This window comes from Oreochromis aureus, linkage group 7 (genome assembly GCF_013358895.1).
Source record: "Oreochromis aureus strain Israel breed Guangdong linkage group 7, ZZ_aureus, whole genome shotgun sequence".
In the NCBI taxonomy this organism is placed as follows: Eukaryota; Metazoa; Chordata; class Actinopteri; order Cichliformes; family Cichlidae; genus Oreochromis; species Oreochromis aureus.
Window position 1 is genome coordinate 23,457,727 of NC_052948.1, and position 552,218 is coordinate 24,009,944.

The 552,218-nt window shown below is 39.3% G+C and overlaps 13 protein-coding genes, 1 long non-coding RNA gene and 1 other non-coding gene across 20 annotated transcripts; 10 read left to right on the forward strand and 5 right to left on the reverse strand.

Moving 5' to 3' along the window:
• Window positions 1–1,378: 1,378 nt before the first annotated feature.
• Window positions 1,379–32,082, forward strand: lrrk2 (leucine-rich repeat kinase 2). Its single transcript, XM_031731863.2, has 52 exons — window positions 1,379–2,303; window positions 3,014–3,099; window positions 3,475–3,584; window positions 4,865–4,953; window positions 5,595–5,732; window positions 6,734–6,868; window positions 8,387–8,518; window positions 9,340–9,459; window positions 9,792–9,952; window positions 10,034–10,113; window positions 10,206–10,312; window positions 10,459–10,588; window positions 10,696–10,820; window positions 11,524–11,651; window positions 12,831–12,975; window positions 13,274–13,413; window positions 13,888–14,013; window positions 14,501–14,671; window positions 15,826–16,090; window positions 16,586–16,774; window positions 17,964–18,079; window positions 18,292–18,364; window positions 19,308–19,501; window positions 19,593–19,843; window positions 19,946–20,094; window positions 20,306–20,399; window positions 20,516–20,702; window positions 20,789–20,970; window positions 21,058–21,281; window positions 21,381–21,508; window positions 21,669–21,887; window positions 23,163–23,364; window positions 23,574–23,662; window positions 24,061–24,248; window positions 24,327–24,481; window positions 24,582–24,713; window positions 25,086–25,265; window positions 25,378–25,524; window positions 25,663–25,775; window positions 26,033–26,223; window positions 26,425–26,585; window positions 26,783–26,953; window positions 27,213–27,313; window positions 27,575–27,784; window positions 28,114–28,319; window positions 28,433–28,505; window positions 28,626–28,816; window positions 29,054–29,206; window positions 29,636–29,853; window positions 30,440–30,508; window positions 30,616–30,750; window positions 31,298–32,082. The coding sequence occupies exons 1-51, from the start codon at window positions 2,168–2,170 to the stop codon at window positions 30,735–30,737; spliced, it is 7,602 nt and encodes a 2,533-aa protein (XP_031587723.1). The 5' UTR covers window positions 1,379–2,167; the 3' UTR covers window positions 30,738–30,750; window positions 31,298–32,082.
• Window positions 31,271–50,316, reverse strand: slc6a15 (solute carrier family 6 member 15). Its single transcript, XM_031731864.2, has 12 exons — window positions 50,175–50,316; window positions 48,235–48,716; window positions 43,986–44,143; window positions 43,551–43,677; window positions 43,255–43,436; window positions 38,746–38,856; window positions 36,641–36,882; window positions 36,246–36,447; window positions 35,247–35,439; window positions 34,391–34,550; window positions 33,826–33,988; window positions 31,271–33,366 (listed from the first exon to the last, which is right to left on the reverse strand). The coding sequence occupies exons 2-12, from the start codon at window positions 48,533–48,535 to the stop codon at window positions 32,986–32,988; spliced, it is 2,220 nt and encodes a 739-aa protein (XP_031587724.1). The 5' UTR covers window positions 48,536–48,716; window positions 50,175–50,316; the 3' UTR covers window positions 31,271–32,985.
• Window positions 50,317–65,339: 15,023 nt separating this feature from the next.
• Window positions 65,340–176,933, forward strand: lrriq1 (leucine-rich repeats and IQ motif containing 1). Its single transcript, XM_031731866.2, has 27 exons — window positions 65,340–65,598; window positions 66,399–66,495; window positions 66,602–66,684; window positions 66,786–66,900; window positions 68,587–68,762; window positions 71,275–71,349; window positions 71,680–73,314; window positions 73,458–73,610; window positions 73,719–73,869; window positions 74,726–74,919; window positions 75,858–75,985; window positions 76,275–76,348; window positions 76,820–76,913; window positions 80,165–80,344; window positions 83,967–84,356; window positions 84,877–85,042; window positions 86,689–86,814; window positions 87,025–87,114; window positions 88,613–88,731; window positions 90,083–90,154; window positions 90,257–90,345; window positions 91,204–91,305; window positions 96,692–96,800; window positions 97,156–97,216; window positions 97,757–97,877; window positions 100,470–100,599; window positions 176,245–176,933. The coding sequence occupies exons 1-27, from the start codon at window positions 65,518–65,520 to the stop codon at window positions 176,345–176,347; spliced, it is 4,914 nt and encodes a 1,637-aa protein (XP_031587726.2). The 5' UTR covers window positions 65,340–65,517; the 3' UTR covers window positions 176,348–176,933.
• On the forward strand, window positions 104,536–111,463 carry alx1 (ALX homeobox 1). The gene is made up of 4 exons (XM_031731869.2): window positions 104,536–105,982; window positions 106,309–106,613; window positions 107,759–107,887; window positions 110,316–111,463. Exons 1-4 carry the CDS (start codon window positions 105,793–105,795, stop codon window positions 110,649–110,651), a joined length of 960 nt encoding a protein of 319 aa, XP_031587729.1. The 5' UTR covers window positions 104,536–105,792; the 3' UTR covers window positions 110,652–111,463.
• Window positions 176,934–181,149: 4,216 nt separating the features above from the next.
• nts (neurotensin) lies at window positions 181,150–185,921 on the forward strand. Its single transcript, XM_031731891.2, has 4 exons — window positions 181,150–181,417; window positions 182,636–182,697; window positions 184,718–184,921; window positions 185,477–185,921. The coding sequence occupies exons 1-4, from the start codon at window positions 181,357–181,359 to the stop codon at window positions 185,618–185,620; spliced, it is 471 nt and encodes a 156-aa protein (XP_031587751.1). The 5' UTR covers window positions 181,150–181,356; the 3' UTR covers window positions 185,621–185,921.
• Window positions 185,922–202,237: 16,316 nt separating this feature from the next.
• On the reverse strand, window positions 202,238–315,679 carry LOC116314008 (mgat4 family member C). 2 transcript variants are annotated; one of them, XM_039614491.1, is made up of 6 exons: window positions 315,307–315,679; window positions 263,663–263,733; window positions 251,693–251,776; window positions 206,696–206,847; window positions 205,292–205,439; window positions 202,238–204,587 (listed from the first exon to the last, which is right to left on the reverse strand). In XM_039614491.1, exons 4-6 carry the CDS (start codon window positions 206,822–206,824, stop codon window positions 203,431–203,433), a joined length of 1,434 nt encoding a protein of 477 aa, XP_039470425.1. In that variant the 5' UTR covers window positions 206,825–206,847; window positions 251,693–251,776; window positions 263,663–263,733; window positions 315,307–315,679; the 3' UTR covers window positions 202,238–203,430. The 2 variants fall into 2 exon arrangements, with proteins under 2 accessions (XP_039470425.1, XP_031587748.2); XM_031731888.2 differs by lacking the exons at window positions 263,663–263,733; window positions 315,307–315,679 and adding an exon at window positions 252,131–252,253.
• Window positions 315,680–336,620: 20,941 nt separating this feature from the next.
• On the forward strand, window positions 336,621–338,138 carry LOC120440865. The gene is made up of 2 exons (XM_039614310.1): window positions 336,621–337,249; window positions 337,505–338,138. The coding sequence occupies exons 1-2, from the start codon at window positions 337,200–337,202 to the stop codon at window positions 338,136–338,138; spliced, it is 684 nt and encodes a 227-aa protein (XP_039470244.1). The 5' UTR covers window positions 336,621–337,199.
• Window positions 338,139–367,367: 29,229 nt separating this feature from the next.
• On the reverse strand, window positions 367,368–373,094 carry LOC120440916. The gene is made up of 3 exons (XR_005613622.1): window positions 372,946–373,094; window positions 370,056–370,161; window positions 367,368–367,611 (listed from the first exon to the last, which is right to left on the reverse strand). It is a non-coding gene; the product is annotated as an uncharacterized LOC120440916 (long non-coding RNA).
• A 41,853-nt stretch (window positions 373,095–414,947) lies between these two features.
• eif4g2b (eukaryotic translation initiation factor 4, gamma 2b) lies at window positions 414,948–427,574 on the forward strand. Its single transcript, XM_039614312.1, has 21 exons — window positions 414,948–414,969; window positions 415,678–415,786; window positions 417,862–417,927; window positions 418,418–418,543; window positions 419,814–419,916; window positions 420,048–420,179; window positions 420,484–420,550; window positions 420,649–420,800; window positions 420,959–421,069; window positions 421,385–421,567; window positions 421,776–421,917; window positions 422,009–422,172; window positions 422,325–422,438; window positions 422,871–422,999; window positions 423,189–423,293; window positions 423,765–423,980; window positions 424,191–424,449; window positions 424,933–425,137; window positions 425,381–425,589; window positions 425,756–425,877; window positions 425,970–427,574. The coding sequence occupies exons 1-21, from the start codon at window positions 414,948–414,950 to the stop codon at window positions 426,033–426,035; spliced, it is 2,802 nt and encodes a 933-aa protein (XP_039470246.1). The 3' UTR covers window positions 426,036–427,574.
• Window positions 422,602–422,774, forward strand: LOC116314037. Its single transcript, XR_004198989.1, has one exon. It is a non-coding gene; the product is annotated as a small nucleolar RNA SNORD97 (small nucleolar RNA).
• LOC120441046 (microtubule-associated tumor suppressor 1 homolog) lies at window positions 426,708–440,658 on the reverse strand. Its single transcript, XM_039614677.1, has 9 exons — window positions 440,486–440,658; window positions 434,314–434,569; window positions 433,390–433,530; window positions 432,294–432,494; window positions 430,374–430,561; window positions 428,642–428,855; window positions 428,241–428,339; window positions 428,064–428,131; window positions 426,708–427,881 (listed from the first exon to the last, which is right to left on the reverse strand). The coding sequence occupies exons 1-9, from the start codon at window positions 440,644–440,646 to the stop codon at window positions 427,722–427,724; spliced, it is 1,488 nt and encodes a 495-aa protein (XP_039470611.1). The 5' UTR covers window positions 440,647–440,658; the 3' UTR covers window positions 426,708–427,721.
• On the forward strand, window positions 437,322–440,398 carry lyve1b (lymphatic vessel endothelial hyaluronic receptor 1b). Of its 2 annotated transcripts, none has more exons than XM_031731914.2 (6): window positions 437,322–437,453; window positions 437,984–438,152; window positions 438,605–438,744; window positions 438,975–439,376; window positions 439,521–439,599; window positions 439,722–440,398. In XM_031731914.2, the coding sequence occupies exons 1-6, from the start codon at window positions 437,369–437,371 to the stop codon at window positions 439,921–439,923; spliced, it is 1,077 nt and encodes a 358-aa protein (XP_031587774.1). In that variant the 5' UTR covers window positions 437,322–437,368; the 3' UTR covers window positions 439,924–440,398. The 2 variants fall into 2 exon arrangements, with proteins under 2 accessions (XP_031587774.1, XP_031587775.1); XM_031731915.2 differs by having other exon boundaries at window positions 438,003–438,152.
• On the forward strand, window positions 440,635–446,617 carry c7h12orf29 (chromosome 7 C12orf29 homolog). 2 transcript variants are annotated; one of them, XM_031731870.2, is made up of 7 exons: window positions 440,635–440,847; window positions 444,399–444,516; window positions 444,617–444,712; window positions 445,024–445,140; window positions 445,314–445,511; window positions 445,653–445,822; window positions 445,983–446,617. In XM_031731870.2, exons 1-7 carry the CDS (start codon window positions 440,758–440,760, stop codon window positions 446,151–446,153), a joined length of 960 nt encoding a protein of 319 aa, XP_031587730.1. In that variant the 5' UTR covers window positions 440,635–440,757; the 3' UTR covers window positions 446,154–446,617. The 2 variants fall into 2 exon arrangements, with proteins under 2 accessions (XP_031587730.1, XP_031587731.1); XM_031731871.2 differs by having other exon boundaries at window positions 440,705–440,847; window positions 444,622–444,712.
• A 141-nt stretch (window positions 446,618–446,758) lies between these two features.
• cep290 (centrosomal protein 290) lies at window positions 446,759–489,136 on the reverse strand. Of its 3 annotated transcripts, none has more exons than XM_039614675.1 (52): window positions 488,995–489,136; window positions 488,442–488,519; window positions 488,161–488,230; window positions 488,026–488,072; window positions 487,367–487,501; window positions 486,987–487,040; window positions 486,797–486,817; window positions 486,118–486,264; window positions 485,638–485,820; window positions 485,401–485,490; window positions 483,263–483,385; window positions 482,233–482,356; window positions 480,484–480,656; window positions 479,940–480,102; window positions 479,707–479,807; window positions 479,543–479,609; window positions 473,335–473,444; window positions 473,169–473,244; window positions 472,104–472,219; window positions 471,499–471,663; window positions 470,402–470,551; window positions 470,193–470,308; window positions 470,005–470,107; window positions 469,360–469,590; window positions 468,931–469,104; window positions 468,716–468,827; window positions 466,581–466,786; window positions 466,085–466,236; window positions 465,500–465,611; window positions 464,819–465,274; window positions 464,556–464,720; window positions 464,231–464,338; window positions 463,782–463,916; window positions 463,410–463,676; window positions 462,987–463,094; window positions 462,482–462,681; window positions 458,582–458,795; window positions 457,987–458,124; window positions 454,314–454,535; window positions 453,718–453,840; window positions 453,061–453,203; window positions 452,742–452,897; window positions 451,641–451,764; window positions 450,031–450,165; window positions 449,458–449,544; window positions 449,122–449,286; window positions 448,892–449,014; window positions 448,576–448,745; window positions 448,115–448,256; window positions 447,445–447,518; window positions 447,245–447,339; window positions 446,759–447,073 (listed from the first exon to the last, which is right to left on the reverse strand). In XM_039614675.1, exons 1-52 carry the CDS (start codon window positions 489,106–489,108, stop codon window positions 446,829–446,831), a joined length of 7,308 nt encoding a protein of 2,435 aa, XP_039470609.1. In that variant the 5' UTR covers window positions 489,109–489,136; the 3' UTR covers window positions 446,759–446,828. The 3 variants fall into 3 exon arrangements, with proteins under 3 accessions (XP_039470609.1, XP_031587732.1, XP_039470610.1); XM_031731872.2 differs by having other exon boundaries at window positions 473,335–473,456; XM_039614676.1 differs by lacking the exon at window positions 486,797–486,817 and having other exon boundaries at window positions 473,335–473,456.
• A 294-nt stretch (window positions 489,137–489,430) lies between these two features.
• tmtc3 (transmembrane O-mannosyltransferase targeting cadherins 3) lies at window positions 489,431–518,509 on the forward strand. The gene is made up of 14 exons (XM_031731874.2): window positions 489,431–489,566; window positions 490,255–490,468; window positions 490,618–490,836; window positions 493,991–494,090; window positions 496,809–496,924; window positions 497,302–497,474; window positions 503,545–503,797; window positions 506,566–506,714; window positions 506,921–507,041; window positions 507,210–507,321; window positions 511,987–512,090; window positions 512,787–512,956; window positions 513,207–513,433; window positions 515,412–518,509. Exons 2-14 carry the CDS (start codon window positions 490,280–490,282, stop codon window positions 516,308–516,310), a joined length of 2,832 nt encoding a protein of 943 aa, XP_031587734.1. The 5' UTR covers window positions 489,431–489,566; window positions 490,255–490,279; the 3' UTR covers window positions 516,311–518,509.
• Window positions 518,510–552,218: the final 33,709 nt, after the last annotated feature.

A 552,218-nucleotide genomic window follows, 5' to 3' on the forward strand; every position in this document is an offset into this window, starting at 1 on the left:
ACCGACTCTCATCCAATCCTCAAATCAGATGGTGCTCTCCTTGCCAGGGAACAGCTGGACCTGAACCACAGCTTCCAGGGATACTGGACGTACCTAGACTATAACATAGTTTGTACTTGTGTTATATAACTTAAACAACATAGTTTTGTCAATGATTTCTTGTTTTAGCCTCACACTCATTTACTTTCCTCTCTGTGGGAGAAAAAGGTCCACCCTTCACACAAGTGTCCAGAACATAGGGCCACAGGTCTGATGATACAATTACAAAATTGATCATCAACCTGCAGCCTAGGGTCTCTTATTGCCATGTGCAATTATAGACACCCTTATGTTTGAACATGGTCTTTGTTATCGACAATTTCTGGTTTGCACAGAAGTCTAGTAATAGAACATCACTCTGGTTCACATCTGGCAGGCCGTTCCTCCCAATCACACGCCTCTGGGTCTCACTGTTGTTGCCCACATGAGCGTTGAAGTCTCCCAGTAAGACGACAGAGTCCCCAGGTGGAGCACCCCCAGGCACACCACCTAGGGACTCCAAGAAGGCCGGGTACTCTGAACCTTCGTTTGGTGCACAGGCGCAGACGACAGCCAGGACCCATTCTCCAACTCAAAGGTCCAGGGAACAAACCCTCTCATCCACCAGGAAAGACTCCAACTTATAGGCAGCAAGCCAAGCGGATGCTAAGATATTCTGACCAAATTGTTTCCAATTTTCCCCATTAGGTACAAAGCAACACTGAAAAAGCTTTTACTTTGGAAGCCAAATCATATTGCAAAAAAACAGCAATACAGTGTAACTCTAACAAGAGGGGATGGGTGCATTGATGCAAATATTGAAAGTACTGATCCCAGCATTGATATTGCTCCTGCTTCATGAAAAAGTAGAAACGTCTGTGCAAACACCGGTCCTTTCAGGCAGCCACACTTTGCTCCACCCTCACCTCCTCCCTGTGGTTTGTTGCTGTGGAGTCACATGACTTAGGTGCACCTGGTGTCGAGATATTTATAGCTGTAAATGAAAACACTGCAAACAGCGATGCATGTAGGAATTTCTCCACTATGACTTTATTGTGTCACAACTAGACAACAGTGGCAGTACAGACTAAAAGTATACAGTTTTACTGTTGTTTACGTTCAGTGATGCCACCTAGTTATGTTAATTCTATGTGGGGCTGCTGCTGTGGTGGGATTTTTGAGTTGAGGGGGCATTCCACAAAATATTTCTCACCGGGAATTCGGAACTTCCGACTTATTCAGGAACACAGCATTAAAAAAACAAAGTATCGATCATATTACCTATTATCGATTCAATACCAATACAAGCTTTGGTATCGATCCGCTCACCCCTAGTATACAGGGGTGATTACTTTGGGAGGACACCTAATATAGAGACTAACTGAAATAATTAAAAAAATATTTTAGAGTTTGCTTTAGTGTGGGAATTTTCCTCCATCATACACAGCAAATGTCAGTGCCAGGTCAAGCTGCATTGTTGTAAATCTGTAAATCAGCAACTGGCATTAGACGCAGAGTGGGAGGGCTCACTGAAGCCACTCGTTAGCCTGTAAAAGTGTAGCCTGAAGTAAAAAACAAAAAAACAAACAACAAAAAAACCGTTGGGGGGTAACGTAATAGCCGCTTGACTTGGCTCTCTGTCTGACTTGCTTCCCCTGCCAGAGAGAAAGTCGGATTCTCTCTGACTCTATTTTCAGCTTCCTCTTCTGTAAGCGGGGAGTTTTTACTGCCTGCAGTCATATGATGCGATCGTAGGAAAGCAGGAACACGCCTTTCAGAGAGGACTCGCTTCGTTTTCACATCCAAGCAACATAAAGTCACCGACTCCGCAAAGAGGAACTTATTCTCTGCCACAGGAAAGTTAGCCGAGGACTGTGATGTCGGAACCAAAACTCCGCGACACTGACCGCTTCCCTTGTAGCGACAGCCACTTATAGCTGTCTGTAGCTACTGTATTATTATGCAACACAGCAATTCAGTAATGTTTTGTAAAGACATGAGTAACTACAGTGGATTTTCAGTGAGTTATTTATACGCTAATGCTGCGCTCAGTGTGGCCGCTCGAAGGCCGTTGTCGGTTCTGAGAGAGCGCAGTGATTGACCTCAATGCACGTCAAGTCGTCAGCTGGAACACCGCACTTTAAAGACCATGGTTAACAAAGAGGAGCTGGAAGAAAGGCTGAAAAAACTTTTGGTGAGGCTGAAAACTCCCCAGGAAGACAGGCAACTGTGCACGCTGATTCAAATCATCCAGGATCTGCTTTTCCTGGCGCACACCGACTATGGTAGGAAGCACATTGTTTCAGCGTGTGCATCATCACGCTGCTCATAAACAGCCATCATTTCCTTTTGGCATTTTTTCATTGCCTTATGAGAATTAGGTCAGATTAAATTTTTTTTATTCAATCAAGTAGTATTTGCCCAGTGTGAAATGTGATATGACACTCACTACTTTTGCATGATCGTTTTTATGGTTTTATTTATTTCAGCCCACAATGTAATTCACTCTTCTTGTTTTTTTTTGTTTGTTTGTTTTTTTTAACTCTGATCCTTTTGTGCATTTTTCCCCTTCCATCCTTCCATCTTCTAGTCTATTGATGCTGTATTTATTCGTTCATATGTTCTACTTTAAGGTTTGTTATACAGCAGGTTAATGATTTAGCTGTTTTGAGTAATTTCCCAGTTTTGGCGATAAATAAAGCATATCTTATCTTAAATACAAAACATAATGTCTTTGGGGTCATACTAAGGCCATTATAGTTTACTTAAAACTAGGTGTGAAAACACATTCAAGTTACCTGAAATCAAATTTAAAATGGGATTGACTTAGATTTGTAGATTTTAAGCACAGACTTGTACCTGCACAATGAAGCCCTGCTGTAATGCTGCCTTGTTATGCACATTTAAAAATAGGAATGAGGGTAAAAGACCCAGTCACTCTATTCAAAACTAATGGGACTCATCGTGTCTTCTTATCTCTTGTTCCATGTTGTAGCAGCTGAACTGTTTGAAGACAAAGATGTCCACGTGCCCCTCGTGCTGGTTCTGTCTACCCACATCAGCAGCAGAGGAGTCCAGCAGGTAATGAATGACACAACAAGAATTAGCCATTATTATGGCAGGTGGTGCTATCTGGGTGAGGTGAGGTGTGTTCAGCAGCATCACTCGCTAAAACAGCCTCAGCTCTTTGTTGTTGACAAATCATCTGTGGACTGACGCACCTACACGTCTAGCATGTCTTGTGACTGACGTGTAATGCTAATTATCAGAGGTAAGACTGCATATTGAAGCAAACTGAAAGTGAGATTGTAAGATTCATATATGGCAGCAGGTTGTGGCGCTCTTTCTCAGTACTGTAATGTGTATGCTTGAGATCAGAATCATTACTTTTCATTGGTTTATTATAATGACTCATTCCCGTCATTTTAATAAATTGTTTGTTCTTCCTTTTTACAGGTTGGCTGGTCATTGCTGTGTCAGCTGATTGAAATATGCCCCACTACACTGGACCAGTTAACCAGACCTTTGGATGAAGCCCAAGAGTGGGAGGTAGAGGGAGTGCACCAGTAAGTGAAGACTCTCTGGCAGCTGTGGGCTTGATGCAGCACCACTCATTTAAATGAATGACTATCATGATGGCTCATGCCACACGAAGGTACATGAAGTATGTAGCCGTGGTCAAGACAACCTGCTCAAGTTCAAATCAAGCATTAAAATTGGAAGGAAAGGTGATTGGAGTGACTTTGAATGTTGCATGTTGTTGCTGTTGGTTCCAGATGGGCTGGGCTGAGTAATTCATAAACTGCTGGGTTTTTCCCACAGAACAATCTCTAGGGTTTACAGTGAGTGGTTCAAAGAAAAAATGTCCAGTGAACGGCAGTTCTCTGGGCAAAAACCCCTTGTTTATACCAAAGGTCAGATGACAGTAGTCAGACTTTATAGTAAGGCAAACAGTAACTCCAAAAACAACTTGGCACTATCAAGTTATGCAGTAGAGCATCTCTGAATGTTCTTCTGAGATGCACAGCAGAGATGCACAACATGTTGAACGCTGAAACAGCTACAGGGGCAGCAGACTGCACTGGGTGTCACTCCTGTCAACCAAGAACAGGAAACTAATGCTACAGTTAAAACAATCTTGTCAAAATTGGACGACAGAAAACTGGAAAAACGTTACCTGCTGTGATGTGGCTTGATTTCTGTTGCAACGTTCAAATGTGAGGGTCAGAGTTTGGGATAAACTGCATGAATGCATGGATCCATCCTGCCTTGTAGCAACTGTTCAGGCTGGTAGTGGCGAAATGGTTTTAATGCATATTTTCCTGACACATTTTGGGCTCCTTAGTACCAACAGAACCAATTAAACGTCGTTAAAAAGCCACAGCGTAACCGAGTATGGTTGCTGATCATGTTCATCCTTTTATGACCAGTGTGCCCATCATCTTTAACACAACTGTGCACCATGTATAAGCTCAAATCATCCCAATCTGGTTTCTTGAACACAACAATGCCTATGCTGAACTTTAAATGACCTCCACAGTCACCAGTTCTCAGCCTGGTAGGACTCCTCTGGGATGTGGTCGAATAGGAGATTCGAGTCATGGTAAATCTCAAGGCAAAAAGGGGACTAACGGCCTGTGAGTGTAATTTCATTTGAAGTTGTTGTCGGGATTAAATAATCAAGTTAGTATTTAGGGTGAAGTAGTTAAAACAATATATATCATAAAATAAGTTTTAATTCAGTTAATTTTTGCAAAGGTTTGGTCTTTCAATGGAGATGGAAAAAATGACCTAATCTATTTGGCGACAGCCTTGGTGAAGTTTTTGCTTGTTGTATGTTTTCCAGGCAGATCCTCAAGGTGTTATCTCAGTACAGCGCAGATTGTCGAGTGACCATGGTTGCACTCAGAGCCTTGGCACTGCTGCTCAGATCAGGTATGAATACACCGAAGGTCCTTCCTGCTACAGATGGCACCGCCAAAAGTCTTATTTGTCATTTAAGACTCTTTAATGTGTCCAGGTTAACCACCTTGTTTTTCTTTAAGTGATTTGTTTGCCTGCACAGTCGCACTCCTTTCTACTCTAATGTGTAGCTGAGTGATTTGAGGCTTCTTAGAAAGGTTCAGCTAATTCAAGCATTACATGGTTTGCATACTAGCTGGATTTTCTGTGAACTTATAATGTTGGCAACTCCACTGCTAAGTACAAGAACCCAGCAACAATGGAACAAATATTTCCTGCTTCTAAAAAATGTTTACATAATCTAATAATAATATCTGTGCTTGTCAGAAGAATTTCACCACTTATCCAACATGCATTTATGAAAAAAACATTTTCTGATAACATAGCTAACCCATACATTGTAATAAGAGGAGCGGTCAATAGAATAAAAATTCTGAAATGTTTTTAATCTGCAGGTTTAGGGTTATTGCTTTTTGTTTGAGCTGGTTGGGTATAAAACTAGACGGGAAGTTTAACGAGAGGCTCAGATAAGATAATCGAAGCCGAAAATAATTTTTGGTGAATGGCTGCAAACAGATATTCATTGTACTTGACATTTTATCTCTCGTACATAGCCAAGATTCCTCTGCTGGTGCTGCTGGAGGAGGAGGAGGACGTGTTTGGCCTTGTGGTGTACGCCATGAAGGCGTTTCCTACAAGTGAAGAAGTGCAACTCCAAGGCTGCACAGCTCTGCAGCTGCTTCTGGAGGAAGGTGGGTAGATACACACTCCAACCTCGTAGCATGTGGATTTATTATGAACTTAAATGTGTAGTCTACACTGTCTTTGTGTTTCTAGTGTCTTACACTGATCGGTGACACTGCCTGACTTTTATTTTAGGAAAGAGATTAAACTAGTTTAACAACTATGCTCTATGTCATGTGAGTGTAATGCTTGTTAAATACAGCATGCAGTCATTGTCTTTGTGACCTGAGGGTGGTTCCAAGTCGGAATGTGAATGCCTAAAGAAAAATGAAATAAAGAGCCGCAGCGAGAGTCCTGGGGGGAATGGTATTTAACACTTGTTATTTTAACCCGTTAAATTCTCCAGGAAACACTTTCCTGTCTTCCTGCTTACGTTTCTTCAGTTGGACTTTCTCGTTCTTATTTGCCTCAGTGATGCAGGCTTCTCTCTTACATCATCATCATCATCGTCACTGCTTTTTGGGACACACATTTCATAAATCTCGCTGTGATTCTGCATTTGTGTGTATTTCTTGCTCAGTGTTTCCAGTCTGTAATGACTTTTTCTGACTTCTTACCAGAATTTGTTTACTGTTAATCAGTCTGCACTTCATTAGGTACACCTGTTCAATCACTTATTAATATAATCTAATAATCAATGCAGAAGAACACACATCATGCAGTTTCAATCACATAATGTCACCGTATTCAATTACTAATGTGCTAATGTGAGGATGTTGACATGTATATAGGTAGCCTGTTTGTACATATTAATGGAGACGTTACAAAAGAGGAACACGGTGCACCGAAGAATAAAAACTCGAATAAAGTTAACAAAAAAAGAAAAAGAATATACAAATACATCTATGTACTTCTATATTAATGTCGAATGTACATTTGGAACACAAAGTTTGGCATATAATCATCCACACCAGCATGTCAAATTGAGCATTTTGTTAGCTTCACATTAACATTTTCTTCTGTGTATTGGTGAACGGCAGCTGTATCTTTACTGCGTCTGTGTTTGCAGTCAGTGATGACCACCTTGTGGAGTTTGTGGAGAACCAGGATCACGCTGTGGTTCTGGCAGCACTCAAGAGGTTTCCGGACAACTCAGAGATGCAGCTGCAGGCTTTAAAAGCGCTGCTTCCTCTGGCTCACCCTGGTAAGTCCTGATGACATCACAGTGATCTTTATGATGTCCATAGAGTAAAGAAAAAAAAAAAACCCGTGTTATTCTTACTGCAGAATTGAAGTATGTGGTTTCCCTCGGCTAATATCGTCTTCATTTTGCTTTGCTGAAGCCACAGTGGTAACAAACACAGGTTATGAAACAAGCACATAAAACCTCGCATGGTCAGTTTGTAGACAGACCACCAGACCATGATGTCACTGTAATGCTTTTTAGGGACTCTTGATTAAATTTCCATTATCCCTCTAATGCCATTAAATAAGTGTACAATAAGTGTCCTTCTGAGAACTTGTGGGACAGGATAGCCGTGCATGGTTGGAAAGAAAAATGTCAAATCGTCATTGTGAGAAAACATAGCAGCTTATTCAGTGAAGACTCTCTGAAGTATATTTCCCAGTCAAACATGTTACGAATGCAGCAGATAATTGCATTGGAGACTTCCTACAGTTCCATGAAATTTATTTTTATTTTTAGGAACACTAAATGAAATTATCAGGACGTGGGAAGTCCGAATTCTGTTTTTAGGATTACAAGGATTGCATTATTAATATTATTATTTCTTTTGGCATCTTCCAAAAAGTTATCCATAATTTAAAATGGCATGAGTCAGGATGCCAGGACAGATCGAGGGCATTTGCTGTCCAACTTTGTTACAGCACCTTATCTGTTTAATCTGTAACTCAAAGAATTAATGATCAGTTATTGTGTCTTATAAGGGAAGTCGATATATATTAAAATGAAAATGATCATCAGTTACAATTTACCGAAGGATTTTAGGGCTGATTTGGAATCACTATTCACTATTTTGGTATTTTCTCTAATATTGATGAGATACTTTGCTTTATCTTCAACTTAAAAAGCACTTAACATTAACAGTAGTTTCTAACTGGGATTCCTTTTATTTTGGTCATTGCAACAAACCCAAAGGTTGCACTCTTTAAAAGCAGGCACTCATTGCTGCCAGGAGAGCAAGTTCTGCAAAGACTGTTTAAACACTGTTTAAAAGAGACTTTTGTTATGCTGCCAGGAAGTCCAGGAGAATGGTGGAAAGTACCAGTAACAGTGTCAGAGTCAAAAAAAGGACAGAGAGCTGAAAATAGGAACAAAATATATATTAATGATTAAACTTAAATAATCCCTAGCCTGATTAAGTGGAGTCAGCTGAAAGTTGTCATACCTGCTGTAAGGCAGGGGAGATTAGGCAACATCACAAATGAGCGTGGTATGGCCGTAACTCATTCACTACCTTTTATAAATATGACTTATAAGTAGAAGATGTACTTTAAACTACTCCATCTACTACTCTTATAGTGGACGATGGATCAGCTATGCTCCTATCTCAGTCATTTCAGTTGGCCAAGTGTGTAAATCTTACTTATAGCTAGTATGTAAGTGTGTTATACTACTCATTGCAGTTTTATGCTGTTTGTAATTCAGCAGTACTTTCCCGACTCAAAGACTCAGGTGGAGTTGTGTACTTTTCTTTTGCAGGCAGTAATGTGGAGGTGTTGATGTCAGGGGGCACTCGGTGCTACAGCACCATCATCGCTGCCATGGATGCTTTCCCTGAGGTGGAGGAGCTGCAGGAGAAAGCCTGCTCCCTGTTCAAAAGGTTTACTTCAGGTCAGAGCGAGTGGAAAAGGAGAATAATAATATTTTGATGGCCTTCTTCTTCCTCTAATGTAATTTAGTAATTACATTGTTTTTGTGGATGTGGATTTGTTTTTCCGTTCTCCGTGCACTTTTGTGGTTCATTTCAAATGCAGAATATTAATTTGTGTATTATCATAGCTGATAAGAGCTATTGAATTAGACTCACAAGACTTTGAATTACATCCACGTAGGTGACATTTTACATACTGTATTATATACTGGTCCATTAAATTAGTCTTTCAGTAACATTTCTTAGTGATCACTGAGCTCATTCTCCCACAGACTGTTTTGATTGCTGTTGTTTTATCAGCAGTTTTTGGGCCTCAATGAAATGGCACAGCTGACAAAAGTGAAAGTAAAAGTAAATGAAAAGTGAAAGCAGAACTAAACACAGTGGTAACTCAGGCATCTGGAACTTCCACCGTCCCACCTGCCGAATGCAGAAACATGACCTATCCACATAACATTCACAGATGGCTTACAAACCAATTTCTGAGCCAACAGTAAACATTATTAAGTATCACTGTTGTTAACTATACAAACTAAATTAAAAAAAAAAACAGTGTTAAATGGGTCCAACTCTCAGATGTACAGTTAATAAATAACTCATGAATAACTCACTAGTAATGATAACACTGTTTGTTGAATCCTCGCTGTCAACACAGCAGTGTTTGGATTTCATTCGTTCGGATAAACTAACGTGTTTTTTCACATGACAGATGAAGATTGAGGAGAATAATCAAAGTAATCAGAGTATTAATTCTGGGTGCTCGGTTTATGGTGTCTTACAGAGAGTTACAACGACATCCTGGTGAGGAATGGTGTCCACAGAGTCGCAGTCAGAGCCTGCCAGACTTTCCCTAACAACGCCAAGCTGCAAGCCGCTGCTCTGTCCTGCCTGGCTAACCTCAGTGAGGACCCACATTCACAAACTATATTTAATGGACGTGTGATGGTCTTAAACTCAACATCAATATATAGTGATGTTACACATTTTTTTAAATATTGGAGTTCAGAAGCAGCACATTTTCCATATAACCGCGATGTTTGCTTACTTATTTCACTAAAGTCTTCAAGCCGTGCATCTGTTTTTAAGCAGATGTAGACGCAGACGAATAACCCAAAGCAACTGCCAAGCTTTGTGGTGAAAACCAGATGATACTAAAATGCAACTGTCTCTTGACTTTTCTCCATTATGCAAAAATGACACAGTGATTGACACAGACTTTGTCCTTTTTGTTAGCTGCAACCATTGTGCAGAACAAAGCGGTGGCCGAGCAGGGTCTGGAGGAAGGAGAGGAGGAGGAGAACAGGGGTAACGGGCAGGTGGAGGACATGGAGCTGAGCTGGATGAAGGAATGCTTTACTGCACTGGAGCTCCACGCAGATGAGCCAGGTGTTCAGGTCTGTCTAACGTTAGGCTCTCGAGTTTTACATGGTACTCCTGAAGACTTGAACTTATGTAAAAATCACTTGTACTGTCAGGAAGCTGCGTGCTGGGCCATTCACAGTCTGTTACTGCACGGAGCTGCACTGAACCATCTAGAAGAAGAGCAGGATGAAAGGTGACATAGTGACATTTAACACGTGCGTTTATAGCCGTTGAGTCTGTGCGAGAACTGAATGTAATGATGGCGTTTGGGTATTTGCTCTACAGGACTCCTGTTTATAGACAGCTGATGGCGGCCATGCTGCTCCACTTCGCCTCTCCTAATGTGTTTAATGCTGCTACCAGCGCCATCGCCACACTCATCACAAACAACAGTGAGTCTCATGTTTCCACACGGTGTGCAGAGATGCAGTTATGATCTACATCTGTTTGTTTGTGTCTGTGCTATATATCTCTCTATATATTATAAAAACAGTGCTGTTTTGGCGGTTGCCACGGTAACTGTTTGCTTTGTTTGCAGGTAAAATGCGTTCTTTGCTGCTGTCAAGTGGCCTTCATGTGAATTTGGTGGAGATGATGAAGAGACATTCAGACTCAGCCGAGGTTTCCATCAGTGCCTGCAAACTGTTAAACCTGCTCTTCCAGGGAAGGTGCGAACGAAGACGGCTCCCATTCTACGATGAAAAAATTCAGACACACTGAGGAGAGCATTTGGTGTTTCTCACAAGCTTTGAAACTAGTCTCCCTGTATTTGTAGGACAGCCAGTCTGGATGAGTTGACCATGGCCATGAACCAGATCCTCAGCACCATGAAGTTTCATAACTTTAATCTTGAGGTTCAGCTGGAGGCTCTGCAAGCCAGCTTGGTCTTCCTTTGCCCGGGTACACTCTTGTTTTCTTTTCTCACTTCAGTTCCCAGCAGCTACGTGTTCTTTGTGTGGTGTTTGTGCACAGAGGTGACCTGCCAAACAAAATGGCGCACAAGCAAAGTGTTTTTTCCCGTCTTCTCCAGCAGGGCAGCTTCTTTACCACACTAAGCTTCGTCCCAAAGGAAGATGGAGAGTATCATTTATGAGTATTATGTTGACTAGTACTTAGTCACAGTGTATGAAATGAGCTGCTCATAATGAGGAAATCGCATCTATTCGCTAATGTTGCAGCCCTCAGAGCATATCATCTATTTTTGTTATAGAATTTTGCTACATGTGCTCTTTAATTAAAGGGACTTTTCACATCTGAGAGTCTAAACCACGGTTCCTGTTTTTGTTCTGTTGTGTATATCTGATCCAGCTCATTTTGGTTTCACATTGCAGTTATGCAAAGGCGGTAAGACCTTTACATGACGAATGTGCATGGTTCATTGTACTTGAATGGTTGGCAAACAAGGGTGTATCTGTTGTAAGTCCTTTTTGGCAAGTTGCCTGGCTCAGTTTGTATGAATACAAGAAAAACAATAGACAGATTCTTTGTAATCCTTATGCCCTATGATATTTAAAAAAAAAAAACAACTCAAAAAACTCTCTTTCGGTTGTGTCTGAGGGTCCATGTTTACTCATGTTCTTGTCCTCACTCGTTTCCTTCTCAGACAGGAGTTTAAGGGAGCACGGCAACTCGGTCGCAGATCCCGACATGGCCGACGTGTCTCTGAAGGTCCTGAAAAACCAGTGTGTGGTGGAAGGAGCTCACATCCTCTACCTGGAGGCTCTCAACAGGGTACGGGCAACACCAAAAAATATTTTGGACTTCTTCTCTTTTTCACACATTTTGAGCATATTGGTTTTGTTTTGAAATACCCAATAGGAGATCCTAATAGGATTTTATGTTTTAAGAGATTTTTTTTCAATAAAGAGAAAAGGACCTTGTGAATATTCAGCTGCAGAGCTCCCGTAGCCTGTTCTGCAACTAGAAGATCAGAAGGATTGTGATTACATTTCTGAAAAGATTTTCTCAGTTGGCATATTGGTATGGACGGTGAAAATGTCCACCTTTATGCTTGAGTGTGGATGATAAACACTGACTGAATCAGCTTTGGAAAAGAGTGAAAACCAGAAAAAAGACACCACATGTCATCGAGGAAGTGAACGTCTGTCAAGTCTAAACAGTCATTTGTCTCATATTTAGTGTTTTATGATAAACAAGTCATGACTTCACACAATGACTAATAACTAAATACGTTTTTTGTGCTTCATTATGTTTTAACAGAACACAAACAGCAAAAACTCTGTTGCCAGAGGCCATGACATCTGTGACAGAGTAATGTCTGGGATTCAAATGCACAAATTATTAAGTTAAATAAACTGCTATTCAGAGTGCTAAAGAAGACATGATCATTCAAACAGGGCAGTTTTGGCTGTTGTTTTATTTCCAAGGGGCCACCAGAGTGGCTTTATCCGTATATTGGATTTGTCACGGTTTTTATGCTGGATGTGCTTCCTGACACAAGCCTCCTATTTGTCTGAGTTTAGGATGAGCAGAGAGTACACTAGATTATGGCTTAGGCTGGATTTGTATCTATTCCTCTTCACAAACTGGGGCTCTTTCACGTTTGAGACAAATATGTTAAGGATAATCTGATTTTTATTTATTTTACAAGCCAAGAAACTTCTCTTAGTCTTAGTAGAGTCCCAGATCATGAAAGTTGTTTTATGTCATTATATATTACATGGTGTGTAAAATGATATATGTCCGTTAACATTTATTCTAATTAATGTTTCACCCATGCCAGCAGTACATAACCACATTTATATTTGTTACTAACTTTCTGCTGATGCAGATGTGTGCAACACGTGCGCAGCATATTTTGAGAAACACTTAATGCAGCATTGTCTGTAATTCATTTTAGTCTCTCTTCTCTTTCTATGCATGTGCGTGTGTGCGCGCACGTGCGTGCAGTTCATCAGCAGCTCATCCATTCAAACGTGTGGTTTGAAGGTGCTGTCTGCTCTGGCTGACTGTTCTGGTGCGGTGGATCTTCTGTGCCAGCAGGGGGCGATAGACACAGTGCTGCATACACTACAAATGTTCCCACAGGAACGAGGTACACATTTGTCATTCACACGTCAGACTGAATTAACCAAGGTTAGATTTTTGTCAGACTTAAAAATGCATATGAAGTGTAAAAAATGCCAAATTTTCTCTTAACATGATTTGCAGGGAGATCCAGGGACTAGTTTTTCACTTAGGAATAGCTGAACTAATCCCTTTGTTCACTTCATTAAATCTGTGTTTACTGCCTTTAGCTGCCTGAAGAAAAAAAACACAAGAAAGCTTTTTCTCACCAGAACTTTATTAAAGGCAAATAACTGTGCTGGGTCTAAATTTCCTGCCCTCTCCAGAGATACACTACTGGGGGCTGACCCTACTCACCTACGTTGTGTCCAAGAAGAAGCTCTCGAGGATGATCGTACCTGTACTGGCCTCCGTTGTGGTTACCGCTCTCATTCAGTACAGAGAAGACTCTGAGATGCTGCTAAAGGTGACCCGAGTGTTACTACTCTGATATAACGCCATGACATAATAAACCCGCCCCGTAGTTTCATTAAACATCAAAAAATCACATTATTGGTTTGAAGAAAAGAATTTTAGAGCTCCCATTTGAACAGAATGTAAATTACGGAGTTCTTCTTTTCATAATGTTATCTCATCCTATCCTTCATGATTAAAGACATAACCAGTTTTTTTTTTAAAAAGCTAATAAACAATTTTTATGTATATTTAAATCCCTATTTTTCACATTTGGATGACAGTTCAGCTAATAGCCATTACACATGCTATGATGTAATTGGTTGCTAGCCATCTGGATACAGTGATACAGTCACAGAATTGTAGATCTGATCTTAAATCAAGCCTTTAAAGGCAGGATGCTGTGCCCTTTGAGGCTAATTTCTACCCTGTGTGTTTTGTTAACAGTGTTGCCCTCGTAAACTTTCTCCTCCTGTCTGGTTTGCAGTGTTTACAGGTGGCATTGAGGATGCTAGACGCCTGTTCAGGAGCAGCTGCTGAACTGCAGAAAGAAGACTTTGACAGGCATATCTTCCAGTGCCTTAGAGAAGAGACTGACCAGAGCATCAGTCCAGTAAGTCAGACCACCGCTGCAACAACAACTGAATGAATTTCTTTAAAATTTAACACATATGTTCACGTCCTTGTGATCACTTTGATCTTAAATATTTTCTACTAGGCATCATCAGATACAGATACTGATTCCAAATATCTGATCTTATTTATTTAGACACTTAAACTTGACCAGTAATTTGGAAAAAAACATTAGGATGGGCGTGAGTGATTTTCAACTTTGATATTTGCTAGCACGGTTGCAGTCGCACTTCCTTACTCATGATTATTATTTCCTGTTTTGCAAGATCAAGGGTAATAGTCTCTATCCCAGTATCAGGAAGCAGTTATGGTGAAACACAGGCTACTCTGTGAACACAAATGACCTCACATTACATTAATCGTTTAAGCCATGGTCTGCTAGTTTGATATTTCTTGCGACATGCTTTCCTAGAAAGGAGACTTGCTGCCCTTTCTAACCCCTTGTCTCTCTGTCTGTCTGCGATCAGCTGCGGAAGTCAGTGTGCCTGGCTCTGTCTAAAATGTGGTGCGACTCAGAGCTGCACTACAGCATGCTGGAAAAGGCCTGCATAGATGGAGATACGACAATGGCCGAGTGTCTGATCGAGCTGGGAGCTGACATCAACAAGAAGACCAAAAATGAGTCTCTCATTTACCAGGTCAGAGGTCACGATGGTTTCAGCGTGATTTGACTTAAATGGGCTGGTACTGGAACAAGACTTGCTCAATTTGAGCAGGTCTTGTTCACTCAGTCACACACAGGGATACAGGGCTTTTATCCATGACTAAGCACTTTTATCTAACATATACGCACACATGCACACTTACTCTCCCATGGATGCATTTTGTCCAAGGATACGTCGACACATGGACTGTAAGAGCCGAGGGATTGATCCACAGACCGTCTCACTGGTAGTGACCCACTCTGCCTGAGCCTCAGTGGTCCCTGTCTCAATACTTGAAGTGGCTGGTCCATTGCTTTAAAGATTAATAACTGTGACTTCGAACCTAGAGGAGACAATCATTTTCCCCCAGAGGATGAACTCCACATGTCCCAATCATGATCAATCTCTTACATAAGGAGTACCCTGATTTTTCTGACAGGCCTCAGCTTTACTTTTTTGTTCAGCACTACATACTATGTACGTCCGTCCATCCATCCATCCATCCATCCATCCATCCATCCATCCATCCATCCGTCCCTCCATCTATCCCTCCATCCCTCTTCTGTTTCTCCAAAGACATGTCACAGTAGCAGGATATTCTCAAAGTCCTTCTCCTTAGCGGTGCTTTTCACCTGTTGGATCCCCTAGGTGTTCCCAGGCATGACAGGATGTATTCTCTGTAATCTGTAATCTCTTCAGCAATCTGTGGGGCAACCATCAGGGTCTCCTTTCAGTTGGATATTCCTACAAAACCTACAAAGCGAGGTGCCCAGGAGGAATCCTGTCTGTGTCCCTGAACCTTTTCAATTGGCTCATTTTAACACAAAGGAGCAGGTAGTCCACTCTGAGCTCCATCTGGATGTTGAGGCTCGTCGCCCTTTCTAAAAGGCTGAGCTGATCTTATGGAGGAAGCTTTTTTCAATGACTTGCATTCGTGATCTCATTCTTAGAGTCTCAACCCACAGTAAGGGTTGAGACATGGATAAGACTGGAGTTACTAAAGAATTATTTGGTACAGTGCTTGTATGATACTTAAGCTTCATTACCAATAATACTAGCACTCATGTGTTTTTGCAATTTCCAGTCATGCTCGAATAATCAGTAATAAGACAATCAGTTCAGTCTCGATCATGGCCTGTCTTTTTCAGGTCTGTGAGAGAGGTGGACCTCTGGAACTGGTGGAACTCTTGTTAAGCCGAGGCTGCCACGAGCAGCACCTCCGCAGGGCTCTGGCCGTGAGCGTGAAGAGGGGTGACGGGCCCACAGTCATCCAGTTACTTGGCCGTCTGGGTCTGGACCTCAACAACAATGCCCTGTGCCTGGGCGGCTTCAGGCTAGGCCATCTGGATGCTGCCTGGCTGAGCCCCCTGCTGGGTGAAAGAAGCAGAACTTACAGTCTACGCTACAACAACAGTGAGGAAGATCTGCTGAGTTTCTAAGTTTTATATCATAATTTGATGTTTGTTTGTTTTTTAGATAGAGAAGCAGTTTGAATGTAATCATTTATATAGAGCCAAATCCCAACAAAGACCACCCCAGTGCTATCTGCTTAGAGACACTGGTTTTGATGCTTTTTCATTCCACTATGATAAGATCACTTCTCTTGACGACATAAAAGCCTGGATATGCTCGCAGGTTATCCAGATGTCATGTGACTCCATGTAGCTGTGCATAATCCACAGCAAGAGAAATCTTTGCAGTGTTTTTTAAAATATTAATACCTGAGGCAATAAGTATAAAGTGAAAACTAAACCATAACAGAACCATAACAACATATCTGACACACTAAGGATGCTCTCTGTGGTTCTTGGAAACTCTTATGAGGATTTTATTGGATGATGGGAAAAAAGCTGCAGAGGAAATCGATACAGTTTGCAGCTCTAATTTGAATATCTTTGTGTCTTCAAGCTAAGGGCGCGAGTCTGGCAAAGTACATCCAGTTTCTCCAGAGGGCCAAAAGTGTGAACTGTCCCCCTCGGTCAGTGACTGACCCATGTTTGACCTCTGGCTACATTTCTGATGAGAGCGACGACTCCAGCTTCAGCTTTACCTCTTTGGAAGACGGCCTGTTTTTCAACGATGACATGGAGAGTGATGGTAAAGGGATGCTCATTTTCACCTGACTTTCTTAAAGAGGACATTTCATGCTAAATTCGAGCTTCATATTCTTGAACTCTGCCCATAACCTAGTTTTGTCTGATTAGCGCTCCTCCCGAGTTGTCAACAACATTGTGTTTGGGCTGCTGTGCTCACAGCCAGAGTTTTGTGCCTGGGTTATCTCTTGTCAGTAACATTATACAGAGCCAAGAGTAGAAAATATTATCCTAATATTATCTTAAACAGACTTGGAGCACTACTTGTACTTCTCTTTTAGATAGCTTCCAGCATGGGCAACAAACAAGACACGTAACTGACACTTGATTATTAGATTTACATGCTGTTCAGAGAGACTGTATAATTCTAACATTGCTCTAAGTAGCAATAATTGGTTACACTGTAGTTGCATTGTTCTCCAGCAGTGTTGTTGTTTTCTCAGAAATACAGCTGAACATTCTGTACATGGAAATCCTGTCAGAGTAATTCATTATACATGTATGTTTTTTACTTGCGATTAGACTCGGCCTATTTGTAGTGTAGCGGCGGTGTCTCAGTGACCCATTCGTTCAGTTTGCATGTGACCTTTTGCCTCAAAAGGAAGTCTCGCATGGACTCGATTAAGAACTTCACATTAAAAGCACATCTGTAAATGATCATCAAGTCTCCGGAGTTTGTCATTTGGCACATTTCTGCCCAGTTTCTCACAATACGGGCACCTGGGCATGTATAATGAACGCATGGAGTGTGCTGCTTTTTCCCCTGACAGTTTGAGATGCAACAAACTAATATGGTTCAGTCGAACAATTTCAATCTTTCATGTGATTCAGAGGCAGCGCACATAGCTATGAGGCTTTTGTTCAGTAAATAAATAAATCATTAAGTTGACCTTGAAGAGCTCGGTGGACGTCAGGCAAATTTGAATGGATTGTTAACACGACCCCACTCTGCACCCATACAACGTTTGATCATTCAACACTGTTTGAGCTACAGTGTTTGCAGACAGAACGAGACACAAACCCGACCAAAAACATAACTTCCTGGGTGACAGCAGCAAGAAAATATGGCTTCTAGTTGGCAGCACTTTCATATCACATGCTGATTGGTACCTTGTAAAAACGATTAGGGTTCAAATATACTGCAAGTGTATTGTATGAGGCTTATCTTTTACTGCGTGTATCTTTTCTTATAGGAAGTGATTCGCTGTCTGGCGCTCTTTCTCCAAAGTCGTACAACAATTCATCAGAGGAGCTGAGGGGGGAATCCTTAAGGAGGAAGCAGGGCCGTCGCAGACATGCCAGCGCAGAGGTAAGAGCTGTTAAAAGACATTTGGTATTTTATGCTTTGGCCCTAAAATTTTACTTGTCATCGCCGTTTTTTTTTTTTTAATCGCTTTTTAAGTGTGATCCTAAAAATGTCTTTCCTTGGACTCAGAGATTTACTTCCCTAAGCAGTCCCTTCTTTTGTAACAGTCTCTGCTATAACTCTGATATGAAGCTTTCTTGTGCTCGTATGTCCAGAGTGGTCAGACTGAGAGCGAGCACACGGAGCCTCTTCACAGAAGATACGGACGGAATAGCTCGAGTCAAAAAGGTATCTGAAAAATCTGACTCCATGATCTTTGATCTGTGATATTTGTCTCTCCTTTGTTTTTCTTCTTTGCCTCTTCTTTTCTTCGATAACTGATCCTGTATTTAATTATATAAAATCATATCGCTAGTTGTTACATGGACAACAGCAACTTATTCCATGAATTCATCTTATTTTTTTGGATAATACTTCTCTTTTTGACACAAAGATATCCACATTTGAAAGGATGCTGGAAGCATGTACACCTCCTTCTTAAAGACATCACGTGAAGTAAAGCAGGCCAGTGAGGAATATTCAAAATTTAAAGATGCTTGTTTTTGGAAATGAGATTCTTAAAGACTGTGGCAGCTTTGAATTGTAAAAACTGGCTCCATATCCTGAAATGCCATTTAGTTTGACATTATTAATACACGCTGTCCTTAGGTGCCCACTTAACCACAGTAGCCTCAGACACTGTGGACTTTTGCTAAACTCGACACTGTTCTGAGCCAAGAAACACATTGTTCTTGCTCCGCTAACCAAGCACAATAACACAGTAACACGCAATAACGATAGTATCAGTTCTAACTACCACTTGAAGAGCAACAGTCCCACGAGTTTGTGTTGTTAGTCACGAAATGTCCACAAGGGACTGCCCCCCCGTCATCACTGACCAAAGATTATTTCTGTAACTATAAACCCACAGCATGCTGCTGCTATGTTTTGTGTTGCAGCAGTATTTTCCTTCACACGCCATTGTGTTTTTGTTTGTCCACACTGTAAAAGACTTACTGAGTGTAATGATGGCACTGTGACATGTCAACAGGCACGACTCCTGGTCCACACCTGTCTGTAGCTCTGTATCATATCTGAAGTGAATCTGGTGCTCTTGTGTGTTGGTTTTAATTGGATAAAAGGTATCTAAGTAATGAAACTATTGCTTTTGCTCTTGTTATCGCCTTGTCAGTGCTGGGGTCTGCCGAGAACTCTGCTGCTCTGCCCAAAGAGAAAGAGAGGATCCACCTGCTGGACCTATCTGGGAATGAGCTGAACTCCCTGTCCTGTCTCAACGATGGCTTTGTCCAGCAGCAGCTGTGGCATATCCACCGTCTGGACCTGAGCTATAATTGTCTGCTCGAGTTTCCCTCTGAGCTCTGCCTGGTAAGGTCTGCATTTGATCTGCACTAATAAAAAGAACTAAAATATAAAAACGTGGGCTACGTTTTTTTTTTCTTTCTGTTTTTTGACTCAGAATTTGAAGAATTTGACTCGACTAGACCTGCAGGGGAATCAGCTCCAGTCGCTGCCACAGGAGCTGCTGTCTCTGCCCTCGCTGAGCATGCTGAACGCCTCTCGTAACTGCGTTGGCCCGCAGCTGACCTTTGACCCTGATGTTACCTGTCCAACACTGAAGCAGCTCAACCTTTCGTTCAACAAAATCACCACATTCCCTTTCGAGCTGGGCCACACCATGCATACGCTGGAGGAGCTTTATATGGAAGGGTAGGGTTTTTAAGGAAATTGATAGTTTTACATCAAAGAATCTTATCGTGGATCCACATACGTCATTTGCAGAATTGTGAAGGTGATTTTCTTTCTTTTCAGAAACTGTATCACTGAGCTGTGCACACCTCTTTGTCTGCCTGAGATTAAGTTGCTTGATGTGAGCAAGAACGGTGTGGAGAATATTTCTGCAGATTTCCTGAGAAGCTGCCCCAAACTGGAAACTTTGAATGTCTCTATGAACAAACTCTGTGGGTATTACCAACTGACTGATGAACTCCACACTAATTCTTTCACCGTCAGTTCAGTCTGGGTAGTATTTTACTATCTAAACATACAGTGAAAAAAGAGCTTCATGCTACAGGTTTCATCAGATGTTTGTAATTTAGATTTATTCAAGAATGATTGATTTGCATTTATATTATATTTTTTAAAGTAGAAACATTTTTTTGTGTTCTCCAGGTTCCCTGTCCCGGCTGCCATCTAAGATTATGACACTAAAACTTGCAAACAATAGCTTTGCATCAATTCCCGAGGCTGTACTTGAACTTCCAGTGTAAGCCAGATCCTCACCTTCTGTTCTTATATTTTAATTCAAAAGTTTTATCAGTAATAAAATTGTAAAAATCCTCAAAGATTCTGATTCTCTACTTGCATGATCCGTACTGTCAGGTTACGGTCAGTAGATATGAGAACCAACAGCATCGTTGTTCTGCCTGGCCCGGCGTCCTGGGTGTCCAGCATCATCAGAGAGCTGATGTTCAGTCAGAACTGCATACAGACTCTGGATCTGAGTGGACCTATCCACAAATGGACCAGACTGGAGAAACTCCACCTTAGTGCCAATAGGCTCACTGAGGTAAAAGAGAGCATATACAGCACTAGAATGTAAACAACACATTGTTGTAAAGGGTTGTCTTTGAGGGTTGTGCTGTTTGCATTCAGATCCCTCCCCAGATTGGCTTGTTGGAAGGCCTGACTTCCCTGGATGTGAGTCATAACACTAACCTGCGCTCATTCCCAGATGAAATGGGAAAACTGAGCAGACTGTGGGACCTGCCACTAGATGGCCTTCAGCTGCAGCTGGACCTCAAACTCACTGGCAGCAAGACAAAAGACATAGTCAGGTCAGGCGGGGTTGACTTTCTGCTGCTTTGTTTGTTTTTTTTCATTGATGTTATCCATATAAAGAACCTTATATACTCTCCTGTCAGGTTCCTTCAGCAGCGGCTGAAGAAGGCAGTGCCATACTATCGGATGAAGCTCATCGTGGTGGGGAACGCAGGCAGTGGAAAGACCAGCCTGATCCAGCAGCTGATGAAGCTAAAACGCTCGCAGCTGAACTCAAAACAGACGTCTTTTGGCATTGACGTCCGCGACTGGACCGTCAGGGAACGAGACAAGAAGAAAATGGTGCTGAATGTCTGGGACTTTTCAGGTTGGCCCTCTTGTCAAATCTGAATAGATAAATTGACAGTTGGATATCTTATTACACCCGCTGTGATTTAGAGTCCCTGCCCGTATCTTTACCCCACAGGAGGAGAGGAGTTCAGTGGTTCTCACCCTCACTTCCTGACGTCCAGAGCTCTCTACCTGGTAGTTTACAACATCAGCAAGGGAACTAGTCAAGTGGACGCTCTCAAACCTTGGCTCTTCAACATCAAAGTAAATCTAATCATAAGAAATAAATGTCTGTGAACTTGTAATCATTCTCCTGGTCTGATCTGAGCTGAGTCTGTAGTAGGGCAGCATTTAAGTTAACAGTTCATCTGGATATTTTAATGTATCTTCTGTTCATTTGTTTATTTCTTTTTTACATCTTCAGGCAGTAGCACCGCTGTCTCCAGTCATTCTGGTGGGCACCCACACAGATGTGAGTGAGGACTCACAGCTGCAGAACTGCCTGAGCAAAATCAGACAGGAGATCCTGATCCACCAAGGCTTCCCTGTTATCAGGGATTATTACATGGTCTCAGTCTGTGAGGACTCGGATGCCATCGCCAGACTCCGTAAGGCCATTGTCCGGGAGGTCACCAGCTTCAAGGTAAAAGGAAACATAAGGAGACTAAGGGTGCGTTTGAATAATCCAAAAAGATGATCTCCTACTATCCTTTCCTAACCGCTTCTCTTTGACCTCGATGGAAATCATCATGAGGTCAGGGAAAGGTGTGGCGGTTTAAATTATTTGGACTCTGGGGGGGGGTGGATGTGTGTAATTTGCACAGGTGGATGGCTCAAAGCTGTGAGTGCAGTGCCAAAACTTTGTCTCCGTCCTGTAGCTCTACACTGAGTCCTCACCCTCAGTGTTTGCAGCTGAGCCCTTTATAATTCTGCACTTAATCCCAGTTAGGCATAGCAAACTCATGCCTAACTGGGATTTCTGTGTGTGTGTAAAAAGACAAAAACAATACATAAGCTTCATCAAATGAATTCATTTGTCTGGTCTTTGAGCTGTGACTTTAAGCATGAGGAAGTGAATCGGGGGTGTCTGTCTGCTGGTTCAGGTGCAGGAGGGAAGGAGACACCCCGAGTTTGTTGAAGAAAGCCTGCCAGGTGAAGTTCACGGTGACTGAGTTGTTAGCTATACCTGCTTCCTGGAATAAGGCATTGGTCAGCTCTTTACAGGTTTACATGGTGGAGCAGTTTGTAATTGCGTAACTCTCCTCTGGAGTCTCTCAAGTCTCTTGAGAGCCACACAGTCACCAGCTGTACCCAGTGTTTAAACTGCAAGTTTGCGCTGCTCTTACTTGTCATTATTGAAAACACTGCTTGGGTCTTTGTATGTGAATTGGCACATAGGGAGTAGATTGCCCTGCAAATTCACACTAATTTCCCCCACAATCTACATGAAATGTGAAATTCCCTCCATTCATCTCTTATAACTCGAACTAACTAATTAAATAATATTCCTAAAGGCTGCAAAAAATGAATGGACTGAATCGTACAGAACCTTAAATATTCTCTGTTCGATCAGTAAAGCTCACAATCCTCATTTAGAGAGTGTATATTCTAATATGCTAATAATTTCTTTAAATAATGCAACAAGTTGAGAAAAACAAGATCTTATTACTGCAGGGTAATGGTCATAGTTTAGCTGTGCAACAGTAAGTTATACAATGAAATTAAAAACACACTTATAATTATCATTTACATGATCTGCACCACTTTGTCAATTATGTTAAAAGGATTTCACGAATGACTGGATGGTCCGACTACGAACTGTGGGATGACATTATCTCATCTCATTTCATTTACATACTCCAGTTTGTTCAGTGCCAAAGGAGTTAATGAAGGCATTCATATCCTGTTCCCCTCATAGATACAAGACCAGCCCGTGATGGGTCAGCTGGTGCCAGACAGCTACGTGGAGCTGGAGCGCCGGATTCTTCAGGAAAGAGCCAGGGTTCCTCCAGAGTTCCCTGTCCTCAGGCACCATGAGCTCCTGCAGCTCATCCAAGAGAGTCAGCTGCAGCTGGAGGAAGCTGAGCTCCCTCATGCCATCCACTTCCTCAGCGAAGTCGGTCAGTCTGAATTAGGCTAATAAACAGGACTCAAACACTTTTCAACTGAATTTTTAGCTTTGAAAATAAATAGCAGCTTTGCCTCAGCACTTCACACTCACACAGTGATATCCTGCAGAGTAGCCTGGATATCCAGTTTGCTGAGTATATTTTGTGTTTTCACGTTGCGTCTTCATCTGACAGGTTTTGTTGCATCTTTGTCACTGCAGGGGTTCTATTGCACTTCGATGATCCTGCACTTGAGCTTCAGGAGCTTTACTTTATTGACCCACAGTGGCTATGCAGTGTCATCTCACAGGTAGCCCTTCTTGTTATGAAACACATGCATTTGTTTTTTTTCAGGTTTTTAAGAAAAAGAAATAGTTTATTCATCTTAAAAGTTAACAAATTACTGTGTTAGAGCAGCAAGAACACAGACAAAACACGTATAGAAATACAACTTAACAGAAACAAATATCTGAGAGAGGTTGAAAATGACACTAAAATAATCTTAATTAGATAGAAAAATAGAATCTAAGGTTCACAATTCAATTGTGAACCTTAAGGTGGTAAAGACTTTCTGTATTTGTCCTTCTAGCATCAGAATATGACAATAATGATGAGGAGGAGGATTTACTGAGAGGTTTACAACTTGGAGGATGGTTGTGTGAGAATTGTTGAATGCACAGATGCTTGTATTATCTTTCCTCTGTGCAGAAACTGACCTTAAAGAGCTGTGGCTACTGGGAGCATCCTAAAGGAGTGGTCCAGCGCTCTGTCGTGGAAAAGTTTCTGTCTGAGACGAAGTGTTTCCCAAAGAGTCACCTGACACAGTTCTTGAAGCTGCTGGAGAAGTTTCAGATTGCTCTTCCGTTTGGCGAGGACCAGCTGCTGGTACCCAGCAGGTAGGCTGTGTCTTTGCGGAAATACAATCAACAAATAACTGCTTCACACACGCTAACCACTCAACCCAAAATCCACAGTTTGTCCAAACACAGACCCGTAATAGAACTGCCTCACTGTGAGAACTCTGAGGTGATCGTCCGACTGTATGAGATGCCGTACTTCCCCATGGATTACTGGTCTCGGCAGATCAGCCGCCTGCTAGAGGCATCCTCCTACTTGCTTTGTGGAAGGGGTAAATTAAACATACAGCAGTACATCAGTTGACTTCTTCAGTGCAATATTTAAAGAAGCCAGTTGTTAACTGAATGCATCTCACACTGTGTGCTATCCAGAAAAAATGGTCCGACCCAACCGGATCTACTGGAGGAGAGGAATTTACCTAAACTGGTCCCAGGAGGCGTACTGTCTGGTGGAGGAAAACCCCTCCAGCTGTGTCAGAATAACCGTGCCTGCATCATGCAAAGGTGCTGTAGTAGTTAAGCATGATAATTATCCTGAAATTATCCAGTGTTTGAAAGCAATAAAAACACAACGACCACAGAGAGCTGAGGCGAGATCGGGCGAGCTCAGGGTGGTGTGACTCTATGGTGGTGTCACAGTAAAATGAAACTACTTAAAGTGGAAAAACTGGATGCCACGCTTCCATTTTTGGGTTAGTCACAATGAACCTTCATAAAAATGGCTTTAAATAAACACATTATCAGCATTATCAACACTATGACATGCAGGGCTGAAAACGCATTACAGTACTGATAATTATTACTGAGTTATAGAGGTGTCTGCAATTGTTGTCTTAACAGTTTACATTCCTTTGTAAGCCATTTGCGTTCCCCCAGGCCGGCTGCTGCTGGGTCAGGTGGTGGATCACATTGACTCCCTGCTGGAGGAATGGTTTCCCGGCCTGCTAAACACCGACATGCACGGCAGTGGAGAAGCTCTGCTGAAGAAGTGGGCTCTGTACAGCCCAGAGGATGGGCAGGAGTGGAGGAAGATTCCCCTGGAAGACATTTTTACAGGTGCATGCTCTAAAACATCAGCACTTGTATTGTTTCCTTAGTCGGGTCGATTTTGTATTACACATGCATGCAGGATTCAAGGAGTCTAAAATGATTACTTTGTTGATTATAGATTTTTTGGGAGCGAGTGCAGAAAATCGGCCCTGCACTCTTCCCGTCTTTCAAACAGCCCCTGATCTGTTATTGAGTGACCAGCCTGCAGGAACAACACTGGACAGTGAAGAACTGGATATAGATCTGTCTTTAGAGAACCGACTGGGTACGGCTGTGCAATGTCCCGATAATTTCTGTTTTTTATGAAAAAGCAGATTATTAAAAGCATCATTTTTAATTTTGAACCTTCCTGTTTTAGTTTAATTTTTGTTTCTTAATTCTTTCATATTTGTTTTGTTAACAGGGGACGGTGGCTTTGGAACTGTCTATCGAGGCGTCTATAAGAACGAAGATGTAGCTGTGAAGATATTCAACAAGCATGCTTCTGAGCTTTACATCTACAGACTCCTCAGACAGGTACCACTGAAACTTTGCTTACCAAAGTCCCAACATTCCTCTTCCTAACATCTCTGTGTCCCACACACCTGTGTCTTCACTGTCCTTGTGGCTCAGCAGTGATTAGACATAAACTGTTTCAGCAGGAAGAGTTGCACATCTACCTGACCTCTGTTTTTTTTGTATTTGTCAGAAATTGCAAATGTCACCAGCCTTTTCAGATCTAAACTTTTGATGCATTTTGCCTTCATCGATTCACATTTCTCCCTGTTTTTCAGGAATTAGTCGTTTTGGGTCGCCTCCGTCACCCCAGCCTGGTGAGCCTGCTGGCAGCCGGCTCGACTCCTCAGGTCCTGGTGATGGAGCTGGCTCTGCGCGGCTCTCTGGATTCCCTTTTCCAAAAGAAGAATGTTAGCTTCAACCAAAAGCTCCAGCACAGGATTGCCCTGCAGGTGGCAGATGGGCTCAGGTAAAGAGTGAAGAACCGCTGACATCTGACATGTTATGTTAACCCAGCGTCAAGAAATCCTTCACATAATCATCAACTAATTTTAAGATTATGACTTTGATTTTAACCACCATAAAAACATCTTTAAGTCAGATTTAAATGCCCGTGTAAAGTACAGAAATCGACTAACCTGCTGGCTTTTTGTCAAACCTGCGTGATCAGGTACCTTCACTCAGCCATGATCATCTATCGGGATCTGAAGCCTCACAACATCCTCCTGTTCAACCTGAAGACCGACTCTGACATCATCGCCAAGATCACAGACTACGGCATCGCTCAGTACTGCTGCAGCATGGGAGTAAGAAGCTCCGAGGGGACAGCAGGTCAGAGTCCAAAGTGCCTGTTTTTTAAAAAAATTGGTATTTCATTTTAAGGGCTGCTCATGAGTCATCTGTCATGCGATCAGAATATTAAATTATTTTTACAAATCAGATTTTGAAGACATATTTGTCTTTGTGTTTTTTGTGACCTCTTTGATTGGACTGCTTTATGATGTCATACTGTTATGAACTGATTACAGGTTTCCGAGCTCCAGAGGTTGCCCGAGGTAATGTGATTTATAATCAGCAGGCTGATGTGTTCTCGTTCGGCCTGCTGCTCTACGACCTGATGACGCGTGGCGAGCGCATTTCAGACGGCATGAAGTTTCCCAGCGAGTTTGATGAAATTGCAGTTCAGGGAAAGCTGCCAGGTGGGAATGCGACTGTTCACCTAGAATCACTGACAGTGAATTTTAAGAAAAAGAGAGCCACCTCAGACCTGGTACTAATAATGACCCGGTACAAGTAACTAAATGCTTGACATTAAAGCCACATTAATTAAAAAAAAAGGCAAAGTAGTGCACAGTATTTATACTAGTATATTTGAATTGGATTTACATTATATGTGTTGTTTTATATATTTCATAAGTTAAAGAGAATTCACCTAAGTGTGCATTACTTCTTCCACAGATCCAGTTAAACACTATGGTTGCTCCCCTTGGCCCAGCTTTCAGGTTCTAATAAAGGAGTGTCTGCAGGAGAGCCCACAGGATCGACCCACTTCTGCTCAGGTTAGGACCCACAGACTGCGTAACCAGCTTGTTCACCTTTTTTATCTGACAAAGGTGAACAAGGCAGGGTATTGTAGAGGAGGTTTGTGGTGGTGCCACCGCCCCCTAGTGGCAGTAAAGTGCATACTAATAGAAATGCAGAAGTGCAAGCAGCAGATTTAAATTTAGATTGATCTTGATTTTTAGTCCTGCCTGAGTAACACACAATTAAGAAGCTTTTGTGTGTGTGTATGTGTGTGTGTTTGTGTGTTATGGGTGGAGGTGTTTGACAGGTTGAATTCAGGTGAAATGCTGTGTCTTATGAGGGAGCTTGTGGTTCCCGGGGTTTTGAGCGCCGAGTGCTTCATTCTGAGCTCTGGCGCCGACAGCAATTCTTCCAGCCGCCGGGTCTGGCTTGGTGGAGGCAGCAGGACCCAGAAGAAGGGATCCATCACAGCTGTGGACCTGATCACCAACACGGTCGCTACACAGGTACTGATACACTATGTTAATGTGGCAGAGGGCCGCCCCTCCCTGAACCTTGTTCTGCTGGAGGTGTCTTCTTGTTAAAAGGGAGTTTTTACTTCCCATTGTCATCAAGTGGTGGCTCGGAAGGAGGGTCAGCTGATTGTTGGGGTTTTCTCTGTATTAGTGTAGGGTCTTTGCTTTACAATATAAAACACCTTGAAGCAACTGTTGCTGTGATTTGGTGCTACATAAATGAAACTGAATTTCTTTTCATCTTCTTTGGGATCCATAGATTATAATCAGGTAAAAATGATTCTCTCAACATGGAAACTAATTATAATTTGTGTTCACAGGCTGGTTCTTTCGAGGTCGACACCAGTCCCGTCCTGTGCCTCGTGACTGTCCAAATCCCAAACGAGGACAGCGATTGGCTGGTGGCAGGCACCCAGTCTGGCTCTTTAGTGGTCATCAACAGTCAGGACACGTCGACTTGGCACCACCTGCAGAGGGTCACCGACGCCGTCACATCACTGTACTTCCATGTACACCCTCGACGCACGTAAGCATGTGGAAAAGTGCGCTGATAACTGCTGCAGCTCCGGTTTAGGTGGTATTATAACCACTTCTATATGTTCCCTATTTATCTCTTTTTCTTTTATTTGATGTTTTTAGTCAAAGAAAGAATTATTTGCTGGTTGGGACAGCAGATGGAATTCTTAGCATTTATGAGGACTCCGTGCTCAAGGTAAGTATTCAAGGATAAAGAAAAATCCCTTTTTTGATTGTTTAACTGATGATATTCTGATACATACTCCAGTTGCATCCTAATTGTGCACATTTAGTAGCTGGAATTCTTGTTTTTTAGCAGGAGAATGGCCAACCGGTTAAAACGCTCAGTGTGGGCAACGTCAACACTCCGGTCATGTGTTTGGGCCAGTCGGTGCATTCACTGGACAGCAGGTCTGTGTGGGCCGGCTGCGGACCCAAGATCCTTTCCTTCACTGCTGACTATGATGTCTGCAAGTCCATCGACACAAGACCGAACCTCTTTTCCCAGTAAGTCTGTGTGGGAATGTCGAGCAGCTCGCTCTGTAAACGAATGCATATATATGATATATTCCAGCTCCATTTACATAATATATGAATGGAGGTTTTGTTTCAGGAGTTGTCTTTTAAAAAAATACAAAACACTTGGAAATGGTCATGTGAATCATCTGGACTTCTTTACAACTGATTGCGTAACAGCAAAATTGTGTGTCTTTGTGTGTTTGTGTGTGCGCGTACGCCCTCCAGCCAGCAGCGGTCACTGGGGAGCGAGGCGTGTGTGTATCGTATGGTTGTGGATAAATACGTGTACCTCAGCAAAGCCAGGACAACAACTGTTGAGGTTTGGGACAAGAGGAGCGAGAGGATGGTGGACTGTATTGACTGTGCTCAGATTATTAGGTACGCTCGCACGTGACACACATTGACATATGGAAATTATTCTGCAGTTACACATTAAGTCGCACTGACCGCTAACTTCCACAAAATAAAACTGTATTTTTCTACTCCATGTCTTTGGAGTATGAATGTAGTGCATACAGACATAGAGCAGGCCCCCTCCAACCAGAGTGAACAGCAGAGGCAGATCTCTTGCATTATTAGCTGCAGACATTGACTGAATAAACAGTGAGAATGAGAACACAGTGATCAGAAATAAAAGGTAAAAGATGATGCAGAGCAGCCCACGGACACCAAACATTACCGAGCACTTAGCAAGAACGCTAACTGAGCAGGAAAACTGCAGGTGACTGCTGTCAGTCTTTTTTTTCAAAATTCTGATAGTTTTCCACACGACAGCAGCTGCATGCTAATGCCCTCTGTTCCCTGCAGACGTGACAGAGGCGGGGACGGCAGAGAAGCTGAGCTGCCCTCTGAGGCGTCGCCCTCCTGGGCCACAGTGAAGGCCCTGCTCTTGCCAAACGCCGCCATGCTCTGGATCGGCACTAGAAGGGGCCACCTGCTGCTACTGGAGCTCCCCAAACACCAAATTCTGCAGGTCATGGAGCCCCACTGTGATTCTCTCCGCTGCATGGCATCTGCACTCATACGTGGGTCCTTTTTGTTTTTAGTTTGACCTTTAATTTCATGCCAGATTTGCAGATCCGTACTGTTCCTGGGTGGTGTGGATGTATTGTTACAGTAATAATAATAAAGCCAATCACAGCATTCATTTAATGGAACAGAAGCCTCGTACATTTATGCACCTTATAAACTTGCTGATGTCACTCGATGTTGTTGTCTAAAATTGTACATTAAAAGTGAAAAAATATTTTGTGGAACAGCTCCCTCATCAGTGCACAGATATGTGCTCATGTACAGGGCGTCTGTGGTCCAATACCTTCTTACTGCTGATGGTTACTGTGAGATTGGTAGTAACAGGACACCAGGCAGTTCAAGTACCTCTTAAAACATTACCTGTGATTGAAATTGTGTTTCCTGCACACACTGCTGTTTCATGTTCATACTGAAGATTGCTTAAGGGGAAAAACCACATCAACATTATTTTGCCCCAAGAAAAAATAAGAAGTTGAAGTAAAGAAGAAATTAAAAATTGATGACCAAGTTCATTGATTCTTTCTTTGTGTCAGTCGGTGTGAAAACGTTGCATTTTTCTTTTTTCTGTTTTTTTAATAGAAACACTTAACAGGGAGAATGTGGTGCTGGTTTTGGGCCGAAGACAAACTCAGCACAAGAATCCAAATGGTGAGTCCGACGGTTCATTGTTTCTCACACGACCTTGAAAGCAGCGATCCTGCTGTGCAGCTTTTTTTCTTCATCAGTTCAAAGTGTTTGTTTGTCTCGGCTGTCAGATGAGGAGTCTGTGCTTACGGTGTGGAACAGCATGCTCCCGGTGGAGGTCAAAGACCTGAAAAAGCACTGCGAGAAGAGAGAGCAGATCGCAGCCAAAATGAGAGAGCAGCTCCACCAGTGAACCCACTGATTTTGTATGTTTTCACTTAGTCCTTTTTACGTCCTGCTTCTCAGTTCATATATGGATTTGTTTTTATGCTACTGTCATTGCTTCATTTTTATTTTTAGGAAAATCTAAATTAAAAAAGGACTATGGGAAGATGCCTGAGAGAACCCACAAAGACAGGAGAATTGGGGGACAGCATGGTGGTTAGCACCATGGCCTCATAGCAACAAGGCGTAGGCTTCAGATCCACTTGCCTGTGTGGTGTTTGAGTGTGTTCTCACACAGCCCGGGGACATGCATGCTAGGTTAAACTGTAATTTTGAATTGGCTCTAGGTGTAAATGATTGTCTGTTAGACTGTGAAAGATTGTTGAGATGTCCGGGGTGTAGCCCCGCCTCTCGCCCTGTCACAGCTGGGACAGCCTTCAGTCAGAATTGGATAACAAATGTACAGATGGCTTAACTGGAATCTCTGATGATCCAAAAATACGAAACACTTTAAAGGATTCAAAGACTTTCTTTGAACTGTTTTGATTATTGTTTTAATCCTTTTTTTTTTTTTTTTTTTTTTGGCAGAATGTTTGTTGAAAAGGGATCAACTTCCCACTGCAGGAGTATCTCGGCAGTGCACGCTGAAGGGGACGCTTTACCTCAGTTTCTAATAGCCATACAAACTTTCCAGCACACTGACACTGGAAGAGCACTAATAAGGGGATGACTTTGTAATGAACTGGTCAAAAGAATCTAAGTCAACAAATGTTTCTCGATGTTCTTGATGATGCACATTTGCACCACCTTTTATCAGATGAAGAGAACCTTTAATTACTTTGTCAGAAGGGACACAAAAGGTTTCATTTGTACTTTCAGAGCATATGTACTAAACCTGCTCCTGATAGATAACTAGAAAGCCAAAGGAAGGAAAAAAACCCTCAAAGTGTACATTTGACTATTTATTTTATGTTTATATGTTTACCACTGAGCTCCATCACTCCACATCAGTAAACAGGAAATCAACATCTCATAATGCTGCCTGCTTTTCTCAGATTTATATTTCCTGTTGTCTAAAGTGAATGTGATTGTGCCAAACACAAGTAACTACAGTTTTATGTACTGTGACGGCTCTTTGTTGTGTCGTTTTACGGAGTATGTTCACAAAAAGAGAGAAGATGAGAAAAATTTATTTTTTATAAGAAGGAAATGTAGAGAAAATTTGAATGATTTGGTTTTAATTTGCACTTTTTTCTTGTTTTCCAGTCACATATTGTAAATTGAAAAACGTGGGATTTCTGAGGAGTAGTGGGATACTGTACATACTGGGAATAATCTCAAATTGCACTGCAAGAATAAAAGCAACAAACGGATTTTTAGTGTGTGGTCATGTTTAAGCTTTAATCGGAGGGAAAAGACATTAAAATTGAAGCTTTTTGATGGAAAAGAAAATATTTACAGAGTAAAAAAACAAAGATGGGTTAAAGAATTAGATTACTTCTGAACCTTAAAAACACTGTTTTGATATCCAAACTAACAAGATAAATATATTTAAAATATTTATATTGTATTTACAGAATACTTTAAATATACAACGGCCATCGTGTATTCTATAAACAAATATAAATAACATAGGCACACTTTTCTTGCAGACAATGATGGGAGTGGTTTTCAGAGGCCATCCTTTCGACCCAAACTCGTGCCAAGAAAAGCTAATCTTGTGACATTACTTCATCAATGAGATCGCCTACACTGCGACTAAGCTTGGTACTTTCTGACCACCTCTTACATCTCTCACCTGAACTGGCTGACTGCGGACTCTTGGAGATTCTTATTCAAGTAGGCCTCTTTGGGTCTCCAAAAAGAAAGGGAGCAAAGACTGGAGGGATATGGAGATGAGTTTGGGAAGCACACAAGCAAATCGGTGAAGATTCGACAAGGATGGTGTTTATTCCTAGACCTTCTTTTAAGGGACACAGTTGTACTAGTGCAGTTTCACAGACATGGAATAAGCCTGGCCTCAGACTAACAACGTTTTCCCCATGGAGATTTTTTTAGGTTCTTTTAGTACAGAATTAGACTTAGTCCAAAACTCTGAAACTGGCAGATAAGGTTCAGAGACAACAAATAAGAGAGCAGTTACAATATATACAAAGAAAATACGGTACAAGAGAAATATACAGTGACAATACAGCTAACTAAACGCACGCAGAGAGTTGAGGGGGGAGAAGTGGCCCCCCGTTATGGCTGCGGAAGGGCATACTATTACTGTCAGTTTATAAGTCTGACTCAGGCATATCCGGCATGTCAGCCATCAGGTAACCGATACCATAACGGCCATTAGGTGCGGTGTCCACATCAGTGCCGCCGCTGCCGCTCTGCTTGCGGTAGATGCTGTTGCCAGGCATTGGCGAGGGAGCCTCGCTGGGAGACTTTCCGTGAATAAGGCTAGCGTCGTCGTCTTCCTCTGGCCGGGCGGTCTCCTTGATGATGCGGCCTTTCTTGTAAGAAACAGTGGAAAGGCCACTCGTGTTCTCATCGATGATGTTGAAGTAGCGTAGGCCAAAGACCACGGGCACGGGCAGGATGGCCATCACCACCAGAGAGATGCAGACCACAATGCCCCACGGAGGGAAGCGCAAGGTTTTCTCTATGGCCTGGAGGGCAAACACAAGAAAAGCAACGAGTTATAGTGAAAGGAGTTAGCAGAAGAAGTAATGTGATTACTAGATTGGTAGAATATATACTTTTTAGACAATCAACAGTCTAGTAACATAATTTTTAATAGAAGACGATTTTTCTAACTAAAGCAATAATACTTGTGGATGCACTTTGTCTAGTATGACCTGTGCTCCACTTTATAGAGGTTTCAAACTAATAGCGCTGGTTCTTGATGGTCTATGTGGCAGACAGTGTATCCTGTTGATTTTCCTCAGATTAAAGGATGCCTAAACCTGTGTTTATCAGCCAAAAAGCCTGGCTCGTTTTCTTCACTTTCTTGCTATTTCTTTGAACTCTTGGATTTGCTTTCTACTCGTTCCAGGCTTACCATTTAGGAAAACTTCCGCCCACATTGATCCCTAATTTCAGAAGCCCAGTCGGAGACATTAACTCACCTCTTCCTGGATCCAGGCACTATAGCTGGGCGGCGTCATTATCAGCTGAATGAAGCTGGAGCACAGGAGGACCATTAGCAGGATGGGTGTGATGTACTTCCACATGTAATAGTAGAAACGGTACGGCATAAAGCCCAGCATGTCCTTCAAGTCTTCAAAGAATCTGAAAAGGCGGTAGGAAAACAGAGCAAAGCAGCGGGAGGTGAGATCAGATGAAGAATTCACAATACTTTCCTGTTTTCGCTTTATACACCGGATGGCTTTATATATGTGGTTCTTATTTTTGTCATTACAGTTGCATTCAAACAATTACGTTTAAAACAAAAAAGTGTCCCAAAAATGGACAATGTGGAAGTTATGTAAGGAACAAGTACAGTCTGTAACCCTGTAGGTAGGTGGTCTTTGTTACAGCCATTTGCCTTAGGCAGGAAAAAATACATTAAGAAAAAACTATAAATGAATGGCTTAAATAGCCATTAAAATGCTGTTTTCTGCATAAGCAGTAAATAGTTATAAGTGAGTAAATATAAAGGAAACATGGAGATGATGTATATCGTGAACTTACTTATCGATCCCGTAGAACCAGGCGATCGCCACGTTTTCCAGTATGACCACTATGAGCAGAGGCAAAGTAGCCGAGTAGTCATCAAACATGGCCACAAAGTAGTTCCCTGAGCGCTGAACAAAGAGGAGACCGATGGAGAAGGCCAACACGCAACATCCCACTGCAGGACAGATAGCAGGTAGTTCATCACTGTGCATACTGACATACATTAAAGGTTTCAAATGAAAACTCCATAAATATTACATGTGTGATGCAGCTTAAAGTCAATACTGTCATCATTCCCCAGTTTACAAGAGTTTGGAGTGGAGTATATATAAGTGGAACAGGATCCATTTTAAGCTATCTGACTCAAAAAGACCAGCTCAGCAACCTACATCTTTTCACTAAGAGTGCGAAACAGCCGCTTTGCCACCATGTATTATTAATCAAACTTGTGTTTTTACATTATTACTTATCTGTCTGAAACTATATTTTTGAGGGTGTAGCTTGGTTTTGGGTAAAGTCAAACTCATTTAGCTTCAAAGCGGCTCTTCTCTCATAGAAAGAAAACATAAAGCATTATAAAATCAATGTGTTTTTAATGGTAATGGTTTATTTTGGACAGTTGTAACTCATTGCCCAGTAGCTACAGTCAGCCACAGTCTGCTTCCCACAAGATGTACGTCTGAGTAAAACAAGTCTGCACGAGTCTTCTGCAATCGTCTTCCATCCACTTTTGCAAGACTGAATTACTGCCTCCATTTATCCTTCATACACAGCATGTGTTGCTCTTAGGCCTAAACATTTCGTTTTACAGAGCTGGACTGATTTAAATATGGTCATTAGGATAAAACACAGGTCATGTGGTCTTTCTAACCTGTAAGAAATTCCTTTCGGACTTTGAATGTGTCTATCAGCGGGGTGAGGATACCCTCAATGGTGCCAAACATGCTGCCGAGGCCGAGGTTAACCAGCATTAGGAAGAACATGACGGACCAGAAGGGTGAGGCTGGGAAGTGGGTCATGGCCTCTGTAAAGGCAATGAAAGCCAAGCCTGTGCCTTGTACTGCCTGTCAGGGAGAAAAGAAGGAAAGGTTAAAACACAGCACCGAAGTCCTAGCTAGCTAGCTTAGCACTAGCTACTTTTTGAATTTCTTCTTTTTGTTTTCTTTAATGAAGACTAAACATCGCCCTCTGACAAACTGCCAACCTGACCAGAGTTGCCACAAATATGTGGTTTTCTTTTACAGTAGGTGATCCAAAAGTTAGCACAATCCTGGTTTCCACGAAGTCCAACAAAAATCTAATGGGGCTTTTCCATTGGGTTTCAGAATACTGTAGGTATAAGGTCCATGGTGAAAAAAATAATACCATTGTTTTCAGCAAGATAACTTTCCCAAAGTGTTGCCACTTTTAAGAATTCTGGAGTCCAAGTATACTCGCCAGAAGTACAGTACAGTCAATCCCTACTTCAATCCCTTTTTCCCAGTCTTTACACATATTCCACATATGTAAAAGACGTCTAACTCTTTGTCTACTGCAACCCTTATGCTCCTTGCCTTGGCAATGCTCGAGTCTTTGGATGTTGTCTTGGCTTAATTGCTAATAGTCTATACCTGATAAGGTGTGGGTAAAGGCAAGCTTGAGGTTGGCTTGGAATGAATACAACTTCTTGCTCTCTTTGCGGCTGTTAGCTTAAATTATTTACTTAAGTAATTTCAAATAAAACCCATCTTTCTGAACACTCACAAAGTGGGCAACACTTGGCAAGAAAGAAAATAAACATCCCCAATAAAATGTTATAGACTTAAAATAACATACGGCCACGTGGAATGACCTGAATACGGAGTCATTTACAATTTTTATCCCCACGTACCTTATTCAGCTCGTCTTCGATGCTGCAGGCTTCCAGTCCCAGTGAATTGAACTCATCCTCCTTAACCCCTTTGATGACACCTATCATCTTATGGTAGTCCTCACCACTGACTTCATTAACCTGAGTAAGGTTAATGTGGTGGGGAATAAGGCTTTGCTCAAGGATGCCACTCCCCAACAACGTTAAAATCTTGTTGGTGTTCCTAAAAACAATGAAAGAAGTTGCTGATTGTTAAATGATCAAGAGATTTAAACGGTGGTCAAAAAGCTAAACATCAATCATCCTTGAACAGCCTTCAGAAATACCATATTTAAAGACTGAAGTATGAAAAAGTATTGTCTGAAACAAATGGACCAATGGACTTGCTGCTGTAGGTGTTAGAGTCTTATACTCACATTGCAACACATTTGCTGTTCATGATATTGGCTTTGAAGCCCAACACGGCAAACACCACCAGGGTGGCCAGCACAGAAGTGAAGAAATTGATAAAAGACACCAAGACGGCATCGAAGTGGCAGTTGTTGTCCCGCTTGTTGTAGCTGGAGAAGGCAATGACGCCACCGAACCCGAGACCCAGCGCGAAAAAGACCTGCGTGGCTGCCTCACGCCAGACCTTGGCCTCCAACATGATCTCCAGCTGAAAACAGAACAAGCAGATTTGAATTAAGTCTTAGCTCTAAACACCTATCACAATATAGATGGATGTGCAATGACATCCCCACTGTAATGTCACAAAATATACCAAACGATGAAGCTTTAATCAAGCATTTGCGATAACTAGCAAGGATAACTGACATGTTGTCAAAGTAAATGAAAGATTAATGTACTTCTTAGTCATATATTTGTGATTTCTGGTGGAAAATCGACTTAGATGTACTGAGGCCCCTTTTCAGTACCAATCCAAGTTTTTTGAAGAAACACCATCTTTTCCTAATGCAAAAATCTAACAAATCACTGCAAAACTCACTGGCACAGCTAAAAACTGATGAAATGAAAAGGCAGGAATAATTTGTCTAAAGCATCCATCTTTGTGGGCTCATTTACAATGTTAGCCTCTCAGATAATTGGATTTTTTTCCCGTAAACTTATCAATATTTTTGTTCTTAAAAGCTCTGTTAAAGGGATCTGTAAAAACGTGATTGTACTGCTTTCTTGTGGAAATAATACACATTGGTGAAAGAAATGTTCAGTCATTTTGGCAATTTTTCTGGAAGGAGAATACACTGATGAGTGTCAGAAAACACCACATCACTGTCATCTACCATAAGTTAAGTTTTAAAGTTTTCAACTCTGCTGACAGGCTGGAGACCATCTCAGCTGAGACCAGGTAATCCTTGGAGAGGTTGCCGGTCTATTGAAGGGCTAACCATTCACATCAACACCTGCAGCCAATTTGGAATAACCAATTAACCAAACATGCAGCTCTTTGCACTGCAAGTGGAAGCCAAAGTACCTGGAGAGAACCTATGTAACCATAGCAACACAATCTCCGCACAGAAAGCCAGCCGATTCAAACGCAACATCTTCTTGCTGAGAGCCAACAGTGTTCGTTTTATTAATTGCATAATATTCCTTTTACATATTTATTCATGAGCACACGTATCAGGTACATGAAAGATGGCGGCAGAACGCGAGTGTCAGCGACGAGGCGAGAAGACATGCAAGACAGACATGCACTGCTGCCAGTGTCTTCACTTGGATGGTTACATAAAAACTCAGTAACTCCTGTTTCCATGGTGACATTCATCTGCAGCCTGACATGCCATTGGCCAGTTGCTGCTGAGGAGCCAGCCTATCACAGTGCGGAGTTCTTTTTGAGTTCAGACACAGTTTAATTCAACAGCGATTTCAACAGGGAATAAACAGAAGCAGAAATAAGGGCATTCTGACCTGAGTACTATTCAACTCATGTCTAAGTATAAAGCCAGTACTATAATTTAAATGGATTAAAGTATGAAAGTACTCATGATGCGAACAATCCTCTACAGTCCTGTTTGGTATTATATGGTTCTATCATACAATTCATGAAAGGAGACCTATTATATTTTTCCTTATTTTCTGTCATATTCATGTGAAAAATGTACTTCATACTGCTCCAAACACTCTGTTTCAGACTTTTTTTCCTGTCAGTGAGCTGATAATCCTAAACTCAGGCACGACGTTTTGAGTCCCTTTCATTTGCTGTTCAGACCTTCTGCTCGTCAGGGGTAGCCAATCAGAAGCTACTCTACTAAAGTCAAGCAAAACAAATAAGGAGCATTTAATACTTAAACACCATTGTCGTAGTGAAGAAGCTAATGTTGTTAATAAGAACATTTGCGTTGTGTGAAAAAGTGATTTTGTAGTATAAAGTAAAATACTTTCATTCTGAAATGTAGTATTAAGGGGAAAATTAGCTCGAAATGATGTATTTTAAAATATATACTTTAATTATACAGCATCATCCATTCCAAACATCATAATAACAAAAAGGTAATCCTGCACTTGAGAGGATCTTTACCTTGGGTGTGAACATGTGACGGATCCCATCCACGGAGCCCTTCAGGAGGAGCGACCGAACCAGGAAGCAAATCAGCACAACGTACGGGAAGAGGGAGCTGAAGTACATCACCTGCAAGCAAACGCAAGTGTTTTCCACATCACACAGAGCATGTATCTTTGGAAAAACTGTAAAACGATTTAAAATGAATAAACAAATGCAGCGTGATCTCACTGCCTGACTTTCTATGCAGTGCTGATCGTGGTCGTTTGACAGGAACATCAAACTGTTCAGAAAAGAGAGTGAAGATCTGCTGAGAGCTGATAATAAGTCAAAACGTGTTTTTCGTCTATTGCTGTACTTTTAAAAAAATCTAATTTATTCAAGTATTCAAAGCAGGGCTCAAACATCTCGTGAAGAATTTCAGTTTGCAGCTGAGGGATGTAGCCTGAACACCTTTTTAGCATTTATTATTTTATGTGATCGTGACATCACGTCACAGTAATTCGTGGGTGGACTTAAGTGTCCTTCCCCCTCAAACCTACATATCATTAACCGGATAGACAAGTTGGCGCTTAAAGACTAACAACGGGATGAAACCCTGAGCCAGATAGTTTACAGATCCTGTAGGGTGTGGGTGCAGACACCGGGAGATTGAGTCATGAGACAGTCAGTGATTCAGAGACATTACGTGTCCTACTTGGTGGTTCACATATAGCCTTGAGGGAAACGGTGTAATGTGTCATCTTAGAGAAAAGTAAGAAAAAAGCAACACAGCAGAACTCACTGATATTGTTCAACGTTTTAATGGAACCTATCATGCTCAGTCCCAGCTCCACATTTTTATAGTTGTATTTTCATTATTGCTTTGCTTAGTCCACTATCTAGGTCCTTCCCCTTTATAGCCACTCTCCCTTCCAGCTAACTTTCTTCTGATTGGCTGTCCCTCTCAAACAGTGGGTGGGCAGTTTCTTCTGCCTAACATCATAAACAGCCGAAGGCAGAAGAAACTTCCCAGAAATGAGCACCAGAGAAGTCTGGAATATTTGGTTCATGGGAATTACAGATAAACCGATCTCCTTATTTAAAATATTGGCCATTTTTACCATGACGTTTCATGACTGTAGCGGTGTGTATATATAAGATAAAAACATGGAACAGCATAGTAGGTCCTCTTTAATCAAGCTTTCTGGCATTTGATGAATTTCTCCTCAAGCTTTAATTTTAAAATAGTAAAAAACACAAACAAAAACAAAGCAAGTTTTGTGTTTTAAATAGATTTTCTAGAAAATAATTTAGTACGAGGTATAGCCTCCTCTGCAGATGCAAGCTGTTGCCCATCTGCACACGGACCGCACGCAGCTGCATCTGTTGTTGAAGAATTGCTGGCCATTCCTGGATGCGTGCAGCCTGCCGCTGCGCAACGGTCATTGGTTGTGGATTTCACTAATAAACACATCGACCCAGCACGTCCCACGCATGCTCAGTGGGAGACATATTGGGACAAAAATGCTGGTCAAGGAAGTCTGGATGTGCTCCTGATTCAGAAAGGCCTGCGGTGCTCTGACAATGTGGGGGTGAACACTGTCCTGCTGAAACCGCCGGAGGGACAGACACTGCCACAAGAAGTGCACAAGTACAGGTTGGAAGAACTCATCTCGGTGTCTCTGTCGACTCACATTTTTACCATGAACGATCAGATCAGAGATGGTGCTCTCATGGACACGCAGGACTGTAGCAACAGTGCGTGCCACAATTGCTCAGTCAACTTCAGTCAATTGCACCATGGTGACACTGATGATAATGTCATGCATATACTGGAGGTGGGGGTAGGGGGTGGTATGTGTTCTGCCACTGACAAAAACCAGTGAAAAGAAATGAAAACTACTCACAGAAGATGTTTGGGTTTTCTAAGAGATTAAGATAATGTACTGAGAGATGGATTTAAAACTAAGATTGAAAATGTATTTCACAAAATATGAACTTGTTATTTATTTAACTTTCTATTTATTTTTTGAGTAGTATATTTATTATATATACAGGACTTCCCCTATAGAATATGTAAAGACCACAAATGTTTACCTTCCTTCATTTGTACAGGACAGACACAAAGTTTTTTTTGTGATATGGTACGTTTCAAATTTCAGAAGACCCCAAGCAGAATTTAAAGCAACATATATAATCAAATATATTTACACATTTATTGAGTTAAATGTTTCTCAAGTGAAGAACCCTTACATAAAGTCTAATGTGAAAAGCTGAGTTCATTCCTTCAGTTCGTTTCTCCTCTTTTTCAGCTTTGCTGAACTGAAATGTAGCCTTGGTCCTCACAAAGCCAAGCAGACTGCTCCTTTGTAACCTCAGTCTTATGGTCTTTCAACAGGGGAGTTTTTCTCTGAAGGCTCATGTATTGTTACAGATGGAAGGTTCTTCTTGCTAAGGTTAAGTTCTGGGAACTTCACTGTTCTCTACATGAACTGATTAAAGAAAAGTTAGATTTCTCTGACATCGTTAAAAGAAAGCCTGACTGTAAAGTAATAAAGTAATTTTTGTTAAACAAAGTTTATCAGTAATCTTAACATTTAACATTTAAAACATGACACATATGTTGCCCTAAAAGTCTAAGAAAACAAAAGCTTTGAAAGTTTTACCAGCTTTCAAATACTTCTGATAAGTTCTGTTATTTTATCAGTTCAAGTCTATCTTTTATTATCTCTTTTTTTCACCATGCTCTTGACAATCAAGCCAAGCCAAAAGAGTGTGTATAACCATGGTAACCAAAGGTTTAGATCCCTTTCATGCCCACACACACACACATCCACCCGCGCACACAAATGGGGCAGAGACACAGATTGTGGCAGGGATATTCCTCGGACAAGTCTTTTGTGTGAACATTGGCAGCGAGGGCATTAATATTCTTTTGTATCACGTGCCGCTGATTAAACTTCAAAGACACTGAGCTGGCTCCTCGGAGGGAAAGTTTGTGCACAGTCTCTGTGCTGGACAACTAAAAAGGGCCTTCCAGACGCAGCTGGTGGTTGTAGGACAGCCATCTGGCTCAAACTGTACAACTAACTGACAGCTTGGGTGGCCCTGATTACGTCCAAAAATTAGTATTTATATGTTTCTTTTCTGTAATTTAGTTTTTGTCATTGATAACTGTATAAGGGTCTGACTGTTTTGTGCTAATGCATAAATCCCGTCCGATGATGCAGCATTAGTGAAACACTGATTGTATTTATAGGTGAGAATTCTTGCCAGGCAGCAGGGTGTGGCAGACAGCAGAAAAGAGACCAGCGTTGCAAATCACCGCCGACAGCGGTCCAAGATTAAAGGACTTCTGCTGGACACGGCATCCATCTTGTTTTGTGCGTCTCTGCTGGGGGGAATGCAAAGCCAAGCATGCAGTAGACTGCTGCTACTCTCTGCTGGGATAAGACTTGGGGAGACTTGAGAACAATGGCTCTCATTTGCTAACAAATGTGAGCGCAAACTGCAGGCACGAACGTTTCACACACAAACCAGCAATTTACTAATATTTTCATACCTGAGTTTGTTTGTAGTCCTTATCTTTATCTGATTTCATTATATTTTAAATGAAATTTCTTGCTAGATGCCATCACTTATAGTTTAATAAGACACAGTAAGACTGTAATCAGAATATTCTAAATGAGCCGCTGGGTTTCCCAAAGTCCTTTTGCTGCCTGCAGATGTTGATGAATGAAAGTGAGATTGCAGCACTTAATAAAAGTGCTGTAAAACCAAAAACAATGACCTAAAAGAGGCTCAAAAGCCCAATAAGACTGCAGAGCGTGATATAAAAGTCTGAGGTTGAGTCAGCTTAATAGGCCTTAACTAAAAGGCCTTACTCCACTAAAAAAAAAAAAATATCGTTCACATCTACCGTATTATTTTGGACCCTACACCCAGTTTATAACTCGCACAGTATCAAAATCAAAGAACATCAAAGCTCGTTCTGGGACTATTTGTACAGCACAGTTAGCAGAGGCTTGACTCTGACCCCAAGAGTACACCAGCTAATACTTGTCATATGATAGTGAAAGTGTGGAATGATAACGATCACCTGTTAAAAGAAACCGAGAAGCAAGCAAATGACAACCTTTATCCAGGGGCTAATCCTTCCGGATGCTGGTCACGCTACTGTCAGCTTTGTTACACTAAGCTAAAGTCAGCTAAGCCAGAAATCCTACAAAAGATCACATGAGCTCTGAAAATCAAATTTCAGGCTGTATCATTAGAAAAATTTGTCAAGGCACATTACTGCGGTCAGTGCCTGTGCAACCAGTGGAAGAGAGCTAACTGTGTGTGAAAAGACTTTCCAAAACATTCTGCGAGCACAGGCCTTTTGTTTCACTTGCTATTCCCCATTTTCCACAGTGCAAGAGTCATAGCAGGTGCTGATTTCTTCCTGTTTTGTTCCATCTGTCTCTTCTTCTCTCTTATTTTCTACTGGTATCTTTTGTCTCCCTTTAAAAAAAAAAAAAATTAACAGTTTTAAATCATGCTTACCTTCCCAGAAGACTGGATTCCCTTGATCATGGCAAGGCAAACCATGGACCAGGCAATCAGCAGACACACGGTCATCTTCCAATTCAGCCCTCCGCTCTCAGAGATGCTGTCAGAGATGTCCAGGGCCTCGCGGTACCAGTAGTAGGTGGTTGCTGAGCTTTTCTCACACTCTGGCACCACATCTATGGACAAAAAGCATAGCGCTCATCATGGACGTATTTACTGAAGAAGATCATTTCCAAGCGGCACAAAGACTTTAAGAAGCCTGCCGAATACGGCCGTAAATTGCGTCTTACATGTACTGGTCTTGTTCTTCACGAGGGGACACTCGTGCCATGGCAGAGGTTGCTGGAAGGACTGGGAGAAGTAGAAGAGACTCCAGCTGATGATGACATTGTAGTAGAGAGCCACAAAGAAGCACACCTACAGGCGAGAGAACAAAGTCAACTTCAGACACACAACTAAAATCATAAATAGTATGAAAAACAAGATTTAGCCACAAAATAGAGGCTAAATTAGTAAAGACTCCCCACCCCACAATTTTCCTTTTCTTCAAATTATTGTCACTCCATATTTTTCCCTACCTGCAGTGACTTAACAGCTCACCATTGGGGTACAGTGTGAGAATCAATACAACCAAAATTATGCTAATATACCAGCATACTGTTTATACACAATGTTTTAACCATGTTCTTCTCTTCCAACAGACAGGACCCCTGTGTCTCACTCACCACACAGCTGGCAAAGCCAATCCCCCCCAGCCGAGGGCTGATGTAGTTCCACACACCGATGCTGCCCCTACGGATTCGCTGTCCCACCGCAAGCTCCAGGAAGAACAGCGGAATGCCAATCAATATGAGCAGGATGAGATAGGGCACCAGATATGCTCCTGCCAATCAAAACAATATGAAGAGCAGGTTAAATGAAGGATGAGAAAAGAAGAGGAAACTGTCAAATCAGATAACAGTGAGGCACTAACATTTGAGTTCCTGAAAGCAGTCAACAAGCATGCGGTGACATCACTTAAACATCGGCTTTTTAAAATCTTACCGTTTGCCCCATTCTGGCTAGAACACACCGACAGACAGCTGCTTTCTAAACTTGAACTATACAACAACATAATATCTCCCTGATGGTGACACATTCACCTAAACAGCAAATTAAAACACAATCAGATCCAAACGACTACACACACACGTGCTGCATTGATGGGCTTCTACCTTATAGGTCCCTATGGAGTGTACTATAGTGCAATCAAATCATTATGGAAACCAGAAAAGATACTGAAGTCTAAAATTACCTAAATTACAGTGGCTTTGCTTTGGGACGCATTACAAATATAGCATTTCTCTCTAGAATTAAGGTTTCTGGGTGAATAACCAACATTAACTGGTGTAATAGTGTGGTACGGTAAAATACAGGATGGCGCATCTCCTGCGAGTACCGAGACTGCCAAGCGCACGACAACTTCAGGACAAAAAGAGAACCCAAAGCTAGATTTTGGAAATAATGAGCCGTTTTATTTTCCTGAGAGGAAACGGAAAGGAACTGTGCTCCTGTGGGGTTGCTTCTCTTTTTCGCACGTGAAACGAAACTTCCTGTCTGCCCTCAACCACTGAAATATGTTAAAATCCATTGCATCATTTCCAGAGTGCAACTAAAGCAACGAAGAAGAAAAAAAATCCCCCTCTGTGACACGGTACCCATCATAAGTCTGAGCAACATCAGACGTAAACACTGGTGAGTCGACGTAGTGTGAGGCTTGCTGCGAGTCATTGACAACAGCGCCGCACCGCAATGGGTGTGTTATTTTTAAAACTGGTTTCATCGATTTTGCAACAGAGCTCATTGTTTTATCTGGGAGGGCATTCATTCAGATCCTTTCCTGAGTCCTCCCTTGATGGGAGTGGTCACACACGAGAAATAAATATGTGTGTGTTTCTATGCTTTTTACACACGCGCGTGTGTGTACAATATACTTAGTAACTTCTAATAATAAAATATCTAATTCTGGTACAGAATACGCAGTTTATTTTGGGCTTTGACATCAGTCAACATCAAAACCCTCCCTCTGGTCTCCATTGTCTTTTAAGAACTTCAGTAGTCTCCCTGGGATATTCAGACACTTTGATGGCACTTTGAGAAAGCAAACAGCCCAACAAGAGTGCATTTTTTGTTTTTTCCTTCTTTAAAAAAGTTTCACAGTCTTCCTCAGTCCCAGCAGTAAGTGAAATGAAATACCTGGTTTCGCCAGTCATCAGACACGCAGCATTTCAGGGATTTTTTAGGTATCACTTCCTGTTTGGTACCAAGAGATATGGATTACCTGCATTATTACACGCTACGAAAAATACCTAACAACCTATCCACCCCTAAATTTGTTTGACTTGATTTATGATTTACTAGAGCTAAAAGGCAAAACATAAGCTGACTACATGTATTTTCCCTGCGTGTATATATAAGCCAAACACTGGGCTTGAAAGTGTTCCTGGAACATTGTGTACATGATCTCCAAAGGGAAGGTGAGAAATGAAAACAAACTGCAAGAGTCATAAAGACACACAGGAGTACCTTTAGGTCGCTGAAATCAGAATTACTATACAAAATGTTTTTAGAGATTACCTGTTTATATTTAATAGAGGCTTATATTTATGCTTTTATGAGTTAGCTGTCTGTTTTTAGTGACAGGTAGGTACCATCTCATCTGCTAATGGTCAGTTAGCGTCACCTAAGCTAATTCAACTCTGGATTTCTGCTCAGCTAATTCTACAAACAGCTTGTAGACATAGAAATCAAATGGCACATTAACCTTTCTAAAGAAAATGATAGAATTTCATCTGTTATTTGTTAATTAGCACTAATTAGCAGATACATGTAAAAATATAGTCTCTGAATGTACCTTGTTAACCAAGCTCGCTAGTGTTAGCTGCTAAGTTAGCACTCCACCTACTAATCAAATTATGATTAGTTCTGGCTCAAAAAAAACAAGATGGTGATAGCTGTTCTATTTTATAGTACACATTTGGTTGGTGCAGAACATCAAAGAAACAAATTTAGTCTTTTGTCCTCTAAATTTAATGTTCAGAGCCAAAACAGAAACCTGAATCCTAAAACTGTCTGCTGATGAGCAAAAGACCCTTTCCTTTACTAAAGCTTCTGCTTCTGCTCCCAAATGGGTTCAAAACTCACTCACTGGTCCTCACAGACATAACAATACAACACACACACGCCGGTTTCAGCCCCCATTTTAATCTAATTACAGTGGAACACAGCAGGGTGACCAGAGCCGTTTAAAACAGACCTGAAAACATGACAGTCTGAGAGAGGTGATAATTTTTCTGAATGTCCCTGAGCACACACGCACACACGCACACTATCTCATGCCAATTATATACACACTTCTAAGAACATGATTCAAGGTGGTATTCTATACAAATAAAGAGCCAGGCCTCTTTTTCTGAAGACGTGTGTAGTGACACGTCTTTATCCACCACACATTTCTCAAAGATTCTGCATCTACTGACCTCCCCCCTAACCCATCTACCTGTGACTCACAAGTGGGAGCGACTTAAGGAATTAATATTCAAATTTTCCTTTTAATAAACTGCAATAAACTTTAATTTACCCCTCTTTTTTAAACCTGGAGTTGTGTTATAGTGTTGGGCACAAACCCCAGTCTCCTGGGTTAAAGTCCTGGGTTTGACCTACTCAGTGAGTGGACGTCATTGCTCTTTAACTCTACAAGCACTCACAAGTTATGATAGTCCCTAACAAGCAAGCAAATATGAGGTGTTTTTCACATAATAGCACATTAATAACTAATGTAATTTGCCTGACACATGATTTTTTATTAACTTATATATTAATAGCCATTTATGATCATGATGGGGATTTTTTTTCCTAGTTTGGGGAAATGTTGCTCTGAGTCTACACAGACCATTCAGATCTTCAGTGTAGTAACAAACTTGGACGGAGTTTCTATCCTGTCTGGCCAACCTGTTCATTTAATCAGCTTTCCAGAGACACTCAGTAGCTTTACATAATCTCCATGCAACACCTTATCAGGACACACACACACACACACGTTAGACTAGAAACACAACAATGGTCTGCAAGGAGTCAATCACGTAGAGCAGACCGCATTGTAGGAAATGAGGTTATCATAAACTATAATCAGAAGCATCACACTCTTCTTAGAATTATTTCCTGTATGTTGAAAGCAGCGTTAGAGGTTCTGTGTTTGGTTGTGTGTATGAAATCACAGACGTAACAAGGCAGTCATATTAACATTCTGTCTGTGGTGAAGCTCGCAGCCTAGTCTAGTTTTGATGGATGACACATCATTTTGAGACTACTCGTGAGAAGAGGTTTTAATGTTCTGATGTTAATTTCAACGTTCTGATCAGAGCTGATGATTCTGAGAACACTGTCCACATTCATTCAACAAAGGTGCCTATTTTAGGAGTTCTGCGGTATCAACTTTCACCTTCTGTCAGCAAACGCGTTAATGCTGAAGAGATGTTGATGTGTGACCCTGCACCCACATGGTAAACACAGAGTACAACACGTTCACTATAAAACGGTAATTTCATGAAGTCATGACGCCATTTAAAGCCCATTCAGAGTGTCTGCAAAGAAACAAAAGCTAAAAGTGGAAGGTGATACTTCTGGTTTCTCAGTAAGGATGAACAAACAAACAAACAAACAAACAAACAAAAAAACGAATAAAAAAACAACCAAATCAAACACGTCTTCTTTAACCATTTTTTGTCCTCTGTAAAAACTTGCACATGTAGATGCTAGACTTGGCTTCCACCCAAGAATATCACATCCTGAATCTACGATCGCTTTTAATTAACACGGAACTCCTTTTGTCCCCTTGTGTCTTGGCCTTTGTTCCTTTTGTTATCATGTTTAACATGATGCTACCCATCAGTTATACGCCCTTACTGTGTGTGTGTGATGCTAGCTGAGACTCACCCCCTCCATTCTTCTGACACAGGTAGGGGAATCTCCAGACGTTGCCCAGGCCTACAGAGAAGCCAACCTGGGCCAGGATGTACTGGAGCTTGCTGTTCCAGGCCGGTCGTTCCTCCTCCTCGGCATCTGACCCCCCTTCCTCCACATCGCACTCTTTCCCTTCGCCTTCATGGTTGTTGACGATCAGCGAGCTCTTCTTGAAGGAATCATCACAGGCGTCCTCGTTGGAAAGCAGGTCTCTGACAGACTCTGTGACATCGTCGTCAAGCTCTCTCTTGACGGCCTTGCTGTTTTTGGGCATTTGATAAAGCAAACAAGGGCGAAAGTGTGGAACGTCTTCTTGGCTGGCGGGCTGGTGGGACAGAGCCGGCGTGTGAAAAGAACTCTGCGCAACGGCACAAGTTTGAAAGTATTCTGGGTTCAATGGCCAGCGGGCTTTTACAAAGTTTGTAGAGGTTTATTTCCTCATTATCACCATATATCTGCGAGGGAGAGATAGAAACACACCAAAGGGTAAACAGCCAATGAAAGTGAAAACCTGTGTTTATTTTTTACATAGTTTCAGGTACTTATTTCCTTCCTAAAATACTAAAATAACTTTGACAAGAGATGACAAGAAATGAACTTATTAAACTAACTAAACCCAAAGGTAAACCTTTATTTGGTTTACCTTTGGGGGATTTGATTTCAGTCTGACTCCATGTATATATTTCACAAGAAATAAACTACTTTTTTAACCTTACTCCTTATCCCTCAGCATCTTACTTGAATTTACACCGTAGGGAGAATTACTTCTCCATCTGAGGGATGCTGATGCAACACTCACATGGATTTCACATGACTGGAAAGGGCACCAAAATCAGTGAATGGGATTTTATTCTCAGTGCTTGTTCTGGACAAAAAAAAACAAAAAACTGGGCCTGGAGCATTTGGCTGGTTGAGCACGCTGCCTAGGACAGTGACACACTGAGATACAGAGGCTATCCCGTTTCAAGCCCCCTGAATAATTGAACAGGCAAAGCGATTTGCATACAAACCCAAACATTCCCTACTTTTACCTGATGGGGAAAGCCCTCAAATATAAAAGCATATGAACTTCCCAAATTACACTTTTCTCTTCTATAAAAGAGCTTAATCACGGTGCATTAACATTTAATGACGCTTAGTACCGGCAGCACTGGAAGAGAATCAAGGGTGTGCCATCAACCTAAAGGCTGATTAAGGTGCGCAGCATCCTTGACTCCTAAATGTGAGCATCCTTTCAGGGAGGCTTCACATCAAGCTCAAATCCATCCTCGAACATTTTCATTTAAACTGTCAGAGGCGCAAAAAATATCCCCGGCACGACGAGGGGCGTTGCGACCACGAAGCACTGCGTGTCTCCCGCCTTTCACCACACAGAGGATTAAGAGATTAATAGATTTCTTTCAGCGCTTCCAGATTAGCCTGGTTTGAATGAGGCAAAGGCCATCGTTTCATAATGCAGTGAACACAACGCGGCGTCCAAAAACGAGCAATGATGCTGCGCAAGCCTCGCCTCGGTTATTATTAATCGTTTAATAGCGGAGCACTTATTACAAATATTAAACATATGAGTGCGTCTAGGAGGAGAATGACTCATTCTGTAGTATCTTTTTTGCACATGGCTCGGCCTGTTGTGTTAACATAACATACCAAAGCGGATGAAGCAATAGATTAAAAAAAAAAAAAAAAACATTTATTATTAACCCAACCGGTCTCACTAGTGCTATGTGGGGTTTGTCCTCCTTAATTCATTTCCTCCCTCCCGCTCACAGCCGTCATGTCATCTCTGAGGAGTGTTTCATCATTCACCGGTCATCCACACCAGGGTACCTCAATCCAACCCATACTCTGTATCACGCCTTGCCTTTACCATCAGCCTGCTTATCCCTGCTGGAGATGCTGAGGATGGTACTCACCTTCGCGGAATAGCAATCTTCTGAAATGACTCGTCTCAAGGAATGAAATTATGAGAGCACATGCACGGGGAAGACATTATCACCAATTTGTGTCTCAGCCGGTGTGTTGCGCTCCGCTTCGTTGTCCTGTGCTTCACTTGTCTGGCTTACGGAGACGAGCGCCGCTCAAAAAGGAAAGGAGGGGGACGGACTGGGTGGGGAGGGGGGTTTCTCCGCCTCCAACTCACTCGTGACCGTCAGTAGGCAACTCTTTATTTACTTAATATTTAACTTTATATAGTTTATATTACATATCTATGTCACACCGCACGACACGCATGCTTACACCGTCCCTATTTAGTTGAAATAAGCATATTTGTACCCTCATTCCCCCCCGTTTGCCACTTGGTACACTCCACTACTACTAATCCGGCAGAAAAGGGGCTGGCTTAAGGATAAAAAAGCAATGTGCCTCTGTTTATAAACGCGGATTTTCTCTGACTGGATATGTATTTGGATCGCATATGTATTTTTTTTTTGTTTTTTGCAATTTATTTAAAAAAACACAGACTGAATTTAGGGGACATGACGTGCAGAAAGCGAGGTTTGTGGTTCAAGGTCGTCGTTTCGCTCGACTTCAACCTCCCAGGGTGGTGCGATGAAATTTGCATATATCCGCGACGAGACAGACATTGTTTTGTCATGCTTTTTATTTAAGATATATTTAGATAATACCATTATTTCAGCAATCTGAATGAATGAAATCAATGAATATTATATTATAGGGAGTAACACCTGCTGTCATAGGTCCAGTTAGGTCTACAGTAAATGTATTTCAAGGTGTAGTATGGATCAGCCATTCAATATATATTTAAATTGGAATCTTGAGATCAAACTAAGCTGTATGTCGTCCATGAAGTGAATTGAGTTTCATACCTAAAAGGATGACGACTAAAACAGGTATAAAGGCAGTCATCTGGATACTCATATTTATTTTCATATTACATGGAGGTGGCACAAGATGTCATTTTCTGAAATGTGATCTCAAAGATTTTCACTTTGACTGTTTGCAGAATATTTCAGACCAATTATTAACTTGTCAGAATGTAGGAGAAGTTACAGAGACTAAGAGGAAATACGAGGTTTAAGCTTGCATAACCTGAAATTCAGGCGTTATCTCGGAGATGATAGGTTAGCCATTGCCTTAGTTTTTTTCCTTTCTTTTTTCTCTTTAAAGTTGTTCTATTCCCTGAGAAGAAAATCATGCACTTGGAAACACTACCCACGTTTATGTCCTGTCTTGCCCTGGTGGCCAGTGTGAAATCCACCCACAGTATTTCAGGTGCATCATCACAGAACTCAGTAGTTGTCACAGCCTTTGCCAAGCAGAATATGTGTGTATTTGATGTTCATGCAAATCTATTACGTCCAATTCACTGGTCGTCCAAGTCTTATCATCTCTTCTTACCACTCCCCTTAGTTACATATCTCTGTAGTTCTGACACAAATACAGGTTGTCATCCTTGCTGTACAAAATGCACAGGATATTGCCTGCTCACTGAAATAAGAGATTGAGATAAAATACCCAGTTAAACAGCTAAACTATATTGTTTGACATCTGACATACAATAGCAGCTTTGGGTAATAAGCCTTTATTCCACCTAATGCAACATAATTTCTATGTAAATACATCTACTGAAAGGATGATTGTATTTATTTTGATTGATGTCTTGAAGATAGGTTTTTGTGCAAGCTTTCAAAATTGTTAAGGTCTTATGATACCTTTGATTTGAGTCTTTACACTGTTAAAAAACACAAAAAAGTACATACTTACATGAAGATAAACTTTGTTCCACAATAAAAGGGGGAACTTGGTTTGATGGTTAGTGCAACAGCGGAAGCTATCATCCTCCTTTCAAAGAACTGAGACCCCTGCTACTGGTTCTGTACAAAGCAGCTGTCCCTTCAGTACATAAACTGATGACACACTTGACAAATTAAACAGAATACAAAGAACTAGCAGCTGAGGCTGATTAACAGAGCTGATAACTCTGGGTTAACCTCTTGGGGATTGGGTGCAGTGGATTTGTGGTATTATGTGTTATAATGTCACTGATTCAGTTTTTTCTAGTTAGGTAAGTCATAAAGTGAAAAGAAGAGCCAGTAACAGCAGAGGATTGCACTGGTTCTTGATGATTACTGTATAAACACTATTCAATGGAATAGCAAATGTAGCTTCAGGGGTTGGAAACAGTTGGCTGCTCAGTCTACAGATCCAAAGATGATGATGATGATTTGTGTGCTGAGTAAAAGGAAGAACTCTAAATTGAATTCAGTTCAATTCAATTCAATTCAGTGTTATTTATACAGTGCCGAATCACAACAACAATCGCCTCGAGGCGCTTCATATTCTAAGGTAGACCCCACAATAATACATACAGAGAAAAACCTAACAATCAAATGACCCCCTATGAGCAAGCACTTTGGCGACAGTGGGAAGGAAAAACTCGCTTTTAACCAGAAGAAACCTCCATCAGAACCAGGCTCAGGGAGGGGCGGTCATCTGCCGTGACAGGTTGGGGTGAGAGAAGGAAGACAGAATAGAAGACATGCTGTGGAAGAGAGCCAGAGATTAATAACAAGTATGATTCAGTGCATAGAGATCTATTAACACATAGTGAGTGAGAAAGGTGACTGAAGAAGAAACACTCAGTGCATCATGGGAAGCCCCCAGCAGCCTACACCTATTGCAGCATAACTAAGAGAGGATTCAGGGTCACCTGATCCAGCCCTAACTATATGCTTTAGCAAAAATGAAAGTTTTAAGTCTAATCTTAAGTAGAGATTGTGTCTGTCTCCTGAATCTAAACGGGAAGCTGGTTCTACAGAAGAGTGGCCTAAAAACTGAAGGCTGTTCCTCCCATTCTACTTTTAAATACCTTAGCAACAACAAGTAGGCAGTCACGGTCCTATTTGTTTAATATGTGCATTGAAGGACATATCCTGGTCAAAAATGACTCCAAGATTCCTCACAGTGTTACTGGAGGCCAAGGTAATGCCATCCAGAGTAGGAATCTGGTTAGATACCATATTTCTAAGATTTTCAGGGCCAAGTACAATAACCTCAGTTTTATCTGAATTTAGAAGCAGAAAGTTAGCGGCCATCCAGGTCTTTATGTCTTTAAGACATTCCTGCAGTTTAATTAATTGGTGTGTGTTATCTGGCTTCATAGACAGATAGAGTTTGGTGTCACCTGCACAGCAGTGAAAATGTATGCTATGCAATCTAATGATACTGCCTAAGGGAAGCATGTATAATGTAAACAGAATTTGTCCTAACACTGAACCCTGTGGAACTCCAAAATTAACCTTAGTGTGTGAAGAAGACTCTCCATTTACATGAACAAATTGGAGTCTATTAGATAGATATGATACAATATCTATAACTATGATACAATATCTATCACACTGCAGCGGAGTACCTGTAATACCTACAGTATGCTCTAATCACTCTAAAAGGATATTATAGTCGACAGTATCGAATGCTGCAGGTCTAGCAGGACAAGCACAGAGATGAGTCCACTGTCAGAGGCCATAAGAAGATCATTTGTAACCTTCACTAAAGGTGTTTCTGTGCTGTGATGAGCTCTGAAACCTGACTGAAACTCTTCAAATAAGCCATTCCTCTGCAGATGATCTGTTAGCTGTTTGACAACTACTCTTTCAAGAATGAAAGGAAGGTTAGAGACTGGCTTATAATTAACTAAGATCACTGGGTCTAGGGATGGCTTTTTAAGTAAAGGTTTAACTACTGCCAGCTGGAATGCCTGTGACACATAGCCAATTATTAGAGATAGGGTGATCATATTTAAAATTGAAGCATTAATTAATGGCAGGACTTCTTTGAGCAGTCATGTAGGAATGGGGTCTAAAAGACACGTTGATGGTTTACAGGAAGTTTAGTGGTCTTGTTGCCTATAGGCTGGCCATGACCAGCAGCCATCAACTTTACGACTCATGATAATCACATAGCTGTGTATCTTTTGCAGATCCTTCTAATTTCTCCTTGAATCTCCTTGTATTTCAGATCATTGCCTCTTTAAGAAGTTTTGAACATAGGCCAACAACCAGTAACTAGTCACTGTGAGATCATTTACCTTGTTACTGGCCAAACTAGTCATTGGCTCCTCCTTCATAATATGATGTATGATGATGAAGCAAGTGGAAGCATCATGGTTCAGATAAAAAACCCAAAAGAAAACAAAAAAACAAAAAACTTTTGTTACAATAATGAACAATGCGTTATTATTATTATTTTTTAGTCAAAATTAAAGGATCTCCATAGTGACAATAAAATGTAGTTAAGGTTATGTAAAGGTTTTTAAGAGTTAAAAGCATGCTAATGTTCAATGTTTTGTTGACCCATAAAAAGTGTTTAAACAATTCCAGTCTGGCCCTGCATGCTCCTGCTCGATGACGAGTGTAACTCAGCGTGGAGTCACACGTCACACTGCGTCTGTGGCTGTGAGTGTGACTCCACAAAATGAGCTGATCCTCATGTGGTAATGCAATAAAGATCTCTTTGTAGTACCAGTAAGGGTGGTTAAAAAAAACTATGCATGGAGGGATATAATTTATTTTTAAGGGGGAATACTTTGTCTCTCTTTGCAAAAGAAGTGACAAGCAAAATGATATCAGTAAAGTGTAAACCTTTAATAAAGTGGGTGAAATTACATAAATTGAGGGTGAAATTACATAAAATGGTCCTCACACTTACATCTTATTGTTTCACTGCAATCAATTAGCTGTGCTGATCGGACCCTGTGCTACAGCAATTTAACCACTGACTGACAGCTGATGGAGCCAGTAGAAGGAAAGCGCAGACAAGAGAAGAGCAAAAACAGTGACTAGTGGCAGAAAAACAGCTAATCTGTAACAGGCAAAAACCAAAATCATTAAGAACCACAACACAGGAAACTGATATAACAAGTACAGCAGAGTGGAAAGAAAAAGCTTGTGGACAAAATACACAAAGGGCAGGTCTCCCATGGAAAACAGCTGCAGCTGATGACAGACAAATCCTTCAAGCTGTGAAAAAGAACCCCAAAACAAATGTCAGTGACGTCAGCACCAGTCTCGAGAAAGCAGGTGTTATTATGTAGAAGACTTGAACAGCAGACTCACAGAGACGATGCTGCAGGATGCAGACAGTATGAGCTGCAGGGATTCAAATGTAGCATTGAAATTTGCGCAAAGACAAGTCAAATCAGGAAGTACTAAAAGAGCAAAATCAGCTTGTACCAAAGTGTTGGAAAGCCCACATTCATAAGATACTAAATGTTCAGTTATGATTCGTTGCAATTAATTATTAAACTCGTACTGCACTGGGACTTAGCCATTTTGTCTTTTTTGTCTTTATGTGTTGGCCAAATTAAATAAGACTTGAATTCCTCCTCTATATTTATTTGCAGTTCTTTTATTGGTATCTCAGATATTGGTTGTTTGTTTGTAACAAGGTATAAAACATGTGGTAAAGTACAAGGTGTTCCCCATCCCGTGACGCTGTTTTGTTTTTGTGATGGTAAACACAGAGCTGGTCACAGATGGCAGCTTACACTGGTTACCTGCTGAATACTTCATGAACTGACTCTGACTTTGGTAACATTATGCCATTTGGTTGTCATGAGTTTTCCCCTCCCGGACCTCTGATGGAAAGTTATGGCGGATTGGTTTTCACTGTGTCACAGATACGTAGGTTGTCAGCCAATGGGAATCACACAGAGGTGGCATAAATAAATGAACTGGGGACTTGATGGTGGACATGAATTTTCACGTTTCTTAGTTTGAGGAAACAAATCTTGCAGACAGTGAGGTCACTTTTACAATGTTTAAATGTATTTTATTTTGAATAGTGTTATTTAATTCCCTGATTTTCCTTTAAATGAACAATTAATTAATAACGAGCAATCAAAGGACTGAACAAGTATGATTTCTTAAATGAAAACCGTGAAATAAAGTAAGTTCACAGGTGGACTAGCTTTCAATTTGATCTAAAATAAAGAGCATTCTAGACCCATTATCCAGTCCTATCATATATATTTTTATTTTTATTGTTACATAGAATAGTTATTTCTACCTTAAATGCGTGCTGTTGTTTCAAAAAGATCTGATTTTGCCTAGGGAAGGAACAGAACATGTACTTCATGTGCTCGCTGCGAGCTGCTTTGAAAAGCCTGTGTGCTGTGATTGGCAATGTGCAGCTCGATCCTATTTGATAAAACAAAAGAAAACAGTCAGCGGTGAGACTTCACTGTATCAGCCTTGGTAAGCCCCCCTCCCCCTCCCCACCACCACTACCACCACCTGAACATTGAGGTCACAAGGTCATGAGAAGTTGTGATGGTTGGAGAATAGAAAAGAAAAATAAGAATGGAAATTCTAGGTACTGATGATAAATACAATCTGTTTCCACCATGTTGTGTCTTCTTGAGTCAAAGTGTTCCAGGTGGTTACTCCAGAATATTAAAAAAAAAAAAAAAAAACCCATGGATTTGTTTTCAAAATGTCCCATTTTTGTTTTTCCAGGGAAAAAAGGACTAAAGAGCTTTGGATACAATGCGGATAAAAAGTATTTGACCCCTTCCTAATTTCTTAGTTTTTTGGATATTTGTCACACATGTTTCTAGATGATCAAACAAATTCTAATGTTAGACAAAGATAACTTGAGTAAATACAAAATGCAGATTTAAAATTATGATTTCACTGATTTCATTGAGTAACCAGGAACGCTGAGTTCCATGTCACTAGCCACATCCAGACCTGATTAATCAAGAAATCAATTTAGTCCTAAGTCCAGTCCTAACTATATGCTTTATCAAAAAGGAAAGTTTTAAGCCTAATCTTAAAAGTAGAGAGGGTGTCTGTCTCCTGAATCCAAACTGGAAGCTTGGTCCACAGCAGAGGGGCCTGAAAGCTGAAGGGTCTGCCTCCCATTCTGCTTGTAAATGCTCTACCAGCCTGCAGGCTGAGTGAAGTGCTCTAATCGGGTGATATGGTACTATAAGGTTATTAAGATAAGATGGGACCTGATTATTCATGTGAGGAGCAGGATTTTAAATTTCATTCTGGATTTAATAGGGAGCCAATGAAGAGAAGCCGATATAGGAGAAATATGCTCTCTCTTTCTCCCTGTAGGTACTCTTGGTGCAGTGTTTCAAATCACTTAAATAGATCAGTCTGACAAAGTAAGGAACGCTAAAAGATCAACGCATCACTAAATGATGTAAAGAAACTCAAGAACAGATGAGAAACAAAGTCACTGACATCTGTCATCAGTCTGGGTTTCAAACGCTTGAGCCTTTGGGACCCCAGTGAACAATGCTGGCTGCCATTATCCATAAATGGAGAAAACTTGGAACAGTGGTGAACCTTCTCAAGAATGATCAGCCTACCAATATTACTCCAAGAGCACGATGACAACTAATCCAGGAGATCACATAAGATTCCAGGGCAACATCTAAAGACTACAAGCCTCATTTGTTTCAAGGATCATGATTCAATTATGAGAAACTGACTGGGTAAGAATGGCATCCATCCATCCAATGTGAAAACCCCTGTGGCTTCAGCAGGAGGGCTTGAAGGCAAAGCTTTCCAAATGTGCCTTTTTCCAGCCAGAGGTTCATTACTTGGGCCATGTCAGGGTGTCAGGGAGACATCCTTATCAGGGTGTCTCCACAGATCCCAGCAAGGTTAAGGTAGTAGCTAACTGGCAGCCTCCTAAAACAGTTTCAGAACTATGGTCCTCTCTTGGTTTGGCGAAGTTTGCTGTCCCTCTGCATAGACTGGTGGCACACTGTTGGGGCAGAAAACGGAAGGCAGAGCATGGTGTCATTGGGAACTGGACTGAAGAGTGTCACCAAAGCTTTAAGCCATTAAAAACTAAGCTCACAACAGCACCAGTGCTTTCCTTTTACAGATTTCTCAGTGCCTTTTATTTTAGAGGTGGATGCAAGTAATGTCGGCCTGGGCCTTCCCAGTAGGGAGGAGGTAAAGTGAGACCAACAGCCATGCCAGCCGAGGTTTGAGGCTAAATTTTAGTTCAATGAAGTTGGAGTTTTTGGCACTTAAGTGGACCGTGACTGAAAAATTTAGAGAGTTCTTGTTGGGCCACAAGTGTATTGTTTATACTGACAAGAACATCCTTAGTCATTTGTCTTCTGCTAAACCTGGGACTACTGAACAGTGCTGGGCAGCTCAACTCGCCTTTTTGACTTTGAATTAAAGTACAAGTCAGAAAGGAGCAATACGAACACTTATCCTGCCAGCATCTGCCCAGTCTGCAGGACATAAAAGCCATGATTCCTTGTATACCCCTACCTCAACCCCTTCAGCGAGCCTTGTAGCTGGAACCAGTTAATGTGCTGCAAGCTGCCATTATGTTTTTGCCTCACCTCACCACTATGCCCTCCAGCAGGCCGATTCTGTGATAAAATGGAATCCTGGTGTTTTAGCTTAGGTTTGTTTGTTTAATTGTTTAAGTTCATTGCCCAAAGGTGCTGAGGTGGTGTTCCAGCTTTTGCTGCCTCATGTACTAATTAAGGACGTGCTGACTCAAGTTCATCAGGAGCACGACCATAAAGGTGTGGAAAGGACTCTGGCACTTCTACGTTCATGGTGCTACTGGCCAGGTATGTCTGCTGAGGTAGCTCACTGGTCTCAGGCATGGGAACATTGTCAAGTTGCAAAGAACACGCAACCAATTGCTCAAAGCTATATGGGACAGTTGTTGTCTTTTTGACCAAATGAAAATTTTGCTATTGATTACACTCTGTTGGACTCTTCTCACAATGCGCTTTTTCACACTGGGCACTTACTTTTTCACACTGGGCCATGTAGGTTTGGATAGCTTTTTCCCTTAACAGATGAAAATGCACTTTGTGTTTAGTTGCAGTATCTTTGTCTCATATTCAAATTTGTTTGATGACCTGAAACATTTGAGTGTGACAAAAAATTAAAAAAACTAACAAATTAGGAGCGGGTGGGGGGAGTTTTTCACACCAGGCTACATATAGCAGAGCAACAGTTTGTTGTTCTTTCTTTTTGCACCTCACCTGGATATCAGTGGCGATTAGCTGCTTTGTTTATGGGTTTAATACATTTAAAACACAAAATAGAATCTGCTTGTAGAAAAATGGTACCACTAGTGTTACTACTTTTTCATATGCCACTCTTTTTTGCCTTTATATTTGTAGCCTTTCTTCATTTCATTTTTAATAACATAAACATTTGATGATTTTTTCCATTCAACTTTCCAATAAAACTTCTACTGGGAAATAACAAAATAGTTAAAATCACGTGTAGGTCTTGTAGGTTTCTGAATGTAGAATTAATTACATTTTTTTTTTATTATGGAAAACTGGCATTCACTTAACACTGGAAGTCCCACAGTTTTCTAACCCTCCGTCAGCCAAGTGGAAGCTAACGCCACCTAACTTGGCTTGTCTGTTAGCATCAATTCATATGTAAATTAGGTCGTTACCTGAGTAATCTGGAGGGGAGTGGGGGTGTGTGAATGATTGCTGATTTCTAACTGCCAACTGCCTCTTTGTTTGTGTGGGGGGAGAGCTGCTAAAAGCTGTGAACTTCCTTTTGTGTTGAGGTGGATACAATCTCACTGCACTTAGCCTAATCCTTCATTGCCTGGTCTACATATCACCGTTGATGAACAGCTTTTCCCATCAAAGACTCGGTGCTGTTTCCTGCAGTATATTGCAAGTAAACCTGACAAGTTTGGGATCAAGTTTTGGGTGGCTTGCGACCTAAAATCCAAGTACATTTGCAATGTCCTCCCATATCTTGGCAAGGACCCCAATCGTCCCAGTGGGGAGAGACTGTCTGAAAATGTAGTGATGAGGCTGATGGAACCATTCCTAGACAAGGGCAGAAATGTTACCACAGACAATTTCTTCACATCGCTTTCACTTGCGCAAAAACTTCTTTTCTGAGGGAGTACACTGTCCGCAGAGGAACACGGCGCTGGCCAGTTGCCGTGTTCTATAACATGATTGACATGGCAGCACTGAATGCACATGTGCTGTATCAAGCATGCACCGGGACGCAGGAAAGACGGGTGGACTTCCTGGTGGAGCTTGCAAGAGAGTTGGCTAACTCTCATATGGCTGGGAAGAAGGCAAGAAAAGAACAGTTGCTTCAGACACAACCCTCCACACCTAGCCCTGGAAAAAGAGCCACGTGTCAGGTCGAACACAAATGCAAGAACAATCATGCCACTGTGTGATGTGTTCACTGCTACAGATACACATGTGGTAAATGCAGACTACAGATACCATGGCAGTGCCAGGATTGTGAGTGATTGCTGAGAATGTTGAAATGTACTCACTCACTTTTTATTATTATTTGTAAATATGTGTACAAATGGTTGTTTTTTTTTAATTTTTTTTTATTTTGTACTGTTTTTATCAATAAATCTCAGCAACAAAGGAAATACACCCATGTGTGTTGATTTCTCCATAAGATGGCAAACTGAAACACAAATTTCCTTGTGGCTCAGGAAACTAACCACTCCAAGTGGCTCAGCATGGCCCCACCTTATTTACATAACAAAAGCAGCGGTTCACAGGTGATTAAGGATATTAGCTAAAAGAAAAGCCAAATGGCTGCTCTCTGGGACTTCCAGTGTTAAATAAAAATGACCAATTTTTCATGTGATACCCTGCCCCAAATAAATCATGCCTTATACCCCACATTCAAGTTTTAATAATTTAAGGTTTGGCTCTAGCTCCCTGTAGCAGATGAAACTGCATTTGAAAAAAACGCTCATTTAAGAATTACACATGAAACAGCTAAACACAGACGCACACACAGATACACGAGGCTTGTTGGCTCGATTTGATGCTCTTTCAAAGTGAGGATTAACAGCAGTAACGCCTCCTCTTTTCTCTTCCCTTGGAACTGTCCTGTGCTCAAGGCCAAGAACAAGTCATGGGACTTACAGAACATATCAGACCTGAGCCAAGTGCTCTCATTATGTTTTTTTTCCTTTTTTTAAAAATCCCTCTAAGGCACATGTGGTTGCCGATTTTGTAATGTCAGTGTCAGTGACATGCTGTAATTTAGTCCATTTGGTAATTCAAATAAGTGCAAAGGATTAAAAAATGATTTCAATAGTAGGTACAGTTCTTTTAATCGCAAGACATTCAAAACTCAAATTCTCCAAAGTGGATTGAAAAACTATCCAAACAGTAGATGTTTACAACTTATTTAATAAATGAATACCTTGAAGATTAAAATGAAGACTAGTAGTCGATAAAAACTGAAGCGAGATCGATCAACTGCAGACCAGACAACAAACGACGGAGGCACCAGACAAGTGCAATCAAACGATGAGTTTATTAACACAGGAGAGGAAACATCAGCATATGTCTTCCTCTGACAAAAATACAGTGAATGCTGGTTTTATAGCATAGAAAATTAACGCCCACACATACACATCAATACAGGTCAAAAATACATTGTTTACAGACATGAGCACATCTCGTACATCTTAATAACTATAAACAGTCATATAACTTCTCTTTTCTATAACACCTGCCTTTTAAGGTAATAAACTTCAAGCTTCAGGATCGTTAAGAGCTAATAATTGACCCTCGTCACCAATCACTAAGTAAACAGAATTGGCGCAGGTCTCAAAAAGAAGCAGAAGACACTTGGGCCTTCGCTCAGGCCTGTTGCTAGATTTAATGTGTATTGTAAGCATGCATGCAATTAACCTGCTATGTTCTCATCTTCCCTCAACATGTATCACCTGGACACTCTCACCAGTGAAGCTTAAAACCCTCTTGGATGGAACATCAACTCTAAACAAGCACAGATATGCAATGTGTATAAACTGAACTCAACCTGTGAATAGAAAGGTCAATGTGATAACAAACATATTCAATGCAATATGAACCCTATGAGAAATATTACTGATAAAATAATACTGTAAAACATGTTATTAATGCATTTATCATAAGGCAGGTTATATGGCAGCAATAAAAGAATCTCTGAACCCCAACAAAACGTAGGCAAGTTACTTTTAGTGTATATAACAGAAAATGAAAGCACTCATGCCTTTGCGTCTATATTTTTGTACATTTCAAAATTGTAACAGGTTTTCTGTTTGCACAAGATGTAAGTGACGATTGATGACAGCTTCTTGTCTCATGCCTTCTTCCTCTATTCTGAATGTGTTGTATGCAGAATAAAGTACTCTTTTCTGGAAGAACTATAGCAGTTAGTGTCCTCTACAGTTTGCCTCTGTTCATTCCGTCTCTACACAGTGGATTTTTGTACACTACATGCTGTAGGCTGATACAGAATAGTTTAGCTCGGGACATTCTCAGTAGATACATAGTTTTCAATTCTTTTGTGGAATTAACAAAAGAGCTATACTTCATTTTGCTCCATGGCTGTCAGCATGACCATTGATACAGGCTGTTCTTCGAAATGTGAATGTTAAACCTATGCAGGGAACATGTTTGCAGGTTTTTGGAAAGCCTTGTGTTGCATATGGAATTCACAGTTCAAACAAGAGAGATGAGTTGTGTAAGTATTAAATGAAATAAACACAGCTTTTACTTTAAGTCACTTGTAGTGGACTAAGCTAATCCCAAATTAACCCTCACCAAACCCTCTTAGGTGGACTTATGATTGCAATAATAATCATTTGAAGCTGATTTAGATGTACAAAAACTCACAATGGCAGCATAATGTTAACTTTGAAAGAGAATCCAAATCTGCCTTGAAGTCTAACTAGTTCACTTGTGTTGTCAGTCCACTGAGAAGAAGAAAGGCTTGGTTAGGAGGATGCTGGGATGACCTAGTTGAACTTCTCAAGTCTGAGCCACTCTTGTGTAGGAAAAGCTTTGAAAATGTACCGCAGGTAATGATTGCACAAGCAAGACGTGATATGACAGCAGATACTTGCAAGAATGCAACACAAGGCGTTAAGCTTGCAGAGGTATTTGTGCAGGATTAGCTTGCTTAACATTTTCCCCATCACATGCACATAGTATCTTACCATCAGGTCAAGTTCCTTTATCATCTCGCTGAAGCAATAATCTGACTGTTCAAGTCCGCAAAACAGAAAATCTATGTTTTCAGGCATGACGTCTAATTCTTCAGATCAATTGCATTAATCACTAATAAATATATACAGGTATTGCAAATTGTACCTTTGTGATCTGCAGTAAGTTAAGTTAAAGGTTAGTTTGGATACTGGCAACTTTTTCCCTCCAATCCCTCTTTCGTCAAATCCCTCAGATGGAAATGATAGGCTCGATTTGCTCAATGGCTGCCAAGATAATGGCTACAGACGAGTAACAGAAAACCCTTGACAGTGTAAACACACGGCTGCTATCTAAACCTCTGCAGCGTTTGGGCCGGAGCCGCCATTGACTGGTGTAATCTGCTGCATAAATCTACAGCTTGGCCATGTCTGTCTGCTGTCTGGGTTCCGTGCACTTGGACAAAAGCGCCGGACACCTTGCCCACTGACAAAGGGCCTGGTCCTAATTGGAGTAGACAAGGCTTGCTGATGGAGCCTTTTTAAGCAATTGAACTTGGTCAATGACTCTTAGGGGACCTAATACAACATAAGGGACAGGCAGTTTGACTCCAACAACGGCAGTAGCACCAAACTGTCCTGTAGCTGCCCGTCAGCCTAAGCACTGAAGTTGGGCTATGACCCATAATGGCTTTTTATCAAAGTGCAAAACTGTGAAGGTGTTGATCTTGTGCCACAGTAGGGTTGTAGATGGGCTGTGTTTCATTGTTAATGTGTAATTCAGCATTGCTTTTTAAAGGACCTGGCGCCATTCCACTGTTTTTTTTTTTTTTTTTTCATGTATTAGAACAGAGAACAGGCCTCACTGTGTCTCCTGACCAAACAGTTTTGGATGGAGGACAAGCTGTTCTTCGTTTGAAACCTATCAGGAAGGAGACTGGGTTCCTTTTAGAAAGCTATCAGGAATGTGTATGGGAAACCTGTGTGGGCCACTGGAATCTCCTCAAAGAGAAGACTATAGGACGAGTGCAAAGCCCTCACCACGGGAGAGAGGAACTGGTCTTTGTGATCAGAAATGCCATAGAAAAAGTGCGCATTGTTAGCAGCCCAACAGATTTTGTCCCTCTGGTCGTGTGATTCACCTACAAGGTCTCGGGCTCACTGACCCCCCCCCTTGCTGGCTGTTAGAATGCCCACACAAGTCAGTGACACTACATTTTCTTCACACTAAGTAGCCAAATAGCTTTGCTGACCTCAGATTCATAACTTTGCTTCTGTAACTTCTGTGCAACTTTTTTCAATAACTGTGCAACAATATCAATTATTGTTTCAGTGTTTTCTAGTGTGACTTGACCAGTCAGATCTACAATTGTTATGCTATAAGTGTATTGAAAATTAAAGCATTTTTATTCAGATTATTTTTCTGTAATTTGATAGAATTTAATATTAAAAGATTAAACTTTTGGTGTATTGTCTTACATGTGTTCTAGTTATTGTCACACATTATGGGGGCCTCTTCTTGGTTCTTCTAGAGCTGTGATCGCCATCTTGTGGTAGTTTTTCCCCCCTTCTGGTCGCCTGTTGATTAACGGGAAATTTAAACTGATGATGCAAAAAATTAAATAAATGCCTGTTTATTTGGTCCTTTCTCGTAGTCTCATGCGTTAGGAAGTTTCCAAGGATCAAAATAATTCAAGAATTGAATTATTAAATTGCAGCCAACGTTTGAGGCATTTTAGTTTGAGGCAATTGTTTATTTTATTTTTACAGCAAGCAACACGCTGTGATTTTCTTTTTTCTTCTTCCTTTTTAAAGGACAATGTATGTGCGACACATAAAAATGGCTAAATTAGCGCCCACTTCATTCTTCATGTAAACACCATTAGAATGGTGTTTACATGAAGAATGAAGATATAAATACTGAAATCAATACAACAAATGCAGTCTAAAAAATTACAATAAATGCAAACCGCCTTTTTGCATTTAAAATATGAATTAGTTTTTCTCTTGCGTTTTGTTCGGTAAGTCCCTTTCGAGACTTCGTAGTTCACAGCGTTGTTTCCATAGAGACAGAAATTCGTCTAAACGCAAGAGGATCTTTCAGGCAAGTTCTTCTAAGCCTCCGAGTATAGCACTAGTGCTGTATCCAAGTAGGAAATTTAAAATAATTAAGTATAACTTAGCGGTAAATATGAGTACTTTGGATAAAAGTATTACAGTAAATGGTTTCAGCAACTGAATATTAGCCGACCGTCTACTGCCTTCATTTTCACTGCTCTGACAGATAAGTAAATCGTCATGCTGGAGCTGGATGAGCCATTCACCTCTGATGAAACCGAAGAAGAAGAACAGAAAAATGTTTCATGTCATGAAGAAGAGGTAAGGGTGTGGACCTCGTTCCAAAAATACAGCACATGCATGTATGTTTCCGCTATTCTCCAAAATATTCGCTTCATTTACTTGTTTTTGTCCAATTCTTCATATATTCTATCACCTGGAGAGGTGGAAATTAGCAGCTATTTGTCAGGGTAGACCCCTTAATTTATATCTCTACCACAAAAGCATCAGGATGATTCGTTTGAGAGCCACACGTGAGCTTAGAGTGACGCTGAACAGGACAGCGAAGCTAAACAGATAATAGACAGAAGATGAATTATGCACAACATAAGCTGACCCTCCGTAAATCCACATACTGCCTTATGACTTTGCCCATACATCCCAGCTATTACTTTTTCATATAGTGAGTATGGATGGGATTTGAGAAATTCTTCCAAATAAAAATAAATGGTACCAAATTGTCCAGTTCATTGGACTAATATCTCACTTAGTAATATATTACTAAATGTAGTAATGCCATTTATGAATGCTGCTTTTAAAAAAATGATAATTGCAACACAGTGATCCCAAAACCTTTGAGCTTTTGAATGTGTGAGCCACATACAGTACAGACCCTTTTTTCTACTTTTGCATTGACCCTGAACCCCTGCTGGCCTATTTTAAAATTAATCAGAACTCAATAAGGAAATTGATTGACCCATAAGCAGTATAGACAATGGATTTACTATCAGTAAGAGTTATTGCTTCACTTTTGTCCCCACAATGCTTTCTAATATTGTTAGCTTATATTAACATTTTCCTTTTGTGGCTATAGACATAATTAACCTGTTTTCTGACCGCAGGCTTCAGATGATTTCCCACCAGCCCTTCTAAGCTATTTTGAAACATCAAAAACTAGAGCGGCAGTTTGTGAGAAACTTATCCTTCAGGAACTTGAAGGTAAGTAATAACTTATAGCATTTAACTAATGTGTACAATGATAAAGCTGAGGTTATCTCTTTACTGTTTTGGATTTTGTCTGCACTGTCTTTGAATTCCATGTCAGACTTCACACCATCAGATTCCACTGAGAATATGACGAGGCTGTCAAATGAAGTCAGTAAAGATATGGTGAAACTGAATGAACAGGTAAATTGGTCTTAACGGTCTAATCTCGGTTGTTTTATGACATCTAAAATATAATGTCACGTGGCCTAATTTTTAAAATGATTTCTTTTTTACTGATACAGGTCGGTGGTGCAACAGAAAATGAGGAGGACAAGACTGATGGGTCCCTTCTTCAATCACAAAAAGTGACACAAAATCCTTTGACTCACACTATGCCCATGTGTCTTAATAATGAAGGTAGATAACATGTACATGTGTATTGTTTGGGACAAAGACACCATTTTTGTAGTTTCGCTTCTGTACACCACCACCACAATGGATTGTAGATCAAACAATCAGTATGTGCTTGAAGTACAGACTGCCACAATGGCCACAGGCTGATAGGTAAACTGGACTCAAACGCAGAGAACCACAACAGAGACGGCTCGTACGTTTTACAGTGTTTTATTCTCAAGTCAACAGGTGAATTTGTGGCAAAGTGTTACTAATGATGCGGCTGTGGGTCAGTGGGGGTGAACGGGGAATTGGCAGGTTGCGACGGGGACGGAGCGGGTGCGTCTGGGAAGAAAAGAGAATGAGGTTAAGAAGGCACTAGGCGCAGGGCATTTAGTGGTAATGACTGATAATGCTTACTGATAGTCGGGGGTGAGCTTGGCTTTGAGGGAGAGGCGGTGAGAATCCAGGTGAGTAGTGGTAAAGGCTGGCTGACCTGAGTTCCGCTGTGTCCGAGGTGGAGAGTGGTGGCTGGAGGGTAGGCAGGTGAGCTTCTTTGTATTTTTCCAGAATGCGAAGATAATCCGAGGAGAGCTGAGGTTGAAGGCAATGGCAAAGAAGGTCCAGGAAAACTGTAGCACAGGAAACCAAAGGAAGCAACAAAACAAGTAGCAAGAGCATGAAAAACATTAGAGCCGTTACCAACGTGAGGTCGTTGACAAACTGGCGGACGGTGAAGGAGAGTCTGAGTGGAGCTTAAATCCTCAATCTGATTACCCAGAACTCAGGTGCCTGATGGAACTTTCCAATCAAACCTCCAGATCCTGACACAGACTTTCTTTTTTAATCCCAAAGATTTTACAAAATCTGTTAAAGAATTACAGCCCTTTCTATACACAGTCCCCCATTTTGCCCCATTTTCAGAGGTTCAACTTTAATGGGATAATTGATTGACAAGCAGTGGCCGTGTGAGGCCTGATCATTTTTTTAATTTCAAATGAAGCAGATATAATATCTCAAGTCGATTCAATGTCTTTAATTTTTGTTTTATAGCTTTATACTGTAATTTCAATTATTTATAATATCAGGCCAAAGAGATGTCAGCGCAAGTGAGTGAAAAAAGTGAAGAAAAAAAACTATCAGAGAAACAGCCAAAACTTTAGAAATGACCAGAAAAGTGAAAAGGGTTACTGAAGTTCTGATGTTGCGTAATACACCCATAATACACTCAAAATAAAGGTAAAAGGTAACATAGTTTGCCACAAGACGTCACTATTTTCATAGAATTTGCTGTCGTTCACGACTTCAGTAACATGAAAAAGTAGATAATCCTGCCTTGTGAATAGACTTTTAAATTTAAAACTGAAAGCATAAAGCTAATGGTGATCAAGCTTCCTGGAGGTATATTTTAGTTAAATCACACTCACAATCACTGCCACGTCACTGATGTAAATTTAGAAAAAATTTAAAATAAAAAAGTTAAAATAAAATGCATTTCCTCTCATTTCCCTAAGCATTTCCTTAAACATTTATGGAAGATTCGATTTAGATCATTCTTTATGCAGGAAATTTGGTTGTTATTTGTTATTAGTGCATAACAATCAATGGAGAGGCAAGGCATGTCTTACTTTGAGCCTGATATGAACTACATATGCACGGCTTTCTTGCTTGCTGAACTATTGAAGCCTTACATTTTTGTATTTGTCTTAGATGGAGCTGGAACAGATCGATGTTGGGAGACTGAGAAATATTTGGCCCGGGACTTTAGCAAACATGACATAGCACAAGAGAAACACTGTGATGAGGAGATGCATAAAAACGAGGAAAGGCAAAAAAGAGAAATTAACTTCCAGGAGGAGCTGAGGAAGATAATGGAGGCAGAGAAAGTAAGTTACTCTTGACTTTTTTCCCCCCTCGACATAGTACTTTTGGATCCAGGTGGTAGAGCAGCTGTCCCATAAATACTACAAATAAACAATAAGCTGGTACCAAATGTCCACATACATAATAAAACATGCAGCTGCCCCCACCAACTCTTCAGGGTAATTACATAACCCAGCCTTACTTGGATATGGAGGAAGTGGAAAAGAGGCCTCTGATAGCCTGGTGCACCACTGAGCCATTGTTTATGTTTATCGATGATACCTTACTTAGTAAGTACACAGACTTATTACACAGACCGATCAAGCTCACCACAGAGGATATGAAAGGTTTGACTGTAATTGTCCACTGGAGCAAAAATTGTGTGTCTTTAGGACACTGCGACACAGTGAGAACACCATCCCCAAAGACACAGTGGGCAGAGAAGCAGAAGATCATCATATCAAGGTGACCCTGAGTAAATGTGGTTATCCAGCTGGGTATTTGACTAAGCTGGGAAGACAACTAAGCAATGCTAAAGTATCAACTAAAGTGAAGACCACTGGTGATTCCTTATGTGTCTGGAGTGTCAGAACAACAGTGAGACATGTTTTCATAACATTGTGTCTCTGTGGCTTTCAAATTCCAAACAAAACTCCCAAAAGTTTGTCCACCCCAAGGATTCTGTCCCCCGGCTTAAACTGAGTAATATAGTGTACGCAGTTAAGGACCAAGAGGATTGAGATGAATTATGTATTTTGGTAAACCAAACAACCTCAAGCTTAAGAAATGGCACAACACAGAAGAGATAGCTTGTCTAGCCTGGACTCTAAGAGTACATCTTTCACCGTCTTACAGTGCTGTGAGTGGACTTTTCCCCAGATCTCTGTCAATAACACATATAGCCATTGTTTAATGATCATATCTCATGTCAAGGCTCATTGCTAGGCAATGGTGCTATTCACCTTCTGGGAATCCTTGTGGTGGTGCTGTCAAATGAATGAGGATAAAGTGTTGTGAAATTAAATAATTTTCAATGATTAATTAATTGTATTGATGTATTGTTAATGAATCCAAATAGCAAATGTCTGCCTTTCACCTTTTAATGTGTAGATTTTCTTCTGCCGTTGCACAAATAATCAGAATCAGAAATACTTTATTAATCCTGAAGGAAATTATGGTTTACAGCAGGCAGCATGCTGGTAGGCGCATGCGGACTAACAAAGGAACCCTCCAACCAAACATAGTTTACACAAAGATCACATTGGGAAGACAGGTCAGAGGTAGGCTGATAAGAAAAACAACGAAAATACACAACATGAGGTGAGAGGAGGATAGAAACTCCTCCCAGACTGAGCTCCTAATGGGAGAAGAGTTTGAGAACAGAGAAAATAATAATTAGGATAGATTGCAGATTATTGTTGTGTAATCTGTAGAGTACTGCAGCATTTTGGTAATTAGTGCAGTGTATTGTGATTGCAGCCCTGTGCTTCTACAGTAACTGTGGCAGGAGCAAGATTGGTGCATGAGTTTGTGTCTAAATGAGTGAATGAGAAACACTAAATCATTTCCCACGTTAGAAAACAATATGCAAATAGAGATTATATTTGCTGACCCCCCAAATATGAAATACAGATTTTTCCAACTTCTTCAGCTGAGCAAATATGTAATCCTGCAGTGGGATAGCTGCTGTTACAGCCACACATGTGTGATTATTCTGATTGAATTTTACTTTATTCACTTTAGAATGTGATTAAATAGCAAATTAAGATACAGATAAGTTAAAAGTAAGAAATGCTTCATTTATCCCCAAAAGTATGGAAATTGTTATAGCCAAATCATGAAAAACAACTTAGCTAAGAAATAAAAATAATAATCTATATTAGTTTTTATCCAGGTAAAAAGTCTCATCTCTTTTCTAATAGAGACCTGACCAAGACGGCAGCAGAAGTTACAACAAATACAACACATAACAATATAACAAGTAAAAAAACACAAATACAATATTCTGTACAGACAAGGGAAGACAAACACATGAATAATATGCAAAACAGATCATTACAAGAGTCATTAGAGACATTACAAGAGACATTAAAAACAGTGACACTGACCAAAAGAGCTATTCTCTCGCTCCTTTAAAATGAGCTTAAACTCCAGCATCGTAACAATTTCTGGCAATTTCTGTCCTTTCTGTAGATTATTCCAGAAAACAGAGCCAGCATATTTAAAAGCCTTTTTTCACACCAGTTCTGTTCTGATTCTCAAGACAAACATTTGTATTATGATAATATGATGGGCTGGTATGGTGTGGTACAGGCTGGTATGTACGGCATTCATCGCTAAAGTCAAGGGACCTGTTGTTTTACTGTGTTCTTGAGGAGTGGGGAAAATAAATGTATTCATTCAGATGCCTCAGTATTAGATGTTTCATACCCCTAGACAAGGGTACGGAGGGCAAACTGTCACAGAGAAAATACAGAATGCAGCAAAAATGGCTGTATTATTAACCCTGCTGTGTTTTATTTATACTGGTTCCAGCTGCAAGAGAAGGAACTGGAACTGATGGCGAAAAGAGCCCAGGAAAAACTTGAGGAGGAGATGCTGCTTCAGCAGGTAATGCATTTTTTTTTTTCAAATTTGTGTGCAGTGTGACGTATTGCACAGGCTCACATTTGTATTTTTAGACATTTGATATATTTTTGGGTATTTGTTATCAGCGCAGCATTTGGTAGAATCAATTTACTGAACAGTGGATTTATAAATCAGTGGTCCTCAAAAACACACCTTAAATTTAGTACTTAAAGATGCTTTTTCCATTTTGATTGAATACTTTTTGGGACGTTTGTAAATTCCATGTAGTTTGCTTAATATATTTCAAAGAATAGATTGAAGAAATGAGGCAACTAGTTTCCTTGTAACTCTATAAATATTGTCTCTAATTAGGAATTGATTGGTAACTTACAAAAACAAGTGGAGCAAGAGAGGAGGATGATCGAGGAAGAGCAGAGAAGAAAAAACGAAGAAGAGAAAAGGAAAAATGAAGAGATGCAAGCAAAAAAGAAGCAGGAAGAGGAAGACAGAAAGAAAATGAAGGAGGAAGAAGAGAAAATTAAGAGTGAAGAGGAACAGGAAAGGAAGAAACTGGAAGAGAGGAAAAGATTGGATGAAGAGGAAAAGAAAAACATGATAAAATTAAGACGTAAAGAAGAAAAGAAGCAAAAGGAGCTGTGGGAAAGGGAGGAGGTAAAGAAGAAAAGGGAAGAAGAAGAGATTAGAAAGAAAGAGGAAGAGAGAAAAATGGAAGAAATCAAGGAAGAGGAGAGGAGAAGAGAGATACAAGAGTTGGAGGAGATAAAGCAAAAGCAGAAGGAGAGAAAGAAAAACAGGAAAAGTGAGGACGAGGAAACAAGAATAATGGATGTCAAAAACAATGTGACAGAAGTTTCTGGAAGGAAGATGACTGAAGATCAAAAGACACAAAATGAAGAAATAATAAGTATTAAGGAAGAAAAGAAGACAGATAACAGAGGTGAGGAAGAGAAGACAAGAAAGGAAGTTGTGAGAAAAACTACAGAGCATAAGATGGAAAGAAATGAGGTAGAGCCAAGAGAAAAGCCTGAGGTGAAGAAAAAGATGGTGAATGAAGACAGGGGAAAAGATGAGACTAAAAGAATAGATGACAAAATGCAACTCATGGAAAGTGAAGAAAAGAAAAAGAACGATGTGGAGAGTTTGGAAAATCAAGATATGATGAGGAAGGAAGAAAAGACTAAAGCAAAAGAAGAAGAGCTGATTACAATGAGAAAGGAAGAAATGAAACAGAATGAAGAACAAGAACACAGAAACGCAGATGAAGAAATAAAACTCAAGCCAGAGATTTGTGAGAATAAAGACCAGAACACAAGAATGGAACATGAGAGGAAAAAAGATAAAGAAAAGAAGCAAGAAGAGTTGCAGAAACAACAAGAGGGGGTTAGTATAGGAAAAAAGAAGGATGGGACGGGAAACAAGGAAGATGCAAAGGATTATGGAAATGAGGTGAAGGAAAACATACAAACAGAAGAAAGGAAAGTAGAAGAAGAGGTGAAAGAACGAGTCATAAGTAAGAATGAGCTGCGAGACAAAGAAGGAGAAAATAGCAGCATGCAATCTCAGAATCAGACTACTGGCAGGACCTCACACGCAGGAGGCAACACCAAGTGGACCTCAAGTGCTGATCCACTGCAGAGTGAATCTACAGCCGACCCCGTCAGCTCTGAAACTGCAAAAAAAAATAACCTAAACAAGAACATCAGTCAGATCCATGTCTATAAAAACAGTAACCAGCAAGATCCTGCAAAGCCTGGCACTTCTTCTTACTTTTTGCCTGCAAGCCTTCCAGAGCACACAGAGCAGAAGAGGCTGTTGTGGATGAAGGAATGCATCCCTTGGTCTAAATTGTCCTGCCAGAACAGGAGGAAGCAGAAAGGATCAGCCCGGAGTAGGACAGGGCCAAGGGGGGTGACAGAGGGTAGCAGCCTGCCCCCTCTGTGCCCACACACTCTGCTTCAGTCCACAGGCTGGAGATCCCTGCAGGAGGTAACATACCTGTGATCCAGAAACACTGATGAAAATGTTTTGTACTTAAATGTTTGTTGTGTTTGGAAAGAATATTCACACATAGAACCCACTATTTTCATTTGAGATCCAGAAGCCCTGAAATATGTTTGACTGTCTTTCAGGTTACCAGCGTGACCTTGGAGGATTTACCTGGCTGCAGCCTTTTTACTCTTGCCCAGTGTACTCAACTTCAGTCGCTTACCCTCAGACGCTGTGGACTGAAATCATTGGAAGGTATCAACCACTTACAAGAGCTCTGGTACATTGACCTACAGGTGATTATATAGTTAAAAAAAACCCCCAAAACTAGTCATTACTGTGATTTTTTTTCATGTTGTTTCAGTCATTTCAGTCACTACAGCTTTACGTTTGTTTTGTTTTAGGAAAATGACATCTCATTTGTGGATTGTGAAAACATGAACAGCTTACGAGTTCTTCAACTTGCCCACAACAAGCTGACTTCCATCCATGGTTTAAATGGTGCTGAGAATTTGGATATTCTTGATCTCTCGCATAACTCCATCACCCGTATTGGTGAGAACTCATGAAACACTGACAGCTATTGAAAAAAAGCCCCAAAAAAGAAAAACAGATGAATTTTCTTGCCAGTATAATGCCTGAAAGTGTTTGTGTTTTGAATACTTATTTGCCAACAATGTGTGTAGCAGCTTGAGATAACGCTTTACAAATCTGAACACCTGGTAAGTCTAAAATCCTCAAAAAAGAGCAGCATTCACTTAACCTGAAAACAAGCATGATGCCATCATGTTCCATGCAAACACAGAAAGTAGTATGAGTGTGAAACTTCAATATAAAAAGAGTCTATGGAGTATGTCAAAGGCATTTGGGCTGCTTTATGTTTAACAAAATGAATGAACGTTATGGCTCATAACACCAGAATCCTGGTAAAAGACATGCTGCAGTTACAATACATTTCTTACATATATTTAATATGAAATTCTGAAGGCCTACATTCAGAGCTTATCTCACCTGAGGAAATAAATGTGAAAATGAAAAAACAAAAAAAACAAAACGGTATCTAAAATACCCAAAATCTTTCATGCAACATTTTACTTATTACCTCACATGCTAAAGGACTATCATAGATGAACATCAGGAATTCCAAGTTTCCCTCCAGGTTTAACAAAACTCCCTCTTCTGGTCAAAAAAACAATGTAACGTAATCTAACACAAGAGGGCAGCATCTCTCTTTTTTCCGCCTAAAGGACTTCACATGTTCACTCTGCAGTGAAAACTGTAATTTTGACCCCATGTACAGACTGTACTTTTTTTTTTAGACTGTATCATTTCAAATTTTAAGACTCATGCTCTGCTTTCTGCATATATTCAGACTCACACTGAGGTCAACTCATTTCTGTCTGCTTTCTAGCTGGTCTGGAGTCTTTAAGGAGGCTACAGAGGTTGTCAGTGAACCACAACCAGCTGATCAACACCAAAGGGCTGAGAGATGTATATACACTGCTCCACCTGGATTGCTCTCACAACCACCTGGCCAACGTGGAGGGTCTGGAGAACAGTGCTCTGCTTCACACCCTGGATCTAAGAGGAAACAGCCTTACTGAGGTAAAAACTCACGGCAGATGACTGGAAGCACTAAATCTAATATCAATGTTCACTGTTGCAATTTTGCGAGAGCTGCAGAGAAAGTGGTGTGGGTGTTGGAGACAGGTGATGGGCTTGAATTAAGCCTAAAATCCTTCTGCTTTTATCTACTACGTGTCCTTTTTATTGAGAAACAGTTCCCCTTATTTCAGAAGTTACGTTGAGTGATAAAAGGGATAAAAGGGGGCAGGGATAGGTAGAGTGGTGGCCCCATGATCGGAAGGTCAGGGGTTCGAATCCACCGGACGGCTACCCTGAAGTACCCCTGAATAAGGTACCATCCCTGCACACTGCTCCCCGGGCACCCAATGGCTGCCCACTGCTTCACAGAGTGAATGTGTTAAATGCAGAGAGGAATTTCCCCATTAATTAATAAAGTATACATTATTATTAAAAGATTGCCAGGCAAGTATGACAAATGTAAATAACGTGCTTAATTTCAATAAAAAAAAAAGGAAGGCGATCCATCAGATCTAATCCAAGAAGTATCTCAGTCGAACACATGCTGTTGTTTGCTAATTCGTGTTTCTCAGCTGTGAAAATAAATGCCAAATTTCAAATTTTCTTCAGTCCAGCAGATGTGCTAAAAATATATATTATTGCACACATGTGATAATGGTCCACTCTATCCTCAGAAATCTTTCAGTCACAGATTAGCTATGCTTGTGTTTGCCAAGCCTGAAAGTTTTTATCACAGTGCTTCAAAAGCAGTGTGAAAATGAACCCGACGAGCTTCGCTTGTGGCCGGCACTCATAGCAGTAGGCATAGCAGGGCTAAAACAGCTGACATTGATGGACGAGGCCGTTTCGTTGCTACAGCAGGAGCAGCAGTGTAAAGTTAGTCTAACCTCACAGTGTGATGGGTGTTAACTGACGACTTTGTCCTGTTGCTTCATCAGCCCCCGAGTCTGAACAACCAGGTCCTCCTCAGAGAGCTGCATCTGGATGACAACAGCATCTCCTCCCTTCACGGCCTCACTGCCTGCTGGCTTCCTCTAATGCAGCACCTCTCTGCAGCTCAAAACGGGTATCCAGTATTCATCCAGTACTACTTGCCATCTGTCTTCGCCTAAGTTTTGTTATGTGATATATATTCAAAGTAGAAAATAACACGTGCGACAATTTTTTCTGGCTTTTCTTTCTTTGGAAAATGTAACTTGATATAAAAAATTGCAATCAGCAGGTTCTGTAAAACCCTGACGAGTCAAAGCCACACAGTCACATAAATTCAAAATGATTCTGTGTTTAACGGTGACATGAGCGACGCATTGAGATGTGGTCTAGCTTCTAATGTAATTTGTCTCTTATTTTCCTAGAATTACTCAGCTGCCCTCCATGTCTAATTTTGTGTCCCTTGAAAATCTGGATCTTAGATACAACTGCCTGTCAGGTAACATGTTTTCTTTATTAAATGGTGAATGGGCTGCGCTTGTCTAGCGCTGTTTTACCTTAGTGGTTCGGCAAATGTCTCTTGTTCACTGTTATGCAAGCGCTACTCCTAATGGAGCATCGCCTGCTCTGTTAGGAGCAGCTTGGCCTTCATTGTTTTGCTCAGGACAGCCCGAGTAAAGAGCTGCTAATCCTGTGATTAGTGGTCAACCTGTTTTACCACCTGAGCCGCAGCCATGGAAGAAAATTATGCCAGTTTAAAACCTGTGGTTTTGTCTTCTTCTTTCAGCTCACCGAACTTGAACTATTGCCTTTATATTTTGTTGATCTTTTGCTGCCTTGTGTAAAATTTTGTAACTTTGTAACTTGGATACACACCTCTGCTTATTTCGTGTAGGTTGATATAGTTTGTAAGATGGAGTTATATTGAAACTGAAGAATATATCGAAAAACGTGTCATGCTCTCTTTCAGAGCTGCAGAATGTGTGTGAAAATCTTGAGGGATGTCAGTTCCTGCGTGAAATCCACCTCACAGGGAATCCTCTTCAGCAGGAGAGTGGCTGGAGGTAGGGTGAGCACTGGACAGAGTAAGAAAATGATATGAGATACGGTCTTTTTAGAACTAAATATGTTGTTATCTGTATGTATCTGCTTTCAGGACCCATCATGCAGTGATAGTGCATTGTGCTAGTTTCAGGAATCTTGAATTTTCTGGCTGCCTCTCGTTGAGGCACATTTTCCTCACCTGCTCCACAGTTTCAAATCAAGATATAGTAATTAGAAATTTCTGTTCTTTTTGGAAATTATTTGGATAGAAGTTACAGTTTCTGCCTCTTTTGCTCTTAAATATCACTCGCCATGATGGGTGATCAAAGGAAAATACCACTGAAAAGTCAGTATTTGCCTATCACAAATTTAGTCTGTGGGCTCAGGTAGTCTAAACATTCCAGCTGAACACTGGTCTCCCTGTCCACTTCCAGGATTACCACTCTGATCTGCATTGCCTATTAGATTACCAACATCTGTATGTGTGTATGCCGCACTAAGTGGTCATAATTTCCAAAATATTGATACAGCAGAAAAATCAATTATCTTTTCATTGTCAATTTGCTCATTCACTTACATTGCTTAAATATTTTACCAGTGTTAAGGCAGTTGCAATGAGTTTATATGAAAAATATGCAATGAGCACTTATATTCTTTGAGGTTCTGCTGGGATGTCATGAGCAGTGATGTCAGCTGTTACAGGTTTGCAAAGTTATTTGGCTCCTCAGAGTCAGTTACACCCATCAAAATAACCAAAATATGAAAAACTGAAATACTAGTTTTGGAAACTTTTTGCTTATTTAATACTCAGATTTTTATCGTTGTTCATATGTTGGAGTTACTGCCCAGCAGGTTCAATAAAAACTTTGTAAAAAACCCCCAAAATGTTCTGTTAATTTTCTGCCAGTACCAGTGCCAATGTTGGTTTCCATAAATGGTAAATGGCAAAATTCAACGTGTGATTAAAAAAATACAGGAAAAAAAAGGAAAAAGCCTTTAAAAATTAATATTCATTTTGAAATGGTACATATTTTCTAATGATTTTTATTGTGCTGACAATATGAACATAAATCTATTTTTTTAATCTTTAGATTGACTTTTTAGAGGATTCTTTGCTGGAATAGGCATAAAACTAAGAGTTACTTGTGAACACTTTCTTCCTTAATCCTTAACTGAAACATTACCTTAATATTTCACTGAACTTTACTTAACCCCCAGTGCCAACAGTAGAATTAACCCTCAGTATTTCCACACTCATGCCCTTGCCCTTTCATCCTCAGCCAGTGATAACACTGGCTAAATAAAGGCACCAAAAGGCAAGTGCTAAGAATTACAATCCCTGTAGGCACCCCCTGATCCAGGAGAAATAGATGAAGAAAATACTGGCCCTGATTAATCGGGGCCGCTTAAAGAGCCTATGTTTTGGAGGAAGTCTTCACTAAGTGAAATACGGAGTTGTGCTCATAGGAACTGGAGAATCAGGATGAAGGATCCAAAAAAGTGTTTTTGAAAAGAAAAGGAGGATAAAATTTATAACAGTTTAGTAAGATTCAAGTTGAAGTTTGAGTATATTCAGTGTACTGTAGATATAGCTGTGAATAATGAAGCCCTTATATTAAAAAGGTAGTAAGTTGCTGCAGTTTATCCAATTTTGTCTAATTCGGGTTTGGAGCTTCATTTAAAGACAGCGTGTCAGGCATCCTATTCAGGGTTGGAATCCAATTCTGATCTGTGTTTGAGAGACCCAGTGATCCACATCAAAACTGTAATCGTATTACAGTTTACACATGCCATATGTCTTTGTTTTCACTATTTTTCTTTAGGCTTTAGGATTTCAAAATCACTGTATACCACCATGTGCATATATGATTGTTCAAGGTAGCAAATCATTATCTATCTATCTATCTATCTATCTATCTATCTATCTATCTATCTATCTATCTATCTATCTATCTATCTGTCTGTCTGTCTGTCTGTCTGTCTGTCTGTCTGTCTGTCTGTCTGTCTGTCTGTCTGTCTGTCGATCGATCGATCGATCGATCTTTGGTAAGGAAAACCTACTGTGAATATATAAGTACATGTAAAGTACTTCACATTATAAAGAAAGACATTTTCATATAAACCATTTATGAATGCATCTGAAGCAGTAAATGACCTCAACACATGTTTTGTTCTCTCTGGTGAAGTCGTGGGACAGATTTAAGAGCATACAGTACTCTGGGAATCTGTTTTAGAAAACCCAGTTCTTAATGTTTTAAAAACTGACTTCGCAGCCCAAAGGCTTTTATTTTTGCAAATTTTATTGTTGCCATTCCCTAGTGTCCTGTAGAGTTTCCAGCTCCACATTTTCCCACTGCACAGAGACCACATTTGGCCAGTGCTCCACTAGTAGATGCTCTTAGTCTGTTTCTCTGGCAGATAGTTGAGATTCCTCTGCTTGCACATCCTTAGCCTCGGGCAGCGGTTACCTCTCCCCCTGTATCACAGCCATTCGGGGCGCTCCTCCAGCTGAAGGCTCACACTACCTAACATATGCACTTTGGAAAAGATTTCTATCCAAAGTGGCTGTGTAACTACGCTTTTAGAAAACGGCACAAGATTAATAGTAATGAGTGCAAACAGGTTCAGATTGTAGACTCAGACAGCCATTAATACCAGGGGATGACTAAATCACTGTACATATGGTCCTCTAATTAGTTCAGAGAACAAAATGTACTGTGTACAAAACAACATATACCGTGAGAGGAAAGTTAAACTATTTCCTCAAAACACTACGGTCTAAACAGAGAATAGTTCTGCCAGCTTTAGAGCAGCTTTCTGTCTGGGTGATACAGCTGTGAATATTATTTTCTTAGTCAGGCAGTGATTGTAATTTGACAGTTATAAGTCCTATCAGTAATTAAATAAATGGACTCAAAAAGAGAACTAAAATTAAACTTCGTCTATTTGGCAAAACCATTTTTTTTGATCTACAAAATCTGTTGAGTAAAATAAGCGTCCTGTTTCATAGCCCTGACATGTCTGTGCAACCTTAGCCTCAGTTACTGAGCTAAACCTGAGTTCTGTTCAAGTTGTCCTCATTGTCTTTATTATCTGTGAATAGTGTTGTTTATTATAAACTTTGCCTAATGCAGTGGTAATGAGTTCATACAAAGATACAGATATACATAATACCAGTAGCAGTTAAAATGGTATAAATGATGCATGTAAAAATATTAGTAAAATCACTTCAGCACAGCTCAGGTTTTGCTGATTTTACTTTCCTTTTCAGATCCACACTACAGCAATCAGTGCCCGGCCTTAGAGTCATTGATAGCCACGAGACAGATTCCTTTTTCTTGCCTCCAGCTGTTCAGCAGGTCAGCTCGGCCTCAGACTGCTTCCTAACTGTCTGCCAGGCTCAGCTTCGGCAGACTCATAATTTACAGCAGCATCACAGCAGGGAGCTCAGGTAAGAGACAGGCTGCCTGTGTCGATATGCTGGCAGTGTGCTATGTGTTTAGTGTGGATAGCTGCAGGTTTTGTCGGTGGTTGGATGTGTGTTTGACCCCAGAAGTTACTGCTAACACTTTCTAAAGTTATCCACATCATAGAAGAGAAAACAATCTGCAGATACAAGTGCTTATTGTGAACTCAGTTTACACAATTTCCATATTGTCTGATTTCATACTCACACTCATCTTATATGATCTGTGTTTGTAAACTAAAATATTGCAGGTAAGCTGCAGATTTCTTGAAAAGCTTGAAAGCAGATCATGGGGAAGAGGTGCGAAATGTTCAGCTTCAAATAAAAAAAATTTGGTTAAGGTAATAGAAAATGAGTACTGTACTGCAGAATTCTCGTCTCTTCTACTGTATGCATAAAAATCAAGTCAGCCAATTTATGTTTGACTGAGAGTACTTCAGATGTAAAGAGATGGGATGAAGGCATGAGGTCAAACGGAGAAGAGGTTGAAAAGAAAAGCAGAATCAAATAGTAAAAGGGAATAATACGGAACAGGGCAAAACAACAAAAATAACCCGAAACCAATGCACCAGAGGTTATATTGCACTTTTTTTATCTTGTGCTGCTGAACCTGTCAGAGATACCGCCATCAAGCAGCGAGGAATGTTAGCTATCCTCTTGTTATGTCTGATACATAGGGCGTAGTGAGCCTAAAGACAACGTCCATCTATTTTCACAAGTCCTTCAATGTCACTGGCCTCTGCACATATTGACACTCCTATACAAGGAGGACCACCAGCACTTAAAACAGTGGTCAACTTTCTGCTTATCTTCCTGACCTTTTCAAATTACACAGTACAAAAGATGAAACGCGGTGGCGGTTTCTTGTATGGGTCACATCGAGGACTCCTATGGCTTGGGGGAGGTTAGCGTGGCCCTCCCCTTGCTTCGCCCCTCACTGTGTGCCCTCTACCCTTCTGGCCTCTGGACAATGACCCATTTTGGGGGCTTTGCAAGAGCCAACACAGCCATTTAACCCCTGGCCTGACCTTGTGTCAGACTGAGTTTTTAGGGGAGTTGAGAAGAGTGCCACACGCCAGTCAACTGGTGACTGTAAGGTGAGGTACTGTGGGGTATTAGGGCTATTACTCTCTTTTACAAGGTGTAGGGATTCTACCAAAGTGCCTCTGTTTCACCCATAAATGACCATGCCTTACAATCCAGTCTTGTATGCCATTAAATCAAAACATTTTGTGGATGTGGTGGGAAAAAAAAACAATAAACCCATCTACTACCACAATCTCCCCACTTTTTCCACTGCATTCTATGGCACTCTGTATTTTTTTAGGCTTGAATTGCTCCTAATGTGGTTGTAATATAAAAGAAGATGGGGGAGTCAAAAATTTCTGTGCTACGTCATGTGGAAAAAGATGGGTTTTTAGAGTTTTGCTAAAGCTAATGTGTTAGCAGTCACAAAGTCAGACAAATGAAATGAGTACTTTCCACTCATTGTGACTTCTGTTTGTGGTACCATCACACAGTATGGTAAGGAAAAACTGCTAAGGCAAAAAGCCAAATCTTTGAACAATACACCAGTATTAGTCCATTTCAGATTGCTGAAGCTTCATTTTAGCATTAGCTAAATGTACGCTGAGTATCTTACAAAGGGTAGTGTGAACAGCAGAATCAACTACAGCAACCTATAAGTTTTTTTCTGTTTGTTTTTATCTAAATTTTAGCATTATGTCTTTTTTCCTTTCTCCCACCCTTCACCCCAACCAGTCATGTGAGATAGCTGGCCCTCCCTCTGGTTCTGCCGGAGGTTTTCATCCCCACTGTTGCCAAGTGCTTGCTCATAGGGGTCGTCTGATTGTTGGGATTTTCTCTCTGTTTTTATCAATTTTATTGTTATCACCAAACCACATTTTTCACCCACAATGTCTTCTATGTTCGGTTTGTAGTTATCTGACAGTTGCGACAGACACAATTTGAATTTTCAAAAGGACATTAAACGCCTCTATAATATAACTAGTATAGAGTTTGCTGCTCGCTTAGGAATTTCTTACAGCTCTCCACCTCAGTTTTTTTAGAGTGGCCTCCTGGGAACACCCATGTGATAAAGCAACACCAAATATCTCTAAATTTCCTGTATTGTAAGTCAGAAGACAAGTAACCACTGAGAGCTTTTAGCATCTACATACATGGTTGGATATGTTCACAGGCGAGCATTAATCAGTGAATAACTTTTCATTTTCCTGTCATGAACATTGTATACTGAAGCTCTCTTATACCCGTGTTATGGTGACCCTGGAGTGAACCAGCAGGTAGAGGGAGGGAGGGTCACTGGTGTCACAATCCTTTAAGACCTTCTGACTCTTCTCTTTCTTATCCCACTGAGAATGAAGAGCGAGGTCTTTGTAGAGAAGAAGTTGCACTACTTGTGGCTACTGGCCTTCCAGACTGGCCGAGCGTCTCTGGGCCCTCGGGGTTTAAGACAAGGAGCGGAGCATAGCTAATAGATTAATTAAATTTCCATTGAGGTAGCTTTGTTGTCAGTTTATCCCCTCAATGAAAGAGACATTATATGGTATTAGGGCACACACAGAGCAGGCAGACAGCACTCTCTCTCTCTTGCCCCCCCACCACCCCTACCCTCACATACATGTAAGCACACACGCTGACCTCACCTCTCACAGGCTGGCCAAAAATAAGAGCTAAAAATGGATATATATTTGATATTTAACTCAAACTGGAATGGCTTTCATCCTTTTAGTTTGAATGATTTAATTTTCTAACATCACTGATCACTGTGTGTTTTTTAAACAAATCTTTTTTTGACAGTTTTGGTTATAGACTAGTAGTATAATCCTCATTGTGATTAGAATGTATGTGAATCTATTCTGGAAACAGAACTCTTTTCTTCTTATCACCAGTATAATTAAATCTGACCTGCATAATATCCAAAGTTATAGCTTATCTGCTTTTACGGTATCAGAGCAGTCCTCTCCACAGAGTTCACCTCACAGGACATAGAGAAGACATGTTTAAAGAAGCTCATTCTTGCATTAAACAACCCTAAAAGTGGATAACTGCTTCTCCTGAGCTCAGAACAATATGAAGACATTAAACCGTTGTTGTAATTTTCTTTAGGGGTCATGAAATATAAATCATCATGGATGTATAGCACAGTCTGTAGTCTCACACTTCTCATAGAGGAGGTTCAGTTATTGCCACTCAAACCACTGCTTACAGTAAACCTATTAAGTAAATTTGATTGGGAACCATGTGGACTAAGATTAACTTTTTAACTTTAATGTCATTCACTTTATTGCCATTGCACAGTCGTACTTTGTGTTGTACAATGAAATTGAGGTTCCTTCCTTCATCGATGCTAAGAAAGGCGAACAGCAATCATGATAAATAAGATATATGCAGAGTAAGGTATGCTAGAAGTGCAGAAATGAAATGTGCAGCGATAAAAACAAATGTGCAAAAATAAAATCAGTTATGTAGGTCAGGTCAGGTCAGGTATTTGCATTGATTAGGACTATTGCCCTGTTGTCAAAATTAGTTTGTATTGCCAGTTAATAATGTAACATGAATGATTTTTGTATCTGTTTGTTTACAGCAGACTTGCATTTCCCTTTAATGATGTGCAAAGCTTCTGCCGGCACTTCAGTATGACTCTGAAGCTGGCTGAGGACCAGAGATTTGCCCATGAATATGGTGAGACTACTGTGCCTGATGAACACTGGGCTGCAAGTCAAACAGCGCCTGAGAAAACACTGGGTAGTGTCATTGGTGAAGAGCTTATGGATTGCCGAGATATAGAGTCCTCTAACAAAGTACCACCAGTCTTTCCAAATAGAGACATCATGAGATGCAGCTATTGGAATTTTGAAGAGACTCCAGCTACAGAGAGTCACTATGACACATTTGGCCTAAAACAGGGTCCAGCGACCTTCTTCAGTGATGAAAAAGCATCTGTCTCCAGCCATCAAGACTTAAATCTCAAAAAGTAATTCACTTTCTGCTTTTATCAGAGTCACTCGTGTGTAAGTTTGTATATTCACTCTAATAAAACCTTTGCTGATATAAATGCATGCGATGAAAACCAAAGTCATTCATGGTATACAACTGGATGCTGCCGACTTAAAGCAAACACTCTGTTTTTATGTAATTCTTTTAACACAGCGCAGCCTTTTATTAGTTTCTGCTGCAAAGCATTTGTCATCATTGGAGCCTCCTCTACTTGATTTACAGCAGAAGACGTTGAAGATTTTATTCATTTTAACACGCAGCTTTATCATTAACACTGTGCTATCTTTGGGAGGACAATAGATCTTTGATTTGAAGGGTGGCTGTAGACAGGCTTAAACTCTCCAGAGTCCTGCTCTCCAGATGTCTGCTCACATATAAATTCATGTTTTGAAAGATGAAGGTGCTATGACATCATATGCAATATATCCCTCACTTTGTGTGGATTTAAATGCGTGTGTGTGTGTGTGTGTGTGGTGTGTGTGTCCTTTTTTGAGCAGCACAGCAGCAGTTGTGATTCAGCAATGTTGGAGAAAATACAAGCAGATATGTGGGAACACAGAGAAAGGAGGAAAAGGAGGAGGAGATGGAGGAAAGCCAGAGTCAAGACTTTGCTATATTAATAGGAGCACTGCTGGCAAACACTATGCGGCAACTGTCATCCAGGTAAAACATTTGTAGCTTGTAGCATTTGTAGCGTCCTACAACACTTTCCCTCTGAAGATGTCTCGGTAACAACTTAGAACGGTTATCCAGGCGAGTTCATGTGAATTCAGTCAATCTGTTTACTGGTAATAGATGTCATAGTACCATATCACCCCAATAGAGCACTTTGCTCTCAGACTGCTGGTTTACTTACATAGGATGGTTAAAAGTAGAACAGGAGGCAGAGCCTTCAGCGTCCAGGCCCCCCTTCTGTGGAACCAGCTACCATTTGAAAGTAGGAGGCAGACACCCTCTCTACTTTGAAAATTAGGCTCTCTGCATTTAATCATTAGTTATTATTAAACTCTGTCTCTCTCTGTGTCTTTTGTCTTGTGTTCCTCCCCACACCCACAACTTGTGACAGCAGAGGTTTCCTCCTGTTAAATTTTTTTTTTCCACTGTCGCCAAATGCTTGCTCATAGGCAGTTGTCTGATTGTTGGCAATTTTCTCTTTATTATTTTGGGATTTTTAGCTTACAGTATAAAGCACCTTGAGGGGACTGTTGTTGAGATTTATATCCATCTATTCATTGGGCCACTGTGGCTATGACGTCTATTTTCATTTTGCAGTTGCAGAATTCAAAGGCAGAGGATTTTTGGAAGCAAAAGCTTATAGGTTCCTTCTTGTGGCCTGAGTTTTATGTGTGTTGCCCAGATGCATTGCTTGATGCTTTGCATTTGCTTTGAACATAACTTGCTACACTAAAATCCCTGAAAGATTGGCTGTTGCTCCTAGAGGCTAGGACAGCAGAGTCAAGGGCTACTCTGATTGCTATGCCCTTTATGCAGATAGCAGAAAGTGCTGAATATCATAGAATGCAAATAGTTGATTTGTTATATTTCGGGTTCATTAATTAGTGAGTTTATAAAAATTTGATAAAAAAAAAAGAGTAGGAAAAAACCCGCATCACAGTTTGTCATAGCTTAAGATTATGCGTTGAGAAGAAACTGCTCACATTAACCTTTTATTGTGTAATTAAGGATCTTACTTCTGCATGTAGAAAGTGTGCCTGAAGTCACTTCCCTTTTGTGGATATCTGAAAATGCCAATTTTCATCCTTGAAAACTGAACTTCAGGCCTCATAGGTTCTATGGAGGCTTACTCGGCTAATCCTCTGCACAGAGGTGTAAGCTGCTCTTCTGAAAAACATGCTACTCATCACCCCTCTCAAATCCCTTTTCAACACACAAAGTGTTTGATGACTCCTTGAGGGCTAGGTAGAGGCTGGGAGTTGCCGTGTACCGTGCACTACAGCACTGTGTAAGTGTAAGTGTGTGTTGTGTGCATGTCAGGGGGGTATAGAGTGATTAATCAGATTCCAAAGACGTGCGGTAGTAAGAGTTCTAAAATTCCTGTGCGGCTCAACTTGAAGTGAAGTGTGCCCCCCCCCTCCCCCTGCCCATTGGGAATTGCAGGATTTAGAGGCGCACTAGAGCTCTATTTGTCTCAGAGCAGCCTGGAGTCACACAGAGTTCAGACAGCAGAACACTCAGCAATTAAAAGAGGGGTTAACATGTTTTATCTTCCTAATGGGATAACATGCAATATTTACGTTTGCTCCATGATTCATCAAGCAACTACCATTTCTTTTTCTGGGTACCTCCAGGCATTCTGGAGGGGCTACACTCTGAGGAGGAGGCTCACATCTGCTCTTGCTGCTGTGACATGCCCCAGTGTTGGAGAGGATGACACCTTTGAGGAGGTGGACATAGATGAATTTGTCTTTGATGAGGTATCCGCACAAGCCTGCATGTTCTTCACTTTCACGATTCGGCAGTTGTTCCCCATCTCGCACCCCATCAGACCAACAAACCTGCACAGAGGCTAACGCATAAATGTAACACATAAATATAGTACTGTATACTTCACTCCAAAGACACTTTATTTGTGGTTTGTTTGTCATTACTGTCCAGAAATTAAAGTATTTTTCATTTTCATAAAGGCAGCTTTGGAGGAACACTTCACATTGATGCTTTCTCAGCACTCATCTCCCAGACATCACCTTGTGTCAGAGCAGCAATTATCTATGGAGGTAAAGTTTGATATTCTTATAACCTGGTAGTCTTGACATGATATTCTCTAATACTTTTAAAAGCTGCTGTGCAAATTGTGAATTGTGGGATTTACCATCTTGTGTTATGTCAGTGTTGGAGTTATTTTCCTGCTTGTCTCCCTCCCCTCCAGGAATTGTCTCACCCTCCCTTATTGATCTCTAAATTTATTCACTTGGAAAAACAGGATTATTTCCTGGAGGGCTGAAGGTTGCACAGCACCAGCAGATGTCATTTTTCATGCTGGCTGGACTGTCGTCCTGTTTTTTTTCTTCATTTACCTCTCGTTGGATCTTTTCTTTGGAGCGTGCTCAGCGCTGTACATCATGGTAGCCAGTTTAGGCGAGCTGATGTGGTGCAGCTGCTGGCGTGGTCAGCCTCAATATGTTGACACTGAGGCACAGATCAAAGGCAGGGGATGAACAATTTAGCACTCTGACCAAGAGAAAATAGAATCTGGAGAGTAATTAAGCTGTTACTTTGACTTAAATATGAGAATTCCATGATTGTGAACCGTTCACTCGGTCGGCCACATACCTAAAACAAAAATAGGCCCCTGAGTTAAGTGTCACTGGATATCATAGTGTAGAATGTAATCACTTTCCCCAAGAGTTACAGATAACTGTAGTGTATTTCCATGAAAAATTAATTAGTGTGCCACAACAGACCGCTCAAATTTTTGTAACTATAATGAAAGCATGCACAATTTTACCTTTGTTACAGGTCCTTTAAGTACACAGATGTCAGTTGAAGTTTTCCACTAGTAATTTATGTCTATTTTTTTCCTAGGATTTTTGAGTGTGCTCAAGTTCATAAATACAGGAGAAAGCTACATTAGTTTTTCTGGCCTGAAAAACACATTAAATTGTTAAAAAACTGCAACCAAATCAATTTTGCACAAACTCCAAGTGTCACAGTCTAAAGCTAAAATCCTGCCTTTGTTCAGCGTGGTTTTATCTCCAACCAGCTTTGAGTTTGATGAACAGTATAATAATGAAACATATGGAAAGTGAAAAAGCAAAGCTGCTCCGACTTAATGTCTGTGACGCAGAATAACAGAAATAAAAACACGCACTGGTATCCCGGATGTTTTACGTGTATTCTGGTAATTCATTAGGAAAACTACAACAAGTGTGTTTTGGTAACATTTCAAGGCATATATCACCACGTGGGATATGCATAGCATATAGCATATGGAAGATCTGTTTTTTTAAATCTAAATTTAATCTAAAAATAAACCTGAAGACGCTTTTCAAATTGTTTGCAATTGTTGTATGCATAATGGTCTGGATCAGCATCCTCTCTGATTTTAGGTTTAGATTTTAGGATTTGATTGATTTTTTTTTTCTAGCACAACTTTCTGCACACACGTAAAAAAATGTAACTACAAAAAAGGATAAATCAAATCTAAGTTGATGAAAGTCTACTCAAAAAAAAAAAGTAACTTATGACTGTCATTAATTGATATATGTATTTCAGCCTCCTGGGCCCCGTCTTGATCCCTCCCAGGACATACTCCCCCTACCAAAGCACGCCTGGATGGCTGGGGAACATGTGGACTCAGCTGCACAGAGAATTTCAGCAGACGGTTCTAACAGGTACAACAACCCACAGCCACAGCATTTAAAAAAAGCTGTTGGCCGTGATCTGTTTATTTTAAGCTTTACATAGATTTTCATAATTATTGTACAAAGTTATATAGGGAAAAGAAGATAAATTATTTTCATAATAGGACGTATAGCAAACATTGTTGATTTGTGACTTTAACATTTTTTGTTAATGCAACCCAAAGTAGAAAAATAGAATCTTTGCTAAGCACATTAAAGAGTCGGATGTAGATTTTAACTGGGTTTACTTTTTCACATATGAAGCTCATGATATGATATTGCTCTTGGAACAAAATACAGACAACATGAAGTATGTGTTTAAGTGTTTCATGGATAACAAAACATGAATCTGAAATTAAAAATGCAAGGAACAATAATCAAACTGGTCCTAATAATGCAAGATGTTAATGTCATAAGATTTTAGTATAGCATAGAAAAAATGATACAGATGTTGAAATTTCATTTTCTGGATATAAAAATGAGGATGACACATACTCTAAATCACGTTTATATTTCTGGTATGGTCCACAACATTTATCCACATATTCAGCTAGCAATACACTCAAATAAGCAGGTTCACTTAATGACTGTTCAGTTCTCCTCTCTATGATGTTCAGCTGATGTCACTGGTAATCCATAAAATGGTAATATTTGTTTTTGTTTATTTTTTTACTTGGTGGCATACAAATCATACAATTTGATTGCTTCCATAAAGGACAAAAAATGAAATGGAAAGGAAAACAAGTAAAATGTCCATATGGCCCATACCGTCCTTTAAGGTAGTGTCCGTTGGCAGCACTGCTCCACTTCCAGCATGCTTGTTATGTTAATGATAGTTATGTGAGTGACAGGTGCATCTCTTGCTGCAGCCCCCAGACCAGACAACAGTTTTCAGCCTTAAGAGTTTGTTCAGGCTATTCGCATCAGTTCAAGAGCTGGAGCATGAGTGTGCTTTTCCTTTTTTAAATGAACTTTTAGAGGGCTGAGACTGTGAAACAATCAAATCTTTAATGCACATTTCTACTGTAAGATCCCGAGGCATGTGAGAGAACATTTGCTACTAAAGACCACAGCTGTGGAGCATGCCACCATCAGAGTGCACTGAAAATGTGTTTTTGGCCCCACCGAAGATTGTGTTTGGACACACAAACACAACCTTCACTCACCACTAGCCCTACTCGCCCAGTGTAGCTCCCTTTGACTTTGTCCTTTTTCCTTAAATGAAATGACTTAAAGATCAGCCATAATTCAATCCCGAAAGATTTAAATATGTGTAGTCCTTTTGTGAATTTCTGCATCTCAAGTTATGTTTTTAAGGACAATAATTTCTTTATGATTCCAGAAACACATCTCCTACTTCCACCTCAGCGCTTAGTGGTCTCTCTGAAAGATCAGAAAAGATTCTAGAAGAATGGTAAATCATCATCTCCTCCTTACTGCTTGCTGCAACTGTGTGTTGTTAGTAAATGGCAGAATGGCACTTTCTGTTTGTCGTTTCTTTCCTTGCCATCTGCAGGGGCTTTACTGACAGCCACACAGCACTTCTGCTGCTGAGGAGAGCTCGGAAGATGAAGTCAAAGAGACAACTGCAAAAGAAGCAAAGGGGTTAGTGTGTTTAGAGTGGGATAGGTGGAGATTTGAGATTTGGACCTTTTGTGTTTGCATGTGTGCTTATTTATGCAGTAGTTCAGGTTTAAAAAAATCATTTTTGTATGTTTTTAGAAAATTCCCCATAAAAATTGAATGCTGTGATTGGAGATTGAACACTCTTGTGGTTTCCTTCTTTAGTCACCTCATATGCAATGCTTCCTTCGTTCATTAATCTTTCTACACCTCCGCTGATGTTTCTTTCTTTACATAGTTCACAAAATGGAGATAACTCCTGTTAAGACATAAATCTGTTGTCTAAAAAGGAGAAAGATCTCTCCTCATTCTCATTCTTCAGCCGTGCTTTAGTAGCAGTGAACCTTTCCACCGCATGTATGTTAATGAGCCATAACAGACAGCAGAAGCCAGGGCCTGTCACCTCTCATTGGACGTATTTAAGAGCCTGCAAAGGAAATAACTATTGCCAAGAAACCTCATGACAAGTCGTCTTGTGGCGACTTTCATTCCATTTCATTGTAGTGGTTTAGTGTAACTGCAGTGAAAGGTGACCTCACCTCTGCTCTGTTCCAAGAAACAGTAGTTCTGCCATGGGTATCATGTCATATTCATGTAATGGGAGGTTGGTCTTTGATCAGACTTTCAAATGCATGATTGCATTAGTGGTGCTCTTGTCATCTTGCTCCACCGACACACAGGTCTTTGTCGGCTTTAACTCCTAATGGCATCTGCCTCAGCTGAACCACAGCGCTGTGTTACATATGCACTAATATTTTCCGAATGTTTGATCCTGGTTTTCTGCTTCTGCTTTAAAGCCTGGCGTGTCCTGCTTTGACCTTCTCTTTCTTCCTGTGTTAGATCCCTCTGTCCGACTTGCCTTGTTCAGAAATTGTAATTACCAGCTTGGTCCAGCGGAGGCACAAAACACAACAGCACGATACAACAGAAATTATGTAAAAGGTAAGAAAAGAGATCTGTGCATATTTTTGAACCCTGGAGTATTTCAAATGCTTGGATTATTTTTAAAAATTTTAAATGATTTACCATTTAAGTCTGGTCTGGTCTTAGACTGGACCATTGCAAAGCAGTAGGGGTAGATGGCCTCACATTTGTCTCTAAAACACAAATGATCAACTCAGTGATTGCAATTTTCAAAGGTCCTGCAACTACAAAACAAGCCCAAATCACCACCCCTCCACCACCGTGCTTAACAGTTGGTGAGAGGTTTTTGTCTTGATATGTTGTGTTTGGTTTTTGCCTATTAGGCCACTGTGCGTTATGACCCAACATCTCTGCTTTGGTCTCATCAGTCTAAAGGAGAAAGATGTCTTGTGGATGGCTCGGTCGCTGGAACTTTACGAAACTAACAACCTTTTTCTAATTGTACTGTCATGACGGTCAGGGTGTACTTTTCACAGCACTGTATGGCATAACTTTTTTCCAAAGAGTTTTCAGTGTTATGGAAATACAGTGTCAAAAAAAGGCTATGGATTGATTATATGTGGGGTAGTGTGATTGGTTGAGAAGAGTCAAAAGCCTCCCTCCACCTTCATCCATATTCTGCTGTGTCCTGGTGCCCTGCCCTGAGGTGCAGAGAGGATTTGCATTGTGCACACACAGACAGACTTAAAAGGAAGGGAAGCGCTGGAGGGAGAGCATAAGGGAGAGTTGGGGGGGGGAGTCTGTTTTTATCATGAGGGACTGTCTCCGTCTTTTCGTTTGGACCCCACCACCACCTACCAGGGTCAAGGCCTCACATCCACGGAGTGAGAGTCTCGCGGTCATCCAGCAGTCAGAGGGATGCTGGAACATCAGCATTTGCCAGCAGAAAGTGAAGCGATCAGTCCAGGTCCACTGCTGTCATAAGACAAACATACTAAAGAATTAGCTGTGAAGACGAAGAGCAGATTTGCTTGTCATTTTATGTTGTAGTCTTAAAAAATGGGAACAACCATGATCTTTTTGGTGATTTATATGTGAACGAGTTCTATTATTTTCATTAATTTTGAAGCTCTTCTGTCAGCAGACACTGTTTTACCAGCATTACAAGGCATTTTCATCAGGACAGTGACGGACAAACAAATGTTCCCTTTTGGAGTAGGTGGCACAACATTCTTTTCCAATAATTATTTTCCATTGACAATTTATAAAATACATGAAAAACGGAGCTTGACTATGACAGCATCATCCATCCATTTTCTTCCTCTTATCCAGCTCAGGGTCACGGGGGGAGCTGGAGCTATCCCAGCTGCGTGACAGCATCATTATGTTATCTATTGTTTATTTGAATTGCAGGTGTATTATGTCAACTTTCCAACATTTTGATTGCTGACACTGGAATTATGTGTGAGCACAATACTGCTGTGGATAAACTGTCAGCTAACTGGCAATCGAGGAATAGCTGTATCCCAATAACATATTACATTACAACAATATTTCCAGCTCTGTTTTTTTCCCATAGCTTCATCGCTCCTCCCCACCCTTTTATTGACAGTTTATTAAACGGGACTGATGCTTTTGAGCTAATACAGCTGATAAAGTAATGGAAGGATCTCTGGTTAGGGCATTCTCTTTCTTTCCGGTTTATATTCTGTATCCTCAGTCAGTTTTCTGATCTGACAGAAATGTGTAACTCTATCCAGCTTCAGTCTAGGGGAAACGATTCCTACTGTCTTTTTACAGCATTGCTATAAGGCTGGCCGGCGAGGTGCTGTGTCAGTTATTAACTTGTGGTGCTGTGAAGCTGGGTCTCTGTAAAAGGGTCCAGGTTTGCCTACTTCCTTGCTCCCCTGGTCCTGACCTGTGTAACACACCCCCTCCTCCGGATTCATCACCAGTGCCCGGGGCCTGGCTAGCTCAGCCCCAGACTGGCCCAGCCAGCGCTCCCCGACAGGGGCTAACGTTTCAGGCCTCGAGTCAAGCTCCTTCTGGAGGTGATTAGCCTCAAACCCATGACAGATTCTTTCCAAGATATCTGACGCTGCGTGTTTATTTTATCCGGGCTCTTTGTGTGGATGTGCTGGACATGAGTAACCCACTTGAAATGGGTATCAGTTTACATACCCAGACACGGAGACAGAGAGGGAGAGAATAGTGCAGAGGCACAACAAATTTTCTTCTAAAAGTTTAAAAGAGAATATAGATATACCTTTTCCTGTTTAAAATTATTTGCATCTTCTGCATGTGTCTTGGGTGCTGCAGATGTTGCCAGTGTGGTGTGCCTCTAAGGGATTCTCCTAATTTCTACTCTTAATTACCACTCAACCCCTCCAGATGCACACAGACACGCACACACAGACACAGACACACACACACACACACACACACACACACACACACACACACACACACACACACACACACACACATATCCATACATATACACACGGAGTTCTAATCATCCTCTTCCATCCAAACTGAGATCCAACCCCACCAAACATCCGTCCTCGTGTCACAGGGACACAATGGTATATATTTTTGTTTCAGCCTGGTTCCCCTACCTCCTGAGCATTTAACTTGATTTCACACTTGATGTCATCAACAAAGTCAAACTGAAACACAATCATTTTGTTTATCATTGATCAGTCAAAATAACTTAGGCTGTTGTCCACCACTCATATGCATCCAATTTCAGCCCCGTAATCTCTAAGCTTCTATTTATCTCGTGCAGTGGAGCCTCTCTCCTCATAGTACACGACTGAGGTGCATTGGCACACTTCAGAAACGAGCTGAGACAATGTGCATTGGGGCATCAGTCATTCACAGAGTCAGACATCTAACTAAAACCCCTGAGTTGCTAAAATGTCACACATTTCACTTAGCAAATGCCTAAAAATACAGGATTATAGAATACTTTTCTATATTTTTTACATTTTTTTTCTACCTTTTCCAACATTAGCCGTATGCACAAAACAGAAAACGTATATGTGCTTTAGCCGTCTTATTCATTTAAATTCATGTTACTTACAGAAGGTCCATTAAAAGTCTCCAGTAATCGAGAAACACATTAATCTGTCAAGTTAGAAGTCCTTTCAGGAGCAGTGCCTGAAAATGTGGGAACTAAACATTTACATTTTTAATTTCTGATGTGTTTGGATAATATGCAATTTGAACTGGTTCTCTTCAAGTATCGTCACAAACATTTTCCTGTCAGTGTTCCAGTGTTTTTACAAAGTTAACAAATGGATCTTAGAATGCTTTTAGATCAAAAGATGATTAGCGTGTATGAATTGCTCCATCCTACTGTGGTTTTTATTTTCATGTTTTAGCAGACCAAAACCAGCCAACATGTTTGCAAGAGACAACTGCATTTTACAGACCTTATTTTGATTCAGATTAGCTTCAGTGACATGTTTGTAGAATCATTTAGAGAAAAGTTGCCTAATGCATGAAACCAAGTTTTGGGGGTTAGAAAAGCTTTACATCTCTGGGGGATAGACGTTCTAATCCACAGATGTGCACTGTTATTCCATCTCACACTTTTACATTTAGATTGGGTTTGTGACACAGCATGTATATAAAAGATGAAGATTCAGGCTTTCAACTTTTAAAGTCAGTGCGGAACGGCTTTAAACCTGCATTTTTTTTCTCATTGCCAGAAGGAGGCAGACTCTTCTGGCTGCTCCAGAATCTATAAAAGTCTTTCTAAAAAATCTACTACTTACTTGATTTATGACCTCAGTGAAGGGTTTCCTAATGAGTATATGGTCTCAAATGCTAGTTTGAGTCTTACTGAATACAACTTGATGTCCATTTTTATAAAAGGAATATAACGCAAGGTATTCTTCATTGTGGGCCTCCTGCTTGATTGACAAGTCCCTACTGTGTCTTTAGTTGGCTTCAAAAAACCAAGATTGCTAAGTCATCCACAAACTATGGGCATCTTTTATCTATTGTTTATGCCTGAAGGACAAATCAAGAATCTTCTGACCTTAAAATATGTCTGTTATATAGTGACTTGGTTGTTTAACTTGCTATATTTGTGCATGTGCACAGTTTTACTCTTGACACAAGTGTCCTTTAAGGTCACTATCATTTGTTTAGGAGTTTTTTTTTAACTTGTTATTGGTACTGGTACTGACTCTTTGCAGGACTCAGTGTTTTTTGTTCCTTTAGTGAGGTTCGAGGAGAGGAGACTACTAAGTCATCTCTCCTTCATCTCTGCTTTGCTGCAGGCCAAAACCTGGATGCTACTCCTCCTCCCCGGCTCTCTGATATTGACGAGATCGCCTAATGTGGTTAAAAGCCCCCCTTAACAGGCATGACTTTTACAGGCCCCCCTCATGATGTCCTGGAGGAGTACTCAAGGGGGATTGAGGAGGTTGGAGGAGGTCAGGAGGAAGCTCTAGTAGGGGGTTCTGAGGGGGAAATGGAGAGAAGAAATCTCTCCGTGCTGCTCAAGTACATCAAACTAAATGAGTTTTTTTTTCATGGTTCTTATCTTGCATCAGTGTGTACAGATTTCTGTGCATGTGTTTACTTACCCTTTGTATTGGCTGTATTTACTGTACATGAGCAGGCTGGTGTTTGAAAACCGATATCTGGACTCCTCATGCACCATCTCTCCCTCTTTCTTTCTCAACTTTGGGAAGTGCAAGTAGCCATTTCCTGCCCTTTGCTGCCCCAGGGGAGGCATCTATCACTTGACGTTTTTAGTGCGGCTTCTCAATTAACCCATGAAAACTGTAAAGCTCTTTTCTTCTTTTTACAGCTCAGCAAAAGCAAGTGAATGGCTTAAATAAATGCATCATTAGTTCCAGCACTGGCCTGTCAAAATAAATTATCAGTTTACACCCATCTAAGGCAGCATTACTGTCAGTGCAACGTAAATGTTTATTTTGAATTACGACCTTATTATGGGATTTCAGCATAACCCGTAAATCACCGGCCTCTTGGATTTTTCACTTTCACAAACTTTTGAAACATTGCTTGGATTCAATTTTACAATGAAAAACAAGTCACTGCCATTGTTGGAACAAAATGAGGCCTTTCCTGTTGCATCTCTCAGCAGTGCTACATGAATTATTACACCACCTTCTGCCCTAACATGACTTTGACCACTAATCTGTGAGGGAATGAGGGAAAGCTGGCACGCTGTAATGGCATTAAAACGTGTCAAACTTGCCACAGAACAGGCCCTGCAGCTGTTTATTTGTTCAGCTTGAACACTGGTAAGCATCTGTTAACACAAGCCCTGTTCTGTCATGTAGACTCATGTCATCTTCTCCACAGCACATGGTGATCAGGCGGTTATTTCTTTATTACCACTGTTGTCAAAAATGTTACCTAACCAAATGAAAAAAGAACGGCCTGTGACCTTTTATTTCATTTCTTCTGTTGAGTGCAGCTGGTGGGGCTGAGACGGGCCATCAGCAGGCAGAGAGGACAGAGCAAGTTAAGCAAGATCAAACTCAGCAGTGGCTCCATACCCAGGCCACTCATGGGCATTCAGACAGGTGAGCTACTTAATGTAGATCATAAGGTGATGAAGGTGGTGTGTCAAGTTTATGCATCTATCTGTATCGATTCATCTTAAGACCTGCGCTGTATCATTATAAAATAAAATATTCCAGTGCACTGAGAATGACATTAACTTCTGCTGAATCAGGGAGATGACAGAAATAATAAGTGAGTGTGTAGGCCCATGCTAACCCTGCCCTATTTAAAAAAACAGACATAATCCATATAATTTGTTTCTTTTAAAAAAATTTAATATGATTTTTTTGCTTGGAAATGGAGACAGTTAATCACTGGATTGGTGTGAAGCATGCAGAACACTAATCATCTAAGCATTTTGTGTTTTATTCTCAGTGATCGTTTCTTACCGGACATAAACTCATCCATTCTGAGCGGAGGCAGAGTGCAGCTCGTAGTGAGTATTGTCCCTCCCAGCCATGCTGTTTTCCCCCCTTGATTTGAATCTTTTTTGTGGCGCAGTTGCATGCATGTAAAGGTATGTAGTATTTACATTTACCAGTCAGTCACATCCCACACCGTAGGTCCTCTCCCTTGGAGTCTGTCTCATCAACTTTGATTTAAAGGAGGAAGGGGGGGAGGGGAAGCCTGAGGTTTAGCTCTGTAGTGACACTTTCAATTGGATCAACTGGGCGCGATTTCTTAATTTCACTTGTTGAAATCCCAGTGTCACACTGGAGCAGTTTGTTTAGACCTGAGAACGATGCTGATGGTTGTGAAGTCTTTGAAGTCACAAACCACAGGTCTCTTGTGCCATTATGGAGCAGTGTGACTTATGTTTACTGGCAAGAGGAGCCGCCCCTTTCCTCCAGTTTCTTAGATATATGCTCTGACTGCAGAGCCGCTGGGTTGTTGCTTGTTCGACTACTTGCGTGAGATGTTTCATTTTGGGCCTCATTTGTGTGTGTGTGTCTGTTTCTGTGTGTCGTGCATGCAGGCTAACCCAGCATATACAGATTGTCTAAATCACACCAGTGGACTGTGGGCCAACAGCAGTTTGGTCGGCCAGGGTTGCAAAGTGAACAGTTATGCCCGTAGAACCTCCTCCAGTCATGCAAGTGAGTCTTGTAAACCACTTTTCTCCACAACATCACGGTGATACTGGGAATAATGAACTGGTCTCTCAGCAGAGTGTTAAAAAATATCTGTATGTATGCTAAAGTAAAAAACCCAACTGTCCTTACAGAAGTATTTCCCTTAGTTTTTTAAAATCTAGTCTAATCCAGAGAAATGTAGTGTATACTGTATAATTCATAGCAAATTTAGAGATTTATATATATTTAAAACTCATTATGTGTGCAAACTCGTTTATGTATTTTTATGCAAATGTGTTAATTATTGCAATTCTTGAAAGTTGCCCTTAACTTGAAACTAAGTTCTGACTTAAAAATAACATTCAAAAAAAGGACCAATAAACATATGAGCTCACTGTCACAGATATCTCTATATTCTCCTGTTAGCAGTCACAGAGAGAAAAACAAATTCAAACTCTTCAAAATCTTTTGGCGGGGGGTGCACGTAACTGTGCGTTTATTACATGTGATCTCTTTAGGTTTGCATAGTTGCACCTATGACTACTGGGCCACACAGATCTGAGTGCGCAGAGCCAGGGATAAAGGCCGCTGCTTATTCAGCCTAGAACGAGTCCGCTGGTCGTCTGCTGCGGGAGGGGAGGGGAGCCACAAGGTCGGGCTGGGGACAGAGTGTCGTGAAATTCTCCTCTGACAGGAAACAGGCAGCGAGGGAGAGAGAGGGAAAAAAAATCAGTCCTTTCAGTGAAGAATGACTGGCCCTTCTGTCAGGAGTAGTGGGGCTCAGGAGTTTGAGTGACAAAGATGCTACTGACAGGCTGACAAGCAGATGACCACATTAAACAAGCCCAGGAATCCGAGTGAAGGAGAGCCCTGTCCATGTTAACGAAGCCAAATTGGATTCCGATGATGATTTCAAAATGATATCCACGAGGTGCAGCAGCAGGAACGAGCATCTCCCTGTTAGGCAGGCAGACTCTACGGGGAGTGTGGCCGGGAGAAAGAAAGCCTCTTTGTCCGCACTGATCAAAACACCCATTATCAAAATTGTGAAGGGCAAATTGAAATATGGATGTATGTGTAAGGAAAGAATATTTCTTGAAAAGCCAATTAGATATTTTATAAACTTGGAAAGGGCATCTAATGGTCCCAGTGGTCATCAAAAAGTCATGGCTTGGAAATGTCTTATGGAGTAAAATCAGGGAACGCAGCTTCTTTGATGTAAATCTTCATACTGAGCCTACGTGATCCCGCAAAAAAGTGTGACTAACAATCGCCTTCGCCTTTAAAGGGGCATACATCATCAAGAAGGGGGTTTAAAGTTAGAGGGTTCACTTAGTTTGGTATAGCAGTAAAGACTACATAAATAGTCTATAACCTGTTGCAATGCGATACTCACCTCTTGCTGGGACAGTACCATAAAATGCATTTCCAGGCTCACACAATATTTTCATTACGTGTGCAGAGGAAACTACTTAAGTTGCGTATCTGGTCTCGCAACCCTAATAGGAGTAAAATGACTGAAAACAATTTGTTTGGTCACAGTGGTTTGTTAAAATGAGCAGTTTAAACAAAAATAAAACTCTGTACTGTTAATAACAGAACGCACGACTAGCAGTGCTATTAGGAAAACATGCAGCAAAAGTTCAGTGTTCTGCTTCTGATTTCAAACGCATTACTGCACAAAGTTCCTTAATATACTGAGCCACCAAAGCTGACCGGCGGTTTGTGGAAATAAACACCAAAACACCGTGTATTAAGAGAGACCACGAGCAAAGGAAAATCAACAGACTTGAACAAAATCAAAACTTAGAGATGTGTGATTATGTGTGACTTGTGAGCGGATGGATATTCTATACAGTTTGCCAGCTGTGCGGATATTTGGGGCTAGCATAGAACGTGCGATGCATCCCAGCCCTCCCACCTAAAGAGCCCCTCGTGCTGTTGGACTCCCTGTGTGAGGCAGCCGTGCTGACTGCGGGTTTGCGCTCTACACGTGGAATGCATCATACCCTGTAGAAGCGCTGCCTTTGTTCTGTGTGTTTGAAAAGCTTTGTACTGATCCCCAGGTGAAAGTGGAACGCCCTCTGATACGGCACACACACTGCTCCTGAGAGGCACCGAACAAAAATACAAAAACCCGCCTGCTCACACTTAAGTCTTTAGTGTGAGATTTAATGCAGCACCATCTCGAGTATTTTGAGTCACACAAAATTGACACTCAATTTTCTGAACATTTATAATAACATTTAAATACATATTACAAATCCTCATATTTTAACCTACTTAACACTGCATCATTAGTTAAAGCTTTTATATTTACTTTTATGCCATGCATTTTTAAATACTTAACAATTTCTATAATGTGAAGACCCTAGCAAACTAACATGATGTCGTGTGTTGCAAAGATGGCCTTCCCTCTAGAAAACTATGTTATGAAATTAATAATAACCCATGTTATAAAAATTTTATACAATTTTTGAGCAGACACAGAATTACAAAACGAGTTCTCAGTATCAACTGTTGTTTAAAAACACATATAGTATGAGTCAAAGTGAATTCACGCTGCTTGTTTTGAATGTTAAATATTGATGCCGTCTTCTTTCATTTTGGCTGCAGGAAAAGAAGTCCCATCTCCTGCGCGAGTCACGTCTGCCCCATCAAAAAAGGAGCGTATCTCCTTCCGTGACAACCCGGTTCAGCTGAGCGGTGGCTGGGGAGGTGGCAAGAAAAGGGACAGAGTGCACAAGTAAAAACACAAAGCCTCCTTACTGAGGTCACCACTTTTCCTGCCCTGGCTCTGCACACTCTAATAGATGCAGTTGCAGTTTTCTTATATGTGCTTTGATGCATTTCGCGTCAAAAGATTACTAAAATATGCGTTGGAAGAGCTCACGTGGATAAATCTTTAGCTATTAAAATTCGATGTGACTTTTCTTTGCCGGTCAGCTTGATTTTTAATGCAGTTTTATTGCCTGCACTGAGATGGAAAAGCAGATGAAAACTCAAGACTCCCTTTTCTGTAAATTAATTAAGGCCAACAGGACTCAGACCAGCCCAAATATCTGCAGGCGGTTCTATTATGTTCATTCAAGAATCAAATACTGTGTTCTCAAGTATCATTGCCCAAACCTCACTGCATCCAACTAGCACCGAAACACATGGAACAAAGTCACAAATGTTGAGTGGATGACATGCTTCATATGCAAATGATGGCAGGAAATAAGAACCAGGACTTTTATTGCCTGTTTCTTAGGATGCTGTCATTTTGCCTCCATGCAGATTTTAAATACAGATTGTAACTATGAGATCAGTCTTACCCTTTTCCAATTTTCTGTTGCTTTCTCAGAGCAGACTTTATGAAAGTGCAGAATTTTAGTTCGACTGCCCTGCATTTGTGTTAAGCGCTGGCTAACCAAAAGTGCACGTGAAATGACTGCACTTATGTTCTCAGCACAAACGTTGGTGTTAGATTTGGAACACTGTTTTCTTTATCTTCTGCCGTGGATCGTAATGGCCTTGTCTGTGTATTTGAATTCGGAGAGCCAAGGCGTCCGTCCACAAACACAAACCCTACTGAAGGCAGTGAACATCAGGCTTGAAGGTTCCTTGCTGGTCCGCTGCCTGAAAATGATAAGTTAATGAATGTCAAAACAAATAGTCAGAGTTGCAGAGTGGCTCCCTGGAAGGAAATGCATGTCGGCCTGTTTATTTTCCTTCTGTCTTTCACTTAAGCATGGCTTGAGGCTGTGTTTTGACTGTACGCGATCTGATGGGGATTTTTGTCTTGGAGAGTGGCGCATGCCAGAGATGTGGTGGTCCTGCCCACTTGGGGGCTGTTGTGAAACTGGAGAGCACTGTTCTCCTGCAGCGAGGAGACTGATTCTTCTAGGGGCTTTTTTGTAGACTGTGATCATACCAGTACTGCATAAGTCAAATCTGATGCTTTGCTTTACAGACAGGTGTGCGTGGCCTATCTGTGCCTATGTCTCGTCACTAGTATTACTTGACACAAATTCAGATTTGCCATTAGAGCTGTTTTCTGCAGCTTCCTATTCTGAAGTGATATTGTTGAGCTGTTATCTACCACTCTTCATTTCATTTCTTTACGTTTGGATTATGGGTAAATTATACGTAACCCAAGAGATCCAAAATCCATTGCCTTGTAAAATGAGAGCTCCACTGCACATTTAGATAAGACCAAGAATGTCCCTCTCAGCCTCATCTGCCATGTCAACTGAACTCTGCATCCAGATCTCTCCAAGTGCTGTCTTTAAATGCATTCAAGTCCATAAAACCACATTTCCATGTTTTCACTACAATTTGCAAATTTTGCACATTTTTGCTGAACATTTTTGAAGTACGTTGTGGAGTTATAACCAATTCCTGGCAGCTTTTTGGTTCCTATTCATTTCTGAATGTTTGAAAATGAATTAACAGAAACATGAAATGTTAACTTTGGCCAGTGGTTACAATTTAAAGAAAGCAGTGGCTATCTGGAAAGATTTCTGAAGGTGTACTTGCAGAATAATTCACTGTGATGTTAAAATAGTTAAAACATGAGAAACACGCAGACCTTTAAATGTGTAGGAGGTTTTTGGTGGTCCAACTAATGCAAACAAAGAAAGAATAAAGAAAGCTGTGGTGAGGCAATGCAGGATAAGGGTGTGGCATGATGTTGACATCAAATTTGTGTGTTGCAAGAAAATAAAATATACTCTGAAGTGATTACATTTTTTCTAGTCAATATTAAATCTTAAAGGGTTTGAATTGTAAGTACATTCTTTAAAAAAGTCCTTAATTTTGCACAGATATATTGCTTGACTTAAAAATGCTTTAGAATGTAAAACCCTTATTGATAAAAATGACGGAGGAGTTGGATTCTATTTATTTCTACTTTATTAGTAACTCTGTCAGAGTAAGAACAGAGTGTGCAAGCTGCCCTCTAACTGCAAGTTTGAGAAAAAGAAAATGGAAATGTTTTCATTATCAAATGTATCATTAAATGAATGTTTAGACACACTTTTTTATGTCTGTTTTTTATGATTACTCAAAATATAAGATGTGTTTTATGAGAAGAAGTAAATAAGAAACGCAGTTTTTGTATTGTAATAATAATTGATGTGATATGATTTTATTTGTTAAATTTGGTTTGATAATGCCTAATCTGCCTTTTCTTTTGCTACTGGTTTCAGCAGTTTACTTCAATAATAATGGTTTATGTTTGGTGTTTTGTGCTTTTATAAGTTCTTGATGTCTTTTAGCGTCTCCCATGACACAGAGGTCATAGAGACTGTTTTGCTGTTCATTGATTCTTTTTTTTTTGTTAAGCCTAAACCTTTTAGATATGTTTCAAAGTATTAGGGAAAATATATTAATTTATTAATGTATTAATTGATTAATCAAATGCGAAATTTATAGTCTACAAAAAAAATATCTTCACAATGACAAGACAAAGACAAACGAATTTCCCATTTATAATTTCCCTGGTATATAAAAAAGCTTATACTATTATAAACAATGTATTTACCATTTCCTTTACTCTTGTACTGTACCATAGCATTCGATTAGCGTGGCTTACTTAACTGGACGGTTTGCAGTGGTTTCAGCCGTATAGGGGACCTGTGCAACATGTTAACATGAACTCAGAAGACTTAGTGAAATCACTGAGACTTGAAGCTTGTTAGTGCTCAGGAATGCCTGACTATGGAAAAGCAAATGGCAAACAAAATGAAAACAAACGCGCTGCTTTCACTTTCTGAAATTCAGCCAAATGTTCTGCAGACTCGAGTGGCATCAATAAGCTCACAGTTTGTGCTTTTGGGGAAAATAAACTTTGGTCTTTTTCTGTGTGTGTTTCATGCAGCCAAAGTTTGAAGACATTTCGGTAAATCATATTATACCCAAGGGTAGCTTTGGGCATCATGATGTCATGTTTATGCCTTCTGAAGTGGCCTGTTCAGCTTCAGCTTTTTTGTGTGCTTGATCATGTTCAGTCACATTAAGGCTCAAAAGGTTGAGAATTAGTTCAATTCAATCATATACTTTAGAATTGTCTTTTTTTAAAGTCAAGTTGTACGTCTTTCAAGGTTGCTCACATGACACTGGCAGCAGTACTTATAGAATTAGCCTGACTGATCAACTCATGACCAGCCTCTCCATTTTTGCAGAACCACGCAGGAGCTATTGTGGCTGGAATTTCCAGCAGAAAGCCCACCAAACCACAGTGAACTTTTAACATTTTCTCCACAGCATGAGCCAGTTTGCAAGGTCATGTAGGAAGGCTAAGACACCCCCTGCTACTTAAGAGCACACCTATTTATTTTTATTTTTTCTCCTGTGGCACCATGCAGCCCCAGGTAACTGCCACTGACCCTCGAGCGAACCAAAGCTATGCACGGTGTGCATCGCAGGTGGTGTAGCTCAGGGTGGAGATGTGGAGGTGGAAGATGGGCTTTGGTTAGCGGTAATATAATTCTTACAATAAGAAAATACAGAAGAACAACTCTTCCTGTTCTTTTTTTTGGTGAAAAACTCGCAGCTGGGTCCTGTGTGTGTGTGTGTGTGTGTGTGTGTGTGTGTGTGTGTGCGTGCGCTCTTGAGGGCTTAATGAAACTACACTTTCAATTAAGAAAAAAAGGAATGATCAATATTCCAGTAATAGAACTTTTTAAGTTTATTGCTAAAGTTCATAAAATCCTCTTTTCACCCAGCAGACAACAGTGGCATCGTCTACTCTAATTAGAGAGCATGCTTTGAGGTTTTTATTCCAACTGAAAAGAATTTCTCGTCTTGTGCTTTTAAAAAGTTTTCAGTTAGTTTTGCAAGCATCAAGCAGCAGCTTCATGCAGATTTGCAGCCGTAATATTAGATTCTCATTACAAAGCAATGCACAAGATCCTCCGCGCAGGTCGAAATGTAATTTAAAGTTTAGCTAAAAATGAATCTTAGTCTAAAGCCACCAGACATGAAATTTACATTATTATCGTGTTAGAATACTAATAATAAAATCACTTCTTAAAATCCATATTTTGATCGCGTAAAAGAGAAAGTCTGGAATGTGCCACGGTGTTAATAAAGATCTGTTTGTGGGTGCAAATAAATGAAAAAAAGAGAGAAAATCTTGCATTGGGTTTTCAGAAGGATTTGAAATAAGCAGATTTTTTTAATAATTAAGATAATAATAATAATAATAATTTACCCGACAAAGACGAACGCATTTTCCACCTTCCTGTTTTAATAATTAAATATGATTGATTATTTTACTTCTTCACAGATTCGCAAATGTCAAATCTGCTTTATATCGTTATTACTGGTTTGAAATTTCAGAAATGATCTTTTCTTTAAAATGGTCATAAATCAATCCCCCGAATTTAAATGACTTACTGCAAAATATAACACACTTATTTACATGTTCACGCCAATAAAATCTCCTCCGTTTGAGAACATCTGACTGTTGACTTTATTCTGCTGCCTGCAGGTTAAAATATCCCTCCAAATAAATAAATCACGAGCAGAGTTCTTACAACATTTCCAAAGACGCGAATTAAATCCCATTTTCAGCTGAAAGGTTTAGCTGTAGAAAAATTATTGCCTCATTTTGGACGTCTAAACATGCTGTAAATTAAAGTCACTTTTGATTGTTTCCTCGAATTCGTTGTGGGTCTCCAATCACTTTAAACTGCTGTTTGGTTTGGATTCAGGGCGTAGGAGGAGTGGGAGGAGGGCGCTTTTTCATATTCAGAGAGGGGGTGCTCTTTAAGGATCTCGTTCTCTTTGGGGCTATAAAGACGTTGTGCCTTCAAGACAGAGCAAATTATCTTCATCGGCGAATTATTGCTTTACAAGACGTCTCTCTACTCGTCGGTGCGCGAAGCGATTAGTTTCTCTTTTTTCTTTTTTTATGGTGACATTTGATTAGAGCGAGCGGTTTTCGGTGAAGATGATGGAGTACATGGAGGATAAGTTTGCCTTGAAAAGCCAAGCGATGAAGGCCAGCGATTACTACATGGATCAAGTCATGGAGAGCCTGGACAGCGCGCAGTACTTCACCAAGTCTTCCCCAAAATGTGTGCAGGCCTTCGGGCTGCAGAGCGGCGAGCACCGCTCCTCTCCCTGCGGGGATCAAACCCGTGAGTACAAGCTTGTTACGCTCATTTTTGCGAAGTCAAAAGTTATCCCGCAAATGTGTACGCGAAGAGGGGGGGGGGGAGAGCTTACATTCCCCGAAGTCGATCTTATCGATGACGTTTAGTTTTATTCTCCTACTTATTAAATACAATTTTGTTTTGAATTTTTACTTTCATTTTTTTAATCTAATCTATTTTTAACATTATCTGATATATAAAATAATTTAATGTAATCTCCAATACAGGCTAGTAGGTAGGTTACATATTTTGGTGCAGTGACTAGCAAATTGAGACTGTTGTTGTTAACTTATCACTTATTTGTATTGTAGCCAGTTACAGTGTGCCAAAAACAGATGAAGACACCTTGCACTCTGACCTCGGGAGGCCCATGGACAGTTGTTGCACTCTGCGGGCGTCTCCGGTGACAACCGGATCGGAGAAAACCGATTTGGATGACATGGGAGACAAGTGCGACAGTAACGTGTCCAGCAGCAAGAAGAGGAGACACCGGACGACCTTCACCAGCGCGCAGCTCGAGGAGCTGGAGAAAGTGTTTCAGAAGACACACTATCCAGATGTTTATGTGAGGGAACAGCTGGCAATGAGGACGGAATTAACAGAGGCTAGAGTGCAGGTAGAGTTGTGCGTTAATTGTTGAGAAAGCCACATTTACAAGTTCTGCCAACTTGGATCTTCTTGTTCACCGGCGGATAATTACACTGTACCTCACCAATGTTTAAATACAGAATAAAACAAAGCACAATTCAATGTTATCTAAAATGTCAAGGCAACAGTTAGAGATTTTGAGTTTTCTGCTTTGCCAACTAAAAACTAAGATTTGAACTTGGATCTTCTTGTTCACCTTGCACTCTGACCTCTGGGAGGCCCATGGACAGTTGTTGCACTCTGCAGTGAGGCGTCTGAAAAACCGGTGACAACCGGATCTAAAAGGAGAAAACCGATTTGGATGACATGAAAGGAAAAGACAAAAAAGTGCGACAGTAACGTGTCCAGCAGAACAAGAAAAGAGGAGACACCGGACGACCTTCACCATTGCTATGCGCAGCTCAGGAGGAGCTGGAGAAAGTGTTTCAAGAAGACTATAACAAACTATCCAGATGTTTATGTGAGAATAATGGAACAGCTGGCAATGAGGACGGCTTCAAAGGTAAAACTCATTAACAGAGGCTAGAGTGCAGGTAGAGTTTACTGACCGACTCATGTTTTGCTTAAACATAATGAGAACAGGAGCCTTTAACGGCAGCGGGCGTTAATACCCAAACCCATATAGCCTACGTATACGTAAATATATAAACATAAAGGTTTGGATATTTGAAATAAATTTACATGTGTATTTCTTTTAATTTTTCTGTACAGTAAAGCATACAACCCCGCCCCAAAAAACAAAAACATCAGTTTTAATGTTGCAGTGCCCGTTGGACACAGTGTTGGATTTTTAGTAACATGGTGTTTTTCATAGTAATGAGAGTAAAGCACAGGTCAGACCCAGCAACACATAAAACGCACAACCCCCCGCCCCAAAAAACAACAACACCACCATGTTAACAATTTTACTTTCTTTTTACAAATTAAATAAAATACTGCCAAATAAGAACAAAGCAATGACTCATGTACGGACATGTCCACTGATGTTTTTTTTTGTTTCTGTTTTTTTAAATAGATTGGCTACTTTTCTCGCTTTCTGAGCCTTTGGGAAGAAATAACATTAATAAATGTAAACATATTTTATATTTCTCTCTTTTTTCTTTTTATTAAAAGGTGTGGTTTCAAAACAGAAGGGCAAAGTGGAGGAAAAGAGAGCGCTACGGGCAAATCCAACAAGCCAAAAGTCACTTTGCAGCCGCCTACGATTTATCCGTGCTACCGAGGACAGACAGCTACACACAGGCAAGTATTGAGAATTTTATTTTATTTTATTTTTTCATTTTAAGCATTCGTGGACATGGACTCTCAGCGTCAAAAGAAAAGGAATTTCTTTGTCAGCTGCATGGGCTGGAGGCAGTACTGTGCTTTATAAAGAATATGAACTCTTTACTCTCACTCCTTTCTAAACATCTCAGTTATGTAGGTCACTTCAAACTTAAATCAGTGCTTCGGCCACGATTGCTCGATAAATCACTAATTATGAAACCCATCTTCAGATAGGAGGCTGAACACTGATTAGAGTCGCTGTGAGGTGTCATGTCTGAATTAATGAGCTTATATCAGATTGCATGTTGGCTGAGGATTTGTCTTGCTGTTTGGACAAAGGTCAGTTACAAAGATGAGGAGCTCCGCACCTGTCCAAAAATGGTGACTCCAACTTCAGAAGAGATGCAGAATGTCAGTCTTTTTTTTTTTTTTGTCTTTTTCTCCTTTTGGTAGGTGTTACATTAAAAATGGACATCAGGCCTGCAACTGTTGTGGAGACTTTTAGGTTTTCAGAGCTGTAAATATGCACACAGCAGCTCTTTAGAGAGATTCGCGTTTACACTCTGAGTTTGAAAAAAACAAACAGCTGACGTGTTTGATTCCAAGTGGCAAAAATAATAAAGTGTAGTAAAAGGCAGAGTCACTGCTCTGCTATACCCTGGCCGAACACCAGGTTAGAATTCTGTCCGACTGTCTCACATTTTTTCCTCACATATGTTTCTGATAGATTCTCCTGGATATGAGCCATGCCTGTTCATACAGCTGATCCCCATTACTATCATTAAATGGACAAACCTACTTGTAACCCTGTTGGCACTGGCTGTTTCTCTCTGCTGAAACACACTGGACATGGAGTGCATTGCTGTGGCTTTTAAAGAACTTTCTTTTTTTTTTCTGTCACTGAGGTTTTCGGCTGTTGTTGATTTTTGTGCAAAAGTTGAAGTCATGCTTAACAATGATGCATGTGGTCAAAAGGGCACCAGTCGATTCTTATGCTAGTTTAACTTAAGGATGTTCATCTGACTCCCAAAACAAACTTATTCAGTCCCATTTGGTTTTTGGCATTTTGTCATTTGATTTTCAGAAAGCCATGCTTCAACAAAATGAGCTCTACCAGTTTGGTTACTATGGATGTGCAATTTGAGGAGTATTTTGAAGAGGCAGACATATTAGTTGACTTGGCATTAAGGCCATAGTGACTAAAACTACAGTGGCACATTTCAGTCACTTTTTTTGGACCAAATGTAACCGAGGAAATTTGCACGCTCCTTACTTACATTGGCCTGTCCTGTCAGTTTAATTGAAAATTTGGCACTGTCTCGGGATCAAATTATTTGGATGTGATCAAGCTGTCAGTAGACTCTGAGTTTTTAAGTTAGACAGTCATCCTTCTGTAAGGTCAAGTTTATTAAAAATCGGCCATGTAGTGTTTACTGTATCTTATCAAATGAGTGTATCTCTTGTGTTTTCCTACTGCTCCCTGACTAAATTTTGGCCACATGACCTTTTAGACTGAATTTAGGACATTTTAAACTACTTCGGAGTCACTATGACTGATAATCATACACATCACTATCAAACGTAATCATATCAGTGGTTCACTGAAAAATGTTCACTTAAAATTTCATGGAAAGACGCATTACAAGCACAACCCTTTAAACAATAATTTTAAGTTTTCACTCTTTGTATAAAAATATGTTTGTCCACATTTACATTTATTGTATTGTTAATATGCAACTATTTAAGATTCCTGTAAGTAGTTTTTACACGCTTTAGTTGACCTTTCAAGCAGACACTTGCTTACTGATGAAAATACTCTAGCTTAGGCAAAGTCTCTGCCCAGATACAACATGTGGGATGCCCAAGCACTCACTGTGAAATCTAGTTAAAATGACCTGTTTTATTCTTACCTGGGCTCAGTTGGGGATCACTCAAACTGAATTAGAACACTGTCAGTGTAAAAACCATGTAATATTCATTGCTGTTCTCCTCTCTTTTTTTAGGTAATTTTTAGAAAACTTTAGCTCTACAGTAAAAGTTTAAAATCAGTTGCAACTTTCCAGTTGCATGAGATAACTATATATAAATAACAGAGGACGTTTTTAAAACAACAACAACAATTTTTAGTGAAAAATACTTCTGTAAACTAGATGCTTGTTAACTACATCTCATACGTATTTTATGTTGTACCCAGGATGCGTCATAGTTTACTGTACAAGATCATATCTGTAACCCTGCATTTACAATTCTTTGAAATTTTTTCAAATAGTATGTCACAGATAACAGGTCAGCATACAGTGTCTGTACGAGCCCAGTTATTAATCCATATAAACTAATTTGTAGCATATGCTGGAATGAATTGAAGCCATTCCCTGTAGTATCTAACAGCCTCTTCACCCAACAGATCCCCAACAATCTGTGGCCGAGCCCAGCTCCTGGCAGCTCTGTGGTCTCCTCTTGCATGCTGCCCCGAGGTTCCCCTCCTTGTGTCACTTCCTACTCCCACTCCCCTCGTTCGGCCGCCACTGCTGCTGACCATGGCTACATGGGCTTCCCAAATCAGCAGAACCAATTTGGCCACGTCTCTCTCAATAACTTCTTCAGTGCAGACTCGCTTCTCACGCCGGCAAGCAACCCAGCTTTTGACACCAAACCTGAGTTTGAGAGGCGGTCATCCAGCATCGCCGTGCTTCGCATGAAGGCCAAAGAGCACACAGCCAACATCTCGTGGGCCATGTGATCAGGGTTCCCGGAAAGCCCGGATACTGTGTGGGAATTTTTTTTTTTTCAATTATCACTTTTTACACAGCAAAAGTGAACTGTTCTGAAAAAACGCTCTATGTCACTCACAGTGAAGCTCTAACAAACTTTCTTTGCTCGGTGGACTCGAGTTCACTCTCCTACTACTTATGGTTCTGTGCTTATTAAAAAAATAATACACTCAAGCTCGGACCATAAAATTGAACTAGCCATGAAAGTGTATGACAATCAGCTGTGTTTCTGGCTGAGGCCTGTTTGAACTAATTGAAAGTTTCATCAGACGGAACCAAAACATTCATATCATCCAGAAGTTCAAGGTAATGGTCCCAGCAAATATTGTCCACTCTGGTGAGAAGAGACATTTAATGAACCTTTGTGATCGGTGGAGATGAAAGCTGTGATTTGTATAAGCTTTGTTGTTGTTGTTTTTCTTTTCCTATCACCATTTCCTCTCGACAGAGACAATAACAAAAACCAAAGGCTACCCTGGGATTTGGTACCACTTTGTGTACACTTGGATCCAGAGAGAGGGGTCCAAAACCACTTCAGTATTTCCAAGCACTGTGAATAGCTTTCTTCTACCTTTCATATTTCTCCCTGTCTCAGGACTGAAGATGAGCAGAGCAGAGGAAAAACTTACTGGCGTACTAACGTGTCCGTGTGCTTTGCAGCAAAGCTGTAATCTCTGTTTTCTGCCTTTGTTCTGTATCAAAAGAGGCAGGTGTTTTTTTTAAAATCATGTTTGTGCTATAAATTTATTTGATGGAATCGTAATAAATGGATTTTACTTGATTTTGGTGTGGCAGCATTTTTTAAAAAGATTACACTGAAATGTAAGGCAGGTGTCGACAAAGCATGGAAAGACGCCTTGAAGAGCCTTTGCATCCAAGATCTCTTATTATTTCTCCTATTGTGCAGCAGAGTTTTAATATAAGTTAAGAAATATTAAAAACATGAGAGTGTCAAACAGTTTTACTGGGTGATGTTTTCCATCATTATCAACATTAGTGCTGCAAATGTTTCTTTAGTCTGTGTCTCACAGAACACCCACATCTATATTAATCTGCAGCTGACTACTTCCAGCAAATTCACTCTTTACTCCACTTTGAGAGATTGCTTAAGAAATGACTTAGACATTTTAAGTAATTAAATTTGGAAATTAAGTTGTTTTTAATTGTGCTGTTCCATGTTTGCACAATTGATTTAGTATGGGAAAAATAGATTAGACAATTAAAGTCATGCATACCTCAGTTCATCAAAGTCAAGTATTTGTTTGGAATACAAGATTTTTAAAATCATTTGTTTAACTAAATACCTCAATTTGGATAAAAATCAACCTCTTCAATAGGTTGGCCGTAGGATATGACTGTGTTCATTTACAAGGAATTTCTTTGTTTTACACGGAATCGTGTTTATGCCGAAGGGCTGCAACAAGTACTTATTTTCTCCGTTGAATATTTTTTGATGACTTGGTTATTTCGTCTGTGAAATGTTGTGAAATATTGAATTATATTAATAAGTTCAGCATTTCATTTAACAAAGATTAAAAAAACCTGTGGTTGGTAGAAAGTAAAAAAAAAACACGCTCGATAAATGGCACAACAAATTGTCAACATTCTTTCACTTTACAAATTGATTGTAAAGTGAATCATTTCGGCATTAGCTGCTGCAGTTTCAGCAAGTTTTAAATATTATCTGATAGATATAAAGCCAATGAAAAACCCCAAACAAGCTGTATGTAACAAACTCTATCCACTGTCTTTGAATACTTTTTATTTTACTTCTCTGGCCTGTTTGTGGCTCGGTTTCTACTGAACATGCAAGTGGTCACAAATGTTAGCGATTTGTCAAACAGCTGGACACTAGAAAAGTTACTCAAAGAAAAGTTAACAGCGCATGAGCAGGGACATATTTTCAGCTGTGGAGCGACACAATGCTTTAGTATTCACGCAGTAGGACAGTGGGATTTGGCTCAAGATAAACTACAGTTTCTATGGTTATAGTAATGGAACAAGATATGAATAAGGGATATAGGAATTAGATATATGACTCTTACATGAAAGTGTACTAGCATTCATTAATTGTTGGATTTTAAGTGTGGTATTTACATGGGATTTGTTAACAACAAGAAAATATATATGGAACCTTATCCAAAATCAGACCTTTCCTGTGGAGTCCAACCAACAGGAAAGGTAAGGTAAGGTTTATACTATGTAAAAAAAGAAAAAGAAAAAAAAGTTTTGTAGTCTATCATGCTGTCATGTAATTAGGAGCATGTCTTGTTCTTTCTCTGCTGTTTTTTTTACTGACATCATCGCTCTGTTTTGCTCTGAAATCCCAGTCAGTGGTGAATTGCGTTTTCAGGGAAACCCTGTCTATAGGAACAGCGGGCTTGATTCAATTAGGACCGTAACTTGTGTCAGATGCCTCGGTTTGGAAATAGGTTTGTTTTTTTGACGTACTTCCTGCTTGCTGCCATTCTGAAGTAGAACACTAAGTGCCTTATCTGCACACATTATAACACAGAAGCTTTGATGCAGAAGTGTCCGTGGAATAAGCGCTGCATACGCTCCCAAAAGTCGCAGTGAGACTCTTCTTATAGTGGACAAATAATTTACGTATATCACTTTCACTTAACTGCGTGTATTGTGATAAGATATTTGTAAGAAAACTGCAGTTTAATGTTGTACATACACTTTCAGCTTTTGAGTGGATCATGGCTGTTGTCACCAATTCATATCTTCTATTTAATACTTAATGTTTGATTGTTGTAATTCTCAATGATAATATTGTGTCAAATGTTCAAAAGTTAGCCATCCATCCATCCATCCATCCATCCATCCATCCATCCATCCATCCATCCATCCATCCATCCATCCATCCATCCATCCATCCATCCATCCATCCAGTGGGGGAAATTATTTGAACCTCTGCTTCATTTGTTAGTTTGCTCACTTAAAAAGATACATTTTATTGTCATTTTACTTTAATGGAGAGAGAGAGAGAGAGAGAGAGAGAGAGAGAGAGAGAGAGAGAGAGAATATGAATCAAAAATCAAGAAAGAGGACATTACATGAAAGTTATAAATTGAATTGCAAGTCACTAAAATTACAAGGAGTCAATAATAAGTCAGTCAATCAATTACAGATACTTGTGATCTCAACTCGTTATGTGTATAAAGCACATCTGTCACAGAATCAGTTTCTTCCATCCCATCCTCTTTACCTCCGAGGACAAGAGATGTCAGGAACAAGTGTAGACCTGCACAAGACCTACACCACCAAGGCTACAAGACCATCACCAAGAAGCTTGGCGAGAAAGTGACAGTTGTTGATGTGATTATATGGAAATGGAAGGTCAAGAACTCCAAAAATCTTACTGATGAGGTGAGGATGAGCATGAGATAGATGGTGGATCATCCCAAAACTACTCAAGAAGACCTTGCTGATGATCTAAAGGCTGTTGGAACCACAGTAACCAAGAACACCATTGGTAACACTACGCCATATTGGATTGAAATCCTACAGCACTTGCAAGGTCCCCCTGCTCAAGAAGGCACACATACAGGTCCATCTTAAGTTTACCAATGAACATTTAAAGAAGGATTGAGAGAAAGTGCTGTGGTCTGATGAAACTGAAACCAAGCTCAATGGCATTAATTCGATCTGCTGTATTTGGAAAAATTGAAACACTGAGTATAACCCAAAGAACACCATCCCCATAGTCAAGCTCGGAAAATGTTAAATGGACTGATTCTTATATAGCGCTTCTCTACTCTACCTGAGCACTCAGAGCAGCTTCTGATACACGCCTCATGCACCCATTCAAGGTCTGTGACTCATGATGACTGGTGTAATTATGTAGTAACGACTTCATACTTGTGAATCAAAACGCCCCTGTGTTGATTACATTGCCACTTGTGTGATCCCATCACCGACAATCTGTCTTTGCTTTGTGGTGCTTATTTGTAAACTATAACCATGAACTATGTATTTACGGATACATCTAATTTTGGTGGATTTGATGTTTCACTGGGCAGTGGCTAAATTCCTTTAGTATTTTCTGCATAGGCTAAACAAATCTCTAAGCTTCCTTCAAGGACAGAATGCTATGTCGCTTGTATTTCTAGTGATGTTTCTTACTAAACTTTCTTCACTGCAAATCTTTGATTCTATTAGAAATTGCCCAAGGCAAAAGCTTTGTTCCAGGTCTTCTTAAGAGTTGAGATCTTATAGCAAAGAGAATTAAAAACTGCTGTCTATGAAAAGTACGTGAGTAGTGTGACATTCTCACCATACAAATGGTTTAATGAGATTCCACTTGCCACGACCCTCAGTGATATACTGTACTCAAGGATTAATTAAACATTGAAAATCTATCTTGTTCCAGTTTTTTAAATTATTTTTTATTTTACCCTAATTTAAAAACTCATAATTCCTTTCTAGTCTGCCTCTGAAAAAATGCTTGTAACCAGCACTCTGATCTGCTCTTTTATATTCATCTTCTTTTTTTCCCCCCTCCAACCATCACCATGTCCATGCTGTCCTGGCCTCCACGCCATCTTTCATCTCTCTCCATGGCGCCGGTCATCACACTGTGCCTGGAGAGTGATCACGCAGTCAGGTCCACACTGTGTTTGTGTTTTTGTGCGTAGGAGAGAGAGAGAGAAAGAGAGCTCCTGCAGTCTAGATCCATCAACAGCTCCAATGGGTTTGACCCTTCCAGGTTAACCGCAGCCATTAATATAAAAGCTTCCCTCCTCTGCCTCCCTTCTTCCCGCACAACCTTACGTGGGGGAGTACAAGCCCCCGTGTGTGCGCATGTGTGCGCGCATACATACGCACATGGCCATTGGTACGAAGAAAAAGAGGCAGATCAAACGCTGTGGTGGCAGGCGGCTGAAAAATGGCACTGGCGGTCACACATGTTCCACAGCAGAGATCTGCTGTGGAACATGTGTCTTGCCCACTGTTGTTTTTCTAATCACTCAGCAGTGATGTTTTACTTCTTCCTCTGCTCTGGAAGGATGGACCAGTTCATCTTTGCCGTCTTCCTCGCTACATGTAATACAAGACTACATTTCTTTAGAGGTCATTTAATAACAGATTTTCATGTCAGACTGACAAAGACACATTTCATAAATTACGAACTTATGTTAGCTGGTAGACATTTAGCTTTCTTTGATTTGCACAATAAAACATATAAGAGTTTAAAACAAATGTAAAAGATGAAAACACAAACACGGAACGATACACTGAAACAACACCAGGCATTCCTTACACATTCAGTTTAGTTTGAATTTTAATATTTAGCCATGTAAGTTATGATTTGGCTACTTAGCACAGCAGTGACTGCAACAAAAGAAAGAGAGCATTTGGAGAACATTACTACTTGTTCCACTGCAGCCTGTAGCATTCAAATACGATTTCCTGCTTTTAGTTACTTGTGAACATATGTTGTGCGTAATTTGTAGTATTAATTCAAAGTTTTGTATTTCTGCAAAATATCTATCAAAAACCTTCAAATATCCAATTGACTACCGGCATGTGCAGACAAACTAAGTATGCAGTAATGCAAGCAGAGTGTATTACTTAAACAATGCAACTACAATGACTTGAATTTACTTGGTAAAATATTTTTTTGTGTAAATCACTAAAATCCATTAAACCCAGTACTAACACTGGGTGATATTCACCCACATGAAAGTGAGGGTGATAGTGTTTCAAAGGCCATGTTGGTGTCTATGCTTCACAGCAGTCAGGTAACACTCATTTTCATATTGTTATGTTTATTTGGGGCATTTTGTCGCATTGCTGTTACACTCTGCATCGAACAAGCTGTTTTAACACCTGAGGCTCTTTTTATGTGTTTTTTTTTTGTTAACAATAGGGAAAAGTTAGGCCTTTTTCTTTTTTGTGTTCCTTTGCGACACCTTCCTTCATAAAACCGCTTGTGAGTTTAAAAGCAGGCATACTTCTTTTGCCCAAACTGAGCGCAGAATGCTTCATTCTTCAGTTAATGGAGCTGAGAAAATATGATCAATTCAATACAATTCCAAAAATTCAAAAACATCATCATTAGCGGTGTTGCTGTGTTACAAATGCTCTTACTTTATCTCTTTTTTTGACACATGTCCTGTTGTTGTCAAAGCCCCTCCAAATCTGCAAGAGCTTAATGACCCAGAGGAATCCGAGTGCACGGCCAAAAAGGCCTTTCAGGAGGTCCCTTATTCTCAGCGCAGGGAGGAAGTGGTCCACAGCAGGCCCGAGGTGGCTTACAAGAGGCTATTAGGAGGCCTGCGGCAGGATGCCTCACAAATCCATTTAGGAAGAGTTGGGACTGAATCTGGACTTTCTACTGCCAGCTGTCAGTCAGGGCGGGAGAAAGCAGGTGTCCAGTTACCAAAGATGTCAAAGTGGAACGTGTATGTATTTGTGTGTGTGTGAGTTTGTAAGTGTTTGTTCCTATGGAAGCCGTTTGAATGTATTTATGAGAAGTGTAAATAATCATGTTTTAGCTGTACCCTTATAAATAAAGGGCATGTGCCAGTGGTGGTGTTGTGGGAAAGCTGCAGGCCAGGTCCCTTGGTAAATGGAGTCCACCATAACCAATGAAAAATCTAGATGACAGTTACCTAATCTCTGATGTAATCTCCCTGCAGTACACGAGGTTTGACTCACATCAGTGGATTCTGTCACTCATTATTTTTTCCTCAAGTTAGCCTAACTTTGCTGGAGTATCATTAAGCTGTCATTAAGCTGTCATCAGTGTAACATCATTTTAGTAAAGGTAGTAATAAGAAGTAATGAGTCTTTTCATGGTTCCAGGCTGAACATGGAAAAACTGAAGGTATTGATAATAGGAATGCTAAAAGACATAATCCCACTGGCCCACTGCTCCCACTCTCATAGAGAGGAAACTCAGCTCACCCAAGATATACAGAGCTGGGAGGTGAAATGCAGCCCAGAAGAATAGGTGTTGTCACTTTATAATTCACTCAACTCTCAAGTCTATGTGGTTCTCTTTCATTATTCACATTTCCAACAGACTGGTTTGAATTCTGAGCCTAGCGTGGCACAGTGGCTTGCATTCTTAGCAATGAGCTCTTCAAAGGGGAGGAAATGATGTTATAATTCTTCAATAATTACTTATCAGAAAGACACTCAGCAATCAATGAAGTTAAATATTTGGGAGTAATATTGGATGATGAATTAAAATGTGAAGTACAGATTAAGAAAATTTCCAAAACCATCAAGATGAATTTGAACTGTTAATCTAATAGAATCTTGTCTACCTGTAAAAGCTTCCAGTTATATTTACATGCTGTGATTTTTTATGCCAGGCAACCAAATCAGATGTAAAACCTGCAATGTCCACATACAACAAAGCTTGAAAAAGCCAGTACAATAGAATTATTACAAAATGAAGCTAATAATATATATTTTTTTTATAAATACTTTAATAAATTTTGCCCTTTTAACATCAAATTTAAAGGTGTGATTGGACTTGAGAAATTTTAATAAAAAAGCAAAATTATGGCTAAAACAAATCTGTGATCACTGAAATAGATCTTCTACTGTTTTTAATACTTTTACTTAAATGTTTCTCTATATAAATTATTAACATATTATTATTATCAATTGATCTCATCTTCATATTGACATAATGTGTCTAAAAAGGCCAAACAGGGAAGAAGTCTGCAAATCCGCTGTGGCTAGAAGGCCTACACACATTACATCAGTTATATTTTTTTAAAACAACTAAACATTGTATATACATACATACATTGTAACTTTTCACTGGTGTTCAACGCTCCTCATCAGATGGGACCTTTAAGCATTGTATTTGCATGTTCCCCCTGTGCCTATTTGGGTACTCTCCAAATGCTGCAGCTTTCTTGCACCACCTACTGACATGCATCTTAGGTGACTGGTGATTTTAAATTCGCTGTAGGACTGGGTGTTAAGTGTGTGTCCTTGTATCAAGCCTTTTAAAGGGCTGGTGACTTGTCCAAAGTGTATCACTTCACCAGAGAGTCAGCTGCAATAAGCTTTAAGCCAGTGTTTGCTGAAACACATGGCACAAAGAATGTCACAAAAATTGGCTGAATCGTTTCCCTGACTGCTCCGCTCCTTTCACTAGTGGACAAAGAAATCCCTCTTGAGGCTTAGCTCTTCTGCTGTCCTCATTTAGCTTCCTAGAGATGCAGCCCGGTCCTACCATTGCAGTGGAAGTAGATTTATAGTCAGTGTGTACTCAACTGAGTCTGCACTCCTGAAGTGGGATTTTGTCATCAATCCTAATTGACAGAGCAGTTTATCTCAGTGAGACACTTTCGTTCCTAATATACTCTTTGTCTTCGTCTTTCTCCTAATGTGCTGCAGACTCTTAAGGATATCGATAGAAGCTGAGGCCTGCATATAAGCTGCATGTAAGCTGTATATTTATACCAGATCAGGTTTCAAAATCTGAAATATTAGCCCAAATGTAGAGTCACTAATCCATCAGCTGGAGTTGGTAAAGTGGTGATGATTTCCTTTTTGCATGACTGTAGAAGTTTTGGTTCTGGTAGGTGTTGTAGGCTTATCGCAGAAAGCTAGCCTGAGCTCACCTATAGAATCTCCTCTGTAGACTCATTTCCCACGCACACCTCCTGTATCTATTAGACTGTTTTGCAGCACACTTTTTTTTTTTTTTTTTTTAGAAGTTTACCCACATAGACACATTCACAAGGTTGAAAAGAACACCACCTACCTAACAGCAAACATCTAACATCACACACGTTTGGACAGTGAGTCATCAGTAGTCATGTCTGCTTTGGAAGCTGACTGAGTCATAGGGAGTCAGATTAAGTAGACCTGCAGAGTAATAATTCTGACCCAGGCAGGAATCAGTCAACAAAAACGGAAACTGAAAATTTTAGTGTTAGAATTACCTTGGTACAAATAGTTTTACAGTTAAAGGCAGAACTGATGAACCTTTTTATTATGAGTTTGATTAACAAAGTTTGAAAACTCAATTTCTTTTGTGTTATGGATAGAAACTGCTGGTAGACTCATACATAGAAATATGTCTTTTAACCTAAAAGTAAGTAGAGGAAAATTATCATCCTTAAGGTTAGAACTTAGGTTTGCACCCTCACATTTAAAACACGTTATCTTAATGAGTCTATGTGTGCAGGTAGCCTGAACTGTAGTGCAGATTCTTCACTTTGAATCATTGTCTTCCTATCGCCAAATAAAGCCTCTTTCCCTATGTACAGGATAATCTCTATCGCGCTTGTTTTCATTCATTTAAGCCCCAGAGTTGCACAATGTGGATGAAGATTCACATAGGAAAAATTATTCAAAATCTGCTGGATCTCAAGCGTTGTTAATATCGTTCCTTGGGTGTCTTGAAGACTAATTTGTCAAATAAAGATAGAGACAAAACTAACAAAAGGTCCTCTGGGGCCCTCTAGGCAAAGCAGCAGCTTTCTTTAATAAGTAGAATGTAAGCTCTGTGGTAACTCAGCACTGCCTGGGAGACATTTTTGTGATCTATTATTAACTGCTGATTTTTCATTGTTCTGTATTTTCATGTCAGTGTATGATATCCATTGCCAGAATGTCTGCTGGACAAATGAGGCAAAGCTGCTTTAAGGAAACGGGTACCAAACTGCCACCTAGTAGCTAAGTCCCTTTCCTTCACTTATAGTATTCAAAGGGCTAAAAGACTCACAATATTCAGACGTTATAAACTGTTGGCGTGCTTGGGCCCTTCATCCAAATTAAAGATGGCTGTAACCATCATGACATCACCCCTTGGTGGATTTTCATTCAGTTAATTTCAATTCGGCAATTTGGCAAGTAGCGCCAAATCACAACAATAGCCACCCCAAGGTGCTTTATATTGTAAGGTAAAGACCCTAAAATAATATAGAGAAAACTCCAACAATCAAATGATCCCCTATGAGCAAGCACTCGGTGACTATTGGAATATAAAACTCCCTTTTAACAGGAAGAAATCTCTGGCAGAACCAGGCTCAGGAAGGGGCGGCCATCTGCTGTGACTGGTCGGGGTGAGAGGAGGCCGACAGAACAGAGACATGCTGTGGAAGAGAGCAAGAGCTTAATAATAACTAATAATTAAATGCAGAGAGGTGTAGAAACTCACAGAGAAAAAATGTGAAAGAAGAAGAAGTAGCACTCAGTGCATCAGCAACCAGACCTATTGCAGCAGAACTAAGGGAGGCTCCAGGGTCACCTGATCTAGTCTTTATCAAAAAGGAAAGTTTTAAGCCTATTTTTAAAAGCTTAGAGGCTTTTTGTCTCCCGAATCCAAATTGGCAGCTGTTCCACAGAAGAGGGGACTCCTATTCTCTTTGACAGATTCTAGGAACTACAAGTCAGTAAAGATGAGGCCTGATTATTTAAGATCATGTATGTGAGGAGGAGGATTTTACATTTGATTCTGGATTCAACAGAGAGCCAATGAAGAGAAGCATTCTGGTTCTGGATTTCTGTAACTGGCCAAGGCTAGTAGGTTTGGTTAGCAAGCTGCATTCTTAAACTGTATGAGTGCAATGCATAAACATTTCTGCTAATGAGTGCTGACAGACTGAAATAACACAAACAAACCTACTGGATTGTCTGTATTACACAGAAGGCCACATTATTTGTCAGAAAACCCCATTAGAAATACTCTAAAAGGCCCCAACACGACAAAAACAGCTCAGAGGTCCAGTTCAGAGACTGGAGCTGGTGGAGGTGATGACTCGCAAACAGTGAACGCCTACAGTTACCAGTCATCCATAACAGCGTCAAATGCTGCAAAGGGAGAAACCATCCAAGAGGTCAAAAGCATTTTTTGTACCAGGCTGAAACATTTGTCCAATACTGTTAAGCTGGGCATTTTAAAATGAACCCATGGAAATTGATTGGCTTTTTGAGCCATTGGGATAATAGGATTATATATATTTTGTGTCCACAGTTTGGAAAATCTAGTGTTATTGGAACCAAAACATTAGACACAACCAACCATTAGCACAACTGCAGTTTTTGACCCCTAAGCATCGGCTTTAGTGGTGATGTCATACTCCCAGTAGGAAGGAGGAGGTATGTTGGTATATGGAGTTAGCCTGAAAACACATGCCTACTGCTCATGACTTACTCTTCATCCTTCCAATTAACATTATAGATTTTTTTGCACATTTACCAAAACCTTTAAAAATTCTAATCCATTAGCTCATAACTCAGTGACAAGAGCTTTACTCTGTGCAGTCTTTCAAGAGTGTCACATCCACTTAGTGAGAAATACATCGAAGAACAATGTAATCAAAAGCTATCCAGGATATGAAAACTTCAATTTTTGCAGCCATGGAAATTGGGCCATAGAGATAGTATTCATGAGGCTGCCTCCACAGAGATGGATGCCCTCACCACATGAAAGCTGACGGGGGAAGACGACTCCTGCTGTGTAGTGGCCAAACCAAACTGCAGCCTTGCATCTCAGCGGTGTTAAAGTGGCCCATATATCTGACATAAGTGTGTTTGGTTTACACTTCGAGGTAGTTCATATGTGTCATAAATATACATGAGAGCTCAGGCACACAAGCTGAGGGAGGGAAGAGATACTTGAACGAAGCTAGAATCTAATTTATGAGTCATACATAAGAAAGTTATCTCAGGTTTGCTCAGATAATGAGGATATAGTTCACATATAAGCTTGTACTAAAAAAATGTGATGAAAAGCCTGCAATCTGATGAAGGACAGATTCTGTAGAATCTATCAAAGGATTAGCAGCAATTCTAAGTTTATTATTATTATTAGACTGTAGAGTTTTGTGTGTGTTCTGGCAAATCCAGGCAGCAAAGGCTACAGAGCAACACACTGAGAGACATAATGCACACATATCCAGTGGATACAGAATGAAGTGCAGAAGCATCTCAAATTAAAACTTTGAAACAGAGACTTAAGACATCATATTCATCACAGGTCAGACACGGTCACACACAGCGTCTACAGGGAGATGTGACTGCATCTAAAGCTGTTAAAATTACTGTTCATTTAGCGAGACCAGCTGAAAGTAAAGTGTAAAAGAGAGAAAGAGGGAAAGAGAGGAGTATTCATCCAAATAAACTACTTTTTAGAACTCTGTAAAGTCCTGATTAGTAACTATAGTTACAATTTAAATTTTATTTTGTCACTAGAATTTAAAACTTAGTTTTAAGTCATTCACTGTGCTAAAAGCTAACTGTAGCTGAGATTGAGCCTGGTTGTGGGTAACGGGAGCAGAGATGTAAAAATAAGGGAATTCTGCTCTAGTCCACTAGATGGAAGCATATGATCACTTTAGGGATGAATATCCAATCAGGCAGTATACTTTTTTAGGCACACAAAGCTAAACCTTATTTATTTCAGAAATAAAGAAAACAAACGTCCTGCTACTGTACACAAAATTAACTCATCAGAAGAATGTGGATATTGTTGCACACATTGAAGGACATCTGTTATTCGTGGCGTGTAATATAACGAACAGCAGGGCCCTTGTAGATTCCAGTAAGAAGCGATAGGTAGGTAGATGACTAACTGTTGTAACGGAAAATAGCTACAATACAGACAAACAATTCAAGATTATATTGTTTCATTGCAAGGGATGCAAAGAGCCACCTGAGGTGAAGCACTAAAACCTCATCATCTGACAATAATTGTAGCCAAGTTGCAAAATCTTGTAACCTGGCTGCTAACCATATATGCTGTATATATAATAGATCCTTTTGCAGCTTCGCTACACTTATTGTCTGATGTTGGCACGTATTGATCTGCCATCCTGGAAGAGTTGGGTCCAGATATCACCTCATGCTACCAGCAGTGACACTGACTCTAGGGAATTGCCGAACTAGTGAAAAGTAAAGTGAAGTAAAAGACAAGGAGGGAAGAGTGTCAGTGTCCTCCACCTGTATAACCATTCCTGTTTTGGGGGTTCTCATTGTTGCTCCTCTAGTGCACCTGTTGTTGACTTCAATTGCACTAAAGCAGCTGAAACTGCTTAACAACCCCCTTCGCTCCTAAACTGACCAGATAAATAGACCAAAAGTTGAACTGATTTAATGCTGTACAATGATTAAACAGTGTAACCTTAACTTTTTGAGTTTATATATAGATATAGTTCTAATAGCAAGTAAAAACCCAGTAACACATACCTCAGCCCAGTAACAGTTTCTACTCTTCAGCAAAGGTTTTCAGTTTCTATTTTGGAGCTTGGCTGTAAAAACTCGCTTCATTCCAACGTGGTTTGATGGACTGAAGGTCAGGGCTCTTTGCAGGCTGGTCAACATCAGCACTTTAATGTGAAAACAAGTACTAATAGAGCTGGCTTTGCCAGGCCAGGGTTCCAGGATGGCGTAGCTGTCATTTTGTCTTTAAACTACAGAGCTCAGGATAGTTACAGGGCTGACTTTATTCTGTTTTTCCAACAAGACCACAGCAACTTTATCTGTGACCTGTTTGCTGTGCCACTTTGAAGTGGCATACAGTACATCAGCTGAGTTTGAGGGCAGCTATAGCGGGGCTGCCGTCCTTCCTTTTCTGCCAGAGTGATGTTTCTTTGAAGCACAGTGTAAGTGCCTCTAAAACCACTTAAAGACAATGGGGGGGGCCCAGGTGGTACTGAGTACTGCAATCTCCCACCTTTTTCATCAGTGATGATGGAAGATGGCAGAGCACTGGCGTTATGATGGGGCACTCAGTCTGTGGAACCAAGATATAAAAGGAAAGATGAATCCACTTCATACCCAACTCTTGGAGAAACAAAGAGTGGCAGTAATGGTGGTAGTTGTATACAAGATAGAGGTGGTATTGATCAGCACGGCAGCGTGTACTTCAACACTGATGAACTTTCCATATTATCTTTGAGATCGACCGCGTTTCTTCTGAAAATGAAAACAAATCAGAAATATTTTCCGTGAAATACAATACAGCTTCAGGATGGAGTTAGGTCAAAGGTCATAGTTACATATAGCAGGAACCTTGGTCTGTTTTGCTCAAGGATACTTCAGAGATTTTCCCTTGAAATTAGTAATCTGATTTAAACAATGACAGGAAAATCTCAGTTGACCACATTTTATTATTTTGAACTTTGGACTTAGCCTGAAAACCTCACATACAAACCTAATGATGTTTTATCCTTTACCCTGTCAGGCAACTGTATACCCACAGATGTACTGTCCTTGGAAGCTGGACAAATCCAGTTGTGTTTAAATCAAAGATTAGGTGGATTAGAGTATTGCTTCCTTGAAATCAATCTCCAGAGTTAAAGCTGGTTCAAATACGCCCTTTGGATTTTGCACTGGAGCAAATGAGTTAATATAAAAGTCGGCCCTGTGTATTAGAGTGGCCACCTTTCCAGGGGGTACACCACCTTTTGGACTATGACATATGCCACGCCCCCAAACCCCCACCACCAACACACCACACCTGTAACCCTGATTTGAATGAGTGATTAAGAAAAATATATTCACCAAGAAAATGGATGGATGGGATCACACGGGTATTTAACTACTAAAAGGACAACTTGTGTTTCCTAAGGAACTGGAGAGCAGGATTTCTTCCAGCATATTGCAAGCCCAAGTTGACCTTCTGCTGGGTCTAACCATAGTCAGCTGTGATTCACTGCTTTCTGGCATGTGCAGCCTGGAAATAGGAAATAAAGTCCTCAGTGTCTGTCAGGCTCTCCTGTCACCCACCGTGCCTCAGTGCAGCAATTACACAGCCCGACTGTTTCTTCTTAGCCACACATATAGTGTCAAAGCCACCGGATTTAACAGCTTCTTTAGCAGAAACCTTGGTGGAAACAGATAATTGTTTGCAAACATTTGAGACATAAAAACTCACAAGAAAGTTATAATATCACAATGAATGTTCTTCCTGTTTACTCCATACATTTCTGTGGTTGTCATGCTGGATTCCACCTTGCCAAGGACGCGCTGGCTCATAAAAATCATAATTACACTTGTAAACATTCCTTGTGCTAACCTGTGCAAACAAAAAAGCCATGCGGTAGTCAGACTGAAAAGATAGACCTACCAGAAAAAGTAAGTTTTTAAAATCATGGGAGATTTCCCGTTCAAACAAAAAGGAAAGAAACTGCAGACAACAAGTGGCGAGTCAGCATTTTCCACAGTGACTGCTATAAAGACAAAAGAAATGTGAACTATCACATCAGTCTTCCTGTTGATGATAACCCATAAAACCATACATATTGTATCATGACTTTCTGCTGAATCTTCTCTTAGAAAATCTTTGTAAAAGCAGAATTTAGTATGTGGACTTAACAGGAGATGTTTTCCCTTTGTAAAATTAAATGCTTTAACCTGCTCAGCATGAAGAGGAGACTACAAACCTTTAACAGCTCTTTCTTTAGCCAACAAGGGAATTCTGTCCAGTTACAGAGATAAGCACAGGAATTCTGGTTTGAGTGTTTTCTTGATGATATGTGATATATATCAGATTTTCACATCCTTACCACAACCAAAATAATTCACATAAACAGTATTTTGTGATATGGATAGAAATGCTGAAATAGGAAAACTCTTCCAATGAATTAATCTTAAACCCTCTGAGGTCTAATGATCGAACACCCTAATTTTAACAGTGATGCTGACCCCAGGCAATCAGAATATGCCAAGTTTGAAATGAGGGACCAAAGAAAATAATCATTCTAACTGACACATCAAAACTACAGACATGTTTTTCTTGACTCAGATCTTGTTACTGTCCACTAAACATGTCCTTAAAGTTTTCTCTTATTTCCATTTTTATAATTCTCTGTTTACAAAATGTTGGTATATTAATATTATTCACTTAAAAACATCAAGGAAGCAAACTCCAAAACTAAAATAAAATTCAGATTTTAATTAAATTCGACGCAGGTTCCCAACTTTTGCAGAAATTGGGTTGTAAATATTTACCATTTAATCACTTCTGGTTCTACATTGCTTGCTGCCGTGGGCAGACCAGCATGTCCAGAGAATGTGTAAAGCTTTTGAAGTTGATACACTTGCGTCACTGTTATGAGACAAGTCCATGTGACTCATCTGATACACATGATAAAGCTCTCATGTGAAGTTGAATGAGGTTTTCTGGACAATTTTTATCTTAATGATCTTAATCCTAATTACATTTATTAATGGAAAACATTAAAACCAGGAAAACAATTAGCTGTGTGTTTTTCCACGTTAATACTTTAGGCATCAAAACTCAACTCATGACTTCAGCTATTAGTTGACCTGACGTGACTGAAAATTGATCTAATTACACTGAGCTCATAAGGAAAAGGAACAGCTTATTTAATAAAACATTTTAAGATGCCGCAGGGAAGATAAAACAAAGAAGACATGAAATTCAGAGAACGAGCACAAGTTTTTTATTTTTATTTTAATTGCAGTTTAATATTAAATTCCCTTTAATCAGCAGCTGTCAGCTTTTACAAAACCTAACAGCTTATATCTTTTATAGTTGCTCACTGAATCATGGGAAAACTACAAAACATAGATTGACAGGTGATCTGGAAATAATAAGGTAATGCAAGAACTGCAGAACAGGTAATGCAAGCCTCTGTATACTGTGTTGGAGGTCATATGTTGCCATACTGCCACATCATTGCCATCAATATCCATGCATAATTCATGGGATTTATTTGCCTTTGTCATTTCATGCGCTCTGTGGCCTTGCTGTACGATTGACAGGGGAGTTCCTGTGAGTGCATATCTGAGACTCGAGTGCCTCATGGCTCCGGATTGTGCAACAAAATCGCCCACGAGCTACACAGCCAATGCCGTGGATTTGACTGGCTGTCTGAAGACAAACTAGTAACCCTGCATTTGTGGTTATGTCATGCTGACACTTATTTATCACAAATGTGCTGTACCACAGTGCTTTTACCCTTGGACTTGATGAAAACACACTACTGACTTTGATGCATTTCAGTGAACATATTGTGTGCTTAAACCCCGGCCGTAACGATGACCCTTCTGCCCTTGCAAATTCCCTGTTTCCCCCCTTACGACAAAGACACATGATTAAACCGATCTCACCATTTTCTGTCATGCGCCATAGGCTGAATATGCTAGAACAAACTTACTCATTACCCCCTCAGAATCTGTATTCTTTTAAAGTTTCCGTCTTGAAATGTATGATTCAGACGGATGAAAAAAAAGGAGCCTCAGGGCTCATCTTATCGAGATGAAAATGAGGTCTATTGATAGAGTGATTTTTCCATTAATCTGAGGAGAAAAAGCCAATTCTCCTATACAAACCTCATCCTGTTAGCTCATTAAATGTGTGAAAGCCTCGCCTGGTGTGAAGCCACCAGTTAGAGTCAGACATTTTACACACTTAGAAGCTTTGTTCTGTCAGGTTCCCATTTGAACGCAGACGTCACTAGCTTTATTTTACTTGATAAAAAGAATCACTGTATGGAAGAAGCTACTTTTGGCTGCTCCCTTATTCACAAGGGGTTGCCACAGCGGGTAGCTTCACATGTTTGATCTGGCAGATTTTTATGGAGGATGTCCTTCCTGATGAAACTCCAATGGGATTTGCATCAATAATATCATAAACTGTAATAATATTATAATATTTATATTAATAATATTTGTAAAATTTTGGAGCATTATTTGAATTAACAAGATATACAAGAAAGTGCAGACAGAAATCTACGATGGAATGTATTTTAACATTGATTAAATGTAACCATAAATGTTCAATTAAAAAATATTTTTTAACAGAAAAAACAGTAAATACATGCAAGTTAGAACTTTTTTCTAATCCCCTGAAATTTTCAGAAACCACTCTGTCTTGATAGCCTTGGGTTAGACTTCGGGATATTTACAGATCAACAGGCAAAAATGTATGTGAACCAGCAGAAGGGTTTTAAGATGAAGCCACAGAAGCAGGGAAGTTTTTGAATTATATATTTAGTAATTGAAACAATATAACTAAAGTTACCAGCAATCAGTAAAATAATAGTAATGAACAGGACCTCCAAACCACAAAGATTCCACAGAGTACAGAGATGAGTTTAACCGCTAACAGTTTCCTGAGAATCCACAGGTTAAATAAATAAATAAAAGAAACATCTATTTATTTAAAGACTTGACATACTTTATGGGTTCTGGGTTCCAGGTTTGGTTTTTGTGTTGTGGATCTTGGGATAGGGTCAAACAAGGCCAGCTTTGGGCCCCACATTGTCCCTGTGAGTGAGAGGATGTTAAGTGCAATTACAGTGCCTCATTCATTATGCCTCTGGAAAAAAACAGCAAAAGATAATTCAAAGGTGCACCTGATCTTAGAGTTGAGAAGGCTGAAGATTAATTTGTTCTTGAGTGCATTGATAGATTAGCACAAAAGATGGAAAGTTTCCTAGATTTCCACAACGCACACTGACATCTACAAGCGACAAATGATTATATAAGATGAAACATCTAGGAAAATGACTGAATGGAAATAGGGCTATGTAGAGGGAATTATTTATGGTGTGACTTATTTGACTGAATCACTTTGGCATCCTCCCATCACTTCTGTTCTACTGAAGAATTTGCTTTTTCATGCTTGTGGTTGCAATGTACAGCAAAATAGGTTAAGATGAATCATCGATGTACATTGCTTGGATGAACGACTCCTTCATAATGCATCTTCAGCCCAGATGAACAAAGACGGAGCAAAACATTACTAAGTTCTGAAAAAGAAAAAAACAGGTTGAAGCAAAATGATGTGATAAAAATAAATGACAAATAAGATAAAATATAGAACTTTTTTAGCATTATTGACAATTTATAATACTCATTCTTTAGCCTTTGACGACTTTTGATAGGAAATTAGAACCGATTTTTCTTCCTCTCCTCTACATGTGAATGTCCTTAAGCGACATAATAATAATAATAATAATAATAATAATAATAATAATAATAATAATCATAATAATAATAATAATAATAATAATAAGCTGCTCTTGATGTCTTGATAGTCAAACTTAATCTACAGTTTTGTCAGTGTCAGTGTGTTTAAGTGGGTAAAGGAGAAAAAAATTTTTTGTGCTTCTAGTAGTTTTTTCCAGTACTACAGAAAAGCTCAGCAATGAATCAGTTATTTAATGAATAGAAGGTTTACTGCCATATTTTTTAATATATAATCAGAAATTTAAATTGTTTATTAAATGTGGGGAAGTACAACGTGATCTGTAGCACTGATATAACTTACTGTCAGATTATTTTTGGTCTGCTGCTGCTGGTCAGACAAAATGCAGTACTCTGAAAATGTCTCTTTAGGGTTTGAAAACTGTTGGGAATTTGCTCATGTTATAATACAATAGTATACAGTATACAGTATAAAAATAGATATAGCACTGTAGGTTTTTCTGACAGGTTTTCTGAAGTGCTGTACTGTAGTGTTCTCTCCCCAACATACACAACAATGTCGACGAAACGTTTTGCACCTTCAAAGGCACCTGCAGGTGCGTTTGGTTTCATTCTATAATACTGGACTTATTTTTCTACGAAGGTTTGAACTTTGAGAGTGTTTAAACAAGAGAGAAAAGTGTGAAAATGTTCATGCCTGTCTGAGAAAAGTGTATGAAGTGTGTAGTGAGGGGTTTTACAGCCTTCAAACATCTATAATAATTGTAAAAAATAAAGTTGGCTACTTCACAGATTTCACCTATCGCGGGTTATTTTTAGAACGTAACTCCCGCGATAAACGAGGGACCACTGTACAACATTAGAGGCCAACTTCAAGCCAATAGCACAAGTCAGCATCAAGTGCAGGATCTACCAGGGAGATGTGCAGTTCCCATTGCTGTTCTGCATAGGCCTGAACCTCCTCAGTGAGATCATTGACAAGACTGGTTCTGACTACGGAGCGGAGCAATCGTCAGCCACCTCCTCTACACTGATGGCATCGAGCTGTATGCCAAGACTGAACGAGACATTGATTCACTGATCCACACTGATCGGAATGACAGAAGTGAAGTTGGATGGTAAAAAACAGAGGAAGGGTAGTAGGGACTGAGGGGATCAAACTACCAGAAGGCAACATTGCAGACATTGAGAACAGCTACAAGTACCCAGGAATCCCACAGACAAATGGAAACCACGGGCAGGCCGCTAGGAACACAGCAACCACTAAGTACCTGCAGAAGGTCAGGCAAGTCCTGAGGAGTCGGCTGAATCGTAAAAACAAGATCTGGTCTATCACCTACACCCTTCCCATGATCAGGTACCCTGCTGGGATAATAAGCTAGCCAAAGGACGAGACAGAAACCACTGACATCAAGACCAGGAAGGTTGTTACCATGCATGAAGGGGTTTCATCCCAGGTCCAGCACCTTAAGGCTGTATGGTAAGCAGAAGGAAGGAGGCAGAGGATAACTGAGTGTCAGTACCACAGTCCAGGATGAGACAACGAACATCCAGGGGTATATCAGGAAGATGGCCAATACTGACTGTGTCCTCAGTGAATACCTCAGGCAGCAGAAACCCAAGAAAGAGGAGTAAGTGGAGGAACCATCATGGAAGGACAGGACCTGCATGGTATGTACCACCGGCAAATAGAAGAAGTGGCTGACAACCAGAAATCCTACCAGTGGGTGGACAAATCTGGAACAAGCTCTGAGTACAAGGTAATCGAAACACTTGGTGCAGATCCCAGGATTAATATCTGAGATCTCTGTCCAGAAGGGTGCAGTCCTAGAAACAGCGCTCAAAGTCCCAGGTCTATGGTAGAGGACCCGAGCTTAAAGCATAAAAAGACCATCAGCAGGGGTGAATGGGGGAATTTACATATATGTGTGTGAGTGTGTGTGCGTGTGTTCTATTGTGCAAGATAGGGGTTGTTGTGTGGAGAACAACCTTGAATGCATATTGTGTAGCACTTCCTTCATCTGTGAAACACTCGCTGTAAGTATTGTGGTCTCACTTGGTGGTGCCATATGGATGGTAACATGACTGCCGTTCTGCTGGACTTTGTTTCTTAATGCAGGAACTCCAGCAACACTTGAGGGAAGATGAACAACTTTAATAATTGACCAACGCGTTTCGGCTTGTGGCCTTCATCAGGGTCATAGTAAAACAATGTAGAAAACTGCTTAATTGGTTTCGACTTTGTTTCTTGCAAAGGGAAAAAAGAGGCCTGTCACACAACAAAAGCCTGCACACCTACCAGTAACACTTTTTAGCTTGCACATGGGCTTTCTATCATATTGTACATACAGCATACAGCATCTGGAAGCTCATACCAGCTGAAATTTATCCTAAAACTAAGAAAGGACTGCAGTCTATCAGTGAGAAGCAACTTGAGGTCCCTCGGTCTTCTCAGAAAGGATGAAAGAAAAGGATGATGCATCAGGTGTCTGACGTTAGCCTGTTTTCCGTGTTGGTAAACAATGTATTTCAACATAAGCTGTATGTCTGTAAAACATAAAAGCTGTTGAAAATGACATGTTTTATTATTGGACTGGAAGCATCTGTTCTATTTTAGTGTCCATTTTCACTCAAGGGGAACTGACACAGCCTGCAATTTTCTTTTTGATTCAAGAATGACTCAGTGCCCAGTCCACCTCCTTGTTACTGATGCAGAGTTGTCAGAAGTTCACAGATCTTTCCCAGCTTCGTTGTTGGAGTAAAGGTTCTGCATAGTGTAGGTACAGAAGTGCTAATAGTTGAAATTGTTGAAAAAACCTTTCAGCTGCACAGATTCTAGGCACTTTTATCTCATTTGACTTGGGTCCATCTGCCCTCTTACAGAAAGCGGGTCACTAAAAGCTAATACAAAGATATTTGGTGCCTGTATCACCTGTATCCTATGATGGAAACATTTCTATTACGAATGAAGTTGTGTCTTCTAAAATGACAATAGTCCCATCCATGGTGATTAGTATCATTCACATATTCATGTTATTCACATATTCTATTTGTACAAGGACCCAACACACACAATGGTTGTGCTCACTGGTTTCCACTTATTTGTCAGTTGCACACACAAAGACACAGTCTCCTCTCAGCCCAGGTCTCAGCGTCCTTCTCCTCCGCTCGTCTCTTCCTTCACTATAAAAAAAACCCGGAGACTGTCATCAGTCCAATCGCCACCACCTGTGGCCTCACCTGCCTCCCGACACGCCCCCTTGAGCTCACTGCACCTCCTCCCCTGCAGCTGAGCCAGGGACCACACCTTCGCCACAATATTTATATAATTTACTAGGGCTGTCACAGTTATTTAACACCTGTGGGATATTTAGAAGCAATCTGTGAGACAGCTTTCTGCATAGCTATCATTAACAACTTCAAATGAAGAAGTGTCAGTGTTTGGGAAGCATGGTGTCTAATCTCTCCACTGGGGGAGCACTCTTAATAAAGCCTTATTAAAGCCAGTTTTACATATTATCAGTGTTGGGATTGTTACTCAAAAAAGTAATGTATTACACATTATTTGTTCCTTTTCTTAAAACAAAACACTGTACAGAAGATTGTTAAGCTACTCTTTACATTACTTTAAAATGACCTGAGATACACTGTCACACAACTAGTAGTAAACCTCATAAACCTACAGGCTACAGTTCCACAGGCCAACACAAAATCCTTTTCTAATGAGGCCACACAGATGTTACTTTTAGCTTTTATGTATGAATACAAACCCGACAAAAGATCACAAGATCATAGTAAATAATTTTAGATAGATAAATATATAGGTAATTCAGTTTACTAGTATCCTTTATCCAGACCAAAAGTTTTATTAGCAGTATTATACAATTGCAGTTGTAGTTGTAGACTGTAGTTTGCATTTCACCATTGTGCTCTTGTCCTTTCATGCAAAGAAAGAAAGTAATGTGCATATCTTTACACCTCAAAAGCTGTACAATGCTTTGCTATTTTTATTCTCCCAGCATAGGAACTGAAAACAGCTGGTTGTAGCTCCAGCACAATGAAAAAAACAAAAAAAATATGGAGATTTTGTAATGGATGTGGCATTACTGGCTTTTGTCTTTTTGGGGGAAAGGCAATGGAAGTGATAGAAACATGTACCCAAGTAGACAATCTACATTTTAATATCATAGATGACCAAAATCACTGACAGGAGAGCCAACCTGCAGATCTAATGCACTTTTCTATGTATATGTATATGTATACATATATCTTCTCTAGTTTTGTGCTTGTTGGTGTTTCTTTGGAAAAAAAAACAAACTATGCAATAAATGAACCAAAATCTGTTCTGCAGTTAAAAAAGTTAATATGAGGCTCATGTTCATTCAAGTGGTTCAAAATCTCCTTAAGGGATTTGCTTACTGTAAAATGTTCCCTTGAGGATCACTGACTGATGTTATGAGTACTCCTGCAATTCAATATTCAATATTTAAAGAATCCATACAGATTTGTTTTTTCACTTGCCATTAGAGGGTAAGTTTTTTGCTGATCACTAACTGGGATTCAATAAGGTAATTAAAAATTAATGTGAATATTTTTTTTTAGTGCTGTTTATTATTTCATCATATGATATTGAATTGTAGGGAAGGGAATGGTTAGGTTCCCTGATTGATTTGTAATCCAGCACAAAATTAGTCCAAACAAAAAAACCACACAGTGGACAAAACATCGAAGCTTTTATAAACAGGGAATGCTGAATACCATTTTCTAGAAGAGAGCGTGTTTATTGCTCCCATACATATTTATGTATACATATAATACATATTAATATGTACACACATTTTATTACCTGTCCTTCCAATATTTTACTCATGCTTAAATTGCTACCAGTTGTTAAATTGCCAAAGGTGATGCATCTAATTTGGAAATACTGAATATGATAGGTCATCATTTTAATAGGCCTCTGTTTACACACGGAAACTAGTGGCGGGTTTGGTGGGTCTCAGCTGGAGATTCGGTCTCTAGAGGACTCCTCTGCAAACACAAAGCAGTCAATTAAGATTCAACTTCAGATGCATGAGATGACTAGTCAGCTCTGGCAATAATGTCAAGGCGTTATTGATCATTAGCAATGCAGTAATACGAAGTCTTTGGTGGAAAAAAAGCCTCATGGATTATGTCAGTGTAAAATTGGTCATCGTCTCATCCTCTAGGCTTATGCTTTTTTACATTGAAGGTTTTCTTTATTAAATTCAATTTTTCTTGAGTTTTTGCTTTGTGTATAAGGAATTAAAAAAATATATTACAGCATGTTCTTGATTTTAGGAATTCAAGTTTCAATATTTTATGTATTTTTTTACTTTTTCATTTGGGATTGAAAAACTTGTCTGGAAATCAAAACATGAGAAAAATATGCTCTAATAAATAGGATGTATACTGGGTAGGACGAACTCTACATTTTCCTAAATTTGAACTGCAAAGCTGGATATTTGATCCAATAATGGGAGACATTGCATTTACAGTATGTGGCGTGTCTGACAGATTAGGGGTTTGGGGCAAGATGAGGCTATTATAGAGTGCTTATCAAGTGAAACGGTTCTTTAGCCTCAAGGGAAACTCAGCTGGCACAACCCAGCTCTGGGATTTACATTCTATAAAAACACAATTAACGATAAATCCAAGGTTATGCATAACAGGTATTGTCTAATGTTACAGATCATATAACGTGACAAAACTACATCCAAGTAAATGTCAAGAGAACATGACTCAGAGTTTCTGAAGCAAACACAGCAAAAAGAACTCACTACTGCGAGCCACGAGTCAGTCAGTAGTGTAACATTACGTGCATGGGCTTTCCATAGTCACTGTTACAGTTCTGTGTTCACTTTTTGCCATACACTTCTCTGTTTTTTGTCCTAATTTTTTTTTATCAGGATTCAGTTGGTTGTTGGAGAACAGCACTAAAAACGTAGAATGTACTTTTTTAATTAATTCATCTTTTAAATTCAGAGAAAGATCTTTGAAAGTCTACTGTGTTGCTTAAATAATTACAAGAGTTACCCAACTTTTATACAGAGGTATTTCTTAAAATGGAAACAAATTACGAGTGCTTTTGGACGTGTACCTTTAATCCATGCAGTGTCAGGCTGTACCAAAAAGTTCTCCCAGAGAAAAAAAAATACATTAGCAACAATTGAACTTTGAGCCACAGGATAGATAATGGGCAGCAGTCAATAGGCTATTATACGACTCTAAGATAAGGTTAATGCCCCAGAGAGCTCAGAAGGCAGGCCCTCTGTGTGTGCCTTGCAAAAGGTCAAACATATTCACCATCTCCTCTCTCAAATTTTATTCATCCACTGGGCACCCCCACAGGTTTGATGGGACTTGGCACTGTGGCCATGATTTGCCTTACGTAAGCTTTTGAAATAGATTTAGCTGCTGCTTCGACTGTAAGAACGCCCAGGGGAGGATGTGTGGGTATAAACACTTGAACACTCTCCCACTGCATTCAGTGCTCCTTTTCAGTCTATAAGAAATGAGCGTAGTCGCCACAAGAAGGGCTGAATACACTCTTCAAAGCCCAATAAATGCTCTCACACTACAGAGGAGGAAAAAAAGCTCATAGATGTGCTGAATAGGTCTGAAGTATATACAAAGAAAAGCTGTCACAACAAGAAATACTCTCTTCTTGTAGTCAACCAAAGTGTTCCATTACAGTGGAGTCCTAACTGGAGCAAAGTACATGTCTGCGGAGGGGGAGATTGCTGTCACCAAATCTCCCCCAGTTAAAATAAAACCAAGGAAACAGTGAGAAGCAAATACCGTTAAAGCTTTTGATGTCTGTGGAATCTGAGGTATGCACGAACCGGTGCTGTCCGTGTTACCAGAAACCTCAAGTGAGAGGTGAGAGATTAGATGTCTTTCTTTGGAGTTCACTGTTCCCCTTTGTCAACACTGGAGAAACCCATAATTGACTTTTAAATGGCATGCACAGAATGTGTTAGTCAAACAGCCTGAGTGCAAATGCCACAGATATGGCAGTGTTATGATTGTGATAATAAAATAAAACTCGTCAGTGTTAGTATTGTGACTGTTTTTATCTCAAAGTCAAATGTGCTGAAACTGCAGATAGGGCGACAGATTAAATAAAAAATCCCCGTAACATTTCTTGGTGTGTCTATGTGCCCCAAAATTATAGTGATATTATAGCTTTGCTTTGAGTTAGCTTTAAAAAAAATAATTAAAAATAAAAACACATTTTTAAGTTTTATTTTTTTTTAATTTTCAAATAAGTTTAATTGTAGTTTGATTCCTCGGACTGGATTGGACTTAAAATGCATATAAAATGGTTGTTTAGTCTTACTGATCACTCAAGGTGCTTTAGATTAGAAGTCACATTTACATTCATACAGTTCTTTAGTCTTTACATCAGCCAATTTAGAAGACACTTTTAGCCTAACATACAGGATTTTGAACTGTGAGATGAAACTGGATTACCCAGAAGAAACACACTCTCACACACACACACTCTCTCTCTCACACACACACACACACACACACACACACACACACACACACACACACACACACACACACACACACACACACACACACACACACACACACACACAGAGAGAGAGAGAGGGAGAAAATGCAAATGAAGACACACAAAGGCTTCCTTTGGGGTTCGAAGCCAGAGCCTTCTTGCAGTATGCTAACCACTGCATCCCCATGTCATCCTTTTTCTGGTCTAGTTTTATTTTTACTTCAGCAGTTTATTTCAACACTTCAATTCAATTCAGTTTTATTTATACAGCACCACATGACAACAACAGTTGCCTCAAGGCACTTTATGTTGTACGGCAGACCCTACAATAATCCATGCAGACCTGATACTTAGATACTTGCTACAAAGTGTTTTCTGCTGGAAGAAGAAGGATGATGAAGACGAAATCACAAAAATGTGATTTAAAGAAATCTACCATGCTGTTTAAGGGAACAATGTTTGATACACTCAAATATACAATAATCACTGTGGCTTTGTTTGGTCTGAGTGACTTTGCAGTGATCTTTGAAAGGATGCTGCTGCTGTTTTCTGACCAGATTTAGAAATAGCTATGTTTTAAAAACTGTACAACCCCCCCACCCCCAGCATGGTGTGCCTAATTTTCCCTCTTGTGCATCAAATAAATAATAATTCAGTAAAAACATCTAAGGGCACTGAGTCACATGTTTTAGCACCTGGTGTTAGGCACATGGATGTGTTGCTCCAAATATGGTGCTTCATTATGTAGAAGAGGCACTTCCATCTGCAGCATTTAGAAGTTTTAGTTGGTCAGAGTTGAGACATTTCAAACTCTGTTATAAAACACTAATGTGTGTTTTCTGCTGTAGCTGTAGTTAAATTTAGAGCCATGAAAATGGAGTTTTCGGAGGTGAGGAACCTGGCAAAGATGTTCCTGCTGTTCCTGGTGGATGTAACCAATTATGATGATTCATGGACTCTCTTACAGATAACAGGAACGAGTCACCATCATGAACAGAATGTTAGAAGTTATTTTATTCTAACTTTTTGAAGTTTGGAATATAACAAACCATCAGAACATATAAAGGATTGTTTGGGAACCTAAAGCTCCCTCTTGGGTCTTACTTCAGTGTCCACTCGTTTTTATTAATTTTAACGTAATCTGTTTTTGTTCACTTGTTTTTTCACTTTTGCTTTCATTTGTGGGTTAGGTTTAGGCATCTAAATTCAGATTCAACAGATGGTAAGTGACACATACATCAATGTCAGCTTCATCTTTAAAATACAAGTTGTTTTCACTGTTAAAAATTTTGTAGCTATTTAGAAGCTCTAAATAATAAAAAAAATTACCCTGCAGAGCTGTTGTGTTGAAGCACTTTGAGGCAGCTGTTCAAAATTGGTACTATATTGAATTGAACTGAACTGAATCGACTTAATGCTTTTAATCAAAAGCGTGATACAATGAGTCCCTTCCCAACAGAGCGGAGAGAAAAAAGGCGCTATAAATGTGGCTATTGTTGCACAGTTTCTTTAGTAGCGTACTTTCACTTCACTCTGTGATAGATTTATGGGGCTGTTATAAACGTGGAAATTATTCAGCTTCTGAGATGTAATGGCAGAGAGAGTGTGAGAGAGACAGATAAATGATTTAAATATAATCTCAGGGTCCTCTACTTGACCTCATTGTTTTTGCAACCTCTCAACCGCATCTTAAAAGCCTAAAGCTCTTGCCAGAAGTAGTATAACCAACTGTAAAGGAGTTTTACAGTGACTGTAACACCCAGTGAACCTCCTCACCACTTTAGAAGCTTATATCAGCATATTTTGTAAGTTTAACTTCCTTTGATTTAATGTTTTTAACCTAAATTGGTCTCTGTTACAGTAGGACATATCAAAACAGGCTGTACTTTGAGGCTGTTGGGAGCGAAGCAGTAGTTCTAGAAGTTGATCGTGATTGTTGTGCTAGTTGTCACATTTGTGAACATTTGCTTTTCAAACCTATGGCTGCATGAAAAAACCATGCATAAACATCAAACACCACACATCACTGAAAAGTCTCCCTCTTTTAGCTAACTAGCTAGTACGGGTTGCTAAACCTGCTATTTTCTTCTGACTGGCTGTAAATTGGTTGGTGTTCACACCTCTTCAAGTATGTAGTCAAGATAGTGGCTAACTTTTAGAGTGTGAGAGCAGCCTATGACTACATTAGCATAGTCAGTACAAGTGTTTGTAATTAGTAATTTGAGAGTATCATTACAGCAGTATCTTTGCTAATACTATGTCAACAAGTCTTAGCCCAAAAATGTCCACGGTATGCACAGCACAGCACAGAACGTCCATTGGTTCCCACAGGATTCTACAGTATGAATTTTCAGTTAAATTTAAAGTCATGTATCTTGGATTCATCCCATATGCTAAAATATGGAATGCTAACAATGCTAAAATATTTAGCATTTAGCACGCAAAGTCAACAATGGTCACTATTTTAGTTTAGTTTGATCAAAACTAGCTACCATGCTTAAGGAAATGCACAGTTTAGGCTGATGAACACTTTAATAGTTGCTGCCTAAATCTGTGGTTTAACCAAACTACAAATCGTGTAAAATTTTGCTGATGGTGCTGGTTGAATTTGCAGGAGGTCACTGAAATTCAGTCTTGTCCAAAGTGGCAGGCAAGACAAAATGAATGAGCAGTCAGCACAAGTAAATACCATGTTCACAAGTTTTAGCGTGTGCTGGGAGTTAATATATAGGCATGGCTTACACATTGAGAAAATATTATACTTCTTTTGGGTGTGACTTGATGTTACAATTTTCCTTTAAGCTGACATGTTAAGACTCAGTTTATATGGCACACAGGCTCCCGTGGAGGTGATGAAAGATGGTGCTTTCTCAAAACTGTGAATTAACACCCATGTAGTCCTGACACATTCTGGAAATTACAAATTAATCACATAAAGTGTTTCCTCTCCTGGCTTTATTCCTCAGCAAACAATTAAGTAAATTAGCAGAAACGCTTTGCATAACGCACATCTGTGTGCTTTGATTAACCTAATATCAGTCAAAACACATTGCCTGATTGCTGCTCTGATTTACTCACAGCCCTGGGAGCATTGGGAAATCTGTGAGAGAAGAGCTCAGCTTTGTTTAAAAACACTGTTGGATATAAGTTGGCATGTTAAATTGAAATAATTATATATATATATTTATAAAATCTTTACTATCTTGACTTTGACTTTTTCCTTTAAACCTTAGTGCAAGTGGAAACGAAAAAATGATAATAAAATGGGGATACGCAGTTATCTGTAAACAAGACAATAGTTGACAATGATTTTAACTGTTCTTTATCACACAACGATTCATCATCACACAAGTTTTTTTAGCCCATCATTTTTCCTTGTTATCTGAACAATTATGATGTTTTTCATTTGAAAGGTAATCTACAAATGGAAAAAAACAACAACTAACTATTCTCAGCTCTCCAGTTATCTTTCATCCACTTACCCTTTTTTCATAGTTTGAGTCTCACTGTTTGGAACTTTTAAGCAGATTTACAAGAGATGAGACTCATAATGGGTGGTCCATGAAATAAAAATAAAACCCCACACCCATACAAGTTAACAAAAAAAGTAACACATTGCATCATCACGTGCTACCAGAGCAGATCATTGTGCTTTGACCATCTGGTACTTAGTGACATCATAGGCTGTATATAAAAGATAGACATAGCTTCCATTTCTTAAAAGTGAAATGAATGCAGTCACTTCTTAAGTCTGCATTCATTCCAACAGCCATCAGAGGGCGCCTTCTGTGGTTTTAAAAATAAGTTGCCTAGAATTTGGTATATAGGTCCTTACTCTCATCTCCACGCTCCTATCTTTCCTTCACTACCACTGCCTCCTAACATGTGTTCCCATTCCTCTTCCTTTGTCTTAAGTTAACAGGAGCTGAGTACTCTCCACCAGCATCCTCCTGGTCAGCACCATCAAAGCTTGTCGTTGTTAACCCGGGCCCATGTTTGACCAAGATTTTATGCCAGATGCCCTTCCTTACACATCACTCTCCATTTATCTGAGTACACTGGCTTGTGGCCTCCTCGTGACTGGGTTGAAATCTGGAGTTATAAAATAATGGTTATTAAGAAAATCTTTATCTTAATAAACACAGCTGTACTGAAAGCTTGTGTCTTTTATACTGCAGTTCATTAGTCTGCAGTGCCTCATTTTATCTTACTTTATTAAATTTTGAAACCCTTCATTTTGTCACAACATCACCATCCAGTAAGATTTACACGGCAACACTGATAAAAAGAAAAAATTCTAGTTTTGTCTTCTGTTGTAAATTCATAGGTCTGACTTACACAGTGTAAAACATGACTCTAATGACCTATGGCCTAATACAGCCTGTAAAGCGGCTTTGTTAATAATGATTTGACAACCCAAGACAAAGAAGTCACAACACCAGACAAGCAACTTCAGATACACCCAGCTGTGCTTTATTAATGCACATTAAAGCTGCAGGTCAAGAATGAAGTAAGAAGTGATTTAATGCATGGACAGCTTCAAGTTAACGCTGAAAGAAATGTGCAGTTGTGCGTACCTGAATGTGGCACTGGAGCTTAAACGAACACCTGCGTGAATCATTTAATCCTTAATATGGAGCTGAAATATGTTTTGTATGTTGCTGGATTTTAGACACATTTTAGCATAACGGGTCTTTCACTGTGTTAGCTGTCCAAAAGGGCAGTTTCTTTGATATTTTTATATTTCCTGGTTGCTTGCCAGTGCCCTAAAATTGGCTAAGCTCAAAACAACAAAAGAAAAAAAAGAATAACTTGTCCATAGGGAAGAAAATGTATTTGTCTCAGACCTTGATCCATTCTTCAGAAAACAAAGTAAGCAGTTTGACTAACATCTCTGGACAATGCAAAAGGGATGGAAACATATGCTCTAATATGACCAGTCTGGCTAAGTGCTCGCAGTCTTTGAGTCACAGCTCTTCTCAGCAACAAATTACAGGTTTTCAGAGTATGAAGCCAACACCCACTGACTGCAGTTGTGTGCACATTACATTGATCAGTCAGTCTATCCACAATGGTGCAAATAGACTTTCTGATAACCACTTTGAACAGTTTGAAACCAGAATGGTATTTGTGATTTACAGTACTGTGATAAAGTACTTTCACAAAGTTACTTATACCTGTCACATTTACATGCTTCAGATCATCAAACAAATATTAGAAATGAATACGAATTGGAGTTTTTAAATAAAGATTTCACTCATTAATTTGTTAAATCATTAAATAACTGTGATAAATGACAATTTTTAGAAACCATTATCCACAAATGGAAAGGAGTGGCCAGTCTACCAAAATCACTCTAAGAGCACATTGTTGACTCATCCAGGAGGTCATAAAAGAACCCAGAACAATGTCTGAGACCTTAATGCCTCAGTTTAGGTCAGTGTTCATGATTCAACAACAGTAAAGAGACTGGGCAAAAATGGCATCCATGAGAGAGTTCCAAGGTGAAAACCACTGTTGACCTTAAAAAACACACAGACTTGTCTTAAATTTGCCAGAAAACATCTTGATGATCCCTAGGACTTTGGGGGAAATATTCTGTGGACTGACAAGACAAAAGTTGAATATTTTGAGCTGTTTGGCTGTTTGGCTCACATTACATCTCATAAATATCTGTCCCATAGCATTATTGCCTCACAGCAAGATGGTCTTGGGTTCAAATCTAGGCTGGGGTGTTCCTAATGTGGGTTGTCTCCAGGTACTCTGGCTTCCTCCCACAGTCCAAAGACAAACAGCTTTTAGAGTTAAGTAAATTGTCCATAGATGTGAATATGAGTTGAATGGTTATCTGTCTCTCTGAGTTAGCCCTGTGACAGACTGACGAGCTGTTCAGGGTGTGTCAGACCTCTTGGCGTATGGCAGCTGTGATAGGCTCAAGCAAAAGGAAGAATGAATAGATGAGCATGTGGTGTAAAACTAAAACAGCATTTCATAAAAAGAATATCACACTGAGAGTCAAGCATAGATGTGGTGTTATGGGATAGGGCTGCTTTCCTGTTTCAGGATCTCGATAACTTGCTGCAACTGATGTTTGGCCACCAATGCATGCCCTGAAGCTCCATCACACTGGTGTTATGGATCAGAGCTGATCTGAAACACACCAGCACCTCTGAATGGCTTAAAAAAAATGAAGGTATTAGAGTGGCCTAGTCAAAACATGGTCTGAAATCCAATTGAGAAGCTTTGGCTCCAATGTGGTTGAATTAAAACGATTCTGAGTCGGCCAAAGCAGAGCAGGTGAAAATTCCTCCAAACCTACTGAAATACTCACTGACAGTTGTCACAAATGGCTGATTGCAGTTCTTGCTGCCAAAGGTGGTACAAGGGCCAGGTAGGCTTGTCCTCAATACAAAAATTGAATTTTATGCATTTTGTAGTAACTAACAATAATAACTTGGGTTATCATTTTTGTCATTGTATTAAATTATTACTTTTTTGATTATTTGAAACATGTAAATGTGACAAATATGCAAGAAATAAGAAATCAGAAAGAGGCAAATAGTTTTTTCACAGCACTGTATGAGGTCTTGGCAAAGACTGAACACTGGCAAAGTTGATAAACCACATGTCAGTCATTTGAGGTGAATTTTGAAGAGATTTGTTTTTCTTTTCACTTTTCCTAACAGCAGCTTTCTCTTGGCTGGCGTCGGTAATAAAACAGCTTAACTAACCACCTGAAGGCAAATCAGAAACTTTGAATACGTCCGGACCTGTACACCTGTGAACTGTTCAGGCTAATTCCTCACTGATGCACAACACATGTTTTTATGTTAAAGTACAAAAGGTTTTCAATGTTCTTCATAGAGAACACCCATTTCTCATATTCACTCATCATATTTTCTGCCTTTCAGACTCTATCATTTGTAGAGGATGGAATGGAATAAAAGACAAAGCCAAAACTAATTTGTCAGTATAACACTGGGTTAATCTCACCACTTAGTATCAATTTACTCGTACAAGAACTACACGCGCTTTCTCAGGTTGCTAATAAGCTGGAAATAATAAGCTCCTGGATACCATTTTAGCGTGCCAGTCGTGCGTTATGAAGACACACTGCATCAAGCTTTTATATCCTTGAGTAGCACAATCAACAGAGTCATCACGGTGGAGAACTCCACTCACAGAAGCAATTTTAAAAGTTACAGTTGTGGTCAGAAGTTTACTTAAATGTCACGGTCATTTTGGGCTTTTAATGATTTCTCTGAACTCTTCTTTTATCCAAAGATTGTACAGCATACATCTTTAATGACTTCTAGTTGTCACTCTTCTGTTTTTCTAACTTTTCTTTTTTGGCAGACATTATATTCGTTTTAAAGGTTTATGTAAAGTTCATCCTTTGTAAGTTACACTTGAACAAGATCTGTCATTGGTGTTGCTTCATTTGTTGTTGTTTCCACTTTTTCTGGGCCTTGATTGGATAAGATTGACAGACAGTTTTACTCGTATTATTACAGAAGTTAAAATTAGCATTAGCATTTAAACTATAATATTAATTAAAGTAAAAGTATTAGAAGTGTCGCATATAAACAACGTGACATCTTTTGTCATAGTTTTTACATCGGTTAGATTTCTCCGACTTGTTAGCAAACTGTTAGTCCAAATGTCTCTATGAAGAAATTCAAAATGTAATCTTTTTGAAATGTTCCTGAAGCTCTTATTAGTCTCATAATGAGTTTTAATTGTTTTGCAGCTGTAACTCCACCATTTCCTGGATGCACCGCGTCTGGAGATAAGCGTCAGATTAATTCAATTTTGAAAGCAAAAACCGATCTGTATGCAGATATGTTTCCCTTTTGTTTGTGCATGTTAGATTGTGACGATGAGTTGGAACACACTCTTAGTTGTGCACTTGTTGTGAGTCTGGCCTGGCAAAGGAAGTCAAACGCCGTTATACAAGTTTAGCTAATCCTTTGCTCAGTACAGCTAAGCCATATTGGGCACAAAGTCGTGCACTCCATCTTCTTGATGAAAAGCTCTCATGCAAATCTTAAGGTGTTTAGGCCAAACATTGCAGTGGAAAGCCACAAATCCATTAATTCCCATTGTAGACGGGCTGTGGGAGGCTGAGATCTTTGAGCAGAGTGTGTAAAATGAGGCCTCTGTCTTTTTATGTGCGGTAGAGTTTCTCACCTCTTACTGCCATTCAATAGGATTAGAACTTGAACTGGTCGGCAGTTACTTGTTTGGCCTCCCCCCGTGGAGCTAATTCTCACTCTCCCAAGATGTACGGCCACTCTAGCGCCTCAGGCTGAAATACAATCTTAAGCTCAGCACAGCAAATCACATGGGCTCTCCAGGAAACAATACACCCAGGTAGTGTAAATGGGGAGTGAGTAGAGGGGGTGAATGCTCATAAGATAAGGTAACCGATATGGATTATTATGAGTACGTGCACGGCTTTGACAGTTTCAATATTGAACTAATACATAAACTGTGTGACACAGGTCATGAAATTGAAGGAGGACAATATCGTAATGCGATTTGTATATCATTAAACAAATTAAACAGATTTGTTTCCTGTTCTCATGCTGTCCTCCCATAGGAGCCCAGCATGAGTAGAGGTCTCTTTTTTTCCTCTTGTACTTTCCCATTGTAGTGTATATTTCAGTGGTTTTCTAATGTAACCGTTCTCCGACTTGTATCCCCATGTGATGTCTGTGTTGTGTGTGTAAGGTCGGGGGCGGGTCCATTCCACTGCATGTGGCAAATAAAATTTGAACTTGAACTTGAACTTAATAGCTTTCTGCAAATGGTCCTAGAAAGAACTCCTGACAAGAATCTTAATACAACGCAGTGCCAAAGCAAGCTAAAGAGGTACTTAAGAACCAAAAATCCCTTCTGAGACAAAGCCTATTTTTATTTATTTACCCATTTGGACAAAAAATCATTTATTTTAGTATTATTCAGTAAACATGTCGGTGGGCTTTTCTATGACGGTCCTTTAATAAATCAGAGCGACGTTCATTTTTTGCAACATATCACATGGGATTTTTCTAACTTAGGTCAGCATTGTTGCTCTTCAAGACCTGTTTTAATGATGTATGTTTCTTTGTTAAATAAAAACAGAAAACTTGTCACTTTGTCCATGGCTTGTCCATGCTAATTCATGATATTGATATCCAAAGAAAAAGACAATTCAGTACTGTGTATGACTGTAGTTTGTATCTGATATCTGTTTGTGCCCCATAGATTTCTAATAAGGATTTATTATATAAGTATAGATACATTCCCAACCAAAAGAAGAGCTCTGCTGCTCTCTGAGATGAGCAGGTCGTGTTTTCATAGTCTGGTATCTTACACCCAGACATCACAGGGAAACAGCACGTAGGGGTTAGCTACAAAAGGGAGAGATAAGTAAGAACAAAGCAAACTATCCCATGGTGTCAAAACAAGACCTCCCATTTCACCCCTATAGACAGTGTGGTTCTTAACAGACACCAGACACTCTTTAGCCTTAGTGAGATTAAGAACAGAGACTTCTTTAGACAAAACTATCACCTTCTTTGGCACAGGCAGGGCCTGGGGCATGTTGTGGATTTGTTTGCCACTTCACATTCCCGAAACCTTGAATTTTGGAAAATTCAGAGTTTACTCAAAGTAAAGGAAATTGATTGAGAGCTTAGTTGTTTTTTTGCAACTACCTGAAATTACACAATTAGCTGTGTGTGTTATGCTTGTAGCTATCTCATTGGTTCTGTGCAGGACCAGTTGGTAGAATAATGCACTTTCAGAATTTGGTATGGTTCTTATAGGGCAACATTTTTGTATTTGTTCATCCATGTCCGTACAAAAGCAACAATCAAATAAATTAATATATAAATAAATAGAACAATAATAGTGATAATTAAATAAATAATGCTTTTGTGTACATTCACCTTCTGTATTTCAGTGCTGTTGCTTCAACTACTTTTTTTCTGCAGGCAGTTAACCAGTTAACCAGTGTGAACTCTAATGGGTACTCCAAATGTGGCTTGTTAGCCAGTCCATTATGAAAAAGTATAAATAGGAGACATGACCAGCACCCATGTTTGAATGCTTTCACAAAAGCTCAATGAATGCATATAAAATGTATATTCCAGAGCTGGATTTCTATCTTGTCGCCGCTTATATCTTGCTTGGAGGCGGCTGCTGAATTTTCATGAAGCATACTCACCCACTTACTTTACATGTAGAGGTTCTCAACAATGTATTGGGAATGGGATTTTGATACTGTGGGAATCAGTTCCTAGCGTGGGCACCCTCCTTTGAGATGCACATTTGATGAGTCAAGCTGCTGATTGGCCAGTCCTCTGGGACAGTCTAAGATAAGATACAGCCTGAAGATAGGTGAGAAAAATACAAACAGGAAGTCAGTGTAATGTGTAAGATTCTGCAACATAATTAGGAGCAAGGATGAATAACAAGATCTACTACACTGGCACTTCATGTTCCACAGAATACAGTGTTTTCAGACTTCACTTGGAGGAAATGGCCTCATTATCTGCAAAAGATTTAATGCCAAAGACTCAAAAGATCTGGAAAGGTTATTGTAACTTTTAATAATTCCTTTTATTTATTTATGTTTGGATTAAATGTGTTCTCATACTTCTACAAAACTCTAATGCTAGAGTCTAATACTGTTTTGAAATGTGTGTCGAAAATAGATTATAATGGAGGTAATACAATTAAGTAGGTGTGCTTCACTAAGACTCTAACAAGTCCTTCACACAGGTTTTTTTCGTCTTATTTGATAAAACGCAGCATGGCAAATTTATGATAAATACTGACTAAATAAGTAGCTTTCATAATTTTATGTGACAAGGTTTACACCAGGGGTCACCAGGGGTTTTAGAGCTCACCCTGGGTCTACACACCTGAATCAAATGATTAGTTCATTACCAGGCCTCTGGAGAACTGCAAGACATGTTGAGGAGGTAATTTAGCCATTTGAATCAGCTGTGTTGGACCAAGGACACATCTAAAACCTGCAGGACACCGGCCCTTGAGGCCTGGAGTTGGGGACCCCTGGTTTACACAGTAAATATTACTTTCTAATCATTATTAATGGATTTAAACAATAACAATATAACCTTTATATTTAAAAAAAAAAACTGTTAAAAAAAACAAAACTTCCTTTCCTATAGTTTGCATCCTTATGTTTTTTGTATAAATGAAACATGGGAAGAAAAGGGAAAAATAAGCAATACATTTAGAAACATAAGAAATAAATGACACTGGTTTTTGTGGGGAGCTAAAAAACCCCCCCTCTATAATATGATTTATAGAAGTGGTTTTATATATATATGGGAACACTTTTGAGCTAAACTAACATAGTTTTTAACTGACATAGTCTTAATGTGATCCTTGAGGTCACTGGATTTACCTGCTAACTGGTGATTTTCAGACATTTTTTAAGGACGACATGCAGCATCTTTTAAAGCTTTTCGGTGTCAGCCTCTTACCTAAAATGGAATTGGAATGTACCAAGAGATAAGAGAGACTATATTAAAACACAAATACCTGTCAGAGCAAGGAACAATGGTGTAAAAATGACTTTTTAATGAGAGGGCAGACCGTGGGTGTGGGTTAGCTACCATAGAAGAACAATGGAGGGTATTTCCTGTTGGAATCAAAGCAAGCCTTCTACCACCTTCCTCTGATTACTGAGGGAGTGCATCTGCAGTGTTTGTGCATTTGAAGCTGGCAGTTATCGTACTTTAATAACATCTAGCGTTGCATAGATGTGCTTCACTCTGACCACAGTTACATACACTCTATGCACATAATTGGCTGGGCAGTCGTTGCATCCAGATGCTTCCACGTAAGTGCCGGTAGGGGTCATGAACCTATCAGCTCGCTCCCCGCCTCTGTGCGTAAATCAACAGGTGCTCCCTACGTCTGCCCTGACATCATATCCCAAAGCGTAGCATTATTAGGCTGTACCGAAGCCAAAGAAAGCAGAGCAAAAACAATGTGGGAGTGAGAGGTTAAAAGACATGTGTGGTGGGCTGTCTCAATAGCGCTTTGATTTCATAAGCATTGAGCCACACTTGGACGGCATATGAGGCTCCTCCTTTATTGTGAATGTCTTTTGTAGGCATTTTAGAAAAGCGGCATAAACTTATTACCTGATTACTGCTAAGACTTTGATATGAACTGTCTGCAGTATGGATGTTTGCTTATCCCGTGTGTTACAAAATGAATGATTTCCCAATTACTGCCAGTCTCTATTATCTGTTTTTTGTTTCCACACTCTTTAAAGCCAGAAGAACACACAGCAGTCAAAAAATGGTACACGTCACAGCCCTGTTGACTTCCTGTCGATAACCCAGACAAACAAGTTTGCAAATATGAACCGAAACCTGATAAAAATTAGAGAAGCTTAATCTGAATGAAAATGTAGTCCAATATTAGACTTGCAGGATAATAACTATGTTTGCCTTCCATTGGAAAACAGCTGCTTTCAGCTGATAACTTATTCATAAGGGGGAACCACCACATGTAGCTTAGTATGTTTGATTTGGCAGGTTTTTACACCAGCACCAATCAAAAAGGAGTTTCTGTCTCCTCCTGGTTTCAAACTGTGGATTTTTTACTTGTTACTTGTTCATGTACGCCATGAAGTCACATGAATGAGTTGAAATGAACCGAATTACTATGCTTATTACTATCATTACTACTTTGGCTGTTGTTTGTAAGACACTTTACTTATAATTTTCCTTCTCAGGTCTTGAATACAACCATTCTCTTTCATGCTTAATCAAATTAATCAACTGCCAGACTAATCAACTGAACCAGAAAAATGGAAGCCACCGGACCGCAGCCCTAACAGTGTACTTGATTAATAGTCATCAGCTGAATTTCTGTGTACATTTGATGTAAAATGCAGTAACTCTGGAGAGGATTTTGCTGTAGCAATATAGAATTGCATGTCATATTTTGGTGACAAAGGAAATCCTTTTTCTTTCTGACCCTTATTAAAATGAGAAACAAGGATTATATATTCAAAAAAGTATAATGCATAACTGACTGAGCTTAAAATTGAAGCCAAAATCCTAAGAAGTCTCTGCCAGAGACTTCTTTAAGAATAAACTGTTTACTTGTCACGTTATCGGAGTGGGTAATTGCATTCCGGTTTTAACTGTGCTCTCGCTCACTGAGACAAACAGGTTTCAGTGGACTGTAAGGAGCTTTTCTGGCAGTGGGAAAGGGTCATGTTTAAACCTATTGTTTACCCACAGGCAGCTGGCTCGTATTGCTGTACGACTGTCAAGGGGGCTTGGCAATGTCAGTCTGGTGTTTAAATTCTGCCTTTGTGTTCTGTATAGGCCGACAGAGGAAGTGTTTATGTTCTGTGGACACTCGGCTGACCACTGTGGATGCTTTTTCTCACTTCCACATTTATTTATCCAGCTTTTCTAACCCTCTGACACTTTTGTGGTCTAAAGTTTCTAAAATTACCCCAAATGAGTAATAAAGCATTCAAAAAGGCCACTGATGAAGCTTTTGTGAAGGAGGAGCTCTTGAAATATGTTTGAAAGAGATAAAAAGCCATGAGTGCTGTAATTGCTGTTTACTGTTGGGAGTGAGCACTTCTGTGGTGCAATCAACTTTTGTGATGATGCTTCATGAAAGAAGCTCACTTGTTTGTTTACTGTCTGCAGGGGTTGTTCATCTCCACTGTGAGGCTTCAGTGAAGTGATAATTAAGAGCAGAGGTTTTGGATCAAGTCTAAGGGAGGGGATGGACAGAGAGAAAAAAAAAAGTGATGTCACTGGTCCTGCAGGGGCCAGTGTTTACAACATACCACGTCTCCCTGGAGAGAGTTAATGTGACTGTCAGAGCTAATGGAAACACTGCGGACATGATTCAGTTTTAAAAGGGGGAAGAAAAAGCACATTCCTGCAGAGTCCAGGAAGGCAGGAGAGATTTTTTTTTTCTTTTTGCAAAGTGTCATGGTCATAAAGGTCATGAAAGTCATTTAACACAATAATGGCAATTGCTCCTGTTATACTCGTGGGGAATATAAAGTAGTTCTAAAGTGAACTGCCCAGCTAACTTTATCCAGTGACTCATGTGCTATATTTTACTGTGATGCTTTTTGCTCTGATCTTTTTATCAATATGATTCTGTGGTTTTGTTTTTCTTTGACTTAACAGTGAAGCTGTTGCTAATAGATTTAAAGTTTCCTTCTTCTCTCACTGTACCAAACGCCTGCTCTGGATATTTGGATATTGTGGGTGGTGGGCAGACCAGGCCCCTCTGCATTGGCATTTCGGGTGGAATCAGTCCAGGTTCTGTTGGCCAATCAACCACTGAGGAATCAGTGGCCAACTATACATGCAGGCCTAACTCCACAGGTTTTTGTACCCTATTTATACTAGTACTTCATCAACATTGTTTTAGCTGGATCTTCACAGCCTTGGGAGCTTCTCAATGTTCACTACACCGCACAAGCCTTTCTCCCTCCATAAGGCAGTTAGCTTGTGCTAACCCAAGAGAAGATTGCACCCACATTAAGATGAACCAGTTAAGGTGGTTTGTAACATTTTGCTGCCATGAACTGGTTCCATTCATACCCTTAGAGGAAACGATAGATACAAATAATAATGAGTTTTTTGATGTTAGTCCAAAAAAAACCTCTTTACATTGGGCTTGTTGGCGCTTGGCTATTGCAAGAAAATCAGCAGGTTTTTCAAAGCTGTGCTGCTGTTGTTCTCAGGTAATTTAATTCCCTGCTGTCCTAAACTTATGTGCACTTCAATCTGTTGCGTAAGAGAAGAGTTTGATAGGCCTGTTCCAGGAAAGGCGATCATAAACGGGGGATTTTCCACTGTTCCAGTTATTTCGTATCCAAATACAGCAAATGTGGAGCTACACCCCCGACATAATCAAATTCTAGTGAAAGAGCAGGCACAGCTGAAAACCAGATAAAGAGTCAGAGGAGTCAGAGGATGTAGGATCAGGAATGCAAAGGGCAAAGATCATCAGCAAAACGATTACAAACCTGGGGCCTTTTTGGACTTTCAGGATACTTACAATTGTTAACACTTGGAAATTTAGAGTAACTAAATTCTAATTAAATTCTAGTTCTGAAAATTCTACTCTACAAAGCATGAGCAAAAATGTCGTTAATCTGGTGAATGTGTGAACTTTTTAAAGTATTTTCACTGTTTTTAATCCGTAAAACGGTAAGTAGTATTACGTAGTATTATCAAATATCTGTGACATCAAAAAATACACACATATTTAGATATTTGACAATACTTTTTAACTGCGCTAGTTCATTGACCAACACCAACAGTAGTATAGTATTAAGTATTATAGCCAGCAAACACCTGCCAAAAAAAAGAAACCCAATGTGTATATCATTCATAGCAACTGCGTTTGCTGTAATTAACTTCAAATGACAAGAATAATCTTCCTGACTTTTGAACAGTTAAAAAATACTTTTGAAAAAGTGATTTGCTACTCTCAATAAGATTTTTAGCTCAATAAATAAATGAGATAATAAAAATAGGAGTCTTTACTTAAATTTACATACTATGCAATCTGAGAAATGTGTATATAAGATTAATGACAACAGGCAGAGCAGCACTCTTAGTGATAGCTGAGTTTTAATCATGTGATCAGCATTCTGACTCATACGAGCGAGGGAGACCAGATGACCCGACCTGTATAATATTATGTAAGATTGTGTTAAAGGTTAACCGTCTGTTCTCGCTACACAGTGTCTACAGTGATATTATATTCTTTTTCAATACCACAACCTTCACTGATAGGAACGATCCCAGTGGGCATGAATCATTCATTTGATTTAAAGTTTCATATCAGTGCTGCATTAGAATGAACTCTTCTTTCTGTCAGTTGCCTGATGGCCACTATAATGAAAACCAAACTTTTGATATGCAGCATATATTTTTCTTGGGACGGTGGAAAATCACTTGCTTTTTAAAATAAATGAATTTGCACACTAATAGATCTACACAGAGCTGTGACCGCGTGCTCACTGGTCAGTACACTAAATCCCTTATGCTAAGAAATTGTTCAAAGCCTTCAACATTCTTTACATTTCCTCACAGTTTTAAACATTTTAGTGAAATCCAAAGAGTGTGTCCAGTAATAAAAAGGTATAATAAGAAGCATCTAAACAACAGAAGAAAGACTTACATTCTAAAATACTCTATATCAATCTGCCCAATAAAGTAATTGTAAAATTTATAAATAGTAAATGTAATAAGGCGGTAATCTTCAACTCTGCTCTATAGTCACAACATTAAACATAAAAATCACATTTCTTTACAGTTTAGTCTGAGCCAAGAGGTGTAAATTGAGACACTTGTCCTGTGAGAGGATGATGGCATTAGAAATAACCAGTTAAAGTTTCATGTTCATCTGGGCATTTGTAAGCCAGACAAGCAGTTCAGTGTTCCATTATGTTTTGCTTTGGACTGAACCACATGAAACACTGTGTTATATCTCTGTTTTCTCTGGTTTCACACAGAGACTACTCTCAAGTGCCCAAGCGTGTCTGTCTCCTGTAACTGCTGATTGTCAGTGCAGTTCTCCAGAATACATACAGTTAGGCTCCACGTTGACTGCTGACCTTTCTCTGCAAAAACATCCCACTTCCTCGAGTTCCTGTGCTGCCTGGCACCATCCTCGTGGAGTTTGTGGAACAGCCTTCCATTTTTTCTTAGAATTAGTAATGTTAGAAATATAAACACAAAGTAAAAAAAAATGTAGGGGTATTCCTCACTGTTGGATCTCTATTCAAATGCGCAATTATAATATGCGGGCACGTTTGCCGTATTGGATTTGGGATATTGGTGATCAGAGTAAACACTCATCTGTCGCACAGTGTGACCGTGATGGTGCTTATCTGCATCTTATTTGATAAATTTTAAGAGAAAAATGTAATGTCTGCATGAGTGTTGCATGAGTGAACAAATGCAGAAAGATCAGACAGAGGAATATCTGATCTGTTCACACAAAGCAACTGATTTAGTTGCATTTTACAAATTTACACAAGTTCCTTCAGTGGACTTGAGCAAGAAGCCTTTCAATGGGTCTAATTTTGAGCCTGATTGATATTCTTTATTTCAACAGATTGTCTTGCTGCTTACAATGAAAACTATGAATCTGAATTCCATGCTTTATTACTGTGACATTTATTGCCTTCTCCCACAGTGTGTACGCATATGAAGACAATAACAACCCATAAAAAAATTACTGTTTGTAAATGTTTTTGAGCCCATGTCAATGGCCAGCTCATTTCTTATCTTTTACATTCCTCCCCGAGGGCAGTAACTACTAGCCTGAAAGCCCCCCTTTTGACAGGAAACATAGCAGGAAGCCACTACCCACGAGTGCACAGGAGCAACAGGAAGTCCACCAGTCCAGGTTGGGCCCTGCTCCGTCATACAGCGAAGGGAGAGGAATGCCGCTCTTTGTGTCAGAGTCAACACAACCTCAAATCATAGCTTTTCTCTCTTTTTCTTGACATGAAAAAAAGGGTGTATAGGATTTACAGTCAAGTCTGAGTCTGACAATTTATTTAAATGGTGAATTCTAATACATTGTTTTCTGAAAAATTCAGTTTAGAACATTTTATATCTTTATAATAATAATAATAGAAAAAAGTCAAACCTGCAATTGGCAGCAGGAAATATGGAGAAAGTTTGGTTACAGTGAACAGACTGTAACAGAACAAGGTTTCTGAGCTTTTTCCATTGGGACTTTTGCACCTTTTCACAAGTACAGAGCTGGGCATAACTGCCAAGGAGCTCAGTGTGCTTTTAGTTCCCATGGCGATGAGTTGTGGAGGAAACAGCTGCTGTAGATTGTGGGCTTTTTTTGTTTACTTGTACAAGTAGTAGGCATATACATGTCTGTGATTGCTCTATATGTGCATTAGTGTACAGGATGTACTGTATGTCTGAGTGACTTTGCAATAACAGGACCCTCTCTGTAAGTAAGGCCCAAATCATAATCTCTCAGGCTGGGGTCTTCAAAGTGCAAGCTCTGGAGGGGGAAGTATGTCTAGATTAGTCCTGTCATCTAGGCTCAACATGGCACAGGAAAAAAGAGAGGCTCTTGCCCACCATCAAAGCCACAGCAGATCTCAACTCAAAGAATCGGTCGTCAGTTGTTTGCCACTTCAAACCTTTTGCGCGTCAGGCTAGTTCTTCAAAGTCTTCTTTTTTGCTTGCTTCTTTTTGAATCAAAAGTGTATTAGCCCGATTGTACTGTTTAACAGACACATGTAACTCAGCACCACCCTCCACCCTCCTATATATTCAGTTGAACTTGAAATAACTTCGAATATGTTTTCCGCCAAATACACATTACTTTTCCAAGTTGTTTACATTATACATCATACATCCTTCCTTTAGAAGGAATAGCATACATTTTCACCGCTATGCGGATGACATCCAACTTCTATCTATCCATGAAGCCAGATAACACACACCAATTAGTTAAACTGCAGGAATGTCTTAAAGACATAAAGACCTCTAATTTCCTGCTTCTAAATTCAGATAAAACTGAGGTTCTTGTACTCGGCCCTAAAAATCTTAAAAAAATCAATTTATAGCCAGATTCTTACTCTGGATGGCATTACCCTGGCTTCCAGTAAAATTGTGAGGAACCTTGGAGGTTTTTTTTGCCAGTATATGTCTTTCAGTGCACATATTTAAAAAAATATGGAGGACTTCTTTCTTCCATTTGCGCAACATCTCTAAAATTAGAAAGAAAGAATAATCAGGCCCCATCTTATCTTAATGACCTTAAAGTACCGTATCACCCCATTAGAGCACTTCGCTCTCGCACTGCAGGCTTACTTGTTGTTCCTAGAGTATTTAAAAGTAGAATGGGACCCTCAGTTTTCAGGCCCCTCTTCTATGGTAACAGCTTCCAGTTTGGATTCGGGAGACAGACACTATCTCTACTTTTAAGATTAGACTTAAAACTTTGCTTTTCAAAAAACATATAGTTAGGGCTGGATCAGGTGAATCTTCCTTTAGTTATGCTGCAATAGGTCTAGGCTGCTGGGGGATTCCCATGATTCACTCACTATGTGTTTATACACCTTTCTACATTTAATCATAATCACAATTGTTATTATTTATCTCTGACTCTCTTCCACAGCATGTCTTCTAACCTGTCTTCCTCCTCTCATGCCATCCAGTTGCACCAGATGGCCACCCCTCCCCGAGCCTGGTTCTGCTGGAGGTTTCTTCCTGTTAGAAGAGAGTTTTTCCTTCCCACTGTCGCCAAAGATCATGCTCATTGGGGGCAATATGATTGTTGGGGTTTTCTCTGCTTTCTTTGGATTATTGTAGGGTCTTTACCTTACAATATAAAGCGCCTAGGGGCAACTGTTATTGTGATTAATTGAATCGAATCAAATTAATCGATTGCTATATTTATGGTAACTGGACTGTAACTCTTAACACTATAATCATATAATAATTCTAATTTGTCTAAAACTTATTACCAAAAAATAAACTGCAAAACAAATTAGACTCGTATCAGTGTGTGCTGTGTGATCTTTGTTTAGTGGTAATTAGTAAATCTTGTAAATGATAGCAGCATGCATGTTAGTATGGTGATTTAGCTCAAAGAAAGCTACTGCATAAAACAGCTGGTAGCGTGGCTGGAGATTTTTGTTTTAATTTAACTAATACCTGCTCTAAAATCCTTCAAAACGGGCCAGAATTCTTTCTTTAAGTAATGTTTGGAAGGAGGTTTTACTTGTTACTACTTTTTTAATGTTTTTTACCTCTGTGTATGATGTCACTGCCTACCTACTGCGTATCAGTCTCTGCAGTATAACAGTCCAGTTCTGAGCCTACAAGAATCTGCATTACTGCATATATATATATATACAGCATCTGGACTTCTTTAAGTTTCTTGAAGACGTTTCAGCTCTCATCCGAGAAGCTTCTTCAGTTCTAAGAGCAATTGGTGGACCATCTCGGATTTTAAGCCCTATGGGAGTGCGCCCAACAGGGTCATGGACCCCCTATTGATCCTGTACCTAATCACACGAGCCAAGGTGTGAAAACGGGTTTAGGTCACAATCAGCCAAGGTTTCGGGTGAACCCATTGTGAAACCTAGCCCCACCTTATCATGTGATTTAGTGAGGTCAAATGACCCAGGTTGTGAGTGGGCGTTAAGGCATCTGGGATCTCAAAACTGGATTATAGATTGCAGACAGCTGGTGTCGTAAGCCACCGCCTCTTTTCCTTCACCTCTGGTCGTTCACAGTGGACATACATATTAAAAAACAGTCCAATTTATAATGAAGAATAGGGTCACCAGCAAACCAAATGCAAACTTTTCCTTTTGTAAATAAAACTTGCTTCTGAGCTCTTGAACTAAACTCTCACAGTAGTTGATATTTGATGACCCTGGTGCATTTTTGTCTTCGTCAACATTGCAAGGTCACCATTCTCCAGCTGATGGTGGAAAATGGCCAACGACATCAAAACACTTTACAAAAGAAAGTGAAGAGGATGATTACAGGACTGGTACAATCATGCCACAGGTTTCTAAAAAAGTGAAGCTAAATAGAATTCTACATTCACTTAAGTTCATCAAACAGTCGGGCTTTCAGAGAAATGATGGTATATGGGCTGACCCTGGCCATTCATTAAACACAAGAATCCAAATGACTGCTGTGTAGGAGTGAAATAAGGAGTTCCATCTACTCCCACCACCGGCCTCCGGCCAAGCCTCCTGAGGTGCCCAATCACCTCCGCTGGCCTCAAGGTAAGCTACCAGAGGGTCTCCCTTGCTGGCCTCCTGTCGACCCTCTGAACTGTTTTGCCCCCTGTGCTGACCTTCTGGTTGGCTCCATGAACTGCTTAGTCCCTGCCACAGGCCATCTGGCCAATCCTCCAAACTGCTTCTTGTTTCAGACTCTGGCATCATGTTTTAGTTTTACTTCCTGTATAATGTTTACCTTAATCTGTTGCACCGGCTTGTTTACCTGTCTATTGCCCTTTGTCCTAATCAACTTGTGTGTTTACAGACTCAGTTCTCCCCTTGGCCTTTGTCATAACGTCTGTTATCCTTCCATCGTCTTCCTGTTATCATCCCCATTGTGTCTTCTGCTTACATTTATAGACTTTGCTTTCTGCTGCCTTTTTGGAGCTGCTGCTCTGCCTAAATGAAGTTTTGCCTTTTGTTTAATAATTCTGTTCTCAGTAATTGGGTCCACATTCCACAACTCATGACACACTATGCTGGATGTGTTCCTCAGAGGTACAAGGAGGCAGCCTTGATGGGACCAAATTAGGTATAATTTTAAAAAAATGTATAATGTTTTCATATTGCGTTTTAATAATAATGGCAACCAAACCTGTTGTTCTGGGTCTTTTGTTATAGACTAATCTGAGAAATATTCTTTGGAAGCCGTTTGCAACAGAGCATGCAAATCCTTGGCAGGTGACTGGTTGAACCATCTGTCACTTTTGAAGGCTAACTCACACCTAAAACATGTCTGCACCTGCCGCTAGTTCCTCATGCATGTAAGTCGTTTTGTTCGACAAACTGTTGTTTCGTCACAGGTGCATGGCTTTAGGTGTTATCACATTCTTTCTTCGCAAATTCCTATTATTCACCCAACTTCCCAAGGAAAATGTTGTTCAGGACCTCTTACCAGTGCTTTTGGTTCAAAATGTGCTTTTTAAGAATCATTTTGACACTGACATTCTGGTTATTGTCATGCTGCTGATCTTTTAATCTGAGCTAAATATGCAATTTTTCGGTGTGACAACTGATGTCGCTCAGAAATGTTAGCCCAAGAAATACAAATACGATCAAATAAATATGGAAATTATATGAAAATGTGGAACTAATTGTTCCTATGCCAGATGCTTTAAGAGCACTAGATTAAATTAGACTAGATTCTGATTCGTTCAGCTAGGTAAATGCCCTGATATTAATATAAATAATAACTGTTGTGGAACCCATATCTTTGAAAGATGATATTTTACAACTGTGAAAGGTTACCTTGAATTAAAATCAACACACAATAGTTTAAATAAATCAGACAATAAATGTATACCTGCTGACTCACAAGAATGTGAGTACTAACTGGTCAAGGATTAAAACCTCAGGAATTCTACCTTAATGCAGCTTTAAAATGTGCTTTTTGGCTTTTATCTGAAGGGTTTTACACTAAAGGTGGCTGTTACATCTCTGACCTGACTGAAGTGGACCTCCAGTCTAATGTTACTTTGCCAGAAGAATGTGATTCTTTTTGATTGTGCCCACTGAGCTTTCATTCTCCCACTTGGATTATTTCTGCTTCTAGAGCAGCTCAGCCACAGAGCAAAATCCACCCTTTCTTTTCTCCATTTCTTACTCTGTTTGAACCAACTGGAACCATGTTTTCTGTCTCTGCCTTTGACTGTCTGAGTGGCAGTCTTGTAATAAACGACTGCGTGCTGGGGGGAGCGAGCAGCATCCGAGAACACCTGTCGAAAGGCCAGGGCAGCAACTCTAATAAAGAGGAAAATTAACATCCATGCCAAAAGAAAATGTGTTTACAGGAGCTTACAAGGAGAGAAGTGCTGGTGGGAGGATTCAAAGGAGAGCATTCGAAACATGTGTTTGCAAAGAAACATTAATGTTGGGGAACAAATTAAAATTTCTCTGCAATAAACAACCGCACGACCCAGATCACATTTCTGAAATTTTATCTTTAACACACCGTGCACACACACTCACTCGCGCGGTTCCCTGTTTGCTCTCTTGCTGTTATCTGGCAGCAGTCATAGTTTATTGCACTTTGGGCTTTTTTATAGGATGACTCATGACTTGGCTTCATGGCTTTTGGATGGGTGGCACTACAAAAGTGCTTTGATTGAGGCAATTAAGCCCGAGGCATTTAAACTACTTTGACAGGTCCCAATTTGTCCAAGGTGAACTCAGATGTGACTGACTGGGGCTGGCTGATGGGACTGTTGGAATGCCACATAAACATCATTTGATGCAAGAAACAATCCCGATGTGTTTCGCGTTAATTCCAGGCCATACTCATAAAATAAACCTCCCCAGTCTGAATTCAGTATGTAGCGAGAGGGAAGTTACACAAACAGACACAGATACTTTGATTTTCGTATAATAAAACTACATTTATGCTGGGTGTGCTGTGGGAACATCACCAAGGCTGTGAACAAGGTAATGTTTCTCCACACAACAAAAACTGAATGTGTTTTGCACGCTTCTTCAATCATTTCCCCGCATTACAAGCCACTGAACTTACAGTGATGATTTAGATTTTGTTCATTTCACTCAACAATTAGGCACGGTAGTCAGCTGTATTTTTCTGTCTCACCTCATCTGCCACAAACTCCGAGTAGTAATGGCGTCTGTAAGAATTTTACAGTATTATTCCAGTGAAAAGGAATCCTGTCAGTGTCCTTGCTGGCAATTTACTGTGCCTTTGAGATGAAAACAAAAGCTTTACTTCAAATAGCACCAGTTTAAAAAAGCAGTCCTATCTGGGTGTTTTCTATTGTAAAGAACCTACAACCTCAAGGATTCAAGTGTTCACCCATGAGAAAGCACTTGAAAATGGTGGGGACAAAAAACATCAGCTTAACAGAAAAAAATCCCCTCTAGAGTAGTTGGGGACAAGGTCAGAAAAGAGAGAAAATAAACCACAAACTGTGCAAACTATTGGATGGAAGAGAGAGAGAAATTAAATAACATTTAATGACAAAAAGTGGGGGTTAAGCAGAAATGCTTGATGCATCACAAGAAGTCCCTCAGTAGGATGAGCCATTAGTTAAAGCTATGGCAAGCGGCACTTTGCAGTTACCTGAGCCATCTGGAAAAAGCCTAATTAAGAATTTTTAACTCTGAGCATGATCTTAAAAGCAGAGGGTTGTGCCTTTAAAACCTGTTTTCACAGGACAGGAGTGTGACAGTTAAGTAATTATTTAAACCAGCTCTTCATGTTGTCAGGTTTGCTCCAAGACACAAGAATTGTGGGTTAGTAGCTGCTTTCTGAGCTCACTCAGTCAACCACTCGCAAACTTGAAATGACAATTATCAGTTCATGATGATACTCCCTGGTTTTGAACGCTGCTTAACAAACCATAGCCGCAGCACACTTTGCATACGAAGGTGTGCACATTGTTTTCCTCACTATTAATTCACCTTTTTCTGAGTTTAAAAGATCTGGTTTTCTCAAGGCTGAGAAAATAACATCAGATAGATGTAACAGATTTAATACATTTAGTAAATTCCTCTTTGATCTTTTTGACAAGCATTTTTTTGTTTGTCTGTAATTTGAGATACTATGTTTCTGGGTAAAGATATACTACACACAAAAATATACATTAAAAAATCAGCTCTCATCTTTAGCACAGGCAGCTGATGCCAGATTATGGTTTACTCAAACTGCCCAGTTGTCGTAACTGGATGGACTGAACAAAGACAGGTTTGCAGTGTCTCTAATTGTCATTTTGGTAGATGTAATTATTGTTGTCAGCAAACACACTTGTGAGCTGGTAAGTCTTTGAATTGCTGATCTGCAGCAGAGAGAAGAGGTAAATGTTACCTGCAGCGTCCTTCAAACAAAAAAAAGTGTTTCTGTGGGAAGTATTTAAAACATTGAATATCTTCAAGGCACCTTGACAGTAAATGAGGTTTTCTTTTACCCCTTTCAGCTCAAGTACTGCTTCTGAGGCTTTTCAGCCTGCCCAGGATTGGAAATGTATACCCAATCATTGTTAAACGTCTTTTGGTGCATCAGCTGCCTTGGCAGCAAATAGTTTGCGAAAGAACAAGCGGCTCCTTAACACCCTAAAGAACCAGAGCCAAAATCTCTGTTCATTTTAATATTTACTGCCATTTGAGCACAGTAGGTGCCTCAACACGTTTAACTGCAGAAAGAGGTGAGGTGAGTTTGTATTTTAAGACCTCTATTTGCCGTTTTCAACAGACCCCTGCAGGGGTTGCAATGGAAATTTTAATTTTGGATCTACTACCTTTCAGCTTCCTCTTAGTATTTTTGTTTTATTCGACCTAATCCAGAACTTTTACATTTCAGTTCATCGTACAGTGCAAAGTGTAATTATGTAACACCTGATGTGCTAAATGATTTCAAATGGCCCAAGATGTTAAAGTATGCAGACACTTGCTATAACCACCGCTGCAGCTGTTCTGTGTCGTGGCCTAAAATCTATTAGCATAGCAGTTACTTAATTTTGGTTGGTTATCGCAGATCCTACATTTTTCCCTTAATGCCTATAGTGCATCATATTTCATACACAAGTTTTTTTGAGTTTTTGAGACTTTAACAACATCGGTATGACACACCCCCCTCCCCCCCAAAAAAGCACAATAAATTGCACAATGCATTTTTAAGCAAACAAAGCATGTGTAAAAACTCCAGTATGCAAAATAATATTTCGTTATTCTTAAAAATTGTTGGAAGGTTTTTTTTAAAAAAACAAAACGCTCCGGTTACAAAGAATTTGAATATTCTGGCCATAATTTCATGGTTCAGACTTTAAAGGATTATTACTTCCAATGCTGCTAGCCAGTACCAAACTGAGATCTCAACATCCAGCTTTGTGTTTTAATGCCTCCTAAATTCATTCAATCACAAATAGCCAAGCAGAGACCTGCCAGGAACATAGACCCTCTCATATGAGACTCACGGACAGTTTGGACTTCAGCATTCTCCTCAACCATAAGAATTAACAGCAGCAAGGCCGTTAGACCCTCTCTCTCTATGTTGTTGAAATAGGATACCTTATAATTACATCTATTGGACACGCTGCTTTGCACATGGCTTCTTGAGGCTCTTATTGACTTGAGAAGGGGGTTTATAAGAGCAAGTGAGACTGTTGTCAACACTTGAATTGCTCATTTCTTTTTCCTATTTCCTGTTCTTGTGGGACCAAATGATATTTGGCTTTAAACAGTCTTTGAGCAAGAAGAGCCGCCATATAAGCTTCTGCTTCAACACATGTGGCTGATCCAGAGGTACTTGAAGCCCTTGATTCTGAACCCCACATTCTCCTGCTAGTATCTGAGAACCTGTTTTCTGGCTTACGTTGATCATGTGGTGTCTGAGGCAGGACACTGTGCTCTTGATGTGAACAGATTTTATTTTTGAAAATTTGGGTCATCCAAATTCAGACTTGTTGTCAGAAACACCCACATTCTCCTCATGTGTCCATGACTTTTTCAGGAAGTTATTGCTTCACATGCTCAAACTCTGAAATTTATAGATGCTTGTAAACAAAGGAGTTTGATTCTGTTGCTCCCCCTGAGGTATTAAGAGCATTGATGACTCATGCAGTGAAATTTCACCCTCCGGCATTGCACTTGTAAACCATTATTGTCATTTTTAATGAGATCTGTCAACATAGACACGGCTGATTTTTCTGACTTTGGTTGTAACCTGTTCTTATTTTTGCATGCTTTATCCAGTGAGGGGGCCCTCTTGGTATTTTCACTTACTGTTGGACCAGCCTTTGTGGCATTTTAAACGTGCACTGGTGGCTCTGATCAAAGCACAATCCACATCGATATCATTCAAGCACATGTAACTTCGGTTCAGTGTGTGTTGTACTCTGACTGTCCTTCAGTGGTCCTGTTGGCATTAACCTGCATGTTAGCCACAAAAGTTATTCTCCTTACATATGAAAGATTTGCTACCAATCCACCTAAGCCGTTAAAGAACACAGTAGCTTAAATACAATGCCTAGTTAGCACAATCATGATTTTCACTCCACACGTCATAAAACCTCTGCAAGTAGTGCAACACTCATTATAAGCTAATGTGTCATATGCGTAATCATAAGAACCAAAGTACAACCATGGCTGTAGCCACAGTCTGTCTTTTATCTGTCTCAGCGGCAGACAGCTAAGCAATCTAGCTCTTCTATCTAGATGCTGTGACTCATAGTGAGTGAGTCTGCTGTGGGGTCACTTACAAAATGCAGTATCAAAAAACAGCTTGGGCTCTCTCTATAGATCAGAGGGAAAGCAAACTTTATTATGACACAATGAAAACTATTTGCTCTGTGGCTCGTTATTTTATCATTTCCTTCAAATGTGCCAAAAGTGTATTTCTTAAAAGTTTAATAAAACTAAAATATGTTACACTCCAAACACAAAGATAGCACCAATGCTAATTGCTCAATTTCACAAGTCTAGGGAGGTTTTTAGATCCCATTCAAAGGGACAAAAAGAAGAATAATCTTTTATAATCGTGGGGAAAAAAAACTGATGACACCAAGATTTTCATACGCTCATATGTATTATTGAAATTAAGGTGTAGAAATGGAACTTAAACTCTAGTGAAAATGTTCCTGTTTCTACACCAGAAGCACTGTCGTTAAAGACAGACTCCACTTGGTTTCTGGCTGAATAACATCATTCTATGATTTTGGAAAATACCCTTTGTCAACTTGGTGAAATGAATAGGACAGAAAATGTTAAACATACCATGGGGGGCTTACAGCCACTTGTCGGATTTTGGAAACTAAGCATGTTAGCACCTGGTTAGTACTTGGATAGCGGACCGTCTGGGGATACAAGGTCAGATCGATCCCCAGCTCTTCCTGTGTTCCCTGTGTGTCAAAGGTCAAGATGGGCAAGATACTAAACCCCAAGTTTTCCCTGATGTATCCATCGGAGTGTGAGTGTGTTATACAAAAGTGCTTATGTATAGATAAAACCACTGTGTGCATGTATGATTATGTGATTGACACTTAGTAGAAGAAAGTGCTTGAGTTCTCAGAAAGGAGTAGAAAGGAGCTATATAAAGCCTGGTCCATAACATCATAAACCTCCATTTCATCAACAGGTTAGGGATGCCAGTGCAAGATTGCTTCGAACTGTAAGCTCTCAGGCCTTTCATGCTTGGTTACTTGGTAGCTTGAAGGAGCAAAGAAAGAGGGCAGGGCGGGTGAGTCAATTAGTGTGTGAAATAGATATCCTCTGCTTTTTCCAGCCCAGCTCTGCCCTGAGCACAAAGTGTTCATCTGTCAGCAGTACCTAGACATGAGGAGAGTGCTCGCTGTTGTTTGTGCTAGCCTGGTGACCATCTCGTCTGATTATATGGTGCCTGTGACTGGAGGAGGACTCTGAGGTAGCCGTGTCATATCTCTATGGTGACTGAGAGCTTAATTCAATTCAATGGGTATGACACACTAGTTTTTTTTCTCCCTTTTAACCTTCGAATTAAGATTTTCTAGAAGCACCCCAGTGCTTAACTTGACTTTTGGAGGTGATTAAAAATGACCATTAACACACGTAAGCTTGTGATCAAACTTGTGAAATGGTGAAAAAGATGGGAAAAGTTTGCTTAAATGGCCTGTTTTACCCCAATGCATTACATTTTTAATAACCCAAGATTTTGTGCCTATACAAATGGCAACTAAAATAATAATAATAATGATAAAAAACATTGGAAGATGTATTCTTTCCAAAAAGCACATGAACCAAGTCTCCAGGTGTAGTTTTGTGTTTGATCAAAACCACTTTGTAAGTGTTTATAGAGCCTAACTAGATGTGAAACTGTTGGAAATGTGGCAAGCAGCCTTACGATTTCAAATCCTATGATTTTGTTGCTAGCTTTTATTTAAAAGACGATCAAATCCAAAACAAATGGTGCCGAAAAACCCAACGACAGTGTTTTTAGGTATTTAAAGTATTAGTTTTTATTATGAAAGTCAAGATGTACATCATTCTTTATAATAGCTTATGTTTTAAGTGGTTAAAACGCAGGGCAGGTGAATGGAATTTGGTGGATAGTGAATATAGTGTTTGATTCAGTACGTGGCAAATAGTGATGTGTCACAAAATTACATCTGAAAAGTACAAACCCATTTCCAAATAAGCTGGAACAGTGTGAAAATTGCAAATAAAAACAATGCATTGATTAGCAAATCTCATAAACCCATATTTAATTAACAACAGGATACACATTCAATGCTTAAACTGAGAAAAATGTGGCATTTTAAGAAAAAGATATTAGCTCATAAATTGACTGCAGCAACACATCTCTGCATGACAAAAAAGTTGGAAGAGAGCCATGTTTAAGCTGTGTAGCTTCCCCTAAGTCTGTAAACATGTGGGAACTCAGGAGAACGGTTGCTGGACTCGTGGGAGAGGAATGTTGTCCCATTCTTATTTGATATAAGATTCTTTGTCTTCTTTGTCATACTTTTGGCTTCGCGTGTTTTCAGACCGTGTCATCTTACTGACCTGTTGCCAAATTATCTGAAAAATGTCCCACCAGCTATTTATGTACCAGAAATTGTTGTAACTTGAATTTCGTTTGCCCTTCACCAACTTTTCTGAGACATGCTGCTGTCACCAAATTCAAAATGAGATAATATTTTCATAAAATATTAAAATGTTTGAAATGTTTGTGAGCAAAACGGGTTTACAAGATTTTCAAATCTCATGAACCCATTGCATTTTACTTTTACTTGAATTTTACACAATGTCCCAAAATTTTGGTAACTGGTAGTTTGGTAACTACAGTAAATAAATAAGCTTTTCTTTTAAAATTGTGCCTTTCTCAGTAATTACTTATACTACTTGCAGGAGCATAAGGTGCTGTGAAAAGGTATTTGCCTCCTTCCTGATATCTTATATTTCTGCATATTTGTCACACTGTTTTAAACATTAGACAAAGATAACCCGGGTAAATACAAAATGCACTTTTTAAATGATGATTTCATCTATTAAGGTAAACTAACTAAATGCAACAAGGTCTTGTGTGAAAAACTAGACCCCTAAACCCAATAACTGGCTGTGCCAATCGCAGCATGGACTGCAATTACACATTAGCAACAACTGGCAATGAGTCTTTCACATCACTGTGGAGGAACTTTGTTCTACTCTTCTTTGCAGAATTGTTTTAATTAAGCCCCACTGGAATATTTTTGAGCATGAACTAATTGAGATGTTATGCCAAAACATCTCAATTAGATTTCAGTTTGGACTCCTTGTGAGCTCATTGCTCAGTGTGTGTATTTAAGCAATTCAGTGGTGTACTTTGGATCATTGTCCTGCTGCATAACCTCAGTGCACTTGAGTTTCAGGTGATGACAGGTGACTGTCTGCCAGGATAGAGTCTGTTTGGTAGAGAGTTGCCAAGGCCTTGACGCAGGAAAGCAGCCCTAGACCATCACACTACCACCACTGTGTTTGACTGTTGGTATGATGTTTTCCTTATGAAATGCTGTGCTACCTTTTACGTCAGGTGTAACAGGATGCAAACTTTTCAGAAAGTTCTGCTTTTGTCTAATCAATCTGCAGAATATTCGGGAATCAAGATGTTTTTGGCAGATGTGACACGAGGTTTTGTGTTGTTTTTGGTCAGCAGTGATTTTCACCTTGGAACTCTGCAATGGATGCCATTTTTATCTAGTCTCTTTCTTAGTGTTGAATCATGAAAGCCTTAGAAATGACTTTGTAGCCCTTTCTAGACTGAAAGATGTCATCTAATCACAGTTAAATAATGATATATCAAGAAGGGGCAATTACCATTTGAAATAGGGTGAAGTAGGTTTGTATTTACAGAATAGTCAAGAACAGTGTTTAAAGTATTTTTTTTTAACAAATACTACATCAAAACTATTATCTTTTTGTTTTAATATAAAACATTGTTAATAGCCTTAAGTGTGTAAGAAGTGCAACGTAATAAATAGCTCGAGAACTTTACAAAAAGCAAAAAGCTTAGTTACTATCATCTAAAGTGACAAAACTAAACATCTAAAAATTGGTCTTTGCATCTCTGTTGGCAATTAAAAATGGGAAAACTTTCTATCAATAATGTAGGATTATAAGTAGTGCACACACAGCCTCAGTTAGTGTCTTGCATGTATTATATCATGTTACACTGATACCTAACCATCTGTTACTTTGATACCTGAGAAAATTATTCATATCAAACAAGGATATGTTTTGCATCTTGCAACCTCTTTGCAAAAACATTTTTGACCAATTTTCTGTGAACACGCTTAAGAATCAACCACAGTACACTTATATTAATTTGCTGGGACCCAAGTTGACATTTCTTACATTCTTCTTTTTGGCATGGTGTGATGACGATGCAACAAAGTTCCAGAGACACTAAAAATTGCAGAAAATGCGTCTTTTTGCCAATTTTGCAAGCACAGAGCATGAAACAAAGAGCACATGTGAGGAGTAAAAAACTGCGGCTGGTGACTGAAGAACAACACATTGCTGAGTGAACTGGGTTCTTCAAACGTCTGTGTCCAGCGGGGGAGGAAAATCGAGACACGGTGACAGAGAGTCTTGACTGTGTGTGGAGCTAATCCCAGTGTCTGAGTCTGTGTCTGTAATGTCTAGAGGGGACAGGGTGTGTTTGAGTTTCACTGTCTGAGAAATGCCGCACTGGGTCTCACTTTTCCCTTGGACTGTTATGGGCTGCTCCTCCTCTGTGCTGTCCGTGATTTGCAATGAGCTCAGCTGGGCGGCTAGCTGCCAGCACTCTTGATCTTTAGAAACCAGTGTATTGTCAAAGTACTTTATCTGCTTGTCTATTTCAGCAGCTTGGTTGTGAATGGAAACACCGGTGAAGAGGCTGTGATTCAGTTCGCCCTGCAGCCTCTCGATTTCAGCAGTATAAAATGCTTCGTCTGTGTCAGCGGGGATCCAGGAACCAGCGGCCATTCCTTCCTGGTCTTCATCTTGAGCCAGAGCGAGGGTGGCCATCCTAAGCTCAGCATCAATTTCATGGGACAACTGGAGGATGAGTTCCTGGTGCCTCTGAACCTCCATGTCCAGCTGTACAACCCCATCGCTGGTGTACAAGTATTCCTCTAGCTGCTCCTCAATGTGTGCCTTGGAATTTGGACTGCAGGCCTGAGCCAAGGAACTCTCCGACTTGGTTTCTTGCTGGACTTGCAGCTCAATCCGCTCAATCTCCGAATCTAGCTCTCTTATCCGCTGGATCTGCTCTCTAATTGTGTGGTCCTGGTTGAGAATAAGTTGCACCATCTGGTCAATCTCCTCAGCACCTGGGGAGCTTTTGCTCTCCATATGAAGTTTCTCCAGCTTTCGGAAAGCTTTTTTTACCATGCGCTTTTGTTTTTCCGCTGGCAGAGACTGGGAATACTGAGCACGACCATGCTCACATCGCTTCAGCTTGGCCCCTTTGGACTTTCCACCTTTCTTAGCAGGCTGAGGCACGAAATCACTGGTTTTAACTAGAATAAACTGTACGAAGGGTCTCTGATCACCCCAAGCATACCACAGTCTTAGTATTCTGGTAAGAGGTGGCAAAGCTCTCTCGAAACCCTTCCACCGTTCAACGAGACAGAAGTCTTTGGGTTCTCCATGCAGTAGCCGCTTGCTCTCTGGGATTGACTTGTGATCGTCCAGTAATGCCTGAATCATATCTGCACATGTCGTATGCTTTGTTACTCCACAGACAACCTTCTCTTCATTGCAGACAGTAACTTGGATCTCCTTTCCTACCACAGGCTCTGCATCTTTTGTCCTATGCAGAAGACAGAAAAACAAAGGTTACAACTTTGGCTATGCATGAAAACTTGGAAATGCTTCTTCCCACAGTCACTAAAGTGCGACATCTGATTTTTGGGGTTTTCTCTGTTTTCTCTGTATTATTGTAAGTCTTGTGATTTGGTGCTTTATAAATCGAATTGGAATAAATTTTAAGTAATAGTAGTAGTGGTGTTCACAAATTCAATTCAAGACACGTGCATTAGGTGATTAGAAATACTCCTTTCTAGACAGCAGTTCAACAAAAGGGTTAAAAAAAATGTAGTTAGATAAATACTTCATTGATCCCGAAAGGAAATTTAGTCAGCCATATTTCAACACACTTGCAGTCTGAAGTAAAATAAGTCTCTCTCTATAATACTTTAAAAGTTGTTTTCCTATTCTAAGTAGTATGTTTTTATGAATGCATCCTTATTTGATGGTTTTCCATTAGGTCAATGAGCAGAAAACTACATTCAGTCATTTTGTGCTTCCTGGCTTGATTCTATTACTGTTTCTCATCGTCTTACTCATCAGAGATGATCACTTAATGGTTCAGTTCTGAGCTATTTAACCTCAAGGCCCTCATTAAGTTTTTGCATGGATCGTAAAACCTGTTCAAAAATTGACCTCTGATGGACCGAAGATATTCATTTTTTACATGCTTAATGAACCACCGGTAATATTCAGGACCTAATATCCAGTCATTAAATGATAGGCACCAGCAATGCAGACGGCTACAAATAAGAAGATAACATCACCAGACATTTAAATTTGATTTCAGGATAAAGAATGATGTATCACTCTATTATTTATATGAAAGATAACATGTTAGGAACATTCTGCGATTCATGTGTTTCATTAGGGAAACTCTGACTGCCAAGTTTCTGTCTTGGTGAATTATTTAAAGTTAAATTCTAGTCTTCAGGGAAAAATAAGTGACACATAATACTGCTATAATTACAGACAGTTTAATCGCAAAGAAACCCAGAGAAAGATTATCCACATAAAAATCACAGACACAAAAAAGTAGAGGTCCTCCTTTGATGGTTAAACTGCAGACTGATTTTTGTGGGTTAAAGGAATGTTGGTCTGTGGTTTTTCAACCCAAAAGACAATACTTCTTTAATCAGTTCACAGTGATAGATCAGAGAAACGTTCTTCTAATCCTGGATAATATCACATTTCACTAAAAAAATAAAAAAAAAGTTGAAAAAATTAGCCTTAAATAACAAAAGCAGATAACATCAACAAGGAAATCTGGCTGTAGCTCATCAGGAAATTTGATATAGTGACACTGATGGGTAAAAAGAATGGGCCAACACACTATCTGGAAGTGGGATTTTCATCTAATCCTTTTAAAATTATATCTCACTTTACCATCTAGATAAATCTGAAGTCTTATCTATATTTACAATGTGTTAAAACAGACTTTGGGATTAAAATCAAGTCCTTTGTTTAGCCTAGCTATCAAAGTTCAGTGTTGTTCCTCAGGTTGGTATGCAGCAACGTCTTCACATCTAAACCCTACATCAGGTACCTGCTTTGCCTTTATTTGTTCTGATAACCTTGGCCGAATGCAACTTATGCTAACTTACGTCACCAATGCGGGAGGAAGCAAAAAACAAACAAACAACAAGCCACATCCTATTAAGATGACATAGATACCCCAACCTGCATGACTAAGACATTATATACATTATTCAAAGGGAGAAAGAGGCTTATCTCTCAGTTTGTAGATTTGACAGACTGATACCATGATGTATTGGTTCCCACATAACACATGAACACCCAACTGGAGCATAGTGTAAACATCTGGTGAATAAGGTCTCAGGAATGCAATTCATACAGCGCAATAAGTTGGTTAATGGTTATTGAGACTCTTGGAGAAAACCGGAGCAAAGCAAATACTTGAGCTATGTGTAGGCCAAACAATTCCAACATGCCTCAAGCATTTAATAGACAACGACCCTTGTTGCTTTGACCATGGAATTTCCAACTTCACCCAATACAACACGGCCCCAGTGCTACTGCTGCACAGAAAAGAAAACAGGCGGTGTACACAGTACACCGTACATAGTGTCCACATGCTTAAAAAATGAGCTTATCTGACACAACAGCTCAACATCATAGAGCAGTCAATATTTGTTAGGGCAGTTTGAGAAAATTCAAAAAGCATGAACCATGGCATCAACTGTGGCAAGTTTGGGGTGTGTTTGAAAAAATCGTATATATTATAATATAATACAATACATTATTTCACTTTTTAACCCATTACTTTTATTAAACATAGTGTAGTTGTCAGCTTAAATTAAAATGCTATGTACAAAACAAATTTATTTGGGTGAATTATGAGTGTTAAACTTGACCAATTATACATATTTTATTTATTACTGAAAAAAAAATATTTAAAGGTTACTTTCACATACGCAGTAATGGGTCAAAACCTCTCCTACCACTCTCAATTTCAAGCAATTTCATTATATGGGGCCAAAAAATATTTTGTGAGCCACTGTTATACTGTATTGCAAGGATGAAAGAATGGCTGAGGCAAGAAGGGCAAGGGAACGAAAGAAGAAAGGTAAAGGAAAAGGGAACAAAATCATCATACATGTTCAGTGCAGCATAACTACACTACACATCTGTAAATACACAATACTGATATTTCCAATAAACCTGAACATGTCACATATTGTCCTCATTTCTAATCTTGCAGGTGAATAAACATGCTGTACATACACTGGCTATTTCAGATAGGGTGACCCAAGCCCACAGCTGTGCAGGAAGACAGTACAGTTAGGCAGGGAAACACCTGTATTTGTCTCAGGCCACAATCACCAGCACTCAGGCAACATCCTGCCACTATAGTTTTATGCACTGTAGGAGGAAGGGGGGGAAAACATGTCGCTCACTGTGGTTACTTTTAATTTTCATTCTACTGTGAAGAAAGAGCTAACAGTTTCTATTATACATTATCACTAAGCAAATGATTTATTTGGATGAAAAAGAAATAAATATTTCATTTATTCATGAGAATGACTTTTATGAGTCTAATTTAGTTCCCAAATTAGTTAAAGGCATATTTATTGTTAAAGTTCTTTGATTGTTAAGGTGCAGATACACATGCTGCACCCTAACTAATGCCAGTGTGGATTGACTTGGAGAATGTCTAAACACTGTAGCGTATGTAATGCAGCCAAAATGGCAAAACCTCAATGATCCCCAGCAGTTAGTAGATGTGAAGTCTGTGTCCTGCTGTGGCAGAACTTTTTGAAAGCTCTTGGTGTCCTGCTTTGCATTTCTGCAGCTAACAGCATTGCCACTTACATTTAAGGCCCCTGTAAGCCTCGGGGTTGTGAGTCAACTGCTAGTGCATCAAAATCCACATAACCTCCCAGCGATTCCTGGAAGTTTTCTGTCACTGACACATCCTTGTAAACAGTACCTAACTTGCACTTACAGTGCTCCTTATTGAGGAAAACCCCAATTTTTATCAGGGTACTTTAAAGATGGCTGTACACTAGCCCCTCAGCCTAAACGATAGCATATTTTTCTTTAAAGCTCTACCTCGTAGAACAGTGATTCTTCCGCTGTGTTTATTTTGGAAAGAATACTGCAGGAATATGACTCCATTAATGGCAACTTGGATTGTGCTGGCTTAGCCTCACAGACATCGCCACTTTGACTTCCTGTACTGGCTGAAATGTGGTTAAACCAGAACTTTGCGTTGTTTTTTGACAGCAAACAATTAGATGCGTGGCAAACTGTTAGGACTCTGACAAGAGATACACAAGTAGTGCATGCACTGCTGCGCTGATTGCATCACACCACATACTTTATGAGGGCTGTCACATTGGGTGCCATTTGATATTCATAGCTTGGGATTACACTGCAGTTCCAGACGCAGCAAATGAGGGTGCCTTCATAGGTCACACCGCTGGGTGGTAAATGACAAAGCTGACACTGATAGTGTAATGAACTCAAAGCTAATGTGGAATTACAGCTTCAGATGACACATACTTTAAAGAAAAACTAAAATTTTAACTCCTTATGTGTGAAGGCGGATGTTGCACGGCGACTGGCACAGGACAGGTTCGACTTTAAATTCACACTTGAATGAACCCGAGAAACCTGAGCAGACCCACTTGACCTCACCTTGAACTTAGAAGCAGAGATATCCAGTTAGAACTGGGACGTGTGGGAGGAAACAACCCACACGTCTAAGTTCAGTTTAACCTTAAATTATAGGAATTTCCGTACCAGCTTCTGTGTTGGATGATTACGTTACGGCTGCATTGCGGTAGCATATTGTAATGCTCATAATGACAACCTGGAAGGCATTAACAATTCCCACTTGTGTGATAAGTTTGCATGGTACAAGTTACCACAGAGGCCTGTATGCTGGTGGTTTGAGCAAGTCATAGCAAATGACAGAGTTATAGCTCTAAAGTGTCCCGACATGTTTTGGCAGATCAATGACGAAAAACGGATGCAAATATGCTCAACAGAAACAAAGCTTTGATAGCATATAGGCAAACATGTCCTTTAGCCTCTGCTGTCAACACGTCTCACTATGGAATCGTGAGTATATTTGGATTTGATTATATTTGCTGTTGATAAGATCACAGGTTTGCTTTCACAGCTCAAAACAGTCTCGAGTGAAACTATCAAACTTACCCCAGATAGATTAGTTTACCTCCTATGCAGCATCAACCGATATAAAATTAAAATCTGTGTGAGTTATGCTAACCCCTTCATTTTGTTTGTGGTTTTCACAGCTGTAATACCTCATAATTAGCACTTAACACAAGGTTGATGGAAAAGTCATGAATTTTACTGGCATCTTGATCTGTTCAGGTAAGCCAAAGTACAATCAAATAAGTTAACATAAATCCTAAAATCACAAATGCCAACCTCAAATTAAAACCAGAAAAAAAGGCCTATGTACAATCCAATTGTCTTAACAATGTTTCTTACTTACTTGTCCTGAATTCATGACTAAACTAATGCTGACTGGAATAACAAGTTCTGATAAAAAGTTGTGGCTGACTGGATCAACTAGAGACAAAGTGAAGACATTTTTCAGCTGTATTTCCTTTAAAAGGAAACTGAATGTGCGCTGCAGGATATGACACAATGCTATGCAGACTCATGACCTCTGCACTTTTTTTTCCTTCAAAAAAGTAAATGTCAATAATAAGTGAAAGGGGACAATAAAAAGCTTGCATTTGCATTTCCTACACTAATCAAAGCTTCTCTTTCTTCGAGACCAACACTTGTAGTTTATCTAACAATTTACAGGTTTGACTGGTGTATATAAAACAATAGGGGTTTACTAGAAAAGGTAAAATATAGAAACCCAAGCCAAAACAAATAAATTACACTAGTCTAAAGTATCTACAAAATGTCTGTTTGGCTTGCATAACACAGAGAATGCAGAAGAGAAGCTATTGAATGCTGGACAGGAGACGTTTCCTCTTGTTCTTATCTGAGGATGAGAATGAGGGATTGCTGAGGAAATAACGTGGCTTTTCTATCTGGATATGTTGATCTCTGGGAAGACTCCTTCCCTGATAGGCATCTGTGAGCAGAGACACAACACACCCCGTTTTTTCCTTTCCTATGTGAAATCGCCCACCCCTATTATCTTTTGCCCACAGGAAGTATCTAAATCACCATAACAACCCTTTCTCATTAAAAGAAATGACTTCCCCTGTCCTTTTTAAACACAAACTGTCTTTTTTTTATTGCTTTCTGCAGCCTACAAATTTGTATTAATCTAGCAATGTTAAAAACTAATTAACACAGTGCTATATTGGTGGCTTAGTGCAAGTGGTCACTACATTGCTTTGGTCACATAATTCTGAGGCTTGTATTTCCTGTTCGACATAGGACAGTTTGAAGGAACAGACTCCCTGATTTTAGTATGGAATATTCCAATGTTTTTTACATTTACCAAATCAACGTTAATGTTTTCTTATTTTGTGAATATTTTGATGCTTCGGCTTGCTCCAACTGCACGTGTTGTCAACATCCAGCTTAAAGTTTCACCTCGAGTAGGAGCCGGTCTCAGGTGTCTCCGAAGTGAAGCGTTTGACATGTCTACAGATCTAAACACTTGAGATAATTATAGGTGCCTCGATGATAATTACTATGCAAGAAAAAAAATTAAGACAGCCACTGGAGACAACTTCAGTCAGACTGTTTGAAGTTATCAAAGATAATTCATCTCAGCTCTGTGTGATGTGAAAATGCATCAATTCTGCTGATGGTGCCTCTGTCAAAGTGTTGTAATTTAGCACTGTACTTTACCATACCTCTCAGCCTTGTTGCTGTGTTTGGTGTTAATTGAGACCCTTAATGAGTAAAGCTAATTAAAACACTTTAACTTTCCTTATCTTGGTCTTGGCAGCAAGGGATCCGATCATGACCTAGATACTCAGAAAGAGAACTATGTTTACCAGCTCTGCACAACAAAAGTCTGTAGTCAACAAAAGAAGCAGAATGTCTACACCAATAACAGAGGGCAGCTTGTGGCTCAGTAACTCTACTTTCCTCCTTGCCTTTACAGAACTGTAGCTGGACCCAGCTGCAGAGAGAAGCACATCAAAAGGCCAAGCTACGCTCTTAGGGAAATTGCAAAAAAGCAAATTATGGTAATACTGATGACATGATCTCTGCTACTTTGTATGTGTACATATATGTGTGTGCGTTTATATAATAGCAGGAGAAAGTCCAAACTCTTACAAGCTAATGTACAGTAGGCCTGCAGTGTCGTAAACAAACAATAAAGACCACCACTGAAAGGCACATCACTCTTTGGCACACTGATAAAATCGTTCATGTATAGTTACATTAAAAATGTAACATGAAATATCTTAACATGTGCACACACGGACAGGTTCGCCAAAAGTGGCTTTTAATTAGCAAGATTAATATATATTACTCCCCAAATAGTATTAAAGAAGCTAAGAATGAATTTATTTATGATAGTAACAACCTTGATGAAAATAAGGACACTCAAAATCTCATATTCCACGGAAGTGTATATTATTTCCTTGGAATTCAGTATGGGGGTTTGCCAATTTTTCTAACAGGACCGAGCAGACATCATTTTTTTAAAGACAATAATAATAGTCAAGAAGATAATATACAGAACTAAATAAACAACTTAACTCCGTTTTATTTTGTGCTGCTCATTCGTGGTTCGATGCGCGCCGAGTTGTGCGTAAATCGTCTCCCTCACGCAGTTCATTGTAACGTCTTTTTTTCTAATGCTCGAAGTTGGGGGAAAACACACTCAACAGGTTTTAAGAAAGCTCATACTCATCTGATCAAGTTACCTGTTTTTCAGTCGGGCTTTAAGGAAGTTTTTTCCAAATGGAGCCATGACTCAGGAGCACAAGAAAACAGACCGGCGATCCAAAGTGAGTTACAGTCCAGGCATGGTAGGACGTCGGACACTTATCGGAATGTTTCAGAAAAGTTGACGGGTGTCCCGAGTGCAACTCTATCCGCCCCATCCGAAAAGCGGAGGGAGGTGTTTCCTACAGACAAACGAGATTTAATGGTGAAACTCTGCCCCCTTCCACCTGCAGGAACAACCTGAACCCAAAGACTAAACGAAACACTTTCTTCAAAAAGATACTCAGCTCTGCAGAAATACGAAATAATGTAACAATTAGAAAACATTGTAGATTATGCTCACATATTAGCAAAACTATCATATAAAATATAGAGCAGATAAGACATACAATAACAGAATAACAGCATTTTTTTCATGTATCCACTGCTGACATAAAAAGCTGTAATGTAATGTTACAGCATGTTTACAAGACAACTGAGGAAAATGTAACATGCTGGGTTTTGATAAATGGTCTTCCTTTCTGGATGGATAACAAATGTGACATTGAGATGAATACAGTCTGTTTTTAAAAAAAGTCTAAGAGTGTTTGATGCTGTAACTCTCTCAAAGAGCACGTGGTTTTTCAAACTGTGCTAACATATATTGAAATTATTTAATTGTCTTTGGAGGTTAATTACTAAATAGGGTAGCCACAAAAAAACAAAACAAAAAAAACACACAGCAAAAACAACTAACTGAGCTTTACTTAAAATCATTGTTGAAGGTGATTTTAACATTAGTGTAGATGCTGAGAACGACAGCCTCCACACTGCATATGATTTAAACACAATTAGCTTCTTTCAGAATGTAAATGACCTGACTTATCATTTTAAAAACACTCTGAATCTTGTCCTGACATATGGTACACCATAGAAACTGAGTATTTAACAGCATTCCCTGAAAACATGTCTTGTCTGAGCATTTTTTAAATTTAAATCTACAATAATGGATTACACAGCACTGGGAAATACATTTCATTACAGTGGATGTCTCTCTGAAAGTGCTGTAACAAAGTTTAAAGACATGATCCTTGCACTGTTATCTTCAATAACACCATCTACTGACTCATGATGCCGAGCAGCTACCTGAATCTTACTCCCTCAGAGGCAGATTATCTTGTTACCTGCGTTACAGCCCAACTATGACTCTGTCTCCTCTGAAAAAGAATTCAGCAAATCAGAGAAATGTACAGTTTTGCATTTTTGTATAAGTCACATCTGTCTTAAAGCAGGCAACTTGTGAGCTAGAGAGGAAATGGCATTTTACTAAATTAAAAGACCTTCTTCTGATCTGGAAAAAATACTTTGCTACTCTTTAAAAAGCCCTCAAAGATTAGACATCTGATAGAGGAAAACAGTTTCTGTTCAGCAGGGCAAAGAGTCAGAGCTCTGCTGACCCAAGTATTCCTTTGACCTTAACTGCTAATGACTTCATGAATTTCTTTACAAATAAAATTTTAACCATTAGGGAAAAATTCTTCTGGGTTCTGTGCTGGGATCAATACTATTGACAGCACATGCTTCCCTTAGACAATGTTAGTAGAAATAATTGCATGCATTTTCATTGCTATGCTGATAAAACTCAGCTTTATTTATTCATAAAGGCAGGAGATACAAATCAATAATTGAACCTACAGGTGCGTCTAATAGACATGTAAGCCTTGATGGTATTATCTTGGCCTCCAACAACACTGCGAGGAATCTTTGACCATATATCCTTAAGTGTGCATATTAAAGATATATATAGGACTACCTACAATGACTTGAAGAATATTGCTGAAATTAGAAATGTCCTGTGTCAGAGTAATGCTGAGATGCTAGTTTTTGCATTTATAACTTTTAGACTGGACTTCTGTAAATTATTATTATTATTATTCGCTCGCTGAGAAGCTCCCTGAAAAGGTTTTTATTTGATCCAGATGTTATGGTTGGGCAGATGTGAGTTTTTCATCTTGGTCTCTCTCTCTTTCTCTCTCTGCTTTGCCTCCCTATGTCCACTCTCGGTTGGTGCTGTTCTACAGACATCATCTGAGCTTTAAAGACAGAAGGACTCACCCTCATCTCACCTGCCTCCCCACTTTCCACCAACCCACTCACTACTCCTAAGGTATTGTGTCTGTATGCCAGCAGTCCCTCTTAAATCCCTGTTCAAGCAAATTACAAGATTTATCTCTCGCCTCTAATAGCTTACAGAGACTTACCTGCATGCACTCTGTCTCCTTCAGTAGAGACTTCCATAAAGGTTCTAGTATTCTAAGTCACTCGCCTACCCTTTACTATCTGTTCAATAAACAAGTTAAACCCATTAATGGTTGTCAGTGTCTGCTTCTGCAGACCAATTTGCGGTTAAATGTTACATCAGAAGGCTGCAGTGAGAATTCTGACAGGGACTAGAAAGAGAAATCCTATTTTTCTATATTGGCCTCTCTTCACTGGCTCCCTGTTAAATAAAGAATGTAAGTTAAAATTCTTCTCCTCACATGCAAATCTTTTAAAGTAGAATTTGAGGTGGAACTTACAGCTATCAGGTCCCTCTTCTGTCTCCTTGAATTTAATCGTTAGTTATTATTAATCTCTGGCTCTCTTCCACAGCATGTCTTCATCCTGTCTTCCACCCACAGCTGGTTGTGGTTGATGGCCGCCCCTCCCTGAGCCTGGTTCTGCCCGAGGTTTATGCCTGTTAAAAGGGAGTTTTTCCTTCCCACTGTCACCAGAGTGTGACATCTGCTTGAGAAGTTTTTCTCTGTATTATCGGAGGGTCTATAAAGCACATTGAGGCAACTGTTGTGATTTGATGCTATATAAGTAAAATTGAATTGAACTAATTTGAACTTAATCAGTTCCCAGTTTGGGAGACAGACAGGTTCTTCACTTTTAGAATTAGGATTAAAACTTCCCTTTTGATATAGCCTATAGTAAGGGCTGGATCAGGTGACCATGGACCATCCATTGGTTGGCTGCAATAGGGTTAGGCTCCCAGAAGTCTTCTTCTTTACTTACCTCATCTCGTGTTTTTTCCTCAGGCTCAACCGGTCCCAACATTTGGCTCCCCCTTTACAATTTTGTGCAACAAAACCATAAAACAGCTCTATTTAAACTACATTAACAAAATGAATCAGAAATTAGTGCATGGCTTTGTATTTGCTCTTAAGTTCAGAGAGTAAGTATGCTGATTTAAAAGTGTTTTCTATGGAATTACACAAAAATATAAACCTAAAGAAGAGAAATAAAGTTGGAGGGTATATGATGGAAAGCTTTCAAAAGCTACCAAATGGACCTGGTGGTAAGATTATTTTCTTAGTCATTGTTTCCAAGGTCCTCTTTACAAGTTGTGAAAGCCAGGTTAAGCTCCAGTGAAAAAGCTTTTTATTATTAAAGTAAAAAAATAGAAATCCCAACGTCTGCAGATTGTGGACTGATTGTGATGATCATGCAATGCAGTAATAAATTTCAAGCTTTTTGTTGATTAATGGATTACATTTATGTCAGCGGGAATTCATAGTAGAAAAAAAAAACTACTACAAAGTAAAACCTGCTTTAGAGAAACATGGGCCTTCATGTTAATTAAGTCCTAATTGTCAGCAATATTTAAGCCTTTAGCATGTACTGGTTTTGTTTGTTAACCAAGGCAACAACCTGATGAATTAGGAAAAAATAAATGGAAAAAATAAATGAAAAGACTGTTCAAACTGTGAAGCAAAAAGTGAGCCTGATTTGTTCATCCTGCCTCATCACTGCTGGTTCCCATCAGTGGAACATGAGGCTAAACTAACCTCAGACTGTGTGCGTTCATGAGGGGAAATAACCACATCTTCCAAACCTTGACGCAAAAACCTTTCGCGTCATGATGCCGGAGTGACGTCGGATGAAACATCTGATGACACAGTGACATGAATGAAGAGATGCCATGAAGGGAGAATGAGTGGGATGTGGTAATGGGTGGGAAGGTGGGGATGGAGATGTGTGTCTGTGTGGGTGGGGTAGGGGGGGGGGGCAGATGCTGTGACATCACTTTGGCTCTTATATACTCAGGGAATGGAGCCCACTGTGCTTCACATCCCAGCAGCAGAAAACTGCTTAAGTGTGTATAGATCTGAAGGAGAAGAAGAACAAGAAAAAAAAACAACAGCTTCACTAAATTTTGTCTTCAGCCTCTTTTTGTCTGTGTCTGGCCCCTAACCTTATGGACTAGATTCCTCCTCAGGTGAATTCTTCAGAGTGGGATCCTTTTTTTGTTCGTTTGGGGTATTTCTTTTCAGATTTTTTTGTTCTGATCAAGATGCAGACACAGTTGGCGTGTATGCTTCTCCTCTGTTTAACATGTGGTGCACTTTGTACAGGTAAGCACTGGTGTTCTTTCAACAGGTTTTCTATGCAGAACTTTATGAATTTATTCACAAAACAGGTGCATCTTACTGAAATGTTGCATGTGCATAAAAGAAGGAAAAAAAAATACTGCAAATATTTCTGAAAAACCTTTAATGGCAAAGTTGGTTAAACAGGATGGTTTTGAGTTTGGTCCTTTAGATTAAATACTGAAATAACCTGCAGTTGAAATTATTTATTTTTTAGGAAAAATCAGAGAATGGCATCTGACTTCATGACACAGCTAACTTTTAAACCTCGGTTTATTAAAAAAAATAAATGTATAAGTGAAAATCTTAATGTTGCTCAAGGATTGCAGCTCTTTTAGGCTGCTATAAAACTATTTCCCTCCTCAAAGATCAATTGCCTCTTCCAGTCTTTCAAATCGATGCATAATTTGTGCTTTGTTTAACTGTCAGCGTGCACTGGGACTCAGGCTGATCAATAGTGTCACCTGTTGAAAGCTTAAAAGTGGCCATAGTCACAAGTGAATATGGGCTTTTATGAAAGTTTCACTTCACCTCTTCCAAACAAGGCACAGCAGAGAAAACTATTAATGTAACTATTAATGTAACTTACACTATTGTTCACATTCTTTGTTTGATCCTATGTCAGGGAAATGAAACTTAATTAGTTTCATTTATTTTACATTAAATGCAGTTTACACTGAACTATTTCCAATACTCAAAATCCATGTGAATGGATTGGTACTAGATGATAGTCACTTTTGGATCAATAAGCAAATAAAAGACAACTTTTATGCACACACACACACACACACACACACACACACACACACACACATACATGTATATATACATATTGATATTATGTGTTGCTTTTTGTCACTGTCAGGGTGCACAGGGACTCCATTATCAATAGTGATCAAGATGACCGAGGGCTGGGTTTCTTCGCCACATTACTATTCAAATGTAAATGATGAGAAACTAATTCTTAAATTTAAATAACATTTCATTGAGGACTGAGCTAAACTCCACTCCAAAAATATTGATGCCCAAAATACTGACTTCTTTAAGTAGTTGGATTACATGTCTCGGTATACATTTAGATTAGACCAAGTATTTTTGTTTTAGTTATATTGCTTTATGTTTATGAGGGCAGAAATCTTTTGTTTTGTGTTTTTATTTGTGTGAAATGTGAATGTTGTAAAGCTGTTTTTCTGTAACTGACAGATGTCGACCAGGAGCAGCGAGCGCTAGAAGAGGAACTACTCAGCAGTCTCTTCACTTCCAAGGTATCTGGTCTTTTTACATCTGTGATATCAGAGACTGGAAAGAAAAGCTTCATCCTGCCGGGTCGGTCTCTGACCTCGCCGATAAAGGCTTTCCAGGTGTTCTTTCATGAAATCTACATCCACACTTCAGTGGCGACCTCAACTTGCGGTTGTGCTTATGCTGAGTGGGAGATAAATAATTTACCACAAGAGGCTTTTTGTGCCACTCAGGCTGCCTGAGCATTTACTTTGTTTTTTAAGTCGATTTGTTCTTTTTAAAAGTGTATCCAGTTCAAATGAGCTCAGAAAAATAAAAAACAATCACCTTTCCATTTGCTGCAGTCCTTTGAAACGAGGAGAAAATAAGAGCTGAGATTGGGCATTCTAATTCAGTTGTAACTTTGAGCTTTTTATCACATTTATCTGATGTCTGCCTGAGGCTATGCAAAGCTCAGGTATGAAATCAGTGAATGTGGAACCAAAGGCACGCACAGACGGATGGCCGATCCTAATAGGATTCAGATGGACCTGGCAGTATAGTTACGACACATCTTTTACCCTTCCTGCTGATAAAAAACCGCGATGCTCACACGGAGACATGACGGTGACAAATCAGCCATTTGATTCATGGCTGCCGATGCTCAGAGGTTGCTCAGGGGTGATGATTGTAATAATAACTTGCTGCATGACTGACAGACTGCTCAAGAGGCTGGAAAGTGCAGTATGGTGGAAGATAGACCTATTTGTGGCTCTTTATCTACACACTATATATTTGACAATAAAATTGACTGATATACTCCTCCCTTCCTTTCATCTGATTAGATACCACGGTTAATGCTCCATTGTGGTTTTTCATTCTCTACTGAATACAACTAAATTACCTTCTTATTACTCTGCATAGTGAGTCACTGAGCTCTGTGTTCAGTATCGTTAGTTGTTCCGATGCTGGAATTTAGATTGAGCTTTTGCTGTAACTGCTTTAGCGTCTCTATAAAATGCAAGTTTGTGAACGCTAAAGAGCCCAGGAGACTAACGTTAAGGTAAAAATTTCCAGTGAAGCACCACAATCTTTTATATGACATCACAGCACAATTGCATGGCCACACTAACTCAGCTAGTTTGTCTTTTGTGCATGGGCAATTTCCAAATGTCAGCTGCTTATGTTTGATCCTGCGAGACTTGTTCATTTGATGCCACTAAAGCTTTTATCCACGTCTCCTGCCTGGCAAACAAAAAGAGTTTTTGTCTTTATATTTGAGGATACTGTATATAAATGATGACCCGAGTGAGCCTCACTGACACTGACATCTTTAACTGCAACATGCACGTGACAGCCAGTACACACAGAAGACTCTGGGGGCTCTTTAACATCTCACTGCACTCTAGAGACATTAGATTATAACTCAGTTGTCTGCACTTAAATGAAGTTACGTGTGGCTGAAAAGTTCACTGTGAGTGCATGTGTCTTTAAAAAATAATCGGTGCTTAGATTACATTGTAAAAGTCTCACATGCAGAATCCTCAGTCCATTTTTAAAGGAACTACCTGAGTGTTTACTGCTGCAAATGCAAAATGTACAACATTAAAACACTGAGTGAGAGTTAGGTGTAGATCACAATATTGACTGTATTCTGTTTGCTATGAAATAAGCTATGAAAGGACAAATATCAAAATGATAAAGTCAACAGTTTGGCTGAATTTTAAAATTATGGCCACAGTTTGTACTTACAGTGTTGTGGACGTGGATTGAGTAATGGATGAAAATGTCATTTTTCAGTCGGATCATTTCTGTCGATATAAATGTTTCACGAGAGAAAACAATCCCCATTAAACCAAAAAGCTTCTAAACCACCTGAAACGTCAGCCTCTTGAGTGGTCAGCACAGTTTTCACTTCACCCAAGTTCACAAAATACACTAAAACACCAACAAAAATATCGCTCAAAGCAGGAATCTGATTAAGTGATGCACTCTGAGTGTTAAAAACCCAACCATTCAATCCATTTAGCCGTCTCATCCTGGTATCTTGTGCCCTCTGTGCAGATGAAACAGAATAAGCAGAGTGCCCCCTATTGGCGCGTGTCTCTGGCCAACCTCTGTAAGATGCTGAGCGCCCTGCGCCAGGAGGCGTGGAGTGGCGAGGAGGAGGACGAGGATGGGGGTCTGAGGGAGGGGAGCCTCCAGCTGCTGGATGAGATGTACAACTTGCAGCACATCTGCCGAGTACTGCAGAGCCGGGAGGAGAGGGTCAGACAATCATCTTTAACTTACTTTATTTTGCTGTGTGGGCTACTTTTCAAATAACAACAAATTGCATAAGCACAAGCAAATATTTACTGGTAAAATCTAAGTATCAGAGGTTCCACTAGCACCTTGCATAAATTATGGATGGCTAAGGAAATTCTCAAAAGTGTTAATCTCCTAGCTAAGCTACTTGTTGAGAAGTAACTGTCAACCAAAAGCCCAGTCAAAACAAATACACAGACTTGTGTACATACACACTTACTCACTCACAGCGCCAGAACACACAGGAGCATGTGTATTCTCTCCTAAAGCAAACACACTTCGTTAAATCTCCCCTCACCCCCACTTCGCCTCCTCATCTCTTCCTCACTCGCTGTCATCGTTTTTCTTTCCGCTCTTGGCTCCTTGCACTGTGGCATTTCTCATTTTTTAAATGTTAACACAACACCTGCAGATTAGCAGTCAGTACCAAAACATGTTTGCCTGCCGCCCCCCCCTCACACTCCCTCATGTTGTGTGACACTCATCCTTTGCTGTGTCTCCCTTCACTCCTCACAGCTACTCCAAGACTCTCTAGAGTATTCAGAGGAGAACAGCGACGCTCCACTGAAACGAAAGTCACCCTACATATTGAAGAGGCAAGCGGGGCACATCACTAAGACTCGGCGCCCGTACATCTTAAAACGAAGTACATTTTACTGACACCCCAGAGACCGCAGCGCCATTTTAAGGGACCGGACCACATATTTTGTGTAATTATGTGATTGTGTTTATTTTCTGTCTTCTTGTAGATGCAATCTTTTTTTTTTTTTCCTGTTCCTTTTTATCCAATCAGACCCTTTGATTGTATGTCCAACAGAGAGGCCTGTCTTTATTCTGCTCCTGAAAATAAAATCCTTAGCATCAAAGAAATAGTGTATCTCTGAGAAACTGTATTTATGTATGCTATTTATTCACTGCAAAATAAATCTATTTTGTTTCAGAAATTAAAGGATTCATGGTACAAAACCAGCGCAATGTGACAATCTGCCTTTTCTATTTATGTAGCGACTTGGCTAAGTTGTGTCATACGTCATCCTTTATAATACCTAATAAGCATCCACAAGATCACACCCTACAACAAATTACTCCTCCGACCAAATAAAACCAGGAGACATGGCAGTTTATGTGTCCCTAAGTGTCACCAGTAGCTTCAGTCGGTTTAGCACAGACTTTCCAAGTTTCTGCAACTCTACTTTGCCATGCATGGAAGCACAGAGTAGAAGCAATACTGTTCAACTGGTTGAAAATTGGTTACTGCAAAGGCCACAGCATATTATTCACCTTCATCATTAATTTAGTCACACTGCGCCCCATGGATAGAGGTTTTGTCATCTTGGAAAAGATCACTCTCATCAGCATAGAAAAATGTCTCTGTGGACCCATACTGTGAAATCAAACTGCTCCCACAGCATAAAACCCAGGATCCAGTAGCGGTCAAAGTTCATATTTTTGCTTTAATTTCTCATCTGTCCTCATTCTTTATCCGCTTTAATCTCAGTGAACACAGTTTAGTTTAGGACTCAGTACTTTATGCACAATTGGGCTGCTGGATCCTAAATATGGATTGATATGCACTTAGAAAAATCCCAACAAATTTGAAATGAAACACACATAGTGCCTAAAATGTTAGCTATGCTTAATCATTTTAAAAAAGCGCACATCTCCAAGCACAAACATGCTGTTCATTTTTGGTCTTCCATGTGACCAAAAAGGTTACTCTATATTTCTTAGTATGGAAATATAGAATAACCTTGTTCTTTAGACATCCATTCTTATGTATAATAATGCAAAATATGTCATTTTTTTGTTTGGAATTCAAATCAATCATTTATACAAAAATCAGTGATGGAATTTTACATATCCTAAGATACATTTATAATTTGGAAAAAATAGTAGAGTTTGCCGGTAGCAGCATTGTTGCAATTTAATTAATTATTAAAGGTATTTGTCTCCTTCATGAGTGTTTTTCAACAAGAACGTTTATAGATTGGTGAAAAATCTATAATATAATGAATGCTGCCACTCTTTGACTGGGGATCCACTTGCAACTACAGTCAGGTCTGAAAACTGATGCCGTAATGATTTCTTGATGTTAAAATTCAGCTTGTGGCGCCTTTAATGTCAACACATTGATCTTAATAGCATGTGCTATGCTGAGCATTTTTCAAAGGAGCGCTGGGGCCCTTTGACTTCAGCAGATGAAATACACCTTTACTAAAGCGAATGAGAGGTCTTGGCCTTAATAAATGGCAGTTTCCTCTCTAAATCAAAAAGCTTTGGTGTTCTTTGAAACTTGGTTCTTAACCTTGACAGCCAAAGCACTTGGATGACGTGCAACACACAGGCAAACACACACTTGGGATGGCTTCATCTTGTTGCCTGAGAGAGCAGGTGATGTGACAAGATTAGATTTGGAGTTTGAAGCAAAGGAAAAGCCTTTAACCTTATCAGAAGCTCAGCTGTTTTTATTCAAAACAAGTTTGGACCAAACGTTTAGGCACAAAGGATTTCTTTGTTCTACCAAAGTTTTGGTTACACTTTTTGAAATGAAGGAAAGTGAAAAATCAGGCACAGAAAATTCATGTTACCATCAACACCTGATATTTCACCTGAATCAGTCCTCCCGTACGAAAAAGAATAAAAGCCATGCTTATAGTAAAGGGTCATACTTGCCATCTTATCTCTTGACCCTCCAGTTGTGTGGATTATCATTCATTTCCTATGGCGGTCACTTTTGACAGGAAACACCACAGATGTAACAAGGTTGATTAAAACACTCAAAATTCAGTGAAACAGGTAATCATCACTTTTATATGTTCAAGTGCATAGTGTGGATGTCATAAGGCCTTCGGGCAATCAGATGTAAAACACAATATTTATGAGTGTTTTAAGTTGTAGATCAGATTTGACCCGAACACGAGAGGAAGGTTTTAATCAATTAACACGAACCCATGGGTAGGCATTTAGCTCCCTGTGAACCATCATGGTTTCTGGCACTGAAAACGTAAGGGGTGTGCTGGTTTACATGGAGTAACAGAGCTTAGAGGAGTGAAGTTTAAAAACAGCATTTTGGATAATCCCCAGACCTCGATGTGGTCATATTTCTGTGGAACCATTTCTCTGTCAGGGAAAGGTTACAAGAAAATCTTCAAATGTAATTTCTCAATTTTTGAGTACCTAAAAGGAAAATGATGTTCACCTCCTTTGTATTGGGGTGACAGCTGAAATCTCAGAGACAGATAGCTCAAAGTCCCACATGTGAAACGAAATCTAACTGTGCTCCTGGATACAGGTGGATGTCAAATTTCTTTTTTATGATATTCAGTTCATTCGGTAACTTTTTCTGAATGTAACACAAAAAAGGTAAAAGGTCCTCTGAACTTAAATCACATCGCTGAGAAATAATATGCAGCCATCATCGTTCTAGCTTTTCATTCACTTCAGTTACTGCAGATATTTATCAAGTCAGTTAGTTTTAAAGCTGCCATTTAAACTTTCTCACCAAAATTACTGCCGGCGCACCTTTAAACCAGGTAGTTCCACTTTGCCGAATGCCCCAGAATGTTTCAAATAGCTCCATTTGAATACATCAAATACATCAGGTGTAACAAGGAAAGGTCAAACTTTGCATGAACAAAGGTTAAAAATATATCATATAGACAACCTTCATTATTATTCTTTTCAAGTCAGTGGCCACCAACAGTGTATGCGCCCATCACGGGCAGTGGATGGCGGTGTTGTGTAACTACTTCAGATTTACGGTGTGAATGGCTGCTGTCATAGAAATTCAAGTGTCCCTTCAGGGGGAAGAGTCACATATCAAAAGAAAAAAAAAGAAAAAAGAAAGAATAGTCACAAAATCTTTGTAGAAATCTGCGTCACAAAGTGAGAGCACTGAGATTTTTTTGGTCAGCTTTAAATTTTAACAGAAAAGTATATGCTGTTTAAAAAATACTGGAACGATAGTTTTTCATATACTATGATATGTCAATGAAAACACATTTCTGTATTTGTAGTTGTAGCTTTAAACTGCAACAAGTTTTGTAGCAGGGCAGTATTGTGGTGTTTTGTGGCTTCATAGCCTCACAGCTGTTAACATCTGGAAATCAGTTCAGTCTACAGCCATGCTTATAATCTTATACTTGTTTGGAAAGACTGTCAATATTCTGTATAAACAAAAATGTTTAAATCTTAAAAAAATAAGTCAAATCAATGCAAGAAATGATCCTGTGATATTACGTCCACAATTGTGAAGACTCTTGCAACTTCAGCAACACATTTTTGCATGTTTATTTTCAGTAAAACTAGTCAAAAGGTCAAAGTAATCTGTTGCTTTGTAGTGTTTCTTGTTTGCGTTGCAATCAAGGAAACCTTTTAAGTGATTTAGTTGTGGATATTGTAAAACTAGGAGTTCAAGTAGCAATATCCTGCAGGCTTTTACCCATCATAATACATAATAACAGATATTATGATTATATTAAACAGGTCTGATTCTTGGTTTACTACACTCCAACCTTTCTTTAGTCAGGAAAAATGTATTTCAAAAGATGGATTATAAACAAATCAAAATGCTTCATTTTGTTAGTTGTGCACATGCAGGTTCACTACCAGCAGATGGCAGTACATTACAAAGCTAATCCAGACCACTTGCTATACTGGTGTGGGAAGAGGGAAGAAAATAACACCGACCATTTCAAGACTGACCTTTGGTTCTTCTTTAGTAATAATTTCCTGCTTAAATAGATTTTAGTCAGAATCCTGAAATGGTGATTTTATTTTAATTCAGTTCTATTCAGTTAATTCAGTTTTATGCATATAGTGCCAGGTAACAGCAGTAGCCATTTCAAGGCATGTATGTTGTCAGATACAAATCCTGCAATTATTAGAAAGAGAAATCTAACAATCGCACAAGAAATGAGCAAGAAATGTGCTTAATAAACAAATGTTGTCTTTCTCCAGTGATTACTACAACTGGTTCATTTTAATCACATTCTGCAACAGTTTACTTCCAACTGTTAGGAAAGAATGAGAACTGTATTTCAGTGTCAGTTAGAGCTATACAAATTCCCTTTAGATTGGTACTGTTACATCAAGCCTCATAAATGCTACAGACACTTGAAATACTATAAGGCTGACAAACATTTATGGGCCCAAATGCTTGACTCTTGGGGCAGGAATAAACTTTAAAACAAGCTTTAATGCTCCTTGGTCCAGAAAATTACAAAGTCCCAAATCCAAAAGATAACAAAGAATCCAAACATCCCAAACACGCTTGGGAAACTCAGAGAAATAAGAACAAGGGGAACAGAAAGCAACGTGGATGACATGACAAAGGACGACGGGAAGACTCCACAATATATACACCACAAAAAAAAAAGAAAGAGTGGTGACCAAATATGAGGGGAACAGCAGCTGCCATAAGGCGAGAGGCAGGGTACACCCCGGACAGGTTGCCAGTCTGTTGCAGGGCTAACAAATAGAAACAGACAACCTTTCTTAAATGTTTGTGAATAGAAAAACACAAATGTGGATTGGATTTTTAGCTTTATATAAAGATAAAGTACTATGCAAAGGCTTTTGGCACCTCAGATGTTCAGATTCCTCTTATAATCTTGTCTACAGGAGGTCACTGACTCTAGATGTACAACCAGAGTCATACACTATCTTCAACTACAAGAACAAGGACTCCTGTAACAGAAGTGTGGTGGCTGACGTTACACAGTTAGAGAGCCAAAAGCTAAACACTTTCAGAAACTGCTTAGAAGAACTTCTGCTGTTTAACAACTGGCAGATTAAAGCTCTTTCATTTACATGCATTTGAAATCATCCTTACTTGTAGAGCCAAAACCTTTCCACGGTATGGTGCACAGAATTCACTCAACAATAAATTGGCCAATTTAAATTTGGAAAATTAACTAGGAGAGTAAATCGGCAGTTATTTACTTTAACGCTCCCTGTTTACTCAGTATTGGGCAAACATATGTGAGGGTGCAGCTCTGGCTTTTCAACAAGCCTCGTGCTGGAGGAATGCTATTTATCATTATCTCAACATCAGAACAGATCTGTCAGTTTTTGCAAATTTGCAGGCTGCCTCAGCAGATGTCTATCAATATAACGACTCTTGTGACCCTGAAAAAGTTCAGGCTTAGTACGCCTCCCACATACACGGGACAAATTACACCCTGCGTGAATTAATTCAACTCCATTAAAAACCTTCATCGACATCTGCCGCTGCAGCAGTGCCCTGGCCTGCTTGTCTTGGCCTTTCTCCAGCCGAACGCCTCTTCAATTTAACTGCAATTTGGAGTTGGTGGATGTTGGCTGACAGTTTGAAGCTTCTCACTGGGATGCTGATGGGAGCGTCTTCACTCCTTCTAAAGGAAAGTCATTCTCTCATCTGGACAGCGTTGCAAATTGCGTAAAAAGCCAGTCCGATCAAGATAATGGCTTGTGAAGGAATGAGATTAGCTTCCTTTGTAAAAAATCTGATTGTGTGGATGGGACAGTGGCATAACAAGTGTGACCTTGTTGCAGGGGCCATCGGAGAAAGTAATTAGGGCTTGCATATGGGCTGCATTACTGAAGCCTTCAGCAAGGGCAGTGAAGGGAGAGCCATGTCAATGCAGTTTATTGTCACAGGTAAGGCTGTCAATGTCAGTTGTGAATAATGCTCCCTGGTTAGTTAGACAGCAGACAGAGACAAAGGGCAACAAAAAAAAAGGCTTAAGAGACTCAGCTCAGTGTTCGCCACCACTGGAGAACACAAACAAAATGCCAAGTCAAAAAACACCCATGACATTTATTTAAGTTAACATAACAGAGGCAGTCAGAACCTTTAAGGGTTGGCCATTACTCCCAGATAGTTGTGCAGATGGCTGGCAAGGGTTTCTTCCTGTTAAAAGGGAGTTTTTCCTTCTCACCCTTGCCAAATGAGTTTTTACTGTAAGCATCTTGAGGCGACGACTGTTGTGCTGTATAAATAAAACTGGATTGAATTGATGTTACTAAGATGTGCTAAAATGGGATTAGGAGCTTTTAATACTTGGGAGAAACTTGACACTTGACATGACTGACATGATTAGCAAGACAATGATCCCCCCCACCCACCCCACCAAAAAACAAACAAAACCCCAAACCAAACAATATTATCTTTGTTATTATCTTTGTCTAATATGAATATATGTTAGATGGTCTGAAACATGTAAGTGTGAAAAATCTGCAAAAAACCCCTTCAAATCAAGAAGGTGGCAAACACTTTTTCATGGCACTGTTGGAGGAAAGGGATAAATGCCTGCCATGTTTGTTTGCATGCCTGGGTAACATATTACCCAGGATGTCTTATATGTCTACAACTATCATATGTCTATAACTAATTAAATATTTATTTTAAGCAAATGTTAATCAAATTAAGCAGTTCACAGATAATGAGTTTTGAGCTTTAGGCAGCCATGGGTATTTGGCTTGGCCGAGTGTTAATCCGGTCTTTTTTGCAAGGATAACACAACCAGGGTCTACTAGGTACGGTTTTCAGTAAATGTTCTTGCTAATCTGACTTGAGTTAATTAAACAAAGGCTATTCTCTGTTTCTTTGGTAATTGTCAGTGGCTTTTTTTTTTTTTTTTTTTGTCAGTGGTTTATCAGAATGTCCTTTCACACATTCTGATAAAGGAAACCAATGGACCTCACCGATTCACCGCCATCTCTGGCTTTTCCATTCCTGGTGTTATTGTTAATGAAACAAGCAAATTGGCAATGTATATGCATTCTCCATAGACCTACAGCTATGGATACTGTATGATCACTGACACAGTTTCATAGGTCACCTGTATAATTATGCCAGTACCACACATAAGTTGCTGCTGAACAGGGCAAACTGAACCACCACCGTAACAGCTACAAAGGCGATACCAAACGAAATTAATGATTGAAACTGCCATTCATTGTAAGTGTAAGGATCAAGATGTGCTCTCACAGTAAAAGTGTTGGCAGTGACTCTCTTTAACTTCAGAAAAGTTAAGTAAATATGACACTCTCCTCCCCAGACTTGATATTCTGTGCTGCAGCACTATTTGTTATCTTATGGCTAAGACAGCTGCTGGTTATTGCAGAGTTCTCTTGCTACTTTATGATATTCTCTTTCTTTTTTGTTCTTTTCACACTTGTTATTTAGAGAAGGCCACAGCGTAGGTGTTCAGAAAAGGGCTATATTACATGGCTTTCAAACCATCAGCTTTATCTCACTTGCACCTACACAAGCTCTCTCACAATAAGACTTAGTATATTGATTTTAAACATGTAAGCTAATGTCCCTGTGTGGTTGCTGTGCCACTGTTTGTGGATCTTATCGTCCTCAAAGAAGAGATGATGGGAAAAGACTTTGTTTGTCAGGTGACAGTTAAAGCAACAAGCCCCACTGCAGCACTGCCGGCACTGCGGGGCGCTCCACTGGAGCTGGTCAGATCCCATCTACATCGGTCTGAAATTGCTGAAACACATGTTTACATAAGCACACGTGCATACACGTGGTTGAATTGCTTCCTGTGCATACATGTACGCCATTGTGTGTGGAAAGGCATTCACAAGGGTGATTCTCACAGACAGATCCCCCCACTCTGTGGGATGCCCTGGCATTATAAGCAGGCTTCATGAATAAGACAAGGATCAATAATTGTTTGGAGGGGGAAGAGGGACATGCGGTTGGTGCAGTGGGTCTTCAGCTGGCTGATTGTGTCACTTTGACTGTCTATGATAATTAAAATGACTCCCCCCCCCCTCCTCCATCCTCAGTCACACTGGTGGCATTGCAAAAGACAGTAGCGGAGCTGTTATTGCTTGTCCTTCAGCTGAAAAGATCTGGTTGGCCAGAGAACTGAGAGCTTTTGTTCTGAAAGCTGAAAAATCTGGTGTCCAGCCTGTGCGATTTTAAGCTTTGCGCCCTGGGAAATGTGTTATCTAAGCAGCGCATGCAAGAAACCCTGACATTAATCTTTAATTAAGGCCTTTACAATTTCGGACGACATGCCTGAGAGTGTGAGAGTTACTGTAGTGGATAGATATGAGCAGTGGGGAGGGCCAGGAAATATGTTATATCTTGTGGTGAGCTCATTTTGTCTCATCAAAGTCAAAGCTCTGTTGATCTGCCAAAATATTGCCTGGGTTTTTTTTATTTATTTATTTTTTCCTTTTTCTCATCTGTTTGGCTAATCAAGAGGCACACGGTGAGGTAAGCTTGTCACTGAGGAAGCTTTTTTTTTGTATCATTTGAGAAAATAGATAACAATCCCCAGAGGTAATAATAGTGAAACGTGCACTGTGGTTGTCTGTTTTCTACACAGTGCTATAAGTTCTACCATGAGGGTCTTCTGATAACTAAAATGAATTTTTTTTGCACTTCTTCTTTTTCATTTTGGTTTTGGTAATTGTTTGTGTATCTCTTGTCGAAAGAGCCAAGTGATAAACCTGCTGGTAAAACCAGCATGCCACTGAAGCTGTTCTTGTGTTGTGACAGCTGCTGCCTGTGTGATGTTCCACAAAAAGTCCCCAAGACACAACCTGTTTCATCCTGGCAGACAATTCACATGAAAAAAGACAAGTCTCATATGAAACGAAATGGGACTTAGGTAATTGTTTTGATTACTCCTTTCCCTGTTCCCAGTTGGATGAAAGCATTACAAAGCTGAAAGTGAAGGTTTTAGGGAAGAGGAGACTGAGGAAAAGTAGCAGCACATCTCCCTGCGGCAAGATTTATTCGCTGGCAACAATGAGAGACAGATGGGAGGGTGGTGGTGGGAACAGGAGAGGGGGGGGTCACACCTTTGTGAAGCAAAGCAATTGGGAGCGATTAAACTCTCATTCGCCGTAGGGACTATACACTTTGAGGCAGAAGCTGGCTCCAGCAGCGCCTGCAGCACAGTCCCTTTTATCTCCACTCCTCAAGAAGACCCTGTAAATGCCATGGGAGTTGTTAAAGGGAAGCACGCAGTGTTCTGCTGGGCGGGTTCGTGGTTAATGTTCAACATCATGACGGCAAATGAAAAGAATTTTTTTGAGGTTGCCTGCCCTTGCAATGGATAATCTATGCAGTGAGATTGTGGCTTAACCCATGTAATTAAACTCATGACCTACACAGTTATATGCCGTTACTTTTTTTTTTTCATGTGTGACAGTCGGTTCCTCAACTGGTCACTTGAAGTTTGCTCTAAAAGTAAATCAACCCCTCCAGACTCTCATGATGACATGTCAAGTACACAGCAGAAAAAAACTAGTCTTTAAAAATCAAAAAGACAACAACAAAACTAGAGCTACTCCTCTCCTCCAGACTGTATATTAACAGTATGAGACTCAGGCAGGAGTCTCTGTGTACTATGAGGTTTGGAGCCGACTTTGGGATTTATACTGAGAGTAGAAAGAAGGTGAGAGAGAGCCTAAAGAGGTGGAGGCATGCTCTGCAGATAAGAGGAAACAAAGCAAGACAGAATACATGTGTGCAAATGAGACTAACAGTGGAGATGCAAGCAGCAGAGGTCATGAAGGTAGATAAGTTTAAATAGCTGGGGTCAACCACTCAAACCAACAACAAAAGAGAGGTGAAAGAAGAGAGTGCAGGCAGGGTGGACTGGGTGAGGACGAGTGTCAGAGGGGATTTGTGACAGAAGGATAGAAGCAAGAGTGAGAGGGAAGCTTTACAAGATAATAGTGGTGCTAGACCTGCTATGATCTACGTTTGGTGACAAAAAGATAGGAGGTTGAGCTGAAGATGGTAAGATTTTCACCATGAGTGACCAGAATAGAAAAGATTAGAAATGAGTAGATCAGAGGGAGAGCTAGGGCTGAGCTGTTTGGAGACAAAGCTAGAGAGGCAAGGGTGAGATGGTTTGGATATGTGCAGAGGAGGGATGGTAGATATATTGGACAAAGGATATTGAATATAGAGATGCCAGGCAGAAGGAAAAGAGGAAGATCACAGAGAAGAGTCATAGATGGAGGGAGGGAGGATATGCAGAGGGTTGGTGTGACAGAGAAAGATACTTGGGAAATTTTTATTCAAAACAACATGAACAACAAAGCCTCTTGGCTATAAATTGCTAATGCTACCCTGTCATATCCAAAGTGTGAGACCCACCTGATACTGGGATACAAACTTCAGTGTAAGAGCAGCAAATTTGGGTCTGAATAATCTGCAAAGAGGTCAGAAAGTGAAATATTTGCATCCAAAAATATAGTGAAAAGTAGCATAGCATAGAAAGTAAAATGGGTAAATGGCCTGTATTTGTAAAGGGCTTTACTTAGTCCCTATGGACCCCAAAGCGCTTTACACAACATTCAGTCATTCACACACTGGTGACGGCAAGCTACATTGTAGCCACAGCTACTCCACTGCGCACTGACAGAGGCAAGGCTGCCACCGGGTCCTCTGACCACCACCAGTAGGCAACGGGTGAAGTGTCTTGCCCAAGGACACAGCGACCGAGACTGTCGGAGCCGGGGTTCGAACCGGCAACCTTCCGATTACAAGACGAACTGCCAACTCTTGAGCCACAATCGCCCCAAGTATGAGTACACTGAAACTTTACATGCAAGATAAATGCATTCCACCGCTCCTTCTATTCATGCCGTCATTCAATCATGCTTCTCATGTTAAGAATACCAGTATACTGCTGTTTACATACAGTTTCTGATGAAAGCCGAAGCCCCCAGTCAGCACAATAGATTCTACTTCGCATTGCTTCGCTTTTCCACCATCTGAAAACAAAAGATGATCAAACGCGTCATGTGTTTTTTTTGGTTACCCTCAGCCGTTTTCATCATAGTTTTGGCTGTTAGGAATGCACTCTGATTCCACAACCAGCAGCACAGGCTGGCTCAGGCATCTCAGCATCTATTGTAACTGGCTTCTCATCAACACGATAGCACCAAAATGCTCGGGGACCCCTCCATCACTGAAAGGCACACAATCACAGGTTGCTAGCCAGGTTATTACGAGTCATTCATCATCTGTGCCTGCTTTGTGCTTCTCTACCTTAAGCTTCGCTTCAAATTCAATGCTTTCAAATCCCCCGTACTTGCCCATTTGCCTGTTCATTACACTTCTTTTCAGCTTCCTCAATATGTCTTTTATCTCTCCTCCACCATTTCCCCAGCTTGGCCCAACCTCAGCCAGTGCACCTGGCTCGTGGGTCTGTGCTGTAAGAGCTCCATAAAACACAAGGCGCAAAATGGACTCAATCAAAAGCTATTTACAAGCTTTGATGCTGCACTGCTGTGTGCACGACAGCATATTGCATCTGCACCTTAAGAGAAGAAGCAGCCAAAATAACAAACAAGCCCCGCCCATTGTTCTTTTGATTTGCTGCACACATTGCTGCAGCTTCTTAATAGACACGTGAGGTGGAATTAAAATCCATCTACAATGTTGAATTCCCAGAGAGTGCAGGACAGATCAAGAGGCAAATGAGGAAATCCACACAATCCATATCAGTTTGATATCATGTGGGGTTTTTCCTCCTGTGTAGGTTCGTGCTGGCAGCACCATGGCAACCACAGCATTGATTGGCCGATGTCTCTCACTGTGCACAGCGCAGGTCTTGTTATGTGGGATATTGGTTTTTTACTTGCCTCCCTGGCTCCTTCATGGTGTGTATTAGCCGTGGTTTCTCGGGTGCCGGGTCGTCATGTATGCTTACCTTTCATTTGGTTCTGGATGACTTTGAAGGGCAGCATGTGGAGCGAGGCAGAGACGACTGTGACAAAACACTCAGAGGCTCTGAAATGGGGCCAGTGCTATCAAGTCCCAACTCCTTTATTAAACATGTCATGAAACTCCTATTTGTGATTTAATTTATTGATTCTGTACCATTCCTCTATAAAAAAAGTTAGTTTACATACAAATTTGAAATCTAAATCTATAGCATTGTTTGAAGTTACTGATTAATGAACTCCAGTTGTCAGTGAGAATTATCCCATTCCTTCTAATTAATATGTTATGCGTCTCTATATTTTAAAAGCATTCCTTGAATCTCCCAACTTCACGGAACTCTCACTGATTCAGTGAAAGGTTTTATAGCTAAGAGTGACATTGTTCATTTTGGTTTTGTAAAATTTTATAAAATGTTCATTCACTCATGCACTGCTGGGAAATAACCTTGTCACTCGTGTTTCATCGAATTCTTGTAGAAAAGTGAAAATCCCCCAAGAACGCTTTTTTAAACGTGTTTTTTTAACTTGACAGCAGCACGGTGGCTCAGCTGTTAGTGCTGCTGCTGCCTCACAGCAAGAGAGTTTGATCCAGGATAGCCTCCTTCTGTGTGCAGTTTGCATGTTCTTTACATGCCTGTGTGGCTTTTTCTCCAGGAGTTCAGCTTTATTTAGGTTACAGCTACCGAGACACTTCTGATTATGTGATCTCTTGAATTCTAAGAGTACTAATTTCTGATAAAAAAAACCAAACCAAAACCAACAACACATACATAAAAAACATACATATGACATAATATGTGTTCATGACAGCCGCCTCCATATTTTGTTCAAGTGATGATCGCTAATTTTCTTCATTTGATGAATTAAACTCTCTTTGAAGTGAAGGGAAATGGACTTTGAACTTGATTTTTTATTGTACTTGTGCATGTGTATAAACATACATAAACATTTAGTTTCTAAAGTCACTCACTAATAAAAAATAATAATAAAAAAAGTAGAATCAGCTCTAGCAGATTGTGCTGATGTATCATTTTATGGCCTAGGAATGTGTAAAATGTGGGCAGCACTACTTCCATAAGGTAAGGAAGTATAAACAGGTTCTTGGGCAGTGTTTTCAGTCCACCTTCTGTGGTCTATATCATTGTTATTCCTGCTATCACTGAACGATATTATGTTGGCTCTTCATATGAACTTAGAAAAAGTAAAGAAATTTATGTTGGGTTGATCACTTCTTGTATTGTTGTTGTAACAGTGCTTCTTGGCAATGAATCTTATAGCTGTTGGAAAGCCCGTTTATTTTCCCATAGTAAATGGTAAATGGACTGGTTCTTATATGGGGATTTTCTACTCTACTTGAGCACTCAAGGCACCCTATACAATATGCCTCATTCACCCATTCATATAATAAAACATGGAGTGGAGTTTTTCTTTATTTAATTAGTTTTGTTTTTTGTCATAATTTGTAAATTTTGTTGTACAAAGTTCTACTAAATAAAAACGTTCTAAGAGTTGTGTTTAAATAGATTGTTTAAGTGTATATTTACTATAAAGTAGAGAAAACACTGCTGATAACACTGTAAATTGTAAAATGCCCGTATTTATAAAAAAAAAGATTTTAATGCACTGGGCACATGTTAAACAGACACTTACCATACAGAGGCTTATGTATCCATTTACACCGGCTATAAAACTTATACAGCATGTTAGATTGTATAAAGTGCCACTTTAACAACACTGTTTGCTTCAGAATGCATTTTTGCCTGACAGTGCATTTTCAGAAAATATGTGACTCGTGTTGACCAATGGGCCAAGAGCACAAGGCTTTAAACGTTACAGTACCCCCCCACACACCACCCCCCATTTCTCTGGCATCATCTGTACACCTTCATTAAGTATGCAGTAAAAAGAGCAGAAAGCTTATGAATATTGAAATGAATAATGTCTGTTTTCTGCTTTAAGCTACAACTGCATCTGAGTAAAGCAGGCTCGCTCTTGCTGCAAATTTAAAGAAACTTCAAATGTCAATTATTAGTTTTCTTGAAATTGTATGTTGTAAGAGTATGATGTTTTTTTAACGTCGTTCTTCACACTGAAGCAAAACTAGTTTAGGTAAAAGCAGATCAACATTTTTGATTTAGAGTCATGTAAATGGTGTTTAGTTATCCACTGGGCTTTCAAAGATTCAAGCCCCGACACACTGCAGACATATATTCAGTGTGTTGTGATCCATTGAGCTCACTGGTGTGTCTTAGAGGTCAGTGCACAAAAAAAGTAAGCATTCATTTGTTTAATCTAACTTATTTTTAAATACAGCATTTACAATACAACATTTGAAATGATATGCATAAAAAAATATATGTCATCTTACAATACAGTACCAATTAGAGAACGATGGAAAGTAAAACAGACACAGAAACAACATCTTAACACACCCGCTCCACTTAACAATATACAGCATGTCAACTCCAAACTTGGTGAATGGTAGGCTTCTACGTACAGACTCAGAACAATTTCATTAGCAGAAGCTGAACAATAATTCATAGATCCTTACATACAAAAGGAGTTGTTTTATCCACTGAAAATGCTTTTGTTCATGCACTTTGTACATGCTCCACTGGAAGACAGCTCACATTTCAAATAACTCCCACACATCACGTTCACATTCATCATTTGCTCAGAGCTTTGGGGACTAGACCTTCAAAGCCAATATAACTGAACAACTTAGATAGTTAGTTTCCTGCAGGTGAATCATAAAGTTCTGCTTTTTTCCCTCACAGGTCCGGCGAGGTTTGATGCAGTTACTCTTTGATTTTAGACAATTGCAACCTTAAGAAAATTACAGGGCAGTCTTTAAGTATGAAGACAAATGTATAATGGATCCTTTTCACGCCGTTCACCCAAGGCCCTACTATGAACTGAGGTTTCTAAACATATTGCCAATAGCAAAGAATGCTCTGCACAGCAGTTTGCTGATATTCTTTTGAGGAATTTATTCAGGCTTTGTTGATCCTCAAGATGTAAATCTGTCCATAATTCTGCAGTGTGCAGCTACTTTTAGCTGACATCTTATTTCATATAAAGATCAGACAGCAATTTCTCCTCCAGAAATATCACCTTCACAACATGGTTGCACCGCTTGGAGATGAGGCTTATTAAAGCTATCCATTACACTTGTACAACAGCTAACTGCCCTGTGGTAACATCATGTGTTTATAGCTCATAGGCAGGTAATACGCAGGTAACACTGGGGTGAATTGGCACCGCGATGTGTGTCACGAAGAATGCCACACACACACACACACACACACACACACACACAGCACAATGTAAATTGTGCTTCCAAGCATCATCCATTCAAACAACATCCCCTCCAAGGAGCTGATCCATGCAGGTCCTGGAATCATTTACTAAAATGAATAGTGGTTTTCTCAGGGAAATGTTGAGGAAAAACAATAAGCCGTATTGTAAGGTGGTGGGCATTCTAATTTCATTTCAGATAGTACATGGGGGATTTGCTCAGGGAGAATTTCAAGATTGCAGTACAAGCCAATCTGTGAAAGGTCTCGATCTGTAACACTGAACAAGACCTTGAGGGAAAACACGAAACAGGTGGCTATCACACAAGCGGAACAAAGCTTTACAAAACTGTTCCAGCATGCTTAATGATGACCTGCGTGCGCTGCATGTTCCTAAAGAACATCGGTACAGTGTAAACATTTCTTGCCACCACTTCAATTTAGAAACTAATGTGACATATAGCAGATTCTAATTACACGACAAGGTTACTTTTAAAGCATGGTACTGAACTGCTTTAGGTATCATGGCAATGATAAGTTAACATGCCATGTGTCCAGTTAATTCTTAGAAGGATAGCTGTTTAACAATATTGAGCAATGAGGGGGAGCACAAAAGCATCTTCAGGGGAAACTCAAGCAAGTTCCCCCAAAAGAGACTGTATGAACAGAGATCAAAGATCACGGAGAAGCAACCATGTAAGAGCAGAAACAGTGAAGGAGTGAGAGCCCAGCACTGGGGAAAGAACGAATTGAGATCTTATAGCTCCAGGGAAGATGTTGTTTTGCTGGTGTAGAGAGTGAGGCAAACACAGACCAATTTACTAGGAGGAAAACTGTGTTGTTAAAAAAGAAAGAAAAAAAAGAAGAAAGAGTCGTCTGAGCAGGCCTGGCCCATTTCTCACTGTGCAATCTAATCTCAGCTCTTGGAGAAGATGGGCGAACACAAACAGTGCTCTCCCGTCAGCAGCGCTGACAGGATATACAGTGTTTGAAAAAGAGCTCAACTCAGTCACACATCTGCCTTACCCGTAACTAAGAAGACAATTAAACAGGAAAGAATATTTAAAGCAGAGAAATCTGGTGTTACTTGATGAATATTCAAGGCAACAATGACCTCTGACACTTCCTGATGAGATTTCGAGGTGGAAAATGATTAAGGGCCAAGAGGAGACATCCTCAGAGAGAAATCCAAGCGCTACACTTTTGCCAGTTCACTGTCTGTCATAATAACCCCCCCCCCCAAAAAAACCCCCCAAAGAAACAAACAACAAAAAAACCCCACAGGATTTTCAATAAGGTGGTTGTTTAAAGAATACAATGTTACACTTAATAATAAGTCCTTCAATTATAAATTAGCACTTCATAATACTCCGAAACAAAAACTGCAGCAAATCAGTAGTACACTGTCCTACAAATAAAATTTGTGTTCATCATTTACATGAAGTGCGTTCCTGAAAAGCTTTCAAAAACATTCCTAAATAATATATAGTTATTTTAATTACTAATGGGTGAGTGGGTGTGATGACTGAGCGTAGGATCAGCTCAACAGTTTCTGACACTGACAATTATTAAATATGAATGATACTGTACACCAAATGGACGCATAATCATGCATTTATGACCTTGACGGTGTTCAATGTGGTGCTTGTCCTTCACAGTTATCATTTTGAGCATATTAAATGTGTGAATGTATGAAGCAAAACTCTTAATGACTACACTTTCAGCTGAATTTCCCCACATCTTTGTTATTGTCAACAAATCCCATGAAAAAAAAAGCCAACACCAAAACTCTGCTCGGTCTCTCAACACTTTCCAAATTTTTTAAAAAATATGCCTGATCTCCATTGCTGTTACTGCTGGGCGCTGTAAGCAAAAGACACATTATTTTGTATTTAGTGCTTTGGCAACCATGTAAGAGCAGAAACAGGGTAAAATGATATTTTGGATAACTGAGCTTAATGACACTGAGAAACAACATGCTGCATATCAGACTGGAAATTGAGTACAAATCAGTATGTTTCAGTCTTTTCATGGGATTTTGTTACAGAAACAAAATACTGAAATTGTAAACTATATTTTCCTTTGGGCAGGAGAATAGTCAAAAAACAAAACAAAAACCCAACAATCAGAACATCATGACATGATATTACTTAAAGCTGCTAAACAATAACACTGAATTATCACCCAGCCGTGTATTAAGGATCGCTATCAAAAGCTGAAATGGATAAACTCCTGTAACACTTCAACATGTGTTAATGAACACTTTGAGGTCAGCTGAACAGTCCTTGAGAATGACTGTGAAGATGCTCCACTAAGGGTACAACTTGCAGGTAAAAAACTATAGATTGATTTGGCAATCAAAACGAGTATCAATAAATACATATAAAATGAATAAATAAATCTGGAAATACATACATTACTAAATAATAATAAAAACCTTTGCCTTTATGACATATTAAAAGTCTCTGTGTATAGTCATCATTGACTGGGGGGTTGCGTAGTCCATAAACTTATACTTCTGATAATGAGCCATTCTTTCTGGCTGCCTGTGACCACAATGCGTACACACTCAATGTCAAAGGCTATTTTGTGGTCTACGTCATGGACCTCAATGTTGCCATTTTTAAACTCTCCTAATGTGATATAAGAGGAACACTGTTTCCCTTTTTTAGTCCCAACTAATTTCTCTCCTACTTCCAGAGCTCCGTGATGAAGAATGTCATTCTGCCGGTCGTCAGACCCAGTAACAATCTTAATTTTACTAATTTTGGTAGATTTGTTAAAGACTACAATGAAGAAATCTCCAGTGGAGGGAGGTTTTCCCCAAAAGTATTCGTCCACTGTGCTGTAAGCCTTGGTGGCGTCATAGTTTTCAAAGACATTGATGTTTGTGTAAAGGCTGGCAGGGGGGTTGTCGGGAATGTCTATGGAGTCTTCCTCAAAGTCATCGTCCTTCAGCTTGTTCTCGGCACCTTTATAAGAGGAGTAGTAGCCCATGTGCTGGAACAGTGAAGGCTTGAAGCGGATCACGTCCTTCTGTGCCAGCAGACCTCTGAAGTGGATGAGGAGCCAGTCGCAGGGCATTTCCTGGTAGAACATGAGCAGGAAATGAGCCAAGCGCGGCAGGTCTCTGGAGTGATACAGCTTCCCGATGTAGCCCAGCTTGGAGAATTCCAACATCACCCAGTAGGAACCTTCTCTGGAGGTGATCACCTTCTTCAGCGCCGTCAGGAAGTTCCTGGAGCAGCGCACATCGTCCTCTAGCATCATGTAGAAGTCGGAGAGGTTTGTGCAGAAGTTGAGCAGGAAAGCGTAGTCCACGTTCTGCTTGGAGCGGAAACGGACCCTGTCCTCTGGGTCGTTGTAGTTCCTTTTCAATCCGTCCAGAGACGGATAGTACTCCTCTGGAGCTTGGATTACTAAGAGACGTCCAGCTATGATGTGGTGTGCAAACTTCCTGGTGATTTCCTGCACCAGGTTCTCACACCAGACCAGGTCGAAGTCCGCCAGATGGACGACAACCACAATCTCTTTCAGTTCCTCGTAACTGGACTGATCAAATATGGATTTGATCGTCTCCAGGAGGTAGTTTCCTCTTTTTCTTTTGACAGATGAGAGCCCGATGGTAAGATACTCTGTGAAAAAAAAATATATGAACATCAACTTTGATCACTATTTCCAAAAACATGTTTAAAGGACACAGGTTTCAGGTGAACTGCACAAGTTTCTGTTTCTGAGAAAATAAACTATTAAACTTGTACACGTGAAATTAGTTTTTGAGTAAATTTATTTCAAGGTCTGCTTATTAGCTGCTTCCTGAGCCTTCAAATGTTCATCAGCTGATCTTTATTTACAACCAGCCCTTAGTTGAAAGTTCCAGCGTAGTTGAAAGTCACTTTGAATTCAAACTATGTCAAAGTCCACCAGTAGTATTTGAGAAAATAAACGTAATACAAATGTTTAAATGCATTTGTCAGTAACAAATCTTCTTGGCAAAATGTTTTTATCTAAAGCATTTTCTAAATATTTTTGATTAATCGATCATAGCGCTGAATAAACAATTGTGCTCAGTGCTCACTTATTTAACAGCACACAGTTATTGTCTATGAGGGAAAATAGACATAAAAGCTTTGTGAATAAAGCACAAAGCACTAAAGAAGAGTTTAATGTTGAGGTAAAGAAGCCCCTGTGGAGCAGTTTTGCTTTATTGCTATGCTTTAAATTCCAATGTCACAGATTTTAAATTTAATTTTGCATCCTCTGCCTGCAAATACAATTCACTGTAATTTGCATGAAAGACTCAATGTAAATTTCCATTAAAAAGAAACAGTAAACTTACTCTTGCGGTTCAGTGGGGTACCAGCGAGATAGCGATATGTGACGTTAATGGTTCCAGAGAAATTACTCAGGTCTCTGAAGGTGTGGACGTATCGTTCTGAGCTTGAAGGGTGGACTGATGTTTCCCTAAGCTGCCTTTTATCCCCTTCCTGGAGCAAAACATTAAAAAACACATTATGAACTGATGCACATGAAAAAATCTGGGAAAAAAAATCTAATTATGCAAATTATTAAAGTTCCAAATCATCAAATAAATAAAGTATTTCACATCTCATCATCAAATAAGGGGGACATCAGATGTTTCTTTTTTCAAGTAAATGAAAAGTAAAAAATTTGTGTCTTGGCATATTATACATATTTAAACATTACCACAGAAAACATGGAAAGCCTGTTTCTAAGACTGAAACCATTTTTCATCAGTATTGAAGCTCTGTGACATGCATTAACATCTATTGATATTCAGAGTATTCAGTTATGACACCAGCAGTTTTTAAATTCAGTTCAAGTCAATTTTAGGTACAATATACAGGTGTTTTTAAAGTATAGAGCTTAGTAGCTAGCAGTTCCTTCATCCTGTAATTAAGCTTCTTTCTGTGCAAAAAATTAAAAGAACATCAATTTTCCTATTTTCCAGATCAGAAGAAGAAGAACTGGATCCTTCTTGTGAAGCCAGGTTGATGGATAGCTGAGAAAACTAGCTATGTGTTGTAAATGTATTAGGATTTGTGTATATTAGGATACTGCTGATAATTTCAGTGCTGGGTAAAACTTTACAAGGCTTCTAAACTCACAGAACCACTGAAACAGCCTTAAACTGATGAAAAATATTACAGTCAACAGTGTAGCCCCTCACACCCCCAAATCTGTGTTTGACCAGGACCATTTGACTATTTTGTGCAGTTCATCCTCAGCAGACATACCCCTGTGTCGTGAAACAATATTCAAATTTAGCTGTGTAGCTTAAAACACTATTTTCTCAAGTGTGCCTCGGAAAACATATTTCTTTCTGTTTTATATTGATATCAAACATGACACAACTAAACCTCGATTTCAGAAGACGAAAGAAATCTTTAATCCCCTCCAGGCAGTGAGGAGAAAAGGCAAACCACCTTAATATTTTAAAGAACAAACACTGATAATATACTGAGATCAACAAGAGTTGCTGGCATCATGAATAAGTGATAAATCATAAAGATGATCTCAATGTGTCCACCTCATTAAAATTTAAATATGTCTCTCTTACAAAAGAGTAACTGTGACAGAACCGCACATCAAACAGGAAGCACATCTGGAAATGTGGTCAAGTGTTCATCAAGAAGACATCCAGAAGAAATACAAACATAAAGTGTCTAATGCTCTGTAAAAACACTTCTGCAAATGCGCATACGTAGAACAATTGACTAACCAGCACGTAGCCATCTTCAATGTAGAGGTTCAGGAAGAGGAGGAAGGTGATGAGGAAGCCGAGGAAGGGAATAGTGGAGCGCTTCCTCAGACATCTCATCTTGTCCAGGGATTTCCACATCAGCCTCATGCTCTACACAGTATTGCTGAGATCTGCACGAAATAAACATGAGCAAAAACACATCACACAAGACAGAAGTGTATGCTTTCAATTTCATCAGCCACAGATTCTGCAAATAATTTGCCTTTAGCAGATTGTTGGGAGATTTTAGCAACATAAGACCATCTTTCATGTATTATTATCCCCCCACAAGTGTAATGGGTAATGGGTATTTTATTTTACACAAAGACATTAATATACACTGAGTAGTCGCTAAATTTGTTCAGTTCCCGCCCCCCTTTGATCTATTTGTAGGTCTTCAGTAATGAAGGCTCATGCCATTTTTGACAGCACACATGTCAATGCTTTCTTAGTCAAAGAAAACTATGCTTCTGCCTGCTCTCATCAGCTAGCAAACTCCTTCATAGTGGAATAATGTTTGTAGATTACAGGCCACCATCACTCAAGAAGAGAGGCAAATTCAATTTTCAACCACCTCTCTTTATTTCCGATTTCTGGTCGATAAAAGAAAGAAATGAAAAGATACAAGAGGCAAAAGAAGAGAGTGGAAAATGGGTGAAAGGTTTTTCAGCTCTAGTCAGTACCTGGGTATTTTCTAAAGCTGCAAACAAACAAGTACTTTCAATAATCTATTAACTACAATGTCATATTTTTGCTTCCCATCGTAGGTAAAGTCTTCCTTTCTGTCAGTGCAAAATTCAAAAATACTGAATCTGTAAAAAGGGCAAAAAGTCAAAACATTTTAGAACTGTCACAGTATTTTCTGTTCTGCGTTACTGGTACTACTACTGGTTTTTATCCAAAGGACATCATTGTTGGTTTTGTTCTATTAACCAATCAGATTTAAGGCAGCTTTGGTTGCATGCAGTAAATGGATTGGTTCGTCTATAGCACTCAAAGTACTTTATACAACCTTCCCAAATTCACCAAAGCAATTTTTTCTACGCCTAAGTGCTTTCTATCTAACAATCACACATCAGAGAGCAACTTGAGGTTCAAATTGCGTGCAGACTGGAGCAGCCAGGGATCAAACCACCAACCTTCCAATTAGTGGATGACCTGCTCTGTCTCCTGAGCTACAGCCACCCTTAAAGCAGCACATGCGTATAGCATCATAAATTCCTAAACATTAACTAGTGAACAAAAAAATCTTGGTTGGATACACTGCCCCAAAAGCCCCCCAAATCTGCTGAGTTAACAGATTAGCCAATGGGTTTCCAGAGTGACGCGTCAGGAACAGAATCATTTTTGATGGTGATTCACAAAACAGTTTCTTCATCCTTTAAAAGCTATAGATACATTTATCTATCAGTCTGTACAATTACTTATTATAACTGCTAGTTATCTATGAAATCTCAGACTTCAGGTCAAAAACTTATAATTTTATATAAAGACATTTTAGATTTTAGTGTTAGTACTATGATGGATTGGGAAATGGTGACCTTGGTCGCCAAGCAAGCACTCACATTCACACTCTTTATTGGATCCTGTAAGCAATTCTCTATGTCTGCTTTTAACTACTATTTTAACTACTATTACTAACAGTGCAAGGACAACAGTAGAATTATGAAGGAAGAGGAGAAGCACAATATAGCACCATTTATAGACCTGTGCAATCAAATCTAATATATATCTAAATATTACTTTTAAGAAGCTTATGTTATACTTATGTGTTGCATATTCCGCACACAATTTCTCCGTTCAACAAATAAGTTTTGATCTATGAATTATGGCGTTTCTCTATTGCCGACGTTAATAGTACAAGAAATACAGAACACAGTTTGTGTAATGTTGGTACATGAACAATTCAACAAATAAAAGCTACATCAAACACAGCTTTCAGCTAGAACAGAGCCATACACACTAGCTTCAATCACAACAGGAGCAGAAAGCTCTCAAAGCACATGTACAAGTGAAACCTACCGAGGGAGAAAAACCCTATAAACAGCGGCAGCAGAAGTAAGAGTCCACAGACATGATGCAAGTGGTGTCTGTCCTTTTGTTTGCCAGCAATTAGGCATCAGCATTCGCTTTTGTTCCATTGTTGCAAAGCCCACGAGATGCCTAATAGAATACAAACTACCTCTAAGCTCAGTTCAATGACCACATACAAATCGATCACCCACACCAAGAGTCAGCTTCACCGGGGATTTGACTAGTCAATACCTCTTTTTGCACACTTGAAAACTAAATTTAACATATCTTTCCAAGACGGCCTGTTCTCTGCAATTTTCACCTCACTGTGGTTCAGACATAACTGTATATATATATCTATGTATGTATAAACTTAGCACAAAGAGCAAGGAAATTTGTGTTTGGTCAGTTAATTATTTGTTATAACAATGCTGCTTGGCAATAAATCTTACACTACCGGGAAGCCGGTTTATTTCCCCTCAAATTGTGCTACATTTGTAAGGAACATTTATGTGAGGGTGGAGCAACAGTGTTGAGTATGTAAAACCTTCCAAACCTTATCTGTCAGTGCCAACCAGCTTATTCTACTATTGCCTCTTGTTTGGTGTTATTTATTGGACTGGATGATTGAGGTTTTACTAACTGAACTAGTCACAACAGCTCGGCACCTCCTCCTCATGCTGGTCACCAGCTCGGTCACACATGGCTGCAGGATGACATCCCATTTTTCAACCAGCATTTATCGCAAGTCAGCCAATGTGGTTGTGCTGGTCACAGAATAAGCTGGCTGGCATTGACAGAGAAGATTTGGCAAGGTTTTAATGGGCGCAACCCACATACTCAAGTCTGCTGCTCAACCCACAAATGCATTCTCCTTACAAATGTGGGATAGTATAGGAAATAGTATAGGCATAGAATAGTATAGGAAAATGGTATAAGATGCCAAAAAAGCATCGTTATAACAAAGAAATAACTGATCAAACACAAATTTCTTTATTTTTTATATATAAGTTTATATATAAAACCCTGATGTGAATGAACACATCTGCATTTGTTGTGAACCGCTTGGTAATCGCCATTATGACGTCATTACAGATTAACAAACTGTGCTGTTTGAGATGAAGCAGCCTTCTAGTGGGACCACATCTTGAGAGATTATTGAATGAACTGTAATCAGTTCAGTCTGAGTTGTAGGGGGCGATATCTTTTATCAAATAAGAAACATTTTGCTAGACATTTCTCTAATATATGCAGTCTGAACACCTGAGTTAATATTTTATCTGCAAAAAGAAGAATTGCAATCTTCATGAACGCTTCATGAGCTACTGAAGTACAGATAATATCTGAAAGGAATGTGCCAGTTGTGTGAAATGCATCTAGTATAACCGTGCAGAACTATGGTTGATGCAAAACAGCTTGCACATTGTGTGAGTGAGGAAGCCGAGTGGAGCACGATGATGAGAAGAATCATTAGGCCGACTCTGGAGAAATCTCAGCTGATGGCTACAAGTACAAGAGTCCTCCTGACGCCACAGCTCAGGTAACTCTCTTTGCTTCTTAGCGCCTCCTTAGTGAGAAATCAGCAGCAGATCTTTCCCTCTGCACAAACATAAGCTGTGTTGGGACGTTTTGCATACAATTAAATCAAATTAAATTCTTTGCACGATCCCGTGTGAACGATACAATTAGACAACTTTCTATTTCAATGTTGGGGAGGAGTTTATGCCTCTGGATCGAGACTTGAGTGTCTATCATCAAGTTACAAGACAAAGAAAGGCGCCTCTCTTATTTCAATAATTCAGTATGGTCTCAGAGCAGGAAGAGGATGAGATCCTCCTCCTGCCACAGGCACAACTGGGAAACACACTCACTTCTGTTACCCTAGATTTCACTTTTTTATTTTATTTATTTATTTTTTTACACAGCAGAACATCTAAAACAGTGTCACCTCCTTACTCTGAGAATACGCTAGAACATAGACCAGGTATACGCTAGCATGCTGTACGAATTCACTGATAGCTTCCATTAACAAGTGGGTGGGATGTGCAGCTTGTTGTGTTTATTCTCGTGGCATGAATCCAGAGTGGAGCTGCAGCAGTGAAATGCACTAAGTGTATTTTAATGGGTGTGTCATCCTGGCAGTCACACAGCCCCTCGGATGTCCCCAGCACCATTTCGGGACACAGTATACTTCCAGCAAGCTGGGGCTGTTAAATATCCATTATGCGCTGTGTGTGAACTGGACCAAATAAACCACAATACCGCCCCTCTGCTTGCTTTTGCCTAGCAGCGCGTTGTGCACTGAAGTCGCATCAACTGCCTGTCCCAAACGCCTTTTGAAAACCGTGCTCTCAATAAGAAGTTAAATCCTGTTACACTGGCATAAAGGGGCTCGGTGGCAACAAAACTGTTACAAAAGCCAAGCACGCTGGCCGTAAAGACCTCCCAAATTTGATTTAGGCATTAGGCCACTAAATGCTCAGCATGATCAAAACTTCTCAAGCCTTGTAATTTTTGTTCAGCATACTTTGCTTTGTATTCTATAACAAGCAGTCTGCAAAAAATCCTTTAAGATCGATGCTTCGGTTGCTCCTGGATGAGATAAGATAGAAAATATGCCCCTCCAAAAATCCTCCAAGGAAACTATTACCTGGTTGTATCACACCAGAGTCTTAGGGGTTGGAAATGGCTCTCAGCTGGAAATCTTTTGCCCATCAATCTTTGACGTCACAGCGAGCTGAGGGTTATTATGTTGTTGTGCAGAAAGATGAGCACCAGAGGAAGAGAAAATGGTAAACAAGGGGCTTGGAAAATTATTAGAAGACCTCTAATGTGGACCGGTCACAAAATGAAGATGAAAAATTTATGTTCCCAGTGTTACCACTAAGAACAATTAAAAGCATATAGTGAATCTTGCTGAATGGGAGCATCGATACGCTGAAGTTAATGGAGAGTAATAATAAAGGTTTATAGGCTGGAACTGGTTTATTTATTCAATGATGATATTATTATTATTATTATTATTATTATTAGTAGTAGTAGTAGTATTATTAATAATAATAATAATAATAATAATAATACTAATAATGATAAGAATACTCCACAGTCTAAGTAAAAGTTGTAAAATTTACCACAATAAAGAGACACATAACAAATAACAGATTAATTATGCAACACTTCTACTAGTTGAAACAGTATCATGAAGGGCGAGAATTTTAAAGCGAGCTTTTACATGTTTCGTAAGCAATATCCCTTTTTTCCTGTATCTAGACTTAAACTACCTTGACAAGCAATCTCTGCATTCATCCTAAATGTCCTCCACGTTTCTGTGGCAGTGCGTATGACATGACTTATTCAGAAATTGTCCCCCATCTTCCAGGTCCTCTAATGGTGAAATCTGACAGAGGCCAACTGCAAATGGAAACCAAGGAGCTGCCCTGTGCGAAGAAGGCAATTGTGTGGTCCAGCCTGATGTGCAGCTCTAATGCCAAGCTTTTGATATGATGGCAAAAAAACAGAAAGAAAAAAACTAGAGAAAAAACAACAAAAACAAAAGGCTTTCCTGTCTTCCTCCATTTGCAGTGGCTTGATTGGTGCAGAGTGGCAGCAGTCCTGCATGCCAACGATACCACTTTCTTTTTGTCAAGTGCTGTGAAAGGAAAACGAAGAGCTCGGCCGGAGTAAATGAAACAAGGTATAGGACGGTGCAGAGCGGCACTGACACAAACATGAGTTGAGTTCCACAGTAATTTCACATCCCATCTTCCTGAGGTTGTTTTTTCAGTCACTTCCGCTGTGGCGATACCACTGCGCCTTGGAGAGCACGTAGCTTGGTTGAAGCGTAACACCTGCTAACCCGAATTTGAAAATAATTTGAATGGATAGCTTTAAAAAAACCAAACAAAGTTGGTGTATACTATCAGCTTAATGAACTTATTTTTCTGAATGCAGGCGAACTGGGAAAAGGGCGAATAATGAAGAAGAGATTTGAAAATAAAATGTTCTCCTCTGGGAATCTCAGGTACACACAACAGCGAGCCCCTCCACATGCTATTCAAAAATCAAAATAACCTCTTAACAAACACATTTCTTGCCAGCTTGAATCAACTTTCAACATTCAATTTAGGCCACGTTTTTAGAAGTGTGAAGAAGCATTTCTGTAATGGGAAAACCTAAATGGGAAACTCATTGTGAATAAGAAAAGGGGAACAGATTAATAAAATGGGCAGCAGAAAGCAATTCTCCCACATTTCATCTTGTTATCTGTTTTACATTATTTCCCCTGGGTATCCTGCACCTTGCAGATATACAGCTCTGCACAAATAATCAATTAAGCCTGCAGATTTGCGGGTATTCAGCAGTTGCTTTGTGTCAGGCCTTCAGCCACTTTCAATGGATTTTCGTTCTCGATAAAAAGCCGAGAGTAACAGAGGCTTTTGTTGATAACAAAATTGTGGCATGCAGTGGAATAATAAATCTGTTTATTATGAAATGAGTCTTTTCTTAATCTAACTGGTCAAACAGTTTACCAATTACTGCATTCTCGCAGCGTGCCAGAGAAAGGAATCTGTCATCTACAAAGTCCACAGACCCTTGTCAGAGAGCCACGGCTGTTAGGGAAACACAGAAATGATCTTAATTATCGAGATGGACAATGACGGTGTTATCAAATTAAAGCCTGAAAGCTGTTACTGCGAGGCCCACCATGTAATTCCAACAAACCCCGCGTATCACAACAGCCAATCATGTTTGACGACCTGTCATCTCCACAAAGGTATTCTTCCAAAGGGAGAATACTCCTATTTTCCCTTTCCCATAAAATCGAGTCAGATGGTTCGCTTTGCCCATCCCGGTTGCATCAAACTGCAGAGGACAGGCTGCTATGCCAAGGATCCAAACAGATGTAACCACCCCAGCACAGAGGCAGCACTACCCTCCCCCCATTGTCTCCCTGTGCTGGGCCTGTCACTGCTGTCAGCAGCCTGAGCTCACTCACTCTAATGGGGGTGAGGTTGAGTATTGCGGTGGCAGCAGAGGGGAGAGTGAGTGCTGAATGTGATGCATTCCCCGTGGACATACTGTCCAAGTGTGCCACCCTCCCCCACCACCACCGACTGCCACTGCTACCGCCGCCGTGGCCCTCGTGGGAGAAACATGCAGACCAGTGACAATGGCACTTCCAGCTGTTCCCTCATAAGGAGCTGGTGTGCAAGACAAGCCATGACGCTTTAAAAAACCCCAAATGGTCTCAGCTAGTCATCCTGTCAGGTGTTCTGACACTAGAATATTTCCAGCCTCCACCAAGACCCCCACCACCCCTCGCCCACCCACCCTCGTGTTCTTGCCTTTGTAAGCTCACACAGTGAGAGGCCAGTCCATTGTTCTAGTTCCAGTATGTGTTGGAGACGCCAGCAAAGGCTTTCAATTCATCAGCACTGGCACAGGTGGCGCAAGCTACTCGAATACATTCTCATGAAATGTTAAGCATGCGTATCCCATTGATGCTAGCTTCAGAGCAATCAAGCATCAAAACAGTGTGAACAAACAGCTCTGGCACTCGCTCTGCCGCGGTACAACTGTGCAGATTATTCATGGTCCGTAACTGAAATATGATTGTGCAGAGCCTCGTCAGATCGGTCCATATATATTTTGTTTAAATTATTTATTTTACTGGATGGAGAGGAGGCGTCTCATAATTTTATAGCCTTCAATCCACTTGTGCATCTCTGTGCAGCCAACCCTTAACTTTAGCAGCACTATGAAAGAGAGACTGCATTTATCACGAAACACAAACTGAGTGCAATCAAGAAGCGTAATGTGCTGATAAGGTGGCAACATACACTGTGCTTGCTTCATGACATAGACGCACTCACACTCTACAGCGATACTCAGAGATTTATGATGTATGGCTCCTACTGAATCTACGTTAAACAGCGTATATTTGAAGTATATTCTGGATATAAGGTTAGGGGGAATTTTGAAAAGCTTTTTATGGTTCCAGAGGCAGCGAACATAAAGAGGACAGTGAAGTGTGAGAAATAATTTGGTCTCTCCGAGGCCCTTCTAACCACTTAGCACTTTGACCTAGATTAGCACTCTGTCAGAGGTGCACTTGGGAGGCATGGCAATGGAGGACTGCGATACTGTCTGCTTATTTCCACAAGAAAACACTCTTGACATATGTACACTCCTTGAACACATGGAGACACTTGCATACTGGTTTCATTTTTGATATCAAGTATTACGTGGTATCTATATCTGTAACACAAGATGATTAGTATTTGGATACTGTGAATTTCTCTCCAGGGCAAAGATATTCAATTAGTTCTTTGTTATACCGCAATCCACTAATGGACCGTGCGGCATCTCGACTTCAAACTCCACATCTATCCTCTGTGCCTGACGTCATGTGTCATAAACATATGCTGCTGCTCCCCTGAGGCCATTTTCTACATTAAAAACACAGACCCATGTGAATTAGCGGACAGCATCCTGTCATCGTGTCTATTCTTAAAAACAAAAAAACTGGACTGTGCCAAGGGCAAGACAGAGAATGGAAAACAAAAGAGGGAAAATGGCCATTTAAAAAAAAAGTACCAGGAAGAAACCCCCTCTGCTGTTCCTCCCCTCTCTCTGTCTCCATTTGGGAGACAGCAAAAAGGAGACTTGGCTCTGCCTTAAAAGCACTTAAAAAACCAAGGTCACCTCCTGGTCAAATCTGTGAAATGAGAAAATAGCTGAAGGGGCAATAGGCCAGTAGCAGATAACATGAGAATGCACTATCTTTCCCCTACACATTTAGTGCAGTGGAGGATGAGGCACTGGCAGACTTTTCAAAACAAAAGAGGTTGAAATAAGGACTGGAGACACAATAAGATGGCCCACTTTCACCAAGTATGACAGCGCATACATTGAAGTGCTCTTAGAGAATGAGGCTTTTGGTCAAGCAGATAGTGGAGAGCCAAAGAGCCGAATGTGAGCTCACACAACTGGGTTTTTGCATTTAATCACTCAGGTAAATTTAAAGCCACATCCTTGTCCTTCAATTTAAGTCAGGAACTGTTGTTATCATTAAGGAAATGGATCCTAGAACTCAACTGAAATTCTCAGAGTCACATAAAGTGAACATCTACTACTCTCTCCCTAAGGTGCAAATTCGAGTAGTAAAACCTGAATTGATGTTATCAAGTGTTTGGAAATGGGCCATTGATGCTGAATTATCTCTTGACATTGGGGGCTCATGAACTTCGGTGAAATATATACCAACAAAATTATGCCTATTTAAGTACAGGGCTTGCAGCTGTGACTCATAAAATGTGCCCATAACATATAAGCCCTGTTTGCGCAAAACAGCAGCATCACCTGGAGTCCCACAGCGATTTGTAATAGCTGCAGATGGACGTCACTGCTTTAATCAATGTGTGACTCAGCAGTGTCTATCGTGTGTAAAACAATACCACCTCGCTCTGATGAAACCAACACATATGAAAGACTGCACTGAGACAGGCTTAAACGAAGCGGAGGATTCTTCAGTGTCGCTGGGGTGAAAAAGACTAAAGTAATGTGTGTTTTAACCCATATAATACTGTTAATACGTGTTTGCTAGTAGCTGTTTACAGTTAGCTTGTCACCTACGCAGCTGTTCTGTGATGCTATTGTTTCCCAAAAAACACTTCTGCTGTGCAGTGGTGCAATTTTTCTATTTCTTTTGTTTTTTATTTGACTTCCGTTGTGTTTTGTGTGCTTTTGTGTTCTGGTGTTTTCTTAAGCTATACGTTTGACCTTTAAGGGCCACCGTAAATATCAGCCATATATCATTTAACAGAAGTCATCTAATACTGGTCTTATCTTGTGTTTGCACAGTCAGATTCTTAGGGTTCTTCTTTTCTACTGTACTTACACTTTGTACACTCACTGCATAACGCAGCATCAAAGCTGGAGAATTAGATATATTTATAATTAGCCGATGACAAACAGCTAAACAGAGAAAGTGGCGCAGAATGTCATTTTAAGTGTTAACTGTTTGCTAAACTATTAGCCGCAGCAACTGTATGGGCAATATTAGCTATCTTTTTTCAGCTTGTGTAGCATCCAAAAAGTGCTTATTGCGACCTTGACTTACAAGATGACCCCCAGGTTGTACTAGTCATGTTTAATTAAGGCTGCAGTGTTCCAGCATCTTCCTCATTGTTCACTGATGTTCTTTTGAGCAACTGTGGGATTAGCTTGCGAGTAATAAATCACAGCAAATCTCTGTGATCATTTAAAACACAGCTTTAAAGGTGATGGGAACTTGTTCATTTTTAATGAGCACACAGATACATTTGAAGCAGCTAACATCATTTGGAGTGAAAGCAGTTTGATTTAAAAATTCAACATTTTAATAAAATCTTTAATAGCTCTTCGGTTGATAACACTGTTATTGTCACAATGAGTAAATTGCATCTTGTGTGGATTGTGGAAGCAAAATATCACCCCTTACAGTGGGCTGAAGCAGCGGTGTTTATCAAGGAATGAATCAAGAAATCTGTAATCTTTAAAGATTTATAACTTCAAAAGCAATCTCCACAGTCCTGCAAATCACAAATTCTTTCCTCCTGAAAGCAAGAGAATGAGAAAGCAGCAGAAAGTGAGATGAACAGCACATTACCTGAGCAGAGAAGCACATGTTTCCTGCCAGCCTCACCAGTCTTGAATAACAGAGTTCTCCTGGAGGCAGCTCTCTGTTGATCAATTGACTACCTATCCCAGTGCTAGACCGATGGGAGAATATCCCATATCCCTGCATCCTCTGAATTCTCCCAAGTCTCCATCATGAATATTTGATGAGGGATGTGTGTGCCAATCACTAAAAGACGTTTATCTCCAATACCCATGGCTGGGCAGCCCTTGCTGAGCTTCTCTGCTGGTAATCAAAAACAAACGTTTCATGGATGAAAAAAAGGCCCTTTCAGGAGAATCAACGATACTGCTAGAATATATGTATGGAAGACTGAGAATGCATTAGGATTCAAACTTGATACAAAGATGAGACATATCAATTTTTAAATGTTAGATTCATATTTCTCTCTACCAAGGAAATGTAAAAGTGAGACGTATATTATTGTACAGCTAACCCGCCTGTGTTTGCTGTGTCTGGCTTCCCACGAGTCTTCAGGAGCACATGTTGTCTATTAATTAGCAATTCTTGAACTTGTGTCTGTACTCATTCAACCTCAACGACCCTGTTTGTGCTACAGCAACATTGCAGAATGTTCAGCAAATTCCTGCAGTCATTCCTCAGACCTTTTGTTTCCCATCATTTTATAACCTTGGTTATGCAAAACACTGTGGCATTTCTGCTGAGAGAAATGAGCTTACAGGCCCTCATAAAACCTGATACAGATTCTGTAGCCTTTAATGATCCTTATGCAGAGCACCTTTCGCCACTATTCTGATGCAGCTCTTCCGATTTGCAAAGACTGAGAGTGGAAAACTGTGAAGGAATATGGAAAAATGTTAGATTTCTGCTGCCAGATTTAGTTTCTCTTGAAATCTGAAAAAGCATGGTCATCGTCGAGCCGCTCTTATTAATTCCTATCATTTGACTTCAAATGCATCAAAGCCTCTAAGGGGTGGGGAAAGAAACCCAAAGTCCTGTGTGATTCAACATAATGCTGATTGTTTGACTGCATCCTTTGTTACACACTAACACAAAAGCTTTCACTCTGTGTCTGTTTAGCTCCTTTTTGTCAGTCATATATGAAACCATAGTGGCAGTTTATGGCTATAATCAGATCGAAGTAAACGAGGCACCGAACCAACTGTAACACAATTACACTTTAATTAATGAGTTTTACTGTTCAGTGACATTTATGCAAAGCACTAAACATTGATGTCTCCACAAAGATGACATTGGCACATTTTCTAGCTCTGATTCCTTTCTTTTTTAACTCGGGTTGAAGGCAATCCTGTCAGTTAAAAGAGCATTTAAAATTCTCAGTGCAGTTGTTTGTATGATTGTAATACATGTTTCTGTGTGCTGTTTGCATGTTCTATCCGTGTGTGAGTGGGTACTCCAGCTTCCTCTCACAGTCCAAAGACATGCAGTGAGTGGGCTTAGGTTAATTGGTGATTCTGAATGGCCCTGCAGTGAGTGCCAATGGTTCTCTGTCTCTCTGTGTTAGCTCTGCGACAGACTGGGGACCTGTCCGGGATGTACCCTGCTTCTTGCCCTATAGCAGCTGGGATAGGCTCCACCCCCACTGCAGCCCTGAATTGGAGAATGGATGGATGTTGACATGTTTGCATGTGTGCATGTTAATTCATCCAATTTACAGAGAGTATTATTAAATGACCTTTTCCCACAAATGATCCTTCACGGAGCCTACTGAGGTCAAGCATCCATGATATACATGTGAATTATTGCTCTGTGAAACTGTACCTCTTGTTTCTGAACGTGGAGCCAATGGGAGTGTTTTTTTTTAAACAGCAGTTTTCTACAATTACTCTTGAGGAGGATCTGTTTCTGTCATTTTGAGATGCTGACAAAGGATGCCCTTTGCCTTTGAAGTACTTCATCTTGCCTCAGGTAAAAGTGTCCATAACTTGGCAAAAAGGAAAACTTTTTGTTTGGTTCCCTGCCTCGGGCAGGTTTTCAAACCAAGTGGGCTCCTCTGATGTTGAAATATACACATTGCACATACAAAATAGTATGTCAAAGAGAGAGAGAGACACAGAAACAACCCCGCTCATATCATGAAAGCGCAACTCCTACTCTATCAAGAAAGGATGCTGCACATTTCCTCCTGCCTTTTGAAATAGCAAATCAGAATCCACTAAAAGCTTGTCTGTCTGCATTATTAATGCCTGTATAGTGAAAGAAGTATCCAAGAATATGCCTTGAATCCAAATCTTTTTTTGGCTTCATGGGAAACAAAAAACAAACATTTTGACCATTTTGAGTCTGAAATTTCACAAATGTTTACAACGTACACCATTTCACTCTAAATAATAATGAGTTAAAATCGCATCAGGCCTGATAAAATTATCAAATTTAGAGGCTTAAACACATTAACTGCACCCTTTTTACAGAAGGGGAGAGTCGTGTTTCCAGCACAAATATATTCTACAGACAGCCATTCTCGTTCACCTCCAGAGCAGAGGCTCTAGTGGTTTATTATTCAGCATAAGTCTGCACACCAGCCCAGCTCCACCTTTGGCTCATTTCTGAACAATTTTCAAGCTTCCTGTAAAATGAATATGCATTGCCTTTGCTGTGAATCCATTTGCAAGACAGAATGATAATGAGGAGAAAGTGCTTTCAAAAAACCCAATTAATCTCATGTAAAACGGCTGCTCAATGCTTCTAATGAGATGCCATTTTAATAAGCGGGTATGTTGTACAACAAAGCCATTTGGTAAACATTATTGTTTATTTGTTTGATGACATGCAGGCAATGGAACGAATTGGAATTTGGGAAAAATAAAACACTTATCAATGTCTGACTTGAAGAAAATGTGCCTTTTGACTCGTATTGTGCAGCTTACAACGCACAGAGGTTATTGTTGCGTGAGTAGAAATGCACACTTCTATGTAAAGTTTTCTTTTTTTTTCAGTTTATACAGAGATGGATTTAACATTGAAACATTTATTGAAAATAACCTTGAGCGCTGTGCATCTCAAGTATATGCTGTGAATATTATATTGGCTCCAGAAATTCAAGTTTGTCTCCATAGGAGGAAACAGCTTTAGAACTGACACGAGTTTAGACAGAAAATATTTATGGGAACCTCATAAACACGAGCTCTGAGAAGTCGCAACCTAATTTCTTTTTTATTGCACCATGAAATACACCTTTCAAATGCTGCCGTGTGGACAAGCTGAAAGGAGAAGGCGGCTGGACTAAAACTGTTGAGAGATGGATCAAATTTGAGGGCTAATCGGTAGCTTGTAAACAATGCTGCTTTCAGAAGAAAACAAATCTACTTGTTATTGACTCAAAGGCTGCTGACTGCATCTCTGCCTGGTTGAATGTGTTTACTTATTCATCAAGGTGGAGAGGGCCAACCACTTTCTCAAACTCTGGGTCCCCGCAGTTATCCTTTTCCTGCTGTCCAACAAGAGGGACAGACCCGATTAAATATGCATGGAGACCAGTGAGTTCGCCTTAAAGTTCTCAAAGCTTTATTCTTCCCACCTCAAATATTCATGACCTCTACTCTGTGGCTGTGTGGCCTGTATATGCATTTGTGCAAAGGCACTGCATCCTCACCTGCCCTCATCGAAAGAAAAGAACATAAAGGGTGCAGGTTTGAATAGCTGTGGGAGGTGTTCTTGCATCATCTTAGAAAAGTGCCACATACCTCTCATTCACTGGGTGGTTCAGTAGCTCATGTTATGCTACAGTATCTGACTTGTACTCTTTCAGGATTGCTTGGTATTCAGGCAGACGCTCACTAAATGAGAGATAATAAGAGTGTACTGGGCGATCTGTGCATGAAAATGAATGCATAGAGCTGGCCTGCTCCGGTATTTTACCGTGAATCTAGAAGTAACAGAATATTATAGGGTGGAGAGAGGTCTTCAGGGGTTGCCTAGTAGCAGGGGTGTCGAACATATGGCCCGGGGCGGCTCAGTAGATGGCTTTGAAAATTGTGAAAAGGAAGTAAAAATGTGAAAATTGTGAAGAAGTATGAAGTAAGGTGTAAATGTGGACTCTTCACTGCATTTTGTGCTTAAGAAATGATCAAGTCATGAGAATCCAAACTGATGGTCCAGAGTTTTGAATTGTTATTGTTTTTACAGCCTTCTTACTCACTAAGGCTACGTTCACACTGCAGGTCTTAATGCTCAATTCCGATTTTTTGATCAAATACGATTTTTTTGTCTGCTTGTTCACACTACAAATAAAATGCGACAGCAAACGCGCTCTAGTGTGAACGCTCAAAGCGGCCCGCATGCGTAAAAGAAGATGTCACACACAACGCGCTCTGTTTAGACCCAGACCAAACAGTATTGTTTGACTGATGGCCCTTAATATAAAGACTTCGGACTTTATGTTTCCCAATTTTTGCTTTAAGTTATTTTGTTATTTACATAATAATGTAGATAACCTAATAATTATCCTTATTGCTGTTTTAGAGAGGAGCGGTGCTTCAAAGGATAGTTGCAGATTTCTGTCAGAATCTGCAGATTATACAGTACAAATAAAATGTTCACGTTGTCTTCCCAACAGTTTCACTAACATCTACACTGAATGGCCAGGAAGCGTTCGCGATGTCCTCTCGGGCGCTTCTCCGGCGCTGATAATTGGCGTCTGTCTTGTGTCAGTGACGTAAAAGACGGATTTAATGCGACATGACCGTTCAAACAGCAGTCGCTTTCTAAAACATCGGATATGTATCGGATTCAGTACCACATACGAAAGTGACCCAGATCGGATTTGAAAATATCGGATTTGTGCCGTTCACACTGTCATACCATGATCGGATATGGAAAGAAATGGAGTTCATGTAGACATTTTCAGAATGCATTTTCAATAGTAAATAAAGGTTTTCTTCATAGGTATTAGTAGTCAGGTCCATTTGAGGTCAAAGTTATCTGTATGTGTCCCATTTACTGAAATGAGCTCATGGCTTGGAGGTTAGGTAAACAGGCTGTGGCCTATAGAACTTTCAAGAATTAAAGTGATACCTGTATTTTGTGATTTAAAAATCTGCAATCTAAGTTCCTATTTTGTTTCTTTCTGACACACAAAGCATAAACAGATTTCCTTAACATTTGCTTTATGTAACTATTTATGAGTTCTTTCTAGATAATATGACAATGCAGTTTAAAGTTGTGTACACTTTGTGTAGCTGCTTGGAGCAGTTGAAAACAGGGAAGCTGCATAATGCCCTCTTCCAGACAAACTGTGCACCATCACTCGTGACATAGGTGAAGGGTGTTTTTTTTTCTCGTCTTGTTTCTTTACTTAAATTGATACGTCGAGAAATAGCTAATATTAGCTGACAGACCAGTTGAGCAGGCATTTGGCCTGACAATTAGTATCTGCTGAACCTCCCTTTTTTCAGATACTATCATCACACAAATTTCCATTTTTTCTACATCACACATTTTGGTGGTTAGCAAGTGGAAAGTCATCTGTTACGTTGATAAATCACTGGATCCCATTTACTTGCTAATGCTAGCTCTGTTTTCACACAAAGCGCAGAACGTAACTGATCACAGACCAGTGAAAGCAGAGCCAACGGCAGCTTGCCTGGGATGCTGGTCTACCATCAGTTTACTCCAAGTTTAACGACAATGTGAATTTGCAAACCACCAGAAAAAAGCTGCTGGTTGGTCAGCTTGCCTAGTTCAAGTCATCGTCAATGGGACACGTACGCATACGACCATGCACAACCAAGCACAGCTTTCAGTGACAACAGCTAAACTGCTTTACTTTGGTATGTTTTAACTGATGTGTTTTTAGATTTGACTTTGCCCTGATAGAACACAAATGCAGCATTGTATGTTAGACCAGTGGGTCTCAAACAGTATGTCATGAAGCAAGCAGGATATTTTGAAGAAGCCAGTGTGGGTTCTGCTGATATAATTCCAGTTTCAAATATCACAAAGACAGTTTGTTCATTGTTAAAAAATGAAAGAAAGTTATATGGAGATACTTTAAAAAGGGGGCCCAAAGAGAATTGTTACATACAGGGTCCAGATTTCTGGACACCCCTGTGCCAGTCAAGTGCCCAGTTACTTTTACATCTGAAATGGGACACTATGTATAAAAATGGCTGTAATTCTTTAAAAGTTCCAATGCTTTTTTTAAACCACTGAATTAAATCTGCAATTGTGCACTCCAGATTGTTTTATTTGTTTTATCCAAAATCCACTGTGGTGATGTATAGAGGTAAAATTAAAAAAAATATGCGACAGTCTTAGCCCTAAGCAGAGGAGCTTTACCTCACCTTGACAAATACCAGCAGTTTCCATGATCTCCAAGGATGTATAGGCTGTACAAGTCACCATGAAACAATATCACACAAACATAACAAACTTTACTTCAAAGAAAGATTTCTACGTTTGGAAGCAGCAGATGGTCAACCTAACCCTATAAAAGCAGACTTGGAATCACACCTGTTGCCGCTCGCTTGTCCATCCTCTTTATTTGTGTTTGTTCACTTGTCTCAAAGGTATCAGAGGGATCCTCAATGAGCCTTCCTCAAACCGCAGCCTCCGGCCAAGCTCGCTGCTTCATTATCAACAAATATTTTTCACTCGCACTTGGGATTAGGGGTCTTTGCTATTGAATCCAGAATTATTTGTACAATGTAAGTCGTGGATAGAGAAGACCTTTGTGAAGTAGGAGACCAGAGGGCTCTAAAGATTCTAAAGGTCTTTAAAAAGCACTGAAACAAGCAAAATAGCATGTGTTGGACATCAAATACACCAGTGTTTCAAAGCTAACAGTGGTGTTGCAATCACAGAGAATAGAAATTCTTTTAATTTTGAAGTAATCATTTCCTTCGTTTTCCTTCTTCCGCTGACAGTCACAGAAATAGTAATTTATTTTTGGTCCTTTTCCATCATTGTGATATATTCATATGTGGGTTTAAGCAAGTCAAAGCATACCAGTCCAGCTAATAAGCCATCAAAGAGAGTCTAAAAATACCCAGTAAGCCTCTTCTCTCTGCTCCATTCATGTCTTAAAAAGAAATGTGACAAATAGCAGTCAAATCTGACTGTAACAGCTTTAGGTAGCTTCCGCTCTGACAGTATATATTAACCTACACTGGAATCACTGTGTTCACTTTGTGACCACTTCACTCCACATAGCTATCAGGAGAAAAGTGCAGTCTTGTTTTTAGGGGCCTAATGCTGCTGGGCTCGGATAACCGCAAAATATATAACTTTTAACAAGTGCAGTGATGCTAAATGTAGAAGGCGTGTCATTGAGTATCCTTTCACATTTCATCCCCCTGCAGTGGTGCCTTGGCACTTATTTTCTCACCTTTTTATTCTCGTCTCGAGTTTGTGGATGCATGGGCGATTATTGCCTTGTGTTCAGGAAGAGTGAGAATGGCTGCTGAGCCATGGACTGCTCTGTGTTTCATTTGTGTCTCACCGGCTGTGAAATATACCCATAACGAACAATTTGTGCGACAACAAAGCTCAGAGAAGGCCTCTGCTATATTTATGACATCTTAGCAAAAATGTACACGCAGTATTAAGGATGAAAAAAAAAGGATAAGAACAATTGGAAATGTGTGGTAAACACAGTTCTTCACCGTTTCAGATGACCCCTGCCAGAGCTTAAATGAGGTTTACTTTAGTTGTCTAAAAGCCATTTTCATTATTATGCCCCACTTATCAAACTGGGACAGAGTATCTCCCTCACACTGTACAGTCACCACTCCTGTGAAATCATAAAGCAGAAAATCACCATCCATCTGACATTTTTCACTTGGGAAATAGTGGCAATAACTCCTGACTGAGTTGGCATTTGGAAGTTGGACGTTTGTGCCTCAGGGACAGGACAGGAGGAGTGGGTTGAGAGTCGAGTGGGAGCAGAGAACAAGTTTTTTTCTGTTGTGGAGAGGATCCGCTTTATCAGTCACAGCTGCTGTAGGGCTGGCCCTGGTGGGGACAGACTTTGGTAAAACCCCCTACATTTCACTCCACACACTGCACAGTGGGGAGTCTCTCAAAACAGAAGACAATAATATGCATGGTGGGCTCTTCATGAAGGAAATAGCACGCCATATGAGAGGCAGAGCATGCAAAATATTGAAACATTGCTGTAGACACAGTTGTCTGATGGTGCTGATAGCTTTCTTTCCTGAGCCTGACAGCTTTAAAGCAAGGACTTCACACATCAGTTCGCATACACACACAGCTTTGTAGTTACCCATAACAGGCTGTGGATGTGTGGCCATCAGACTTTTTATTCACTCCTCTGAATATACACTACATACACTCAAGACTGTGCCCTTTTATAAAACTGCCCTCCTACACACACACACACACACACACACACACACACACACACACACACACACACACACACACACACACACACAATACCCCATAAAGACAATGTGAAAAAGTTTACATATCATACACCAAAACAACGTACAGCACCCTGTACAGGTCAGCTGTAACACAGATTTGAGGATTTATACAGTGGAATAGTTTGTCATAAAGCAGCTCACCTCTGGATAAATCCTGCCTCCACCAAAGCTGACAGATGTATCTGTAACTGTGACGTTAACTCTGTGAAAAATGGTAAAATTCAAAATTTACTAGAAAATAAGTGAAGGAGCGAGACGCAGCATCAAAGTTAGAGAGAGCGCCAAGAAGACCAGGGAGGATAGAGCTGCAAGCAGCATGTAAAAACTGATGAAGACATCTTTATGTTCTTAAATTCAGACTGACATTTGACCACTTTGCTCACTTATAGTTGAATATTGTAAAGCTGTCACTGTGAGGAAATAGCCTTAGAAACAAATTGCAACTCAAACATGCGCGTGTGTAGGGGCGTGCACGTGACCGATGCACTCCGCTACTCAAACAAATAGCACTACACCTCTGCTGATGAGTGAAAAATCTCATGCTCTCATAAATGACATCATAAAAAGCTCGCAGATGACAACAGCAGCAGGCAAATGATTATGACTGACTTTACTATAATCGACTGGATTGTGATGCCTAGGAATGAAATGTGCTGGCAAACGAACTGAACTGTGAATAACAACCATAAATGCTTTGATTACGTTAATTATTTGAAGAAAACCTTCAGAGGAAGCACAACAGTCTTAAAAAAATTAAAAATAATATTTTATACCCACACACACCTACACACACAGACACACACACAGATGTATTAAAAAAATCCATCCAGGTTTCAAATGGAAACAGAAGAATTAGATAGCATCCAGCCAGAACTCTCTGTGTGTTTAAACATCACTTTGCATTTAATCATTTGTTATTGTTAATCTCTGTCTCTCTTCCACAGTTTTTCTTTTGCCTTTTCTCCCTCCCCTCACCTCCACTCACGGCCGATGGCTGCCCCTCCCTGCCTGGTTCTGCCAGAGGTTTTTTCCTGTTAAAAGGGAGTTTTTCCTTCCCACTGACACCGACTGCTTGGTCATAGAGAAAACCCCAACAGTCAGATGATTGTTGGGGTTTTCTCTGCATTATTGTATGCTCTTTACCTTACAATATAAAGTGACTTGAGGTGACTACTGTTGTGATTTGGTGCTATATGAATAAAACTGAACTGAACAACAAAACAACCACAACAGCTGGTCACATGATGGGTAACAAGAAGCAACTGTCTTATGAGGTGTTGTAAAACTGTGGCTCAATCGACGTTTCTTTGCTACTGAAGACAACTTTCACGCCTGTTTCGCTTCTTCATATAATAAACATTTTTGCCGTGGAAGGTCAGACAGGTACTAACTGCTCTTTCTAACAAACGCCTGTCACAATCCAATAAATATCATTCCACACATTGGTAACGAAATTACTGTGTCATGTTCCCGATGACATCCGATATAATTCATCCTCCAGTCTAGTCTGTGCTTCCTCCCCCCCAGACATCAAATTAGATTAACATCTGAGCTTTGGGTAGGCTAAAGATATGGATATAGATCCGCTTAGCCCCCATCCACAGCCCTCTTACCCTTTCCAGTAAATTATCTCGAACCAAACCTTGTTTCTGACATGAATGAGGCACGTCTTCACAAAAAGAAATTAGCCCACATTTATCAGAGCCTTGGCGCACGAGCAGAGAAACAAGACAAGTGTTTTCCTTGCTGATATGTAGAAATTATAGTCTTGTCAACAGAAATTCAGACTGTTCAATTAGACAGTAGGCTCCCTCCTGCACACGAGCTGCACAGCAATGATCCAACTGGGAGGAGAGCTTTCTGGTTAACATTGCTTGTCACGTCTGAGCTCCCTTATCTCTGGGTAATGCCACTCAACACCAAAGGGGCCTCGCAGCCAACTGGTTCCAATTGATTTAGAGAGCATCAAAAACTCACCACCTTTATGAAAGGAAGCAACAACCTGGTTGAAGTACTCAGTGACACAGAGGCAAGCGTTTATCCACCCTGCATAGTTTAAACTGCCGACACTGCTTTGAGTCGCTAACTGCTGGCATTTAATAAAGACAACAATGCAACCTCCAGGGCTCCATTCAAAGAAAAAGGGGTCAAAAGCTGGATTCGAGCGCTCACAAGCTGAGAAGGAACAGTTCTGACTGTGAAGGCTATTTGTTAAACGTTAATGCTAGTTATGCAATTAAAGCCATTGTTCTTTCACTGCCAGTGTTGTATAGACTACTAGGTGGCACAGTAGACAGTGCCTGAAGATAAAGAGGGGGAGATGAAAGGTTAAAATGTAAAAAGCTCATAAATCATGAAGCATGAGCTGCGATGCCTTGTCAGCTACCTGTTCTCTTGAATTCAAGCTCAAGTTATTAGCTTTTACACAAACGTGGTGACATTTACATTCTGTCCTTTTCTAATGTGTTTCTGAAAGGGCCGTTTGGGCACTGAAAAACAGAGCTGTTGATACTGTGAACTGTACCCTTGGCTCTGTCAGCCATGAATAAACCATGCTGTGCTATCATGATGAAGGAGTCAGCGTCTCCCACTCGTTGGTACACAGGGTCTGATGCTCTGTCTGTTGAGCCAGTGTCCCAGCATTGACTGCCGGTTGTAATTCTCTGCAGAGATTGGAGCTGACAATCTTCAGCTTGCCAGGCACAAAATCCTGTTTATCTGTCAGGATGAGCGGCTGTAGGGCCCCATTTTCTCCCAGTTCTGCCTGTAAGCTCTCTGGGTTGACAAAGTCTTAGACAACATGAAGACAGAAAGACAGGGATGATAGAAAAAGTGGCTGTGCCATCAACACTCCCGACACCAAGAAGTTTGGTCAGTTGTGGCTTACCCAGGACAGCACAGGACGTTCTTCTCAAGCTTTTATGTTCACAAGATTTTTAGTAGACTTGACTTCTGGCCTTAACTTTGAGGCCAAGACCACCAAAAATTAAAGTTTTCCAAGACTTTTACTAGATACATGTATGACGGGGGTGTCACAGATGTATTTGTCCTTTGTCCTTAAGAATAGATCATGTTATCAGAGTCCAAACTGATGGTCCACAGGTTTGAATCTTCTTCATTTCTACCTTCTTACTGTCAAAGAAACCATCCCTGGCCTGCCATGTTACACCAAAATAAGTAGACAGACCATCAAAAAACATAAAATTAGGTGGGTTTTCATCACAAATGAATCAATGGACTATATATGATTTCATTCAACAGGAAAAATACGACTTTTTCCATGACTTCAGCGATCGTTACATACATTTTATGTACGTTTATAGATTGATTTCTTAGCCTGTAGACACACAGCTGTGCTGCTTTATTAAAATAACCTGTCTATGTGTTACATTTAGACTAGCTAAAAGTGGAAACACTGAATAATAATTATTTATTTGTTTTTGTTTTACAAATTGAGTTCATGAAATCTGATCATTTTCGAAATGTACTTAACCTTTTTTATTGGGAATAAGTTTTTCTTTATAGGTATTAGAAGTCAAATTTATCCATAAGGGACTCATTTACTAAAATAAGCCTCTAAGCTATTTTATTAATTTGAAAATCCTAAATTGCCTTTTACTCAAGTTCCAGTGAGTAACCCCACCCGGTGGGGTTATGACAATACCCCAAGCCTTTCAGGCTGAAGGGTAAAAAACTAAAAGTACTGACAAAAAGTCTTGAGACTAATTTAGAACAAACAGCTTGTTCACGTATGAGGGTCTCAAAACAGAGGTATTACAGAGGGGAAAAAAACATGGCTGAAGAGGACAAATGTGTGACTGGGAGAGAAATGGCAGTTGGGGCTGCCTTGTGAGCCAAGGTGCCAGTGGAGAGTGAGAGGGGAGTGTTGATGGGCTTGCTAGGGGGGTGGGGGGGTGATGTGAGGCTAAGGTCGGGCAGATGGTGGCCGATAATGAGGGTGTAGAGGTGTAGCGAGGAAAGAAGCCGTGCTGTTTTCAGGCTAGGGCTCGGCAGCGAATGCTCTGCACCGGGTTCAGATTCAGTCAGACTGAGAGAAAAAGAATACGGGAGATAGAGAGAGGAATGGAAGAACAGGCGCTGTGATGACAGCGAGCCCGGTAGCTCTATGCAACCTTTAACGAGCACACCTATCATCCCATGATGCCTGCACTCGAAGGTAGTGAGCAGTCACCGAATGTGAGAAATATTCAAGAATTCACTGTCTTGAAATTCTTAATTTCCTTTGGGTGTATTCACCGCTGGAATCCTTTACCTGTGCTTTGACCTTGCCTTCATTAGTAGGTTGAGATTAAAGCATAATTAACAAGAAACAAATGAATTTATGCTAATAAAGCAGCAAGAAGTGTGACATGGAGAGTGCACGTTTTTATGCTCTTGAGTCTGGCCAGTGGACAATGTCTTATTTCCTGCCCACATACATTATCAGATTAGTTTTTGGGGAAGTACAGCAGGAGTTTTGCTATCTCGAACAGCAAGCTAGGAGTTAAAACAGCAGATAGAGATAACAATAGGAGAAGCATTTAACAGGCTGGAGAAAATGGTTTCGGGTGGCTGCAGTCTTTCCCCTATAAAAATAATCAGCGCATAGTCCTCAGAAGCAACATAATCGTGTAATCACGGCCCATCTAAAATCTCTTTGCAAGTCAGCCTAAAAATGTGAGAAAAAAAGAAGCCAGAACATCAAATAAAGCACTGAAAGGATATCTTGTAATCTTAGATGTCGTAATTTGTGTTGGCAGAACAATATGTGCCTTAGCGGGTTCTCTTTAAAGTTCTGATAGGATTTCCACTTGAAAAAATAAAAAATAGCATCACTAATTTTTAAAACAAATATTTAGATTATGCTACATATGTAGACTAAAGGGAAAATGTGTGCTTTATTAAGTCCCCCACCTCTCACTCCTCTTTTTGCCTCATTTGGTCATGATGACAGTTGACAAGCTCCGCTGATTTTTTTCATTAACGGCTCATATCGTCACCAAAGTGCTGGTGGTACACAGGAAATGAGCACTCATATCAATATCCCAGCTGACGTCTCGCACACAATGCATCACAAATAGACATCAACGCTGACACAGAGTCCCAACGGTTAGCTATTGATCATCCTCCATTATCATTATCGATCTACAAGACAAATCAGGGGGGATCAAAAGCCGCTATTTAAGTCCATTTATATAAAAGAAATCTGAGTTGCCGTGTTGGCTGGCGATTTTGTGAGCTGTCAGAGACCATCACAAGATTAAACATTTTCATGATGTGAGGCATTTCATCGTCTCTTATGATCTCACTGAAGAATCACTGCGTATCGTAACAGAAAATATAATTAGAAGGCTCATCAGTGCAGTGCTTGATTTGTTTTTCCTTTAGGTTAGTGTAGGGGAAAGTTAACAGGATTCTTGATCTTCATTTATGACACTGAATCTGATATACAGGGATGCTCCTGGGGCTTCTGAGTCAATATCAGTATCAGTTTAAAACCTTTCATTAAGGTAGGTATAACACTTCAGTGGCTACCTTATTTTCTCCTTTATCTCGGAGGCTGGAAGGAGGAAATAAAGCACAAGCGAAAACCTCGGCTCCGTACGGGATAAAATCTATTCTCTATTATTGCACTGCCATTGCTTGAGGGCCGTCAAGCTAAAGGTAATGGCATTGCTGGTGATAAATTTATGGCTGAGCTGCTCCATGTTCCATGAGGGATATAACGGGCTGGGAATTGTCCAGATTGTTTGAGTCACAACTAAAATGACAAATGACCCTCCAGTGACAATCAACAACGTCATTTACAATGTCATTCAAATGACTAAGTGTGCTGTAATGGCAGTCGATGCATTATATTTACACAATGCTGCATGAACGGACAGGCTGTACAGAGAGCTGTCAAACTTACGGAGTTGCTGTCAGTAAGACAAGAGGGGAGTAGACCTGATTCCAAAGACTTGATGTAAGAGGCTTTGGAAACTTTACTTAAGAGGACGGCCCTTGATGGACAACAGAACAGCTGGTGAACTTTATTCCTAACTGACATATGGACACTTGGTCAGACCGCCTGGCAGCAATTTACTGCACTTTGATATTTTTCAGTGTACATGGTTTTTTTACTCAAACCACGATGGTTTCCTAAACCTACGTATTTATGTCTTACCAAGCAACAACTGTGACATCCAAAGTAAAAAGCAAGTGAAAATAAAACCAAACTAAGTGTAAAAACAGGTGGTGGAACCTACAGTCTCGAGGAGGACAGTTTGCTGACTGATGCCGTCTTATAGAGTCTTTGTGGCACTTTCAAAGCGTCGCTGTCAAATATTGCAATAGTCGGTACATGGATCAGAGATGGCAGCAGCTATAACAAAACAGCAATATAAGTTACCTTGGGAACGACAAGAGTTTGGTGCGTTGTAGCAGCTCTGGATGGATTGAACGTTTTTTAAAATCTATTCATTGTCTCCTTCCTGCCAACCCAGACAGTGAGACGTTCTGTGCCGATTAATCAATACTTACGACTGAAGTAAGCTGGCAGCCTTTCAGCACAGCTAAGCTAATGGGGTAGTAAAATGGCTCCACATTTCCATCTTTTATAGGGCATAAGACCATCTATTAAAACAGGACATGGCTCCTCCAGGACCTAACTTTTGTCATCATATACTAAATAATAATTGGTTTACCAAAGGTTAATTGCTCAATAGATACTAGGCCATTGGAATTTAATTGTGCTGTTAAATGCCTCAGTTGTAGCCTATGCTTTTGTAATAGCTCATTTGACTTGGAATGAATGGAAACACTGTGGATCCCTGATGACCATTAAAGTTGCTAACTGTTGCAAAGAGTCTGTTCAGATTTGAGACACTGGATCAGTGGTGGATTCTCTAAATAACAATAATTTGACTTTCTCATGCTGGTAACTCTCAAAGCACTCTGTTTTATTTACTAATTAAAGACTTTTCATGATTTGTTTTCTGCCTTTCTGGCTTTTCGTCCAGCTTTAGCACAGGTAGTTTTACGCAAGTCAGCAAGATCAGCTGCACATGGGAGCTGTCTCTCCCTCAGCAGATAATGGGAGTATTAAAATGCCAATCTGGGATGTTGTAAGTGCATCAGTTATGCATATTAATTCTTAAATTTCTCAGCATTATGGCTTTTATGTAAAATATGCTCTATCAAATCTTTTTTTTTTTTTTTTTTTTACATCTTTTTGTTCAACAGCAATTTCATACAGAGCTGTATGCCTGCAGTGTTTGCAAATTAAATAAACTGTAAGTTCAGAGGAAGATAAAGACCTCCTTCCTTTAATACTCTTGATTAATGTATCAGCGGGTCACTAATGCACTTTGAGAGCAACAAATATTCTTCTTCCTCCCTTTATGCCCTCTGTTTGTTTTCGGATTAAGAGTTAGGTGTACAACATTGAACTGTGAGCACGAAAAGATGAAAGGTATAAGAGATACTGTTACGTGTTTGGGAATATTTGTCATTTAAAAAGTAGGTTTTCAACTTCCTGTGCAGTGCCAAGGGAACACTTTCAAGGTAAATCCTGTCAAGAACACAACATAATGGAGGCTTTATAAATTATAAGGACGGCATCCATTCCCACTATCAGCTTATTTCAGAGGCTGAGGCAGCGCTGTATCAAATGAACCTGGAGCAGTCGTCTCATTGCTGTTTATCAAACATCCCCTGGCAGCTCTGCTGGAAAAGCAGACGACCAAGTAAACTAAAACATAATTACTTGGTTTATGTTCTTCCTCTGCCCTGCCTCCAAGGGCATATTTGACCCAATTATGACAACTGAGTGACACCTGACTGACTGCATTTTTGCAAATATGTTATATACCCAAACAATATGTGACTCCATTAATATCCACCAAGTTAAGAATGTCAAAAAAAAGCTCAGTAACAGTTTCGCAGGACTAGCTCTAAAACAAGCTAGCAGACACATGGCTCCAATACACACAAACAAGCTGCAACGTTTAAAACCACCAGTCTAATATTGTCTGGGTCTCTGTTGTGTCATCAACCCTTCTCTGACCGATGCTTTTGGTCTTGCGGGTTGCGGGGGTGGCATTTCTGTGCTCTCATGATTCCAGCAGAGGTTAAATTAGTGGGAGGGGGGGTTGGAGGCTGAGACAGAGCCCTGTGCACTTTGTCATGTTCTTCATGATGTTCTTGAGCACTTGAGTAGTTTTTCTCTCTTTTTTCTGTGGTGTATTATCCTGCTGGGGAAGCCAGGGCAGTGCCATGTCAGTGGGTTTAATGATGTGGCTGACTGTTGTGTTTGTGCACCTAGTAAAGTTTTAGTAAAGTATTAACAGCAAAATGCTGAAATGTCTCTTTAGTGATTTTCTCTGATTTTCTTTATCCATTTTTTTCATCCATTGTTAGATACAACAGTACTGACTGATGTTGCTGGAGTATGTATTACTGACAAACAGACACTCAGGAAAAAATTAATTTGTCTTTTCACAAACCACAAAACGCACTTTAATGTGGGACTTTTTGCTTTCAAATCCCATCTTCAGTTTAAAGAGTCCTTTCTTACACGCTGGAGTCGTACCCGACACCTCCTCTGAGTGCAGGTTGCCACTAGCACTGACAGCGGTTTTCTTTATTCTCTTCTAAGTGACATATGTCATGATTTTTCTTTGTTCCCTGCACTGTATTGCTTGTGGTGTTTCCATGATAAAAGCAATTTCCTCTGTCGTATCAACGCAGTCTGACACACAGGAGCAATAACAGGTGAATTTTTCATTTTGATATATACTTCCTCGTATCACTTTAAAGGTTTCCTCTCAAACAAACCACCGCCAAGCACACAGCACAGCCGAGACTTCTGTCTACATCCCCTCTAACATCTTATCGAGGCAAAACAACCCCCTGAGGCCACGTGCATGATTGTGGCCGCTGAAATTAGATTAACCGTCAGCTTACCGCTGTGTTTGTTGTGAGAGATCCAGCTGCCAAACATTTGACAAGAATGTCACATGGAAAACGGCCGCCACTCCGGCAAAGCTGTCAACCCTGGCATCTGACCTCTCGGTGCGTCTGAGCAGCAACAAGTGCTTTCCATCTCCTCCGACTGCTCAACCTGTCAATCTGCCTATTCAAAGATTTCCCCTTTCTCCAGGAAAAGCTCATTTTCCCTTCCCCCCTGGCCCAGTCACTCAGTGTCACTTCAGTTTAGATTTCACTGCCTCCCTGCAGCCTTGCACTAGAGCTCCTGCGGTGGGAGTTCTGTCTGTTGTTGTGGACCTGCTGTCCAATTAACACTGTAGGGGACGAGGGATTAAAAAACAACTTTCCGCTGAGTAGCGGGGCCCGTGTCTCTGCAAGATGTTGACACAAAGCAGCAGAACCGTCTTTCCACTGAGTCTTTCTCAATGTGTATTATTAAAAAATATTCATTAGCAAAACAGAAAACCGCATTTAAACACAGCAAAGTAAAACAGCTCAGAGCAAATATGTGTTGCTGATGAGTTATGTGGACAGATTTTCTTTTTTCCCTTCTTTTTTTAAGTTTTAAATGCTCTGTACCCAGATGCCCGCTGGTGAGCTGCCTGTTTACAAGACTCCTGTCAGACCTGTGGTCTGCCAACATCGCAGAGGGGTTGAATCTTAATACAGGCTGATGCTTGTCAAGCTTCCAATCTCCTACAGATTGCAGGACTGTCTGTGAGAGAAATAGGAGACCGGTTCTGCTGGATTAGGAATTCACAGGAGCCGCTGCTTCTGGAAGAAGGCAACCCCCTTTTCCCCACAAATCAATTCCAATTTTGCTCTCCATGTCAATATCCTGCTCATGGCTCACGTTCATTTAAGCATACTTGCTGTTTCCCATTATCCAGGCCTTTGGTTATGTTATTTTGATTTACATGATAACAACTTCCTGGTTATCAAGTTATGGAATGACGTGATTACTTTAAGCAAGTAAGCAAGAGTTATTATATAATTATAGTTTTGTTTTGTTTTTTTCCGTTTGACTTTTTATTTTTAATTCAGTTTCAATTCAGTTCTCAGAGTTTGTTTTTCTTTTTTCAATTTAGTTTTTATTGTTTGACAATGTTGTAGTTTTTTTTCATTGTCAGGTTTAGTGTTTTTAATTATTATTGTCCTGAGGACATATATCTGGGGTCAGATTTAGAAAAATCCGCATAAATATTCACATAATATTCAAATAAAACACAACTTCTTGAAATCAGTCTTTTAAGACACCCAGAGTATCAATAAACACGTCAATCAACACTTCATCAAGGCAAGTTGTAATTTAGTGTTTACCAAACTAACAGATATTAAAACTAAAAAGGATATTTCCTCTACATTTTGATGTTAATTTAGTTAGTTTTCCAAGTTCACAAAATAATTTCAGATAGTTTATTATCATATTTTAGTTGACTAAAATGATTTTTCATGTCTAATTTAAGTTTTTACTTTAGTTTATTATTATAATAACATTGCCGCCAACAAGTGCCAGTCACTTCAGGTTTATGTTAAAGTATCTGGCCAGACAGGAAACTTTTCTTCTCTTCTGGTCAATTAGAAAGTTTAGTTCTTTAAAAATGTCCCTCAAGGCTTATTTATATGTACTGTCCTCCTCCTATGGATGGTTCCCAGCATTCTGCGGGTAGATTGCATTTTTTTCTTCTTGGCCTTCACATCACCTGTCAAGTTACCAGTGTGAGTGAATGTTATTGCAGCAGAGAAATTGCCCGAGGCAACATATTAAAACAGGGTCACAGGCTAGCTTTCCCCAGGGCTCCTTGTCAAATTTTCGTTTTGATGTAACAAGTATGTTTCAGGTGAGGGTGAAATGTATGCAGCGAACCATCTCAGAAATGATCATATTTAGAGTCTGGCTGCATCAGTAAATTAAATGCAGATACTTTAATTGACCTTGGGAAAATACCCCACCGCTTTCATTAGTATTTTTGCCAGAACCTGGTGGAAATCTTCTAGCTGTCCAAAACTAGATCAAATCATTGTTGCTTATCCTCACAGCTCATCAAAGACTATATGGAAGTCAGAACACATATAAATATTAAAACCGCCCAAATTATATAGCCACATGTACAGTAAATACAGATAAACACACTGGAGATGCACAAACTCCATCAATCCAGCCTTTAGAGCTTCACCGAGAGCCTTACATCAAAGAAATTGTGCTTTTCAAAACTTTTAAGCTGCATCTTCTCCTCTGGCTACTTTATCATGCTCTAAACACAGAAAGCAGTAATTAGAGTAACAAACATGTAAGGATGAAAGGATGAAAGGATGGAGGGGCACTTTTGGGGGGTGAAGCTGGTGCAAAGAGAGCTGGCCAAACTAGAGCTAAAATGAGCAGATGTGTCTGCTATCAAATGGCAAAATGTACCTATCAACCCCATAATCACAAAATTGTCCCCAACAAAGGCAGATAATGCTTTTTGTCATTTCCTGTAGGTTATGAGTCACAGAGTAGAAAATTACCTGGCAAGGGCTCATAGTTATGTACCTGCTTCAGTGGCACCTCTGCCCACTCATTTTGTTTGCCGAAACCCATTTCTGGGCCTCTGACTCATCGCGTTTTATCAAATTTTCTGGATGGTGGCTTTTATCACAATAGCACTAATCACACCCTTCCTCAAGCCACATTAATGTGACACTAAATAGACATGACATGACAAGTGGGAAAACTGAACACTGGATGTGAACTATAATTTGGAACTGAATAGATAACGGAGAGGGCTTCTGAATCTATATAGTGTGCCAAAACACCCTTTAAATTACATAAGCCATCCAATTAAATTCATGTCAAAGTAGATTCTGTTTTGAAAATTTGACTTTTTTTTTCTTTAGATTGCAAAAGAGCTTTAAGACAAGCCCAAATAATGCTAAGGATGCAATGCTACGCAAAGAGGATTTAACAAATACCCATGTGATAAAGAGACCGCACCCATCAGGTGAGGAAATCAATGACCTCTGTGAGAGTAAGAGATTTCCTTGAGTAGAAGCAGAGAACAATGGGCACACACTCTGTACCAAATACTTTGTCTCGGGAATACCTAATGCACTACTTAGCTGGAGAGAGGCCAGATAATAAAGCTCAGTCAGGATCAGTGCAGCCAGCCTCCACTGACTCTACCCCCATTGTTGGATGCCTCACTCCCTGGGAGTCGCTGTACGTTATCAGTGCTCATCAAAGGCGCTGTCAGGAAAGTGTGGAACTGGGGCTTCCACACACTGTCCGAGACGCTACACACATTCAAATGAGACAGGCTTATTAATTCTTCAAAAGACACACAGCTTCGTTTTTCCCCGAGACTCATTCTGGTATATTTAAGGATGATAAAAACTCAGGCAGGGAGCTCTCCTGCCTCTTTCTGCTGTCTCTTTCTTTCTCACGTGTATATCACGCATACATAATGTAGGCCCATGCGTTCAGCTGATCTCAAGAAGATGTTATTTCTTGCTTTAAAATAGCCGTCATGTTACAAAGCACGGAAATAAGGACATTTAAGGGACAAAAATGAGTTAAAAAACATGTAATGAAACCTGTGGTTGGCACTGGATCTTTTTCACAGCTAAGCTTTACGCCTTGTTCTGCTGTCAGCAGCGAAATAGTGGGGTCAGACTGTGTTTATGATATAACCACATATCAAGAGGGCCTGAGCGGGAGAAATAAGTGTGTGTTCAGAAAAAAATAAATAGATAAGAAAAATAAAACATTCCCAGAAGAAAAAAAGTTTAAAGAAAAGCAATTTACTTTGGATTCCTCTAATAGAGTTACTTCAGCTACTGAGTTGACATGTGAAAGAGACAAAGTTGTTAATTCTGGAAAATGAAGCTGCCAATTTCTCCCCAACTAATAAGAATTGTTTCACTGAATGAAAATGGAATCTCAGACAATAAGAGCTGCTTTAATGGGAGAGAACAGGAGCACAAAGCTTTAAAATTAATTACAACTTTTTTGCATTTTCTCTATATTGCCATGCGTCACATTCTATGTGGAACATCAAAAGCTTTAATTATTCTAATTACTTGTACAATTGCGAGCAGGAAAGCTCCTTGAAACCAAAGGAAAACGCAAGTGTTTCCGTGGCAAAACTAGTCGTTAAAATGCACATAATTTGAATGTTATATGAGAACCTTAATTGGTGAATTCATGGCTATCAAGGGACCTCCTTCATTACAATTCAAGAGGCTCCTTCATGGTGGCCATATTTTCACATAATGAATGTGATGCTTTTCCTCACTCAGTGCAATAACTAATTGGACAGACTGCCTGAACGCCCCCACTCTTCCTACACAGTCAAAATTAATATGGCAAGTGTTTTACTTGGAACCGACAACCTGAACATGAGAAATATGTGTTTACTCTACACAACAATACACCAGATTAACCACAATCTATTATCAGGCAACCTCTGCATTAACTGCGGTTTCAAATGTATAACTTTCCATATCCAGCTTGAACAAATTATTTTAAGATGGGGTAAATCATGCAGAACAAAACAAAAAAACACTAGTGAAGTAAACTTTTATTTGACTTGATGCAATTATTTTTCTTATTCATTTATTAACATTTTGCATACTGTAATTTCGCAAGAGAAAAAGCAGAAAAGTTTTCAAACATAGTCCCTGCATTAAAAAAACAACTTAGTTGTTAAAAAATAAGATCGTACAGTTTTTCTCCTTTTGCCAATAAAGAACTTATTAAGTATAAATTATACTAAGACATAAAAATAAAAATCTTTTTATGCAGTGAGCTATTTATGATTATTTGGTGCTTTTCACTTTTACAATATTTTATTATATTTTTTATTGCATTTATGAAATTACAGAACTAATATGATGCAACTAATATAATTACCAAAAAAAGAGAACAATGTGAATTGGAAGAAAATAGCATGTACTATATACAGTCATGTTAAAAAGAAAGTTTTCACTCTCTGTGCACGTCTGTGAAAACTAACTGCACCCTTACTGCTTCTGTAGGAATTAAGGGTAAGTAGCAGCCAGATGCTGCTAATTGAATGCATTTGATAAACCAATCATCAGCTGGTTTCCACCTCTATAAAAACAGAACTTTTGGAATTTTGCTTGTATGGAGCATTCAGGTGCATCTTAGCACCTTAGCACCATCTTAGCTTGCCACACTCTTCTAGACCCTCATAGCGTATAATACTCAGAGAAACTGCATAAAATGAACAGCTACATTTCAGACTTTACAGGCCAAAGTTAGCATACCATAAGTGTAAGTTCATGACAGCACAATTAAAAAAAGACTAAGTCTGGCTTGTTTCCAAGGGGTACCAGGAGGAAGCAACTTTTCTCTTAGAAGAACAGCAGCATGGCCTAGATTTGCCATGCTTGCCAATTTGAACTGAACAAACCACAAGACTGTTGGAATGATGTCCTTTAGACAATTTGGTGAAAAATCAAACACCCAGTTAGCACGAACACAGTTTTGGAGAGGTGATGATTTGGGCTTGTTTTGCAGACACAACCATGAACTCTTCAGTTATGCTTAATCATTCTAAAGTCATCAGTCAATTTCAAAGCTAAAGCTTGGCCTAAATTGGCTTAGTAACAATTAAACTGGATACATGTCTGAGTTATTTAAACAGATCAACATCAAACGCAGCAGCAAATCTACAATAGAATGGCTAAAATAAAGGGATCAAGCTGTTGCAATGGCCCAGTCAAAGTCCAGACCTCAACCCGACAGAAATGCCGTGGCAGGACTTTAAGACAGACGTGCATAAATGAATGTGTGCAAATCTCAATGAACGGGTGCAATTGTTTAAAAGCAGAGTGGCAGAGATGCCACAAAGTCTCGCAGAAAAGGATTAGTTAAAGCTATTGCTGCTAAAGTTGATTTTACAAGCGACTGACATCTATGGAAAAATAAAATGAGTCTTGTTTATTACAGCACAGTGTTCATTTTGTAAATTCTGGTTTGATTTAAAATATAACAGCACAACAAAACCATGTATAATTAAGGGCATGGCAACAGTGTGATTGAAAATTTGAACATACTGTGCTCTCAGTTTCTCCATTTCCCCTGCTACTTAAAACCTCAGGTTTAAAAAACTAATAAATGAATAAAAGCAAACAAATGAAAAACCCAAGATAAATCACACAATATTTGCAATTTCATGCTTAAAGATTATAGTCCATATACCAATGGGTGACGACCCATATAGCCAATGGTAGAAAACCGAAGCTTACAGTATTTCCCAGCACTAGGATAGTTTAGGTATAATCTGCATAAATGCAGTACTCCTTAGTTTATAGAGGAGGTTGAAATAAATGCAGACATGTAAGAGTTCTCCACAATTTCATTGGACTAAAAGATGATATATCCTGGGTGCATTTACATTAACATTAATTAATTTAAATGTAGCTATGACTAAAAAATAACATATATATGCTAACATTTACTGGCTGAACAGGCCAGCCTTGTAAAGTACCATGCCACCTTGTCTCACGAGTGAATTGGATAATGTGGTGAGGTTCACCCTCAGGTGCAGGGGATCTCACCACAGGGCAGATGACACTTACACAGGTCGGATCTTTCTGGCACAAAGCCCAGCTGACTTGTTTGGCAAAGCCAGCAGTGACTGCCAGGGGGTTAGAGGTTAGCGTAAGCCACTCTGGGCCACCACAGCCCACTGACTCTGAACCGCAAGGTCAGCGGCGGGGCTGTAGAACCCCTCTGCTTGATAAAGCACTCAAACAAAAAACACACAAGCAACACAAACATGATAACTGGAGGGGGAAAAAGCCAAAAAACAAAAACAAAAAACCTTTCAAGAGGATTACGGCTGCTTCAAGCATGGAAAATGTGCAGTTTTATCTATTATCTATTTATCACACAGCTTAAACACAAAAGATTTTCAAAAACTACAATTTACATGAGTAAATGCTGCAAATGTTTACCCCTTTTTTAGATCTGTTTCTCAAAAAGATGCCCGAAGCTATTGAAAAGGTGGCCTATTTTACAAATAAATGCTTTGTTTGTCAGAATATGTTCGATTTAAAAGCCCACTTACACTTTCTATCACAAATAAAAGCTGAAGAGAAAATACAATACCAAAGGAAGCAGATACAAGTGAGGCAAAGAAGACAGCAAATCTAATAAGCTTGTTTTCTTCTCCTCCTTTCTCTCTCTTATGGATAAGTCGCTGCGTATGGATATGTCCACATGCATGTTTGTTCTGCTCAGACACTTTTTCAACATTTGATTACTGCAGCAGAGACACTGCCAGAGTGCTTTCCATTTTCATATTTGTGTGGTGACTGAAAAAAAATATGCATTATAAAATCTAGACCTAATACATTTGTTGGCAACATAATGAACCCCAGTAACCAAGAGGGAAAGTACAAATATGCATCTTAGCCCCGAGCATGTTAGCATCAGTGTCAGTTTCTCAACAGAGCCCTTCGAGGCTGCTGGCACAAAAGATACTTCCGTTTGAGAAATGATGGAGTTGGAAGGCTAAAGAGCTCCTCCCACCACACCTCTATCCTTGCCACATGGAAAGATAATTGTCACCTCCTTACCCAGCGAGACGGGTGTATTTCTGTGACCTATACTAGGTACACTTCCCCTCTTTTGTGCAGCCTGAGATGTCACAGTGGTTTGCCATAATTACTTTTGCTGATAGAGGTGAGAGAGGACATTTGCATCAGATGAGGTGCCGAGTGGTTGGGTCTCACCACTCGCCTTATGCAGCTTTTAATGTCACCGTAATCTCTAAAGGTTAGCACTGGCAGCACCACTGTATATCTCCACAACCAGCTGAATCAGTGGTTTGGAAATAGGTTTGACATTGAGTTCGAGTAAACGTCAGAACACACAGAGTCTCACACACACACACACGCACAGACAAACGCATATACACACACGTTAAAAAACAAATGCCTGCATTTTCCCTCGCACACACTTCCTTTGTTGCACCTTTACACTAACACTTTGGGGCAAGATTGGTAAGGACAAGCTGTGATTTCAGCAACCACCTCTTTAAAAACTCTTCGGGCTACAGAGATAAACATGTACACAGCGTGCTGCTCACACATCTTTGTTGTCAGAGATTCTCCCCTTTTAGTATCTGCTGCTTACAGCAGTAATTTGCCTAACCTGCACATCTACGTTATCAACAAAAGAGCTCAAATCCCTGCCGATTATTTGCTCAGTTTACAGATGCACATTGCATGGAATAATAAAACAGAAAATTGCCAACAGCAAACATTAACTCTAACCCTCAACTGATAACATTTTTTGGGAAATTAGGCAGCATTTGTCTAAATTTGAGCAGAACGTAAATCTGGCCATGAATAAAAGCCAGATCGAGAGTTCTAGCTTCATCTTGCTGACAGATGAAAATTAAATTTATCTGCTGAGAGAAGTTTGGAAATGTCCTCCTTTAACTCGATAAGTCATAAAATATTATCAATAGACGGAAAAAATGTCTTAAGTGTTAATGATTTTATAAATGAGGCTCTGAGTGATATATGATCAAATCCCTCTGTTAAACATTCAAAATATTGATACAAATTCAAATATTTGATATATGTAATAATACAGTTCACTGAAGAGAAGATTTGAGGCCTACAGAAAAGTAATTTTCTGTAATTTTCACAAATTTCCTTAAAATTTTTTCTTTTTACCTGTAATTTTTTTCTGAAATGAAATGTTTTCTTAAATGTTTCAGTGTGAAAATCATAAAAAATATTAATTTGAAATAATCATTATTAAAGGTGTATATTGGAAATTAGGCCTTTAAATTGTTGCCATTTTACTCCTTACTTGTTTAACTTTCTGCAAAATCTCACATTAAGACAGTTGTAGAAGTCCTGAGATCATCCAATTCCTCCTTGCTATAATAAAGAAGAAACTCACAGGTAAGACACAAACCTTCCTGGAAGTCCTTTTAGTTTTTTATTAGCTTGTTTTCAGTCTAATTCACAATATAATATTCCAATGTCTTGTTTTTAAAGTTATAACGTGTAAAATTTTCACCACTAGACATCTGTAGATTGGAAGTAGCAGTCATATGAGTTCTTTTGTCTTACCCCTCCCAAATGAAATGCATTATCCTTCCTCTGGTGGCTGCTTTGCTTCGATGCTTTGTTTATTGCATGGCTCTGTAGCACACTGTTGTCACCTTGTAAACGCGAGTGCTTCACCTAAATTTGCAACTAAAAACAGATAAAGAGGCGGACCTGTTACCGAGATGGTGAGCTCAGGTAGAGTGAAAGAAAACTTTTTTCTAGCGTCTATGTCAATGGAAAATTGTACTTAGTAGTCAGTATAATCTTTTAATGATATAAGTTTCCATATATGCTTAGAGGTGTATAATCGATTGTGTAGAAGGCTGCAAGGACTTTTATGTGCATTCCAGAGTGTTCTGGCTTTCACACCCACATTTTGGGAGCATGGGAGAGGTCGTACCTTCTCTTATTGTTTTATGGTAGGATAAACGTATCTATGTCTGTTTTAGGCTAAGTGCCTTTTGTTTAGATGAACTGCTGGACTTCCAGGCCAGCAGGTTTAGGGAAGTCATTTATGGGGTCACACTCTGACCCCACACACACACACAAACACACACACACACACACACACTCACCCAAAGATGTATAAATAAAGACCAGGGCAGTGGCACGGGGCGAGTCTCAGAGCCCTCACTTCTGTGCGGGTGCTGTGACTGCCCTTGCTTGCAAGTAAACTAACTGCAGTGTGTGTTTCTCCTCTCTGACTCTCAGCTGAAGAAGTGTTATTTAGAATAAATCTCTTGACAGTCTAAAACAAAAGTGCTGTTCCTGTAAATCGCCATTAAAACGTTTACTGGGAAAAAGCCAGTGGGAGTCATTCATCAAAGCACCTGATCAACTAACTCTGACGTGAAGAAAAGTGAACTTTGTAGCTGCTCCATCCACCGCTCTTTGTTTTACATAGCAAAAAAATCTGCCGTAAGCCAGAATTTGTATTCAAATGTGCAGATTACTGTTAACTTAGTCTGATACCATGTTTAAATTATACAGCTTGCTGAAGGTTGACAGGCAGCCGCCCTATTTTACATGGAAATGATACCTGCACCAAACAGGGGTGAGTCTAAAGGGGGCCATGGGGTGTAGACCAGCGGTCCCCAACCTTTTTTGCACCACTGACCAGTTTATGTCAGACAATATTTTCATGGACTGGCTTTTAAGTTGTTGCAGATAAATACAACAAAATAAAACCAATAACGGTATAAAAAAAAAAGAAGATTCATTCATAACACACGGGAAAAGACCCAGGGAAACCAAGTTAACGCTAAAAACGATAAACCCTGAAAACCATGAATTTCACACCCTCGTGGCCCAGGGGTTGGGGACCGCTGTACTAGAGCATATTAATTACAAGGCTTTTGTAAAAAAAAATTCGGATTGAAATTGAAATAATATAAATTGTGTGTGAAAAACCTTTTTCACAAACCAATAAAAATATCAATGGGCCAGTAAAACTATGAACCACTGTCAAGTTGTTGCTGGTAAGTTGTTAAATTGGACATTGAATTATTATTAATATTAATTAGCATCTGCACCACCATCATTTCTCATCTTCAGCAGCACAAAAACTTTGCATCAAAGCACAGGGCAAACTTCAGAATGCTGATATCCTCACTTTTCTTCATTGTAGCCACCACATTATCCCTTACAGACTTACAGACACAAACTCACTTATTCACTTACACACTTAAACATGCACAAAAACTCATAAACATGAACAAACACCAAATCTACCTCATCCAAGACAAAAAAAAAACACTGTCAGAACTTGTTTTCCCTCCTATTAATGTCAGAGTAAAGGTAAATGTTTTATGCCTTAGTTTGGGTTGCTTATATTTTATTTGACTTTGAACTTTTACTGTACTTGAGATTATGTTGAGAAAATGTTCTCTTTAAAAAGTTAACATTTCATATAACATACATTCAAAGGGTTGAGTTGGGTTTTTTGACTGATGTTGTATGCAGTTAAACTCTTTTGAAGATTTATTATTGCTCATGAATAAAACCAATGTATTTCTTATTCGATTACTCAATCAATGGATGGAATAATCAACAGAAGACTCGATGACTAAAATAACCGATAGCTGTAGCCCAAGACTGGATCCAGATCTAGATCCGCTCCAGTGTTTTTCCTTGTCTGTGGAAAGCTGTCAGTCCAATGTTTACCTCAGCTCTTTTCTAAATGATGACAGCAATAGTGAGGTGAGTTGCTGAGGATACGCTGAACTGTTCTGTCAGTATGACGGCTGTTTTTGCTGCTATTAGCTACTATTAGACACTATTAGCTGCTGTTAGCTGCTGTTAGCAGGTTTTGAAGTGAATGTAACTCTGTTCGACTTTGACACTTAATGAATGTACTATGCTATGTGAGAAAGTAATCAAACTGTTTATCAAATGGAAAGTGTGACTTTAAGAACACTCAAGCCTACCATTAGCTGGCATAATGTTAGCTTATAATGCTTATAATTTCATAATGTTTAGCTTATAACTTGCTGTAGTTGTTGTTTAAAGCCCTGACTTCAGATCAGGAAATGAGGGTTGAGGTGAGAAGGAAGATAATTTTATTGCTGCTGGCATTGTTTCTTTCCGTTCCTGCAGACACGAATTGAAATGTTCCTCCACGGCTCCTATGACTTCTCTTCTTCTCAGTCTTTAATGTTTTTCATATCTGGCTGGTCTCTAGCCACTCACATAAAATTTGATTAGTCGAAAGAAAGACCTATTGTATCCACTGTATTCCAATATGGTGGGGGAACATGGCAGAATCCGCAAACCGCAAATCCACTCTTATGTATTTTTAATGAATTAATTCTAAGTTTATGAGAATGGATCCATTTGTTGAAAGACATAATTACACACTGTTTTGCTTTGAGGATCACTATGGGCACAATATGTAATGCTCAAGCACTGAATTGAAATACCCCTTGCCATTTCATTCACAGCAAAACTGAAGCATGATGATGTATCAAATTGGTATTATGTTACAGAAATTGCATCTGAGAGTTGGCTAATGAACAAATGATTAAATATTTCAAAAAATCAATTTGGTAATCCAGACAGAAAACGTATCTGCCGGTTTGTCCGATTTTAAAATGACACACTGAAGTGCACAGTGAACCGGCGCGTTCAAGGATAATTCTTATATCAAAAGTTGAAAGCAAGAAATCACTTGCACTTGAAATTTAAATACGTCCTTGAATCCACTTAACACTTGTACACTGGTGCTGTAAAGGTGTATAGTCAAAAACAGCCTGCATCTCTCTGTCTTTGTGCCATTGTTTTTATTCCTCCCAATCTCCCACTCTGTGAGAACGGTTCAGCCTTTCATAGTCTCCAAATCCCACACCTCCCAGAGCAAATGCGTCTGCTCATCACACTTTCTCCATTCTCTTCATGTTTCTTTCTTTTTTCTTGTGTGTTTCTGGGATTTCGGTGACATTTTCACAGTGCCAGATCCTTGCCTTGAGACAGCGTGCATGTGCCCACACCTCTCCACCTCCTAAAATACACATACATAAACACAATGAAAGCAGATATGCACACGCCTCGCCTGGAGCCAGGCCCCTCTGTGCTAGTCTACCTCAGAGAAGCTGAAGCTTGGCATAGAGAGGAGGTTCCGGTGGATTCTGTGCTCCGCCTGCCAATGCTGCTCTTTTGATCTGCAGCCAGCTGATGACAGATCTACATTAAGCTCATAGTCTTCACTCCTTCGCTCTGTTTCTCCTCTCCTTTTCCCTGACACTGGGGCAAGATGCTACCATAAGTCAACGAGCATTGGTGGGAATCAACATTCATGTGGGGTCGACTTGTCGAGTCTCTTCTCACACCGAGCTGAGAGAAATGAAGAAGGCTGAGAGGGTTTCCAGCATGCAGAAAAATATGTGGGTGTACGCTAAAGATAGTGCCATTCCAACAATCTAGGGGCAAGCTTTACACATCTCTGATGTGCACCTCCAAGAAAAATCCACACTTTAATGCGTTTACTTTAACACTTACGGATATTGTTATATTATTTTTCTAAAATGAAACTAAATAACCTCGATAAAAGGCCGTCTCCTGCAGTTGAGAGACACTCAAGAAAGAAAGTAGCAACTCTTGTTAAGATTTTATCACAATCATTAGGAGACTACGAGGTTGCAAATGATGTAAAAATGTGTTTGTCTCCTCTTATGATGGATTTCTGTCTTTGTGAGTGATGAATGTGGATAATATGTTAAGACAGAAGTCATGGGGTGTGAGTAACTGACACTGAAAATTAGACATTTAAGTATAGTCAGTGAACAACAGTTCACAAAACTCTATTAGACGCAAGAAAAAAGAAATAGCTTTCAAGAGTAACTTTCACTCAGCTGAAAAAGGGAATGTTAAGATTTAGAGGCAATTTTAATTTGCAATGAAAGCATGTTATATGCCTAAGCTATGTATTCCCCTGGTGGGGTTCAAATTTAATTAGAAAATGAAAAGCTTAACGAACATTAAGGGTTTCTAATATGTCTGATGGTTCAGCATGCACAAAAAAGTTCTAACAAAGACATGTAATTTCAGAAGCTGGAATCAATACCGTTCCTTCTACTCATAACCTCATCAGAAACAGCCACATTTTTCAGCTGATCAACTGTTATTAGAAACGGACTAGGTAGCCATGTTTCTGCAAACTACTTGTGCAGAAATTGTCCTCATCCACCTTAATGTTTGTGTTATGATGCATTTATCCAAACTGATAAGTGCCAATGAAAAACTGCACTCCAGCAGAAGAGTGAGAGCGATGGCTAACAGCTGCTGATGAATGAAGAGTGACGGGCAGTGATGGAGACTCACCATTAGAAAAAACACAACCAGCTGTTATTTCTAAAGGGGATCATTTGCTTATTCCTGCACTATGCAGCAGGAATGGCTTGCCATCACATTATTTGGCATGGCGGGTGGTTTAGAGTGAGGTGTGACTTTGTGGTAATAGGTGACAATGTCTTTTTTGTTTTAGTCACTAACGTTCTCGATCTTTTTTCACACTCAGTATAATTTTAAAGATGAAGGAAGGGGGAAAGGAGATAATGTTCAGCAGGAGCCAGCTGTAATTTTTTTTGTGTGTGTGTTTGTCATTACGGAGCTGCACTTTGATTTACTGGTGTGCTGGTTTTGTGTGGGCTGTAAATTGGCAATCTGTCTGTCACCGTGCTATTCAAATGGTCACCGTAAAGCTCCTGTGAAGAGATCAGGCCTGTGACCTATGGTACACTTTTAAAGATCATTTTGGGAGGTATGAAGAGTAGATTGCAGACATATGGAAAAGTAAACACACACCTTGTGTTTTCATCTTTGCTGTATTTGGAGTTTAGCGCTACTGATGCAGATATTTCACGCAGAGAGGGAAAACTAAACAAATATGAGAGTAATCATGAGAGTAAGGGTGCATGCGGGCACAAGAAAGAGAAGGCATGATGATAGCAATGCATTTGCTGTGAATGTGTACCTCATACCTAACACTCACAACATAGCTGCCTAGAACTAGCATTCATTATCACTGCATCTATTGTGAAACATCCTTAAAATGTCATGAAACGTGTTGGAAATGCATTGAAATTATGGCATCCTTTCAGGCTGTCTGTGACCATGGTGCATCAGTTTAACATGAATTAAAATGTTATTGCAATGTGTTCTGTGAAAATAACTTGTTTCCATGAATACGTTTCACTCACTCACTGGTTTCAGATCAGAATCACTGAGAATCATAGAGTAAACTGTTGCTTAATTGGTCTGTTTTAGCAAATTTGAGTCAGTTTTACCAAACTCTATTGTAAACACAATTTTCTTTCCTGCAGGAAATTTATGGATTCCTGCTGCCAGTTTCAAGAAATGTGTTTCTTTTGCTGATAGTAGAGGCAAGCATATGTTAATTTCCTGTCCTCATACACGACACTGCATGTGATATTCTTTCAAACCCAGCTCTTCTAGACTTGCCTGATTTGAAATCTAAGCCATGCTCTGTGCCATGCTGTCCTGTAGAAGAAACAGCTGTTTGCATGAATGTTTAATGTACACCCACACTGGTATGCCATTTCAACAGATGAGAATGTGGAGGATCACCTCAATCCTTGATTTAAGCTATTTGAAGTCCCTGCCATTTCAGAATGTCAAATGCCTCATTCTCTGGAGAGCGCCACTTAAAAATGTTATAGGTTAGCAAAGCAACAACAGCAACAACCGTTTACTCAAACTGTGGCACATACAGTGCAGTGATATACGTATATATATTGTAGTTGGTACGAGACATACTAGTCGTTTAATCTAATTGTTTTGCATTTTTATTGATACCCAAGGCAGGTAAATAATTGTGTTCTCATGTTATGCAGCCATCTGCCACCAGATGGAGCATCCTTTAATCTCAACGTGACCTTTTTGTCACTAGTTCAATTAAAGGCTAAAAATTAGATTGTCATAAATGAGCTTTCTCTGAAAGGTGGATGGGCTTTCCCTTAGCGATAGAGTGAGGAGTTCAGTTGTTTGGGTGGGGCACAGAGTAGAGCCGCTGCTCCTACACACCGAAAGGAGACAGCCGAGGTGGTCTTCTCCTGGGTAAGGTGTTCAGACTGGGCATGTCCTACTGGTAGCAGGACCCTATTTAATTTTTTTAAAAATTTTCTGAAGTATAACAAGCAATGTTGATACTGCATGATGTGAGGTGCCACACAATTAAGAAGCATGATTCGTTATTAAAGAATTAATAACAAAGAATTAAAGAATGATTAATGGGTTAAAATGCCTTTGTTTAATGGGTTTTTGGCATTAAATGGTTCTTAGATTTAGTAATAGCATATGTACACATGTCGGTTATTATATCACTTCAAAAACCAAGAATTAGGTGCAACAGTTTGGCTTTTTTATTGTAGAGTACACTTTGTTACAGTACCAATAAACTTACCAGTGTCATATAATCATAGTCACATCAGTATCTCATTCAGAGAATCATGCACACCTGCAGAGATCGCTAATAGCTCGATGCTACTCTAAAACTGAGGTGATAAACTTCAACTGTGCACTAGCCAGTATGGAATAATAATAATAAGGAAGTAAAGAAAGCTCATTTAACAAGTGAAATCCCAGTATATATTGATGAAAAATCACACCACGCGTGCACAAACACACCCAAATTCTAGATTTGTCTTGTCACTTTGTTTTGCATTCATATTTTAGAATCAGATTAAGAGGCCACTTTGGGTTTTTGCATTTCACCTAAACAATAAGTACTTCCTTTTCTTCTTACCAGGTTCCTGTAATCTTACACCATTTATCTGCAAAAAGCACTCCAGTGAAATAAACTAAAATGTAAACACCACAAGTGGAATATGTTGTCCTGTACAGAAGAGCAATGCGACCGTCAATATGGCTGCGGGTTTACAATTGTTGTACTTGGCGACTGCTGTCTGTATCACACAAGTGTGAAAAGCAATAACACCACCAAAGTGCAACTGTTGGCGGTCAATATTTTCTCTCCCTGATAAACCCTCTGGGCAGAAGCGCTCCTTAGTCTAGCCAACGCAAACACAGCTTTGCAGCTTCAATCTGTCACACAGTATGAATATGGAGCCAAAAATAAATAAATAAATATTATCGTTACAAATCCTTTTCTTGCCACTGTGCATTCTCTGTTTCACAAAGGAATCCTCGAAACATGAAGTTTAAGCACTCCCGAAAATGTTTCAGATTTCTCCTAAAACTAAATTAGCCTTCATTTCTCCTGAGCTGCGAGTCTGATTTGCTTTACCTTTTCTAATGCCACTGCTCTGCAGGGGATTTACATTTACTATGACTAGACACAAGCACACTGCAGATTTGCGACACACATGCAAAAACAAAAAAGGCATTTAAACGTACCTTGTAAAAGTCAGATGTGTCTGTAGGAGAAAGTCTGCAGGTTGACATGGACGGGATACATGAGCACGTCTTCCTCAGCTATATCTGGAAAAACAAAGAGACCCAAAATGCCAAGGTTATTTCACACATCATTTACAGCATGTAGCCTTATGCACACATCAATATAGAGAGCAGTGAGTTATCCACATATCCTATAATGCCATAATGATGGAAACAGGAGTGCGTGGGAAACATGAGATTTACAAAGTTTACAGAGATACTGTTCCAACTTACAGCACCCACACAGCACTCATGCACACCTACATGCGTTAGCACCCCCCACCCACCGTCCACACACACACACGCACATATGCACACACAAACATACATACAATAAACAAGCATTCAATTCCCAAAGCAGCTATAAGGCTCAACACACTCTGTTACCCAGTGGCTTACTTTTAAAGATGAATCTCAAGAGCCCCCTAAGGAAAACAGCACTTTGCCAGGGATGTCCAGGAACGTTAACTGTCACCGTCTCTCTCCACACTCAGACACTGACGGCTGTGATGAGAAGGTGCGGTGCTCCCACACTGAGGCAGGGTAATTGGCTAGAGATGATGGGCCATAAACATACATCACAGGGGCGGCGAAGCGCCAAGCAGACAGCTAACTAAGATTCTCCTTCGACTGCGTGGCTCTTGTTTGTCGTATGTGCACGTACACACATGCTCCTCATTGTCTTCCTTTCCCTGGATATTCACGCTCTCTGAACACAGGGGCTAGCCTCCAATTTTTATAACTCAAAAAAAAAAAGAAGATCCTGCCATTCCCTTTAATCTATCACCATAAACCTGATATGGCACATTGTATATTCTGTTCAGACCCTTTCACCCATTTTTTGGCATCATGACCATACCCAGAGGATGCTCTTTCCTGGCATTATCATCCACTGATATATAATAGGCACTACCCATTCAAAATGCATCATCACCATAACAGATAGGATGCCCTCTGTCTCACCATTACTACCACTACACAGTGGAGGATAATAGGCTATCCGCTCCTGAGGTGCTATCGCCACGGCACAGACTTTCCTTCTATTACCATAACACTTCTGTCATAATAAGCTGAGAGAGCCTCGCAGTCATGACCACAGCTCTCTGAGAGGAGGTCAGTCATGTCATACTGTTTGCTCACACGCTGGTAATTGGGAGAAATAAGGCTGGGTAAGGAAGTAGCAGTGGAGCTGCCCTTTCTTCTCAGTGTTTGCTGTGCAAGGCAGCTATGACGCTATGATCCAGCAGTGCTGCTTGGCCATTTGTTGTGTTTTAAAAAGCAGCGAAATAAAGTCAACAAGGAAAATGGTGCCAGCTAATTTGGCTGGCAAAATTGCAGCTGCTTGCGACGTCTCATGACGCTCCCTCATATTGGACAGCTCCTATGAAACAGCACTCCCCATCCTAATGCCGTGAAATGGAATGGGGGAATTATATCAATAAAAATATACTTCATTCATCTTACGCTCTTCTTTTCTGGGTTTTACAGATTTAGTTTGACAGATTTGCATGACCACATTTTTTTTCCTGGACACATGCGACAACCTAAAGACCCCTTCACTCTCTCAGCAGACTAGAACTTCAAGGGGAAGAGTAAAACTGATGGCACGGAGTGGAAGAGACAGGGGGGTCCAGGCAATGCGCTCATTATTCAGAGAGACACTCGAGGCCACAGGAACCGGCACACTTCATTTTTCTTGTCAAACTTCGACTGGCTTAATGGCATGTTCGCAGCAAGTGGTGAGACAAAGAGATGGTGTGGCCAGGCCAGGATGTGGAAGTAGTGTCAATCACAACACAGGCCGCCATCGCAGTGGTGGATAGCCTACATTCTTTTAAACGGTAGATCACCTGAGTTGCCAAAGCTGCTGAACGTGACACAGTGGCAAATAAATACGTCTCGTCTGTCAGGGAAGGAGACGGCAAATACAGTAGGGCTAGTTTTCAAAGAGCAAGCTAAAATATGGTCTCAATTATACTCGGAACTACTGAGAGGCACAGATGCTCCTATTGTTCCTCCCATTCCACATCTTTCTGAACCCTACCTCATTATTGCCTTCATTACTGGTGCCATCGATATGGAAGGCAGCTGCCAGAAAACCCGGCTGTATCCACAACCCATCATCCAAACACCAATTAATCATCCGCCCAGCAATTACACAATATACCTTTCACTGATTTCGAACACAGTGATTCTTTTTCTGTTTAATTTCTATACCAGAAGCTCCCGTGTTTGCAAGTCATGCAAAGCAGTCTCTTCCCGTTCTATATATCCACTGGACTGGAACTGTATTTTGATCAGAGAGATGATGGGGCAGGTGTTTTGGTGCGGCTTCATGTCAGCGAGAAGCCTCATTCCATCGCAGTCCAATCTCTAGGCATGGCAGTGGGCTGCCGTGTCAGACAGCCTCTTTTGTTCAACTCCTAATTGGGATAATTTATTGTTCTAACAGGAAGAGCAGCTGTGGCTTTACGGCGTAGCACCAATTAAATCCAGATGCTAGAGTAAAAAGATGGGGATGAACGTGACTTGGGGACCAATCGCTAATATTAATTCAGATCCCTGTGAGATACATGTAACAAGCTGGGATGAGAGATTCTTTTCAACACGATGCTTTTGGGCTGATACTGAAAATGTGCAATTTTGAGGGGGATTCATGAAAATGGTCATGATCAGATCTCTCAGACATTACGAAAGATTTCGAACAATGAATGAAATTATGTGCTAGATTAAACGGAAACGAAGATCTCGGGGACAAGGACTGTGGCTGCAGTGCATGAACAATCACTGGATTCTGAAATGTTGCTCTAGTTTTACTGTTGTTAAAGAAGTTTTTCCACCCAAAATGGCTCTGACACAGGATCAGGTGAATATGAGCGTGAGATCTGGGGAACAAGGGGAGCAACTGAGTGAAATCAGGTCGCTGTAAAGATTTCTCCAGGGCAGGTCTAACCCCGCCATACTGTGCTTGGCCCGCCTGCCTCTTCAGTCGAGGCTCTTTAGACGAAGAGCCCTGGGGACAGGCACAAATGTGAGTAACACAGAGAATGGAGGCAGCATGAGGTCACCACCTCAGAGCTGCAGCTCAAATAGTAATCGCAGATACACAGTGACTCCTTAAGGCTTAAAATTCGGAGGGAAAAGAGAGCGAATAGTGAGAACGTCCATAGAAAGAGCCTCCTTTTGTTTCTTCATTTGACTTCGCTTTAAAGTTTTAATTAAGTATTTCTGCGCTTTGCAGCTATTTACTGTAAACAGGAGGTATGACATGTTTAATATCCAAAATGCTTACATATAATTGCGTATTACTTGCAACAACAAGAAATTTTGCTTTGGATTTTGGTTGTAAAATGCAAAAAGAAAGAAAATTCTCATCTTTGAGGAACCATTTTAAATATCTCTCTAGCACAAAATGGTTAAGGAGTATGGTAATATGACGAGCACAAGGTAAAACCGAGGCAGAGCTCGTTTTTTTCTGTCCATTTTCAGACAGTAGTACCTTGCGAATACCTTGTGCTACCATGATACACTAAATATCCCCATAAAGCTAATCTTGTTTTCTTTCCAAAACTGTTTGAATTTTTTCTCTAAAATTTTGTCTCGCTTGTAAAATAAAGGCTTCGGAATGACTCCTTGACAGCCATTCATCCACAAACACTAGATGGATCAACTGAAAGGCCAAATGGATCTCTTTGGCTCTGTGTCATGGCTGTATTTTTTTCTATTTCTGTGAGAACAGATACTGTTCGTCTGCTGTTCTCATTGTCCAGATTCCTCATATTTTTTAAGAACACGCTGCACACCATTCATGCATGTCATGTCACGTTTTCAGCTAATAGCTGTTTGGGATTCACACTCTTGGTGCAGAAATGATATTTTATGCCTTTTTAACTCATATATAATATATTTAACTAAATGGGAACAAAATATTTCATGGATCAGGGAAAAGTGGCTTAACAAACAAACATATGGCTGAAAATGGCCAGGTAGGAGGACTGGATAGAAAAGAAGTGAAAAAGCAGCCATTTTCTGAAGAAAAACTTTGAAAGACTATCACGAAGCTTGGAGGATTACTACTCAAGATCATTTTTAAAAAGTCTGTCTCTGTGTTAGCAAAATATAAAATACTTTCACACAATCCTTTCGTTTTTATGCCCGTCTATGCACACATTGCATGCATGCACACATGCACACACATGCACACATATTTAATACATCAAAATTATGCGAAATCACACTGCTTTTATAAGATGTCAACTGTTCCATAATCCACATTCCTCATTTATAACCTTTACTACTGGGACAGTTGCATTGCAGTGGATAGTTAACTAGTACTGTGTATTGATGATATTAATAATTAGCTAAAGAAGATGGTTTTGGGTGCTGGCTTAGCTCAGTTGTATGAGCAGGTGACCATATACCACATGGCTGAAAGCAGCCGGCCCTGATTCAAGTCTGACCAGTGGCTCTTTGCTGCACATCTTCCCCTCTTTCTTTCTCTATGCTTTCCTGTCAATCTTCTCCGTTTCTATCAATAAAGCCAGTTAAAAGGCCAAAAAAACCCCCAAGGTAGGTATTACTAGTGTCAACTAATATGAGTAACAAAGTTTAATCAGTTAGTTTCAAATATTTTAATTAGCTATACTTCAAATCCCTAAACATTTATCACCAGCTCCAGTCAATTTGATTATCTATTATTACTCTATTTTTAGTTTTTAATTTCATTCATTGATTTTGCACAAATATCATCATATAAAGTGATTAAAGGTGTGATAAAATGCAGATACCACACAAGGCAGTAATCTTTGAGAATTTTGAGACGTCTAAAGACTGAATGAAGCTGACCTGATAATGACTGGATCATATTTACAACATGGCTGAATGGTTCTCCCTCTAGAAATTAAAGATGGAAGGAGTTTGTGATATTGTACATCTCTGTAACATCTCCCGCTAAATTTATTCTTGCCACGGAGCTCCTGTGTATTTCATTACATTCTACTTTGTACAACAGACTTCAAACCCCGAAGACAATATCAAATAGCTGTTTGCAGTAGCCTTGACAACAGTGGCTGTTTTCCATCTCCGACTTAACCTCTCTTCCTTCCTCTCACTTTCTTAGATGTCGTCAGAAGTGCCATAAGCTGTTCAACTGGATGGCAAGAAACCTTGGAACTTTATGAGGATAAAGAGCTCTGACCCAATTAGCCGTCTTTGTTAAATAAAACTCCACCGGCCAGCATTTAAACCACCACATACCCCTCTCTTCCCCTCCCCTGCTTGTGTTTTTACAGTACAAAGTGATTACAGATTTAATTAGCTGAGGACCTTGCTTCAGGGAGTCTCCTAAATCCATATTGATATTTCTGCAGAGTTCAGAACAAGAGGCCTGGGCTCTGTGAGGATGACTTACGAGGGTGGCGGCATAAAAATATAATGACGGTGTGATTTTCAACTTTTACCAGGCTCTGTTTACTTTTCCCTCTGAGACTAATTTTACAGTAGTACGATGCTGAGAATTATGCAGCGAGCAAAGAGCAGATCAATGCCATCTCACAGCAAGAGTCGTGGATTTTAACAAATCTCCTGTCATGAAAGCTCGTTTTCTGCTTTTGACATGTGGAGAAGTTTAATGTAAGTTTATATACTTCAGTTCCTTATTTATTACCTTTGCCAAGTGGGTTAAGGATTTGTTAGCGTTTAAGTGTGTGTGTGTGTGTGTGTGTGTGTGTGTGGGTGTCTATCTGTAAGCTCGAAAAGCTATGAATGAAAGGGATGTCGAGTGAGGTCATTTTAACAATCCATTAAAATTTGGCTTACAGCCACCAATTTCTTCAAGGTTAGCTTAATGATTTATTGGTTGAAAACTGACAAAAGGCTTTTTTTATGGCTTAAAAACTATGATTCTTACAAGTCTGGTGTATATTACCAACATGAAGAAAGTATTATAAGATTTAAAGTATGATTTGACCTCTGACCTCCCCTTTATGGTCAACAGACTGATTTAAAGGTCAACGTGATATTAATGCTATACAGAGCTATTTTATTTATCTATTTTATTTATATTGACAACATATAGGGATGCTGGGGTATTATGATATTATGGGGAATCTAAATATTTAACTTTAGACCTCTGATTTCATCTTCAAAGTCAAATAAGGTCAAACTTTTATAAAAAATGTGTTTAAACCCATGCGTCAAATTTAGCTTCCTTTGATTGTATTGGCAACACTTAGGAAACTATGCTAATATATGAGGACTCTAAATATCACTTTATAGTTTGCATTGAAATATCATGTGACATTTGACCTCAGATCTCATGTTTACATTTCACATCTGCCTGTAATGATGAGTATTGTTAAGAGAAAGTGGATGGATAGAGGACTAAAGCACCTGGTAAAAAAGCACAGCTTCTCTTAGCAAAACATGATAGTGTCAAAAAGGCAATACTGCTGTTTGTGTACATGAATACTGTTGTACTAAATATTTTTTGACAGTCTGAAAAACTTTGAAACTAAATATAATTAAATTGGAAGTATATTTACGTGACATCGAACAGGTTCCCAGGAAAGCTAAACGTCAGAGTTAAGTCCATGATGTAAATATGTAAAAATTGTGTTTTTTGTTTTCTGTTCTGTGTCCTGTTCTTTTTGTATATGTGTGTTTTTTTTGCTGCTGATACAACCAAATTTCCCCTTGTGGGACAGTTAAAGGATTATTCTATTCTGTTCTATTCTAAGTCAAAAGGCGAACGCTCGAATGCTATTTTTATGTGGTGAAAAGTATATTGACAAGATGTCCTGATAGCAGACCTCACCAGCCTTTCATGCGAAACCATGGAAGCCTCGAAGCAAAGAGAGCAGCAGCAACAAAGCAGGCATCAGTGACAATAGATGTGACAATGATTAAGACAGATACAAAGTAAAAAGCAAAGCTGGACTAAAGATCTTGCAGTGGGTTGCAAAGTGAGTTGCAGATGCACAGCAGCTGTAAGCAGACTAAAACAGCTTAAATAGCACATCTCTTGTGCCAGCTAAGATTAAGCTACTCTATCTCCCAGGATTGCAATGTTCTGATTGTTTTGTTGTTTTGTTTTTTTAATTTTAATCCAAACCAAGATTGGCTCAGGTTCCTACCCGCTAAACAATGGACATTGGATAAACGTGTCTATATTGTGTCCATTGGTCCATGACCAATTCTGGACATCTGGACGACATCCGAACTTCAAAATTTGGACATCCAACCAAGACCCAACCTCGGCATCAAGATGTTCAACATTTGAACTTTGGACTGGGTAATTTTTTTGGACATCATGTGGGCGTCTATGACAGGTGCAGGAAATTTACATGATTAATAAATGTAATCTTTTTTATTTACAAATATCAACATTGTTGTTTTCAACATGATACATATGATTATTGATTTTGTATAAACAAACAAGATCTGTTATGTGTTAGGCTATTGATTTATTCAGCACGTGGGTTTTTGTTTTTTATCTGTTATTTCACATCTTCCTGTTGTTCTTTAGCTGGTTTATTTATTTTTATTAATCAACTTATAATTTGTAATAATAATGGTAAAATAATAATGATTAAAGTATTTGGAAAAAAATTTGCAATTCCTTTTAAAAGGAGTGCAATATGTTTAATACGTTTAAAAGAGCATTTGCATAATACATGGTTCGTTTTATTGTGAAGAGCTTTGTAAGAGGAAGTGCATGTGCTTGTGAACAGCAGCAGGACTGAGAGAAGTTGCTAGGCACATTATGAGAAGTTTGTGCAAGTGTGTATGCATGAACTTGACTATCTGCTCGACAGTCTTTGTCGATCCACCGACCAGCTGCTCACTTTTGTTTTAGCTCAATAGCCCGTGTCACTTTGTGCAGTGGGTATAAAGTAAAACAAGAGGTTTGAGTTTATGACATGAAACATATCTGTCTGCATTTACACACTAAAGGAAATATCAGGTCTCTTAACAAAAATCAGTAGATTAAATGTAATTTCATGAAGAGCCTTTACACAAAATGAAAAAAATGAAATAACTGAAACTGTTGCACACACTGTCAAATGTAAAACTTTATTTTACAGAATGTCTTACACACAGTACTTACAGTAATGTGCAAATCTCCTGAGCCAACCCCCTTTCTTTAGATTTTGCTTCCAAAAAGCCCCGAAGTCTTAGAATTTTTTAAGAGTTTTTTTTTTTTTTTTTGGATAACTCCTTCTTTTCTTATTTTAGTCCATTCTGTGTACCTTACCACTGTTTTTGGTATAAGCCACTTAACACTGCCCTATAAATCATTCAAGAAAAAGCACCTAAGTCAAGGAATGAACTAATGTTGTGTCTATGCATAATAGACAACTTGGCAAAGAACCAAATAAAAATTGCATCTCTAGGTACTTTGTTACCTTTGTTTTATGTCCATATCTTTAGTTAAGTCTATGAAAAATGATAACAGTTTGACAGTCATAAAAATGTAGTTTTGCACCAACAAGGTGAATCCCAAAGAGCTTTTAAGCCAAAATTTGGCATATCACAGCCAACCGTGCTATGTGGAGATATGTGGAGCACAAAAGAACTGCCGGGCCTAAAAAGTATCTACAGCAGATGAACAGAATCTGAAGGTTATGTTCTTTTAAAAAAGCGAAAAGAATGTTGCAAAGACCTGACACAGGACCTAAAAGAGCCATCTGGCCCTTCAGTTTATCCATCTTCTATTCACTCAGAATCATATTCTTCTGATTTTAAAGATGACTGTGATTCTGAAACCTCATCAGAAATGGTCTCAGTGGATTGGTGTCTGTCAAGAAAACACAACAGCAGTAGCCAACAACCAAAGACGAGGTTTGGAAAAGCCTTCAAAAAGAGTCAAGAACTATTCCTGAAGATTACTTAAAGAAATCACAAGAATGCTGTCAAAGAGGGTTCAGCCTGTGTGTGTGGGGTCATAACAAATATTAAATTACAAGGTCATTTGAACTTCATTTTGTATCATTTATTGTACCACATATATTTCAATTAATTGAACCTATTCCCCATTTCCAATAAGTACAAACTTCTATATTATATATTGTGCTTTATATGTGTAGTACCATGCATGTCTGCAGGTGTTTCAATAAATCACAGCACGTAGTTCCCATTTTATTAGCAAAACATAAAGAAATTAAAGATGACAAGAGATTTTTGCATGTAATTCCTTTTAAAAAAGAGCTTATGATCCTGTGTTTTGTTGTTCTTAAACCTTCTCACATGAATTTTTATAGAAATCTAAACTGGAGAAATAGCTATTTACATTGAAACCCTTTTGGTTGAGTTATTTCCTTATTTCAGGGTTAGATGCCTATATTTAGATAAGATGCTGTTAAGATACTATCACTATACAAGAGATTAAAAAGGTAGAAAATGTTGAATTCTTTACAGAGACGCACCAATTTCAATAATTCCATAATTCAGGCACAAGGTGCAATGCAGCTTTAGAAAGAGGTCAGACTTTTTTCACTAGACCAATCCTGTCTTGTTAATATGATTTCTATTTCTATTTTATCGTGATATTCTGTAATTAAACCTGTAATCCGACTGGGTGTGTTTGGCTGAGTTTTTTGACTGATGATGTAAGACAGGGAAATGTTGGAAGTCAGGTACAACCGATGGTGAATATATCATCCGTTTGAATTTAAACTGAAAATGTTCCCAAGTTGCTATTATCGCAGCACAAGAGGGATGGCAAAAAGCATCTCAAGTACCAGTTTTACCATGAAAACCTTCAGAGAATAGCAATAAAAATTCATATTTGAGATTTACAGCTAAAATATTCACTAATATGCAGTATTTTTCTTTGTTTAACATCACATTCACTCAGCGATGAAATGTGAAAGCAGCATGCTGTGGGCTTGTTTTCATCATGACTGTACTGAGCCTCTATAACACAGTGTTGAATGAAAGACCAGCGGAGCTCTGAGGTAAAGTGCCAGCGCCAGAGAGGAAATGAAAATGAGGGTGGTGACTATGGAAGTGTCAAGTGCTCCTCGTCAAACTCCCTGCACATACTATGAATATTTCACTGCTGAAACACAGCAGCCTTTCACCCCATGCTGCACCCCTGGAGACAGACAAAGACAAACAAAAGAAGACAAATAGACTCTGTAGCTACATACGGTATATAGATGGCTATAGATGGAGAGTAAGATAAATCTATTTCCCCCAACTACTTCACTACGTGGATACCTGTCTCAGGCTTCATCTTTCAGCTCTAGAACTTGAGGCAGGGCTGACAGGAAGACTTTTCCACAGCTGACAGCGCTGCCTTCCAGCACCAACAGGGGCTGTCTGAGAGCTCACCAACATCACAAAAGCAAGTAACGCCCTGAACAGAATTGCAGATTGCTCTGAAACACAGAATACACTCGCTCATACAGATTATGTGCACGCAGATTACATCCTATACATTCACACATAGAGACAAGTAATGCAAAGACTGTACAAGAAATAGGGAACGTGACTACATTCAAGGTACTAAAGAAATGTTGAGACAATGTTGATGATGTTGAAGTGACGCGGCTATCAGTGCAAATAATAACTCATCACTACAAGAACTGTAAATTACAGTACACAATGCTGGCTATGTTTTCTTTTTGCATACACTGGCCTGCTGGTTTCCTTAGATAAAACCTCTTGAAACTATAGGGATGTATGATCAGGCCACAACTGAAATCTACAGTTGTGTTTGCCCCCTTCCTTTTTTTCTATTTTTTTGTGTGTTTGTCCCACTTAAATGTTTCAGCTCATCAAACACATGTAAATATCAGACAAAGATAACACGAATAAAAACAAAAATGCTGTTTCTAAATGAAGTTGTTTATGATTAAGGGGGAAACAAAAATCCAATCTTTCAAGGCCCTGTGTGAAAAAGCGATTTAAATATTTAAATTTGCTTTATGAGCTGAAACATTTAAGTGTGACAAACATACAAAAAACAGGAAATCAGGAAGAGGGCAAACAGTTTACACAGCACTGTACCTATCTATACTACTTCAGTTTTTAATATATTTGTTATAATCAATGAACCCTAATCCTTGTGAGGACCATAAATATATTTACCAAATTTACAGTTGTGCCAGCAACCAGCAGCCTGAAATTGCCATATGTTCACCTACACCACAAACTATCAGCTACTTTAGACAATTTTTTCTTTTTGTACATATTTGTACAGTACATGCTCATCAAACAACTTTTATTTACTTACCAATGTTTCTGGTAGAATCCATCACAAAAAGTACCACATTTAAGTGGGAACTGATATTGAGACAATATTACTAAGACAAACATGAATGATGTACATTGATCTATGCCATAAACCCCAACCCAAAGATAATCATGCTCCAGTAATTGAAAAACTCCTCCTTAACCGAAAGAAGTAATTGCAAAACCAATACTGAACCTATTCAACTCAAGCAGTAAGTAACACATAACAAAACCTAATCATTTACTTCTTTGGGGACAATGTCCCAATCTTGAGGCAAAATAACCTTCCTTCTTCTGTGAATGCGATCTTCAAAAGTTGCCACAGTGCTACAATTAATATCTAGCCACTGCCAGAGCACTTGAAATCCAATTTTCTCCTTGGGAAGCTTTGTTAATTCTTTGTTTAATATATATATTGAACTTCCTTTTATTTTTCCAAAGTTGTAAATGGCTTCTTCACTTCCAACACTTCATGAGCTATAAAAATGCACAGAAATGAACTTGTTTTTCCAGTGCATGTGTTGTATTAAATATGTGCTTTCATGCTGGCAGTTTCATGTAAAGTGCTATGCTATGATTTAATGATTGCTCCGTAATCCTGATCGATACTGCCTCAACAAATGAGCTGAGGTTCAGAAGGACAGTAAAGGGTGACGGAACATTCCAACCATAAATCAGACCAGAAGCACTTACTTTCACTGTGTATCCTATGGGCCATTATTGGTGGGTGTGCTCACACATCATAGTGGCAGGGGTCTTCCAGGCTAAAAAGGAATAAAAAAAACAAAGGACTATTAAATCACAGTGTGAGACCAAGCTCCAAGCAACATACACACTTTAACACCATGGTATAAGGACTGTGAAGCTAGGTTAGGACCCACAAAGAAGGATGGCGAGAGGAGAAGAAGGAGAGAAAGGGAACGCGACATTGATTTTCACCCTCTGAAGTGGCACTTCATCATTCTGTGAGACACACTGTATCGATCCCCTGCCTTTAGTTTGTTTGTAATTTTGGAGGCTCAAAACTGTTCACAAAGATAGATCCTCTTATATGCCACTTGCCTCCAAGATGAAGAATGGAGGCATCAAAGGATGTGTGGGGATGACCTCATTTTACAAAGTGCTTCTCACTCACTTGGTTTTTGTGGCCCAAGAATTAAGGAGGTTACTGTTTCTACAGTACTCTTTCTTCCCTTTTCTCTCTAAAACACAATTTATATAGACATTACATATTGCATTTGCATTATTAGGAGTATTTTTATTTACACATTACATTATATCAGTTTAAATCGCTGGGATACAAACATGTCATCTTTTGGGCGAAAATCAGTTTCAAATCCAAGTTTGTGTGATTTCTGTTGATCTGGTGTTTTTCTTCAATGGGTTAGAGTTGGGATTACTGTCAGGGAGAATGAAATGAGCGCAGTACCTTCAGAATTATACAAAATGCTGCTGTCTTCAAGAGGGACCTCTCTGACAGATCAGTTTTTGTAACTGCCTGAAAGCTTTAAAGGTGCTATGTGTATTTTATTTTGTAACTTCAATCACTGCTAACTAAGCAGCTACTTGTTAGCATGTCCCTGGGATCATCAGTTGGGTCTAATGTCTCTGCAAGGTAAGATAATCTGAGATTTTTCCTGTAAAATGCATGAGTAATTTACTAGGCTCCTTTTCCACTGTTCTGAGTGAAAATTATATAACTTTTGAACACTTGCATTTGTCACTTAACAGCTTTTGTCCTGAGGTGTGTTTGTAAAAAGTAAATTACAATTACAAATTACAATTAATGGTGTTTTATTATTCTGTGGCATTAATATCTACAGTCAGGCTATAAAGGAAGCAACTGTGAACCAATCAGACCTCGGAAAGTTTTAATTCCATGGCAATATACTAAAACACAGTTACATGTAGTTTTTAAAATGTAACAATCTCTGCCCTTGTGATGTCTTGTAAGTCAGAAATTTGTGAGCTGTCCCTGTTGGGTTGTTATTATTTCTCCACCTGTTAGTAGAAGTTGTTAGCAAGGTCCCCGTAGTCCCTTTCTGTTAGAAAGTTTGGACCTTTAATGGGTGCATTGGCAATATTTAGGGTCTTCTGAACTTATATATGTAAGGTGTCTAAAATTTACTTATGCTCTGGTTTGGAGATATAAAATTTAAACTGAACTGAACTGAATGATAAATAGGGGCTTGACTGTTTTTAGCTAAGGTATGTGGGATGGATTAAGCAAGCTTCAGTGCAAAAAATCATATTCTCATAGAGTGAGCAGAGAAGGATTTTACTCCCAACATTGTGCTGGTACAAAGCATATTTACTGCACCTTTCTACTGTGACCTCCATAGCTTCCAGAAAAACTCTCAACCTGAGAGACAACCACCCACATACAGTCCTACCTTAGCAACTCATCTGCACTTTATAATACCCCCAACCCACTGCCCTTTATTCAGAGCAACAGAACGATAGCACCTCAGAATACCTTCAGAAATACCAAGGGAATACTTGAAGGTTATCATTTTCAGGAAAATATCCTTTAGCGAGGGTTTCATGAGCAAAACAAATTAAAACACATACACCTACACATGCAAAAAAGACATGTTCCATGTCTCACATTGCTATTATTACTGTGATACTGTTACACACTGGTGTAACAAACACACAAAACATATTTCTAGCAGTCAGCATGCTAGAACTTTTGTTTTATGGTAAATGGATCTTGTCTAAATGTAGGCACAGGAAGGTGCTTATTAGCAATATGCATTCAGCAGCCACTTTGTACACCTGCTCAACTGCTTGTTAATACTAATACCTAATCAGTCAATCACATGACAGCAATTCAATGCATTTAGGCATATGGACATGAAATTCAGACCAAGTATCAGAACAGGGATGGAAGGTGATTTAAGTGACTTTGTAGCCACTTTGCTTGTAGGTACCTGATGGGATACCATAGTGTTGTGGTTTGCACGTTTACTTAACGTGCAAACCACAACACTTAACCTCTGGTTTGACTGTGGGAGGAACCGTTTGGGTTTGGGTCAGAAAGGGCATTCAGCGTAAAAGTCTACCAAATCCAACATACCCAATACCCACCGTGGTGACCACCTGTAAATAAGGTAGCAGTTGAAAGTAGCTTTTTACCCGGTGAGCACAGTTCTCTGGGTAGAAATACTGAATTACATTACCTGCAGGCTGCGTGAGGTGAACTTACATTTCCAGTGGCATGCACTCCACGGTATGGTGATAGGATTTCAGAATGGTTTGTGGTTTATACCTACCTAGCATAAATCTCCAGTTGCTAGCAACACTCTCCTAGTCAATGATTAAATTATTTCCAGTTTTTTGAATTCATGTGATAGAGACCTGCGGGTGATCTTTATCTTTCAAGCTCGGGTCCTCTACCAGAGACCTGGGAGTTTTCGGGTCCTGGGCAGTAGCATTGCTGTTCCTGGGAACAGATATCTCGGATGTCGTTCTTGGGATCTGCTGGAGCCATTCGCCCAGTTTGGGGGTCATTGGTCTGAGTGCTCCATTTACCACTGAGACCACTGTTGCCTTCACCATTCATGTCTTCTCAAGCTCCTCTCTCAGGTCTTGGTATTTCTCACGCTTCTCCTGTTCCTTTTTCTTGATGTTGTTGTCACTTAGCATAGCTACAGTTATCTCTACAACCATCTTCTTGTCCAGTTATGTCCAGGTGGTTAGCCATCACCAGTCTGTCTGTCTGTATCTGGAAGGCCCACAGGATATTAGCTCGGTCATTCTCAAACATTGGGGAGTATATCCCATTTGACCTTGGGACTTCCAGGCCATACTTGGCACAAATGTTCCTGTATACTTGCTGTGGCTTCTATCTCCTCCTCTGGCCAACTTATTACCCCAGCAGTGTGTTTGACGACTGATAGGATATAGATGTTGATTGCCCAGCTGACTCCTCAAGACTTGCTTGCCTTACTCTCTCTCTCTCTCTCTCGCTCTTTCTCTCTTTCTCTTTCTTTATATATACAATGCTAGTCAAAAGTTTGGACACACCTTCTCATTTAATGGCTTTTCTTTTTTTTCATGACTATTTACATGGAATTCTGTCGCAAACAAAAAAATGTGAAATAACTCAAAACATGTTTTATATTTTCAATTCTTCAGTATATCCACCCTTTGCTTTGATTGCTGCTTTGCACACTCTTAGCATTCTCTCTCTGAGCTTCATGATGTAGTCACCTGAAATGGCTTTCCAACAGTCTTGAAGGAGTTCCCAGAGATGCTGAGCACTTGTTTGCCCTTTTGCCTTCACTCTGCGGCCCATCCAATCCCAAACCATCTCGATTGGGTTTAGGTCAGGTGACTGTGGAGGCCAGGCAATCTGGTGCTGCACTCCATCACTCTCCTTCTTGGTCAAACAGCCTTTACACAGCCTGGAGGTGTGTTTGGAGTCATTTTTCTCTTGACAAATATATGATGGTCCAACTAAAGGCAAACTGGATGGGATGGCATGCTGCTACAGAAGCTGTGGTAGCCATGTCAGTTCAGTGTGCCTTCAATTTTGAATAAATACCCAACAATGTCACCAGCAAAGCATCCCCACATCAACCCACCTCCTGCTCCATGCTTCACGGTGGGAACCATGAATGTTGAGACCATCCGTTCACCTTTTCTGCGTCGCACAAAGACACAGCAGGTGGAACCAAAGAATTAGACTAATCAGACCAAAGAACAGATTTCCACTGGTCTTAATGTCCATTCCTTGTGTTTCTTGGCCCAAACAAATCTCTTCTGATTATGCACTTTTGCACAACACAACCGATGGTTCCAACCCCTTTAAGAAGGCAAGAAATTCCACAAACACCCTAACAGGACACACCTGTGAAATTAAAACCATTTCAGGCGACTACATCATGAAGCTAATTGAGAGAAAGCCAAGGGTTTGCAGTGCTGTCAACAAAGCAAAGGGTTACTACTTTCAGGAATCTAAAATATAAGACATATTTAGAGTTATTTATTAATTTTTTCTTTGCTACATAATTCCATATATCTTACTTGATATATTTCACGTCTTCAGTTTGTATCTACAATGTAGAAAGAAATACAAATTAAAAAAAGAGGAGATAGATAGTTATGAACACAAGAGAGCAGCCTTATGTGAAGAAAAATATCACAACCACTGTTCTTTTTAAAAAAATGCTTTAAAAAGATCTCACCTGCACCAAAATCAGTATTGTTAAACCTACATCATAACAACGAACTACATAACTAGAATTATATATTTGCAACCTTTTTAAAAGTAAAATCTGCCTGCTTTCATCCTTATGTGCACACATTCAGTTATAGATGGGTGTCTGCATGGTGATTGGTTGCAAAAATTAGCTGCAGATTCTTGAGATTAAGTAGCACATGCTTTAGAGGTACTGTTTGAACACAAGACAACCAGTCCATCTGGTGAGTTCTTTGTGCAGTATTCTCTTTTCTCTATATCTAGAGGCAGCATTTTCCTTGCGACTGAATCAACATACTGACTCAAATTATAAACTGTCATGTCGGATCTTATGGGGGCTACTATCTTGCGTTTTTGGAGCAAGAGCCCACTCACTTACCTGCTGGACATGACTGCGACACACCCAGCTTTTTAATGATTTCTGCTGGTAGTTTTATGCAATTGACAGCTTCTTAAATCAAGATAAATATAACTTTGATGCTAGATTTAAAAACGCACAAATCTTAACATACTATAGTTTTATACAACATTAAAATCATTCTGTAGCTCTTACAGTTAATGTGTTAAGCTACAGTTAAGCTAGCAGTTAGCACATGGCACTGTGTAAGAAGACATTTGTTAGCTAGTCAGCAAGTCTACACACCTGTGTTTCTCTCATCACTGGTACCTTGATGAGGCCCAGAGTTATTGTAAATATTTGAATTATCTGGAAATGAAATGTTGCTTTCTGAGATTTTAACATTAGACTGAGGATGATATAAATAACCTAAAGATGTTACAGTTTTACATCCATTACACACTCACAGAGCACTCTATAGCCTGGTAACATGGAAACAGAAAACTTTAAATAAAATGTTACATTTAAAAGCACATCCGTCAAAGGTTTCAAAGAAGTGTAATTTGTTCTTTCCATTTAACAACAGGACCCAGAGTCCACAATATTATTAACAGCTGGGGGAAAAAATGAGTGAGGTAGACCATCGGCACCAAGCCGAGCCTGGATTCCTGGATTGAGAGGTTTACAGAAATGCCCTCCCTTTTTTCCATCATAGACTTCCTGTACTAAATGATCTGTTGACCCAGTGAGGCAGCTATCATGTCAGAAAGATCAGGAGAACTGAAACTCATTGCAGGGACCAAGCAGGACTCAAAGTAAAATCTTCTTTTTTAGAGCCCCAGCGTAGGTGAAGATGGACAAAACACATTATGAACAGCGTGGTAGCAACATTTCATTTGTGTAATGTTAGAAGTACTGAACATCGTTACATCATCACAGAGGCTCTGGAGTTTTGCCAAATTATGTTGTTCCGTCCTGCAGAAAATAATAGATTTAAAATATCTATTATACTCCTTGGTTACTTTGGCATGAATGCTTCTTAATTACTTTATGGTAAATAACACACTATTAACAAATCATAGTGTGAAAGAATTTCATATTAAAGCTTTTTGGCTCATACACATGAAGAATTTTTTACCTTGTACTTTTTACCTCATGTTTTATTTATTTATTTATGCTGTCAAAAAAAATCTACATATCATTTTATGTATTGCCAATTTCACTGACAGTACATAATATGTTAGCTTAGTATTTGTACTATTTTTTAAAATCAGTTAATTATGGAGTTACTGCAAATTTACACCAGTATTACAACAAATACATGAATTTAGTATTTCTGTCTGTTGTCACTGGTCGGTACTCAGGTCTGAATTTGAGAGGAGCTCCTACAATCAGAAAGAGAAAACCATCACAAACTGTAGAACATCGTACAGACTTCAGGTTCTGTAGCTCTGCTCTTACATTTTTTCAGTCTGCAGTTCTACTGACATGCTTACACTGCTGTTTGTAGATATTTAATAATATTCTTCTGGACAGCAGCTGAAAAAAAAGTCCAGCCTGTTGCTCTTGCAGTGTAATACTAATAATAAAAATACAGTAACAGTAGCGTAAGCTAGTGACTGTGTAGGCCCACTGATTTTTCTCTGCTTCACATATAAATCAATGCAGTGCCTCATCTTTGGCTGCCTGCTACAGGTCTGAACATCCTTCAGTTTATTGTAGTCAGATATACAGAGTTAATATCTTAACTACAGCACTGACTTTTAATTAACATTTAAGCACAACAGAGATTTCTTTAGTCAAGGTAAATGTACACAGATTAGCTTCCAAACATCAGCTTTCTCCCAATAGCTGACTGGTCATCTTAGCTAACTAGCTAATGATGTTAATTACTGAATAGACTAGATATCACACATTTACCTTAATGAAAAACTGTGACGATCCCTTAGATCCCTTATATTGATTTGTCCGGTTTAGTACGGAATACCTCAGTCTGTCAGTTTGAAGCCCACAGTGGTGGTTACGGAAAGTAAACACTGGACCTCTTTGCAGTGGCCCTACTCTATCTGCAATCCCCGAACAGGGATATGCAAGTTTCTCCGTGACTACAACTGCTAATCAAAGCTGTCGTCATGACATTTCACAGCATGATGTTAATAATTACAATCTGAAAAAGTGACCCAGTTAATCAGGATGATGAGAACTAATAACAATTGCAGAAAGCATCTTTGGGAAAACTTATTTTCTTTTAAGTTGATCCAAGTCTCATCCACTAGCATGGAGATAGCGGGTTTACAACCTATACTGCACCCAAACACCAGGGGGCGACATTTTGGCTTCACTTTGGGGGAGCCGTTGGGCCATCCATGTTTTCTGCAGTCGTGTAAGGATAAGTGTCACTTTCACATATCTCTGAAAGGCAATGCACATACTGACACAAATGGCTTAAAGAATTTCACTGTAACAAGCCTTCATCTTCACAGTTACTAGCAGTATAATGACTGACAGCATCAACATTCTGGATGGAGGTCATCTATGTGAACAGAGCACTGCATCCTCCAGATGCTCTTGCCATATTTGTTGCCTACAGGCAGTCAAGTATTTCTTCATTTCCTTACTCCCCAGGTTTTTAAAATGTCATTTATGTCTAATGGCCGTGCTCATTAGCTGCATCTGAAAAACACACTCTGGTCATTACTAGCAACATTTGCAGTCAGGCTTCATGCCGAATTCTCTTTTTTGAGTCATCCGTCACAGCCCTGTTCCTTGGCAGTTGGCACTAGAAATGACGCAAAGCACAAATCTTCTAATTATCTGCAGCTATCTTTATATGCTTACATTGGTGGTGAATGTGTTTTGACAAGGCTGTTTTATCAGTGTAGCGAGAAACCCAATCTGGAACAACATCCATCATGTTAAGGCTGCCAAGGCCACTTGAGGGACTACACAGGCAGTAGTGCGCTACGAATTGCACTTTACCTTGGCATGATCCCCTTGTGGGCAGAGAAAGAGAGGCATGTGCGCTGTGATGGAGACAATAGCAACTATCTTTCATTATTTACTTGTCCAACTGTCAGATATGGACAAATATTACAAACAAACAAACAAAAAAAAACTTTGGCATGCTGGTGAAGATTGCCCAACGACAACTCCTCAAAGTCAGGAAGATAAAAAGTTTCTGCAGAAACCAAGACATCCACTTTTGTCATTGTCAAAATGAACAGAAACCTGGCTTGGTGTTTCTACGTTAACGGTGTAAAATAAATAAGTGCTTTGGAATCACACAGTGGCACACTTTTTTAGATTCTGCATATTTCTTTAGAGGAGCGTTGTGTGGGTGTGCAACAGCCTGTCCAAGTGAGAAATAGAGAAAGAGGGAAAGTGGGTGGGGGAGCATGCTGGCTATCCTTTGTCAACTGCTCAGTGCCATTTAATGGCCTGTAAACCCCTTTGCTGGAGAAAGAACAGGCAATTAGCATACTGAGTGGATTACAAGATTGCTCTGACTCCTGGATTAATGTGTGCACTTAATCTTCTCTTTGCTAAGCGATTCTTGGATATACAGCTATTCAGGGGAAATGAATTTACCCACCTTCCAAAATACATGAAAAGGAATTTCTTCCATGATGACATCAAAATTGTTATACTACAGCTACTTAATGCACTGTTGGACTGAACTGACCAAGATTTCTTTTTATCTATTTATGTCACATCAGATGGGAATCAAAGTGGCCCAAGTGCCCCTCTGGGCTAAGTACTCGTCAAGTGCTCTTTGTTTGAGTCCAAGTGCCACTACCAATGTCAAGTTTCCCCTATGTGCCAGTTCCAAGTGGGCCACCTTGACTGACATAAAGACCTCAGTCAACATGTTAAAATCATTTCCCTTTAGAAAATACAACATTAAACTTAAAGTAAACACAGACTGTCCAACAGCAATACCGTACCAACTAACAATTCTAGATTTTCTTTACAGCATTGTCTCCCAATCTAATATAGCATGAAGTACTAAACATTTCCCTGCCTTTTAGGTACATACAGTTCTAGTATTACTTCAAAGCCCCTCACAACTGTGTACTAAATGATGCTTTGATACACCATAAATGTACTTAATCCCTTTTTATACAGAGATTTTGACATAATGGCATTCAGAAGAGCCCTTCATGAGGCCTTAGCTTGTTCAGACTAACCCACACCAAGCCGGTGTAATTCCTCTCCAGTGGGCGATTTTTCATATCATGTGGAATATAGGGGGCATAACATCTTACACAACAGCAATGGTAGTCCGAGGTGCCAGCTCTTCCTCTTACACAAATGTCCATATCTCCGCAGTCGGCGTAAAGGTCGCACAACAAAGCCCCCCACTCTTCTTTTGTATCTTTCCATATAAAAAGTGTGAGGCAGAAAAATGGCACAATATTACAGCCTCGAACAGAGGCTTTACACGTCTACATAACTCTGTGTCCTTGAACTCAAACATTTTCTGAGTCCGTGGCAAAACCGTCCCGCACAGCACACCATCTCCTTGATTGCTATACACTGGCTATTGTTACTCTATATGATAAATACGAGGCTGCACTCCATATCGCCTCAAACTTTGGCTGCATCTCCTGACTCTGCCATCATACTTGAATCACTATGTCTATTTGCTGGGTTTGATATGATCTTTAATCTATGGCTTACCACCTCACATTAGAATCTTTTACCCTGGAGTGGCCCCCAGAATGAAAAGCACAGCTAACACTCAGAACCAAGGCAGGGCGTCGTAAAATGGCAACATGTACACATTGTGGCAGATAATGTCAGAATTACATATCCATTCATTCATTTATTCATTCGTTCACAAGAAGCATTTACCGGAAAAAAATTCAAATGCTAAAAATACAATTTTGCCGGAGGTAAGCATATACTGGTGGGGGGCAGCACAGTGGCATGGTTACCACTGTTGCCTCACAGCAAGAAGGTCCCCAGTTTGACTCCAACATCTGGCCAGGGCCTTTCTGTGTGGAGTTTGCATGTGTTCCCCGTGTTTGTCTTGGTTCTGTCCGGGTACTATGGCTTGCTCCCACAGTCCAAAGGGGTGAATTGGCCACAGGTGTTAATGTGAGTGCGAATGGTTGCCTGTCTCCTAGCCCTGCGATAGACTGGAAACCTCTCCAGGGTCTACTCTGCCTTTTGTCCTATGACAGCTGGAATTGGCTTCAGCCCCCCTGCGACCCTGATAAGGGTAAGCAGAAGAAAGTGGATGGGTGGTAACCATATAGCAATGGACCATCATGTTGTAGAGAGTTAAAAATCAAAACAAAAAGCTTGTTTGCCTCACAATATTTTTTGAGAAAATTGGTGCAGTAGCAATAGCACAATGCATTGTTCCCTTCCTCTTAATATCAACACAGATTACCGTCTTCACAGCAATTCCCGGCCTCCATCCTTGCAGATAAAAGGCTTTTAGGATGCACCCGTTCAAAAAACTCAAGTGCTGATTCACTGCATTGTGTCAAAAGGGAACAGATGGCTGTGGTACAGTATACAGTACCTTCACTGTCAATTGAGACGAGTGCTCAGTGTTCCAGCAGCTAGACTGACACATCATGAGCTACATTAGGATTTTACATCACACTTTCACTCCTCAGCCATTTTTTGGAATACAAAGCTGTAGAAAAGGAGCAAGGACAACAAGCAGAATGAAAAAGAAGGGCTGGATCCCGGGACACATTAAGAATGCGTTTTCTCCTTCGAAATCAATAATGTCTCATTGCCTTGAAGATTGCCAGGAATGCCATCGCTTCCAATTTATTCATTCATTCTTCTCAATGAGCACACTGTGGTGATCCCCTGTTTTCCATCCCATCAGCCCTCCTTCTCTTTCCCGGTCCATCTCATGGGAGGTTCCTTTAAGTTGTTAAGATCTCTTCTCTGTCCCTTTAACAATGGTATTTGTCTGAAAATAAGTACACACGGTCAGCCCTGGCAGTCTGCAACCCTGGGGCCATAATTGTTGGATTGTATCAGAAGAAATGAGCTTAAACATTCACGGTTTACTCATCAGGCCTCTATTTAATATGCAGCACTAAGTGGATATTTTTTTCCACACACATCCTTTGTCTCACTTTGTGAAAGCACCTAGTTGAGATGAGGAATCATTTCAACCCACTCTTCACCTTCCAACTTCCCCAAAACCCGCTCGGATTTACCTTCAAGGTGCCCAGCGACAGGTCGAGGTTGAAAGGAGAAGCTACTACAGACCAGGGACTTCCTAAAATGTATTTACTCCTTAATTATCGACATTAGCCAGAGACGATGGGAATATTCAGGCTCAGACAGCTGCCGCCAGTTTCCAGCCTCTCTCAGAGTCTTCATAGTGAACTGAAGACGTGAAATATACTCAGACATCACAGAAAGCTACAACCCACCATCTGTGGGGTAAGCACTTAAAGGAATCACTGATTGCATAGGTAACTTTAGGGAAGAAATGCTCATTGCCAGATGTAGTTTTTAAGAATTGGCATCCATCATATTTTCATCCTGATGCACCTATAAAAGACCATCTGTTGTTTCATGTAGTTTTTAATTTTTTTGGTCTAAGCCATAGATTAGCAAGATTCATCTGTTAGTTCTCTCACTTTGAGAATAAAGAATCGTGTTTTATTTTCTGATGACCAAAACACCTGTAACTTTCTTCATTTCCAGAACTTCAGAGAAATCTCAGAGGACACTCGTGTGATCGTGTACTCTCGGTGAATCTCCGTGTGAGTTTGTGCATGTGTGTATACTCGCATCACTTCTGCTGAGCGTAACAATAAAACACAGCTGAACTGTGAAACCCTTACTCAGCAACTTTAGTGCTGGCTCTGTGAACAACGGGGTCAGAGCTTACAGTAATTTTTGTTCTCTCTGCATCAATATATGATGCTTCACTGGGGGCAATGAGAACCTGTCCAGAGTTATAAAAGGAATCTATTTGTACCTGGTGAATGAACACACTCTCTTTGAGTGAACACACACCCACACACTGCACACCTTTTGACCCTTCAACAATGTGGGGTGTGAAATAGCAAAGCTTAACGGCTCAATTCCTTACAAAACCACTTAAGTCAGCTCTGGTTTATTACAGCTAACGTACCATCTGCTTCCCAGGGTGGCTCCTCATTAAATATGGAGGAAATAAATAACATATCTTAATAACGTATCTCACTTCTGAAGTCCTGAACCTTAATGTGACCAGTCCTAGTAGAGGGGAGGACTAACACAAGTTTGACAGCTCTTTTTTAAAATATATTTGACAGGCTGTGGAACATGGTGAGAAATGTAAGAAGTTTTTTTTAGAGAGTGCTGCTCCTCCAGACAGTCTTGACAGATAATTTTTATCTGAACACATCCCAGGGAGAGTTGCAGGCTGTGCAGAGCATCAGAACAACCTTAGCCGAACTGAGCAGAGAGTTCAGAGTCTGGACTACTAATCCAAGCAAATAAACAGCGAAACCAAAGGAGAGCAGCCGAGTCGGTCAGAGGAGCAGACCTCAGGTGGAGCAGTGGGGACAGATGACGAGAGCGATGGAGGTGTGGCAAAGAAGAGCTTTTCAAAAACCTTCATTAGTTACAATAATTAACTTATTGATGATGTGTTTCTTTTGATCACCTGTTTTTCTCCTGTTTTGAATTAGTTAAGGAGGTCAGACTCTGTCTTTATTTTTGACTTTGTTTTGGTAAGGTCAGGGGTGCGGGATTTGTGTAGATTTGTTTTGTTTATTATTTTGGCCTTGGCTCACCCTGAAGTGTTGACACTCCCGTTCTGTTGTTCCTCTTCTTTTTTCCACTTTGTAAATAAATCACAATATAACGAACGGATTTGTTTCCTGTGGCTGCTTGGGTCTTGGGGGGGAAGCGAGTGCCTTGTTCATGTTATTGCCTGGCCCTAGACGGGTCGTAACATGAATTGGGGGCTCGTCCTCTGCCTTGTTCTGTGGTTGTTCTCGTGTGGTTTGGTCTGTTTGGCAGTTTTCTTGTTGTGGGGGTAGTAGGTGTGTGTGTGGTTATGGAGTTTTCTTTGGATGATTTTGTTACTTCGCCTTCATGGGACAAAATAGTGAGGTGCAAGAAAGCGGATTTGCTGATTATTGCTAGTCTTTATGATGTTCAAGTGTCCTATGGTGCCTCGCCTTTGCCTGGTCCTGCCTCGCCTTTGCCTGGTCCTGCCTCGCCTTCGCCTGGTCCTGCCTCGCCTGGTCCTGCACCACATCCTGCGCCTCAACATCGCCGGCCTCCTTCCAGGCCTCTGATTGGACGTCCTCGCCATCATGGACGGCCTCCACGTAACAGTGGTTTTAAAACATAGGCATGTCACCTCTTTAATCTATTTCACAGTGAGCGATCTGGTTTTATACCCTCTTTATTTTAGTGCAACTAAAATGACACATTATCTAAAATTCATTTTTCAACTTTTCCATAATATTTTCTTCTATAATAACTACATATTTTAGCTGTTTTAGCGATTGTGTTGTTGATGTACCTTTTATTAGTGAATTCAAATTTATATTTTAACTTTATGATGTAATGAATAATTAATGGTATTTAATTAATAATATAAATAATTTGCAACACTAATAAAACATCTACAGCATTATCTTAAATACTTGTCTAATCTTTTTTATAATTAGAAAATCCAATGAAAATGAAAATCCAACTTCCTCAGGAAATGACCTCTTTGCCATTGTTGTCACACGCCACGGTCAAAATGACCCTGCTAATGTAATTTCTAGCATTATAAATTGGCAATAATGCAAAGTAATCTCTTATGTTCATCGATTTCCCCGGACAACTAAATCCACCATTACTGTCACTGTGTATTAACAGACATATGTTGTGTGGGTGTGTAGATATCCGAGCATAAAAGCATAATAAATTGCTGCTCCTCTGATGCTGCTTAATTTAAGCCAGCCACTTGGGATGATGTCGTTTATATGAGCATCTGTTTACCGTCGAACACCACTATATGTATTTATGGTAAGATAATATGTGAGAATGCTTTTGTCAAAATATTGTAACCGCAATTAATCACAACTTTAAACACTGGCTGGTACCATTCAAAATGAATGGATTAATAATTCAACAAGAGCTGCCAGAGAACGCAAGTTAGTTTTTAAAATATGCTTGGTGTGCTGTGTTGTGGGTTTTCTGAAAGGTGATAAATATTTATTTTTTAATAAGCTGAATTCCTTAGAACAATCACGGCGGAGCTGAGGAAGGTGGTCTTTTATCTGCTTTAGAGGGGTGTGCAGGTGTTGCTGGCTGTAGCGCTCCCCACAAATTTGTTTGCTAACTAGCAAAATTCATTTTTACTTTTCAGGATTTGTTTAAGCTAAAATATATTTATTAAATCAAAATGCAATGTGACTTGTATTCTAGTTCAAGCATAAATGGGATATTTAACTGTCCAATTACAAAAATCCTTTGGTGACTGAGTTACACTTCCAAGCTTTCAAATCAAACCAAATTGTGTAACAACGCATATTTAATCACTAATTCTACAAGAGAAAGCTATGATCTTTGATCTTGTTGAGGTGTGTTGTTTTATTAAAACAGAACACATTAATTCAACATTACAATTCAGCAGTAAAGCTGTTTGAACTGTCTTTGTCTGTCAGCCCATTTAGCTAAGCTTTCACAGTTTAAAGTCCTTTCCACTTTCTTCAGTTCTGTTGTGCAGCACTTACTTAGACCCTACCGTCTCTGACAACGCTGACAATGAGCCAACATTATGCCAACTAATATTAGGCTTGAATGTCCTAAAAATCACACTCTGGTAAACATTTGATTTCATTGTATGGGATTTTATTCCCTAAATGTCCAATAATGTTCAATCCACTTCAAAGAAAGTTTCACTAACACTAGCTAAAAGCGTTTAAACAGTAGCGCTTACTGACAGGAAAATTCAACAATTCACCTCAGTGACTCATTTAGACGTGTTTTTGGATTCTGTCATGAAGTTTTACATATTCCTCCAGAGTAAATAGATGTGGACACTCGTCTGAGGACATCCTAAACTCATGACAGGTGAATGGCAGCCATAGTTGTTTGTCCCACATTGCCCACCGTAGCTCGGATTATGCAATTAAATTGGGAGGAATAAGAAAACAGAATTCAGTTGCTTTCAATTTGCACTCTACTGCCATCTAGTTGTGAGATTTTACACACTGTACCTTTAAAAAAGACATATTTCAAGAAACAGTCTCTTTAACACTTATGGTTAAGATCCATCCACCTCATCCATTTTCTTCTTGGTTCTTCAAGACACTAAAAATTCTTCTGAGCAGCTCTTCGAATGTTTCTTCTCTACACATTTTGCAGAAGCACTTGCACTCTCTATTGCCGAAGAATAACAGTGACTTCTGTTTTACCTCGCTGGACACACTGAAGAGCTTTGCAGATGGTCACATGCTGTGTTGCCTTCTTATGAAAAAGCACCACAGGCTACATTTGGGGAGGTACACTCTACAGGCAGAAGTGCACTTCTGGCAAAATGCAACAAAGCTGGCAACTACTTATATATGGCACATTCAATATTCACACCTTAGCTCTATCTGTCAAATCTACCTTGGTCTTCCTCCTTTCATTTTACAGTGCTATAGTAGGAATTCAAAGAATTTGCCTATATAACTATCTGAGATAATAAATAATTATTTCCTGAAAAGTTCTCTGCATGCATATATTTTTAAAAGTTTTTTCCTTAATAGAAAAACGGTTTTGTTAATATGCCACATTAGTGTTCTGTTGATTTATGATCTAAGAACTTACGTGTTATCATCCTCCAGCTTAGTAGTGACTTTCAAATGCACTATGCAACCATGAAGACCCTTTACCCCTGCAGCAGCTCCAGAGCTGGGTGACCCTAATTACAGTGTTGGCTTTGCTGCCAAACCATCTCATTGGAAACCAGCCACAGCTTTGGCGACCCCGGCATACGAGCTGTTCCCAATGGAAAGCAATTTAATGCTTGGCTGCTCAAGGAACAAAATATATGCAGCACAAGAAATCCCTTAGATAAATTAGAGTAGGCAAGTGGACTCTGTTAGAGCTTTATTTGAGGCCTTATAAGCCACATGTCACCTTAGAGGTGGCATGAAACCAAAACATGGCAGAAAGCAGCTGAGTTCTATTACCAAGCAGTGGGAGACTTCTAAAAGAAGAGCAGTGCGCCAACATACTGACAAGAGGAAAACCCAACTGTACAGTACAGTGTAGTTTCAAAGCAGCCAACCAAGTTAGGATTGTTTATTTTGGGCCTTTTTGAAAAGAAAAGACTTCCAGTAATAACACATGGCTAGACTGTTGTTTAAGAGAAAAGAAATACTTCTCCAATGAAGTACTTTGTTCTGTCTGTTGTTCAGTGAAAAACAAAACCTAATGTTGTTCCTGCTCCCAACTGCCTAGTGTCATAACACGGTATTAAATGAAGTAATGAACAAGAATTTCAAAAGCTCCCCTATAAAGTTTCTTGTTCATCTGCATTCTAAGAAAAAAATATAATGAATCATATTCACATAAGTTTTGACCACAAAGTAAGTACTCTCTGAATTCCTCAGTGAAGTAGGATTAAAATAATAAGCAAGTGGAGATGACAATCATTTCGCTTTCTTCTTCTGTTTATTGCTCATTAAGCCACTGTCTCTGCATAATTCATCCTTTTCTACGAGACAAAGGCAATTTACACCTCATGCCATAATTCTGATACAAGTGACAAAGTCTGATGGCAGTCTGACTTAACACTGTGCAAATAGTATGCTGATTTGACAAATAAGTGGTCAGTAATTCGAATAGCGACTGTTTCTGTTATTCAGCTTTTATTTCTTTTTTAATAATTTATTCTTATTAACACTGAACTTACCAGACTGGACTGTGTCTGTCTGACAACCTCCAGGCAGTGCTACCTGGTTTATGAATTAAATGATTAATTTCTGTTTTTGTAATGTAAAGCAATGACCAAGTACTGAAATAAGCTGTACTTTAGTGACAGGTCAAAACTCTTAAGGGGACTTAACAACTGGAAATGAACCAAAAGTATAAGATGTCTTGACTTATCATTATAATAAAGATATTGCTTCTAAATGCTTTTAAGGTATTGCCGCTCATATATTGAAGATCATAGTGATGTTCTCAGAAATACTTCAAAAGTTGTAACAGAAAATGACTCTCTCAAGTATAGTGGGAAGTATGGTTCAGAAGCAAATCAGCCTGGATTTTGAGGTGCTCAGTTAGAGTTAAGACCACGGTGACCTTTAGATTGAAACGATGTCCTGGGGAGTCAGACCCATTAAGCACAGTAGCCAGAGTGAGACCCACACTGAGAATCCATCTCTTTAGATTAGCCAACAGCAAACAGGCCAATGACTCCTGTCTCCTGCCTCGGTGGAATGACATATGCAATGCCTTGAAGCAGGCTTGACAATATAGTACCATTTTCCCTTCTGAAAATTGGAGTTGTGCTTTCATCTAACCTTTTTTTATTTTTACAAAAACATACAAAGGATACATACTTTCCCACTAGGCAAAGATAAGACTAGACCGAATTGTAATTGAGGGTGTGCTTGCACTAGGCACAGTTGCTTTGTTCAATTTGTTTGTACCACTGTCTCTTCTTGCCACTTGCCCGTAAGCCTCACACAGCCCTTAACGACTGAAATGGGAAAATTTTAAGATCGCACTACTTCTACTTCTTCCAGGCCAAGTACGCATGTCGCTCTCGCACTTTCTGTCTCTCTCTTTCTGTACACACACTTGAAAAGGCCTCATGCCGAGCAAAATCAAGTTCATGATTTTGTACACTTTGCGGCTCTATCCTCTCATATGTACTATAGATTTGTTATTCACCAATCTCATCAGTTTTCACAGAGGAGGCTGTTGTTTAGGAAGCTGTGGAGTAGCGATCACACCACATGATCTCTGTGCTCCAGTGCAACTGAAGCTCTCCTGGGCCTACCTACCCGACCGGGGACAGTTTGCTTAACCGTGCTTGGGCATGACACACAGAGATCATAGCAGACAAAGAAACTGGACTTTGAAGGTCACTTTGCTTGTGAGTACGACCTTAGCTGTTGCAGAATGTTAACTAAACCTTTACATAGGTGTACTTTAAATCCAAAATACAGCTGAATTAGAAGATAAATGATTGCTGATTTACTCATTTATATATTCAACTCAGTGTCATTTTTAGGGTTTCTATAGTCAGTAACTGATAGTAAATACTTTTAATACCTAAGGGTTATTTTTTGTGTTGCCCAAAGCTGCATAATGTGATTTTACATGGCTCAGAAAGTGAGAGAAGTATTAAAAAAGAGACATAGTGAAACCACAAATCTAACAGCCTACTGTATTGCAAAATACATTATCCTAGTAAGCACAGATAAAAATGTCTGATTTAAGCGGGCTGATTAAATTAATTAAATGTTATTACCAACTCTGCAAACATTTCTCTTCTGATGGCCTTTACCACTTACACATGGTGTGCAGAGTCCACTGAACAGCTGTCTTTTTATTTTTTTTTTTATTTAATTTGTATTTATTCTTTGTCTTGGAGCATAAGCAGTCCACAACTGAGTGTCTATTTCAGGTTTGTTAATATTCTGCTTTGTTTATATTTGAAAGCTTCTTGAATTTTTTATGAGGATATATACAGAAAGATTTCATCAGTTTCTTTGGCGGGTTGTTTTCCAACAATTTAACACAGTATAGTTGTTTTTTTTTGTGTGATTTTATTTTGTATTCATATTTAGGTTATTTATTTGAAACTGACCAAAGAAAGAGTTCAAGTTTTAGACCAGCCAGAATTAGGATTTTGTTTATTATACATAACTAATACCTATTATTATTTAAAATGCTGTTATGTAACGTTCTACAGCACACTTATCATGTTCAAATCCTGACAAAACAGAAAACAAATATTTAAAATCTAAATTAACTATAAAGTATAACTTCAATTAGGAGTAAAAATGACATTTTAAGCTTCACAGAAAAAGCAATTTTATTCATATTGACTATGGATTTATACCTATCACTACTATACTACTATCTCTACCAGCCCTATTTCAGTGTTTTACTCTAAAGGTAACCCCAAGTCTGTAAATGACGCCAAGCAATACCCTTTTGTAGTACTGTTTGTTGTTGAGCAGTCATCTAGGTTTGCCTCTAAGTGCTGAGTATATTTACCCTCTATCCAGTGCTATGCTTTGTTGCACTCTGTGAAACAAGGAAGAATTCAATTACATGGTGGCCGAGGCCCTGACAAGAGCTCACTCTTGTTTCAATCACCCCACAGGTAGATATGGGGATGAGAGGAAGTGGCATGCCAGTTACCACACCATGGACCACAAGGAAGCAATGAGGCGTAAGGAGGCACTCAGAAGGTGGTGGTCAGCGGCATGGAAAGACCAGCAGGAGCAGGAGTCTTGTTCATCAATAAACAGCATCTTTGTCTGTTAAGAGAACTTTATTTAGAAAATCTAGCAATAGAAAACACGAAGATGGGCAAAGTAACAGTGTTTCAAAAGAAACAAAATAAAGTAGATATTATTAAATTTGCCTGTTTTGAGTTCTGTATAAATGTAATATTATATTTTAATGACCCAATGCACAGCATGGAGAAAAAAACTATTTTAAGGCATGGTGCATTTCAATATTTCACGGCCTTTTTATTCCTAAATTGCATTATCTTTTTTTTTTTTTCCTTTTTTCAATTTTACAGTAAGCACATTTGAAAACTAACGGATTCATGAACAGACTCAAAGAAAAAGAACACCATTAATCACCACTATTGTCACACTTTTCATTGTGTTCATATTTTTACTGTACAAACAACTGTGGGTCCGTGGCTGCAGAGCCCATTTAAGGCACTAATCAACCATGTCATGAGTCCACACTGATAATTAATGGGTTGTACTGGTAGTCAGAGGGCATCATGGAATCAGACCAAACTGTTGTTTGTAAAGCCCTGTATATTTCTCCATTTTCCTCTCCATAATGTGCTATGATTGTGTGCATTTCTTGGGGCTGGACTGTCTCCGATGATTGAATGCCACTGTGTCCTGGAGGAATCCAGATCATTTAACTGCTATTGTCTTCAGTTCCCTATGGACACTTTTGTGTGAATGTTTGCGTGCTTGAGCATATTGCCTATAAATGATATAAATGGTTAAAGCCTATAGAGGGATATTGGGAAAATAAAAACATACCACAAGCTGGGTGACAATGACAGTTTACTCAAGAGTGGTGTGTTAAAAGGTGCATGGGAGGCAACTTTTATCAATGCTGGTGAGAAAGTGTAAAAAAAAAGCAACACTGATGTCTTAAGTCTGATGAAAAAAAGATAAAGACAAAAGGTATCAGATAAAGACATACTTTTAGATACATTCTATGTATTCAAAGTACAGGATGTCTGAACAGACATTTTTTTTCCATTTTGGTCATTTATGTTCATTCTTACAAAAGCACTAATCAACCAATAACTGAAATTTTCTATTTTAACCTGGCAATGACTTGTGAAATCAGACTATGCAGAAGTCTGGGGCCACCATTAATTTCTTTACATTTTCCTAGGAAAATGGGAAATAGGTGCAACAAATTATTAAAACATAAATAAACACAAAAGCAAATACAGTGCATAAGGCAAAGAACGGTTTTGTGCAGTTTTAAACAGCTTGAAAGTCAATATTTGGTATGGCCACACACCAACACAGCCTGAACTCTGTAAGATAAGCGTTCTTGTAATTTTGTTTAAGATTTAAGATTCTAAGGACAAGCTTGCAAAGAGATTGTAAACAGATTATGGAGCAACCAAAAAGGCAAAAATTGTAAAAGAATCAGCAGCTATGGAGCATTTTAACATGACATCTCCCATGGTGGTTAGTTAGACCCTCCATGCAAACCAAGCCTACCTCAGATATGAGAAAGAGAGAGAGATAACTGAAGCCACACCGGGTCGGACTTGACGGGATTATCGGGATTAACAAGATCATTGTAAGGTGATAAGGAACCAGGACACACTGATGAGATATGGGCTACTGGAACATGAAGGCAGAAGTGGGCAAGAGATGACATCAGGGCGCTGTTGCAATGCTACTATGCAAGTAACCCCAGTGGAAGGGATTACAGGAAGAGGCTGTGGGACCTATGGAATCTTCAATACCCAGCAGCCAGACAGATGGCAAAAACAACTCGTAACTCGGTGTTTCAATATTCACAAGAAGGAATCGGTATCACGCTGAGATCGATGAGTTACTAACAAATGCACAATATAAATGCCATGGCAAGGGGGAGCCAGGACGCCAGCTCGGGGGGGGGGAGATCCTCACTCCACCAGATATTGGGTACCAAGATTCTAGTACAACAGAAGGATTGTTGAGTGCGAATATGAACCCTCCATAGGTCATTACCGAGACTATGTGTAGTATCATCTGAAGGTCTACTAGAAGACATGAATGCAGCATTACGGGCAACCATCACAGTGGCAGACATCTAAGAAAGGGTCTCCAGAATGAAGAATTGGACAGCATCAGGTCCTGACATGATTCATGCCTACTGGCTGGAGAAGCTGACTGCACTCTATGAGCACCTGGCAGCACACATGAACCAGCTGATAATAGATGAGACACACCCGGAATGGCTAACTGAAGGCAGGACATCAGGACTGAGCCATCCAACTACCGTCCAATAACCTGCCTCAGTACCACATGGAAGCTCCTGTCAGACATCATAGTGAGTAAGATGAACAGGCACATGGCTCAATACATGAGCTCTATCTACCACAGACTGGTAGACAGAGCAGTACACCGAGACTATAAGACCAGACTGACTAACCTGTTCATCACCTGGATTAACTACAAGAAAGCCTATGATTCAATGCTCCACACATGGATCCTGGAATGCCTAGAAGTGTAAAAGATCAACAGGACACTAAGAGCCTTCATCAGTAGCTTAATGGGGATGTGGAGAACAACACTAGTGAACAACTTCAAGCCAATTGGACAAATCATCATGAAGTGTGGGATCTATATAGGTGATACTCCATCCCAACTGCTGTTCTGCATAGGCCCGAACCCCCTCAGTGAGATCATTGACAAGACTGGCTACAGATATCGACTGAAGAATGTAGTGATCAGCAGCCACCACATCTACATGGATATAGAACAAGCTGTATGCCATCAGAATGTCATTCAGGCTGGAGAACTGCAGTCAGATGACAACGGAGAGACGGAAGGTAGTCAGAACTGAGGAGACTGAACTTCTAGAAGGACAGCTTCAAGTACCTGGAAATCCCAGAGGCAAATGGGAACCACGAGGAGGCCTCTAGGAAAGCTGCAACTGCCAAATACCTGCAGAGCAGAAGGCATGTCCTGAGGAGTCAGGTGAATGAAAAGAACAAGATTCGGGCAGTTAACACCTACACCCTGTCGGTAATCAGATAACCCTCTGGAATAATAATAAGGTGGCCAAAGGAGGAGATAGAAGCCACTGACATCAAGCCAAGGAAGCTCCTGACAATGCATGGAGGATTTCAAGTCAAGTCCAGCAATCTGAGACTGTGCCCTAACTGAAAAGATGGAGGACGAGGACTGGTGAGTGTCAGAACCATTGTCCAGGATGAGACAACAAAGATTCATTGGTACATCAGAAAGATGGCCACAACCGACCATGCAATTAGAGAATACCTCAGGGAGCAGAAACCTGAGAAAGAAGAGGAGGAAGGATAAGAACCATCATGTAAGAACAGGCCCCTGCACGATATGTATGACCGGCATATAGAAGAAGTGTCAGATATGCAGAAATCCTACCAGTGGCTGGACAAAGCTGGACTGAAAGACAGCACAGATGCATTAACCATGTCAGTACAGGAACAAGCTCTCAGGACAAGATTGATAGAGGACAGGGTCTACCACACCAGGCAAGACCCCAGCTGCAGGCTGTGTAAAGATGCCTGTGAGACAATCCAGCACATAACATACACGGAACGCCATAACCAGTTAGCTGGCATAGTATATGGAGACATCTGTCTCGAAAATGGCTTTGAAGTGCTGAAGTCAAAATCGGACATGCCCAATAGGGTGGTCGAGAATAACTGAGTTAAGATCCTGTGGGACCTCTAGGACATCACAAACTGTTGATGGCTTACCAGCCAGACACAGTAGTGTTGAACAAGCAGAGGAAGATGGACATACTGATATATATACAGTGGTCTCTCCCTATAAGGCGGGTCACCTTTCAAGGCCTCACTGTTTCGCAGAATTTTTTGGGGGGTGCAATTTTGCATGCTTTTTTTGTTTTGTTTTTTTTGTTTGTTTTTTTTACAACGCATTGTGTTCTCCGTCCTGATTGGCTGTAGACCATTGTCATTCAATCTCATGCCATGGTCCTATATAGTACAGAATGCGTTCAGCTTGTAAAATTTACATAAATCTTCGATCGCTAGCAGTGGGACTCTGAAGTGCTGCACTGTATGTTTATACGTTTTCTCCCCAACAAACACAACAGTTTTGCACCGTCAAAGGAACCTGTGGGTGACTTTGGCTTCATTCCATAATACTGTACTTATTTTTCTACGAAAGTTTGAAAAAAGTGTGAAAATTTTTATGCCTGTCTGAGAAAAGTGTATAAAGTGTGTAGTGAGGGGTTTTACAGCTTTAAAACATCTATAATAATTGTACAAAATCAAGTTGGCTACTTCACAGATTTCACCTATTGCGGCTTAGTTTTAGAACGTAACTACCAGAGTAAACAAGGGACCACTGTCTATCCAGCAGAGCTCTGGCAGACCTTCAACAGCATTACGAGGGAGAGTGGGGACATTGAGACCAAATGGACCATGTTCAGCACCTCCACTGCCGAAGCCACTGCACTGAGTTGCGCAAGGTGGTTGATGCCTGTCGTGGTGGTAACCCCCGGACCAAATGGTGGACGCCAGAGGTGAAGGGAGCCACCAGGCTGAAGGAGTGCTATCGGGCTTGGTTAGCCTGTGGGACTACCTATCAGGCAGCTGATAGCTACTGACAGCCCATGCGTAACATGGCTCGGGCAGTGGCTGAAGCAATAACTTGAGTGTGGGAAGAGTTCAGAGAGGCCATGGAAAAAGACTTTCGGACTGCCTTGAAGAGATTCTCGCAAACCATCAGGCAACTCAGGAGGTGAAAGAAGTGCTCTACCTGCACTGTGTATAGTGCAGGTGGAGCGCTGCTGACTTTGACTGAGAAAATTGTCGGGCGGAAGGAATACTTTGAGGACCTCCTTAATCCCACTGGCACGTCTTCCATGGAGGAAGTAGAGTCTGGGTACGAAGGGGATGACTCGCCTATCTCCAGGGGCAAGGACACTGAGGCAGTTAAACAACTCCTTGGTTGTAGCCCCTGGAGTGGATGAGGCCCACCTGAGTTCCTTAAGGCCCTGGATGTTGTAGGGGTGTCTTGGTTGACACGCCTCTACAGTGCCTCTACAATGTTGAGTGGAGATCAGGGGCGGCACCTCTGGATTGGCAGACTGGGGTGCTGGTTCCCCCCAGTCCTCCGGTTATCCTATGCCAAGATGCCGGAAAGGAGAGGCTGTCCATTAATCGAACCTTGGATACAGGAGGAACAATGCGGATTTCGTCCTGGTTGTGGAACAATGATCCAGCCTTTTATCCTCTCAAGGACACTTGAGGGTGCATGGGAGTTTGCCCAACCAGTCTACATGTGTTTTGTGGACTTGGAGAAGGCATTTGACTGTGTCCCTTGGAGTGTCCTGTGGGAAGTGCTTCAGGAGTGTCTTGCCCATTGCTACGGGCCATTCGATCCTTATACAACCATTGCAAAAGCTTGGTCCGCACAGCCAGCAATAAGTCGGACTCAACCCAGGACCGAGGACTTGCTGGAGAGATTATATCTCTTGGCTGGTGGAGAGATATAATCATATCATATCATATATACATATATAGATGTATATATATATATATATATATATATATATATATATATATATATATACATACATACATATATATATATATATATATATATATATATATATAGTGTGAGTGTCAGCACCACAGTCCAGGATGAGACAAGAAACATCCACGAATACATCACGAAGATGGCCCCAACTGACAGCGTGCTCAGTGAATACCTCAGGCAGCAGAAACCCAAGAAAGAGGAGGAAGGCGAGGAACCATCATGGAAGGACAGGCCCCTGCACGGTATGTACCACCGGCAGATAGAGGAGGTGGCTGATATCCAGAAATCCTACCAGTGGCTGGACAAAGCTGGATTGAAAGAGAGCACAGAGGCACTAATCATGGCAGCACAAGAACAAGCTCTGAGTACAAGATCCATAGAGGCTGGGGTCTATCACACCAGGCAAGACCCCAGGTGCAGGCTGTGTAAAGATGCCCCAGTGACAATCCAGCACATAACAGCAGGGTGCAAGATGCTAGCAGGCAAGGCATACATGGAATGCCATAACCAAGTGGCCGGCATAGTGTACAGGAACATCTGTGCCGAGTATAACCTGGAAGTCCCGAGGTCAAAATGGGAGATGCCCCCAAGGGTGATGGAGAATGACCGAGCTAAGATCCTGTGGGACTTCCAGATGCAGACGGACAAAATGGTGGTGGCTAACCAACCGGACATAGTGGTGGTAGACAAACAGAAGAAGACGGCCGTAGTGATCGATGTAGCAGTTCGAATGACAGCAATATCAGGAAGAAGGAACACGAGAAGCTGGAGAAATACCAAGGGCTCAGAGAAGAGCTCGAGAGGATGTGGAGGGTGAAGGTAACGGTGGTCCCCGTGGTAATCGGAGCACTAGGTGCGGTGACTCCCAAGCTAAGCGAGTGGCTCCAGCAGATCCCGGGAACAACATCGGAGATCTCTGTCCAGAAGAGCGCAGTCCTGGGAACAGCTAAGATACTGCGCAGGACCCTCAAGCTCCCAGGCCTCTGGTAGAGGACCCGAGCTTGAAGGATAAACCGCCCGCAGGGGCGTGCTGGGTGTTTTTAGATATATATATATATATATATATATATATATATATATATATATATATATATATATATATATATATATATATATATATATATATATATATATATATATATATATATATATATATATATATATATATATATATATATATACACACAAGTAGATGCCAGTACTTCCAAATGACCTGTTAAATGGGTCTTTGTGTGATCTGCCTTTTATCAAAGCAAATGGCCGGAGAGATTTGATACATTCGTGGGCTTCATCATACCATCACTACTAGTTAGTGTCTGCCTAGGAAAATTTCATTTGGTATTGAAAGTCTGGTTTAGCTGGTGTAAAACATTCATTACTTTAATACTTTCTTGATGTGTAACCTAATGTGTAGGAGAGACACGGTATATCATAAGTTGATGACAAGATCGCCTTACCTGTGTTTTCTCTTGATGGTGTGCCAGAAAAAGAGTCCTCAGGTGTCCTGAGTGCCCTTTTAAAGATTCCCAGTGGCACCAAGTGATTGAAGAAGGGATTGAATAGCCATATTAGTTTTACTGTAGATTGTAGTTGTTATTCCAAACGGGAAAATATTTTATTTAAAAATTGTAATTATTGTAATTATGTCTACAATATTGATCAGATGTCACTAAAAGTTATTAGATGTGTGTGTAGTTTGGTTTTGTCACAATCCTGGGTTGGTGACCGAGTGTTTTGTGTTTAAGTTATACTCCTTGATTATTTGTTATTCATGGCTTTGAATTTGTTGATGGTTTTCTGTTCATTTTATATTTGTAGTTCTGTGTCTTCCCTGTGTTGCATGTTTCATATCCAGTCAGTCATGTCTCTGTGTCAAGTCCGTGTCTCTGAGTCTACGTCTTTGCGAATGTTCCATGTTTCCTGTTTTACTTTAATAGTCTTTGTCTTATGTCAGTGCATTCTGCTTTGCTTCCTTTGTCGCATGATGTCTAATTTGTCCCAACTGTGTTCCCACCTGCTCCCCATCCTCTCCTGTATTTAAGCCCTGTGTCTTCCTCTGTGTGTTGCAGGTTCATCTGTGTTTCACTCGTTGTATTTCTCAATGTTCCAGGCTCCATGTTCCTCGTCGCTTGTCTTTAGGTTCCATGTTCCTCATCTCAGGTTTTTATGTTTTATGTCGCGGGTTTCTTGTCCCAGGCTTTTATTCTTTTGTATCATTTTTTAGTTTCACCCAGTTTAGGTTTTGTTTTAGTTTAGCTGCTGCCATATTCAGCCTTTGTTTGTATTTCATTTTCCCCACTGTAAATAAAGCTCACTCGCAATAAGCATTCGTCAGTCCCTGCACTTGGGTCCTTTCTCTCACCACTCCACATGTCTGCCGCCGCAGCCGTGATAAGTTTAGTATGTAACCTCAGATAATGGTATGGCTTGAGAGTCAATTAGTTGCCAGTTAACATCAGAGGCTGTTGTTGGAACCTTGTCCCACCACTGGGCTATATTGTTTTATTTTGTTTTATATTTTGGTATTTTTAATGACGGTGAATAAACACGTGGTTGGTCTGCATGAGTCATTGTTAAGTGGCATTCATCTAAAAATGGTCAGGTACAAAGACTGGTCTTAAAATGAGCAGAAAAGTAGTTAGTGTCAAAAGAAAAACTTCTTGAAAGCCTGGAGTCAAAACCACATTAAAAATTACAACAAAGCCTGGTTCTCTAGTCAAATTTACACAACAGCATCATAAAGACACACACACACAGTCAAGATGGAACCTTTCAAAAAACCTCAAATAAAGTTGTAAGGGAACTTAAGAAACTTTGAAACAAGAAACTTCAAATCTTAAAACCCAATCACCCTGTCCCTCCATGGCATACCTTTATCTAATGGAAAGTATATTTTGCAAATAAATTACATTACATGTCTTGTTAAATAATATTGATTTTGGCAAAGTCAAACATGCCCGATAACATGCATGGATAAAATTTTGTTGTATGAATAAAAATTTCTATTCCGTGTCCCAGAGTATTTTATTTTATTTTGTTTGGGCATTTGTATCTGTAAATTCACTGGTCAAGTTGTCTGATGAGACTAGTTGAATGTTGAATCAATGAATGATAAAAATACCAAGCAGGAACAGCAGAATCAGAAGATTTTCTAATGCTTCATGTAGAATCTGAGTCATGAATAAATTTTAAACACTTTTGCAGCTTTGGTTGCTTCTTAATATCCCAAAAGAGCCTTTATTTTCTTCTCTAATCTTCCATTCAAGTTGTATCTTGGATACGAAAGAAAAAAAAGGAAACTATAGTTCATAACAGCCTCACTGAGAGTATCACCTTAATTATTCAGACTACTAAGCAGACTACTAATAGTCACATGGCATAATATTCAACAAGGGCCAGGAGTTTTTTGTTATAGGAATATGTGCATTGGTTTACTCAACGTCTGACTACTGACATGCTGTCATGCTGACATGCTGTCAAGATCTGCTGCCATGTGAGATCTCGTTGTGATCAGACCTAAAAGCTTTCTTTAGCAACAAAACTTCTGGTTAAAAAAATTGTGATTGTGGGGGTTTTTTTTAAATGCTGTTATTGATTCAGTGATTCTGTTGACTATGGTATGAAATTTTTATTTGCGATGTACAAGGTTATACATTTCTTCAGATCCAAAGCTCAGTAAATGGCATGAGAACATTTTTGTCCTTGTTCATTTTGTTATATTGATCATTTGCTAATAGCAAAAACAAATGCACATCAAATCTTCGAAACGAGGAGTAAGCTACACTGTCAAGTTGTGAAAAGGATAAAATCGTTCTGAAATAATGGATAATGAAGTCTGTTGATTCCTATTGCTGCTGCTATATAAATAGTGTTTTTGGCAGTTCTGTTATTGTCCTAGCTCATGCCATGGTTACCAGAGCAGATGGTAGACTCCATTTAGGCAGGGCCATTTAGGTTATTGTTTTTTCCTAACCCAACTCATCGGCTCCCTCTTTGAATAAAAAGAGTAAGCAGTAAACTAAACAGTGACTGAGACATATGACTGAGGTATGGCTCTCTAATTCATGCATGACAAAGAGGTAGCCATACTGAATTTTTCATTTCCCTACTCACTTAACCACCAACTAGGTCACTTCTTTAGCTCTACCTTGTCTCATTAAACTCTCAATTATTCGTTGCGGGCGTATATTTTTCAGTCCCAGTTGTTTTACAGCTAATCCGCTTATAGCATGCCTTTACTTGCCTAACTGACTCTAACTGGCCATAATCGACAGGGGAAGCAGTATATCTGACGAGACAAATGGACTAACAAACAACATGCATTGTCTTTTATACAGGTTTGTCCAAATCCAAAGATATTAAAGTGACAGTTGATAGAGTATGCGCAGGACAGTTACTTTATCCGCTGAGAACAAATCAAATAATCAGTTATCAAATAATCTGTTATATTACTTTGCACCAAAACAGTATTTAAAAACTAAATTAATAATTACTACTAATAAAGGCATTCTAGTTCTTGCTTGTATGAGTGCAACCAGTAAAAGCTTTGGTTTTTAGCGATTATGTTCTACAATGCAAGCAATTTTCATTGTCTGAAACATAATATCAATTAACAAAACAAAGCTTATAAAAAATTGGTAACATGGCATTTGTTTGAGTCTGAACACCAAAGACAATGTTTTTATTTTCTTCTTTTTGTATAAGCTTAAAACTAATGAGCTATCAAAGGTAATCAGAATTCAGGGACCATAAACTAACCATAACACCTCTTGGACTTCCAGACTACGTGTCCACCCTTGCTCTGCTACCAGGAAAATCATTTCAAAATACAGCACACTGACCTGGAGTCGAACTGAAATCATCAGTAGCATACAGTAAAGCTGTAAATGCTGTTTGTTCATAGTGATTGCCGTATTCAGTACTCCCTTTTAAAATCATTTTCATTCACAATGAAACGGTCTTTGGAGATTGGCAAGAATCTTTTGAAAAACCATACTGCTTCAGGTCACATGGGGGACCCCCCCCCCACCCCCCCAGTGGCAAATGCATTTTTGCTTCAGTACAAAAAACGCTCAAACACCAGCAGTGTTTCCCACATATTATGGACACACACACACATCTATACTGGGCCTACTTTTGTCCTTTCCAATCTTCTCCAGTTCTTTCTATTCATCTACTAGTGCTTGGCTCTGGTTACTGGATATCAGGTCTGGGCACAGGCTAATCATGTGTCCCACAGGCTCATTAAGACTCCAGCAATCTGAGAGTAGAACATTATCCCAGACATACTCTGGTGTGGCGTAGCAGCTTGAATGCCATGTCCATGGAGAGTGAGAAACCACTGGTGCTTGGCCCATCAATTTCTTTCAGCTAGTTGTTGGCTTTGTGAAATCATTTCACATCTCTAAACATGCTCTTTCACAAGCCATAATCCATCCATTCCCAATTTTTTAGATAGCCATTGACAGCGTGCACATGAAGAGGTGAAAAGTAACCTTGCTTCAAAAGAGTATATATATAATTTCCTCTTTGAGCTGTGGTAAAGATACCAGCAAACGACTTATAGGTGAGGCTTTCAATTCAGACAAGGCTTTCCATTAAAAAAAAGAGATAGAAGCAGATCTGCATTAAAGTTTGATGAACTAGTTCATGAAATATGGAAGGGCGGATAAAGTGGATGTTAATAGGTTGCCTATGGGTGCACCAAGCCTCTAAGTGAGGTGAGCCCCTCTCCAGCAGAAACAACTATTAAAGAGACAAGTGCATGTGTAACTGTGTAAAATACCAAATCTGTCCTTAATGAAACAAATGTGGAGCTGTAGAGTTTGCACAGTATCCAACAGATGGATTAGTAAAACATTTAAAAAGTAATGGATAGTCATTACCCACATACTTACTGCTGTCTCTCTTTAATTGTACACTCAATAACAGGGTTCAGATTCACACACTGCTAAACAATGATATCAAAGCCACAGGTGCAAAACTACACAATTCCAAAACTACACGTAATATTAAACTTTTATAACTAATGTCAACTAAAAACATAAATGAGAAGGTTGCATGAAGGGAATCCATCTGGACATCTATAGTAGCTGAAAACTAAAACTACCAAGGGGGTAATTTTGACCCCTTGGCATTTTAAAAGTGATGTAACTCTGCTAGAATAAAACTCCATCATCTCTTATGTATGATTTTTCCTAAAATGGGTTATTCATCATATAGTGAATTTTGGGGTGATAAAAAAGAAATAAAACTCCTATAGCTAGAACTGATGGTGGAGTAACAGACACAAACTACTGAAATCAATTATTAAAATAATATTTAACTAAACTGTTTCAATTTAAAGCAAATATATTTAGGGCTCTTTATGTCAGAATTTCTTTTCATTCATTTTGATGAGTGCAAAAACAAACGGTGGATTAACACAGGGCAGTCCAAGGAATCTTAATGTCTGTCCAGTATTTTTTTTTGTATTAGTATGCTTAGCATCCGTAGGATACAGGGGACTACAACCTGCTACAGCATCCAAGTACTGTAGTAGGTTAAATCCTAATCTCAATTTACTCAGGTTAAATGGTTATATTATAGTAGGAATACACACATATCCTCTTAAGACCATATGGTGACATTAATTTAAAAATCCACCCTCTATTCAGTCAATATTCTTATAAAATAACAGAATGAAAATATCATGTGACAGTATTACAGCAAGTTTGATTTCAACACAAAGGCTTGGTGTTATGTTTTAACCCAGTTTGGGTGCAGAGATTGTGAGAGATGAATAACATGTTTGTGTTGCTCTTTTGAGAGTGACAAGAGAAAGGCGGAACTTGAAAAGAGGCTGGAAGTGCTAATGAGGCTTATTTTAACAACACAACAGCGCCATGAATATTTAACAGCTAACAGTAAAAAGTCTGATGAATTCACGATCTGAGTGGAAAAAATGCCAGTGCAATGCTGCTGCTACCAAGACAGTGCTGTACAATATATCTGTATCATAGTAATGGGTCTTATAAAACAAGACGTCTATTTTTATTAATACAGCAAGGAGCATTTTAAATGACTTGCACTTTAAAAACAAAACTTCACACATCCACATGTACTCTGGCAGCCTTAATAAAATTAATTCACAGCAATTTTTATTGTGAAGGGAAATCACACTTTTAAACCTGTGGTGAGCTTTGAATAATGCAACTATCAACTGGCCTAATTTCTTTTCATTATTGTAAATGGTACTTCATTAGTCATGCACAATAATGAATACTCAAACTTTCTTCTCACGCCTAAAGAGGAGACTTTCAAGGTATTTAGAAAGATCCTGCAAGATGCTAAGTCCGTGGACTCACGCTGTTGCTAGGCAACAGCAAGGGCACCAGTCCTTTTTTCAGGAAAACAACTTCACTGTCCAAAATAAATAAAGATAGAAGGAACACACCATGAACCTCTTGAGCGGGGTTAAGTCGCTGGGAATAACACTCAGTCAACATCAAGTACTGTGGCTGCAGAGGCCAAAGAGGTTTTTTTATGTTTAGTATTGAGACTCTTTACTCTTAGGAAGGAAAGAAACATACAGAATAGCAACATTTTCTAAAAGCATTACAGTGTGTGAATAGGACAATGATGACCTAGTAAGGTCAAATGTTACATGTCATATTTTGAAAATAGCAATAAATAGTTCTATTTTTCCAAAATGGAGTTAATTGTTTAGGGTTTATGGCCTCTGAGAATGTGTAAAATGTAAATTGTTTTGATCGTTATATCCTTTTCATCATGAAACAGTGAGCAAATATCCTTAGAACAGATCAAAAGGCTACTAGGCTACTAACAACAGTAACAAGGACTCCTTATCAAAGAAGCCTGGCTTTATCTCATTAAAACAGGCAAGAAAGTGAGAAAAAAAAATCACTTCCAAAGGGATATGAAACAGTTTTACCCATATTTGCTTTGTTATTTCGCTAGCACGGCTCAAATTAATTACTCTCATCTTCTTCACTCTATTCATTATTCTAGCAGTAAACACATTAGTCAAATGAAATGTCTCTGAGCACACCTGGCTTTCTTATCTCTTGTGCTGTCGACAACAGGGTGGTTCAGCTTTTTTACATGCTGTGAGCCGAGTATTAAAGAAACCCAGTGCCATTTATGGGATATGGTACCTGCCGCCTATTCAACCGATACCTGCCTCCCAGGAAGCCTTAATGTATGAGATTTGTCAGTGTCAATTTCCCAGTTAATCTCTCTAGTCCACCTCGCTGCTGCCTCTGCCGCCCATTCATTCCGCTGCTCTGTCTCTATCTGCTCACACTATCCTACACAGGATACAAAGGCAACGGGAAGCCCAGGAATAGGAACTACCTCAGTGGTAGATGGTGCTGCAAAGTAATCCTGCATCTGAAACCAGCAGAGCTGATACACATCCAAGGAAAACTGCTGGCACATGGCCTGAATTTTGAGGCGCATTCTGAACATTCCTTTGCAACAAACACTGAAAATTGAGACTATAAAAAAGTCAGTGAGACTATAAAAATGTCATTTACAACCTACTGCGGTCGAGGTATTGTTACTGAACATACCAATTTAGTTTCGGTCACAGAAACAAAGTCTCCACATGTACACTAGATTGCCAAAAGTATTCACTCACCCATCCAAATCATTGAATTCAGGTGTTCCACTCACTTCCATGGTCACAGGTGTTTAGAATCAAGCACCCAATGATGAGGACTGCTTCTACAAACATTTGTGAAAGAATGGGTCGCTCTCTGGAGCTCAGTTAATGTCAGCGTGATAAGATGTCTCATGTGCAACAAGTCATGATATTTCCTTACTATTATATAATATTCCACAGTCAACTATTAGTGGTATTATAACAAACTGGAAGTGATTGGGAATGACAGCAACCCAGCCACGAAGTGGTAGGTGTAAAATCATAGAGCACGGTCAGCAGATGCTAAGGCACATAGTGTGCAGAGGTTTCCAACTTTCTGCAGAGTCAATCACTACAGACCTTCAAACTTCATGTGGCCTTTAGAGTAGCTCATGAACAGTGTGTCAAGAGCTTCATGGAATTTGTTTCCATGGCTGAGCAGCTGTATCCAGGCCTTACATCATGAAGCGCAAGCGTGTCGGATGCAGTGGCGATGTGCGGTTGTTTTTCATGAGTTGGGCTTTGGCCCTGAGTTCCAGTGAAAGAAACTCTTAATGCTCTTAATGCTTCAGTGAGACAATTTCAAACATTTCATGCTCCTAACTTTGCTGGAATAGTTTGAGGATGGCCCCTTCCTGTTCCAACATGACCACATACCAGTGCACAACGCAAGCTCCGTACAGACATGGATGAGCGAGTGTGGTGTGGAAGAACTTAACTGGTCTGCACAGTCCTGACCTCAACACAAAAGAACATTTTGAGATTAATTAGAGTGCAGACTGCAAGCCAGGCCTTCTCCTTCACAATCAGTGTCTGAACTCAGAAATGTACTTCTGGAAGAATGGTCAAAATTCCCATAAACACACTCTTAGACCTTGTGGAAAGCCTTCCAAGAAGAGTTGAAGTTATTATAGCTGCATAGGTTGGGCCGACATCATATTGAACCCTATGGATTAAGAACAGGATGCCAGTCAAGTTCATATGTGTGTGAAGACAGATATTTGCTTTATCTATGTATATGTATGCAATGTATGCAATATAGGGTACATTAAGGTTGGCCAGACCAACAATCAATTAACATATTTGTGAAGGTGTGTATGAAAAAGAGAAGTAGAGAAAAAACATCCTATAAAAACAAAATATTTACATCTAATCCTGTATTAACAGGTGGAAAGTCAACCAAGATTTAACTGGTATTTTTTTAATTGAAAGTGCTCCAGCGTGTTTTTCAATACTCATAATCTATAAATATAGATTTGGGGGAGGACTGAATGTGAATGCCGTGTAAGTAGTATTGATACAGAACAAGATTCATTGCTGTCAACTACTTTCATATACATGTTTATATCCATTTTTCGTTCATGTAAGCTCAGAATGAGCTGCAGAAGTGAAACACAGTGAAGCTGAAACACAAATTATGGATAAACTGCTAATCAATACAGAAAGAGGAGCTTTTTGCTAAAAATGTATTACTTTGGCTCCTGAAACGCTAACATGTTCTTTTTAAAGGTGTCAAAACCCACTGTTCCTCAAGAGCAGAGAAAATATTTATTTTAGCAGAAGACTAGAATTTGGCAAGCAGAGAAGTATAATTTGCCTTAAAATCTGCAATGAGAAAAATGCTAATTTAGCCTAAATTAACAAAACTCGTGCTTTCAACTCATTAGTATTGGACACCTTTATAGGACACCGACATACTTGAAAGCTGCCAGAAACATTACAGCACTGATAAAACAGTTCCAGAAAAATTAAGACCTTGACTGAAATTAGTTACAAACTTCTGACAATTACAAAAGCTAAGCTAAAATAACTGATTCTATCCCTACTGCTCCAGGTAAAAACCCTGCTTAATATTTAATCAAATTAATCCTTTTTCTATATAGACATTTCCTTCAGCTATAGCTATTGTGCTGTTACTTTATACTTGCTTTACAAGCTCTGAAAATACCTGTGATTGCCCAAAGTCTCACATCATCAACTAGATACCAAAAAACACAGCCCATACACCACTCAGACCACTTGAATTAGCATAAGCTAAATGGCCTTTTTTTGATGCCAAAAACATGTTTTCTAGCTATTTTCACTGTAGACAGAGCCATACCGATTGCTGTGGGCATCTATGCACTCATCTAACTACAGAAACAACACCATAAAGTTCATATATCCTGTTTATCATCCATTTAGCTGTATACTAACTTTATACATGTTCTCTATCATCGTGACGTTATTTACTTTTCTGACTGTATTCTGTTAAAATCTGTAGCAAATTTAGCTTTAGATGCGTTTAGGCTTACCATGGTTTGCTGGCCACAACGCCTTAAGATGCAGAAGATGACACTAAGACTAACAACAAACAAAACAGAGAGATCTAGTACTATTAATGTTAGTATTCAGTAAGAGTTGATTCATTGGTTTAGTTTTGAGATCACCAATTGGCCTTCTTGGATTTAATGATTGATTTTTATCTATTTATAGCGATATATTTATTGCTATTAATAGCTTATTCTTCTACAGCAGCGCACAGTGTCTTCACGTCTAATGAGCAGTCCAGGCATTTAGTGGAACTTTAGTTTGATATCTGTTCTGAGCGTGCGTAATCGCACTCATGAATGAAACTGACTAACTACTATACTCCAATGAAATTTCCGTATTGTAAATTAAGTAAATTACTTGTAACTTACTTGTAAATTAAGATATACCTTAAAGGCTTCCAATTCATTCACTGCACCAAAGAAGGTAACAGATGCCTGTGATGGCTATAATTATTTGAATCTTGCAAACATTACCCCTCAAATATTTTTTTTTGCAATCTTGTAAATGTTTTCATAGAGTCTGTTTCACATTTAATTCTAATGTTAAAAAAGAAATGCATTAATCACAGCATAACAACTATGAAGACTTTGAACTACATCTATTCCTTCCTTTTGTTCTGCTTCACTTTCATTAGAAGTAACGCTAAAATCTGTCAGCAAATCTGAGCTCAATTGTGCAGCAATGTACTGAAATGAGGCTTTTATAGTCATTTATCTTATCTCCCAGTTCCTACAGAGGTTTTTAAAGTCTTGTGCTGTGCATAATACCTGACCTGTCGATCTGATCCATTCAGCTGAGGACAAATTGTGATTAAAGTAACTTCAATTCATTAGCTACTTATTTGGAATGCACCGTAATGTCCTTTTGGAAAGGCATGGCTGTAACGTGTCCAAAAATACCTAAAATTCTTTAGATAAGTGACTACTGGCAGCTCTGTCTTACACTGTAATTTTAAAATGGCACAATGATTTATTCCCCACTAAGCATAAGGCCATCAGTTTGCTGCATATGACATTATTGCTCATTCAAGGCTGTCTAGGGAGAAATTATGATGCCTTATGATGTTCTATGAATTAAACCCATAGAAGTGATGCAGGGCTGACGTTAAATTCAAAGCACAATAAAACATTTTCATTCCAAGCTCAGCAGGCTCTGTGGGGGAAACCTGCTAGGTACAGAGGAGAGTCAACAGCTTTGTGAATGTTATGTAATACATATACAGTATATATACAGTATTGTACAAAAAAAATATTGAAACACTACTTCTAATGTGGTCTTGAACAATAGTTCTCCAGGATATCTGAAGTCTGAAGTTCAAAGCTTGTCTTTGGATATTTGCTGCTTTTTGACTGGTTTTCAGTGCAGTCCTTGTACCTGACCACTTTCAGAAGAATGTTTTGCTTGCTTGTTAAGTCACTTTCAAAACTGACCTATGAATTGTTCAAGAAAGTAACCTAACTCAAGCCGGTGTGCTTTGTCTGCACATAACAAAAAACAAAGCAAATTACCAATTAGGAACTTTGTTAATAGCAGCCTGCCGCAAAAACACATATTTTGTTCCCCTTTCATTAGCTGAACCCATGAGAAATGGCAAGAGGATAATGTTTGACAGCCATAAAATAGTATTTTTGAATACTCAAGCCTCATCAGAAATGGTCTCAGTTGGATGGTGCCTGTCAAGAAGCCACTCTTAAGGAAAGGAAATAGCCTGAGCTATACCAAATACCACAAGAAATGGAAGAAGAATCCAAATTTGAAAATGTTGGCTGAATATGTACAGAGGAAGTCAGGAGAGAAGTACAACGGCGAATGCCTACAACTATTTGTAAAACACAGCGGAGGCTCTGTCATGGTTTGGGGCTGCTTTCAGCCAGTGATGTTAGTGGTCTTGTAAAAACTGGCAGAATTATGATTGCAGAAAAATGACATCAGATTTTAATCCACCGTGTAATACCATGTGGAAAATGTCAGATTGGCAATGGGGTTTTTTTTTTCAGCATACTGCCAATGCAGTAAAGGCATACCTGGATAGAAAATGCACGCAATGAAACACTGTGAACCTCCAGCCCCAGCCCCCACCCAGATATTACTAGAGCAGCGTGGGATCGTCTTGGCAGAGAAAAGAAATAAGGCAGACAAAATCTGAAGAAGAGCTTCGGAGTATCCTTCAAGAATCTATTTCTAAAGACTACTTGAAGAAATGAGAAGAAAGTTTGTCTAACGGAGTTTAGGCTATACTGAAAATACAAGGTGGTCATACCAAATATTGACTTTCAAGCTCATTAGACTTGTACCAACTTTGTTTTAGCCATATATATTGTATTCCCTTGTATGATTGCATGGTTCAATAAACTGCAGCACCAAGTTCCCATTTTTCAAGGAAAACATAAAGAAACAAATGGTAGCCCAAGAATTTTCCATAGTGCTGTACATGTTTTCAATGTGGTCTGATGATCATTATAAGTGACAGAAAAATCTCCCGCGTTAAACGTAAACACTCCTGCTATGTTGAAAAAAAAAATCCTTCAGTATTCTTTTTTTTTAATTTTAGTTGTAGTCGGTGAGTTAAATTGAGATCTTTACATTGAAATAAAGAGTAGACCCAAGAGAAATATGTAAACTACTTCTAAAACCAGATTAAGGTTCCAAAGTGTTCAGCAGGGACAAGCCAAGTGTGCTATTCAGAGAATGCACATTAAAATGATAAATTGCCAAGTGCACATGTTACCATTTTGTTTTTCTCATTTACTCTTCACTGTTGAGATGGTCATAAAAGCACTGCAGCTTTGAGCTGTACATTACCATATAATAATGCTGCTAAACTGCTGTGGGAATTCGTTTTAATGGGCAAGAAAACAGTTTTCCAGTAAAGTCCTACATCCAAACTACTGATAACTATAAGAATGGACTGCAGTAATAAAGCAATCACTGGCCAAATAGCTGACCCTGGAGACTTGGCTGTGGCATTTGTGTTACTCATTATAGCAACTCTGACAGTAAAAGCTATCATAGCACCAAAACTTCACTCTCTAATCATTTCAGTTACTTTTCAAATAGTTTAAAAATTAACATTTTGCTTGGAAAATGATTTTTTTTTCATTTTAAAGACATGAGCAACGCTTGTTATGTACACTTATTTAAAGCAACATTTTTTCAATACTTCTCTTCTCATAACACGTACACATGCACATGACAATACCATACATAATGTAAACATGTCAGGTGATAGGATAACAGTGAAAAACATTAACACAGCCCGCTCTGCATTCATGCTTAATTCCTGTTCAAACTAAAATGGGAGAAAATATTATCAGTGTTGTCGTAAACAAAAGTACAAATCCCTGCTGTTATGGCAGTCATACTGAGAGACTTCTGATGTTTCACAGTCATTTCCATTCCACAGCCAGCATTTGCATTTGTTTGATTTCCAGCAGCAGTCTGCAATGCCTCTTTGTGCAACAATACAGACACAAATAAATTAAGATCCGTCCTTCCTGGCAGAGATTATTTATCTCCCTACTCAAGCTGTCTGAACTTCGAAAACACAGCTTCAAGTTATTCATTGCTATTCCCATACTCATCGCCCACTGCCTTGACAGTAAAGACTACAGTCGTCTCCACGCCTGTGCATGTTTTTGTAAAATAAAGGTCTTATACAACTGCTAATAAAGAATTTGTTTTGCTTGCTTTGGTGTGCAGATGCCGCATAAATCATTGTAATGTAATGCATGCCTATAGCTATAACCCCACCACTAATCCTTCTGCAGAAAATCAATTTTTCACTTTGGCCTTAGCTGCCCTTAGGAAGACAAATCACAAAACTAGTCAAACCAGCGATCAGAATCAAACAGACTGGATTCAGACAGAGGACGGTATAATGCCTCTTGTACAATCAGTAACAAGTCGCTGCCTCATTGCCATGCCATTTCATTCTCATCACCCTCTTAAAAGACAAACATTGTGTAATTAGGATGATTAAGATGAGCAGAGACTAAAGGCCAACAGTGTTAACATAGCTTGAGATAATAAAAGGATTAGGGGTGATTCACTTAGAGAAGCTTAATGGGTTTTTAAAATAGAAAACAGGAATTCATTAGTAAATGTGATTGACAGTTGAAAAATCTGTGAATTTAACAGCGGAGAAAATAAAACCGTGATTAACATAGCAGGCCTTGTTGTTGAAGAGCAAAGGCTGGAAGTCACTTATAATGTCACAAAGTCAGGTGCAAAAAAAAAAAAAAAAAACACTTTTAGGAAAACAGCGAGCAGATCTGCAGCAAGCAGATGAGCACTGACCCAAACTGACCCACTTCTTCCTGATTTATGGTTTATGGTCCCTCAGCAGACACAGCTTTGTTGTGGGGGGTCATAAATCTCCCGCACCTCAGAGCTGATCAGCTGACCCTCCAATCCTGGCAGCCGTCCCCTTCTCACGGGCCTGTCCTCCGGCCGCAGCCCAGCTCTCAACACAAAGCAGAAATCACCCGAGCCACAAGCGCAGGCAGTTAATCACCATGAGCAGACAATAGTATGAAATAGAGTCAAGCAGGCCAGGAAGGCAATTCATCGCTATTGCTAAAGGACTCGGCGAGACAGCCGAGGTTTACCTGTTTGGTAACTTCTGCAAAGTTAAATGAAGTTTTCGATGTATGGAATGAGCCAGTACAGGTCACGGTAAGAGGGGCTGAGCTTGAGGCACGTGAAGAAACCTCACTGGAATGACAAGACAAATATGACGCGATGATACAGCTTTGTATTTATGCCTCCAGCCGTGTTTGCAGAGGTAAATGTTGGACGTAATATAAGACATATTAATTAATTTGATGAACAGAGCACACGACTCTGAGACTAAAAACTTGGGGCATCAAACAGGCAAACATTGCACAGCGCAGCACGACTCTGCAGGTTAACTGTTGCAGCATGGAAAGCGCCATATGTCTCAGATGACTTATTACGTCTGGATCACACATAATGACATCTTGGCAATGTCAGTGGCAAAAGAGGAAAAAACAAAAGGAAATTACAGAGTGGAGGAGCAGAATATTGAACACCACAGGGACATCAGGGATTTTAATTTGAAAGGGAGCTGAGGCACAGTGTGAGATAGAGAGACACACAGCCAGAGAGCACTCAGATATTCCTCTGTTAAGACAACGAGACTGGAAATAACATACATATGGAGCAGCATGCAGAGAATCGAACCACGTCACTCATTCGCAGCAGCACCATGATGAAAATAATCAGCACACACTCACCTGCCTAAAGCATGTAAATGCACTTCTGCACTCAGTCCTTCCTACCGTGTGTGTATCGTGAGGGAGCTCTGCTGGTGCTCTGCGCACGCCACCAGTCTAAATGATCTCCATGATTCATGCGGGAACAGATAATTGGCGTTCAGAAAAGTGGGATAAACACTCACTGTAATGGCAGTGAGTAGCCTGGCAATAATTTTGTGTTCTCACTTCTGCGCGTGGACATTCTTTCTTTTGTTATTCTGTCCACCCCCCTCCATTCTTTCTCCTGCATTTGCAGACTAGCTCAAGAGCCCCCACCCACACTCCAAAAGTCCCACCACACCTTCCTCTTTATTCCTCAAAGCCTAACTCTCCTCGTCAAGGTGTCACTAACAGCTTCTGCAAACCCTGGTTTCTTACTGGTTCATTCCACTTTATTCTCCTTCGCTCTCCAGTTTTGCTGTCTTAAAGGAACAATGTATTCACACCCCCTCAACCCTGCCCCCTCTCTGTTCTTGCAGCTCACAAAGTGTATCATGATGAGAAGTGTTGGGCAAAACTAATTACAGTTTAGGGGTTGAAGCAGCGGGACAGACATCCATAATTCATGAGCTCAATTTAAAGGGTGACGGCAGATGTGTACCTAAAGTAGCGAAGCTTGCAGAAGGAGCAATATTAGGTTTTCTTAGAGACACCCTGTTGACACTGTGTATGTGTGTGTGTATCTGGAGATATACACGGCAGAAATGAAAGGCTATCGAGTAATCTCCTGCATTTATCAGTCTTTTGGCAACTGAACAAATCTGCCAGCATCAAGAGGTCTGGAGGTATGTGTGGCCTGTAACTGGCTCAAACAGGGAAATCATATTTTTCAGAAAAGAGACAAGTAAGCATTTAAATAGCACTGTGATTGGTAGAACAGCTCTTACGTAAAGGAAATGTGTCCATTTATGATTTCTTCATCAAATCTTCTTTTCACAATATATTATTCATATATCAGTCATTCGGCATAATAATAAAAGGTAAATCAGTGCTTTTTAATGTAATACTCAGGTCAAAAATAACAGAAGTTATTGATTTGGTTTGTTCTTAAGGCTTGATGTGTCAACTCATTCTAGCATCCCTCCAACCATTAGATGCTCTTTATTTTTGCATTTTTTTTAAAAGAAATTGCTGTGTAAAGAATATGACATGTAAACCACTCCCCTGGTGCTGGGCATGTTTAAGCACATTTTCTATTTTGGTTTAGGCCCAAAATACTAAGGGTAATCTTCAAATTCATCAAGTTTTCCAACCAGCTTCATCACAGTTGGACATTTATTTAAATCCAGCAATGTAATCTCACTGAATAGGGATGTAGAGGCCAGCTCTTTAATCCCTTAAAATTTACCCTCTTTAAGGACTTTGTTGGACAGTGAAAGTAGTGCACAGTGGTACATAGTGACTGATGTTATTAAATGTTATTACTTAGTAATGAACTAGTGTTACAATTAGGGCTGCACGATTTTGCATAAAATGAGAATCACGATTTTTTTGCTTAGAATTGAGATCACGATTCTCTCACGATTTTCTTTTCCAATATAAATATTTATTGCACTTATTAACTGCACATCAACTTCGTAACAGTTGAAACTGAACATAAAAACAATAAATAAACATAAAAACAATAAATGCCTCACATTTTGTGGTTGCCGCAAAATGTTGTACTGCTTGAAATTCCGTCTCCACCGTTGCTCGACACTGCGTGTATAGAGCAGGTAGTGCAACAATAGAAAAATAGTTGCGGGACGGCACTGTGTAGCGTTTGTCTAGGGTGTTGATCATTTTCCTAAATCCCTCGTTTTGCACAGTGTTGATATATCTTTGGTAAGGTGATAAGTAATAGCCTCCCGTTATTGATGTTTGGGTGGTTGACCGGGACAGATTTTCTCCTGTCACTTTCTCGTCATCCCTGACGTGTTCTCCGTTGTTTTTTCCCTGCCAATTTGAGCATCACGGCACAGCTTCTGTATCACGTGGTATAAGGCTCCGCCCTTGTCATTTGTTGAGCAGGAAGAGTGAGCGCTTGTTTTCATGCAGATTACGTCCCGGATCAAAATGCGGTACAATCGTCGTCTTTTTTTTTTTAATCGTTGTCATATGGAAATGAGATCGCACATAAGTATGAATCGAGATCGCGATTTTCTAACGATTAATCGTGCAGCCCTAGTTACAATGCTAATTTTATCATCTTATAACCATCTAAACCAAAGCTTTGAGCTTTTAAAAGATGAATAAATGGAGCACTAAATTTCAAAATAAAGCTACAAATAACTGAAGAGACAAGGACTCAACCTGAACAGGAGGCTATGACAATGCAAGTCTTGACAATATTTTTGTTCTATTAAATGGGAAAAAGAAATCAAATTCAAACTGCTTCTGGCATCAATGTCAATTACATTGCTAAAGACTCAATGTCAAATATAACTGTGTAAAAATCACCTACTAAATGTATTTATTTGTAAAGCTCCTTTTGGTTGCTCCCTGGTCGCCACAGTGAGTGACTTCACATGTTTTGATTTGGGTTTGCGATGCCCTTCCTAACACAACCCCAAAAAGGAATTTGAGCCTTGAACCAGCGACCTGTATTATTCAAATTACTCTGTTAGAAATGTGTCAAAATATTTTAGGAACATTTACAGAAGCACCTTATGAACCAAATCCAGCAGAAGTCTTCAGACTTACACATACTGCCTGAACACCTGTGTTACCTGAAATTACACTGATAAATTAGTGATGGCAACGAACAGCTTCAATCGCAGGTGCATCAACTGTGCTATTTGAATTTCCTTCCCAAGGCGCCTCGTGCAAATGCTGAGTTTTGCAGTTTGCTCCTTTTGTCAATCTGAGCTTTTAGTGAGCAGCTTTTAATAGCTCACTCAGACCTATTAACTGAACATACCAGCACATGCAGCCACTTCTTCAGTCATTTATTTGGTAATTCGTGTGACTCTATTAGGAGAAAATCTACAAGCAGTTCATAAAAGCTTTAGTGTGTCCTGGAATGTGTTTTGCATAACACCTGCATAAACTGGCAGCGTTTGTATATAAATGATTCACTCGGAATATTAAAAAAACAAGCTGGCCCACGATACTTTTTACCACTTTTAACAGTTTTAACTGTTAAGTCTGGGGAAGTAAAGCAAAACTTCTTTGGACAAAATTAACCAATCAAACTCAACTTTAAAATATTTACCTCGGTTGAATTTCCAAACAGAAATGTATAGCAATAAAACTCTTTAAGGATAAATAAACAAATAAATCAAGAAGACATGCAGCGTCAGTTGCCTTCAGGTCCACATCTGCACTGTCAACATTAGTGCACCTACTCTTGCTGATCAAAGCTGCTTGTGTCTTCATCAGCAGCTGGTGTGAAGATTTTTAAAAAAAGGAATGGCAATATGGCATGGTTATGCAACCTATTTCAACCAGCACTCCACCCTATTTTCCAAACAAACACAGCTTGCCTTTGGTCTTATTTCATTGTCATTGATGCATATTTCATAAGGGAATTCACTGTCTTGCTTTGATTCTTCGGCACTTTGGTGCTGCTGTCTAGCAATACATTAGTGCCCATTATCATCTCTACAGTCTTTATCAGAGATAGCAAGAAGTCTCTCAACTATAACACACTGTATATTACGTCTCAGCTCTGCTCTCTAAAATGCTCTCTAACTGTTAGGATAAAACACGCCGCTAAAGTAATTTCATACACTTTAAACAGAACTGATGCATTTAAAAAATGAATATTTAGAGACATGTGACAAAGTAAGTACATGAAATTGCTGACTAACCTGAAAAAATAATTTAGCTATGTGCAATGTTTAAAGTTTTTCTTGCTTGTACTACACATTTTAACATCCCCCACAAGAGGTACGATGTTGACTAGAAAATTTCATAATCTTACATTGTTAATGTGCTTAGAATGATTATATCCTTAAAAGAAATTGCACACTTCTAGATTAATTTCAACTTTAGGAAAGAAGACCTCACATATTAAAATTGTTTCTGGTCCACAGCAAACATGTCTAATGTTGTTGTGACAGAACATCTCTGTGATTCTTCCATGTAGAACACATTACTTTTAAAAAGCCTTTTACTGGCACCCATGCACATCTTCATTGTGAATGTTTGGTAACAATAACAGTTGCAGAGTGCCTAGAGAATCTTCAATAAAATTTGACAGAAATTTGGAGACTGGTTTTTGAAATAGTTTGCCCTTGAAACGACTGAGGTTCCACTTCTGAACAAGCTAGCAGTTGTTTGAAAATTGTAGATGATGTTCATTACAGTGTAATGCTTCATATTGAGATCTTTTTTAAGCCACTTTCCAGACTCATTGGTATTCACATCCTTTTATGAAACGAGCGTTGGGTGTAATTACATTTTTCAGTAAAGCGGTAATGTAATGCGTTAATGTACAAAATTTACTAATTACACTACAGTAACAATTTGTTACTTGAAAGGCTTCTCAGTTACCTGCATGATGGATGCATAGAAAGCAAAAAAAACATCAAACAAAGTTGCCTTTTTCGTTCTGCTTCAATCATCTGATTTCATTTCATGTGCGGGACGGAGGAAAAGGTGGGGTGGGCTACAGTTTTTCAGGAGTGGAAATATGGACATTACTTTTACTTTTATTGCACAAAAGCACAAGAGCAGAATGATAAAGGGCAAACAGCATTAAGGGTGGAAGCAACTGCATTGTCCTGTTGATATGCACAGTTTTAATTAGAATTGAATGTTTTATACGTTATGGTACTACAAGCCAAACCCAATAGGCTGTGTAACAGAATTACAAAGAGGCACTGTTGAGTGATGACTATATTCCAAACACAACAGATAAATCCTTTAAAGAAAATTTTTTCTTGTTTTGGGGCCAAAATTTGTAAAATTTTAATAGGAAATTTGACCAGCATTGATTATTATATTTGCCACAATTTAGAAAAAGAGTAGCCACAAGCAATTCGTTTTTTACTCTAACTTGACTTTACTGTAGTCTCTCTCACGCATATATATATATATATATATATATATATATATATATATATATATATATATATATATATATATATATATATATATATATATATGTATATATATATATATATATATATATATATATATATATATATATATATATGTACACCTTTCCACTTCTCTTTGCAGAGAGCTCTTGGCTGTCTCCAACTCTCTAACTCACATTTACCTTGTTGTCTTGTTGTCTTCCTGCAACAACTCAACTCCTGTGAGATTTCAGAGCAAGACTTCTACATGAGCTTGACTTCTCAAACATGTTAGACAGATCTCTGTAGTAATGCTTTCCATAATATTTTCAGACATTTTGCCTCAACAATCTGAGCCTGTCACTGCAAAAAACAAGTACCTTTACTTTGACATGGACAGCTGTTCCATGGGATTACACTGACAGGACTTTGAGGTCATAATGTTCTCACGCAATATTGAACCAATTCCAAAGGTTTCTTGGTCCATGCAATAGATTAGACCCTGAAAAATGACCAAAAAAGGGGCCTAGTTTTAGAAATACTTGAATTTTCCTATTCTTGGCCACCACTGGGCCAGAAGTCACATTATAATAAATGAGCAGCACAAGGAGGAAAACTGCAGGAAAATAGTTGTAGACAGGACAAAGGCAAAGAACACTTCACTGAGTTTCAGGTCAATCTCCAAACAAAAGACTTAATTCAGCTAATAGGTATAAGTATTTTTCCTGGTATGGATTTAATAAGCTGTTCTTGCTTGAACTATTTTGTAGCTCAGTGCTGTCACATTAAAGCCGACTCTTTCTGCTATGGTGGAAAAAAAATTTAACATATGTAACTGCAAGTGGATTCAATTCAAATAGCTTTAATTTTTTTGGGACCTTTTTTTATGTCATGCAACTTAAATACATCTATTCAAGTCCTGTACAATTTAAAATAAAACTTCCCTTTTCAATTTTGTATTTTTAGTTTAAAATTGATATTTTATGAGAAAAAAAAAGCCCCCAAAAATACTAGTTAGGTGTTACTCTTCATTTTGGACCAACTTTTCCTAATAATCCTATCTTTCTTGACAGGAAAGGAGTAAAATGGAGCACTGGCTATCAGGTACTTGAAGTAAACTTGTTGAAGATGTAATCTTAACTGGCAAATCATCAGAAGAAGTAAGAGGATAAATTACCAGTTTAGAGGTGATAAAAAGTTTGGGTGGGCCTTAAAAGATTTTCGGATTTTATTTGCTCAGACTTTATTTCGTATTTAATCTTTTCTGACCTTTACTATTTACAGCACTAAATTCTTGAATACAGGACCTCTTACTTTTAGTATATAGGTCTGTTTAAAATTTACATTATTTATTTTTAACTGAATTCACACATATCTTAGAACTTTTAACTTAACTAAGTTTTTTCACTTAACTAAATTTTTAATGTTAGCATGTGTAGCTATTTATCTGAAAAATAAAAGATATACATATCCTATCAGTACAAAAGAAATTAGGAGAAACATAAAGAGGAAGGTACTAAAAACACAGGAACAAATAAAACTGTTGTCTTTCCTCAGATCTCTATCCATAAAATCAATACACTGCTGCAACCCTACGACTCAGTGCTGAGCTCCAGACTCATAAGTGTCATAAGATTATGAGCACACCAGAAATCTAAGACTCAAGAGCAGCAATTATACTGTATTAATGATATCAGGAGCAGATAAGACGCTGCTCATGGCAAACACAGATATCAGCATTGCTCTCAAACAGGGAGCAAATGCAGTGAGACCCAATAATGACACATGAACTGATGCTAAAAAACTTTAAAACAATCAAGCTGTAAAGATATTTAATTACATTTATATTTAAGGAATAGTTATTTTTGTCACCACCTGATTCAGTTTTATAGCCCTCTTGCCATTTGAGGAAATTCCTGCTGTCCATTTGCACTGAATACATTAATCTGACCTGTATTTGTCAGAGTTGTTGGGTGCTAATGAGGTCAAATAGTTGAAAAGTAATGCAAGTTAAATTGGAGATGGTTTGGTCAAATGAAATTGAGATAAAACGTACCTACGGCAAGGATTCCTGTTTTTGTTGACAGGATCATGAAAAAACGAGAAAGTTTGAGATGTTAAAGTAACTCCAGGAACAGCTGCCAACATTTAAGGTGAATTCAATTAAACGCTCTGATATAAAAAACCCAAAGAAAACATTATGCTGAGCACATGGGGCTGAATATTATACCCACAGCCAGAGACCCCTCCTCTCCTCTCTTAATAAACATGATATTCAAGCTTTGCAACACAATGCTCACTGAACCGGCTAAGCACTTGACAGCAACATCAGTGCATCTCTGAGTGTATGAATATACAGTCTGGACTCATGCCTGGAGTGTTTCATCTCCTTCCTGTGCTAATCTTGGCATCGATGTTAAGCATGCTGTAAGTAAAGTCCATTTTTTCAGTCATTCAGCCAGCCAGGAAACCAGTCAGCAACTCAGTCATTCAGTCATTGCACTGACATTAAGATTTTTCTTCACAGCAACTGAACATATACCAGAGCTAAGATCCCACTATCACTGAAGCAGCCTTCATACTCCAACGCCTACGCCTCACATCCTTCATGTCACAGCAAAGCTCAGTGGCTGTCCAATAGATTCGAGCTGCCCAGAAATTCATGACCTGCGCCACCTTAGAAAATCAACATGGTAAGTCACTAGGGGGAATAGTATGGTCAGGAGGCAGACTAACAATTATTTATGGCATTTGTCTAACCTTTCACGGATAAATCAAGTGAGTGGCTGCCCAGACTATCTGAGCGGATGCTGTGGCAATTTTCAGTGTCTCCAGACAGCTAAAAGTTCAGTGCATCTTACACAGGGATAAAGTTCCTCTTTTAAAAATCTAATTAGCGCTTCTTTTATTTTGGAAGCTGAAAACAGTCTAACGATAGGAGGGATATCCTCACAGCATTTTCAGTTGCGCTTGCCAGTTCTAGAAAATTCTCAAATAAGCTACAGTAAGAGTGAAGTTATACTGACAATGTTTGGGGAAAAAAAACAGCTGAGAATGGATTCAAGTGTAAATGTCTTACTAGGATGGACTCTTCCATCTTCACTACATAGAACGTCTGTATTAACTGTGGCAGGGCAACAGAAATAAGCCTGCATGTAATTCCATTCAGAAAGCAGAAAGGATTAGAGCATTTTAGGTTTACGTTCTGCCTGAGCACACAGTTTCTCTATCCTTTTAAAGAAGTATGACTTTATTTAAATTGCTTGGACAGTAGAAATGAATGTAAAAGCATGACTCATTTTTTTTAGGAGTCTAGTCATTTTTTAAACCGGTGGAGGCGGAGGAGTGGAGCGGGTGGGGTGGTGTACTTCCATTGTTGGTTCTAGCCAGACTTGTGCTCCATGCTCACACTTACGAGTGAGATTTGCCTAGTATTACTGTACCAAACAGGCAGTGTAAAGTGTATGTTCATAAAGTCTACATGTAGTAGACTTAAACAGTGGGTCAGTGACCAGTCAGTGATCGTATGTACACGTGTGTATATGTACACTTTGATTTTTATTTGATGACTTCTGTGGAGTTGGCCCTGTCTCTTCAGCTGTCTTCTGGTTGAATATGTTTTTTCTTTTCTCTTCGAGCTGGTAACAGTTGCAACATTATACACTGAATAATCAGAAATGTCCTACTTCACATATTTACACGGAGGACTGGGGCATTCAGAAGCAGCATCTCCTGCAGTATCTAAGTGGATAATTTATTTTTTTCCTTTTTTTCTTTTTAATGTCAGTGATGAAGTATTCTAACTATTTTGTTGTTGTTGTTGTTCCATATATCTAATTCAAAGCCTACTTCCATGACCAAAGATGCCTTGTTAAAGCTGGGATAAGCAATATGTTATTCAAGAGGCCTTAGAGAGAAGTCGAGTCTCTCTCCTCCTTTGGGCTCTATTTTCACACTTGAGGAAAAATGTAGTGTCAGACTGGCCAATTACAGGTCTTTTCAGACCAGATCAGATGAGTAAAATAAAGAAGTATAAAGAATAAAAATGGAATAAAGATAGTCGCACACTGGGTTGAACAAAGTACTTCACTCTGTGAAGCCAATTGCATCGGCTTAATTTTCGCATACATTAAACATGCTTGTTTAATGGGAGGGATTTAGAAGAGAGGTGTCTATACATGAATTATATATATATATATATATAGATATAGATATATATAGATATATATATATATTGGGGTTGTGTTAATTTTTACTGTAGCTTTAAACTGAAAGCTATTTATAGCACAAGTTTTATACTGGTTTTTGTGCGTCTCTTCAGTGTTTCTGTAAAAATGAATTCATTCCAAATAACAGTGATTTCACAAAGTGCCGTGGTAACAAGCTGCAGCTCATAGTGGGAGACTCCCCCCTCTGTGACCCCTAATGAGCCAGCAGCCTCCCGCCAGAGGAAGCCCGAGCCGCTGCTCTTGTAATGAGCTGCTGTTTTGCTACAGGCCTTTCAGATGAGCCATGGAGCTGTCATTCGCACCGCAGGCCAGGAGCAGCTCTGGCAGATGATGCAATTCTTTGACGACTTTAAGGACAATGCATGCCTTTGGTGAAGCCTTACTGTTAGAGTTTTAATTCAGCCTTTCAGAAGTGCAATTGCATCTTGTGCTTTTCATATTGTGGATATCATAGTATGGGAAAAAGTTGTTCATGTTTTGAAATAACTCACTCATATTCATATTTATTGCTCCTTTTTTTGAGTTATGTTATTCTTGTGATGCAGATGCTGTTTTGATTTGCAAGACAGTTTCAGCCAATTAAAATGTAATTATATAACCTACTGAATACTACAGTTACACAATGACCAAGTCTTTAAAATGTGCAGAAGTTTACAAGAAGACACACAAAAGAAATTGTCCAAACTTCTTAGTTTGGTCAGAAAATAGTCCAAAGACATTTAATTTATAATAATAATTTGTGGGTTTTTTTAAATACCAAACCTTCATAACAACAAGCCTTTTGTAGAAGATTTCTACATTTTTTTTGAACAATTTAAAATGTGCTTGATATTCCAATAGATGGCTATGGTTTATTAACCTAACAGCAATATTACCGAATCCTGAGCCACGATCTTTAAAATATGGCACAGTCCGAAGCTATGACATCACATGTCACGGATGTTTATGTGGCGGTTCGAGAAATGCTTTATTTAGATTTTTTAAAAAATAAAAAAATAAAAGCCTCCCACAGCGTGCTTTAAGATAGTTAAAGATGCGAACTCCTTCCCTCTGGTGCTGCCTGGTTGCTAGGCTGGATAGAAATTGCACACACGCTCTCCGAGTGTGACTTATTGCATTTTTGATGTTATCAGACACGCAACCCCACATGCTGTGACGCCTGAGCAGCGAGGGAGGCTGTAATGTGCAAAAGTTATGACTTGGTCCGCATCTCGGTGACATGCTGTGCAGAGCTTGATAAGAACCAGAACAAGCGTGCTGGTACAGTTATCAGTGTAACCACGTGGCCTTACCTTCAGCATCCGTCACCTCAACTGGATATCAAACCAGCCAACATCCCACAAACATGACATCTGCACTCACCTCCACACCGGCAGACTCTACCGTGGACCGAAGGCAGGTGTCAGTGGGGGCTCTGCAGAGCCAGCGACCTCTTTGTTTTTCTCTCTGTTTCTCTTTCTTGTCTTCTGACGGTTAGACTGGCGCGGACACCGGCTCCGATGCGCTTCGCAATCTCCTACGACAGAGCCCAGGAAGGCGGGCAGGCACCGTAAGAAATTTCTCTAACGACCGATGGACATTTGTATTTTCTCTCACGCGCGGTTTGATATTCTCTTTTAGCTCTAGCAAAAGACAAACTTTGCCAATTTCAAAGGTTATTTCTAAGCATAAAACATTGCTGCCACATCCCTAAGGTACCGCTGCGCTCCGGTCTGCTCTCTCCTCAGCTCCTCCCGGCAGCAGGCGGACAGGAGGGCGGTGCGATTGGGTTCGTGCGCTCCAGCGGTGCATGCGTGGCACGAACGCTCCAGGATTCAGCCGTTATCGCAAGACAGAGCGCATGTGTCCTATTCAAAATGCACCGAGTATGAGACATACCTCACAGGCTATAACTCTCGGGTCCAGGGGCGCTGATAACATTTTAGGAGATCCCATCTCTGATCCAACAGGGATGAACATTTGTCCAACCCCCCTCCTCCTCTGGGAGAAGTTTAACAAATAACAGCAATTTGCTTAGAAACCCTCTACATGCTGTAGAATGCGCCAGGTTAGAGAGGAAATCGCTGACTAAAGTTAGAGCCATATTGCTCACATTTTTATGTGAAAAAATCAATTCAGATCTAACTGCAGGTCCTTTTGTTGCCTTTCAGTACTATTGAAGGACAAGATAATAGGCTGAAACTGAACCAAATGTTTTGCCATTTTCCATATATTCATATCATTTATGCCTATCTATCTATCTATCTATCTATCTATCTATCTATCTATCCCATAGTATATGTATATACTATGTATATATTATATATAATGTCCTTCCTCTACCCCCCCATTTTTGCACAAGTCGAGGAGCGTGTCAGGTTACATTTCACTGTGTGTTATACTTGTATAACTATGCATGTGACAAATAAAGAACCTTGAACTTTGAACCTTGAACCTGGCTGGCCCTAGTTTCACAAGCCACACCTAGGTCTGATTACTGCCAGACCTGTGAAATCAAGAAATCATTGACAAAGTGAAGCAGGGTAAAACATCTCAAAAACAACACATCAAGCCAAAATCCAAAGAAGCACCTGAGGAACAAAGTCATTGACATCTATCAGTCTGGAAAGGATTACAAAGCCATTTCTAAGGCTTTGGGATTCCAGCGAACCACAATGAGAGCCATTATCCACAAATGGAGAGAACGTGAAACAGTGATGAACATTCCCAGGAGTAGTCAGTCTACCAAAATTACTCCAAGAAGAAACTGATGACTCAGGTCACAAAAGAACTGTGAGCCACACCTGCCTCAGTTATGTTCAGTGTTTATGATTCGACAATAAGGAAAAAATGGCATCAATGGGAGAGTTCTGAGGCAAAAGGCATTGCTGACCAAAAAGAACACAAAGGGTGGTCTCACATTTGCCAAAAAACATCTTGATGATCCCCAAGACTGATGCTTTGAAAGTTGAGCTTGTTGAAAGGTTTGTGTCCTGTTACATCTTATGTAAAACTAACACAGGATTTCATAAAAGATCATCCAAAAAATCAAACATGGTGTTGGTAGTGTGATGATCTGGGGCTGCTTTGCTGCTTCAGGACATCTGCAACTTGCTGTAATTGATGGAACCATGAATTCTGCTCTCTAACAGAAAATCTAGAAGGAGAATTTCAACCCATCAGTACATGTCCTAAAGCTCAAGGGCACTTGGATTATGTATAAAAACAATGATCTTAAAACCATGCCAGCAAGTCCACCTCTGATGGGCTCCAAAACTAAATAAATTAATTAAAGTTTTGGAGAAGCCTAATCAAAGCTTCTTGATTGGGAAGGGAGGCTGCAATGTGCAAAATTTATATATTTCAATAGCTGAAATTGCAATACATAAGTGAAAAAAGGATTCAAACCATCTTTAACTGATTTATGATGACAGCTGTCAAATTGAAAAATAATTTGATTGTGTTTTGAGCCTGTATAGTTTCAGACTTCTGACTATATGTATAAATTGCTCAATATCTAAGCAGAAAATTAATCATCCATAAAATGTGACTTTGATATCAGCGTGAAAGCCCTGACATTAATCAGTAAAGAAATATGCAGCATGAAAATATTAGGCTGTTTATAATCACAAGTATCCATGGTGGGCCTATTAAGCCAAGCTGATTGGAAATTTTCAGTGAAAATGACTTTGCACGAAAGAACACAGTCACTCAGAGAAAATGCTGGGTACCAGCTCACGCTCCATTTGAGGTCATTTTTGGGCTAAGCTGTTTATATGCATATTCATATCCTAATCACAAATACCCCAGCACACATAATTGAGCTGAATACTTTGGATATTATTATGGATAGAGAACTTAGTGTGACAGCAAAATAACATTAGGATATCCTGAGCCTATCCCAGCACATAATTGTGAAGGGAGCTTATACCAGATGGGAAACACTGTTTTCATGACACAAATGGAAATACTGAGCCTCCTGAATAATACCGGGGTGTAAATGTGCATGAAAATGCCTTCATTATAGCATTTAGTTGTGTATCACTGTTTATGTAAATATTTATTTTTTGGTACACAAAGAAATCCAGCCACTGTTACTTAGTACTATATTCCTAAATCACATCAGCGCTGTAAGTGATACGAAAACGGTGGGAAGTTTAGCTTGATAACAGTACAACTCTTAATATTTGAGCTTTGGCAAAGTTTTCATTCATTTTCCAGCAGATATAATGCGGAAAATGGGATGTCTTTACTCAAAAAATGCATTTCAGTATATTTTGGTACATTTTTTTTACATTATTTTTAAAAAAATTTAATTAATGCAAGCTCTTCCCTTTTTTGTGTGTGCAACATTTAGCATTTTGCGATTAAAATCAGGTAGCAAGAAAAATTAGAATCGCCTTCTCTGTGCTTATAATTTCATCCCCCACATATTATGAGACTATAATATGTTCGTATAATATGTGACTGACTGATATTCTTACGGTAACTATCTGACTCTTAACCAGCAAAGTCACCAAAGACTAATACTTTTAAACCAGAGACAGGGTGCTGTGGGTCTCTGCAGCTAAACAGACCAGAGGAGAATGCAGAAAGATGTGGTAGAGACTCTTACACTGACCTGAAACAGCCCTTCCCCCTCACAGTTTTGGAGGTCAATAAGATTCTTAGAATAATGTAAACAGCCTTCCATGTTTAGTTCTAATACAGGAGCATGCTTGCAGTGTGGCAGGGGCACAGGGGATCTGCCTTGTATTTTATGCATTCACACAAACCTGTTGCTGTTCCTTTACAGCAGCCTCTTACATAATAAATGAGGAACGAACACAGCAGAGGGACTAACACCAACCCCAACAGCGGTCATCAACAACTGCTTCACTGTATATAACAAATGCACCACAGAAACATTTGAATTATTAATCCATTTTGAAACAAATTAAATGGTTACTGATAGACGATGCGGGTAAGGTATCTCATGAGTCGCATATAATCTTGTGTCACCCAATATTGTATTGTCTTGTATTTCATTTCTGACAGCAATGTTGAAATACTCTACTGACAGGCAGGACGTCTTTACATGCACGTCCACATATTAGCCCTTAAAAGTGTGAACCATAAAATAATAGAAAAGCCGAGTGTTACCTGAACCTTCTGACAAATGTAAAAAAAAAAACTGTAAAATATAAATTTGGATTTATTTGTATCATTTGTATGTATGCATGTATGCATTTGGGGTTTCAGGTTTGAGTTTTCTGTAAGCATCAGTAGGATGTTCGACTTGTTTTAATGCCACTTTAAGAGTGCTGTGAAATTCATTATTGATAGAAATGTTTTGTTTTGTTTTCTGACTAATTCACTGAGCAAATCCAAAATATCAATCTCTGGTCCTCTGCTTAAAAGACCTGCTATATGAGAGGATAGGGACAAACAAGCTGTATAAAGATGTAGATTAGAGGACTTGTTGGATTGCTTTCCCTCGTAAAGTACAAATGGCTTAAGGATACCGTTTCAGGTTAGGATGCAAAACGGAGTTGACACAGGCGTTCGGCTGTTCTTTTGCGGGGGCTGCAGGGGCTATTTCTGGACAGGCTCCTATGATTCATTAGTGGGTGTTTGGAGGTCTGATGTGTCAAGATGTGTCATTCCACTAATTGTCATTCTGACTTATCCTAAGCCCTCTGCAGCCCCTCAGCTCTCAGCAGAGATTATTTCAGCACAAAACTAAGAAGAGAGAGAAGTTTTTATATACCTCAGGGAAAGAGAATCTGGTTTGGCTCTCTTGAGGCTTAATAGAGCTGGACTACATACACATTTGATACTTTTCTCGACACTGAAATCAGATACTTCTTGTTTCCATGTCCAGGTTAGAGTTTAGTTTAAAGGGAAAAAATACTCCAATTCTTTTATCGCCCGCATTCATAACTTGACTATCAACATTATGTAAAGACATAGATGTGACCTGATTTTTTTTTTTACAGTTTCTTTTAAAACACTATGAAGAGCTTATGTTCTTATAAGCTTTAAAAAGTCTCTATAAAGTGTTATAAAGACCAAAACAGATCAAAACAAACAAACAAACAAACAATGCAATGTATGCCATACATACACGACTGAGAAGAAAATTTGTGTTAACATCATTTATTGTTTTAAAGCCACCATCGTAAATATTTTACCAGTACACGTCAATCACATAACTTCTTGTATGAGAAATGGCACTCATGGCGAGGAGCTCTTCACAGCTTTTAAGCAAGTTTTAGGTCATTAATTTGGGTTTAGAGCCTACAGCTGCTGTATCATCAGCATCATTTAGAAATGCAGCAAACAGCTGTTTTCTGACGCTTTGCTCTGATATACCAACTGTAAACAATTTAGCAGCAAGCAATACAAATATTTGTTTAAGGGGACGGTGAAGTCCCCTGAAACTAACTAACTAACTAACTAACTAACTAACTAACTAACTAACTAACTATCTATCTATCTATCTATCTATCTATCTATCTATCTATCTATCTATCTATCTATCTATCTATCTATCTCACAACAACAGTTGGCTCAAGGTGCTTTATATTGAAAAATTAAGAGCCTACAATAATGCAGAGAAATCAGAAGACCCCCTATGAGCACGCAGTGGGAAGAAAAAAGTCCCTTTTAACAGAAGGAAACTTCCATTCTCAGGGAGGGGCAGCCATCTGCTGCGACTAGTTGGGGTTAAGGGAGGGTGACAACGCAAAAGAAATTTCTTGTGTGAACTAACTTTTCTGTTTCATGGACTTTCATAATATCACAATAAGTCCTTTACTGCTTCGTGACTACTTTTACAAAAACAACATCTATGAATTCTTATCTTATCCTTATACAGAATAAAAATTATATTTTACTACAGACAGCTGGGTGGATAGAATGAGTTATACATAAATATTACAAACATGCATACACTATATTAAGTCCTGAGGTAAATAAGAGTAGATCACTTGAAGCAGAAAGCAGGCTGCACAAACTGGCCTCATCTGACATCATTTTACATCATTTCACAATGCCTGCAGATTATTGATCACAGCCTGATCTGATCGAAGACTGGATGGATCTCAGTTTGCCTTAGAACATTTATATAGATGAACATTTAGAGGCTTTCAGCTGTACGCTTGAGCAATCTATTGATATATGGACTGACAAAGAACAGTCTTTGGGATGCAATCCATCTCAAGCATGAAGCTGTGGGCCTGGTTGAAACATAACACCATCTTGCTAGTTCCTCCTCACACAAGTTTCATCCAATAAGCATCTTGTTTAAATGAGAAAGTATTATTCTCATCATTCAGCAGCGTGGCTATCACCAAAAACAAAGCATGATGACATAGTGCAGTAATTACAGTAATGATAGGCCTGTGCTGTATTCACGTGAAAAAAGGACACTAGATACTGTGCATGTTCAGCAAACTTCACTAAGCTACAGTATATTACACAGCAAATATATTCAATTTGATCCATATATTCTTTCATAGAGGTTTGGCCCAGTCGCCATGCATTAATTTGAATTTATGGGTTTGTGCTTTGTGCAAAGTATGCAAAATATCTGGTCTATTTTTAAGTCCTTCCAGTAACTTTACTGTTGCCCTCTTAATATATCAATTGATTTCCTGGAATGAGTCATTACTGAGCTACAAAAGAGGGAAATTGATCTTACTTGTAATTAAAAAAGCTTAATTACCAATAATTAAGCTTTTTCATTTAACAAGAACCGTCTGCCTCATATCTCACAGAGCATGTACAGTACGAGGTGTATTATGTGCTGAAAGGACAACACTAGATAATTCCCGTCAGCCTAACAAATGCTTAAGAAGAATTTAAGATTTCACAATAGAGGACGAAAGTCCCTTTTCTCCCAGTATCATTTATGCAGTGAATTATATCTGGTAATTGGTCCGAACATCTTGGTTCACATTGTTTTCTCTGCAGGAAGCAAGAGCAGGAGAGCTCCCCACTGAAAACTTTCCCAAGCCTTCTGCAGGCGGGATGTAAAGAAATCTTGTGAAGAGGTTAAGCCATTGTTAATTCCACAATGCTTAATCGTTCTCCTAAAATAACAGGGAAAGCATCATTCCGAGAACAGTTGCCAATGGAAAGATTAACTGGATTAGCAAACAGATGATGTGCCCAAGCAGTGATTGCTGTGGGTCTGAATTGTATCAGTGTGGAAAGTGTTTAGATCTATATTTATTAAAAATGCAAATCTCTACTTTTTGAAAAACATGAATGTTGTCAATCACAGAGCGATGAAGACTTTTTTTTCACATCTTTAAAACAAACTAATTGTGAATAATTTTAGACAGATGATGCACAAAGCAATGCCTGAGGAAGACTTTCATTCAACTCTGTTCCCAACCTTGACAGAGGAGATGGAGTCAAAATAGATTCTGTGGAGATATGGCTAGATTCTTTAAAATACACTGTAAATCTTTGGCTAGAAAAGCCACTGTGGGCTTGTTATGGTCTCTCCTTATGAATAACTGTGGAGGTCCAGGAGCCTTAATAACCTCACTAACTCAGTCTCCTCTCTTCCCCTATGTTATTTTGGTCATCTCCATACAGAGGAACACAAAGCGACCGTACCCCAGGGTTGCCATGAATAGGGATGTTTATGACAGCGTGGTACGATTTGTCACTCCTTAGCGCAACCTGTGTCCTGCAGGAAGCCAAATAATGATTTTAACTGCCCGTCTGAAAGATTGATCTTCCTAATCCTCCCCACCTTTCTTCCTACTGAAAGGTGCAAACTAATTTACGACAGGGCTGACGATGGGCATGCTACGCCTGTGAATGAATGATCTGGCCTCTAGCAAAAAGAGGTAATTTCCTCTTAATGTAGTGCCGTAAACATTTATCATCATGCTGAGCTGACAGCACATCGACACAACGAGGACTGTGCAAGTGCTTGCTTTAATCTGAGAAGATTTTTACCTTTGATTACTGGTGTGGCATACAACCACCACCCACCATACTTGGCAAATTTTACCTTCACCAGTAATTGTTCATTTGGAAGGTGATGTAAATAAATGTAAACCTTTAGGCTGCGGATGGGGACATTTTCAGACAAGTAACTGCCACTTGGATACTGAAGAAATATTAAAGTATGAGGTTTAATAAAATGAGAGAAAGACAAGCAGAAATGCAAAAACTGAATGAGGCATGACGCTGGGCTATTTAATAATGTGATGTAATTATGTCGACAACCGAGCTTGTGTTGACACTTTGGGACAAGTAATATTCCAGTGAATTGGGGAAGCTAGGACTCTTCATTCAGCTCAGGGATAAATAATGCAGATTCACATTAATTTGCTCCGGCTGAGAGACTGAGAGAGAGGCATTTGCACATGAATATATAATGTGCTGAAACAAAGGAAACACTTTAAATAATTGTGTACAGCCAGAGTCAATAAGAGAGACAAAAAGCAAAAAGACAAGAAAGGAGCAGAGGTTGTCCACTTCTGCTCTAAGCAGCTAACAAGGTCCATTTGTTGTAGCTCTACACAAGAGAACTGAAGCATCACAAAATAAAACAAAACACCCAACAAAACTGTCATTGCTAACTGATATTGGCTACTAATGAATAATACTTCGTCTGTATATGAATCTTTTTTGGGGGATGAAGCCATGGCATGTTATGTTACTGGTTTAGCAAGCAAATTTTTAACAGGCAGGCATAGACCAATATTAGCATTAATTTCCTATCATATTTCTGTCAACCTGATGAATATATCTCTAAAGGATCTTTACTTTTTCACGCCACAAACTCTTAAAAAAAATCTGTCCCTATTGCTATTTAATTTTCCTGTTTCTTCACTATCTGATCATTAGCTTTTCAGCTTTTAGCTATTAGCTATTAGCTAAAAATGACTAAAAACCCCCCACAGAAGCAAGATTAGTGATAATTACGAGGATGGCCATAAATAGCAGCAATATTGTTTGTGTTCCATCCATCTATTTGCTTCCGCTTATCCCTTTCAGGGTCATGGGGGGCGCTGGCGCTATCCCAGCTGTCTTAGGGCGAGAGGCGGGGTACACTCTGGACAGATCGCCAGTCTGTTGCAGGGCTAACATATAGACACAGACAACCAATCACACTCACATTCACTCCCCCATCCACACCTATGGGCAATTTAGTGTTTCCAGTTAACCTAACCCCACTAACTGCATGTCTTTGGACTGTGGGAGGGAGGAACCCGGAGTACCCGGGGAGAACCCACGCAAACACGGGGAGAACATGCAAACGCCACACAGAAAGACCCCGGCCTGATGGTGGAATTGAACTCAGGATCTTCTTGAAGTGAGGCAACAGTGCCACCATGCCACCATGCTGCCCCTTTGTTTGTGTTGAAAAGTCATTTTATTTTATATAAATTAATTAAATATATTTCACAGAATGTATTAAACATTTGATAGCATTTGGAGTTTTTTTTTAAAAAGTGATATTGCTGAGCTGCATTTCCCAGAGGACCTGTCAAACAGTGAGCACATTGCTGTGAAATTATTTCCCCATGGGTTTCCTGTTGAAGACGAATCTATAGCTTTATATGTCCATGGTGACAATGTTTCTATCACTATAAAACTGTAAAACTGTGAAAGCTATCATGTCACATGTGACGGCTGAAAAAGCTGTAATGATCAGACAAGCGAGAGATAAACAGCAAGGACTCTGACAGATGAAAATGCCACACATTTTTACTTTAAAAGCAGTAATGCACCGGTCACATACACTGCATCAGCGCTGCACCAACGCTGACTTTATTGAAGGGTCTAGTATTGACCAGACATGTGTAATTTAAATTGCTGTCTCATTTTATCAGTCTAGCACACTGCTCAAACAAAATTAAAGGAACACTTAGAACACAGAATCAGATCTCAATGGGAAAAGCATCGTGCTGGATATCTACACTGATATGGACTGAGTGATATGTTAGGAGTGAAAGGATGCATCACTGTGCTCCAGGACAGTCTGAGGTGAAGCCTCAGAAGGACGAATACATATTGTCCCAGAAGTGTTCTACTGGGTTTAGGTCAGATGAGCATGGATGAGTAATGATATGCATTTTTCCTCCTCCAAGAACTACCTTCATACTATTGCCACAGGGTTCCTCCTGGGCATTGTTGTGCACCAGAAGGAACCCAGGACCCACAGCTTCAGGGTAGGGTCTGACAGTCAGCCCAAGGATTTCATTCAAATACCTAATGGCATTCAGGGTGTATACCCAACCAAACAAGGATGGTAGCCCACACCAGTGGCCTGCTGGAGGTCATCCTGTTCCTCCTTGCACCAAGGAGCAGATACCTGTGCAACCTCTGTTGGATCCAGTATTCAGCTCATGTTACCACCAATGACACCGACTGTAGCCAAATGCAAAACTAGTTAACAGTCATAAAAGATGAGGAGGCAAAAGTGTCATTGTCCTCCACCTGCAAAAGGGTTTTGGGGGTTGTTTCATTGCTGCCCATCTAGTGCAAGTGTTGTTGATTTCATTAACACTAAGGCAGCAGAAATTGTTTAACAACCCCCTCTGCTAGTTAACTGACCAGATAAATATCCCACAAGTTTAACTGATATGATGCTGCACTCTGATTAAAACATGTTCTTTAAGTTTTTTGAGTAGTACATTATAAAATAATCTAAAAACGGATGTATAAATATCATTGTCATGTATGTCTATCAACTTACATTCATAAATGCTGTTAAGCTAAATACTAAAGAATGATGTTAATCAGTTCAACAAAGTATTATTTTAAACTGTAATAAAAAGCCCAAAAAACATTGCATTTACAGTTAAATGGCCTGTATTTGTATAGCGCTTTACTACTCCCGCCTAGGGACCCCAAAGCGCTTTACACATCCAGTCATCCTCCCATTCACACACAGGTGGAGGCAAGCTACAGTTGTAGCCACAGCTGCCCTGGGGCAGGCTGACAGAAGCGAGGCTGCCATATCGCGCCATCGGCCCTTCTGGCCAACACCAGTAGGCGGTAGGTGAAGTGTCTTGCCCAAGGACACAACGACCGAGACTGTCCGAGTCGGGGCTCGAACCGACAACCTTCCGATTACGAGGCAAACTCCCAACTCTTGAGCCACGATCGCTAGATAGTTGGTATATTTGTGTAAGCCTTGTGATGCTGTTGTGTTTGCTGAAAATAGAACTTCTCCTCTCAGTTTAAGGCAAAACGTTCATCAAATCACAGTAAGTAGAGCCAAGGCGATGCTTCTCTTGTGGCTGTTGACAAGTACAAAGCATATTAAATCCAGTGTCGTCCAAAGATCAATATTCACAGAAAGTGTTGACACTTGTCCACTGGGGTGACAGAGTGTAGGCGTGCATTTGCATCACACTGTGGTCCACTGCCTATTGCAGTGTTAAAGTTCACTGCCAGGGAGTGGGGTAGATCAATCTCTGTTCTGTCAATCACAATAAACTCAAATGAGCAGTTTTAAGCTGACCTGACACCAGCTGATCTGGCAGGGATACAAAGCTATCATTATCATTTATACTTTTTTGTTTTTTATGACAGTGTGTATAATGGAGCAGGTATTTGCATTTAACTTGGAAAAAAAGTATTCGGCTGCTCAACAGTCATTATGAACTTTGATGTCTAGTCAAACCCATCAAAAGTATAATTAGGTGTAAATCATTATAAATCTCATAGGAAAAGAACAAAATAGAAGTATAACAACATATATTAAGTTTATCTTTCAGGTTACCTTTTGTAGGGGGCGGGGAATAGGGTGTAAGATAAAAATTTACATTAAAAATTGTAAACAGACCAAATATGTTCAAATCACCGTTTATTGAGTCGTGTTGAAAAAAGAAATGTCACCAATGTTCACCATCACGTCAGTCACTTCACTTTCACCTGTAGTGAAGTCGCTGGGGCACCAGTGAAGACCTCCACTCTTCTCCATCTGTTCTCCATCTGAACAGGTCAGGTGAGAGGATTTCTCTGCTATGGTAACCCTGTAACGCAGTACAACCTGCCAGGTGGGGGAAATGAGTCCAATAGAAAAGAATTGAACTGATGAAGGATGGACTTTGCTGGGGTGTATTTGTCCAAGGCTATCCATGAATGCAAAGCCAAAATGTACTAATGAGAATAGGATCTGACAAAACAAAACAGTGAATGTAAATTGAGATGCAGTAACACATAATCTCAATAAGGTAGATCTGTTTTCAAGTATAGCAATGCATTTATAAGCTAAAGCTGTCTGTACCCTCACAAATGTAAGATAAATACTTAACTACATTCTGCTGTTTTATTCAGCAATTTCTGAAATTGTGTTTTGGTTTAAGGCCTTAATCAATGAAGCCATCTGAAATATATCCCCTAATTCAATGAATAATAGTGGAAAGAATGTGAGGCCAAAATAAACAACTGAGTTGTGCAGTCAAGAGAAAATGTAAATACAGTGGTTCTTGTTCACATGATAAGTACGGTGAGGTTTGTAAAACTCCAGCAAATATCGACAATTTCATTTTGGCATAATCAATACTGCAAATTAGATGATAATCAAAGGCCTTACAAAATAAATGCATTTTAAAAAGTCTCAAAAATGCATTTTGATGCAGTAGAAATAAAGCAGAACAAATGGTATATTAAGTCTTAGTAGAAAAAGGTTATGCTTAGCAACCTTCAAAAAAATGGCACACCTTGTTTTTCAATAACAGGCCAAGTACACTGGGCTTTAGAAAGGAAGCAGTTGAGTAAAATGGCAAGAACATATGCAAGTAATCAGGCAATTATATGAAAAATCTATTGTAAGGACATATTCACAACCTCTGACTAACAGGATCCAGATCAGCATTTTATTAATTCTACTGACGTTTTTGACTACGGCAGCAATCTTTCTGCTCCGTCCTTTCTTAGATTACCTGGTAACCCATTACAATATAAACTAATGTGATTCTTGGAAGTATGCTACGTCTTTTATCAGACAGTTAGCATAGCTCAGCCTCTACCAAATTACCTGAGTGACCCAGAGGTCTGTTAAAACATAATGATTACTCCTGCACAGTTACTACATATGCAAAACCAGGATGTACAATTTACAAATTTTTTTCCTGAATAATTAACCTCGAGAAAAAAAGACAGAGTCTGTAATCCAATAAATATTTATTACTTGACTTCCTTATGATATGAAGCCTCTTAAAGCTTTGACTGGGGAGACGGTGACAGGGATGCGAGTGGGATAATACTGATAATGATAATGCTGATTGAGGTAATAATTAAGACGATAATGATGATGATTGTGAGGGTGATGACCTTCATATACATCTGTTCAAAGAAATTAAACCCTCTCACTGATAACTTTTTTTTGGTACTATACCACAATAATTACCTGCGAAACAATTTACATATATTAAATAAAAGGGAACTTCAGCCTTTCATACTTTCTTTTTACTTATTTAATTATGGCTCTTTGAAATTGTTCTGTTAATGTAAACAAACAAATGAAAATGTAAGCATCATTAAATCTCAACTACAAAGTTTGGTAAAACTGTAGTGTGGTTAATATGTTAATGTGGTGTCAATCCCAACACTAACAGCTAATGTACAACAGTGTAATGTTTAACATGTTTAACATGTTTGCACGCTGAGCAAGAAACAACAATTACAGCTGGGAAAGATGAAAGGTTGGATGAAAAATTGACCTCATATTATCAAGACAAAAAATTCAGTGTTATTAGATAAAATACATACCTGCAGTCACATGCAGTTAAAACGGTTGGTCGTGATTTTTTTCACATCCAATATGAAGCTGTCAATAGCATAAGCTGTACAAGGTAGGAACACTTAATCTACCCATTGTCTACACTTTCTTAGCAGTGAAAAAGACACAAGCTAAACATCTTAAAAATTTAAAAAGATGTTTTGTTCAACTTTTAAATCCAAAGTTTCAATACAAACTGTTTATATTTACGTGATTTCACTCTGTCCACCATTCCTGTTAGCCACGACGGTAATGCACCATCTGCAACAAACCATTGTAAATTAAATGAAGTAATTAACGTAATTGCCAGAAATCTATGTTGCTATTAAGTTGCCACTCTCTTAGAGTAATCATTCACATCTTATCCACTTAATTGATTGGCGCTCTGCACCACAAACATGGAGGCACTCTCATCTTGTCTCCCCACTGAACAGTTTCTTTCTCATCACAGCACATCATAAGCATACTGATTCATAAATGACAGACGTCTATTGCACGTGGGGCTGTTTTAGGTGTTTTAGGTATTCATCCTACGGAGATGGTTCGACAATGAGGTATGATAAAAACCAGCTTCACAACCCAGAACTCCCAAAGATGTAGATAGCTATGTTATTCAAATGTCATTTTATTCAGTGGAATTTCAAAGAAAAGCATTTGAAACTGGAGCTTTTCTTTTCTTTGTGCCCTCACTCTGACTTATCTCCTGCTGGATCTTATCTGGATGCCTTGATGGGTTCTGGTCCAGTCATGCAGCTTTCATCTCTGAAAAAATGTAGTCTATCTGAAAGTTGAAAAGAAAAGGCACTTTGCACTGTTGTTGTTAGCTGAGGAAATGTCAGCACCAGTAGTTTTCTTTTTACTATTAATGGCAGAGATAAATAATGTAAGTTGCTCATGGAATCAGCTTTGAGTCTGTCACTTTGTCACAGTAAATGTCTGCTGACAGTGTGATGAAACTTTGTCATGCATCTGTAACTCAAGAGCCTTTGTTCACTTTTCTCTGTTAAATCACATCCTTCTTGTTTTTTCCTGCCTTAGAGGTGTCAGATTGTTGCAAAACTCCATTTTAAAAGCCACCCCTCCCCCCACAAAAAAAATGTAATAAAACAAAAACCAAGGATGGATGGATGAATGGCTTTTTATAATTACATGACTGCAAAATGAGATAGCAGTTCTTGTTAGTCACCAGCACGGGGTAAATGGATGCATGGACAAAAAAACTTTTTAAAAGTTTTTTTCTTTCTGAACAAAAGTACATTTGTTTTTCACTTACTACAGATATAAATGTATTTTTCAACATGGTGTGGTGGCATATCATTTGAACTATATTTTGAGTATGTATTAATGCTTATGGACTTCAAGGGAAGGAAAGGGAAGTGCATTAGGCTATTAAAGTGGTTTGAAGTTTTCTGTAGTAACACGATGATATCTAGTTTTTGATGTTTCTCACCGAAACTCTGGTGAAGTGAATTTTTCATCTTCCTAAAAAAACAAAAAACCCCACATACACTGGTGTGTATCAGAAAATACTTTACCGTTGTTTTGTCCACCTTCATGGTCTTCACACTGCTTTTTGTCTGAAGGGAGAAAAAAAGAAATCTTTCTTGTGAACCACACTCCAAGGTTGATGAATCCCATCTCTATAGATTTCTAAATTAGTGTGTTTCTGTCAGGTTGTACAGTTTGGGCATTTCACTGCTCTGCAAGCATGAAAGCACCCGTGTACTTAGGCAGCTCAGCTCCCTAACACCGTCCAATCACCCTCCAGCCGAGAGGAACCAGAGCAAAGTGGATGTCAGCATGCGTCTGCGATGATGGATGGGATTCACTAGAGAGATGATGGATGACCATGGTGGCCATGTTTGTTTCATATCACGCAGAATGAGTTTCTATGGCAATACTGCTGCTCCAGTGACCTCTGGTTGACCTGTTTCAAAAAGAGAAGTCAGCTATGACTTTGGCTGCTTTCTAGATGACAGATTCAGCTAAGCTCTCCAGAAATATGCTTGGGTTTATTATTTTTGTAAACAAAGAAGTGAAAAAAACTTTTCATTTTGCTGTTTTCCTTGAGCTTCAAAAGCTACACCCCTTTATAATTGATTGCTAATGTTCATTTTCTTCTTCTCAGCACAAAATTCCAAGAACGCCTGCTAATTACAAAAAGAGGAAGTAATTAAAAATCCCACTATCTGCAGTAGACACATGTGAGGACATGACTTTTATTTCCATTTCAAAATGTTTTTAAAGGCTCCACCACAATCTGCAAGTCTGAATCTTATCTTTGACAAAAATAAAAAAGTCATATTAATTCCCAGAAAGGTAAAGTTATTTGTTTTTTGACATTATGTAACTTGTTTGTGTGAAGAAAAGACATTTAAATGTATAAATAGCTTTAAATTTGTACTGGGCTATATATTATTATATTATAGGCTATTGCCCCCCTCATGTCATATAGAGGAGCAGTAGGAGTTAAATAGGAAAGTACAGGACAAAATACAAAAAAAATGGAGTCTCTCAGAGTCATCTTACAGCCACAGTTTTGATGACAACTTCATTTCTCTTTTCAATGACAAAGTGAGTAAATTATAGGAACAACGTATTTACTCAATTTTTATTTTCCAGTAACCATAATTAAAAAGTCTTGTAGTTGGTCCTTTTATTCCCTAAATCAACACCAAGATTGATATGTAAATCCTCTTCTTATTAAAACAAGATACTTCTTATAACCTTTGGAGATCAAACATTTAAGTTCGAAATGATAGATGCATAAGTTTTATTTGTTAATTTATTACCATCATATTTCTTTCTTAAATTTGCTTTCCTGACCTCAATAACCCCTTTTCAACACTTTCATTTAAATTGCCCTGAGGATCAGTGAATGAAGATGAACTTAGTCTCATGTCAAAGTCTTATAAAGCACAAGAAAGTGTATTTAATCACCTCTTTACACACTCGAGGAGTTTTGTTAGCTTCGACAGCTGTGCCACATTTCAGAGTTACAAAATGATGTGACTGGATGCCTGAAGCACAAGAACCCAGTGATGCACCATGAAACAGACAATGAGACTTTTTTTCTTTAACTTTAGTAGCACATTTATTTATTTATTTATTTTCACTGAACACTGAAATAATGTCTTATTACTGGCCTCAGATGGTTTCTGTAATTTTCATGTTTTCTTTAACCTAGATTGATGGTGTTTACCGCATTCAGATGAGGTACACGATATTAGAAAGACTGGCACAGCTGAAACGTATAACAGAGCCCTATTTTCCTAAGACGTTTATGATTGCATTTTATAATTACTGAATTACTCTCAAATAGTGTATTTTTTAGGACTCATTTGTGCAAGATAATGAAATTAAAAACCCTGAAATCATTTTCTGGTATGTTTTCCTAAAGCAAAACCTGAGGTTTGTCTCTCTTCTACAGATTCTGCATTCCTTGTGAGGAAAATGTGAAAATGCGGATTGTCATAAAAAAGAAGTTATGGGGAAAAACAGCTATTTTCCTGAGTGTTATTAGCTAGCGTTTATCTTCTAAATGTTGGCATGATGGATTATTTACTTTTTTCAAAAATGGAAACATAAAGCCTAAAAAAACACTGTAAATGGAAATAACTTAATGTCTCTCAAGTGATAATACGGTCCCACATTTAATTCAAGCAGTGCACTCTCTGCAGCATGCCCATCTTTCCTCTATAGAAGTCGCAAGCATAATCTACATTTACTATTAAAGAAATTACAAACTTTTCATTTTGCTGTTCATTTTACAGCAGAGTGACTTCACTGTTTCTGCCATGAACTCCAATGTGCCATCAACACAAAGACATTGCCCTCCAGCAATGTGAGCAGGACGCAACCTTGAAATACAAATAAGAAGTCTTCAAAAAGTGGCTCCCACTGAGTCCAGGGTAGACACATATTGTGTGTATGTGTGTAACTAGCTAGGCTTTGAAAATCACCTTGAGTTTTCAACCTTTAAAGTAAGATCATTTTGGACAGAGTAAGGATGCAATATGTTAAGGTTATGGGAAGGGTCATTGTTAAGGATTTCTCACCACAATGTCACATCTGTCTAATTCCAAACTTCATAAACGTCTGTTATGTGCAAAAAAGTTGAATTGTGGCGGCCCCAATATGAATGCTGTCATTTCGCTAAAAACCTACATGAACAACATTTTCATATTTTATATATCTTTAAAAATACAAAAGTTTTCTGTAAGATAAGTCTACATTGGTAGCAAAGGGGTTACGTTGGCAATAAATACTGAATATCAAGGGTTAATGTTTCAGGAGTAGATGTAGGCAGAAAAGGTCCCTTGTGTATCCTGATGCAAATGTGTCTGTGTTCGTTTATGTTAAGAGCAGGGTGCTGTTGTCCAATGACAAGATAAATGCTGACTACCCTGACAGCCTCTCAGAAAGTAAGCTGAGCTGCTCTTGCTGTGAGCAGACAAAGTGCTCACACTCCTGCATCATTATTCATCCCCAGGACTGTGTTCAAATGAAGCTGTGTATAATGGCGGACTCTGGGGATGTCAAATGCCTTTGTGCGTGTGTGTCTGTTCAGGTGTTTGTGTACGCATTAGCACTTTAGAAATTGTTGATTAAAAGGAAAGAAAGATATCTGATCCTGTTCAGATCCTGTTAACTTGTTGAAGAAATGATCTGACCCTCTGAACTCCAAAATTCTGATATTGTCTCTGACAAAGTTTGTATTAGCAAGTAGCATGTTTGTGTCCATGCATCGTTCACATAAGTTATTATTTAATGTATACTATTTATATAGTGCAGTGAGAAATGGTAAAGAGAGATCTTACTAGATATATGTACAAGACAACAAAGGAGTTTTTCTTAAGCAACCAAATGTGCTTGGAGCTACATTCAGTTTATGATGTTGCAGTGATCGCATTCCCTTTCTATCCTTCCAGTCTTACACTCTCTTGCACTTTCTTTTCACCTCACCTCACACTCATCTGCACTGTTACTGCTCATTCCCATGAGAATAACAACTACCCATATCACCATGAATATACTGTATATACTGTATCAGTCTCAGTGTCAGTGTTTTTGTCTGATCGTCTTTGTCCTGTTACTGAGGTTTTTGAAGACATATGACCATTAAACATATGATGTTAACTTTTCTGTCATTTTGGCCCCGTGAACCCGAGGGAAAAATGAATGTTCCCCGACTGGTTGCAAATGATTGCTGCATAGCTTGATTTTAGAAGTGCAGAAATCGTCCATCTCTTGAATCCACACTGGCAGCTTTGTCAACAGAACAGGGGCCTGAAAGCTGAAGGTTGTGCCTTTCTGCCTACTTTTAAATATGCTAGGAACTACAAGTAAGCCAGGAGAGCAAAGCACTCTATTGGGGTGATACAGTACTAAGAGGTCTTTAAGATAAGGTGGGGCCTGATTATGAATCAGTGAAGAGAAGCAAATATGGTAGAAATATGCTTTCTCTTTCTAGTCGCTGTCCATATTCTTGCTGCAGTATTTCGGATCAGCTGAAGGTTTTTCAGGGAGTTTCTAGGACATCCTGATAACAAATTCCAGTAGTCCAGCCTACAAGTAAGAAATACATAAACGGGTCTTTTTTTACCAACACTGTGGATTTTTCTAATTTTAGAGTTATTGTGCAAATTCAAGAACAAATCATCCATCCATCCATCCATCCATCCATCCATCCATCCATCCATCCATCCATCCATCCATCCATCCATCCTCTTCTTATCCAAGGTTGGGTCACAGGGGCAGCAGTCTAAGCCCAAACCTCCCAGTCACCTCCTCCAGCTTGTCTGGGGAACACCAAGGCGTTCCCAGGCCAGCCAAGAGATATAATTTCAGCCAGTCCTGGGCCTTCCCTGGGGTCTCCTACCAGTGGGACATGCCTGGAACAACTCACCCAGGAGGCACCCAAGAGGCATCCTTTTCAGATGTCCGAACCACCTCAACTGGCTCCTTTTGATGGGGAGGAGCACTCTGAGCTCCTCCTGGATGGCCAAACTTCTCACCCAATCTCTAAGGGAGAAGCCAGCCACCCCTATGAGGAAGCTCATTTCTACCGCTTGTGTCTGCGATCTTGTTCTTTCAGTCACTACCCACAGCTCATGACCAATGTTGAGGATAGGGCTGTAGATCAGCCGGTAAATTGAGAGCTTCGTTTTTACACTCAGCACTTGACCCTTTTCCGGCTGAGGACCATGGCCTCAGATTTGGAGGTGCTGATTCTCATTCCCACCGCTTCTCACTCAGCTGTGAACCATTCCAGTACGAGCTTGCTTCACTTGAAGCCAATAGAACCACATCCTCTGCAAAGGCAGAGATGAGATTCTGCGACCAACCAAGCGGAAGCCTTCTTTCTAGGCATAGCCTAGAAATTCTATCCATAAAACTTATGAACAGAATCTGTTACACAGGGCGGCACTGGCGGAATTCATTACCCACCGGGAACGAGTCTGACTTATTTCCAGCTATGCGGACCGAGCTCTTGCAATGCTTGTATAAGGATCGAATGGCCCGTAGCAGTGGGCCAGACACCCCATACTCCCGAAACACCTCCCACAGGACACTCTGAGGGACAAGGTCTTCAAGAAACGGAAGCTTGGATTGGCCTACAGTAGGGATATAAGGCCCCTTATGTCAAACTGAGTGATTTATGGCCCCAATAAATTATTCATGAGCTCAGGAAGTAAAGGAAGTAATAAAAAATATGATATTCATAAAAAATAAGATATTCATAAAAAATAAGATATTCATAAAATTATGATATTCAAAAAAATTATGATATTCATCCAAAATATGCTAGTTCATGTTTCTCTCCTCTAACTTCTTTCTTTCTTTACTTATTTAACTTTTTGTTCTTACCTCGTTTTACCTTGTTTTGTTATTTACTTGTTAACTTTTGGTTCTTACCTCGTTTTACCTTTTTGCCTTATTTACTTGTTAACCTTTTTTTCAACTTATCTAACAAAATAATAAACCAATTGAATTTATCCTTTGAGTACTGTTCAATCTTTACAGAGTTTTTCCAAAACATTTTTAAACATTCAGATCTGTCTTTTATTTTCTTCTTCAAACCTCATGAATGGTGAACTAAAAACCCTGGAACATAGTTTGAAACACTGAAATTGTTTCAGCTGAAACTGGCAAAGTCATACGTGCGCGTGCGTCTGTGTCACAGGTGATACGGTGTCACTAGTCAGGTCATCATGTTTAGGCTCATTCACTCCAGAATTACTTAGGCCAAATCTTTAAAACAGCGTCATTGCATACAAATTTTCAATTCATTTCAATCGCATAAATGCAGAAATAATTATTTGCAGTATTTGATCTGATTTATTATGAGAATGTCATGCCTGATCATTTGTACCCACACCACCAAAAATGGGGGCAAAAGGGAGGAGATCACGGTTAATTGGTTTAAATTAAGAGGTCAGAAATATAAGTGCCGACAGGAGTAGTGTCCACAGAAACCTCTGAATTTCAGCTAAAAGCTCATATAAACCATTTCTACAAACACCAAACAAAGCAAAGACACCAAACAGTTAAAAGAGCAGTTACGTCACCATGAATCTGTGGACAGGTAATATCCATATTTTGATTTATGATTTTCTGGAGTTAAATGTGAACCAAAGCATATTTTCAAAGGTGTTATATGCTATAAAATACTTTTAAAAATTAGGTGAGGGAAATAAAAAATAAATTTTTCTATGTTTGAGTCACAGTAACTTTGACATAGTAACATCTGCAGTAATATTTACAGCTCGGATGACATCTCACAAGTGTTAGCTTTATTTTGATACCAAGACTGTTTACACGGAGTATGTAATTGCAGAGAAATACATTTATTTTGGTCATTTCATTTTCGAGCAGGAAGGTCACCCTTTTTGTTATACCCTTTAGATGAATACAGAGTTTTTTAATGGACTACTTGCACAATCACTTCCGCGTTCTATGTAGTCCTGCCCCAGTGCTTCCGGTATGGTTAAACCATGGCGACGTTCTACACTCGCTGCCTACAAGAGCTCCCAAAATTGAACATCACTGATGTTCATCGGATTTGCAGAGTGACGACTACCCCAGCCAGCAAATTAGATAAAGGATTCAGGAGGGTAAGCCTGTAGGGGTCAGTAACCATAACACTGAACTATGTTCCTGTTCGGCTCTTCCATGAAGATGATGTTACATTTTTAATTTTCGTTCTTTCTTCGTAGATTAAACTTCTGGATTCATCGCCGGTGGTACTGACACATAGCCAGTGCTCCTGTGTGGCAGGCGCTGTTATGTGCAATCACACTGTGGCACTGCTCTTCCAAACAGCACACTACTCACAACTCAGAGTGCCGGTTGTCCCCCCCTGTGCATAGCTGCACGGAATCTGAACAGCAATGGCACAAGCCACGGACAGTGGTAATTTAAATGAGGTTAAAGTTTTTGAATTAGTCCATGTTTACATATGAACAGCAACACCATCCATAGTAAATGTGTCTTCTGTTAGGGTGTGAAGCCAGGACCCATCAACTCCATGATCTTCACTAAGCCGGTACCAAATAGGATGGCCCAGACTGGAGTACGGTAATTAGATTTGTAAAATTTGGTTTCCTGTGTTACAAATGCATGTTGCTATTTGTTCATACATGCATGTGTCAGAATAGGTATTAATTTACATACAACATTACACTTTCTGAAGACGGCTAACTCAGTCATGTACATATACATCCCAGTCTCTAACTTATGCACCACTGTTTTACACCTTTTAGTTTTTAGTTTAGTTGTTGTTCAGTATAATAACCTTCTTCCTTGCATTATTGTCATTGATGTTTTCTTTAGGAGTGGCTTCTACAGAGGCATGGTGGGTCCGTTACCAGATCCTTGCTTGTTCAGAATAACGGAGGCATATGCAAAATTTAATGTTGAGGACAGGCCACTTGTGACCACAATGAACATGAGACCTGACAAGCCCCTTGTGGAAAGTGCTTTTGGGCTGGTGCAGGAGGGCAGTGTTCTGTCATATCAGCAGCCGGTTTTGACAACCCGGTACATCACACTACACTGTGATGCACCACCAACACCGCACTTGCCTCTGGAGGGGTATGACATCTTGCCATCAGATTGTGTGTTTGCGTGCTCAGAAGAAGAGCTTCTGCATCTGAAAAGCTTGTCTGTAACTCTGGAAATGGCTCACAAAATAGAGGAAGCTACACGTGAGCAAAGCTCTTCATCTGAGTGGCATCAGCTGACTGCCTCTAAGTTTCGGGAGGTGTGTCACGTCAGAGGCCAGAGCTCGGCAGAGTCACTAGCAGAGCGTATATTGAAGGGAACAAGGCAGACAGCAGACATGAGGAGAGGAACTGAGATGGAGCCTGCAATAGCAGCAGAGTATAGTAGGCTAATGAATGTTAACTACTCACCCTTTTTTACATATATATGCCAAGATACCTGTGTTTGGACAAATGAACAGTGAAAACATAGCAAAAAGGAAAACAGATCCTTCAGGCTGGCTGGAACAAAATAACTGATGTTTCATTTGCAATGTATTTCATGAATTTTTTTGTTGTTACGTGTTACTTTTATGTGAAATCAATAAACTGTTATTTAAGCAATGGCACCAATTTCATTTTTTAAAAACACACATTAAAACATTGAATTTGTGCAGAACTTATTTACATGGTAAGTATTTAAAAATCCATGCCTAGCATACTGACATACATTTAGACAATAACACAACTGAATGAAGAAAATGACAAATGGAATTTTGGATGTTACAAAAGCACAATGTCACTTATGATTTTAAAACGATTTAGTGATTTACTTTATAATTTTGATAAACAATTTTGTTGAATATGAATAGTAATATAGTAGTATAATTAAACAGTATTATTAACATTCAACATTTGCAATGAATTAGAATTATCAATAACTGGAACTCAACTATCAGCACTCAAGTACCAGTTCTGTAATCAAGTTTTGTCAAGGAAGAAATGCAACTGTAGTGGCCTCAGCTGCAGGTCATTTTCCAGAAGTTCCTTGTACTGGCACTGGTGTCTTGGGAAAAGTCCATCTTGTCTCACTTAACCCATTTTTTAACTAATGCTGTGTTCTGGTAATTTGACAGCATGCATGCTACTGCCAACAGTTGGTTGATATTGTAAACATGTGACATGGTAATAATGCTAAAAGGTTTGTTCTGTTTTATCCTCCTAATGACTCGCTCCACATGTACCCTGAGTCTGGCTATGGCCTGCGTCTCCTTAACCTGGTATGCTGGCATCTGCTTCTGCTTAGATAGAAAAGGTGGGCAGTACACTTTGCATTTACAACAATCGGTGATTAGGAAGCCCTTATCTACCATCACTGCCATGTCTTCAGTCAACTTCTCAGCAATGATTGTTTGAATAGTTCCTTGTCACTAACCGAACCAGCATACAGATTAGAAATGAATGTGACTGGACCATGTGGAGCTATGCCAACCAGGGCTTTCATCGTACAGTGGGATTTGTACGAAGAGTACATTTCACTTTGGAGAAGTGGTGAGGATGGTGTCTGACACCTCAGCTCTGTACAGTCAAGGATCATCTGGGTGTCTGAGAAATCTTTGAATTCCTCAGGGAGGTAAGCTTGCACTTCTTCACGTGTAAGCCAGATGCATTGAGACCCCAGTGCAGTGGCAAGAAAATTTGTCCATGTTGCAATAATGCGGCTCACTGTGGACTGGTGTATGTTAAATCGGTGTGCCAGATCCCTCTCCTTCAAACCAACTGACAGGAAAACCAGGAAAAGAAAGAACTCGTCAAATGGTTGTAGCAGCTGCCTCTGGAAGGTGAAAACAAAAGGGAAAATGTTACTCCTTAAGCTATGAACTAGTAAAATTATGCTTTTCTTGGCTAAATGTTTTGTAATGGTTATGCATACCATACTGTACCATGGGGTAAACAATGAGGTGCTGTAGTACACAGGTATATGTATGTAAAGGATACTGAGTCTAGTATGCTATTGTACATAATGTAATGTTATTGTACATAAATACATTAACATTACACCTTTAGTTCTAACTACCAACAAACCCATAACCTACCATTGATGTGCGTGCAGGTGTCAACACTTCTTCGTTCCTATTGACAGCTGACTTGGCTCTTGAAACCCGGATCATTTTGTAGATGCAAGGCTCAATCAAAAACCAAAATGCCATCAAATGATCATAGCTTGGAAATCTATTCACGAGAGAGACATACATCATGTCAAACATTAGTTAACATTACACACTGACATAAAAATAATGTAAACTGTGACAAATATGCTAATGGTATGCTGTATAACATAGTCTGATTAAGACTCTATTTGGTGTTGTATTTTACCTGTAGCATTAGGATATCTTTTAATAAATACTAAAGCATCTACATGAAACATACAATCAGCAGAGAAAAAGTAAATATCTATTTTGTTTTCATTAAGACTGGAAACACTTTTGAAATTTAACTGATGGTGACCTTGGTATATTTTAAACAGTTAGCTTGAATAGAGCTTAGGTGTACCTGGTGTAGAATCGGATGTCAGTGTCAGCGCCAGCAAAACGCTGTAACCCAAATTCTCGCTGGACACGTAACTCCTATATTTCCTTCCTCAGAGTCTCCACGTCTTTGGACAGGTCTTCTGCAGCTGATGCAGATTATGTCCAATGCAGACGGCTCAGGGACTGAGCAGTAGTCATGATCTCTTTTAAGACTGTGCTCTTCTTGATCGTCAGGAGGAACTAGTTCAGGGCGTCGCTCCGTTCTCTCCCAAACACTACGCCGCGGTGGTTCAACTTTATAGCCATTCCACTCAAAAAGTGTTGGTACAGCACCTTTAATAAGCCGCCTTCGACCATCAAGGGTTGTTGGCTCTATGAGTTGATCACTGGCAAAGTGTCTGCTGCAGACCCTGGTGTGAGAGGTAATCGTGAAATGATCCCAGCGTATGTTTACCAGCCATTGTCTTCTCAAGTCGGAATGGGTCGGAAAGCCATGAAAACTTAGTATGCCGTTAAATTTGGCTGAAGCCGAACAAAGTGGGACACAGCAATGCTCGGAGTATTTCTTCTCCTGTTTTTGAAAATGTTCTGTTTTAAATACTTTCCTTTTTATACTCATTCTGAAGTGACATTAGCGTAGCTACCGATAGATAAACAAACATACCGGAAACGCCCAAGCGGTAGTATTTGGAAACGGAAATACGTCACGTCTTAGTGCAAGTAGTCCATTAAATACATATTCTTTAAATAATGTCCCCTTTTATAAAAAAAAGTAGGATAATTAAAAAAAATTAAATATTTATTATAGCTCCATCACGTAGAAAAAAACCTGTCTTTTTTCTGTTGTCTGTTATATAACATTAGGGGTGTTCATGGCAATTAACTTTTTAATCGACTAAGCGGGTCAAGTAAGAAACACTCAAGTGTTAAGTTAAATTTGAAAACGGTTTAAAAAAAAATATCCCCATTCCAAAATGTCATCTGACAATCTGATTGGTTTAGGAGTGATGATGTCACAAGGACACCTTAAGGATCTTTGATCCTTTGAAGTTTTTCCATAAATAGGGGTGAGAAACAGCAATTTGTAGTTGGTTTCGTCGCAGCCTTTGTGTTTGCAGCCTTCAAACGTTCACTACAGAAACATTTGGAAACCTCTCAGAGTCATGTATACAAACGCCAACATGTATCCAAGATTACGGCAACCAAGACAAAACGAATACGCCGCCTCTCCTTCCTGCCGTGGCCGGCCAATTTCTCCGAATGGCCTCTTATCCATCCAAAGGGCATTACAGGAGAGTGGGAATGAAAACTACCATCTCCAGAACAAAATTCAAAAAATTGAAGAAGAAAAACTTCACCTGGAGAAGAAGTGCTTACAAATGGAAGCACAAAATAAACAGCTGGAGGAAACACTACAGCGCCAGCCCGACATCAACATTATTAATGAGGGCTGGGGGATCAAGTTTGCTCAAGCCAGAGAGCAGATTGTATTCTTGATCAAAGAAAACAAGCAAAAGAGCGCTGAACTTAAACAAATGTCAGAGCAGCTTCAAGACAGGAAAGCGACGATTGATAAGACAGAGTGGGATCTCCAGTACATGGACCAAAAGAATCAGCTGCTCCAAAGACAACTTTATGAAGCTGAAGAAAAAAATAAAGAAATCCTCCAACAGAAGGAAGAACAGGAAACAAAGCATAAAGACATGCAGCGCGAACTCCAGAGCATGCAGGAAAATTACAGAATGGTGAAAGTAAAGTTGGATCAAACACTGCACCAAAATAAAGACCTGCTTCAAGAGAAAGAGCAACAGCAAGAAAGACTGACAGAAGAAAAGTGCATTATCAAGGACTTTGAGAGCAAAAATCAAAAAATGCAAGAATTCTGTAATGAATTGAAGGTCAAAACAAGTGAGCTGGAAGGAGAAAAGGAAACACTGGAAAAACGATGCTCACAGATGCAGAAAAGGATCGATCAAATGGCGAAAAACAACTCAGAGCTCATTAAGGGGATATTGTTGGAATTCAACAACTTGAAGCGGGAAAACACAGAAATGCAGGCGCAAAAACAAAAACAAGACAAAATGCATGAAGACCTGCAGTGTACGCTCCAAGACATCCACAGAAGAAATGAGCAGCTAGAAGACATGCACAAAGAAGATCAACTGAGAAATGCAGACCTGCACAAGGCAAAGATAACACAGGAGGCAACATCCAAAGAACTCAAAGAAAAGCTTGAAGAAAAACAAGCAACATTAGAACAGGTGGAACAAAGATGCAAGAACCTTGAGAAGCAAAACTCAGAAACAATCGATGAGTTGAGAACCCTCATCCTGGAGAAAAAGGCGCTCGTGGAAAAGTCCATGAAAAAGAAGAAAAAATTCTTCCGCTTCTTCCAGAAGAGGGACAATACTGCCTTCTCAACCGATGTAGCCTCGTCTTGCTCCACCTCTGTTCACCCCCCCCAACCAGTCCCGGCAGTTGACTGTCCCCTCCTGAGCCTGGTTCTGCCGGAGGTTTCTGCCCGTTAAAAGGCAGTTTTTCCTCCCCACTGTCGCCTAGTGCTTGCTCAGAGGGGATTGTTGGGGTTTTCTCTCCTCTAACTTCTTTCTTTATTTACTTATTTAACTTTTTGTTCTTACCTCGTTTTACCTTATTTTGTTATTTACTTGTTAACTTTTTGTTCTTACTTCATTTTACCTTGTTTCATTATTTACTTGTTAACTTTTTGTTCTTACCTCGTTTTACCTTATTTTGTTATTTACTTGTTAACTTTTTGTTCTTACTTCATTTTACCTTGTTTCATTATTTACTTGTTAACTTTTTGTTCTTACCTCGTTTTACCTTATTTTGTTATTTACTTGTTAACTTTTTGTTCTTACTTCATTTTACCTTGTTTCATTATTTACTTGTTAACTTTTTGTTCTTATTTCATTTTACCTTGTTTCTTTATTTACTTGTTAACTTTTGGTTCTTACCTCGTTTTACCTTTTTGCCTTATTTACTTGTTAACCTTTTTTTCAACTTATCTAACAAAATAATAAACCAATTGAATTTATCCTTTGAGTACTGTTCAATCTTTACAGAGTTTTTCCAAAACATTTTTAAACATTCAGATCTGTCTTTTATTTTCTTCTTCAAACCTCATGAATGGTGAACTAGAAACCCTGGAACATAGTTTGAAACACTGAAATTGTTTCAGCTGAAACTGGCAAAGTCATACGTGCGCGTGCGTCTGTGTCACAGGTGATACGGTGTCACTAGTCAGGTCATCATGTTTAGGCTCATTCACTCCAGAATTATTTAGGCCAAATCTTTAAAACAGCGTCATTGCATACAAATTTTCAATTCATTTCAATCGCACAAATGCAGAAATAATTATTTGCAGTATTTGATCTGATTTATGAGAATGTCATGCCTGATCATTTGTACCCACACCACCAAAAATGGGGGCAAAAGGGAGGAGATCACGGTTAATCGGTTTAAATTAAGAGGTCAGAAATATAAGTGCCGACAGGAGTAGTGTCCACAGAAACCTCTGAATCTCAGCTAAAAGCTCATATAAACCATTTCTACAAACACCAAACAAAGCAAAGACACCAAACAGTTAAAAGAGCAGTTACGTCACCATGAATCTGTGGACAGGTAATATCCATATTTTGATTTATGATTTTCTGGAGTTAAATGTGAACCAAAGCATATTTTCAAAGGTGTTATATGCTATAAAATACTTTTAAAAATTAGGTGAGGGAAATAAAAAATAAATTTTTCTATGTTTGAGTCACAGTAACTTAGTAACATCTGCATCTTTTATACAGTCATTGCTTGCAACTTGTTGTATCAAATCCAATATGGCTGCCAACTCTTAAGTAATGTGTCCATGACATCATATGAAAATCCTCAATGCAGTATACAGCTTCAGCTTCCTTCAGCTACTCACTTGTTCTCCTACCAGTCAGCACGAAAGAAAACCCTTTTTTACCTGTTCTCCTTTTTAAGTCCCTACAGTACATCAGAAATCACCTGTGAAAGACCAAACTAAAGTGTTGAAGGTCAGAGAGCTAAGTTGAAAATGAAAATATCAGTGTTATAAATGATGTCCCTCATAGACATATAATGGGCAACAATTCCTTCATCTGACTTGGATATAAACTAGGGTGACCATATTTTGATTTCCAAAAAAGAGGACACTCGGCCCAGTCATGAAGAACTTTAATAATACTGTTTGCTTAAAGAGAACTTTAACACATTTAAACGATACCTTCTCTGTGCAGTTAATGAATGGTGAAATAAAAAATGTCATAAAGGCTTTTACAAACAAGTGCAAAAAAAGAGGATGGTTGGTCACCCTATATAAACATCCAAATCAGGGGAGGGGGTGGGGTACCACCTAGCTCTGCTATCACATGTTGAAGCAGATCAGGTTTCTAGTTTGCAACCTAATATAAGAAATGCCTGAGTCCCACCTTGTAGTGAATAGTCAGGCAGAAACCATTTGATTAATTATGCAATCTTCACGTGGATTAGAATCATGACAAAATACTGTCTGGCCCAAGTGTTATCCTCCTCCTAATCACCTCTTGCTAATCAGTACATTGCTATACCTCAGGCAAGTGTGACATGATGCACTGTTGTAATATATTACGTTTGTAAGCAATAAACCTTTGGTGAAAAAGGGCTGCAATCTGTGTCTGAAGTCAGAGATTACAAATGCTCATCCATTTACAAATGTAAGGAAGGCACTGGAGCATGTTGTGGCAATATAGTTAGATCAATACGATAGAGTGGAATTGTCCTTCCCGACAATACACCAGTGAATGGAGTGGTTGTAGTGTTTATTTCATTTCTCCTGTTATTGCTGAAGCAATAAGCATTGCTGAATTTACATGATCTGGATTTGTCTTTGTCAAGCAATACCACTCGTCTTTTCTGTCTACTTTTGCTGTTTCTGCTCTGTCACTCCATTCACAATAGCATCATTCCTAGAAGATTTCATATAGGTTTGGAATATTTATATCATGATGATAAATTCAGGTAAATGCTCCATGTAAAGGTTCAAATTATTCTGATTTTTTTATCCTTTTTCCAGTAGCTGATTCAGAATCTTGTCCAATTTGTTGCCATTTTTAGATGCGCCCTGAGCTCTTCTGACAGGCCCAAAAAATATGCGGGTGGGGGACAGTCAGTGCTGACCAAGGGCGAGTGCAGAAACTGGTGTGCTGAAAGCAGTGGAGTGGAAAAGGCCTGGTTTGGATTTGCTTGGCACAGCTTGACTTACTGTATCTGGCTGTTGATCTGACAAGATGGTAGGAAAAAGAAATGCTAACACCTGACGCATCAGTTAACGTGGCTCAAGGCTGGGCTCAGCTCCAGAGCTGTCGTGGCCAATAATGTCCATGAGTGTTCCCCTACTTTCTCCGAAACACACACAAAGATGCACATATACCATAATCACCATCACATTAGATAGAGCAATACCACTACACAGTACACTATATATGTATGTTTAAATGGGGGTTAATTTTGATTGTAGAACTTGTTTTTTTTTTTCTGGGATCAATAAACTGAGACCTATATTTTTCAAAGAGCTAAAGACGCTTATGCATGTTGTTATTTCTCCTAGCATTGATTACTCTAATGCACTTTTCTTCTCACTTAGTGAGTCAGCCTTTGATCACTTGCGCGCTATTAAGAATGCTGCTGCTGGACTACTTAATAGGTCAAACAGACAGTCTTATATCACCCCATTATTTATATCTCTTCACAGGGCTCCCAGTTGCATTCAGGATATAGTTTAAAATTGTGATCTTTCCATACAAAGCATGCAAACGCTCATAAATACTGTTGTGTCATCTTCATCATCGCTTATTTTGCTTAGTTAGTCCAAATACACATCTATCATGTGTAACCATCCAAAGTTGAGTTAACTGAGCTTTGCAGGCTGACCTGTGGACTGCTCTGCCTATATTTTCAGTTTCTGTAGATTCTTTTAAATGACCAACTGTCACACAGAGACCTGTCATCAGTCCCCTTGGAACCTCCTGTCGCTGCTCTGGTTGCTGGAGGTTGCTGTCTGTTGCAAAGAGGTTGCTGCACCCTAAACCTCCTTGTGATTTCTTTGGAGAGTGACAAATTGGCCCCTTGCCCATAGTTTGTGTGGAAAATGCTGATGTGTCTATAACCAGGGGTGCACGTCGCAACTTCTTATCTGGTGCGCGTCTTTTATTTTGACAGCGCATGCGCACCTGCAGACCACTGATGTGCACCCCTGTCTATAAACATCCACCAACTTGGCAGTGACAGTAAAAATTAAGAAAGTACTACACAAACTGGAAAAAGAGAACAAATTAAATGCTTGACTTTTGAAGCATGTTGGTAGCAGCAGTAAGGCACAACTTTCACTTTGAAGGAAAACATTCTCAGCTTGTGGTTTGCATCACACTTTTCACAGTTATGCTCCCACACAGCTACCACTTGGCGAGTGTAGACAAGTTACCAGCTTCCATGTAAACTACGCAATCACAAGGAGATTTTTGGTATGGAAACCAGTTTTATTCTGAGACTGCCAACAACCTGGAGTTATCCAACTGGTCAGGTAATACCCACTGGTCACTGTCTCTAGGCTTGTGTGGCTCGGGTCCAATGTAGATATTTATGTAGTATACATTTTTAACAGTTAAATTGTCACTAAGATAATTTGAAAGTTTTATTTATTATTTATAACTGTGCAGTTATTTTTTTTTCTGTTAATGTATGCTCTATAAAGCTTTTGTGATCTTTGTCTGTGAGACGTGCTAACATAAATAGACAACTTGCTTTGGATGTATAGTTACATGTTAACACCAGCTTATCAGAATTTCATCTGTGTCACTGTCATGTAATGGGAAACCCCCCCCCACACACACACACACACACACACAGCTAGGGAGAGAGAGAGAGAGAGAGAGAGAGGCAGACACACACCCACACACACACACACATGCACAGATGCATATTATTTCCTTGATAAATGGGTGTTCAGGGTGACAGATACATTTTTGTCTAAATGGATCTCCATTGTGCAAGGCATAATGTCATCTTCATTAGAAGCATGTCATCCCTTAAAACAGAGTGAACACGCTGAGTTGTGAGAGTGAAATTTCTTTATTTTGCAGAGGAACAGGCCTATTAAGAAAATGCAGATGATGATCATGGCAGTTGATAAAGCAAGTTGATCTGAATCCAATTTTTGCTCCAACTGAATTATTTTGTATGTCATGTGAGCAGCTTAATGATATTTCGTACTGTAATACCACAAACAATGTTTGTATAATAAATGTTCTTTAAAAAAGTAATGGGAAAAGGAGTCTTTATTTTTAGATTCTGTATAGTCATGTGGAAAATAATGTATAAATTGTTTATAAAATGCCAAGAAGTCAAAATGAATGTAGTTATTAGCAAATTCTCCACATTACTGTAGCAGCAGCCAAGTTATTTTACCACACTTTTTAAACTTGGTTGTGGAATTTAAATTAGACACCATTTTTCCAAAAGTTGAATCTGTTCATCTGGACGTAGCGTTTTGTGGGAGAAACGTTTCGTCACTCATCCAAGTGACTTCTTCAATCTCAGCTGACTGCAGGTTTCTCCACCCTTATAATGACCATTGACAATGGCCATGAGTACACAAATTTTTCTTTTCAACCTCGCTTTTCTCTGAACTTCACATACACGTGTTTATGTATGTGTGAGTCTATATCTGTATTGTTATGTGAAGAATACCTGCTTGCAGGTGTACATTGTGTTTAAAGGTATATTATGCAGCTTGTGGTACCACATATATGCATGCGTGTAGCATGTTTTGTGTGTACATTGCTTGATAGCACTGGGTGTTACAATCCCTAAAATAATCAGAACAATTCTCGGGTGGGTTGGAACTGGGGGAAGCACTCCAACTAATCCTGTGTTTCGACTGGCCTTAGGTGTTACAAACCCTGATACGACATCACAACTCTTCTGTAAGTTGACAGCTTGACACATCATCAGCTGTATACCCCGGACTCATGGGGTGTTTTGGCTGTTAACACAATACCATTATCCGAGGCTGGCCCACCACAGGCTGATCAGACCTTGGTGCGTGTCATATGGTAGTTTCACATGGTCATTTTGCAGTCCACACTGTCTTCCACTTTAACCAAAGTCAATGAATGCTCCTTTCTGTGTTAGTGGCAAGCTCTTTTATTTCCTTTCTTTGGGCCTGCCCTCTTATCCCCAACTCCTTCAGGAGCCTTATGGTTGAGCTGGCAACAAAGCCCCTGCAGGCCACTTCCAATGGATCCACCCTCACATCCCATCCTCTCTCCTCTGCTTCAGCTAATAAGTTGGCATACCGCAGCCTTTTCTTCTCATTTGCTTCATCAGTGCCATCTTTCCAAGAGACCGTCAGTTCTACAATGAAAGCACGCAGACAGGAGCTGGCCCAGACGACAAGATCTGGGCACAGATTGGTAAATACTATAAATATATATCCACAGTGCCTAGTGCCAAGATGATGTTGTCATTTTGTCCCGCTTCCTTTTTCTTGAGGGTGAGTCTTTGATCTTAAAACTGAAGTGTACACCACACACTACTAAAGGTATCACATAGACTTAATAGGCACCTGTAAGTAATGGATTAATGGCATTTCTACAATGGAAGACAAACGCTTTGGATCAGAGAAAGAAACATCTCATTAACTGCGAGGCAAATGCATTGAGGAGAGATTCTGAACACTGATGCTTATAGTTAACAACTGAATGAAAGCAAAAAACACCCATAGACACCTCCAGGGGAAAAAAACCTCAAAGGCTGACAGAGGAAACCCTAAGCCAGCCAAAAAATATTGATGTCACAAAACAGTGAAACTGAATGGTCTAAGGAATGAGCCTCTTTCCATGACTGCCAATGTGGTCAACCAAGGCCAACAAAAACGGCAGTTACCTTTGTGCAGGACACCAAATGTGACTTTTTATTTTTCATCCCAGATGCCATCTAGAAAATCATTGATTAGACGAGTTTCCTCCTTCCTTCCATCTAAATTCTGTTCTGGGTTCAGTAGCATCAAAAAGTGTATTTGTTAGGCTGGTTCAAATATGCTATTTGTTCAGTGGGACCTTGTAGATTCATGTAGGCTGACACGAATCTGTTCATTTTCAAATATGTCCAAAGACATAAACCTTGCTCCATTTACAGTATATATGTTCAAGATAAAGATAAAGATTTAGTTATGATTGGTAGCACTTTTATTCATGAATGTGCTCTAAACACATGCCAAATATTAACCATATATGTGATCTGTATTGCTTTGAGCTGGGATAAAGTAAATATTTGTTAAGTACTGTATGCTTACATAAATTGTTGTGGGTGTGTTGATTTAAAAACTATGCATAGTCTTTAGCTTACAATACAAAGAACCATTGGGTGACTTTTGCTGTGATTTGGCACTATAAAAGTAAAACTGATGTAACTTGACTTGATGGGTCAGTTAAGTAAGCAGATGAGGTAGATAACAAGAAGGAAGGGTATCCTATTACCAGATTTAAGAGTGCAGGAAAGATGCTTTAATGATAGATGAAATGTGTTTTTAATATTTGACCCTCAAGAATTTAAAGTAAATGCAAATGTCAAATTTAAATGCAAAACAGTGAAGGTAAAACAAACACAACTGTGTGCATGTGTGTTCATGGTGATTTGTATTCAGGATACTACAGAGAGAATAAATATTATGCCTACAGCTGAAGACTTCTACGTGAACTTGAACTTATAAATATAATAATATGATCTGACAGGAACACCACTATAATAAAGCTGCAGTATTCTTTTTTGTTTTTTGCTCCAAATTTGTGCTTCTGGGGCCCAATTCCAGTCCCTATTTAAGGTTTTATAATAACATCAACAAACTTAAATGACATCATCTAAGCACTGGGACAACAATGTTTCATTGCAAAAGATTTTATGAAAGCATTCGGTAAATGAATCTATAGAAAAAGGGCAAGGTTTTCGGTACCTGAAGCATTCTGGTTTTTAGCCTGCATGTGTTGATATTAATCAGTGATATCTGAGGAAGGATTTGTTGGATGCAGGTAAAAGGTCTAAGTGGAGAGCAAAACGGTGACAGCAACTGACAACAAGTTTCATTTTTAAAATTTAATATTAATTTAGTACCGTTAACACATAATAACCGGCCAAACAGAAATTGAAAACAGCCCAGAAACTCTGAAAACTTGATTGCTGCCAGCAGAGATTAGCTTTTGGCTTTCAAGACCGAATAAGAAACTACATACTGTTCAATTCTAAGTATGACTGAAACTACTTCAGGTAACCTGACCTTAAATATTCAGAGTGAAACTGAAGAACGGAACACATGAAGTTCTTCTTCATATTGATTTGCTTTTCTGGGGTATCACAAAATTAAAGATACAGTCAGTGATAATTTTTTGGTTCTTTGTACAAATTGAGCAAACTATATAAAAATTAAGTGACTTCTTAATTTTTTATCGTTGCAATTCAACCTTTCCAAAGTGACTGCCTGATGTGTTTCAGTGAGCCTGAAATAATAGATTTTATGTGTGAGCGTGTGTGTGTGTGTGTGTGTGTGTGTGTGTGTGTGTGTGTGTGTGTGTGTGTGTGTGTGTGTGTGTGTGTGTGTGTGTGAGACTAGGGCCATAAGGTACATACATTAAGTAATTTGCACCCACATGGCAACCGCAGAAACTAAGCGACATTCAGGTGAGCATGTCCAAAATAACCGCAGATGACAAGAAGTGGGCAGGTCCCGGGATTTTCTCAGCTTTCATGCAAACAAATGAAGCTACTGATATAACCTGGTAGTAAATACATTAGAGGGTCACTCACTTGGGAAACCAGGAGCCTAGAATGTCAGGAAGCTAACATCCATCAGCTTTAAAGTGATGCAAGATGAGTGAATGGCTTCACTTTGTCTGCAGTAAGACTGACTGCACACGAGGTGATGAAATTATTCTCTCTGTCTAAGAACACTTATTATTGCTGTTTCATGTCACCACACAGTATTCAAAATATATGCCGTCTCTCTTAAAATTGCTATTTTTTTTCTCTCCATTTAGTTTTGACTTGCTTACTTGAGGGCAATGTTCATGTTAGATTAATTTGTGGCCTATTCTGCTTTTTGCTATGTAGAAAAGAGGTACAGAAAAAATTCTTACATATAATGCAACACCTCTGAAAGGCAGAAATTGGAAGGCCTAAGTATAATGACTAGCAAAACTCAAACTACCTAGAAAAATCTAATTCTTGCCTTCGAACCACTTGATAATAAAAATGAGGCACTTCTTCCAACAGCACTTATTCACCTTTGTACATGTATATTCTCCTGGAAGATAGCGCCTTCATGCACTGCTTTGGACAAAAATATCTGCCTGATTTGTACAAATTAAATATGAGGCAAGTTGTATGAAAAAAGATGTGACACACAAACAGTGAACTCCTGTAAAAAAAAGACATTTTGTAGTATGTTTCACACCATGATTTACAGGTGCTGTATTTTTCCACTCAGTTTACCAAAGCCCCTTCCTTGGCAGCATGCAGGCCATCTTTTAATCCACTGATATTTTGTAATGCTAAAATATCCACCTCTGGCCCCACATGTTGGCATGGAGACAAAACAAATTCTCTTAACATTCTCTCCCTCGCTCTGTTTCTCAAACAGCTCTAGCACTATCTGAGAAACAGATTAAGGGGGAAAAGGCAAAAACAATAGGACTGCTTTAATAGAAGGACCAAGTTCATACACATCTTTAGGTGACACAACATCTCTAGGTCCTTGTTGAGTAACATGCTGCAGGGCAGGCAGATAAACCATGTCCTGCTTTGCTGGAGTGCTGAGGGTGAATGAACATGAACAGAATATGCTTCCTTCTCCACAATAAGCTGTGCTGTGAGTGAACAATAAAGTGGTGCAGATGGACGGCTACATCCCTGAAGCAGAAATTGTTCCATGCATGAATAGTAATTTGCTGAATGAGCAATATAACAGGTTCAAGTAGAAGGACAGTAGTGCGGTGGGATGGAGGTGGAAGTGGAAAGGGGGATTTGGGGGGTTGAATTGGCAGTTGGGAAGGTGAAAATAGGTGCAGTGTAAAAACAGAGGCTCAGGGGGCTTGGTGTGCAGGTGTCAGATGCTGAGACATACGCTGACATGATGGGTAATGAAAAGAGGGCAGCTCGTAAGCACATTTGATCCTCGGCATGGCGTTGTCAGATCAAGGAGGGTGACAGTTGATAAGAAGGAAGAGATGTGTGCATCATTCTCTCTGTCTTACTTCTAAGCCTCATTCCTCCTTTTAAAAGTGTGTCGAGCATGTTTGCTTTTTTCTAACGTTGCTATCCTCACATGCATACAAACTAGCCATTCTGATGAAGGGCATTTACATGTAGATACATACACATGTTTATAATTATGAAACATTTTTCTTACAGCAACATAAAACAGCATTTCAAGGAGGAGTCTCTGTTTTCTTAAAGCATTTAATTGGCAGTATGAATGGACAAAAAGAAGTTTAATTATAAGCTGAGAGAGGGGGAGATGAAACACTTGTACAGTGAGGGATACTGCTGTCTAATTGCCATGTACCTATTTCCTGTGAATAAGGTGTATCTAGAAGTTCTGATAGAAACAAAAAACTAGCCTGACAATCTGCAGGAATAACTTTACTTACAGATCCCTGAGAAAAGAGTCAGCCACATGAAGCTGTAAATCTATTACCAAGTTTTTTTTATGCAAATACAGTTTTTTGTAGTGAAAAAGATCTTGTGGGACACCATTGTCCCACTAACATTACTCCTGCCTACTCGTTGCCAGAGAAGGTCACAATCTACAAGTTTCAACTTAAAGGATCTTAGTACTGAATCAAAATCTAAACACTTGCTGTAACCCGTTTAAAAAGTACCTGCTGATCTAAACGTCACTGCACTCCCTCAACATTTCGAATTCTTTATCTCAAAGGAAGCGAGACCTTGGATGAACAACATCACTGTAGGTCAAGTGCATGTGTCTCAAAATGAATAAGTGTGTCTGTGCACATGGGAAGTGTATCAGTGAGTTAGCTTATCTGTATGAGCGAGCACCTGTCCTCGAGATGCCCCAGCCCTTCACAGTTCACCGCCTCAGCCATGCTAATTTCCATCCAGAGGTGCCAGAGCACAATCTTGATTATGCTCCATAACAAACTGAAAAGCAGCCCTAATTTACACACGAGGCTCCCTGCAGAGAATCATTATCTGCATTCATACCATTACACCAAAGGTCACACTGACTTCTTCAGTCACACATAAACTACTCCAAATGGGTCACAGAGATTAATCTTCTCCATTTCTGTGTTCATACACTGGACACCTCCTTTTGTTAAGCATAACTGAAATGCAGAAATTAAAGTTGGGCAATATTGCTAAAAGGTCATTCGAATTTTTTCTTCTCTGACAGAACTTCCTTTCCTTTTCTTATTTCCTTTTTATTTTATTTCTTTATTCGTTTTTTGGGCATTTTGTGAGACAAATCAGCAGAGCCACGATAAAAGTGATTTGATGGTTCTTCTTGTTAGGATCTGGGGCAGACTGGGGTTTCTTCCTCTGTTTCAGTTTTTTTCTCCCTCACTCTTGCTCTCGCTCTCAGGTGGAGAGCTGGGTGGAGCTGCTGTTTCCCGTACTCACTGCTGCACACCTGCTGGGGTACTTGAGGCTCGGCATGGCGGTGATTCTCCGTCAGATCGTTGTCTCTACATCAGTTGGACAACGTTTTATCACTAAAGCTGCTGACGTTCACAAAGCTATTCCCATATATTGTCTTCTTCCTAGTAACTCTCTGGAATTCCTGCCTCTCCCTTTTGAAGAAACTTACCTGTTACCAAATATTGTATGGTAACATAACAACGATACTGTATTTGTTTTGAATGTTATGTACTTATGTGGTACGTGTATTTTGACTTTTGTTGCCATGATGCCAGGTCTCTCTTGGAAATGAGATTTCATTTCAATCTCTATGAGTTTTTTTACCTGGATAAATAAAGGATTAATAAATCTCTAGAACTAAACAGTCACAGCCGGCTCAGCACTGCCTTGTCGTACTGGTTGACGCTCTCCTTTGAAACAGTGACATACCTGGAATCCACCTGCCTGCCTGCCCACTTTCTGCTGAGTTGCTTTCTCTCTGTCTCTGAACTCTGCCCACCAGCACCCCCCTCTCTTGATCCAGCGCTGTGCCTGGACAGGTAAGCCTGTGAAAACATCTAGAAATTGACAGAAACATCCATTAGCGCCGGTCTCCTTTGAGCTTCTCTCTCCCTTCCCGCAGATCCTCCTTGAGTGAGGCCCACTATTGTTGCCTCTGCTGTCTGCATAAGATTAATTCTTTATAACTTGAGTTTGCTTGACCTGACTTTGCTTTAATAAGTTTTCTATTTCATACTCCTATAGAGGGAGAAGCCCACTGAAAAATGAACTTAACAAATCAGACAAGCTAAGATATAACCTTAATATATACTTAACTCAGCACTTTAATGTCTAGTTTTACTGAGGCTAGTTTTGCTGAGTTGGAGCTTAGAAAAAAGTTTGAAGTTAAGCAATAAGGTCTTCAGGTCATCAGAAGCATCCAGGAATCTAGTAAAGGTCTGGTTTTACTGAGACTAGCTTTATCCAATAGTGTAAACTAGTCTCAGTAAAACTGTGTATTACTGTTTCCTACAATCCTATTTCCAAAGAAACTGATACAGTGTAAAGTTCATTCAAGTATATACAAATGTATACATTGTAAATCATCAACAAATTATTTCATAAGAAAACTCCAAAAACCAAATACCAAATTCTGGAACGGACAAATGTTGCTTCAAAAAGTTATGACAGGGCCATATTTATGACTCTGCATCATTTATTTGCTTTTTAGAATGTTTATGAGCATTTTGGGAAGAACTCTAAAAATGAAACTTTTAATGACTGTGCTGGACTGGCAGATGTAAAGCCTTTTTGAAAGATCTTGTCTTGATGGTAGCACATGTTGCTCAGTATTAACAGTGCCTTTAAAGATGTGCAAGTTCTGCGTGCCTCCCAGATGCTGGCTTTGAATTGTGTGCTGATGGTCACTCTCCTTCTCAGTCTGGACGATGTAGCTTCGATGATTTACAATAAGAATTTCCAGTTTCATATCCACATACCACCCAGGGATGTCACAATACCTAAGCCTGGCTTTTATATGCAGTCTGTAAATGGCCAACTAGGGACCAGCATTGCAAAGTAGCTTAGCCTATAAATGCTGTGGTGTGTTGCCTTATTCATGTAACATGCTTCTCCCTACACTATCATTTTGTGTCCAAAATCCTGACTTTAACTAATTTAATTATGTGTAAATTTTGGTTAATTTTGCATGTCATTTTGTATGTATGTAGCTCATGTATGTTAATTTTAATGGAATCTGGTCAATAAAAATTTACCTGACTGTTATACATGCAGTTTATAACACGCACATTTTCCTCAGTGATTAATTATTTGAATGAATAAACCTTTTTCAGCAGTTCTCACACACACACACACACACATACGTATATATGGTGGCTATATATATATATATATATATATATATACACACTAATTGAAAACAGTGGAATAAATACATTCTTTAGAAAGCAGCTGCAGATACAGGCTGCTCTGCCCTTTTCACAAATGTCAAATCATGAAGTGGGTATATAAGTTAAAAATCATTTCAGACATTTAAAGCTAATGTATGACAAAATGACAAAGACACACCCGAGCCAAAGGTTTGGGTTAAAGTGGTTTCTCATGGCGTTTCACACTAAATAAATTCTGCTTTAGCCTCGCTCATCTCAGTTCAGTCACTGAAGAGAAGAGTGAAGAGGTTGATGGTGACACCTGACCAGTTGGAGAGAAGTTTAATCAACGACTCCACTTCACATTAATCTCAGCTAATGTTAGGGGGAGTAGTAATAAAAAATGTATGATGTGGCTTGATGGCCTCATAAAAACTCAGTTCTAGCTTCATTTAGTGGAACAAAAAGTATGATTTTCCACTAGTGGAGATGCATTTTTGACAAGGAACATGAAGCATTTAGAGAGAAATAACCAAAAATGCATTAGGCAAACAATCAAGATAGGATTTGTATGTAATCATTGCGCTGATGTCAATCTTTAAGTTGAGGATAGACAAAAAATTCTTATACTGACAAGTTCTTGCTTCTCACAGGCTTGGAGGGTGTTTTTGTTTGCTTGAATAATTCAGTAATATTTCTTCCTCATCTCTTTTTTATATGTAATCAAGTCAGGCTGTAATTATATCCTTTGGAGGACCTTTCAACATACCTTCCAGGCCCTTATTGGGAATTTGCATTTGTAATTGCTCTCTTCCTGCTGTGCTCCACTGATTTGCAGAATAGCAATAAACAAAACATGTCTCAGAATGCTTCCAACAGGAAATCAATGGGGAATTCTTCCTTTTAATCATTTTATACTTCAGCTAGGGAAAAAAAAAGTTTAATAATCAAGCAAAGGATTTTGGCTAGACTAAGCTTTAGTTACAAAAGTGTTTCAGGTTTAGTTCAAAACAAAAATCCAGCCATCAGCAGTCATTTGTCATTCTGAGGGTGTTCCTGATCATGACCAATGAACCTTCACTTACTAACTCGGTGTGTGTTTCCCTCAGGCCATCAGTTTCTCCCATGACCACTTATGTTAGAGTCAGTGTATTTTGGATCTCAGTCAGTCAAATTAGTGAGCAGTTGAGATATTAGACACGACCTGTCCTGAGGACTGCCTTGTTGATTTACATATTTTAATGTAGTCTATGTGGGGTTTTTTGCACCATTAATTTAGGTGTTTCTTTAAAAGCCAGGTAAAACAGGACATCAAACACAGTCCAAATCTAATAGCTAATTTGCAGACTGCATAGCTCTGTGCTTGATTTTTGCAATGGGACAATGGGACTGAAAATACGTGAATTCGGTGATTAAGAGGTATGGCCCATATAGTCCATATAGTGTACCTGCAGAAAGAGTATAAAAAAAACACAAACTAAGAGAAAAAACAAAATAAATTAAAAACAACAGTACTAAACACAGTAAGGAGAGGAGAACATAATGGGAGGTTCTCCATCCACCTGGGCCTATGGTAGCTTGGGTTTTTCAAGAATCGTGTAAGCCATTACAAAGCTTTGGCATCTTAGTGAAATTACACTCACTGGTCACCTCATTAGATATAGCTGTTCAACAGCAAATTGGCACAAATGTCTAATCAGACAGTCACGTGATGGTAACTCAGTATATTTAGACATATAGACATGATCAAGTCAACCTACTGAAGTTCAAACAGAGCATCAGAATGCTGAAGAAATGAGATTTAGTTGACTTCTAACATGACATGGTTGACGGTGCTAGTCTGCTTCAGAAACTGCTTGCTGGGATTTTCCAACACCTCACATATCTCGGGTTTACAGAGAATGGTCCAAAACAGAGAAATGCCAAATGAGCGGCAGCTCTCTGGGTGAAAATGCCTTGTTGATGCCAGAGGTCAGAGGTCAGATAATGGCCTGACTGCTTTGAGTGAAGGAAACAGTAACTCACATAACCGCTCTTTGAATGAACAGCGTTGAACCTTGAAGGAGTTGGGTTGTAGTGGCAGAAGGTCAGGACGGGTCACTCCTGTAAGCTAAGAACAGGAAAAAGGAGGCTCCAATTCACATGGCTCACCATTGATGGGGCCTATCCAGATGTGCAAGCTGCACAGCTTGTATACAGTGGTCCCTCGTTTATCGCGGTAGTTACGTTCTAAAAATAACCCGCGATAGGTGAAATCCGCAAAGTAGCCAACTTTACTTTTTACAGTTATTGTTTTTTACAATTGATGTTTTAAGGCTGTAAAACCCCTCACTGCACCCACACTTTTCTCAGACAGGCATGAACATTTTCACGCTTTTCTCTCTTCTTTAAATACTCTCAAAGGTCAAACCTTTGTAGGAAAATAAGTCCAGTATTATAGAATGAAACCAAAGGCACCCATAGGTGCCTCTGAAGGTGCAAAACGTTTCATCGACATTGTTGTGTTTGTTGGGGAGAAAACTTACAAACATACAGCACAGCACTTCAGAGTCACACTGCTAGCGATTGAAGATTCATGCAAATTTGACAAGCTGAACACATTCTGTGCTGTACAGAAGACCGCGTTATAGCGAGGGACCACTGTATACAGTTTTCTGGAGACTGGTAACACTGTGAGCATCTTTACTTCTGAGATGCCCTGTCTCTCTCAGATCCTCTTTTTTCACCTAATCATGTTACTGACCTGCTGTCAGGTAACCTAAGTAGCTGCAAAATGTTCCTCCAGGTGTTTTGCTTTTCCAGCCTTTTGTTGCTCATGTCCCAACTTTTCTTTTTTTGCTGCCACCAAATTCAAAATGAGCTAATATGTTTCTAATACATTTGATACGTTTTCTATGTTCTATTGTGAATCAAATATGGCTGCATGAGCTTTGCAAATCACTGCAATCTGTTTTAATCTGTGTTTTACACAGCGTCCCAATATTTTCTGAAATGGGTTTGAAAAATCAGTTTTCTTTTCTATCAAATGTGAGAAACATGTAATCATGCTATGTGTTTGTTTGATGCTGTGTGCTCAACAAGGACAACTTGTTTTTAAGCAACAATAACAGGATTTAATTGGATTTTTTTTTCATTATCATCTTATTTGTCATCTTTTCCTCTATTTCTTTCTTGCTCTTTAGGGAATAATGTGAATTCAATTAGGTTTGGCTCAATTTCTTTCCACAGCAGACTGCAGCTGAAGTGTATGGAGGAAGGGGACAGGCTGGCTAACCGCTGGGTGATGTGTGGTTTATGGATGACTTCTTCTGGGGCTCTCAGGGAGTCTCTGTCTAAGTGTAGCTCCTCAAGGGTCAAATTAACCCCCCAATCCACTAATCATTTTGAAGACAAATTAACACACACTTGTTTCTTTTCGTCTTCTTCTTCTTCTTTTTTTTCTTTTTTTTTTACACATCCTCTCAGTGAATTTAAATGCTACAGGTTCATGCACATATGTGTTGCTATCTGCAAGAAGAACAAAAGATATACTGTTCTCAGGGAGCAAACCCTTTTCTAACAGCTGATAATTCATCATATAAAACTACATTCGCATGTCAGGTCACTGATCGCAACCTGTGGCAATTACACCCAGGCACAGAAATGTGTGAACATCTTCTGTGACCTGTATAAATCATATCCTGTGGCATATTTAAAGTATTATCATGCTATAATGAAATATTCAAATGCAGCCTGCCTGCTTCCAGCACGATAGAGCAGGTAAGTCTGCAATGATGACACAGCGGCCTGGGAGGAATAAATGGGATTCATGGGAAATGAATCAGAGTCTGTAACACTTTCAGTGTGACGGATGAGGGCAGAAAGTGGGACAGAACCACAGGTTGGTTGGCTGCACAACTGGGCCGAGACACAACGCCCAGGGCAATGAAGGAGCTTCTGTGCGCTCCCAAAAATGGCACGCTCTGCACATTTTTTTTCCCCTCTTTCATTAGCAGCACTGACTTTTATATTTTTTGCCTCTAAAGACACCTGACTGGGGTAAACAGTGAGGCCACGAACAAACAACTCTTGGTGATTTATGCTCGTGGAGGTGAACAGTGAGGAAAGAAACTACCTGGCAGGAGTAAGTGGTCTCACCAAGATAAACCAATAAGTGGCTCATGCATTAAACATTAGCTGCTCAGTTTGGATGTGCCACCCCTGAGAGTTTAGGCTTTGAAAGGAACTCATTCATATTTTAATCACACTGGAGGTTCAATTAATCACTGCACGGTTTAAGGGTGAAATTGATGAATATTCAGTTAGCAAGTGAAACGACTTCTGACCCCGGCTACTTGCTTTGGTTTTAATCATATTCCTGCATTTTGCGCCTCATCCTCTGGTTGTAATCTCTGAAGAGTAGCTCATACCACACTAGGTTGTTTTCTTTCTTTTTTTTATTTGAGTATGTTGATCTGTTTCACTTTATAAAACAAAAAACAAAACACCTGAAAATAGAAAAGAGATGTCTATTTTTGGCAACAAAGAGGCAAGGTGGCAGAATAAAGAAACTTCTAAGAATGTGTATTAGTCCTCTTCTTGAGCTTCTGTGAGAAACTAAAGAACTCTAATACTCAGGCTAATACTCCCCTTTTAATTTAACATTTGATATAAGGAATGAGTGACATACTACATCTTTTTACTTTCAGTTATTTCAAACTGAACATAGATCAAAAACTGCTTTAACAGAAAATGAAATGTGACAGAGAAGATGAGTCTCAGAAGTCACTGACAGGAGCAACAACTTCAAGGTATCGATCTGGAAAAGGATTAAAATTGCTTATGAAAACTGTAACTCTATGACCCAGGAATTGTAGCCCTTTCCAAAAAAAAAAGTTACACCCAGTAAAAAAAGAGTGTGAATAGGGCTACAGATTTCTGATGTCAGTGTCTGTTGCTGTGAGATGACAGTTTTTCATCCCATTGTCATATTTCGTGCACTGTGAGCAACCATAGATAGTGTATTGTACAGTTTGACCATCGCTATCCCAGAATATATTTTGCTTATTGTACTGATGTCTGCAATTGTAGCACTGATGTACGGAAAGCATTTTTTATGAGGAAATGAATATGTCCTTAACACCTTAGTCCCTTTGTAACATTTTAGCTTGATCCTAATTTAACTTAAAACAAAAATCAGTTTCCATCTCTTAAAGGAACTATTTCCATCTCTTTTCTCTGTTCACAATCTGCATGTTCCCAGGGGTGCAGCGACTGAGGACTCCTCTCTGGGGTTACAAAAATTTGAGTTTCATGTTCTCTCTTGCAGCATAAAACTTAATGAAAGTTACATGCTTTCTACATGCTTTCAAGTGCTCGTGTACAGCACCAGCTATAACATCTGCATAGAATATTTTCATTTTGTTAGGATCTTGAGTTTCCAGATAGGGAAGAACTTTACCGATCTTTTTATTCAGAAAAAAACGTAATTTAGAATTTTATTTATTTATTTCTTTTAGAGGGTGATAAAATCAAGACTAAGACAACATTTTTTACTTTTTTAAAAAAAAGTGCTACAGGGTCCTCACAGACAGTGATGATATTATGCCTAAGGATTAGGCAGATAATAGCAGACTAGAATCAAAATTACATTTTTTATAAAAATCTTATTGGTAAGTGAAGGACCTGCTATAGCCAGTCACACGTCAGTGATCTCCTCCAGCAAAATGGACGGACATTGATCTGCCCTGTTATGGATGAATAAGGGTCGGACTAATCTGCTTACATGCACTATCGCCTGCACTGATTAACTAGGGATTAAATATGCACTAGGTTGCGCAGTCCTGCACAAGAACATATTAGGGGGTTACTTTTTTTAGGAATCTCTGAGTATCTCCAGACAGCAATTTAGCACTTTAGCTCCCTCCGCCACACTGGCTGGGAAATTATAGAGCCAGGCTGCTGGATGCTGAAACATTAAAGGGGGCTCCTCAGAGTGTCTCGCTGACTGCCAGACCCTGAAATGCAGATGGGTCCATATGGCTAGAAGAGCTGCTTAGAAAAGCTGAAGAACTTCAACCAAAACAGAGCAGAAATCCGAAGAACTCTATCCTGAAGCAAAGACCTTCATTTTCCAGACGTTCAAGCTGAGATCCAAACTTTAACTCACATCTCAGCTCTTTGTGTGACTGTCTATTTCTATCACAAGAGATAAACCACAACTGAGAACAATATGAGCTCTCAGTGAGTCTCAAAGACTGAGCAAGACACTAACATGAGATGTTATATTTTCTTTTATGTCTACACTTTCTGCAGATTTTATTTTTCCTCGATATACCTTCCTTTTTTTTAAAAAAAATCTCTCTTTGCTTTATGTGTCTCAGTTTTAAAAAGTCTTTAGGATTGCTTTCCCTCCCTTAATTAAATTTACCCATATTCTATTACTCAGTTACTTGTCTGTGCATTTTATAGTCCTGTATTTCCCTTTATACCTCTGCACCAGTCTTGTTCAACTCTCTGTGCTAGAATTCAAACTAGAAGAGAGAAGTGAACAAGATGCACTTCTGCTTTTCTTCTCACTCATCTTCTTCGTCAAGAAAGTGACTCTTTATTTGTAACCAGCTGGATGTCTCCTTTGGATTATCTGAAGAAACACTAACAGTGGCCTTAGTGTGAAAATAATGATAATAAAAGTAAAGGAGCTGCACTAAAAAACTTACCTGTAGGTAAACATTTTTTTATGTAGACTAACAATCATTTTACATAATTGTGTTGTGTTTAATATGCATGGTGCATATTACTAGAGTATTCAAGATTGTACTTGATGGATAGCTCAGTCTCATTTTACAACATGGGACAGATACAGTCCACCTTGATCTCAAGTGGGCTGGACTAGTGAAACTGCCCTTTCTGTCAGTGCAAATACATTTTACTAAACATTTAATCACTTAGACATTTGAATATAAGTAAAAGAAGTGCAATTTAACAGTCGGTCTCAGCTTTTTTACATGAGAAGTGTGTAAAAAGACAGAAAATAGTTCTGATAGTTTATTACCCCGACTGTCCTGTATTTGTCCTGGATCTCTAGTGGAAAAGCAGAAACTTTTATGTCGTTTAATTGCTTATCTATGACTTAACTACTGTAGCATGTGTAGTAAGGATGGCAATGCAGGTGTAGACTTTATTGACAAGAAAAGCTGCAAAACGTCTGACAATACAGTTCAAATCTATGCACTCCTTTACATTTTCTAAAGCTTTCCAGTGGGCCAGATAGGACTCTTTGTCGGGCCGATTCTGGCCCCTGAGCCTTATGTTTGACACCCCTAGTACACGCTAATGCATCATATTCTACAAGATGATTATGTGTCAACATTGCTATTGAATAAAATCTGTAGCGAAAATATTAATGAGCTATGAAAAGCGATCCTAAATTTAGAGTTGGTGAAGGTGCTTTCTGGTGATTCCAAGCATGGCCTTCAAATAATGCATTTAACTTAAGATACAGGAACGCCTTCTCAACCCATAAAACTGTGCTTCATCAAAAAAAGAAAAAAAGGAAAATTCAAAGTCACTCACTGTGAAGAACATTCATCATCTGCACGGAAAGGTTAGAAAAAATTATAACCTGTAAAGGATAAAATTTTCCTTCAGTCTGCAGCCATGTGCAAGTATAAAGTTTCTTGCATTAAAAATAGTGAAGTAAATCAAAAACACCTTCAATGTCCAGATATTGAATATACGTATGTATTTAAATATATTCCAGCAGTGACATTTTTTTTTTCAAAATCTTTGTTTTAATGCAAGTCTGTGTCATATTCTGGACTATGTTGTTGTGTATTTGTAATGTTTAGAAGACCGGTAGCTAAATAACTTTTCATAAATAAATGTTTCTGAATTTCATTAGATTTGGCTTTAGGAATCTGAAATAGGCAGTTGGGTGTGCAAAATAGTCCTGGCTGACTCCCCAAAGCTCTTTGAGGTTAAGAAAAGATCAGGAGTGTGGTTAAACATGGACAAATTCATAATGCCTCAAGTCATCGCAGACTGTCACTGTATTAGACCAGACCTTCATCTTTCCTTAACCTTAATCACATAGTATCAGACATAACCTTGAAAAATGCTGAAAATGAGAAAAGAAATGAGTGAAAGCATTTTTAGCTTGCAGATTCATGTTTTCATGATATCTCAGTGGAAAAAAAATATTTATGTCAGTGAACATTATGTTCAGTATCAGTATATTTGCAACTTATGATACAGATCATTTATTTATTTCCGTTAATTGAAAAACGTGTGTTTTAAGAGGCACTTTCACTGGTGATAAATTCAACACCTTCTGGTTAAAATAAGTCAAAATGTATTATTTCTGACAAAACACGAATGTTGGTCATTCACATCGATGAGATATAAAAGGCACCATGCTGCATTAATCTTCTGCGCTAAAGTGTGAGTTACTGAGTTAACCAACATGATTATTACCTCTTTCTAAATCTAAGGTAGAATAAGTCTTGTACATATCCATCAGAAACATATGAAACTTCAGTTCTCCTCAGTTTACGCAACCACTGAGGTTTTCCCCACTGCTAAGCAACAACATTATATGTCTGTTTCTTTAGAAAAACCTTAACCTTGAAACCTACAGTACATGCACAGTCAGAGAGTGTCAGCGGGAGGACTTTGTCTTTTGCTTTAGCAAAGTAAGAAGCTGTTTCAAATAAAGTTGTGCTGCATAGGAGAGGATCTGCTGCCCCTGGACACTTTGACATGTGCGCTCCAATTCCTGCGCTAGACACTAGTGGCACTGGTGTGTATGTAGGTTTGTGTTAGTGTGTCTGTTTGCGTTAGCCATCATGTGTGTCTTCACGCTGTGAATGCCACTGTTGGTGTGTGTGTGAGTTTGTGTAGGTGATGAAGAGTCCACTCCAGCAAGAAGGCAGAGGGAAATGCATCACTCTAAATAACAGTGCTTAGAGCTGGCAGCGAGGGAGGGAAGGTTTGCTGAGCCTTGGGGGATAGTAGGCGGACAAATGCATCACACGCTATTTCCACCGAATCTACAGACGGCAACCTTTTGCTCATATAAAGACGATAATGAATCAGAGTCGAGATGGATGTCAGATGGAGCCACTTCCCTTTGCCCTGCTCTCCAGCCCAGCAGGTGGTCTGCAGCTTGTGCCATGTTTGTCTCTTGGCCCTTGCTGTAGCATGAGTCATTGCCCTTAACATGAAGAGCAAGACAGATGAAGCCAGGGCGCATACATCCAAGCACACACTAACAAACACACATCCACACCAACCTGCTGTTTACATCAGGAGCATCTCTTCCTCAGAGTGCAGCTGCTCCCAGAGGAGGTGAGACATTCTGGGAGCTGCTTCTCCTCTGCAGTGGCTGCACTACTGAATTGCAGGAACAGAAGGATGAATAAATAGAAAATCAATGTGGCTTCATGGTCAGAGGATGCAGAGCTGTTTTCCCAATTATGGGAAATGTCGCTCCTAGTCTGTGAGGTCTGTCGGCCCTTTCCTGAGCTGTATGACATGCACAAAGCCTCTGATGTTCTCAGGTCATGACTTGGGCTTATCTACAATATGTATATAGATTTTAAAGAAAGATCTGGTTAACATTTCCTTCCTGTTTCTGTATAATCTACATTTAGTTTTAACTTAGGGAGCTGTAACATAGCTGTAGCACACTAAAAACCATTAAACTATGTCAGCATTGCTTGGTTTGTAAGTACTGTACTTGTTATTCTTTAGTACTGCTGTAAACATTTTTTTTTAGCTAATAAGCTGAAGTTACTATGTTGCTATTACTCATACAGCTGAATATCACAGTTGTGGACGTTTATACATGTTAATCCTTAGTCATTCTTCTTCTCTGGCTCTCTTTCACAGTGTGTCTTTGTCCTGTCTCCCTCCCCTCACCCCAAATACAGCACAAAGCTGCCCCTTCCTGAGCTTGGTTCTGCTGGAGGTTAAAAGGGAGTTTTTCCTTCCCATTGTTGCCAAAGTGCTGGGTCATAGGGTGTCATCTGATTGTTGGGGTTCTTTCTGTTTTCTCTGTATTATTGAAGCATTTTTACCTTACAATGTAAAATAGTTCGATGTAACTGTTGCTGTGATTTGGTGCTATATAAATAAAATGAATTTGAAAATTGAAATGAAATAGGCTTGATCCTTCAGAGATATTATTTCACTTTTAAGGTGGATAATTTTACAAACATGGAATAAGATTAAAAACTGAATCAAGTGTTGAGCCAAATACCCACAAAAACTTTATGAGAATTTTAAACATGTCTCAGTCACATTTTAGCATTAATGAGTTAATATGCATAAGTTCATATATGTGAATGTTAACATTCTCCAGCTTTACCTCCTGACCAGCTGGACCGGGTGAAAACTGTTTTTAACCTAAAACTGAGCAAATTTGGTTGCACTGACAATTGTATGCAGTAATTAATATATATTGTATTGGATCTAGGTTACTGTGCTGTATCAGAATATTATATTTATATATTTCAAGAAAGAAAGAAATCTTTTTCCTTGGCAAAGAGAATCCCTTTGAATACTTGTCTTCTCCTTCAGAATACCATATGTGAAGGGACTTATTCTAAATTGGCACTGACAAACAATGTCTCTTGGGATTCGACGGAGTGAATGATACCTTTTCACAGCTTTTTTTTGTGAAAGTCACTCTTGAAACTTTCTTTGGGAAGATTGAACTTTGAAATTCAAATGTGCCATGGTGGCTGTGTAACAACACAGTAAGAGAACAATCTCTTAGCACAGACAGAGACTAGACAGCATGGCATCTTTCTTTTTCAAATGCTGCCAGAATAATTGAAAGGAGTCCCTCTGAGGACAAATCATCAAATGTTTGTTTTTTAGATGATCTGCAAACTCCGCCAGCTTTAAAGTGGCCTTGACAGCAGCAGGGAGATCACTCCAGCTTTTCCATCTGTGATGCAAAAGGCAGTTCAAGTAGCTGCTAAAATACAGCAAATAGCGCATGTGGCGTGGTTGCTTAAAATGGTCCCGAAACCCATCTCTTCAGCCATTCCCAGCTGAGAAAAATGCATGAGTTTCTGGCCTAATTTTAGGTGGAGCACACTGCAAACGGGCTCATTTCTGTTTGTAAATCAGCCCAGATATTTCCCTTCTCCTTAAGTGGGCTTTTGCTAGAGCAGAGCAGCATGTGTTTCTCTGGCAGCATTACAGCTGTTTTTAAGAGTCAATTGAAGACGCCCATCAAGGCTAACTACTTGTAATGAAGACTGTTCTTTTTTTCCCCTTTCCTCTAACTTCTTAAAATGTAGCTGTAATAGAAGCTGAAATTACATTGCTTTTGCTGTAGTGGCTTTCAAGTTGACTGGCTTTGTGAACAATGAAGTCATCAAGTGAACGTTGTACTTTACCAGGAATTTCTTTCTACTTAGCCTTCTGCCTGATAGTAAGCATTCAGCTCGGTGTCATTCAAATCTGATATGAATCATATGATGAATAAGCCTTATTCACCCTGTTATCCACAGACAGGCATATGAGAATTACCGGTAACAATTATTCATAATAAATTAATGGTAAATGTAAATGTAAAACCCTATAAAACTTACATGGCATAACATTTATTGAAAAATAATTCAATAATAAATGCATGTTTTTAATATGTCAGTGACTAAAACTGAAGAACACAATACAACTGACAATTTTGTAATATACAGTTTAGATTAGAAGCAATATTGGACACGCAGATTAACTCTTTCTCCTTTTCAGACGTTGATCTGAGATTCTTGAATTTGGGGTGGAAGCCTCTCCAAGCTGTCATAGGGCGAGAGTCAGCGTGCACCCTGGACAGGTCTATCGCAAGGCTAACACAGAAAGACAGACAACATTTCACAGACAGCCTTGGTATATTGTTTTCTTTTCTTTTTTTTCTTTCTTTTTTTTTTACTGTAACCAAACCAAACACTGAAATAATAAATATGCATGGTTAATAACTGGTTAAACAATTATCAGGATGGTTATTGTAAAGCTGATGTTCCTAAAACTTCCAAAGCACTTAAATCAGCCAGTGAGGAGACAAGATAAAATTCAAACCAAAAAATAAACGAAGAAAAAAAAGACAGAAAAAAAACTATTTATTGTGTAGTTATAATAATAAAATTTATAGTGTAGTTATAAAAAGTAACTTAACAACAATGATAGAGCTGCTGGTTTCAGATTCTTTTTGAAATAATAGGTAAGAGTGCCGTCTGACTCTAGCTGGTTCCAGTTATGGGCAGCATAGCGAATGCCTTATTAGCCTATTTCGTTTCAGATCTGTGGACTACCAGGTGACCACATCTTGCAGACCTTACAGACCTACCAGGTTTGTGTGCATTAAACATTGGACCAAAAACAACTGAACAGTTTGAGACTTATTTAATGCAGTCACACAGTGTTTACTGGGCACTGAGCAGCGTGTGACAGCATTAAACAGGCAAATATATAAGTGGTTGGGGAGAAGAGGAGATGACCAGCTGAATACTGTCTGTTCAGATGAAGCGCTTGATCTTTGTGTGCCTGGAGAGGCAAATTCTGTGACAGGGTAGTGGCATCAGATGTAGGGAAGGAAAGATAATAATATCAGCAGGCACTGCTTTCAGGTGCAGACCTGGATGAGATGGAACTGCTAGGGCATCAGCTGAGTTGATAGATTATTTTCAGATAAGGTGACGTAGCAGTTGGAACAGTTCAGAGAAGGGGGAGAAAAAACTCCATCCAAGACCCCCTTGTGGCTTCAGACTACCACCTCAGCCCAGGATGACTGATAGGTAGGTGTCGAGCAGGAGGAGGCCTGAGGACACATGGAAGGGTCCCACAGGACTGTGTCTTGGAGGGCTGCAGTAAGCGGGGCTTTCTTTTTGGACCGATCATGTGACACATCTGTGCAGCTAATAACAATGAATCTTTCTTCTGCAGTTCAGCAGAGAGTCGTCATCCTATGTAAGGTTTTTTCTTTCTTGAGCAGATCATCCAGTCAGTGATGTCATGATTGTTTTGATTAGTTTAGCCATTTGGCTAAACTAATCAAGTTAAGTAACTCTCGGTATTCAGTTCATCAAACCGCTGGTTGTTTGAGTTTTTAAGCATGAACTTTTAGTCCAAATAGTAAATTCAGACCTCTGATGCTAATAGTTCAGTTAGTCCTACACAGAGCCTATGTACTGCCTATAGAAGCAAAAACATATCAGACCAGTCTATTTAATTATTCTATTTCAGCTATAATGTTCACAAATTGATCTGGAATCACTTCTCCATAATGGGTTAAAAATAATAAACTGTAACAAAATCCCAACTATCACTGAACTGCCACTGTTCTCTGAACATGACGTTACGAATGCTGAATGTTTTTCATCTATTTGTTTCATGCATTATTTCGATGAGTACATTTTGTTAAGCTATAAGAAAAGATTATAGTTTAAGTTTGTTTCCCTTCATATGACTTATGGTGTAATCAGAGAACTGAACTGTGATTTGAGAAGTTGAAACATCAATCAAATGGTTTACTCCCCAAACTCCCCAAACTTTTCCATTATAGGAAAAATTACCCTGAAGTTTTATAGAAACATGCAGTTTTGCATTTCCCAGCCCTAAATCCCAGTTATTACATAAAAACTGCCACAAGTGTTTTCATGTCATAAGCCTCAGGATAAAACATGATATTTACACTGTTACCTGAAAAACAACAAAGAATATAGTAGGATTGACTCCAGCATTATAATATGGGAATAGTATGTTAAAATGTTAAACCATCAAAAACTTTGCCTTATTATCAGGTATCAGTTTAAAGTCATCCTATAAACATTCTCATGCACAAATGCTACTAATATATTGCTAGCAGGTTATAATATTGTTACTTATGTATTACTTTAATATTAGAGGATTCACTTCACAGGCCTACTTTTGTTTTCACAGTTTAGCCCCAGTTTCTGGCCCTTTATTAGCAAATTTTATGAATTTCATTATAGTAGCACTCTACTAAAACTGTTGTTTATACAACATATTATTTAGTTATTGTTTTGCTTTGCTTGTACATTACTTTATATTTAAGCAGTAATAACATGTTATTTACATGTTATTACCTTGTTGTTTTACTGTATTAATTCATTATTACCTAATTTTACTAAAGTGCAATAAAAAGTGCTTCTTTTTTCCTTTACTCTGAATAGAGTGGTGTATATAGGCAAATCTATGCAAGAGATTCAGATAGAAACAATGTTCCCCAAGATACAACATTAAGAATAAAAGTATGTCAGCAAAATCTACTCACCATATACTTGCAGGTGCACAATAGTATCTGGCTGTTGATGCTGCATTTTTTCTGCTCTAGCTGGTCAAAGTCAAGACACTTTATGATCTCTTGGGGAACTGGAAGTCTACAGGAGTACATCACATTCACTCAGCCCATTCTATCTTCTGTTACATAAAGTTTAAAATAAATGTGGTTCTGCATTTAACATTTCTCTTTAACTGGTTCAAGAAAAAAAACTACTGTTAACTCACAAATTAACATGATCTATGCAAACTGAAAATTGTCATTGGGTAGGAATATGTCAGTGGAGTGAAAATACATGCAGCTGTATTTATTTCACTGCCACTGTAATTTTAGGCTGAAATCTGTCTTTCCAATGGACACCTGTGTGTTGTTAAAACTTTGGATTTGTGGTGACAGTCTGCAGCCCCAGCAATTAATGAACGGTCTCAAGAGTTGCTGAGGCAGATCCTGAGGCATAGCTGTCCACTTTATCTTAGCTTTTGCAGAAACATAGAGCACCGACAATGATTTAGTGTTGGGTTTCTATGAAAGGTCACAGCCATTCATATTATCATGAAATACCTCCCACAAGGCCGCAGTACTGTGTCGGAGAAACATGTACCAGAGTTGCTACACACAGATGCCTGAAGGTGTGTCTGAAGCCCCAGCAGATTTCTGCAGGGTGTCTGTGTTTGTGCGGTTTAGTTTTGGGAAGGAGTTGATAATTAATCGGATGCTGTAGGTTTTCTAAAAATGACTGATAGCTAAAAAAATCAAACCTGTTAGCACACAGCTTTATTGCTTTTACTACAAAGTGGCCACATGTTTGGAGCACCATTTTTAGTTTTTTACTATACTAAAAACAGAAAATGATGCTCCAAAGAATTATTAAAGACTAAATTGAAAGCAAGAAAAAATTCTTGCATAGCTAAAACTTGTAAAACTAGCAGTTAAAATTGTTATAAATACATGCATTTTTTGTTTTCGATTAAGTGGGTTAAAGAACTCATTTTAGTCTTACCTTTAGAAGTGAAGACAGTTTCTTTCTCATGCAGTCAAACATTAATGGTATTAATTGTAAAAGCTTATGATTTCATTCCCCAGTTTGCAATAATTTTTTTATACACCTCATGTGTGTATTTAAGTCTTCAGTTTTACTTTGTTCCTTGTCACATTGTCGTGTGTGTGCGTTTCCTGCATCCCATGTTTCTAAGTTTAAGTTGATGCCTAAATTTTGCATTCCCTGAGTTCTGGAGTTTAGCAATAAACATGCTGTTTAAGTTTAACGTTGCATCTGAGTCCTGCATTTGGGTCCTCACTCTGCAACCACACAGCCTCTTATGACAAGTGCAAGTATGACTGCATTGGTTGAATTTCCATAATTCTCAGGTACACAAACATCCAGCAATTTCAGACTCAGCTTAAGTTAATATTCTAGCATTTTGATGTTCTCCTGCCATTCCTCAGAAAAATGACAGGCAGGCGTAGTTATGAGCAGGGAACAGCACTACCTGATCCTAGCCATCTTATTTTCATGCTGAGAGGCCAATTATATGACCAGTAATGCTGACACTATGTTATTCCTTTTCCTCAGGATTTTTTTTCTCTTTCATATCTTCCTTTATAAAATTACTCTCTGTCAAAAACATGAATTCAGTAGGAGAAAGATTGCCTTGTGACCTGTGATGACATCTCATTCAGTGCTCCTGTTTTTGCTGTTGAACCAAAATATAAAAGACAGACACCAATTTTAATAAGGGTCCCTGGATAGTTTGACAGCAAAATAAATAGAAAGAGAATCTGTTAATATTAAGCGAGAAATCTTCACCAGTCACAGATGCCTTTAAAAAGTGAAATTTCAAAAACAGTCTTATGAATCTCTTGCTCATATGAAATTAAAACTTTTTCCTCCTCACTTGAATTTCAAACATGCTAACTTGCTGAACATGCAAGATTTTCATCTTGCATTCTCTTAGCACTGCTGATACACTTGCAACCAGATTCAGCCATACCTGCTGGTGTTTTGATGCCTTTTTTAAGTCATTTACAGAACGGGAAGTTATTTGAAGATCAGCTTTCTTTTTAATTCTGACGGACCAGAAAGACGAGGGAGAGTAAAAAGCGCGTCTCTGTGGGGAACTTCTTTGAAAAGTTCGAACAGGCGATTGCCAGGAGGTGACGAGGGTGTGTGAGTGGCAAAGCCTGCTTCTAGGGTTTAGATAATAGTCGGGCTCGGTTCACCTGAATCAAAGTTTTAAAGCTATTTGTGCAGTTGAGTCGTAGGCTCAAGCTGAGAGCACTATCAGCTCAGTGCAGACACCTGCATGGGCGCAGTTGCACGTCTGCTGGCTTTGACGAATAAATAAAGTCTCACACACACACACACACACACACACACACACACACACACACACACACACACACACACACACACACACACACACACTTGTTTTCATATCTTAGTGAGGACATCTAATTGACATAATGCTTTCCCTAGCCACTAACCCTAACCATCAAAAGAGTTTGGGTAAGCAGATGCTAAGCTATATTTCTAAGGAAGTTTTTGTTGTTAGACAGCGAGCTTATCCTGTCTAACAACAGACAGCTCTATATTCCAAACATTTAGCAAGATTATAAATTTAAATTCTTCATAAATATTTTCATATCATTTATTTTAGTATCCGGCTGGTCTGGAAAGTGTTTGTACTGTAAGTCTACTGTTCTAAATGGATATATGATTTTCAGCCTCAACATGTTTTACTTTCTAACATACATTAGGTTTCACAAAAGTACAAAAATGTGTATTTTCAATAAAAAAAAATCATTCCTGCCCTTCTTGCAGTTTTCAATTAAACACAAAAAGGAAAGAAAAAGAAAGGAAAACAAAGGATTTTCTGTACATCACCTTCAATAGGAAAGTCCTTTGAGTCCTGCAGCAGCCTTACTTAATCGTTTTCTCCTGTATCTCCTAAGTCAGATCTCACCGGGAGGCCATCCGAGACGACCGGAAGGCCATCTCAGGAGAATAAATGGCATCCCCTGCTCATTTGCCAGGCAGCTGAGATCGATGGTAGCCGATCAGAGATGGAGATAAAACAGGAGTGGTCAATTGCTACACACCGTTTGATGTAGACTCAAGGTCACCTAATTAAATCAGCTTTAACTTCACATACTACAATCATTTTGGGTTTCTGTTGAAACTTCTATGAAATGTGTAGGTGATTAATTGGCCTTCTGTTATGAATCGTATTAAACTGGTAGCTTTAAAAAAAGGTAAAAATGCTGAACTATTAAGCATCTGTGCTCTCATGGTAGATGGTTAGTCCATGATCTCCGTGCAATATAGATATTTCTTACCAGCACGCTGTGAGTAACCTCGTTTAGCTTCTGTAGAATTACCCTCATATACCTCTGTGTGTGTGTGTGTGTGTGTGTGTGTGTGTGTGTGTGTGTGTGTGTGTGTGTGTGTGTGTGTGTGTGTGTGTGTGTGTGTTTCATTACATTAAATAGATTGCAAAGCATTTCTAGAAGCATTTTCCTCTTAAAAGCTTGAGAGTTTTCCTCGTTTAATGGTTCAGTGTTAGCAGTTTGATGAGTGTGCTGGGTGTGAACTCCCCACTGCCATGAATAAGACTCCTACCATGAAGTAGCAGAGGAGCTTCAAAAGCTCAGTGTCAGTTTAAATGGCACATTATTTCTGTGGCTTCTTGTTCTGTGAACAAAAGCTGATTCATTAGTGTTAACTGCTCCAGCGTTACATCTACAGACCGATTTCTGAATTGCACTGCATAATAGTCTTTATCTGAAGTCATTAATCCAGATAACTGTGATTGCCTTAGCATTTAGATAATTCGAGTCTTCAGTAATTTGTTGGTGAAACAAGGAACTAAAAGAATGATTTGTGGTCACCGAGGGCAGAAACAGAAGTGATGACAGCTGGTTCACAAAAACCTAACCATGTCCTCTTTAAAATACGTTTTTTCAAGAGGATACATTCCTGCCGTTGTTTGATTACAAAGTTTAAATCCATAAAGTTTCTTTTATAAATCAAAGGTATAGAAAAGAGAAAGAAAGGATGATTAGAAGTAAAGAGGCAGCTGAACAGGCATTTCAAATCTTTTAGCCAAATTTGATGTTCAGATGCACAAAGGCACGTGGAGAAAATGCCTGTGATCCAGGCTCCCCTCATAAAGTGCACAGATAGTGGCCTGTCTTATCCTCCTTTTTCACACAATGAATTTAGTTTCTTTGGTGGAGAATAATCTGAAAGGTCATCTCTAGCTGAATGCTCAGGACTGGCTGAATCACTCTGACGTATTAGCAGTAGTTTTCATAGCTGTGGAGGTTGTCTGCTATCTTAATCTAGTCTATGCCAATCTGTACTGTAATTTGTACTGTGAAATTTTCAGTGCAAGTTGCCTACTATGCTTCACAAAATATGATGTGATAATGTTAGTCTTGTATGAAGTGGCATCTCTGTGATGCTGGTTGTTTTCACATGCCCTGTCTCCTGCTTCAAGAATGCCGAAGGCCTTGTCAGTCAATATAAATGGAAGTTTTGGACAGCATTTTGGGTACAAGTACAAAAGTGCTCCTGATGCTATTTATAGAAGAAGCAAGCTCAAAATTATGAGAGGAACAAAATCTCAGAGGATACGATAAATGACACGCAAGGCAGCATGTGGTAAGGAACATTTTGTGTCAACAGGCTCGACAGTTATGTGATGGCATATTAATCGTAAGAGCAGTTTTAGAAAGTCAAGAGATCAAAGCGACATCAAAGTAACGCAACACTTGTACTATATTATTGGAGCAATATTGTTAGTGATGAGAACCTAATCCTTGTTAGAAATGGCATTATACAAGTTGGTTTTACTACAGGACAACATAATGAACCTCAGGGCAACAAAACACAGCTAAAAATGTTACAGTACCTTTTTTTGGGCTCTGGATTTCCACAAGTATGCCACAGAAGGCTGCAGAAAAACTGTAGCCTACAGTAAGTTTGAAGAATTCGAAAGCATGTCAGAAAAGAAAAATGTTAATGTTAGCTGTGGAGCATGCAGAGTCAGCCCCCATTACTCTTTGGTGGATACAGTAGGGGAGGTCCTGTGGTGTGGTACAGGAAGCTATGACCTTTCTAGGAGGCCCAGGTACTAAATCATTGTCTAAGCCACAACGTTTCCATGTAGCCTAAGATAAAGTGGACAGCTCTATCTGGGGATCTGCCTCAGTGACTCCTGAGACCCATCTCATTAATTGCTGGGGTAGCAGATGCAGGGGCAGCCACCTTTGGCTAGAATAATCTGGATTTCCAGTTTAACGAAAGAGCTGACCAAACAGATTCTGGGGTAGAACTGTCTTGCTCTAAAAAGTTGTATCCTGGAGCTGCATTTTAGTGAATTTATCACTTTTTGTCCTTTAGTTAGATATATAACTTTATAGAATATATCTATTACAAGCCACAATACATTTTTCTTTGAAAACTTTGAAAATCAGTTTCAGACATTTCTAAAAACAGTAGAGTAAATCACTTGAAGACACTCGTTTTTTACCTCAAATGAAAATGAAATACATTTTTTGTTTTTACATACACAAAAAACCCATAAATAAAAACAGGCTAGGGCTGTTCAGTCTGAGTCTCAATTGCAGCTGGTATATAAAATGTAGACACTTGCAGATATCCAGTATTTCTCTCAATTATTTTTTCATATTGTCAGCAATTCCCCCCTTCCCACCCCCACCCCACCCAAAGCTGATTGATCCACACACCAAAACAGCTCCAGCACAAGGATTTTATTAAATGTAAACTCCTTACACAGGAGCTGTTTTGTTGACCCCATCAGTTTGCTTTTATAACTGGTATTTACTGATCCAGCTCTCATGCTATGGTACACTTGGACCAATGAACATCCCTGCAAAGTAACACCCTTTTCTGTCAGTCAGATGGCAAACATGGCATTTATAGACACAGAATCCTTGTTCTCCTTCAGAGTAGGTGGTTGTCAGGACAGGTCATACTTTGTTATAGTCTGTCAAATGATATCAGGCATACATACACTCTTAAATGACAGGTGAAGAGTTAAAATGCCTTTGAAAATGAGACGTGTTTGTTGTTTAAAGTTAAATGCATGTAACTGTGAATCTGTTGATTCCCATTTTCAGCCCACTTTAAAGATACAAGTGTGAAGTTCTGTAGTGTGTATTTGTGTAACTAATGGTGAAATTCACTATTCATTTATCCATATGTCACAAATGATTTAGATACAGTGCACAGAAAGGTTGGGCTTTGAAATATGAAGCGTTAGAGTCTGTTGCAGTGAACAGTGTAGAGTAATCGATGCTTTTAAGGTGTAAAAAGGGTTGAAGTTTTTTTTCTTTTGTAACATGCATGACAAAAATATCTCGGGATGTGTGAAGGTAAATGTGCTGTGAGTGCTCATTCCTGGGTGACACATACTGAAACTTTCTCGTGCCTTTGAAAAGTGCAGAGAAACAACCAGAAAGGTTCCTGACTATCTTTTTCCATGACGTAAAAACCTTTCCAGTAAAGTGCCTCTTTTTATTGCTCTGAATCTTTTTTTGGAGTCTGTTGCTCGAGAACATAAACTGCTTGGCTAAAAGTATGCAGATGTCCTCATGTGACTGCTCTCCAGTCACATGAGGACCAAATGAACTGTTTTGGTTTTGTTAAAACCACAGTAGTTCATTTGTCTTAATATGCTTCATTAAAGGCCTCCTCCTCTTCTGGAAAAGATATCTACTAGATTTGAAGCTTGGCTGCAGGGATTTGTTCCCATTCAGCCACAAGAGTATTGCTGAGGATGGCAACTGATGCTGAGTGATAAGGCTCGGGTCACAGTCAGCATTCTAGTCAGTTTATTCTGAAGGTGCTGGATGTGGTTAGGGTCAGAGTCGTGTGCAAGACAGAAAAGTCCTAGATTTGTGTATTGCATTAAATTTAATCATATCAGTATGTAACTCTGAAAGCTCGTTTTCTCAGAAATGGTAGAGCTTAAATGGTAGAGCACTGTCATACTTTTGATAAAAGAAAAAACATGCAAATTTTGCTTCTTCTTCTTTTTTACACCCTTGGCAAGGAATACGGTAATTAACATCACTCAAGCACCTCTAGACTGAAGTTAGATTTTGGATTTTTGCTACATAAGTTACATCTTTGAATCCTATCAACTGTGCCAGAGCACATTTATCTCCTGGGTAAAGTCGGTGTCACAGCTGTCAAGACACAGTTACATGACAAGACTGTCTCTGCAGTGCTAGTAAAACTTCAGAAAAAGATGAAAAGGCGCAATTATTAACACTGACAGGCAGGTTTCATTTGGATCATCCCAAAATGATTAAAAAAGACAAACTAATTAACAGCTGTCCAACTTGTCCAAGAAATCAGAATCACTTTGACTTTTCAATCAAACTGGAGAACGAAAGCATTGTTACTGGAGCCTGGGGGGTGGGAGTGGTCTGGCCGAGGTGTTAATGACTCATCTGGAGACAGAGTAAATTATTCATACACTATTATGCTGCATATAAACAGTGTGTCCTAAGACGTTTTCTTATTTCCATCCGTGCCTCAACACAGTGAAAAAACTCCACATTAACCTTGCTCTACTGATGAGGTCCCTTTGTTCCCTGGAAGGTATGTGCCAGCATGTGATGACATAATTTAAGTATTTTCCATCTGAAACATGTTCACCATGTCCTAAGACACACACACACACACACACACACACACACACACACACACACACACACACACACACACACACACACACACACACACAAACAGCTTGTGCTTGATCTGTCAGTTGTCACTTTTTAGGCCATTGACAACACTATTAGAGTCAATCTGTCAAATAGGAGTATATATATAGCCTAAAAAGAAAAGCACTCCCCCTCCCTTCTGCGAAAATAACTTTGATTGGCATTGAATTGGCATCCTTTAATGCAAGTAATTTAGCTGTTGCCTAAAAGGACATGGAAAGTGCACAGTAGTAGCCTGAGCCTCAGTTCCTGGATCACCAGGCCTACAGAGGAGGAAGGGGTTTAAGCTGGAGGCACTCTAGCATTCCTGTAACCCCATAATAATCATGAATAATAGCAGCGAGGTACAAGAGGATGAAACAAGCTGATATGAAAGAATGGGGACAATGGATTACACTTCCTAACTGCTATCTGCTAAACTGCATGGAGGAGATAAACCAACAATCACAGTGAAAAAAGGGAAGATTGACATTAATACAGTTAACACTGAGCTGTGTATGAGTTTAGTGAGCTAAGCTGGCTATGACAAAGCAGGTGAAGCTTCGTCTTCAGCTTACTGGTTGTCAGACAGAAATAATTATCACCACAAGAAAGAACTGTTCATACTGACAGTAATGTGGGTGGTGGTGGATCTGTCCATGTGGCTATGCAAAACACAGTTCTTTAATGTGTTTGTTTTTTATTGATTGAACCTTTACTGATAAATAGATAAATTGTGGGGAACAGAAGCTTAATAGAATTAATAGATTAACACTTAAAAAGTTAGGAAAAGATTGTGGACAAGCAAAAAAAATATATTCTCATGGCATAAAATAATAATAACTAAATAAATAAAAAGAAGTCCCTTAGTTTATCCATGCACCCTGTCCTTATGCCTTTTAGATTATTGAGCCATGAACATGTCTGTGTGCCTGTCAGGATCCATCAAAGGTAAATATATGTTAAATGTGTTAAATATGTTCTTCACACATTGTTCTCAAATAAGTTAGCTTTGTTTTGATTTTTATGTAGTTATCATATGCTGTTTACTTTTTCTTGCTGTTTAGCTGTTTGCGCTAGTTAAAATTTTTTAGCCAATTTTCTCTGAAACATAGATCATTTATGTCTCTATAAATAATGGCCAGTGAACATTTAGGGATGTAAATTTATATTTTTTTCCTTACCAAATTCACTTTTCATGGAACAACCACATATTGGTATATTCATAGTAATCAAATGTTAGTTTCTCATGGGTCTTTTTACACCTTTCCGTCCATTAATCACCCAATGTAAAGAAATTGTGATAGTTTTTATCAGTGGGAAATCTTATTATCACATCTCATGATCACATCAGATGTACTCTGCCTACTTATCATTCATGTTTCTCCCTGTTTCCATTAGCCGTACTGATGTTTTAACAATGAAAACCTTTCATCAGCCACTCAAATGATAAAGTCATATTTTTAATTCGCAATTCACAGAACATAAGTTTGCACATTTTAAATATGTTTACAACAGTGTCACCTCTGGAATTTACTCCACTTTTTAGCCATTCAAATTTTCACTTCAGGTTTTATTTTCTGTGAGGTCTGGGGATTCTGGTGGTGAGGTGATTAGCACTGCTGCTTCACAGCAAGAAGATCCTGAGTTTGATTCCACGACCTGGCCGGGTCTTTCTGTGTGGAGTTTGCATGTTCTCCCTGTGTCTGCGTAGCATCTCTCTGGGTACTCCAACTACCTTTCAAAGTCCAAGGAGATATAGTTAGTGGTATTAGGTTAACTGGTAACTCTAAAATGCCCATAGGTGCGAATGATTGTTTGTCCCTATGTGTTAGCCCTGCGACAGACTGGCGACCTGTCCAGGGTGTACCCTGCCTCTTGCCCTATGGTAGCTGGGATAGACTCCAGCCTCCGTGCAACCCTGACAAGGATAAGTGGAAGAGAATGGATGATATGTAGATTTTAGTGCTGTGTGTTTTATGGGGGAAAATGGTTGGAAGGACATTTTTTAAATCTTGAATGATTAAAAATTTATGCTTTTACAAATACAGAAACTGTCTATGTTCTTAATATTTTCTAGTGTTTTTGTTTAAAATTACAGAACACTGTACCAACCGAGAGCACATACTTCACTGTCATTGTATCCACTGATTACAATTACTTTTTTGTTTCTTTGTTTCTTTGTTGTTATAATTTAGATCTCTGAATTCTGCATATTCAGAATATAGAATATTCAGATATGATTATGAATAATCAACAGGTTATTTGTGTCACATAGACTTATAGGACACTCCCATTACTAAATCACATTCTGATATAGTGACAGCTACATTGCTTACCAAATAAGCTATTGTGCATCATCACAGAATAACATCATGTAACACAATGGTAGCAATTTCAGAACTGACATAAACATTAAGATTTAATTTATCACAATAAAGTTGTTTGGTCTGAAATGTTAGACGCCTCATTGAACAGATTGAACAGTTTCCAAAAATAAATGTCTTGGGTAGACAGCAACACATGCAGGAGTCTCAACAAATCTGCTTTACATTGCCAAAGGTGTCAAATTCAACTAATGTAAGTCAGCAGTTAAGTCATACAATAACATGAAAAGGAATTCTATCACTAAGCAGTCAAATTAGCTTCAATTTTCTCTCTCATTTCACTATAATTTCCTTCTTTTTTGTTCTCTAAAAGGCCGTATTTAGACATGAGTATTGAGGAAGCATGTCTGAGTAGTTTCTGAGTATAGCAGACAAATTCACATATCCTCTCACCAAGTCTTTTTAATTCCCAAGATCTGCACAGAAAGATGAAAGGACGCTTTTTTTGTCCATGGGAGATCAACAAATCTGCCCCCAGGCAACTAACATGGGTGATTAATTATTATAATAATAACTCACTGCACTGCAAGAGAGCCGTGAAGTGTATAATGACTCCTTATTATACTGCAAACATTGTAAAAGAGTTATTTTTGAGGTCATGCTGCCAGTGAATATTCAATGTTAAAGTTATTAAATCATGCATTTTAAACCATGTTTCTTGTAGAACTTGTAGATAAGAGTACTTATGTGATCTGTTGGGTCTGAAAGAAAGCCACAGGCAACTTTTGGAAGGCAGAATGTTTGGACACCTATAAGTCACTTTATGCTGTCCTGTAGGTTAGCTCAGAGACCTCTAACAATCAGGAAACTCTTATTCGTTTAGTTGTTGGTTCAGTTTGATTTTTATTTTATCCTGACTGTACCAAACATTTATGTCAATAAATCCCCTTTTTACTGAGGAATTATACTTCTGATAATATTAAAAATCAAACTGGGAAAGTGAAAACCTCATGGCACAGCCTCTTACCCACATTGTGGGGAAACACGAACCCTAATAAAATTCTACATTTAGTTTTGTAACAGAAAAGTTGTTGTTTATTTAAGCATACTTCTTGTGTATTATCATTATTATTATTATGGATTCCAAAAAACATGCACCACCTTTTTCCATTCATATATTTTGTATTTTTCACGTATTTAAAAAGATAACCTTGAATTTACTTGTTTTTGTTTGATTTTTTATGTATTTATTTTTTATGATAGACTCCAATATGATGTAATCAACACTCAACAGCAAGTTATTTTGAAGGGCAGATTTAATGGAGATGAAGTGTCACACTGTTTTCATTAAAAAGCAATTATTATTAAAATTTTGACATTTCCAACCTTCATTTAATATGAGATGCACACCAAATTATGAAACAGAAAATAACCTTGTGACTACACCACACTAATGTAAATGCTTTTAAATATCACTCTTTTATGTGAGCAAAGAAACCCTGTGCATTTATATATTTGTTTTTGTTTGGGTAGATGCTTGTGTGTGGATACCATGCTATCACCAGAAATATTTCTAGTGATAGCATCCATCCATCCATCCATCCATCCATCCATCCATCCATCCATCCATCCATCCATCCATCCATCCATCCATCCATCCATCCATCCATCCATCCATCCATCCATCTCTAATTACTTTATATTTCAGAAAGAAAAAATGTCAAGAGCCCATAAAAACTCAATAAATTCTTATAAAAATAAAGTTTAGACAAGGGTGTATTTGTGTCTACAGACTGAGCAGGCAAAAAAGGCAAAACAAAAGCAGTTTTAACAGCCATCAGCTAGTGACAAGGACAATTTAAGAAGTGATAGTCATCACAAAAATCAAAGTAATGAGAAGTGATGTGTGGTTTCATCCACAAAATCACAGTCAGTGGATAAGAGTTGAAATCAGATTTTTACAAAAATTAAAAAACAATGATAAAAATTCATTAAAAACACAAACTGATTGTGGATTCATTTCCAAAACTTCAAAGATTTTGAGAATGCTACATTGAAATATGTCTTCAACATAGTTTTCTGTTGCACACTTGCAGACTTGTAAATCACTCCAGGCACACACATTTAATTGTTTACTGAGGAAAATGAGTCTTTTAAGAGAATCAGTGTTAACCAATGAGGTTTGCAGATGCAGTAACATGAATAGTTCCATCATGTGAAATTCAGTCCATGACAAATTAAGTGTGGTTGAGTGATCAGTGCAACAATCCAACTTGTTGGGTAAAATAAAACAAAACAAAATAATTTGCCAACATGCGCACAATGTCAGTTAAAATTACTATAACATGACTATAACATTCCTCAGTTTTTTAAGCATCGTACCAATATGTAGTATATTATTTTTAACAGTCAATAAAGCTATTTATCTCTATATGCCCACTCCATGAAGCACCTCAGCAGTACAAAGGCTTTTCCTCTTACTGCCAAGTTTACACTGACTATCCAATAATCAACACTAATCCAAGTGCGTGAGCATTTTGAAGGGCAGTTTGTAGCAGTCATGCATTTGGAGATGTCCCAGCCCCTCACACTTTCAAAGACAGAATGCTCTGATTCTCACCTGTCAGGAAGTAGCACATGGTGATTTATGACTCTCTGCACTGAGCGGGAGAAGGTAGAGGGGATTTCATTCCAGCAAGCTTCATGACGTCTCCTTTTAAACTAATTTCTGCATACTGAAGTACTTTTGCTACCTGCGCTTGTGTCATTTTTCTTAATGACTGTTAAGGGGAGACTGAGTGAGCAAGGCAAACAGGCACTGCTCCACCACGGGGCTGCTGAACAGAATATAATTAAGGTGACGGGAGAGGAAAGGTTGGGTGAAAGACTTCAGTAGGTAACTGAATATTCATTGCAATCACACTAAACACCTCGGTGATTAATTGCAGGGCTGGTATGATTAAAATATGACTGACTTAGTGGAAAATTCAGAACTTAGTCAAAGGTTGGCTCAATTTAGTTCCTTTTGATTACCAAAATGACACGTCTTTTGTTCCAACACAGGGAGACAGCTGGAGTTTTGAAATAGTCATGAATAGGGTTGGGTAAAAGATATTAAAGTTCATTTTTAACTCACATGCAAAACAGACATTAATTATCTGTCATTTTCTCCTTTTAACATCCCATGACCTCATTTTGGTAAGCTACAATCTATAATTGACCTCAGGATATGCTTTCAGAGTCACTGAACGCAGGGATAGCCTGTCTACTGATGCCTGATTGCACCTAGGCATTGTATCTTGGCCCAGATGTGCAGCCAACCAACCTGTGGTTCTGACCCACTTTCCAGCCTCATCCTTCACAATGTGAGTCCTGGAGACTCTGATTCATTTCCCATGAATCCCATTTATTTCTCCTAGGTCATTATGTCATCATTACAGACTTACCTTCTCCATTGTGCTGGGGGGAAAGCAATCTGCATTTGAATATTTCATCAGGGGAAGATAATACTTTAAATATGCCAGTGGATATGATTTATACAGGTCATGGATGGTTCCCATACATTTTTATAACCTGATCACAAGGACCTAACAGTGTAATCGTTAACCTCAAAAATGGCCTGTTTCAGCCAAGAATCTGATTCAAAAATCCTCAACAAATGCAAAAGTGTTCCATAAATCACGGAGAAATAATAACGAAGAACTATGCCACAAATAACCCGCTCCTTATCACTGCATTTTTTTAACACAAGCAGTGAATTATAACACCCGGGAGGAATATATTTCCTTCTTGACTTCAAGCACAAGAACCTGTGTTCATTTCCCCTTCCTCTCCAAGTTGATTAGTGGATCAGAGGGCTAATTCAGCCCTTGAGGAGAACAGACAGAAGTTCCCCAAGAGCCACAGAAGAAGTCATTCATAAACCACGAATGTCAGCCTTGTTGCTTGCTAATTCCCCATCAGCAACCGATGAGCTCTGAATTCCATTCGCGCCAACTGTTGCTAAGGTGCTGAGTGTATTCTCCCCTCAGTAATTAAAAGTAATTGAATGGTGAAGCCTGCTTGAAAAAGCACAAAGGGAGACTGTGGCCATAGCAATCTAACTGGACTCCATCTGGTATTATAGCAACAAAGAAGATCCATCGGCTCACTTACCAGCACTATCTTGGCAGATTCAAAAGACAGGCGACCGGAGTCAAAAGTCATTAATTGTAAGCAAATGATCAGGTGAGTTCTGGGAAAAAACAGCTATGCACTGACTCATTTTGTGTAGCTATTTCATGTTTTTGAGCATTTGCATGTAGTGTTTATACTTTACAATATAATATAGAATATTATGAAGCCGAAAATTTGAAAGGTGATTTCTGCAGGGAATAAAAAAGTAAAAAAAATACTGGAGAATACTGGAAATACTAATTTTCTTCAAAAATATGTGCATTAAGAGCTACAAAATACACTCCCTCCATGCTCTGAAATATTAATCGAGAATTAAGCACGTGTTTGTTAACATCAGACAAGCTGTTTATACATTCTAAATTGATGTGTTGTTCAAAATTTGCTGTAGACACCCATTCTTGACTCCGATCAAAATTGACCCGGACCGTACACAGATTATAAACACTACATAAAGGTTAAGGCATTAAAAAAAAAATTTTTTTTTTTCAAATGAGATTTTGAGACCAGCAGAACAGTGTCATTAATATGTCAATGTTACTTTAGAAAAGAAATATGGAAAACAGCCACTTGCAAATTCCAAATCCAGTAAAGCTATAATCACGTTGGAAGTTGGCTATCCAGTTAATTCCAGTATTCATTCTACTTTTTCTGTTTAGGGTTGCAACAACTCCAGCAACCCCTTGATTTTTAGATTATAAATTTAGATTTTCTGGTGTGTTTGAGATCATTGCCCTGTTGCATGCCCCATACTTAGCAGATTTCACTAAAACACACTTGATGCTAAAAATAATTCATGAAATTGTGGCCTTTTAAACCAAAACAGTGGTCTGAAATAAAACACGTAGAGCTGAGAGGAACGGCGTTCTGTGCAGTTTTTTTGCATCTGCCACTATATTTCCATATATGTATAAGTCCATTGGAATTTTCCACTGATAAGAATTATATAGATCTCAATCACAACATAATCTAATGAATACTTACCAGTCAAAAATAAATTAACCCAGTATATTTTAAATGCATATTAACCATCTCACTATACAGCAGATGACCTGCCACCGTCTCACCCCATTCTCTTCTGTCACACCACCCATCTGCATGTCCTTCCTGACACAATCATCCCTGTTTTTCTGAGCTTGGTACACTGTAGAAGTACACAGTCCCCCCCACCACCACCACCACCCATCCAGCCCCATGACTGGCTTTAATACAGATTAACTATTAGGTTTTGGCAATTTGGGTTTCCTTATTTCATTTTGCTTGACCTACACACATGCTTCACATTTATGTAGTTCAAATAGAAGATTAATCTATATGAATTTAACAAAGCTAACACACCAAAAATATTGTTTAAATGTATAAGCAATTGTTGTTTGATCCATATTTTAGTTTTTTTATTTATTTTTTTTACATCCAACTGTTCCACCAAGGACAACTCATAAATGATTATGATAGTAGATAGCAAAGGGGGAAAGGAGAAGCAAAATAAAATGGGCTGCTCAGTTATCCCTGAAACCCCAAAATAATGAGCTCAGTATATTGTGTACACTTTACAGTTTTGAAACAGGGTCCAATTATGGCCAGTTCTTTAATAAAACTAGCTGCTCTTCCAAATGGCTGTCTTCCTAAACAAATTACTAATTTAAACCCCCTGCATGCGATAAGTTAGTAAATTCACACAGTTCTTTTATTTCAGCTAACATTGTACAAGGAAGATTGCCAGATTTTGTCTGATCGTGATTGGTGCTCAGTGGGTCTCACTGTGGGCTCTGTTTGTATCGCCAAATATCCCATCATGCCATGTATTTATCCACTTATCATTACCTGTGAATGGAGGGAAACTGTTTTGTGCTGCATGAAATCATGTCTGCTGTGCTGTTTGCCTCCAGTGAAGAGAGCAGAGGTATTAACACATGGAGCCAGTTCTGGGCTTCCGAATTTTCCATTATCTTCTGATTTACACCTGTCTCTCTGCATTAACTAGCAGAGTAGCTGACACCCAAACACTGTTGGGCTGGAAGGATTGAGGGAAGCGGGAAAAGATGTGTGTGCTGTCCAGGAATTGCTCATCTTATGGGGACAGAAATCTCTACATAGTCACATTCCTGGGATGTGTCTTCCTTATGAGGACAAAAAACCAGTAACCTAAATCATTATTAACCATTAAAGTTTAAGGTGAAGACATCTTAAGGTCAGAGTAAGGGTTAGGCAAGCAGTGGTTATGTTTAAGGTTAAAGGTAGTCTTCAGGAAATAAATATAGATCAATGTAATGTCCTTTAAAGCCATGGATACATGACTGCATATGTGTGTGAGAGTGTGTGTGCATGTGTGCAGTTGTTATTAAAAAGCAGCTCCTGGCTATTGTTAGGGGATAGCATGCCTGTAAAAGTAGATGTTGCAGTAGGCGATTTCGGGTGCTTAATGACCCAGGAGTTGCGTGATTAATGGAAGGGTTTACACGATATTTCTTTGGAGCCGAGCGCATGTAGAAAGCCTGGGCATGTCATCTTTTAAGAGCCCCCCGCTCAAGGTCGGTTGAGCCTGGAAGAGAGCCCACAGAGACGACAGGGCTATTAGTGGTGTTTCTTTTCCATCCTGGACCACTCACACACACCTATGAGAAAGGTGTATATGGGTAGTCACATACACAAACACACATAGACATGCACACAGGTACAGCTAAGTGCAAAAACACACATCCTTGCAGACACACATTTACACCAGGGACCACCCCAGCATTGCAAAGACCGCTGGGATTGCTGTAACCTGCTTTGAGGAAGCAGAACTCATCTCCCCTGTTAGGCGCTGAGAGCCAGAGGATGATCAAGTGCAGGCACAGTCAGATTGAGCTGTATCCAGGCCTTCCTTGCTCTTTTAGTTTACTGCCATGAAACACTCCATAGAGCATAAATGCGGGCATATATTTATACAAATGTCTCTTCTCACTTTGTTTCTTCTGCTCTTTTCAAACTTAAAAGAGGGGGCAACACTGCTGCTCGAGCGATCCTGAATTTAACCTTCTCTGGTTGAATAAAGAAACCCAGATCATGCTCTAAAATATTCCTACCCTCTTAAGGGAAGGAGAAGATTGCACTGTTGTTAAACCCAAAAACTGAGAGCAATTTGTTGTTCGTCCATGCTGGAATAGTTGGTTTAGTGAGACTTTTTCTGGAACTACTGATGTTATCATGAAGGTGCAAGGAGAGTGATTAGGAATGGAAATTTCCAATAAATACCTGGCTGGTTAGTAGAAAAAATGACTTGTGTCATTATTTTTACATTCTAAAGTAGCCTATAATGAAAAATTCATAACGTATCCAAGCAAACTAAATGTCCTCAGAGTGTGAGCCCACGGGGTTTTGGTCTTTAAGGCAATGCAGATATGAATCACAGGAAATTTCACACTAATTTAGTCATAAAATAGTTTTCTCGTATTATTACACATAAGTATTTTATGACAATGACAGGGAATATGCAATATATAGATTGTACCAATGTTTGACAGATGTTTGACAGAAATAATGTTTTAATGTGAATACAATGAAAAATTCATTTTTTTAAGTATTTGAAATGTTGTAGATAGATATTTGATGCTGTGAGTTTAGTATTTCTTTTATAGGTTTTAACAAAATATTTTTTTTTATCTTAATAGTGTCTCATAATTTGTCAGTGTGTATATACACGTATGTTTGCTGTCTGTTTGTGTGTGTGTGTGGACAGAAATAAGTCTGACCTTTGGCATAATGTTGCGAATGAAGATAATGATTCTCAGCAGGGAACCCAGAGTGTTGATCAAGACTTCCTCTCACTTTGAGCATAATCACATCTCTGCTCAGATGGAAATTAGCCAGAATGAGGCAGTGAACCATGACAAGCTGATAAAATTGACAAACTGCACTCTGGAGTGAGCAAAACTGAAGTAAACTATGTGTCACTAATAGCATGAAGTGCCATCAAAAAGCAAAGAGTCTTCCTCTGTCCACTTGTTGGGCAGATCTGCTGTTGCTATGCAACTATTGACTTACTTTCAGTGAAATTCAATTTATTTATACAGCACCAAATCACAACAACATGCAGTTGCCTTAAAGCACTTTACACTGTAAAGTAAAGACAATACAATAATACAGTGAAAACAAAGAAAACAACAGAAATCAGGACCTCGTATGAACAAGCGCTTTGGCGACAGCGGAAAGGAAGAACCTCCAGACGAGCCAGGCGTAGGGAGGTGTGGCTATCTGCCATGGCTAGTTGGGGGGGAAAGTGGTTGTTAAAAATGTCTTAATTTTTTCCAAGCTAGAGGTCTGAATGATGTCAGTGTTAGAAACTTGCTGACAAAGACATTTAGGCAAAAAAAAAAATTAAAATAAATCTTTTCTTCAATTTCACTTTCTTCAGCATTTCTTTGTCATGACACAAGGACTGGAAAAACAAAGTTGTTGTTATTTTTTCTTCAAACATCTCAGGCATCTCAGTTCAACTGTTTTGTGAATGCACTAATTACTAAATATAATCAGTTTAAGAATGCATTTTACTTCTTCACAAAAAGTGAAACATTTGGAGTGTTCTTTTTGCTTTGTTTTTAAAAATAGGTAGTCATGACATGGTTTTACAGGTCTACCCTACTTGAGATCAAACTGGGCTGCATGTGGCTTATGAACTAAATACATTTGATACCTCTGTCTTAAGAACATCAACAAAAGCACTGTATATGCCACTTAAAGCCAAAAAGCCTGTAACTGTATTGTAATACTGTTGCAGTTACAAGAGGTGGAGCAAATTTGAACTGCTTTAGGTATTAGTTGATCTAATAAAAAAAATTGCATTAAGAATTTGAATAATTCATTTGTCCAACTGACCTCTGCATGGAAACAACTTTTTGTCAGACATGGTTACTTTAACAGACTCTTGCTGCAAATAGAACTTTTTTTCTATTGCAGTCTCATTTTTCGCTACATCTAGCTCTTCACAATAACTCACCTTTTATTGCTGTTAGGTCTAATTCTTTGTGTTCTGCTTTCTACCAGCTGTCTACAATAAATGTCTAATGAGCTAATTGCTCACCTTAGCTCATATGTATGGTTTCGTGTCGGCATGAATGTTTAATTATTTATACAGGCCTCTTTTTTTCTCACTAAAAATGAATCTTTATTTCAGAATGCATGTATACATTAGTGGTGTTAGAGTAAAGAAACAAGAAGTAAAGAAAAGAAAGGCGCTTAATAAATAAACTAGCTTACATCTTGTTACTGGTTCAGCAAAAGGCCATAGTCTCAAATATGAGACGAACAAAACAGACAAGAAAAACTAACTTTGCAGCTTTTCCCATTAATTACAGGAAAAACAAAAAAAAACCAACATATACATGCTCCAGGGCCACTGGTTTGAAGGCTGTTAACAAATTATACTGAAGCATAGTCCTCTCTTCTTTTTAAAATAACCATATTTATCTATAATTTTAACCTTCCCTACAGGCATCAATAAAATTGAATTTTACATCTTAAAATCCAGCACAGCTATATGTTACAAGTTTAGCTAGTAGCCCCAAAAAAGATGCCACAGTTTCTCTCAGCCAGGAAAAAGACCTCTCCTGTGGCAATCTTCCATTTTACACAAATGAGTGTGAGAATCATGCCTTGCTCTCTACACTGTGGCATTACTCAGCCATGCTGGAGGCATATCCTGTTAATTTTAATGCACACCAGCCTGCAACCAGCAGCTCAATCTACTCAGGAGAAAATTACAAAGCCCAATCAATACAAATGTGTCCTACAAAGTTAAATACCAGCTTGCCTGATAAACAGCCACTTCTCCCTGTCATACTGCACAGAGGCAATTTAGTGCTACAAATTGCTTTAGAGGGACAGCACAGGGGAGCAGGGTTTCATGTGGGGAAAATTGGGACTATTTTTGCCATTTTTAGAAAATGTAACACTTAAGAGTGATCCTGTCTGACTCATAATGGCTAAATTGCTCATTTGATCAATGGCTATTTGGTAAGTGTTCTTTTACATTTGCAGAAGACATGATTACAGAAGTTTTACTAGTTTTGGAAGGTGTGACGATGCCACTTCTGTTACATTCTTTTCCCTTTTGAGCCATCATCAGTGACTCAGAGGAAAGCTGAAGAGTGGACCCTATGTATGTATGAGCTGAATTCAAAAAGTTACACATCACCAACCATGAAAAACAATTAGCATACCTGATTTAAGTTTGGCAGTTTGTCCTTTTAAGGTTTCCTTCCTTCAGTGCCTACATTTTCTCCCCTCAGAATCCCTGTACTGACCAGCTGCTTTTATGAGTCCAATTTTAACACAGACCTCACACTCAAACAGAGAGTAAAAGTAGGGCCAAGAAAGCAAACATCAGTTTTCCAGAAAAGTCCACAGTCTCCAAACCCAAAGTGGTCAAATCACGTCAGAAGCAAATGTCAGACAAAGCTATATGACAACATCAGGAGACTTTGGTGGCTTTATCTTGAGTATGCAGGAGTTTATTTTATTTTTTTGTCCGCACCAACACAGTGGTCACTCTGCAACGACTGTACTTTCCAGATTTTCCAGATTTTTTGGAGGAGACCAAAAACGTCTAAGTGCAAATGGTGAGAACATCAAATGGACTCAAAGCAGGTTTTAGCTTTTTAATTACACAAATTAAAGTGAAATCAGGATTCAAGTAAGTGTCATGCTGGTAAGTGTTACAGCAGAGAGAGAGAATGCAAACACAACAGGACTGCCAGAGGAGAGAGCAAGGTTAGCACCGTTTCAAAACAGTTAATATTCCCAGAATTATTATTTCAGGTTTGATTGAAAACAACTGCCTCAGGTGGGGGAGGCAGCCAAAGTTTCTCTGTGGCAGTAATGGTGGAGAATGGACAAGCAGGAAACTCACAGGCAACGTTGATAACTGACAACCAATTTAGTTTTTTCAGAGTAAGCTCTTATTTCTCAGACAAAACACTCCTGAGATTTCTTTGTTTGCAAGTTACATTCTTTAGCTAGCCAATGCACACAACTGGAGAACCACAGCTCCAAAAACGTTGGGGTGACCTGTAAAAACAGAACGCATTGATGTTTGCAGACAACATTGTGATCTGCAGAGAGAGTAAGGGGCAGGTGGAAGAGAGCTTTGAGAGGTGGAGGTATGCTCTGGAATGAAGAAGAATGAAAGTCAGTAGAAGTGAGGCAGGATACGTGTGTGAATAAGAGGGAATAATTAGGGTATATTAATGAAGCTGCAAGGAGCAAAGGTAGTGAAGGCAGAGTAGTTTAAATATCGAGCATCAACCATCTGAAGGAACGGACAGTGCACAAGAGAGGTGAATAAGAGGCAAGGTGGAGCGGGTGGAGATGAGTGTCAGGGTTTTTTTGCCGAAGAAGGATAGCAGCAAAAGAAAAATGTAAGATTTACAAGCTGGTAGAAAGACCTGCTATGATATATTATTTGGAGGTGGTGGCACTGAGAATAAGACAGCAGGCAAAGGCGTTAAGGTTTTCACTGAGAGTAACGAGGATGGACGGGATTAGAAATGAGTTTACCAGAAGGGCAGATCAGGTTGAGCGGTTCAGAGAGGCAGTTAAAAAGGCGAGGCTGAGATGGTTTGGACATGTTCAGAGGAGGAACAGTGATACCCACTATTCCTCCTCTGTACATATATTGGTTGTTGAAAAGATTGCTGAATATGAAGTTATCAGACATAACTTGGATGTAGTGAAGAGGGACATATAAAGGAATGACGTGACAGGATGTTAGGAATAAAATGAGATGGAATCAGAGGATGAACTACAGTCAAGTGTCTCTAGCAATTAAACGAATTAAATGAAAAAAAAGAAAAGAACCAGAAGTATATGTATTTAGCCTGGACACCACGAATGCATATAGGCACATAAAATATTTATAAATATGTTGCCTGTGATGTAACATGATGATTGAATAGCAGTGCAGTTGTAGACTCATACCATTTGCCCAGGATTAGGGTTAATGGGTTAGTGCCTGCTAATCCTAATAGGTCAGCTCAACTGTAAAAGTGTTTTCTGTGCTTTAGGAACTTGTATATTATCTAAAAACTCATCTTAAAGTCCATATGCTGAAAGAAGGAACAAAACTGTTCAAACGTACATGAAGCATGAGCACTGATATGTTACCAGAGCAGCAGTCTATCCTTCTGTGAAGAAAGTTTGGAACCTGACTAAAGAGAACTCTTCCATTCGACTATCATTATTAGAGAGACGAGGCTGATTCTGTCTCAAGTTAAAAGAAATGGCTCTGTGCAAATGTTCACCAAAATGTTTTTTCTTAGTTTGTTTGATTTCATTTTGTTATTGTTCCTATGCCAGTACACTATGTGCTTGTGTGTGAAACGGCTGTGGCTATAAATAACAAAATGTGTTTTTTATTGACGTTACATGGATGTGTATACCATTTGTGATGGTCTTTCTTATAATAGTTGTGTGTGTGTGTGTGTGTGTGTGTGTGTGTGTGTGTGTGTGTGTGTGTGTGTGTGTGTGTGTGTGTGTGTGTGTGTGTGTGTGGTGAGAGTGGTAATGAAATACTGTATATCATTAAAGAGCATCAAAAGGAGCCATTGAGTTGCTTCCTGGTGCGAGCGTACCTCTCACCATTCCTCACTGCACCCACACCCACCCCCTCACCAGCAGCTCTAAAAACTTCTCTCTCAGTAAGCTTAGACTCAGGACTCAGATAAAGTTGGAGGATTAATGAAGAGGCAGCACTTTATCAACAGCACAAAAATGACTTCTTTTACTTTTTGTGCCGCTTAATGTCACCGTATAAGGTAAAAATGTTTCAACGAGAAGCAATTTCTTAGAGAATCAAAAGCAAAAGCTTTCAACTGAAAAATAAATGGTATCTCCACAGTGTTGGGGCGTTTCAGAGTTGATTCCTGAGGGGCAGAAGGATGAGCTGAGGGGTTTAAGGCACACCAGAGTCACAACTGTGAACGCATCAATAACTGTCAGGGCAGTAAAGCCACCCTGTGTGTGAGACTGGCCTTATTGATTTGCCTCTCTGAAGATAATATCTTTACTCTGTGTCTGTCTCTTACAAATTCAGAAATTCAGCCAGTCAAACATCCAGTTTTGTTCTTAAATGCATTTGATACCAAACCACAAAATCCATACTCTGCATGTAGGCAAAGTTAAATCTTTAATTGGCAAAGGAAGTAAAAAAAAAAAAAAAACTTTTCCAAATATTATTGAACCATCATTGTCAGAGTGTCTGTGGCGTGACAGTGTCTTGACAGAGGTGAAATTTACTGCTCAGTATTGGAGTATTGATCAGAGTCCATGTAATTCAACTATTCTTCATGTGGACTCAGCTCCCCCATCATCTAAATCCGCCTGCATTGTTTGGCTGGTGCAGGCAAGCTTAACCTGCACAGCAACGTGGTCAACTAGATATCAGCAGCAGAAGAAACCTTATTACCTTAACCTCTGGCCCTCATTAGTTTTCCCTTAAGTTATATTTTCAAGTATTTGTTATTTATTTAGATACAGTGCTGTGAAACAGGGGTTGCAATTACCTTTTCATATTGGGCCAGGCAGGTTTGGATAGCTTTTTTCCCTTGATAAATAAAATCCTTATTTAAAAACTGCATTTTGTATTTACTTGGGTTATATAAGGTCTTGAGTTTGACTCCACCATCTGGCCAGGGTCTGTGTGGGTTCTATTACTTCCAGGCTGGACTACTGTAATTCATTATTATCAGGATGTCCTAAAAACTCGCTGAAAAGCCTTCAGCTAATCCAAAATGCTGCAGCAAGGGTACTGACAGGGACTAGAAAGAGAGCATATTTCTCCTGTTTTGGCTTCCTTCATTGGCTTCCTGTTAAATCCAGAATTGAATTCAAAATCCTGCTCCTCACATACAAGGTCTTAAATAATCAGGCCCCATCTTATCTTAATGACCTTGTAGTACCATATCACCCTATTAGAGCACTTCGCTCTCACACTGCAGGCCTACTTGTTGTTCCTAGAGTATTTAAAAGTAGAATGGGAGGCAGAGCCTTCAGTTTTCAGGCCCCTCTTCTGTGGAACCAGCTTCCAGTTTGGATTCAGGAGACAGACACTATCTCTACTTTCAAGATTAGGCTTAAAACTTTCCTTTTTCCTAAAGCATATAGTTAGGGCTGGACCAGGTGACCCTGAATCCTCCCTTAGTTAAGCTGCAATAGACGTAGGCTGCCGGGGATTCCCATGATGCATTGAGTTTTTCCTTTCCAGTCACCTTTCTCACTCAGTATGTGTTAATAGACCTCTCTGCATTGAATCATATCTGTTATTAACCTCTGTCTCTCTTCCACAGCATGTCTTTATCTTGTCTTCCTTCTCTCACCCCAACCGGTTGCAGCAGATGGCCCCGCCCCTCCCTGAGCCTGGTTCTGCCAGAGGTTTCTTCCTGTTAAAAGGGAGTTTTTCCTTCCCACTGTCGCCAAAGTGCTTGCTCATAGGGGGTCATATGATTGTTGGGTTTTTCTCTGTACCTATGAAGCGCCTTGAGGCTACTTTTGTTGTGATTTGGCGCTATATAAATAAAATTGAATTGAATTGAATTGAATTGAATTGAATATCCAGGTACTCGGGGTTCCTCCCACAGTCCGATGACATGCAATTAGTGGGGTTAGGTTAATTGGTGAGTCTAAATTGCCCATAGGTGTGAATGAGAGTGTGAATGGCTTTCTGTCTCTCTGTATTCGCCCTGTGTCAGATTGGCGCCCTATGATAGATGGTATAAGCTCCAGCCTCCCTGCAACCCTGATAAAGATAAGCTGAAGAGAAAGGATGGATCTAAGACATGTAAGTGTGACAAATATGGAAAAATACAAAGAAAGAAAGAATACTTTTCACAGCAGTGCATGTAATTTACATAAGCTGTAGTGTGCCACTTGTTCCTTTAATTTCTGTAAGATTTCTGTGGCACTTCACTAGAGCTCCAAAAATACTCACTGCTATAAACCATAATGTGATAACTTTAGAGTCAAATGTGTTAATCGTTATCGGCTTATGAAATCTGTGCGATATAAAACTTCTGTAAGAATCAATAAGCTATTGTTTCTGGATTTCACAAATGTATCACGAAATCTAATGAACATTTAGTTTGTTTTGGTGTTATTGATCGGAATGCAATAAGCCTAAAACTCCTTATTGATCACAGTGGCTAATATACATTTCTCGTGGCCATGCTCCACACACCAGTCAGAACATTTCTATCGAGTCAACAAAGAAAGTGGATTTTCTATGCAAAGCAGGGACTTTTAGAATCATTCAGTTGTTAATTTTTGCAATTTTAGCGCTTTTTCATCTGCAGAAAAGACGGAATTAGAGGTGTTTCACTTACCAAACACTCTGAGAAAATGTTTTACTCTTCACCATTCATTATCAGTTTGAGTTGGTATTTACATTACAGATTAAGAGTTTGCATATAAATCAATGAATTTGCAAAACTACTCAATAATTAACACAGTAGCAGCTATAATATTTGTTAATCCTGAATCCTGTTTGGAAACATTCTCTGGTCTCTCTGAGCTGTGGATGGATAAGTTACAATTTCTCTTACAGTACAGGTACAGTAGGTACAGTACAGTAGTTTCTTCCATTGTAAACAGCAGGACAGCACACACTCATCACTCAGACACACATTACTTTGAGAATGCCACACTCTATAGTAGTCCCACAGTAAAAAATAATAGCTAGTCACATTAGGGTCCATCTGCCTAAAACTCACCTTCTCCCTAGCATCCTCGTCCGTCACACCAACCCTCTGCTTGTCCTTCTTCACAAAATCCATGACTCTTTTCTCGGAGCTCATTCTTTTCCTCCTGCCTGGCAACTCCATATTCAACATTCTTTGCCCAATACATCTATTATCCCCTCTATGTACATGTCTAAGCCACCTCTGTCTAATTTGTCTTTGTCACCAAAACACTCGACCTGAGTTGTCACTCTCATATATTAATTTCTAATTCCATACATTCTGGTCACTCCCAGTCCAAATCTTATCATCTTCGACTCCATCTTGAGCTCAGCCGCGGGTCTTTTTGTCAGCGCCACCATCTCCGCACCATACATCATAGCAGGTCTCACTACTGTCCTGTAAACCTTCCCTTTCACTCTTGCTGTTATCCTTCTGTCACAAATCACCTCTGACACTCGTCTCCACCCACTCCACCTTGCTTGCTCTCTCTTCTTCACATTGCTTTAAATGGCTCATGCACTTTCACTACCTCTGTGACTTTCATCTTCACCGTTACATCTGCCATCTTAAAAACCAAAAAATAAATACAAGATATATACAAAAACAATAACTAAGGATCAAGAAAGAAGAATCACCAGATATATCCAGAATGCATAAAGTTGTAATAAAATGTGTCCTCCCGTAGAACCAATATATAATAATAACAATTAAATTACATAATATATATAATAATCACAGTGGACATTTATCTAAAGTGAGGTTAGTGCAAAAGCAAAAAAGCACTAAATATCACTTTGGCCTAGCTTCAGACATGTAGTGCTTTGACCTAACATACTTAGTAGGCAATAGTTTAAGAGGCCGTGTTCCTTGTTCTCAGTAGCTGTTTGGTTAATGACAGCTATGCCAAAGCTACACATGAACATAACACCCACGTTAAATGAAACCAAAAAAAGCCTTTAATAACTAACTTTATATTGTTGTACCCTCATGCCTTTCATGGAAAGACATTACTTACACCTGTTAGTCAAGCTACAGTACAACTCACTATAATCATCAATGGCATTTGCATTCCATCTGATGCCCATCGAAGTGCTGACGCTCATTTAATTTGCTTTATCAGAAGCAGCAGAGGTAACGCAAACATTTCTGCCTTGTTAATTGAAATTTAGATTAATTAACTGATTGCCTTGTGTGAGTCCCATTCATATCAGGCAGTACAAATCATATGTAAAGAAGCTTAAAGCAGTCTCTGAAATAGTTTGTTTTGCCTTTTTCGTCTTCCAAAACGTGCGAGACTCCACTGAAATATAGATCGCTGTTGTTTTTCAAACCTTTTCTGTGCACCATGTTCAAACAACTGTGAAACAGATACCAATAGATCTGTTGTATTCACACACCCGGAGGGAGAGGGTAGTTTGTCTGACTGACTGGCTCTAAAGGGTATCAAGCTCCCTGAGTCGGACTACCAACAAAGTTAGTTGCTGCGGGATACTTTTGTTCTTGTGTCATTATTTCCTTGGACCAGTGAAACTAGATGTGAACCTATTTTCTCCAAGATTGTAGAACCTCCTGGATGTTCCGGTTGGGAGGAACTGTCCACTTCATTTACTCCTTCCATTTGTTAAGCCTTTTATGAAAGTCACGCACCATCTGCATGGCAAAAACACTTCTGGAAACTTCTCTAAGGAGGCAGTCTGCTACTCTAAAACATTCCAAGCCTGAGTTGTTCAGTGAAGAGCTATGTTCTGAGGTTTTCAGCCACATGTGTGATCTGTGTTTGTATTCCCCTGATGTCTCGTGATTAGTCGCATTCTCAACTGAATCAAACTGCATGCAGTAGGTATATATGTCGTCAGGTTGACGTGGCCTGCCGTGTTTTTCAGTAAATTCTCAGGATGCTGTCAGATTGTATAGCTCAGCTCTCAGTGAGACATGAACTGCCAGTGCAGAGGCCTTCATCTGCTCCCTCTGGACTTAATTTGTACATCATTTTGTTTTGAGACAAATGCATGCCAAAAGATTGGAGCAACCCAAAAAGACACATGCACCTAGTATTCCCAAACACTGTTACAGCTGATGTCAGTAGATTGCTGTGTGTATGAGAATAAATAAAAAGAAAAAAGATTGAATAACCTCTGATATTTGTTGATTCTGAAAAATGGTGTAAAAAGTCCAATTAAAGCGACTTAATTTGTCAAGCACAATGACTTCACAAGACAGGTAAATATTAAGCGCAGTCATATGTCAAAGGAAGCTAAACTGGTCCTTCTGTTTTGTTATTTTGAGTTTTGAGTTATTATGACTTCTGTAGTTCAGTGTCCAGCGACGTTTCATATGTCATGTGAAGGTGTAAATTGTTGTGAAGCTGCCAGGTCCATCTCAGGGCAGTTTCTCAGGAATTCACACATTGAAACACACAACTGAACTCTGACATACGCACGCTGTTTTGTGATCTCAACAACTCACAGATGTGATGGAACCACCGAGGTCAAGGAAGGTACGTGTCATATATCCACTGACTACAATGAAACTGCAGTACTTCAGAATTACATATACTATATAGACTATATAGTATAGTCAGTAAATAAACACCAGGTGCCAAGGCAAGCTGAAAATTAATCAGAATTTGATGGAAGCACTTTGAACAATTGCTCCTTAGAAGTACCAACTATAGCATCCTAAATCCTTGCTCTGACTCGGCTGGGAAAACAAACAGACTAAATACGAGTCACCAACCAGTCAGTCACCAGACAGTATTTGACTTATAGGTTGCATTATAGCAATGCAGTAAAATTAAGCCTTGCTTATCCCATGGATGGGTGAAATAGTGAGATACTGATTCATATTCATCCAATCCTTTGGAAGTGAATGAAAATCTAATATTGGTTTATATTGCAGGTTACCTTTGATATGTATTTTAGATCAGAGGTCAAACATTCTACAATTTCAGAAAACACTATCAAATAGAAAAACACAGCACAAACTCACAAAACACAACAGAAATTGAATACAGCACAAAGGAAATAGAAAAAAAGCTGCAAAAATTCACAAAAAAACTCACAAAACACAGCAGAAGTGTTTTTGGAGAGGCAATAACATGACGGGCCAGCCAAAGAAGTGATAAGCTAACACTAAACAGCTAAGAGCAAACATGTATCTACAGCATTATATGAATCATGTGATTAAAACACACATTATCTTGAACCTGTTTCTCCCTGACAAGTCCTCCTCGTCTTTTAAGTCTGCTTCAGTGTGACTTTTTGCATGTTTTGGGTTTAGTCCCTTCTGCAGCTATTCCATCAGGTTATTGTCCCCCCAATAACACTTTTGTTGTTTGTTGTGAGATTCGGATTTATTCTACTTCTGTCGTGTTTAATGTGATTTTACAATCTTCTTCTATTTGCTGGTGATTTGTTAAGTTGCGTTTGACCTCTCAGGACCACCACAGTACCCAGATGTTCTAAGACAGTGTCACAAAGTCACAAAAAGTCACAAAAAAATTGATGATTTTAAACTGATCCGGTTTAGAGGACTATATATTTGTTTAGAGTTTGTGGTTGTCCATTTCTCCATTGGCTCCAATCCAACTGGATAAACAGTTAGGAAAATTGTTGTAGCTGGTAACCAGCCTTCACTGTCCAGGTCAACTGTGCCATGATAAGGACTTAATACAATGAATTGGGTCCATGTTTCCTTTTATGGAGCAACAAACATGGTGTACAAAACTAACTGTTCTACCGAATCTGGCTGCCCTCTTAGCATGCAACTCACGTTACATCTTGCACACTTGCAACAGAGTCATTCACTTATCAGATCAAGGACAATGCTATTTTCTTAAAGTGGATAGACTGCCGGGCACACCACTCATCACAGTGTATTTCACACCATATCTGTGGTATTGGTGTTGCAAATAAATACTGATGCTTTTACATTATACCAAACTCCCTCTAACAGAAACTCTTATGCCTTGGAAGTCATCTGGGTAATACCTCTGGATAGTTATTTTGATGCCCCTATTAAAGGGTAAAGGAGAGTAAACATTAATATCAGTGAGAAATAAAAACTCCATGTATAGAATGATCAGTCAAATCTGATAGAAACCCACCTGAAAGCTTTGGTGACTTTGCCTAAAAATAAGGTTAAAAAGTTGGTTTGTTTTTCTCTCCACTAATTTCTTCTCCTACATCACATTTGTGCACAACATTAAGGCTCCAGCTCAAGTCCACAGTGACAACATGTTCAGCCTGCCTGGCTCATATGTAATAAACACTAAGCAAATGCTAAATGATAATTCACAGTATGAAAAGAGTGAACCAAGAAAAACAATACATGCACTTAGCTACATATTAACTAGGCCAAAGAGTATCTACGCCTGTAGCCATACAGCTGATATTGTTGTGAACTTGTACTGTTACCATGCTTCAGCAGAATAATATGACTGGCTAATAGATTCCCCCAAATCAACTCTTTGTTTTCAGCAAGTGTTTTTGTTTTGTTTTTTGTTTGTTTGTTTGTTTTTTGCTTTTAATGCTAATTTTTGCTTATGCTCTACCTTATATTTTTATCATATTGTGAAAGATATTTTAGGACTATGATCCAATCCTAATTTGGACATTGTAAGATGGTTATGAAATTCATCATAACCATATAACCACACAGCTCTTAATACTGCTCTTAAGTTGTATTTTTGTATTTTCCTACTCAGTTGTATATAGTATTTGTATTTCTATTTTATTCTATTGTATATATTATTTTATTCTATTTTATTCTATTGTATATATTATTCTATTCTATTTTATTCTATTGTATATAGTATTTTATTTTATTTTATTGTATTTTATTGCATTCCAGTGTTTTCTAATTTCTGCTACATAACTTTGCACTTTTGCTGTAGCAAAACAAATTTCCCACGTGTGGGACTAATAAAGGTCATCTTATCTTATCTTATCTTATCTTAATACATATGCTCAGGTTAAAAGCATGACGATTTTTTTTCTTTTTTTCTGTGTTTGTTTATTTTTCTTTAGCACACCGTGACCTCCTGACCTTTTCCTCAAACAAGACGTCGGAAAGACCTTACATCAGTCCTTAAAGCTCACGTTAATACCTACAAAGGTAACACCACCTTGACTTAGCAGCAGGGCTCAGCGTTGACACTGACAGAGCCTTTGTCTCCTTTCAGCGCTGTCAACCTTTGTCACGTCTCCTGCTGCCATTTCTCGCTACACAGTACTCCTTATTTTTTACGCTCGGGCTCAGCATGAACTCAGCTTTCTGTTCTCTTATTTGAAGCTGGAGGTCTCTCTGCAGCGCTCTGCACACATTGCTGGCGGGCTGCCACGTTACGTCAACACAGGTGAACGCAGGGGGGCAAGAGAGTGCCACCACTACGGAGGAGAGAGCGGTGACATGAAAATCAGGTGTTGACGAAAAGTGTCAGGGGTAATCACCATTGTTTCTGAGCAAACAATCTCATCCTCTCTTTGAAATATAGAGGCTAACATGTCACAACTCATAAGCAGCAGCCTGCTGTTGTATATATAGTTTACATTCCTCTGACAAAGTTAGGTACAATGAGTCCAGTAAGTGTTTTGACAGGGCTTTTGTTTTGGAGAAATGTGCTGTGCTTTGCAGTATGACAAATCTATTGACCCAGTGTTCTGATAACAAGAGAGCAACAGATAACACCACTTCCCAAACTATCAGATGATTAATTGAAAACGCAAAAGAAAATACAATAGTGCAGCGAGTCTCATTAACCGAAGAATGACCCATCATAACGAGCAATTAATGCAAACAACATCCAGCACTGATTGGCTGCCCAGCAAGGCTCCATGCATCACAGCACATGGAGACGAATATTTCGATGTGATGATTCACATTCATTGCCCATCATGAGGGCAGCCACATACTGAATGCACTTTCTGTGTGCAGATTGATAGCTACACTGCTGTGAAAAAAATATCTGCCCCCTTCTTGATTTTTTACATATTTGTCGCTGTTAAATGTTTCCAATTATCAAAAAAAAAATTGATATTAAACAAAGTAACCAAAGAAGAAATACAAAATGCAGTTTTTAAATGATTATTTCAGTTATTAAGGGGGTGTGGGGGACCAATCCAAACATGACCCTGTGTGAAAAAAGCAATTTCCCCTCATGAATTAACTGTGATTAACCACATTTCTTTGGACAGCTGAGTTGTGAGTACTGCCAGATATGTTGACTCAACAAATCACTTACATAGAGCCTGACTGACAAAGTGAAGCAAATGAAAAGATCTCAAAAAGCAAGGCATCACACCACAATCTGAAGAAACAGCAGAGAAATAAAGTCATTGGCTGACAATTCAATAATTACATTACAAGACAGATGGTGTGTGCTACAGTAACCTTTTGCTGTGCCACCTTTCGATGCATACAGTTTCCTTAAGGTTCCTTCTTCATAACAACATTAGAGGAAGTTTTTTTTTTTTTTATAATAAGTCATCCGTCTGGACTCTGGAGTTAGGGATTAGACCTCAATGACTGACAGGTGTCCAGACACATAGACAGCTGGAGCAGGCGGGTGGATGTTAGGCCTCACCTTTGCTAATTAGAGCCACGGAACTGTCCATCATGTCTGTGCTGTTGGTCCTTTTTAGAGCCTTTTTAATGAAACTATCTGACAAATAACATGGCTTTCTGTACAGTTCAGTACAGGCTACCTAATAAGTTTGTACTTGAGCTTTGGTGAGTAAAATTCTAGTGTTGTATTACGTAGCGCCAGTTAGCAAGTATGCGTCACTGTTGGCTACGGTTTATGAAACTTGCTAACCAAGCTTGCTAGTTGTTTGCTAACACATATTTAATTGTAGATATGTTGTATAGTTATATGTGTTATGTAAGATTTCATATTCCATGAAAACAAAACAAGCAAACAACCCCCCCCCCCAAAAAATACTACTCTTTAACTATTTAACTCCTAACTGTGAGCAGTCAGGCTGGTAACATTGTAGCCTCCATTTCTATCTGTACATATTTCTAGAATAGACTCAGTGTTCCGATCGCTTTTGAGTCTCTCGACTTTGCTTTGTGCTCATATGTAAACAAAGTGACAGTGAATTTCACATCATGTTATAGAGTAATGCTAAACTAATATAACGAATAGTATAACAAGTTACTATCTCTGGGAGTAATTAAGTAATACATTGCGTCACTTTTAAGAAACGCAACAAGTAATGTGTTTAATACGTGAAGTTTTATTGAGTAAAAACCCAAAACACTCATAATACTGATTGGTGGAATTTTAAGGTCGTAAAACTGGATTTCAAAACTGAGCCTCACATTAAGTCGAAGTGACATGAATATTTAATAATGTGCAACACACCTTACTTTGAGTTAGTGAGACTTGGAATACACGTTTTAGAGAATTACTCATTTTTTTACATTTAATATAGCTCCCAATTTGTGTCACTGATTGCTACGAAGCCCTAAAAACAGCATTTTAGTGATTCAGCCTTAATTGTCTTTTGTTTATGCTGCAATTAGGTGTGCCTGGGGTTTGAGTGACAGAAAATAATGACTGAACTCATACAACTCAAACTTTATTTATACGGCACGAGCATAACAAGCCCTTTGTGGCCTTACCAGTGATGATCTACAGCATTCAACACATCATTCCTCAGACTCCCACTGGAATCCATTATTTTGCCTTCCATTATTCTGGCAGGTACAGTGCTGAAAGTCTTCTTTCCCAGGCAAACAACAGAAAACCCACAAAGAACAACAACAACAAAATCATGTATTTGCTATTCTGTCTGTAGATGAATATTCTGCAGCTCTGCAGAAATATATGTTTTTCTTTTGCCGACAGAGTATATTAACCGGGAGGCGTTTACATGTGACTCCTAAAAGATAAGAACATAAAACAGGGTTATCAGGCTGACTTGGGGTTAAAAATTGAATGCGTTAGATTGTTTAGATAACACCAAAACCTCAGCTGAAAGTTCTGTAGTGTTCTCATTAACAAATGCAAAAACCCATCAGCAGTTACTTATCAGACATCACCTAATCACAGCCAGTCACCAAAAAGATTTAACAGCACTGATTCCCCTGTGGAGAACAGTGTGTCATTGAACCAGTTAAGCTAATCTTCCCTCCTATCACACCTTTTCATGCCAAATAGAGGTGCTTAATTTCCCTTGTTGTTGTAGAAAATTTATTGCACATTAGTCTCATTTTATTTGAATTAAAACACTTCTTTCTAAGCCTCCGCCAGCAGACTCGTTCTGTTTGAGCAGTGAACTGGCCAGTATCTGACAATATGAGCGGGATAACTGCTGGAACAGAATAATTCTCTTTGCACAAACAAACAAGGCAACAAACTAAACAAAAAAAAAAAAAGGAGCCATGAATAAAGAAGACAAGGGCATATTTGTTCAGACGCTGGCATAATCTGGGCGTCTGGTTCTGTGTGATATGTGGTGATCCAGGAGACTAGCATATTTGTTTGTGTTGCCTTCTCATTTGCATTGAAATATGTGTGTTTCCTCCCTAAAGAACATCAGAGGACATCATTAAATGTTGAAAGGCGCCGACATAAATTAAACATTATCATTTCATGTTTCCTCATTTTGTAAACTTTCTGAGAGATTTCTTATCACAGCCCCGCATCTTAATTACACCCATGTACAAATCACTCGGGTATGTCTTTATTCTGTGAGGACTGAACACATAGAAGATGGAAGTAAAAGTCACAGAAATGTTGCCAACAGCAGATATCCATTAAGTACGCAATGAAGAAGGGGGCGGAAAAAAAGTGCCGTTAGAAACACATTTCAAGCAGCGTGGTGGCCTTTTTATCGCTAATGAAGAAGAAATCAAAAACCTGTCAGTGTCTGGGCAGGCTCTGGGGTTTTTCTCTGATTACTCTCTTCTGTTCTCTCAGGTGGAGAGGTGTGCATACCTGTGTCTCCGCCTATGGGCAGGGCTGCCCTTTGCACTCATACACCTGCAGCACATAACCTCATTAAGACGGAGTATTTAACAACCAACTGTGGCTGTTACTCTTTGCTTCCATTACAGTTCAAAATTGGTTCAACGAGTTTAGTTCTTGTTTTTGTGCTTTTTGCTTAGTAATCCTCTTTCTTTGTCTGTTTTCTAGTTCCCTGTTTGGTGTCAGTTCCCTGGAGATCTCACTTGTGTTCTTTTGTGGAGTCAGAAGATCATAGTCAGTCACTGTGGAAACAAGGACATACCTGTTAATGACCTGCCTGCCCAATCTCGCTGAACTTCTTTCATCTTCTCTAGATCCCAGCCACCGGTTACCTTTTCTTAGCTTCAGATTGCAGTGCTAACAAGTAAGGCCTCTGAGCTTCTTAACTCCTTTTTCAGCTGGAGTTGCTAATGTGTCCCCCTCACCAATAACCGGTCTCCCTCTGCAGACCCGTCTTCCTCCTGTCTGAAATAGTTCCTGCCCAGTTGCTCACCTGTCTGTCATTCATTCCATTTGTTTGGTAGATAAGTGTTTTAAAGTTTTATTGGCTGAATCTGCTCCTTAAATTGCAGCAGCATCATGACAAAAGCATCCTTGAATGTTGCTTGATTGATGAAAGCCAGAAGTAATTTGTATAGGCTCACTGCATTTGTCATGTTGGCTGTTCCTAAACAGACCCCTTTTAGTAGAATTCTTGCTTACGTACACAGCGTAGGCGTAGGCTGCTGGGGGCTTCCATTGATGCACTGAGCTATTTTTCATCGTTCACCTTTTTTAACTCACTGCATTTAATCAGTAGTTGTCATTCTCTGACTCTCTGCCGACATGTCTTTTGTCCTGTCTCTGTCCTTGCGGTCCCTCCCTGATCTGCAGGTTTCTTCCTGTTTAAAGGGAGTTTTTCCTCCCCACTGTCGCACAGTGCTTCCTCACAGGGGGTTGTGGACTGTTGGAATTTTTCCTGTATTATTGTAGGGTCTAATGTGCTTTTCCAGCTTATGGTGGTCAGGTTACTGGATAACTGCAGAAAATATTAGTTACCTGGGTACTGGGTTTTGAGACCTTCCTTGAACTCTCAAGGGATTTCCTGGAAGTTCAATGACATTGTCAAATGTATTTCTTACACCAGACCAGAGCAACTGTGGAATCTCTCTGCTCAAAAAGGTGCCCTGTAGTTTTCAAGTTTGCATCTATACTTGTTTTAATTCAGACAATCATAACTGATGACTTGAGATACAGCATAATGCATATCTAATGTCATTTAGGCCTTGCACAAAGACAATTTATGTCAGCATATTAAACTACAGTCAAACTGTTTTCATTTTAATTCTACAACCTTTTCATTGGCAGTAAAAAAAAAGACTTTCAAGTAAAAATGTGAAAATAGCCAAGTGATAATTAATTATTTCAGGAAATCACAAACAAAAAGGAAAAAGCAGGGATTCCACGCAGAGGGTGGAATTAACGTTAACTTCTGTTCGTGCTCCACTGTGGACATACCTTTATCAAATGGCAATGCAAAATGAGGAATCACCTCTAATTTGTGAGTTGGAATGTTAAAAAGCCTTTGGGAAATGACATGAAATTCAATTCCTTGTGTACAGCTCATTTGAATATAAATCAAAGAAGGGGGATGTTGATGTCTGGCGCTTATGCCTCATCATTGTGCTACGGCAATTGTCCAACGAAAATTCAGCAAGTCAATTTATTTCCCTAATGAGAATATTGTGCAGTAGCACAGATAACAACATGCAACCCACAACAGCAACTATTTGTCATTTAAAGCATTACCAGAAACCCTGAGAAAATGTACGGAGATACACCTCACACAAATAAACTCTAATTTCCTTCCTGAAAATGTCATTCATGTTCAGTGTCAGGGAAGGGCATGGGAAGGGCTGAGGCACAGATAGAATGTGACACTAACGCTGCACCTCACAGTGTTTCATCCACAGAGCTGTCCTGCCTATTAGTCTTATGTGTGCTGGAGTTCTGATGCTGTGAGGATTTGACAGGCTCACTGCAGAACCTCAAATTAACTTAATTTGGGTTTAGATGTCATCCTCCAAAAAGCCGCCTTGCTTTTCCTTAGTTGTAACCTCTGACTGTCCCTCATCTTGATGCCTGGTCATTATAGAAACACAGTTTTTCCTCGAGCCGGGGAGGACTGAAGGCATTAATGAGCAAGCCGACTGGCGCAGACGGTGGCTTTTTAATTAGCAGCAAGACCACTTTCTAGCTCAGTGGTCTCCTCCATTTTCATAGCAAGAAATTATTTTTGGATACTTTAGCTCTCTTATGTTAGGCTGCCCATTAAAGTGTGAATGGCACAAATGACAGGGCGTGGTAATTGGAATCGCGCAGAATTACCACAGAGGTCTGGAGTAATTGTGTGTTTGAGTGGCATTTTGTGCTGCTATGTTTCTTCTTTTTCAGCCCAAGTCCAGAGATGAAGGAAATTTCATTTTACTCACATTGTATTCATATTTTAATTTTGGCAGGGAGTAAAGACGCGGCATGAAAGAACACAAATCTTCATTCTGTTCACTTAAGGCAAAAGCCTCCCATGGTTGCATGGCACTCAATCTCAAAGCTTTACCTTGGCAGCTTTAGCTGATTTGCTCGGACGCTTTGGATTCTTTGTTTTAAGATAAGATCATAATTTCGACATCAGTACAACCAGCATCAAGAGGCTGGAGCACTTTACTGCTACAGTGCCATTAGTATTTATACACAAACCACATAGGCATCATGAATACTTAACATAAAAATGTAAAATTAAAAAACAAAAAAGGCTTTACTTTGAAGTGACCTTGTGGAAAATTTCAGTCTGAAGATAATCTTTGGTTCTATCAGTGGGGTGTACATCTAAGTTGAAATGCACTGGAATACTCAGAGTGAGCGACCTGACCCTTGGGACCAGGTTTCTTTGAACATTTTTACATAATGGTGCTCATATTGATTTTTGTTTTTGAACCAGAGGGAAGAGTATGAATAGGAAGCGCTAATATTTTAATCCTGTATTCCCAAGATGGAGAGACACAAAAACAAATAACATTTTCTTTCTTTTGTATGAAAGAAATTTGGAGTATTTTTTTTCTACATAACGACTAGTATAGATTCACACAGAGAAAACTCATCCGCTCTATACTGTTAGGTGTATTTATGGTGAAGTAATTCTCTCGCACTCATCCTTGGATTGTGCTCTGTGTCATTCTGGACTGACAAATAGCTGACGAGTGATCAATTGCTCCACTTAGAAAAGTTTTTGAAAGAGTCAGCTCAACAGATCACCATCTTGTGACGGAGCAGAAATTGAGTGGGGGTTTGCGAACATAGGCTTATATTGATTTTCATATGAAGACTGAATTATTTCTACCACATCTCTCCAATTTGATTTATGGTCATTTTGCTGTCTGTACTCCAATTCATACAAGCAGCCAGAAACCCCTTTCTTATGCGGAGAGCGATACCCTTTTGCCAAAGGCCACTCAAACAGTAATGTGTTCTTTTAGATTAGCCTGTCAGGTACAATGTAATTGACTGGGGAGATTAAAAAGAAGATATCACAGTGCATTATTGATTCACATGTTAAGAGGGTCACATGTACCACAGTTTATCAGCACCCCGGCAGACAGTCTGGAAATGGGAGACTTTTTATAAAACCCTCCAGGGGACAAGGGGGAGATATTAAAAGGTTGCACTCAGTCAATTGTTTTCAAGTTTGCGTCCACGCCCTGTTCCCACTCTTACACTGAACCCACATTGAAAAAGGCGTCGAGCACAATACATCAGACACTTCTCAGCATAATTTACCTTGGAGAAGAGAAAATGTAGGTGACAGTGACTTGTGAGTGGAAAGTTGCCAGGCTGAATACTAAACCCGGCTATTAAAATGTCAATCAGCAAAGCTGCAAAAGGAATGAAAGGGCCTACAGTCATGCTGTAAGGTGCTGCAAGGCTGTATTTAAGCACAGCAGCGCTTTGAGCAAAACGCTAGCAGCATAAGCATGACAACATATTCATACTCCTACTCTGCAAAATATCAGTAGCGTTGGAAAAAGTGAATGTTTGTGTAATTGAAGAATACAAAAAGAGGAGGGGGGAGGGGGGGTCAGCTCGCCAGTGGCACGCCTCCTGACAAACATTTAAAAACCTTTGTAGAATTTGTGAAGTGCTTATTCCTCAGCCTGGAAAAATGTCACATGTTTGGTGGAGCAAATATTTCTAGAGATGTCTTCAGAACTTCTATTATTAGATGATTTTCATTTGTAATTATCAGTGTTTTCGAGGACGTCTTCACTTAGCTTTACTTAGCCATTACCCTTCAACAGGTCTCTGTTATGTGGTATGAAGCTGTTTGGGCAGTTAAAGATAGTGAGGCTCTTATTCCTCAGTCAAAGTATATTTTTATGCTTTTATTATAGTACACTGATGTTTATTAAGGTCACTGTAAATTGGTGAATCATCTTCTGCAATGATGGTTTTATCCTTGAATGATGATTTAATGTCATTGCACAAGAGAGGCCAATGTTACCTTGTCATTTTCAGGTATTACCCAGCTGATTAGCTGCTGCCAATAATTATTTTGAGTGTGACAGGTCAGCAATTAGACAGCTACTCTGCAAAACAACAGGAATAATTTTTAACATCTGATTTTAGTAAGTCTGGAGGGAAAAAAAGTTTTCACACTACTCTTGGTACTCATTGGCAGTAAAAGACCTTCCCGGTTCTGGGTATCTCTCTCAGTTATGAATATTGTATAAACACAGAGCTTGTGGAGCTGAAAAACAGCAGGCTGAAAAAACCCTTCCCTGGATAAATAGAAGTTTTGAAATGTGTGAGAAAGGTCGTACACGTCTCAAGGGAAGACCGAAGGAGTGTTTCATTCATATTTTAATGAATGTTCTCAGGTCAGGGATGAATACACACAGGAGCAGGTGAAAGGTGAAGCTGGTATAAATAGCTGGTGTGGAAAGGTGCAAAGCACGACCTTGTCCGTCCATAGAAGAAGATAATTACACTGCTGTGATCCAGAGTTATTGGCAGCTCTCTGTTAGATAATTACCAGAGTTTAAAGGGCTTTCGGAAAGTTACAAAATCATAACAATGTTTTTCTGTGCATGTTATGCGTTATTTCTCTCTGTCTTACACATTTAGTCCTTCCTTGACCCTATTCATCTTTTGAAGTACAAATAGGCATTTTAAGTCAAACTAAATATAAGAAAAGTAAAAGAAATAAATAATAGTGTGGCTGTCATTTAGCAATAAATGCGTCTTTTGAAAAGGTCACAGTGGTTCGTTTTTTTAAAACCCCAGTCGTCCTCGCAGACCTTTGTCAGCACTTGGTTCTTTAAAAAAGCTCTTTTTGAATTTCTTTTGAGAGTAATGCAAATAAAAACAAAGTTTGATGCCTAAGAAAAATGACAGCCCTATAATGAATTTCAGAATGAAGAGATAACCCCATTTATCAGATTTTACTGGATGTGCTTCTTTTACTGTTTCATCAGTGTCTTTTATTTATGACAACAAAAACTTTTATATGATCAAATGATTTAAAAATGTCATTGTAAAAAAATGAATGACTGCTGACATGTCTGTACGTAATGTTTAACTATCTACCTATAGAACATGACTGAAAGGGTGGAAGGTTGTAGTATTTATCACAACCCTTAAGTTGAGACTCTTGATTTCATTGTTCGTCTTTGTTTCCCTCCCTTTTGACCTTCTGTCCATGGTAACCTTATGCCTATGATTTCTGCAAAGGGCCTCTTTTCAGACATGCTTGTGCTGCCCATGACTGCACGGAGTTGGAATATCAAGCCATTTCACCACTCAAAAAGCCCAGCTTTTTAAAAAAAAAATGTCTCTAGAGGAGATGAATCTGAAAACTGACTTGTTTTTAGTGTGGGCGAAGAGAACAGAGATTTTGGAAGCCCACTCAAATACATTTAGGAGATGTGTCAGTAAAGTACAGCTCTACATGCTGATCGTTTTACGCGAAATCTCCTTTGCAGATGTTGCCTGTTTTGTTTGAAAACTGAAAAACAGATTAGGAAATTATTTAAAGTGATTTTTTGTGTGTTTTGATTGAGGGTGGGGAGTGATTTTTACCACCTTACAGCAGGGATTTGGTCTCAGATAAGCAGAGCAGAAACATTGCTACTTTCCTTTTGCAACTTATTGCTGCACAGCTGAGACTTTTATCTCTGAACTCTGCACAAATATCAGTACAGATATGGGAGCAAGGTCCTGAGCTAATTAAATCTGTAATCGCTTTGTACTTTAACAACACAAAAGGAGGGTGAGGCTGGCATAAGATTCAGCTAGTGGTTTAAATGAGGGCCTGTGGACTATTATTATATAAGGATAACTAACTGGGTCAGAGATCTTTAGCAGTAAGACGGGTTCATGCACACCTGCAAGATGAAAGTTTTCCTCAAGGAAGCTGGGATAATAATGGAGAGAGAATTGAGAAAGAGAGAACTACATGATAGTCTTGTCAATGGTCCAGCATATAGGTGCTCCATTTTGTTTGCAGGGGTTGAAGTCAGTGGGTCTGAGAGGGGGAGGTAATAAGTTTCAGAAAGAAGCCGGGGTGAGAGTGCAACCTAATGGAGGACTGAACAGCAGACAGCAGAAGTCAGTGAACACTTCAAATGCTTTTCCATTTCAAATAAAGAGCTCGTTCTGCCCTCTAGTGGGAATCTGAAAAACCTGCATCAAAATGCAATTCTCATTTGTGTCACACAGCATCCCTTTCTTCCACTTTCCTCTTAGCATGTTTCTGGGCATATTTAGTTTTGTTTAATTATTTTTATTCATTTCCAGGTATTGTTGCTCATAAACACCAATGCAACATCATCCTTTTTGGTAGACACATGCAGCAGTATTAAGTCATCATCTTGTGCCTTTCTCCCCTTCTTTGTTTAGTGTGGGAGATTTAATTTTAAAAGATGTCTTTCAGCATCAGAAGATTTTAGTCCTGGGAAATATTCATACACTTGTATTTTTTGCTATTACAGTGGTCCCTTGTTTAACGCGGGAGTTGCGTTCCAAAAATAACCCAGTGAAATCCGCAAAGTACCCAACTTTATTTTTTTACAATTATTAGAGATATTTTAAGGCTCTAAAACCCCTCACTACACACTTTATACACTTTTCTCACACAGGCACCAACATTTTCACACTTTTCTCTCTTCTTTAAACTCTCTCAAAGTTCAAACCTTCATAGAAAAATAAGTCCAGTATTATAGAATGAAACCAAAGGCACCCGCGATGCCTTTGACGGTACAAAACGTTTCATCGACATTGTTGTGTTTGTTGGGGTGTGTCGGTGTGTGTGAAACTATAGCCTAAGGTTTATAATGTTAACTGGTAATTATGTGACAATGCATTTCAGGTCATGTTATGGAGAAACGGAAAAGTAATGTAATGGGTAGTATAATGGATTACTTTCTTCAGCAAGTAATTAAGTACCACACTCTTGGAATGGCTTTTTAATTAATATGTAAGTCAGGTAGGTAAATGCTCTGGTATTTTCCGCAATGGGCTTTCTATATGCTCCAAACAAACAGTTTTTGTGTTCATTCGGGCCTTTTTCCCTAAAAGAAATGAAGTCTGAATGAACTATGAATTATTTTCCTAAAGCAACTTGAGCTGAAATATCAAATATTAGCAAATGTGTTTTGTATTAATGCTAAAAACACTGGTAAAATTTTATGTTACATATGTTTAACATAACACTTGAAAAAATGCAAAATAAAAAGTTTCTACAATTTAACAGAAGCTGTCTGCTTCTTCTTTGTCATCCTTGTATGCTTTACTTAAACACCAGCAGGTGGCTGAACTATTTGAAGCTGCATGTTTTGTTTGATACATATTATGTTACAGATATTATTATAATGCCATGTCCAACATCCAAAGTCACCTTTCTTGCAGTGTTTCTTTCAACCAGATGCTACTGAACCAGAGAGGGGGATTCAGTCAAGTATTCATCCGTGGCATTTGCAACTGTGTGTGCATTATTATTCCTGATCTAATGGGGCAAAATTAGACTGCTAAGGGTTTGTGGTTTTCAGTGAACGAGACACAGTTTACATTTAAGCCCAACCTCGTAAGTTGGTTTCACTGATAAAAATTGCCATTACAATTGCATGAAGCCTACTGGTTACATAAACAAATCATAAACTAAAATTATTGTCATTTTAAGGAATAAATACTGACTCTTGAAAGCCCATTTTATTTCCTGTTTTCTGTCCTTTTCTGGATATTATTTTCCTAGCAACAGTGCTGCTAAAGGTGAAGAGGTGGGAGTTTGATTAACTGCAAGTATTGGGGGGGGGGTTGTCTGGGGTGATGGAGGTTCCCAATTACTTTCCTGGCTGCATGGAGAAGAGGAGGTCAAGACCCCTTTTCAGTTAACTTATAAGTGTGAGTGGTTTGCCCTTGGCCTGGGCCTATACAGCTCCAAACTTGGCAGTTGTGAATTAAGTGAAATGACATAACTGTTTGGCATTGGACTGAATAAAATCCACTGCCCACTTCCTAGTGGATTTTATTCAGCAGATACAAAACTAGCAGGGCAAATGAGCTCTTAAATAAAAGGCCATGGGTTCAAGTCTCATGGTGACTGAACCACTCATCTAACTTGAAGTAACTAGACGAAAATAAAATCCAAACTCGGTATAAAGGTTCACATGAGACACCTCTTTCTTTTTATACATGATTAACTCCTTCCTGGAGATTAACCTATATATAATAATGAAAATGAATAGACATCTTTTTAAAGACTGTCAGTGGACTTTCAGCCATTAGCAACAGAAAACTAATAAAAAAAAAATTACTTTCATTTGATTGGTGAGTCAAAGGGGTAAGAGTGTGAAGTCCATATAAATGTGAAGTGTAATTTTTCTGAACAACATATATACTGAGGGAAAACATTACAGACCTAAGCATGTTTATGGGACTTCCTCCAGAGTGAAAACACTCACAATGTATGGTGTAAAGCTCTCCCAAAACTATTAAAAATTATGAACAGAAAAAGAACAGAAAAGCAAAATAAAGTTATTTAGAAATAGCCAGTGGTCATTAGTAAGAATTATTTTCTCAGAACTTAAACTCAAATACCATCAAATCCGTTTTGTACAATTTTTTTTTAAATCTTTACTTTAAAAAATTCGTCAGTTTTGTAAATTCCTGAAAAAAATATAGTGCTTCTAAGCAATTAGCTGATTTTCTGTTAAACAGATGAAATTGTTCCTGTACGCTATATGTTGAATTGTATGTCAATCAAATAAATGAGGCGGTGCTCTCATTGGACAGTAGAAACGCCTTAAAAACATATCTTTGGTGTGATTGGACAGAATTGACATGGCAACAAGATGCGTGGTGATGCAAATTGGTGACATTTCTGCCCCCATAAGGCTGCCAGCTTTTGGGCTCTCTACCAGCTAGCTAATGCAAACAAAGCGGCCAGTAAGGGGTTTGTGTGTGTGTTTGTGCGGCCATCTCTCTGCTATTAGCTATCCTGATACCCAACGCAAAACCCTCTTTATTTATAAATCTTCTCATTTCTTCTTTGGTAGTCATACAACAATACAAAACTGAAGTTGCTTTGGTGAAGGTAAGACATTTCTTTCCTTTACACGACCGCACTGGTTTATCCAAAATGGCTTCTGCTAGCTAGTAAGCTAAAATAGAAACGTCTACCAACAGCTTGCTTAAGCTAACTATAGCATATTAGCTTAAGAGCCGGTGGATAGCCTAGCTTGCAGATGTCTCGGCTAATTTAAATAAAGGTAGAAAATGGCGTCGTCCTTTAGCTACTCCAACTAAAACTTCAAAGTATACAAACGTGTTAATGGGTCCGTTAAATGATTAAATTCGAGTCCCATCACACAGATTCAGCCAAGTTCGCTTCAACACTCGTATGAAATCTGTATAAGTAATCCCAGCAAGGGATGGGATGGCGACACGAACAGTCGGCTGTAAACGTTAGCCAGCCATGCTTGCCCTGCCCTGTTTCACTGCAACACGGTGCAGCGCTGGGTATGCAGACTGGTCCTCTTTTCGATCTATAGCAGCAAAGCAACACAAAGCACCAACTGTGGAGAGCCAGTGTAACCCCAAGCATGTATTTCCACGTAGCGTCACGCTTCTGACTTAACACTTGTTAAATTGTAGAAAAACTATAATGCTCAAACACGGTTTATGAAAAAATAATAAAAAATCTTAGCAATGTCGTGACGTAGTTTATGGCTTTAGAGACCCACCAAGCTAGCTAATTAGGTTAGCCAGTTAGCTGACGCACCTTTGCTTTGTTGTAGCCGAGCAAAGAGCTGCACACATTTCTACATTTCGACATTTAATATCATTTGGTCATGCCACTTAATCAGTGTTCAGCAAACACATCTGTAGTGCGTTCGTGTATTTAACTTACTTAAGTAAGGAGGCAGGTTTATGTTATTTATTTTATTTATTCTTTTTCTGTGAGTGGCTGGGCCTCGGAAGACCTAGTCACGGGATTGTTTATCAGTCATGTGTAAATGTCTTTGGGTGTTATTTAAAAAAACAAACAAACAAAAAAAAAACTAATCGTGTCCTGTTTAACGTTTGTCTAATCGTGTAGTCCGTGCCTGTCTTGTTTTCCCAGAGCCCCTACAGTGGCTAATTGCATTCCCTTCTCTCTTCCTCAGCACCGTTTTCCCCATCCCTTCCTATTCTTCTTATTCTTTTGAGTATTCTTCATTGTCAAGCCGCCAAAGTGGAGAGTGTGATTGCAGAAGGGGGTGCTTCTCGTTTCAGGTAATAAGTCATGGCCTGTACAGGAAATGCCAACATGGAATTTTCTTTTTCTCCCCATGGTTAGCCCTCTGCTAGCATTTTGAGCAGGAACTTCCGGCCTATAGAACAAAGCAGGATGTGGGAAGGCTCAAAATGGCTGTCAGGCAATTCTTTGTGAGACCTTTTGAAAAAGGGGGTTGGGTATACAGACTGATCCTTGAAAGGGTTTCTGGTTGGATGTTGGTAAAGGCAGCACATCTGTAAGCAGAGGTAGCCAAAATTACAGTCATTCCTCACTTAAGTAGAGGTACAGATACTTGACTGAGGTAACGGGGAAAAGTAAGGTCTTTTGTATGAATAAGTTTGTTTTTGGAAAGGAAGCTGAACCTCACGTGTTAATATAATGATAATAATAAAACTATGTTAAGTCACACAAATAGAAACAATCGTTCAACCTTAATGGTAATGAAAGCTTGAGCATCTGTTGTATAGAACCCAAGCAGACTAAAAACAAAAAGAATTTTATAAAAACTGCCTAGCTGCTGTTGCTTGCATTGTAGATGGGTGCTGCCTCCACATCTAAACAGAGAAAGGAGTACGGTTGGGATTTGGCAGTTGTAGATCAGCTGTAGTGGTGGAGAGTGGGGGGGGTATCACTTAGAAATGTCACATTAATGTCTGTTGTGACCACTAGTAGATTTTATGTGCAGGCTGTGATCAGCTGACTTGTGTTAAACAGCAAAGCAGATGTTAACACGGATTGTCACGGCTAATTTCCAACACCTAGGCAATATAAAGGTGGAATTCAGTGAGCGAATCAAAATGATTGTAACTGAAGTTAATTTTGGCTAAACTTAGTGTAACCTGACATTGTCCTTTCAGAGTTTATATCTGACCAATATCTGTTCATTAAAAAAACCTAATTGTCATACTTTTACACAAAGTCTTTAACATTTCCCTCTCAAATGTCACAAAGTACTCCTTAACTTTAGAAATGATTTTCTTCTTTGTCTCTGAGCGGCTTCATCGCCCTTTCTTTTATCTCCCTGGGAAATAAAGTAGCTGTACCTTTAGCTAGCAGACACACAGTGAGAAAAACTGCACAGAGACAGTTTTGCTGATACTGTGTTTGCTAATATTTGTTCAGTGGTTTAAAAGATACATTTAAATGTTGCATTTCCAGATCATTCTGCCCCACTTTAACACCTGAGTGTGGAGCTATACATTATATTTTTGTCTCTCCTCATGTACAATAAGCACCAGTGATGGATACACAAATAGCATTGTCTTTTCATCCTATTGGTGTTAATTTAGTTCTATTTAAATAGAAGCTGTTATGGAAATGTGAACGACCAATGTTTCAGAAAAGAACAAACCTTAATAATTTGAGTCAAAATGGCAGCAGCAACAACAACAAAATATTAATGCAGTAATGGGGTAATTTGGTGAGCAACCTCTGAATGCAGTCCACATAAATTAAGTAGAAGGAAACTGAATTCTATCCAACAATACAACATAAAAGTCAGGGCTATACCAGAAAACTGCATTTCTACCAAGCTGACTTTACATTTGAAGTTAAGCTTTCCTTCTCGCAGATGGATTTACTTGTGCATTCTTTTGCATAGAATTCATAAATATGACAGTTCTTTGTCAGCAAACACAGACTGTTACTGGCTCTCCAATAACTGGCATAAGTGCCTCAAGTGAGTCTTATTCATAAAGCTCTTGGCCCGGCCAAACCCTCACTACTTCTCAGTTTATAGTTTCATTTTTATTAATTTGTATATTCAGTGCCTTATTGGATTTCAAGCGAGCTTTGTTCTAGTAATTACAAAAACTAGATGACAGTTTTAAATCCAGTGATCAGTTGCGGTGCTACACAGTTTAATTTGAAAGATATTTTATGTTGTGCGGTGTTATTTTATATCTATGTAGCTCTTTCCGATAGTTAATTATCCAACTGTGCAGTTTTAAAAATGTATTTTTAGTGAGTGTTTTTCTCTCATGTGTTGTTTAGTGCAACTGAAGGTTGAATGAAAAAGCACACCAGTGCTGCGTGAATTTTAAGTGTTCCACTGTGTTGTTTACTTCTGCAGTGCTTCTTCGGGGGGAGGAGGTGGTAGGGGTGCACCTCAGCACTATCCCAAGACTGTCGGCAACAGGTTTGTATGCGTACTTAATATGTAATAAGCTAATTGGTTGTAATAAGGAATCAGTAGGTATTATTCATTTCCCCAGTGTGGAAGAGATTCACTAGAAAACCTTGATTACCCTGTTGTCATGCAACATAATAGTTGCAGGTTACCCAAATGTGTTTACCATTCTGGGAGGCCTGAGATCACTTTACAACAAAGGATTTTTTTTTTAAAAGTATTTAACAAGTTGGCTATGCAGCATTAACACTTGTGTTGACCATTTAAAAATATTTTTGACTGCTTTTAGTGAGAGGCTTATTTTTATCTAATGCCTGAATTTTAATTATTGCTGCTCTACTGCGTGCTTTTGAGGGGTCAGATAGACCTGCGGGGAGCACTGTTGTGATGAGTGTGTGGTATTAAGCTTTATGCTTGAACAATTGCGCATTTCTCTTTACCCACCACAAATTGAGATTCTGTGCCAGTATACTCAGTCTTTTGCTCTGTATTTCTACAGCGAGTTCCTGGGGAAAACCCCAGGGCAAAGCGTTCAGAGATGGGTTCCTTCACGAAGCACTAGACGAGATGTCAACTCCAGCAATGAAAAAGAGCGACACGATGCAATCTTCAGGAAAGTGAGGGGGTAAGTTTCAACTCCCGATGCATATTTAAAGGGTTGACTGAGAGAGAGATTTTATTAGTTTTTTTTTTTTTTATTGCTACTTAACCCATTTCAGTTGTGCTCAGACTAAACAAACAAATTCATCTAAACAGATTAGTGTTTGAATGTCACAGTAAATCTGTCTGTGAATCAAGTTTAATCTTCGTCCAAATTATACTTTTGTGTTGTGCAGACTTCTGTGGAATCTGTTAAATACCATCTTAAGAGTTAGGATTAATTTATTTGTTATTGGTATTGATTTATTTTGTTTTGCGGCTCATTGTTTACTGTGGTGATGAATAGTTAAGATAGAAGCAGGAGTCTCCATGGGCTGCGTGTGAATGAGAGTGAGACAGATGTACTAGTGAGGAAGAGAGTGCTGGCAGGGTGGAGTTGAGTCTCAGGTGTGATTTGTGACAAAAGCAGTGAAAGTGAAGATTTACAAGACATAAGACCTGCTATGATGGTTTGGAGTCAGCGGTACTAAGAAAAGAGACAGGAGCCTGAGTTAGTTGGCAGGGCTGAAGATGTTATGGTTTCCATTGGAAGTGACCAGTTTGGCCAAGATTAGAGAGGAGTACATCAGAGGGACAGTTGGATAGGCAAGGCTGAGATGGTTTGGATATGTGCAGAGGAGGGTGGGTGGATGTAGTGAACAAAGATTTGTGGATGTAGTGAAGGAGGACATGCTGCCGGATGGTGTGATGGAGGATGCTAGGGGAGATGAAGGCTGATGATCTGCTGTGGCAATCCTTGAAGGGACTTACCAAAAGAAGATAATTTTGGTTTTCATTAAGGTGTTTATACCTCTTATTGTGATTATTCCAACTTGATTAGAAATAAAGTATTGAATTTCGTAGGGCTGGAGTCACTTACATGGCATGTGTTTTGCTAAAGGCACTTCAGCTCTGCTTTGTATGTATCAGGAGATGTTCACAAGTACAAAAGATGGGGTGACAGTGTTTGCTGCGGCAATATAAGCTTGATAGTGTTGACCACAGAAGGCTCAGGATCTGAGCTCAAGATTTCTATTTAATTTTTTACCTTTTTTTTTTTTTTTTTTTGTAATGTTTTTTTTTGGGGGGTTCCTTAAAATATACAGAACCTTCTTGGTAATATCACATGCCTACTTTTTGGTCTTGGGCAATCATATCCAGTCAAATCCTAAAAATCAAGTAAGTGTTCAGATTCTAATATTTACTCTTGCTACCTCTCTCTCTTTTTTTTCTTTTTTTTTCTTTTCTTTTGTTAGCATACTCAACAAACTCACGCCTGAGAAGTTTGACAAGCTATGCCTTGAGCTCCTGAATGTGGGCGTAGATTCAAAACTCGTCCTTAAAGGAATCATCTTGCTGGTAAGCACTTATCTGTATTCTTTGGAACCCAGCTAAATGGAAATATATGCATCTATACTTGGCTGGCTGCTCTGAGTGACTCATACACTACATGCTTTAATGACCTCCCTGGTTTTGTTTCTGCGTTTCAGATTGTAGACAAAGCCTTAGAAGAGCCGAAGTATAGCTCGCTCTATGCTCAGCTATGTCTGCGCTTGGCAGAGGACGCACCAAACTTTGATGGCACTTCACCTGATATCCAGACACCCCAAAAGCAGAGCACAGTGAGTCTCACTGATGTTCTGCTACAAAATATTCTTTTCAGTCTGTGATACAGCAAAGTTTTTCTGTTTGTGACCCTGCTGTTTTATTAGGCCTGCTCAACACAGTTTAAAGTCATTAGGAAAACTTTACTTTTGAAAAGGATAATTTTTTTTTTTTAATGACTATTGTTTTTAAAATCCCCATTTACTCAGATAAAAAAAAGCAAGTCCTGTATCACTTTTTGTTAACCTTTATGAAAATGCCTTGAATTCATTTTTTTTTTTTTTAACCGTCCAAACATTGGGTTTTGTCTTGTTTTTGTAGACCTTCAGAAGACTGCTGATTTCCAAGCTTCAAGATGAATTTGAGAACCGCACCAGAAATGTTGAAAGTAAGTCCCTGTCTTTGTGAATCTGCCAAGAGGTCCTCGCGATGTAGTTAGTTACGTAACCTTTTTGTTGCTTACCTCTGATAATCTTTTCACCTCAGTCTATGACAAACATGACAACCCTCTTACTTCGGAGGAGGAGGAGCAGCGTGCCATTGCCAAGATCAAGATGCTTGGCAACATTAAATTCATCGGGGAACTTGGCAAACTCGACCTCATCCATGAATCTATCCTTCATAAATGCATCAAGACAGTATGGATTTTTGGTTTTTTCAGACTTTTTTTTTTTTTTTTAAATTGTGTTTAAAATCTTATCTTTTAATTCTGGTGTTCTTATTTGCAAGATAAACCATAAAATAGATCCATTACGCGTTACATGACAATTCTCCCTTGTTTCCCTGCACTCTGAAGCTTCTGGAAAAGAAGAAGAGAGTCCAGCTCAAGGATATGGGGGAGGATCTGGAATGCCTCTGTCAGATAATGAGAACAGTGGGGCCGAGACTCGACCATGAGAAAGCAAAGGTGACAGCTTTCATAAACTATAGCTGTTTGGAGAGGCTGTGTATAGGCTTATGGTATAAACACAACATCTCAATTCAACCCTTTTTTATTTATTTATTTAAAAAAAATGACTGTGTAACTAACATTTATAGGTCACCAAGTTGAATCATTAGTTTGTTAAATGCAAGCAAAGTAGGTACATTAATTTTTTACTCCATCATCAGAAAGAACAGTGAAGGCAATTGACCCAGCCAGTGTTAATATAAAATCGGCTCTAAAACTTTATTTACAAACTGCTCGTTGCTCACTTCCTTTCTCTCTCCATCCTTTCATCAGTCTTTAATGGATCAGTACTTTGGCCGTATGCGATCCTTAATGAACAACAAGGAGTTGCCCGCTAGGATCCGCTTCCTGCTGCAAGATACAGTGGAACTTCGAGAAAACAACTGGGTCCCCCGCAAGGCTTTCATCGACAACGGACCAAAGACAATTAACCAGATCCGTCAAGATGCAGTGAAGGCGAGTCCATTATTAAAGGGTTCAGTTCATTCTGTTTACTTTTCTGTACATTAGCAAGGAGCCCCTTGTGATAAATGTGATGCGACAAGTAAGCAGACAGTTAAAGGTTTCCACTCTGAGATGTGTTTAATTTAGTTCAGAGCTTTCAATTGTGAATTCTGGACTGTGGCAGAGTTACTGACTGATTCTGTCATGCATGTCGTTGTAGGATTTGGGTGTTTTCATCCCAGCACCCATGTCTCAGGGGATGAGGATGGACTTCTTCCTGGAAAGCCCTTTCATGCCCAGCAGAATGAAACTGGACAGGGAGACTCTTGGGGGTTTAGCTGACATGTTTGGACAGATGCCAGGTGTGTTTTGTTCCTGTATCATGTGTACCTGTGCACTTACTTTCTTGTTTTTGTTGTACGAGGCCATCTTAAAACATCTTTGTTCTCTCAGGCAGTGGGATTGGAACTGGCCCGGGGGTTATTCAGGACAGGTACTCGCCTACTATGGGACGCCATCGCACCAACCCACTCTTCAATGGCCACGGTGGCCACATTGCCCCTGCACCTCAGTCACAGTTTGACATGGGGCCCAAGTCTTTTGTTAAGTCCAACCAGGTAGCCTGCTTTTGAAAGTTTACATTAGTTTAGTCTTAAAGTTCTCAAAGTTAAAGTTGTGTGGAAATGGGAAAGAAAATCAAAGAACCTGTTTAGCTGGTTTTGACTGTCTTTCATCATGTGAATCTTTTTGCCCATGTGACTACTTATAGGTTCAGAACCAGCATTTCCTCAACCAGAACCAGAACCACATGGCCCAGCAGCAGGTCCAGTCCAAGGACATGCCTCCACGATTCAGCAAGAAAGGACAGCTCAATGCTGACGAGGTAAGTAGGTCCTAGTTTGGCTGAGTTAAATGTTGCCAAAAACTGGCATTTTTTTGGTTTTTGTCTCATACTAAAAAAAGATTTAACAAAGTTAAAACATCATGTTTTACACTAACCTTTAAAGGCTGCATTCTGCTCTCCTAATGTCCTGTGTTGAGTCGTGATGCCCAGTGATTATAAAAAGACGCGTTATTCTGAGGAATCCAACCTGCTGCTAGTCTGTCTTTTACTATCGTCTCTGTCTTTAATCTCCTCTTTTCTGTCCCTCCTCCACTTCTCTTTTTATTCAAACTGGCAACAGGGTCCGCTGACTGCGATTATGAGATATGAGGGCATTTTATTTATAGCTGATATGGAACTTGAGTTGTTTTTGTTAAATACAAAGACTAATACTATTGTCTGCTTTGTTCATGATGCCTCATGGCCCCACAGATCAGCCTCAGGCCTGCTCAGTCATTCCTCCTCAATAAGAACCAGGTGCCCAAGCTCCAGCCCCAGATCCCGACCATGATGCCTCCCAGTGCCCAACCCCCACGCACTCAGACTCCCCCTCTGGGACAGGTATGAGAGTGTCTACTTGTTTGTCATTGAGTTAATCTAACAGAACCGTTGGTGAGATTAAAAAAAAACAACAAAAAACTGGTTGTTGGACAACTAGCATATAAACAACAAACATTAAACCACAGATTAAAGTGTCGTTTTGTTGGAGAGCTGTATCTGTGTACTCAAATACATGACTTTTGCCCTCAGCCTCCACAGCTTGGCCTGAAGACCAACCCTCCACCTATTCAAGAGAAACCTCAGAAGACTAACAAGAAACCACCTCCTGCAAAGGAGGAGCTTCTTAAAATGACGGTAGGGAGAACGGTTTCCGTCATATCGCATCTATTCCAGGCTGAAGCAACACTTAACAATCATGTAAAATCCTCATGAATAAAAAGCTTTACCACAGCATACTCACAATTGAATCAAAACTGCAGGTCAGTTTTCCAAAAGGTTTGCTACACTGTCTTCTGAAAGTCTTTGCTGTAACCATAACAGCAAAGCAGTTCACTTATAAATATGGCTAAGCCTCCCTATTTAGCAGTTTCTATTCACTACTGGTGAAATATAGAAGTGACAAAATATATTTATGTAAGCACTTTAGTGTACTGCAAGATAATCTGCTTGCCACTAAGACTTGAAGCATTTTACCTCCTCAGCATGTGCATACAGAGTAGATGGGACCACAAGACCTACGAATGAGTTTGTGTTATGCTGGCTGATCAGAGTGACCACGGTTCATTTCTGTTCATTTCTGTTCATTTGCTTGCCTACTCTGTTTAGGAGGCAATCATGACTGAGTACTTGAACACTAAGAACCTGACTGAGGCTGTGAGCGGCGTGAGAGAGATGAAGGCTCCAAAGCATTTCCTGCCAGAGATGCTCAGTAAGATCATCGTGTGCTCCCTGGATTGTCCTGATGAGGACAAAGAGCACGCCAGCACTCTGATTCACATGCTCCGCACGGAGGGCCTCATCACTGGGGAGAACTTCATGCAGGTACGTCTGCTGTTCATTCAGTATTGGAGAGCATTTCTGTGTTTGAGCACAAACACATTCAGTACGTTTAAAGACAAGAAAAGATCTTTTATTATTTCACTGAGATTGATGTAATTATTTGTGACTAATTACATATGTCACTGAACCCAGAGGGGCAAATTACCTTCATGCTTGAGATAATTTCTTATTTTCTCCCCTCACTCATTTTAGGCTTTCCTTAACGTCCTGGACCAGTGCCCTAAGATCGAGGTGGACGTGCCCCTGGTGAAGTCTTATCTGGCCCAGTTTGCGGCTCGGGCTATCATCGCAGAGCTGGTGAGCGTGGCGGAGCTGGCTCACCCCCTGGAGAACGGAACCCATTTCCCACTCTTCTTGCTCTGCTTGCAGCAGACGGCCAAGCTCAAGGATCGTGAGTGGCTCACTGACCTCTTCCAGCAGAGCAAGGTCAATATGCAGAAGATGCTCCCAGGTAGGCCCCCGATCCATCTACCAATTCAGGATTTATTCTTTTTAAATATAGTAACAATTCACAACAGATAAATCTTAAAATCGCCAATGAGTAAGCACTTGGCAATAGTGGCGAAGGGAGGGGGGGAAGCAAGTGTTGACAGGAATATAATCTCAGATGGAAGAGAGCACAGGCTTACATGTTGGCATTTTTTCCAGGAGGGGTAAAGTGATTTCTCCCCTCATCTATTAGGCTTCTTTTATTCTGTCATGGTATATTCTCAGCATTTCACTCCAGTTTACAGTATAATGATCACCAGAATAGTTGTACTTATGTATATTATGTTGGAGTATTGTGAGTAACTAAAATTTTAATAGCACAGAGCTAAATATTTGTTCATCATGACCATATTAAAACGATCACTTTCTGAATCTTTAATTACCTGGGTCATATCAGGAGCACATTCTGTCTGGATAATACATGACTTGCTCTCCCACTTGGTAGAAATTGATCAGAACAAGGACCGCATGCTGGAGATCCTGGAGGGGAAAGGCCTGAGCTTCCTGTTCCCTCTGCTGAAGCTGGAGAAGGAGCTGCTGAAGCAGATAAAGGCAGACCCCTCTCCACAGTCCATCTACAAGTGGATTAAAGACAACATTTCACCCAAGTTTCACACTGATAAAGGCTTTGTCAACATCCTCATGACCAGGTAAATTTGCAGATGGATTTCACTGAATCTCAAACAGTTTTCCCAGGATAGTCTTAGTCTTTTTTTTTTCCTTTTTTTTTTCTTCTTTTTTTTTTTTAAATAACAGTTATAAATTGCATACCAGTGTTGGTTTGTCTGCGAAGTCACTAAATGTATAGCCACAAGGTCACACATTTAAGGCACTGTAACTTTGAACAGAAGGCCTTCACTTTAACTAACATTTGTCCTCTGATCTTTTTCCAGTTTCCTCCAGTACATCTCCCAAGAGTTGTGCGAGGCAGAGGGTGATGAGCAGCTGGCAGCGCCCTCTAAAGAGATGCTGGAGCAAGAGAAACAGCTGCTGCTGGCCTTCAAGCCCGTCATGCAGAAGTTCCTGCACGACCATACCGAGCTGCAGGTCAGCGCCCTATACGCCTTGCAGGTGCACTGCAACGCCCGAGGGTTCCCTAAAGGTAAAGTATCCTCAAATCTTGTACAGTTTAGCTAGGAAGCAACAACAAATGGGGAGTGCAGAGATGTGAAGTCTTGATTACTCTGATTAGTTACACAAGTGAAATATAAATAATGCAGAAGTTGTGAATTAAGTGCACATTAATTCATTTGTCTATTTTTAACAAGGCATGCTACTGCGCTACTTTGTCAACTTCTACGACATGGAGATCATTGAAGAAGAAGCCTTCCTTGCATGGAAAGAAGACATTACCCAAGAATTCCCTGGAAAAGGAAAAGCTTTATTCCAGGTACAATAGTGCAGTTTAGTTGGTTAGAAAGAAAGTGTTCTTCAGTTTGTGATAAACACAAGAGCTCACAAGTTCCCCCCCCCCAAATTCAGGTAAACCAGTGGCTCACCTGGCTGGAGACGGCAGAGGAGGAGGAATCTGAGGACGACGCAGACTAAGAAACCAAGCGGAAGCATCATGACGTAGATCAACCGTATCTTATTGTTAGACTTGTGTTACCTTATTAAACTCCATGCTTAATTTAACCACTACAATGTGGCACTCAGCTGCTTGTGTCTCACAAATATAAACCGAAAGCTTTGTACCTACAGGGTCTCACGTGCTACCACCTGCACCGTGATGATGGGCTGAGAAGCATTGTTTAATCTGTTGCCTAATTTTCTGAGATCTGTTTCCTGATTAGCTACATGAATTCTAGAGTGGCTCAACCATGTTTTTTTTGTTCTCAATTTGCTCCATTATGTTGTAACTATTGCATTTTTTTTTTCACTTTTTTTTGTTTTGTTTGTTTGTTTGTTTTTTCTTACGAATTTAAACCTCCCCCAGATAGGAAACTGCTTTATGGTAAGAACATGTAGGATTTTCCTCTCTAAAATAAGACAAATCTTTCACGATCTTTGCTAATTCTAGTTACAAAGCAAACAACTAGAAACATTAACACAAGGTCTTGTCAGCAAGCTGCTTTTGTGATCTTCTATCAGGGCCTAGCCTGGATTGCTTTTTATCATACATGCTTAAACAGTACTGGGGATGTAGACAAACGGGCTGCACAGCGATCCTTCTCGTGTACCACACGTCAAACCTAGATGGCCCGCTGAAGTTGAATGAAGCACAAGCTGGCAAAACATTTCATGACTGATAAAGGTGTCTCATAGTCAACATATGCTCACTAAATTCCCACTTTTTTTTTTTTTTTTTTTTTTTTTAATAAGTGCTCTTCATAGTCACTGATGATGAGCATGTTCTTTTCATTAGCATTACTCTTTTTGTTCTGTCCTTTCTTCCTGTCTTTTTTTTTTATCATCATTATTATTATTATTATTATTATGAGTGGTTGCAATACCCATTCTCCAAATGTTACAATATTTGAAAAAAGGAAAAAAATAAATAAATCTGTAATCATTGGTTTGCTGTCGTCACGTTTCAAAGTTGCCTGTGTTTCTACCTCTTAGTTAGATGGGCTTTTTTTTGTGCTGGGATAAAGAAATCCGCTAAGAAGAATATTGAGCCCATGCAAATGCTGAAGTATTTGGTTTAATCCTGGCCTAATTGCACAATAAATGTATTGAAGCAGACATTAACAATGATGCCGTTGCATGTTTTACAAGTGTTAACATCTCAGAAGGATTTTTTTTTTTTTTTTTTTTTTTAAATTTGACCCACATGATGAAATGTGTACTTATCAAAAGAGTAATGTTGACTAGATTTTGAAGCGGCCCTGATGAGGTTGGTTTTTATATTGAGGGCTTAAAATAATAAAAAATGTTACATTTGTGTGGCTCTTAAATTGGCAAACTATAAATTGTAATTGATTTCCCTTCTCCCAAAGCTAAACAAATGACCATCAGGCTTAACCAAGAATTGTACTCTCAAGCCATGATTATGTATAAGACATACAATTAGGGTCTTATTGTAAGGTATTCAGAATTATTGTGCACCTCTATTGCTTTAATGTCAATAAAGTCAGTACATGAGCACCTACTGTTTACCTGTATTTACTCTGCTTTACGGTTACATATTCCATCTGTCCAATAAAATACTTCACACATGAACAACAGTTTGAATCTTCCAAGCAGCAGCTCTACTGCAGTGAAGTGCCCAGGAGCATTTGGTTACATTCGTGGTCAGTCCTGATCTGTGGGAATCCAAAAGTATTCCACCACCTTCCTGCTTCTGCGCAGAGGGCCTGAGTCGGGTCGCTCTCCTCCATAGGCAGGCAGCTCGTCAAAGTGACTCGGACCCAGATCTCTCCCCATGTGTGGAGCTGTCACCCTGAGCATGGTCCTGAGTAAATACAGTTCACAATTAATTCTCAATAGTGGTCTTCAGCCAGAGAAAAGCTTTACACTTACCTTTTTGCCCTCAAGTTTTTCTTTGTAAATTAGAATTTTAATCTTATGTTGCTACCATGTCTGAACGATTGTAGTTTGTGTGGCTTCCCCCTGGTGGCCACAGTTTTTGTTTACCTAGATGAACTCCTTTCAGGCTCTTCAACGCTGGACTCTGGAGTGGAGATGTATACAGGATCTCCTTCCTGAACAAAAATCATAACATAAGCTGCTGATTTACTTTTTAAATGTCCTGTATTGTAGACCTAGACATGCACAGATCTCTTGTGATTATGAGATGTAGGATCATCTCACTGTGAAATTTCTCGGAGTGCCATCTGGATTTTTGAGGATTTTAACCCTCTGGTCGCTTTCAGTCATGCACAGGAAGTAGCTTTTGATGTGGGCTTGACACTGTTGAAAAAAAAAATATTTCACTTGAAGATTTTATTTTAAAGAGATGAAAATGTACAGACCAAAGATTTTTTCTTTCAGCCTTGTTGCAAATGCGTGACTTGCAGTATTGTACCACAGTGAATCACTCAGGGACATTTTACAAGATGGAAATAATCATTTGAACAATATATTTTATGCTCAGTTCAAATAATTTCTACTGTGACCATTTGGTGATAAGGGGTGGGAGATGGCACAAAAGCAGTGTAGTGTCCACTGTTTTGTAATTGTTCAGTGGGCGTGAGAGCAGTGTGCTGTCTTACTGCTTTATTCTGCCTCAGAGCCTTCAGGTCTTCCTGAGCTTGAAACATGTCAGCCAGCTCCTGGTACTTCTCCCTCCAGCTCAGGCACTCGGCCACTCTCTCCTGCCTCTCCTTCTCAGCCAGATGCCTCTCTGCCTCGACTTCCCGCCGAGCCTGGTTAGCTCTTTTGCTCTCCTCTTCTGATTCAGTCGCTCTGCGTTTCCAGTTCATCTCACTGCAAAGGGAGAGGATGAAATTGCATGCTAAAACATCATAGCCAGACTGGATCTTCATGCATCTTTAAACTAAATCCAGTTAAATCTTTAAACCGTCTTGTCTTCAGCCTGTTGTGAGGCGTACTCTCATTCTGGTCTGCAGTTACTGAAAAGCAATAAAGAAAATCCCTAAGACGTGAATTGAAAATGGTAAATGGACTGGTCCTTATATAGTGCTTTTCTACTATGAGTACTTAAAGCACTTTTGTTAACTGTGTCATCCAGTTAGGTATTTGTTGTTTGACTCGAAGTCTGTGCAAAATAAGCACACCTGGTCTTTGGTACGTTTCCTCACACTCTTAGAAGAATCATCTTGTGTTGTGTTCACAGGACAACACAGAGATCATGTGAAAACTGTGCAGTGAAGGTAAACAAGTACACTTTTACAGACTTTCTACACTTTTACTTAGCAGAGGAGCCTCTTAAAGTCCTTTATATATTGTACAGAACTTCTTGGAGTCAAGTAGGCTTCCTGTGACTTTTCTCTTTGTTTCTGCTTTCTCCTCCTCTGCCTTGCTGATGTGACTCAGCTGAATTGAATTTTCTCAGCGCTATCAGCTAAAAGGCTGTTATTGTTGCACCATGGACGGTCACGGACAATGACACTGAGTTTTGGGAAAATCCCTTTGAAGATAAATAGGAAATCCAAAAAAACGCTCTAAAAGCAAAAGTCAAAGTAATCACACACACATACAAACATTTTCATCCGCAAACATCCTGATGTTAGAATTGATCTTTCCCATATTCCCAGCATTAGATGGGATTTTTAAAAACAGCTTGTGTATTTGGTATATCACCAAGAACTGGGTGTTTCAAAATGCATTTTCATTAAAAAATCTGAATAGCTAAAAAAAACCAAACACTTTAATTAGTTGTTGTTTTTTTTTTTATCACACTCAAGAAGGTCCGGAGTTCAATTCCACCATCAGGCCGGGGTCTTTCTGTGTGGAGTTTGCATGTTCTCCCCGTGTTTGCGTGGGTTCCCTCCGGGTACTCCCGCTTCCTCCCACCGTCCAAAGACATGCAGTTAGTGGGGATAGGTTAACTGATTAATCTAAATTGCCCATTGGTGTGAATGCGGGAGTGAATGTGAGCGGGAATGATTGTCTGTCCCTGTGTGTTGGCCCTGCGACAGACTGGCGACCTGTCCAGGGTGTACCCTGCCTCTCGCCCTATGACAGCTGGGATAGACTCCAGCGCCCCCCGCGACCCTGAAAAGGATAAGTGGAAGTGAATGGATGGATGGATGGATGGATTATTGCTTCAATCATCTACTCAAAATTCTTTCATGTTAAGGCAGTACAACTTCTTATTTATGTAGAAGAAGCTAGGACAAAAGCACAACAACTCCTATTTTTCATTAATGATAAAAAAAAAAACCGTGAAAGCAAAAATTAGAAAAGAGAGGTACTTAAGATAATTTAGTGGGATGTAAGAAAATCAATCACAGTTGCCAGGTGTCACTAAAATGTATCTACCTCTCTTTAATTTGGACATTTTCTTGGGTGATCTTCCTCAGCTTGTGTCGGAGGTCATCTCTGTCTGCCTCCAGGCTCCTGCTCTCCTGCAGGAGGGCCTGTTTCTCTCCAGACACACGATCCAACTTCAGCTTACTTTCAAAGTAGTTCTTCTCTGTTTGTGCCAGTAAAAGCTGCACGTTCGCGTGCTGCAGAAAGAAAAAGCAGATGCCAAATTAGGTGTTACGGGCTTAGATTGAATGAACTCGGTCCAACGATAATCTTCCTGCTTGATTCAGGAAGTCCATTAACTGAGGTTAAACAAAAAAAGGAACTCAGCTGGAAAACTGCGTCTAAAAGCACTTTGAGTTATTTCTGCCCACAGAGATTACATCTGCAGTTTGTTGCATGATGGTGTTAAAGATAATTCACTGTAATTCATACAAAAATAATTTCCCCTCTCTTTACGATCTGATGAAAGTTTATAGTTGAGCACCAATTGGAGACGTCCACATCCTGTCATCACGTAACTCTCCACATGTTTTACTCTTGGTTGTTAATGCAAAATAAATAAACAATACCTTGCAGCTTTGCTCATTAAAGACATAATTATAGTAATAATGATGATTCATCATATTTTTTATTTACATATTTTTTTAAATTAAATTTCCTTTCACCCTTTAATCTGGGGAAAGGTTTGGCACCAGAAGGAGATGTGATGCTTCCTCATTTCATCACTTCAGAGCTTGTAAACCATCAGGTTTTGATCTTTAAACGGGGGCCTTTTATTAGTTACACTCGTAAAAGCAAAGGTAAACAGAATTTACAGTGCTTTCCACAGATGAGTGTCTCAAAGTGCTTTACCGGGGCCAACACACAACAAAGCCAACACTTTTAGAATAAACCCACGATGGATTGCCATGATGACACGGGCGTCACAAACCATGTACATATCCTGGAAAGCTCCTCTTAAGGCTTTATCCTTCTCTTTAACTCATTAAGCCCCAAAGTGACGTCAAGGAAAATCGATGGTGTAGTCATGTCAAACATTCCCATGTTTCCATGACACAGGTTCCAAAATGGTGGTGTGCAAGTTTGCACTGTAACAAAATAGCTAACTTTGAATTCTTGTTTTTAATGATCAAAAGTCATTTTCAATCCATTTAAGATTCCTAATTTATCATGTCCTATATTATATCACGCCAACTAACTGATGCAAAGCAAGCTAAGTGACACATCCCAACTGACACAGTATTTTTAAGACTGATAATATTTCATTATTTAAAAATCAGATATTCTCATATATCATCCAATAGGTTTTTTTTTCTTTTAAATTTACAAAACAGATTTCTCTAACATTTGTTTTGCTCGTCTTTGCTCAGATCAGCTGGCTGTTGTGTTTTTGGTGCTCCAAACACTTTGCAGAGTGCCCTCTGGTGGACAGACTATGCAACATCAACACTCATAACGTGGTTAAAGGGTGTTTCTCCAATTTCTTCCTTACTTTTTCATTTTCGTTTATCTGCCATTATAATTCCTGTTACTTACAGAATGGCAAATAGCTAATCAATCAGGCTCCACTAGATGAGTACTGTAAATACTGCTTCTAATCTTATAATAGTAATAGAAAATGCCATGTGACAACCTTTTCACAAGGTGAGGAAAGGAAAACATAAAATACTGAAAAAATATACACTTTTATTTCATTTACCTAGAAGATTATATCTTCTATTCTTTTCTGGCCCAGTTGTAGTGTTATTTATTTATTTAATAATATAAAGAAACAATCAAAAGGGTCTTTTTATTTAGCTCTCGCCCTAAGACAGCTGGGATAGGCTTCAGCACCCCCCACGACCCTGAAAAGGATAAGCGGAAGTGAAAGGATGGATGGAATTATATTCTGTCTTTTGCTTAATAGATCAGCTTCTGTCATGTGTTTACCTCCTTTTTAAGCTTCTGCAGCTCTTCACTCAGTCGTCCCCTGTCAGCCTCAGCTGCATCCTTGTCCCGCTGAAAGCCCAGGGCCCGAGCCTCAGCCACAGCCCTGCTCTTCTCTGCCTCCGCCCTGGACTCCTCTGCCTCATCTGCAGCTCGCGAGCATAACATCGACCTTTGCTGGCTCAGGTACAGCTTCTGCTTCAGCTGATAGGGGTCGCACAGAGAGAGGTGAATGTGTACTGCAGTGACATGATCGAGAAACAGTAGACGCCTGCCTTTGTTTTACCAACGTAATGTGATTCTAACCCTTTGGAGTGAGAATGGTCTGCTTTAGCTGGCATGAATGGATATAGGTTAGCAGAATAACATGCATCTCCTTCATACATTCATATAAGATGTCTTATATAAAACTAGATCTAAGACTTCAAACACCTCAACAAGCTTTTCTGAACATAACAATTTCATTTATAACACCTGCTTTTATTTAAAGAACGCCTACTGGAAGATCCCTCATGTTCCCTCATTGACACAATGCCATTTCTGAAAAGGCAGTCACATTTCCTGCCACAAAGTGCTCTCACGGCATACCACAGCCAAATAATCATCTCTGTGTAGGGTCAAGCAGTCAGGCCTGTACGGTTCTCCTGGTTTATGCTACACATTCAGTTGCCCACTTGTCAAAAACATGGTGAGGAATGGCTAACTGACTGTAGCAGTGTTTTTTTACACATACATTTCAAAATCTAAAAAGGTCACATGTTTTATTAGAGCTGTAAATTTAGTCTGACATTTAAAGCTGGCATGTAAACACTGTTTGATAGAAGCACATGCTGTTTTGCTGCTTTTTTAACATGTCAATCTAACATTAATGTCCTGGAGAACAGGAAGCTGCTATAAGCCAATTGTAACTTGATGTAACTAAATCAAAGTTTTCCAACTGATGTAAGGACAAGGTTTGAAAGAAGAACATGACTGATTCCTTCCAAAAAGTCTGACTGAATACCATATAGGTGTGTGGTTATACTTTTGTTTTTGTGCTCATGCCGCCCACTTTTTAATCTCTTGGTTATTAGTGCCATTTAATAACACTGTACCGTACCTCCTTGACTTGAGCCTGGAGCTCCTGGTTCAAGTTTCTGAGGTTCCTCATGGTCAGCTCACTCTCTGTGCGCATCATAATCCGTTCCATGTGGATCTCATTTGATAAATACTTGTTTTCTTTCTTCAGGTCCTCACATTCCTGAGCAAATTTATTAGTGACACGCAGTGTGAAATAGAAGCTACAGAGTCACACCCCCCCCCCCCCACCACCCACCCCAAAATATATAAACTCATAAAATCATGAATTATGTCATCATAAGAAATTATGACCTTTACAAGTTCTCATTATATTTACAGCATTTTTTTTCACATTCATCATGCTTGTTGTTTTACGTTTTCTGGTTTATGGTTTATGTTGTCTTTTTAAGATCATTTAACTGGCCTTGGAAATAACAATACGAGTGTGATCATTTTTTTACACTCGTCTTGGAAACTAAATAATGAATTAATTAAACAAAAAAAAAATATGTCCAAACGCATTCATTAACACTGCTGCTAAAATCAGAATACCCCTCAGTAGTTTGGTGAAGTAAAGGCTTTCTTCTCTGTATCTACAAATTGTCGTGTAATTACATTTTAAATGATGAAATGTAGAAAGATTCAGCTTCTGAAGCAAGGTCTTAGATATCTGAGAGGTCATGAGTGCGCTGGCTTACACAACAGGAATTATTAATATTTATCAGACATTTCCTGTAAGGATGCGCTTACAGTGAGGCTGGTACACCTGCTGTTATGAGTCATATGAGAACACAGCAGTAAAATCTACAAAATAAATAAATAAAAATTAAAAAAAGTTTCTAAAAGTGAAAAAAGTACGTGTTAGCTCTGTAACTGTTTTTTACAGTTTCCTGAATATTCAAGTGCTGAATCAGAGTTAATACGAATTATTTAATCTCACCGATGTCCTTTTCTACCTTCTTACCTTCCTCTTTCTGACCAGCTCCCCCTGCAGATGATTGAGCTGGAGGAAGGAGCCATTGGAGCTGACGGCGCTGACTGGCCTGACCGCCCGCACAGGCCTCCTGGACGGCCTGGAGAGGACTTTAACTTCTTCCGTTAGCCCATTCTTGAACCGGCTGCCTCTGTTAACGTTACTGCTGCTCATGGAGAAAGATTTGTACAGGCTGTCATCTAGCGAGGACGTCCCAGCCATCTGCAGATCTGTGTGCGATCTGGCCCTGATTGACATTTCAAAGAAAAAGAGAAAAAAACAAAACAACTGATGCAGTTTTGCCAAAATGTCACTGTCACCAAAGGAAAACAAGGGCTCCCGGTTTGTTGTTAGAACATAGGCCAGCAACCTGAATAAAGTTCTCAGTTTCATGTTTGGTTCACTGGGTGGATCCTATCACCAGCCCAGCTTCATTCAACATTTATTGGGCAACACGATAGCAGAAAACGCACTGAGGCAAACAGTCTCTGTGTTTAGGTAAGAGGACACCTTCCATCCCTTAAAAAGCCTTAAAATTATTAATAATTTTTACATGTGAAACTGAAAAAGCCAGTGGTGTCAATTTTTTATGCATTTAAAGTTTTTTCAGTTAACTTAACTAAGGACCAGTAACCATGGGTAGCATATCAGAACAACAGAAGCATCTCTCTCACACACACGCATCTCTATATCTATACTTGAAAGGAATTCTTGTGATGTCAGATTTCGTTTTCATGTTATCACACTTTTTTTTTTTTTTTTTTACTGGTTTGGGATTTTCTCACAGTCTGTAGAAGAAGATAAACACACCCAACCAAGGAAGTGTGACCATTTAACATCTTTCCTGGGCCTATCAGTGGACCAGCAGTCTATCACTTTCCTCAGTCATTACTGCTGCAGCCCGAAGAAAGCAGGAAGCACCGTTATTTACACAACAGTCACTGAGTCATTGCAATAGGACATGCTGAACTGTTTTGCTTCCTGCAGTAGAATGAAAGTGGTGATACAGCAAGTTTTAACACAACATTGGAAAGCACTCGTCATTCTACCCTGCCTTTAACTCGTGATTATGATGTGTTCAGAGTACCAAATGCCAGGTCTGATCACATGATTAGAGATTACACTGCAGAAGCATGCATTGTTTTTATTGTAAGGCTAGTTTTAATAGTGCCAAAAGTTAAATGCGTCAGCTGAGTTGATAATCCATATGCAATCAATAGGTAATTAATAAATAACCTTAATCCTCAATACTTAACACTCAACTGAAAATGCCACACTTTGATTGTTGGGTTTTGTTGGGTCCTTACAATATAAAGCGCCTTGAGGTGACTATTGTTGTGATTTGACGCTGTATAGATAAAATGGACTTGAACTGAACTTTAATCATTAAAAAAAATTAATGCAAAAATATTAATGAGTCCTTTCACTGAAAATCATTCAACTTTACTTTCATGATTAGATGTTCTCATCTAATCATGAAAGTGCATTTATTCGTTTATGTGTTCTCGATAAAAACCTGTGTGAATGTTTTTCTTGGGTTTTTTGGTATTTACTAAGATAGAAACTAAACTGCAGTGAGGCGTTTCACATGATGCTCCAGGCTTAAGCATTCAGTGTGCCACTTCTTATTTTTATTATCCAAATGATTTGATCCCAAAATTCTGTTATGAATTGTTTTTGTCCATGTGGAATATACTATATAAGTTACCTTGCAGAATACCATGAAGCACTCTTGTTTATGTTACTATGCATTAACCACCAGGGAAAAAACTTTCTGGTTACAAATCATATATAACTGTGCTTCTACACATGTATTTTCTCGCTTTGCTTTCCTGAAGTTGAACATTTTTTTAAGCATCTTTTTCTTCTCAGTGTTTGCACGTGCATATACAGTCCTCATAAAGGGACTCCTGCAGTTTGTCTCTACAATATAAAAGCCCTGTGTTAACTGTTGTCGTGGGTTGGTGCTGTATGAATACATTAAAACTGGCTTTTTTTTCTATACTTTTTAAAATATACAACACTATATTTTTGTATACAACACTTTTTAGCCCATTGATTGATAAAAAATGATTGATAATTTTATTTCGAAAAAAATTGTATAATATCAACATTTTGTATGTATTTTGTAAGCTTTGTTGATGGAAAGGGGCTGGGGCCGATATAGTGCTACATGTTGAGTCGCTTTATGAAATGAAAAGATCAAACAAATGATTGATCAATGCATAATCGATGTAGGACTTAAAACAATTAACAAGTGAACAAGCACACAGCAGTTTAAACAATTGTAAATACATTTGCACCATTACTGTGAAAGACAGCCTTAAACATACAAGCAGTTTAAGGATTATGTGCCATGAGCCGTGATTTTTTTTCCTTTTTTGATCTTTGATGGGTGCCGTGAATGTGATGATTTGAAACATAATATAAACACAGAGGAAACTTGGTTATACTTATAAAATTGGTTCCAATAACAGACAGCAAAAGTGAGGACAGCAGAGAAACAGTGGGGAGGAAATTCCTTTTCCTACAGCCCGTGGAGTGCAAAAATACCTTCATCAGAGATGCTTACGAAGCAGAAAAGCTCCAAACTCATAAATATAGTACAAAACAACATTTAAGAAGGTTTCTTTAACCATATCCACTTGAAAAGTTTGATTTTTTTAAAAAAATGAACAAGCTATTCACAGTTTAGATTATTACATCCTTTTATTTGATTCTTTTATGAAACCCATATGCCTATATCTCTGCTTTGGAAATCATTAATATGTTATTACTGGTAACAAGATTAGTGCTTTAAATGTTATATATGTCATGCATCTGCAATTTGATCACCCAAACAACTACGTTTAGAGAGAGCTTTAGAGTGAAGGTCTTTCTCTGGATGCATGTCCTATCTCCTAACAGGCCATAAAGCAGATTTGACCTTGTTTTTCCTGTTTCCTTTTCTCTTCCCTGTCACATTTGTTCTTGGGCTTCTCCCTCTGCTTCAGTTTATTTGATCCTCCACCCTTGTCCACATTGGGTATATTTTGTCATACAAGACATGGCAAGACTTTGTTGTTTGCCATCATTATTACCTGTGATTTTTGCCCTGTTTTTACAAACCTGTGAATCCGCTTTAAATAGAGGTAAGGTTTTTGTATGTTTATTTCTGAATTCACTTTTAGACTTAATCCTGGGATATCCCACAAGTCTAGCGTTTCAAAGTCTAAAATTTCATAGTTGTTAAGAAGTTTAACTCATGTTTTTGACATGTCTTTTAAGGCTGCCATCAGATTTTATTGTTAAGAAGACGAAGATGTTTGGCTCCTTCTGTGATATTAAACTTTAATAACTGTAAACTGTAAAATATTAGCAAAAGATAAAAAAAAAAATGATTTTTTTAAAATGATTTTTTTTTTTAATGATTTTTTTTTTGAGTATTCTTTGTCGCACAAGGAGTCTCTGTGTGTGTGTGCTCATATTATGGTTTATTTCTTCATAAAGTAGATCTACACACTGTGGTTTATCTGTATATTGATATGTATACTTTACATCATAAGTGACAGATCATAAGGCTTTTCAAAGGACAGTCAGGATCAGTTCTTCTTTTGCATCCATCCATCTTTTCAATGTAATTTATTTACAAAGAAAATTCGCTTTATAATTTTTTTGTTAGTAATTTCTCAGAGTTACAGAGCCACTGGAGTCTTCCTGCTTATCGAAGGAGGAACCTACTACACCTTGAACTTCACAGCTGCCCGAGATGCCTGTCTTTCACTAAATGTCACCATGGCGACGGAAGTTCAGATATCACAAGCGATCCAACATGGACTGGAAACGTGCAAGTAAGCAGAAAGCATTTAACCAGGGTTTAATACAGGCAAATACTTTATATTGTTGACCGATATGCAGTTTTCAAGATTTCATATTAATAAACTGTGCACAAAAACAGGTGACTGACTCGAATGCGTTTCCCAGTAATAGCATAAAAATATTTTAGAAAACACAAATAACTGTCCCAAATACACGAGATCGATGTAGGAGCACTTGGATCCATATATATTTGGTTAGTGGCACTTTTTTTTTTTTTTGGTAATTTTGCCTTCTTACGCCATCACAGTTTAAATTAAACCAAAGACTATTTAAATCAAGGAGTTTAACATTTGCATTCCCTGTTTATAAATTATACACAATCCCTGATTTTCTGTGGCTCAAAACTAATTGGACAGACTGACCTAATTTTGACCATAATGATTGTTGTTTAATAAAAACTATATTACTGTTACTATTTTAACAGATATGGCTGGATAGCTGAACAGACTGCCGTCGTCCCACGAATTTCCCCTGAACAAACCTGTGGCCAGGGCAAAACTGGGGTAGTGACATGGAAGGCACCAGCAGATAAAAAGTTTGGCGTCTTCTGCTTCGATGCATCCGGTACTACTTATTTTCTTAGTTTAATAGACTAATATACGCCATAAACGTCAGTTCATCCATCACAAATGTCTAAAGCCAAGACCAAAGTGTGTGAGTGGCACATAACAATGTAATGACATAATCAGTGTGATTTATGTGACCTGCAAGTGGTTTTCATGTTGTGCCTAATTACTGCCTGTAATTACAGTCATCTGATCACTTAAATAGAACTGAACCATTGATCTTCTCAGCATTAACAGATTTGGAGACAACAGCCAGCCCACAATCCCCCACATCTCCAACTCCACTGACAACTCAAACCACACATTTGGTCACATCAACAACAAAGTCCATGTCCTCAACAAAAAAGTCAATAACTGGAAAATCTCGGCCGACACTTCAGCCCACACCCTCAACTTCAGCTTCCGATGTGCTCGTCATGACATCGCGGTCAGCTAGGATTTCTTCTTCTGCCACCCCTTCTTTTAAAACGTTCTCAACCCATATTCCTGTTTCCTTGCCTCCCCTAACCACCACGAACCCCCCTGCTGTCACTTTGACCTTTTCTGCTTCCACTCATGCCTTCAATTTCCCAGCTTCCTCTGAGTGGCCGCTGCCACAGACTGAGAACTCCGCAAAACCATCTCTAGGAGGTATGTTCTGGAATATCTAAGACACTTTTTCTTTTTTCATTGTTTGATTTTGCTAACATGTCAGCAAAAAAATACATTTGGATAAATGATTTTAATCAAATTAGCTTCTTTACTTGTTTTTTTGTTGTTGTTTTTCTTTATCAGCTTTACATGTAACAGTTATTGTTCTTGGCATCATTCTTCTGCTCCTGACTGCAGCAAGCGCTATGTGGTACTTTCAAGTGTGAGTAATGTTTTCAGGTGATCTGCATGGCTTAAAGCACTTAAGGAACACCAAAAGTTTTTGGTGTAATCCACATGTATTGTCTTTTATTAAAAACATTTTTCTCTGTCTTTTTGGAAAAGGAATGTTTTCAGGTGCTTGTCTCACTGGCAGCAGATGGATAACATCGAGACAGAGATGTGGAATTTTACTAATAATGCTATGAACCATCTCGGACTGCAAGGGGATGATGATGATGATGATGAAGAAGAATCACACCGGATGTACTCCAGTGACATCACTCTGTGTGTGAAGTCAGACATCAAAGCAAACTCTTCAGAGTGATATGACCATTTTGTGCAAGTTTTTTGTAGACACAGCTGTGTTATCTGATAAAAACAAGATTAGAAGATCACTCACACCATAAACTCTTTGGTTGATTGTTGTACTCATAAAAGTCCTTTATACAGCCTGTTACAGGACTCTTCTGGCTACAGACAACTAAATTGGGCTATATGTTTAGACTTGCTGTCATATACACATGAATGAAAGTGGAAGCCAACAGACGCTTCTTTCCTAGTGGTGGAGAAAAAACAATACAAATATGTAACTGACACACACCAATGTTGTAAAATAATATTGAAAATATACAATAATAATAGTGTGATCTGTATTTCTGTATTACAGACAACAGATACTAACAAACAAGCTTTCAAAGTAATACTACTATTACTTTTATTATGAAAATAAATTGTGCTTGGCTTTGGCCAAATCTTTCTTTGTAACTATGCATCTTGGCAATAAATACTGTTGCAAAGCCTGTTTATTTCCTCTTAAAGGGCGCAATTTAATTTGTAAAGAAATGCATGTGTGGGTTGTGCAGCAGAGACGAGTATGAAAAACTTACCAAATCTTCTCTGCCAATCGAGTAAAAGTGCATTTATTTGTATTTATTTCACGTAAAATAGCAAAAAAAATTATACTTCCAAATACACACGGGTACATGTTGTTACAAACGCAGCAACATGGCGGCGGTAATGAGTCGTTTCGGTATTTACGCACCGACATAAAACCAACGAAGAAGAAGACAACAACAGAGCCAAACCGTTGCTGTTTTTTTTGCTTTGCTCATCCATGCTTGTAAACGTTACGTTACAGCTTTGGTAGAAAGCACACGAAATGAGACGCCTGGGTTCCGTACAGCAGAAGATACCGTGTGTGTTTCTGACTGACGTGAAGGAAGAACAGTCCAGAAAACGCGACTGTCAGGTGAATGCATGTGCAGACACATTATCAGGCGCAGTAGGTTTATTATCTCCTGCTGCTACAGTTGTTAGCACGGAGAAGCACCCGTCGTGAACAAGTTCTTAGTCGTGTCTTTTTATCTTTTACTGGAAGTGAAATGTAAGCAGAGTAAATGTCTGAGCCAGAGCAGGGGGAGGTGGCTAACTGTATTTTCCTTTCGCCTGTAGCATGAAGACACACCTCGGGTCTTCCTCGACAGAGGACCACACTGATTTGCATAACGTAAACAACAGGGCAACAGGTTGAACAAATTAACTGACACATGGTCATCGGGACAAATAGTTGTACAGCTGGTTTCAACAGCGGAGAAATTTCTGTCTGATTTATTTATTTATCGTAAATGTGGTGCAATCTGGCATCAAACAGTTATATGCTGTGCCAACTTTCCAGTTTTTAATAGTGAGTCGAGTCGAGGCACTGCTGTGTGATGAATAGAGTAGAGCAAATACCTGCATGGCTGAATGAAGGGTTTTTCCTGCTTAAGCTTTACCAAAGCACCAAAATCTTCTTTGTCAGGTAACACAGACATATGCAGACCACTCTTGCAGGCTTAGTCACTGCAAGTCTGGAAAAAACAAACAAACAAACTCTGGAATGAAGAAAATTTTGGCCAGCCTACTGGAAAGCAGAAGAGAGGAAGAACATACCAGTTAACAGACTTATGGACATTTCAGCTCTATCATTAAAGACATGGAACAACCTGACAGATTACATTAAATTAATGTTTTATTACATGTAAGACTGAGAGCATCTTTACATAATTTAAATGTAGGCTAAACCTAACTGCAAGTTTGATATAAGGTCAGCAAGTGCAAATACATGGCCTGTTTTAGGATTGTAGTCAATGAGACTCGTAGAACAATAAAACTGGTTTCAATTTAAACCCTACAGGAAAAAAACTAAATCAAGGAATAAAGTTGTTTCTGAGAATTGATATTAATTACTGATGCTCATTACCGAAACACTTTAGACCCTGTTACTATGCACTCACTGAGCTCTGAGGGATCTTGTAGAGGCGACACTATCTGATGTTAATATACACAGCTCAAAGGAGAGATCTGCAGGTGTCAGGATAGAACTGCATATTTTATAGAATCTAACAGGAAAAGTCTGTTTTCACACATTAGCTGTTTACCCTCAAGTTAAATGGTTGCAAAGACTTATTTCAGTCATTTTCCTAGATATTCAGTAACATAATACTGTCATTTTCTTTATTCATTTCTTTAGTGGTTCTTTAGTTTTTCTTTTAGAACCCTACCACAGGGGGGCCACAAGCTGGTGTAGTGCTAGTGCCGTTCTCAACCCAGCATAAATGGGGAGGGTTATGTCAGGAAGGGCATCTGGTGTAAATCAACCATGTGAATCATCAAGAATGAGATTTCCATAGCAGATCAGTTGAGGCCTGGGTTAAGAACGACCGCCTACGGTGCTGTCGGCCAACAGGGTGTGGATGGAAGTTGTGCTGCTGTTAGCCGAAGAGGAAAAGAGGAAAGTTGGAAGGCATGTTTGGAGACAGAGAGAAGGATGGAGCCAGGGAAGGAAAGGGGATGACCAGAGTGAGGAAGGCCATGCAGAGGGTTTATGTGGCAGAGGGTTTATGTGACAGAGGAGGATGCTTGAAATAGAGGCAGAAGATGAAATAGTGTTCGTTAGTGTCTTTTAGGATGCTAGCTGGCCCCCCAGATTTTTCTCCACAGGGACACATCAAACAACATCCATCCATAGGTCTCCAGCCTGTCGCAGGCCCAAACATCATAGAAATGACTTGATTTATACAGAATGGTTACCCCGTTGATGGAACAGAAATATAATCACCACCATATTACACTATGGCTGTTTTTCCCAACCGTTTGGAGCTACGGCACATATTTCACATTAGAAAAATCACACGGCATACCTCCGAACAAAAATGTCACAAAAAACATATTGATCATTTTTCCCTGAACCACTACTCATGCTAGGGCCTTCATCTGGGTCAGATTGACTACTTTTTCTTTTCAAATATTTATCTATTGCTATGATGTGCTGCGTTGTCTCACAGCATGACTATTATATAATTTCTTCTTCATCATCTTCTGTTTTACTGGCAGTTGGCAACCTATTTAATTAGAGCAGGTAGTTGTACTGCTCTCTAGTGGAAGAGAATGTAATTGTTCTGCCCGTTACTCATGCCGGTCATTTAGAACAGCGGTCCCCAACCTTTTTTGCGCCACGGACCAGTTTAATGTCAGACAATATTTTCATGTACCGGCCTTTAAGGTGTCGCGGATAAATACAGCAAAATAAAATGAAACGACCAAGACAAAAACAATGGTAGTTTGTAAATATAATAATAAATGCAAATTCATTGTGTAATTGTATAACTTTATTAGCAGCGTCCTCCTGAAATACGCCAACAACATTGAGAGTAGCATCCTCCTCTCTGCCCCTTAATGCTCTCTGGTCACTATGGTAACGCGTTAATATTTCTTTCAAAATAAGACACACAACTACAACACGGGAAAAGACGATAAAAACCCCGAAAACCATAAATTTCACACCCAAGCCTCAACATGCCAGATCCACTTATCCACTTGATATGAGGCTAACTGGCAAACTGTAATTTAAATTTTTTTTTTTTTTCCCCTCTCTGATTTTTAAATGCATGTGCCTTAAAACTGCCAGATGCAAGAGTTCCCTGCAGAGCCTGGGATTAAAGTTTGTGGCTCTTGGAGGCCCGTTTCCTTTGCACAGTTTTTCTCTGAATTAGCTGGAGCAACCAGCTAATTCATGTCATATGTGCCGTGAGCACATTGGCATTCGTTCAAACTCTACACCACTTGAAGATAATTTTGCTTACAGTGGAGTGATAGATTTCAAATAAGTGTTTTTGAATCATTTGCCAAACTGATATACTTCATCCATCCATCTAAAACTGTAGCGAATGCTTTAATCTTGGCATAATGATGACACTGTATACTGATGATCATGAGTTTCTTATCACTGGCACCTCATCTGCATCCCCTTAATGTTATGTTTTTTATGTTGTGATAAATGTAGTCATGTCTGTTTATTGATAATAGCCAGAAAATGAAACGACATTTGTTTGAATCAGCACCTGTTAATAGATATATAGGAGATATACTTGAAGCGAATCGCTTTTCATGGGATTCACTTATATTTCATGTAATTGCAAAAGAAGCTGGTACAGATGCATATTTGACCTTTTGATTCCCTGGTTGCTAAAACTATGCAGTCATGAAAGTATTCTCAAATTGCATTAGATGAATTGTGCAGCTGATTCAGTGTCAGCACAGTCATGTAGTCTGTTGTTGGTTCTCTTGGTCTGTTGGTTCTTTAATCAGGCCCAAACTTATAATTGAAAAGTGGTGGTTTATAATGTGGGGCTTCAGTTTGATGCTATATAATATGTAGATAACTCATTTATGCATTCATGGTACCGTTACTAATGTTGGGTATAGTCACTTTCATTTATATCTTGCACTGATCAAACATGTGGTTTTGCTTCTCTTTAGCAATTTCAGGTTGTTGCCACAGAAAATGTGAACCCTGTTGCTCTGGAGGCTAACGTACATAGTGCGCTTGCCACTGAAAAACTTGATGGCACCTGCTGCTATGTTACAGTTCATAAAGGTGAGAAGATCTCAGAATAACACTGACCCTTTCCTAGTCAGCGTCTACAAACTGCTACTACTGTGTAGTTTTCTAAGTGGAGTTGATCTGTTTTCTTTAGGGCAGCCTTACCTGTGGGCTCGACTTGACAGAAGACCAAACAAACAAACAGAGAAGAGGTTTAAAAAGTACCAACATTCTCACAAAAGTTGTAAAGGTAGATTAACTTTGTCAAAAACAGTTCCACAAGATATTTGAACACTTTTTTTTTTGGTAATATTGCTTTTACACATCACCACAGTGGGTTTTTAGTGACTGAAGCAGATTCTGAGCCTCAATTCAGAGGGTTTAATAACAGTATTACTTAAAAATCCACTGTAGTGGTATACACAAGCATAATTACCAGAGACCTATGGGCCTAATTGTGAGAATATTGAGTGTGGAGCAAAAAACAAAAGGCCTGGAAAATATTAATACATAACACATTTAGCAGTGGGAAGGATTAAATTTTTCCGGGCTTTCTTTCAGGTTTCACGTGGAACATAGAGGAAGATTTTAAACCGGTGCCAGAAACATGGATCCCAGCTCATGGAGTCAAACATCACAACGGCCGTCCAGTGCCCGATGAACATGGACATATTCCAGGTTCTTAGTTCTTATTTTAGTTCGTGTGCAGTGCATTCACCTATGTCTATGTAAAAGAGTTTATGTAGAAAAATGGGGGTAAGTGTCAAAGACACGATAAGCAGCAAGTATCGTCCTTCACATGGAAACCATCAGCATGACGAGTACTTTTCTTTGTTGTTATAAATATGTAGGCTGGGTTCCAGTGGAGAGAGACAACAAGCAGTACTGCTGGCACTCCTCTGTGGTGGATTACAACGTTGGGCTTGCTCTTGTTCTCAGGCCTCGACGTGACAACGAAGACATGTTAGAAATCACATCAGTCCCATTAGCTGAGCTCCAGGAACAAACACTGGAGCTTATTGGAACCAATGTCAATGGAAACCCATATGGTAATAGAAACTACATTCATTTTTTTATATAATCTGTGGTTTGGAATTACAATTAATGATTAACATTAATTAACTTCATTGGGTGATTGATTTAAAACAAAAACTGAAGTAAACCAAGGTTCATTAATATTGTACAAACAGGGCTGGGCAGCAAAAAGCAGCCTGTCCACTGCCTGGTTACACATGGGAGTGTTCCAATCAGAAACCCACCACCCGTGGACTTCCAGCAGCTGTGCTCCTGGTTTCACGAGAATCCAGATGGTCGAGTTGAGGGTATAGTCTGGCACTGCAGTGACGGCACTCTCATCAAGGTGGGATGACATATATATTATTCAGTGCATTAAATGGATTTAAGTATCTGTATTAAAAGATTGAGCTGCCATAAGAAGTTTACAGAGAGCAATGCTGTCATGCTTCAGTGTTCTGAATAGTGTGAAATCAGGCACCGAGCTCTTCTGTGTGTGTTGTTAGGTTCATCGTCATCACCTGGGACTGAAGTGGCCAGAAGCGAACACTTGCCTTGGTAACAAGCCGGCGGCCATCCGTGTCGACGCTTACGGCAGCACAGACCTGTTTACATCGTTTGTAGCACTAAATGGACACTGCTTCAGCCGGCTTCAGGACATTCACTTTGAGCTATAAGTCCATGCGGGGAAAACAGATTTCTTTTCTCTCCGGATCTTGTGAGGATCTGCCGCTTTGCTGATAGATCCCTGATATTTCATCTGTAATTCCATGCGAGTGATTTACAATCCTATACTCATATAGATTAATTTATTCCACAGAAACCAGTTAAGAACTGCTGCTTTTTGAATTCATGAAAGTCTTAAGAGTAGCTTACAGTGAGTGAGCTGTTAGTGGAAGAAATAAGGAGAAAACTGACTGCCAAAGTTTAACGTTTAGCACCAAAAAGAAACGGTGAAGTGAATCAAAACTTAAGATGGTTTTGCAGAGATGTGTACAGCTTTAATGTAAAAATAACTGACCAACTTGGCATTTTTTTAGCAAGTTAAGTTAAAATGACCAATTTATATATACTGTATCCTACAACTCATCTGTTGCTAAGTGAAGAATAAATGTATGAAGGAATAAATACTAAAATTTTATTCAACAAATTTTTATTTGACAGAATACAAAAGTGACTGACAGTACACAGAAAAAAAACTTTAATGTTACGTACAAATTTACATTTTCACAACAATAAGTTAGTATTCACATATTAACACAAAAATATTGTGTCATTTCATTGTTAAAAGGAAACTCCTCCCTCAAAATCTCCAAGGAATGTGACTAAAAGCATGACTTACATACCCCACATTAAGTGATAGACACACTGGGCACTTCTGCCTTTACCCCAAATTGTTGACACACTTTTTTCAGCTGCTCCTCCAACAGAACATTCTTCTTCACCTCTAAGTTGTAGTTATATTTCAGGTCTTCGATTTCATCAAAAAATGCTGGGTCAAAGTTCTCCAGTTCTTTTTTCAGCTTCGTGACCTCAGCTTGAAGTTCGTTTTTTTCAGTTTCAGCTGCCTGCAGAAGTTTTTTGAGTTTCCCATAATCTATGGACACAAGAAGAGAAACCATCACGATTCTTCTTTAGACGGTACTGTATGTATGTTTACCTCATACCTGTCAAGGTGTTTGTTAAGACAGCACATATTTTAAAAAAAAAAATCCCAACCTCCCTCAGATTCACGCTGACAAAACAATAGCGTAGCTGGAAGACTCGCCTAGTTTAGATGTCGTCTCGCCGTATCGCTCACTGTATTCTTGCATCTTTCGTTTCAGTTCTTCATTCTCTTTTTCCAGCTGAGTGTTGGCCAGTCTTCACGTACATGACATGTAGAGTTTATCCAAAAGCAAAATGTAAAGTTGAATGTTTCAGACTAAGAAAGAAAAAAAAATCATTTCCATGCGAAGTTTAATGTACCTTCTTTCCGGGAAGGCCTTGCTGCGTCCCGCATCACCTTTTCCAGCAGCAGGAAAAGTTTTGAACACGTCAGCCTAAGAATGACAAACTGATAGCATCAATCAAATACAGCACCTAAAAAGACAAAACTTTTTGTCCCAGTCATAACCGTGTTACATCACAGATTTTGTCATCTCTTTTTTTCCAGAGAAAAAAAAAAGGATGATAACTAACTAAAAACTAAAGCTTCTCTTGAAAACACAACAAAATGTCCACAGAAAATGTCAACTCATTTTGCATTTGATGTCAAGGAAAATAAGACGCATTATAAACTGTGGAGCAACTCTAGAAACACAAACTTTTACACTTTACATTTTATTCCACTGAATCGACTTTAGATTTCGTGCACTATAATCTTATGACATGAAGTCGAATAAAACTAAAAGAATTTATTAAAACTAAATTATGCTTTTGTCAAAATATGACTAAAACTACAATAAAAAATGCTGTCAAAATAAACATAAGCTGCTGCATTAAAAACAGCCTGGGTAATAACAAGAAGTTTGAAAAACTGACATTTCCGGTCAGTATCTGCTTACCAAAGATTGTCATGACTGCTAGATTCAGCACTCTCTTAAAATAACAGCAACAATGAACAAATTCTGGCTACACGTTTTAAAGTTTTTGCCACCTGATCCTCGAGTTGTCGTATTGCTATCTGAGCTCTCTCCTCCCGCTCTGTCATCTCTTTCAGCTGTTGTTTGAGTTCAGACAGTCGGACGGTCTTTTGGGAGAGTTCCTTCTCCAGCTCCTTCATCTTGTTCTCAAACATCCTGCACAAATAGAAGTCAAATGACCATCAGATCTCAAATTGTGTCCAAAGTAAATAAACATGCTGTTTGTTAATATTGTCTTATTAAAGCTTGAGCATGAGACTGACGTAAATGAACATCCTTTATTACCAAAGAGTTTGCATAACGCTAAGCCTGTTAGCGACAGTCTATTTCGCAGCATACCAGAGTTTAAATTCCATGGGCATGATAATGATTGTGTATTTAAGTCACACGCTGCTGATTTAACCTGCTGCACAACCCTAAAACTTAAAAATTACTTTTAAGTGTCCTTTTCTGGAAGACTACAGGTTTCGCTGACCTGTTTACCACAGATGACTTCATGGTCTTAGTGTCCACCCCCTCTGTGATGGGCCTGGACAGAGCGTCCCTCAGTCTTTGCTTGGTGTCTTCCAGCTCTGCCTCGAGCTTCTCATTTGTCACTTCTAGAGTCGTCTTGGTCACTCTCAGCCTTTCTGCAGCCTCCATTTCCTTTTACAGTGACACGCATAGCCAAGAGACAAAAACAAGCATTTAGATTTTTTTGATAGGTTTTTTTTTTTTTTTTTGGAATAATTAATTCTGCCCCGACTCAATTTCTTTAAAACTAACTTGTAACAAGTCATAAAAGAAGTTACCCTTTTAATCTCCTTTCGAAGACGTTCGTTTTCAATCACTATTTTCTCCAGGCCTTTGGTTTTGGATTCAAGTTTGGAATTCAGATCAGTTTCAGCCTCACGCTTCAGCGTTTCAAAGTCAGCCTGGAAAACAGCGCTTACTGTCAACTGCAGTCACGGAACAAAGATGCTAAATAAACCTTTCCAAAAAAAATGTTTGTGATGTGTAAGGAGAGACAGGCGTTGGCAACCTTTAGCTTAATATTTTCTTTCTCCAGGGCAGTGACTTTGTCTTGATTCACAGTGGCGCTGGATTTCTTCAGTGTTTCATTTTCCCGCTGCACCCTCTCCACCACCTTCTTCATCAATCCAATCGTCTTCTCGAGCTCAGGCACCGTTTTACCACTGTGACCACCCTGATGAGGATCACAGAACAAATCATGTATTACATCAGAACTAGTTCATTTTCTTGTTAGCTGTGTTTCAAGGTGATTCTGTTTTAATTCCTATGTACAGATTTATTTTCAGTTGTTTTAAACATGTCTAACATGCCTACACGTGTAGGCAAAGAAAAAAAAAAAACGTACTCCACGTATATGAGCCAGCTTTTTTTCTGCCTCTGTCTTTTCCTTTTTCAGTGCGTTGCACATCTCCTTAAGGTCCGCAACTTGATTCTGTAGGGGGGAAAAAACAAAACACCTTTGGCAAAAAAAACTACTTCCAGTTTGTCCAAATCAAAGTATTAATTTAATAGATTTGCTCCATTCTTTTAAACCTCTTAATGTGGTGCTGAAAGAAAAACAACATGATGCTACAGATGAAGTCACTTTTTAATAAAGCAAACTTTCATTATTTTTATGTATTTTTGTAAATGGTCTATTATTAAAGGATTCTTAAGCGAATTAATGCAAATGTGTTTAATGAAGAGATAAACTCTGCAGGTGCCATCAATGGTCTTCTTTATATTTTAAAATTATAGTTCTCACACAGGAAATGTTTACAGTCAGGGCTTTCTGCCAAACTGGCTCTCCCAGATCTGCAGCTTGTAACATTTATTAAAAAAAAATATATATATATTATGGATGTATGTATGTTTTCATATATCCATAGCCCTCGTGTTGCACTGATCAGCTACCTCAGTCTAATTGGGTAATGTCTACCTTGAGCCTTGGCAGGTCTTTGTTGGTCTGCTCCAGCTGAAAGCGCAGCTCCAGGTTCTCAGAGGCCAGCTTGAGGTTTTCTTTTTGGAGGTCCTGCTCTCTCTCTGATGGAGTATTGGTGCCTCGTCCTGAAGTCTAGAAGACAGCAAGGGCACAGAGTGAACCAGGTGGAAATAAAGGTTATCAAATTAAACTGAAACAAAATATTGCAAAGGGAAACCACTGGGAACATCGAGTCCATGATAGACTGAGGGAAGGAAACAACGGCACACTAAAAAGCAAGTCACGGCGCAATTTTTGCTCTTCCATGTCTAATGCTATCACAGCACTACCACTCCAGCAGGGTGACTACAGAAGCCTTCAGATACCTTTCGACAGCTCACAGATTTGCCTTCACGTTTTTTTACTCCATGATCCATCTTGTTCCTGATGAAATGTTTGCTATGAATAGAGCTGGGGTCCTCATCTTCATGTAATGGATTTTCCACACTTGCATTCTTTGTTGTGTCATCTTTCTGTGTAACCCATTCGTCCACCTGCTGTGGCTTCTCTGATGCGATTCCCACATCATAATCATTATCATCTGTATTTTGATCGTCTTGGTCGCCAACAGCCTCTTTATTTAGCGCTTCACTCATTTCATCATCTGTAACTGCCTCTGCTGGAGGGGGTGATATAACTGATCCTGGTCTTCCTGACAGTTCATCAGGCTCACTTTCCTTTCTTGCCTGTTCTTCTTCCTTGTCTTCAGGTGTATGAACTTTGGAGCCACAATGAATTTCTTCTGTGCCTTCTAAAATGTCACCTTCGGTTTGTTTCTCATCATCTTCAGCATTATCAGTTCTAAGATCTACTTCTCTGGTCACATCTGGTTCGAGATCGCCTGGAGCTTCAGAGCTTGGTTGCGCTTGTTTAGTGTGAACATCATCTGCTTCTGCACAGCTGGTCTGAGTTTCTCTGTTCACCCAAGTCTGCTTTGGCTCCCTCTGTTGGTCAAAGGTATCTTCAGCAGTTTCAGTGCTGAGAAGGCTTCTGCAGGATTCAACAGGACAGGAACCCGCATGCCCTTCACATGATCCATCGTCCACATCAAAAGTAGCAGAGCGAATCTCTCTTAGAGTCTGAGAAGAGATGCTTTTTCCCTTCGTGGACAAACACAGTTAAATGAAAGATGTGTATTGAGAAAACTGGACGTTAAAAAAAGGGTGAATGCAGAAATGAAATAAATTTTAACGAAACCCCCCTTTCATTATGTTATTTTTGAAAAGTAAAAGGCAAACCTCAGCTTCTGCTTAAGGTCCATACTCATAAATAAGAGTAAAAAATATCTGTGTCTTCCAATTAGAGCTGCAAATGACACTAACATATAAACAGATGTTTTCCTTGTACACCCATGCCCTTATGAATAGCAACCAAAGAAATTAATTGACAAAATAATAGCCTTAACATTAAATCCCATGTTAAGTTAGTTAAGAATAATGAATTTAAAATGACATAAAATGAGTAAAACCAGCAAATTTCCATATTTCAAAGTTGGAAGCTGCCCTTTTGCTTGATGAAATTCTTACATGTATCTTATTTGTTGATCTCAGAGTCAAATAAATACTTACAGAAGGTCTTGATGGTGATTCTTTGATAACCTGGCTCTCTAAGGAACGGAGTCTCTCCTCCAGGAAGCGGTTTCTCAGCATCATATCCTCAATGGCACCGTCACGCGGTAAAGCCTGTTGCTGTCTGTACATTGAGTAAGAAAACAAGAATAGAATAGAATAGAATAATCCTTTAATTGTCCCACAAGGGGAAATTTGGTTGTAACAGCAGCCAGAAAGACACATATACAAACAAACAGTACACAGGACACAGAACAGAAACATACACAGTTTTTTCTTACATATTTACAATGGACAATGGTTACTATAAACAGAGTACTGTACAGTTATTAAATTAAATATAAATAACTACAGATAAGAGGCAAACCAGGTTGTAGTGCGAATCGGTTGATTAACTTATTGCAGTTACAGTGCAGATGTAAACATCTATGATTGTTGGGAGCAGTTCTGATTGTACAGTCTGACAGCTGCAGGGAGGTTTGGACTATGTAAAGCTGCTCTATCAGACAGAATCTATAATTACCAACAGTTTACAAGCACTGAAACATATAGTGTCACAGGCAAAGGCAAGGACATCAGTGCTCGAGTGACATCATCTTTATGTATCCATGCACACATTAACTTGATTTAAGTTTGCCGTATTAATCCTGGATATTTTTTTAATTAAAAGAGTGTATTTGTGGTTAACTTTACGACATCCAGCTGCATAGTTTTGAGATCTGAATATGATTACTGTAAGCATGTTTTTTCATAACTAATGCACTGGTATTTTGGTCAATATTTAGTGTTTGTTTGTGATTAGTTTTATTATATTATTATGTTTATTACTGCGTATTTATTACTAAAACAATTCATTGTGAGTTTTTATTGTCCAATTAGTTAATGTTTACTGCCTCTTTTGTGTATATGTAATTTAACGGCACACTACACATAATATTGAATTTTGTGTATGTGATTCAGATTCTTTTATTGTTTCGTAAAGTTAGCATGTTCCAAGAATGGCCTACTCTCCATCAAGAAGAGAAAGAGATGAAGCCGAAGCCTAGAAAACTATCAACGTGCCCGCCTAAATGCAATCTACACGTTAGGACATTTGAATACTTTATAGTGAGAATCTCTGTCTCCAGGTCTGAGTTCTTCTTCTTCAGCTCCTCCATCTCCTTCTCCATCTCAGTGGACCGCACCCCCACCACCTGATCAGCGGTGACCCCTCGAGCCTTCAGCTTTTTCTGCAGCGCACTCTTCTCTTGCTCCAGCCTATAAACGCAAAAAGACACAAGAAGCAAATAAAACGAATTAAGTGACAGTTCCACTGACACACTAACGTCTTCTACATCCACACAAGTGCCTCTGGGTTTTAGACAGAAAACACAAAGAGAAGTAAGTCAACGAAGGCTGTTTGTGTCATGTCCAAACTAACCTGGCATAGAGGTCTTTAAGAGTGCTGAGCTGTTTTGAGAGGGATTCATTCTCTCGTTCCTTCTCCTTCAGTGAATTTTTGACCTTCTCCATCTTGGCCTGCCATTTCTTGCCCTCCTCCCATCGCACAATTTCTTCTTTAGTCTGTCCAAAATGTATCAAATCACTACATGTACAACATATAAATATTAATAATATATTAAAAGGCTGCAGAAAACAAGAGTCCTTTTCACTCGTGTCCCAAAAGGCCATCGGAGAGCCGCTGTGATTAAACACATTCGCAAGGGAAGGTTTTCAAATGACAAACAGCAACTTTGGGCAGCAGATTTGGTCAAAGTCACTGATGTTCCTTCAGAGATCAGTGCAGCCCTTATGAACAAATGCTTTCTTCCACCTATCTTGTTCTGCTTATTGATTAAAATAACAGGGCTGGTTGCAAACTGATGTTACTTTGCACTAAAAAAAGAAAGAAAAAACACCAACGACTGTACTGACTCAGTTTCAAGTGACTCTCATCTCCTGTAATATGTGCCTCTTTTCCACGATGTGCATAGCCAGGAAAAGAGCAAAATATCGCTGTACTATTTGGCCCCGGTCACTGCACCACCTTGATAACAGGGCCCAAAATATTTGATGCCGACTGAATTGATGTTCATACCTTTCCGTGATCGTCTTTGACGTGTTTTATTTCAGCTCTTTTCTCCAAGTCAGACTCCAGTCTCCAGATCTTCTTCTGCAGATTCTCAATAGTTGGTCGCTTTCCATCTGCTTCTCGTTGGCTCTAAAAACAAACACGAAAGCACCTTTTCTCAGACAGGTACATAGATGGAGCTGGAAAGTTTTCTGTTTAGGTTAGGGTCACAGTGGGGAGTTTTGGTTAATATATAAATTATAGCCCAACTCCTGAGATAAACCTGAAACTTAACTTACAAAAAAATAACTCCTACATGGTACTGATCCACAAGAATTAAATCAGTTCTGATATATGAGCTTGTGACATGTGAGATTCCATTCTTGATGCATGCTTCAGTTTTTTGCCACAGATAAGCATGACAGGGTTTGGATGTCTCTCATCTCGTGTTTTATCACCTGCAAGGTCTGACGCCTAAACAAAAGCATGTGGTCGCTCGTCAGCATGAGGTTCCAATGTAACATGTAGCTTAACAACAACAAGCAGCGGCTCAAAGCTAGCTGTATGATTCCTCAGGAATCCCTGGTGTGGTTTGTGATTTCGCACTTTCTGGAGGCACTAACTTGAAGAGCACTGGTGAGCCTTTTGATTTGCTGCTTGAGTTCCTCGATTTCTTGTTCTTGCGCCTCCTTCTCAGCTTGCAGACGTCTTTGGGTTTTCTGAGCTATCTGGATGTCTTGGTTCAGCCTGTCCACTTCCTCTTTCAAGGAGCTCTCGCGGCTTCTGGCTGATTTGGCAGACTCTTTTGCCGCTTGAAGTTCTTCACTAATTTCTTGCATTCGCACCTTTGGGAAAAGAAAAAGACATTTTAAATCTTATCCAATTCAAAAAAGTCTGATATTATTTCATGATGAGAAATGGCAACCATAAAAGACACGATAGTAATCCATTTTCTGTGTGGCCAAAATCAGAGTTTTCTTTTGTTCTATAGAGTAACATTTTGCCTCAAATCAATTAAAACACATAAAGTCTGTGAAGGTTCTCAGTCATCCAGGTCACTGTAGTCGAAGGAGCTTGGAAAGAAAAGCATCTGGACTTCTTTAAGTTGCTTGAAGACGTTTCACCTCTCATCCGAGAAGCTTCTTCAGAGACTCTTTTCTTTCCAAGCTCCTTTGACTAAAACACATAAAGGTTTCACAGTGTTGTGCTGGGTGAAGTTTACTTTAATACCACAAATACTGTGTCAATCACACACACTGTTCTTTAAGTGTAAATAACTACCAGTATGGAAAAACGGCTGCATTTGCCTAAACAAATAGAATGATGAATAGCAGCACTGCAAAACATGTAGATCATTTAAATTTATGTGCTATAAAAACTTTGCACTGTATTCATTACTTTCGTGCCACGGCACACAGACTAAGTGCCTGTAATGTTTTTTTTCCTTAATCAGTTGAACTAAATCATGATAACTTTTTTCTATCTACCAGCTTTATAAATCACTCCGAGCCTCCCATGAGGATGCTAATGGTAATTAATGATGGGAGGAAGGGTTGGTTGAGGCTAGCCAGATGTCAAACATGCTGTTTATGCAACAAGCCCAGTGCAAGCAGCTTGTTCACCAATTTGATCTTTGGTTAGTTACTATTCAAAAACATCAGGTTGTGACTGTATAAGCCTGGCTCCTAAAACTGAGTGAATGATAAAAAATGCAAATAAATCAGAATGCAGTGATTTTGAGATCATCTACAAATCTATACCATTTAAAAATACAACCAGGACCAAATATTAAATATGAAATTGACAGGGTTTTTTTTTTAGCCCAGCATGTTTTAAAAAAAGGTTGGAGCAGGGACATAGTTTCCACTGTCTGGTATCTGGTTATTGTAGCTCTGAAAGCAAATTGTTTTTCCATATCTGCTTGATAATGTTTCATACAGTACTAAATGTTGTTGATGGGTTACAAGTCTGGAAAGTAAAGACCAGAAAGAGATGCTGTTGTAATACACGCAGAATCTGCTTTGTCTTTGTCTTGACAAAGTTCTCCCTAAAAAGGCCAGAGTACTTGACATCCAATTATTTCCAGAAACCATTTGATTGGTCAGGGTGCAGGACAGTTTCCTTTCTTCCCCAGTCCATCTTCAATGAGCTCAGGCTCAGAGAAGGTGAAGGCAGTCTAGGATGTTGTTTATATACACTATTAAAAATTATTTGCTTGTCTGCCTTCGTACACATGAACTTGAGTGGCATCTCATTCTTGATCCATAGAGTTTAATATGATGTCCTCCCACACAATACAGTTATAACAGCTTCGACTCTTCTAGGAAGGCTTTCCACAAAGTTTAGGAGTGTTTTTATGAGAATTTTTGACCTTTCTTCCAGAAATGCATTTCTGATGTTGGACGAGAAGGCCTGGCTCACAGTCTCCACTCTAATTAATCCCAAAGATGTTCTGTCAGGTTGAGGTCAGGACTCTGTGCAGGACAGTCAAGTTCTTCCACACCAAACTCACTCATTCATGCCTTTATGGACCTTGTTTTGTGCCCTGTGCAGTCATGTTAGAACAGGAAGGGACCGTCCCCAGAATGTTCCCACAAAATTGGGTGCATGAAATTGTCCAAAATGTTTTGCTGAAGTATTAAGAGTTCCTTTCACTGGAACAAAGGGGCTGAGCCCAACGTCTGAAAAACAACCCCACACCACAAACCCAGACTTGTCCATCAGATTGCCAGAAGGAGACATGTGATTTATCAGTCCAGATAACAGGTCTCCACTGCTCTAGAGTCGAGTGGCAGCATGCGTTACATCACTGCATCTGATGCTTTACACATTGTGCTCAGTGAGATAAGGCTTGGATTCAGCTGCTCAGCCATGGAAACAAATTCCATGAAGGTGCACGCTGTTCTTTGCTAATCTGAAGGCCACAAGTTTGCATGCCTAGATGCTTGATGTTATACACCTGTGGCCATGAAAGTGATTGGAACACCCGAATTCAATGATCTGGATGGGTGACTGAATACCTTTGGTAATATAGTATATCTTTCTTTGCATATTATTGCTTTGAGACTAATTTGCAGATGCAGCAACAAACTTTGATCATTAACACTGGTTTACAAAAGTGTTCCTGAGCCCATGCTGTGATTACTTCCACCAAGGAGGTTATATTTTTGGTAGCATGTTATTCTGTTTGTTGGTAAACACAATGGCTATGTAGGGTGTAGAGTGGGGTAATGTTAACAATCCATTAAAATTTGCCTTACATCCACCAGTGTTCAAGGTCCACTTAATGATTTATTGGTCAAATATTGACAAAAAAAGCCTTATAACATAATAAAACTGTGAATTTTACAAATGTGGTGTGTATTGTCAACACATAAAAGCATTATATAAATATTTAAAATATGGCAAGGTCAATCGATAGATCTGTTGGTCAAACTGATAATATTATATAGAGCTATTTAAAACTATGTTTCTTGGTTCTATTATTTGCATTGACAACATAAAAGCATATAAGAATGATATATGGAGATTCTGAATAATCAAAGCAAACACTGTCATAATCAAAGTAAACATCTGTCATGCTGCCCTGTCTGATTTATACTACACTACAAACTTACCTTTAAAAATATTCCCTCAAAAGTAAATTCTGCACAGAGAGTGAGCTGCCTTGGCAGAGGTTTGCATTCTCTAACTGTTTCTTGTTTCCACTATGAGGCCAGAAGATTGCAAAAACTCTTTTAATAACCAGTTTCTTAAGATTTCTCCAGATTCTCAAACTTTTCTAATATTATTTGCCATGCTTGACAAAATCCTCAGATTCTTTTCTTTTTTACTTATGAAACACAGCCTCAAACAACAGAAAGCTTGTTTCATTGTTTGTTTTACCATCTGTTGTGGCCAATTTAACTTCTTCTTTTTGTAACCTTCTGGACTCATATTCAAAGTGAGCATTTAATTTTCTAGGAACAATAAAAAAGTCTTGGTAGTACTTGATTTATGGTCTTTGTACTATTTTCATTTTAATATGGTGTTGAAATAAATTACATATCCCTGCATTCTGGGTTTTTTTTTCACTTTTAAACAGCGTACCAACTCTTCTCAGAACAACATTGTAAAACATTACAAACTAGAAGCAGGTTTTTGGCAAGTATAGAACCAACAGTAAATCATTATTTGTGGTGTTGAATAACTAGTTCAACAGCTGATGAAATACAACATACACACACACACAGACACCCCACTCAAAACAAAACAAACAAACAAAAAAAAAACATTCTGATGACTGTGGGCTCTTACCTTCAGGTCTTTGGTTTGTCTGTCAATCAGCATCTGGACATTCAGACTCTCCTCTTTCTGTGCAGCACTTGCTATAACTTGCTGTTCTGCAGCAGACGTCATTTCCGCACGCAGGTTCAACAGAACCTTACTGAGAGCCTTTAAAATACACACAATACGTCAGCATCTATTAACAGATTCTTTCCCCTCTACCATACACATAATTTTGGTAAGCAAACTGCAAAACTGACATTGACGCAATCAAAAACATCTGACTTTACAATGTGTGTGTAATTATAAATGCATCATTTAAAAGACTTTCTGCAGCTGTAATAAAGCTGAAACAGATATCCAAATCATTTAGTCACAAAATCATTATACTGGGTGAACTCTAAATATTCAGGTGAGGCTTCCACTCCATCACACCGCCAGCGCAGAGAGAAGACAGTCAAGATTTATTTCACAAATTTGGAGTAGGAAGGACTTACGGTACGAAGGGAAAATACCAACTATGAGTGGAAAGCATTTTCTCAGTACGCTGAAACTATTCTGAGTGCCAATCACTTTACACGTGTGCACGACTTTCAAAGAAAAACTGGGGGGAAAAAACAACAACCTTTAGCTGTTTGTCTTTCTGGGTGAGCTGTGCCTTCTGTTGTTCCACTAGATTTTTCATGGAGTTACTGGGGGAGCGGACATTAGCCTCCTTCTGGGCCTCCAGTTCAGCTCGAAGATCATTCATCTCCTTCTCCATCTGGGCCATCTGGCTCCTCTGATCCTCATTCTCTGCAGTCAGAGCTTTCACCTGGCTGACATGATATTCCTCCAGCCTGCAACAAATCCCCCATATCAGTTTTAAGACAAGAAATCTGTTAGCTTTGCATACTTTCGGGATTACTTTGCCTCAGTTTGAGAATAATGACTTAAAAAAAATGTGATCAACATGTGTCCGTGGCATTAAAGGGATTTAGTTATGAGTTTTTAAAAAAAAATATTGCACTATTGAAAGCAACATTTTTTCCCCTCTGGCCAGTAGTTAACATTGTTACTTCACAGCCAGAAAGTTAGAAAATTACTGGTTTGAACCACAAGTGGGGCCTTTCTGTTTTTGGATGTTCTCCTGGTGACTGGTTTGGGTTTCCTCTGAGTAATCCAGCTTCCTTCCACACTTCAAACACATGCATGTTATGTTAACTGGTGATTCTAAATTTCCCATGTATAAGAGACAGGCAAAGTGCCAAAGGTTACAGACTTTGTAGTTAAATGTGGCTTGTACTCTAAAGTACTTAAGGTGGTCTGTAAGACTTGCCATCTTGATATGAACTAACGCCAGTGATCTAAACTGTGTAGGCGTTAGTATTTTAGCCTGATAGATCAGGACAATGGAGCTGTGGAATGATGCTTTGTAAACTAAGGAAAGAATCTGTCTGGCACTAATGCAGCTCTGATCCCAGGCTTATAGTGATCTCAGCCATTGCATCAATTGTGTGAAAAGCAACATAGCAGCATATCAAGGGGTAACAGGGTCTAATGTCAGCGCTAGGGCGTAGTCTCACACCTCATATCCTTAAAAAAAAAACCTCTACTCTTTTTTTAAAATCTTCTAACTCAATGACTTTAAATAATATTGAAATATCCAATGTCGATAACTCAGAGGCTGACACGAGCATAGATGTTCTTTTTAATTTTTACAGATAGCAAGTTGAATCAAACATCACAAAGTGGGTTGCCCATTAATCAGAAGGTCTGTTGTTCGATCCCTGGCTAATCCAGTGTGCATTTTCAAAGTGTCCTTGGGCAATATTCTGAATCCCAAAACAAAGCTTCTATTGGTATGTGAGTGTGATAAGGAAAATGTCAAATGTCTACAATAAGAGCTGTATGAACATGTGAGCAAATGGCTAAAGCTTGTAGTGTTAAAGGCCTTTTGAGAACAAAAGTCTAGAAAAGTTGCATCTTTGTGTGGACACACCCCTGGCTTAAATACTTATAAAATATAACACAGTTCTATTCAATACCGCCGCAGCCTCCAGATATTTGCATCATCACCTCACGAGTCTTAACTGCAGCTGCATTATTGAAGAGGCCCACGCAAGATTAAGGCTGTGCTTATATTTCTTCACAACTGTGAGCTACTCGTTTCACTAAAGCATATTACTGCTTTGAAGAATGCCGCAGTGATATCATTTACACAATAATTTGTGCATCTCACCACCTCTGTTTAAGAAATGTGTGTCTGTGAAGGTTCTCAATCATCCAGGTCATCATAGTCTAAAGAGCTTGGAAAGAAAAGCGTCTGGACTTCTTTAAGTTTAAACTTAAAGAAGTCCAGACGCTTTTCTTTCCCAGCTCCTAAGACTATCGTTAATGTATTTTTTTGGTTTTCGAATTCCACAGCACATACACTCAAGAAACCTGCTCTTACTTAATGATGCCACAACTGCAAAAGTGCAGCAATGGGGGACCAAAGGTTAGCAGGTGATCTAACACTGGGCTGACTTATAAGCAACCATGCAGACAGTTCATTTCATTAATGACCAACGTGCTACAAAAATTAGAGGGTCAAAGATGAGCCGTGTGACTAGTGTGACTGTGAAAGCAAAGGTTTTATGCTCGCTCTGGAAACAGCATGGACATTCAGATCAGTGAGAGGCAGCTGAAATGGGAGGAGTATGTTTTTGACGTAAAAGCATACTCTTTTGTTAGAAGTTCTTGTGTGGACAGCTGCTCTCTGTATCAATCTGACTTGATTTACCCAGAGGAGAGCAGTGTTTCAAGCTACTTTATCATGTGCGCGCACGAGACACACGCAGCACGAGACGTTTTTATTCTGTAAAAATGTGACTGAACATCTAAAACAGTGCAGACACAACAGCTCACTATAAAAAGTAACTCGGTAACAGAATTAAGTTCTGCACTCTTTCATCAAAATACCAGCATTACCGAGAGGTGGAAACATGTGAGGCTCAACTTTAAACACGCAGAATGAGGACTCAATGTGTTACAAGACACTGGCATGGTCACTGCTTTGAGCCATCACTCTGATAGAGTCTAAGGCATCACAACCACATCAGACACAGTATAACATGTTTTTTAGCATTAAATTTGGTGCAATTTCCATTAAACTGTGTAGTGCAAATCAAATTTACATAATTAATTCAAGCACCCTCCTTCCAACATCTTGCTCTCTGAAAGAGAAACTCTTTCAAATAGATATGCTCTAAGTCAGCCAAACCCTTTCAGTCACAACACTGATGCTGTCCTTCTTCAGTAAATTGAGTGTTTTGAGTAAGTATGGGTACACTCGAGTGAATTCTGGCAATGCTGATTTTCTTGGCTAGTTATGAATGAAACCATTAAAATGAACCCATGTCCACAGCACTGTTGGTCACCCTTATGCTGCCAAAACAGCCCTGACCCTTGAGGCATGGACTCCACTAGAGCCCTGAAGGTGTGCTGTTGTACCTAGCACCGCGATGTTAGCAACAGATCATTTAAGTCCTATTAGTTGTGAGTTGAGGCCTCCATGGATCGGACTTGTTTGTCCAGCACATCCCACAGATGAGAACTGGAGAATTTAGAGGCCACGTCAACACCTCAAACTTGTTGTTGTGCTCCCTGTGAGCTACAGTAGCTTGTCTGTTGGACCACACAGGCCAGCCTTCACTCCCCACGTGCATCAGTGACCCTTAGCGTCCATGACCCTGTTGCTGGTTCACCGCTGTTCTTTTTTTGGACCACTTTCTTTATAGATAGAAAGCAAATACAAGACTACTGCAGTCCGGTAACACCCTACAAGTGCTGCAGTTTTACTCTGACCCAGTCGTCTAGCCAACACAACTCAAATCCTTATGCTTGCCCATTTTTCCTGCTTCTAACAAATCAGCTTTACAGACAAAATGTTCACTTGCTCCCTAATACATATCACCCACTAAAAGGTGCCATGAAGAAGGGATAATCAGTGCTTGTAATGCTATGCCTGTATAGTGAAGCTAATGTAGACTTGTCTCACAGCTGTGTTCTTTGGAATGGCCACCAGCAAGTCATTCTTCTGGCTGCAGAAAAAGTCTGATTGCACAGAAGTCTAAAACATCCTTCAGCTTCCTGGATAAATGACTTCAGTAAACACTTTCCTGCTGCATTTATGGTCTTAATTGATAAATTTAAGCTGCACTGAATAGAATAGGATATTTATTTTATAAATTATGTTTCCCATTAAAGTAATTAAGAAGGATAAAACGGCTCTGCTTGCACAAGGTGCTATTATTTGAATGTGCAGTGAACCAAGATAATGACAGCAAAAATGCACAGCTTGCACCTTCACATGGGACTTCCCTAACAAATTGGCAACCAATATGGGTAGTTACATCCATGAAGTACTTAAATATTTACTTTACGGACTACATTAAGGAAACATTAAGTATTCCGATGCTGCTTTAATGTAACTTTTAGTGGCAAACACTGGGTTAAAAAACAGAAATAAACACACATTAGAAAAACTAAAAATGATAATCACTTTGACGTCTCGTCAGTGTGTCTCTTAGCCTCCGTTTCCATGGTAACCCTCAGTCGGTCCAGCTCTGCAGTGGTCACTTTCAGCTTCTCGGTGAGAGAGCAAAGTGAAATTTCTTGCTCGGCCACTGTTTGCTCTAGCTCAGCCAGACGCTCCAGGTGTTTGGAGGTCGGCACCCTTAAGGTGGGCTTTTTCATCAACTCCTGGACAGAGAGAGAGAATTAAAACAGAAGCCTTAAAAGCTCAAAGCCCCTCAGATATATGTTTTTCTCTGCTGGTCTTTCTTTATACAAATACAGCACATTCTTTGTTGATTATCTTTTGTTACTTTGGGAAAATTGGTGTAAAATACATCCAGTTATTTGTGGAAATACGCTTCAGGAAATGAATCTGAATGCCCTCTCTGGTCTGCAATGGTCTAATGTTCTTGTGAGCCCTGCATAAAAAATCAAAATCTACAAAAACAGAACAAAAAAGTTGTGAAACAAGGCCACGCTTTCACCAGTACCATCGCTGTTTGTCTAAAGCGATCCAGCGAGGTGTCCGTATGCAAGTCCAGCTTCTCGTGCAACATCTTCATCTCCTCCTGATGTCTCTTTATCAGTTCCTCTTGGTCCTGGTATCAACACCATTGAGGACAATGAAACAAATAAATGGTTAAAACAAGAAATCATTTTTAAACTGTTGTGATGGTGCTTAAAATGAAGTAAATAACTGAAATGTTTCATGTGTAGAGTTAACCAGTGATATTTACTGTTTAAGATCTGCCATGTTAATTTTTTCACCTGTTGAAGATTCTACAACACTGCAATTAATCACTGATAAAATGTTACTGACTCACTAATGATTCTCCTCAGCCCATAGAAAAGAAATCAACATCAGAGACTTGCTGTGTTTAAAATCACTGCACAGCCACTTTGTATCACTGTACCTGTCTAGCTTGAGCCAGCTGGTTCTGGTATTTCTTTATTATATCCTCTTTTTTGTCAAGTCGATCCTGCAGGTCTTTGATGGTCTGGTGAGCCAGCTTGAGGGCAGACTGTCTGTCTGACCTGTCTTCATGTTTGGCAAGGTCGGCTAGCAGCCGTTCTCTGTCGGCAGCAGCTGGGAGTCGCAGACGCAGCTCGTTGATTACTTTATCCCTTGACACAATGTTCTGTTCCGCCTTCCACAGAGCTGCTTCCCTCTCTTTCAATTTCTGCATATGTACAAATGAACAAATTTAAACAATAATACATAAAAACAATACTGCTATATACTTACAGGGAATGTAGAGTATGTGAAAAGGGACAAAATACTGTGCCTTCTCCAAACTTCTGCACGTGGCCTGTGTCTCCAAAATGGTGCGGACATGCTCTCTGATTTTCCCCAAGGTAAACTCCAACTGACGAGCGAGAGGTAAACTTGGGTCTGGTAGCCATCCTTTACCTTCATCAAGCTTAAAATGCACAAAGATAAGAGCAATTACCTTTGCAATAGCATGTTAAAAAAACAAATTACATGTAAAATTCCACATTAAATAATCAAAAACCAATCCTGGACTGCCAGTGCTGCCCCTCAGCCTCCTAGTAGATATACTTATGGTATCAATTTGAAAATCTTAGGTGACATCTTTCAAGTTATCAGGTACACAAGATTTTAAGAGAACTTGACCTCTGACCTTTACCATGAGGTCAAGATCACCAATATTCATCTGAGACGACTGGTTTTGTTTTCAGTGTTTTATTTGTTATCAGTTAAACAATGGTTTACCTTTTCAGCATTGCTCAGAATTTCATCCTGATGCTTCTCATAATAGTCCAGCTGACGCTCCATCTCCACCTCTCGCTGATCCCATGCAAGCTGGCATTCTTCATGAAGCTTCATACAGTAATGAGAAGATATTTCTGCATTACCCTGAAGCACTTATGCGCCCAAAACCTAAATATGTATTTAAAAATGCCTGATTCTCCACTCACTGCAGTTTAATCAGACCACAATCATCTTTAATTTTTGTGCAACTTTGATGTCTATTTTTAACATAGTGATTGAGAAATGACCAAATTTCTGAGTGTGTATGAATTAATTTTTCTCTCACAGTCTTTAGCTGAACAATATCCTCTTCCAGTGAGTGGATGGTTTGTTCCTGTTCCTTTACAAGGTTTCTGAGGTATTTTATCTCCTCCTTCTGGACCACCAGCTCCCTGCCTTTCCTGAGCTCCTGCAGGCGAGTTTCCTCCATCTTTTTGTGCCACTCAGTTACCTGGTTTAAGTCGTAAACAGTGTGGTTTTTGGCAACTGCAGCACAAACTGGTCAAAACAAGACAAGATGTGATCTCAAGAATATTATTCCCCACTAACCTTCTGGGCCCCTTTCACATCCTTTAGGGTTGAGACAAGCTCCTCCAGCCCTTGCAGCCTTAGTTCCAGCTCCTCTGCCCTTCCCTCCGCTCTCTTGCTCTCCTGCTCTGCCCTCTTTTTCTCCTTTTGAGCTTTTGCTCGGTCCTCCTGGAGGCTCAGCATGGTCAAAGAGAACTTTTCCTGCTGAGGAAGTGGCAACGCACCTGCAAACTGCCTACGGAGCGACTGGATAGTCTGCCGTAGGTGCTTCGAGCGGTTTCGGCCCTCTTGGCGAGCGAGAAACAGAGTACGCTCACTTGCATCGAGCCGCTGTTCAGCTCGCAGCTTGTAGGCCTCCAACTGCTGGATGTGATTGGTGGCAGCCTCAAGTTTTCCCAAAGCATCTGACTCACTGAGCTGCAGAGCCACAATGTGCTGGTGAAGCTTTGCAATGAGGGCCTTCTCGTCTGACTGCGACTGAGGGAAAAACAAAGCATGATTTCTCTTTGATTTTTGCCCCGCAGACATGTGAGAATTTAACAAACCACTGACATTTGTTCCACTTTATTCCACTATGTTGAAAGCAAAGATCTGAAAATCTGTACAAATCACCATAAAAAGTAGCAATGATTGATTTCTAGTATCTCACAGTGTCAAATGCCAACAAATAGAAAGTGCAGTAAAGGACCAGGACCAAGTTACCTGGAAGTCCAATATTTGCCTTCTCAAAGTTTCCACTTCTTTTTCGTTGCTTTTTTGTCTGGCCTGTAGAGCAGACACCTGTGTCACAGCCACATCAGAGACCTCTTGAAGCCTGCCAAAGGGGGAAAAAAGCATAAAAAAATGCAACATAAAATGTTTTATGTTTTGTTTTTAAAATAAAATAGTGAACCCCTTTAAATACCAACATTATAGCTGGATATTTGTTTAGGTGTTTTTTTATTTTCGTTAATGCTCTGGTATTTTATAGTGAAACACTGTGTGATCTTTGTTTTTAATTATTGATGATTGATTTAATGGTGGTAGTGGTATCAATCAATACTAAACATTCATAAAAAAAACAACTAGCTTGTAATGTTTTTATTCCCCCGCTGACAAGGACAAGCTTATCTTTGATAGGATCCAGATACGTTAACACAATGCTGTGACCGCAAAACCTATGCTTTTATAAATACACACACACGCGGGATAATTGTGATTGCAGTGCTTATCAAAAACTAGATCACACGATAGAGAGCAAAAAAAATAAAAAAAATCAATCTAAGGCATAGTTGCTGTCAGACGCACTTAGAAACCTCAATGCGAAGCTCAGCCTCTGCCTTCTCCAGCTCTGCAATCTTGGCTCTGTCAGCATCGCTCACAGCTTTGCTAACGCTGCTTGCCAGCTCATCTCTCAGCTCCCGCTCAACCCTTTGGGCCTCCACATTCATCTTAGTCAACTAAAGAGAAACAGAAGTAAGACTTCTTGATAAGAGTCATATAAATTCTTTTTTGAACACCTATAACCTGATAGAGACTGACAAGTGAGATATATCGCAAAGGTTGTGAACCAAAATGTTAAGATAATGAAATAAAAAATTATTTTTGAGCAGGCTCTGGATAGCATAAAAATGCAAATCCAATCCAATCAAAATTTATTCACTTCTCTCACTGTAACATTATGTGTCAGGTGAACCAAATCGCCTTTTAGATATCTTAAAAGATGGTCATGGTGATGGCTGGGGAAACAACACATTTCATGTGCCACAGAAAAACATATCTATTGATTTCCTTGGTCTCATACCTCCACAAACTTGGATTCCAGTTCCACATTGCGCTCCTCCACCTGCTTAAGTGAGTTCTTCACGTGCTCATACATTTTGTGGGCATGCTCAGCTCTCTGCCTCTCATTCAGCTCCTTCATCTCTAAAGTGGTGATTCGTCTTACAGCAGATATCATCTCATTGTTGAGTGATGCCTTGTCTGCTTTAGCCATCCCATTTTCTTCTCCTGATAATAAAATATGTAAACAGTTTGGAATGATAATTTAAAACACACAATATATTAAATACAAATATACAAATCATATGCATAATTTACTTAAATGACGTTAAACTGTGGCACTGTATACAGGTAAGGACAAAATTATTAGCCAAAAATTTACAGAGTGTGTTTTTTAACAGAGCAAAAGATCTTCGACATGGAAATTCTTAACATACTAATTTTATTTAGAAAGCGCAAGATATTTCTGTTGGCAACAATAGAATGATTTCAGAAAAAACAAAAATGACCAAGGTCAACTATTATTAGTTATTTGAAAAACTGACCTCTCTATTGAGCCATAGCACAAACCACTGCTGTGACTTTGTAGTGCTCAAAGCATGTAATACCAAGTTAACTCTGAGGGTTATCTTCCAAGCAGAAAAACTTCAGGAAGGTTTTGAACAGGCAGGTGCAAGAAGCATCACTCCAAAAAACCAAAAGAAACCACTTTAAACTTTTGCGTTTACGAGTGATAAGAACTGGAACGCTGTGTGGCTCTTCCTTGAATTTCATCACGAAATTCAAGGAAGAGCCATACAGCGCAGAGTGACCCAGGCAGAGGTACGAAGTGAAAGATTTCAAAGACTCTGGAAAGAAAACTAATGAGAGATATGCCTGGAGATTCAAAAGAACTGCCAAGACACTAGTGAATGAGTTAGAAAGAGTTGGGAATTGTAGTGTCAAAGAAAACAATTACTAGATCCATGCACAGGAATGAATTGAATGATTGAAGCATGCTAAAGGCAACCTGGAGAAAGATTCTGCATACTGGAAGCTCATCAGATGAGATAAAAACTGACCGTTAAAACACAGTTTGGAAAAAGAATGGAGAGGCATACAACCTAAAGAACACCACAGTGAAACATGGTGGTGAGAGCATTATGCTGTTAAGATGCTTCAGTACGCCTGGAACTGGGAATCTCGACGAGGTGAAAGGAATCATGAAGAAGGATGGATACGTGAAGAATCTGGAGGAAAACCTTAAGCAGCAGCAAAACTGGGTCTAGGTCATCGTTTTGTCTTCTAGCACGACAAAGACCCAAAACATGGTCAAGAACTACGTCCAGAAGACCAAAGTGAACTTCACTGAGTGGCCTGCACAAAGCCCTGACATAAATCTCTTTGACAAACTGTGGGGTGAACTGAGGAGTGGCAAAACTTCAAGCAGTTATCCAGCAAAAATGATACACAACTGTCTATAAGCATTGTTTAATACCAATTTGCTTTCAGATATGAAATTCAAAAATGTGATGTTTATGTTGAAGGTGGGAGTCAGTTTTTAATGTTGCACCCGGGCCAACACTCACATCATTATATGATGAATTTTACCCAACCTCCTCATTGTTGAGACTGGAATGCGATGACCCCACTAGCTATGGCTCAGATCCAATGAGCACTAAATGTATTCAAGCTGTCTTACAACACTGCATGCATGCAGGACAATACAGAAGATAAAAGCTCAGGAAGAAAGCAATAGACATAAATAACTGTAATTTTTGGCTCTGTGGGAAGTCTGTGCCCTTGGCTTATTCTGTTGGTTTCACCACAGCCCAGTAAATGTTTTCATGGCGGGAACTTCAGCTTGTAAAAGACTTTAATGGCCTTCATAGACTGTGATACCTTCTTGTTGTGAATCCAAGAATGCTGGAACATCTTTTATTCTAACTTCAAAATATTTATATTGAAGGTTGAACCAATATTGTTTCAGACCAATTTACTTTCAGATATGCAGTTCAGATGTGATTCTTGATCAATCTACCCACCCCACCCCCATTGTTTTTGTTAAAAGTGGGAGTCAGTTTTTAAATGTTGTACCCGTGGCCAACACTCACATCATTATATGATGAATTTTGTTACAAACAAAACTGTTTGTAATGATCACTATCCTTAGTTTACCTGTTGAAGGGATGTTCTCCCATCTTTGCTCTAAAGTATTAAGTTTCTCCTTTGTGATCTCCAGTTCTTTATTCATGGCAGAGATTTGTTCTCGAAGAGACTCATTCTCACTCTGAGAGGAAGGGAAAAAAAAGATGAATAAAATGTTATCATTAGTCAAGAACACAACATGAGATGTGGGGCAAACCTGGTCAGGAAATGTTTTTTTTTAATACCTCTAAATGTTCTAAGTTGGTGGTTCTTTGTATGAGGCGGCTGTCTCTCTGTAGCATGTTTCTGTATTTGACTGTTAGCTCTGTGTACTGTTTGTTAGCCTTCTCCAGGTTTGATGAGGGCACACTATCATCCAAAGCTTTCTGTAGTGCTGCTATTTTATATGCAGCCATTTCCTAAAGACCAAAGAAAAGGCAGTGACGTTAGAAAGGTGCTGAATGAACATAGTGCTAAAAACACAACATCTCGCTACACTCTGATGGAAATGGTCACAATATTTCATAAATTATTTTCTGTTATTTAAGGAAATACTTTGAGTGGGAAACTTTTGTGTAAAATGTTTTATATAGTCTCATCTAGTTGAGATAAAAGACAATAGATAAGAATCTGTTTGCCACTGAGACTTTTGGTGGGATTTAGCTTCTTGCTACCTTGTATCTCTGTAGGTAACCTATCCTCTGAGTGACCGATGCCTGCATCTGGCTGCTCTCATCTCTCAGCTTGCCGTTTTCCTTGCGGAGGTGTTGTTCTTGTTCCAGCAGGGTTGTGTAGCGTCGTGTCAGTTTCTTCTCGTTAACTTTAAGCACTGTCAGCTTACGAATTGCTTCACTCAGCTGTCTTCTGATGTCCTCTGGATCCTTCTGAAGTGTGTCCAGCAGATCCTGATAGATAAGGCAAATAATTGCTCTTAATAAAACTGATACCAAAAGGAAAAAGAAGCACACCAAAAAAATCTACTCTGATATTTTTACATCTCAAATTTGTAAAAAGTCAGTACATAGTTATTTAATCACTTAAGAGCTGCTAGTCGACTTGCTGATATTGCACACTACATGCCAGAACGAGTTGTCTGTTCCCCTAATGTGCATTTTATGTTTATTGAGTTAAAGGAAAATATTCCAGTAATTTGTCTGAGACACATTTAGTTCCATGTTGTCAGCCTTTAACAGTGAATCATCTTAAACCATCCATATATCTGTGTGAGTGAATGAGAGCCACATTGGAAAGTGTTTGCAAAATAAACACAGTGCATCTCGTAGCATTTAAGTATTATTAACCTTTTAAAGCTGACTTACACTGAACTCTTTGATTTTAACATCGTCCACCTGCTTTTGTTCCTCCAGCCTGTTCTTTATCTCTGTGAATGTCTCCTTCTCCTTCTGCCACTCTGCCTTCTCACTGAGAAAAAAAACAGGAAAATATTTCAGATTCTTACATGTAAATAAATCACCCACAACGTGCAAAACCTTTCATGATAACCCACCTCAGGTACTCTTTGTAGAGAAGTCCCTGTTGGTGGCTAATAACAGAAAACTTCTCCTTGTATTCTTCCAGAGCGCCTGCAAGTTTCTGCATTTTTTCGTCCTTGTTTTTGATCTCCTAAATAATTATGATCAATTTATTTAGATTTTACTTGAAACAATTAGTTTACAGTTCTTCCCAACAACATTACTGGAAGACAGTGACACTAACCTGAAGGAGTCGAACGGCGTACTCATTCAGGGAACTGATGACTTCAGTGCTGCTGGGCTCCAGGCCCTCAGGAAGGCTCAGAGGTCTGAGGACGACTCCATTGCTGCCAGACTTCCTGAGCAACTCCAACTCACTTTCAAGTTGGTATATCTAACAGGCACAGATAATAATAATAAAAAAATCACAAGCAAAACCTGTCTATTAAACGTTGTGTTTATTATACTACAAACGTCAATCACTTGTTTATCAAAAAGTTCATGCATTTGTCTCTAGATTCAAAGTATTATTTAGCATAGTTTGGGACAATGAAGACACACATCATTGATTATTGAATGTGAGGAGGCCATTGTAATGTACCACAAACATAAGGTAACAAAAAATTATTGAGACTAAAGGCAGTAATAAATAGAGGATTAAAATAAACAGTGTAACACTATTTATGAACAAAATGAATCAGACAAAGGAATAATTAATGAAAGAGAATGATCAACAAAAAGAGAAAATCTTATTGGAAAATAAAACTGGAGAAATGGCAGAGGAGTTCTGTAAAGGAGACTTCCCCATTTTAAACAAAATTGTTACTGCCTGTGTTCTGGATAATGTGGCTTTTGTTAAGTGTCATTTGTAAGAAAGTTTTATCATTTTGAAAATTGAAACTGAATGCACGCTGAACAGTTGAGACAGAAGTTTGTTTACCTCGTTTCTCTCATTATATGAAACAGAAGTAGCAGATATCAAAAACAGGCGACTGACCAGACCAAAAAAAAAGGAAAGGAAAAATGTTCTAGACATGTTAATGACTCTCCACCATGGAGCCCACGCCAGGCATGCAGCTATCTTCATAAATCTTTGTATTTCTGTGGTTACAAACTTTTACATAAGAAAATAATTTTGTTGATTTGGAGAAGAGACACGCAACCGTTACCACTGGGATTTGGTCTTCCATAACTAGAGTTTAATACATGTTTGGCTTTGAGAAACAAGTTGAGAAATCATACCGCTTTGTTTTCTTGCCAAAGACAGAAATATGGCCAAATAAAGCTGCCAGTCCACCACATTATTAATTTGTGTCATTAACTTAAATCATATTAATCTACCTTTTCTTTGGCTCTGGCAAGCTGACTCAAGCTGTCGGTTGCCTCCTCACGAGCTGATTTTAGCTCCTGCCTCAGTTCTTCATTTCTCCCCACCAGCTGGTGTATTTGGGACCTGAAGTGTGGGGCTGACTCAGACTGGCCACCCATGCCACTGACATCTAAAGCCTGTAGGAGAATGAACAAAGTTTACTGCCACCCTCCCCCCCAAAAAAGGGCTATTCACAAATCCAAGATGCAACAGTTGTATAGTGTAGGATAAAAATAAATTTATACCACTACCTAAGATTGATTTTCATGTGTTTGATGTGTGCTAGCATCTACTACTTCCTTGCTGATTGGTATGTTGCATAGCTTTCTTGCCTTTTTCTTTGACGCTAACCACATTTGTTTATCAGGTTGCTATGAGACAAACCCTGTGTTTCAACAAATGACAAGGTCAACGGTAAAACGCCGACAAGGGACAAAGTCCATTGTTTTCAGCTTATCTACGTGTAAAGGCATGATGTAAAGTGAGCCCGTGTGAAACACATTGAAAAACACCATCTATTAATCAAATGTTGTCTTAAACTAAGCACTGTTTCGCATCAGCTTTCATGCATACTTACATTGGCCAACATTTCCAGATTAGGAACAGAAACAGCCTCTTGATTAATCCTCATTGCTTGAAGGACATCTTCCAGAGCAGCCTCCAGATCTTTTTTCACCTTTGAAAGTTCTTCCACTACGAGTTCATGCACAGGAATGAATAACAATAGGGAAGCAGCACCCCTGACATAAATAATTCAGATAAAAATGTTTTAAATACACTATATTGCCAAAAGTAATCGCATGTCTGCCTTTACACACACACACAAATGAACTTGAGTGGGATCCCATTCTTAATCCATAGGGTTTAATGTGATGTCTTTGCAGCTGTAAGAGCTTCAACTCGTCTGGGAAGGCTTTCCGTAAGGTTTAGGAGTGTTTTTATGGGAATTTTTTTACCATTCTTTCAGAAGCTTCCCCTTTAATACATCCCAAAGATGTTCTGTCAGGTTGATGTCAGGACTCTATGCAGGCCAGTCAAGTTCTTCCACACCAAACTTGTTCTTGTATGTCTTTACAGACCTTGCTTTGTACAGTGGTACGCAGTCAGGTTGGAACAGGAAGGGCCCGTCCCCAGACTCTTCCCACAAGAGTGCATGAAATTGTCCAAAATGTCTTGCTGAAGCATTGAGAGTTTCTTTCACTGGAACAAAGGGGCTGAGCCCAACTCCTGAAAAACAACCCCACACCATAATCCCCTCTCCACCAGATTTGACACTTGACATTTGAGACTTGACACAATGCAGTCAGACAAGTACCGTTCTCCTGGCAACCACCAAACCCACACTCATACATCAGATTATGGATTGCCAATCGCAATTGTATCATGGTCCCACACTAAAATTCACTGAGCTCCAGAGAGCGAGCCATTCTTTCATGAACATGTGTAGAAGCAGTCTTCATGCCTATGAGTGATTGGAACACCTGAATTCAATCATTTGGATGGGTGACTGAATACTTTTGGCAATACAGTGTATATTGCATTGATCATCGTCTCACTACATAATGTACAGATGCTACAGTGACTCAAGTGTAAAAACGTCTGTGTGAACTTTAAGTGGAAGTCAGAGCAGGACTATACTCACATTTGACCTGAAACTGGGTCCGGTGAAGTTCCAGCTCTCGCTCCTTATTGCTTAACTCTTTTTCAAGGTACTCATTCTGAAATGCAATGTTAATGTAATATTTCAAATTAAAAACCCTAAAAACTTTGACATAAGCCTTGCCCATGGTATACCATCTCAGTCTTACTTTGCGCCTGGTTTCTTCATCTGTGTACATGCCACTCTGTTTGAGCGACAGCTGTGCCGCCCTGCTCGGTCTAACATCTTCCTCCAGCAGTAAGCTTGACTGTGGAATCCCTGTAGACACAGCTGATTAAGAGCAACATTTTTTAAAATGTATATCTGAAACAAAACTCAAAATTCAAGATAAGTCAGGAGAAAAATAGCTAAATGTCTTCCTTTTGTACAAGCTAAACCAATAGATTTGGTTCATACAAATACATTTTAGGTGGAAAGACCCTGCAACAAAAAGATATGATCGGGCCAATGAGTTCATATGCCCCTTCCATTAAAACTGACAGCAAGTGTCACAAAAGGATGAAAATGAGTTAGGTCTGACCGGGAACCTGAAAGGGGTGTTGTAGGTTTCATGTCTGTGTATATAATAGGGGACAACTGGATTTGAGAGACATAAATTTCACATTAACTTAGTGGGCAAGGCTCCTTACTGAGGTCTATGTGCCTGTTTGTGGAGACATTACACCAGGGGTCGGCAACCCTGGGCACGTGTGCCACAGCTGGCACGCCAGGGGGAACTGATGGCATGGCGCACGACACGCAGTGAATTAATCGGAGAAGGTGCATTGAAATATAAATGGCCGGGCCAGCGGTGCACATCGCAAATTAGCTTGCATAGTTGTGCCAGTTCTTAATGACAGTATCTTAGCTAACAACACCAACTACCAGATTCAACTTGTAGTTGGCTAAAAATAACTTCGCTCGGTGTTTCACTATGGGAATCGCCTTGGCGTGATCAACTACGGAAGCTCCAATGACACCACGTCTGTCTATGATAGACCTGTCGAGCCGTGCTCAGGGCTCCGCCCCCTCATTCTAACACGGCCGACCAGCTCCTCCTAACTCACTCTCGTTTTCTTCCCGTCTGAAACTACTTCGAGCTCCCTCAGCGCATCCAGGCTAACTTGATTATCTGCTTAACAGTTCTCAGGCATCCCGTGTAGGAGTACGTCGCCGAACGCAGTTTTTCCGGTTCCAGTTTGGATCGTGCTGAGTAAGTCCTTCGAAAGAAGTGTACTTATAGTTACACTGTGGAACAGCAATCGCGTCAGACGTGCTGTCCCAGCGGTTCCTGGTTTTAGTTAGCGAGGTAGCCGATGTTGTATAACTCGGGCTAACGCGTTACGGCGAGCTGTTCGTTCCGTGTCCGGCTAGAATTAACTTGTTAGCAGGCCACGAACCACATTAGCTTGTTAGTCGACCTAGGGTTCGGTTAGCATTAAGTTGCTAACGATATTGGGTAGCGGAGTGCAGCTAACGTGTCACGACGAGCTGACTCCCGCGGCGACTAGCTCGGATTTAACTCCCGCTGCTAGTCCTAGCTACGTACGGGCTAACATGTCACGACGAGCCAGGTGTAGCCTAGTCTCACCCCTTTCTGCTAACCATGTCTATGGCTCCTACCCCCGCCAAAGGGTCGGAACCGAAGGCCAAAGAGGCTGTATCCCGCCCATGCCCCGCATCAGGTGGTGCCACCATCTCGGGCAGAGACCCTCATCCAATGTGCATCGTCTGTATGGGTGCCAAGCATGCTCAGGCTTCACTGGCGGACCCTCAGGGATGCCCACACTGTGCGTTGATGCCAGAGAAAGTCCTGAAAAGGAGGCTGAGAGTAGCAGTAACGAACAGTCAGGACCCCTGCTTGTCGGCCGCTACTGCTACGAGTGATATCGAGTGATATGTTAGAAGGGGTAACCAAATCACTCCAAGGTTCAGGGTCTCTGGAAGTTTCCAGTTCACCAGGAGCATCCTCTCAGTCTCCTCCTCCAGTTCAGGGAGGACAGACTTGTGGACAAATGGCGCAGTGTCACCAAGCACTCCTAAGCACTCGGTCTGTGTCACCAAGCACTGCCCAGAGTCACCAGGCACTTCACTGTGTTTTGGGGTTGAACAAAAGAAATAAAACATGCATTTCTGCAGCCAGGCAGTTTGCCAAGGGCAGAATGTCCCCCCAGTTTCAAAATAAAAACAAAAGAAAATCACTGCCATTTGTCTTTGTCCCCAGCGGGGCGAGCTCACGCTCTTCGCGAGGGGGACAGCCCCAACTCCTTCTGGGAGACAGGGGTGACGTCACCCTACCGCGTCTTCAGGGGCCCGCTCTCAGCGCGGCTGAAGCGGTGGCGCGCATGTGCAGGTCATCCCTGGGTCTTGTCAACAATTTCCCATGGTTACAGACTACAGTTTGTGGTAAAACCACCGGGATTCGGCGGAGTGTTAGCTTCGGTGGCTAGTGGCGATTCAGCGAATGTGCTGGAGGATGAAATATCCTCCCTGTTACACAAACAGGCGATCAGAGCGGTTCCGAGCGAAGAAGCTCAGCAGGGCTTTTACTCCCGCTATTTCCTCAATCCGAAAAAGGACGGATCATTGCTTCGTCCTATTCTAGATCTGCGTGTGTTAAACAAGCATTTGAGAAAGTACACATTCAGAATGCTCACACACAAGACGCTTTGTCGCTCAATTCACATAGGCGATTGGTTAGTTACAATCGACCTCTCAGATGCTTATTTTCACATCGCCATTTATCCTCCACACAGGAATTATCTCAGTTTCGCTTATCAGAGAGTAGCGTACGAGTTTCAGACTATCCCATTCGGGCTATCCTTAGCCCCAAGGGTGTTCAGCAAATGTGTGGAGGCAGCTCTGTCTCCGTTAAGGAACAGCGGCATCAGAATATTCTCTAACATAGACGATTATCTAATATGGTCACAATCACGCAAGCAGGTGATCAAAGACTCCGAGGTGGTAGTGAATCACCTCACTGAGCTCGGTTTCACAATCAACCTGGAAAAGAGCCACTTGGAACCCGCACAGTATCTGGGGCTCAGAATAGACTCCATCTCTTATCGTATCGCACTTTCAGAGCGGAGGATCGCATCCTTCACTGTCTGTCGTGCGGTTCCGACTCCGTCTCCGCCTCCTCGGCCTCATGGCCTCGGTGATATCGGTGGTACATTTGAGGCTGCTTATGATGAGAGATTTTCAGCGGTGGGTCGCTTCTCTGCAGCTGTGCCCTCGCCGACATCTCAGTCGTGGTGTAAAAATAACGCAGTCGTGTATTGCGGCTCTCCAGCCTTGAAGGAGCTCGACAGCTCTCGCTGCGGGGGTACCTCTCGGGGCAGTATCATCCAGGGTGACACTGACCACAGATGCATCCCTGTCAGGTTGGGGTGCAACTATGATGGGTAGAGCACTGAATGGCGTTTGGTCACAGAGACTCGCGCTGAAACACATAAATGTGTTCCGCACGGTGCTCCTAGCCTTAAAGCATTTTCTGCCGTATCTCCGGGGACAACATGTTTTAGTGAAAACAGACAACTCCACTGTAGTTGCTTATATCAACCGCCAGGGCGGCACCCGTTCCCGGCAGCTACACAGGTTAGCCAGGGAAATAATTGTGTGGAGCAGCACACAGCTCCTCTCCCTTCGAGCAACTCATGTGCCAGGAATTCTGACCAGGGGGGCGGACTTCCTATCCAGAGGGAATCCACTGTTCGGAGAATGGAGGCTTCACCCACAGGTGGTGGAGCAGATTTGGCAGAGATACGGCCGGGATGCTGTAGATCTCTTCGCCTCACAAGAAAACACACATTGCCCTCTGTTTTTCTCCCTGTCAGACGCAGATGCGCCACTGGGCGTGGATGTGCTGGCCCATCCATGGCCAAAAACACTGCTGTATGCTTTCCCTCCCCTCAACCTGATCTCCCCAACACTGATCAGAGTGAGGGATCAGGGGCTGTCACTGATTTTAATAGCTCCACAGTGGCCATCCAAACACTGGATAGCAGAAATCATCCAGCTTCTGGTGGACGAGCCATGGCCACTCCCCATCCACAGGGAGCTTCTGTCTCAGGTGCGTGGGGAGATATACCATCCCCATCCAGACCAGGTCTGGCTCTCTAGGCCTGGCCCGTGAAAGGTGGAATTTGAAGGCGGCAGGCATGCCTCTGAAGGTTATTGAAACCATTCAGAATGCTAGAGCCTCCTCCACTCGTTCCATTTGCAGCAGTAAATGGTGTGTTTTTGAAGAATGGTGCCATGAAAAGCAGATAATCCCTTTTCAGTGTTCAGTGGTGGAGCTGTTGTGTTTTCTTCAGGACTTGCTGGACAAAAGGAGAGCTTTTTCCACCATTATGGTCTATTTGGCAGCTATTTCAGCCTGCCACGTGGGGTTTGGTGATAAACCTGCCGGTCAGCACCCTCTTGTATGCCGCTTCATGAGGGGGGGGCGCATCGAACGCTCCCAGTCTCTAGACCACTGGTCCCTTTATGGGATCTGTCAGTCGTTTTAGACACCCTCTCCCACCACCCCGTTGAGCCTATTGGGGCAGTGGGGTTGAAGTTTCTCTCTCTTAAAACCGCTCTGCTGTTGGCTCTAACCACAGCCAAGCGAGTTGAATTACAGGCTCTGTCTATTCACCCCTCTTGTCTACAGCTGGCCCCGGGACTCACTAAAGCACGTCTGAGGCCTAACCCAGCCTTTGTCCCTAAAATGTTGGAAACATCATACAGGTGCTCTACAGTAGAGCTCCTGGCTTTTCACCCGCCTCCATTCTCCTCAGAGACGGAGCAGAGGCTGAACACTTTGTGCCTTGTGCGGGCCTTGGGGACTTATGTTGACAGAACAGCTGGATTCAGGAAGTCGGATCAGCTGTTTGTTTCCAGGGCCTCCCCTCACAAGGGCAGGCCCATATCATGCCAGAGGCTAGCTCATTGGATTGTAGAGGCCATAGCTCTGGCTTATAGCTGTAAGGGCTCGCGGGCCCCCCCCGGGACTCCGAGCTCACTCCACTAGGGGTGTGGCCATATCCTGGGCTTTGTTCAGAGGTGTATCAGTTCAGGATATTTGTGCGGCAGCAAGCTGGGCTACACCACACACGTTTGTCCGGTTTTATCGGCTGGATGTTGCACAGTCATCCCTGGCTCCGGCAGTGCTTGATTCTGGTGCCTCAGGTTCAACCTGAGATCCTGGAGTAGTACTGGAGCGTAGCTTCGGGAGCTGGCGCAATCTGGGAGTGGGCCATATCCCCCATAGCGAAACACCAAGCAAAGTTAGAAATAGAATGTAGGGTTAATTAAACGTAATCCCTGGTTCTTTGATAACAGAGTGAGGTGTTTCACCAACACTTCCCTCCTTGCTTAGGCACAGAAAGAAATCTGCTTGGAATGAGTTAGGAGGAGCTGGTCGGCCGTGTTATAATGAGGGGGCGGAGCCCTGAGCACGGCTCGAAAGGTCTGTCATAGACAGATGTGGTGTCATTGGAGCTTCTGTAGTTGGTCACGCCGAGGCGATTCCCATAGTGAAACACCGAGCGAAGTTAGAAAAAGAACCAAGGATTACGCAAAGTAACCCAATGATTTGTCTCACATTAACTGGCTGGACACAGAGGACATCGAAATGCAGCTGACTGAACTGAATAGCTCGACTCTGTGGGGGTCAAAGTTTGCAGAACTATGAACGCAGCTGGAATCCATAGCTGTTCATGGAGCTTGCATTTTCACCTGCTGGACATCACTACCTGACAAGTTTAACTGTCTTCAGAACATTGCAGAGGCATTATTGACAGTACTTGGCTGTACATATCTGTGTGAACAGATTTTCTCTGACACGAAGAGTGTCCTCAGGTAGCCGTCTGAATGCTGGACACTCGCAGACCTGTGTCTCTGAGTGGGACACCAGAGATCACATTAACGTGTGTATCTCTGTATTAACAAATATGCCATATTGGCCCAGTTTATTTTTCTTATCATTGTTGTGAGGAGACCATAAATAGCATTTGCATTTTCTGTTGTACAGTTCATTTGCGGTTCTTGTTATGGATAAAAAGTGTCTTTTTTTTGTTTCAAAATAGCTGATAACTATTTGCTGATAGCTGCCAACATCTGCAAACAAATACAATTCTTTAAAGTTGTTCTATATAGTGTGTAACTGTCCATATAGAGCGTTATTAAATTTAATGCTAATGCAATCATATGGCACATTGACTTCTGAGGAAATTTTAGATGGCACTCATCATCAGAAAGGTTGCCGACCCCTGTTACACGATAGATGTGGTGAACCAACTACACATGCGCTTTTCAGAACAGGTGAAAAGATATACAAATACACTTTTTAAAGGAATAATCTGTGGAATTAAACTGAGTGATTTTAATGTCACCTCTTTCCTTCACCATGCGTCTGATTTGTTTCTTTAATTCCAGTCTTTCCTCTTCAAGTCGTTCAATCTAGAAAACCATCAGGGTGTTAGTAGAAAGAAGCTCATGAGCAAAATTACTTACATTACTTAAATATTAGTTTTAACCAGTATAATTCCCACTATACCTCTTTGGTGAGGACTTGGTTTTCTGCTTTGTACCGGCGCTGTCTGAGATCTGCGGCACGCCTAAACTCTGTCAGATCCACTTCCTGCTTTGGTTCCAGACCTTCGGAGTCAAGACCAGTATAAACAAAAGCTAAATTAATTTTATAGTTCCACGTCAGTGAGTGTTGTCTAAATATACTGCGAAATGGGACTGTTCGAGTTAAAAAATAAAAAATAAAAAAACCCATCTGACCTAGTTTTTCTCTGAAACCTTCATTTTCGTCCATGAGGTCATTGATTCTCATCTCAAGCTGGTTGATCTCTTTGGTCATGGCCTCTGCCTCACATTCTCTCTCTCTAATTACATTTTTACACTCTTTGATCTCCGCAATGGCTGCTTCCAGGCCATAAGTGCCCTGTAAGACAGAAACCAAGTTGTTGTTCAAAGTGTTTCACCAAAAAGCAAGTCTTGTCTAAATGTCTTTCTTCCTTGTTTTTAACTCATATGCTTTTTGGGGAAATCAGGATGTGATTTGGCATGGTGAAAAACAAACACCATGTTTGTAGACCAAAAAAAGCACGTGGATCACACCATAGTCACATTGTCATTTCAATGTCTCTATTAAAAGTGAGGACGGATGGGGAAAAGAAAAAAAAAAATCACATGCATCAATTCCTGGAAATTAAGTCACAAATAATTTAATTTGACTGAAAACAAATTTTTATTGAAAGCCAAAATAAAAAAACAAAACAAAACAGAAAAAAATGAGGAACAAAAAATATGTTTGCAGACTTACAGACTCATACTGGCTCAAGCGGTTTGAAGCCTCAATAAGTGCCTTGTCTTTCTCCTCAGCATGAGCTTCTGCTAGTTTTACCGCATGCTCTGCTTCTGTTGCTCTTGTCTCTGCAGCTTCTAGCTTTAACTTCAGCTCCTCCATTTTCTTCTGCTGTAAGGTGGATGGGAGGCCTTCAAGAACAAATGAAAAATGTAATTTTATATATAATATATAATATTATATATCTATATCTCTCTCTCTATATATACACACAAACACACACACACATATATATATTATATATATATATATATATACATATATATATATATATATATATATATATATATATATATATATATATATATATATATATATATATATATATATACATATATATATATATATATATATATATATATATATATATATCTCTAACCATGTAGGTTGTTTATTCAGAAAAAAAAAAAAGTTTTGGCTGATCATTTTGACCAGCCCAATCTTTTTTTTTTTTGCTGAATAAAGAGCCTTTTAACAACAGTCTCACACATGTTTCCCAAGCAATCTCAGCCCATTGTTCTTTGGCAAATCTCTCAAGTTCCTCCAGATTTGATGGTTTTCTGGCAGAAATTTTCGTCTTCAGTTTACAATGCACATTTTTAAAGGGATTCAAGTCAGGCCTTTCTGGAGGCCATACAGTAAAGTTCTCTTTGGATTTCTGGACGCTACTACGTGCATGATGTGCTGGAAGACAAAACGACAAGCCAGACGCACTCTATAGCATAATATGGCACTGTGATGCTCTTTGGATTTTACACTTTTCCCTTCTTCCTCCAAACATAAGCAACATCTCTGAGGCCAAAGAGCTCTAGTTTCGTCTCAAAGGCCGAGCTTCCAGTGTGCATAATCTTTCTCCAGGTTGACTGCAACCTCAGAGTTCATTCCTGTGCGAGGTTCTAGTGACTGTCTTCTTTGAGACTACAATTCCCACTTTTTTTAAGTCGTTCACTTATGTCTGAGCACATTTCTCTCTAGTTTTCTTTCTTTGAAATCTTTCACTTCCAGGCTTGTTCTGTACTTTGTGGCAACTCCTTGGAATTCTTGATGATTGCTCCAGTTCTTGATATTTGGAAACACTGACGATGACACTCAGTTTAAACTTGATGTTACAAGCTTTGACCATAAGCTTTAAGCCCTTCATTGCACAGCAGTGGTTTGTGGTTTCTCTGTTTCTATGTGTCATTGAAAGGTCAATTTTTCAGGGTGCTAATAACACTGACACTGGTAACAAAACAAAACAAAAAATACAAAAAGCTAATATGCTAAGAAATGTTATGTTCAAAATCTCTTGCTCTGTTTAAAGAAAAAAAAAAACACTGACTCACATTAAAATACATAAACTGCTCAGTTGCACCTGCAAGTTCTAGGCCATTTACCTTCTTAGGCATGCAACCAGGTCTTATCAGTTGTAATTTAAACAGTTTAAACTTTAGCTTAATCATGAATCGCAAAAATGTAAAAAAAAAAAAAAAAAAAGTAAAAACAAAAAACAAAACATCTACCTCAAAAATTCAGATATATTCAGAACATATATCCTTTATGATGATTACATTTTGATGTTTGGTATTTTCCAAGGCTAACTTAACCTGTTTGTCTACAGTTTGCTCTTTTTGGGCATTCCCCATAACTACAAATATATGCAAACAACAACTGTCAGAAGACAGGCTAATGAACAACATATATTAAATTAATCAGGGATGTACAAACCTCTGTCTTTCTTCGTAGACGTCTTGAGCTCCTCAATAAGTACGGTGTGCTTCTCCATTTCCCCTGTATACTGCTCCACCTGCTCACTCAGCATCTTGATTTGATTATCTCGCTCTTGGACAGCCTTTAGGATATTCACCACAAAATTAAAACACAACACAACACAAAAACAGAGAGTTATCAGGATTTCAATGTTAGACACATGCTACACAGCTGTGGCACACATAAATATTTACACATTCATTGTTGGAGAACGTTATGGACTGAAAACAAAGGGAGGGACAGGATAAGAGGCCCATGATGGATGAAACTTACAGCGCAGAGCTCATATATGACCTGACCCAGGGCAGCAATAGAGATGGAAGGAAGGATAGGTTTATATGTAAAGGCAGGGCAAAGAGAGAGAACCAAAAGAAGAAACATGATATGCACATAGATACAGATAGGTGGAAAAAAAGATGATATGACTATAACCTCCAAATTAGGATGCCCCTGCCCCAAAGAATAAAAATAAATGTATAAACAATGACCCCCCCGCCCCCCCACAGAGCATTTAAGATGTACATAGCGTTATTTTATCCCAGTATTTTATTTATGCATGTAAGGTTGATAAGAATTATATCTGTAACAAACTGTTTTGTTTTAGTTTTACTTTTTTTGGCAATAGTGAAGTAAAATTATGCTTTTCTTTCTATTTAAGCAAACTTCCTCAGAAAAAAAAATGTGGGTAAAACAAAAATCTTTTCTATGATAAGGTGACATAAAATAACATATATGTATATCCAAGCACAACACTCAGATCCATTAATAACAAAGTATGTGGTGAAATGTGTCCCAAAACGTCCCCAAATCACTTTTAAGATACGGTAAAAGTTGCATTCCTATGCTGAGCTCGGGTTTTTGTGTTCACGTAAACAAAATTGTCGCCACGATAACACAATGACCTACATTCAGTGCACCACAATGGCAGGAGATGAAAGTCAGAAATGTGTATACACAAAGATTATTTCATTCCTATTTTTGAACAGACCTGCTGCAAGGCCAGAATGTTGCTTTTGTCCAAGTCCAGCTGTGCTGAACGCAGCTTTTCCCTCAAGTCACGAATCATCTGCTGGTACACCAAAATTTCATCGTCCTTCCCAGACAGCACTCGCTATCAGGAACAACAAAAGTAAACTCATGTTAGTCCTGTAGGATAGTTTAACAAAACTCAGTGGTGAACTCAGTGACTGAAATTTGCAGGTGCCCACATGGACAATGCCTTCAAGAAGAAGGTTCAATGGTGCGAGAAGAGAAAGACTGAGCAATCTGGCCACACTGACAAGCAGTGTTCTTGGAAAAGTAAAGGTGAGACTTTGAAACCTGAGAACACTGTACCAGCTGTAAGAACCAGAGAAAACAGATCAAAGATTTATAGCTAAAGTATTTATTTACAATCACAATTTCAAAAAGATTAGGATGCTGTTCAAACTTTGAATGAAAACAGAATCTGCAAAGCTCATAAACCCATATCTCATTCACCACAAAACAGAAAACATATCAAATGCTATCAAATTAAAGTTAGACATTTTCGTATTTCCTGAAAAATAGAAACTCACTTTGAATTCAATGGCAGCAACACATGTTTAAAAAGTTGGGATGAGTGCAACAAAAAACTGGAAATGGTACCAAAAAGATAGATCTGGAGGGACATTTTGCAACTAATTAGGTTAAATGGCCACAGGTCAGTGAGACACCAGACTATTATAAGAGCATCTTACAGAGGCAAAGTTTCTCAGAATTATCAGATGTTTATGAAAATGACTGTTACACAGTGGTAAATATAGGCCTGTCTAATATTTTGAAACATGTTCAAAATTGCCTTATTTATTTCCTAGTGTTACATTTTCTCAGTTTAACCATTGATATGTTTTCTGTGTTCTACTGTGAGTAAAACATGGATTAATGAGATTTGTAAGTCTTTTCATTCTGTTTTTCTGTACATTTTTTGGAATTGGGGTTGTAGCTTTAAACTATGTGAAGAGGCAGTGAAGAGACTAGTCCCATATGTAGGTATATGTATTAATAAATATTAATATTAATGTTCAGTAGTGGTGCAACGGATCACGGTTGATCCATAATCCGAACCGATCCCACTCCACGGTTCGGGATGCACGTGATCCGAAGATTCGAAAAAGAAGGAAAAAAAGTATGTGTATGGTGCGCGCGGTCAGTCTGTCAAGCGATAGTTATGGCCAGCGCTAGCGGTCCAAGGGGAGGAGCAGAGGAGTTTGCGGCATTTAAGCAGCCCTTTGCTCCCCAATCCGATCGGGCTAAAGCTATTACAAAAGCTACTGGGGTGTTTAGCTGCAGACGGGAGGCTGTATTCCCTTGTGCAAAACAAGGGGTTTAAACTATGATGAACGTGCTTGAGCCACGCTATGATATCCCGTTGCGCGTCCACTTCAGTGACAAGATCGTACCCAGGCATGTATGAGCAGGAAAAGTTTAAAGTTATGGCTGAACTGTCCCTGGCATCTTCTGTTGCCCAACTACAAATGGGTGGACCTCCAGGTCAACAGAAAGCTACGTGACCGTGACCGCTCATTATATCACAGCGGAGTGGTAGATACAAAGCCCTGTACTGCCCTATACTGCACCTTAATTTGTTTTATACAACATATATATATATATATATATATATATATATATATATATATATATATATATATATATATATATATATATATATATATATATATATATATATATATATATATATATATATATATATATATATATATATATATATATATATATGTATATATATAATAATGAGTTTTGAGTTGAATGTTTTTAATAGGCAAAAATACTTAAATAAGTTAATAAGTAAATGTTAAAATTTTGTCTTTTTTTCTTTTTTTGCTGATCCGAAAATTGATCCGATCCGTGACGTAAAACCGTGAAATCCGATCCGAACCGTGAGATTTTTGATCCGTTGCACCACTAATGTTCAGTGATCCTTTCTTTTAAGCAGAGAAGTGAAGATTAACAGAGGCACCAGGAGCCCCTTGGTGTCAGGGTCAAGGTTTCAGGTTTTTCCTCGAATGCACCTGGCACCTGCTTAAAGGAAATAAACTAAACAAATAAAAGTTGCCCTTTGGAGAGTTAGTTTAAATAAATACTTACCTTCCACTCCTCCACTTTGGCATTGACAGCTGCCATAATAGGGTCGTTCTCTTCAGTCATGCTATGAATCTTATCTGTTAACTCTCTGACCTGCACATAAAAAGTGGAGTCATGATTCAGTACCTTGCACTCAAACATTATTTTATCAGCTTAAAAAATGCAGAGTGTGACATAATTAATGAATTCAGGTAATTTATCTCCATTAAAAAAAACAGTATGTGAAGAGAAGGATCTTACTTGAAGCTTTGTATGATCTCGCTCCTTCCTAAGCTGGTCCATAATGGAGTCAGTCTGCTGCACCACAATCTTCAACTTATTGTACTCATCCGTCATCTTCTCCATCTCCTTCACAGATTCCTCCAGGCTTTTCTGCATCTGCATATTCTCAGTCTTCAGATGTGTGTTTTCATCTTCCGCTCGCTAATAAACACAAAATAATTCAATAAACGTAATTTTAGGGGGCGTAGTCTAAGACACATCAATCAGCAGTACAAAGAGTATATAATAAAAACAAATGAAAGCCATAAATATAAGCAGTAAAGGTCTTAATTAACAATTACAAACAGCACTAATCTTGCATGTTTGAGGCAGCGTAAGAGGCCTTGAGCATCCGATACTTGTTAACAACTAAAGCATGGCACCATTGCCAAGCTTGGCACACAATAGTCTGTTGCCTAGTTGACCAGAATTTATAGTAAACAAACAGATTTTCAGTACCTGCAGGTCATCTAAGCACTGGTAAAGCTGGCGGTTGGCAAGGTTGAGCTTCCTCTGAGTCTCAGCATTCTCGTCTTTTGAAGACATAGGCTCTTTCTGGTCCAGCTCTCCGCGATAAAAGTCCACATCCTGCTGGAGCTGCTCATTCTGATGTGATGCAGGAACACAGACGTCAGTTCAGAAAATGAACCCCCCAAAATTTCCTCTGCTCACTCACAAATATGGCAACACTAAATTGACTTTCAAAGCCCCTGAAATACAAGCCTTTCCTGCTTTTCAGTATACTTTGAACAGCGATGGATTTTGCTATGATAGTTTATAAGAAAACACGCAGTCTAGAAGGTGTCACCTTATGTATATTAAATATAAAATATGTGTTATAATTTATAATCGATCAGGTTAGTAAAGTTCACTTTGTGCACAAAAATCAAAAATCAAAACTTAAACCCTTTAAAAGCCCAAAATTCTGCTAAAATTCCATTATGTTAAGGATCGCATATTGCATATGATATACTTCTTATCATCATCCTACTCACTTTTTGTATGTACATTTATAAAAAGCTGTGATGCAAAAAACCCCTCATGTACACCTTTATATGGCTACAAAACCTACAAACTATACCTCATTTCACATAACCAAAAACTTAGTTTACTTAACTACACTACCTTTGTGTCTTACCTTCCTCTTAAGTTTTTCTAACTACACCACGGAACAGATGGAGACAGAAAAAAAATAGATTAAAAGGAGATAATGAGTAAAAAATGAAGGTAAAGCATGAGTACACAAAACTTTTAAATAAAGTACGAATGGATCGTAACTAAACAAGGGATGAAAAGAAATGACGAGTGTGATGCCAACTATCAAATACCTCTCTTTTCAGCTTCTTGATGACTTCCTCAGCCTTCTCTACTTGCACAACCAACTAGAAAGACAAAACCAACTTTACAATGTAGAAACATCGAAAACATTCTGCTGTTGCCTTGTAACCATCAGAAAACGATGGAAAGCTGGAAGCAAACAATGTCAAACAAGATTAGCAAAGCAACAGATGAGTCAAACCATTTGTATCGTATTCTTGTACTGGTTGTTTTTGTATATAAATATGTGCATACATAAATATTTTCAGTTTAACGTAACATTCAATCTTTTCACCAGCATGTTGTTTTACCAGCGCTTTGTCAACATAGCATGTGCAAACTAATGAGCTAACATTTGCAAGACTACCTATGGCAGGTAAAGTGCTCATACCTCCTCGTTGGTTTTCTTTTCCTTCCCCATTTCTTTCTTTAACTGGGTCACCTCATTCTCCCTTTGCTCCAACTGGGTCTCGAGGTGCCAAATCTGATCTCTAATAAAGCCGGTGTTCTGCACAGTGCTGTGGAGCTGAGTAGTACAAACAGGAGACAAGATGCACACCCAAACAACCCCCACAAAGAAATCTCTTAGTGTCTTATTACCTCCATCTGTTCATATGTGTTCATTTCCATGACCAAGTTGTTAAACAACGTTCTGTTCACATTTTTTAAGGCATAAGAACAACCAGAATATAAGTAGTGACAATACACAACCCTGGGAAAATTGAAAATGGTTAACAATTCAAAACGATAAGCAATTTCTGTGAGTGCGCAAGGAATTAGCTGTAATCTTCTTAGGGGTCACTACAGCAAATCCCTTCATAAGGAGGGTTACGCTCAATGATTGGCTGAAAGAGTTGGCACTGCTGAAAGGAAGTAAATAAGCATAGAAAGTGATATCAAACCACATAAACATTTATAATGATGGCTGAGTTCAACTATGTGAAGAAATAACAGTTCAGCAGATCAACAAAAATGCCCAATACATAATGTGTAAGCAATAACATATACAGTTCGTTTTTTATATATATTTAAAAACTGGATTTTATTTACCTTCTGTTCTTGTTCCAACTGTGACACCTTAGCCAGGAGTTCTTTTTCTAAAACACAGAAAAATAATGCAGATGTTGTTTATTAACCTGACAGACAAAAAAGAAAAATGTCTAACAAACTTTATATGATACTAACCTTTTCTAGCATGTTTTACACCAATGTCATCAATAAAGTCGAAGGCAACAGAAAGTTCTCGATCTCTAATCTAACACAGAAACGTAGAGAAGACGCTGAGAAACAAATATTATTTCAAAGGAAATATTTCAACATGCATAAACACGTAAAAGCACCAAGGTCAGTAGTGTGACTCCTTTATGAATATTCTTCTTTCCTAAAAATACATTACAGATGTTGGTAGGGTGGGTCACAGATGTGCGTGGGAGAGATCAGAATATAAAAACAATAAAACTGAACACCTTCAGCAGGGCCTGAAACACCCTGAGGACTTGAATAATGTTCTCTGGAGCTTTATCCTTCACACCCCATTCTTCTGTCTGCATGGGAAAAGTCAAATGTAGAGTCATTCAACCTCATAATACCAATGCTTGTACGACACAACTGCCTAGACCAAAACAATCTATATTTATACGTGTAATATGACGAGGTGTACAAAGACTGCTCAAGGTTCAATCGCAGCACTCAGGCTTATGCGGAAAATTCATCAAGAGCTTTCAGCATAAGTTAGATTGTTATGTGTTGTATCCAATGGTCACCGAAGGCATGAAAAATGTAGCATACATAAGTACATAATTGTTGACCAATCAGTGGTCAATCAGTGATTGCTATACTCAAAATAATTGTCTCATATAAGCAGGACTATAGTCTGTCTTTATTCCATCGGCCATCAAAGATAGACAATCACTGAGCTGATAGAATTTGTAAATTAAAAAATATAAAACATTGCTTGTTGGCCAACCTCCAGAAGTAAATAACATAATGTTATTAATAATGTTATCGACGGGCAATTACCAAAACTAACATATCGAAGACCTTATCCACTTCGTCTTTGTCGCGTTCATTGAGGGTTTCTGGGTCAATTCTCAACACTTTATCCCAATTAAGAGCTGCAGGCATCTTGGCCATGATGTGTTTTAAAGACTTAGCTAAATAGGAACTGATATAACATCGATGTGGCACTTAAATTGACGGTTATAGAATAGAGACGCATTGGCTGCTAGGTTACGGCTGACAACAACAGTTAGCTAATGAAGCTACTCCAGAAGAAAACTACAAAAACATCAGTAAGGTTCCCGGAAACTTAACCAAACCGTAGCGAGACGGTGAATATAAAGTTATTAAAGTGTATCGTCGCAGTTTTGCAACTCGGTACTGTCCATATTCACGTCAGTTAGTCCACAAAAAGCATCAAATCTCGCTAGGTTCAACTTGCGCGGTCACCTCTGCACCGGAAGTGATAGTGGGTATTCGCCAAAGCTACTTAGCACATATGGAACGCCGCTTGATGAACTGTGTATTCCGTCTATGTTTTGTCAGCTAAAGTGTGTTTTATGAGCTCAACTATCAGCCCTGTTATAGACACGGTGAGAAAGACCTAAGCTACTTCTCTTCCCATCTTATTCAGCCTAAACACAGATGACAAGGTAGTTAGCTGTAGCCGCTAATTTAGCTTCATCGTTAGCTAATGTTATGTTGCAGTTACGGCGGGTCTGAAATTGTCATTACATGCTGTTTTGGGCTTTTTGTGCCATTATGTAACCATTATCGATTGGTCACAATGCCGACTGAATTTCATTTATCAAACACCTGGTGTTCGATTTCTCGTAGCTAATCCTCTCGAGTAAAATTAGCTGGCCACGACAGTGCTGTTGGAGTACGCCCTCCATAGCTTTTGCTGCCAGCTGTCACTGTACTGGTAACCAAACTATTCGGTTTTTCAGCAAATAAGCACAAATTTAGTCACTTGTACTTTTATTCGTTCTATAATTTAGCTGTTATATTTCCATTTACATCTGAATCTGTAGCTTTATCAACAAACCAAGGAGGCACACTCTAAGAAGTAATGCTGGCATGGCATTTAATTTACTGGGTGCTGTGATGAGGAATCGGGCTAAGAAGACTTGTTTACATACACAGTACATCACAAAGTTGCACTATTAGTGAAAATATGTGTCCAAAGATGAAATAAGTTTGAACTTATAAGTGTCTATTTCACAAATCGTCATGCCATCAAAATTGTAATAATACTAAATCTTTTGTTGTCCTGCACAGTGATCAATGAAGGCTTTGGTCAGCAATGGCTGTTGTGTCATGGAAGGAGATTTTACTTTTGAGTGGACTGGTGGTGGGGTGTTACTGGAACAGCTTGTCATGCGGGTTTGTGTTTGATGATGTCTCAGCAATCCTTGACAACAAGGATCTGCGCCCATCAACCCCAATCCGCAACCTTTTTCTCAATGATTTCTGGGGAACACCCATGGCTGAGGTAAGCTTTAAGAAGAATCAAACTCAATACGAGGTTATGTAATTTCTCTTTAGAATTTTATATTACGGATCTAATTTGTCTTATTGTCATTTGTTGTTACTCAAAGTAATTTAGAGAGAAATAAACCTCCAACATGTGTCCCACTACAGGAGCGCAGCCATAAATCTTACAGACCCCTGACAGTACTCACCTTTCGACTGAACTACCTCTTCAGTGAACTCAGTGCAGCTTCCTACCACCTGCTCAATGTCATTTTACATGCTGTCGTATGTGTGCTTTTCCTGCGAGTGTGCCGATTGTTCCTGGACAAGACTTCCAGCTTGGTGGCAGCATTACTGTTTGCTGTGCATCCCATTCACACTGAAGCTGTAAGTGTACATTTGTTTGGCTAGCAAATGTTAAAAAATGTGTTTTATTAAATTAAATTTGGCCTAATTGAGACTTATGTTCATGTACAAGTCCATGAAAAAGTGTAAATTAGTGAGAGAAGTAACTGGAAATACTCCCAATTTATCTTTCACTTTTAAATTAAAGTAATCTCATCAAGTTATGCTCCACCGGATGGGACAGACCCACTGGGAATTATAGACAAATGCTGGGCATTGGTCAGGTGGTCCTTGAGTCCCATCTGCAATCCGACTCCTGACTTCCTCAAAATTCTCATGTTCTATTTTAACCATTTCCATGAGCATATGTTAGGCAGAGTTTTAGGAAAAATGAGATAGAATACAAGGTCACTTTTTTTAAATTTTAGGGACATCTGTCTGGGTTTGCATAACTAAGCATTCCACTTGGCTATCATGGACGATCTATCATGGATCGTTCACAAATCTGTTGCAGGGATAACACAGTTACACAACCATTCTAGTTTAAATAGATACTTCTGGCCAATTTAGAATTGCCAGTTAAACTGACCCATGCTTGTCTTTGGTACCGAGTTGCAGCACTTTGGACAGTGGGATCCAGCCAGGGTATCTGGAGAGAACTCATACAAGCATGCAATGTGCTAACACTGAACTGGAAGCTAGGTCCTTCTTGCAATGAGGTAACATAGCCAACTAAGCTGCCCTAGCTAAGCACAGGGTTTTCCACAGAAATTATAACCACTGGATGTCCCACTTGATCTCTAGTATCGCAAACCAAACAAGCAGTAGTGTCAGCCACACCTTCACTCTTCCTTTAAAACAAGATAGGTGGCTTTGTAAAATACGTGAGAAGCCCTGCAATATTCCAACTTAAGCTGAGCAATTCACTTGATAGTGCTGTAGAAGTATTTTCACCGCACTGTAAATGTGGCTGAATTAAAAGGATTCTGCATAGAAGAATGGGCCAAAATTCCTTTAGATGGGAAAGACCAGTTATTGCAAACACTTGCTACAATGGCGGTACCAGAAATTATTAGATTTTTTTTTTTTTTTTTTTTTTTTTTTTGCGGGGGGGGGGATTTCTTTTTCACATAGAGGCAGATAGGTTTAGATAACTTTTTCCCTTAATAAATGAGTTTTTAATTTAATAGCGGAATGTTTTATTTATTTAGGTTATCTAATACAAATCTGAATGAAGTCACAAACATTAAAATAAATTAGGAAGGGGACAAAGATCTTTTGAAGTTTGAAATCTACATGTGCAATAAGGTGTTAAAGAGACTTTAATATAGAAACAGTGTTTACATTTAAAGACTTTGTGTCTTTGCTAAGCGGTGTAGGACAGAAACTTAGCTTTGCGCCAACATGTCCACTGTGGCATCAAATCAGAATGCATTTCAGTGATTGTTAAAATTGCGTTAGAGGGAACCAGACAATAAACAGCAGTTAAATTGTCACATCTTGCCTGTTATGGCTTGCTCAAGAAGGGACTCCACCTTATTCAAAGAAACCCTTTTGTTTATGCTCATGATATTAGCTTACTTGTGCTACACGTTACATTAAACCTCTGTTTTTACTGTTGCCATTTAAGGCTGCATTAACATTCTTTAAATGCTTTAAAATTATGGCTTCATATTTTTTTTCTTTTTGAAATATAAAGATTGTTATTATAGCTTATCATGGATGTTGTCTGTAACACAAAGCTTATTGAACTTAATAGGAAATCAAAACCCTTTAGCTTATTGTTTATTTGAACTTTATCTCATTCTACTGTCTGAAAAGCCTCTTCCCCAATTAGGACTTGTATTTCATCCTTTTGAACATAGCTGAACTGATGACCAGACAGGCCTTGACCAGAGTAAAAAAACAAAGGAAACATTCTGCTTCTTGGGTGTGGAGTGCTACTGTTACACAGCATGCATCACTGTTCCTATCTTCCTCATCATGTTCTCTAATCTATGCACAGTCTTTCAGACTTCTTGAATGGAAACAATTTGCCTCACAAATGAGCCTTTAGTGTTAGTCCAGCAAATGCCCTTCATGTTATCACCGTCTGGAATCTCTCACTGAACGGGTCATTTGTTTTTTGAATTATGCTTCAAGCACTGAAGGTCCCTGCATTATAAGCTTATACAAAGAGTGCCTGTGTGTCCCATGTCTTTTTCAGTAGTTTTCTTTTTTTTTTTGGTGATCTGTCTTTTTGAATGAAGACTTCAGTTTTTTTTTGTTTTTTTTTTATATCTTCAAACATCTTTAGATACAAATTATTTAGTGTACACCACACCAATATCTTGGGTCAAACATGGCATTAGGGTGAAAGGAGTTGCCAACTCTGTACAGATGGAAAGTGAAATTTGTAGTTCGAGTATTTTCAGGAAATTGAGCCAACTGTAATCAGTCTTTCTAAGATTCTGTTGAAGTAACATTGCACTGACCAGACATTTTTAGGGGGCTCTTGAATGCTGCCAGCATTTTTTTCCTTCTTCCACCAGTTGACAAATAGGTCAGTCAGAGCACAATGCCTGTGCTTGTTTTGAATCTTCATGGCAATCCCTATTTATTGGAAGCTGCAGCCCTCTCATGATGCCAGCTGAATTCTTAAAGTGTAAACAATCCCCTCTTCTTTTAGTGAGTGCTTTGTAGAACTATTTGTGGGACCTTTATGTTCTTAGAGTATGTCTCTTTCTAAGAACTTGATAATGATATTTCTTCCGCATGAGGGCAGTCATCATGTACTTAAATGACAGACGTTGCTGTCAGAGAGACTACGTTACATATAATTGCGTGCCCATCAGTTGATATGGGCTGAACAGAGCTTTTTTTTATTTTTAGAGCCTTAGACCATGAGCTCTGGTTCGTGCCAGTCGAAGACACGTGTGTAATGTTCTCAGAGTTATTAGATATGTTGTCTGAGGCATGGAGGTCATGTGGTGGTGGCTTCAGACGAGTCGAGGTAAAGTAGCATGGGCATAGAATAGCATCTCCTAATAGGAAAAGTAAACTTTTGTGTATGATTTCACAAACTTATTTCTGAAACTTTTTTTATCTACATTTCAACTTGAATTACCAAACAATGAACATTTAAGTATATTTTAAGAAATCATCTTTCCAAATCTTTATGGTTGGGTCTCTGTGTTGATTGACTGTTTATCATCAGGTCACTGGTGTGGTTGGCAGAGCTGAACTTCTTTCATCAATCTTTCTTCTGGCTGCTTTCCTGGCGTATACAAAGTCAACTGGACCAGACCATTCCATTGGTAAGTATAATGTTCTTCCCTGGCCTTTATTTATTTCTGTCTCATGTGCAAAATCTGCTGGGTCGTTAAGTATGAACTTATTTTCAACATGCTGGTCTCCGTTAAGATTATATCATTATTTTAATTACCAAAATAAGCAAATACATATACAAAAAATCAAGACAGGGGCAGTGGAAGTGTTGTGGCAACAGATTGGATAAGATCAAACACCTGGGTATTCAGGTGTTAACGTCCATCTTTTTTCCACCAGTGTTTTGATATAAATAAACACTTCCCTTTGAGGGTAATTAATATGGAATGTTCAGTCAGTGTTACTTAATACTTATAGTCATGGTAATAAATCTAAGTCTAAAGTTTTATGTATCCAGACCTGATTGTTAACAGCTCTTAAAATTAGGTAAATAAAACTCTCGCTATACTACAACTTGTGATCTATTTCATTATTTATGTATCCAAAATTAAGCCAAAATGTGGAAGTGGTGTGTGAAAGTGCACTCTTGCTGCTTATATTGGAACTAAGAGAGTAACAGCACATGGCTGTAACTAAGTTACAGCTATGTGCTGATAATTAAATGCAGTTGATTAAATGATCATCAGCAGGTGTTTACCACCTGTGTAAAAGCAGTAGCTTTGGTAGTCTGCTGATCTTGAGCACTCAGGCATGTATTAGAGCAGTTTAAAGTAGAAAATGTATCTGCAATGATCTTTAAGCAAGCAATTGTCGTTGTCATCTATCAATCTGGCAAAGATTTTTATTATTTTATTATTATTATTATTATTCCCAAGCAATTTGAAGTCTATAATTCTATAGTAAGAAAGATGATTCACATACATGCAATCTTCCCAGGAGTCAATGTCTCAGGAAGTTTACCGCAAGATCAGACCACGTAATGCTCAGAGAAACTGCAAAAAACTGTAGCACTGCAGCTCATGTCAGTTAGCATGTTAGATGTTCAAGTCCATGACAATACAATTAGAAAAAGACGAAGCAAGTATGGCTTGTTTGGAATGGTTGCTTGGAGAAAGCCTTTCTAAAAGAACATGGCAGCACAGCATAGGTTTGCAAAGTGGCATCAAACCACAAGATTTCTGGAACAATGTCCTTTAGACAGAAAAATAAAGAAGTGGAGATGTTTGGCTATGATGCACAGCGCCGTATGTAGAAAACCACAGTAAATCAGCAAAAATACCCCATACTATCTGTCAAGCACAGCGATGGAAGTGTGACAATTTAAGATTGTTTTGCAGCCACAGACCTGGGCACTCTGCAGTCATTTAACTCCTCTATATGCCAAAGTATTCTAGAGTCAAAGGCCCTCTGTCTAACAGCTAAAGCTTAATCAAAATTGGGTCACACCGCAGGACATTGAGCTGAGGTACAGCAGCAAATTCACAACAGAATGGCTGAAAAAGAAACAAATCCAGCTTTTGCAATGCTCTAGTCAAAGTCCAGACCTCAATCTGATTGAGTGTTGTGGTAAGAGCTATACATAAGTGAATGTTTGCAATCTTCAATTATCTGATGTAAAAGACTGATAAAGTCATACAGAAAACAATTACTTAAACTTGCTGCTGCTAAAGGTAGCTCTAAAGCTACTGAATTATGTTCTTGTTAAATAAATAATGACACTGTATAACATTCATCTCCGGTTGTATTTTTAAGACCTGGTGAGGATTAGGTCAGTTTTTATGATGTCCTGATATGTAAAACCTTAGAAATGACAGAGGGTATACTTTCTTTTTAGTATGGCTACACCTACCATGCCTCTAGATGATGCAGCTGTATGTATTCCCCAGTCTCCCAAAACAAATGTCTCTGGACCATGTGGAAGAAATCTCTTTAAATTTGGAATTCAGTTGAATTTGGTAAACACGCACACAATTTCTGGCAAATGTTTTATTGGATAAAATTATAAAGTGATAGCATTTTGTATCCAAGAGTTCAAATTTAAACTTTATTCTGACATCATAATGTTCTGGAAAAAATGATTTCTGCAGTTATTCAACAATAAAGCTTAGGAGCAGAAGAGGAGTTTGTTTGTTTTGTTGAGATATTGAGTTTGTATCAATTGTCCAGTTGTATTAATCTGTGGTACTTGCTTTTTAAAATTGCTTTAGTTTTCAAAGAAGATATCACTGTGTGTGAGTCTGGACATGCATGTTTGCTGGTGAACACATAACTGTGAGGCAGTAATTTTTAGTTTTGAAGATGCAAGATCAAGTAATTGCTTATAACAGTAGCTTTTAAGTTTTTAACTTGTATCCACAGTGAGCAGTTATTTTTTTTTTAAATCATTCTTCTGTTTATATGGATCACAATAAATCAGACTATTAAAGTAACCCAATTTAACATTTATGAGTTTTTCTTCTTCCCATTTTCCCCAGTCTAGAGAAATACTGAAAAGATCAAAACTATTAAATAACACACATAGAATTATGAAGTAAAAAGTGGATTAGATCGTTCAAATTACTTTTTTTCTTCTTTGAGGTTTCCACCTTTTGTTGTTCAGTTTTATTATCACTTTAGACACAAAATTGTGTCTAAACTTGTAACTGGTGCTACATGGAGACGTTAATAAGACATCTCAGAGGTTTTTATGTTCAAAATGGATCAAGTGAATTTGTTAGGTTTGTTAAGTTACCAATGCACCAGTGGCTACAAGGTAAATAAGCTGTCATGTGTATATATTAATATTTTTTTCTTCTTCTTTTGTTAAGTTTGGCCTCCCATTGCTCTGACAGTAGTTTTAGTGGCAGCAGCAACACTGTGTAAGGAACAGGGAATCACGGTTGTTGGTGTCTGCTGTGTCTACGAGATCTTTGTTGCACAGGGGGTAAGGATCAGAAACCTTTTGTGTGTTTGTGTCATAAAACATTATATAAATTATGTCTACATCTGACTACACACACGCACACACACCCCTACACTGTATCACAGTCATCCGGCTTTTAGTATTTACCCATGCTGACCACAAGATTTCTGCTTTGGAGATGCTCACACTCAGTTATGTTCAGAACTGTTCAGATCTTGACATGTTTTCTATCAATGCTTTATCTTTGAGTGTTCATAATGTTGTTTTTTTAATTTCTTCTATAGGCATAGATTTCATTATTCACAGGTTGATTCCTGGAATAAATGTATATATCATATGGGTATTGCTTTATATGATGATGTTAAATTGATTCTTTATGTCTTTTACTCCATTCTCAGTTTACATTGCCCATGCTAGTGGACACGATATGGCAAGTTCTGCAGGGTAAAGATGGGTTTCCCTATGCTGTCCTGCAAACTCTTCTGAAGCTCATTGTTCTAGTGATCAGCACCCTGCTGCTCGTTATTATCAGGGTCCAAGTCATTCAGTCCCAGCTTCCTGTCTTCACAAGGTAGGCAGTGTTACAGATGGAAAACTCATCAGCATTTTAATAAAATAAATTTTAGCCAGTTTTGTTATTTATTTATTTATTTATTTATTTATTTATTTATTAATCTAAGCAAAGTGAACATAACAGGAATAACAAGAAACACAGACAGTTCTGCTAAAAGGTCATTTTCATAGGAAGGAAAAGCCCAGTTTCAGTCATTTAGTGAACTGGTAAAGACACATTTCACAATTTAAGAATATATTTCCTCTAAGCAAAATGATGTGTTGAAGAATTTTCAGTTTGTTTTAATTGATTTGTCATTAAATCTTTTGAGTTTGCCCATTTTTTTTTTTTTTTTTTTTTTCCTCTCCAGACAAAAGAAAAATAAATTACAAGTTGCCACTAAAAAAAAAAAAACCCTGTGTAATATCGCCAAATTTATAATTTGTATTGTAAATGTAGTCTGGTAACATAAATTTGGTGTTCTTGGATTATATAATATTTACCAAGTTTTTCTTTATTGTTCTATAATAATGTCTTACAGACAAGCAGTCACAAAGTGCTGTTCAAAAATTAGAGTAAAATAAATAAAACTAGGAGGAATCACAGTAAAATAGAAACAAGCAAGGGCTGTTGTACAAGGCCTCTCCTTGACTCTACCCACTGGTGGTTGTTGTATCTCCTCCTCCTATCTTTCAATGTGTTCTACACTCAGACTTTATCCTGGCAGGCCACATTGGTATAATTTAACAAGCAGACTTACCTTTCTTCTTTGCACTTATTCTTCATATAAGTGTTATATAAATAGGAAGTTTCAGTTTTCTTCTGTCCAATTATAGTAACAAATTTTATGTGTCAAACTATGGGTCACTTTATAAGGAAGTTTGTCTCACCACATATGTCATGGAAAAGCATGGTCCTCGCTCTATTGTTACAGAACCTCCCACAAAGATAGTTTTGAGTATTTGGTACACTGGCAATTACTAAAAACTTCAGTGCTGAATGAATCAACAGGATGAATATATAAGAGCTTTGTCTGCGCTCACGTTCAATCAGAAAAACATAAAATCTAAACATATGAGTAAAACATTCCAGACAGCTTTTACGAGTGAAGGAGTGGAAAAACCTTGGAGGCCGAGTCACTGATGCCTTTATTACAAAGCAGCATACTCTGTATATTTCTCAATCTGGCTTGACTACACCTACAAACTAACATAACCAGCAGTTATGCTGAGTGTTGCCATAGTGGTGATTATCAACCTGGTAGGTCAGCAACGAATGATAATCCTTAAATTAGAGACAGAAAACTGCTGATGGTCCAAATGTGTAGCTAAGTTAATAGGCTTATTGCTATTGCTGCCCTTTTATTAAGGCACAAGTACATTTGACCGAATTTAGTTTTGAATTCCATAAAGATGTGTTTCTTTTATTTTACCACATCTTTATGGATTTTTTTTTTTTTTTTTTTTTTTTCAGCCATCTTAGGGCCAAGTTAAAAAGTAGCGTGAAAGCCAGATTTAGATCATCATTGAATAGGACTTATTTATTTATAGGAATGCCATTCTACAAGACAACTGAGTGATTTTAAGTGTTAATCTATTATCTCAAACATTGCTTGCCACAGAGAGGGTTATGGAAACCCCCTGAAATTGCCTCACTAACACCTAATTTTGCTCTGATTTAGGTGCACTCCACCTAAAGAAAACAGACTAAAGACAGAGAGATACTAAAACAAGGAAGGGCTGTTTTTGAAGGCCTGGAACAGGGAAGATAACAGATTTTGCTGATATTTATGTATAGAAGACCTGAATGGGGTACTGTGGTTGTTAGCACTGTGGCTTCACAGCAGCTACACACTGGGTTGACGCGATAATTCACAACAGCTGATGTGACTGGCCTGTTCGATTCCTACTGTGCATTTCCAGGTACTTTTTCGCCACAGTTTTTGAATTTATCAGTAACAGAATAGCAATCATCACCTCAGTTTAATTAATAATAAATGCAACAGAGGAGATTCTGTTGAAGTGCTAATAACATAAAACTGTTGGGTTATTTTTGTACTTTTTGCACTTTTTTTTTATACACAAAGATGCAACCTTTGAGCTACTGTTAATCTCACTTGTCTTACTATCCTGCTAATGTGCTCTTAATGTGTAATACCACTAAAGAAAAAAAGAATAAAGGAAAACTGTCATTGCTCAAAACAATTTCAGAGTAGGATTAATCAACTGCTGCATGAGATTCAATGTTCTCTCTTCGTCCTGCATAATAAACTATTCTGTGTTTTATTCTCTCTAACACTGGGTTTGCACAGATGTTGCAAGAGAAGCCTGTTCGTCAGCTATTCTGTTTGTGCCACACAACAAGCTTTATAGTAGGTGGATTATATTAATCAACTGGATCATCCCTCTGTTTGCCAAAGCCAATGGGCTTAACGGTTTTTCTTACTGAAACCTTGTAAGTCAAGTAAAGTTAAAGAATTAGCTTCCTTTATAAGCTATTCTTACATGACAAATATTAGAATGAATACCTTTTTGTTTTGGTGATCTAGAAGAAAATTCAATTCCTTATCGATTCCCTTATCGATTCTCATTGGCTCCACTTTGAGAGTCACCACCATCTCTAAGCAGCGTATCAAAGACATTACATTCATGCAAATTAATGACATGTTGTGTAGTCAAATGTTTGTGCATGTTGGAGGTTATTTTCCTCTTTGTTGTGATCAATGTTGGGGTCATTACTCAAAGTAATAATTACACAAATTATAAAGAACACTTTTCTTAAAAGTAATGCAGTACATTACTTAATTACACCCAGGAGAAAGACATTAGTTATATCAGTGTTTCCCAGCCACTGTGCTGTGACACATAAGTGTGCTGTGAGAAATGATCAGGTGTGCCGTGGAAGATTATCTGGTTCCACCTGATTAGTACTCTAAGCAATCTGCGTGAGTAGCGGGTAAAACAATTACATTCTCTTCCACTAGAGGGCAGTACAACTACCTGCTCTAATTAAATTGGTTGTCAACTGCCAGTAAAACAGAAGAAGATGAAGAAGAAATTACATAATAGTCATGCTGTGAGACAAGGCAGCGTGTAATACCAATATTACGCCCTGCCTAATACAGATAAATATTTGAAACTAAAAAGTAGTCAATCTGACCTGGGTCCTGGAGAAAATTCCGACCCAGATGAAGGGTCTAGGATGAGTAGTGGTCAGAAGAAAGCAAAAAAGGTATACTGGGGACAAACCAAGCCACTTCCGCTATACCTGGTGGGGAAAAATTATCAAGGACACATGTGATCTTTCTCTTAGTATTTAGGTATGAACACAAAGCCGACAGCATAAATCAAAGATGAAAACTAGAGACTTTAAGGAGACTTTAAAGCGATCTTCACAGTGATTCTACTGTAGAAACATGAACAGGTAGAAATAGAGGCTGCAGCCTGACTGGTCATTAGTTTGTTACCCATTGAAGTTCAGCAGCGCTTGGCTTCACCGCAAATTCCGGCTCACCTTATCACGGTGCTGGGCTGGGGTCTGCGTTTACTCAGCTTTAACATCACTCTGGACTCTTGGCTAATGTAGTGTTAGGATACTGTGCTTGCAGAGAGCCAAAGATGTGTTAACAGTATAATGCAATAAAAATACAAGTAATGTGCATATCCACACTGTAAACTGCGCCACTATTTTCCTTCTCCAACACACGAACTGAAATCAACTGATCACAACGAGAGTGCAAGAATCGATAAGCAGAATCGATAGAAAGACAGACTAACAATTCCAAGCAATTGAACTTCCTATCCCTACCTATCATCTAGTATCATATTGAACAGTAGAAAAATGCTATACAAGTATCAGTCCATTTACCATTAACTGATTTTCAGCATTAACTGCTGGGGACTGCATCCTAATCTGAACAACAGCCTTCTTGTGGTACTTAATTGTATTACATGAATATACTGCGTAAACTTGTTTTAACTTTAGCTGATGTACCTTAAATATAACACACAGAACTATTAGTCATCATTGGAAGGTTTTTAACTATTTTTAAACATAATTTACAATAGGTCCTTTGTAATGTAGCTGAGAAGTTTCATGGTAAATCTCTTTAAAACACAGAGCCAGATGAATGACAGATATTTAATGCCCAAATTCCTATAATATGGAGCTATTGTTGGGATATTCTAAGAGGTTAGAACACCATGAAAATGCCAGATTAGTAATAATTCAACTAGATTATGCATTTATTGAGCCTAAACTGTCTTGAAATTGTCTGCACAGGATTGAGCCTAATGCCATTTGACAGGAAAGATAGGATCCAGTTCCTAGATGGCCTAATCCTCTAGTTATAATCCTCAAGCTGTCTCCCGATTGTCTGAGACGATTTCTGTGTTCAAGCCATAACAATACCACACCTTTAGATTATAAAATCCCCAGCTGTGACTATTGTGGACTGAAACACCTCTGTAAAGCAAGTTAGGGCAATGTGTTTTGCCCAAACAGTTCAGATACAAAACATTCCTGTGGTTCCTATTGTAGCGTCTTTACTGGCAGCTGCATAGATAAACCCAGAGACCATCTTGTTATGAGATCACACCAGCCATAGCGATTTGTAGGGCTGCACAATTAATCGTTAGAAAATCGCGATCTCAATTCATACTTATGTGCGATCTCATTTCCAAATGACAACGATTTAACCAAAAAAACAAAAACAAAAAGAAGATGACGATTGTACCGCATTTTGATCCGGGACATAATCTGCATGAAAACAAGCGCTCACTCTTCCTGCTCAACAAATGGCAAGGGCAGAGCCTGATACCACGTAATACCGAAGCCAGCTGGCAGGGAAAAAACAACGGAGAGCACGTGAGAGATGACGAAGCTGTAAAGGCCAAGAAAGTGACAGGAGAAAATCCGTCCCGGTCAACCACATCAATAACGGGAACCTTATACAGCGCTTCCCCATACCCGTCGAACTCCCGCAGGCACAAATAAATTACGGAGGCTATAGCTTATCACCTGGCTAAAGATATGGCTCCCATCAACACTGTGCAAAACCAGGGATTTAGGAAAATGATCAACACCCTAGACAAACGCTACACAGTGCCGTCCCGCAACTATTTTTCAAATGTTGCACTACCTGCTCTATACACACAGTGTCGAGCAACGGTGGAAACGGAATTACAAGCAGTACATTTTGCGGCAACGACAAAATGTGAGACATTTATTGTTTTTATGTTCATTTATTGTTTTTATGTTCAATCTCAACTGTTACTAAGTTGATGTGCAGTTAATAAGTGCAATAAATATTTATATTGTAAAAGAAAATCGGGAGAGAATCTTGATCTCAATTCTAAGCAAAAAAATCGTGATTCTCATTTTATGCAAAATCGTGCAGCCCTAGCGATTTGTCATCATATTGGTAATTTGAACTATAAACACTTTGAGATTCCTTTAGAGCAAGGGTGTGAAACTCATTTTCACAGAGGGCCACATCAACATAATGGTTGGCCTCGAAGGGCCAGAATAACAGTATGAATGTAACAAAATGTAATTTAAAATAAACGAAATTACCCTAAATATAAAATATCAATTCTGAATCATTTTTCTTTACTTGTTTTGCAGTAATTTGATCCTTCCAATCAAATAGAATATAGCACTGTTTTATGTTTACAAAAATGTTTGGTGTTTATGATTTCATGATAACACCAAGGAAAAGGAAAGTGGATACTATGTTATGTTATGTTATGGGGTGACCGTGGCTCAGGGGGTTGGGAAGGGCACCTGTAACTGGAAGGTCGCCGGTTCGATCCCCGGCGTCTCTGTCCTGGCCTACTGGTGTTGGCCAGAGGGGCCGATGGCGCGATATGGCAGCCTCGCTTCTGTCAGTCTGCCCCAGGGCAGCTGTGGCTACAACCGTAGCTTGCCTCCACCAGTGTGTGAATGTGAGCGTGAATGAATAATGTCATTGTAAAGCGCTTTGGGTGCCTTGAAAAGCGCTATATAAATCCAATGCGTTATTATTATCATTATTATTATTATTATTATGTTTATCATCTCCTTATCTCCCTATGTAATGTTCTTGCAGATTTGATAACCCTGCAGCAGTCAGCACTACACCCACCAGACAACTGACTTTCAACTACCTACTTCCTGTAAATGCATGGCTCCTGCTGAATCCCTCAGAGCTCTGTTGTGACTGGACTATGGGCACAATCCCCCTGGTGGAGTCACTTGTAGATCTGCGTAACCTGGCTACACTAGTATTTTACATCTTTCTTGGACTGCTTGCTTATCACAGCCTGCGATACAGACAGAGTTCTGCCAAGACAGTCATCATGGTGAGAGAAAATTTGGTTAAATAATGTATATTTTAAAGTGTGTGTGTGTGTGTGTGTGTGTGTGTGTGTGTGTGTGTGTGTGTGTGTGTGTGTGTGTGTGTGTGTGTGTGTGTGTGTGTGTGTGTGTGTGTGTGTGTGTGTGTGTGTACTTTTGTGAAAAAAAAAAAAAAAAAAAAAACTCAACCAGACAGTTAGGCAGTTCTGAAAACTGAAGTGATACTTCTGGTTGGTCAGGTTGTAATCAGTTTGATGTAATCAGTCTCCACGTCCAGTGTGGGCATATCAACCCCAGACTTAAATATACCCACCACCCTGTTTCACTGTGGGTTTGATATATTGCAGTTTATTCAGTTTTGTTTGTCTCCTTCCATAAGCTCTTCTGCTACTGCCACAAATCTAAAATTTGTAATTATTTATATTATTTCTAGCCACCCACTGTGAAATATTCATGTCTTGGCCAACCCCAAGTGTTTGGCCCTTTTTCTCCTGAGACCACTGCTAATAGCCATCTTTTGACAGTACTTCTGCCAATTGGATTTTGGCCTTCTTTATTTTGTGTGTCTGTGATGAGAGAGCTTTTCTGTTTCCCAGTAAACAAAGCTTAAGGTATTCGTCTTCTGGTTGTGTGGCCTTAACCGGTGACAGGCTTTTATTTGTTGCTGAGAAGCTGAAGCACTTTGACATATAAAACTTTAATAGAACATATAACACAAAGATATCTGATGTTTTCCTTCATTTTGTTGAAAAATAGTGAAATAGAAATTGGATTGGAATGGAAATGGAAATTTATAGGATCTTAAATATCTCCTTATCTTCTGTTTTTAAACATTACCAAATCCTTATTTCTAGCTTTATATCAAAATAACACACAACAAAATAATAGATTTTCAGTACTGTAAGACTTTTGAACAACACTCTTTATAACCACTGTTCATAAGTATTTAGGAAAAAAAAGTCAGAAAAAAATCAAAAGTATTACTACTGAGACATATGACCAACAAAATGTGGTTTCCTTTCTTGGGGAACATAGCATGATTCTTGAAGTATTTGCACAATATTTACTGCCAGTATTCATTGTACTCAACTCAAAATACAACAGTATTGCGACATGAAAAGGCCTCTATAATAGCTTAAGCATATAATCTACATAGGCCAAAACTGGAGGAAAAAAACACAACATAAGGGGTTTTTTTGTTTTGTTTTATATAGCGTCTGTCTGCTTGTGGGGGGAAAAAATAACATGTTGACTTTAATTACTTTCTACTATATTCTCACTGTAGGTCCTTTATCCCCCTCTGTAATGCCCTGGGTTCACATTGCCTACACATTGCATAGCTTAATGGGATGTAAACAGATTATAAATACTAGAACTCATTTTTAAATATCATAAGAGAGCCCTGACGTTAGAATAAAAAGCTAAAGTGGTGTCACTGGTGTCCACTGGTCATATCCACTGCTTAGTAGACATTCCAGATAATGATACTTTATCCTGCTAAATTAGGTAGTGGCTCAACATACAACCTGATGCAATAGTTTACCATTATGTTTTTTGTGTTTTGTTTTTTTTGGGGGGGGGGTTTAAGACAATTTTTATTACCACTCTTTGTGTATATTTCACTTTTTTTCTTCAAATGAAGTTGGCCAGCAGAAATGAGCAATGAAACACAAGTTCTTAGTTGAGCTTTGAAAGGATGAATGGGAATGTTTATAGAGGTACACAGAAACAAATTAGCATGTGTTGTGCAATAGGTTCATTGTTCTCATGCTTAAAGGTCAGTAAACTTGCTCACAATATTGCTCTAAGCTTCAGCTTTAGAAAGGGGAACACAAGTCAGCACAAAAAACTGAATTATGACCTTTTGCAGTGTTTACTCTGGTTTGCTAAGAGCCTTTTGAAAAATGTTGCATAACAATATCACAACACATTAACATACTGCATCACTGCAAGGTTGCCAGCTGTCTAACATGGAGCATGAGATATTAATAAATAGTTTTAGATAACCACTGTCCACTGAGGAGCCCCTTTCTAGATTGTAGATGTGCTGCAGGAACTATCACAGAGTCAGTTTTCAGTGCTTAAACCCATCTTTATTTGGAGTTCTGTTTGACATTTTGGAGATTGGTCAGTCCAGTAGTTTTGCATATTTGTAAGATAAAATCATAGAAAAACTTTGTAGGCGTTTAGCTCATAGCAAAATGAAGGCAGAGTTCAAAGAGATGTAGTGTGTGAACTTGGTGGCATTGTGGTTAATGTTACATCAGTTTTACCTTTAGGTGGGTTTTTTGAGGGGGGGGGGGTTGGGTTTTTTTTTTTTTTGTTTGTTTGTTTGTTTTGCTTTTGTTTTTGTTTTTTAAATTAATCCTTTTGTAGATAGACGATAAATGTCATTCCTATATCGTCATGTAGCAAGCATCTAGAGAGTGCTTGTTTTAGGTGATCACTGGTGAAGAACCTGAAGCTAACATGTTTGTCATACAAAGATGAGAAAACCTGCAAATTATTGTAAGTTTTACAAATTACAGATTTTAACCTAACCACCTGCTACCTACAAGTGAATGAAGTATTAATGAACTTCTGAGATTTAAACATCAGAAGAGCTCCCAAATTGAACACATGTCAAAATCCAGTTTTCTTGTTTTTAGTTAGACTTTTTTTTCCCCTTAGGTCCGTCTCCATGATAATTTTTGAGTGTTTGTTACTTATTTCAAAAAAAGAGCTCTGAGCTTGTCATATGAACTGACATATTTCTTTTGTTTTTGTCCTGCAGGCCCTGTCTTTGATTGTCCTGCCTTTTATTCCAGCATCCAACCTCTTCTTCCCTGTGGGGTTTGTTGTAGCAGAGAGAGTACTTTATGTTCCCAGTATGGGTTTTTGTGTTCTTGTTGCAAATGGATTCAAGATAATCTCACATAAAGGGTAGGTTCTTGTCCAAAATGACGTTTAAAAGAAGAATCCCTCAGAAGTGCGAAACTGTTTGTGAAATTACGAGTTTCTGTTTGTGGTTACACTTTTACCCGTTTTTGTTTTGTTTTTTAATATTGGTGCAGATAATGAGGTTTTGTGAAGATTGTGAAAATGTGTATTTAAAATTACATTGATCTGCTTAATAATTTCCTTTGTAGACAATTGAAGAAGATTTCCTGGTTGATGATTGGAGTGCTGCTAACTACGCATACAGTGAAAACTTTTCATAGAAATTGGGACTGGGAGTCAGAATATACTCTCTTTACATCTGCCTTGAAGGTATGATGGAAATGCTGTTTTTGTGGTGGCAGTGTGTCATGGCAGTTTGCCAAAGTCTGTAAACACCTTGTGATTAAAAATGTTGAGTAAACTAGAATGAATCATCCACTGACAAAACTGAAGAATGACTCTTATCGTCATGTCTCTTTTACTTGTCATCTACCTCAGGTTAACAAGAACAATGCCAAGTTGTGGAATAATGTTGGCCATGCCTTAGAAAATCAGAACAATTATGCAAAGGCTTTGCGGTATTTTCTCCAGGCTACTCGAGTCCAACCAGGTGAGACACTTTGATGTCATTCATAAATCACTGAGAAAGGAAGGATGGTGTCATGGAAGTGATGAAAAATCCACTACAGTTTGCCAATTTGTTGATCTTCTTAAGAACTATTTGTTTTTTGGTGGGAGATACCAAATGAGGTTACAGTAATTTTCTTTGTGTTGAGAGTAACTGTTTTACTTGTTGTTCTACCTGTTCCAACAGGTATACAAAAACAGAAACACTGTATAACACAGTATAACTGCTTCAAAACACTAATATTATTAAATGAAAAAGACCCAAATACAGTTGAAGTGTAGACATTCAGCTTTAATTTAATGGGTTAAATAAAAATATTGCATAAAAATGTGAGGAACTAAAGCATTTTTAAACACAATCCCTTCACTTCAGGGGCTCAAATTAAATAATTACAAATAAAATTTCATTTCTAATGAAACTTCATTTCAAATACTTAGTTGGATTTCCTCCATTTTAATGCCAGGTCTTTACTGCAGCAGCTTTCAGTTGCATTTTGTTTGTGGGCCTTTCTGTCCGAAGTTTAGTCTTCAACACGTGAAATGCATGCTCGATTGGGTTAAGATCAAATGTCTGACTTGGCTATTCACGAATACGCCACTCCTTTGCTTTAATAAACTCCTGGGTTGTTTTGGCTGTATGTTTTGGGTCATTGTCCATCTCTGTTATGAAATGCCGCCCAATTATTTAACTTAATTCAGCTCATTTTGACCAGACAATAGGTCTCTAAATACCTCAGAATTCCTTCGGCTGCTTCTGTCCTGTGTCAGTATTACCTAGTGTCCCAGTGCCACTGGCAGTCGTGAACGCCAAAGCCACACTGCCTCTGCCGTGTTTTACAGATGATGTGGTTTGCTTTGGATCGTGAGCTGTTCCATGCCTTTTCCATACTTTGTTCTTGCAGTCATTCTGATAGAGGTTGATCTTGTTTTCATCTGTACAAAGAATGTCTTTCCAGAACTGTGCTGGCTTTTTTTAGATATTCAATCTAGCCTTTCTATTCTTGAGGTTTATGAGTGGCTTGCCCCTTGCAGTGAATTAATTACTTTCATGCAGTCTTATCTTTATGGTAGATTTGGATATCAATATACCTACCTCCTTGAGAGCATTGCTCACTTGATTGGCTGTTATGAAGGGGTTTCTCTTCACCATAGAAATAATTCTGCAGTCATCCACCACTGCTGTCTTCTGTGGACGTCCAAGGTTTTTTGTATTGCTTAGTTCATCAGTGCTTGCTTTCTTTCTCAGGATGTACCAAACTGTAAATTTTGCCACTCCTAATATTGTAGCAATTTCTCAGATGGGTTTTTCTGTTTTCGCAGCTTAAGGATGGCTTGTTTCACCTGCATGGAGAGCTGCTCTGACCACATGTTGTCGGTTCACACCACAGTCTTTCAGATGCGAGCACCAGACTCAGATCAGCTCCAGGCCTTTTATCTGCTTAATTGATAATCACATAACAAAGGAATTGCCCACACCTGCCCATGAAATAGCCTTTGAGTCAACTGTCCAATTACTTTAGGCTCCTTTAAAAAGAGAGATCTATTCTTGCCATTAACCATTGTGAGCATGAAAATGTTTGTTGAATGAAAAAGAATCAAAAAAACATCCCTTGCATTGTTCAGCTGATCTTTCTACTGTTTATGGCAGACTAAACCATCCATCAGTCTACATGAAGGAAATTAGCCTTTGTGCTCTAGCCCATTAGTGCTCTACCCACGGTGTAGCCAAAAAGACCCATAACAGACCTCAGGCCTATTTACTTTTCTGCCAGAAACCATGTTTTGAGTCTGGTCATGTAAATAAACTGCAGTTTCACTGGTGGCTGGATGCAACCGCAAGAAAGTAATTCTAGCTTGAGACGGTCAGAGGTTCTCATTGTACTTCTCATAACATTGTTCATTTTTCAATTTGTAGGAGTAGTAAGCAAGTACATTTCATTGTGCTTTTTGGTTATATCTTATTTCAGGGTATGATTATTGCTAATTTTGTTTGTCATGTAGAATTAGTTGTAAGGGTTTTTTTTGTTGTTTTTCTTTCTTATTTAAAAATGAACACACCAACTATTGTACAATAGTTGCACTTACACAAGATACTACTTTTCCTCTTCAAATTCAAACAGCAAATCAAGGAAGCTTATACAGTGTGCGAAATACCTGTTTGATTCCCTGCTGAATTTTCTCCCTTACAAACAAATGAATAATCTCTAATTTTTATGGTAGTATAATTTTAATGGAGAGAGACAGAATGTCAACCAAAAAACACATGCAAAGGTGTCTGCATGTCACTGAGTAAAATAAGTACTTGATCTCTAAGCAAATTATGACTTAGTACCCTAGCACTATTTGTACGATAAGATTGTTATTGGAGCATTTTTGCCTTTATTGGATTGTGGAGCAGTGAAAGACAGGAAATTAGGAAGAAAGAGAGAGGCCTCTCTAAATCCTTTGTTGGCTTCTGTTTGGCAACTCAAAGCTTCAGTTCCCTTGACAGATTTTCTATAGGATTAAAATCTGGATGCTTAGTAGTCCACTCCATGACCTTAATGTGCTTCTTCTTTAGCCACTCCTTTGTTGCCTTGCCAGTATGTTTACGGTCATTGTGACGCTGGAAGAACCATCCAAGACCTTTCTTCAGTGTTCTGGGTGAAGAAAGGAGGTTCTCATCCAAATATTTACTGTATAGGTTACATCCATTGGCCTCTCAAAGCAATGACGTTGTCAATACACTTGGCAGAAATACAGCCTCAAAGGTTAATGTTTCCACCTCTGTGCTTGATTGTGGGTTTTTTGAGTCATACTCAGCATTTCTCTTTTTTCAAACACAAACGATGCTAAAGAGCTTGATTTTGGTTTCATCTGACCACAGCACTTTCTCCCAAACCTTCTCTGAATATTACGTGTTCACTGGCAAGGTTAAGACAGTTGTATACATCTGCCTTCTTGAATAGGGGGACACTTGTGGGCACTGCAAGATTTCAGTCCATTACGGCATAGTGTGTTACCAGTGGTGTTCTTGGTGACTGTGGTCCCAAGCGCCTAACAAGCACATATAAGCACAGACAGCCAGCATTTAGTTTTGGGCTGATCTTCACCCTTTCATGTAATGCACAGGTGTCGAATTCCAGGCCTCGAGGGCCGGTGTCCTGCAGGTTTTGGATGTGACCTTGATCCAACACAGCTGATTCAAATGGCTAAATTACCTCCTCAACATGTCTTGTAGTTCTCCAGAGGCCTGGTAATGAACTACTCATTTGATTCAGGTGTGTTCACCCAGGGTGTTATCTAAAACCTGCAGGACACCGGCCCTCGAGGCCTGGACTTCGACACCCCTGATGTAATGTATTTTTTCTGGATTTTTGGCTGATGTGTTGTCTCTCTATTAAAATAAAACTACCGTAAAATTTAGAGACTTTATTTCTTTGTGAGGAAACTTATAAATTCAGCAAGGGTTTAAATAATTATTTCCCCACTGTAATCACTGCTTACATTATTGCTTTGCCTCTTCCAAAAACTCTTAACAACTATGTCAGATGGTAAGCCAGTAATGTGACTTCAGATTGCATTGATAGTGTATTCTAAACTGTTTGAACTACTGCTTCCAACCTCTTTCATTTAAGTTTTGGTAAAGTAGGAACTTGTTTTAACAAAGGATGTTGTGCAATGCTCAAAAGACCCTGTCAGAAGCTGTCTGTTAATGCATTTGCTTGTTTTCTTATAGTCAGGGGAACGAAAACAATCAATGGGAAATTGTAAAATGCGATTAAAAATGAAAGGGGATAGACAACAACAGGCTAAAGTATGGCAAAGATTCAAAGAAAAAACACAGAATATTAAGAAATTAAATGTAGGCTCCATCAAATGGGCTGCAAATTCACATGTAACAGGGTGTTTTTGTGTAATGAAGTTAACTCAATGACTTAATTCGGCAGCAGTCTTAGAAGAAATGAAAAGGGTGACTGTTGGAAGATTAAATGCTTACATAGTAACACTCTTGACTAAAAATATGACAAAAAAAAAATCCCCTGGACATCTAGTTCAGTTGAAAGTCCAACATGCTTTTTTTAAACTTCTCTTGACACATAGTTAATAGGCAGCCAGTTGTTATGAGTCCATTCATTATACTCTAAGATCTCATGACTGCAGTCAAACAGACCAAAAGTGTAATCCTACTATCTAAAGTGTATCATTTCGACATCTTGGGCATCTTTCTGTTTTTGTTTTTTTTGAATTTGTGCTTAATGCCTTAGTTTAGAGGAAGCCTACCATAAACTGAGATATCAACAGCTTTGCCCGGTTCATCACCCACAAGTGTTTCCCCAAGATTAGCAATGTAAACACATTTTCCCAGCGAGGATTTCCTGCTCTGCTAATCATCAAGCATCAGTTCTGGCTTTACAAACTGACCTCTTTTAAAGCTTAACTTTTCTTACGTCTTCCCAGAAGGATTAAATAAGCTCCTCAAAATAATGTTGCTTGTTTTGTCTTACACTATTGATGTTATAACCAAAAATTATTTATATTTTGTAGTCATGTTTAGCATTAGTTGGTATTTAATATAGTCATGTTTAGTAAATGTGTTGAAACACACACAAACCGATGGGGTAGGATTTTGTTTTCTCACTGCTCTTTCTCATTCTTGTTGCTGCAGACGATATTGGTGCTCACATGAATGTTGGAAGAACCTACAAGAACTTGAACAAGTCCAAAGAGGCAGAAGAGGCTTACTTGGTTGCCAAATCCCTCATGCCGCAGGTATTTAATCATTTGCTTTTTTTTGTTTTTTTTCTGCTTCCATTTATGCAATTGCTACTCATTCAAGGCTGTAAGGTTCATTGTAGCCACTGTTTACCACCTGATGGTGGCAGATCATGCAGCATACAAGAGCCTTTCAGTCATACCATGGAAAACTTTAATTATATATAACGAATGTGGACATGGTGTTGATGAATTATAGTTATTTTGCTTATTTAATTACAGTGTTAGGATAAACACTTACAGGATTTTTCCTGGCTCAGATATGGTGTTTCTGGGGTGACTATACCTTACATGGCAGAAACATTTGTAAATATCCTTGGTATTTTAACTCCATTTTCAGTAAATAAGTAAACAACAATTAACAAAACTGGTTGAAAAGGCAAAAATAGCTTTCTTATAATGCTTGAGTCTGGTCAAACTTTCACTGGGGGCACCAAGTTCTTCTATTCAGGAAAACGGCCTTCCTAGGATAAAAGCACTGATAGTGATAAGAGTTATAGTTGCAAGGTGCACTACCCAGAAAGGCCTGAGCCAAAAAAAAGGGACTAGAAATCTGCATTAAAATCTAATCTCTCATAACAGACTGTAATACAATGATGAGGCAGATTTTTTTCCACTCCCTTCTAATTCTCTACTTTATTCGATGTTACACAAGCTTTGATACTAATGAAATATTGTTTGTCCACTCATTAGGTTATTCCCGGTAAGAAGTATGCGACGCGTGTTGCCCCAAACCATCTCAATGTTTACATAAACCTAGCAAATCTGATCCGGGCCAATGATTCGCGGCTGGAGGAGGCTGATCAGCTCTACCGGCAAGCAATAAGCATGAGACCAGACTTCAAACAAGCTTACATCAGCAGGTAAGTTTTGTTTATTTATTTATTTATTTATTTTTTAACTCTTTATCTGTCAGATAAAGAGTTAAAATGGCACACATATTCTTTAATAAATGAATAAATTCTTCATCTTAAATGTATTACTGTCAAACATTTGTACTGAGACATTCCCCTTATCTCAGATTTTGTTGGTCAAATAATGTAGTAATGTGTTAAAGTGTTTTTACATTATCACCTCTATATTTATTTATTTCTTTTATACTTTTTGACTCAGAGGGGAACTGCTTCTCAAGATGAACAAGCTCACAGAAGCCCGGGATGCCTACCTCCGAGCCTTGGAGCTTGATCGCACCAATGCTGACCTGTGGTATAACCTGGCCATTGTCAACATTGAGATGAAAGACCCATCTGAAGCCCTGAAGAACTTCAACCATGCCCTGGAGCTCAACCCACGCCACAAGCTGGCACTCTTTAACTCAGCACTTCTCATGCAGGAGTCTGGTGAGTGTAATGAGGAAATAAATAATTTAACTGCAGTCTCCAACTGAAGTAAAAGCATGATTGTTCCTCATAAGAAGAATGAGGAGAGCCTTACTTGTCACTTGTTAAAGGAAATAACCTTTTATTACCTTTAGGGTGTAACCAGATGCTTATTTTGAAGTGCACACTGCATGTACTGACACATTTCTTAGCCAAGTTTCTGTTCGTTCACCCTTCATCAGCTCAATGACAAAAGTGTTTGCTAGTTTCTCCACCCCTGTACTTTGTTTTTTTTTTTTTTTTTTTTTTTAAACACAGATGGCAAAACCCTAATATCAGTTGGAATGACTCAGCATGGGGAAAAAAACACAACTCAATAATTTCTATTGAGAGCTCCATTAGGTTTTCTTAGTGTACAGGTGATTAGCTGACCTGCTGGTCATATTAACTTGATACTAGACAGACACTGTGTACTGGTTATACACACTGTTATTTACTTTAAATCCATCGGTGAACAGCAAACTAACCTGTTTATCCTGCACTAACTTGCAGAGTATTTTCATTCAACCGTTAAATAACACAGTTAGTCTACCTTTGTTTTTGTTTTGCAGCAGATTTCACAATATCATAAAAAAACAATGTCACAGTACAGTACAATGTACACAGTACAATGTACAGGCCCAGTATCTGATTTTAAAACATGAGGACTTACATCTAAGCTTTAAATTTCCATTTCATCAAATCCCACTGAGCAGTCCTTACCTGTAAATCTAACCTCTCTTCTTCCTCTCCTCTCCTGTCTTTGTACATCATTAAATCCCACCTCTGTTTTTAAATGACCCACCAAACTACTGCTGGAACATTGCTGCCCCAGATTAATCAGAATGCCTTATTGATTGTAAGGGGCTAAAAATATCAAGTACAGCACTTTTTTTTCTTCTTTTTTTTTAAATTTATTGCAAAATTATTTGAAAAACATTAGCAATTACTGGAGTAGTTAAGTTCATGAGAGCGTGTTTCCAGTTTCCTTTTGTAAGACCTTGTCAAACAGTTTGTATTTCAGGGAATTCTTGGTTCAACAGGTCTGGCAGTAATCGGGCCTGGCTCTGGCAAGTGAAATCGAATTCAGCGTTTCAAAAAAATGCATGCTATATGATTAGTTTGGATAACCTTTTTTTTCCTGAATAAATTAAATTATCATTTAAAAACTTCCATTTTGTTTTTACTCAGAGTATCTTTGTCTAATATTAAGATTAGTTTTCTGCAATTGTGCAAAAAGAACAAGAAATCCATAAGGAGGCAAATATTTTTTTCCCTGTGTAAGAGTTGCGAGGGGGCAGGAGCCTATCCCAGCTCTGTATATGATCCATAGTTGTCTGTCAGGTCTGACACCAAGAGCAATAAGTCCACAATCTTTTCTACTGTAGATAGATAGATAGACATACGTTGTAAGACAAATTAATTTCAATAAAGGTTAGCCTAACAGTGTGCTGTTGTAAAATGGACTGTCCTAGCATCCAGTACAGTCTCTCATAAATTCTACAGTCTGATTTTTAAATAAGCTGAAAACCCATGCACATATTAACTCTCACAAACCTCCATCCCTCGGGTTTTTGAATTGTGGATTCCATACTAATATAACAATATTAGCAAAATTTGGGGGAGAAAAGTCAATTAATCCACATTTCAATACATGAAAAACCTTGGTTCAATCACTGGTGGTGCCGACTATCCACTCAGTGCCTTTAAGCGATTGTGGAAAAGAGACATAACAAAATCACAAAACCTCAAACTGTGAAAAAAGATTGCAGTAAACATGATTTACAAAGTCTGTTTCCAATGGATTTTGTCACATTTAGCTATTATTGTTTTAAACTTTTTCATGCCAGCTAAGGATAAAAAATCTTGCACAATGCACATAAAAGCACCTTTTGTGGTTGAATATCAACGTTTGATTACCCAAAGCCACCCTGTGCTTTGTGTCTGTTTCCTGTGACAGGTGAGCCAAAGTTCTGGCCTGAAGCAAATCGTCGTTTCCTCACCTATGTGGAGGAGGAGCCTGACGATGCCAATGGCTATTTCAATCTTGGCATGCTGGCCATGGATGCAAATGAAAATGCAGCAGCTGAGCGGTGGATGCGCAAAGCCATTGGTCTGCAGGCTGGCTTCCGCAGTGCTCTGTTTAACCTAGCTTTGCTTTACTCTCAATCAAAACGTGAAGTCGACGCATTACCTGTGTTGGATGAGTTGCTACACCACCATCCAGAGCACATCAAGGGCCTAATCCTTAAGGGCGACATCCTCATGAATCACAAGAAGGACACCCGCGGTGCTAAGGCCTGTTTTGAGCGTATTTTACGCATGGACCCCACCAATGTCCAAGGGAAGCACAACTTGTGCGTGGTCTACTTTGAGGAGCGCGACCTGCCAAGGGCCGAGCGATGCCTGGAGGAAACGCTGGCCCTGGCACCAAATGAGGAGTATGTGCGTCGCCACTTGAGTATTGTACGTAGTAAAATGGCTGCCATGAGTGCAGCAGGCCAACCACTGTCTTCAGCTAACACTGAGGGAGCAACCACAGAGGGGGTAGCTGCATCATCCAAGGAGGAAGTGCTGCAGAGTGTTAAGGAGGGCACGGAAGAGGCTGCTGCGGGTGGAGAGGAAGGGAGGGGTGTTGATGCCGTTGGAAAGGAGGTTGGGGATGAGAAGAATGAGCGGAAATCCTCTACAGAAAGTGTCAGAGGTGTGGGTGTGGACCAATCAAAATCTTTAGATAATAGCCAGTCTGATAAGCGGACTAAGGGTAAGTCCACTAAGGACATTAAAGATATAGAGAAAAAAAGAGCAGCTGCCTTGAAGAGACTAGAGGAGATTGAGCGCATATTGAGTGGTGATTGACATTGTTGCGATTTTTAGCTGGACTACTTTTCTGGAGCTCTTTAATGCTCCAACTAAGACTTCTTCCCTTTAGCAATGTGTAATCATAATCAATTATCACTTTATTTCTTTGATTTATCTGCTTTCACAGGCTACTCAGTATTGTCTGCTGGTTTAACATTAATTATTTAAGGAAGGGAAATTTTGATCTGCACATGAAATTCACAACATTAACAGTAAAATTGAGCACAAAGCAAACTTGGGATGATCTATTTAAAGCTTATGTAGATGCCTATGTGTGCATATGTGCTTTATCTGAATGTGATCACATATCATAGATCGGTAGTAGTTGTTTGTTTTTTGTTTTTTCATTTGTAATCATTGTTTATCACTGGATTTCTTTCTTTTCTTTTTTTTCTTTTTTTTTTGTCTCACCAAGATGTGAGTCATTGCGCTATTGTTTTTAAAAACAGAATGATTGTATCGTGGACAATTAAAGGAAGTGACATGTTCGTCAGATTTCCTCAAAGCAGGATTATATCTGCAGAGTTTGCCCCCTCAAAATAAACCATACAGTGAACAAAATGACTCCACACTACACTGACATCAGGCATATGTGTATTCCATTGCAGCCACATTTGCTAATCTTTATTGATCTCACTCAGTACTTCCTGCTACTGCATCATCAGCCTGTACTCCTTGCAGTCTTTACCTCAAAATTTCATTGTGAACCCATCTAAAGATATTTCTCTTATTCATTTTGTCACATTACCCATCCCTCCTCCTTACATCTCTACAGCTGGCTCCTATGATTCAGACACTATGGCCCCATTAGAGACGTTTTGGATGGGGGGTTTTTTTGTTGTTGTTTTTTTCCCCTCCCTCTTTCCCGATAAACTCCCATAGACATTGCTTTGACATTGGCAAGACCCATTTTATATGACTGTCAACAGTGACGCACGGTCATCCTCAGCGTCATGCGTTCTTCATTTTCCAAAGGTCCTTTCACATCACAAGAAAGGGGGAGGGGGGGATTTTCAGAGCACATTTGAAAGTCCATCTGAAAATGGATCTCCCCACAATACTTCTCTACAGTCATGATTTTTATTTTATTTTTTTATCTTGCTGGGACTGAAACATTATTGGGGTGTTCCACACTTTCAAATTTTGATAATAGACCTTGTATTTGGAGGGGGGCGGGGGTTGTTTTTCCAGTATTTACATCTATGTGATCAGTTGGATCAAAAATGCCCCGAAGTATCAACAATAAAACTACCACTTGATCTGCTGGTGAACATGTACACAGTTTTGTTTTGTTTTTTGTTGTTTTTTAAGTGCACAGATTTCTCCCTCTTGTTTCCTTGGCTCTTTTTTTGTTATTACACCACTATAAAACCCTGTGGCTGATTGGCTACTGTTCAAGAGGTCTGATGCTTAAATCAGTAATAGTGAGGAAGTGACAAGCTAGAATACTACCTGGTACTGCAAATTGTTACTGTCAGAGCCATCTTCAGAAGCCATGATAGTCATGAAGAGCCTATTGACTACTGTTGTGAGTCGCCCGTGTACAATTCATTGCTCAAAGTAAGCAGAAGTTTATTTTTCCTGTAAGATGACAACTGTGTCTTCACAGCTCCCAACATGATGTGGTTTCCTCTACACAGTGCTGTAATTTGTTTCAGCAAAGTGTTTTGCTTGGTACTTTTTTTTTTTTTTTTTTTTTTTTTAATTTCAAATTGGAGATCTGATTACTGTAGGTTAGGAGTATTGTAGTGGTACTACAAAATCTTGCTATGCATTGTGTGACCCTGAAAGTCTATGTACATACATTTACAGGATATTGTATCCAGTGTTATTTATTATTTTGATATGCTCTAGATGTTTTTGTTTACCAGTGGTAATCGTTCCATTTCAAGGTGCATTATTTAGTCTCTGCAAATTTGTGTGTATCGTCACGTTTTTTTGTTTTGTTTTTTTTAAAGTCCTGGATTTCAGTAGAGTTCATGTCAGTGTTAAACAAGTACGAAATCATTCAACTGGCTGTACAGTTAAACGAGTACAGTTTTGAACAAGGGTGCATCCAGTTTGCCACAACTTCTGTTTCGCCTCATCTTGCATAATTTTGTGTAAGAATGTTTTGTTTTGTTTTGTTTGGGGTTTTTTTTTTAATCTCTTGGTGGTGGGGGGTGTTGGTTATTAAATAAAGTGAGCTGAAAACTCGGTGCCTGTTCTGTGTGTGTTACTAACGTACAGTAAATGTTATTCTTGAAATGGATTGATCCTACTGGTTTGCTGCAGAAAATTTCAGTCTTTGAAAAAGGAAGCTATCACTCGAGGTGCCTTGAACCTGTGTTTCTTCTAATGGCTAATGGGGGTGGGGGTCCGGTGGTTGTAAGGTTGTGTAGAAGTCTAAAGTAAACAAAAATTACAAAATTTAAAGAATAATTTCTTATTTTTCCCACTGCTGTCGAATTTAACTGCAGGGTGACATGGGAGGAGGAGATGATTTTTTTGATCGGTCTCAAAACATTTCACCACAGCAGTATGACGCAAAAGTCAATTAATTAGTCTGACCTGGGGTTAAAAAAACCCACTTTTGTATGACATGACAACAAAGCAAGAATTCTTCAACGCTTTGAACTGTGCCAGGGCCAAATCTGTCAGCCTGAGAGGAACAGAGTGTAACTGTCAGTAGCTGCCAGTCAAAATGTGCCTTTCATGCAGTGTGATGTACTGTTGGCCCCAAAGCCTTGTGCTGTCAAATATACCGGCTGTGTATTCTGAGATTATCTTGTCAAAAGATATGTGAAATACTCTGAGATTTTTTTTCAAAAGAACTTTTCTTTACAACCATAAAAAGTGACTACAAAGTCATATGCATTGAGGTTTTCATAATGTCATAGTGAAGGTTACAAATGATCATCTTAGGCCCTCTGACAGTGGACTCATTGTCCTGCTAGACCTCAGTGCAGTTTTCGATACTGTTAACCATAATATCCTTTTAGAGCAATTAGAGCAGTGTTTCCCAGCCACTGTGCCGTGACATATAAGTGTGCTGTGAGAAATGATCAGGTGTGCCATGGAAGATTATCTGGTTCCACCTGATTGCTACTTTAAGCAATCAGTGTGAACAACGGGTAAAACAATTACATTCTCTTCCACTAGAGGGCAGTACAACTACCTGCTCTAATTAAATTGGTTGTCAACTGCCAGTAAAACAGAAGACAACGAGGACGAAATTACGTAATAGTCATGCTGTGAGACCAGCACTTAATAGCAATAAATAAATAATTGAAAATAAAAAGTAGTCAATCTGACTTGCGTCCTGGAAAAAATTCCGACCCAGATGAAGGGCCTAGGATGAGTAGTGGTCAGAAGAAAGCAAAAAAGGTATACTGGGGACAAACTGAGCCAATTCCGCTGTACCTGGCGGGGAAAAATGATCAATCTGGTTTTTGGGACATTTTTGTTTGGTGGTGTGCTGTGTGATTTGAAATTTGAAATCTGTGCTGTGGTTCCAAAAGGTTGGGAAACACTGGATTAGAGCATGCTTGTAGGTATTACAGGTACTGCACTGAAGTGGTTTGTATCATATCTATCTAATAGACTCCAGTTTGTTCATGTAAATGGTCTTCTTAAGACACACTAAGGTTAATTATGGAGTTCCACAGGGTTCAGTGCTAGGACCAGTTCTGTTTATGCTTCCCTTAGGCAGTATCATCAGAAGGCATAGCATATATTTTCACTGCTATGCAGATGACACACAACTTTATCTATCCATGAAGCCACATAACACACACCAATTAGTTAAAATGCAGGAATGTCTTCCCTATTTCAGTAGCAGACAGGTGAGATAGGCTACAGCAGAGAGCAGGAGCAGCGAGCACTGCAAAGTGTCAGTGAGGAGTGTTAACAAAAAACTAACAACACAGTCATTGTGAATAAAGTAAAAGCTAGTTAGGGCTGGATCAGGTGACCCGAGTCCTCCCTTAGTTATGCTGTAATAGGTGTAGGCTGCTGGGGGATTCCCATGATACACTGAGTATTTCTTCTTTAGTCGACCTTCTCACTCACTGTGTGTTAACAGACCGCTCTGCACTGAATCATACTTGTTATTCATCTCTGTCACTCTTCCACAGCATGTCTTTTGTCCTATCTTCCTTCTCTCATCCCAACCGGTCGCAGGAGGTGGCCTGTTAAAAGGGAGTTTTTCCTTACGACTGTCGCCAAAGTACTTGCTCATAGGAGGTCATATGATTGTTTTTCTCTGTATGCATTATTCTAGGAATCACAAAGGATTAGAAAAATGTGTGCTTTATTGTCAGACGATTTTCCAATCCATATTATACCTACAAGTCAAACATTTCCACTGTTAGGGATATCTTTTCTTTAATTCTGACACACTCACTTAAAACAAAACAAACAAACAAAATAAACAAGTTTATTTCACATATTTTGCACAGCGTCAACGCGTTAGCGCGGTTAGCTCGTTAACGCGTTAGCGCGGTTAGCTCGTTAACGCGTTAACGCGGTGCAGCGCCACGTTGAGGGCCATCCGCGCTAACTCGCTAACGATTTGCCGCGTTAATGCGGTTATGGAGTTAACGTCTTTTTAACGAGATTAACGCTATATATATAAATAATATGTATTTATATATTTATATATATACATAGCATAGACTAGTGTAAAGAAAAACATCCATACCTTATACATCATTCACATGCTGTTTCTGTTCATAGACTGACTGAAAAGTGTATTGTCATGATTAAGTGTACAGAAAACTATAATTATCCATCCATGCATCCATTCTCCTTTGCTTATCCAATTAAGCATTGCGGGGGGGATCTGGAGCCCATCTCAGACAACCATTTGCACTTCTCACCTAAGCCAATTTAGAATCACCAGTTAACCTAAACCCCACTAACTGCATGTCTTTGTGACTCATCCATTTCCATGGTGTTATCTGTAACATCGACCATCTTTACACATATTTTATAATGACAGTATTATAGAATATAATTATATGTTATAAAAACAATGAAATAGTCAGTTGGTTGACTACTTTTTGGAATAAGTTTGAATAAGTGCGTGTGTGTGCCTGTTTGTGTGTTTCACTACCATCCAAAAACTAGAGGGGGAGGTACTGTGCACATAGCACATGCACAGACAGTGACTGAAAAATCTTCATCATGGGGTACTACTAAAACAACACAGAGATCTTCAGAACAGTTCCTCTCATAGCTGTTACATGACTGTGTAAACTGATTGATGCCACCATGATGAGATGATTAACAGTACACATGCACACACAAACAACACACATAATTTGACTTTAGTTGCCCACAAAACTGTCAACAGGAAGTGCAACGAGGAAAGTCTTCCAGTTGGTCCGAGACAGTGCGACTGACACACAAAGGCTAAGAAATCATTGCATGGATGAAATAACATGATGTTCAGTTTTTTAAAGATGCCAATGCTGGACTGATGAGGAATTGCTAGGTTAGTGAATCCGATTAAACAAAAAACACTTGGTTTGCTGTATTTCCCCACATGATCTCTATATGTAGTGAAAGTATTACAAAGCCGTATGAGTTTTCTGTAATTATTATTAATTAATCATTTCTATGAATCCGTTAGTAGAATTATTGTTTTCAGCTTTGTTTCTTAGAAAGAAGTAGGCAGAGGCACAAGAGGGGCTACTGATGCATAGAGCAGTCACTTAAGATTGTCCAGCTTTCCAGAGATTAACCTGACTGACCAACCTGTGCACTGCCTGGATTGACTACAAGAAAGTCTATCACTCAGTGCTTCAGATATGGATCATGGAATGCCTAAAACAAGCTCAACAAGAGCCTAAGAGCCTTCATCAGGAATTCCATGGGAATATGGCAAACAACACTAGAGGCCAGCTTCAATCCAATTGCACAAATCACCATTAAGTGTGGGATTTACCATGTTCTGTCCCCACTGCTGTCTTCTATAGGCCTGGACCCTGTCAGCCAGATGATTATCAAGACTGGCTGCGGAAACCGATTACGAAATGGAACAAATGTCAGCCACTACAATAGAGGCTGGGGTCTACCACATCAGGAAAGACCCCAGTTGCAGGCTGTGCAAAGATACCCTTATGACAATCCAGAACGTAACAGCAGGGTGCAAGGTGCTAGCAGACAGGGCATAAATCGAACCATATGGATGGCATAGTATACAGGAACATCATAGAGATCAAAATAGGTTAGCCCCCTAGGACAGTTGAGAATGACTGAGCTAAGATCCTGTAGGACTTCCAGATACATAAGGCTAACCAACCAGACACAGTAGTAGTGGACAAGCAGAGGAAGAAGGCCGTAGTGATAGATTTAGATATACCAAGTAATAGCAACATCAGGAGGAAAGATCATGTGAAGCTTGAGAAATACCAAGGGCTAAGAGATGAGAGAGATGAGCCAGAGAAGAGGTGGAGGACGAAGGCATCAGCAACTCGCCCACTGCTCCAGCAGATTAAGGAATGACATCTGAGATGTTTGTACAGAAGACAATAGTCCTAGGAATAGCAAAGATAATGTGCAGGAAGCTCCTGGGAGGCTGAAGCTAGTGCAGGGCAAGTGCAAAATATATATAGTGCAAAATATACATATGTGTGTGTGTGTGGAATATATACACATATAATATATATATGTGTGTGCGTGTGTGTAACATGAATGTCTGTTTACAGGAAAAAGCCACATCTGAACCCAATCGGGTGTAACTAACTATTTTCAGAGCTCATGTCCAACATTAATACAAAGAGGAACTGAGCTTCCAATTAATGTTAGGACAAACTGATTTATTAAGGTACATAAAATACCCAAAGTCCTATCATTAATGTTAGTTATGATTAAAAACAAGATAAATGTGAAGCAGCCATGCGTGCTTCCTGGAAAATTGGTTTCCCCTTATTGGTAAACATGTTCACTCATCCATCAGGAGCACCTGTTTTGTATTTCATGATGCCATGTGCCCAAGTAGAGCTTCCTCTGTTGCTTTTCATGTCAAACAGTGTTGTGTGTGTGTCTGGGGGTGGGGTGAAAACAAGGACTGTTTGCGATTATGCAGTCAGCTAAATACAATTCCATTTTCTGAACTCTCTGCTGTTTTTTATCTGTCCATCATGAAAGCAGATCATTGAGGTTGTTGTGGATACACTATAAAGCACTGTGCATGGTATTTGTTTGTTTGGAAACAAAAACATATTTATTTTGTTTGCAATATGTAACAAATTCTAACTTACAACATTCCTAAATCTAAAAGTAGAAGAAACCAGGTTAAACTCATGTGTTCAAAGGTGATTCCTCTGTAAATATGGAAATATACCAATGTAAATATATCAGTTAATTCTAATTAAATTTCTACCTGTCTCACAACTTCACTGACATCAAGAATGGCTATAAAAGCAGGTATTTGTATGAATTGTTTTTATTACACCCTAAAATGTTCAACTTTACATGTTTCAGTAAAACAAGTCTAGTGGGAATCCATGTGACTGCTGTTTACTCACAGGATCAAACTGTATGATGGTGAAAAACAAGTCTGAGAACAGAGCCCATGTGTCCTGGAATAGTGCAGAATGAAAACTTATTATGGGGAAACATCAAAGCATAGGGTTGATAATATCTTTGAAGTTCCAAACTTGAAATAATAAATCAGAGATCCGAGGCTCTTTGTAAATTTGATGGAATTGTATAAACTATCCAAATCCAGGTGCACAAATTGAATTAAAACAGAAATAATTGTTGTCAAAGTGTCCTATAACTTTTACCTATAATTTAAATTTACAACAAAATGTCTTCAACAAAAGTTTTTTTTTTCTTTTTAAATCATTTTGAATCACTGAATGTGGATGAGTGGGGACTTTTCGGACTTTTCATGTAATGACAGTTCAGAACCACAATTGTGTCAAGGCAGTTTATATTGTAAGGTATAGACTACAATATTAGAAGAAAACCACTATGGTTGGCAACAGTGGAGGAAAAACTCTCTTTTAACAGGAAGAAACATCTGGCTCAGAGAAGAGGCAGAGAGAAACAGGACAAAAGAAACTATGAGATAAAGAACCTCCGTTTAATAATTACTAATGATTAAATACAGTAGTATAAACACACAGGGAGTTAAAGGAGAGGAGTCAAGAAAGAAACACTTAGTCTCTTTTTTTATTGCAAAGTAATAATTTTATCCCTTTCCACTTTCATATCTCATATCAGTTAATCTATACTCCCTTTATGAATCAAAAAAATTAATTTATTAAACACTTAATTTATTTAAAAATGCTCAATCTTATAGGCAAAATATTCAATTCACATGGTGCTGTGGTCAGATACATTTGTCAAACATGAGCAATGATTATATGCTCTCTCCAAAACAAAGACAATATTTTCTCAATTTCTAAGGGGATATACTGTACATTGGAGTCATCTTTAAAGTAAAACATGGGAAAAAAATAAACTTAGCAAGGCATCAAGACCCCAGAAATATTTCCAAAGTGTTAAATTTGAGAGGAAATGTTATATTTTATTACTTTTAAAGGACGAATGCAGTGCCCAGTTAGAGAATAATTTTTTAGTTACCATTTTCAGGTGTCACATTTGGTCACGTCATTCGGAATAACTGAACATGATTTAATGAGATAGAATAAGTAATCAACGTATTTTGCCATTAGACTCCGATGAGCCATGATGGCCGAATAGAATTCCAGCAGTGAGAGGATTTAGGACAGAACGCCCCAGAGTCTAGGTGCTGGTGGTGAAGATGAAGATTGAGGCTTGGCTTCTCTGAGAGAGAGAAGCACTGGTTTGGGTCAAAGAAGGTGGGAAAGAAGATGATTGGACTTGATGGATTATCTCAGCTGTTCTCCTGACTGAAGTTTAGTCCGTTTACAGGATGCTGCCATGCGACTGCCGTTGGAAATGATTAGGGAAAAATTAACATGAACTTTTTAAGCAAATTGAAGTTGATGGAGCAGGAAATATTCTAAAATTTGATTATTGTGGACTGGAGTGACCAGGTCTCAGAAAAGAAAAATATGAATACCCATCCATTCTTTTCAGCTTATCCATATCAGGGTCATCGGGGGGTGGTGGTGGTGGTGGTGGTGGTAGGGTGGGTGGGGGGTGGGGGTTGGAGCCAGCTGGGCAACCCTGGACAGGTTGGGAGTCTATCGCACGGCTAACACATAGAGACAGACAACCATTCGAACTTAGAGTACCATCTGGAAACCTGTTAACCTTTTTAACAGAACAGTCTGATACTTTTGTTTCTGTGGTACAGTTTGTCATATTTGCTCAATGCGTCATTAAAGTTTAATGAAAGTTATTCTTCTAGCTCTTCCAGCTCATTGCAAGAGTGTTTATTGCCTTGCAAACAATATTTGCCTGCTTCCAGAGCTGTATATTTCTCTGGCAATTAGCAATAAATACAAACACAGACTGTGGTCTTTTTCCTGTGGATAAATATATGAGGTTAGATACACCAACACTTGTTTTTTTTTACACCAGGATGCTTAAGTGGATATAGTTTTGCTTCTCAACCAACTGCTTTTTTCAACCAGTAATTCTGGGACCTACAATACTGAACATTTTTAATTCATGCTCTATGCCCATTAAAGATAACAGTGGTTAAAATGAGGGTGGGCTGGAGTATACTACTCCAAGAGTATACTGGAGATTTCCACTCAGTAGTAATTTACTCTGTTTGACTAACATCAGAAGAAGATAGGGGAGTTAACTTCCACACGTTCCCTCTTCAGGCTGAATTCATTTATCAAAGGACCGCGTTTTTACTTTCCAGTTATTCTTAATCTTAAAAAATGTATTGCATAACTGACTTTTAGCCTGGCTTTTGATTAGAGTGACTTTTTTTTTATTAAGTTATTTGATTAATTGCATTTATATTTTAAATTTCATTTGTCACTAGTTTACTTTTAGTAGTAATCCTACTTCTCTTTTTGCATCTTTTCTCACATGGCTTTTTCCAGCTAATCACCCAGCTATTTGATGTCTTGTTTTTAACTCACGCAATAGGGTTTTTCAATTCGGACAAAAGCTTAGCGTCTGGGTCAAAATTTGAACTTGTGAGAAGCAAATGAGAGCTTGGCTCCTCTTAAGACATGAGCTGACCTGAAAACATGACTTGTATCATCAATTTCTGCTTTTCTTACTCTTTATTTAACCACAAAGTGAAACTGTTAAGCTCAAGAATAACTTTTTTGAGAACATGGGCAAAAAGCTGTCAATGTCCAGCTTGGAACTCAGTTCAGGCTGTCAGACAGAGACAGTGATGGGGACAACGTGTGATCTTATGTGTGTGGAGCAAAAGCAGACATTCTGTTCTTTATCAATGATGAGAAAGGCTCAATGTACCTAAATCTGTAATTACATATATTGTTTTGCTCAGAGCTCAAACCCAGATATATTCTATTGTGAACTATGTAAAGCAGGAAAAGCCCAGCAAATTATTACATTGCTGTTTAAAACCCCCCACGAAACAACTCAGTGTTTCCTATTTAAAAGATATCATGGTTTAGCCAACCTAAATAAAGTTAAAGTGAGATTCTGATCGTTCTCACATTCTGTTAGAGTAAAGCAAGCAAGGAGATTTTTCTTGTAGCTAAATAAGTGCAGATGTGTTTGTGTGAATGAAGCAGTACTTCATCAGATGCTTCTGGCAGCAGTGAATGAAGTACTTTGACCCCTGGTCATGCATTCTGAGCTAATGGTAATACATGAGTATTGAGTATATGAGTATACCAACTTGTATTCTTGAAGTTCCTATATTTATTTTGGGGCACTCTTTTTTTTCATCAGACCACACATCTAAATATATCTTGAACCAGAAACGACTTCCTTGAATTCTGTGAGAAAAAGTTCTGGACTCTGATACACAGTGCAGAGGTTTAAATTACGCAGGATGTCTAACACATTTTTCATGTTAGATTTCTAGCTCAGCAGTTTTTCCAGAACAGATGGGCTTAAATGACATGGATGCAGATGTTCATGTACCCAGTTTATTACATATAATATAATCTTTTAACCGCAGTAAGAGTAAGCACCTCAGTGAAGACTCAAGATTCATGTAGGATGGAATAAAATTAGATAATGTTCACATCCAAGTCCAAATAAGTAAAATTTAAAAGAATGGTTTCATCTATATACTATTAGATTTTTTTTTACATTTCACTGTCATATATTTGTTTTGTAATTCTACCTCAAATTTTGAAGAGCATAACAAATTGAAGAAATATTGGAAGGCTCAAAATATGACTAGCATACTAATAGAATGCCTGACTTACTTAATCATACAATTACAAATGAATAGATTAATAGATTGATATCCTAAATTCATTGCTGTCTCACTAGAAAGCTTCTAGTGGTATGAATAGAAAATGTGATGCTGGGAAAGCTAATAATAAAGAGAAAAATCTAAATTTTTACAAGGGAATTGATTATCTTATCAACTTTGTAATTTTATTTTTGGATTCTATTTGAGTCACTTTGCGCGAGCCATGGTTTAAAAAAATCCACTACTTATTATATTATTATAATATTACTCTGGGTATTTGTGCAGCTGCTCAATTTGAGTCTTTAAAAAAACAAGAACAACAACTTAATAGGTTCTTGTGGCAGACTCTTCCAAACCAAACACAGTAGGTAAGGGAGGCGAATGTGCTTATGAGCCAAGATATTACATAACTATATGATACCTCACAGAGCTAAATGTATAAAATATGAACCTCAGTATTAACAGTATATAAAGAAAATATGGAGAAGCATAATAGGTTTATTTCAAATTTACTCCAACTAATTATCCTTTGAATAATTTTAATTGCTATAAATACAATGTAAAAGTGGTAGATCAGGAAAAAATATATCACTTAACTGCAGAGTTCCACACACCTCAAGAGAGCCTTCTAGCTTCTTTCAGCTCAGTATTTGAAACAGAACAGTTTGAGCAAAAGAAACGGAGCAAAAAAAGTCTCACATACCTGTTCAGCTGAGCCAGTAGCTTATAACTTTTGCCTAGAGTTTAGCTGCTATAGGGTCAGATATTTCCCTGAGGGAGTTGGTGGAGGCCAAACAGGGTTAAAAGTGTAAATAACTTATTCACTACCAAAAGTTAAATAAAACTGCAAGTGTAACAGATACAGTTATTTAAAGTACCAGCATCAAACACATCCATAATGCAGAGACTGGACTTCTGTTATAGACATTTTGTATTATGTCTTGTCATGACAAGAAAAGATATATTAATCATCTATGGGATTAGTATAGTGTGCTAAAGAAATTGCACACACAATTGCAACATTAAAAAGTAAGTAACATTAAAAAGTAACAATGCACCTTACCACAGTCAATAGTTATCTGGTCAAGGTGATTTTAAATATTTCAAATACTTTCAAACTTGTTCATAGTTGCAGTTATATTTCAAGGATAAATCCAAACACTTTTTGATACCTTATTTTAAAATGTAACTCTTTTTAAACATTTCAAATAAAGACTTTTTCAGTAAATACTTACTGCCCAGTTGTAAGGAATATGAAAGATTCTGTCAGTGATATTCAGGCCTCATGCATAAACAATGCAGTAATGCTGTCCATATGGCTAAAAGCAGGTCAACTACCTCAAGTACGGTTTAAAGTCAAAGTGTACAACCTTTGACATTCTTCACCAATTAATTCAGCTTATTGTATGTGTGATCATATTTCCTATGTTATTGTAGAACGAGAGCTAGTTAGAGGCTGACAACTGTGCACAATCAGTTACATTTCCTTTAAAGGGGGCATGTTGTCTAGTAATTCATCGGGTTGAAGTTTAATGAAATAATTAAGAAGCTTGTTCATTTCCACTGACTTATGATTTAACAGTCATGAGTCAGTTAAGTACTGAGGCCATTTCACATGACAGGAGTTAAGTGTGAGGACGGATGCTGGCACGTTGATAAATCTGGGAATCAGGGAAGTGGAGTATTAAAAGTCAGATCATGGGAGTAGCTCATGATTAATAAAAGTAGAAACTTTAAGATAAGATAAATTCCCGATGTAACTCTCATGGAACAAAACGTAATTTGTCATGGCAGTGGCTTACAGCCTATGGTTGCCAAGTCTATGCCACTCTCTCTGTTATTGCACTGCTTTTGCTTGTTGTTTCTGTGTTTATGATGGGAGAGTCAGGTCACTGTGTACAGTCATCTTCAGTGCATCCCAAAGTTTCTCAATGGGATTAAAATGTGAACTATGTGGTGGCTGATCTATGTGTGAAAATTATGTTTCATGCTCTCACAGCCACTCTATCACAATTTGAACCTGATGAATCAAGGCATTGTCATCTTGGAATATGCTTGTGCCATTAGGAATGAAAAACAAAAATCAAAATCAGTATATTCTGGTAGTCAACACTGCTGAACCTAGACCTGACCCCAGCTCATAACACTGCCTCCACAGGCTTTCACAATAGGCACTAGACATGATAGGTGTTCTTCTTCTGCCTCACATCAGTGATGAACATTTGCAAACTGGGAGAATGTAGTGTTGCCCATTGAAACTTCCTTCCTGCTTGAACTTGGCATCAACATTGTGAACAATGGACCTAACCTGATAACAGTACTAAAAGTTGAGGCTGCTGGTGGTGTAAAAGTGTGGAGATTGTCTTCTAGGCCGACTTCACACCCAGTCAATCATGATTTAAACAACACGTTGTATCAGACTATTGTTGGCCATCATCAGACTAGATGTTGACCATCTGAATCTAATTATGTTCAGTTTACAATTCAAGCATAACAATGCACCTTACCACAAAGTTGCCAGACTGGTTTTGTGAACATGACGGTGAGTTCAGTGGCCTCACCAGATACCAGATATGTACTACTACTGCTGCTAAAAAAACACCTTTGAAATGGAAGACCTGAATAATAAGTAAGCTGGCAGTTTGAATGCTGCAGCTGACAAATAGGGTGTAATAGTGTGATACAACCACGCACACATGGAGTGGAATTTCAAGGAATTTTTTCCAACATCTCACAGAATCTGTAGCATGAATTAAAGCTGTTCAGAGAACAAATTCACGGTGTTCGGATGATTTGATATCCAAATATTCAACTATACATGAGTGAAAATGTCCTTTTGTCCTTTTGAGGACAAAAGGACATTTTCACTCATTTTATAAAATTCAACATCAAGATATGGAACGCATGGATGATTAAAGATATGATGATTCAGATATATACAGATACATATTCAGACAGATTCAGATACTGGATAGCTTGTTATTTGCCTTAAATGTATTTCAGAAACATATTTTATTGCCTATGTTGATAATATAGGAAAAGGGTTTGGTAATGAGCTGCTACGTTTGTTTCACTATGAATCCGGGAGCTGTCAGACCAGACGCTGTACAAGAGGGAGAGCGACTATCAGTCATCTGTTGTTACTCTGCTTAGTTCACCTGTTTAACATGTGTGCTGGGAAGTTTTATAGTCCCTTGTGTTAAAAAAGTGCCCCTGAAGACATAGCAGGTTAGGACTTGGCATTATTATAAAACAATCATTCTGATGACTAAACTTGTCAGTCAAGTGACTGCAGAAATGACAGAAAGAAGTTGTACAATATCTGCTGGGTTTTTACTTGCAGACAACTTTTCACCTCACCCAGAAACTCATAAAAAACTATAACTTTGAGTGAAGATACCCAGCAGAGCAAGATTTATATGCAAGGATGTGTCAGCTTTACTACACCAAACCAAAAAAATGCAGACCTTACTAATGGAATGGGGGGGGGGGTTCAATGAAAGAACTGCTACTTTGATGAACTGATTACAAACATAAAATGAGCGACCTATATACAAATTGTAATATGTAATTTGAAAACCATGGCCACCACACTGCTGCTAGAGCTGTTCAGATGAGGGCTGACTACAAGAGTTTGGAATCCAACTACAGACATTTGCTTCCATTTAACCACTGAGGTCAACCAACAATGTTGTGTGAAAAAGCCTGGCTCACAGCTGGCATTCAAATTCTTCCTGATGCTGTTAGGAAAAAAGACAAAACAAAACAAAGACTAAAAACTATAATGAGACAAAACAAAAAAACTATACGGATAAAAAACAGGAATCATGAGAAGATTGGAATTTTAATAAAAAACTTTCTATGTTAACACTAGAATAGTAAGGCAATCCAAACCGATACCCAAGATTGCACAGACACTAAACAGCAGTGACGGCAAAAGTAGACACTCAGAGTGGGGACATGATTGATTGATTGATTGACTGATTGATTGATTTGTCACTTTGCTCACTGAAATGAACAGAGAGAGACAGAATATCAACCAAAAATCCAGAAAAAAAAACACGTGACATAAAACACATTACAGAAGTATTTGATCCTCTGCAACCCAGCCAGAATTCTGCCTCCCACAGATTGGTTGTGCGCCCACGTGGCACACAGATTACAATCAGTCAATTACAGCTGCTCATGATCTCACCCCTGTCACCATGATTAACATGGAGAAGAGAGAAACTAATCCAACCCGCACCCCTTCAGACAACCATTTTATGTGTATAAAACACAGTTGTCCATGGAATCAGTCAGTCAATGCCAAACACTCCACCAGCATGGGCAAGACCAAAAGGTTCTCAAAGGACATTCGGGACAAGAGTGTATACCTGCACAAGGCTGAAATGGGCTACAAGACCATCAACAAAAAACTTAGTCACAAGGTGATAATGATTGGTGTCACTCAAAAATGGAAGAAATGTAAAATGACCATCAATCACCCTCCTCTTTGGTCTTCCCCTTGAGATGAGGATGATTATGAGAAAGGTGGTGGACCAGCTCATATCTACATTTGTTAATGTTCTGAAGGCAGCTTCGACCACAGTGACTGTTGTAAATGATTGAAAGTGCCCACTTGGTCTTCTTGCTCAAAAAGTCCCATCTATGTACAGCCCTATCTTAAGTTTGTCAGTGAACATTTAAATAATTTGGAGAAGGCATTGGAGAAAGTGCTGTGGCCAAAATACCCCAAACACAAAGTGAGCTCATTGGCTTCAAGTTGACCCACTGTGTTTGCAGGAAGTGAAATACTGAGTATGACCCTAAGAACACCACCCCAGTCAAGCACAGAGGTGGAAACATTATGCTTGAGGTTTGGATTTTTCTAAGTACAGGACAACTTCAGTGAATTGAGAGTCTAACAAATGGTGCCATGTGCTGTAAAACCTTGGGTGACAACCTCCTTCCCTTACAGTGAAGATCAGTCTTGGATGGGTCTTCCAGCATGACAGTGACTCAAAACATACTGCCAAGGCAACAAATAAGTGGCTAAAGAAGAAGTAGATTAAGGTCATATGATGACTTTAATGTGAGTCTTTGAATGTTTCTGTAAAGAGGAGTGGGACAAAAAAAAGCTAGGAATTGAAAACTCATCCAACACTTTGAGCACTTAACATAAATAAACATACAAACTTAACAGAGATTCAAAGCACAACAACACAACATCCTGAGACCATAACACATACAGTATTAATGCAGGAGGTTATGATTTGGTGAGAGACTGCATGTTGCATGGAGAAATAATTCTAGTAAAACTGCACAAATGTGGGATCTGGCTGTGATCTTTGCGTCCTCAGGCTGGAATGCATGAAAGACACGGCAACTCAGGCTCAGGAACATTTCCAAAGCCCATTGTCAGTGCACTTTGCTTATTGCTGCAGTCATAAATGCAAAGAAAACCCCCCACTAGTATTGTTTCTGTGCTCAGTGCTTTTAAGCACCGACTGGAGGCCAACAGACAGAGTTTACAGTCTGAGCGTGTGGGGTCTGAAATGATTGTTCTTGCCACTTTCCTCAGAAGACTGCAAGTCCTAGAGGAAGGGCAGAGTGCACCATCTGAATCCCCTCAGTAGTTTGGAATTTGGGTTGTAGTCGTATATCTAATTTGGTAGCTGAATCCAACCACAGAGGTATCGAGGTGTACACAACATAATCAATAACAGCTTAGTAGAAAAAGAAAAGATGCTTCTGTTGTATTTTTAAATTTCCTCAGATGGCAAATAAAGTACAAGTTCTGCTGGGTTTTATATGGGTTTGAGTCATTTGAAAATCATTACCTTCTGTTATAATTTATTACAGTATCCTCATATTTTTTGAAAATTGGGTCGTTATTTTGAAAAACAGCTACAGCAATGGTTAACGGAGTGTGTGCAAAAGAGTAAATCAACTTTACAGTGTTGTTAGGCAAGTAGCAACCATCACAAATGTTATGCCTGGCTCATTCAGGGCATAACAAAGAAGGGAGAGTCATACAGAAACAGTTTTACTAGGTCCACTTATTGAGCGTAAACTGAAAAAAAAAAGAACAAAGGAAAACTAGGTGCTATCCTATAAACAACATGTGACTGAAATTAGAAAGAACTCAAACAGAACCAAAAACCAAAGCAGAAAGACAGAAGCGTTTGGTGCCAACAAGGCACTTCCAGTGTATGAGGCTGAAGGAACAACAACCAATGCATGAGACTCTGATTGCTGTCGCGCATGCTAAATAAAAATGTTAACAGGTTATGATCTATGTACGCAGTTACTGGCAGTGATGATCCAACATACACTTCAGAAAACTTCAATCACAAATAGCTGTGTTTTCTTTTGGACCGCTAAATAAATCAGCTGGTGATGACTGAATTTGCATGGAAAACCCCCCAACAAACAGGCAGGATGCCAAACAATAACAAGGCCGGAGCTGTCACACAAAGACAAAGTCAAACTTTTCAAACTAAAGTGAATTGTTATTGTATTAAAATAGGTTCTATAATAAGTTGTCTAGTTACAAGAATGGAATCCATTCTGGTCTTTAATTTGCTCATGCGAATTCAGAAAAATATTTGTCAGGAGTACAAAGATCAGGATGGCAATCATTAGGCGCACAGAATTTGACATGTGGTAATTTCATTCTGCAAGTGTTTTTTTAAATTATGACAGCTGTTATAAAATGCCCTTGTCAGTCATGTCATGTCCAAGCTGATCTTTGATGATCTGTCAGGGTGATGACAATAGCTCATCAGCCTTTTACGGCTGAGGGGTAAAAAGTTATTATAGAATTCAGTTTACTGTTGTGGTCACATACCATTCACAAACCACTTTTCATTGAGTTTGCAAAGGCTGAGACATAGAAAAAGGAAGCAGCACCAATTTCATTAAATTCCCTTGACTTTAATTCATTATGGATAACTGAGAAAGACAAAGAAACCATACATCTAAAATGAACATACAATTCCTGTTGTATATATACACAATGATGTTTTGAAGTAAATGCCTTTTGCTTATTTTTGAGCTGTGGTGAAAAAAACCCTCTGCCCTGAGGAGTAAATAAAAACAAACAATTAAAAAAACAAACAAATAAAAACCTTTTCAAATGGCATTCTTGTGATTTTGTGATCACAAGTACGACAGCTTTATGAATCAACCCATTATTTAAATCAGAAAATTTGATTTAATTTGCTTCCTGTTTGGAACAACATATTAGACTTTTGTGAAACCTCAGCCCTTGGGATGGTAGGTTTGCAAATCTGAAATTCCTATTCAGTTCTCTGCAAAAGCAGATGCAATCTTGAGACTGCAAAAAAAAAAAAAAAAGAGAGCCCAGGTGGCAAGTAATCTGATGGAAAGATTTTTATTCTTAAGCCCAGATAAGACTTAGAAGATGCACAACAGAGATCACTCTAAATCCCACACTGTTTTGCTGAAAACACACCACACAAGCAACATTATTTAAAATTGGAGCACATGCTTGACTTTCATTACAACCAAAATCTGCTATGAGTGACTCTTGTTTGATCTTCCAGTGACTAATGGGAGGATGAGACATCTGAATTGTGTTAAAATGAGCCGAATTTCTCAGAAGATTTTCCTTTCTTTTTTTTTCTTTCACCAGAGACTCGGTATTAATTTTGACCAGTCACCTGTTTGTCATCTGCACCTCTCAGGCCTCCAGTGCTGACCACTAACTACATTTCCAGTGTAGGAACTTAGCCAAACTTAACATGTGGTCATTGTCATAGATTTTTGTTTGTACCTCACCCACACCCTAATGCTGAACCCATCATCCTGCAGCTAAACACGGCAATCAAATCAAATCAAATCAAATCACTTTTATTGTCACGTCACATGTGCAGGTACACTGGTACAGTACATGCGAGTGAAATTCTTGTGTGCGAGCTTCACAAGCAACAGAGTTGTGCAAAAATACAATAACGTAAAACAAGCGTAACACTGTTTACATTATTACCACAGAGTAACGTGACTCTTCAGTTATGAAGTCTCAAGCTGAGCATTGTTCCTGTCGCCATCTCGGTGTTTTGAAACTGGACATGATGAAAGACGGGTGGATTTGCGGATTACAGCTGGAGCAGAGGAGTAAAGGCTTGTTTTGGTTTTGCTCCCCTGCAAAGCGACCTCTCTGCATATATATTTTGGATCTCGTCGTCCCCCTGCTTTAAACTACTTCTGCAGTGGCTTCAGTTTTCATTCACAGAAGCCACGTCCACCTTTTATACTGGCTACAATCACAACAACTAGTGCTAAAACAAACCACAACAATATGAAAACCATTACTTAAATATTACATTGGGAACATTTGGACAAACCAAGATGCCTAAAATGAAGCCCAGCAAAGAGCTGGAGTCAACAGTTAGAGAGACCAGACACGGTTCAGAACATTTCTCAGTCTGAACAGTTTATTATTTCTTCCACTCTGCCAGGCAGTGCAAAGAAAATATGGAGAAAAATGATTAAAAAATGGAAAATAGATGGAAAAAGCAAAATCAAACTACAAAGTGTTTTGACGTCCTGGACATTTTCCTGTTTTTTCAGCAGCTAATTTATTGCTGGCTTTTTAAGATGGAAGACTGTATGCAAAGAGGAAGGAAACGACTACATTTGCCAGAACATTTAAATCAATGGTTTACATTTCTGATAAGAGAAAGTTAGTGTTCAATAATCACTATAAACAATATAGAATAAACATTATTATAAACAGTACCAGAGGTAGACTATATGAAGTGATGGTTGTTAAAGTTAAGTTTCAGTGACATAATCATACCTGCTTTTGTTTTTGTATTGCTTCAACATAACATTGTTTTTTTAAGTAAGTATTGGAAGTATTTTAGCTCAGATCATCCAATTCCAATTTGAAAGAATAAGTGCCACCCACACTACATTGCTTTATGAGAAAAAAAAATAAGCAGTGCTAACATTTTTATTATCCACAACAGAGAGTTTCAAAAGACTCTCCAAACACAATAAAACAAGGTAACACAGTTTTACAGAAACAAAGTACTAGTAAGATCAGTGAGTCATACAGCAGGACATCAAAGTTGATAGAAAGCAATTACAGAAATATTACCCTCCTATAAAATCTGTTTTCTCACACTTGCAGGAGAAATTTGTGACCCAGGTCAAAAAATTCACCCTCTGGAGGTGAACTTTAGGTTGTATTGTCTTATGGCAGCACAGGGCTAATGTCAGCCAAGGCTTTGTAATGTAACAATCTAATATGTCTCGATCTGGCAAAAAGTTCTGTGTCTGACTGTATGTGTCTCTTTGTTCACACAATTGTGTTTGTGGTTTAGTTCAGATTGGAAAGCTTGTGTCTCCCTTACGATAAGTGGGTTATGCACATGGATTTAAACTAAAGCACACTGGGTTTACTAGGTGTGCTATAAAAATGAGATAGCAGAAAGTAAAATGTTTATAACACCTAAATGCTATTGCATGGCAACAGTAATTCAGTAATAAAATGGACCTAAAACGTAATTAATTTGGTTCATGCACAGACACACAGGCTTTCTCATTAAAATCAGTCTTATAAAAAAATCTGCCTTGCCTTTGCCAATAACAAACACGATACTTTCATTAGCACTAAATAATTTTCTCCAATCAGTCATCAGAGTACCAGCACAAGCTTAAACCCCCATCAGTGTAAACAGCCAGTGATAAGAACACACACACACATGCACATACTTACACACACACACACACACACACACACACACACACACACACACACACATTGAACTAAGAAAGAAAATATAAAAATTTGGAAAAACACATGTTAAGTCCAAAATTAATTAACTGAATTGGAATCAGGAGATTTGCTCTTTGAGGCAAAAATAATTCATTTTTTGGTCAAATGTGAACTGGGAAAGGAAATCTAGAAAGGAACTCTTAAGGCCTAACAAATAAGAAATAATGACTTCAATCAGTTGATTGACCAAATAAAAAAAATATCTTTTTTTTTTTACAACTTGTAAAAAACAACTTGTTTAGAACTTGTTTTCCATGTTGTAGTTCATGTTCTGTGTTATTTCTGTTCCACTGCTGCAAATAAATAAAAAAAAAAAATCTTTTTTTTTTATTTGCAGCAGTGGAATAGAAATAACACAGAACATGACATACAACATGGAAAACAAGACAATTAAAAAAAAAACAGGGGTATATGGGGGTATTGGAATGTGAATGACTGTGGTGCATACTCTATGTGTACTCCAAGGTGTTTATAGTCCTCCAAAATGTTGATGTGGACATTGTGGAGGACTATAAATACCTTGGAGTACACATAGAAAATAAAATGGACTGGGTTAAAAACACCACTGCACTCTACAGGAAGGGCCAGAGTCGTCTCTATTTTCTGAGGTGGCTGAAGTCCTTCAACATCTGTCGGAAAATGCTCAGGATTTTCTATCAGTCTGTTGTAGCCAGTCACATCCTCTATGCTGTTGCATGCTGGGGGAGCAGGTTGAGGATCGCAGATGGCAAGAGACTCAATAAACTGATCCACAAGGCCAATAATGTTCTGGGGATGGAGCTGAACTCCCTTAAGAGGCAGATGTTGTCCAAGATAAGGACAATGCTGGACAATACTCGCCACATGACGTGATGGCCGCTCACAGGAGCACATTCAGTGAGAGACTGAGATTACCCAAATACACCACTGAATGACACAGGAAATCACACAGGATCCCCATGGCTCCTCCCTGCACAGCTCCTCTATCTGATGCACAATACACACTGCAATCCAGTTGTAAAGTGATGATGCATGAACCCTGCTTCTGGGTCCAAACTACTCTGTGTTTATTATGGCTGTTGTGTTTTTAACAAGTTTTAATGCTTTGTATCTTGTTCTATTTAAAATGAACAAGCCCCTAAAAAAACAGGTCAGTGATCACTGTCACTCTTTCTCGGTTTTTATTGCCACTTTTTATTGGCAGCATGTTTTAAAACCTTAAGATCTAACTACAGCCCAGCCCATGCAGCAGTAAATGAATGACTAACCTCGTATTGTGGATGGATTATCTCAGTTGTTCTCCTGACTGAAGTTTGGTCCGTTTACAGCATCCTGCCATGTGATTGCATTTGTCCCTAACTATTGGGAACCCTCACGTTAACTTTTATTGAGTGGAAAATAGTTAGCATTAATCCTCCAGCTTCAATCTCTTTATATATTGCTAACCATAGCTGTGTAGCTAGCCACCGCGTAGCACATCATTATATACCAGCTAGCCCAACTTCAGTAACCCTACAAACGCCATTGCTGTTAAGTTTTCTGTCTTTATTTATGTCAGAGGTGATAGCAGAGCTGTACGTTTTAATTTTTCAAAAATCCCTCAGTCATTACATAGCATATCATCTGTAGATGGAAACTCGTGAGCTAACTCACTGCTAACTTCAAACTCCATTAAACCTCATAAATCCTGTTTTCAAGGATGCCTGGATGTAAAACCTAATTGTTACACCTGGTAAAGCAGCAACAGCGATGCTGCAGTGTTCGTCTGACTTTGGGACCAGAAGCAGAGTTTGGACTCGGAAATGGCTAATGATGTCAGACTTAAAGACTGGATAGTTACACCCTTTTGCTCATCCTCTACAGTGGAAATAACAAATAACAACATTTTACAGGTTAGAGTAAAATGTCAGTGATATACATTGAATATCTGTAATATTCTGGATATTTATAATTAGAGCTATTTCTTATATATTTTGTAACTTTGTAATATATTGTATTATTTAACTTAGTTCAGTCTGTTATTACTATTCTTATTGTCTTGGAGCAACTGTAACCACATAATTTCATTAGGGATTAATAAAGTATTCTGTATCTGATCCTGATGATTATATTGAAAGCTGTGTGAGACCTGACACATGCATAAACAAGAGACTGAAATAAATTGAATAAAAATAAAAGTTTGGACCTTCTCATTTAATGTTTTTCTTTATTCTTACTATTTTTTACATTGTAGATACAAATGGAAGACGTCAAATATATGAAGTAACATATATATAAAATTATGTAGCAAAGAAAGATTCCACCCTTTGCTTTGTTGACAGCACTGCAAACCCTTGGGCACCAGAAGGTGTGTCCAAACTTTTCACTGGTAGAGTATATATACGTAAAGTAGTTACATAGTAAGGAGTTCATAAAGACACAACAAAACCCAAAACACAGACAGAGAAAGACGAGAAATGGCCTCCAGAAGACCCCATGGGGGCACTAATACTTAAAAAAGTTAGAGACTTCCCAACTTTTATAGCATCAGTATATTTCCTAGACTGGGGTCTGACAACTCTGAGTTGTTGCCAGACTTAATTTGAGAAAACTCAGAGCATGACAGCCATCAACAACAGCCCCTAGACCCAGAGGAAGGACTCTATTTATATGGCAGTAAGTGGTCAACTAATGTTGTTTAACACTAGTGTTGTATATGCTTTATGAAAGTCAGTAATCTTTTGACCTGGATGACCCTATTTGGTTACACCAAAATATCCCAATGCCCTTCATGGGACTGAAACACAAATATATTCAAATGTATCTGGAAAAAACAATCAAAATACTGAAAAGGAGGGAGGACATGCAGGGTTTAGAGGGTTTTTAATGTGAGCTAATGCTAAGATTAAGTATTTTATATCAATAATAATAACAACAGTAGTAATTATAATTTTTAACATTGTTAGGTTTCAAACAAAAGTTGTTGCAGTTTTTGCTTTAGAAACCGAATACTAAAAATATTATAAGTAATAATGAAATATCATAGGAAATATATGATCAACTATAACAATGGACACAACCATGCACATGTCAAAACATGTGCATACACACAGAAACACACGTTTGTGGCAACATACTATTATATAATTTCTATCGACTTAGTTAAATTACATGCTTCTCTTTTTAAGGGAGGCTGACATTTTTTCTCTTAATGGTAAATGGACTGATACTTACATAACACTTATATAGATACTTTAGGTGAAAGGATTTTTTTTTCAGTTGTTTGCCTCTTCTGAACTGAAGTTAATTCATACTCAAGGGATATACTATGGCAGACACAGCTAAAGGAACTGTGGGAGGCACTCAGCTGTTGCCTCAGTCCCCTGATGCCTCAGGTAATTGGTCTTCAGTGTCAAAGACAATGTTCTTTATGTTCAGATTGCATGCAATATGTAAAGAGTGAAAATATACTGTTGTACAGTAGCGACTCAACACAGTAAAATGTAGCCACTGCCTATACCATACTGTGCAAAAGTACTAAAACACAACTCATAAAGAAATGAGAGGTGGTTCAAAGTATTTAATCTACTGCTGTTTGATCAAATAGCTATAAATTAAATTCTTTCTATCAGCTGTTTTCTCTGGAATTTCTCACCCTCATGTTGTTGTGTCTTTTCTCAGAACAGTGGAAATTCCCCTTTGGAAAAACAACAGGCTACCTTTCAAAAAATCAAACAACCAAAACAACAACAGATAAGACTGATAAGCTGCAGCGACTGGCTTTGTGTTCTGATTGCATGCAAAATGTAACGAATGAAAGTTTAGTGCACTACAGTAGAGACACAGTAAAATGTATTCGTTGCCTAAAGCACCACTTCTTGAGCAGCAGTTTTCTAGGCTTATTTACATATCTATATATTTATATATATATACACACACACACTTGTATGTATTTTTAGTGGCATCTTAGTCAGAGCATCTGTTTACATGTCCCTTCTGATTTTGTAGTTCTATGTGCCTATAGTTGTAGGCTTTAGTTCTATTTTAGACTTTCCTTTGCATCTATCTTTGGACTATATTTTGGCTTTTGGTCATTTCCAATAGCAAATTAAATTGGCTTACTTTAAAAAAAATTCTGTCTGCCTTTGTCTGCATTTGTGGGTCTTTCACTTCTTGTTCGCTATCTGCATACAGTCAAACAGGCAATTGACTGACTCGTAATCACAATATACTTATTCAGGGGAAGTGGATTGCACAGTTTAGAGAATGTTGGACAAATGCTGGTAGAACAGGCGTGGGATAATTTGAAAGCCTGAGCTCATCCAGCTGAACAGCTGGCCAGAAGGGGCGAAGCCTGCAGGGCGCATTGCAGACAGCAGCGAATCAACATAGAGCAAAGGGGCATTTATTTCGAAGAAAGTGGGCATTGTAGTGAAAGACGCCATTGCTCAATGAGTTTGTCCTAGACCATTTGGCAACAAGGAAGCTAGTCAGCTGAGATTTTCATGGATGTAGTAAAAGAACTCAATATTGCGTTTCAACATGTACCTCCATTCATCTAAAGATTAACTGCTCCAAAATGGAGCAGTTCGCATAACATCAAGCCTCTGGCGTAATGTGAAAATTTTTTATACAGTGTCTTCACTGCATTGCAGCATGTCAGGAGTCATAGCTTCGGTTCAACATAATTCTGTAAACTAAATGTATGTATCACAATATTGCTGTATGCTAATAAAGGTTAATACTTGAATACAGTTAATATTTATTTTTAAAAGTTGTGCTTACTGCCACATCAGTGTGGACAGTATATTAATCAAATTGTGAGCCATAGCACAGCAGAAATACATAACGGTAATGATTAGAATTTGTGCAAGTGCTAAGTTATATACCCCAATATATAAATTAGATTAATTGCTGACTTCCTCTCTTCTTAAGAATCTAGTTCTCAGGTGGATTAGTGGGCAGGTGCTCCCTAGATGCACTGATGAGCAGAATTTTACTGCTTGGGTTGTCTTTCTCATAGCTTTTCTGTTTAACACCAGTTCTTTGCCAGATAATTTATTTCTGCCATGGTGGTATTGAGGCCCTCTTGGCTATCTGTTTGTGTTTGTGTTTGTGTTTTTTGTGCCTGAATAGCGCTGAATCGCTGCCTGCTTCTTGGTTATGTTTGAGCTCTCGCACACCTGTTCCTTCCTGAACATGTGCCAGTGCCAGCCACTCACCTCTGAAACCTGCAATGAGAACCATAATACCTCATCTACCTGCCCATTCTCCACTTGGCAACCTGGAACCCTGCCCGTTCACCAGTCACTGCTCCAAAGTGTTCACTTACTGTATCAGCAGTAGGTATGGCCTGCAGGACTCCAGCTGTCTCACCTGCACTGCTCCTGTGTATTGTTTCAATTGTTTAGACATTCCTCTGAGTCTGTTAGCACTTATGGTACTTGTAATAAATATAACTTGTTCATAACTTTGAATGCCAGGCTTAGTGAACTGGAGAGTCACATCTTTGAAAATAATCCTTCAACTAGTCAGACCCTGGTAGTATGAGCCAAGGTATCACCCTGGTTTGTTGCACCCAATTGGTTCCTGACTTGGCAGCACACCTGCTAAAGAAAAAAATGGTTATTGGTGGCTTTATTCTTAGAAACATGAAGCTAGAGAGCATAGTTGATTGTATTCCTGTGGCCAGAGCAGGTGAAACAGAAGCAAATTTAAAACCTCTGGCTAGGGGTAAGCATAAATTGGGTACGATTAAAATTCATATCAACTGTAATGATACAGTGTGTAATTTTGCTGAAAATAATTTTCCTGTGCTCCCCTCCCCAGTAAGATCAGTATTGACCTGTTTAACTGGACGTTCTCCTTAAAACGATGACTGAATATTGTCCAGAAAACAATGTGGGCTTCAGAGATAATCATTCTTAGGATAGTTGGGGTTCATCCCACTTCAGCAGCTCTCATGTAAAACACCCCAAAACGCAACAATCCAAATTTGAAAATAGCAACAAAGGTGCAGTATTACACACTTCTGTAATTTCTCTCTTCCTCTCATCCCTGACTGTAGCTGCTCCCAGGCGACCAAAAACAAATTCAAAACCAGGAAACAAAACAAAACAAAACAATTTAACTCTAAAAATTCCCAAAGAAGGAACAATATGACATCCTCAACTGCACTGATTAGTAAATCGATTATGTGTGGACCGTTAAACACTGGGTCTCCCCTGTTAGTCCCTGTTAGTAAATGATGTAATAATTCACCAACATCCCACATAGCAAGCAGGTCTGGCCCGGATCTGGTATCAAGCCAGCACTGCTGGCTGACTTCTGGCATGATAAGACGTATATCATCCAGATATGAGCTAGGCCTGGCATAGATGGCACTGTCTATGTGATGGCATGCCACATCTGGCCCGATTATGGTTTGGTTTATGTGGCCCAGGCCCATAGAAAACAGGCCTGGCCGGGATCTGGCATCAAGCTGGCACTTCTGACTGACTGGTGTCATGGCAGAGTGTATGTCAACCAGATGCGGGCCAGGTCTGGCAATGAGGCACTATTTATGTTCCTATTTTCCTATTTTAGTTAGAAGACCCAAATGCCATGTTGCAATACTATACTACTATGGTAGCCAACGTTTCAAATGCAGGTTTGACAGGTTTGTGAGTGTACACTTTATCCAAAACCTAGTGAGGGTTTACTGATCTTTGCCAGTGGGTGGCTGTAGCTCAGGAAGTAGAGCAGGGCTCCTATTGATTGGAAGGTTAGTGGTTCGATTCCTGGCTTCTCCAGTCCGCATGTCGTGAATGTGAATGTGTATGAATGTAGTTAGGAAGCACTCGGTTAAGAGAAAGTATGTGGTTGGGTGAATGTGGCATGTTGTAATCTGGGAGAGTTGAAAAATGCTATATAAGAATCAGTCCATTCACTGTCTGAACAGAGTTTCATCGTGTTACTTTTGCACTATTATGCACATGTTGTTATTACATGGCTTAAATAAGGTACACATTAGGCTGACATCTGGGGCCAGAGCTGAAACTGTTCTGGGCCAGCACAGGGTCAGCAGTGTGTCTGCAACTGGCCCTTGGCTCCACACAACTTACACATGGCCCACATACTGCAAAGAATGATGGCCCTTTGGTGGCCCAGACCAGGTTTGCCAGAGGTAATCCACACATGGGCCAGCAAAGGACTACCAGTGTGTCTGCAACTGGCCTTGTGCTGGCCCATGTGTGGGGCACCTTTGGCAAACCAGATCTGGGCCACCAAAGGGCCGTCATTCTTTGCAGTATGTGGGCCATGTGTAAGCACATTGTGTGGGCCAGATCCGGACCATAGCAATTTTGCTATGTGGGATATTAGCTCACATTTAGTTTAAATTAACCAACACCTCCAAAATTTTCTTAGACTCATTCTCAACATTGGATCTAGCTTCAGTATTTTCCTCCTCTAAGCCTTTTATACCTCATTACCACAAGACTACTCAGTTTCATAATTACTTAAAATTCAAGCTTGCTTTAAGACTGCAGCAATTAGACCATTACTTAAAAATCCCTTACTTGAACCAGCTGTCTTAGATAATTATGTGCCAATTTCTAAACTTCCTTTTATTTCAATTTTTTTTGAAAGAGTAGTTTTCAGGTAACAGTTCATTTGCAAAGGAATGGTTGAATGAAGAATTTCAGTCAGAATTTAGAGTGCAACAGAGCACAGAAACAGCACTAGGTTACAAATGCCTTAATTATGGCCTCTGACAGTGGACTTTTCTCTCTGTGTGTGTCCTGTTAGACCTCCGTATATCATTAAGCATCACTGACCACAATAGTTTAGTACAGACATTAGAGCAAAATGTTTGTATTAAATTAATTTTTCTACAGTGGTTTAAATGATATCTATCTGATAATTTCCAATTTGTGTCTAAATGGGGAGTTTTCTTCATACATAAAATCTGGTCACAGCCAAAAGGCTGAGACCAATTATCTGTCTGCCATAAGTTATCATTGCCATGCAGATGATACCCAGTTTGATTTATCGATGAAGCCAAATAATACAAATCAACTAGTTAAAGTGCAGGCATGTCTTTAAGACCTAAAGCGCTGGATGACCTCTAATTTTACATTTAGAATGCAGGTTATTTTGCTTGGTCCCAAAAATCTTAGAAACGGGTATCTAACCAGATATTTTCTTTAGAGAGGTATTGACCCTCCGGTAACTGTAAAGAATCTTGAATCTTTTGATCAGGGTTATTCCTTCAGTATTTTAAGGAAGAGGACTCTCTTACTAGTATTATTTGTATTAGATCTTGTACAGCACCTTTCCACTTTATTAAAAGCAATTTAACTAGCACTTTATTTAGCATTACACTTTAAGCATAGATTTGTACATCAATAACATTTGCCCACAATAGGTTTATTTATTAAATATTTATTGTGTATTTTAATAATTAACAGGTAGCCTTTTGTTCCAGGTCCTGCACAGGCTCATCAAGAAGTTTGGTGGTTGTCAGTGAGGCGGAAAGATTTGGTAATGGGATCAAATAAGGTCTACTATTAATGAAAATTTAGGCAAATGTGTGTGCAAAGTCTAGAGGTAAATGTTGGTGCAAAGACGTTGCTGTTGAGATGCGATTACTCACCTGTCTTTTCTGTGTCCTCTCCATGGTGTTTGGGCAAATGTTTCCCTGGGGGGTCCATACACCATTTAAAGGTTCTGCGAGGCCATGGGTTAAAGCAGTGTGGGGAATCTCTGTGCATGGGTTTTTTTTGGAGTTTTTATAATAATTGTTAAGGTTTAAGGGTGGAGTGTAGAATATTTAATCATATGAAAATGGTAAAATGTATGTCTAGACTTATTAAAATACTGTATTGTACAATGTTGGTGGAAGGTTAGAATTTGGAAAACTCATCTGACAGTAAAATAAGGGTTTGGTCCTTAACAGCTGAGAGTATTTAAGACTGCCAGTTGTCATTAGACAGTAGAGTGATCATTTGTGCTGTGGGAAGGCTTGACATGTGAGTGATTGTCAAGGCCTATATAGGCAAATAAACGCCTCTTGCTTCCATACTGTGTCTTGGTCTTCCTCACTGTAAATCGAGTCCAAAAGGCCGCCTTGTTACAAGTGTGTATGTTAAATAAATATGTAGGACTGCCTTTGTGCCTCCCTGTCTGTTTCTGCAATATTGCTAAAAGTTCTGTCTCAGAGTGATGCTAAAAAGCTAGTTCATATGTTTATTACTTGTAGTAGGTAAATGTACATCTAAATAGTTTACTTACTTTGGCTTTCTAAATGATAAAATGAACATATTATATGTGTGCTTATTAATCAATAATAAATTTTTATATCTGTATTCATAAATTACATACTAAGGACGAGTAATTCTTTATACATGAGAAATTAAACACTTACTAATGTCTTGTTAATGCTTAACACAATGTCATTATTAAAGTATATTTTATGTCTTCTTTCTTCTAAAAAACATGACATTATGCATGACATCACTTGGAATGACTTAAACAGTAATTACCATTACTTACAGAAAAATACCTGAAGTGATGCAATACTTAAAATTACTCATGCACTGCTTGATATTACTAACACATTCCTCCACAGTACAGTATATTTATCTGTTTCCTGTAAAAACTTGACTCGTTACCCCCTTAATCTGGTATAACTACTTTGAAGTATTTGTAGGTAAATATAATTACATTGTATAATGTCAAGTACAATGCACTGAAATTTGATTTAATTACAGGGGAATTACGCCCTTAGTGGCAGGTGGTATTATAAAGTGTTGGAAAAATAATACCTGAACTTCTACGTAATGTGCCTGAAATGGGGTTTTGCCATCATAATCCACTGCTTCCAAACGTTTTTTCAAGGAGTTCTTGCCAGGGCTTGCTTGTATAATCCCCTGCAGATTAAAGATATGATCTCTTGATGATGGATTTAAAGGATAAGACTTTCTGGTTTCCGGGTGTTTGTGTATCAGCTTGGTAAAAGTCAACTCAGTCTGACTCATTGACTGACTCACACAGAAACCTGATTTTAAAAATATGGTTTTTAGCCTCAAGTAGTGAAAGTGAAGGAGACTCCCTAGTTCAACATGTGCTCTGTTGCACTACAACTCTACAGCAAACAAAAGGGAAATGAGTGTGTTAAACCCTAACGGCATGAAAGGCAAGGCTAAGAGAGATGAGCAAAAAGTGCATTCAAATAAAATCTCCTACATATGATGTAAATTATGTGTTGGCCCTGCGACAGATTGGCGACCTGTCTAGGGTGTACCCTGCCTCTCGCCCTATGATAGCTGGGATAGGCTCCAGCACCCCCCGCGACCCTGAAAAGGATAAGCGGAAGTGAATGGATGGATACTCTGGGACGCTTCAGATATCGCATGGATGTGTTGATTTGGAACATGCATCGGTAAAAAAAAAAAAAAAAAAAAGAGAGAATCCAAAGATCTCAAAGTGAGTTGAATTGAAAATCTAATGTTATTTAACCTTACAACATTCCCATTACATAAATCTCTCTTACCTGTGCATGGTGCTATACATTTCAATAGTTTTTAAGACTTGCAGCTCCCATTTTTAACACTTTTTTCTATCAAGTTCATTAAAGCCTATTTATAATGTATTTTTAAGAAATTTAAACAGACAAAGCAGTCCCTGGCTTTACTGTGTTAAATGTTCAGAAAAGACAGGCTAGATCTTATGCTTCCATGTATGAGTTTAAAATACCAAGACAAAATAAAATACCAAAAATAAAGTTCTTATTAGTCTCCTGTGCAAACCTTTAAGTGCTTGATTTTAGGCTTTAACCTTACTGTGGAATACAGACCTCTTGCGTTTAAAAGGTACGCCTGAATGCATCATGAAATTCCTTGTTTTGGCTGTGTATAATCTGAACTTTACACTGCACAATGGAGAGTGAGAGAGAGTGCTGAAAGAGTGGGTGCAGAGTTTGCACCGGCACTTTAAAGGGACAATACATTTTTAAGTGTTTATTTTTTTAAATGGAGAGAGCATTACCAGGTGTCTGTTGATGGGGTGACATGAGTGTAGTGAAAAGAAAAGCAAAAGAAGGGAAGAAAGGAAGAGAGAGCGTTTTGAGAGAGGGCGTGTATGGCTGTAAAAACAGAAAATCCACTTGTGGTGGGCAGTGTTGGTCAAGTTACTTGAAAACAGTAATTAGTTACTAAATACTTCTCCAAGAAAGTAATCCTGTTACTTTACTGATAACTAATTTTGATAAGTAATTAGTCACTTTATTACTTAGTTACTTTTTAAAAACATGATGCACAGCCTGAATACATTATAAAGCAATAGACCTTTCAGCCCAATTCTACTCATTCTGCATAATACTTCATATAAAATTGAATCAAATAAAAGGTCTCTTTTTAAAACTTGTTTTATTAGTTTTACTCTTTTAACTTTATGCACATTGCATCAAGTAAAAATTTAATTATATGCAGTCTTTCACTTGAAGAAATTTGTTTGGCATTTAAACCTATTTTCTACATATTCCAGCATATAAAATTTATTTTTTGTGTGTGTTTACACTCACTCCTTCAAATAGATGCAAGTAAAACACAGCAAAAAATAACAGTCCTGTCGCTCTTAAATCTATTGTCACCTGTTTAGTAGGGCGGGTGGAGGTTTGTCCGGTGCCGCGGCGGTCATGTCAGTTGGGGGATCCGGGGATTTCTCTGTGAATTTCACATTCCCGTGGCAGCGTGCTGGGTGCTTGCTCAGATTTTAAGTTTAATTTTTTGCTGTAGAAAGAAGTTTTCTTCCCACGCAGAGTGTACAGTGGATGCTCATATTTTTGTCACTTTTTACGGAATCAAATTCAAAGTAATGTCAGTACTTCCACGCTTTAAACGCTGCATGGTTGTACTCTCTTCTGCACCATATTATCCATTGTGATCTACACGGGTTTGTTGCTGCCATGGACGTCGCACGCTGGTACATCATTGTCATGAGACACTCTCACAAACAATATAAGGGTTTAGTAACACAGTAACGCAGCGTGCTTACAGGAAAGTAACAGTAATCTAATGACTTATTTGCAATAGTAATCCCTTACTTTACTCGTTACATGAAAAAAGTAATCAGATTACAGTAAATGCTACTTACTACCCATCTCTGGTGGTGAGTTATCAAAAATAAAACGCTTTGGACCATGACCAAAGTTTCGTGCATGGTTAATAGATGTCCTTGGCTTGTGTAAGACCCAAAGCTAAAGCCCTGTAAAGACCCCAGTGTAGTCCTGAGCAGTTGGAGTACACTGGTGCATTCATTTGGCTTTCAGCAGTGATGACAGTGCAGGTGTACCCTTGTCCCCCAGTGGAAGCGCTGAGGCATGGCGCGTGTCTCCAGGCTGATGCAATCATTTACAATAAAAGCCTACTCATCAGCACATCTTTATGCATCAGTTGAGGTGCTTGGCAATGAACATTAATAGTTGAATAAGAGTGCGTGGAGAGTGTGATTTGAGGCCAGTCCACCCCCACATATTATCTGATGGATTCTGAATTACAAAGAGAACACTGTCTGCAAATGTGTACAAATCAGCTTTTGTGTGCATATACATTTTTAGTGGTGCACCTACATGCTGTTTTATAGAGTAAATTGCAGTCCTTTAAATGTTTTTTGACAAAGTTCAAGTGAGCTGCCATGTTTCTTTTACTCAGAGTGGTTTCTATTCTGCTCTGCTGAAACGACAGTCTTTCTAGCAGGGTCTCCCATCTCTACTAGAACTTTTTAGCTTTACTCACCATTAGGCTCTTAGTCACTTGAGTGACAAAGCTTTAATGGAACAATTGAAGCTTTAATGGAGCTTTCTGAACAGTCACATTTTTCAGCTCAACACAGATGGGATACAGATACAGATGGGGTTGAACAGTGTCACAGAAAATGGGTTACTGTTCATCAGGCATTTTTACAGGAAAGTAAATTACACTGTTGATGTTTAATTTTTTTTTAAATCCTGGAAATAAGGTGAAGAGAAACTGAAAGTCAAATATTAAATGCTATAGTTTAGCAGTAAAGTATATGAAACTACATGGCAGGCAAACAGAAAGTCAGACTTTGCAGTGACTGGATACAATGTGATTGAGATTTCTTAAAACTCTGTAGACGGACGTGTCACCTTCTTCCTTATGAAAATCTAAATCTGTTCTTATGAAAGATGCTTTCTAGTCTTTGTCTTTCAGTGTCCACTTTGCTTTTTAATAAATGGAGTTTTCATTCTGCAGTTTGTCCTGTGTTTCTTTAGATAAGCAAGCCCATCAGAATGCTTGATTATTTTGGATCCCTGCATCCCTGGATCTGCCCTGATTAGGGCGTTTTCCACTTCATATTTTGTGAAAAAGCTTTCTTTGCCACAGTCTGTGTGCTTTATATGTCAGGCATGAAAATGTGTAAACATAGAAAATCTGAAGAATTTGTTAGGAGGAAACATGTCAAGAGGGCAAGCCTTTAAAAAAGTGCTTTTAATCAATTACTGATTTCAATCAGTGCTCATTCCAGTATCAACATGTTGCACTTTTGCACTGTGGAATTTTTTTTATTATTTTCACTTCATTTTTTCATTTTTCATGTTCACAGCAGTAAGAACACAAGTAGTATTTGTGGTATTAAAAGGGTAGTTTCCCAGCATTTGTTTTTTGTCATGAATCCAGTTTTTCTCTGCAATTAACTAAAGTGTATTAAGGGTATTGGTTTAAGACTGGACATGGATGACTGGCAGTGCTAGAAGCTGACCATTACTTGTAATGCATATGTAAAAATAAATCCATAGCTTTGATATTATGTAAAAGCAGCGATGTCGGAAAGCTCCAGAAATCGCTCTGATCGCTGATGTGTGAAACACATGTGCAATCAACAATGGATCTTTAAAGACACCTGCAGTTTGTTTTTGAATTCCAGACCTTGCCCTTCACAAATTCTCCACACCTTGTTGAGCATTTTTGCTCAACAAGGTGTGGAGACTGTGCAAAGGGTTGTGCAAAAACTTGTAAAAGTTGCAGATGCAAATACTAAAACATATACTGGACAAACAGAAGAGCACCGATCAGAGTGATGGAACACAATTAAATGCTTATAATATGCCCTATAACTTACATACATTTTGGCATCAGTTCATTAGTGACCTGTTGACAGTGTTGGGAAGGTTACTTTTAAAATGTATTCCACTACAGAATACTGAATACATGCCCCAAAATGTATTCTGTAACGTATTCTGTTACGTTACTCAATGAGAGTAACGTATTCTGAATACTTTGGAATACTTAATATATTATCATGCTGTTTACAACTACATGAATGTCCTATTGCTGTGATTTATTACTGTTACTGAAGGTACGTAGTACGAAACGTAGTAAAGGGACCTCTGGCTAACACGTCCGGTTCCCTGTCGGGCTGGTAGCCGAAAACTAGCTTTACTTTGTTGTCTGGGTCAACTTTGCTTTGCGGGAGACAGAGAGAGGCGTTGAAAGGCTGCTCCAACGGAACTTATTTTTCCGGAGGAAAACACGAACACAGTGTACAGTTGAGTCTTAATAGCTTACTTACAAATGGGCTCCTCAGGCACTCTTCTTGGCTGCTGTGGTTATTATTATATTTACATGCTTCCAGCTCCCGTTTTTGCTCCGTGACAGCTCGGACTTTTCCTTTCTCTCCCTCCCTCGCTCACAGACACATAACGGGTATGGCAGTCCATTCTCCCTGCAGCACGGACTACACTGCCCATCAGGCTACATGCTTTAGAGCTATGCCTGTAGCATTCTGCCTTTTAGCTTAGCACAACAACAACAACAAAAAAGCGCTCTCTCACCCAGGAAACACGCAGAGAGAGAGAGAGAGAG

What these genes read in the sequence shown, in the direction of transcription:
- alx1 (XM_031731869.2), top strand. Translation starts at nt 105,793, where the DNA reads ATGATGGAGTACATGGAGGATAAGTTTGCCTTGAAAAGCCAAGCGATG. An exon ending in TCCCTGCGGGGATCAAACCC is followed by an intron (nt 105,983 to 106,308) that starts GTGAGTACAAGC and finishes TTTGTATTGTAG; the next exon opens with CCAGTTACAGTGTGCCAAAA. An exon ending in TAACAGAGGCTAGAGTGCAG is followed by an intron (nt 106,614 to 107,758) that starts GTAGAGTTGTGC and finishes TTTTATTAAAAG; the next exon opens with GTGTGGTTTCAAAACAGAAG.
- LOC120441046 (XM_039614677.1), bottom strand. Translation starts at nt 440,646, where the DNA reads ATGTCGGTGCGTAAATACCGAAACGACTCATTACCGCCGCCATGTTGC. An exon ending in CTCTGAGGCAGAATAAAGCA is followed by an intron (nt 428,340 to 428,641) that starts GTAAGACAGCAC and finishes TTTTTTCAACAG; the next exon opens with TGTCAAGCCCACATCAAAAG. An exon ending in CCTGAAAGGAGTTCATCTAG is followed by an intron (nt 427,882 to 428,063) that starts GTAAACAAAAAC and finishes GTATTTACTCAG; the next exon opens with GACCATGCTCAGGGTGACAG.
- nts (XM_031731891.2), top strand. Translation starts at nt 181,357, where the DNA reads ATGCAGACACAGTTGGCGTGTATGCTTCTCCTCTGTTTAACATGTGGT. An exon ending in ATGTGGTGCACTTTGTACAG is followed by an intron (nt 181,418 to 182,635) that starts GTAAGCACTGGT and finishes TGTAACTGACAG; the next exon opens with ATGTCGACCAGGAGCAGCGA. An exon ending in TGCAGAGCCGGGAGGAGAGG is followed by an intron (nt 184,922 to 185,476) that starts GTCAGACAATCA and finishes CACTCCTCACAG; the next exon opens with CTACTCCAAGACTCTCTAGA.
- tmtc3 (XM_031731874.2), top strand. Translation starts at nt 490,280, where the DNA reads ATGGCTGTTGTGTCATGGAAGGAGATTTTACTTTTGAGTGGACTGGTG. An exon ending in GGGGAACACCCATGGCTGAG is followed by an intron (nt 490,469 to 490,617) that starts GTAAGCTTTAAG and finishes GTCCCACTACAG; the next exon opens with GAGCGCAGCCATAAATCTTA. An exon ending in CCAAATCCCTCATGCCGCAG is followed by an intron (nt 512,091 to 512,786) that starts GTATTTAATCAT and finishes TCCACTCATTAG; the next exon opens with GTTATTCCCGGTAAGAAGTA.
- lyve1b (XM_031731914.2), top strand. Translation starts at nt 437,369, where the DNA reads ATGGCAAGACTTTGTTGTTTGCCATCATTATTACCTGTGATTTTTGCC. An exon ending in CTTCTGCTTCGATGCATCCG is followed by an intron (nt 438,745 to 438,974) that starts GTACTACTTATT and finishes TGATCTTCTCAG; the next exon opens with CATTAACAGATTTGGAGACA. An exon ending in CGCAAAACCATCTCTAGGAG is followed by an intron (nt 439,377 to 439,520) that starts GTATGTTCTGGA and finishes TTTCTTTATCAG; the next exon opens with CTTTACATGTAACAGTTATT.
- c7h12orf29 (XM_031731870.2), top strand. Translation starts at nt 440,758, where the DNA reads ATGAGACGCCTGGGTTCCGTACAGCAGAAGATACCGTGTGTGTTTCTG. An exon ending in CCAGAAAACGCGACTGTCAG is followed by an intron (nt 440,848 to 444,398) that starts GTGAATGCATGT and finishes GCTTCTCTTTAG; the next exon opens with CAATTTCAGGTTGTTGCCAC. An exon ending in TTCTCACAAAAGTTGTAAAG is followed by an intron (nt 444,713 to 445,023) that starts GTAGATTAACTT and finishes GCTTTCTTTCAG; the next exon opens with GTTTCACGTGGAACATAGAG.
- eif4g2b (XM_039614312.1), top strand. Translation starts at nt 414,948, where the DNA reads ATGGCGACACGAACAGTCGGCT. An exon ending in TTCATAAATGCATCAAGACA is followed by an intron (nt 420,801 to 420,958) that starts GTATGGATTTTT and finishes TGCACTCTGAAG; the next exon opens with CTTCTGGAAAAGAAGAAGAG. An exon ending in GTCAACATCCTCATGACCAG is followed by an intron (nt 425,138 to 425,380) that starts GTAAATTTGCAG and finishes ATCTTTTTCCAG; the next exon opens with TTTCCTCCAGTACATCTCCC.
- cep290 (XM_031731872.2), bottom strand. Translation starts at nt 489,108, where the DNA reads ATGGCCAAGATGCCTGCAGCTCTTAATTGGGATAAAGTGTTGAGAATT. An exon ending in ACGCATGGTGAAGGAAAGAG is followed by an intron (nt 473,457 to 479,542) that starts GTGACATTAAAA and finishes GCTCTTAATCAG; the next exon opens with CTGTGTCTACAGGGATTCCA. An exon ending in ACAGAGATTCTCACTATAAA is followed by an intron (nt 451,765 to 452,741) that starts GTATTCAAATGT and finishes CTCAATGTACAG; the next exon opens with ACAGCAACAGGCTTTACCGC.
- LOC116314008 (XM_039614491.1), bottom strand. Translation starts at nt 206,824, where the DNA reads ATGAGGCTGATGTGGAAATCCCTGGACAAGATGAGATGTCTGAGGAAG. An exon ending in TTGAAGATGGCTACGTGCTG is followed by an intron (nt 205,440 to 206,695) that starts GTTAGTCAATTG and finishes GTTTTGCTCCAG; the next exon opens with GAAGGGGATAAAAGGCAGCT. An exon ending in TACCCCACTGAACCGCAAGA is followed by an intron (nt 204,588 to 205,291) that starts GTAAGTTTACTG and finishes TTTTTTTCACAG; the next exon opens with AGTATCTTACCATCGGGCTC.
- lrrk2 (XM_031731863.2), top strand. Translation starts at nt 2,168, where the DNA reads ATGGTTAACAAAGAGGAGCTGGAAGAAAGGCTGAAAAAACTTTTGGTG. An exon ending in CAGTCTACGCTACAACAACA is followed by an intron (nt 16,091 to 16,585) that starts GTGAGGAAGATC and finishes TGTGTCTTCAAG; the next exon opens with CTAAGGGCGCGAGTCTGGCA. An exon ending in TATGCAGTGTCATCTCACAG is followed by an intron (nt 23,663 to 24,060) that starts GTAGCCCTTCTT and finishes TCCTCTGTGCAG; the next exon opens with AAACTGACCTTAAAGAGCTG.
- lrriq1 (XM_031731866.2), top strand. Translation starts at nt 65,518, where the DNA reads ATGCTGGAGCTGGATGAGCCATTCACCTCTGATGAAACCGAAGAAGAA. An exon ending in TGGTGAAACTGAATGAACAG is followed by an intron (nt 66,685 to 66,785) that starts GTAAATTGGTCT and finishes TTACTGATACAG; the next exon opens with GTCGGTGGTGCAACAGAAAA. An exon ending in CAGCAGGAGAGTGGCTGGAG is followed by an intron (nt 76,914 to 80,164) that starts GTAGGGTGAGCA and finishes TTTCCTTTTCAG; the next exon opens with ATCCACACTACAGCAATCAG.
- LOC120440865 (XM_039614310.1), top strand. Translation starts at nt 337,200, where the DNA reads ATGATCTTCACTAAGCCGGTACCAAATAGGATGGCCCAGACTGGAGTA. An exon ending in ATGGCCCAGACTGGAGTACG is followed by an intron (nt 337,250 to 337,504) that starts GTAATTAGATTT and finishes TGTTTTCTTTAG; the next exon opens with GAGTGGCTTCTACAGAGGCA.
- slc6a15 (XM_031731864.2), bottom strand. Translation starts at nt 48,535, where the DNA reads ATGCCCAAAAACAGCAAGGCCGTCAAGAGAGAGCTTGACGACGATGTC. An exon ending in GTGTCAGAAGAATGGAGGGG is followed by an intron (nt 44,144 to 48,234) that starts GTGAGTCTCAGC and finishes TTTGATTGGCAG; the next exon opens with GAGCATATCTGGTGCCCTAT. An exon ending in TGGTTCTACGGGATCGATAA is followed by an intron (nt 33,989 to 34,390) that starts GTAAGTTCACGA and finishes CCGCCTTTTCAG; the next exon opens with ATTCTTTGAAGACTTGAAGG.